Consider the following 549,616-nt stretch of genomic DNA (forward strand, 5'->3'; position numbering starts at 1 on the left):
GCAATTATTATTATTATTATTATCAATGAGCTCAACAGCTGTGGCAGCTGGAACGTGTGCTTTTCTCCTGCTGCTCCTGGTTGTGGTATCGCTGCGATTTTACCTTAGTGGACACGCTTTTGTAAAAAAAACGACACGGGTAACGAAAATACTCGTCACAAACTCTGTGATGACCCTTCGCCAGCTCTCTCCCCCCAGTTCTTGTCTGATGTTTTCGTGAAGCTGAGCAACCTTTTTTTTTTTACCTCTACGGTAGACTTGCAGTGCCTTGCACAACCATTCAGACACTTACTACGGTCTCCCTTTTTGTCACGTTTTTTTTAAACTTGGTATTTTCTTCAAAACGCCATGACCAGAACGGGGGCTTCCCAGATGCAAGACGAGAGACGGTAAATGAGAGCGAAAGCTGAAGAGAAAAGGAGAAATATGTGGATTGCGTAAGTGTTCAGGCACATGGGATCAATATTTGTTGGGAGCACCATTGCCAGTAATCACAGGTGCAAGTCCTTCTGGCTCTTTACTAACTGCATTCTGTGTTGGGGCGCTTTTTCCACTTGCTTCTGCTATGGACACGGACTGAGATCCGTGTCGGGTCTTGTAGTCTTGTAGTTAGAGCTGGAGGCGTGATAAAAGGAAACGCACAGGGGTGTAATGGTGCACAAAATAATAGTGACAGTCCACGAGACAGCGGACAGGGAAGAATGGCATCCAAATCCAAACAGGTCCAAAGGCAGTTCAGGGCCCAGTCCGGGGGTCCAGCAGCGAGTGATCCATCCTGGGACACGACAAGGTTAAAATCCCCGGGAGGGGGGAACACGCGGACAGACAAAACATGGAGGTCCAAGGGTGACGGGGCCAGGTCCTCCAGACCCCGGGCTCGGGGAGCGGGAGGTATCGGGATGAGGCCTGTGCCCTCAGGAGACGGACGTAGGGTTTCCTGGTGCCCAGCGGGCCTCGCGACATCCTTACTGTAATGATGAGCACCGAGGACTGGAGGAGCTAGTCTATAAATAATGAAGCTAAGAGGGTTCACCTGGGGAGCTTAACAATCACAGGAACAATAATGGAGCAGTTGAGCGCCCTCTAGGGAGGGATGTCGGGTGCAACAGCTTCTTGGCGAATTCCCCCTAGCTCTCTCGGGTTTGTTGGGAATCGCGTGTGGACGCAGTTTTCAAATCGTTCCGTGGCTTCTCGACAGGGCTCGAGTCAGGGCTTTGAGCGGGCCACTCAGGGAAGCTCGCCGTCTCATTCCTGATCGTCTCCGGTGGAGCGTGGGCCTTGTGCTTTGCGAGAGTGTCCTGCTGAAAGGCGAGCTTTTGTCCCCAGTGTTGGGTCCGAAACAGGTTCTCCCCTCACATTTGCCAGGACTCTGCTGCACTGATACTCCCTTCAGTCTTGAGAACATTCCCAGAACCTGCTGGTGAGAAGCAGAACTTTAACCTAATGCAGCCACCATCATGCCGGACAGTAGGGATGATAAGGAGTGAGTGATGCCCTGTGTTTGGTGTGATTCGATATTACACTTGAGATAATTTAGAACAGAAGGTTTCGGTGTGGTCTCGTCTTTCCACAAAACCATTGGCCACAAGTTTCTGGTATCATTTAGGCAATTCGTTGCAAATCTCATGGGACTTGAGATTATGTTGTTGTTGTTGTTGTTGTTTTAAATTTCAGGTCCATAAAAGCCATCCTTGTGGAGTGATGGGATACTGAAGAAGTTCAAATAGGGGGCTGCGTCAGCATGCCTAGGTTGCAAAGGAACAAGTAAAGGTTTTATTCCAGGCTGAAAGGACAGGAAAAGATAGGCGGATAGATAAGACTTTATTGAACCCGAAGGGAAACTGATGTGTTACAGCAGCCCAGCCCAAGACAAGCAAAAACAGACATCAGCATAGACGAAAAATTAAAATACGTACAGTAATACAAAATAAATGTAACATATATACGTAGGTGTGTGCAAAATATGCTCATAGCCACTCACTGTAAAAAAAATAAAATATGTGCAAAATGTGCATAGGTATATACAGATTGAGTGTCAAAAGTACAATGGAGCAACATGCTGTCAATAGAGGAGCAAATGAAGGGCTAACAGTCCTAGCCTAGGGCAGCGTTATACACCCTGACAGCCGCCGGGAGGAAAGACCTGCGGAAACGTTCCCTTGAACACCGTAGCTGGAGCAGTCTGTTGCTAAAAGTGCTCCGCTGTCCAGTAACAGTCCCATGAAGCAGATGAGAGGCGTTGTTCATGATGGCTGTGAGCTTGGTCAGCATTCTCCTCTCAGCCACCACCTCCGGGGGGGTCAAGGCTCAGCCCCAACACAGAGCCAGCCTTCTTGATGAGTTTATTGAGCCTATTTGCATCTCTTGTCATGATGCTGCTGCCCCAGCGAGAGACACAACGTTTCAGATGTGGATCTTTCTTCAGGTGATGGGATCTGGTTGACTGACAGACATTTTCTCCCATCTCAGCTACTGAGCTCTGTGAATCTTTCTAAGCCTCCATTGGCCTCACGGTGTTGTCTCTGAGCAGAGTCCTCTTTGGCTGGCAGCTCAGTTTGCAGTAACAGCCCGATCTCGGCAGTGTCTGTCCGCTTCCTCATTCCCCTCCTCTGTGATTGACTCCACCAAACTCAGAGTTATTACTGGTCTTTGAAATGTTTTTATACCTTCCTCCTGAGGTGTTGCTTCATTCAACTTTATAATTAATAATAATAATAATTGCTTACACTTATATAGCGCTTTACTGGATACTCCAATCAAAGCGCTTTACAGTTAATGGGGATCCCCTCCCCTCCCCTCCACTCCACTCCACTCCACCCCCACCAATGTGCAGCCCCACCTGGATGATGCAACAGCAGCCATAGTGCGCCAGAACGCCCCCCACACATCAGCTCTCAGTGGGGAGGAGAGCAGAGTAATGAAGCCAGTTCAGAGATGGGGATTATTAGGAGGCCATGATTGGTAAGGGCCAATGGGAAATTTGGCCAGGATGCCAGGGTTACACCCCTACTCTTTTCGAGAAGCAGCCTGGGATTTTTAATGACCGCGGAGAGTCAGGACCTCGGTTTTACATCTCATCCGAAGGACAGCGCCTGTTTACAGTATAGTGTCCCCGTCACTATACTGGGGCATTAGGACCCACATGGACGGCAGGGTGAGCGCCCCCTACTGGCCCCACTAACACCTCTTCCAGCAGCAGCCTTAGTTTTTCCCAGGAGGTCTCCCATCCAGGTAGTGACCAGGCTCACACCTGCTGAGCTTCAGTGGGTTGCTTGTTGTGAGTTGCAGAGTGATATGGCTGCTGGCTTTATCCCTCAGCTGTTTCGAAAGGTCCCTGCTCTTCATGGATGAACGTTACTCGAAATTCGCCGCCTGTATTTATTTTGAAATAATGTGAACCACTATAACTGCCCAGACAGAGGCCACTCAACTACTTGTGTGATTCGTTTAGAGAATTTTGCAGACCAAAACTAATTTAGTTTTGCCATGGTAAAGGGTTTGAGTAATTATACAATCCCTTACTTTTCATGTCCTATTATCTGTGTACTTTCTTTTTATTTGCTTTGAATGTGTGGAGTTGTGTATAAAATATTTGTTACTTCAAGGCATCACGATTGCAAGCTTTAAGTCAACAAAGTGTGCAAGGGTGTGAATACTTTTACAAGGCACTGTAGTTTCCCTCTAGTTGGGCCTTTTTTCTTGAATTAGCTCTTGTTTTTAGGTTTTGCTGCAATTATTATTGTTGACTTAAGATACACGACCATAAAGGCATTATTGTTTAGTTTTACTATCATTTCTGATACTGTCATTTCAAAGTTTTTTTTTCAGAAACCACACTGTTTATTAAAAGCACTACGCACAGCTATATAAATGTGCCTGCCTTACAGCTGTACGAACCTGTAACAGGTGGTGTGCTGAAATGAAAGAGGGGAGGTTGACGATTCCACTGGTACCACAAACTGTGTGGGTGGGGCTAGAGGCCAGGGGCGGGGTCTGTTGTAGGGGTGTGGTCAGATGCAAGGGGTGGGGTTGGTTACAGAATGCGGGGCTGTGGGCGGGGTTAGAGGCACACAGTTCCCATCTGCCATTGTCTTAGCTGTACCATGTGTAGTTCTTGTTCTTGGCTGGCTTGGTTTACAGGAAGGTGGGGTTTTGCAGTGTAACTCACAGCCTGTGTTTGTCATGCAAGTTTTCGGAAAACATTTGTACCACGAGGAGCAATTTTACAGGCTATCCAGATGTGCTTCGTGGGCTGGTTGGTCTTAATAAATATCCCGTGTGAGTCCAAACGTCTCTTCTATAACGCGATAGACGCGTTCCTGTAAAACCTCACGTTATGTAAAATCGCACAATAACAGTAACAGGGCTTATGGGAAAAATAGGGTAGGGGGCAGACCACTCAAAACCTAACCAAATGCCAAACCCAAGCTTAACCAAATGTAATACTTTTCCCAATGAAAATATTATCACAGTTTAAATACGTTAAATTCATAATAAAGAAATACTTCAGTAAATGTAGGACTTTACCTTGAAAAAAAAGTGAAGTTCACCACCTGAAAGTTTATCACCAGCACACTTCTTAAACACATTCCTGTCACCTTGTCCACTCATATTTACGACAATGCAGAAGATTTAGGGAATATAGAGCGAAAATTGAGGAGCACCTCCAAATTAGGAAGCACCTCCAAAAACAAAGCACGTGGGACAACTGAGCATCGTGTGTATTCCGCTGCGTTCCGCTGTGCTACTCTGCGACGCAAAACGTAAACATATCGGGGATGAAATCGCATACAAGCCAACGCAAGTTTCGTGTTACACAGACATCTTTCCCCTATTTACCAATCGCGTATGAGCCAATTCGCATTTTTTGAAAGCTCACATAATAGCAGAGATCACCGTAATTGCAAATTCGAATTTAAAGTCACATTTGTAGAGCACTTCATGTGGGACAAATGTCTTAGAAATACAGGGATTGTCAAGTCCAATCGGAAACTTCATTGCTGTTGTTATTTTAATTGAAGTGGGCAGCGTTGTTGGCCACTGTGTCTCGCTAGCTCGCCGTGATCGTATAGCGGTCAGTACTTTGTGTTGTGGCGGCAACAACGCCGGTTCGAATCCGGGTCACGGCAGAACAGGGGCGTCTGCTTTAAAGACATTTCATTGCCAGCAACTACTGATTCACGCTGTATTGTTGTGCATTTGATTTGATTTTTATATAGATACAGTTTGGTTTTAACTCAAATGGCTGTATGTTTCTTTCTTCTAGGTCAGGGATCTCCAACCCTGGTCCTGGAGAGCCCCAGTCTAGTTAGTCTTATAGGTCACCAAGTCAACTATTCCAATAGATTAGGGGCACTTGGGAATTTTGATCCATTAAGTACATTGCCTGTTCAATTAAGGGTTGTCTGGTCTTTGAGAGCAGTGATCCGAGACGACACGCTGTTGGGAAACCGGGATGTGAAACAACTGCCGGCTGTCCCCCTCCGTGGGCCTGAGGGCTCTTGCTTGAGCAGCTTCCCAGCCCGTGGCTGGAGACGTCCGGACTCGATCCGATCCTCCGTCTGGATAAGGCTGTGGATACACCTGTGAGACTCGCCCACCTTTCGGACCCTTTTTCAGTTTGTTCTCCGAACGGTTCCAGTTGTGCATCTGTGTGTGGTGTTCCGTGTTCCACTTGATCTTCCTGGTTCTACGATTCCACGAAGGACTGAGTAACCAGGGAGTTACTCCTATCTTTGCCTCCAGTTTCCTCTTGTGTTTGACGTAGAAAAACTAGATAGAATTTGTCAACGATATCTATGTTATTCATTATACTGGTGCTGAATTCCCGCCCGAGGGTTTTGAAACCAGAAATTCAGAGCCGGATTCGTTACAAGTTTTCCATGGACAGGCCTGTGTGGGAATTGGACAGGAATACCGAACAGGAAAACATCAAGGTACCAGCTACTAGTCCTCAAGCTTCAGCTATCGCACTTAAAATATTTTTGTCGCATTCTAAAAGCTAATAACATCATATTTAACATGATAATAATACAAGATTAATAACGAACCCGCATCTTTGAGAGAGACGCGCGCATTTTAGCACTGTTGAGTCTTAGGCACAATTCTGGGTGTTTTTTGAGTATTTGGGGGGGGGGAGGCAGCCGTGTTTATCGCTTTTCCTGAAAAACAATTATTTGTTCAGCTGTGAGTGGAAAAAATATCACGTGAATGTACCGTTTCATTTTCTTCCTGTATTCGACGTGGACGCAAAAGCCGGAAATCGTGTTTGTGATTTTTAGTTGACAAAAAATTGGATATTTTTCGGGACATGCGGACTTTTTGATATACTGTAGTGAGAAACTGCAGGACTGCATCGCAGTAGTGTTGTAGGAGCACTGCGATCCGCGGGCCTTGCTGAGATTCACGCTGGTATCTGAATGTTTTCCGGCCGCGCCCTGCCGGGGCACGCTCGCCTCGCGCCGCCCGCGCATGCTCCGTGCGGCGGCGGCGGCGGGGAATCGCGCGGGGACAGAGAGAGCGAGGGGCGGCGCGGCGCGCGAGAGGCCTCGGCGAGAAAGACGAGCCCCCGCCAGCGCCTGGCTCGCGCTCTATTTTTAACCGGTTGCCGTGGCGACAGCAGTCTCTAGAGAGGGGAACTCGTAGCTGCTGGTGAGTCATGTCTCCAGTACACACACACACAGAGCCACGGCAGAGTGGAAATTGAACCTTCTCCTGTCGAGGCTTGAGCAGGGAGAAACTGGAAAGGGCGACGCTGGCGTGTCGTGGCTGCCGAGGCTCATTAACAGCCGCCTCCCAGCGGGGGGGAGCCGGGCCTCACTGCTGCTCTGTGCTCGAAGACCCCCACCACTCTGCAGCCTCGCCTCTCTACAGCCCAGCCTGGAAAGCAGGGAAGATGAATAATAGTAGGGAGTCCTCCTGCCAAACCCGAACAAATGAGAGTTGTGTGAAACGCGTTTAAATAAGAGAACCATCTTTGACAGCGATCTGAAGCTAACCTAGAGGGCAAATGTCCGTGCACAGTAGAGGAGAAGAATGCTAACGACCTTGGACACCAGTGACAGTGTCCGATTCATCATTTATCAATGTGGTCATTTAATAGGCGATTTGTGCATGAAAAGTTATTGTACATAACGATTTCATGTAGGCTTTAAACAAGAATATATTAGCAATTCAAACATTAAAATTACTGTACATCTGCAGTCCAGAACTGAAATGGGACTGCAGATGTACAGTAATTTTAATGTTTGAACGTCATGTCAACCGCTGTCATAATTTTAAATGTCCACCCCCCTCAACTCTAAATAGTTCATTAAAATCGTAAGCCACATAAATCATAACTAGGCTAATCTAAAATAAGCCAATTTTATTATTAAAATATTTATATGGATTGTATTATACTCTTACCTTTATCATTAAAGTATAAATTAATCTATTTTGTAAGAAGTCAGAATATGTGTGGTTTCTCTCATGGGTGCTGTTTGTCATTAAGCCAGTCTTCATTTTGCAGATCTTAATAATATAGAACTGGTAACGTGATCAAATTGGGTAAAACAAAAATTGGTCTTTGATCTGAACAAGCACACCTCTTCCTGGGAAACTGTCATTCCTCTTTGGAAATGGTGATTTGTGTAACTGGGTTTGATTCTGAAGCTCTGAACAGGACCGTTCGGCGCCCAGCGCTCAGCGTTGAAATGCAGCGGAGCAGGTGGACGTGTCCGAGAGGAACAGGTACTGCCGTCAACATCGCTACCGTATGGAAATCAAGAACTTTCTTCAGCGCTGCTGACAACAGGAGAGACTCCAGTGGAATCTATCAGAAATCCTTCAGCTTTATGTTGCTTTAGTGCTCAGTTGTGGCATTTCCTTCCGGAGCTGGCAGTGAAGACCCCAGGCCTTCCAAGATTAAGCTGGGAATTTTAAAAGCCACAGAATTGAGTGGAATGACTAAGAAACCTCTGGGCCTTCATTTTCCCTATCCTTTTTTAATTTTGGGAAGAACATATTGATGACATAAAGTCAAATTCTTTCCAAATAATTCATAGTAAATCTGTGCATCTGCCTTGTTCCACTATGCCTGTCTCGGTACACGTGTGGTATGTTCGGCATGAACATGGTGTTTTCTTGGAGACAATACACGGAAGGCAGTTTGTTCTCCGAGAAGGTGCCCTCATTTCCTTTGGCACCAGGGACATTCTTGGATTAATTGATCCAACAGAGTGTGTTTGCGTGTTTGCTCCCGGTTCGTGCTCCTAAATCTCGGAAAGGAGACTTTTTCTTTTCTTTATTTTTGCCACATAAATTGATCTGTTTCCCCTGGTCGACACAGACGACGCAATAAAATTACGTTTCCCGGAGTTTCATGGAGTCGGGGGCTGATCCCCGGCCGCCGGACGCTGAGCGCTGCAGCTCGGCCAGTCGAGGGATCGCGCTAGTGCCGCCGGCTCTCCCGGGAAGGGGCGGCAGGCGCCCCGTTGGCCGACAGGGGAAGGAAACCGCGTGCGACGTCGTGGCCGGCCGGCTGCCTGCGTGGGCCGGCTGGAAACTGCTGGCCTCTCTGCTCGAGAGTCCCGAGCGCGGAGGGGAACCTCCCTGCCTCACCTCCGCCTCTTGCGCCGGTCCCGCTGGGCAGTGTCCTTGGCGGGCAGGAACACGTGCCCCTGCGCTTCATTCGGAGACCACCTTTTCCGAAAGCGGACTGGAGCTGCTTTCGAGTCACGTCTTGGCAGGGTTTTGCGGCGCACTGGCCATAAAGACGGTCGTTCTGTTCAAAACCACTGCAAAGTGCCACGCGATAGCATTCCGTTAATAAGCAGCTTAATCTTTATGCTGCTGCTGCTTTTTTAAAATTTAAACCTCTGGTATATATTTTTTAACCCCCGCCCCCAGTTGAACGATGGTTAAACGACCAGAGATTGATCACCACCTGAGCATGGGGGCGGATGACTGCCCGGCTGCTCTCGGCGTGTGCGTTTCTTGACGCCCTCCGTCCCTCGACGTCTCGCAGGCCCCCGCGGGTGCCCGAGGGAAGGCCCGTCTCCTGCTGGTGCCCGGCTCGTCACGGCTGTCGCTGGCGTGTGCTCACCCAGTCCTTGTGGCACTAGCCCGAACGTGCCCCTCCGGGTGAGGAACCGGGCTGGCCACTGGCCCACGAGCCTGGCCTGTACTCGGAAACGAACGTCTTCACCGCTTGGGCGCCGCGCCATTTCCTGAGTTTGTCGAGTTTTATTTTATCGAACCCTCTTTATTCGGAGTTCCCAAAACTCATCGCCGTTCGCCGGAATCACTTCTTCTTCGCCTAAAACGTCTGTATGTGTCAGACTGTGCATGCATCTTTACACAGTGTATGTTCCGGTCTTCAGGTTACCCGGGAAGTGAAACCAAATCTGCTTTCCTCGTTTTTCTCAGAATGAAGAACCAGCCCTCTGCTCCTTCAGCCATAACCGCCTCTTGGGTTAAAGGCCTCACCGCACAATCCAGAATGGGATCTGTCTTGGCATGTGCAGCCTCTGGGCACTGGGAACGATTTTATAAAATATAAAAACAACCTGAACAACCTGAACAACTAGTTCTCTTGGCCTGCTGCTGCACATTTGAATGCGAGCTGCTCTGTTTGTTTGAGCCGAGAGCCCTGATGCAGGTTTCCTCACTGCGAGAATGTCTCTCTCCCGTATGGAAACCTTGGAGTTTGTGCCCTGGCTGTGACTAGAGGGCCGTGGTTTATGTCCTCTGAAGCAGGTTACGCTTGTCTTGTCGATCTTGGACGAGGTCTTTGTGCGTCATCTCGTCACATATGCGTAAAGCACATTAAAAGAGCAAGGATTCACATCCTGCGCTAAACGAACGTACAAAAAAGTTCATCAATTTTCGTAAAAAAATAATAATTAGAAAGCAGTGGAGAAAACGGATATCTTTTAAAAATGATCTACTTTTAAAATGTTTGCCAAATTATATTCATATAGTGCTTTTCACCCCAAAAGACCCCAGAGTATTTACCAGGTAGGAACAGACTCATTTCATCCACCCGTGAAGTACAGCACATACCAGTGTGACACAAGACCAGAGTGGAATTTAGCCAGGAATTTACCTTCTAAATAGAACCCTGTGATTTTTAATGAGCAAACCCCAGTTTAAGGTCTTATCCTACATCGCAATGTCTCTGGTGACCACACAGGGGAACCAGTTTGGAATTTCTCATGTAGAGGGAAGAGCATCTCCTACTGGGTCACCACTTACAACCTGGTTTTCCTGAGGGGTCTCCCAGCACTGACCAGGCCCAGCCTTGCTTAACTTCTGAGATCTCAGGGAATCTCGTGAGTGCAGGGTCCAAGGCACTAATGTTGCTGTCACGATGTCTCGGAATGAGCGGGAAGTGTTGGACACTGTTATCAGAGCCACATACATTAATGCAGGAGAGTCTGCCAGACCCCTTTGGAGGTGTCCAACTTTTTTCGTTTTACCGAAATGGACGTTCCATCATCATCGAGTATTTCAAATAGCTTTTTTTTTAAAACTGCTCGATTCTCCAATTTTGTCCGTTTCCTCAAGGAGCCTTACGAGATTTGAACTTATAAATAACTGAAGTGATTTTGTATTAGATGATTTAGCTTCACTTCTTGGACAAAATACCAGTCTGTGAAAACCTGCTCATGTTTTGTCTCATTTTAGAGACAAAAAACAGCACAAATCGGGGAATACTTACCGTGTGGGTACGGTGTTTATCAGCACCTTTCGAACTAAATTGTAGCTTCAAACTTAAATGCCTGGATAAGCGTAACATCTAAAAGATTTACATTAGATATTCCGACAAAAATATTTATCGTTTGATAATTTGTAGCAAAAAGCCTAAAAGTCTTGGTCTTGCCATGAAAATGTAAATCGTAACGAAAAATTTTTCATCGAAGGCGTTTCCGGCCGCCATCAGTGTTCTCTGTAGGCTGGGAAGAACTGCTTTTATTACCTCGATCTATAAAAAAACAATGTATTCGATGATCTATAACCATGTAATTATGGGAAAATACTAAGTGTGTTTGTTTCAGGACGGTGTTTGAACTCTGTACACATCCGGGGCCTTGTGAAATATGTACGTGTTTGGATCTTTGGCGCGTTTTCTGCCAGCTTCCTCGATCCGCTGGCCTCGCGCTGTGCGCACGCGCTCAGCCACCCCCCCCTCCCACGGCTCCGAGCCGCTGCAGAGGAATCGAATCGCACGGGGACAGAGAGCGAGCGCGAGAAGGAGAGAGACAGAAAGGAGACGGAGCGCGCGGGAGGGACGTGACGAGGCCTCGGCGAGAAAGACGAGTTCTGTCAGCAGCTCGCTGGCTCGCGCTCTATTTTTAACCGGTTGCCGTGGCGACAGCAGTCTCTAGAGAGGGGGACGCGGAGCTGCTGGTGAGTCATGTCTCCAAAACACACACACACACAGAGCCACGGCAGAGTGGAAATTGAACCTTCTCCTGTCGAGGCTTGAGCAGGGAGAAAGTGGAAAGGCCGACGCTGGCGTGTCGTGGCTGCCGAGGCTCATTAACAGCCGCCTCCCAGCGGCGGGGGGGTGCCGGGCCTCGCCAATTGCTCTGCGCTCGGAGACCCCTCCCTCACTCTGCAGCCAAGCTCTGACCCTGAAACTGGGATTCCAAGAACAAAGGAATAAGTGAACTAACGCGCATTAGCGTGCATGGGGTGCACAGTCAAAAATATACTTGAGCGGCTGTTGCCAGCGACTGAAGAGGAGCTGTCCCATTGCTCAAACATACACCCAGTTGACATGCTAAATTGAATTGTATTACTTTAAAATATTAACTTTATTAAATGTTATTTATCAGTTTAATTCGAAGTAGTAAGACGTAAGGATCAATATAAAATAGGGAATTTATACTGTCCAATACTTGACTTGGTTGGTTGGTTCTTTCAAACTGAAAATTGCTGGGCGTGAAACAGTCCCAGAGGCCCTTGAGCGCGAGATGACCCCGGCGAGCAGGGTTTTGATGAAGTGAACGAGCATCAGCGCGGAGCGAGCTCATTTGCGACAACAGCGCGTGCCTACGAAATAGTCCCTCACACTGCGATGCACAGTCTTTCCACAGATTAAACAATTAAAAAACTTTACCCTGAATCAAAAATATATATATATATTTCGATAATTTGTAAATACACATTCTGTATGCGCGTATGTTTTATAGAAATGAAAAATACCAGATTATATCAAATATCAAAATAAAACTGATAACATGAAAAATAAATGCCAACCAATATTTTAATATTCTCCTGAGGTCTGTGCTTCTATATTTCCGAGGGAGATTTGTACTTCGTAAATTTAAAACACGTTGAATAGAAGCGGAGATGAGCTCATCAGATGTTTGCAATGGATTGTGTCGCCGAAACCATGTTCAGTGTCGCTGCCTGTGCAGAACAGGTGTCATCCAAACGTGTTCGCTGAAGTCATCAGCAAGTGCTGTTCTAGCCTGATGGTTTTGCCGATGCAGGTATGATAAAGTAGATGGTAGAAACATCATATAATCCCACACCCAAATTCTGGAACAAATCTGATGCGTTTCCTCAACTCTACTTTTATTATTACGTGTTCGAGATTTATAAAAAGTTTTTTTTACAGGTGCAGCTGAAATCAAATATTTCAGTATAATAAAGACCAATATGACAATAATAAAGATAAATACTATTCGTCTTTATTAAACATTGTCGTTTTTTTTTTTTAAAAAAAGGATGACTAACTCTAAGCGTTCCTATATAATTCATGTTCGTATACGCCTTTGGTAATATTTAATGTACGACTTTAATTATTGAAGAGATTGTGCGGCTTTCGATTTGTACAGAAAAAAAAAAACCCTATTTTCCTGCCCAGTAGGGTGGGCAGATTGAAGCGAGTTTATCTGGAAGGTTACTGCCGGTCAGACTAAAAGAACACTCCCAAAAATCCTCGTGCCGACCTCGAGCCAGGGCCGCGCGCGCTCGAGGCGCTGCCAGGTTCACGAGACTGGCGGTCAGCTCTCGGCCGTCCCTCAGCAGCGCGAGAGGCCGGACTCAAGCGTGGCGTATTTTAGCAATACGAAAAAAAAATGTCGCATATGAGTTCTGGTTTTCATTAGGCTGATGTACCTCGGAAAATGACCTTTGGGATTGACTGCACGTCCAGTTTTGTACAAGCAACTCCGAACTGGGGCGAAAACGGAACAGGCTCGTTTCTTGTTAATAACACATAAACCCGTGTCGTTATAATCTTTGTTTTGTCACCAGTATTAATTCTTACACATATAAATAATTAAAAATGATCATCGAGGATTTTTCAAATACATGGAAATTGCTGACCCGTGTTTTTAATTCAGAGATTATCGTCAGTTTAATCATGCTTGTTGCCGGCGAATGTACTTATCCCGTCAGACGTTTTATTCTTATAATTTTGTATTTATAAAATATTTTTTAAAAAAGGCCTTAATGAAAAACGTTCTGTAAAACGAAAACGAACATCAATACGCAAATGGTTGTCATTTCACTTTTTAGTTAATAAAATATACTCTCAAGATAATATCCAGAGTTAAAATATTTTTTTAAATAGCGTGAGATACCTCTACCAAGCGGGCTAGCCGGGCCCGGTGGCCTTCTCTCGTTTGTAAACAGTTCTTCTGACGAGTTTCATGTGAAAACGTTTAGATACGTTACTACGTTACTTTGTGTTTCTGGTTGTATACTCGAATAATTTTCCTCGCACGCCAAACGCTGTTGTACAATGTTGACCAGCTGCACACTGGTGGTGGTGGAGGAGAGTCCCCGTTACCTGTAAAGCGCTTTGAGTGGAGTGTCCAGAAAAGCGCTATATAAGTGTAAGCAATGATGATGATGATGATGATTATTATTATTATTGACGCTAGTTACATCATCATAGTTCCCCGTTATTTTCAGGTTAAACGTGTCAGTCAAGGCCGAATTGAAACTCGAATTGAAAATAAGATGCTTCTAGTACACAGATTGGACAGAAATTATTGGACGTCCAGTCAGCTGTTATATTATTTACTACGTCCTGGGGATGACTACATAAACTCGAACGAGGATTAAAATGGAAGAAAGCGGAGATTGCAACTGATGTTCTTCTTACGTGCATCTGCATTGCGAACCTTTTTTTCCCTCCTCGGCTAAATCTACGTTTCCTGACGGCAGCTGAGAGGCGTCATGCCCAGTGTGAGCACCCCCCTTTCACAGGGGACGTGTTCTGTCGTCGTTGTCATTTTGAGACTCCGTGGCATTGTAACCTAACAAAACAAGACACTGACCCTTCTGAATGGACCCGACCTGTCACGTTTTAAAAGGGATTGTCTGTTGGACCCATTCCCAATCAGCGCGGTGCAGTGAATAGTGATATGTCACCCAGATAGCCCTGAGCCGCGGTCATTACTTTTTGCTTAGTGTTCTAGTCCGTTGGCCGTGGTGTAAAATGACTTGGTAATGGTTTTAAGTACAATTGGGAAATGCTTTCTCTCAAGCGGAAGGTGTTTGAACATTTAAAAACAAGCACTGAAAAAGAGATTTGTGTGTAAAATAATAAAAAAACATGCATTTTTTTATTTTTAAGACTGAAGACATAAAGTTTGTTGTGGGGACAACTGTACTGGCGGGATGGACGCGAATCCAGACACACCGCTTGAATTGGATCGGAGTGGACACTTCTCTGCCCACACTTCGAAACCGATCAGAAAAAGCACGATTATCGACGCCTTTGCTATTTAATCATGTAGAAGCCCAGCGACTCGGGCAACGAAGCGTCGAGAAACTTCCGAGACTCCGGACAACCGGGTCGTTCCGCCACACCGCGACGGGCGGAAAAACCCCGGCGAATTCCGACGTTTCCCGTATACCGTACAGTTCCAGAACCAATGTGGGTCGACGCGTCTCCTAAACCAATATTCTCACCCCCAAACGAGGAGCGATCGAGGGGAGCGCTGCCGTATTACGTCGTGTCCCTTTTCCGGGTTTCGGAAGCCCGCCTTTCCCTCGCGGCCGGCGGCCATTTTTTCCCGGCGACGCCGCCGCTGACGAGGTCTCGAGCGAGCGAGCGAGCGAGCGCAGCGCTGAGCTACGCTACGCTACGGCGCGCCGCCTCGAGATCCGCTTCGCGAGTGGCCGACCCGCACCCCCGTCACATGACACGGGAGCGTCGCCGCTCCGAGCTCAGGCTCGCTCCCTCACCGCCAGCTCTTTATACTGCAGACTCCAGAGCAGCCTCAGTCAGTTGGCTTCCGGTTCCTGGACTGCGAGTTGTAGGCTGCTGGGGGTAGGTTGCCTTTATTCCGTGTTTCTGTGCAATTCTGGGGGGGTAAGTGCAGTAGGTGTGAATGCTCCCGTGCGATTTATTTTGTGCCCCGTGCTTGAGAGAGACTTAAACATGGCAGATGAGATAAAATCGCCTTTGCGTGCTGTACCTTCGAAAGAAAACAGGGGGAAAAAGCGATCCGGTAGCACAAGATGATCAGGACGGGTGTTTTGACTTGTTTGTGTTCGGATGGGAAAAGTCGCAGATCGTTTTAACATTTACCAGTTGTGTATCTCCATCTACACGCAGCCAGTGAAGTTGAAGACAAATGCTCACACTCACTGCTATCGACTGGAGAAACCTATCGCGTTAGTTCACAATATTCATATTTAATTCTGTTGCATAGCCCCGGGGTAGACTCAGTGGGTAACTGGCGTTTTTTTTTTGTACCTTCGTATAAAATGATCACAGTTTATTTGCGGTGAATAAAATTGAACACAATGAAGATGCCTCGCGTAGAATTTGCACGATTGTCACGAATAGTCCAAACACACCTTGTCGTTTGTTAGATAGCACAGACTTTAAATATTAAATCGACAGTGTTCAGTCCGGGTTTGTCTCTGCAATATCTACGGAGTGCTGCAGACGCGATGCTCGGTGCTCGGTGCTTGACCGTGTCCAGCCCTGCGATGTCAAAACGAGTTACGTCCTGGGGCCGCGGCGGTAGGGGTTTCCACTGTGTCCGTGGTTCGGCAAGACGACAGCGCTCTTGCCTCCTGTTTTGCGACGATTTGTTCTTCTTAGACGTGTTAAGAGTTCGTGCCTTTATTTGACAAGAGAGCAGCGCTTTGATACTGCCGTGAGTACGATTTTGTGCTCAGCGACGGTGGCCAGTACGAAAAGAACACCCCGATTGTTTCAGGTCACGTCGCTGTAAGTGCTTCTCACGCGTGCTTTGTTTCCCAGCAGTTCAGGTCGCTGATAAAAGTCGCTGAGCAGCCCGTATCAGAGATGCTATCCGCTCGTCTGTAGCGATAATACTGTAGCGCGAAGCAAGCAGGCTAGAGACTCCTGACTGCCTCTTGTCACTGTCTTGCCTTCTCTTGCTGCGCTTCCACAACCAATAAGCGTTGTTTCACTCACTTTTAATCGAGCAAGAGGTGATCGGACCTCTCACGGGATGCTACAGACAGTGCATGCTCTTACTTTTAAGTCCACAGTTCAAAAATATATACATTAAATATACTAATGGGGGGGGGGGGGATGCAACATTTTCTGGAATGAGAATACTATAGTTAGAGTTTATGCACTTTCAGAAAAAAAGTGGTCAATTTTATTTTTTTTTACCCCTCTGACCAGCAACACAGCTGGTGCCGTGAGGCATTGTAACTTGCCAATCACAGGAGAGCTCGTTAGGTGCACTTGTACCCAACGAGGTCCAGGTGGAACCTGATCAGGTCACCTTTAAAAAGGCCTTAATTCACAGCTTAGGTCACTGCAAGGAAAAGGCCACACTCAGTCAGTTTTCTGTGCATCCCATAATGCCTCGGATGTCACCAGGAGCCAGGGAGAGGGCCACTGGCATGCTGCAGGCAGGCCTGTCATGTGCCAGCGGAGCCAGACACTATGGAGTGAGCCGCTCCACTGTCCCGACTGCAGAGAAGGTTCCAGCAGACCGGCGGGACAGATGATCCGGTCGCCCTCGAGTGACCACACCAGAGCAGGACCGACACATCGGACCGGTCCACCTGAGAGCTCGTTTCAGATCTGCCACCCGCACTGCTGCTGAACCAGCAGACACAGTGCCCCCTCAGTGACAGGACAGAGAGGCTCCACGCTGCCGGACCCTCTGCTCACACCTCCTAGATGTCACACCCCACTGGACAGGGGCTGCGCTGGACTGGTCAGCAGTGGCGTCGGGTCCTCCTCGCGGACGAGTCACTCCTCAGCCTGTCCCACGCAGACGGGAGGGCCAGAGTGTGGAGGAGGAGGTGTTGCGTTTCTTTTTTCCATCAGTATATTTATAAGCAGAGAATATATAATCTAAAAATATTTGTAAGTATATAAATAGAATGTCATGATATAGGTTTTGTTAATATGCACTTTTGTAGGGCTTAAAAACGTGCTCTTTTGAGGTTGGCACCTGCAGTATTGCGTAGTATGATTTTAGTTCAATGTTCGTGGCGTGTTGGGATGAACAGAGTATTATACGTTAATGGCCTTCTTGCTGTGTTGTGGGCCTGCTGTAAATCGGTTGCTGTCGGAGGGCTGTGATATAGCAGTTCAGGTGGGGAGCTGCGTCAGCATGCGTAGGCTGCAAAGGAACAAGTAATAGGTTTATTCCATGCTGAAAAAAAAGAAGAAAGAGAACACAACGTTTCGGCCGTGGAGCCTTCTTCAGGTTTCCACACCTGAAGATTCACCTGGGATGAAGCCAGTGCAGAGACGGGGAGTGTCAGTCGGGGATGTTGAATATTGGATTATTGGCCAGGACACTGGGGAAAGACCCCTGTTCAGGACCTTGGTTTTACATCTCACCAGAAGGACGGCGCCTTTTTACAGAATAGCGTCACAATAATGGGGCATAAGAACCCACACTGACCGCAGGGTGAGCGCCCCCTGCTGGTCCCGCTAACACCTCTTCCACCTCTCACACCTGCTGAACTCCTTGGTTTCCCTGCGAGAGGGCGGAAACAGCAGCTTTTTGGACTTCTTGCCGTTTGCTGTGACGTCTCGGTTACTAAGAAACGGGAAGCCTTGGCGCAGGTTGGGGCGGATTCGAGCCTTTCCACAACCTGCTTTTAACTACGGCTGAATAGTTGGCCTGTGTGATTCCATTAAAAAAAAAAAAACCCGGAAGCCGCTCCTGAGTTTCTGGGCCCCTGTGGAATCTCACGGAAGAGGTGGGATACACTTCAGGACAGGCGTGGAGGTGAAGCCACTCGTTCCCGAGCGCGAAGGAGCGGCCCCGTCTGAGCACCTCGGACAGCCACAGAGGGAGGCCTGCGCTGGGTTTCTGTGCCTTCAGCTGCTCTGCTTTGAACGGAGGAGCAATCGTTTGCCTGTGTGCTGGAAAGCTCCTAACGAGGCTCTGTGTCACTGGACCAGTTTAGCCACTTTTTCATTCACAAGGCAGAGTGCTGTGTGACACAGCCTAAGTCATGTGAGCAGCTCGGAAGTGCATCTGAAGAGCAGACTCCTGCTACCAGCAAGGTGCTGCTGAGCTGTCCAGGTGTGCAAAATGCTCAGACCTGCCCACTCTGTTACCTCCCATTGTGAGTCAGAGCTCACTGCCGAACCACGTGGACACCCGGCAGGGACGAGGACCTGTGTGTGCGGGCGCTCCCCTTCGACACGGGACGAAAACGAGGACGTGCACTAGCAGTTGACGTGCGACCAGCACGAGGACGTGCGTGTGCTATCTCTCTGACACAGGACGAGGACGTGCACTACCAGTTGACGTGCGGCGGGAACGAGGACCCGTGTGCTATCTCTCTGACACGGGACGAAAATGTGGACGTGCACTACCAGTTGACGTGCGGCGGGAACGGGGACGTGCGTGTGCTATCTCTCTGACGCGGGACGAGGACGAGGACGTGCACTACCAGTTGACGTGCGGCGGGAACGAGGACGTGCGTGTGCTATCTCTCTGACACGGGACGAGGACGAGGACGTGCACTACCAGTTGACGTGCGGCCAGCACGAGGACGTGCGTGTGCTATCTCTCTGACACGGGACGAGGACGAGGACGTGCACTACCAGTTGACGTGCGGCGGGAACGAGGACGTGCGTGTGCTATCTCTCTGACACGGGACGAGAACGTGGACGTGCACTACCAGTTGACGTGCGGCGGGAACGAGGACGTGCGTGTGCGCTCCCCCTCAGCGTGTGGCAAGAGTGGTTCATATCGCCGCGAGTTCCGCTCCGGAGAGAACGGATGAGTCCAGCTGATGATGCTAACGGACCAGCAGGGCACCAGAGCCCACGGCAGCCTCGTCCTTCTGGGAACAGTCTCTGGGAACAGGCCCGAGGAGGCCTCGCAGCAGAAACTTTCTCTCGCTCTTCAGTGTGAAATCTGCCCCTGCTTGTTCCTCTGCAGCTCCCTGTTCTCGGGTCTTTGCCCCGGTTTGAGGAAGAGCAGAATCAGGAGCGACAGACTGTGGCTCGTGGATGTTTTCTGTGTGAAGGGATGAAGGGATTATAATAATAATAATAATAAAGGTTAGAGCTGTTTGGTTTTTGTGACTTCTCTCGTGTTTTCCCTCTCTGTGGTTCTCGGGCTGCCAGCCTGTGCTCTTGAAGATTGCGCTGGAGCCTTTTTCTTTTAATTCATTTTTTCACGTGAGATTTCTGCCAGCGCTTGGTGTGCGCTGTCGTATCGCTGCACCGCAGGGCTCTCTCTCCCTCTCTCTCTCTGGAGCGCGTGCGATCGCCATGGCTACCCTCCCCGATGACGTGCGCTGGATCTGATCCTCTGTGCGTGTTGCATGCGAAATCCGGAGCCGTGTTCGCTCGCCTGGATGGGAGGAGCTCTGCGGAGAAAAAAGAGGGCTGGGGGGGGCGGTCGCTCTGCTCGGGGGGGGGGGGGGGGTTGTCATTTTCTCAGTCTCCTTGGGGATTTGGGACGGGTTTTTTTCCCGAGCTTTTACGAGCGGTTTGTCTATTTTGCGTGGTCCGCGGAGTGAATTTTCTCCCTTTTTCTACGCGGGTTTCGTCCACGAGTTCCTGCGCTGCCCCCTGTAGTTGTCCTGTTGAGAAGAACTGCTGTTGGAAACCAGAAAGGTCTGACCCCCCCCCTCATCCCCCCATCCCCCCAGTTCCTTCTTGCTCACAGTGAGGTCACGACCCCTGTACTCTGTTTAAATAGAGTGATCCCCGTGAGACATTCAGGAATGAGAAGCTGGTCTTTCAGTGTTCAGAGCAAAATAAGCTGACCAGATCTCTACACAGAGGGTGGTGGGGTGTGGATCAAGCTGACCAGCCATGATGTTGAAGCCGATATTCTGGCTTCTCTTAAGAAGAAGCTGGATGAGATTTTGAGATCATTAAGCTAGGCAGGCCGGATGGCCTCCTCTCACTTGTAAAACTCCTAAGCTTTTAATTTGAATTCACCTCTATAAATTCGGGGAAAAAAACATCCCTTTGGGTAGCTTGACTCGGTCAGGGCCTTGTGGTCAGAAGTAACGAGGGGACAAAAGACTCTGCTGTTCGTGTCCTGAAAGACTCCAAACCAAATCCGGGGAAATTAACCTTGAAGATCCAGCCTCCGTGGGAAACGAAAAGATCTAGGCGTATTCTTTCAAGTCGGCACACGGGAAACGAGGAGTCGATACACGTGGAACGCAGACGGTCTCAAGCGATGAAAATGCAGGTTTTTAGGAACCTGTGGTTAGGCTCGGTGTTGCATCAGGTGCTCGTCGTTGTTGCCATGCAGCTGAACTCTGCTCACTCGGGTCTGCTTTCAGGTCAGCGATGGTTTTCGACCCTTGAGCATCGCCCGGACTGACCCCTGGACGGGAGAGGCGCAGAAGGAGGCTGTCCGCCGCCTCGACGAGCGTGAGTCTGCGTTCCTTTCCCTGCTCCCTTCCGCTGGCGTCTGCGAGTGCCCCGCGGGAAACCGGTTGCGGACTGTGGGGCGGCGGGGGTAGTGGCGCGCCCCGCGAGCTCGGCAGAGGTTCCGGCCCGGAGCCCCCTCATTCCTAACCCGTCAGACCAGGGCCGAAAGGGGGACGGGCCGGGGTAACCGTGGGCTGGGGGAGCTGACATCATGCCCTGCCCTCCTGTGAGCACTGACATCTGCGTTCTCTCCCTGCCGATTCATCTCCGCTCCTCCGTCCTGCCCCCCCCCATTCCCAGCTCCTGGGCCGGAGAGGGGATCTGGCTCCGCGAGGGAGAGAGAGTATCCAGGATTCGTTTCTGGAAAAAGGCGCAGTGCTTTTCTGTTTTGCCTTTCGATTAAATTTTTGTGGTCGGAGTGGAAGCAGCCTGGTGCTTTGTTCTCTCGAGTGGCCATGTCATTCGGGGTTAACCCTCGCCTGCCCGCTGCTGACCACCCGAGGCGTCCTGGAGTTGGTGGGAGGGTTGGTGAGCACTCCAAGACTGAGCTCGGGTCCCGGCACTGCACCGTAATGGTAGGAACAAGGAAAACCAGGCCCGCCCGTCTCCAGCCTCACCCCGCAAATGCCTTAGTTTTGGGGTCACCGGCAAAAGGAAGCAGGTGTGTGTAAAATCTCGTTGGAGGAACTCTTTCATGCACATGGCACCTTGAACAGGCACCCCCTAGTGTTCAAACAAGCGTTACGGTGGAAAACCGTGATGTCGTGCTGCTTTTCAGGGACCCCTGGGATCTTCTGTGAGATATCGGAGATCAGGAGTGCCGTCTCCTCTGACCTTCGCTGGCCGTAACTCACGGCCGAGGATGACGCTCCTCCGCGACCCGATCCGATAAGGCCCGGGCTCTCTTTCCCCACGGCAGGCTGAGCAGGAGTGGGCTCGGGGGAGGTCCGGTCGGGGAGCGCTCCCGTTTTTTTTTCCTCGTTCTGACGCTTTTGGGCCTCAAAGCGCCGGACTCTTTTCCGCCTCTGGCGGGTTCGCCCGGGAGCCCTTGTCTCCCGGTCGTCAGGTGTCGCGTTTCTTCCCGATTCGCTCTTACCGTCTTGCCGCGGGTTCGGAAAGCACCGTGGGGCTCGCTCGAAAGGAGAGAACTTTCCTCGGGATCCTGGAGTGCAACATCCGGACAGCGTGACCGACCCGACGGAGGTGATCTTGGAGGGTCACGGGTGCGGTGTCCTTGGCGCTGCTTGGGAGAGAACGCGGATGTCAGTGCGCCTGTCCTCCTCCTGCGTGGCACCTTTAACATCTTCGGCGAGCTGCGCGGGAGGCGCGACCTCGATCCTTCCACGTGTCGTCTGTTCGTTGTCCCCTTGTGTCCGCCTAGTCCGGGGACGTAGGGACGACGGCTTCGCGGTTTCGGCCGCGCTGTCCCTCTCTCCAAACTGCTGCCTCCGCCCTTAGAGATCCGCGCGGCTCCTGGAGCTCCTCCCCTCGGCAGGGATTGTTGGGACGGTAAAGGGTGGTTTCTGGCCTTTGCACCTTCCGCCTGTTGGTTTTCTTCAGCTGTTGAGTGGGGTGTGGATTTTCTGTTTTTTTGTGTTTCTTAAAATGCTCGTTTGGGGGAAAGCTGGTTCCAGGGCCCGGCGAAGGAGCGTGACGTTTGTGCCAGTGGCGGTAGGCCTCGGTGTGCCACTCTGGGCCCGCGGTGGAGCCGGGGGTGCTTTAGGCAGGAGAGGATTGCCTGAGAGGATGGTGCTAGTTGACCTATTTCTCTCTCATCCAGGTGGGGGCGTGTTTGTTCCTCGGAGAAATCTCGGAAGAGTGGTGTGGCAAGACGGCGCGCGTCCCACGCGGGAGAGCCTCAGAAGACGCCCCCCCCCTCCCCCAGGGTTTGGATGTGACCGCCCGGAAACGAGCGCCTCTTTCCCGTGAGCCTTCCCCCGAAGAAGCGTTGCCGGAAAGGGCTTGTCTCCCGTCCCTCTTGCGGCGATCCTCGAGGACGCGGGCTCCGCTCGGGGCCGCATGACCGCGCACGCCGCGGACTGGGCCGTCCCCGCGGGAGCAGGAGCGCAGAGATGAACGACGGGCTGGGGCTGGGGGCCTGGGGGGGCCAGGGGCCACAGGGAGGAGGAGGAGGAGCAGGAGCGGAGGCCGCCAGAACGGGAGACGCCAGGCCGGAGCGGGCGGCCGCGGCCCGGGCAGGAGAGGAGACCGCGGGACCGTCGGCACCGGGAGACGCGGCCTTCGGGAGAGGAGGGGCGACGGGAGCGGCCGAGGGGAGGGGGGGAGGAGGAGGAGGCGCGCGCCCCCAGGAGCCGGGAACGGGCACAGCCGAGCGGGACCCCCCCCGGGAGAGGGCGGGGAACGCGGACAAGGAGGAAGGAAGTGGGGCCGCGACGGGGGGCGGAGCGGACAGGAAAGCGGAGCCGCCGCCTCCCCAGGAAGGGGATGGCGGGGTGGCGGAGGAGCCCCCCGGGGACCCCTGGTTCGAGCCGCTGGAGGAGGACGATGACGACGAGGAGGAGGAGGACTTCGCCGGGGGCTGGGTGGCGGAGAAGAAGACCAACGGGTCGGCGGAGCCTGAGAAGGAGAGCGAGCGCGGCGGCAGCGTGGCGGGCGGCGAGAGGGACTTCGCCCGCAAGAGCAGGAAAGAGGCCCGGGAGGTGTAAGTCCGCTTCTCGATCGAGGCCTTGACATTTCGAGCATCCGGGGGGCTGTCGGTGTTTGTCCTTCGTCCTTCGTATGAAGGTGGAAGCGAAGGCGGTGAAGGGTCTCCCGCTGCTTGGCGGCACCAGCGGTTTTAGGTTTTGCAGGCCGCGGGGCAGAGCCGAGATAACCAGCGGCTGGCGTGGGCTCGTGGAAAAGAGTTGGCAGATCCTGAATGGGTCAGCTTGTTGTCCGAGGGAGTCGGATCGCTTTCCCCGATTCTTCTCATGCAGTGTATTAGAAAACCGCCTGGGACGCTCCCCCCCGGAGCTCTCCGACATCTGTCGGCCTGGAGCTGCCCTGTTCCCCCACAGGCCCCCTTTTGTGTTTAGGTGTCGCCACCTAGAGGGAGACGACGCCCATCGCAGAACTGCGCAAGCAGAGCTTCGGTCTCTGCTGGCCTGGACAGCAGGCTGTGTGAAGCCTGAAGCTGACTCTTGTGCAGAAGGCTGATCACACCACAGCTGTGGGAGTGGTGTGGAGCCCTGGGCACGTTTATCGGCTCACCTCCTCTGTGTTTTGCAAACCTTGTCGTGGGATGCACTATTGGCTGTTAAAATGGAATTTAACTGATATTTTGTAGGACTTCCTTCTGCCCTGATCACTGCAAAGCTTCTTAAAGCTTTTTTTTTTACACGACACTACTGCATCGTGGAAATTGAACGCTTTTCTAGGGTTTGTATGAGAGGGCACCTGGGATACACGAAGCTGACAGCTTCAGCAGGTCTCACCCGAGCTGTGTGTCTGTCTTGTTGTGTCCCTCAGCTCGTTCACCGTTCAGAAAAGGGGCCGCTACAAACTGGACCATGGCTGGGAGGACTGGCCCATCCTGGGAGAGGGTTGGAAACGCAAAGAGGTTTTCCGCAGATCGGGCTTCACTGTGGGCAAGACAGACACCTACTACATGAGGTACGCAGACAGGAAGTACGCACACCTGTGCCAGGCAGGCAGACGGGAAGTTCACACTCCTCCTACATGAGGTACACAGATAGGAAGCATGCATACCTGTACAGTGTGGCTAGACAGGAAGTGCACACCTCCTCCATGAGGTACACAGACAGAAGGTACACACATCTGTACAAGTTAGGCAGACACGCCTGTATGAGCCATATTGGAACTATAGATGCCTAGTGGATGAGATATATATTGGCCACATATGTCAACCGTCTCCAGTCTCGGTTCTGGAAAGCCCCAGTCCAGTTATTCTTAATGCTAAATCCCCCCTAATTAAGAGATTAGGAACCCCTGTCTAAAGTATTGATTAACTAGGAAAGTAATATTTCAAGTAAGGTAACACGCGTCCTTGAGGACTGAAGGATATTCTGAATTTTGTTCCGAATGTCTAAATTAGTGAATTGAACACAACACGTGATTAATAGATGAACTTGAACTTGATTGTCATATGTAACCGGTACACGTACTGGTACAATGGAATTCTTACTTGCAGAAAGTCTCTGGATTGTTAAAAAAAAAAAGTGTAAAACGCAAAGTGCAGACAGTGCATCAAGACAATATACAAACAGTAGACTTAGGAAGCCCAGCAGCCAGTTGCAGACGGAGTCCTGATCCCCTGAGCTTTGTCACCAGTTGGCTGGGTCTGCTGGAATTGAATGGTGAACTATAGTGCACAAACCGTGGAGCCCCTGGCCCTCGTGCGCACTCGTGAGGACTCACGCTCTCGGTCCCGCGTCTCTCCGCAGCCCTGATGGCAGCCGGCTGAGGAGCAAGATCGAGATGGCCAAACACCTGGGTGGAGCCATCGACCTGTCGAAGTTCGACTTCAAGTCCGGGGTCTTCATGGAGCACGCCGACAACTGGAGGAAAGCACAAAGGGTAACTGAGCCCCCCCGTTTCCCCCCTCGGCTACCTGTTACACACCCAGAAACACAAACGCTGTGTCAGCGCCTTAGCCATCTTGAGAGATGGGTAGGAATCGCACAAGACAGGGTAGGAATCAGCCCAATAGCAGTTTACTTGTCTGTTATAAAACTAAACATCCTACATGCAGAACCGAAAGCTAAATAAAATAACCTTTGCCCCAGACATGAATATTTCTGTTCATTTCATCTAAAGCGGAGCCAATTTTATTCTTTTTCATCGGTGACCAACTCATTTTAGTTTTTCCCCACCCGATTTGAAAGTGTGTTTTTGTTGCGTGAAGAATCTCGGAGTTGCTCGTTCTTTCGTGTCTCGGCACACGGGGGAGAGTGGGGCAGTGTGGGCAGACTCCTCCTTCCAGCCCGCCTTCCACCTTCCAGCCAATCGTCTGTCAGCACGTCGCAGGCGGCAGCACCACCCCCTGCCAGAGGAGCAGCTCTGACTGGTCGGGAGGCGGAGCCTCTCTCTGACAGCCCTGCAAGTGTGTAGGCACCCGGGAGGCTGCGGGGGGCGCTGTTTCGCCCAGGCTTGAACCCGCGAGCATGGCACAGAGAGGAGCAGACTTACCAGTTGAGCCACTTCTGACTCACTCGTTGTCTGTTTTGCTATTGCTTTGAGGAATTGATTCTAGAAAATTCAGTTTTCAGCTTTGTGTAGCTGCGGCTTGTTATTGTATAACATCTTAATTTTTTTGCCATTGTGTGTGGTTTCTTCAGCGCCTTACAAATGATTTCATTTTCAAGTTACTTGAGCACGATTAAGGACGTGTTAGTACTTGTTTTATGATGGATGCTGTTGGACTATAAGGACAAACTGCACAGACTTGAGTTGTGGGACTTTTCTGCAAAGGGTTACCCACACATTTGTATGCAAATTAAATCTTCCCGATATCTAATTTGAGCACAAGCCATTGAACTGTTGAAAAATAACTGCAAAATATCTATCATCTTTTAAACTCACCTGATGTGCCATGACCGTCTTTTCAGCTTCCTTTTTTATGGTATTCTTCTTGGGACAGGGTTGTTATACAAAGCTGGATAAATCCTTTGACGATACAACCCAGTATCATTACCAACATATTTCAGTGCGTTCTTCTCCAGAGTCTGTTAATAATAAGGTTTGGTTCTTTTTGCTACTGAAATGCAAATTCTTTCCAAAGTTTTCTTTTGAGTATTTTCGGTGATAATGCTCAAAACTAGGGGCATTCAACTCAGTAAGCAGGAAGTTAACTGCCTCAAGCCCAGGTGTACAGGTGTTTCCCATTTATAATAATAAATATTACATATACTTCTATAGCGCTTTTCTGCACACTTCACTCAAAGCGCTTTACAGGTACTCTTTTCAAGGAACACCCTGGGATTTTTAATGACCACAGAGAGTCAGGACCTCGGTTTATGTCTCATATGAAGGACGGAGCCTGTTTACAGCATGGTGTCCCCGTCACTATACTGGGGCAGTAGGACCCACACAGGCTGTAGGGTGAGCGCCCCCTGCTGGCCATACTAACACCTCTTCCAGCAGCAGCATTAGTTTTTCCCAGGAGTCTCCCATCCAGGTACTGGCCAGGCTCCCACCTGCTGAGCTCCAGTGGGCGGCCAGCTGGGAGCTGCAGGGTGATGTGGCTGATGATGATGGCTAATGGTCTTTCTTTTAATTAATTTTTTAAGAAGGTTTATAGGGTTCTAATGATTAACTTTGACATTTTTTAAAAAATAAAACGGAGACAAAACAGACTGTATGTGCCGCTAAGGTTATCTTTCGGGTTCTGTTATCACATTCAAAGACAAGATGGGATTTTAAAAGTAGATTTTGTCACAGATATATTAGCAAGACAGTTTATATTCTGTTCCTTTAATAAAGAGTAATAATAATAAACTTTATTTTATATAGCGCCTTTAAAGGTGGCTTCTCAAAGCGCTTAAAGGGAGAGTAGAGCACAGTTACTCTCCTCTCCAAATCATGCCTGTAACATTAATGATCAGTTTGTTTAGGAGCAAAAAATGGTCTCTGGATTAAATGTTTGTCACATGCAATTATTAAGCACCAGTTTTAATGCTAAATTTTCTGCTTTAATTGTTTTTTTTTAACTTTGAGCAACTTTTAAAATGAGTTATAAAATCCTGAAAGCCAAACGTATCTTAAAATGCCCCAATTAAAGCAACAACAGCAAACCGCAACAACTCGGCATTAGTGCTGAGGTGCTTTCTCCCCCCTCAGCGCAGTCCTGCTCTCTGTGGCTTTAAAAGTCCTGTTTATTCCGTTACCCCTGTGTAACAGAACGGGCGCTTCTGCCTTTGTGCGGGCTGGCGGAAGAGGTGTGGGGGAGCCCTGCCTGCAGGCAGACTCGAGACCCCCTCGTTAAAGATCGCCTGCAGCTTTCTCGAGGAGCGAGCTCGGCGTCGCCCTCCTCTCTCTCGCTCGAGGTCCTGCCTCCGCTCCCCAGCTCGGCCGCCTCCGAGGGCTCTCCCTCTCCCTCTCCCCGTCCGTCTCCGTCTCAGTCTCTCCCGTTCTCGCCCTCCCGCTGCAGCGCAGGAAGAAGAAGGAGGAGACGTCCTCCCCCGAGGGCCCCTTCCTCTCCGACAAGAGCCACGCCCCCAAGAAACCGGGCACGCCGGAGCGGGCCTTCGCCCTGGACAGCCGGGCGCCGGACAGAGCCCCCCCCGCGCAGCAGCAGAGGCCCGGCCCCGCCCCCTCCCCGCGGGTCAGCGCCACCCCCCCCAGGGCCGTCACCGCCACCCCTCCAAGGATGGGCGCCCCCCCGCAGGTCCTCCGCGCCCCCCCGCTGGCCTTCAGCAAGGCCCCGCCCGCCCCCGGCACCCCCCCGCAGGCGGCGGCCTCTTCCTCGTACGTGCTGAATGTCCCCCCGGTCCGCGCCGAGGCCTCCTCCTCCTCCTCCTCTCCCCAGAGACTTGGGGGCGTCTCCGTTCTGAGCGCCGCGGCCGGCGTGCCCCCTCCCCGGCTGCACGGCGCCCCGCCCGTGCTGGTGGCCCCCCCGGCCCCGGTCCAGGACACCGTCGTGCTCCCCCTGCACCCCCGCGCCCCGGACAGACAGTACAGCACGGAGAAGGCCTTCGGCGCCCTCAAGACCTCGCCCCCCTTCCGCCTGTCCCCCGCGGGCAAACTGTCCCCCGGCCCCGTGCCCATCTCCCTCTCCCCGGCCTCCGCCCGCTCCATCAACGGGGAGCCCAGCGCTCTGCCCTTCTCCATGCCCGAGCCCCTCGTCTAGTGAGTACGCGTCTCCTTTCTTTTCCCTGTTTTTTTTTCCCTGCAGCGCCAGACTGCTGCCTTTCCTCACGGGACATAGCCACGGTTTCGGACCCCTGCTTTGGGTGACCGTCTGTCTGTCGTTCCCTTCACCTGCAGCTCTGCTTTTTTTTAAAAACCCTCCTCGGCTCCAGGCCGGCGAATTTGCCGCCAAATCGCTGGGGTTGACCCCGCGCAGGACGGGCCGAAAAGTCCTGGTCTCTTTATCAAAGCTGGCTGCTGCTGTTCTGGGACAGCGTTCCCACTAGGTGGCTCGGAAGGCAGACCTGTCGTTTCACCCCTTTCCGCTCGCTCTCAAGTCTCTCAGGACGTGCACCTCGCTCAACGAGGGGGGGCACATTTTGCTCTGTAGTAATAATAATAATAATTGCTTACACTTCTATAGCGCTTTTCTGGACACTCCACTCAAAGCGCTTTACAGGTAATGGGGATCCCCTCCACCCCCACCAGTGTGCAGCCCCACCTGGATGATGCGACGGCAGCCATTGTGCACCAGAACGCTCCCCACACATCAGCAGCGATCAGTGGGGAGGAGAGCAGATTAATGAAGCCAATTTATAGAGGGGGATTGTTAGGAGGCCATGATTGATAAAGGCCGATGGGGAAATTTGGCCAGGATTTTGGCCGGGGTACACCCCTACTCTTTTCGAGAAACACCCTGGGATTTTTAATGACCACAGAGAGTCAGAACCTCGGTTTTACGTCTCATCCGAAGGACGGTGCCTGTTTACAGTATAGTGTCCCTGTCACTACACTGGGGCATTAGGACCCACGTGAGCCGCAGGGTGAGTGCCCCCTGCTGGCCCCACTAACACCTCTTCCAGCAGCAGTCTTAGTTTTTCCCAGGAGGTCTCCCATCCAGGTACTGGCCAGGCTCACACCTGCTGAGCTTCAGTGGGCGGCAAGCTGGGAGCTGCAGGGTGATATGGCTGCTGGTTGGTCAACCAGACAGTGTGTAGACTCAAAAAAGCTGCGGACAGTGTCCAGCTGTGGTTTGGAGAAGAGTGCATGGGCTTGATTTCCTCCGGTCTGTTTCAGTGGCTGCTCCATCTGTGGGAGCCCATTCCCTGGCATGGAGTTCCTGAGGCCAGGCCAGCCCGGTCTGTGTGACAAATGCAGACGTAAGTCTCCTTAAAATTCACTCCCGTTTTGGGTGTCGCTGTGCTCACCTTGTTTCATGTGAGCTGAAAGCAGCAGAGGCGATCAAAGATTGGAGCGTGTTCTTGTTCTAGCTTGGAATTGCAGGTTTTGCAAGCGGTATGTCTGCACCAAGTTCATTTGCCCATTGTGATGTGCCAGCAGTGCTCGGCCAATAAGGCGACGTTTTGCGAGAAATCCACAACGGCGCTGGGCCAATAAGGTGTAGCTTGAAAGGGAATCCCCAGCAGCGCTCGGCCAATAAGGCACAACTTTGAAGGGAATCCCCAACAGTGCTCAGCCAATAAGGCGTCATTTTGCGGGGAATCCTGGTCACCATGTAGGTAATGACATGGCCCAAGTTTGACCCCACTATATCTGGATCACAGAGCTCAGCCCTCAGTCCTCAGGCTCGGCTGAGCTGCTCGGACAGACTGCTTGGTACAATACAGCACAGGCAGCATGGTACGGTCCAGTCAGACAGCACAGTAGTCAGAAAACTCAGTGCTGGATGCAGATTGGACTGCTGCGTATTTTAGAGGTTTAGACGTAAATGCATTACTGAGTTTAGGGTTAACGGTTTGATCAACTCCAGCTTTTGTGAAAACCAATGACAGAAACTGAATTTCAAGTGTAAAGACTGGAAAAGATGGAAAAAATGCTGCTGAGCTGCTCTGCTGGGGCACTGTTGTTTGTCCGGGCGACTGGTAAAAAGGGCGCAGTGGGAGTCTGGTCTGTTCCCCTGCGAGTAAGAAAATAAACAGTGGGAAATCAGCTGGCGGGCAGCTCAGCTGGGCTCTGGGTCTCTGAGTGTCTGTAGTGTGTTTGTTCCACTTCATGTTTTTTCAGTTTCAAATGTTGCCTCCTTCTGTTGTCAGCTTCGGTTAACGTGATGAACGACAGAAACATCGTCTTCAGGAAGGTGAGCGCGCTCGGTGCTACCAGAGACCCCGGTAAATTAAATTGCAATGTGGTGTCCAGTCAGTGGCTTGAACTGGTCTGTGCTGGGCTTCTTTAAGGTGGACAGGAGAGTGCAGTGGGGTCAGGGCAAGGTGGCAGAGGAGCACGAAGACCTGGGCTTCATGTCTGAGCAGGTAAGATCCTTTCTGAGTCCTTCACAGCCGCACACCAGACTCCTGTGGGACAGCGGTCTGAGCCAGTCTGGGTTGTACGATTAGCAGTCAGCTCTTGTCTTGGAGCCCACACCAGGTGCTGGATACCTCAAGCTTCACACCTGCAGCGTTTCTGTAACCTGTAACACTACAGTATTTTCACATATATGCCACCTCTATAAAGTGCTTGCATCATGCTTGCTTTTCAGGGTTTGTGTCTTGTCTTCAGCTTGTGTGTTTCTCCCCATGGCTCATCGCTGTACAGTCCTGGGCAGTGCTTCTGTCTGTGTCTTGGGTAAACCTCTCGAGTTCGAGCTTGGCTTTCGACACGTTAGAGAGGGAAGACACAACAGTCCACTTATCTGTGAAATCTTTACTTAAGTGACTCAAACATCACTTTATTGGCCATATAAAATTTCTTGTATCAGGAATTTGTCTTTTCACATACCCCAGTTTGCTCTCCATGTGACACACAGACAGGGAGAGAAGCTGGGGGTCAGAGCGCAGGGTCAGCCATTTATAGGGCGCCCCTGGAGCAGTTGGGGCGAAGGGCCTTGCTCAGGGGCCCCACAGAGTAGGATTCCTCTGCTGGCCGTGGGATTTGAACCGGCAACCTCCCAGTCACGGGCGCAGATCCTGAGCCACAGTGCCACCAGTCCGCCCAGGTCAGGCCTCACCGCAGTGCTCGTGTAGTGAGTGCAGGCTTGAAAGAGGGCCAGGTGGTGGGAACAGGAGTGAACATCGGTGCTCGGGGACGGCCGAGCTTTCCCGATGGGCGTCTCGCTTCCCTGCGGTCTTCTCCGTCCTCCTCCCGAATGGGATTCTCCCGCCGGAGAGCAGCGCCTCTGTCTTGGCAGCTTGCCTGCAGTGTCAGGGCTTGGGCAGGATCGCCCCCGCAGAGACCTCTGTGTGCTGCCTGGAGTGGTGCCCGATGAAATTTGCCTGCTGGGGCAGGGGGCTGAAACATTGTCCAGCTGGTGTGGGAAAACAGAGCAGGGACAACAAGAGAGAGGAGCCTTTCTGGCCTTCATTCCTCTTAGCTGATCCCAGGATCTGTGTCCTGATGGAAGCCACAGTATCGTCTTCGACGACGTGGCCGGGTCAGCTTGTTCCGGACGTGCAGACCTGGCTGCCGTGACGCCAGTCTGGGTGGAAGTAAGGATCCACCTGTGCAGAGCTCTGGGGTCTCTCAGGGTGAAGAAGGTTATGCGACTGCCTCTTACTGTTGTGCACTATACACGCACCTTAACAGGGTGGTGGTAAACTTCCATCAGTGTGGCTGGTGAAGTTTTTTATTGCATTTGAGTCTCTTTGCATTTGACCCTTCCTCCTGTCTTCCTGTATCTCTGTGGTCGAAGCTGAGGTTGAATTTCCGTGCCAGCATGTTTTCAGATTCCTTTCATTTTGGTCTTTTTTTTTTTTGTAGAAAAAGACACCCAAAGTACAGAAGAAGACCAAGCTGGTGAGAAGCCCGGTATGTCCAGTGTGGATTACTTTGTGTGGATGTTAGTGTTGCAGTGGGTGCATGGATGTTAGGGTGTGTGAGTGTTGCAGTTGTGTAGGTGTGTGTGTGTTTGGTTTCGGCACAGAGGTGGCAGAGGGTTCAGTGAAGACACTCGTGCCAGTCACAAGAGGTGACGACACCGGAGAAATGAGCCACTGGAAGGGGAGCAGCAGGCACGACTCCCTGCTGGGTTTGAGACCGGCCGGCTGCCCGACTCTCTGTGCCTGCAGCTGCAGCGTGCCAGACAGACCGCAGCCAGAGCAGCTATCCAGCTGCAGGGTTGGTACTGCAGCAAAGTTGCAGGCCAGTGTCCAGCGCCACTAGGATTCGCCCTCTGTGCAGTTTGACTTTGCGGCGCCTGTCTGAAGCTTTCAGCAGCATTTGGAAGCTTAACAGCCAACTGGTGAGATGGGGATTTGTGTTGCTAACTGTGGCTGCGTTCTGTGCCACAGTGATTTCCAAAAGAAGTTTGCACAGGGCATGATCCAATTGCAAACTGACACACGGTCTGCAGGTCAGACACCCCACACCCTACCACTAAAGGGCTAAACAGATCTGGGGGTTTGTGGCTGTGTTGCCGCACCCCTGCTGGCTGATGCTTTGATGTCCAGCCCAGCGATTCCTAGTCCTGAGCCGCAGGGTTCAGTCTGTGTCGCTGCTGCACAGTCGGGTCTGTCTGCTGTGTGCTGCTCTTCTCCAGGACAAGACTGCACTAAAAATACTAACAGCTTGTGAATTAATTAAAGTAATTAAGCCACTGCCAAAAAAATAACTTTTAACAGTACTTAATCCATCTCATACAGATCCATTCTACTTGGGTACTCATTCATTCATTCGTTCATTCATTCATAGCATTCGTTCCCTGGTCATTTTCTTCAACACTACATGTTCATCCCAATACGAAAGAGCTTGATGCCTCCCTTGGGTCAAACAGATTCCCCATGTCTGCACCACAGGGGAAATCCCCAACTTTGCCATAACCTCCAATGTAATACTGGATCTCCGTCTTTGTTCACACGAGAGCTGTAGTTTATAACATCCTCGGGCCTTCTCAAGCGGCGTCTCCGTCCGGGGCAGAACCTCTCGGGTCCGCCCCAGAGCCGCGTGAGGTTGCAGACGGCCCAACCTGTGCATGTTGTCGTTGTTTTCAGAAGCTGGAGGCTGAGCTCGCGGAGGACTACACCTACGCAGGCATAGGGAGCAGCCTGGGGGTGAGTACCGGGGGCGGTCTCCGCGTGGCGCCGGAGAGCGCGGGCGGAGCAGCCCGGCTGGGCCCGGGGCCCCGGGCGGGCCGCTGGAGCGCTCCTGTGCCGTCAGAAGGTCCAGTAATGAAAAGCGAATTTATTTAAGTGCACATTGACCATGGTAGCGAACAGCCGAAAGTGAAGATAAATCTGAGCGGTGTTCTGCACCCTGATCCTCAGTGCTGATTTGTGCTGTAATATGGATCAGTGCATCCTATATGTGTGATGCTCCATGTTTGGAATATTGACCAGGCCGTGACGTATATAAGCAGCTCTCAGCAATGCACTAAATAGTCGTAAGCAAACTATTAAGAGGCATAATGGGGAAAAAAATATGAAATTTCATATACATATTTTAATATAAAGGCGTCTTCCTTCAGATGAGACGTAAAACCGAGGTTCTGACTCTGTGGTTATGAAAATCCCAGGGTGTTTCTCGAAAAGAGTAGGGGTGTTACCCCAGTGTCCTGGCCAAATTCCCCCCCTGGCCTTTACCAATCAAGCCTTCCTAATAACCCCCCTCTCTGAACTGGCTTCATCACTCTGCTCTCCTCCCCACTGAGAGCTGGTGTGTGGGGAGAGGACTGGAGCATCATCCAGCTGGGGCTGCACACTGGTGGTGGTGGAGGGGATCCCCAGTACCTGTAAAGCGCTTTGAGTGGAGTGTCCAGAAAAGTGCTATAGAAGTGTAAGCAATTACGATTGTATACGATGTAGTGCAGATGTGTGGTATTGGTCAGTGGAAGGCTGCCTGCAGAGCTGGAGAATCTGTTCTTCCAGTGCAGGAGAGAGCAGGTCACTTCCAGACCCACACTGGCCTGCATCAATACACATAACTGAGCTTATCTGGCCCCTGGTGGCCACAGACCAGGGGTTTTTCCCCATTTTGCTTCCTAACAGTTTGCTCAGGACTATTCAGTGCGTTGCTGAGAGCTGCTTGTATACTTATCACTGGGCTATGATCGTGGGTTAGAGGTCGCAGATTCCTTGATTTTCTGAATTGTGGAGTCCGGTGCAAGCGAAGTGATTCGGCCAGCAAAAGAGACGTCTCTTGTCCCTCGTTTCCTCACACATCTGCTGCCCGGCTGCTGAAGAACCCACCTGTCCCCAGCCCGTTGCTGTGTGGCCAGCGAGCTGCATTGAGACCGAGTCGCTGGGGGTAGAAACGGCGGCGCCAAGGACAAGTGCCCGGAGGGGCTTGGTCGTCCGGCACAGCGTGAGCCGATCCCCCAGAAGACGAGAGGAACACAAGCTGCAGTGGTCAGGGAGGCGGATCGACTGTGGGCGGGGAGGAGAAGGCTCGCCCGCTGGTGTTTGTACTGGTCGCAGGGACGACCGCAGGACAGAGGTGTGGCAGCTTGCAGTGGCTTTTTACACCCCCTCCCCCCCCCCCGTCTCCGACACAGCCCTGCCGTGAACAGCTGTCTGGACAGCTCCCCAGAAAACATGCCTGCCTCGGATCCTCTCCGAAAGGAGTGCCCTCCGAAGACGTCCGCAAGGGATCTGAAAGAAACTGTTCAGCGTTCTGCGACAAGCTCTGTAGCCGGGCGAAGCTACTGGTGCTGTGGGGCTCCGCAGTCTGGATGTCCTGTCTGTTCCTGATTCTCTCCTGCCGGTTTGCGTCGGCAAGGGGGGATGTAGTTGGGAATGACGGTCTTTATTAATAGGCTGTGTGGGCATGGAGACCTACACACGGGGAGACCGTAAATTTAAAATCTGCGCCACGGCGGTGGAAAATGTTCGGTGATGGATTTACTTTTAAGAGAATCCCCGCGGTCGTCGCCAGCTGTGACGCGTGGGTGACCACGAGCTGGGCCGGGAATCTCTGAGCCCTTTCCCTGAGCGTACTGCTCATCATCTCCGCTCGGCTGGTGTCATCCGGGGAAGAGCGGTTCTGAAAGCTTATGGACTTGGTGCTCTTGTACACGTAAGTGCGTTGGCTGTGGAACGTGCTGGCAGTGTGCAGTTCTGGGAGAAGGGAAAGTACCTGTGGCTCTGCCAGTAACCAGTACTCTCGCCAGTACTTGCTCGGAGGAACAGCTGGTTAGAAGCCGTTGCTTTTCACGCCTGCAGCCCGCAGGACGGAAGGGAGGTTTCTGAGGTTGCGTTTGAGAGGAGCTGCAGCTCAGCTGTTGAAGATGGGTCACCTTAAGGGAATCTTCATCTTCAGAAATGAAAGGAGACGTGACTGCTTCCAAGCATTTGCACTGGCAACTCTCGCTGCTTAAAGCAAAACTGTAGCCAGGAGACGGGCGATTGGGTCAGTCTTGCCAGATGGCGGACTCCTCCAAGGGTATGACTGGGAGTTGAGCTAAGAAAGCCCTCTGTTAAAACTGCAGCAGAACTGAAACCCGTATGAGTGGAAGTGGGCGAGCCTGTCCACTTGCTGGTTTGAAAACCTGCTCCAAGTTTATGTGTATCCGGGTCAGCCCGGGCATCCTGACCTGGCATCGCTGAAGGGGCTTGAACGAATCGCCGTGGCGGAAGACGCCGTGTCGGCCAACGCCGACGATGTGCTCCGACGGTACGGAATTCTGGAGCAACACAAAAGATCCGCTCTCCTGGACTCCCGGCATAGACTGTGAAAGATCGTTTTCGTCTTGGAAGCAGGTCTTGCAGGGTCACAGCCTGATGATGCTTAACATACAGTTTCTAAATTGTGGAAAGGGATAAGTAGCTCTTTTCCCACTCCACAGCTAATTTGATCAGCCATCAAAATTGGTATTCTGCTATCTCGTGTGGTATTTAAAAGCCTCCATACTGATGCAGCAAATACCATACTACTTATGTGCATTTCAGTGATTTGCCCATGACCTGTTTGAAATCTAACAAATACTTTTCAATTTAAAGAAACATAAAACGATTTATTATATCAATATCTGTGCGTGACTAAAACAGTTCTTTCAACGCTTGTTGGGCTTTTCAAAGCTTGGCCAGCAAGCAGTCATTTGATATTTCTGTAAATGTCTGTGACAGCAGCTGATGTGAGCTCTTCAGAGCCCTCTGCTGTGGCTGGAAATCTGGCCTTGTGGCGCAGTGGAGCTCTTTGAGGCCTAGGGGGCGATGCTGAGCAGCTCTGAAGTGGGAGGAGCCCTTGAGCACCTGTGTTCATGCCCAGCAGGGGCACCGCTGCACCCAGAGATGGATGGAGGAGCTTGAACAAGGCAGGGAAGCGATCTGGGATTATCCCAGTTCCAGTTAACTCTTGGAACGCTTTACGTTCTTGTGTTTTGATTCTGAATATCGGTTTTAGAAATCCAGGTCTTTTCGGTGAGTATTGTACCGCGTTCGCCACTCACAAGGCACCGTGTAAGGTGACCTCAGGAGCGTTCTCTCCTTTATTTCCTATGGGCTGTGGTTCCAAAAGGCAGCCTGGATACAGCTCGTTTCCATGGGGATGGGAAAAAAACACACCATCATCATTGTCATCAGCAGCAGCATCGCCATCCTCATTATCACCATCTTCATCCACGTTCTTCAAAGCGGAACCTTTATCACCAAGCCAGAATGCCAGAATGTAGTTCTCTGGACAGGTGCGCTTACGACTCCTTCAGGACTGCCAGACAGCATTGACGGGGGTGACTGGCCTTGAGCTCTGAGCAGCCTGTGTGATTTCGTGTTTTAATGGGCAAAGCAGCACTGGGAAGTGGGGTGGTTGCACCTGGTGCAACCTGAAAGCTGGTCCTTAAGCTCTGTGTTCAGCACGTCTTCGGAACCGACCTCAAACTCCACTACAGAGAGCGACCCTGCCGCAGACAGCAGCAAGAGGCCTTGACGGCTCTGCACACTCCTTCCTGGAGACCTGGATTTAAGAGACTGGAGAAAAGGGGGCGGAAATAAACTCGAAACTTTCTTTCAGGAAGAAAGTCGTCCCAGCTGTGCTGAAGGAAGCATCGGGGTTAATTTTTAATTCTCCAGAAGCCAGTGCAAATCAAATAGAGCCCGACTGTGATTATCGGTTCTTTTTAAAACGTCCTTCTCTTGCAGAAGGTGCCGAGGATGCAGAGACCCCTGACGCAGTACGAGGAGCTCATGCAGCCGAGGAAGGTGAGGAGTCGGCTCGGGGGAGGCGGGGAGTGTTGCTCGGAGGAACGGTCGTGTTTCTTGTAAAAACGACGCGACGAGCGTGACGCCCGCAGGGCTGGGCCTGGCCCTGCGGCTCTCGCGTTTCCCACCTGCGCCAGGCTCCTTCGCGGCGAAGCAGATCTGAACGCCCGGTGTGAGACGGCACCCGCGCGGCCCTGGGTTGCGTGTCATTCAAACGGCTTCTCCTCCCTCTTCTCTCTCTCCGCGCTGCAGTTTTCCATACCGCAGTTCAGCGACTCGGAGGACTTCGCCTTCTACTACGACGACAACGATATCGATGTGAGTATGGCGACGCGGCGGCGGCGTTGGCGGCTCTCTCTCCCGTCGTTCTCTCCCCCACTGTCGCCTGGTCTTCGCCCTCCTCCCCGGTCCCAGACTCGTATCTTTTGGTTTGGGGGAACATTCCCAAATGTGATGTCAGAGGGAGGTTCCGGAGCTGCTCTGCTGAAACCGCAGTTAGGGTCAGGACCAGGGACGGTGCTGGATTTCCTACGAGGCCCTGCAGGCACAGTGCCTGGGGCCTGTGCCGTTTTTAGTGCCGACGAAGGAGGGAAACGGTGGCGACTCGCGAGAAATGAGCTGGAACCACAGCTCGACTCCGGGAGCTCCAGATCAAAATCCCCACGCTATCTAGCAGCTGCTCTAGAAACTAGAAGCGTGGAAGTGATGGTCCCTCGACTCGCTCCATCAGTCACGGGGTTCAGCATACTGCCAAAGCAGTAACAATTCACAATTAGCAACAGTTAGCACCTTTAGAGCAGTGACATTATTGTGAGACAGGCTAGCTCTCTGTTCCCCAGGCTATGACAGGAGATCACACATTTATTATTATTATTATTATTATTATTATTATCATTATTTTATTATTATTACTATTATTGTTATTATTCAGTTGTTGTCACCTGACTTGTAGGTTATTAATTAATTAATTAGTATTAATTTCCTTCTGGCTGGAGAGCCTTGTCTCTGTCTCGTGCTCTTCCTGTGCCTCTCCTGACGCCCCCCTCTCTCCGCCGCCCCCTCCAGGACGGGCCGAAGAAGCGCAGCCGGCGCTCGTGTGGGAAGTGCGCGGCCTGCCTGCGCACCACGGACTGCCGCACCTGCGACTTCTGCATGGACAAGCCCAAGTTCGGGGGCCGCAACAAGAAGAGGCAGAAGTGCCGCCTGAGGCAGTGCCAGGTGGAGGCCATGGTGAGGGCAGGGTGCGGGGGGCGTGGGGGTACGCCGGTCTTCTGGGGAGGACACGGGACGGGCCGCCCTGCTGGGAGCGGACCGGGGCGGGGAAAGGGTTAATTCCTGCTTTGAGGCATAGGACACCCCCACACAGGAGCCCCCTGATTTAGAAAACCCCCCAAACAGGAGCCCCCCTCTGTCTGAGGACACCCCCACACAGGAGCCCCCCTCTGTCTGAGGACACCCCCACACAGGAGCCCCTTGATTTAGGATACCCCCACACAGGAGCCCCCTGACTAAGGACACCCCCACACAGGAGCCCCCCTCTGTCTGAGGATACCCCCATACAGGAGCCCCTTGATTTAGGACACCCCCACACAGGAGCCCCCTTGTTTGTATCTGTGCAGCAGTCGGGCATGAACGCTGCTGTCCTCTGTCTCGCGTGAACCTGTTTGAAGTTATCGATCCGAAGTGACCCCCCTGTCCCGGCTTCCTCTGTGCCACGGAGCAGTGTGAGGAGCTCCGCTCCGGGGGCAGGGAGGTGCAGGAAGGTCTCGAGGCAGGGAGGTGCATGCCTGGGGGCAGGGAGGCGCCGCCCGGCCGCAGGGCGCGGGACAGGTGTGCCAGAGACGAGACCGGCGCCGTGCAGCTCCTGGCGTCAAGACTCTCCCTCGCTCTCCCTTCCCAGAGGCACCTGCTGCCTTTCCAGCGCGGCCAGACGCCCTACATGCCGGAGGAGGGCTGGCTGGGGCCCGGCCGGAATCGCAGCCGGCCGCACGCCGAGGCCCGGCCCAAGCGCAGCCGGGCGGGGCGCCCGCGCAAGGGCTGGGCCTTCTGGGAGGACTTCGAGTTCACCAACGACGAGGATGAGGAGGACGAGGAAGGCTTCCTCGGCACGCTGCGGCTGCCGGAGGCGGACGAGCTGGACGAGGAGGAAGAGGACGGCAGCTCCGCGGCTCAGTCCCAGGTACTGAGAGGGGCTGGAAGAGCGAGGAAGAAGAGGAGTGAGGAAGAGGGAGTAAAGCTACATAGTACAAGATAGCTTCTGCTGACACCAGCTGACTGCAGCCTTATTATTATTCCTTACACTTTTATAGTGCTTCTCGGGACACTCCACCCAAAGCACTGTACAGGTAATGGGGATCCCCTCCACCCCCACCAGTGTGCAGCCCCACCTGGATGATGCGCCAGTACTCCCCCCACACACCAGCTCTCAGTGGGGAGGAGAGCAGAGTGATGAAGCCAGCTCAGAGAGAGGGATTATTAGGAGGCCATGATGTGTAAAGGTCAGGGGGAAATTTCACCAGGACTCCAGGGTAACACCCCTACTCTTTTCGAGAAACACCCTGGGATTTCTAATGACCACGGAGAGTCAGGACCTCGGTTTTACGTCTCATCCGAAGGACGGCGCCCTTTTACAGTATAGTGTCTCCCGTCACTATACTGGAGCAGTAGGACCCACACAGACCGCAGGGTGAGCGCCCCCTGCTGGCCCCACTAACACCTCTTCCAGCAGCAGCCTGAGCTTTCCCAGGTGGTCTCATGGAAGAAATATGTACATCCAGAACTGGAGCCATGCAGTCTAGAAAGAGCTGGTGAGCATAGCCTGGGCAGGGCAGCTGCAGTCACCCAAGACTGCGCTTGCTAGAGTGCTGCTTTAGGGTAATACGCAGTGTGGCCACGAGGGGGAGCTCTCATGAGGGCCTGGAGACCCTTCCAGAGGAAGAGGAAAATCATGAGGCTCTTTCTCCATCAGCACAGGGCAGTTTTTTTTTCATTTTCAGACAATTTCTCAACAGTTTTTTTTATATATATATAAATAACTTCGGTCTTTTTTGAGTAGGTTCAGGAAAATGTGGCCATTTGTCTTAAGCTAGAAAGGGAGACCATGTGCCCTTTTAAATAATGAAAATAGCAAGAAGACAAATGAGCTTGAAAATACATCTGCTTTACTCTTCTCGCGCGACAGTGTGGCCTATCGCCAGCTGGGAGGCACTCGCTTGCATTGAAGTTTTATTAAAATATTAAAATCCGCCGAAAATGGGCAGATTAAAAATGTACAGTCTGAATTAATTCATTTTTACAGAGCGTATGAGAGCTTTAACTCTTTCTGCACGGGCTACGAACTCGATTCCTGAGCCATTCATAGTTGAAAGCGAAGCCCTGCAGAGGGAACGGACTTTGGCTTGTCCGTCCCTCCATTGTCCAACCGCTCCATCGGGTGCAGAGTCACCTGGAAGCCGGGGTCTCGGACGCCAGTCCATTGCATGACAGGGACGCAGAGAGACACGGACACACGGACACACAGACACACACGGGCCAATTTTCCCAGAAGCCAATTAACCCGCCAGCGTGTATTTGGGCTGTGGGAGGAAACATGCGCACACACGGGGGGTGGGGAACATGCAGACTCCACACAGATCGCACCCCAGGAATCGGACCTTCTGGTCCATCGCACAGGCCCCCGTACTGAGCCGCGCCTCTGCCTTGTCCCCGCTCCAGATGGGCTCGGAGATGAGCTTCTGCTCCCCTTACCCCAGCTACGGCAAGCCCGACTCCGAGGAGCTGTACGTCAGCAGCTACCAGCTCGCCGTCCAGGTGAGGGCGCGCCGGCCCGCCAGCACCGCGCCGGCCCGCCAGCCCGCCCGCGCTGACCCGCTCTCAATTCCCTCCCGGCGCCAGGAGCCGGAGCCCCTCTGCCAGCGGCCGGGGGCCTTCGGGGACCGGGGCCCGGTGCTGCTGGACCCGCGGGTCAGGACCAAGGAGGCCACGACGGGGGTGGACCTGGACGAGGACGTGCAGATCGTGGAGGTGGCTGCCGCCGCCGAGCCTGAGGTGCAGGAGGTCACGCCTGTGGTGAGCACCCGGCGCGGGGCTCGGGGGTTCGTTAGGGAAGTCATCACAATAATTACTCTTCTGTAGCGCTCCTCTGGGGACCTGTTTGAGTGAGACACCTGGACACACCTGTGCAGTGACAGTTCGCATTTTAATAATAATCATTCCTTACGGTTCTACAGCGCTTTTCTGGACACTCCACTGAAAGAGATTTACAGGTAATGGGGATCCCCTCCACCCCCACCAGTGTGCAGCCCCACCTGGATGATGCTCCAGTCCTCTCCCCACACAGCAGCTCTCAGTGGGGAGGAGAGCAGAGTGATGAGGCCAGTGCAGAGAGGGGGGTTAGTAGGAGGCCAGGAATCGTAAGGGCCGGAGGTAATTTACCAGGGGGGAACGCCAGGACAGGTGGCCAGAACTGAAGTAGGCGATGGTGTCTGTCAAGAGCGTGTCTGGAGAACGTCTGAATCTATCCCAGCAAGCAACGGGCGCAAGCCAGGGTACACAATGGATGGGACACCCGTCCATCACAGGGCAGACACACACACACACTCACACACTCAAACCAGGCCCAGTTCTCCCAGAAGCCAATTAAACTACCATGTCTCTGGGCTGTGGGCGGAAACGCACACGAACGCAGGGGGAGCGCGCAAACTCCACACAGACAGCACCCCAGGAAGTGGACCCGGGTGCTTCAGCGCGGCGGCCGCCGACCGGTCCACCTCAGTGCTGCCCGTATGAAGACCGCAGTTAAGACCGAACCGTGGGCATTGCTGATCTGACCGCCTGGGGGGCTTGAGTGTGTGGGTGGGGCCGGGAAGCTGCCCTTCGGCCCCTTTTTGGTGTTCCGGGGGGCTGCCGAGCCCGCGGCGCAGGTCTCCGAGAGCGCGGGCGCGGTCTCCCTCTCCAGCTGGCGCGGCCGGAGGATCGCCGATGCCCGGCTGGGTGGGGGAGGGAACTTCGGTTAACGAGCGTTTTTTCTCCCCCCCCCCCCCCTCTCGTCCTGCAGATCACCCAGATCTTCAGCCTGGCGGGCGGCGGAGCCGGTGGCGGTACATCGGCGGCGGCGGCGACGACGGCGGCTCCTCCCGGCGCGGAGTTCCCGCCGGACCACGAGCTGCTGCGCTTCCTGCAGCAGCTGCGGCGCGCGGTGCTGCCGGCGCACTGGGTGGGGCTGGCGGTGCGCGGCCCGCGGCTGCAGCTGCTGCAGTGCTCCAAGCTGTCCGCCATGGCCGACACGGCGGTGCTGATCGAGCCGGGCTTCTTCTACCAGGTCAGCGTCCAGGACCGGCCGCTGCTGCTGGCGCACGGGCTGTACGAGGCCCACCCGCCCCGCCTGCTCTCCGTGGCCGCGGTCGTCTCCCTGCTGCAGGACCTGGAGCGCTACGCCGTGTGCCAGGGCTACCCCAGCGCCCTCCCCGCGCCCGGGCAGGAGCCCGTGCTGTGCGCCCGCGCGGCCGCCTGCGGCCTGCTGGTGCCCCCGGGGGCCGAGCGCTGCGAGCAGTGTGATGCCAGCCCCGCGGGGCCTTGACGGGCGAGCCGGGGGGGGGGTGGGGACTGAGGCTGGCGACCCCCCCCACGCAGGGACCAGGACAGACGGGCGTCCCACCAGCAGCAGCAGCAGCTTGGACGGTCCCCAGCAGCCGTGATCCGAGCCCCGACGTTGGAAAACGGGCAAAGCGGCTCTTGGCACAGCCGGTACCAGCGCTGACGGAAATCATGGAGCGGGCACAAACACCCCCCCCCCGTCCGGCCGGCCGCTTGGCCTGGGCTGTCCTGCCCCAGCTGGGGCAGAAACTGGTGGATCAAGCTCCTGTTGACCTCCTGACCCCCCCTCCGCGGAAGTGCATTGCCCAGCAGGGCCAGGGGTGCCGCGGGAACATGGCAGAGCTCAGTATGTGTCCCGCCCCGGGCATCGCCGGGCACCTCACCAGTGTCCCCTGCCGCTAGCGTCTGGGCGGCCCCCGTCTGCGTGACGGGCGTCATTTAGAGGGGTGCCTAGCGCCCCTCTCCCAGGCCGCTGTGGGGGGCTGGGAGGGTGGCTTCCTGCCACCCCCCAACCACAGCCCTGCGAGCAGTCAGGCTGCGGGACAGGGAGGACAACCAGCCCCTCTGTCTCTGTTCGCGGTTCTGCTGCCAGTCCTCTCCTCCTTCCTCCCCCCAGAGCTCGCGGGACGGACCGGGGGGAGCGCCGCTGGAGGGGGGGGGGGGGACACCAACGTCCGCTGTCTCCCTGTGGGGGCTCCTCCCGTCGGAGCAAAAGCAAAGCTAATGGATTCTACCTCTTCGAAACAGTGTCCGGCACATGATTCCCTCTCCCGTCTTGCCTTCGTGTCTCTGAGAGTCGTTTGTTTTCGGTCCCCCTGGCGCAACAGGTGTTGCTGGCAGTGGGAGGGTCCCCAGCCCAGCAGGATTTTTCCGTCTCCTGCAGATTCCCAGTAGCAGGAAACTCGGCAAACGGACTCCGTTGGTCTAGTTAAAAAAAAAATAGAATTATAAGTCATTAAGAATAGAATTCAGAAGAGACTGTGGCCCTCGGGGGTGTGCGTTGGCCACTCATGACGTTAGAAGTGTTGCTAGCTCAGCGCCGGCTGAAACCCCCGCCGTGGAAAGTGACATCACGGGTTGTCGTTGTGATGTCACGGGGGTCGTGATGTCATCGGGTGGCGGCTCTGGGAGGTGAGGGGTTGTCGCTGAGCCCGAAACCGAGAGGATAGCTGCACCATCTTTGCTCGAGTCGCCATAGTCGGAAAATGATTGAGTGGGCCTCGGTTTTAAAAGGACAGATGCGAACAGGTTTCCCTGGTCTCTGCCCTTCAGCATGAGAAACGTGACTGCGCACAGCTAAGATGGAAAAAGGGATTTGGAAGAGATAAGGCATGCTATCCAAATATTTGAAAAAACTGAGTGCCAATCCCACTGCACTGAATACATGTAACTGTGGCAAATGATCTTCTGTTGACTTGTAGGACAGCAGGCCCTTTTAAGTTACATTATGCAGGTCCTTGTCAAACAGTTTGTTTCTTTTCCTAATGAAACTTCCCTGACTGGCCTTTTTGGGTCCCATCAGATTGTCTGGTTTGGTGTTGGATGGAAATAAGTTGCTGCTACTTTGAATCTGACTCTCAGAAAGCATTAATGTTGCGTCTCAAGAACACTACAGCTTATGTGTTTGCAAAGCACAGGCGGAAGTGTCATTTTGTGCCAAAATGGTCTGTTAAAAAAAAAGCCTGTGTCTTTTTGTGCAGCGCAATTCGCTTGTTCACACCCTTGTGTTCGCTGTCCAAGCTCAGCACGTTGTTAAGAGTGTCCAGTTCAGTTTGATTGAAAGATCGGGCGTATTCGAAGGTGGGGGCTGATTTGAGTGTTTGTGAAAAGGCTAGAATCCCGTCTTCACCCCTCTGCCGTAACGGGTGGGCCCTGGTCAGAGGGCGTCCTGATCTGGCACATCTCCCTGGCCGGTCACCGCAGATGTGTCGCAAACCCTGAAGCAGGCCGGTGGCCCAGAGAAAGTTTGGAATGAAACACGGAGCCCTGGCTTCCCAGACCTGAAGTGCCCGCTCGGGTGCGAAGCGCCGGACACATGACTGAACCTGTGGCTGAACAAACGCCATTCGAGTCAAATCCCCGGCCTGTGCTCTCTAGAAGACCCGAGCTGTGCGATGTGCTGGACTGCAGGTCTCGAAGACCAGGTGTGCCCACCTCTGCTCCCCTGTATCGTATTTTAAAACTGAGCTCACGATTTCCCTGCATTTTATTCAATTTTTGACCTTATTTAGCTTATTAATTAATTAATTAATTGAGGCCCTCCTGAATTAGACTGTGTTCTCTGCACTGATCTTTGGTTTCACATACACCCTTCTGTAGGGGTATAGATGCCTAGCAAAAGCTTTGGAAAAAGGGACCGTCTTCCAGCTGTCTGTCCTTGATGTGCTCGTTAAACAGCTGCTCCCCTGTGACTGCCCGGCGGCTCTCGGTTGCTAATTGGTTAACGATGCGCAGATGCGCGTGTCCCATTGCCAGCGCCTCTTCTTAGTTCTGCCCCGGGACCGTTCGACAGGCGTTCCCGGCTCCCCGCCTTGCGAAACGTGGCCCCTAGATGGGCGGAGTTCTGAAACCCAGCGCCTGCTGCAAGGTGAGAGATGATTCACCGTGTTTGGTGAGGGGAGATGGGAAGAGGAGCTGGCTCGGGGGTCCAGGCCTGGCCAGGCGGAGTCCGAGCAGGACGCCCCTCCCAACAGCTGGTCCTGGCGCCGGACTGGGCGCCGGCGGGCTGGCGGTTCGTGGGACAGTAGGAGGCGCCGTGGAGCAGGGGCTGCGAGGAGAGAGACGGCGATTCACAATCGAGCAGCTCCAACCTGACCGATCGAGGAAAATGATATTTAGAAACACCGACGCGTTTTTGGAGAGCGTAGGGTGCCTGAGAGCCCTGTGGCGTGGCAACCGGGCCGTGTGGGCAGTCTGAGCTGGTCGAGGGGTTTTTCAGCAAGAGGCCTGGGCACAGAGCGGTCGTCGGGCGCGTGCTGCCTGCAGCAGACTGGACTTGTTTTGTCCTGTGTCTCTCTCTCCTGCTGGTTGTCATTTTTATTTGTTATTTTTACAAGTTTTTTCCAAAGGCTCTGAATTTTTCAACTTTTTGAAGGAGACCTATTTTTTGAATACTGTGCATATTTTTGCTTTTTTGTAAATATCAATAATACTCTATTTAAGAAAATGAAGTAAGGTTTAACATTTAACACACTGGAACAAATCTGTAAAAATTCTATGACAGTTGCTCAGTTTCCTGGCAATGGAAACCGAGCTCTAAATGCAATTTTCGGATCAATTTGCCTTTATCTGTATTATGTTGGTTATTTTATTATTTTTTCCACTCTTTGTATGTGGTCCTGTGCACAATCCTTTCTGGGCAGGTCTCACACTGCCATTATTAAGAGAAATGGCTCAAGTTTGTTTTTATGAAATCCATAGAATTAAACCACGGAGCGAAATATCCATCTTCTGACCTGGAGTCTGTGTTTTTGTCCGTTCACGGTTTGTTTACACACTAGGTTTACATTTCTCTGAGGCAGTTTGGGAATCCAGATGAATAAAAAGGCTTTAAAAGATGGGTCATCGAGAGTAGCCAGATGTGCGCCACAGGACTTCATTCAGATTTATTCTGTTATCATTATACCTCCAGGGTGCAGCACAGCTCAGTTTCTTAAGATCAGATCACTTTCGTGGCCATATACAATTGCTTGTACTAGGAATTTGTTTGCGTACCCCAGCTTGCTCTCCATGAGACACAGACTGGGAGAGAAGCTGGGGGTCAGAGCGCAGGGTCAGCCATTTATACGCCGCCCCTGGAGCAGCTGGGGTGAAGGGCCTTGCTCAGGGGCCCAGCGGAGTTGGATTCCTCTGCCGGCCGCGGGGTTTGAACCGATAACCTTCCTGCCACAGGCGCGGATCGTGAGCCACAGTGTGAGAAGGCGCGTGTTTACGAGCTGAACTCCTTCGCCGTGTCTGCCAGGACTCCGTGGGGTATCCCACAGAAGCTACAACCTGCATAAAATAGAAGTTCGGTCCAGCCTGGCTCGCACATTGCCCCAGCACGTAAATGAACGTCTTTTCTCCTCCTCAAACCCGCCCATCTGCGCGCACGGAGCCGTCCTCCACCTGCCCTCGGACCCGTCCTCTAGGGTTCAGTCTCTGTAGCCCGGAGACCCGGGAGTGCAGACGTTTTCTCCTCTCATTCTTTTTCTTTTATCTTATTTTTAACATGCAAGCCTCCGCTTGTTCCCGTGCAGCTCCCGCGGCCGCGCTTGAGCACCGCGAACTTGCGAGAGTCCCTGCAGCTCCCGGATCTCACCACTGGGGGGCGCTCCCCCACGTCTCCCACTGTCAGAGGTCTGAATGAAATGCTGTTTCTCTGTCGCCTGGCAGACCGGAGCGTTAGCGCTCTCTTCTATTTGACACAGACGTCTCCCGCCCGCCTCTGTATCTGTTTATTTGTGTGTTTTTTTTGGCAGGACTAGCAGTGTGAATCCGAGCGAAGTGTGACTCACCGCGCAGGACAGCGCCTCGGATAGCAGGAATCCCGTCCACCCGCCAAGCACCCAGGGGTGAGCAGAGCCGGGTGCTTGTGTGCCTCACGGCTCAGCTGCGGAATTGCTCTAATTCCCTGGCTCAGTAAACAGATGTAAACGGCAGCCCTTGGTGCCACGATGGTCTGTGTCGCAGATCTAGAGCGTCTTCTTCTTCCGTCGACTGCAACACCAGGATAAAAACACCCGGACAGGTCATGCAGTTCACTGACGAGGCGATAACGAGGTTCGCTAGGCGGCTCTCCGGCGAGAATGAACTCCAGCAGAAATGGCATCCTTGGGGAAAAAAAGGTCATTGGGTGCAGGGTTGGGGAAGAGCTCAGGGAGCAGACGGGAGGGTGCAGGGTTCGAGGAGAGCCCAGGGAGAGCAGACGGGAGGGTGCAGGGTTCGAGGAGAGCCCAGGGAGAGCAGACGGGAGGGTGCAGGGTTCGAGGAGAGCTCAGGGAGAGCAGACGGGAGGGTGCAGGGTTCGAGGAGAGCTCAGGGAGAGCAGACGGGAGGGTGCAGGGTTCGAGGAGAGCCCAGGGAGAGGATGGGAGGGTGCAGGGTTCGAGGAGAGCTCAGGGAGAGGACGGGAGGGTGCAGGGTTCGAGGAGAGCCCAGGGAGCAGACGGGAGGGTGCAGGGTTCGAGGAGAGCCCAGGGAGAGGATGGGAGGGTGCAGGGTTCGAGGAGAGCCCTGAGAGCAGACGGGAGGGTGCAGGGTTCGAGGAGAGCTCAGGATGCAGACGGGAGGGTGCAGGGTTTAGGGTTCGAGCAGATGCTTGCTGCCAGAAAGTGGGGTTTGACTCTCGTTGGCACTCCTGTGGTTCGGAGAGCACCTTGAACCCAGGCCGCCATGGCACGCAAGGTGAACCACAGAGGAAATGGCCTCACAACATCCAGGTCTTTCATCTTATTCCAAGGAGCCCGTGGAGCGCGCCGTGTCATGAGCTGAGCACTGCCTCTCAAGTCAAGATGTCGTGAGCCGTGATTGGTCGCAACGTTGCCATGGCGTCTCCATGATGCAGTGTTCGCTCCCCCGCCCACCCACCCAGCCGGATCCTCATTGGTGGATTGTTGTCAGGTGATATCACCCAGGGCCCAGAGCCCAGAGTCCCCCTGCTGGAACTGTAGACACAGAGGAAGAGGAGGAGTCAGGCGATGTCACGGTTATGATCCATCTGTGCACATTCCTAAGGGATTGACTCAGGGGATCTAAGCCACACCAGGTGCAGATCAAAGTTTAAATGTACACCTGAAGAGAAATACTTTAGCTCATTGGTTCTCATCTCTGTATCTGCTGTTTTTTTTCCAGCTGGTCCCCTCATCAGCAGCGCTAAATACTGCCACGGTTTGCTTGTTTAGACTTTTTTTCTGCACTCAGTCCTTGGCTTCAAAAATATCCCATTATAAAGAGCATTGTTTTCAGCAACCTGGAATGAAAGAACTCTGTGCTGTTTCTCTCCAACATTGGAGTAATTAAGAGTTTGCTCCCCTATAAACAGACGTTAATAGGTAATCAACTGACCATGAGCAGTCAAAGGTGAGCACAATGTCAGACCCGCCCACGTTATGTATTGTAAATCTAGTCCCAAAATCCCCACAATGTGCCAGAAGTGGAACAGCTCCCAGTTCTACTGGGAGGGAACTCAATTGAGTCCAGTACATGATCTCCTGTCACAGCCTCAGGAACTGCGACCATCTCTAAGAATAAAGAATTTCTCATGTGGTGTCTGTAAATACTTACCTGTATGTTTGTTAAATGTCACCGTAGCACTGTCCAATGGTAGCACTGTTATTCATCGATCATGCCAATAAAGCTATTTCAATTGAATGGAAATTGTTTTGGACACGCCCCGCGAGAGGAGTGACACGGATACCGACACACCCACAATGGGCGTGTCGTGTTATTGGACCCGCCCTCGGAGGGAGTGGCGCTGCACCAGACACGCCCACGGCGAGTCCGTCCAGCTGGTCGTATCTCAGCTGGCACAAATGAGGGCGGTCCTGGACGCTCGTTGGCACAAAGCCTTTACCAAACACAAATCTCATTCGGCGTTTGAAGAGCTTTAAGCAAATGTAAATAAAGACCCAAAACAGAACACCAAACGTAATCCGTATATACCTGAAACAGTACATGTGCACGGATCTAGAGAAGAGCGCACAGCCCAGAGATGCTCCTGGCGCCACAGCTCACACGTCGCTTTGAATCAGCTCTGAACAAACACGACAGTTGCTGGTGTTTTTTTCCTGGCGTGACGTCTGATATTCCAGGGGCCCAGGCAGCGGAGGGGTTAACAACTGCGTGCGGGGCTGACGAGCCGCTACTACTGTATTGACGAGTCTGGCGAGCGCGAGCGGGGAGCGAGACGCTTGAGCGCGAGACGGACTGAGGGAGGGGGGGGGGGGTGCGCGCTCCTGGATGTGTAAATGAGGGCGCGCGCGTGCGCGTGCACGCGTAGTGTGTGTGTGTAAAAATACGAGCGTGTCAGAGAGAGAGAGAGAGTGTGTGCGCGCACACCGCTGTCTGATCTGGAGACGGAGAGCCGCACACTGACGGGCAGACGGGATGGGATTACAGATCCTGTGAGTGTGTATTTAAACGTGCGTGTGCGCACGCTGAAGAGATCAACCCCTTCGCGGTGCGGCTGGGGGCTGTTCCGGGGGGACGGGCCGAGGAGGCAGGTTCGGAAGGAGAGCGGCAGCGGGCGGATGGGCAAGGGAACCCCGGCTTGACTGCGCGACCCCCGGTTCGAGAGCTGGCGCTCCGACACGCCGCCGCCTCTGCACCCCGGGGCCCGGACCGGACTGGGAAGACGCGGGAGCTGGCCGGGGGAGAGGGGCTCTCTGAGTGGGCGGGGCAGGAGCCGCCACCTGCGAGCGCCGGAGGGTGCAGCAGTGTGCCCGACCCATGCGGGACCGGGGCGCCGGGCTGGCCGCCTCTGAGCCCGGGGAGCGGAGCCGACCTTCCGGCGTGAGACTCTGCCACCTGCCCGGCCAGCGCGTCCGCGGACCCGAGCTGGACGAGCGCACATCTGGCTCACGCAGGGACGCGTGACTGCATGTCTAGGCAAGGCGCCGTATCTGGCGGCGACAGGCGTTTTCCTCTCCCCGACTGAGAAGGCGACTGGAACCCGCTCCCTTGTCGCCGGGCTGTGGATCTCAGACGTGCGTCCTCCGCAACTCCCGCACGACAGACACGGTTATTGTTGTGCGGACAGACGGTTTCCGGACCCGAGCAGCATGTTGCGCGCCGCCAGGACGAGCTGCCCGCTGGTCCCTCCGGCTCCTCGCTAGGAGCCGCGGCCGGTGTCGCTCCCGCCTCGCCGGGCGGTTTTGGGTTTTTCTTTTTTTCCGGCTCTCTCAGGGGCTCGGTTCCAACCCGCCCCGAGCCCGCCCGCCCCCCTTTCCCGCGCGCCCTCCTGCTCCAGCGCCGCGCGGTTCATTCCCGTGACCGGGGTGTTAATTGGGCTCGGCAGCGCCAGTGTGGGCGGCCGGCGCGGTCCGTGCTGTCCTCGGGCCCGAGTGTCCGGAGGGCTGCAGCCTCCCCGTCCCCGAGGGACCGGCCCCGCGGCCCCGGAGAGGCAGGCGGGCTGACGGATGCTTTTGGGGTGCAGGTCGGTTCACCCCCCGCCTCCCCCCGCCCCTCCTCTCCTCTCCCCCCGCCTCGATATCCCCGTTTTTATTTTCCAAGGCTTTCTGAGCCGGAGGAAGATTTAAGACCTTCCTCGGCTGGTCCCTGAGGCGCTGCCTTCGCCGCCCCTGTTGCGCGCAGGAGCGACACTCGGGGCGCGTCTCTCTCCGAAGGAATTCCGAAGTTTTCCCGATCGATCATATCCGGGGGTGCTGGCGGGAGTAGCAGAACAATTGGGCCGCGCCTGGCCTCGCCCCCCACCCCTACCCCCCTGTGGCGAGCGGCTGTCGTCGGGGTTGGCGGAGGTCTCCCCTCAGTCCGGGGCGCCCGGAGTGACCACAGCAGCGGACGGCGACGCCTGGACCACAGGTACAGCGCTCTCGTCTTCCCGGGAGAGAAAAAAATGTGCTGGCGTCTGTTCGGTGTTTTCCTGGGAAGGAATTCAGAAATGCTAGGTTGTTATTGCAGAGGCAGTAACGCTTTTGAGACCTGCGAACGCACGCCCGTCAGACCGGTGTTTGCAGCGACACAGCACGAGTTGGCGTGCGGTATGATTGTACTGATTGCACTCACACGAGTGGGTGTGGGGTAGTGTCTGTGCGTGTGCCTGGTCCCGCCTTGTGGATCGGGCCAGAAGTCCCTCGCGGGCCCAAATGGTGTTGAACGGAGCCTCGGGCTATCTCGAGACGCTTTGGAGCGCGGCTGTGAGGGTGTCTTCGGTCACGTGTGGGGGCTGTGTTTCCTGCAGGGGGCGTGAGCACCTCTCCCATTGCACACCTGCTGGGGTCCGTGCCGGGTTTTACCGTGAGCCGCTATTAAAACGTCACACCGGCCGAAAAGGCAACATTGGTTCGTGGATGTGTTACTGGAGAGGCGCTCATTCCTGGACAGGGAGGTTCCTGGGTATCCCGAGACAGCAGGCCACTTCCCCGCATCCCGAATGTCCCCTTAGATCACGTGTCTGTCTAGTCCGGTCTGGTGAAAACAGCACCAGCCTCAAAAACAACCGCCTCCAACACCAGGTGCTGGGTGAGCCCCCGCCCACTCATGGGGCGAGCTGGTGCGGATTGCGGGGGGCGCCGCCCGGTCCTGGTCCTGGAGAACCCCAATCCAATCCAGTTCCTCTTACGGGTCACCCTAACTCTCCTGTGATTTACAGGGCAGGAGCAGCTGGGAGTCTCAGGTGATGTTTCTATGAGCGGAACGCTGGTTCCTGAGGACTGAAGGATATTCTGAATTTATTTTTATTCCAAAGGATGTCTAATTTGGGCAGCGCGCTGGCGTTGTGGTTACCATTGCTGTCGCACAGCGCTGGGGTCCTGGGTTCAATTCCCGGGGTGCTGTGTGTGTGGAGTGTCCCGTCCACTGTGTGAGTGAGTCCTGTGTTGGACTGTGTCCTGTCTAGAGTCTATGTGTGCTGTGTTGGACTGTGTGCTGTGTTGGACTGGTGTCCTGTCCACTGTGTGAGTGAGTCCTGTGTTGGACTGGTGTCCCGTCCACTGTGTGAGCGTGTCCTGTATTGGACTGACGTCTAGTCCAGGGTGCAGTCCTGATTTGTGCTCTGTGCACCTGGAACAGGATCTGGGCTCCTCTGAGCCCGACCAGGAGTGAGCAGCGGTGCTTCTGGCTGAGTCCTGGCACCTCCAGCATCGATGTGCAACCTTGGTGTGGCTTCTCTTGCCACTGATGTCATCAGTGAGGCCCAGAGCACCGCTACGCTCCAGTCTGTATCTGCTGTTGCTCCATGTTCAGCTGCAGACCCAGGCTGGGGTGTGAGGGTGTGGAAGTCCTGGGATGGGGATGCTGCACGCTCTGGCAGGCCGGCGCTGCGTGCAGACCTGGGGGGCTACAGGCCTGGGGGCGGCGATAATGAAGTCCAATTAAACCGCTAACTGATTGAGTTAAGAGATGAAGGGCTTTGCTGGGCTGAAGGCAGATGGCCCGGTTTCTCCCGGGGGCCGGCAGGCTGGGGGCGGGGGCGGGGGGCGTCTATCAGTCCTCGGCAGGAGGGGCAGCGTCAGCGCGGAGACACCACATGGCCACAGGGTGGCGCCGTCGGGGCCCCTGGGGTTCACCGGACGGCCTGCCCCCCGTCAGGCCTCTGCACTACGGGTTCCTGGGACCCCAAACTGCTCTGGCCATTCCCAGAGGTGGAGCCTGGTCATCTTTCTCTGTGATTCCAGGTTAGCGTTAGGATTCAGCTCTGAACGTGGGATCTCCACCAGGCTAAGAGCTGAGAGCAGTTGCAGCAACGGGCAAGTTAATCAGGCTCTCGTTTCAAATGAAGGCTCAATGGCGCAATCGATAGATGCCAGCAGCTATTTCACCTCTCAGCTGCTGTGACTACAAAATGGTTGAGCTGTACCTGCTGTGGGTGTGGCAGTGGGTGTGGAGCTGTACCTGCTGTGGGTGTGGCAGTGGGTGTGGCTGTGGGTGTGGAGCTGTACCTGCAGTGGGTGTGGAGCTGTACCTGCTGTGGGTGTGGCAGTGGGTGTGGAGCTGTACCTGCTGTGGGTGTGGCTGTGGGTGTGGCTGTGGGTGTGGAGCTGTATCTGCTGTGGGTGTGGAGCTGTACCTGCTGTGGGTGTGGCAGTGGGTGTGGCTGTGGGTGTGGAGCTGTACCTGCAGTGGGTGTGGAGCTGTACCTGCTGTGGGTGTGGCAGTGGGTGTGGAGCTGTACCTGCTGTGGGTGTGGAGCTGTACCTGCAGTGGGTGTGGAGCTGTACCTGCTGTGGGTGTCAGTGGGTGTGGCTGTGGGTGTGGAGCTGTACCTGGGCTGTCCCAGTGACCCGCTGCAGGACTCCTCCGCTCGCTTAATAACCGCAGCCGTGTCATCGCCATGGCAGCACAGGTGCAGTGAGGTGCCAATCAGAGCTGCTGCCCTCCTCATCCCACTCCGTCTTCCTCAGCGGGCAGATAGCTGGGGCACCCTGAGCAGGTACCAGGGTATCCACCCTGAGTGGCTGATGCACGTGGAGCGGGTGAGCCGCAGGTCTGTGTCGGTCCTCTCGCCCCGGAGCTGGCGGTGTGGGGGGGGCCGTGTCCCACTGGTTAAACCGCCCCAGCCCCAGATGAGAGGCTCAGGCAAACCCACAAGTGCAGGACAAAGAGCAGGGGAGGAAGAGGTTCCAGCCGCAGGCGCCTGCTGGAGCTCCTAGCGGAGGGAGGGAGGGGAGGACGGATGGGAGAGAAAGAGAGGGCAGGAAGGAAGGAGAGGGCGAGGGTGAGGGAGCGGGAGAGGAGTATAATTAGAGTGCACTCTCCTTCTCCAGCTCTCTAATTAGACATTCAGGGCAGCACGCGCCTTCCCACTCGAGGCTCTCTGAATATTTTAATCAGAGCCCAAATCAAAGTCTTTTTTCTTCTCTCTCTCCTCTCTCTCTCTCTCTCTCCCCCCTTCTCTTCTCGGCATCTGTGTTTTTTTTTTAATGTGGGACAGGATGCGTTAGAGGAATGTGGGGCGTCTCATGCATAATGCAGCCGAGCTCCTGTACTGCAGCTCCAGCCGGAGAGCCGTCTCCCTTCTCCTCTCCGCCCTGCGCAGCCCAGAGTCGGGGGGCTTGGCTTGTGGGGGGGTGTCCCTCAGGGGTCCATAAGTAGCCCCGATGAGGGTCTGCCTGGTGCTTGACCTTGCCCTGGGGTCATGAGATCAAGTCCGGGCTCTGCTACCGAGTTATTGTGTGCTTGGGGGGTTTTCCATTGGATACGAAGGACGGAGCACAAGGGAGGCCGGTGATTCTCCTGGAGTCGCGCATGCCGAGTGAGTGGCACAGCTGGGGTTTGAACTAGGAACCTCCTGGTAATCACACCTTTACTTCAGCTCTGTTGGGCGGCTGATGTAACAGATGGGCTCAGCTGGGACAGCCTTTCGCGTCGCGTTTCAGCCAGTGCCTCTGCGGGCAGAATGAGCCCAGTTTCTTTCTTATTCCTTGTGCAATTCTTAGCCGGGCTCCCCCGATAAATCTGCACGGTGCTCAGTTGCCCCTCTCTCTCTCTCCCCCAGCCAGCTGCTGGGACTGTGATGCCGAAGAGCTCCGCCCTGCTGGACCCAGCCCATCACCTGGCGTTCAGATCTACTGGCGTGTGCTGAGAGGGCCCAGGCAGTGCGGTAAGACTGAAATGTGAATCAGCCGCAGGAAGGGTGGGGAGTCTGCGGAGCCTGGGGTCAGCGTGGTGGTCTCTGCTGCCCACCACTGCAGCCTGGAGCTGCTGCTGAGCGGTGTGAGGGGCGACGAGGGGGCTCTCGAGGGGCGACGAGGGGGCTCTCAAGAAGTGCCGAGGGGGGTGATTGCTTTGGGGCTCAGGCTACTCCTGCAGACAGTGGGAAAGAACTGGCTGTACTGAAGCTTTCTGGTAAACCATGGATTTGTGGATTTTTTTTTAATTAACCCATCCCGCAGGCCTTTTTAACGGGACTGTTTATATGCCGGCCATCAACGTTTACTAATTTCTTTTCCCCTTCGTACTTCAACCTGAACCGCCAGGCTGCAGATTCATTCACTTCCTTAGCAAGAGCTCTGGGACAGTTTTTACAAGAACAGAGTTCTCCACGATTCGCTTTTCAGATGTACGAAGGATTGTTTTTTCTCAATAGTGATGATGATGGAATAAAATATCCTAAAACAATGACACAAGCGAGAGGAGTTTATGTGCCTAGGTACATGAACCCTGGGATTTGTATTCACACTCTCTCCTGGGATCTGTGCAGTACATTACGCCACAGTAAATAATAAATAATAACAGTACACCAGAGCTCAATGACATACAACAGGCAGTACAGGACAACAAACACACCATACGTGCGTGGTGGTCAGGTGAAAAGTGCCGAGGAGCTCTGAGGGCTGGGGCATTGTGCAGTTTGCTGTTAATGAGGCACACCGCCGTAGGGTAGAAAAGGAATGAATGATCAGGGCTTCAGCAGCAGCAGACTAAGTTAAACAAGTGTAGCAGAGCTAATTCCACATCTGGCCTCGTGACAAATATTTGATTATTTCGAATTTATTTGGTGCCTTTCACCCAAAGCACCCATTTATCCAGCTGGGTGTGTAACTGGAGAAGATCAGGGCGAAGTGCTTTGCTCAAGGATATAATGCTGTATCTCGCCAGGGATCTGAGCCCACAACCTCCCAGTTACCAGTCCAGAGACCTGCCCACAGCAGCTCAGGGCCACCTAGGGGGGGCTGCCTGCACCCCTGAGGGAGGGGGGTTCCCTTGAGGGCTCAGCATGTGGAACGGCTGTAGAGTCTGATGGAATCTCCACCCAATTGGGATTTTTAAGCGTTTCACAGAGCTTTCCTTTCCTGTTGTGCGTCACTTCAAAAGGCTTTATTGAGCCATTGGGCTGAAATTCCTGCTCCATCTGTGCCTCCTGACTGCAGCTTGAGGTCTGAAGTGAAACTCAGTGTGTTGTTCATGAGGAAGAGTCAGGACATGTGTTTAGAACATGCAGCCCATGACAACCAGTCATGTCTGCAGCCTGACCCCTTCTGATGAGCGCAACGTGTTGAGCTGTCCTGATCTGAAACTCACTGGCTTTATGTCTTTTCTGCAGCCACTAGGGAGCGCTGTTCTGCTACAAGAGCCTTGCAACTGAGTAGCTGCCTGATCTGTATGCAAAACTGAATGGTGCTTTTTTTTTTTAAAACAGGGCGCTTGTCAAACAAATCTCATTGAAGTCCTCCCAGGAGTTTACATCCAGTTTTAAATCAATAACTGAGCATGTTTCTGCAGTGCTGGGCTGCAGTGTGTTGAGTAGCTCAGTGTCATCATGGGCTGGGCTGTGGTGAGCTCAGCTGCAGCATGTCAATGTGCTGGGCTGAGGGGTGTTCTGCTTGTCAGTGTCAGTGTGCTGGCCTGTGGCATGCAGGACTGCAATGTGTTCAGAAGGCTGGTGTGCAGGGCTGAGGCGTGTTCAGCATGTCAATGTGCTGGGCTGTGGCGTGTTCAGCAGGTCGGTGTGCTGGGCTGTGGCATGTTCAGCAGGTCGGTGTGCTGGGCTGTGGTGTGTTCAGCAGGTCAGTGTGCTGGGCTGTGGCGTGTTCAGGAGGTCTGTGGGGTGTTCTGTGGCATGTTCAGCAGGTCAGTGTGCTGGGCTGAGGTGTGTTCAGGAGGTCAGTGTGCTGGGCTGTGGCGTGTTCAGCAGGTCAGTAGGCTGTTCTGTGGCATGTTCAGCAGGTCAGTGTGCTGGGCTGTGGTGTGTTCAGTAGGTCAGCGGGCTGTTCTGTGGCGTGTTCAGCAGGTCAGTGTGCTAGGCTGTGGTGTGTTCAGTAGGTCAGTGTGCTGGGCTGTGGCGTGTTCAGTTGGTCAATGTCGGTGTGCTGTGCCGTGCTGTGCCTCCGAGTGAGAGCCTGGCATTGCCACAGGGAAAGGGTAAAGGTCACAGAGCAGCGAGGGTGCCCACAGTACCCTCCCTCTCTTGGGGTGCATCACTGTGCGGAAGACCAGTGACCCCGACAGCCCTTCTCAGAGTCACAGGTCCTGCTGGGTCCTGCAAACCTGTGTGAATACACAGACGACACAAAGACGCTGTCTCCCACAGCAGGTTCAAACCTCGATCTCACGCCGCCTGTGCTGAATAACCCTTCCAGACGCAGCCTTCAGTAAAACACTGTACACATAGTGAAGCCACCTGAATGTGGCGCTGAAAGCAATCTCTTTCTCTCCCGTGCCTCCCTGAGCTTCCTCTGAGTGAATGAGCTGCAGCCCTGTGTCTCTTCACGTGATTGCAGCTTCTACACCTCAACACACATTCGCACGCCGTCGGATACCTCTGCTCGGTTTCCCGTCTCTCCGTGCTGCAGCAGCCTAGTTCCCAATCCTGGAGCAGGGAGCACGGGAGCAGAGCTGTTCCACCGACTGGCTCCGATTCCAGGTGCCCGCCGTCATCACGGATGGCCTTGTGCTCCGACGGCGCCCCCGGCAGGCTGCGGGTGACAGCGCAGTGTGTGCCTGTGGGCTGGCTGGACGACCCACACGTCTCATATCTCTGAGAGGCTATTGGCTGCACCGTCTTGGCCAGCTGTGGGGCTATTTTTAGAGGGGATTTTCCACGCTGTTGCCATGCGGCGCCGGTGTTGCCTGCTGTTGCCCGTCTTGCCTGGTTTCCCCCCTCCTCAGCCGCGCGGCTCCCTGCTCGCTCGGGCAGAAAGATGTAGGTCAGGTCTGTGAAGCGGACGCCTCCGCGCGCCCCGGCGCAGACCCTGCCGGGGGCGAGGGCCGTCTGGGGGGCGCGGGGCGCGTTCGCGCCGTCGTGCCCGCGCTCTCCTCCGCGGCGTGCGCCGGGCCCCCCGTCTCTGCGCCTTCCTGTGTGCAGATCCTGCACCCTCTGTCCCGCTATGTGCGCACAGAGCCACAGCTCCCTGCTCTCTCCTGGACGGCCCCCCTGATTCTCTTGCTCTGTCTCGTTCCGGCTCATGCTGTCCTTCTCTTCTTCTTCTCCTGTCCCTCCCTGCCTGTCCTTCTCTCTCGGACCCCGTCGGGGCTTCAGCATGGCGCTGGACGGACAGGGCGGTCCCGCAGCAGGAAACCAGGCCCCCAAGCCCCCTCTGTCCGAGATCCAAGGATCGGCAGAATCACTGGGTGTTGACGAAGCTGGAGTACCTGTGCCCCTGTAGAGTAGAGCAGTGGAGCAGTGGGGTTCACTGCCACATGTATGTGTTCGTATTGGAAGCCTTATTCGCGCCAATCTCTCAGGACAGACGACACAGTGCGACAGACAACACCGCCCAATCTAGGCAGTGCAGTACAAACGCCATGAATGATAACAACCAGAACAATTAAAAAAACAAACCTGGCAGTCCAAGCTAGAAGTGCAGAGGTGCACAGAGGCTCTGCAGTCCACTGTGTACGATGGATGCTGCAGGAGGGGAGGAGCTGTTCTCCAGTCTGGGGGTCTGTGCTTGAACAGTGTGGTAAAGCTCGCCAGGGCACAGGGGGCAGAACAGTTTGTGTCCGGGATGGCTGGGATCCTGAATGAGGGACTGGGCTTTATCCACAGTAGGAACAGCGTTCCTCTCCGCAGTCCACACTGCCCTCCAGGCGATCTGGGCCACACCGCTGCCCACCTGTGCCCAGGGCTCCCTGAGAGACGGCCCGCCAGGAGCCTTTCTACAGCACGGCCTCCCTCCGGGGAGGGGCCGGGAAAAAAACGAACAGAATAAACAAAAAGGTTGTTTTGGCCAAGATCTGTCGGAGCAAGCACAATCCGCCCGCTATCTTATCTGGGGAACGCGGTGTTTGCGCTGCGCGGGGGAGAGCTGGCGGCCTGGGAACTGACTGTATCAAGGGCACAGCGCTTTCCTGTCCCGCAGAGCTCCTTCACGGAGCCGCGCTCTCGTCAGGCCCCTCGTGATCTCTCTCATGATCCGCGCCGCGAGCCCGCGCATTCCAGAGGTGCTTAATCCCAGCCGGAACGGCGCTGGGGAAGCCGGCACAACGGTCAAGCCTCTCGGATCGGTGCCGGCCCATGTGTGTTGGGTTTTTTTGGGTGAAGAAGTCATTCGTTTACATTTTTTCGGAATGAAACAAGAGGATGTCGCCCCACCTCAGCCTTTGACCCCGGAAGTGAAATCTCGCAGCCGTCAGCGGCTGTCAAAAAAGAAAAGGGTCTCGGATTTTCTGCCGTTCTGCCTCTTTGCCAAAGGCGAAAGCTGGGAAACGAGCAGGCGAATCGACCGCGACAGCGCTTTGATCACAGTGAATACTGAGCTCATTGTCATGCGGCGCGAGCTCCTCTCCTTGCTGGTCAGAGTCCTTGAGCTGGTCCCTGCTGCAGGGAAGATTGCAGCGGATTTCTCCTGGTGTTGACTGAGCCCCTCCAGCGCAGGGCCGCCGAGTTCACTGCAGCTGTTGCACACTCTCCAGGCCGCCTCGCTTGTGGTTAAAACCGAGCGACACAGCTCTCTCTCTCCCTGCATCTGTGGGACCCAGTGCTTCTGCTTTGTCTGGGCCTCATCTTCCCCACTTCATCCCAACACTAGAGGGCGGTAGAGTGCAGGTCCATCCTGGGTGCTGCCCAGCTGCCATTCTGCCCCTGCAGGCACCATACACTCTGTGGGGGGGTCTACACTCCTACAGTACCGTGGGCTCGTTCGTGATCGAGTAGTCAGGTCCTGGCTACTTCAGTGTCTCATCCGGAGCACACTGCCTCCTTCAGCAGAGTGTACTGGGCCATTGGTTTTAAAATTCTGCTCCAAGAGGAAAGAGCGCCACCTACTGGTCCACCAATACCACTTACAGAAGTGGCCTGCTGTCCCAGCACTGACTCGATCCTGCCTCGCTCAGCTTCTGAGATCCGACTTGCTCGATCTACAGGGTGGTGGTGGTACTGCACCAGTTTGTGGTACGAGCACCAAGGCACCACAGAAACACACCAGCCACGAAGGCGGATGGTGAAACTCCCAAGCGTGCAACTATTCCCGTTTGAATCCAAGGAAATCCTGAGGTTACCTCACCGGGGGAGAGAGCGAGCGCGGAGCACCCTCCACAGGTCCAGGATCTGGAGAACACAGGGGCTTCGCTGTCTCTGCCTGCGGTGGAGTTCTCCGTGGTGAATCGGGAAGGTTTCCACTTCGTTTCGCACGAATTTCCCCTGATTTAGCCACGCTCTCCTGCGGGTTTTAACACGCCTGCTCTGTGATGTGCTCTGCTGGCTGCTGACAAAGCAGGGATTTACTACGGGGTGGGGGGGGTGCTGAGGAGGGCGGAGCAGCACTCACTGCCCACGTGAGCGCTGCCGGTGGCTCAGTCTGCTGCCAGCCCCAGTGGGAAGCATTGTGAGAGCATGGTGAAAGCAGAGGGCGTATGGTGGAAACAAGGTACCTCTTCCTCCGCCGATGAGGACGGTTGTCTTAGGAACAAGTGATTGGCTTATTCCAGGCTGAAAAGAAAACACAACGTTTCAGCTGTGGAGCCTTCGTCGCCTGAAATAACATCTCTGACAGGACACCAGTCCATTAAAAGAGACAAACACACACCCTTGACAGGACACCAGTCCATTAAGAGACACAGGCACCCAGGACAGGACACCAGTCCATCACAAGACACACGCACCCAGGACAGGACACCAGTCCGTTAAAAGAGACACACACACACCCTTGACAGGGCACCAGTCTATCACAAGACATACACACCCAGGACAGGACACCAGTCCATTAAGAGACACAGGCACCCACCCTGGACAGGACACCAGTCCATCACAGGACGTGTACACCCAGGACAGGACACCAGTCCATTAAGAGACACAGGCACCCACCCTGGACAGGACACCAGTCCATCACAGGACGTGTACACCCAGGACAGGACACCAGTCCATTAAGAGACACAGGCACCCACCCTGGACAGGACACCAGTGCATCGTTCTTAAGCACACTTGCTTTCATATTTAAGTCTGTTTTTAAATCAGATTAAAAAAACAATGACAAAAGAGCCTTTTCTTTGAAGATGGTGTCAAGGCCCAGTAAAAGGCTGCTCATCACGCTGACAACAGGAGCAGTCTGGGCCCTGACAGAGAGACCCCATTCCGCTGTGCTCACAGCCCCCTTCCTTCTGCTCTTGAATTCCTGAGCGGAGCCCGGAGCCGCCAGGGTCCGTGCGCCCGTGAGTGAGTCTCGAACTGCGTGTACAGACACGTACACGCCCAACCCCCCCCTCAGTCCAGGGCCTCTGGGAGTTTGATCTGTGATCCTGCAGGGAAGGCTGCTCTTGCCCCGTCTGGAGCAGTAGGCAAGATGCACTGTGTAAGATTGCACTGCCTTTTACACAAACAAGAGGTTACCTAGTTGAACCTTGCTGCTGCACATTCCTACTGCCATCCGGGTCCTTGGTATATGATCATATCACAGTGGCGCTCGCTGCAGGTTCCTAAGGGTCTGTGCTTCCTCTTCGTACATGAAGTGCTTGTTGGGGGGTCAATCTCAGTCTTGCCAAAGACATAGGAGAGCAGACAGAGTTAGGCTAACTGTCCTATAACTACACCGACTGCCGGCTATTCCATTCTTTTGTGACTACTACCACCCCCACCAGTGTGCAGCCCCACCTGGATGATGCGCCAGTCCTCTCCCCACACAGCAGCTGTCAGTGGGGAGGAGAGCAGAGTGATGGAGCCAGAACAGAGAGGGGGGTTATTAGGAGGCCATGACTGGTCAAGGCCAGGGGCTGAGGCTGGCTGGCTGAGCTCCTGAGCTGGGGGTGCCCTCTCTGGGGTCCAGCTGGCAGTACCCCCCCCGTGTTAACGCTGGCCGCAGTCCCCTGGCACAGTGCCAGTGCTCCTCCCCTCTCCCGTCTCCCGGCTGCAGTGACCTGGCGCGGGCAGCCTGCCTGCGGTCTGGACCGCCACACCTCTGAGTTTCAAAGCCAGCTTTCATCTTCACAGGGCCCTTTCATCTTCCCCATGAAACAGAAGTACAGATAGAGGACCTCCGAGCTCGGCGCTGTGAGCGCGAGGCCTCCGGGTCCACCTGCCCGCAGCCCTGATCAGGGCACTGTGTGAGAAAGCAGCAGCAGCCAGGGCTCACCCAGAGGGGATGTGGAGATGTGAAAGTGAGGGGTGCGCTGTTGCTAAGGGTCATGGCTTTGAATCCAGAGCATTCTGTGTGGAGTCTGCATGTTATCTCCCCCCTCCCTCACGTGTGTCTATGCAGGTTTTCCTCCAGGTCCTCCAATTTCTTCCCACAGTCCAACGACTTGCTATCCGAAAGAATGTGCATCTCTAAGCCGCCCTCGTGTGTGTGCGTGTGTGTGTGTGAGAGAGTGTGTGTTCCCTGGGTGAACGCCTGTCCAGGACGTGCTCTCTGTGCCTGCTGGGCTGGGCTCTGGCTCACTGTGACATGGGGGATACAGGAGGAGTGCTGACTCAGGAGGCGGTGTGGTGTGTGTGTGTGTGTTTTTTTTACTTAAGTGAGCTCTTTTGCTTTGAAAACCACACTCCTTCCTGTCTTCAAAGCCTGCACACGGGGACGTGTTCTTACAGCAGGGTTTGGCTCTGCCTCCGCTGTGCTGGCTGGTAACGTTTTCTGCCCCCTTATTAATTCTGTTTCAAGCTCGTTTCCTAACTAAAGCCGTCCAGTTTTTGTTTTTTTTTCCGGGCCCGGCTTGGGGAAGGGAGGTAGCTCTGGCTACCGGATCAGCTGTTAACAGCACACGTGTCCCCCCCAACCCCAGGCTGTGCTTGCTGTGGGTTAACTGCTGGCTGACCTGCCCCCCCCCCATGTTAACCCCAGGATCTTGGTTTCTGGCACTGGGTCCCCACTATAGGCGTGTGTCGGTTCTGCTGTGGCTGTGTCCCGGGCACCGGTGATCTCCGGTTCACGTTGGCTGAAGAATGGAGCCCATGAGTGGGTCAGTGAACCAGGGGCACTTCCTTCTCCACGGAGAGCAGACACGTTCCACAGGTCTAGGAGGTTTCCACCACAGGTTTCCTTTTTGGTTGGCCCTCAGATCCGGGGAACGGGCCGAGCCCTTGGCGTCCGAGGGACACCTCCGGTGCGGGGTGCTGCTGGGGAGGTTCCGGGCCTCGTTCAGGTGCACTGATCTGGTTTAATCCTCCGCTCCGGGCAGCAGGATCCGGAGCACGCGATGCCGGGCTGCTGACCCTCGTGCCGGAGCTCCAGCCTTTCATCTGTAAGCCCCCCGGTTTCTCAGGGAGCCGAGAGCCACATTCCCTCATTCCTCAGAAATCAGGAGCAGGTGCTGGTGGAAGTGTGACTGGGGAGCAGAGAGGAGGAGGGGAGCGGGGCTGGAATCCACAGGCAGGACTCTGCACAGACTGGACTCTCACACTCGCACACACAAGTGACACCTGAACACGCACACTTAACACTTAACACTTGAACACACACACCTATAACCACAAGCACATGTATATGGAACACTTGGACACAGAAGCACACACAACACCTGATCACACAAGCACAAACAACGCTTGAAACACAAGCACAAACAACACTTAATCACACAAGCACACACAACACTTGAAACACAAGCACAAACAACACTTAATCACACAAGCACACACAACACACAAGCACAAACAACACTTGAACACACAAGCACACACAACACTTGGACACACAAGCACACACAACACTTGGACACAAGTCTGTTTTTGTAGGGCAGCTCCTCACTGTCTCTCATTCTGCTTCATTTACTGTCTCAAACCCTGCTCCAGTGAAACTCCACACTGAGGTGAAAACAGACACAGAGCAAATATTTGTGGCCTTTTTGATTTATGAGAAGATGTTTGGCTCATGAAAAAAGCCTTTTTTTCCTCTGTGAGCACGTCCCCATGTTGTGTGTTTGTCAGGAGCTGCGGTCTGCGTGGGGGTACCGTCTCAGCATTTCCGCAACACGTCGGCACCCTCGGACTTCTCTTTTTTTCCTGGGGGTTTGCGTGCGGCCCCTGTGGGTGAGGCTGGCGGGTCAGCGAGGATGGGCCCTTCATGCCCGCTCTGTGCCACACTGACTTTTCCCACCATCTGCCACCTGCGTCCTCAACACGCAGCTCTGCTCTGCGCTCGACATTCACTGAAGCTCAGGAGGGCAATAAAAGCCAAGCGGGGCATTTCTGATGTGTGGCGAGGGCAGGACAATGTGGACTGTTTGCTGCACTTCAGTTGTGTGGCACAGAGGTCACAGTCCTGGTTGTGGGTTCAAACGTCAGGTGAGACACTGCTGCTGTGTCCTTGAGTAAAGTACTTCATCTGAGCTGCTCAGTTTGCAGTTGTATAAATGTGTGCAAATGTGAGCTGCTCTGGATAAAAGCTTCAGACACGTTAATTGGAAACAATACAGAAAATATCAATAAGAAGATCCGGATCCTGTTTAATATACCCCCATTATTATCCCCTGCACAGCTGACATCACTACAACCTTTTCTTCGCCTACGGTAGAAGCTAGAAGGTCAAATCTCAATCTTTTCACACTGGAGGACACAGGTACAGCGGAAGGGTGGGGCCTTTCTGAGCACAGGCTGAGCTCTGTGATCACGGGTTCGATCCCGGGTCATGTCTTTATCCCCGAGATGCAAATTGCCACACCCAACAGGCAAAGCCAAGTCTCTCCAACCAGCAGCTCCTGAACGTCACCGGGCACCTGTAGGCTTTGAGTGGTTGCTCCTCCAGGGGACGCTGTAGAGCTAGCTCGCATCCGGACACATAGATAATAGATCTGCAGGAGGAGATCTGTCACTCTCCCCAGGGGTCGCAGGAGTCGCTGTTGGAGAGTAAGTCAGAGATGCCAGATTGGGTTGTAAACAAAAAATACAAATAGAGATTCCAAAGCAAACAGGTTCCTCTGCCCCATCTTACTCCTGGTTTCTTGATTCTAGAACAATCTGACAATTTCGGCTCACAGTTTGGTAACTACAGGCCTGGCCTGTGTTTCTGCTGTTCTGGGTCAGACCATGAATTCAGTATAGAGTTTGTTGTGGAGATGGGTGGGTTAGCAGTGCATTCTGGGAGTTTTCCCCAGGGTTGGCTCTTGACCAATCCCATGCGTGCACAGGACAGAGCGCACACCTCACAGCCAATCAGATCGCACAGAACCCCCAGACTCCCTCCAGCCGCTCGGTTCTCTTGCGGCAGCAGGCCTGAGTCGCTCAGTGCCGTCCGATCAGATCACGGCGCCTTTATGCTGATGATGGGGAAACCCTCATGAACGTTGAGCTGGGCTCCCAGAAGGGATTGGGAAGAAGAGGGGAGAGACTTCAGTGAGCCGAGAACTACCAGGGGAAAGTTTAAACTGAGGAGTTTCGTTGTGCAGCCTCGCATGCTTTTGATGGAGAAGGGCAAGTCTGTACACCTCGTGAATTAATAAAGGAGGGGGGCTGTGGAGGAGGGATTAGTCCAGATCAGGTTGGAGGGAAGAGGGCCAGTTGGCAGGAGACACAAAGGGCTGCAGTAAACTTGTCTGGATCGGCTGGTGCTTATACTGTATATCCCCAAGCTTTTCCTAGAAGTGTTTCTGGTTTACATTTCGCCATTGCACCAGGGCAGAAGAGCAGAATTACATTCAACAGAGAGATTCCACAGGGAAAGCCTGGCATGATGGCCCTGCTGGACAATGGCTCTGGTCTTGGGTTCTGACAATTGGCCGGATTCACTGTAGCTGACGAGGGGTTTGTTGACACGGCATTTGGCAGCTCCACAAGCCCTTCCTCGTGGTTGGATCCTGTTTTCTTTTCTGTAGGTCTGTCTGTTGGGCAGCGTCAGCATGGTGCCAGTGCAGGGAATGTGGTCAGGGCTTTGTCACACTGTGCTACTGTCGGTCGTCTGTTTGGTGTGATGTCTCTTCCTGAATGTTAGGTTGAGAAAACGTGGAGGGGGTAACACTGATGTGTGTGTGTGTGGGGGGGGTGGATGTTGTTGCTTTATCTTTGTTCTCTGTTTGATTTATTATGTTTAAATAAAAATCTAATAAAAATGTGTTACCACTGAGAGGCATGGACGAAAGCACAGCTGTTTTTCTTGCTGTCTTGACTCTCTCTCTCCCTGTTAGTTTATTGCAGATCTCCCCCCACCTCCCCCCCGCTCTGCAGACAAATGGTTTACATTTGCTCATGCCGTTCCAGCACCTTCCCAGTGGGCCATAGCTGGAAGCCGTGTCGTTCATCCTCCCTACCTGTCCGCTGTAGGTCAGAGGTCAGGGGTCAGAGGTCACAGCCCCCCCTCTGGGCTTCTTTAAGTGAAAGAGGGCTTGTCCTGGTCACCTTCTGTCTGCCTTTCTCATGTCACCAGGCACCAGTAAGCTCTGTCTGTAGTGCGTTAAGGATGCCTTTTAAGCATTATTTTTACCTCATACATCTCAAACAGCACTTTTCTGCTTTTAAAAAAAATAATTTACAGCGTGGAAAGAGGGAATGAAAAGGTATAAACAGTCTTAGAGGAACAGGGGATACGTATCAGCTGAGCAAAGGTGTGGACTGACCGATGACAGACTGGTCTGAAGCTGGCTGAAAGCTCTAAACAAGAGCCAAGAGTTTCAGTTTTGCAAACATTAGCTTGGCACTTGTAAAGCTGAGATATTCGGAAAGATTTGCCAGAATCATAAATCAGTCTGAGAATTAACCCATTAGGAGGCTGTTCTGGGGATGCTTGGTACCAAGACATACTGTATTAACACAAGACTATACAAGATTACACACCGACTTCGGCCCATGTAGCCCACTGGGCCGCGAGTAGCTAATTACTGGATGTGGAATTGGAATTGATTCCAGGATCTTTTCCAGCTTTCTTGAAAGAAGCCAGGATATCAATTTCAAGCATGGGAGTTCAAGACTCCCACAACCCTTTGTGTAAAGAATACCCCCCCCCACCACCCATTTTCTCTGTTTTAATTGCATTTGTATCCCCTGGTTTGTGTTTCACCTCTCATTCTGAGAAGATCCGCTGGGTTGCTTTTTCGATGTCTTTCGAGATCTTGAATAACTGTATCAGGCCGCCTGCTGTCTGTTCGGGGCTAAAGAGGTTCAGTTCCCTCACCCTGTCAGTCTAGGTCATTCCCTGAAGCCACAGGGTGTGTCTGGTTACACTGGACTGATTCCAGAGCAGGAGCATCCCTTCGGTGACGTGGTGGACAAATGTCTCTACAATGAGGTCTTACGATTACGCCGTACAATTTAAACATTTTCAGCAAATCCCTTTATTGACATCATATGCTTGAAATTCTGTATTCTATCTAAATTATTCTTATTCATCTTACATTGTATATCTTTAAAAATAATATATCTCTATACTGGAGATTTTTTTTCTTTCCTTGCTTTGTCTAGAAGATGTAAGTGATGTCGACACGCACCTCAGTCCTCGTCGTGAAATAGGCTCTTCTAGGTCTGCGTCTCCCGGTCTGCAGTTTGTGTGTCTGCTGCCTGTATTTAAGGACACGACATGCCCTCTGCCAGTTGTTGGCCTCGGTCCGGGAAATGATTGAAATGTGTTTGAGTTGCGGAGTCCTGGGGTCCCGGGGTAGGGGACACCCCCAGCTCGCTCTGTGGGCTGATGGGGGGAGCCGCCGCTCAGGGCTGGGCTGGGAGAGGGAGGTCACTTGTGTTCCCGCTCATTTTAAACACCTGTGAGAATGCAGTTGGACATGGTGGGGGGTGGGAGGGGGGGAGCAATCTAAACATCATTAAACACAACAGATGGAAATCCCTCAGATTCTTCTCCCTCTCCGGGCCATTTTGTTCCTCCTGTGTCTCATTCCGTCTCCCCTCTCTCACCTGCTGTGTCATTTTTAATCTCTCCCCTGTCTCCCTCTCTTGACCTGCCTGTCCCTCCTCTTCTCTCTGGTATCTGTCCTGTGGAGTGACTGAGAGAGCCCTCTCCTGCGCTAGTTAGAGAGGTTTTATTCCAGTGAGCACGTCTGCCTGCCGCCTCTCAGTCTGTGCGTGTGTTGCATTGTGAGGGCCAGTCTCTTTTAAATGATTAAAGTGCCCAAATTATGCTTTTGGGGACTGTTTTTGCCCCCATGAGAATTTAATTTAGAGATACAGGTGTGTGTCTTTGCACTCCTGTGTGTGTCCATGTGTGAACATCCCTGTCTCCACGTGTGTGCCTGTGTCTGTATTTATGCTCCTACAGTGTGTTTGTGTAGGAGCTCCAGTGCGTGTCCATGAGTGTGTGCGTCAGTGTGTGCACTCTTGTGTGTGTCCTTGTGCACGTCAGTGTACGCACTCCTGTGTGTGTGCACTCCTGCGTGTGTCCGTGTGTGTCCTTGTGCACATCAGTGTATGCACTCCTGTGTGTGTGCACTCCTGCGTGTGTCCGCGTGTGTCCTTGTGCACATCACCGTACGCACTCCTGTGTGTGTGCACTCCTGCGTGTGTCCGTGTGTGTCCTTGTGCACATCACCGTACGCACTCCTGTGTGTGTGCACTCCTGCGTGTGTCCGCGTGTGTCCTTGTGCACATCACCGTACGCACTCCTGTGTGTGTGCACTCCAGCGTGTGTCCGTGTGTGTCCTTGTGCACATCACCGTACGCACTCCTGTGTGTGTGCACTCCTGCGTGTGTCCGCGTGTGTCCTTGTGCACATCACCGTACGCACTCCTGTGTGTGTGCACTCCTGCGTGTGTCCGCGTGTGTCCTTGTGCACATCACCGTACGCACTCCTGTGTGTGTGCACTCCAGCGTGTGTCCGTGTGTGTCCTTGTGCACATCACCGTACGCACTCCTGTGTGTGTCCTTGTGCGTGCGTGTCAGGGTGTGTGTATTGTGTGGGACGCTGGGGGATCCCACTGGTCTCTCTTTGTGTATCTGCCTCGGTACAGCTGTGAAGGCTGTTCATTAAATTTGCATGGAACAAGCACTCCTTTCACTTCAGAGTGATAATCGCCCTGTCCTCCCTCTCGGCCCGCACCTCTCACTTGTGCTGTTTAAGCCCGGCTCTATTCAAGTACAGCCCCCGAGGCCAGGAGGGTGCTCAGGCCCTTCCACCCACCTGAGCTCTTAATTAGTTCCTTGGTCCAACTCCCCTCTGGGCCTGCTCAGGTGTGAAGGCCTGTCAGCCGGGCCGGAGGCGTGAGAGGAGCGCAGTGTGGCCCCCTGCCAGCGAAGGCTCCTCTGTGGCAGAATTGCAGGAAGGGGCTGCTGTTCCCACAGGCCCAGCTGGACTTCCCCCTATTCAAACTCCCCAGCTTCGCCTTTTCCTAGATCCTCTGGAGCCGCGTCTGCGCCCGACTCCTCGCTCTGCTGGCTGCCTGTCAGCCGTCCACGCTCGGAGCTGCCCGGACCGGGACTGGGAACCGGCTCGCCCCGCTGGGGGCGTGTCGACGTGTCCGGCGCTGCTGGCCCCCGTCAGCTGCCGGTTCGGATCGCTCCGAGGTCCGAGAGGACGTGCTAGTGCGGGGATTCTCCTGCAGGTCAACCGTCCCTGAAGACGGGCATCACCTGTGAGCTGCTGAGGGGTCCAGCATGCAATCTGCTCAGTTAAGAGAACCCTGGTCCTGGAGGGCTCAAGGCTACTCAGACTGCAGTCCTAAATGATCTGTTAATTGCTCAGTTTCACACGTCACCTGTTTAATCGATCCCAGTGGTTCCAGTTCTTTAGAAACTGGTGATTAAGTGTTGACCTATGACCTGCTGGATTGGGGTTGGCCAGGGGCCAATGTTGGCGATCCCTGGGCGGGAGGGAACTTGCCTGTGTGCCCTTTGGTAAAGAGGTGAACTCGGTTCATCTGACCACTGCAGCGGGCAGTTTAACTGGACACAGTGGCTATAACAGGCTGCCCCGCTCCGTGCCTGGAAAAAGCAGCCAGTGGCTCCTGGCTTTCATCTCCTGCCCGGCCGTTTCTCATTTAATGAGCCTAATTCCTTGATTAACCGGAAAAGAAATTACAGCACTTCTGTCGGGACCCGAAACAGCTCTAGAGCCACCGTGCTTCGAATCAAGTGGCGTTTTTTTAATGGCCAAATCGTGAAAGCATGTTCCACAGAAATATTCCACAGGAACCAAAACAAATGACATCTCTGAGGTGAACTGACAGTTTGGAAGGACGCGCAGCCCAGAGAGTTCAGTCAGTGTGTGTTCGGATGGCATTCCTGTGGTTGTAGTAGTAGAGTAGTAGAGGAGTTGATTGCCATATGTACACTGGAAGGCTTATACGCACTGATCTCTCAGGACAGACGACGCAGTACGACAGACAACACCACAACATGTAGTCGGTATGTTACAAAACGGTACATAATGAATAGTAACATCCAAAACAATAAATACATTGTAGAGAGCCATACACATGTGGAAGTGAGAAAAGCCCATGGCCATCCGAGTGCAGAGTGCAGAGTGCAGAGAGTTCTGTGAGCTGTTCAGGATACACGCTGCAGGAGGGGAGGAGCTGTTCTCCAGTCTGGGGGTCTGTGCTTGAACAGTGTGGTTGAGCTCGCCAGGGCACAGGGGGCAGAACAGTTTGAGGCCGAGATAGCTGGGATCCTGAATGAGGGACTGGGCTTTACTGTGACAGCGGATGGTGAGAATCTTGTCATCCTCTGTGCCGTTGCCACAGCCCTCTGTAGTGCGTCTCTGTCGTGCGTGGTGGTGTGGCTGCACCACACAGTGATGCCTCTAGTGAGGGCACTTTCTCTGGTGCTGTGGTAAAAGCTCATGTGTAGCTGCTTCCCCACAGCACAGTTCTTTAGGCGTCGCAGAAAGTGCAGGCGCTGTTGTGTCTTTTTCAGACTGGCTTCTGTGTTGTGTCACTGCATCTCTCAACCCAACACGTTTTATCACAGGGCTCTCGGCTCTGGAGGATAGTCCCGGAGCCACAGAATCTGTCCGTTTTCACTCCCAGGTGAGAATAATGATTTCAAGTGGCTCCGATTGTTTGATTTGACAGTATAAGACACGTTCTCCAGAAATGCACAGCTGGAGCATGATGTTTACAGCCTACAGTGCAGCAACTGCACAGGGCCTGGGGTGGAGATCACAGCACCTACGCATTGCTGATGTCGTCCTGCACCGCACACACAGACAATGTGCCAGTGGATAACTGGGGGATTAGCCTGAAGAGAAAGAAAGTGTTAAATTGGGGGCGTGTGTGCGTATCTGTGAGTGCAGCCCAGGCCCACACACACCCCCGATGCTGCACGCACACGCCCTGTATTAACACTTTCTTGCAGTCTGTAGGCATCAGGCTGATTCCTCCATAATCCTGCGTCACATTTACTGGATCATTGGCTGTGTGTTAATGGGTGTCCCAGTGATTATCGCTGGGGGAGGGGAACAAGGAGTAGTGCTCAGCCATGCGGAGCCCGGTGAAAGAGAGATGTTTAATGTCCCGAGGACCGGCAGGCAGCGTGCATCAGTCTGTCACTGCCTGGCTCTCCCACAGTAAGGGGAGTCCTTCCAATCTATTCCGCTGTGGGAGTTTGGCACGCGCACCTCGTTAATTAATTATGATTCAATTAACCAGCGGGTTGCATTAAAGACCTGCGCTGAAGGAATCTGAATGGGACCGCGTCTGTCGTAAAGAAAGATATATTTCAGCGTATTGTCACCTGTCAGTCCACACATGAAGGCTTAAAATGTTAATTGTTTTGAAGAGTATCAGTCTTATGGAAGGGTGATGACTTTCTTACTTGTGCGTCACCAAGAATACGAAGTGCTCATCAGAAATACAGCAGAGGTCAGAGGTGCAGTACTGCTATTTTGGGATATAATGGCCATAGCGATGAGTATACCAGTGCAATTAGCAATATCAATGCCAAAAGCAACATTTATACTAAAGCCAACAGAGATAGCAATAGCAATATCAGGCATTGCTATAATAGCAATACCACAACTAAGAGCAAGAACAATAACAATACGATGACCAATACCAGTAACAACAGGAGTAACTCCAGCATTATGAGTTTAAAAAAAAAAGATAAACCTCATAAGACATTTGTCCTGCTGTCACCATGATCATGAAAGTTCTTTGTTGTCCGTTTGTTTTTCTTCTGGAAATATTCCTGAAGGGTCTTGTCTGCACAAGTGCTCAAGTCGAACACAGACTGGGGCTGTGGCCCATGGCGCGGGGCGTCCTGTGGAGAAGGTGTCCGGGGTTTGGGAGAGCCGGTGACTGCTGTGAGCTCGGCAGGCTTTTGGCTCGCTTGGCTTCTGCTTCTGTGCAGCTGGGAACAGAGCCCAGGGTTTGCTAAGGTTTCGCTTTGGGAATGCAAGGCTCTGGGGTTGGTTGCTAGCTGGTGCTCTTGGGTTGCAGGGATGGTGATAGGACCGAAACCGAAACTGCCGCCCGGGCCAGGGAAGTTGCACTGTGCCCAGGACCAGTTGGAACACAGGCCCCTCCTCTCCTCTCCCCTCTGCTCCCTGTCTGACCCGTCTCCCAGTGTCTCCCACAGTGTCCTCACCCACGTACTGACCCATCTCCCAAACTCTGACCCGTCTTCCAGTGTCTCCCAGTGCCTCCCAGACACTGACCCGTCTCACAGTGTCCTCACCCAGGTACTGACCCATCTCCCAAGTACTGACCCGTCTTCAGGTGTCTCCCAGTGCCTCCCAGACACTGACCCGTCTCACAGTGTCCTCACCCAGGTACTGACCCATCTCCCAGATACTGTCCCGTCCCCCAGTGTCCTCACCCAGATACTGACCCGTCTCCCAGTGCCTCCCAGACACTGACCCGTCTCCCAGACACTGTCCCATTTCCCAGTGCCTCCCAGACACTGACCTGTCTCCCAGTCTCCAGATATCTCCCCACGAGAGCACAGCAGGGACCACAGCCGTTCACGAACTCGCCATCATTCTCATTTTTGTTGCGGTCGTCCCTGGTCAGCGCTGGGACAGCAGACGAGGGGAATGACCGGCGGCCCTGGGCCTGTGAAAGGTCAGGAGCTCACTCCGTGTGCAAACTCCACGTGGGAGTTCCTCACCCGCTGGTGTCCACACCTGGTCCACCGGCCGGTCACAGCACAGCTGACCCGCTGGGGGGCCAGTGACTGGAGCTCCTGAGATGTACTGGTTACAGCGACAAAGCATCTTAGCAGCAAGTTACTTGAACATTTGGCAAAGGCAAACACAGCATGGAAATGTTCCCAGGGCAAAATATAAATTACTGTGTGCCCGACTCAATCTCCAGTGGATTCTCCGCTGTTTTCTGACAGAGAATTCCAATATACTGTAACGCATGACATTACTATTGCTGATGTAACGATAAAACCAGAGGGAAGAGGTTGTCTTCTCGTCAACGCGGAGTCGAATGGCTGAACGCATTTGTGAACAGGGGTTAAAGATTAGCGATAACACACACACCGGGAAGATGTGCAGTACCACAGGGAGTTAACTGAAACTGCAAATCGGACTTGAGGTTGCAGAAAGTATCAATTTTAATGCCATTTTCGGGAAATTGCATTTGTTTACACATACCCAGGAAGTTAGGGTTTATATTAAACTAAGATATTCACACTCCAGCATCCACCCCTTTCCTATTTGCCGTCGAAGCAATGCTGAAACAGAAGCACAGCTAAGCTTGCGAACGACGGCAAGACGCTTATCGGTGGTTTCTAAAAAATCGATTCATTCCTGTAACTTTGTCTTGGCGTCGTCGGCAGCGTCTCTCTCCAGAAGGTGTTGGAACCCCTACGAAACGCTGTTACCTGCTTGCTGCTATAACAAAACGCATTATAAAATTCCATCACAGCGTGAATTAATTTAAAAAAAAAACTACTTCACGGCTCGCGTAGCTGTACGTGGAGAATCTGGACTGAAGGGGGGGAGAAAGTTGGAATTTTTGGAATCCTTATCACCGGGCACCTTCTGGACCAAACCAGCTGGAGAGAATTGGGAGGGAGGGAGGGGGGTGATAACCTCAACTTTAAACTTAAAAGGCTAAACTAAAAACGTCTATCGTACAGGGAGCGTTGATTTTAACGCCTGTGCGCAGACACGTCTTCGACTCGCCGGAACTTCGAGGCGTGTGTGTCTGAACGCAGCGGCGACGAGAGACAGCGGTGAGCCTCCCCTCTCCCTCGCTCCGCTCCCCCCGTGTGGGAGGGAGACTTGGTTGCCTCGGTTTAAAGCCGAACTGTGTTGAGTAAACTAACCTGCGAGGAAGTAGAGGGTGCCGAGCTCCGCGGGTGATACCGTGAGGCTGGACTGCGCCGCTCCGGCATTTTTAAACGCGTTTTAATTTATTTATGAAGTGGGGTGGGGGGGTGTTTATTTCGCGGTGTCGTCTTTCTCCCACCCGGCGCTTGGAGTTCAGCCGCCGGGGAGCCGGGGAGCAGGCTCGGCTTGTCAGATTGTGAGGGAAACGGAGAAGCCGTACGGACGCGGAGATGTCTTAACACTTAACTTCTACCCCTCCTCTAGATCTGACTCTTGTGTTCCTGCCCCCCTCCCCACCTCCCCGCTCTCTCTCGCCCTCCCCGAGCGGAATGTGGAATACACATCGTCGCCAGCAAGGAGCCGCTTAGAAATTAAGAATTGTAATATCTAAAACGACCGGATTCATTACGACAAGGTAGGACGCCTCTCAACTTTTCTCTGGTGCGCTTGTGGCGGAGCTGGCGGTCGTGCACGCGACTGCCGGTGTTGTGCCCGAGGTTTGTGTGTTGAGGCTCTGTGGCAGGCAAACACACACACACACTGACAGGCTCTCGTTAACGCTTTTCGCTCCCGTTGCAAGCGGTATCCCCCCACAAAGGAACAGTCGCGGCACAACAAACGCGGAGTTGCGAGTTGGGACGAGTTTGTTTCAGCGTGTTACCCGTTCTGTAAAGCGGATATTTATTTTTTTTTTAGATTGGGAAAGATGTCGTTTCACATGTAGGTGTTGTCTGTTTTTTTGTTGTCAGTTGAAACGTTTCGTGACGTCCTAAGCCCGTGGTGTTGTGGGGGCAGGCGGGTCGTTGCCAGACCCCGGAGCCACAGGTGACGGTGTGTTGGGCTTTGACAACACCTGAGCCCGGCGCGTCACCCCCCCGCCGAGACCCCGGGAGAACCCCGGGTCGGGTTGGGTTGGGTTTTACCGCTGCCCGGCCGTGGCCGTCGTGTGGCAGCGGCCGCGGTGAAGCGGTCAGCGAAGTTGGCCACGGTTTGGCCAGCGCACAGCCCCCCCGTCCTGAGACACGGGACGCCGGCCGGCTGGAGACGCATTTCCTCCGTGTCGTTTTATAAACACGTCGGTGTCTTTCGCGAGGTAAGCCGTGGTGGTGACGGAGCTCGCGAGACGGCAACAGTTTCGTGTCCTAATTGTCGCCTTTAAGTTTGAGGAGGGTTGAACGGCGCGCTAGGGCGACTGCTCTCTCTGTCGGCTTCCCGGCAGGTCTCTGCGGCCGGTGTAGCGCGGAGGCGCCCGGGAGCACCGAGTTGCGGTGCGCTCGCTCTAAATTTAGAGGAGCTGTGTTGTTGTTGTTTTTTTATTCCCTGCGGTGGACACGGGCGGGGCGAGGCCGAGAGGTGCCGGCGAGAGCCCGCGGGCAGGAGCTCCGAGGACAGGATGCATCTGTGCCGGGATTGCTCCCTGGAGCGGCCGGAGGATGAGCTTTCCCCAGGCTGGTCTTCCTCAGTCCAGCCCCAGCGCGGCGCCCTCCCCCTGTTCTCCCGCCTCGCTGGGCCGGGAGTCAGAATGCCCTCTCGCTCGGAGGAAGACACAAGTGCTTGTAGCTTCCTGCGCTCCTTGAAGTGGGGGTGTGTTCTGTCCTGCTCCCCTCTCCGGCTTTTCCTTCTTTCCCACGGCTAAGTGGGTAACCTCATCCACAACCAGTGCCCCTCCACTGCAGGGAGATTCCCACCCTGTCAGCTGCAGGGCCCCGATGACTCTTTTTCCATCTGCTTGGCTGCGGGTTCACAGCTACATCTGGAGTCTGGGAATGCCAGAGTGCATGGTGGGAAAGGCGCCTTAGAAACGCTCTGCCTGGAGCATCATGGTACTTGCGTGGTCTGGTGTGAGTCTGGCCCTCCTGAAGATCCCCGTGTTGAACACGAGCGGGTTACAAAGGAGGACAGGTCTCCTGTCCCATCCAGGCTGTCTGGCAGGTAGATTGTTAGTCGCTGCAGGATCTGAGGATCTTATCTGGCTGTTTTCCGGAAGGAGCCAGGTTTTGGCACCAACAGCCTGATGGGGTGGCATGTTTGCGTGCACCCGCACCCACACCCACAGAACGCTAAGAAGTGTGTTCTGTCCTGAGTGGAAAGTCCATCCGCCGGTTCCAGGGATCCAGGGTTTTGGCACCAACAGCATGGCTGGGCTGCCTCTCGCAGGCTCCTTCGTCCCCGTTCTTGGTTTTCAGTGCACTTTCAAGCAGTTTGTGTCCCCTGGGTTGTGATTCAACCTTAAAGCCCCCTGGGTGACAGTGAACCATGGACTGCGCCACGGATGTGCTTCAGCCTTGATCCAGCTGGTGAAGTAGTTGCTTGCTCCCCCCGTGATCTGCTGTGCATTGGGGCCGCCGGTGCAGAGTGGCCCCTGTGCGTCTCCCGGGGGGGGGCCGCCGGTGCAGAGTGGCCCCTGTGCGTCTCCCGGGGGGGGGCCGCCGGTGCAGAGTGGCCCCTGTGCGTCTCCCGGGGGGGGGCCGCTGGTGCAGAGTGGCCCCTGTGCGTCTCCCGGGGGGGGGCCGCCGGTGCAGAGTGGCCCCTGTGCGTCTCCCGGGGGGGGGCCGCCGGTGCAGAGTGGCCCCTGTGCGTCTCCCGGGGGGGGGCCGCTGGTGCAGAGTGGCCCCTGTGCGTCTCCCGGCGGGGGCTATGATTCATTGCTGAACGAAGTAGATCTCTTCCTACATGTGAAGCACTGAGATCTTCTGGGACGAAGAGCAGGATGGTCATGTGAGGAATTCTTTGCTATAAGGAGTGTGAAGGACGGTTCTCATTTTCAGTGGAAGAGCTGACTGAGCGGGCAGTATGACCTCTTGCAGTGTGTGCTCCCGGTGAAGGAATGGTGGGGTTTTTTGTGGGGCCCGTGCGCACCTTTCCCAAACAAACGACGCGCACCATTCGTGTCCGAAGCCCTGCACCCCGATGCCAATTCGGTCCTGATCGGTCCTGATTTTTACATGGCGGCGTGTCAAAGCCACAGCGTCTCGAAGGACAGCGCCTCCGTCCCGGTGTGGGGTGGTGGGAGCGGGTGTCCCGGTGTGTGGCGGATGTCTGGTTTACCGTCGCCTCCGCGGCGGGTCAGGGGCTGCCGCAGGTGAAGCGAGAGGGAAGAGATGGGAGCGTGCTGGAAAGACCCGAGTGATTTTTCCGTGTTTACGGACAAACACAGCTGCGGCCTCCGTCATCAGCCTGCGAGAGAGAGAGAGCGAGCACGAGAAGCGTTTCATCCAGGCTTTGCGTTGAAACGCTTCCTGTCTGTCTCCATCGCAGAGTTTACAGTGTGTGTGTGTGTGAGAGATCGCCCCGACGCGCTGCAGGCCATCACCTGCCCTCCCGACTGGTCAACGGCTGTTCTTGGGCATCTGATGACAGGGGACAGAGGCTCCCGAGGCCAGAGCAGATACTGCAGCCTTATCAGTCCGTGGGAACAATGTCACCCTGATAGGGCTGTTTGCAAGGAAAGCAGTGTGTGTGTGTGAGGGGGGAGGGAGGGAGAGGGATCTACGCTGGTGGATTATTTGAGCTCTACCTGGAGAGTGTGTGTGTGTGTTGGCAACAGGGGCAAGCAGCAACACGGGCCGGCCAGTGTTTGGACAAAGACGCCGGCCCGCGAGCAGGAGGTGCTTCTTTGCACAAAAAGTTGTGGGAGCATGGAACAAGCAGCTACCCAGCCACGCTGTTGTAGCCAGTTGATCCCAGGCTTCTGTTGCTGAACGAGCCAGCTGGGTCGAGCGTCCTGCTCTCGTCTCTGAGCCTACGTCAAGAGCCGTTCCCAAGTGGCCAGCACAGTAAAGCTGCCAGCTCGGAGCACGCTGCTGCCTCGCACCCGAGGCCGGGTGTCTCTCTCTCTCTCCCTGGCTGTGCAGGGGTCGTTGCCTGGCCTAAAAATCAAAGCCAGCCGGCCAGGACATGCAAATGAAAACAGTACACTTCTTGACGTTTACCGCGGCGCTTCGAGGACCGAGTGGAGATTGGGGGTATTGGTGGATTGTTGGGGCGTCGGTCAGCTGGGCAGTGGGGGGGTGAGACCGTGCTGATTGGCTCACTGGTGCAGCGGACGGGCCTCTGTCGTTTCGGGTTTCCGTGCATCGGAGCCGGTGCCAGGCACTGAGGGTTTCACGCCCGTGGGCGCCCTGGTGCGGCTTTCCGCTTCGTCAGCACAGCCTGTGCGCAGGAGCCCGGCACGTGGGGGGAGTCCGATTTGTGAGCGGAGTCCGGTTTTTCCAGCCCGTCCTGAGCCTCCTGTCCCATGATCCCCCGGGAGGGGGTGGGGGAAGAGAGGGTAGGGCAGGTGTGTCGGCCTGTTGCCCTGGGCGGGGCCCTTCCCTGCTCCCACACCGCTGGTGTTGGATCCTCTCCCGCGGGAGAGCTCCCCCGCGAGTGGGCAGCGGCAGACAAGTCCGATCCTCTCCTCCTTCAGTCTGGAGATCGGCAGCTCGGATCACGTGAGATTCACGGCTCCGCCGGGACAAAGCCGCTATTGTTGGATCGGCGCGCGTGATTTCTAGTCTCTCTGCGTGCGCGCGGGGCTGGGAAGTCATTTCCCCGAAACCTGCTGGCGTGTCCTGACAGCCGCAGCGCTGGAGCCGCCCGCAGTGGAGGTCGCTTGTAGTTCAGTTATAGTTCACCTTTTCCTGGTAGGAAGGAAACGTCCCAACATCCATACAGATCCGGTTTTCTCACAGTGCTTACCATGCTATGGAGGATATGTGTTTTTGCAAATTGCACTTACTCATTGTGAGCAAAGGATACATGCCGATGGGCCTACTGCACTGCTGCTCCGACTCCACTCTCTGGGTGCTGGTTTAATAATAACAATTCCTTACGCTCATATAGCGCTTTTCTGGACACTCCACTCAAAGTGCTTTGCAAGTAATGGGGACTCCCGTCCACCCCCACCAATGTGCAGTTTGTGCTGCTTGACCGGTTGGTGCCTCACTGTCATTTTATTAAACGAATCTGTTTTACCTTATTCCCCGCATGCGCTGGATGGTCTTGGAGTTCGGCCAGGATAAGGCCGTAACCATGCATCAGCCTCCCGAACGCCTCCCTCTGCAGGAGGCCGGAGAGCCGGAGTTAACGCGTGCCGCCGTGTTTGTGACAGTTCCCTTTTGTGCTAGGCGTTGTGCCGCTTGTTGTGGGCAGTTTGCTTGGGGGATATTGGCTTCTGTGGAGCTTGAAAAAGGAAATGAATGTTTGAAAACAAACCCGCCGACCGAGGCAGCAGCTCTTCTCTGCCTTGAGCCTCCCGTGTCCCATTTCTGGCTCCCTCATTTCCCTGCTGAGCTCCTTGTTTGTTTAAGAGAGGCAAATACAGCCACTGCCTGCCAGGTGGGGTTGTTTGTTTTTTTCCTCCCTTTTTGGGGTAATTTCCTTGCGATTCAGACACCCAGCGCTCCCAGCGAGCTCGGGGTGCTATGCAGGTTAAAAGGGTTGTGGGGGTGACTCTCTAAGGGTCAGCCAGGGTGAAGGGAAAGGGCTCGGACTCCCACTGCACAGCAGCTCGATCCATTTTGGGTTTTTCTGCAGACTCGCCGAGCAGCTGCTGTGACGTGGCGCAGAGAGATAATCTTTTAACGATTCAGCAATTGTGCAATTATTTGTTACTATTTTTAGTCAGGGCCTTTGTCCGAGGTGTCTGAACCATTAAAAAAAAATCTGCTAATTGATTTTCTGGCACAAAGCTGGAGAGATCTTAAATGGGAAAACCAGGGTGCGGCAGTGGTGCCACACACAGAGGTGACCCGTGTGATGTGGATGTGCGGCTCGCCCGAAACCCAGGAATGGGCTGAATTGCTGCGCAGCGGGAGTCTGATCAGTAAACTTATGAGTGCACACAGGGAGATCTGTTCCGATGCTCCACAGTCCCCAGGGTGCGTTACTGTTCCAAGCTACCCTGTCCCGGCCACTGAGAGAGGGTCTCGGTGACGCAGGTGCTGCCCCTGCTGAGGGTAGGACTGGTGCCTTTTCTCGTACCTGTGTTTCGGTCCGAGTGATGATCTCCATCGAGCAACGCCTCCCCTCCGGTCCTGCAGAGTCCTGGTGTCGAGGTGGGAGTCCCCTGGTGTCGAGGAGCAGGCCGGAGTGAGGTGGGAGTCTCTTTCCTCCTGCGCTGTGTCTGATGCACACTGGGCAAGCGCTGGACCGTACGCACAGAGCGGGCTTGGAAGAACACAAGATGCAAACGAGAGGCCGTCCGGCGTGTTGCGTGTTTAATAGCCGATGGATCTGAGGGTGCCGGGGTATGGGTTTTGACGGCGCGCCTGTAAGAGAAGAAAAAATCTTAGGGGGAAGTGTTGGGAAAGGCAGGCCTCTGTGCTGCCTGGAAGACCGAGGGGATCTCTGATGTGACAGAAGGGGCTGCAGACAGGGGTTGGGGCACAGCTGCCCTGCGACTGCCGGTTTGTCTTTGCCTGGGCTGGGAGGGGGCGCGGGGCTCTGCTGTTTCCGAAACTGCCCGGGGGATCCTCTTACCCTTGCTGGGGTCCAGACTGCATGCAGAGGGGATGACCCCGGCACTCCAGATCAGAGATCAGACCAGGAGTGTTGGTAACAGAGCACTGGGCTCTCGGTTCACACAGACACTCTTGACAGTATTGCAGAACCGTCCTGCCACCTTGAGAATTTTTTTCTGTGCTGTTGGGTGGAAGTCGAACCAGCCAGGGTTAACGATAGCTCTGGAGAGCGCTGTCCTTGATCTGTCTCCCAGAAGGCCATTGAGCAATTACAGTAGAGGTCTGCAGGGAATTATTTTCTTATTTTAAATCTGGAAGTCGCTGTGTAGCAATTATCCCCTTATTAACAGGGAAAGGTCTTTTCACCTGAGAGTGTCTTTGAGTGTGTGTGTGTATAATCATGCATGTGCAGTTGTTCGGTTGTGATCGTGTGCTTGTTGCTGTAGTTGTCAGTGCCAGCTGTGTCTTCACCAGGACAGCTGCAGAGGGAGGGGAGGGTGAGTAAATCAGCACTGACAGCCCCCCCTCTGGAGCAACAGATCTGTTCTCAGCCCAGTTGGAGCGCAGAGTAGAGTGGAGCAGGTTTACTGGTGTGGCTGCACTTCCCTGGGAGCTCATCCACCACTGGAGCCGGTGCAGTGCTCTTGGGCCTGAACCCATGCTGCCTCCTGCAAACTTAATGAGTACCATCGAGGGGGAGGAAGTCAATTCTTTATTTTAGTGAACAGATAAAACCATTTTAAATACAGATGAGAAATGCAACACAATCCTTTTATACAATCCAAAGATTTACCACTATACATCCTACATGAAAATGGTCTATTCTTATCTTTTCCCTCAGTATTTTACAGTTATTTTACTTTTCTGGCTTCTTTAAGGCTGCCTCTCGGAGCTCCGTCAGCAAGAGTAACAGCCCTGTGTGGCTTGGCCTGTAGACAGCAGCTCACAGGTGCACGTGTTCAGGGTCAGCAGGTCGTAGTTTGGGCCGGTATTTGTAAACGATTCGAGGTCCCCGAGAACGCAGTAACAGCCTCGAGGGTGTGGGCTCCGCTGTTGTCCCCTCCTGAGTAACAGCGTGGACGCTGCAGAGCAGTCTGAGCCCCTCCGGGTTTCATTCTTCACCTGCGCGGTTGGCTGGCTGCCACATGTCGTGCTTGATTCGCAATTAACGACAGAGGTGATTAATAATCGGATTCCCTTTTGCTGGTAAGAAGAAGAAGAGGCCAGATGGCCTCCTCGGGTTTGCTACCTCTCCAGCCCATTCGGTGTTTAGTGGTTGATTGATACCAGAACCTCCTGCAGCTGTTTCTTGAAGGAAGCCAGGGTATCGGCTTCAACAACGTTGTGGCTTGTTCCACACTCCCACCTCCCAGGTTGTAAAGAAGAGCCTCCTGCCCTGTTTTACATGTGCTTCCCACTGGTACCATCTGGTTGGCGTTGCACTGTAGCTTCTGAAGCAGCGCACTGGGTTGACGCTGGCCATGCTTGAGCCCAGGCTTGAGTTCCTGTATCGGCTCCCCTGGTAGTCTTCTCTGCTCGAGACTGGACAGGATCGCTACCTTCAGCCCGTCAGACACGTTGTAAGTTTCTGAATGTACCTGGTTGCTCTTTGGACTGGTTCCAGAGCAGCAATGTCTTTTCTATTTGGCAACCACAATTCTGCACAATATTCTGTATGGGGTCTTACTAGGGTGTAGTATGATTTTAACTTCGCGGTGTAATTTCTGCGCGTTTGAGGTTTCCTTTTTATTGCTTCTATAGTTGTCTAGGAGACGTAAAAGATGCGTCAACGTCTCTTTCATCGGTGGCCTCTCTGCATTATCCTCTGATCCACAGTCGCAGTGGCGCTGCTGAGCGAGTGCCAGTCCGCAGGTCTGGGTCTCTCCCTGCCCAGCTCTGGGAGGGAAACCGGCTCCGACCTGCAGCTGTTTTGTTTTTCGGTACAGCCTGTCTGAGACAGGCAGGCCAGCCTGTTGATTTGCAGCAATTAACGGGTCGTTGCAAAGCAGTCATTAGCTCCTGCAGTGAGATCACTGGCGTTTTTGTGTTTGGTCTCCTTTCAGAGCCCTGACAGAGGGGAAGAGCTGACTGCACAGCGCAGCCTTCAGAGAGACGGGCTGAGAGATGGCGTGCTCAGGAGAGAGAGAGAGTGCAGAGGAGTGGGGGTGAAGGGAAGAAGGGGGGTAACCTAGATTCTTTTGGCTGGTCAGCTGCGCAGTGGGGGGGTGTCTCTGTGATTTTTTAAATCCAGGCCTTTCCTGTTTGCGTGTGCCAGCGACACACAGCACGCAAGCTTTGAGCTGCGTGCCTCCGTATTAAGAGAAACAGTGTCGGCATAGTGGGCCTCGCCACCCTGACAACACCAGCCATGAAACAGAGGAGGCACTAACCCCACTGGTGCCAGGTAGAGCTGTTTCATGAAGGAAGCCAGGATATTGGCTTCAAAAGCGATGTGGAGACATTTGAGGGTTGTGAATACCTGGGCATCTGGCTTCTCCGTGCGGACAGCCTCTTCCTGTTGGATCTACCTGCTCTCTTTGGCTTCTCCGTGTGGACAGCCTGTTCCTGTTGGATTTCGGGAGCGGGCGGGCTTAGTGAGGTCAAGGATCTTGTGCCTCCCAGCTTCCAGGCTGCTGTTGATCTGGGATTAACGGAGCAGGGTGTTTTGACCAGGGAGTTGCTCGCGGAGTTGGTATTATGGAGCTGTTCAGCCCTTCCTGTAGGTGCTCGTCATCGAGCCAGCCCTACAGACAGAGACAGGCGTGCAGGCCTTTCCAAGCTCTGCTTTGCATGCAGTGTTATAATAAGAGTCCCTGTTATTAACGCACTGTTATTATCCCTGCCTTCGGCCCTATTCCTGCAGAGCAGGGCTGGTCCGGGCGTCCCTCTTCATTGCATGCGCTGGGCCGGTCTTATCTCCAGACAGCTGCAGAGGCAGACGTTTCCCATGCTCCGAGGGCCGTATCCTGCCTGCTGTGTGCCAGCAGTGGCTGTGCCAAGCGAGCGTGGTCAGGGCCGGTCCGCCTCGCCCTGTAGCAGAGAGCAGCAGCTTCTCCGTCTCCAGGAGAAACGGGCTGGACTCCCTCTTGCGGAGCAGCGTGATCCACTCCAGGCTTTGCTGGGAGATGCAGGCCGTTGCGGGAACCGCTTGGGTTGGTATGGGGCTGATCCTACTGTCGTATCCTGGCATACAGTCGTGGGTGAACTCCAAGTCCGTCTGAAATGCATACACACACCACCCCTGGCAAGTGTGACAGGGACTTTTTTATGTAGAAAATGGCCTTTTCTTATTTATTTTTTTTCAAACCAAATTCCTGTGTTTCTTTCCTTTGCGTCGTGGGAATGAGGTGGGTGTCGGTCTGGGATCTGGCTCGCCCGACCTGCTGTCCAGCTGCCTGAGGCAGGACACTGTCCTTGTCCTCTGCGCCGGACTGGGCCCGGTGTGTGGGCGGCCCTGGGCCGGGACAGGCAGCGGGTCCCTCCGGCCCCAGGGGTGCGGCTCCGCTTGCGGAGCGGGCGGACGTGTGTGCGTGGATCAGCGGGCGCCGGGCGCTGCTGTCTGAAAACGTGCTTTCAAATCAGCACCGCCGGCCTCTGCCACTGCTGTCTCCTGCAGTGCCTTCACGCCTGTGGCTCACCTGTCGGCCTTCCCAGGGTCTTTGGCAGGACCTGTAGCCCGGCCTGGCCCAGATGGGACCAGGCACCCAGGTGCTGCTGTGTTTGTGCCACCTCGTTTTTGTGTGTGGTGCTGTATCACCTCCCCCTCCATCCAGCATTGTGCTTTTTTTTCCCTTTTTGTTTTTTTTTTTTGTTTTTTTTTTTGGTTTCCGTCTCGGGGTGTTCGGTGTTCTGTGGTCTCGGGTGTGGGGTGCTGGGTGAGGGGCGCCTCCCGTTTTCCGTGTGTGCTCGGGGGGAGGTGGATTCTGGCGGGCTCGGCCGCCCCCGCCCCTCCCCTGCCACGGCGCAGTCCGCAGGGTTTGAATATTGAAATCGGCTGCGGATTTGCATCCCTGTGATGTGCGGCGCGCTGGGGCCGACGCCTGCCTCCTCCGCGGTCATGTTTTAATCAGCTCCCGGCTTCGTCTTGGCTTTCTCCCCCGCTCCGACGGCCTGCCTCTCCCGCTGGGCCCCGGTTCGAGACCTCTGGAGAGCGTGTGCGTGGTGTTGGGACTGGTTCGCGTGAAACCGTCAACAGGCAGCTGGTTTTCACTTGCCAGCCTGAACACTGTTTTTGCTGGGAGGTGGTGGGTGGATTTGCATTTTATTCTTTTCCCATAGCAGTGGACTTTGTACATTTGTTAACGGGGGGGTTATGAATTTGGCTTCTTTCTGACTCACCTTTTTGGTGGTTGTTTTTTTTTTCCTTCATCTGGCTTAAAAAAGTACAATTAGCAGTCAAGTCTCCTTCAGCCCGGTGCCCTGGGTGAGAGGCAGTGTCCAGTCCAGTCCTGGGGTGGGTGGGTGGGTGTGTGCGCCAGCTCGGGCACCGCTCTGCGTGTGTGTGCCTGTCAGGGGCTTTGCTGGCCCGGTGGGCTGCAGTCTCCACACCCAGGCTCGGCTGCTGCTGCTGCACGATTTCTTCTCCGTCTCTGGCGTCGTGCTCCAGAAGTTCGCCGCCTGCGGCCGGTCTGGGCTCCTCCTGGCGGCGGTGTGCCGGTGTCAGGTGAGCTCCTGCTCTCCCACACGCCGCGGGCTCCGGCAGCCATGTGCTTCCCACATGTGCTGAGCACATCTGGACTCTCCTGCGCCCCCCCGAGAAATTCCTCTCCCGTTGGTCCATTTCTGCCTGATGCTGATCTTATTTTCTTCGTGTTTCATTTCAGTGGATCATATTGAATTCATATGTATATTTTCGCCACTGCTGCGTGTGCAGGTGATTGTGGGCCAGGTGCTGTAGGACAGTGGTCTGGGTCTCCTGCTTTGTGCTGTTAACTAAATTACGAGCCAATTCAGCCAAGTGGACCCAAGCCCTTATTCATTGGAACTTTAATTTTGTTTGTAATTTAATGATTTGTTTTATGTTGTTTGCTCCATACATTTTAATGTCAAATGTAACTCCCTCTCACTTTGCCTGGTCTCACTTTCTTTTATGGGCGCAAATAGAAATAAGTTTCTCTTGGAGCATTGCTAGGGACGCCTCTCCTTTGGGTTGTTGTAAAACAGTTCACTCTCATGTTTGATTTGCTCTTCAGCATCCTAACAGAATCCTGGCCTGGTCTGGGGCAGTAATTGACACAAAGCTGTGTTATCCCAGCTGGAGACAGAGTGCTGTGGAGCACAGTATACATTAAGTCTATAATGACTGTGTACAAACTGTGCTTTGCACTGCAGTGAAGGTGCCTCTGCTGTCTGCACGCTGGCTCCAGTGGATATTTGCACACCTGGCCCACAGGTGTGTACTCAGGCACCTCTGTAATAATACCCTGGCTCTCGGGGGCCGTGACTGAACAGAGTGTAGGACAGCATTGTGGGCTCTAGAGATGGACTAATTCGTCACAGAATCTCATCCAGCCATTTTCTGGTTTTCTGTAACATGACTGGACAGCTTGTTCCACTTGCGGAGAAGGGCCTCCTGTTCTCAGGATGTTTAAACGCACCTCCAGATGGTCCCACTTTCTGTCCTCTGGTGCGTGTTTCGCTCTTCAGCGAAGAGCGCCGGCGCCTTTGAGGGCTCCGGGTACCTGTGGAGCTGCCGGAGCTTGGCCGGAGGGGTCCAGGTCTCCGTGCTGCAGTGCGCTCGGCGTTCAGGAAGGCCCGAGACCGACCGGCGCTCGGGGAAGAAACGACAGGGCTGCGTTTTCCGAAACGAGTCTTTTTTTCCCCGGAGCCGGGCCGCCTCCCGGCAGGGATCCGTATGGACCAGTGGAGTCCTGCAGATCGTGCGCGTTTGGATTCAATCCGTGGGCGAACAGCTTGGTGTTGGGGCTGCCCAAGAGCTGGGGCACCGCGGGGCCTCGGGTTTCACTCCCCCACAAGCCCTCCGTGGCCCGAGCGCATCCGATAGCCTGGCCTGATGAGCAGGGGAGGCGTCGCAGCACTGTCCTCCCCGACCGCGAGCCGTCCTGCACGCCCCGGCGCGGGGAACTGAGCCTTAATGAGGCGTCGAGACGCTCCCTGGCTGCTGCTGACCTGGCCGGGTGTCAAATCGCAGGCGGGGGCCATCCTTTCTGGCTACAGCGGGACCGGCCCGTCTGCCCCGCCTGCTGCCTCCTCGTTATCAGTGAGGGTTTGCCGGGGTTGGAGTTGTCCCAGGTCGTTTTCATTCCCTCTGGTGAGCGGCTCTGACCCCCCCTCCCCCCCCCGACTTGCGCCTCCAGATGCCAGCCAGCCGCTCCTCCCTGCCAGCTCACGCGCGCGGCTGGCGAAGAGGCGTGTGAGCGGAGAACCGCGATCCAGAGGGCGGGGAGGTGCGTTTAAAACGGGGGACAAGAGGCTCCTCCGCGCACGGAGGGGTGTGTGGAAGGTGTTACCCTGGTCTCGTTCATGAAACTGCTGGAGGAGATCCTGGGATCAATTAGCCGCTAGTTGCCGAACGGGCCGGAGGGCCCCCAGTACAAGCTCTTTGTATTGGTCGCCAGCCCTGGTCCTGGGGACCCCTAATCCTTCAGGGCTCCTCGGCGTCGGCAGCCACGCCTTCAGGACCGTGGCGATCTGGGCTCAAGACGGCAGGCTGGCGGCTCAGTTAGAATCGAAATCGGGCGGCCCTGTCGCTCGTGTGGAACCGGGGAAGCTGCTGTGAGGGAAGTGATTCTGGGGCTCAGGGAGGGAGGATGGTGGGGGGGGGATTGTGTGCAGCCCTGCCTCATTAGAACAATCCTCGATCCTGCTATAAAGTCAGGCGGGGGCCCTGTCTGCGGGCCTCCTCCTCCTCCTGGCTCCCCCAGGTGATTAGCGACCCGGCTCTTCAAGAGGAAACCGACTTCCGGGGGGTCTCCTCCGACGCGCTCCAGACGAGAGCTCGACGAGAGCTTGATTGGAGAGAAGCGATCTTTAATAGCAGATCGCAGGGCAGCGACCTGGGAAAGCAGGCTGCGTTCAACTGAGAGGCAGGTGTGGGTTAACGATGTGAATTATGGCTTCTGAAGAGAGGGAGTAGGTGTCGGAGCTTGTTTCTGTTCTTGTCGTGGTGTTTCGGGACTGGCTGTCCTGGCTTGCCTCGGGCTGCTGCCGTCTTGGAAGCGGAGCTGGACTGGCTCCCCCCTTCATCCTGCAGGCCTGGGCTCTGCCGTCCAGGGGTTGCGGGTTCAAATCTTGCGGACTGCAGAGTATACACGTGCTGCTGGCAACTCCTCTGCCTGCCCTGCCCACCCTGCTGTCCGTGGTGAGCAGCTGGCAGCTGGTAGGAACAGCTGACCCTCCAGAGCATGTGTGCACGTCGTCTGCCCCATCTCCAGGGGCAGGTACTCCTGCAAGAGGGGGAGGAAGTTCACTGATGACTTGCCTTCTCCCAGCTCGCTGCCTCGTCCCGTGGGGGAGCAGAGAGCTGGTGTTCGATTAATGCGGCCTTCATGTGAATTTTTTCAGGGTCCCGATGGGTTTTCTTTTTGTGCGTTGAAACGGCAGGGGTTTGCGGAGCGGGCGGAGCTTCACCGGCGCGCGATCGCATGGCCGCGGTACAGTGCAGTTGATTCCTTGGGACACGGTGAGTCTGCGCCCCTGGGGAGCACGCGGGTCCCCCCCGTTTCCGGATGGGAGTCGTGGTTTTAGGGTGGAGCCCACAGTTCCCACTGCTTTATCAGGTTCTTAAAAATGGTATGTTTCTCAGAGAACAGACTCGTCCCATGGTTTTGTCGTTGATGTTTAAAGACCGAAAGAAGCTTTGCCGTTAGAGACAGCAAGCAGCTGCTCAGCACCGAGCACAAAACGAGCCCGACACAGGCAAGCAGCCCGCAGCACCACAGGCCTGTGCGTCTGTGTTGGTCTTGCTGCTCTCGCGCACGATCTTGTCACTGACGGGTTGAGGAGCTGTGCGACTGGGCGGCGGCCTCCTCCTTCTGGGCACTCTGCCATCTGCGCCTGATGTCTCGCTGCTCTCCGGAGCCTGGCGCTGTGAGGGGCTGGTCCCTACCTGCCTGCGCCCCGCGCTTCCCTGGGGCTGCGCGCACACACGCGCTCGCACGCGCCGGTGTGTGTGCCGTGTGAACCCGACAGGCCCCTCGGGGGGCGTCCCGCTCTCCACCTGTCATCTCTCCATTATTGATGGGATTCGCTGTGTCTCTTGTGCTGCGCTTACTCTTTGCACCGAAGCGTTGAGCACAGTCGGATCTCCCGGCCTCCTAGCTGGTGGCTGTAGAGTTTTCAGGGGGAGCAGTTTGCAAGGGGAGGCCAGGGAGGGGGATCTGTGCAGTATATCTCTGAGCCACTTTTCCACCTGTGTAAATAAGAGCTCAGGGTGGCCATGAAGGGGCTGTCCTGGTGCCTCCTCTCTTCCTGCGCCGCCCTGCAGGAGAAGCTTCTCCTCATTCCTAGCTCTGGGTCCACCAGCAGTCCTGTACAGTGTCTGGAGACGGAACTGCACTGAACACTGTACTGGGCACTCTGCCTGGCCTGGCACTGAACACTGCCCAGCAGTGCACTGAACACCATGTACTGGGCACTCTGCCCGGCACCGCACTGAACACCATGTACTGGGCACTGTGCCCAGCACAACACTAAACAGTGCCCGGTGGCACACTGAACACTGCGTACTGGGCACTCTGCCTGGCGCGGAACTGAACATCGCCCGGCAGCGCACTGAACATCACGTACTGGGCCTTTTACCCAGCACCACACTGAACAGTGCTCAGCAGTGCACTGAACACCATGTACTGGGCACTCTGCCCGGCACCGCACTGAACACCATGTACTGGGCACTGTGCCCAGCGGCACACTGAACACTGCGTACTGGGCACTCTGCCTGGCGCGGAACTGAACACCGCCCGGCAGCGCACTTAACATCATGTACTGGGCGTTTTACCCAGCACCACACTGAACAGTGCTCAGCAGCCCACTGAATGCCACTCACTGGATGCTCTGTCAGGCACAGCACTGAATACTGCCCGGCACGGCAGAGAGCCATCTCTCTGCGTTACTTCACTGGACTCAACACTCCGGTTCTCTTCCTCTCCACATCTCTTAGTTTAGTATTGGACAGCCCTTGTAACAGCATGACACTGTCAATCATCCGACTTTTGTTTTTCTGCATTTTTAATTTAAATGTGATTGCTTCATGGTCTCTTTAAAGCTGCCGTGAGCTGACCGCGGTTGTTAAAAACACAAATTCAGTCATCCGTTCGTTCACCTGAATTTGATCGTGCTTGAACTTCCCGTGTTGGTGACGGGAATCCCTGCTGACAGGTGGCACCGATCCTGCCGGATCCTGCCGGAATCTCGCCCTCTCCCGAAACCGAAGTGAACCTCGTGGATAACATTGCGTCACTCTCCCGCCTCCCAGTAACCTCGCTGAGCCTCCAGTGTGTCTTTGTACCGCGGTTATTTCTGCCACATGTTGTACACAGATCTCCAGACGGATATTATTGCGCCATTAAACATCCTTGTGCTTGTATGCTCGCTGAAACGTGATGTCTGAATCACAGAGTTGAGGTTTTTAACGAGTTTTGAAAATGATCTAAGGCACAGGCCACGGCTGCAGGTTTTTCTCCTAATTAGGAACAGAAATGGCTGAAAAAGCTGTAATTGCAGTTCGAAGGGAGGAGTGCAGCTTGAAAATAAGCATCGAAAACCAGAAGCCCTAAATGTAGTATTATTATAAAAGTCTGTGGAGCTTAAGCAGATCAAAAGCATGTCGGAACTAGAGGGTTGTGGGAGTTTGGAACACACTGCCCAGCCATGTTGTTGAAGCCAAAACCCTGGCATCTTTCCAGTCTCAGCTGTATGCAACCCTCGGGACCAAGAAGGGGAGGCACGTCTTTACGCAAAGGGTTGTAGGAGTGTGGAGCAAGCGAACCAGCCATGTTAAGCCTGGCTTCTTTCGAGAAATGACTGGATGAGCTCGTCGGACTAATTCAACTACCAAACAGGCTTGATGTGTTGACGGGTGGCCTCTCGTTTGTCATCTTCGTCTAATTACAAAGACCAAGTGACCTCCGGGAAACCGGGTGAAACCAGAGGAGAGCGAATTACTGTGCGGATCAGTGTTGGGGAATTCTGGGAAGGGGCGCAGGCAGCTGCTCCTGTCGGTGTCGGGTGGCGGAGGGGTCTGGACACGAGCGTTGGCGACGCTGGGTTGAGGTTCTGGCTCTGAGAGCACTGCTTGCTGTCGTCCCGCAGGACCTTGCTGCAGGAGACTGGGGAGCCCCAGCACAGTGGCGCCACCCGCTGGGAGTCGGTGGCGTTGCAGCGGCCTGCAGGCGCGCGCAGTACTGAATGGCCACAAGCCCAAACCACTGCGGTACTCATGACCTCTACTGCAAGGTAAGCGGGGGCGGGGAGCGGCTTCAGAGTTACACGGGAGGCAGCGGGGGTGCCATCGACCAGGAGCGACTGATGTCTCTTGAGCCTGTGTTGTTCACTCGGCACTTTGTGGGAAGAAAGTGGGGAAAAACCCGATGAGAGCAGCAAGGAATGTGTTCCTAGTCCAGCACAAAACTTCCTTAGTTTCTTCACCTCAGAACTTTTCCTTAAGTCTTGCTTCATGGCGTGTAATGACCTGACGTTTTGAACTCCTCTACACCAGTTATCCTGCGCCTCTGTATCCCGTGGTAAAGAGACTCTTCCCTCGGGAGAGGGGGGCAGCTTTGCATCCGGGCATCTCTGCACTGCAGGGAGAGAAAGGGGCTTCCACAGGAATTAAACCAGTAATTAAATCCCAGGAATCCTTCCCACAACACCAGAGCCCCATTCCCGGAAACACGCTTTCATATGAAAATGTTTATTGCTGGAACAGTGTTACCATGAAAAATAACAGAAGAGGCCAGGGTTTCGTCCTTGGCTGTCAGTTCACACCTGGGTTTCACTCTGGTGCTGTTACTGTCACGTGCAGTGTGTGCTTGCGTGTGCACAAGTGCCAGCATGCCCGCGTGTGTTTGTGTGTTCCCAGCGTGAGTGTTCGGGGTATTTATCTGCTTGTGGTTGACAGCCTTTAGACGTGTTCACGTCGGCAGGTCTCCGGGTAACAGAGATGGCCTGATCGAACAGCACACATCCTGTAACACGGTGTGACGACGACGATGACGCATGGCTGACCTTGAAGGGTACTTGTTGACTCGGTCCGATTCACAGCAGGGGTGATAGCGCAGATTCCTGCACCTTACTCTGTACTCTGGGATTACAAGGTTCTCCTCCAGCGTTGGGGCTTTTCGTCAGCAGAGTGTGTGTGTGTGAGTGTGTGTGTGTGTGTGTGTGTGTGTGTGCGCGTGCGTGCGTGCGTGCGTGCGTGCTCCTCGCGCTCAGGGATAGTGCTGTGCAGCCTGCAATTAAAGATGCAGTCAAACTGCTCCCGATCACGACTGTCTGGCTCGGCAGTCAGCAAAGCCCCGAGACAGACGTTCAGCCCTTGTGGCCTCGACGAACTCTGAGTCGCCCACCTCGGCAGCGTTGTGGAAAAGTGCTCCTTAAGCAAGGAGTCGATTCATGCGGAAAGACGTTGCGCAGGCAGGTGTTAAGTGAGGAGTACTTGTGCTTATCATCAATGAGTAGTCATTTGCCAGGCTGTCTGCTTCATGTTTGTTAATGGGGCAGGCGTCTCTCCTGTGTGAGAGAGCTCCCCCTGGAGGCTGCAGTGTGTTCAAGCGCCGGAACGGCACAGACATCCCTCCTCTCTTAAGCTTGCCCCTCCCTCCCTCTGCAGGTGAGCGTCCGATTGGCTGGCGGCGAGAGTGGCAGGGCCTCTCAGGAGTCACGTGACATGGAGGTCAAAGGGCACCTCATCACCAGCATGGGCCTGGGGGCCCCAGGTAGGTTGCAGGGGACCTGTAGAATGAGCAAGATGGCAGTAGGGACAGAGGTCGTTACAGCAGGTTTGTGCAGCCATGTTGAGTGTGACCCTGTGTCTCTTATTCTAATCACAAGTCAGTGCAGTAAACGATGTGATGGTACCTTTGTTGCCTTACAAAGCAGCACCACACATTCACTGTGTGTGTGTGTGTGTGTGTGTGTGTGTAGACTCCCAGCTCAGTGAACAGGGCAGTAAGCAGTGTGTGTTATTGTGTGTGTGTGTGTGTGTGTGTGTGTAGACTCCCAGCTCAGTGAACAGGGCAGTAAGCAGTGTGTGTGTGTGTGTGTGTGTGTGTGTGTGTGTGTGTAGACTCCCAGCTCAGTGAACAGGGCGGTAAGCAGTGTGTGTTATTGTGTGTGTGTGTGTGTGTAGACTCCCAGCTCAGTGAACAGGGCGGTAAGCAGTGTGTGTTATTGTGTGTGTGTGTGTGTGTGTAGACTCCCAGCTCAGTGAACAGGGCGGTAAGCAGTGTGTGTTATTGTGTGTGTGTGTGTGTAGACTCCCAGCTCAGTGAACAGGGCAGTAAGCAGTGTGTGTTATTGTGTGTGTGTGTGTGTAGACTCCCAGCTCAGTGAACAGGGCAGTAAGCAGTGTGTGTTATTGTGTGTGTGTGTGTGTGTGTAGACTCCCAGCTCAGTGAACAGGGCAGTAAGCAGTGTGTGTTATTGTGTGTGTGTGTGTGTGTGTGTGTAGACTCCCAGCACAGTGAACAGGGCAGTAAGCAGTGTGTGTTATTGTGTGTGTGTGTGTGTAGACTCCCAGCTCAGTGAACAGGGCAGTAAGCAGTGTGTGTTATTGTGTGTGTGTGTGTAGACTCCCAGCTCAGTGAACAGGGCAGTAAGCAGTGTGTGTTATTGTGTGTGTGTGTGTGTAGACTCCCAGCTCAGTGAACAGGGCAGTAAGCAGTGTGTGTTATTGTGTGTGTGTGTAGACTCCCAGCTCAGTGAACAGGGCGGTAAGCACCTGGCAGAGCGAATAGCGGAGCTGCAGGAGAGGAGGCGGAGCCTGCAGAGCACCCTGAACAGCCGACTGGGAGAACTGAGGCGAATCTGTCTGCAGGAGGCCGTGAGTCTGTCCCCTTTTTCAGTGCACACTTCTTCCGGCAGTGCATTTCCTCTTTTTAAAAAAAACAAAAACAAAACAAAAAGCCTCGTTCTTTTCCTTTTTGACACGGTCCGCCCGTGTGCAGGAGCTGACAGGAGAGCTGCCGAGTGAGTATCCCCTGGAGGCTGGAGAAAGACCCCCCCTCGTCCGGCGCAGAGTGGGAGCGGCCCACCGAGGCTCCGCCCCTGCCTCTGTCAGCATCAAAGGAGAGGTGAGTGGAACGTTCCACTATGGACTGGGGGAGGGGGAGTGCAACACGCCCGTTGCTCTCTGGTCATCCCGAGCAGCAGAAAGGAGTACCCACTCTGCCCTCTGGAGGGGGGTGGTGGTGGGGGGGCTCTTGTACACTTGGGACTGGCTTCAAAGACCCCGATCAGCACTGGACCCAGGTTCACTCCAGGTCAATATTAGGGGAATATTAAGTAGGGTCTGTAAAGGGACTGTTGCTGTGATACCAAGGACCCAGGGGCACAGAGGCCCTCTTCGCCCTCCCTGCTGCAGGGGGGAGGGAGACGCGAGTCAGGTGCCCGCAGGGCGTGGGGCACGGCCCCAGTGGCTCCTGGGTAAAAGCAATAACCGCTCGCTTTCGCCACAGTTTTAATAGTCGCAGTCGGTGTCTGTGATGCACGAGAGATTGGCGGTTCACCCCCCTGCCCCCTCAGTTTAATTAAAATCGCACGGCTTGGAGGAGCTGTGAAACACATGCCAGGGTGCAAATTAGATTACGGAGCTGGGATGCCGGTTGGAATCGGAGTGTGGTTTCCAGCCGCGCCGTTCGGAGCGCTCGTTTCTCTGCTGCGTTCCCAGCTGAGGAATTCTGATACCGAGCGAACTCTGGCATCGCGGTGCTGCTGTCGCCCTGATGGGCCGTTGCTGGTCGGGGCAGCTCTGGCTCGTGCTCCTGCCTCGCGGAGGCATTGATGATGAAGATGATGATGATGACGGTGGTGTTTGGGGAAGATGGAGGGTGACGGTGCCATGTCGTGTTCAGGAGGGGGGGGTACCCCACCGGCTGGCTGGCTCAGGGGACCCCGGCTCGGAGCCCCGCAGGAAGAAGAAGCCGGTGCTCAGTGGCGCCCTCCGCAGGCCGATGGACGCCGAGCAGTTGCCTCTGCAGAATAAGAGACCCGCAGGCCGGAGCTGCCTCGCGCTGACAGGTACGGCACGGGGGTGGGGCCCGGACTCGGGGATGGGCGTGGTACAGGTGTGCAGTGAGGACTTGTTTATCCTGGGTGTGAGTCTGTGCTGTGGTGCGCAGTTTCTCAGGCTCACGGGACCCACTGCTGCAGTGACGCAGTCGTGAGGCGACACTCGTGCACGAGATCAGACACCCAGGCCTCTTTCCCCACCGGCGCTGAGACAGCGGCACGGGGGGGTGAGGGGCGAGAGGGGAGGGGGTCCCGGCCAGGCCGTGGGAAGGAGGAAGGGCGTGTCTGCGGGGGGTGGGTGAGGCAGTGGGGCGCAGCTCTTCCCTGCTGGCTTCCAGGGAGAGGAAGCTGGGAAAGTGCCAGAGGGGAAACGGTGAGTGGGGGGGGGGGGGGGGCCTCTTCCACGCATTATTCCAGAGGCGGCGGGGTGGGAAAGCAAACTGGAGATGCCGTGACGGCAGCGGGATCGTGCCCCGCCGCCATGTGGCGCTGCAGCAGTTACGGCCCGCTCTTCTCGAACCCGTACGCCGCTCCCCTCCTGGCCTGACGGAGCTAGCGCCGCGGGCCTCGGCATCGCTTCGGGCTCTCCCTGCCTCTGTCCCCGTGGCTGCAGAGTGAGAGCAGTTCTGGCCGGCGGTGCGAGGCAGGGGGCTGAAAGAGGAGCACGGGGCCCGGCTCGGCCCCGCCTCTCCGGCATCGCCCCGGCGCGGGCTGTGAGCGAGACCCCCTGCGCACCTTCTTCCCGGAGAGCTGGGAAGGGGGGCGGATTCTCTCGCTGTGGCAGCACGGCGGCAGTCCGGGGTCAGGGGTCGCGAAGGGGGCGGACTTCTGCCGGTCGGGCTCGGCCCGCCCTGCCAGCGAAGCGATGGGGCCGAGGTTTTTTTAGAGCTGGAAACGAGCAGCTCTTCTCTCCAGGCAGTGCAGGGAAAATGGCACTACGGAGCTGCTCCAAGCCTCAGGAGTTTTCCCCCTTATTGCAGTATCCTGAACGTACTCGACCAAATTAAAAATGGAAGCGACGAGGTCTGATCTCCTCACCTTTGAACAGATGTTGAATCAGTGTGTCTTTTTTAATTAGGAAGCTAATTGGAGTGCGGCTCGGGCCTGTTCAGTGAGTCTGTGCACTGATGTGTGGTGGGAAAGGCTTCCGATTGCGGTGTTGACCCAGTCTTAATGATTGCAGTTGCCAGAATTTTCTTTTACGAGGCCTAGGGGAGCGTTTTTTTTTCTCCATTTTACACCGGGGACTTTTCCCTGAGCTTTTTTTAGGAAACGGGCTGCAGCATCCGAAAAGGCAGAACGCCATCCTTTTCAAAGCTCCTTGTGAGCTGCTTCTTTCTCCGTCAGTGAACATAGCTGTGCTTAAACGGAGAACCGTCGTTACAGCTTGAACTGCAGGTAGATGCCTTAAATACAGTCAAGAGGAGTGGCCCTGCGATTTAGTTTCTTGTGTGGCCAGGGCTGTAGCGCCCTCTGGTGGTGATGAGAGTGTAGCGCAGGGGGACAGTTGCCTTCCCCAACACAGGGCGTCCGATTCCACCGAAAGCTGCTAATTTTGCAAATAACCTTAATTTTTTGAGGATCATTGTAGAAACAGTAATAAAGATACTCCTTTAAAGCTGTTAAAGTTTGAACATGCACAAAGTTACGATTAAGAGGAAGCCATTTGGCCTGTGCAGTTCAGTTTGATAATAGCTAACTGATCCAAGGGTCTCATCCTGTTTTTGTTTTAAAAGCATCAGGGTACCGGCTTTAACACCATGGCTGGGCAGCTTTGTTCCACACTCCTGCTGCCCTTTGTGTAAAGATGCCCGCTTCTCTGTTGCAGAGGAAATTCCAAGCTCTTCCAGTCTCCTGCCCGTGGCAGGTTCTGTCGGTTCAGGACATGTCCGGGAGGCAGTACTTTCTGAGGACTGCAGAGTGCTTTTGAAATGGCTGTGCCAATGGAATTGAAGCAGGCGTAGTTATCTCTTTCATAAGAAGACACAAAAGGTTACAACTGAGTTACAATTCAGCTCATCTCCGCTGTTTGAAAGAGCCAGGGTATCGGCTTCGGCGAGTAGCATGTTGGACCTGTTGGACGGTACGATTATCCATCGATTGATTATCGGAAAGCTGCACAGGTCACTGCAACCCGGGACTTATCCCCGAAACCCATGGTGCAAAACGGTGACGTCAAGTCGTGCACGTCCGCGAGCACAGGGGGACAATAAACGGGTTGGCTAATTAACCAGATTTTGAAAATGAACCTTGAGGTAGCGGATCTGGGAGGGCAGGACACATCTGGGCTCGAACCTGCGTGCCCGCTCGGTGAGCGCGTCTCTTCGGTTCCGACAAGCGTAGGTCCTTGGCTTACAGTACTGTCTTAGAGGCCTCAGTGAAGAACGTGTTTGGATTTGAGGACCTTCAAGCCCAACAGCACGGCGTCCTTTCTTCTGTGCCTTGATCGCCTCTTTGCCGGTCTTTCCGTGTCTGTTCTCCCAGTTGGGACAGGGTCAGATTAGCCTGATGAGCCCGCAGGCTGCGGGGTTTGCCGTGAGGTGGGAGCTCAGTGTTGTGCTCTTCTCTCCCCCAGATGAAGCGGTGAAGTCGGAGAGCAGCTCCATGTCGGACTCCACCGGTCACGACAGTGGTGAGTACACGAGGGGGCCGGGCAGAGGGAGGCAGCCCGTTACACTGAAGCACCCCGAGATCTCATACATTCACCCAGACACAAAACTGTAAGTGCAGCAGACGGGAGACTCCATCTCAAAATCCAGTTCGGTTCGATACTTTATTGCCATAACAACCAGCTGCGTGGAATTTGGTTCGGTGAGCTCACACAATACAGATGCGCTGCACAGCGCAGCCAATAGCAGAGGGCATCCACTTCATGCACTCAACAAGCCATCCTGAACACGCACCGGTGGTAAATGATGGAGTAACGATGAGCTGTGGAAGAACATCAGAAGTTCGTGCACGCTGCAGCCTGCGGGGCGGTGCTGTTGGGAGCCTAGCGGCCCTTCAGAGCCCCCGTCGCCCTCGGCGATTCAGTGCCCGAGGTGAAGGCCAGCACCCGGCCCGTCGGCAGGGACAGAGGGTGACAAGGCTCCGTATGAGCAAGATTCGTCACGCTCGCCGGAAGGCGACGGGAGGGCGTTCCTGAACTCTCTTCCCTGCACCCTGTCCCCCAGAGGAAGCTCCCTCCGGGATGAGGCAGCCCCCGCCCGGAGCAGCCCTGGAGCGTCTGTCTCCCCCTCCTCGGTCCCGGCTGGCGCCCGGGAGCCCCAAGGGGGGGCTGACCCGCAAGCTGTCGCCCGTGGAGATCTACTACGAGATGAAGACCCGCCGGAACTCGGTGGCCAGCTCCTCCAGGTGCGCTCCCCCTCCTCTTCCTCAGCCTCTCTGCCTCCTCTCCTCTCTGTGCCCTCTGGTCACGCGCTCTCTCTCTCTCTCTGTCCTCAGCCCCGGCTGCTCGCTCCCGCGCAGCGTGTCCAACGTGGAGGGCCGCAGCGTGCCCGCCACGCCCCTCCTGAGCCGCAACGCCCCGCACCCGGCCCAGGGCAGGTGAGCGCCCGTCTCCCCCTGCTGGAGTTCCCAGGAACTGCAGCCCCGGTCCCGGCGCACGCAGAGGGTGTCAGTTCAGTTGATTTCAGTTTGTCGTAGGCACCAGGGCGATGGAAATGCTCATTTATTTCATGTGCACAACAATACAGAGACATTAAGGAAACGCCAAACTTAAACACAGAACAGCAGCAACAACAACACAGTTAAATAACCCACAACTTCAAACTCGGCACAAGCAGTGTGTGAAAAAAGAAACGTCAGTGGGAGCCAGTGGTGGGGGTAGAGCTCAGTAATCTGACAGCCTGCAGGAAGAAGCCGTCTCTGAATCTGGAGCTACGAGCCCCGATGCTCCTATAACGTTTACCAGAGGGCAGGGGAGAGAAAGTGAGAAACGAGATGATCGTTATCCTTAGCGATACTCCCAGCCTTCCTGAGACAGCGCATTGTAAAAAATGTCCACAGCAGAGGGGAGCTGGCTGACCTGATCACCCCCTGTGACACCGTTCTGGTGCCAAACCACACGGTAATCCTATACGTGAGCACACTCTCGATAGTGCCCCTGCAGAATGTTGTACGAGTAGTTGAACATAGATCTCATCTAGACCAAACCCAGTCCATTACTGGAGTGCAGCTCCCCAGAAACCAAAAAAAGGAACGTTTTCAAAAGCTGACCTACGTGTGACCCTGAATTCCCAGTTACACTATATATTATCCGCCGTTTCAATGTTTCGTCAACGTTCATACAGTCTCCACAATAAACTTCGTTGTCTTAGAGCCTGTAAATTGCTCCAGCACATCCTAATTCCCAGGTGAGCCCTGTAGTGAGCTGTAGTGAGCTGTAGTGAGCTGTAGTGAGCTGTGGTGTGCATCAGGCTATATGGCATCGTGCCCACCAGGAGGAAGACGGTGAAGGCCGTAACTCCTGCTCTTCGCTCTCCCCAGGCCGGAGGTGTCTTGTGGAGGAGTGGGCGGCAGGCAGTGGCTGGACAGCCCCGATGGACCCAGGCCGCCGCTGCCGCCACCACCGCCACCGGAGGGGTCCTTCGACCGGGGAGGCTGCCCGTACAGCGCCCGCACGCGGCGCAGCAACAGCTCGGAGGCCCTTCTGGACCGCTCGGGCGCCCCGGAGGCGGGGGGGGCGGCGGCCGGGGGGAGAGCTGGGGGCGGGGCGGGCGTGGGGGGGATGCCCTCGAGGGGGGGGCCCTACAAGAGCTCGGAGACGCTGACCGACGGCAAGCTGCGGCAGCCGTACCGGGGCAGCCCGGAGCGCCACGCCCACGCCCACGCCAACGGCCACCTGGAGCTGGGCCGGGTGCGGGTGTCGGTGGGGGGGCGCGGGGGAGGGGGGGGCGGCTACAATGAAATCCTGCTGGACTATATCTGGGAGAAGCAGCAGCAGCAGCAGCAGCTCCAGGGAGTGGGGAGTACGCGACCCTGGAGGGCAGAGGTCATCCCCAGCTCCGCTGGCGCCCCCTACGGCCCGGGCAGCCCCCTGATGCTGCGGGGCAAGCCCGGCGAGCCGCGGAGAGTCAGGGTGACGCGGACCAAGTCCTGCGGCCCCTTCATCCCGCTGCAGCAGCCCCAGCAGGAGACCCTCCTGCTCTCCACCTTCTCCGAGTCTCCCACGGTCCTGAGCGCCCCCTACCCCTCGGCCTCTGCCTCCCCCGGCGCCCCCTACCCCTACCCCTACATCTCCGAGCCCCCGCCCCGGAGGCCACTTCCCCACCCGCCCGAGGACGCCACCCGCTCCCTGCACAAGGCCCTGGCGCTGGAGGGGCTCCGAGACTGGTACCTGAGGAACGCCCTGGGCCACCCCCCCGCGCCGCCCCGCAACAGGAGGGCCGCTCCCGGGCACGGCCACGCCCTCCAGCCCTGCGCCCCGGAACCGACGTACCCCCAGTGCCACAGCACCCAGCTGCCGCAGTCCGCCACCTTCCACGGGCATCCGCTGCAGGGCAGGTGAGTACCCCACAAGGGGGCGCCGGGGTAACAGACGCCGTTCCGGTCCAGCCCTCGGCTGTGGCTTGGCAGCGCTTCCTGCTTTCTTGCTGATGGGCAACTCCATCTCTGAGAGCCTGGTTTTACAGTGCGGGCGCTCTGACTCTCTCCCCCAGGCCCTTGGAGCTCTCTCTGTACCAGGAGCCCCTGGAATCCCAGCTGCAGGAGCTGAGCCTGCGAGAGCAGGGCGCCGACCCGCCGCCCCCGGGCACGCTGGTCTGACGAGCACACGCCCGCGCCGGCAGGAGCGCGCACGCTCTCTAGGCGAGAGCCGCCTGCGATGGGCAGACCGCGACCAGGCACGCCAAGGCCGTGGGCTCTGTGCTTTCCTGGACCACGGTATTCCCGGGATCCGTCCGAGAGGCTCCACCGCAGTACGGCGTGGCGGTACTGTGGGCCAGAGCGGTGAAACGCAGCTCGGAGGGGTCAGGCCCAGGGAGGATCCCCCACGGACAGCTTGGTAAATCGGTGTGGGAGGAAAACCAGGGCGAACCTGCCGTGCAACATTACTGTAGTGGACTTCCGCTGTGGTAGTACAGGAAGGCTGGATCTGATCTGTTACGGTCGGGAAACAAGCAAATGATTCTCAACGGGTTCTGCTGTGATCCGAACCCCCTGTCTGGTACAGCAGGTAATTCCTCACTCTCGCTGGCTTGGAAGAGCATCGAACAGGATGCATCGTTGACAGTGAAACAGACTTCATAAATTAGTGGATGACCTTATTTCAGACACAGGGTGCCAGCTGATACCCGTGTCTAGTGTGGTATTTTCTAGGCTCAACGGCCAAAAAACAGGAATCAAACTACTGCTTCTAACAAGCCTTGGGGAAACTGTGGCAGAACCTTTGTGGACAGGAGTGACTGAGATGCACTGTACAATCCTCTGCCCTTCTGCAGTTCGAGAGGAGAGCCTGTCCTGGACCGTTCAGGGATGTGGTTTCCTCTTCCTGGCGGGAGGGATGGATGGCGCCCGGTGCTGGGAGAGGGGGCTGCAGGGCGCGAGGCTCCTGGCACGTTCCCGTCCGTACAGGCCACCCTGCACTGTGGGTGCCAGCATAAGCCGGTCTTATGTCATTAAATTATAAAGTAATATTTTTTCTTCTTGTCCAGTATCTTCCTGCTGCCCTGTGCCCCTGTAAGCAGAACAGTCCAGTTGTTACCGCCGTGGCCTGGGGGGAGAGACTCCCGCCTCCTCGCGGCGCACTGGCCAGAGGTCCGCACACCTAGCGCTGACATCAGTGGGTTACAAGTAGTGCTGGGGCTTGTGTTCTGGGTGGAATCGCAGCTAATCCGCCTCTGGGCCGATCCCGGCGAGCCGGGCCAGTTTCTGCAGTCCAGTAGAACAAGGAGGGTTCTGTTTTCAACAGCACCCCCTATAGGCGTCGGCTGGTGACCCCAGAAGGGGATAGTATCGGGCCCCCCTGTGTTGGTTTGGATCTGGGCGTGGGTTTGTACTGTGCCCTGTCGGGCGCAGGCCTGCGGAGCACTCCAGCACTCCACAGGGACCCCGGCATGCGTCGCCACCCCTCTCGCCAGGGAAGGGCGTTCAACAAAGCGCCGCGGTCCGCGCGCTCGCCCGTGCGGTACTCCTCACGCAGCCTGCGCAAGCGTTTTGCAATGATGGCGGCAGCAGCGTGGCTACCTCCGGCTCCAGCCCGTGACTCCCCCACATCCTTCACCAGCATACGAGACCCCGCAGAGCAGCTGACCCCCCACTCCAGCGAGGCAGGCTCTGCCCACGGCCCTGGCCCCAGGTTCGACGTGGCTCCCGGTGGGCTGATCAGGTTAGCTGGGCGGAGGAGAGAACAGAACGGTTAGACGACAGTGTAGTTACATGGTCCACCCTCCTGATTCATCGGAAAGGGAAACCTAGTTCTGCAGGTTCCTGCAGTGAAGGCGCCTATAAAGCAGGCTGTGCTTGAACTCTCAGCAGCGCTCATCCAGGCTCGTGATCTCCAGCCCTTTCCCTTCAGAGCTCCGACCCAGTGGAGCCCATTGAAGTTCTCCCTGGAAATCGTCAGTGTTTAGGCTTCAAAACTGGGAGCTTCTTACCTGCATCCTTCCAGGATCAGAGCTGGACTGAGCTGAACAGGAACAGCTGAACCGTTAGCTTCAGTGATAAAAAAGTCACTAACTCAAAGTGTTAATTAGCCCCCCCTATTTTAAGAGGAGCTGGTAAACTCCTGGGCCTCTCCGAGACCAGGGGATGTGCACCCCATGTCCTTGAGGGTAAGTGACAGGGTCCTGTGGTTTTGATTTCTCCTCCGGTCCCTAATCCGTGATTCTTCTACTTGTAAAACCTGACAGACTCCCACCCTGGAGGCTTGAACTTGTCCGTTCCTGCCCCAGACGCGTAGGAATGACCAGCAGTTCCTTCAACCCCTGCTGCCTTACTCCTTCTCACCACTAGAGGGCTGTCTTACACAGGCTGAACCAGTTCTACCTGGTCAGTCGGTCCAGCCCTGCTGAAGTGCTGATCCGCAGTACCATGATGTCCACTGCTCCCCACTATTAAGAATTATGATCAGGCAGCCTTCACATCTCCTCAGAGATCATTAGTCTCCCTGTGCAGTAGATGGGTAACTGAAGTTTGCATAGTGTTTTAAAGCAATACATAACTGCTTGTAATGTGTTTGTCAATATCCATGTATGTATATAATACATGGCGATTAACAACCCTGTCCTCTGGCGGGCTAATCAAGCAGTTCCATTCTGCGCCAGCCCACAGCTCCTTCCTCTCCACTCCACCGCCGTGCTGCAGCTCCGCTAGTGCACAGATCCGACAGGCCCTCGAGGGAACGCAGCCTGCAGTACGACGGGCTGGGGAGCGGACTGGGAGGGCTGCAGGCCTGGTAGCCTCAGCTGGTATGTGGGCTGGTTTGTTTGTTTTTCCCCTTTTTCATCCGGTTGAGAATTTGCCTACAGACATTTCCATGAGGCGTGCAGGTCTTTTGCGACGGCACTGCCCTGAGTCGAGTTCGGCTTCACCAGCAGTGCACGAGGAGTGGTGGGGGGGGGGTGTCTGGGGGGTGTGTGTGGGTGTGGGGGGGGGGGGATGTGGGGGTGTGTGTGTCTGGGGGTGTGTGTGCGTGTTTGTGTGTGCATGTGATTTCAGTCCGCGCTGCCACTCGCGGCGCCACAGCGGACTCCTGTGTCCAGACTGACGCTTCTGCATGGAAGAGCTGCGGAGAAGAGGCAGGGTCTGTGCAGGACTGTGGGAGGGCCGACAGTTCACTTCCAGGGGTACAGGCAGCTGATCTTGACATTTCCACAATGACTTGAATTGTAATTTGAAAGGTGTAGATAGAGAAGACTATTATAAAGAAGAGACGCTTGCATTTCTATCGCTACTTCTGACCTTTGGGTCTCGCCTCCCAATAATACCAGGTGTTTTGGGGACGAAGAGAAGTTATTGAATATAAAATCATGCCACTTTTGAATATGTACTGGGGAGAGGGACTGTATATCATCTTTTTAATAAAGTGTCTTGTTAAAGCCCAGGTGTGTGTCTGTCTCTCTGTGGGTCTCTCTTAGAGTTCAGTCATCTTTGTCCAGGAAGAAGTCTCTCCAGATCCCTGGGGGAAATGGTTTCAGGCAGATTCTTGCACAACAATACAAGAACCACAAAGTGTTCAGGACAACCGGTGCTCAGGAGAGACTGATATTTACATCGTTGGAGAGTCAGGTTGCAGGGGGCTGTAACTTTGCCATTACACGTGTCTCCCAGAGGGGAGGAGTGTAAATTCACCATGGTGGGGGTGAGATGCACTCAGCCTTCTTTACAAACCCTCTGTAGAAGATAGGATGGCTTTGCTGCTCATCGTCAGTGCTTTTACCAACCTGTTACAGTTTATGGGACCAATATTGTCATCGACTGTACCACACCTACCAACAGGTAGGACAGTATGTTACAGCAGTTTAAGTAAATGATTTGTAGAAAGGAGTTAAAATAGTTCTGCCCACCTTGATGAAGCAGTATTTACTAGAAAACAAAGCCATGCCAATAAAGCTTGATAAACTGAATATTTGACAGACGCAGTCACACAGACACAGAGACCTGGATGCCTATATCTATTAATCCATGCACCTGCATTATGACTGCAACAGGTGAAATAGTTCATTGCTCTTGATATCGTTCAGCTAGCTAAAAAAAAGTCCTTTAAAGGCTGAGACTCCACAAAGGCACAAACGGGTTAATGTTTTCAGCTACAGCTCTACTACGCACAGCGCGGTGAGGTGGCGTGATTTCTGAAAGTATTCGGGTGTTTCAAAAAAAAAAACTTTTCAGATGGTTAACCTACGGCTCTCACATTTACACGTTGCCACCATAGACTCTCAGTCGCGCATGAAGAGCGTCCAGAAAAGCCGGGTGCGAGGGGGATTGTGGGATAGGTGGAGGACTTCCTACGTCTTTGACAGTTGCAGAAAAGCAGAAGCGAGAGGAGAGCGGACTTGCAGCCGCCCTTGGGGGTGCCGATACCGAGATCGACGCTGCGGGACTGACCGGCGTCGAGGGGCGAATTTCGAGACTCGGATGTATTTGCAGCGAATAGAATAGACTCCCCCCTTTCACACACACTTCCAACAAGTTTCGAAACTTGTTTTTTTTTTTTCCCTCTTTTACGGCGAACAGTCGGTGCGTAAAGTTCACCGAGGGTTTTTTACGGAAGGCTTAAAAAGCGAAAACTTTTTTTTTCTCCTTTGGACAGAAAAGCCAGCGACTTCACCCTTCCTGCGCCCGGGACTCGTTTTGTTTCCGTGTGTATTGCAGTGTCGCTGTCAACAAAGTCCTGCAACTTTTCTCTTTTCAGGAAACGCGCTGCTGTCAACAGTTGGGCGGCCAACTGTAGCTTCTTATAATAACGACAACTTTTATATACTGCAGGTATTAGGCGACACGGGGTAGAATACCGTCAGAGGACACCAGGCACATCGAGGAGGTTGACGCTGTTTGACGTAGTTATGTAACTTACATAATCATACAGGTGTACACGGTACACCTGCTCGAGCAATAACTTTGAGTTCTTGCTCCTCTCTTTAGAGAGAGATTGCGAGCTGCCTGATTGAAGGTCAGACTGAAGTTTGACTGAAGCGACATTTCTGGGGGACCCCGCCGCCTGGACGCCCACCTGTCACCTGGGACAGGTTGCTTTCCTCGCCGCCCCTCGACCTCCTGTGCGTGCGTGTGTGTTGTGTTGGGTTGTTTTCTCGTTATCAGTTGATTCATATCTGAAAGATAAACGTTTATTTTTACACCTCAGAGGAGCGCACCGCTGGGATTGCTTGGGCCCCCAGAAATTAGAAAAAAGTGCGAGATGTAACCGGAGGTCGCGCGTAGACCTTTCCGAACGGTTCACTGTCTAGAGCGGGTTCAACGTCACGGTTCCGCTTTGCGTTTCCAAGGTGCTGCTCTCCCCTTGATGTGATGTCGGAGTGACGGACTTTTAGGTCGTGTTCCTGCGTGCTGGTGTGGGGGCACGGTGCCGTCACCCCGGAGAAGGTTCCCCGAGGTCACCCGGCTGTCCGGTACGGGGGGGAACCCCCTCTCCCTTACAACCCCACGATACTGAGCGGACAGGCCTGGATCTGATTTAAACACGCACACGCACGGCGAGAGCCTCCTTTTCAGCGCTGAGGAAGAGACACGCGTGCGAAGAAGGGAAACCGGACGGAGGTCTGACGCGTGGGGAGACCGTGTATAAAAAGTAGAACCCCCCCCCCCCAGGACGTGGACGTGCCCCCCCATGTCTTCGGTCCTGTACCCCCAGCTGCCCGCGCAGCTGAAGAGGACCTCCGCGGTCAGGAGGGCCCTGCTGCTGCTGGCGGCGGCGTACGGGGTCAAGAAGCTGTACCCCGTCCTGCTGCGGCGGGCCGGGGCGGGCGAGGCGGCGGGGACCCCGCGCCCGGAGGCCAACGGGGGGCCGCGCGGCTCGGGGGCCGCGGGCGGGGGCGGGCGCTCGCCCGGCCTGGACCAGGAGTTCCTGCGCCGGCTGGTCCGGCTGCTGCGGATCCTGTTCCCGCAGCTGCTCTGCAGGGAGCTGGGCCTGCTGGGCGTCCACTCGCTGGCGCTGGTCTCCCGCACCTTCCTGTCCATCTACGTGGCCCGGCTGGACGGCAAGATCGTCAGGACCATCGTGCGCAAGGACCCGCGGGCCTTCGTGCTGCAGCTGACCAAGTGGCTGCTCATCGCCATCCCCGCCACCTTCGTCAACAGCGCCATCCGCTACCTGGAGGGCAGGCTGACGCTGGCCTTCCGCACGCGCCTGGTCAGCCACGCCTACCGCCTCTACTTCAGCCGCCAGACCTACTACCGGGTCAGCAACATGGACGGCCGGCTGGCCAACCCCGACCAGTCGCTGACCGAGGACGTGGTGGCCTTCGCCGCCTCGGTGGCCCACCTCTACTCCAACCTCACCAAGCCCATCCTGGACGTGGCGGTGACGGGCTACACGCTGCTGCGCACGGCCTGGTCCAAGGGCGCCAGCACCACCTGGCCGTCCGTCATCGCCGGCATCGTGGTGGCGCTCACGGCCAAGGTGCTGCGCGCCTTCTCGCCGCGCTTCGGCAAGCTGGTGGCCCAGGAGGCGCGGCGCAAGGGCGAGCTGCGCTACATGCACTCGCGCATCATCGCCAACTCGGAGGAGATCGCCTTCTACCGGGGGCACAAGGTCAGTGCGCCCGCCGGCAGAGAATTGCGTGAAGATAAGTCGACGGGCCTGACCGAGCTGGCAAAGGGCGTCGGTAGAACCCGAGACGGATCGGGCCCGCTGCGCATCGGGACTCCCGTTGTGTCGGGCCGGCCGGTGCCCGCGCTCGATCTCGCCCCGTCGGCAGGGCTGGTTTTAGAAGCTGTTTAATGTGCTTTGTCATTTCTGGCCCAGATACCAACCACTGGCACAAGCAGCCTGAGCTGAGCCAGCTGGCAGCGAGGGGGCGTGCAGACACTGATCCGGGGGGACACAGCAGAGATCCGTGCTTTTGGCTTAAAATGCGCTTTATCCTTAGACTGCTGCAGGTGGAAGTGTGAACGTGTGTCGTGTTGGAATAAACACTGGCGAGAGTAGGGGTCGTTTATTACCTGAAGGCCTTGGGCATTGTGCCACGTAAGTAAGTTTGCACTGGAGATATCTAAATAGGTCAACAGGCAAAGAGCTGCTGTCTCTTCCAACGTGAGGCCTGTCAGGCAGAGATCGGGAGCAGAGAAGAGGCTGGCCCTGGCTTGGCTGTGTGATTCCTGGTTTGTGTGAGAGAGTGGGGCGTGTGTGTGTGTCCTGAGGTGGGGAAGAGCTATGTGACAGTGGGTCAGGGGTCAGAGGCTGAAGGTCAAGGAGACGCTCGGAGTCAGGAGAGCAGGATTGTAACAGTGTTTGGTTGGGGGGGGGAGGTCTTACATAAGGCCGGCGAGGAACAGACTGGCTTAACCTTGTACAGTGGGCAAAGGCTCAGCCCCCCTTGTACATCAGGTGATGATGTTACTCCCAGGAAGTCATGTTCTGCAGGGCTACCCTGTTGTGCCAGGTGGTGTCAAAGAACTGAGAAAATGCAGCACGTGTGCAGAGACTCCAGTTAACATGCTGCAGTGTTATTCTAAAGCCTTTGTCCCCATTTCAGTCAATCCTGCCCTGTATCTCCGAGATTGTCACCCAAGCAGAGCTGCACGCTATCGCAAACGGGATTTCCTGCCACGCTCTGCTTATTGAGCTTTTTGGGAAACCAATTGAAAAGAGTCTGCCTGCGGGAATTCTTAAAATATCATCCTGGCTCTGATGGCCTGATGTAGCGCCCTGCGATCTCCTTGTGCTTCTCTCTCGTTAAGCGCGAGACCAGCCCTGTATCCACTAACACAGCTGCACTGCTGTGGCCGCCGCCATGACAGGTCAGGTCCTGCCCACCACCTGTTTCCCACGATGCCCTGCTGCTCCCGGTGGTTTCAGACGTCGCTTTTCGGGATTTATTCCTCAGAACCGAGAGCGCCGTCTGTGTGATGTTAGAGCCGATCTACGCGCACTCAAGAAAAGCAAAACACAGCCAACGTGCAGCACTGTGTGTATAATCTTTTATGTAAACAGGATGTCCAGTGACGTTCCTGGAGGGTAGGGTAGGACAGGAACTGCAGCCCAGTTAAGATGAGCGGGGGGCTTTTGTAGGAAGTTTTTTCCTTGCATTTGGCCCTGTCAGCGGGACTAGCTTTCACCTGTTGTGAATCTTGTGGTTTTCAGTGTGCAAAAAAAAAGGACAGGACGTTAATACTGTCTCAACCCAAAAGCTCAGGTCCCTCTGTCAGCACACTAAGCTACTTTTTGTGGAACATCTGGTCCAGAGGGAAAGTTGCCTCCTAGTGGTCCACCAGCACCACTTACAGAAGCGACCCGGTTTGCCTCAGAGATCTGCAATCCCAGTACTGGCCAGGTCCAGCCCTGTTGCCCTGCTGCAGTCAATCTAGATGGCGCTCTGGGACAGGAGACAGGAGAGCTGAGGCTGTGCATGTGCCCTGGCCTTGTCCTGGTCCTGGGAGAAGGACAGAGTCCTCACCATTAGTCACCTGCTTCCTCGGCATTTGAAACGTGACAGGTTACCAAAGCCACTTGCATTTGTACCCAAGAGTGAGTGTACAGCCTTGCTCAAGGCTGACGTGGTAGAGACCCACCCAGGATTCGAACCCCCAGCCTTCCAGAGACTACAGCCCTGACCACTGCTCCACACTGCACAGTGCTCCATGTCATCTCAGCAGTTGAGACAAAACAAGAACAAGATGCAATCTGTGCAAAACAGAACTTTCAGCAATTTATCAACTGGGCAATCTTTCACTGAACGAGAAAATTCCCATTTGAAAACACTTTGTTTTCATAGTTAGAGGTGCTGTGGCCGTGCTTCGATGTGGTGTGAGGTGAAGACAGTGCTTGATATTGTGTAGCAGTAGTTGTAACGTGTGTGTGTGTGTCCCTGCAGGTGGAGATGGCCCAGCTACAGCGCTGCTACCGGGCCCTGGCCTCCCAGATCAACCTCATCCTGTTCAAGCGTCTGTGGTACATCATGCTGGAGCAGTTCCTCATGAAGTACCTGTGGAGCGCCTCAGGGCTCGTCATGGTGGCTGTGCCCATCATCACCGCCACTGGCTACTCCGAGCACGGTGAGTCTCTCTTCATCATCATCACCGCCACTGGCTACTCCGAGCACGGTGAGTCTCTCTTCATCATCATCACCGCCACTGGCTACTCCGAGCACGGTGAGTCTCTCTTCATCATCATCACCGCCACTGGCTACTCGGAGTACAGTGAGTCTCTTCATCATCATCATCATCACTGCCACTGGCTACTCTGAGCACAGTGAGTCTCTCTTCATCATCATCATCACTGCCACTGGCTACTCCGAGCACAGTGAGTCTCTCTTCATCATCATCATCACTGCCACTGGCTACTCCGAGCACAGTGAGTCTCTCTTCATCATCATCACCGCCACTGGCTACTCCGAGCACGGTGAGTCTCTCTTCATCATCATCACCGCCACTGGCTACTCGGAGTACAGTGAGTCTCTTCATCATCATCATCACTGCCACTGGCTACTCCGAGCACAGTGAGTCTCATCATCATCATCATCACTGCCACTGGCTACTCCGAGTACAGTGAGTCTCATCATCATCATCACCGCCACTGGCTACTCCGAGCACGGTGAGTCTCTCTTCATCATCATCACCGCCACTGGCTACTCGGAGTTCAGTGAGTCTCTTCATCATCATCATCATCACTGCCACTGGCTACTCGGAGCACGTGAGTCTCTCTTCATCATCATCACCGCCACTGGCTACTCGGAGTTCAGTGAGTCTCTTCATCATCATCATCACTGCCACTGGCTACTCCGAGCACGTGAGTCTCTCTTCATCATCATCACCGCCACTGGCTACTCGGAGTTCAGTGAGTCTCTTCATCATCATCATCACTGCCACTGGCTACTCTGAGCACAGTCAGTAGTCTCTCTTCATCATCATCATCACTGCCACTGGCTACTCTGAGCACAGTGAGTCTCTCTTCATCATCATCACTGCCACTGGCTACTCCGAGCACAGTCAGTAGTCTCTCTTCATCATCATCACCGCCACTGGCTACTCGGAGTTCAGTGAGTCTCTTCATCATCATCATCACTGCCACTGGCTACTCCGAGCACAGTCAGTAGTCTCTCTTCATCATCATCATCACTGCCACTGGCTACTCGGAGTACAGTGAGTCTCTCTTCATCATCATCACCGCCACTGGCTACTCCGAGCACAGTGAGTCTCCTCATCATCATCATCATCACTGCCACTGGCTACTCCGAGTACAGTGAGTCTCTCTCTTCATCATCATCATCACCACCACTGGCTACTCCGAGCACAGTCAGTAGTCTCTCTTCATCATCATCATCACTGCCACTGGCTACTCTGAGCACAGTGAGTCTCTTCATCATCATCACTGCCACTGGCTACTCCGAGCACAGTGAGTCTCTCTGTTCATCATCATCATCACTGCCACTGGCTACTCTGAGCACAGTGAGTCTCTTCATCATCATCACTGCCACTGGCTACTCCGAGCACAGTGAGTCTCTCTGTTCATCATCATCATCACTGCCACTGGCTACTCTGAGCTACTCCACACTTTTTTTCCCCCTGTGCCTGATCAGCAGCAGAAGATAAAGGACGTATGTTCAGTATTAAACCGTTGGTAATCTATATCGGCAGGTTTTGTAACCTCTGTGCAAACTGGGGCGGGCGTGTCCATGGAGGGGCGTAGACTATGACTGACACGCAGACGCCAGACTCCGTCAGTCAGTCGATCTGTGAGGAGCAATGAAAGAAAACCATTTGCCCAGCGGGAGAGGGAAGGAATTCACATGACCACATCCCTTGTCTCTTGTTCAGTGATTTTTTATTCTTTTTGTTTGCTAAAAAAATGAGCAGAGTAACTCAAGAGAGGAGTCCAACCTGATTGTTTGGTGGTGTGTAGTAGTTGATTGATCCCAGGGTCTCCTCCAGCTGTGTCTTGAAATAACCCAGGGTATCGCCTTCAACAGCATGCCTCGGCAGCGTGTTCCACACTCCCACCACCCTTGGTGTAAAGACGTGCCTAATGCTCCCAGTTTTAAATGCACTTCTAAGTCATTTGAACTTGTGGTGTTTCGACTTGTCAGGTTTGTGTTTCACTGTTCGTAGTGAAAGGAATCCTGGGCTGGCTGTCAATGTCTTCCAGGATTTTGAGTGCTTGTACCATGTCCCCTGGTAGACCTCTTTGTTCAAGATTACTTCACACTTCCTTTTGTCTGTCAGTGTGAAGATCCTGTTAAGCCCTGGTTGATGTGTAAAAAGCTGTCAAGATTCCATTAATAAATAACTTACATAGACGTGCTAAAGTAAAAAAAAAACTGTCAATCATGTTTCTGTTACACCCAGAAGTTTTTCTAAATATTTCTTGATGTTTGCATTAGCACACGCAAGCACAGCCTGCAATTGTTAACGAAAACCACAAGTTCATTGTAACTTAGAAACTGTTCCAGTGGCCATAGTTCTGTTTAACAATGACGGGTTCTTAAAGTTCCAGGAATTTTTTACTGCTGCCACTGAAGCATTTGCAAACATCGAGTTATATGTGAACCCAGGTTTGCATTTGTGTTGTTACCCAATCTCTTCCCCCATTCCTGGTGGCAGAGTAACTGGACTGTTCTGTTTTAGCTAGTAATGGGAAGGGGGAACACTTCCCACAGGCACAACGAAGGTGGAAAATCGGATATAGATGAGGGAATTTTGAAATTCCACAATTTTGGCAAAGCAGATATTGCAGCATTTTCCGGAACCCCCCAGCCCCATCAGTAAGCCCGGCTCTCTGTGTCCCAGACTCGGAGGAGACGAAGCAGGCTGCCATGGTGATGAAGGAGGAGGATCTAGTGAGCGAGCGGACCGAGGCCTTCACCACGGCCAGGAACCTGCTGACCGCCGGCGCCGACGCCATCGAGAGGATCATGAGCTCCTACAAGGAGGTGAGACGCCCCCGGCCCCCGGCCTGTGCACTGAAGCAGAGAGCACAGGTCTGCGTCTGCTGACGACTGAGTGACCAGGGCAATCGAGGAGCAGAGCTGCTCCCTGGTACACTCTCACACACTCGCACTGTCGTACTGTCATACTCATACGTGCCCTGTCACACTCTCGCACGTGCACTGTCCTGCTCTCAGGCACGCCGTCATGCTCGCACGAGTACTGTCGCCCTCGCACCCATGCACCCATTGTCACACACTGGCTCGCACTGTCGTACTCTCATACTCATAAGTGCCCTGTCACACTCGCGCATGTGCACTGTCCTGCTCTCAGGCACGCCGTCATGCTCGCACGAGTACTGTCGCCCTCGCACACTCGTGCACACTCGTGCAAGGGTACTCTTGAACCCTGCCCTGCTTGCACATGCACTAGCACACTCACTGTTGCGGCTGCACTTTCTCACGCACACGCTGTGGTGCTCGCACTGTCACTCCACACACTGATACGCAGACCTGGCGCCTTTGCTGAGGGAAGCTTTGTCTTCTAGGCCCATCAGAACCAGGGCTGGGAACTGAACACTGGGAAGGAGGCATAACCTGCCCTTATAATAGTGTACTGTGCTGTTGCAGGGTAAAATCAGAGTGTAGTGTAGTAAAAGGCATAGCAATAGCAGAATGTAGCATAGAGAAATATGGTGGGATTAACTGGTGTATAAACAGTGGAGAAACGTGTGTCTACAGTAAGCTTGCGCCCACACGGTGCTGCTCCGGGGGGTTCCAGCTCCCCCTGGGGTGCTCGTGTACTTGTGTGATGGATCAGCCGGGCGCACCGGGTCTCCCTCGCTGTCCCAGGTGACGGAGCTGGCGGGCTACACCGCGCGGGTGTACGAGATGTTCGCCGTGTTCGAGGATGTGCGCGCGGGCGTGTACCGGCGCTCTGCGGGGGGCGACGGCGGCGAGGGAGGGGCTGCCAAGGTCATCAGGCACGGCGTGAGGATCGAGGGACCCCTGGAGGTCAAAGGTAACACCCCCGGAACCCTGGGTTGGGTGGAGCCCAGAAAGGAATACAGTCAAGACCCCCTGTTTTCCTCACTTACTGCCCGTCTGTATCCAGGTGTGAGCAGCTCCCATCGCCTTCCAGTTTGAACCTGATTCCAGCCTGTCTCACAGCTCAGGCTGCAATAGGAGCATCATGCCAGGAGAGGCCAGGCACTGGAGGAGGTCATTCAGCCCATCTGGCCCATTCTGTAATTAGTGTTAATTAATTCCAGGATCTCCTCCAGCTGTTTTTTTGTTAAACCAGGGAATCAACTTCAACAACATGGCTGGACTTCAAATTCTGCATTGGAACGGATTCAAAGGGAATGGGAAGTGGAGCTGGAATGGAGAATGCCGTCGGATTAGAAGAGTTATTAATGTCTCTCAGAAGTGCTCATTTGGAGCTCCAGACTGCTCTATCAGTTTGAGCACTGTTCTGTGGCCGGGGAAAGGAACCAGCCTGTTGTGTGTGTGTGTGTGTGTGTGTGGAAAGGGGACTGATGGCTTGTTGTTGTGTTGTATGTGTGTGCAGGGACCGATGGCCTGTTGTGTGTGTGTGTGTGGGGACTGATGACCTGTTTTCTGTGTTGTGTGTGTGTGTGTGCAGGGACTGATGGCCTGTTGTGTGTGTTGTTTGTGCGTACAGGAAAGGTGATCGATGTGCAGCAGGGCATCATGTGTGAGAACATCCCCATCATCACTCCCACTGGAGATGTGGTTGTGTCCAGCCTCAACATCGAGGTAAGGACCGATGCCTACAGCACCCCCAAGTCTTGTCGTGCCACCCACTGTGGCTCTTTACAGAGCTATATAGCAGCCTCTAGTGGCAGGTCAACTGTAACTGCAGCCCTTTCTTAAGATGGCCAGCCACTTTTAGACATGACAGAAAACCTAAATAAGGGAACATTAATTTGTAATATAACAAGGTTTTAAACTAAAAGGGGTTTAAAGGGTCATTGAGTTTAAAAGGATTGAAGGTAGCTGCACAGTCCAGAGATGCCTATGGAGGCATTACTCATGCATTTTCCATACTGTTCGGTGCACCCCATTAACAGCCCTTTTTCCTTCACTTCGTGAGATTGACCAACATTAACAAGCATTAGTTTAAACATACTGTAGCATAACTGGGTGAAGCTCTTGCATGAATGTTTGTGTTGTAATTGTTTTTATTGGGGAGATCACCATGAATGCACCCACCCCCTGTTCACCTCCCTTCTTTTGGGAAATTAGTTCTCAGTTTAGGTGTTTATCTTACCTGCCGCTTAGATCACAAAATGTATGAGTTCTCCTAAAGCAGGCTGCCTCTCACTGGGCAGTGCAGGGATAAGAAGGAGTTTATTCTCCGGTGGTCATCTAGCAGTTCAAGATAGGAATGTAACACTGGCTACTGGGAGAAGTACTACAGTGTAGCAGCACAGCTCATCTTGATTTCTTGAGGGGAGTTGCGTACAGTCTGTGCCTGGAACACTGCTGTGATTGGAGATCTGTAGGGTGGGGGGGTCAGAGTATCGGTATCGTTTCACTTCACCGGCTTTGTGTGCGTGTCTGCATGCGTGTCAAAGAGGTGGGGCGCCACCTTTAACGTAAGGGGGAAATGGTTCTGTTTCCTCTTCGGACAAAAGGCTGTTTGTCTCCAAGTGCTTTGTGAAGACTCCAGCCTCTATAATCCTCTCATGTGACTGGCCAGCCCTGCGTGGGACTGCAGGTCCCACTGACTCCCATGGGCCTCTCCAGCTGAACTGTCTGTGTAGCACCGTGAACTGTACATAATTGAGTGACACCCAGAATCTCACGGTGTGGGACTGCTGGTGCCCAGCCCCGTTCAGAGCTGCGTGATCACAAAACCCACAGTTCTGGATAACAAGGGCTGGTGAAAGAATCTGAAACACGAGGCACCCCAGCACTCCGCCAGCTCCTCATCCTTGCATTTACTCTCAGAGCCGGAGTCAGGGTCCTGGAGAACAGGTGACGCCCAGCAGTGCCTGTACTGACCCAGACACGCAGGCTCTCTGCTCTCTGCTGTCTGCTGTCCGCTGTCCGCTGTGTTCTCTGCTCTCTGCCCTCTGCCCTCTGCCCCCTGCTCCCTGCTCTCCGCTCTCCGCTATCCGCAGTCCACTGTGTTCTCTGCCGTCTGCCCTCTGCCCTCTGCCCTCTGCCCTCTGCCCTCTGCCCTCTGCCCTCTGCCCTCTGCTCCCTGCTCCCTGCCGTCTGCTCCCTGCTCTCTGCTCCCTGCTCCCTTCTCTCTCCTCTCTGCTGCCTCTTTGCACAGTCCGTGTGACTGACTGACAAGAGGTCAGGTGGCCCATTGAGGCCTCCCCGTGGATATCTGTGTACTGGGCCTGGTCACTATAGTTCCTGTCTCTAGACGACTCGACGTGGTTCTGTACCGTGCGCGAGCGTGCCTGCGGGTCTGGTTCCTGCCCCGTCGGGCCTCACGGTCTCAGGCCCGTGCGAGCTGGCCGCGTCCCTCCTCCGGCGGGGATCGAGGCAGCCGCGCCATGGGGCCCCTTCCTGTAAACGGCTCCGCGCGGTAATGCGCTGTGCCCTCTGTGCCCCCGCGCCGTGTGACTGACGCCCACACAGTGGCGCCTGCCTGGTTCCCACAGCTGCTGACAATGGGCTCTCTCACGCCGGCTGGCCAGGGTGCTGCCGCATCTAGCTTCCCAGGGGCCGTAGCTGCTCCTTCCCCTGCCAGGTCACAACAAGGTCTTTCTCACCTTGATCGGAATCGGGGTTCCCTCTGCGGGGGGCGATGTTTCCCCTCTGAGCTGCAGGCTCTTGTGTCCTAACCAGCACCAGGGAGTCGATGTGCGTAGGCAGGTTTAATATTAGGTGTTCTGCTTTTTTTCAGCACGTTTTTGCCATAGGCTTGCAGTGGGTAAAACCCGGAATGCAGCACAGGGCTGTGCGATGGGAGACTGGTTGTCAAAGGAGGGGTGTGAGCAGCCGCAGAGGATGTGAGCTGCTGCTGTGACAGTGAGCCGGTTGTTTGTCATCAGGCGGTGTCCTTGGTGTAGTAGCTCTATGCTGCCATCTGCTGGGCCAGCAGAGTCATTGTCCCAACCCAGATCCACAGAATGTTCTCTGCAAGTACTCAGAGCTGCAAACTCAGCAAGAGACAACGCAGTCGATTTATTTTCTTTGGCCTGTTTTTGTCATCTTTTATTTTTAGACGCACGTGATGTGCTTTAAAAGGCAAGCCTTTTGCCTAAAGCTCGTCTTCTAAGTCGCTCATTTAAACCTGTTAATTATCCAAGACGCGTGAATGTGAATCAATTTGCAGCGTGTCCCACCTGCTGAAAAATAGCCACACTACGTGTTGGGCTGACATTGGTGCAGATCAGATGAGCTTGGGGTTCATGAGGAACTGGGCGCAAGGCAGGGTACATCCCGTACGGGACGCCAGTCCATCACACGCAGAAACAAACACACACTCACACCAGCACCAGTTTTCCCAGAAGCCATTTAACCTACCAGTATGTCTTTGGACTGTAGGAGGAAGCTGGAGCACCCAGAGAAAACCCACACAAACACAGGGAGAACATGCAAACTCCACACAGACAGCACCCCAGGAATCACACCCGGGTCCCCAGCGGTGCGAGGCAGCCATGCTGATCACTGCAGCACTGGGCCGCCCAAGTCTGTTTCTATATTCTGTATTTTTCCTATATATTAAATATAACTTGAACTTGGATGTTTTCAGCTTGCGTGAGGACGTGTAGACTGACTGAATGACTTGATCTCCTCTTGATCGTATCTTGCTAAATTAGTTGCGTTAAATTAGCGTTCAAAAGCCACAAGACTGAATCAGGGCGATACTGTCCCATGTCAAGAAATAACAGGTGATCTCCCCCCCCCCCCCCCCGCCTCTCTGGGTCCAGGTGGAGGAGGGCATGCACCTGCTGATCACGGGTCCGAACGGCTGTGGGAAGAGCTCCCTGTTCCGGATCCTGAGTGGGCTGTGGCCGGTCTACAGTGGGGTGCTACGCAAACCCCCCCCAGAAAACATGTTCTACATCCCCCAGAGGTATGGCCCCAGAGCGGGCGGGGTGGGGGGTGGGGGCTACACTGGGACAAGGAGTCGTCTCTGCCCCACTAATAAGATAATAAGAATGAGAAAATACAGCCTGCAGCTCTATTCACAGATGACAAGCCCAGCGGGGTGTAATGAGCCAGAGCAAAACACTCACTGCCTCCGGACGGAACAGAGGGGGCTCAGAGGTCGGGCTCAGGCTGCTATTTTAAAAGTTCAGACAAGTCCTGCTTCTCGTTTCAAGTCTCGAGGCCCAGGAGATGCCTGCTCTGGCCAGCTCAGAATCCGGCCCATTCAAAAACCACACCAGACTCTTACATGATGACAGAATTAGTCATCGATGCCTCAAAGTGAGCGATCTGAAAGCGGGTGTTGTATTAATCCCTGATTAATCTGCCTCCACCCCAGACCCTACATGTCCGTGGGCACCCTGAGAGACCAGGTGATCTACCCAGACACCCCCGAGGAGCTGACTGAGAGGGGCTTCACTGACGCCCACCTGGAGGGCATCCTGAACATCGTCAACCTGCGCTACATCCTGGAGAGGGAGGGAGGTGAGACGAGGCAGAGGAAGGGCAGGGAGGTGGAAACTGGAAGAGGGAGAGGGGGGATGAAGGAGGAGGGATGTGGGAGTGGTAGAGCAGGGAGGTGGACACTGGGAGAGGAAGAGGAGGGAGGTGGACACTGGGAGAGAAAGTGGAGGGATGAGGGAGCAGGGAGGTGGGAGTGGAAGATCAAGGAGGTGGACACTGGGAGAGGAAGAGGAGGGAGGAGGGAGGCGGTCACAGGGCAAGGAAGAGGAGTGAAGAGAGGAAAGATAGGATCGGGCAGTGAGATCTGTCTCTCTGCCTGCAGGTTGGGATGCAGAGAGTGACTGGAAGGACGTGCTCTCTGGTGGGGAGAAACAGCGGATGGGCATGGCCAGGATGTTCTACCACAGGTGAGGGACTGACTGGGAGGGGTTGTGCCTGACTGGGAGGGGTTGTGCCTGACTGGGAGGGGTTGTGGCTGTGGGGTGCGTGGTTGTGGCTGCATGGGAGGGGTTGTGTCTGTGGGGTGTGTGGTTGTACTTGTGTGGGAGGGGTTGTGTCTGAGGGGGGCGTGGCTGTACCTGCGTGGGAGGGGTTGTGTCTGAGGGGGGCGTGGTTGTACCTGTGTGGGAGGGGTTGTGTCTGAGGGGGGCGTGGTTGTACCTGCATGGGAGGGGTTGTGTCTGTGGGGGGCGTGGTTGTACTTGTGTGGGAGGGGTTGTGTCTGAGGGGGGCGTGGCTGTACCTGTGTGGGAGGGCTTGTGCCTGTGGGGGCGTGGTTGTGCCTGTGTGGGAGGGGTTGTGTCTGAGGGGGGCGCCGTTGTACCTGTGTGGGAGGGGTTGTGTCTGAGGGGGGCGTGGTTGTACGTGTGTGGGAGGGGTTGTGTCTGAGGGGGGCGTGGTTGTACGTGTGTGGGAGGGGTTGTGTCTGAGGGGGGCGTGGTTGTACCTGTGTGGGAGGGGTTGTGTCTGAGGGGGGCGTGGTTGTACCTGCGTGGGAGGGGTTGTGTCTGAGGGGGGCGTGGTTGTACCTGTGTGGGAGGGGTTGTGTATGTGGGGGGCGTGGCTGTGTGTGACTGGGAGGGGACGTGTCTTAGTGGGCCTGTGTCTCTTACTGCATGTCTACATGTGTGTCTGTGCATGTGATGAGCTCTTCCCTTGCCAGGATTCAGTCATGGGTGAACACAGGCACCTCCGTGGAGAATTTCTCCTCCCAAAACTCTCCCTTCAATGGGAGATTTCAGAGGCGTCTGGGTTCTGAGGACGTCACGTCAGCTCCTGCAGCAGATTCAGCTCCACATGAGCCCTGGCACGAGCTGGCACATGCATGTCTGTAGGCACCAGGTTATCCTTTATCAGCAGCTGAAGCGTCTCATGGTCTTGTCTTTGTTTGCCTTTGTGTTTTTCGGCACAGGCCAAAGTACGCGCTCCTGGATGAGTGCACCAGCGCCGTCAGCATCGATGTCGAGGGCAAAATATTTCAGGCTGCGAAGGATGCTGGGATAGCGCTCCTGTCCATCACGCACCGGCCCTCGCTGTGGTAAGAGCAGCGCCGCTGGCCGAATGATTCTTCATGATCAATCGGAAATATTACCCTTGATTTAATTAATGGTCCTTCATTTCTGTCCAGTGTGCTGTAATTTGGTTTTAAATCACTTTGGCTTGGCAGTGCGATTACTGTTGAAAAGAAATGGACTCCAGGCTTCCTGGGCTTCCTGGCTCCCTGAGAGCTGCACCCTCGGTGCTAATTGCCCCTGGTCCCCTCCCCTCCTCCTGTCCCTCCTGCTCCCACGTCATGCCCGAGCAGCTCTGCCTTTCCCCCACAGGAAGTACCACACCCACCTGCTGCAGTTCGACGGCGAGGGGGGCTGGCGTTTCGAGAAGTTGGACGCCTCCACGCGCCTCTCCCTGCAGGACGAGAAGCTGCGCCTCGAAACCCAGCTCTCGGGGGTCCCCAAAATGCAGCAGCGCCTGGCCGAGCTGTGCAGGATGCTGGGAGAGGACAGCGCCGTTCCGGGCACCTGCGCTGGCGAGGAAGAGGAGGAAGAGGAGGGGAGAGACGAGGAGCAGAAGGAGGAGTAGGGAGACAGCTTAGCGGTGCAATATGGGGAAGGCAGACTTGGAAAAGACCGCCAGTGGAAACACAGGGGGGAGGGGAAATGGAGATGGAGTAACGATGGATTGACGGGTTGATCAGTCAGTGGGGAATAAGGAAAGATTGGGCTAACTAAACATCGGGGGAAATATCCGAGTGGGATTCCGAGGAGCTCCAGGAGTGCTAGATAAGGTAGCTGCAGTTCGGTTGGGCAGGCCCACACCGGTATGGTCTTGCAGCTGACGAAGCCTCCATCTCCTCCGGCACGTCACGTGGGTCTGAGCAGAGTCTTGAAGGGAGCCCTCTTTTCTTATTGTGATTTTAAAAACAATATTAAGTGACTTGTGCCGAGACTTTATTCTTCTAAATAGCCTTTTAGGTTTGCAACAACTGTATTTTTACCCAGTTTGTATTTTAATACACTAATACGGCTACCTAATACCAGTGGTAGCCTGAACTCTCCTGAAACGGGCCGCCTCACGGCCTGCTCCTGGTCCGGCTCTCTGCGGCCGTCCCTTGGAGATTCCCTGCTTTCCGATCTGCGATAATGATCCCAGCTGAGGGTGTCCTGTTATCAAACAGAACCCTGGTCAGTGTGAGAAAGAGCTGGACTGTGCATCAGGTGCGTCTGTTCTTGCTGGGATCTCTGAGGGTGGACAGTGTGAGGAGGGTGGACACTGTGGACAGTGTGAAGAGTATGGACACTGTGGACGGTGTGAAGAGTGTGGACAGTGTGAAGAGGGTGGACACTGTGGACAGTGTGAAGAGTGTGGACAGTGAAGAGGGTGGACACTGTGGACAGTGTGAAGAGTATGGACACTATGGACGGTGTGAAGAGTGTGGACAGTGTGAAGAGGGTGGACACTGTGGACAGTGTGAAGAGTATGGACACTGTGGACAGTGTGAAGAGGGTGGACAGTGTGAAGAATGTGGACACTGAAAGCCACTGCAGTTCTGTGCCTTAGCTCTGACAGGTGTCATGTCTGACTGCGGTCACTTGGTGGAGCTGTAGTTCATAATAAGCCATCCCCCATTCCAGGGGCTGTTGTGACTTTTTTCTTTTGTGCAGTAAAGCAGCACTGCAGTGGGATTAGTGAAGACTTAAAATTGTGGATTTCTGATGTGGTGGAGGATTTATTTAAAAAATAAATAAAATTGCTATAGGCTGTCCCTCCAACTAGTGCTGTCACCCTGCTCTGAGGATGTCGGAGTACCATGGTGATCACAAGACGAGCAGCAGAACTAGGTCATCATAGAAGAAGCAATGAGGATGTGTTTTATTAATATATTAAAATTTAATTATAAAATCATTTGTATGGCTCTCGCTGTAATTCTACTTGTAATACTTTATCATTTTAATTAACGAAATAAAACATGCTGTAATCAGTAGCTACACATCTTCGTGGTTCAGTGTTTTTTGCCATGCATTTCTTTTGATTTCAGGTTTATCTCTGCATGTATGGGATATCTGGGATAGGGATATACTGAATTGAAACATATGGTATAACCATTATTGTGTTCACACCCACTGCAAATGGATAGAGTTTGTCAGTCTGATTTCTCCATTCGAGGATACTATGACCATTGTAATATTGAAGGCTGTAATGTAATAGAATACAGAATTCAGGCTGATTGGCCACTGCAATATAATACAACACAGGATTCAGGCTGATTAACCGCTGTAATACAATAGAATACAGGCTGATGGAGAACTATAATACTATAGTAAATAGCAGGCAGAGTGATTGAACTCTTTTTTAAAAACAAGCTGATGAAGGTATTCATGTGCAGGCATCTGCTCTGCTCCCTGACTGATTGGCAGGAGCTGCCTTCTGATTGACACTGGGCTCTCGCTGCCCTGGAGACTGAGGTGGGATCATCCTGGGGCAGAACGGAGCGCTGTCCAGTTGTCCAGGAGCCCGGACAGGGCCCCCAGGAGACCTCTGGGAGGCTCACCTTCAAAGGGCGAAGAGGCCAGCCGGTTGTGTGTTGTGCTGAAGCAGGGTTGGGCCCTGTCACGCTGTTAGACTAGCACGTTCCTGCAGCTGCCCTAAGCCCGGGCAGTCGGCAGTCGGAGATCTGCGGGAAACTTGGGAGCCCACTTCAGGAATTACACCTGGGAGTGGGCGGCAGGGCGGTGCGGTTCTGGACCCGGGGTGCTGTCTGGGTGGAGTCTGCATGTTCTTCTCATGTTCATATGGGCTTCCTCCCACAGGTGTGTGTGTGTGTGTGTGTGTGTGTGTGTGCTCCGTCTCCAAGACTGTCCCCCTTGTCGGCCGTGAGGCCGTGGATTTGGAGGCAGAGCTGCTCCATGGCTCACCGGCGGGTGTCTGAAGACCGATGTGCTCGTGTTTTGTACCTGAATGTAAACTGGAGCGTTTCAGACCCGCGGGTTGGCAGTGCTGTACGTATGGAGCAAGAACAGTCTTCCCTGTGCGCAGCGCGGAGGTGGACCTGCTCCTCTTCCTGCGGGAAGCAGTCCTTGTTCGGACTGGGAAAGGATGGGGGGGGGTTGGATTGATCCTCTAAATCACATGGCTGCATCCCAAAGGAAGCTCCGTGGCCCGAGGCAGAAGCACAGCTGTGCAACGTGGGCCGGCCGGAGCGGTTCAGGAAGGGAGGGGCGGGCCGAGCCAGCGCAGAGCCCACAGGAAGAGGCTCGGGGGGGATCTGGCAGGTCCAGCTCCTGAGTCATTCCCAGTCTCGCGGTGTCGGAGACGTCGTTCGTTCTGAAAGCTCTGCAAAGTGACGATCTGCCTTATTCATGTCAATTCAATTTGGGTTCGTTCAGAAACTTAAAATCCTTCTTTTCGTTCACAGTTAACTTGGTTTCCATGGCTAAGACTAAAGTAGAAGGCAGGAAACTTATTGATCTGTGTGTGTGAAACTTGTACAAGTCGGACAAAACCCCCAGAAACCGGCTTTTAAAAGGAGCTGCTTTCTCTGCATTCAGTAACTGAATGAAATATTGCAAACCCTGGAGAGAGTTGTGCTTCAAAGGGTAGGAAATGTACTGTCTCCCTTCGCATTTTGGCACAACTAGAATGAAATCTGGTCTTTGGTAATTAATTTAGAATAACTGGTTCTTAATCAGCTCAGCTTGCTGCTACATCCCTTGTACTAGTGCAGGGGGAGAGAAGGACGATGTGCACAGGCCAGCAGCTGTGTCACCCTGCGACTCCCAGCTGGCCGCCCACTGGAGCTCAGCAGTGGGAGCCTGGTCAGTACCTGGATGGGAGACTCCTGGGAAAAACTGAGGCTGCTGCTGGAAGAGGTGTCAGTGGGGCCAGCAGGGGGCGCTCACCCTGTGGTCTGTGTGGGTCCTAATGCCCCAGTATAGTGATGGGATACTATACTGTAAAAAAGGCACCGTCCTTCGGATGAGACGTAAAACAGAGATCCTGACTCTCTGTGGGTGTTTCTCAAAAAAAGGTAGGGGTGTTACCTTGGTGTCCTGGTACACTTTGGCTGCTGTCGCATCACCCAGGTGGGGCTGCACACTGGTGGTGGTGGAGGGGATCCCCAGTACCTGTAAAGCGCTCTGCTGGCTGTTCCACTCTGGAGACATGGAGGAGATAAAGAGGAAATTGATTTGATCCCAAAACATGGGAGCACAGCATTTGGGAAAGGTGAATCTCTCACTCCACTTTCCTCCTTGCCCCCCATCTACCAAAAACACCGCTATCAAGGAAGAGCAGCGCCGAGCTGTCGAGAGGGGCCCCTGCACACTCCTGTGCGGCAAAACGTCTAGAAAATTCAAGACAAGAGGTCAGTCCCCGCGCGCTGGACACACAAGCGATTCCATTCTTGAAGGCCTCGGTGATGAGTCATCGAGTGAGTTCATCCTCCCCTCACAGGAGGTGATTAATAAAAGTCACCCGGGACAGCTCTGAGGAATTCTACACTGATGCATCCGACCTGCCCACAGCTGATCCCCTGAGCTGCTGGGAGAGTGGAGAGAAAGAGCCGTCCTGGGACAGGGGCCGCCGGGCACGAGGGTCCTCACTCACCCTCCACCCTCTGACCCCTTCTACCAGTTCAGGGCAGGGTCCCAGAGGAGCCAGAGCCCATCCCAGCAAGCAACGGGGCACAAGGGAGGGTGCAAGACACACACACACACACACACACACACACACACACACGCCAGTTAACCCACCGGCATGTCTTTGGCCTGTGGGAGGAAGCCCACATGAACATGAGAAGAACATGCGGACTCCACCCAGACAGCACCCCGGGTCCAGAACCGCACCGCCCTGCCGCCCACTCCCAGGTGTAATTCCTGAAGATGTAAGAGCGCTGAGTTTTGGAAGTTCTGGAGGCCCGTTGCTCGACGGAGCGAGACGCCGTGTGAAAAGCTGGGCCAGGTCCGTACCGGGACGCGTCGGACCGGCTCGCTGCTGGCTCGGTTCCTCTCGGCGCCGGTCCCCACGGGTCTCCCTGAAGCCCCATGGGTGAAGCTGTTTCCCACTCCCCCCCCCCAGAACCTGCTGTGCAGTGTGGCTGCTGGCGCGCAATGCCTGCAGTGGAGCAGTAGGCGGCGCTGTTCCCACTGCAGCCGAATCTCCGAACAGTGTCCCAGCGCAGCGAGCGGAGCAAGTTCCATCCCTTAAACCGAGGTCCTGAAATCCCGTTGATGCTCTTTTAATCCGGCTGGCGAGCAGATCGCTCTCTCCTCCCCCGATGACCAAGTGCGGTCCTGCTTTGGGCGTCACTCCTTAGTTGTAATCTCCCATCCCTACTGTCATTATGTCAACACTTCATTATGTACACAAAAAATAACAGTTCGGGTGGGGAGCTGCGTCAGCAGGCGTGGGCTGCAAAGGAACAAGTAACAGGTTTATTCCCTGCCGAAAAGAGAAGAGAGAAACCACAACGTTTCGGCCGTGGAGCCTTCTTTAGATGTGTCAAAAAAAGAATATGATCAAAACATGAAAGATGAAAGCTGAACATTATTTTACTTCAATTATTTTACTGTAAATAAGCTGTCGATTATTTTACAATGTATTGCGGATGTCGCAGCTGTAGATCACTTCATCGTTGAGTAAGAAGTTAAAAAATAAGAAGTTAAAAATAGTGGTCCGTTGCTGGAGAAGCTCGGAGCCCGTCGCTGCGCCGCGGCCGGCAGGTGGCGCTGCGGCCCGGCGCCAGTCCGCGCTCCCGGGGAAGGGGGCCTGGTCACACTCCCTCAGTGTGACCCACGGCGTAATGCATTGTGGGTTTGGCTCCCGTGCGCTTGGGAAGTTTGGAGCTGCGGTAGGGGAGTCGTCGGGAACCTGTTGTGCCGTCCGAAAGTACTCCCCCTCTTTCCCTCCGGCCAGACCCCCGGACCTCTCCTGCGGTCCTTGGTGCGACGTTGCCGTATGATCGATATTCATGTTCTTCTGTGCCCACCTGGCTCGTCGATAGGAAGCCCCGCGCTCGCTCAGGGAGTCCGCTGCGGGAGAGGTAGGTCCCAGCTGTTTGCGCACGAAGTTCAGAGAGGTGACTGCAGGTGTGTCTGCCGCCGAGCCGCCGCCCTGCGCGGGTTTTCGAGCCGTGGACGTCCCCGTGTCGTCTCTGACGATACGTTTTATTTTGTCTTCGTAAAACACGAGAAGACCCCCCGCATTCCTCCGCGCGAGAAGGCTCCCCAGTCCGGTATCAGGCGCTCAGTCACCCCCCGCGGTCGCTCGAGAGGGCAGCAGTTCGGCGGCGAGTCGGGACGGTTCGTGCCTGAGAAACCTGAGAAACCCGTCTTCGGTTCGGGTAACGCGGCAGGACGGGTCCGGCCCTGGGACAGTGGGCTGTTGGTGCGGTTTTGGAGGGTGATGGTCTGAAGCTCTGTGGGTGAGCGCCGATCTCCTCATCTTCCCAGATCACCTGCCTCTGTCGCGCCGTGAACCGCTGCGGAACAAAATCCGCGAATTGCTTTCGAGCAAGCAGGGGCTTTTTAAAAAAAAAAATAAGTTCGGGGTTGTGCTCCTTTGAACGTCAGCCAGCGCCGGTGTCGAGCCCAAACCCGAGCTTTTGTGAGGCTATACCAGATGGCCCAGTTACCCGGGCAGCAGGTTCCGGGTTCAAAGCTGTTCGGCCACCCTGACCCTCCTTGCCCTGTGTCTCAGAGCAGAGGGGGCCCGTTATTAGTTACTCGAGGGCTGGGCAGAAGCCTAGTTCCGCGCTCTAGCCTCTGTGAATTACTTCGTCTCAAACCCGTTACCTCATGACACGATTCCTCCTGCTGTCGCTGTGTTCTGGACCGAGCCGCTCCGGAGAGCAGGGGCGTGCCGGCTCTCGGACCGGACCGCTCGGTGGGTCTCGGTGTCCGTAGCGCGCTGAGACCCGTCCCGACCAGACCTGTACAGGAGCGAACAGACCAGACGGTCCCGTATCTCTCTGGACCTGCTTTGTAACAACCAGCATCAGCGGCGCTTTGCCGATGAAGTCCGTCCCGTTGAGACGTCTCGGAAAGGACCAGGAGATAAAAGCTTCGCCCAGTCTTGGAGCGAACAGCTTTTTTTTGGGGGGGTGGATTTCTGATGCATACGTTGTTGATATTGAAGATCTGCTGCCTGGTGCCTCTGCGGTCGGCCGTGGTGGTTCTGTTCTGAAGCGGGTGGTGTTTAGACGAACAACACCGCAAGTCTGACAAGGAAACAATTCCGTAGAAAATCACCCCCTTTGAGCGCACCTGTTCTAAACACGAATCTTTGAGTGGCTTTGTTATTTGCAGTGAAACACCAGAACACGGACCTGGGTTCTGGCCAGAGTGGTATTGGATGGGTTGACTGCTTGTGTTTAAGGAGAGGCGAGCTCTGCAGCCCGACTCCAGCAGGGTCCGGGAGAAGTTCGGTCCGGTCCGGTCGGCCGCAGCCGCTCGCTTTTTCTTTGTTAAACAGCTGTGTGGGGTGGGCACGCCGTCCTCGTGTCGGGCCTGGTTCGCGGGTGGTTCGGACCTGACGGTTCGGACCCAGCTCCCCGCCCCCGTGCGCGAGAGGTCGTCGCCATCCCCGACAGTTTCACACCTCTCTCCGGCCCGCTGTGGTTCCGAAACAGGCGTTGTCAGAGATTGACAGCAGGGCTCTGCCGCACGGCAGTTATTAATGTTTAACCCAGCGTCAGGTGCTGGATACGTCAAGCTTGTCACGATCGTTTTGGTGCGTTTGCGTTGACGACCCGCGAATTCCTGCCGAATTAACCTTCTGTCTCATTTCACACCGACCTACCAGGTGTACTGGACTCGCCCCCTCCCAGTCACACAGCTAGAGTTCGTGAAACGTTATCTTCACCTCGGAAACGAGTCAATTGCAAACTCAATTCGCAAAATACGCTCGGGCGCAGAAGGGTGTTTTGAAACACGCGGATCCGCTCCTCGTCCCGCTCCGTATGAACGTGTCCGCCATCTGAAAGCGACCGTCTTGCTGCTGTTCTTCAGAAGAGTGCGGTGAGGGAGTTTATGATGGGCTGAATAAAAACAGCTGCAACACAGCCAGCTTGTCAAATCCAGTCAATGATAACGATAATTGCAACGACAACGGTTATAAAAACAGCTTTTATGCAGCAGATCCTTGAAAACGACTTTGAATTTTAAACCCTTAAAAAAAGTAGACCATCCTTCTATTGAGCTTTTGTTACCGACACAAACGTTCTCTAAACCATCACAGGTACAAACACAGTAAAACAGGAACCCTTGGAAGTGCAATAAGGTCAGCAAGCCGAGTGCAGAAATATCAATGCTGTCCTCACACAGGCACCAGGGCCTGGGAGGTCTGAGAGCCTTCGTATGGGAGCGGTCAGGTGAGAGGAGCGAGGACGTATCCCTGCATCCTCGCCGGCGGGAGCGCTGTCCCCCTCCCCCTGGTCTCAGGCTTCACCCCGACTTCCTCCGAAACGGTTTCCCGCGGCTCGTGAAGTGACTCGGGGGTCCAGGTCTCGGGCGGGGGCTCACTGAGAGGCGCCTGCTCAGAGCCCCGCCCCGGCCCGGAGTAAATCCTGGAGCGGATCCAACTGCGGTGCGCTGGGAGCCCACGAGCTCCCCCGAAGTCTCAGATCAGGGGGACTCGCTGACGCAGTGAGTGGTTTGAGTCTCAGCCTGAGAGAGAAAGCTGCCCCTTGACCCCTGTGGGCGTGTGGACACACTTGTATGCGTTGGATGTCGTTCTTGTGTGTTCTTGGATGTAGTATGTGTGTTCTTGGATGTGTTGCGTGTGCTGACCCATATTGCCCCTCACAGGGGGGTCCAGCTTGGCCTCCTGACTGCTGTGAGGCGATGAGTCCACAGGACCTGCGCTGTCACAGCGGAGCCACTTGCGTTAACGAAACCAGCCCTCAGGGTCTCCAGGGGCTCTGTCCTCCTGAGGTCCGGCTCACCGGTGTGTTCATGGGCGCTCTCAGGCCCAGCTGGGCAGGGGGCAGGGTAGCAGCACTGTCACGCTCCCACTGCAGGATTAAAGAGACACGCGCGCGCTGTCCGCGGAGAGATTAGTGTGTGGCGGGGGGGGGTGCGTCCTGCGCTGCTGCTGCTCACTCGAACTCGAGATCTGCACTCGAACGGCACCGCTGCCGCCGCTGGATCGCCAGGATGGGGGAGATGCAGAGGGGAAAGAGGCAGAGAGAGAGAGATTCAGTTTCGTTCGCACTGTTTTGGGTTTTTTTTTGTTTTGAAGCTGGTCTTGCTCTCCCCCTGGCAATACAGCTGCGCTTGGGTTTGAGTGCGAGAGTGAGAGACGGGGGGAGAGGGGGTCTCCGGCTCCCCTTCTCGTTCGCTCTCTTATCTCCTCTCCAGCCCCAGCGGCTCATCCCCTCCGCGCCGCGCCACTCCAGCAGATTGCAGGATTACTCTCCTCCCGGATTAGAGCCGCGCCTGGTTGATAAGCTCTGCTCTCTGGCCTGAGCGCGGGGCTGGGCGGCTCTGCTCCCGGGGTCTGTCCAGGGCGCGTCTCCGCTCCGGTGCTTTTCCGCCCGCTCGCGGTCTCTGGCGGAAGCCCCTCGCTCTTCCTCTCTTCCTCCCATTGTCTCTCTCGCCCTGCCTGCTGGCCCTGCGGGGGTGACCCCGCGCGGCGGCTGTCGGTGCCAGCCTGTCCCGGCCTTCTGACCCGCGGTGACGTCGCTGGCACGGTGAGGTCACATTCCGATGACACAGCGCCCTGCGTTCTGGAACGCTGCCTTCTGGATGAAAAACCCCACCATTGTCCTCTGTGGATCTCCCTCCTCCTCCTCCTCCTCCCGTGCTGCATCAGCTCCTCTTTGTGCACGTGCCCCACCTTAGCCCTAGCTGTCAGAAAAGCACTGGTTCGAGTCTGAAAACGAACCCTGATGCTCGTTCCTGGACCCCGACCCTCACGGTGAACCCCCGCTCAGCTGTTTCTCTGAATGTTGGAGAGGAGGCCAGTCAGAACTGCGTGTGGCGGCCATGTCCTCAGGCCCCCTTCCCTCCCCAGGCCAGCAGGGTGCGCTGTTGCTCGTCACCATCACTCACTCCTCTCCCAGCGCAGGCGAACGAGTCAACCCAGAGTCCCAGCTGCTCCTGCCGCCTTTCCCAGCCTGCTCCCTCGTGTCTCTTGCGCCTCGGACCTGGTGCACGGCCCCTGTGCCCCCTGTCTTCTCCGGTCGCTGGCCCAGCCGGTTTCAAAGCAGGCGAGGCGAGCAGGAAGTGAAGCGAGGCGTGTCGGAGGAGCCGAGCCGGCTGATCTGGGGGAGGGAGAGGGGCAGACTGGCGTGCGGACAGGGGCTGCCCCATTGCCGACCCACTCGCTCGCTCGCTCCCCCCCCCCCCGCGCGTCTACCGCCTGCGTCTCCTGCTCGGGGTACCCAGCGTCCTCAGCGGCCAGGGTGTGTGGGCCAGGGCACCGCAGGGGGGGTTCTGTTTGTGTTGGGGAGCCTGATCAGACCTGAAGGGGTGCGCGTTTGTGTTGCTGTGCGTCACAGCAAGAGGGTCTGTGCAGGGCAAGAAATTGACATTCCTGGGGCGGCAGCGGTTGTTTGCTGCTCCTCTGCCAAATCTGGTAGCGAATAGCCATTTCGGGAAGCGGGAGTCCCAGTGTTTGTGCGGTTGCCTGGCAACGAGAAGCCTGCGATGGAACCTGCATCGTAACGTCGAGGAGTCTCGTCATGGTGCGGCCCATGCAGTTGCCAGGAGCCAGAGCTAGTTTATGATTAATGTTCAATCGCTGAGCAAAATTTGGTCGCTTCTGGTGTCCCACAGCTCTTAAAACTGAGCCCTGGTTTCTTTTAAGCAGAGCGAGCAGATAAGATCACTTTATCGGCCCTATACAATTTCTCGCATCAGGAATTCGTCTTTTTTCGCAGACCCCAGCTTGCTCTCCACAAGACACACAGACAGGGAGAGAGAAGCTGGGGGTCAGAGCGCAGGGTCAGCTGTTGTACAGCACCCCTGGAGCAGTTGGGGCGAAGGGCCTTGCTCAGGGGCCCAGGGAAGTAGGATTCCTCTGCCGGCCAAGGGATTTGAACCGCCAACCTTCCAGCCACGGGCGCAGATCCTGAGCCACAGAGCCAGCGCTCCGCCCCACCACCTTCTGTCAGGACATCCTCCCCAAGGCAAACATCAGCTTCACTCACTGCCAGTGTCTTCAGTGCCCAGCAGTACTCTCCTGGGACAGTGTTTCTGACTGGCACACACCAGAGACTCACTCCCGCTGGTTTATCTCACTCTGTCTGACTTTGGTGTGCAGTTGAGGGAGATCTGCCTTTCTTCCTTTCAGCGCCGTTATCTGATGAGCACACCCGCCACAGGGGCCATTTAAGGTCAGTGACCACAGAGGCACCTGTGGCCACCGGCTGGAATCCCAGTCCTGATTTCGTGTTGGTTCCTGTTGCTGTCAGTGGTGGCAGCGAGGCTGTGCTGCCGTAGAGAGAAGGTTGATAGAACTGTGTACATTTACTGCAGCTGGCTGCACCCTGCAGTGTGTGTGTGTGTGTGTGTGTGTGTCGAAGGGAACAGGAAATAAAAATAGGTGGGGACTCGATGAGAGGTGCTGCTGTGCCTCACTGTCAAGCAGTGTGTGTGCTCTCTGGTGTGCTTCCACCTGCACACAGGTATGCAAAACTCTGCCTTGTCTGCGCTGGAGAATGCAAATGTGTACAGCGCTGTCCTGACACACTGGTCACACCAGTCTACACCGGCAGACAGGAGAGAGGGGAGAGGCATTACAAGCTTTTTCCACCCTGTTTCCTTTCGGGCAGGAGAGCTCATTCTAGACTAGGGTCCTCTTGTGAGAGTATCAGAGGAAGAGGGATCTGTTCCTGTTGCACTCCTGGTTTTCCGATGATCCAGCAGTGGCAGTTAATTCCGTGCTCGTTGGCTGTGTGAGTGCATGTGCTTACCTGCGTGAAGCTAAAGCACACTGAGCTCAATGTGCCGTTTTTCCACTGTCGGCACAGTTTGTACAAGAGCCTGCGGCTGGGAAGGAAGTCTGCAGTGGAGAGAACATGATGGTGTATCTCCAGTGTAATTATATCAATTAGAGCGTCTTACAGTCTTGTTGAAACGGAACTGATCTTTTCTTAAATAACCTCAAGTTTCTTTCTATTTACCAATGCAATGGTCTTTTATATGAAGTAGAAAAAACGAAGAATTAAGAAGCAGCGTATATCAAATAATAAGTGTTCCTTCAAGTTTACTAGAGAGGAGGATCAGGTGGTTAAGGAATCGGGTAACAGGTACACAGGGACTGCGTCTGGGCAGCCTGGGCTTCTCCATGCAGGCTGGTGGACACTTGTCTCGCCCTGATCAAGAGATTTCGACAGGACCTCGGGAAAAGCAGTAGCTGATGCTCGGCCGTCTGGAAATGGTTACAAAACCATGGAGACACGTAAGAGGCTCCATCTATCCGCTGTCAGACAAACAGTCTGCTAATGGGAAATATCCGAGACCACAGGACGGGTTGTACTGTTGAGATCTCCCCAAGAGCAGCCCAGGCAGTCATCCGGGAAGTCCCATCTAAGGACCTGCAGACCGCTAATGACAGTTTTCACACCTCCACCGCCGCGAGAGGACTGGAAGAACGATCCGGCCGGTCTCGGCTTCACCAAAGAGCACCTGGACGCCCCACCAGACCCCCTGGCCTGATCCCAAAGTAACACTTTGACCACAATGAGAAGCATCTTGTGTGGTTTGTGTAGCGCAAAGCAGACGCTGCCCTGCAAGAGCAAGACCCTGAGTGCCAAGCGCGGTGCTGGGAGTATCTGCTGGTTTGGGACCTTGGCAGCCTGCCATCCCTGACAGAAGCATGAATTCAACGTTGTGTCAGTGAACAGAGAGGAGGATATCAGGGCCTCCATTCATCCTCTGAAAGCCGAGCAGAAAATGGGTCATCCAGCAAGACCACGATCCCCGGCATACAAGCCGATCCGTGACGGAATGGCTGGAAAAGACCGTTTGGATTTGCCAGGTTACGGGAAACAAGAAGACGACATCACTGCGTGCAGAGGACTGAATCGAGGATATTTACTGCTCGGTCATTTTGCTAATCATGTGATCCGAGCACATCTTACGTCTTTGTGTTGATGTTTAATCAGGTTAGTGTCATCTCTGATTCAGACTATCATGGAGACTTCATCAGGTCTACCGTGCCCCAGAATGCGGGCCGATCAAGGGCCGTTTGCTCTGCACGCGCCGGGGTTGGGCGCACTTAGACGCAAGTCTGTATTCAGCAGGACGGTGAAGATGAAAGCAGGACCGCAGCAGGCGGTGCGAGTCTGTCAGGAGGAGGCTGCTGTGGGTCGAATGGGCTCGGGTTTCTCGGCTGATCCTTTCGGATTAGAGCTGTGAAAAAGAGTGTTACTGCCACACAGCCGGATTAGGGAGCAGCCCCCAGACAGAGGGGCTCAGCCTGCAGAGGAGCAGCTAAGCGCCGGTCTGCAGGGCTACAGCTGGGGCTTGAGCAGGGCAGTCGAGGGTGTCCTGGGGAGCACGCTCACTGATTGAGCTCTGCTGGAGAAAAAACCTGGAAAGGACCAGTCGGCCTCCAGGACTGGAGCTGCAGGACCCTGGCAGATTCCCAGCTCCAGTCCAGGGTTTTTGTCTGGGAGACTGGTCCGATTCCTACTCCAGCGCATCTTCGATCCGTTTCAGGGTGTGTGTGCTGAGGTGCTGGCCTCCTGTACACACTGCGCTGACAAGCTCTGAAAGCAGATATAATGTGCTTAGTATTTTCAGGTCATGGGAGAAGTGAAAGAGCAGATTGACTAAGAATAAGGTAACAAAACTGAAACGTGCAGCAGGGTGTGCGTGTGGGCTTGTGCAGAAGAGTGTGCAGCTGGCAGTGAAACCTGGATTGGATGATTTTAGTGCGACAGGGGAGTCTCTGGTGTCCATGCACTGTTCAGGCAGAATCGGATCACTCTTGGTCGACAATATCCGGGTCACTCCTCTCTCAGCGGCGCTGTCAGAGCAAGCCTGTTTACCCTCCCTATTGTGTTCTCCTGGTCCTGCTCACCTCTTTTGTTTCCCTCCTCCCCCCTCTCTCTCTCTCTCCTGTCCGGCTCTCTTCCTCGGGGAGTGTTTGCCCTTGTGGTGTTTTCTCTGTCAACACGGAGCTCTCGTCTCGCCCCTCTTCCCTCACGCATTCCGGCCGCCTGGCAGAGCAAACACGGGGAACTCTGGGAGAGCATAGCGTTCGCAAACACTCCCTCTGCCCGTCTCTCTCTCCCTCCCCTCCTTGTGTCTGCTTCATGTGCTGGACAATAAAAGTATTGATGGAGCTTCTCATGAACTGCACGCAATGTGACAACACCCCAGCTTTCTTCTTAGGGAGCGCAGCACTTGTCTGAATTGCACTGTGATGCCTGTCTCCCAGTACTGAGGCCCTACGCCCCAGTATAAAGAAACATTGTTGCCCACCCCTATTTGAAGTGGTCCGGTAACCCCCATTGATATTGATATAAGCAGTGCAGTAATCTCTCCCACCCACCTCCTCTCTCAGAGGCAAAGCTCTTTATTGGCCTGACTGATTAATTAGTGTCGCCAAAGCCCTAAAATTGAACAGACGGTGCCTTTCCTGACACATTACCGTCTCCCTGTCTTTCATAAGAGGGGGACTGAGTGGACAGGACTGAAGGCACTGGCCTGCAGCTGTGATCTGTCAGTGCACAGGGGGTGAGCAGACGAACCAGAGACCAGTGAGATCCTTGAACACTGGCGTTATCAGGACAAGGTAGACATCTCAGCGCAGTTCTGCTGGCAGAACCTGTCTCTAGGGCATGGAAGTGGATGTGCTTGGGCTGGTGTGTGCAGCTGTGTGTCTGTCCTGGGCAGGGGTCTCTGGGAGTCCTGGCCAGCCTGTGTCCACCTCCCAGCCCGGTTCACAGAGCCTGTACCTTGGCAGCACCCTGTTCTGGACCGGTCCAGCTCGCACCTCTGGGCGGGGTTCTGGACCGGTCCAGCTCGTGAGGTGTGTGCCCGCTGTTTCAGCTGGACGTCATGGCTGCTCAGCTCACAGAGGCTTCTGTGCCAGCTGGCCAGGTGGGCACCTGTCAGGGGTCTGGGCCCGCTGGACTGCGGACTGTGGGCTGTGTGATCATCGGGGAGTGCCCAGGGCTGGTCGGATACCTTGTCTGGCCAGTTTCCGTGGAGCCCCGGGGCGTTTCTGTGGAACTCCGGGTGGAGCAGGCGTCTGCCGCCTTTCAGGGTTAAAGTTCAGCCTGCTGGCTGTGGCAGGACCGGGCTGTGAAAGTATCTGGTCCAGCTGGTAGCCTGTTCTTTTAGACCGCTTGTTCTTGTTGCTTCATGTCCTCAAACAGATCCGGCAAGTGTGTTTCTGGCCAGACTGAAGTTCCCACACGAGAGAACGCGCTGGCCGGAGTAGGGAAAGCCCACGGCGTGTTGCGGTGTGGCGTTTCAGGGCGACCCGATGTTTCGCACCCTGAAGACGAGCTTGCCTGTGGAAGATCGTGTTCTTCCTTTGTTTCGCTGTCGTGACGGAGGCCCAGAGGCCCAGTGCTGCTGAAGCACTTCAGTGGCTTAAAAAACCCACGCAGATGCATTAACAGTTAACATCTCTCCCTGCCTCTCTCTCCGGCCCCGTGCTGTATATTAAGTGGTTAATTAAATCTGCCCCAGGCTCAGTAATTATCCAGTTAGGCGGGAGCCAGCACAGGTCACAGGATGCGCTCGTCCCCCCGGTGTGGAGGAGTGGCGTGCGCCGTGCTGTCCTGATTGACCTGTACAGTCCGTGCACTTCATGCTTTTCCTCCCCGAAGCCCTGCAGTGTGTTCCCGTCAGGAACAATACGCTGCTGTGTGCTGGAATTCGCTCATCTCTCTTCCTCTGTCTGCTTTGCCTTTCTCTCTCGCTTCCCTTCCTCTGCCTCCCTCCCTCCCTTTGTCTCCTTCCCTCGCTTTCCAGCACTCTCTCCCCCTCCCGATCCCACCCCCCCTCTCCCTCTCGAGTTCGAGGGCTGTGCTGGCATGACCAACGAGCGAGTGTTGCCAAAGCGGTAACAATTAGCAAAACATTTACAAAAAAACATATCATTATTGGACACTTGCAACAAGAACAAAAACACTGTGTGAGAGGCTGGCTCTCGGTTTCTCAGGCTGTGACAGGAGATCATCTCTATTGAGTTTCCTCTCCCAGGAGGACAGGAAGATGTTCTGATTCTGGCAGGTGTGAGAATTAGATTCCATATTTTAGGGAAGAATGTTTGTCTGATCCCAGAGTATTTCTCACAAGGCAGCTGAAAGTGCATCTCTGGCTCTGTTTCTCCCTGCTGGCAGGGGGAGCACAGCCTGTCCTCTCTGGGCAGCCAGGTCTGCCTGTGTCCAGTGTCTATGTCCAGGCTGTGGACACTGAGCCTGTCCTCTCTGGGCAGCCAGGTCTGCCTGTGTCCAGTGTCTATTTCCAGGCTGTGGACACTGAGCCTGTCCTCTCTGGGCAGCCAGGTCTGCCTGTGTCCAGTGTCTATGTCCAGGCTGTGGACACTGAGCCTGTCCTCTCTGGGCAGCCAGGTCTGCCTGTCTCCAGTGTCTATGTCCAGGCTGTGGACACTGAGCCTGTCCTCTCTGGGCAGCCAGGTCTGCCTGTGTCCAGTGTCTATGTCCAGGCTGTGGACACTGAGCCAGGTCCCTCTGTGTCCAGGCTGTCTGTTCCCAGTACCGTTCCAGTTTGTACTGTTCTGGTGTGTCCTCCGGCGGGTGAGGTCGTGTTGTTTGATCTGAGTTGTGATGTGGCTGGCTCTGACCTGTGCTGTGTCCACAGAGCTGTCCTGTGGCTGGTTGGTGTCTGTGTGGCTCGGTGCTGTGAGCTTCAGGACCAGCTGGCTGAGGGGGCTCAGCTCTGGGCTCAGCAGGGCCCTTTTTGGTGACAGAAGTTCTGGTCGCTGCTTTATACCAGCAGCCAATACTTCACTGCTCTCCCTAACTCTGTTCCTCTCTCTCTCTCTCCGAGCGCTGGGGTTCCAGCGCAGATTACAGGCTGTGTAATAGCGAGTGTCAGAGAAGGCAGCGGCGGTATAATTGGTACCCTGTGCACACAGCTGTCTTACGCCATCGGCACCTGTGAGACATGATAATTCGCCCTGGAGTCGGGCTGCACTGTGTTTACTGCTCTAAACGTGTGTGAGTGTGTGTGTGTGCGGGAATGTGCGAGAGCTTCTACAGAAGCTATTTCGGGCGGAGCTGCTTGTCGTGAGAGCAGTCTGTTCATGTCGGCAGAAACCGCGCTGACGGGACACCCCAAAGTCACAGCAGGTCCAGAGGAAATGTAGGAGCTGGTGTGAACTGGCGAGCAGCTTACAGTAGGTGACATGACTCTAGAAGCGTGACCCATCATTCAAAACAAATAACTAAAACCCCACATCTAGACGCCCCTTCAGCCCAGCGCGGGAGGGCGTCCAGAGGCCAGCGGCCGATCTCCGGACGTGGAGAAGGGCGCATTGTTGGGCGTCTTCACGCGCTGGAAACTGGGCTGCGGCCAGGGGGGTCAGAGGTCGGCCGGGGCCACAGTGGAGCCATTGACGACACAAAGGGGGCTTTCTGGGACGGCGAGGGGGTCGCCCGGCTTCCGCCGCAGCACAGAGGCGCTGCCTTTGATGTGCAGAGGGGCGCTCCGGGGGGGCGCGCGGCCCGGCTGGGGTCCAGCCCTGTGCGGAGGGCAGGGAGCCTCTGGGGGCTGTGGAATGTGGGACAGCGTTGGCAGGAAAGAGCGGCGCGCGACTCGGCACTGTGGCACCGCAGCCCACACACACACACACGCACGCACGCACGCACGCACGCGGGCGCTCTCTCTGTCTCTCACTCACACACACACACACACACGCACGCGGGCGCTCTCTCTGTCTCTCACTCACACACACACGCACGCACGCACGCACGCACGCACGCACACGCACGCACGCACGCGGGCGCTCTCTCTGTCTCACACACGCACACGCACACACACGCACGCACGCGGGCGCTCTCTCTGTCTCACACACACACACACACACACACACACACACACACGCGGGCGCTCTCTCTGTCACACACACACACACACACACACACACACACACACACACACACACACGCGGGCGCTCTCTCTGTCACACACACACACTCGGAGCGATGCTCTTGGTCACTCTTTCCATCGCGCCCGTGGAGCATCGCGAGGGGGAGGGGGGTCTGGGGGGGCCGGGAAGTGAAGGAGAGAGAGAGGGAGACCTGGCCATGGTGCTCAGGACCACTCGGAAACGTTCTCTTTCCCCGCAGTGCCCTCCCGGGTCAGGCCTGGGTTTCTCCTCAGCGCTGCCTGCAGGCCGGTTCCCCCTGGCAGCTGCGGGGGGGCCTGTGGGCGGGGGCGGGGGTCGCGCGCCAGCGCCAGGGAGCTGGTGAGGAGCAGGTGTGCTGTTCCAAACCGTTTATTAAACACGCACGCGAAACACAAGCCGGCCGCCCGCGTTCCTCTTCCCAGCGCCCTGTTCCTGGCTGGGGGCGGAAAAACCGGTTCTGTCCCTTGTTTGCATTCCAGTAACTGCCTGTGCGCTCAGCCGAGCGTCATGGTGGGGGCGCCAGGGAGATCACCGGCGGCTGTCCGGAGACTGGGGCCCCGGGGCGGCTGGCCAGTCTGGCCAGTGACAAGTGACCAGTGTCCGGTCTGGCCAGTGACCGGGGCCCCAGGGGGGGCTGTCCGGCCTGGCCAGTGACCAGTGTTCGTCCTGGCCAGTAACCAGTGACTGCTGTCCGGCCTGGCCGGAGTCACAGAGAGGAAGTGAAACACAGTCCTGTCCGGTCACGCTGTCTTGCAGGGGCAGCCCGCGGCCCCACGCTCCGACCTTGGTCGGGATCCGAGGCGATGGTGTTTTTCCCTGCTCTTGGCTGGGGGCGTCTCCTGGCGCTGCTCGCGGGGGGGCAGGAGCAGGGTGTTCTGGGCTGTTGTGAAACTTTGTGTCGGCAGTGGAAGGCCTGAGTCAGCCCTGCCGGTGCTCTTATCAGCTGCGAGGGAATCTGCTGTTTCTGGGTTTCAGTGGCGCTGGAGAGCCTTTATCACCACGGGCCTGCCTCCCTCTCTCCTTCCTCTGCCTCACTCTCTCCTTCCTCTGCCTCCCTCGGTCCGTTTCTCACCAAATCCTGTCTCTTTGTTGTTCATGTGAAATCAGTCAGTCTTCATGGAGTATCGCACACCCACACCCCCCTCTACCTCTCACTCCTGCCTCACACTCCACCCTCTTCATCTTCCTCTCACTCCTGCCTTACACTCCCCCCTCTTCCTCTTCCTCTCCCACACCCTCTCCTCTCCCCCAGTTCTCTGGAATCGGTCAGCTGGGCGTCGGGCTGAAGCTCCTGCTCTGGGCCTGTGCTGCTCTCCCATCTCCCATCTCCCATCTCCCATCTCCCATCTCCCATCTCCCATCTCCCATCTCCCATCTCTCTGGCTCATCCAGGCAGTGTCCCCTCCAGCCTGCCCTGGCGTGGGGACGATTCTCTTCAGCCTGATTCCCCAACACCCCCATCTTCCTTCACGGTAGTTTAGACCTGTTAAGTTTGAAGGTATTTAATTAGAACGCCTTAATCCTTTTAAAACAGATTCGCACCTTTCGAAGGGGGGAGGGGTGTGGGGTTTAATTATAGGAGTTATAACGAGACCTTGAGGAGAGTCGTGCAAAGTGAAGTGTTGTGGTAGTCGCTACTGAAACTGCGCGAAATAGGTGATCTGAGATAATTGATCACCTGGGGAACGTTTCTCACAGCCCTGACAAATTACTGACTCACTTACTGGCTGCCGATTTAAGAAAGAAATGTGTGTATACTGTAACGCTGGAACTCTGCCAGGAACCCCTTTTGCATTTATTTTTGTTGCAATATTTGATTAGATTTGAGGCGATTAAAAACAAGAGGAATGTCGGGGAAATGTCAGTTTAGCAGCCCAGCTTTAAAGTCGTTTGTTAATTCTCCTAGATATAAATAACCGCCTTTCGCCAAGATTAGATGCGACATCCCCTTAGCGCGTGTTTTTTGTAAGTTTTTGATGTTCTTATTAAAATGTTAAGCGTTTTAAGGAGTGTAGTCTTCGACGGTTTCTACTTGGGTTCGGTTAAGAGTGCCAACACTACCGAGTCTTGAGCGAAGCACACGCGTTATTATTATTTTATTATTATTGTATTATTATTGGTGTATTTCGATGGTAGAATCGGTACAAGGTGGCAGGCAGGCGCGCGCCCCAAGCCCATCTGTTATCTCCAGCTGCGGCGCGAGGTGGGTGGGGAGGGGGTGAATGACAATTAGGAAGGCGGGCCGCGGGGTTATGAATAATTAACGACTTCCAGCTGGTTGTACAGAGCTCATTGGTTGTTGCGTACAGGGCCGCGCCCACCCCTCCGCTTCTGGGGGCGGGGCTTCGGTGGAGGCTTTCGGCCGCTGCGGGATGGAGAGGCGGCTGGGAGAGGGCCTGCCCCGCCCACTCCCCCAAGAGGCCCCGCCCACCCTCCGCCCAGTCTCGGCCAGTGCCGAACAATGTAGCAGGCGGATAATGGGAGCAGGCACTGGCTGCGATTCGCCCCTCTTCTTTTATTTCGCTTTCCAGCGTCGCCCTGATCACTCCGCCGCTCAGAGACGTGCGACAGAGCGCAATAGGATGAAGCACCCGTCTTGTGAATGAAGTAGGTGAGCGGTTTAACTTCTGTCCACCTCTGTGCGCGCCTGTCGGTCCCGAGTCCGGGTGGGGGTTACCTGTCCCTCGCTGGGCACCCGAGCACAATGCGTGGCGGTCCGGCTGTCTCGCCCTGCGCCGCGGAATGAGCACGCACTTCAGTGACCCCTGGAAGAGGGGCTTGTGGGGTCAGCCTCGGAGGTGAGATTGAAAGGCGTGACTGAAAGGCGTGTTAATGAGGACGACCCCGGGCTGTTCTCCTCATCCCCGACCCCGGCTCCGGGGCGCACGCAGCCGCGGAGAGACCCAAACCGCGTCTTGCTAGCGAATACCCACAGCAGGCGGAGATCAGGGTACAAATACGACACACGGGCGACGACCCCGGGCTCGTAACTGGGAGCGACTGGGTGCTTTCCAGAGCGAGCGAGCGGGCGAGTTCACACGTTGGCGTCGTCGTGCCCTCCTGCGGATCAGTGTCTTGAAGCCAGCTGTCCGGGGAACAACAGGGCTAATGACGGGGTGAATCATGCTGATGATGATGATGATGATGATGCGGGTGCAGGAGTTGGTCATCGGTATAAACGAGCTGTTAGCCGCCCGGCTCTCTCGCTGTTTCGGTCCCGTTTCGGATTTCTGTACTTGAGCGCGTTTTGGGGGGTCTGGCGAGCGGTGCCGTGTGCGCGCTCGCGCTGAGAGGGGGACCGGGGGGGGTTGGTCTGTGCGCCGGCGAGAGGGCAGGGCGAGGGTCCCAGCTGCGCGCGTCCTGGGGCAGGGGCAGGGGCGCGGCCGGCCGCCCGCCCGCCCGGCTCGGACATAACCTGTGGGGGTCGCCGTGAACGGAGAGGGCGACCCCTGCCGGGCTCCCCCGTCCACCCGCGGGGCAGGTGTGTTGTCACCCCACGAGGGTGTTGAAGAGGTGGGGGGAGATACAGGCACTCGTGGACGGTCCGTCAACTTCCATCTCTCGGGAAGCTGAGCAGCTCTGCGTGTGGGCCGTCCTGTCTCAACGTTTCTGTTCAGCAGAGACGGGCTGTCCCGCTCCAGGCCTGGGTTCACTCCCAGATCGGATTTTTGTTTTGTTTTTGTTTGCGTTTTCACCGGCGCGCCCCGACGGACCTCAGTTAAAGGCTCTCTGTCCGGGGGGGGGAATCTGTTTCCCCTGCTTGCTGTTTCTGCAGTGGGCTGGGCTCTGTCCCACCGGTCCAGTTCAGTCCAGCTGTGTCCAGTCCGCTGGAGGTCCAGAGGCTCTTTCCCTGCACACAGGGAAGCGCACGGACCGGGCCGGACCGGAGCAGCACAGCCCTCTGACCCGTGTCATGTCCCTCGGGCTCCGGGCTGTCTCGGGGTATGGGGGGCACAAGGAGCACCAGGGACACACGCGCTGGACACGGGAGGGGACCCAGCCGAGAGCAGCTGCTCTGCCCAGCTGGCCAAGTCGTTACTCGGACCCAGGATCTCGTCCAGCTGTTTCCTGATCAGCGCCAGGGCGTCAGCTTCAGCAGCAAGGCTAAGCAGCTCGTCCCCCCCTCCTACACCCCTTAGTGTACAGCAGCGCCTCCTGTTCCCGGTTTTAAGCGTGTGTTCCACTGGCGGTTCTGAAGAAACCCGCTGGGTCGATTCTGCTCGATGCCCCCGAGGGTCCGGCCGGGATCTGGGCTCAGGATGGGGGGCCGCCGGAGACGGGTGTGGAGCCGGACCCGCTGTGGTGGACTGACGGGCCCGGAGCGGATCGAGCCCCTTCGCATCGGGGGAGCAGACGGGCTGTGAGCGAGGGGGCGGCTCGGCCCGGCCCGTCTGGTAGCCAGCGACCCGCGGATCAGGCGGGAGGGACCGCCAGCCCGGGCTGGGGGGGGTCTCCTTCAGCTCAGGCGGCTGGCTCCCTGTGGCGTTACGCCGGAGACCTGGGTTCGCGCCCCAGGTGTGGGGGCCGGAACGGGCGGCGGGGGGCACGAGCCCGCGCGGAACCGCGGCGGTCACACTCGGACCCTTGTCTCGCTCGCGGCCCTGGGACCAAGCTGTCTCATCTGTCCAGGCCCGGAGAGATCCAGCGGGAGTCGGACCCGTTTCCCTGTGCCGCCGGGAACAGAATCCCGGAGAGTTACAAGCGAGGGGGCGGGGGGGGGGGGGGTGTTCGGCCCATCTGGAGCTGATCCGAGGGTGTTCTTGGGAGAAGTCGGGGTATCGAATCTCATAGACCCCCCCCAGAAGAAGCCCCAGGACGCCGGTGAGGGACCGAAGTCGAGGTGCTGAGTGTCGTGTGCACGGGCTGACCCTCCCGCCATAGTCCCCCAGGAGCCACACCCCGTATGGGGGTGTGGGGTCAGAGGTCGGAGGTCAGAGGGAAGGCAGGCTGCGGGGAGCAGGAGGGCCGGCGGGCCAGCCAGAGCCGCTCCTGTATCTCTTTTGGGGGGTGGGCTGTGGGAATCTGTGCATCTGAAGAGCAGCTGGGGGGGGGACGGGACAGATTTGAAGTGGCCCAATTAAGAAAGCAACCAGTGCCATGAGGCGATTAAGAGCTCGGCGTGTAACGAAAAGCACGAGGCTGGTGGCTCTCCGGCGCGGCGCTGAGTTGGATGAGTGACTTGCCCGTTCGTTAACCAGTGGGCAGTGACTCTGCCGGCCCTGCGGGGCTGAGCTGCGTGTTGGTGGGCGAGTGAGTGGCTGCGGGGCTGGGGCGCTTGGCGGCTCTTCTGATGACGCCTGCTGCCGTGGTATCTATCACTTCTCGTTCCTCCGCTCTCTCTTCTGCTTTTCAATCGGCCTCGCGCCTCGTTTGCACAGTGCATGTTCTCTCTCTCTCTCTCTCTCTCAATTCAATTCAATTCAATTCAATTCAAGGTGCTTTATTAGCATGACCGATGGGTACAATCAGTGTTGCCAAAGCAAATAAAAATAATAAAATTAACATAGAACAAAACAAAAAATAGAAGTAAAATAAAATCTACAGACATGTTACAGACATTTACAACAAAGACATATTATATAATATTGACATACTGTAGGCAGCTGGAGCATTATTGGGAGACGGACTCACTGTTCCTCAGGCTGTGACAGGAGATCACATACTGGGCTGCCAGATCAACTGAGTTCCCTCCTCCCTCTCCCAGTAGGATTGGGACCTGTTGTGGTTTTGGCAGGTGTGGGAACTCTGGGATTAGATTTCTGAATTTTGGGAAGAATGTTTCTCTAATCCCAGAGTATCTGTCACAGTGCAGTAGGAAGTGCACCTCTGTCTCTATTTCTCCCTGCTGGCAGTGGGAGCACAGCCTGTCCTCTCTGGGCAGCCAGGTCTGCCTGTGTCGCCCAGTTTCTATGGCCAGGTTGTGGTCACTGAGCCTGTACTTCGTCAGGGTCTGTTTCTGTTTGTTATTTTTTATTTTGGTCAAATATTCAGCTAGTGTGTATTGTCTGTTTAAGGTTCTGTAGCATTCCAGTTTATGTTGTGTTTGTGTGTGTGTGTCCCAGTGTGTGAGATATTGCTGTTTGATCTGTGCTGTGATGTGGTTGAGTGTGGTTGAGATGTCTCTCTCTCTCTCTCTCTCTCTCTCACCTTCTCCTTTGTTCGTCTCTCTCCCACTCCCTCGCTCTCGGAGTTACCTTTCCAAACGTGTCGAACAAACAGGTGGAGAGGCTCCCTCCCAGTCCCCCTCGGCTGGGCCCGGAGATCGCACGCTGGGCTGCAGCTCTGCTGAGTCTCCTCTCCAGAGGGACAGGAGCTGTTCTGACTCGGGCAGGTGTGGGGAATCTCAGATTAGGTTTGTTACTTTAGGAAGGAATGTTTGTCTAATCACAGAATGTTTCTTGTAGTGCAGCAGAAACTGTAACTCTGTCTCTGTTTTTCCCCACTGGCAGTGGGAGCACAGCCTGTTCTTTCTGGACAGCCAGGTCTGTCTCTGTCTGAGTCCAGTCTCTGGCCAGGCTGTGGTCACTGAGCCTGTCCTCTCTGGACAGCCAGGGCTGCCTGTGTCCAGTTTCTATGTCCAGGCTGTGGTCACTGTTCCTGTCCTCTCTGGACAGCCAGGTCTGCCTGTGTCCAGTCTCTATGGCCAGGCTGTGGTCACTGAGCCTGTCCTCTCTGGACAGCCAGATCTGCCTGTCCAGTGTCTGTTGCCAGACATCTCCCCGTCTCCCCCTCTTCGGTTCTTGTTGTCCTTCTCTTTCCTCTTCCCCCTCTCTCTCCCTCTGTTCTCCCTCTCTTCTCTGCTTCTCTCCTCTTATCTCCTGTCTCTCTCTCCTCTCTCTGTCTCTCTCTCCCTTCTCTCTGCTACTCCTGTCTCCCTCTCTCCCCCTCTCTCTGCCTCTCTCTCCCTTCTCTCTGCTACTCCTGACTCTCCCTCTCTTCTCCCCTCTCTGCTACTCCTGTCTCTCCCTCTCTTCCCCTCTCTCTTCTCCCCTCTCTGCTACTCCTGTCTCTCCCTCTCTTCCCCTCTCTGCTACTCCTGTCTCTCCCTCTCTCCCCCCCTCTCTGCCTTCCTCTCTTCTCCCCTCTCTGCTACTCCTGTCTCTCCCTCTCTCTTCCCCTCTCTCTGCTGCTCCCGTCTCTCTCGGAGACTGTAACCGCTGGCCTGGGGGCCCGTGTTGATGTTCAGAGCCCGTGTGCTGGACACGCAGATCCTGTGTGACGGCGCTCCGCGATCAGAGGGTTCCGCTCGCTGCTGTGATTTATTTTTCGATTTAGCCTTTCTTTTTCTGTCCTCTTCAAAGAGGATTTCGTTTCATCTCGCTGGCAAGCTCCTCAATCGCACCGGGGGCTCCCCCCCACCGCCTCCCTCGCTCCGGCACGCTCGTTAGCAGCCCCGCGCCCGTTTCAGGGGAGAAACCGCATGAATCACTGGCTGCTGTTCCCAGCTGTAGGAAATAATCACAGTAATTAGCATACAAGCGCAGCAGCCTGTCCATGTCTGCATTGTCTGCGCCCGTGTGGCGTGGTGGGTCTCGAACACGTTCCAGGGAGTGCTGAACCGCGGCGCTCCGAGTCGGGTGTCTGCTGGCCTACTGACCTGGGCCTGTCCCCAGCAGCGTGCGCGGGAGCCTCGAGATCGGGATCAGCTTCGGGGGCGTCTGTTACCCCCCCGTCCCCAGGGTCTGGCGCGATCGTTTCACACCCCTCCAGCCCTGACACATGGGCTCCCCGCGGCGCCCCGTTTGCACCGCTGGCCGACGTGTTGGAGCCGTCGCTGCGCCACTTCGCTGCTCGGCCTGGCGTTGGCGAGGCAGTGCCGGGCAGCGGGCGTCCGGGGCTCGTTCCCCCGATTTTGAGCACATTGGCGTGGAAGGAGGCGGCTGAAAGGAAGTACACTTTAGCGGTGGCGTCTGTGCTGAAGCCCGCAGCGCCTCGTGGCACAGCGAAGTGGACCGGACCCAGACCCTTCGCCTCAGTGTCACTCCGAGCCCGAGCACACAGGCCCGAGAAAATGCGTTCGGGCCTGTGTGCGGGTTTTTGGGTCACCGGTGGGGGTGCGGACCAGAGACGGATTGAAGAGCCTCTCTCCTTGTGAAACAGAAGGAAGTTAATGAGCAGGGAGAGAGAGTGTGACTGTACATTCTTCTTCTTAATGACAGAGTGCAGATCGCGCCGCTCTGTGCTGCTAACAGTTCCTCTGGGGGATTCCTGGTAGCTGGGGAGAGCTGCACTTTGTACATCTCTCTGCCTGCCTGCCTGCGCTCCTCTCTCCCCCTCTCGCCTCTCTTTCTTCTCCGGGTTTGCGCTCCACGTCCCCCCCTGTCGAGTGCTGAGTATGGAAATGAGATGCAGTGTGTTGGCAGAGGGAGGTGATGACTGTGGTGACAGAAGCTTGAAAGTGCCCCCTCCAGCAAGCCTGTCAGAGCTGGCGCGCTCTGCTCTCTGGGGGTGTGTGTGTGTTGCTCCTCGCTGCACTCCTGCACGGCACAGCGCTGGACTGACTGCGGCCTCGTAATGAGGGCCTGTGCGCCCCAGCTGACAGACACACCGACCCCTGCGCGGAAACGTGCACACACACGCACTCTGACAAGCACACAATCACACGGCAACGCACAGAGACACACTGACACCTGCACTGAAACACATGGCACACACACACAGACTCTGACATGCGCAGAGACACACTGACACCTGCGCTGAAACATACATACACACACGCACTCTTGACAACCACACAAACACATGGCAACGCACAGAGACACACTGACACCTGCACTGAAACACATGGCACACACACACTGACTGACAAGTACAGAAATAGACCGATATCTATGTTAAAACGCACACACAGCACACACACGGGCATGCGCAGAGACACACTTGACACCTGCGCTGAAATGCACACACACACGCATGCACAAGGACACAGACACACACATGGAAACACAGAAACGCAAAGGAAGTAACAGGGTGAGACTGCTGTGTGACGCACAGTAGTCACAAGTGACTTGAGAAGCCTGTGACTCAGGCTGGTCTGCCTGGAGAATCAGCACCGTATTGTGTAACAGCTGATTTGTATGTGAACATGTGTTGGGGATAGGAGAGGAATTTACACAGCTGTGCAGGAGCCAGCTTAGCAACACAGCAAGAATGTGCTCAGCAGAGGGGGAGAGGAGAGAGAGCCAGAGCTACAGGGAGTGAGACTGACATCGGCCTGCAGAGAGCTGGGCCATCAGTCCACTGTTACTGGACTCAGCGGGGTCTGTCCTGTGACTCTGGCCCTCAGAGAGCAGGTCAGTCAGTCCACTGTTACTGGACTCAGCGGGGTCTGTCCTGTGACTCTGGCCCTCAGAGAGCAGGTCAGTCAGTCCACTGTTACTGGACTCAGCGGGGTCTGTCCTGTGACTCTGGCCCTCAGAGAGCAGGTCAGTCAGTCCACTGTTACTGGACTCAGCGGGGTCTGTCCTGTGACTCTGGCCCTCAGAGAGCAGGTCAGTCAGTCCACTGTTACTGGACTCAGTGCGGTCTGTCCTGTGACTCTGACCCTCAGAGAGCAGGTCAGTCAGTCCACTGTTACTGGACTCAGCGGGGTCTGTCCTGTGACTCTGGCCCTCAGAGAGCAGGTCAGTCAGTCCACTGTTACTGGACTCAGTGCGGTCTGTCCTGTGACTCTGACCCTCAGAGAGCAGGTCAGTCAGTCCACTGTTACTGGACTCAGCGGGGTCTGTCCTGTGACTCTGGCCCTCAGAGAGCAGGTCAGTCAGTCCACTGTTACTGGACTCAGCGGGGTCTGTCCTGTGACTCTGGCCCTCAGAGAGCAGGTCAGTCAGTCCACTGTTACTGGACTCAGCAGGGTCTGTCCTGTGACTCCAGTCTGCAGAGAGTGGGTCAATCAGTGCACTGTTACTGGACTCAGCAGGGTCTGTCCTGTGACTCCAGTCTGCAGAGAGTGGGTCAATCAGTGCACTGTTACTGGACTCTCAGCAGGGTCTCTGTCCCCAGAAAGTCTGTCTGTTACAGTAGAGGCACTCAGAGCCCATTCAGATGCCTCTTTATTAAAGTATATTATTGTCTTTCTGAACAAAAGGCTCATTTTCTTGAGTTTCTGCGTCAGGAATGTGTCGTTATCCTCCTCTAACGGCGCAGTCCTGTGCGCTCGCTCGCTCGCTTGCTGAAGCCCAGCAGGCTGGCACCCCGGCTCCCGTTGCACAGCTGTCCGATCCGTCCCTGCTCTCCCCGGCAGCCGCTGGCTGCTGTGTGCGGGGGGGCTGGGAAAGCAGAGGGGACAAGCGCTCCCGCTGTGTGACGATCTGCAGCCCTGTCTTTCCCCGCGGGGGCTGGGGTGCTGCCCTCCTGCCCTCCTGCCCTCCTGCAGCCCCGCCAGAGCTGCCCGGCGCTGCGGCCCGGGACCTGCCGGCCTGCCTGGCGAGAGCTGGCGCAGGAAGTGTGGAGAACAGGGAGTCGCCCCCCCGTGACCCCCGCTGTTCCCCATCCTGAGCTCTCCTCTGTTATTACCGCCCCTCCAGTTAATTGCAGCTCTCGTCCATCACCGTTCGGAAGGGCTGTTTTTTTCGCTTTCGCTTCTGCCTGCTCCTCTTTTTTTTATTTTCAGTTTTTCCTTAAGTTGCTTTATTCTGCTAGTAGAATTCACTCTTCTTGTGGTCCGGTTTTATTATTTTTTCCGCGTGAATCCCCTGCCTACCGGCTCTCTGCTGCTCCGCGGGGCGAGACTTGTCGATACACCTTGATTTACCCCCCCACCTCTCTCTGTTTTCTCACCAGCAGGTCGGGGGCACCATGCCAGCTGCGGGACTCCTGCTGCATCGCGTCGCCCTCTTGTGGTGGCCCCCAGTACTGCAACTGCAACTACAGCTGCTGCTGCTGATCCCTCAGCCCTCCAGCCTTGCGTCGCCCAGGGCCGAACCCCCGTCGGCCACCCCGGACCCCGTCTCCGGCTCGGCCGTCTTCCGGTCGCCCGGCGAAGCCCCCCTGAACCACCTGCTTCTGGATGACTCGTCGGGGCAGCTGTACGTGGGCGCGGTGAACGCACTGTTCCACCTCTCCCCCAACCTCACCCTGCTCTCCTGGGGCAGGACCGGGCCCAAGCTGGACAGCCTGGACTGCCTGCCCCCTATCGACGCCGCCTCCTGCCCCCAGGCCCGGGAGACGGACAACACCAACCAGCTGCTGCTGGTGGAGGGGGAGCGCGGCCTCATCGTGTGCGGGACGGCCCTGCAGGGCATCTGCGAGAAGCGCGGCCTGGGGAACGTGTCGCAGGTCCTGTACCGGACCGAGGTCCCGGTGGAGAACCAGTACGTGGCCGCGAACGACCCCCAGGTGGCCACGGTGGGGGTGGTGGTGGAGCAGCCGGGCGAGGGCGGCCGGGAGGGGCCGCTGTTCCTGCTGGTGGGCCGCGGCTACACCAGCAAGGGCCCGGGCATCATCCCGCCCATCACCGTGCGCCGGCTGGAGGGGACGCCCCTGGCGCCGGCCTTCTCCCACGAGGAGCTGGGCAAGCTGGTGGTGGGCAGCTACTCGGAGTACAACAGCCGCTTCGTGGCCGCGCTGCGCCACGCCGGCCACGTCTACTTCCTGCTGTGGCGGCGCAACGTGCGCGGCCGGCGGGAGTACCGCACCTACGTCTCGCGCCTCTGCGCCCGCGACGCCGGCTTCTACTCCTACGTGGAGGTGCCCCTGTCCTGCGGGGGGCCGGAGTTCCGGCGGGCGCAGGCGGCCTCCCTGCTGGCCGCCCGCCAGGACGCCCCCGCGCTGTTCGTGGTGATGGCGGACGAGCGGAGCCCGCCCCGCACGGCGCTGTGCGCCTTCCCGCTGCTGGAGCTGGACCGGGCGCTGCAGCGGGCCCAGCACCTGTGCTACACGCAGGAGGGCTTCGGGCCGCAGGGGCAGCGGGAGGCCTACATCGAGTACGGAGTGAAGTCGGACTGCCTGCGGCTGCCTCAGGTACCGGGCCGGGCCGCATGCTGACGCTGGAAATAACCAGGCTGGGTTATACTGTACCGGACTGGGCCGCGGGCTGGCACTGGGATTGACCAGGCTGGGTTATACTGTACCGGACTAGGCTGTTGGTTTACACTGGAATTAACCAGGCTGGGTTATACTGTACCGGACTGGGCCGCGGGCTGGCGCTGGAATTAACCAGGCTGGGTTATACTGTACCGGACTGGGCCGTGGGTTGACGCTGGAATTAACCATGCTGGTTATACTGTACCGGACTGGGCCGCGGGCTGGCGCTGGAATTAACCAGGCTGGGTTATACTGTACCGGACTGGGCCGCGGGCTGACCAGGAATTAACCAGGCTGGGTTATACTGTACCGGACTGGGCTGTGGGTTGACGCTGGAATTAACCAGGCTGGGTTATACTGTACCGGACTGGGCTGTGGGTTGACGCTGGAATTAACCAGGCTGGGTTATACTGTACCGGACTGGGCTGTGGGTTGACGCTGGAATTAACCAGGCTGGGTTATACTGTACCGGACTGGGCTGTGGGCTGGCGCTGGAATTAACCAGGCTGGGTTATACTGTACCGGACTGGGCCGCGGGCTTACCTGGAATTAACCAGGCTGGTTATACTGTACCGGACTGGGCCGTGGGCTGACCTGGAATTAACCAGGCTGGTTATACTGTACCGGACTGGGCCGCGGGCTGACCAGGAATTAACCAGGCTGGTTATACTGTACCGGACTGGGCCGCGGGCTGACCAGGAATTAACCAGGCTGGTTATACTGTACCGGACTGGGCCGTGGGTTGACGCTGGAATTAACCAGGCTGGTTATACTGTACCGGACTGGGCCGTGGGCTGGCGCTGGAATTAACCAGGCTGGGTTATACTGTACCGGACTGGGCCGCGGGCTTACCTGGAATTAACCAGGCTGGTTATACTGTACCGGACTGGGCCGTGGGCTGACCTGGAATTAACCATGCTGGTTATACTGTACCGGACTGGGCCGCGGGCTGACCAGGAATTAACCAGGCTGGTTATACTGTACCGGACTGGGCCGCGGGCTGACCAGGAATTAACCAGGCTGGTTATACTGTACCGGACTGGGCCGTGGGTTGACGCTGGAATTAACCAGGCTGGTTATACTGTACCGGACTGGGCCGTGGGCTGGCGCTGGAATTAACCAGGCTGGGTTATACTGTACCGGACTGGACTGTTGGATTACACTGGAATTAATCAGGCTGTAATATGTTGTACTGGACTGGGCTATTGGGATTGGATAGAATTAACCAGGCTGTAGTGGACTGGGCTGTTGATATTAGATGGGAATTAACCAGGCTTTATTATGTTGTGCTGGACTGTGCTGTGTGGGATAATACAGTCTGGATAGTTCATGTATCATGTTGGACTGGGCTGTGTGGGATTTGATGGGTACTAACCATGCTGTATGCTGCACCAGGCAGGACCTGGTACTATACTGTACAGTTGCACTCGACTTTATAAGCCTGGTCTGAAATCTGCAGTTGACTGGCCAAACTGTACTCTGTTGTGGCACGCCAAGGAGCCGGCCTGGACTGTACTGTGTTAGACTGGTATTCAGTGCTTCTGGTATTGTAAGATTGTAGCATGCTGGGCCAGTGTAATGCACCTATGTCAGAGTTGTAAGAGTGAATGCAAGATCTACCTCTTAGTCCCCTCAGCCCCATCAATGGGCGTGCAGTGTGCGTCAGTGTGCCGGTAAGACTGGGTGTTTGTGTTTGTGTGTGTGTTTGTGTGGGTCCATGTGAGCACAGCTGTGCATGTATTCCAGTACTGTGAGGTCTGGGCAGAGAGAAGTGTCCTCGTGGAGATTGTGCATCCTGGGAATCAGATTCTCTGAGGATTGATGAGGAGCTCGTTCTCACAGTTCGCTCAGGCTGCAGAGGAGACATCAGGCATCCCCTGCGGACAGTCAGTCTCTCCCCCGCATGTACAGTAGGAGCAGTGCGGCGCTCTGGTGTCAGGCCGTTCAGAGCTTCGGATTGCACACGAGAGACCTTCCCTTGAGCCCCTGTGAGTTCCCCCTGCTTTACCGCCTGCACGGCGGCCCGCGGGGAGAGGGGGAGCTGGTCCCCTCCAGGCCAGGCGGTGAGAACACGGGGCTGGCGCAGCGCACCTCGTGATGAGCCAGGTTTGTTATCATCAGGAATAAACAAGACCGACAGACCTTAGTGCTCGTCTGGGATCCTGCTTGTACAGTACTTGCCTGCCGGATCATCCAGCGTTTAGCAGCCAGGACAGGGTCTTATTTCGGTCCCTTCCGTCCGCTGTAGCGGCGTCTTCGACAGGCCTTCACATGCAGGAGTGATTAACCTGAACAGGGAGGCGTGGAGACAGGAATAACACCTCGGCTCTGAGCTCAGCAAGGATGAAGGTGGGCAGCAGCTTCCTGCGCTCCGGCCCCTGCGGAGCTGCTTGACCAGACAGGCGATGACGGAACAGCTCTGCACAACACGATCTCACTCCGAGACCGGAAAGCCCAGCGCGCGGGATTGGCAGGGACTGCCGACAAACCCCCAGTGACAGACAGCGAGCAGATACTGTAACACTGCGAAACCTCTGCTCAGCAGCACTCCAGACATGCAAAGTGTCTTGACACACTCACAAGCCCGTGGGGTGTGAAGTGGTGTACAACATCTGTCCTCTCCCTTACCACAGTGCAGGTGGTTGTGTGTGTGTGTGTGTGTGTGTGTGTGTGTGTGTGTGTGTGTGTGTGTGTGTGTTGAAGTCCTGGTATTAATGACTCAGGAGACACTGGAATAATCCACAGTAATCCTGCAGCTGTCAGATCTCTGACCTGCATCTGCACACGAACACACAGCTCAGTGCTCTGAGGGACACGCCTGCTCTCTCACGCACACACTTTACTGTAATTCCACCCCTCTCTGAAGTCCCCCACAAAGGCACCTTCACTTTCAGTGTCGCTTTGCTTTGCTTTTTTCCAAAGATAACCTGTCAGGATCCTGTTGCACAGCGGTTGCATACCCTCCAGGTTTTCTCAGTTGCCCTGTCAGTCATTTAGAAGCCACATAAGGTTGTGGGTGTTCCGGCCCCCCCTATGCAAGTGTGTGTGTGCTGACGGACCTGTGGGTTTCAGCAGGTGCAGTCCACAGCATGTACTAACCCCTGGGGAATGGATCAGACTGCTCTCCAGTGGGAGCCTGACCCGGTGTCCCATGTTGAATTCCCTCAGGACCATTGCCAAGCCACAGAGAGCGCTTTCTTCTCCTTTCCTGCCGGGGAATTCTGCTGTGCCTCCTCAGCTTTCTCCTTCCTCCTCTTTGTCCCGTCTGGTCTTTCCCTGTGCTGCTGCTGCCCTGTCTTCTCTCCCACTGCCCTGCGTGTCTCTTCCTCTCCGCTTTCCTCCTTTCTGCGTGTGAAGATCTCAAACACGGGCCTTTGTCTCCCCCTGGTGGCCAAAGTGTATCACCCCCTTCCCCCCCCAGCGAAAGGCAGGACATCTCAGCTTGTGCATTGCAGGTTTTCGTACTAGTACTAGCTGAGCTCTCAGTTGTACAGCAAGACTTTAAAGTCTATTTTTTTTTATTTTAATTTGCTGCTTTCTCAACTTTTTTTTAAAAAAAAGCCTTGTTCCTCTTCTCCCAGGACTCTGTGCAGAAGTACCCCTGTGGTGGAGAGCACACCCCCAGCCCGATCGCCAGCACCCAGCCTCTTGAGGTCACGCCCATTATTGCCATGGACACGCTGCTCTCGGCTGTCACCACGACAACAGAATCGGGACATACCATTGTCCTGCTGGGGGACAGTCAGGGGAGACTCCACAAGGTATAGGTGCAGTCTCCTACCTCCCTTCTGCTTGCAGTGTGCTCTTCCAGATTGCTTCTTTGTTGTAATTATGGTAAGACGACGGACTGTTAACTGTTAATTGCTCTTCCTCCTCTTCCACCTCCCTCTTTACCCCGTCTCTCTCTCACTGTCTCTGCCATGTGATCCCATCTGTTTCTGCCTCCATGACTTACCCCTTACCTTGCCCCTTGGCCTGTCCCTCCCTCTCCCTCTCTCTGTGCACAGGTGCTGGTTCAGTCAGGCGTGGGGCAGGTATACGAAACGGTCCAGGTGGACCCGGGCTCCGCGGTCAGCGCTGACCTTCTGCTGGACGGCGAGAGGGAGAACGTCTACGTCATGACTAGGGCCAGGGTACGTGTGCCGTGTGTACGCAGCACGTCACGGGGGCGGTCGGTGAGAGTTCTGTGTTCTGGCGTGACGGCGCCCCTGTTCTCGGTCTGTCTCCTGCACAGAAGTGAAGATGGTGCACTCTTTAGGTCCCTGTAGATGTTATAAGTGATAGGTGGAGTTTTTACAGGTGCTGTTACACTCTCTGCTACGTCTGTTTTAAATGCTGTAACAGTAAGGGACCCTTACAGATATTTACCCTGAATCCCCGCAGTTAAGGACTGTTACCCAGCCATCGATGGTTCAACTGCTTCAGATCTTGTAGTACACAGGGGTGGGCATCTCTAGTACGTGAGTGTTGGGGTCCTGCAGCTTTATTAGCTGGTTAAGACATGGAACACAGCTGATCCGACTTCCTGTCCACTTAATTGCCTTGATTAGGTCATTAAGTTATTGGGGTGGAGTCATGGAGTCCCGGCTCTGCCCTGCCCTGTGCGGTGCTGCCTGTCCGCGGTGTGGCGGTGTCTCTCTGTCCTGTCCCGCTGTCAGGGGCTCGCGGCTGACCCTCTCCCTCTGTCCCCAGGTCACGAAGGTGCCGGTGTCCCAGTGCGGGCGGCACACAGACTGCCCGTCCTGTCTCTCCGCCAGCGACCCCTACTGCGGCTGGTGTGTGCTGGAGGGCAGGTAACCGAGCAGAGGCGGGCAGGCGGGTGGGCGGGCGGGTGGGTGGAGTGACCACGCTGACCGATAGGCGGGCAGGGCAGGGGGCTTCGCACGCTCGTTCGGCACGTTCAAGCCAGGGAGCTTCCATGCTCGCAGCTGAAGAAGGCTCCACAGCCAAAACGTTCTCTTTTCTTCTCAGCATGGAATACACCTTCACTTGTTCCACTCCTGGCTGATCTGCTTGGCTGGCTGGGAGGCCCCAGCAGAGACAATTGCCACATGCATCTGTTCATTGTTACAGACGTGTGGTGGCACATTGGAGCCATCGGTCACAGCATTAAGACCTGGTGCTGTGAAGATCGCAGTGACAGACCAGTGTACGTTCGGTCAGAGCAGCGTGGCAGAGCCGGGGGCGCCGGTGGAGTCCTGCCCTCTGCCCCGCTGTGCTCTGGCCTGCGGCAGAGCCTGAGGCTCTCTCTCTCTCCCACCCCCCACGCAGGTGCTGCAGGAAGCTGGAGTGCTCTCGCCACCAGAAGCCCAACCACTGGCTCTGGAGCTACGACCCCCAGAACCGGTGTGTCGCCGTGCAGAGCATCAGCCCAGCCAATCAGAGCCGGGACGAGCAGACGCAGGTGGGGGTGGCCTCCTCCGAGCCCGTGGGCAGGGAGACCGCTGATGTCGTTGTCGCCTTCCCCTCCGCCCCCGTGTAGACGTGGGTTTTGCTGGTTTGACTACTGGGGTCCTCCCTCCTCCTCCCCCTGTCCCAGGTGTCTCTCTCGGTGCCTCTGCTGCCGTTCCTCTCGGAGGCGGAGTCTCTCTCCTGCACGTTCGGAAACCTCCCCGCCCAGCCAGCGGTCGTCACGGCAACCAGCGTCACTTGCCTGTCTCCCTCTCCGGAGCTCCTCCCACCCAGCGCCGCAGGGAGAGGTGAGGGGGTGCCCATCCCTACTTCATCCTTCTTCCTCGATTTCTTCATTCTCGCCCCGTCTCCCTCTTACTTTAAATCACTTCACTCCCGTTGTCCCTCAGACCTCTCTCCCCTCTCTGTGTGCTCCATAACTGTCCTGCCTGTCTCTCTGTCCCTCAGATCATGTGGTGGTGCCAGTGGCGGTGATGTTTGGAGACGTGACAGTTGCCCAGACTCTCCTCACCCTCTACGACTGTGGAGCCACTGGCCGGCTCAACGTCACCTCTCCGTGAGAGACCAGTCTTTTACACAAATTTTAATGAAAATTTAAAAAGTGATTGTTTTACACTAGTAGACATGTTTTTTTTATTAGGATGGTGTGTGTAATGTGTGAGCTCCCCCTGCTGGCAGGCTGTGACTCAACGCGCTGTGAGCTCCCCCTGCTGGCAGGCTGTGACTCAACGCGCTGTGAGCTCCCCCTGCTGGCAGGCCGTGAGTCAATGCGCTGTGAGCTCACCCTGCTGGCAGGTGTGTTATCTGTGCACTCTTGTGCTGGCAGGTGCATGGCCTGCGTCAGCAGTGTGTGGGGCTGTCACTGGTGTCTCCAGAACCACTTGTGCACTCACCGAGAGAGCTGCCCTGACCAGCGCATCATCTACAGCTCACAGGTAAGAGAGGAGCCAGCAGAGGCACTGTGCCGCGCACAGTTCATACCGGGCACTACTTGTCACCTACACAGCGCAGAATGAGACTGGACACTGCCCACACACTGCATAGCACCCAGGCTACACAGCATGCAGGGTCTTGCAGTACATTGGCTGTTGTGTTGCACGTATCAGTTTGTCCAGAGGTAACTCACAGACATGCTTCCACAGGGGCTGTGTCAGTACATGTGAGTGTATTATACTACAGCTTCAGATCCCTGATGCCCTTTAACACGCCAGCCTGAACCCTGCCTGAACACACAAGCTGAACGCTACTGACTTCCCCAGCCCTTCTGCAGCGCCTGTGCCTATTTTCCCCTGGTGCTTTTCAGTTCACTCGGTAGCTTTTTAAAATAGTCGTTAATCGTTTACTCATTAAATGTAGGCTGAAGTACTGAGTTACGTAGGTGGAAATAATGGAAGTTAAAGATCAAGATTGTGCACAGGACAGCTGTACAGAGCACTGCCAAATTAAAATGAGCTACTTGAGTCCGATAGCAGAGGAATTTTCCGCTTTTCCCTAAAACTCTTCTGTATTTCAGAAATGTGTTTTCTGCTTGAGCGTCTGCATCAGACCCTGCGAGGCCATCAGGAGCAGGCTGCCAAGTGCAGTTGTGTTGCACCTGCTTGGCTTCTTGGTGTTGTGTCCCTGTTGCCCTTATTCCCTGTGAAAACCTGCTCAGGTTAATATGGCAGAGCTCTGTGCCTTAGCTCAGAAACAGGAAGCACTGGTTAAGCATCTGTTTAATCAGCCTCAAAAGACTAAATAAAATGCTCCTTGTTTTTTTATTCACTCTTTAAAATTGAAAACTAATTTTAATAATATTAACACTGTGTATTCCACCCCTCCATTGTAGCTCATGGCAAATAGATTAACGTCCTCACTAACACCTAACGCTACAGCGGTTCGCACTGCTCCATCCTCAGCCAATCCCCACTCCCTCTCGACTCCCAGTCCTCCGTCCTCCTCTGCCCTGACCAATCAGACACCTAGCGTCCCCCCATTGCCGTCCCAGCAGCAAATCAGATTGCAGAGTGCAGGTGCCACCACAGACGGAAACCCCGCCTCCGCGTCCGAGCCGGCCAATCACACTGATGGGTGGACTGGCTCCGATTGGATGGAATTGGAGGAGGGGGCAGGGCCAAACAGTAGCTCTTTCTCTTCATTGGCCGATGATGGCACGTTGCCCTTTGATCTCTGGGATTCCGTGCCGTTCAATACGCAGGTAGGAGTTTCTGGATCCCTCCCTGCTGGATAGAAACACATGTTCGGGGACTAATTAAAAGATGCTGCGTACGGAATATAACCCTTTCTGTGGTCTATGTGGGTTTTTGTATACCACCGAACGCCGGCAGGTAATTCCAGCGTGCCACCACGTTGAGCGAGTTGAAAAGATACAGTACTTTTCTGCTATCCTCACCTGGAGATGAAAAACCCCTCAACCTCTTCACTCTTCTCTCTCCTGCCTCCCTCTCAGAGCTCGGCGTCGGACCCACGTGGTCCCACTTCCTGTCCCTCAGTTTGGGGTCTGGAGAGCTCCCCACTGGTTCCAGTCCAGTTCCCCACACAGCTGGTCTTACTGGGACAGAACCTGGATCTGTTTGAGGTACGTGAGTGGCGGTCTGGGCAAATTAAGAATGTCGGGGTGGTTGTGAATGAGAAGGTTCATTGACCCCAGGACCTCATCCAGCTGTTTTTGAAAGAAGCCGGGGTGTCGGCTTCAACAACATGGCTGGGTAGCTTGTTGCATACCCCCACCACCCTTTGAGTAAAGAAGTGCCTCCTGTTCTTGGTTGTAAATCCATTTCCACGTGGTTTCCACCTGTGTCCCCTGGTTCAAATTTGGACTTGTAGCAAATGTCCGAAAGTTATCTCCTCTGTCTTTATCCGTCCTTCGTCTGGGAGCCTGGGAAGAGATCCGTGTGTCCTTCTCTCCGGTTCAGATTCCTCAGTCCTGTTTGTCCCGAACGCTCCTGCTGTGCGGCTCAGTGCTCTCGGTGCCCCGCTGCAGGGCTGGGTCCAGAGCCAAGCCGTCGCTTAGAGTGCGTCTGTGTGCCTCCAGGGGGAAGACTCGGGGTATCAGTGTGTGGTGGAGATAGAGGGCACCCCTCAAACCCTGGCTGCCTCGCTCGAAGCCCTGGACCCCACGAACCACACCCAGAGGGTCAGCTGCCAGACTGAGCAGGTAACACGCTGAGATCCACTCTTCCTCTGGAAAGACAGGCAATCCTGCCCTTTCCCCCCTTACTGATTTTAACAGCAGCCCCCTTTGTGCAGTCAGTCAGCATCTATATTAATCCCCCTCAGTGCAGTGTTGATGTACTGGAGTGTCCAGTCAGTCGGTGTGTCTGTATTAATCTCTCTCTGTCTCAGTGCAGTGTTAATGTACTGTAGTGTTCAGTCAGTCAGTGTGTCTGTATGAACCCTTCTCTCTCAGTGCAGTGTTAATGTACTGGAGTGTCCAGTCAGTGTGTCTGTATGAACCCTTCTCTCTCAGTGCAGTGTTAATGTCCTGTAGTGTCCAATCAGTGTGTCTGTATGAACCCCTCTCTCTCTCAGTGCAGTGTTAATGTACTGGAGTGTCCAGTCAGTCAGTGTGTCTGTATTAACCCCTCTCTCTCTCAGTGCAGTGTTAATGTACTGGAGTGTCCAGTCAGTGTGTCTGTATTTACCCCTCTCTCTCTCTCAGTGCAGTGTTAATGTACTGGAGTGTCCAGTCAGTGTGTCTGTATTAACCCCTCTCTCTCTCTCAGTGCAGTGTTAATGTACTGGAGTGTCCAGTCAGTGTGTCTGTATTTACCCCTCTCTCTCTCAGTGCAGTGTTAATGTACTGGAGTGTCCAGTCAGTCAGTGTGTCTGTATTAACCCCTCTCTCTCTCAGTGCAGTGCTCATGTACTGGAGTGTCCAGTCAGTGTGTCTGTATTAACCCCTCTCTCTCTCAGTGCAGTGTTGATGTACTGGAGTGTCCAGTCAGTGTGTCTGTATTTACCCCTCTCTCTCTCAGTGCAGTGTTAATGTACTGTAGTGTCCAGTCAGTCAGTGTGTCTGTATTAACCCCTCTCTCTCTCAGTGCAGTGTTAATGTCCTGTAGTGTCCAGTCAGTCAGTGTGTCTGTATTAACCCCTCTCTCTCTCAGTGCAGTGTTAATGTACTGTAGTGTCCAGTCAGTCAGTGTGTCTGTATTAACCCCCCTCTCTCTCAGTGCAGTGTTAATGTCCTGTAGTGTCCAGTCAGTCAGTGTGTCTGTATTAACCCCCTTCTCTCTCAGTGCAGTGTTAATGTCCTGTAGTGTCCAGTCAGTCAGTGTGTCTGTATGAACCCCTCTCTCTCTCAGTTCCAGTACTCTGCGAGACAGCTGGAGTACCACGCCCCAGTGTACCTGCAGAGGGTCCAGTCCCTGCGTATCGACACCAGGCCGGACCTGCACTGTGAGCCTCTGTCCACACCTCTCTCTCTCTTTACAAGTCCGATTTGTGGTTTCCCAGCCCTCCGGTGAGTGAGGGACGTGTTAGCCTGAGAGTGACCGCTGTCCCTGTGTCCCAGTGCGGCTCTACGACTGCGCGGTGGGCCAGTCGGACTGCAGCCAGTGTGGGGCGGTGTCGGACCAGTACGGGTGCGTGTGGTGCCAGGGGGAGATGCCCAGCTGTCTGTACAACCAGTCTTGCCCCTCTGGCCCCGTGGACACCTGTCCCAGTCCCCACATCACAGAGGTACGCCGTTCCTTCAATTAATCAATTAACTCTTTAACAAATCATGCGGTGGATTAGATTGCCGTCATCAGTGTAACAGTGTGACAGTATCGGTCACATATTATCTGTGATCTATTTGGAGATCTAGTTTAATTCCTTACTGGATCATGATCACTTTTAGGTTATGACATATTTTCTGCATCTGCTGTCCTGCCTTTGAGATAGGACTGTTCATCTCCCAGTTCTTTTACAGTCTATGGAATTATAAAGATGTTCCAGCTGAGTTTTCCTCCTTGTTTTTCTGACTCTCTGTTTTGTTAACGACCTGTCCAGATCGAGCCCCAGACTGGCCCGGTGGAAGGGGGCATCGCCCTCACTATCTGGGGCTCCAACCTGGGACAGAGTTTTGAGGATATCCAGGCAGGGGTTACCGTGGCTGGGGTGAGCTGCGTACCACAGCCCCAGGCTTACCTCATCTCCACCAGGTAAGGCCAGGCCCCGCTGGCTGGGGGCAGTCCTTCTGCTAGGCCCGTGTGTGGGGCCGGAGGAGGGTTTGTTCGTATTGCTGGGTGGAAGCAGGCACTGTTGGAATCTTGTTGAGACGCACTCCAGAAATCTTCCGCTTCCCCTGGTGGAGATTCATCTCTGCTCCACACTCGTCACACACCCACAGTCTGCTTTCAGACAGTGGTCTAGTTGCCCAGTGTGTGTCTGTGCACATTATAGAGTTTATAGAGAACAGTGCTAACCTGAGTCTGTCTCAGAGTGCTGTGTGGGTGTGTATTTACAGTGAGTGCATGTGTGTCTAAGGGTGTTGTGTGAGTCTGTATTTAATAGTGAGGGTGTGTGTGTGTCTCAGGGTGCTGTGTGAGTGTGTATTTATGGTGAGTTCATGTGTGTCTCAGGGTGCTGTGTGAGTGTGTATTAATAGTGAGGGTGTGTGTGTGTCTCGGGGTGCTGTGTGAGTGTGTATTAATAGTGAGGGTGTGTGTGTGTCTCGGGGTGCTGTGTGAGTGTGTATTAATAGTGAGGGTGTGTGTGTGTCTCGGGGTGCTGTGTGAGTGTGTATTAATAGTGAGGGTGTGTGTGTGTCTCGGGGTGCTGTGTGAGTGTGTATTAATAGTGAGGGTGTGTGTGTGTCTCGGGGTGCTGTGTGAGTGTGTATTAATAGTGAGGGTGTGTGTGTGTCTCGGGGTGCTGTGTGAGTGTGTATTAATAGTGAGGGTGTGTGTGTGTCTCAGGGTGCTGTGTGAGTGTGTATTAATAGTGAGGGTGTGTGTGTGTGTCTCGGGGTGCTGTGTGAGTGTGTATTAATAGTGAGGGTGTGTGTGTGTCTCGGGGTGCTGTGTGAGTGTGTATTAATAGTGAGGGTGTGTGTGTGTCTTGGGGTGCTGTGTGAGTGTGTATTAATAGTGAGGGTGTGTGTGTGTCTCGGGGTGCTGTGTGAGTGTGTATTAATAGTGAGGGTGTGTGTGTGTCTCGGGGTGCTGTGTGAGTGTGTATTAATAGTGAGGGTGTGTGTGTGTCTCGGGGTGCTGTGTGAGTGTGTATTAATAGTGAGGGTGTGTGTGTGTCTCAGGGTGCTGTGTGAGTGTGTATTAATAGTGAGGGTGTGTGTGTGTCTCAGGGTGCTGTGTGAGTGTGTATTAACGGTGAGGGTGTGTGTGTGTCTCAGGGTGCTGTGTGAGTGTGTATTAACGGTGAGGGTGTGTCTCAGGGTGGTGTGTGAGCTGCAGCCCAGCGAGGGAGAGACTGAGGGCCCGGTGAGGGTGACGGTGGGTGACCAGGACTCGGACTCCGGAGAGTCAGAGCAGACCTTCACCTACCAGGTAATCCGCTGGTAACCTTTTCTCAGCCTTCTCCTTTTCACCCTTCCCTGTGCGTGATGTGTGAGTTCAGTATGCCTCTCTCCATGCCTGCCTGTGGGTCTGCTCGTCTCGGCAGGATCCCCGGCTGAGCGGCATCACTCCGGCCAGGGGTCCGATGGCTGGTGGGACCTTACTGACAGTGCTGGGGTCCAAACTGCGCACGGGACAGAGGAGCGACCTCGCCGCCTACACGGGACACGCCCCCTGTCTCATGTAGGTGCCCTTCTGCCCTCTCCCCCTTCCTGCCCGGCACCCCTGGGCCCCTGTCTCTCAGTCACATTCCCAGCAGGACAGCGCCTCCTGCAGGACGGGGTGAGAGCTCATGCGATGTGGGCCGAGCCTGAGCAGACCACCTGTGGGCAGTTCATTCTGTCGCCCAGCGGTGCGAGTGGTGAGAGGGGTACAGGGCCCGGCCCTGATTCTCCTGGGTGCTGTGCTGCAGCTGTATGTTCATTGCCCTGGTGCTCTGCGGTAAAGATCAGTTTTTGTTTTTTGTGTCTCACCTGGGCCACAGCAGGTGAGATCAGTTTCTCCCCCAGAGAGGCTGTCTGGAGTCTGACAGCAGCCCTTCAAGTAGACGTGTCTGGTCGCTCAGCGAAAACAGCGTGGTGCTGATGACCTGTTCTGTTGGTTTTTTTGGGGGGATAAAAAAAACATCAAACATTTGCAGAAATGGCGGTAGAGTTCCCAGTTATCCTCCCACAAAATCCTCTCTTGTGGTTTTCTGCTGGTCTTCTGAAAGCTGACCATGTTGATGTTGCCCCTGTTCTCCTGTTCTTGGGGTGTCAGGGAGGGAGAGGTCACGGACACCCAGCTGGTGTGCCGCACCAGCCTGACCAATGAGACGGCGGACGTGGAGGTCAAAGTGCTTTTCGGCCGGGCAGAGAGGATTCTGGGGGATTTGGCGTTCCAGTACACAGAGGACCCAGTCATTACCTACGCTGCCCCTGCGGAGAGTTTCTATGGGTAAGCAGACTGCAAGCTGACCGCTCATTAACCTATTTCGAACCAGCGCATGGACTCCCTTCGTTAACACCTTCTTAACTGGCTGTCAATGAATGTTAAAACGTGCCCATCACCCTTTAGCCACTGGGTTCAATAACCAGATAATGGTAAGAATGGTTTGTTAAGGAATTATAAGGCCATGCCTACAATGACAGAAGGATGGCATTTTTGCTTTAGTCCATTTTGAAGTAGTCTTTCAGAGATTTATAAGGGACAAATATTGCTTAATTTTCAGATTTAAGAATTAAGAGCCTGATTTATTGTCAGCAGTTCACAAATGTGGCACGAAGAGACAGATATATTAACTGGTTATTTCTGAGTTTCTGCAGGAGTTCAAAAATAAAAATAAAAATGTGTTTTTTTTAAAGTGCTGGTGGTTTGGTGTGTCCCCAGGGGTGGGCGTGTCATTAAGGCCAAGGGGCGGAACCTAGATGTGGTGCAGCGGCCAATCATCATGGTGCAGGCGGAGCCAGCGGAAAGTGGGCAGGGACGGCAGAAGCGGTTCAGCCAATCAGCTGCCAGGACTGAAGGAGGCATCTCAAACAGTAGCAGTGTTCAACAGGTAAAGCAGGCCAAGGCCCCAAATCCTTTTCCTGGCTCAACACCAAAATTCAAGGAGCACTTCCCAGTGGGGCAGTCTTCAGACACTGCATAGTGTGGAGCTGCACTGTTCCTTTTACCCAGCTACACAGTAGAAAAAATTGAGTTTTATAATGTTAGCCTAAAGCAGAGCTCGCATAATCTCCTCGCGTTGCATAGTTGTGGAACCCAGCGGTTCAGACAGGCAGGTGCGAAGGCTTCCCAAAACGTGCTGCACTGGAGACGAGAGGAGTTGTTCTTGCATGTGGAGCTTGTGTTGCGCACTGGGGAAGAGCTGGGGAGAAAAGGGTAGCAAAACATATAATTAAAGATGCCTCCCAACCCCTGAATTTACAGTGTGCTCTGCTTCTAACAGGGTCCCAGGAGCTGTTAGAGTTGTGTATAAAAGGTCCTTTATCCCACACTCCATACAAGTACCGAACACAAGCTGTTAATGATGTTTTATTTGTTCCAGGTAGTTGCATTATGATCAGTTTGACTTTATCTGTGAATGTTTGCTTTTTCGTGTCTGATGTGTTGTTCTTCTTTCATGTTTGCTGATTAATCTTATGTCGTGTATTTTAATTAATTGTGTTATGTGTAATGGAGTTAACCTAAGACAAATGTCCACTCTTAGTGGACAATAAAGTTAATGTAAGAGGCCAATCTTTTGCAAAGCTTCCCTTTGAGAGAGGAGCTGAACGTGCTTTATTTGCCAGTCTTTTGTATCTCTGCTGCGAAGACGGTGGCCTTTGATGAAGCCCTCTGAGAATGAATTGTCACTGTGTGATGGTATAATGATCCCTGTGGGACTCCGGCTCCTCTGTGTTTTAGATCAGATACTGAAGCTGGTTTGTGTTTTAGAGGCTCAGCTCAATCCGCCTGAATTCTGACCTGTGTTGCTCTGCTCCCCCGCCTCTCTGTGTCTCAGGAGCTGTGCCTGGTCCACTCCCCTGAAGACATGGGCTGCCCCACGCCCCCGGTCCCCGCGGAGTTGAAGGTCGTGGGGGTGTGGTTCCAGATGGACAACGTGCGTGTGGAGTTTGAGGAAGTTGGGGAGCGCCCCTTCACCTACCACCCCGATCCGGAGCTGAGACCCCTCAACGGCGACAACCCCGATCAGCCCTTCCGTTTCAAACCCGGCGGGGTCCTCGCCGTCGAGGTGAGACTGACCAGCGGGCAGCTGGACACTGTGAGTCCAGCCAGTAAGAGCTGGACAGGCAGTGAGTGAGTCGAGCACAGACAGGAAGTCAGACTGCTGAGACAGGAAGTCAATCTGTCGGGCCACACATAGACCGCCCTACACAAGCATGCACGCTCGTATACCTACGTGGAGCCTGTACCTGGCCCTGGCGTGTTGAGTGACCCACCGCTGACCCTTGACAATGGCTTGCAGGGCAGAGGGCTGACCCTTGCGATGACCCGGGAGGAGGTGATTGCACGGGTGGGCCAGGAGGAGTGCGAGATCAAGACGCTGGACAGCACTCACCTGTACTGCGAGCCGCCCGAGAGCCAGCCCAGCCCAGAGGACACCAGCCCCCTGCCTGCGCTGACCGTGAGTCACTCTGCACATCTGTCTGTCTGCGCTGTGACACCAGCCCAAAGAGCACTGACAAGCCTGCATTTGCTGATTGTTAGTCTCTCTCAGGGTGTGATGGGCAGACAGACTGCAGTCTGACCCTGTCTCTCTCTCTCTGTGTCTCTCTCAGGGTGTGATGGGCACACAGACTGCAGTCTGATCCTGTCTCTCTCTCTCTGTGTCTCTCTCAGGGTGTGATGGGCACACAGACTGCAGTCTGATCCTGTCTCTCTCTCTCTGTGTCTCTCTCAGGGTGTGATGGGCACACAGACTGCAGTCTGATCCTGTCTCTCTCTCTCTGTGTCTCTCTCAGGTTGTGATGGGCAGACTGCAGTTCCCTCTGGGCTTGGTGCAGTATGACAGCGACTCTGCCTCTCCGTTCCCTCTGGCCGCGCAGGTGGGGCTGGCGGGGGGGGCGGCAGTGGTGGTGCTCGTGGTGCTGGTCATCATCCTCATGTACAGGTGGGTACTGAGCTGTGTGCATGTTGTATGTAGTCCCACATGCTAACACACACACACACACACACACACACACACACACACACACACACACACACACCCTAGAGATGATGGTGCTTTATCCAGACGGTTTAAACCCATACTGAAAGCCCTGAGAGGTGTGGACACTCAGCCCGGTGCTCTGCTCCAGGATCAACAGCGAATCAGACTCCAGATCACAGGGGAAGTGTGTTTAGACAGGAATGATGTGGGACTTCTTGACACTGTCCCTCACTCGCTCTTTCTCTGCTTCTCCCTGCTGTCCCTGCCTCACCCCTCTCTCCTCTCCCTCCAGGAGGAAGAGCAAGCAGGCTATGAGGGACTATAAGAAGGTCTTAGTCCAGCTGGAGACCCTGGAGATCAATGTGGGAGACCAGTGCAGGAAGGAATTTACAGGTATGGAGCGTTAACCACAACCACGGAATCTTTTCCACTGTTGTGGCGTCGTGCTGGTCACTGAGCCTGTAGCCCATGGCCAGTTGCCTGCAGCAGACCCGGACTCACTCTGTAGTGAGGTACACTGTGCTCTCTCTTCTCCTGCTCTGATCCTCCTTTCTCCTCCCCCCTGGCTCCCCCTCTCAGATCTCATGACCGAGATGATGGACCTCAGCAGTGACCTGGGGGGCCCGGGGATCCCCTTCCTGGATTACCGCTCCTACGCCGAGCGCGTCTTCTTCCCCGGCCAGCAGGGGGCGCCTCTGGCCCGCAGCCTGGAGCTGCCAGAGGCCCGCAGAGCCACCGTGGAGCAGGGCCTGAGCCAGCTGAACAACCTGCTCAATAACCGGGCCTTCTTAATCAAGGTGAGGTATCACTGTTATTACAGTGGTAACTACCATGTTATTACTGTGGTAATTACTTTGCTATTACTACATTCTGTATAGCTACTATTCAGTTTTTCCATTAGTTTGATGCAAGATGTATGTTAATTTCATTGTATGTTAGATGGTAGATTATATCAGTAATGCAGGCGGATGAAAAATACTGTGACTAATTAGGCATTGTTTTGCACACCCTAAGACACTCAAAGTTGGAGAGCTGTGTTATGTGAAAAGCTAGTTTCTTCCCACACGGCACATAATGTCTGTTCCATTCTCATCTCCGATGAAATCTCCCCCACAGGTTATTGTTTAACTTGACGGCAGTGTGTTCTTGCTGTGTTGTAGCGCTGTCTGTTGCTGTGTGCAGGTCTTGATAATCCTTCCTCTCTCTCTCTTCCTGGGGTCCTCACGCCCCCCCCCCCCTCGCTCTCTCCCTGGACTCCCCGTCTCTCCAGTTCATCCACACGCTGGAGTCCCAGCAGGGCTTCTCTCAGCGGGACAGGGGCTATGTGGCCTCGCTCCTGACTCTGGCCCTCCATGACAAGCTGGAGTACTACACCGACGTGATGAAGGGGCTGCTGGGAGACCTGGCCGAGCAGTACGTGGCCAAGAACCCCAAACTCATGCTGCGCAGGTGAGGGAGTGATACACAGCAACGCCACTGTAGGAGCCCCACTGGACACACCCCTGTACACTGTAGGAGCCCCACTGGAACCCCCTGTACACTGTAGGAGCCCCGCTGGACCCTCCTGTACACTGTAGGAGCCCCGCTGGACACCCCTGTACACTGTAGGAGCCCCACTGGACACCCCTGGACACTGTAGGAGCCCCACTGGACACACCCCTGGACACTGTAGGAGCCCCACTGGACACCCCTGGACACTGTAGGAGCCCCACTGGACCCCCCTGGACACTGTAGGAGCCCCACTGGACCCCCCTGGACACTGTAGGAGCCCCACTGGACACACCCCTGGACACTGTAGGAGCTCCACTGGACACCCCTGGACACTGTAGGAGCTCCACTGGACACCCCTGGACACTGTAGGAGCCCCACTGGACACACCCCTGGACACTGTAGGAGCTCCACTGGACACCCCTGGACACTGTAGGAGCCCCACTGGACCCCCCTGGACACTGTAGGAGCCCCACCGGACACACCCCTGGACACTGTAGGAGCTCCACTGGACACACCCCTGGACACTGTAGGAGCTCCACTGGACACACCCCTGGACACTGTAGGAGCTCCACTGGACACACCCCTGGACACTGTAGGAGCTCCACTGGACACCCCTGGACACTGTAGGAGCCCCACTGGACACCCCCCTGGACACTGTAGGAGTCCCACTGGACACCCCCCTGGACACTGTAGGAGTCCCACTGGACACCCCCCTGGACACTGTAGGAGTCCCACTGGACACCCCCCTGGACACTGTAGGAGTCCCACTGGATACCCCTCTGGACACTGTAGGAGCCCCACCAGACACCAATGTACACTATAGTATAAAGAACCCCACTTTTGCGCACTGTACTGTACAGTTCACACCATACAGTATAATAGGATTTCTGATGCCATGGTGGCGTTCTGTGCTCAACAACGCGAGTCTTTGTAATTCCCGTGCCTCACGGTTTCTCATGAATCCCTCAGGACGGAGACGGTGGTGGAGAAGATGCTGACCAATTGGATGTCCATCTGTCTGTACTCCTTCCTTAAGGTGCGTCTTCCTGCCTCTTTGTGTTCCTTCTAAGCCCGTGGACTGTGCGCTGAGTGCGGTGGTCTCTGATGGTCTCTTGCACTGTGCGAGTCTGCAGTCCCGTCTGTGTCAGTGACTGTGTCTGTTCTGTGTGCTCTGACCATGTTTGTGCATCTCAGGAAGTGGCTGGGGAGCCCCTCTACATGCTCTACAGGGCCATCAAGTACCAGGTGGACAAGGGGCCTGTGGACGCAGTGACCGGGAAGGCCAAGCGCACTCTCAACGACAGCCACCTCCTGAGAGAGGATATTGACTACAACGCCATGGTAAGTCTGAACTACGCTTCCCATAATGCCTTGTTGAGACTACATCCCCCACAATTCCCTAGTTGGTGGACAGTCCCAATCAGGCAGCTTGCACTAAGACTCAGTGCAGTGTGCATCTCAGGCTCTCCACACCTTGCAACTATAGAACCACCTTGTAGCAGAACCTTACTCTGCCCATTCCTGGTGTTGTCGTGCTACAGGACCTTGGGGAAAAGTACGATTTTGGCTTTGCTTCTCTCTGCTATCTGTGTGCCTCTGCTGTCCCCTCTGTTTCAGACTCTGACAGTGCTGGTGAAGACGGGCTCAGAGGTCCACCCCACGCCGGTCCGGGTCCTGGACATCGACACGATCACTCAGGTGAAGGACAAGATCCTGGACCAGGTGTACAAGGGGATGCCCTTCTCGCAGAGACCCCACGCCGACTCCCTGGACCTGGGTACGAGAGGGCAGGGGCGAGGAGGAGGAGAGGGAGGGAGTGGGGGGGGAGAGGGAAGAGGAGAAGGGGTGGATCACAGTGTCTGTTTTGACAGAGTGGCGGGCGGGGCAGGCGGGTCACCTGACTTTGTCCGATGATGACGTCACCGCTGTGGTCCAGGGCCGCTGGAAGAGACTCAACACTCTGCAGCACTACAAAGTAAGGCGCTGTCAACACTAGTCCTGCAGTATTGAATATAGTGAACGGCTGCCTGGCACAGTCATTGAAAAGAGGCTGCCCAGCGCACGACAGGGCACATCACCTGAAACTGCACTTCCTGAAAACATAGAAGAACTAAAACACTGCTCTGAAGTGTACCGGCATCATTATACCGCTGTAGTGCAGCTTGTAATAAAATAGTATAGCCTGCACGTGAACTGTAATTAGCTAGGTCCAGGGATTTTTATTGAAAAGATCCGTTCTTCTGTCCTGTCTGTGTTCCAGGTGCCGGACGGGGCGACGGTGGCTCTGGTCCCTCGCGCCCGGAGCTCAGTCCAGCAGGGGGTCAGCCAGGTGTTCCAGACGGGCGAGAGTACGTCTTTCTTCCTCCTCCTCCTCCTCCAGCCCAGAACTGCAATGTCCCGTGTAGAAATAGCTGTCACTGCGGACTAATGGCGGTGTCGTGTGTCGTGTGTCGTGTGTCGTGTGTCGTGTGTCGTGTGTCGTGTGTCGTGTGTCGTGTGTCGTGTGTCGTGTGTCGTGTGTCGTGTGTCGTGTGTCGTGTGTCGTGTGTCGTGTGTCGTGTGTCGTGTGTCGTGTGTCGTGTGTCGTGTGTCGTGTACAGGAGGGTTCTGCACTAGCGGCTGTGTCGTGCGTGTGTGTTTCTGGACAGGTAGTGTGTGTGGGAATTTTCTAGACTAGTGTGTGTGTTGCACTAGAGGCCGTGTGAGGTGGTGGGGTTCCAGACTACTGCTCCCGAGGAGCAGGGATGTGATCTTGGGGCGCCAGCGGTGTCCCTTACCTGACGCTGCAGGAGGAGGAGGAGGCAGGGGTGTGGTGCGAAGATGGGTACAGTGGAGGTGTGATAAAGAGTGAAGCCCCACATGGGAAGCCGTGCCATTCCACACCAGGCCAGGCCAAATGTGGTGTGAAGATGGGGGGAGACACGGGGCATTCTGGGGGAGTGCTGTGCAGGGTGGCCCCCCACTCCCCCTGCTCCCGACACCCAGTGGTTCACTCCAGCGTGTCCCCCCTCGCCCCCACAGAGACCCCCATGCTGGAGGCGGAGGAGGAGGGGGGGCTGCGGCTGTGGCACCTGGTGAAGTCCAGCGAGGAGCCGGAGATCCCCAAGCACAGGAAGAGCAGCGTGAGGGAGAGGGAGAGGGCCAAGGCCATCCCCGAGATCTTCCTCACCCGCCTGCTGTCCATGAAGGTACGGCCGGCCCCTGAGGGCCCAGACCCCGCGAGGGAGGATTCGAGGAGCATCGGTCTTAACAGGGGAACGGGACCCCCCGTCTGAGGTCACGCGCTGGTTCCACGGCTCGGGGTCAGAGTGCCGTCTGCTGGTGGCGCTGCTTTTCCAGCGGTTTCGTTCTCATCCCGGCTCTCCCCGCACAAAAGCAGTGACGCGTCGTGTCCGTTCATGTCGCGCTGCTCAGGCGGAGTCAACTAAAACCACTCTCTGTGAATTCAGAGCCTTGTAGTACCAAAAGACATTTCATGTCGTCTGTCCCAGTACAAAAACGACAGTACGAGGAACAGTCATGTTCATTCAAAGCAAACTAATTAAGATGAGTTTGGCAATACCTCAAAGCTTTGTACTATTAAATACGTGTGCCTTTAAATATTCCGTGTACAGAGCACACCGCAGGTGAGCAAATATTCATCAGTCGAAACGGGGTGACGCAATTAAAGCTTCATACCTAGAATACACACCGGATGAATGAAATCTTTTACATAAAATATTGTGAGTTTTAAAACTGTAAAGTTACAGTTTTCTCACATGTGGATGTTTTATTCTCCAGAACACCTTCCCCTCGACAGGCTAGAACCTGGAACGTCACCATTCCGCAAAGAACTGAGGGGCTCTCTTCTGCGGGGTTTGCTCCGACACGGCTTTCAGAGAAGGGCGCTCCTGAGCCCCCTGCTGAAACAGATTTAGAAACGGGGCACCTTGAGCGAGATCGCGCGCTTGTAGGGCGCAAGACCGGCAGTGTGGTCTGGGGGACACGGCCTGGGTGTGAACGCCTCTCCCTGTCCCCCTCTCCCTCCCTCAGGGCACGCTGCAGAAGTTCGTGGACGACGTCTTCCTGTCCATCCTGAGCACCAAGCGCCCAGTGCCGATCGCCGTGCGCTTCTTCTTCGACTTCCTGGACGAGCTGGCGGAGAGGCACGGCATCGCCGACGCCGAGACCGTGCACATCTGGAAGACAAACAGGTGAGCCCCCCGCGCAGGGACCGCAGAGTGGTGATGGGATAGCTGTCCGCCAGGGTCACGGCGCGTGTGGGCTCACGGGGTCTGTGTCGCCGTGTGTGTGTGTGTACACCCTGTCTCTGCTCCCTCCCCCAGCCTGCCGCTGCGTTTCTGGGTGAACATCCTGAAGAACCCCCAGTTCGTGTTTGACGTCCAGGTGACGGACAGCGTGGACGCGGTGCTGTCGGTCATCGCCCAGACCTTCATCGACTCCTGCACCACCTCCGAGCACAAAGTGGGACGGGTCAGTAGCTCCCAGCCACGCCCGCCCTGCCCTCGGTGCTCCTCCGCCATGGAGGCGGGAGTGTCTGTGAACCGACCGGTCAAGCTGACCGCTGTTCTGTCCTCCACAGGACTCCCCGGTCAACAAGCTGCTGTACGCCAGAGAGATCCCCCGCTACAAACAGCTGGTGGAGAGGTGAGGGGCGCGGGGCCGCAGGCGGGGGTCCGGGGGTCTGGGGCCCCTCTAGTGCACAGTGTGTGCTGTGAACGCTGTACACTGGGAGCACAGTGCAGACAGACCTCAGACACAGTGTAGAAACCTAGATCAGCTGTGTTGTATATATTATTACAGTGTATGCACCTTTAATCTCACTAGACTCACAGATGCACAGTACATCTAGGCATGAGTGGACCAGGGCTGCAGTGTATCATGTGCAGACCTGTCCTGACACACGGTATAGCCCGGGGATGCAGTATGTGGAGTATGCAGGCCTACAGCAGTGTGGTACTATTCACAGATACGCACACGGTGTGTCACGCAGACCCGGTGTCTACAGTACGGCGGGCTGCTTGCAGGAGGTACCTGACTGCGTGTGTCCCGCCCACAGGTATTACAGTGACATCCACAGCGCAGTGTCTGGATGCTACCAGGAGATGAACTCCATGCTCACCGAGCTGTCCGGGGTGAGTCAGGAGAGGCCAGAGGGCACCTGCGTCTCTGTCACTCTGTGATCTGCCCCCCACCCCCCCGCCTCTGTGCGCCTGCTCACCAGCTCACCCGCCTGCCCGCCCCCCCCCTGTGTTTCAGAGCTTCGCCTCGGAAGTGAACAGCCTGGTGGCGCTGCACGAGCTCTACAAGTACATCAACAAGCACTACGACCAGGTGAGCCCTCCCCGAGCTGGCGCCCCCTGCTGCTCCCTGCCGGACTGTCCTCTCTGTCCAGGCAGACCCCCTGCCGTGATCCCTGTGATCAAGCACCGAGAGGCACTGGAAATGCAACAGAGCAGCATTGGAACCAAGGCCCCAGTGTTAGATTGTGAATGCTGTCTGCACTTCTTTCAGTGCTGTGAAGTGTTGTGGTGAGGGTGGAGTCTTCTCCCGGTCATCACGCAGGAGCTGGGGATAAGTGCTAGGGCTCTCGTGATCTTGTTGATTTAAACTCTCTCTTCCTCCGTGTCTGTGTGCCCAGATCATCCTGGCCCTGGAGGAGGACCCCTCAGGTCAGAAGATGCAGCTGGCTTACCGCCTGCAGCAGGTCGCCGCCCTGGTGGAGAACAAGGTCACTGACCTCTGACCCCGCCAAGGCCCACTGGGGGAGGCCAGGCGTGCGGACGAGACGGACCGACTCGCAGACTGACGGGACAGGCTGAAGCACGGCCGTCCACGTGGGGGGTGGGGATGGGGTGGGGCGAGGAGGATGACGCCTTTTCGAGCGTTTGTCGTCTTCTTTCTGGGCTTGACGTTGGGCCGATGCCATGTCCCCGTGGGGACCTCCAGCCCTTTCGCCAAGCCGAGGGGTTTCTCGGACGAGACGCGGGCGCAGAGACCCGTCCGTCTCCTGTAAATAGCGCTTGTTGGTATTACCAGAGCCATACGTGCCTTTCCTGATTCCCGGCGGGTTTTGAAGACGCTCAGTGGGAAGAGAGCAGGCACAGAGGGAAGGCGCTGCGGGCGCAGGGCTGCAGGGGTGCCTTGTTCAGGCAGGGCGCTGGCTCTCGTGCGGTCGCGGCTCGCTGCTCAGTGTGTGCAGCGGGCTCTGTGCTAGATGATGAATTCACTCCGTCTGGCAGACGTTGGCAAAAAAAAAAAAGGGCTGACCCACATAGTGACTGCCAGTTTATTAAGATTGATGTTTTTAAATAATATATGGAATAAATTGCAGCTAACTGAATCAAATCAGAGGAGGTGTCCAGGCTTTGCTGTTCTGGAGAATCTGAATAAGATGGTCTGGGACTCCAGGGACGGACTGTGTTTGATGGCTCTGTGTCTGCTTGCCGAGTTGCCTAGTGTTCAGTAGCTCTTCATTACAGGGCTGATCTGCAGTGTGTTCAGTAGCTCAGTGTTGCAGTGCTGGGCTGTGAAGCGTGTTCAGTAGGCTCTGTATTACAGGCCTGGTTTGTAGTATGTTCAGTGGTTCACTATTACAGTGCTGGGCTGTGCAGCGTGTTCAGTAGCTCAGTGTTACAATGTAGGTTGAAGTGTGTTCAGTATTACAGGGCTGGGCGGCAGTTTTCAGCAGCTCAGTGTTACAGAGCAGGACTTCAGTACAGAAGGAAAAGAATGATAAGGGCAAAATGAAGCTGTTCTGTTTATTTGAAATGTATTTATATTTTGTGCAATTGTCAGTTATGCTTTTTCATATAATTTTTTTTTACCTGGAATCCAACAGTTCAATCATGCGGAAAAATTTTCTTTGTTTTAATCTGTTTAATCTGCTTACCGAGCTTGGTGTTTTTAAATGCACATTCCCCTCTTCATTCATGCCCGGAGCTGGACCATGACCTCCTGATGACCCCTGTCTGCGGGGTCAGGGGTCGCCCACTGAGACAGGGTGCTGGTTCTGAGCTCGGTGTGCAGTCCAGGCCCATGAAGCTGCTTCTGTTCCCTTCCTCCTCACCTCTCCTCTTCGGCGCATCTGGAGATCAAGGGTGTTCTGGCTCGGCGCAGCAGTGCCCCCTGGTGGAGGGAGGAGAGCACCTCTGGTCTTCTGTTCATCCCGAAGAACATTTCCTGCAGCTTCCAGGAGGTTTTGTTTGGCCATGGCTTTGTCATGCTGTGCTGTACCTTCCTACCCTGCCTGGGCATCTCATCGTGAAGTACGTCACAACCCTTGACTGCTTTTTGATGCAGTACGTTTCTCCAAGGTTGGTTTTGGAGGACTCTGAAGCAGCAGGAGTTTAAAGTCTCTGCTGCCTGTCTGGGTGGGTCTGTGTGCTGGCTCTGAGCTGCTGAGGAGAGGGTACTCTGCACCCTTCTTTGATCACCTCACCACAGGAGCAAAAGATGGGAGCTGGTGTTAGTGGTCAACTCTCAGCTCTTACTTCCAGAAAAGCACTATATAAGTGTAAGCAATTATAATTAATTATTATTATAGTTTGGGATTCTGGATTTATAAGGCTGTGCAGTACCTGAAAATAACACAGGGGGCAGCAGTGAGCACAACAGTAACTTCTCCCTGTCCAGTCCCTGAGCCAGTAAGACCAACAGTCCGGTCCCAGTGTGCTCAGTACAGTGACCCTTAACCTCCTGATCTTGTATAGTTTGCTACCTATGTGTAAATGTGCCTGTAAATACTGTCAAAAATGATTTTTTCTTCATTTTGGATGTATTTATTTACTGTTATTGAATGAAAAAAGTGATTTAATTAAAAAAATCTTTAAATAAAATCTTTTAAAATGCCTGCTTGGTTTATTTTTTGAGTCTTTTTTCCATTCAGTGCCTGTGTTTGAGGTTGGTCTTGGCTCAGCTGTGCACTTCAGCCAACCCCCCACCAGGGGGCAGCAGCGCTGCCTCATCATTGCTGACACTTCAATATTTCAATATTCAATCTGGCCCAGAAAGTATATCTAAACCTTATTAAAACCTTTACCCTGAGTGATGCATTCTTGTTTTCACAGGAAAAAATGATGTCAGCCTGTTTAGTCCCAGGTTCAGGTGCAGCAGAGGGCAGAGTGATGCACCTCCTGGGTTTAACTGATGACTTTGCTCTGATCTGTCCAGACTCGCTGTGTTCGTGTGGCTGTGAGGGAACTGGGGCGATCGGAGTGGATACAAGGGTTGCAGCTGGCGGCCTGTGAGGAGAAACATGATTTCCATTTAGGAGTTATGGCTGAGGAGGCAAAGTGCAGGGGGTCAGCATTGGGTCAGTGAAGCTCTGGGCTCTGTCCTGGGGTGCTGTCTGTGTGGAGTTTGCGTGTTCCCCTTGTGCGCACATGGGTTTCATCCAGGTGCTCTGGCTTCCTCCCAGAGCCCAAAGGCTTCTGGGAAACCTGGCCCTGGTGTGAGCATGTCCTGTGATGGACTGCTGTCCTGTCCAGGGTGTGTGTGTGTCCTGTGGTGGACTGCTGTCCTGTCCAGGGTGTGTGTGTGTCCTGTGGTGGACTGCTGTCCTGTCCAGGGTGTGTGTGTGTCCTGTGATGGACTGCTGTCCTGTCCAGGGTGTGTGTGTGTGTCCTGTGGTGGACTGCTGTCCTGTCCAGGGTGTGTGTGTGTCCTGTGGTGGACTGCTGTCCTGCCCAGGGTGTGTGTGTGTGTCCTGTGGTGGACTGCTGTCCTGTCCAGGGTGTGTATGTGTCCTGTGATGGACTGCTGTCCTGCCCAGGGTGTGTGTGTCCTGTGGTGGACTGGTGTCCTGTCCAGGGTGTGTGTGTGTCCTGTGATGGACTGCTGTCCTGCCCAGGGTGTGTGTGTGTGTCCTGTGATGGACTGCTGTATTGTCCAGGGTGTGTGTGTGTGTGTGTCCTGTGGTGGACTGCTGTCCTGTCCAGGGTGTGTGTGTGTCCTGTGGTGGACTGGTGTCCTGTCCAGGGTGTGTATGTGTCCTGTGATGGACTGCTGTCCTGCCCAGGGTGTGTGTGTCCTGTGGTGGACTGCTGTCCTGTCCAGGGTGTACCCTGCCTTACACGCGTTGCTTGATAGACTCTGGCTCCCGTGACCTCTGACCCCTGACCCCGGTCACTTCGGACTCGACGAAGGGGAGCTTCACTGCCTCTAAAGGTCTGGAAAGGTGCGGCGCTCCGGTGAGAAGCCGAGGAACCGCAGGGGCGCTGCGCGGTGCAACACGTCATCACGGGCAGTCATGCTCCTGAGTGGCACAAGGTGTTAGCGACGCAGCCTGGTTGCGATTCTTAAATTACAGGGGAAAAAAAAAATAAATTATGCAATTCACGACTCCCCTCCCTCTCCCCCCAAAAAAACAAAAACAAATTGCATTGATTTTTTTTTAACTAAAATACCAGCCGTCGCGCTCGGGGAGGCCCGATAGGTGCAGCATGTGTGGCGTCCGAGCGCGCAGCGCGGCCGGAGCCCCCGGCGGTGACCAGCACCCCCAGCGCGCCTGCGCCGCCGCCGCCGCACTCAGCCAGTGAGCGAGCGGGGACAGCGGCCGGCATGATCTCCGCGGACGGTGAGCGAGAGTTACTCGACACGATCAAACGCGTGGAAATAAAAACATTCAGGGGGGGAAAAAAGGAAAAAACCCCGAAGGCGGACGGGCGCCTCCTCGCTCGCCGGGCCGGCGGTCGCGCAAAGACGGCGGAGGAGGTTCAGTCCGTCACGCAGCGCGGACAGGAGCGAACTGGAGTCGCGCAGGAACGATTCTTTCCCAGTTTAGGGTGCTGTTGTTATTACTTCGATATCGCTGCTCTTCTAGTCCCGCGAAACTTAGTGCGCCTAGTTCACCCGTCCTCTCGTCGTGTTATTGATTTCACATCTCTGGCTTCATTTCTAACCCGGTTTTGTCTTTTTTTTTTAATACATTTTTTCCGCTCTCCCTCTGCATTCGGACCCCAGTTGCTACAAACGGCACCGCCACCCCGCACCACGGCCACGGCAGGAAGCACAAGCGGAGAGGAAAGAAGGAGCGGAGCGGCACCGGGGAGCTCTCCGGTCTCCAGCCCGAGTAAGTGGCTCCGTCTGCCGGCGCGGCGCCGCGGCGTGGGTCGGCGTGAGAGGGGCCGAGGCCTTGGGTCGGTGACAGAGTGCTAAAAATATTTAGGGGGCGGCCGACACCCTGAGGGACTCGTGCCCGCTGTGGGCACGGGCTCCGTCCCCCCTGTTTGGACCGGCGCTCCCCCGAGCCGCGGCGACGCGCAGGGGACAGAAATAGCGGCCGTCGGGGAAGCAGAGACCGGGAGGAAAAACACGCAAAAAGTGCGGTGCGTGCGGGTTTCGGGGTCTGGGAGCCTTCGGAGTGGCGGGCACAGGCGCTGTCGCCCCGCGTCCTAAATGAATGAGCAGGTGGCATCTGGCGTGACAGGCGTTTGGAGAGGAGTCGGTGACAACAAACGCGTTGTTGTTGTTGTTGTTTTTTTCTCCTCGCCGCCTCTGACGGCTTTCTTAATGAAAATAATAGATGGATTAGTTTCCAATCCCGGCTCCCGGGGTCTGGGGCCACAGCTGCCCGTGCTAATTATAAGTCCTTCGTGTGAGAGTGTGTCACTGCACACCGACACTGGTGTTTCTCTTGCTGTGTTGTGGGACAGCTAACTCGGGCGAGCCGCTCTCTGTGAGTGAGAGGGGACTGAAGCCGGCCGCCGGCCTGCTGCCTGTTGTGTGTCTCTGGTGTAGAGAAGGAGGACCGGGAGGGAATGTCATCCGTGCAGGAGCTGCTCTTGGAGCTGGCCTGCTCTCTCTCTTTCTCCCCCTGTCTCCTTCACCCTTTCCCTGCCTTCCTCTCACTCTACAGCTGCTGGAGGCTGGGGGAGGGAGGGAGGGGTCTATATTTATCCCCGGTGATCGGTGAGTCAGAGGGGGCTCAGTGTGGAGAGGAGAGTGAGGTCAGCCTGTATATTAACACCCGGCCGCCGTCTCTGACGCGCGCGGGCTGGCCTGGAAAGAACACACACACACACACACCGGGCTGTATACACTGGAGTGGCCCATACACAACACGAGGCACAAAACAGAGCAGGCACCAACACAGCAGGGCCCAGTCCTGCTTGGACTGGCGGGTTAGGGTGGGATAAAGGCAGGCGCTCTGGTGGAGTCCCCATGAGGTGCAGGAGCTGCAGGGAAATATCCGCTCTCAGGAGTGTTGGCTCTTACTGTTGCGGAGTGGTCCGCTGCCAGTCGGACCAGTGAGACAGCAGCCGGAGAGTTTCGAAACTCAGAACACGAGAGACTTCTTTACGCACAGAGTAGTGGGGGTCTGGAACAAGCTGCGCAGCCAAGATGAAGAGCCGTTGAAGCCGGAATCTTGGTTTCTTCCAAGAAGCCGCTGGATAAGATGCTGGGATCCGTGAGCCACTGACTACTAGATGGGCCAGCAGGTGGAACAGTCTCATGTTCGTAACGTTTCTCATGTTCTCATACAGAGCTGGTTCTGTTCTGGTGTGGTTCTGGTTAGTTCCACGTGTTTGAACCAGGTGGGCTATTTCTCCAGGAGAGGCTCCTGAGTGCCTTTTATCTTGCAATATAAAAACCAGGTGCAGATGACACCACTGCACGTCCACATGGGTACTGATGCAAAACGGCAACCGCTGCTGGTCACTAGATACCTGGGACCTTGCACTTAGCAATGATTGGTGGAAAAACAATCAGTTTGGTGTCTTCAGAGGCGCAGTGATCGGCATCGCTGCCTCAAAGCACTGGGGCCTAGGATTCAGTCTCCTGTCTGTGTGGAGTCTGCATGTTCTCCCTATGTTGGTGTGGGTTTCCTCCAGGTGCTCTGGTTTCCTCCGATAGTGCAAAAGCATACTGGTGTGTTAATTGGCTTCTGGGAAAGTTGGCCTGGTGTGAGTGTGTGTCTGCGCGTGTCCCTGCAGTGATGACCCTGTACTAGATGCAGCGGTCAGGGAAAAGCTGGAGTTCGGTGTCTTTCCCGTTTGTTTTCCAGAACGATGAAGAAGTCTTTAACAGATATGTTCGTCCTGACTTTGCTGTTGAAGAGGTCTTTCCTATTTTTCCTCAGGCTGCAGAGCCCTGGCTCCGAGGAGCTGCATCTCGACTTTCCCATCCCCCAGCCTGTGACGTCTCCCCAGATAGCCCCCACACCCCCGCCTGTTGCCCCAGAACCCCCCCCTGCTCCTCCCACCCCTCCCACACCCCCTGCTCCACAGACCCCGCCCCCTGCTCCACAGACCCCGCCCCCTCCACTACTAACCCCACCCCCTCGGGATTTCACCCCGCCCCCGGCCGAGCTCCTCGGATCAGATGACGAAGAGCAGGAAGACCCCTCTGACTACTGCAAAGGTACTGTATGGCCCCCCTGTCCGCCATGAGCAGGGATACAGCCTTGTTGTCGCTGGTCAAAGACATTGACTCAGCCTCAGCTAAAAATAGCGAGTTTCACAGCTGAGTCACGGTACCAGTGAGCAAGACGACAAAGACAGAATTAACCCCAGGGCTGGAGTGACCACAGTCCCTCACGAGACAACGGGGGGGCCTTTGTTGAAGGAGGAGCACCTGTTCGGCTCCCTGTCGCTTGGCATGCGCAGGGAGTAATGTGCTGTTTTCTGTGCCGCATCTCCATTTTCCGTAGCACCAGTGTGGAAAAATGCCGTCTTTCCTCAGCTAAAACCAAGCACAGCGGAAAACGGATTTGGAGGAAAATGTCCAAAGTTCATGTCTTCTATGCCAGAGGTCACGATGGATAACTCGGGGAGATCCCAGCCTGTGACCTCTCCCAGCGAGGCGGGCTGCAGTGAGCAGCTCAGGGCGCTGGGTCCAGCTGTAGACAGCAGCGGTGCCAGAGACCCTGTTAGCACAGAGATAGGTGTCCTCAGGGGGCTCACCAGGAAGCCGTTCTGTTTTCATCACGTTAAGCGTTTGCTGTGGCTAATGGAACAAAAAAAAAATATGGAGCAGGTTAGAACAGCGTCAGATTTGGTGCTGACCTGAAAAACTGCAAAAAGTTTTTTTTTTTTTTACAGGTGTCTGTGGTGAAATGTGCTGTTTTCTGATGTTTCCAGTACGTCTTTGTGCAATAATCTGTCTGTTAATTACACCCAGACATGATTGTGTGGAAGCGATGGACACAGTTGGAAACTTTCTGCTAAGAGACCAGATGTTTCCTGTTGGCCCTGCAGGGGGCGCTCTTCTGACTGGGCTGTGCTGTGTTGTTAGGGGGATACTATCCTGTGAAGATTGGGGACCTCTTCAATGGCCGGTACCATGTGGTCAGGAAGTTGGGGTGGGGCCACTTCTCCACCGTCTGGCTCTGCTGGGACTTACAGTGAGTCTGTCAGAGTGTGTGTGTCGGTGTCGATCACTCCTCGTCCTCTCTGTCAGAGTGTGTGTGTCGGTGTCGATCACTCCTCGTCCTCTCTGTCAGAGTGTGTGTGTCGGTGTCGATCACTCCTCGTCCTCTTTGTCAGAGTGTGTGTGTCCGTGTCGATCACTCCTCATCCTCTCTGTCAGAGTGCGGCGTTGTCCATGTTCTTTTTATCTATCATTCTCTCCAGGGGAACCCGTCTCTCCCAGTCTCTGCCCTCCTTTCCTGTCTGTCTGTGGTCTTCATTTCTCTCCCTTCACCCCAATCAGTTGATCTGTCATTCAGTCATTTACAGTAGCGATGTCTGCAGCAGTTTGCTTTATAGGCCTGTGTACTAGAGGTAAACGGTGTCACCAGGTTAACTTTACAGCAGTTGACCATATAACAACAGTCAAGCATGAGGTCACGAAGCAGAGGAAAACTCCAAGTGGGACAAGAGAAACCTCTGGGGGTCCCAGGCCTGATGGCTGCCCTCCACTAGGTGGCGTGTTTGTGGGTTATTTATAATAGATCATGAACAACTTCTTTAGAGTTGGGGTCGGGCTCCTGCTGTCCTGGGTCTGTCCTCAGGGCTGTGCCATTGAGGCAGCTGAGCTCTCCTGGTTCTGCTGTCTTGGGTCCAGCGGTCCAGGTTCTGGTGTCGCAGGCTGTCAGGACATGCTCGCTCAGCGTCTGAATCCAGAACCCGGATCTGTTCGGGCAGTGGGAAGGTAAAAGTTGGGAAAGCATGTTCCAGTAACTGGGTTTAAGGTGAATGACATTTTACCACCCTCTTGACTGTTGGCAGCCTGATGAGATTATAGGTTAAGAAAAGCAGAGACTAAAGGAGAAGGTCCTGAGGTTTGATTATTGGGCTGTTCTGGGAGGTCATTCCACAGGCTCTTCTGCCAGCGGTATCGCCCGTCCAGTACGTCTCTCAGTGTCCGTCGGTCTCTTTCCCCAGGAGGAAGCGGTTCGTGGCCCTGAAGGTGGTGAAGAGCGCTCAGCACTACACCGAGACGGCGCTGGACGAGATCAAGCTGCTGAAATGTGTGAGTGCGCCTTCGTCACCCCCTCTGCCTCCTTCCATCGCGCCCTCTCCTCTTCCTCACTCCTCGTCTGCATTTCGCCTGCTGTCGGGTCTTCCTTTTAATCTCATTCTCACCTCCTCCCTCTCGCCCTCTGCCTCTCGCTCTGCTGCCCTGTCAGGTTCGGGACAGCGACCCTGCCGACCCCAAGCGGGAGACCATTGTCCAGCTCATTGACGACTTCAAGATCTCAGGCGTTAACGGCGTGCGTATCCTTTGCACTGAAGCCTTCCTCGTTGAGCTTCTCTTTCTCTTCCTACCTCTCTCTCCCTCTCTCTCTCTGCTCTGAGCGCACTGTGTCCTTGACCTTTGACCCCGCTCCCAGATGTGTGCATGGTTCTGGAGGTGCTGGGGCACCAGCTCCTGAAGTGGATCATCAAGTCCAACTACATGGGTCTTCCCCTGCCCTGTGTCAAGAGCATCCTCAGACAGGTACAGCTTTCACTGCGGGGTAGCCCTCGGACCTGCTGCCCTTGACTGCTCTCTCTCGCGCCTGTCCCCTCCTCACCTCTGTCCGTCTCTCCCAGGTCCTCCAGGGCCTGGACTACTTGCACACCAAGTGCAAGATCATCCACACGGACATCAAGCCGGAGAACATCCTGATGTGCGTGGACGACGTGTACATCCGCCGGCTGGCTGCCGAGGCGACCGTGTGGCAGCAGTCCGGCGCGCCCCCGCCCTCCGGCTCCTCTGGTAACAGGCAGCGCAGCAGCGCAGCGATGGCGGTAGTGTGAGTGTGAGTGTGAGTGTGAGTGTGAGTGTGAGTGTGAGTGTGAGTGTGAGTGTGAGTGTGAGTGTGAGTGTGAGTGTGCAGTGATGGTGATGGTGATGGCGATTGTGTGAGTGTGCAGTGATGGTGATGGTGATGGCGATTGTGTGAGTGTGCAGTGATGGTGATGGTGATGGCGATTGTGTGAGTGTGCAGTGATGGTGATGGTGATGGCGATTGTGTGAGTGTGCAGTGATGGCGATGGCGATGGCGATTGTGTGAGTGTGCAGTGATGGTGATGGCGATTGTGTGAGTGTGAGTGTGCAGTGATGGTGATGGCGATTGTGTGAGTGTGAGTGTGCAGTGATGGTGATGGCGATTGTGTGAGTGTGAGTGTGCAGTGATGGTGATGGCGATTGTGTGAGTGTGAGTGTGCAGTGATGGTGATGGCGGTTGTGTGAGTGTGAGTGTGCAGTGATGGTGATGGCGATTGTGAGTGTGAGTGTGCAGTGATGGTGATGGCGGTTGCGCCTGTGCGTGTATGAGCGGTGATGGCGGTTGCGCGCACGCGTGTGTTTGTGTGCGTTGATGGCGATGGCGGTTGTGCGTGTGCGTGTGCGCGCGCGGTGATGGCGACGGCGGTTGCGTGCGTGTGCTGTCGTGTTTGCAGAGCGTGAAGCCGGGGGCAGGTTCTCCTGCAGGGGAGCTCTGCGCTGTGTGGTGAAGAGTGCTGTGACACAGCGCCTCTCGGCTCTTCGCTGTGACGTTGCTCTGATCAGCCTGCTCTTCCTCTCCGTCTTTCGCTTCTAACTTTCGGCTTTTTCTTTTCTTTTCTTTCCCTCCGTCTGGTTTCCTCTCTCGCCCTCCTCCCCTCCATTTCTTCGGCCTCCCGCCCCTGTCCTGTCCTCCTGTCCTCCCCGCCCTCCTCTTCCTCACTTCCTGCTGTTGCTCCAGTCAGCACCGCCCCCCGGGAGAAGCAGGTACGTCTGTCGCCATCGTGTGTTTCCGGGGGGGGTGTGTGTGTGTGTGTGTGTGCGTGTGTGTGAGTGAGGGAGGGCGGAACCCCGAAAGAAAAGCAAAAAAAAATCGCAAACCGGAAATGATCGGATCAGAGCCTCCTGCACGTGGTCCTGCCGAGCCCAGTGCCGAGTTCTGCTTTTCCGCCCCGCTGAGGCTGGAGTTGCCAGCTGGTCCCAGGTCAACTGGACGGTTTGAAATAGGCTCTTTTTTTTTCCTTGTAAATCCCTGGTCTGGATTGGCCAGGTGTGTTTGTTATGCTACAAGCCCTACTGCTACATATCCGGGAGAGCGAGGAAGTGCAGGGAGACTCCTCCGGTCGGCTCTCCTCTGAGCCACTCGTCTCTTAACACCTCTCTGAGCTCGGGCACCGTCCCGAACTCGGGTTCGGCGCGGTCCGGGCTGCAGGCAGGCGGACTCCCTCCCAGACAGCCCCGCGAGCCTGAAAACACCTGGGAGGCTGCAGGGGGTGCTGTGTCACCCCACCTGGACAAGTGAGCCCACCCCTCCCTGCCCTAGGGGGCGCTCATCTGCTTGTGCGCCACCCTCTGGGGAGTCCCGGACGCAGTCGGTTACTGACGGATCCAGGGCTCGAACCCGCAATCGCTGGGATCGGTGGACACCTGCACTGACTGAGCCACTTGGCTTTTAAACTGAAACATGAGCAGCTGAGCAGCAGGAGGCCTCGTCAGCCAGAGCTGATCAGCACTCTGGACGTCCTGCAGGGGAACCTGTGTGAATCAGGACACGGACTCACAGGCAGAGTCCCGATGCTGCCACACAGTGCTGCGCTAATAAGTTCATGCAAAAAGGCTAAAATCTGAAAGGCTGCTTTTATTACGTATGACAGCAGGCTGCTTAGGTTACAGCTGTTCTGATGCTCTGAGGTGAAAACCAGTCTCGTCTCAATGTGAGTAGTTCATTCCGTCCCAGCTGAGCTCCCGTGTTGTTTAATTGAACTATTAATTGGTTTTAGCTCCAGCTTTTACTCTGCTGGAGGTGTGAGGTTCATTATAAAATTCATTTGACATTTTTAACTTTGTTGGAACAGAAAACCTTCTGGTTAATTGATCTGTAGATCATATAAAGAGGTCAATTAAGTGAGAGCCAAAAAACCAGCAGAGGCAATGGTCACTGGCACCAGGGTGCCCCCTGCTGGACACAGGTCCACTGCGCAGCAGCCAGATACTCCAGCCTGTCTTGGTTACTGTCACAGGCTCGTCCACCAACTCTCCTGGACAGTCCCAGTCCCGCAGGTCTTGCAGTTCACCAAAAAATCATCTCGTTACAAAGACTTGGAACATTTTAGCTGTAATCACTTCAGAATGCTAGTGAGTAATCAGTTTAGAAATAAGCTGAAGCGGTAACTGACAGACCAAAGTGGACCAGATTCTCCTCGATTGAGCACCTTACTTGCTCAGTGACTTCATGAACTATCTCGCTTCAATAACAGTGAAGTGTGCCCAGTCTTCCCAGTGCTGAGAAACGCTAAAGCATATAAGTGAAAACAACATGGAAGTGCTTTTAAAACATGGTTTTAAAGTGACCTCTGAAGTATAAATAGATTAGGGCTCTCCTGGACCAGGGCTGGAGGCACCTCTAGTTGCAGATTTATTTTGGGTCCCTGTCTTGTTGTTTCGAACCACTAGGAGGAGCAGTTGTAGAGACAGTGCAGTACGTTAAACGAGTTGATGTTTCAGTGGACATGTGGAAGAGCTCTAATCAGAGTTGTCCATCCTGGATGTGCACCTGGATGCTTCCCAGATCCTCTCATTAGTCCTGAGAGGGCTGGAGAGTTTCATCCTGACCCTGAGTCTCTGACTTGATTGAGCAATTGGATCCGCTGGATGTTGGTACGTTTTTCTGCGGCAAGATCTGGGAGGAATCTGTCGATGGGACAGAGGTGCTTGTGGCCAGGTGACTGGATGACGAGAGCGGCTCAGGCAGTGAGGGGATTGGGATGAGACGGAATCCCAGAACAGCCTGCAGCACCTCTGGGGTGTTGAGGTCCGCGGGAAGCCGTGGTTTGGGTTGGGCACCCCAGCCCGTCGCCTCTGGGCCTCCAGCAGTGGCTAACAGAGCACAGGACTCCCTCGAGTCGCCAGTCCCCCCCGAACCCCTTCCCATATCCCTCCTGTCAGTAATCCCTGCCGCTCGGCAGTCGCACCCGGAGCTGCGGTTCGGAGCCGGGAATGTGAGACAGGTGAACCTCCCCTCTGCAATCAAGTCGGGCGTAACTTCCGAACCCTGGCCTTCCTCTCCGCGTGTGAAGTTCTTGATCTTATTGACAGGCGTCACTAGACGTCCTGTGAGCCACAGGAAGTCATTTCTTTTAGTGTTGCTGATCTAGCCCTTGCAAATCCCGGACGGGAACAGGTTTGCCAGGTTGGAAGTCTTGACCTGAAGACGGTAGGCCTGTAGGTGACGATGAGGAGCAGCCCTGGCTGACAGTAGTTGTGGTTTGGGGCAGCTGATTCACTGCTAATGAAAACCACTCGGGCACACTGGCCTTAACTGGGCCACACTGAGGTAGGGTGCAGTCAGTGTGGAGGAGCCTTGATTCTCCAGTTCCATAAAGGGACCAGCGTAATACCTTATCGCCCGAGTGTTTTCAAGAGACAGCTGTTCCCCTGTAGGGGGCGTGTCCAGCTCAGTCTCTGGAGGGCTGAGTCAGCCTTACAGGATTAATTATTGCTACACCAGGACGTAGGCACTGTTTTTAAAGATCGGCCTTCTTCATAAACAGGTGCTTGACTCGAGGTCCCACAGCTGTGCAAGGCTTTGGGGGTTAGTAGTATTAAGCGTGTTCCTGTTAATCGTGTCATTGGAAATCGTTAAGTCAGGCAGAGGCTCCTGATCCCGAAGTCCTGACATCCCGCTGACCTGTGTCACTCACAGCCAAGCGCTCAGTTCTGCAGCTGAGCCCTTAATTGACTCAGCAATAGGATTAATTAGAACTGTTCGGATGTTTTCAGCTCAGTTTCCCAGCCAGTGATCTGTTCTGTCGGTTGAGCCCAAGTGACTGACTCGCTGCAGAGTTGGAACACAAGGCTCTAGGGGTGCAAACTGTTCAGGAGTGGAGTGGACAGTGCTGCAGATGGTACTGGCCACGGAAGGAGTGGACATTGTAGGAATTGGTGTGGAGGAGTGGACAATGTAGTCATGATACAGCCCAGGGGAGGACTGGACAGTGTAGTGATTGTAAAGGCCAGGGGAGGAGTGGACAGTGTAGTGATGATGCAGTGGACAGTGTAGTGATGATGCAGGCCAGGTGAGGAGTGGACAGCGTGGCAGATGGTACAGCCCAGGAGAGGACTGGACAGTCTAGTGATGATACAGTGGACGGTGCAGCAGACGGTTCAGGCCAGGGCATGAGTGGACAGTGTGTGGGCTGGGGGGAGGAGTGGACAGTCCAGTGCAGATCAGTGTCCACGCAGAGCACTAGAAGACCAGGCAGGTCCTCTGTGCATCACGCCCTCTCCCTCCCTGGTGTAACCAGCTTCATTTCCACCCATTCTGCTCATTCTTCCTTTTCTCCTCTCCTAACCTTTCCAGTCCTCCTTCTTCCTCATTGTTTTTTCTCTTTTTTTTTCCCCTCTCTCTGCCTGTGCTGCTGTTCCACCCCTCCCCCGTGTGCCTGCTGTGTGTGCTCTGTCCCAGAGCGAGCTCTGCTGGCTGGAGAAGCTGGCCGTAATGGCCAGATCTCTCAGCCTGTGGGTAAGACTGGCCTTGGCATTGTGGGGGTGTGTGCTGCCTGCCCTGCCAGGTGGGGGCGCTCTTTTGCTTGGACAGTTGAGAGGGGATGGGGGGGGGGGATAGTATCCGATCAGCACATGTTAAAATGTTTGCATCTGCAGTGGTTTGTGGTACAGGAATGAGAATCTTCCCAGAGCATCGTTCCTGGGGAAAAAAAAAACGTCTATTTAGTTATTCGTAGGCAGTACCTCTTTTGTGACATACCAATACTTTGCTTCAAGTTGCTACTGCAATTGGTGTTGGTGGACCAGTAGGTGGCGCTCTTCCCAATTCATTTCCTTGGAATGGTGGCCAGGGAACCCCTCCTGGTGTGAGTGTGTGCATGTCTGTGTGTGCCCCGTGTTGGACTGGCGTCCCGTCCAGGGGGTACCCTGCCTTGATCCTGTTGCTTGCTGGGACAGTCTCCGGCTCCCCTGCGACTCTAATAATAATTCTGACTGTGGGAGCAGGCAGTTTAAGTTGGGGTTGTTCACTCTACCTTGTCCATTTCCCCCTTGGACGTTGTGGGGGGGGGGCACTTTGAAATAATGTCTGAATTCCTGTCATTCAGATTGAAGCTATTTTACTGTTGAGGCTTTTTTTATGGAACATTCACTGATAAAATATGTGGATGGACAGGGTCTGTTACAGTGAAGTTGAATCAGTTAAAAGGTGTGGCATTAACAGAGTTCGGAGTGCAGGAATATAGCAGTAACAGTGTGGAACCACCAGAGGCTGTTATTCTGTCCGCTGTCGCACTGGGGATTGTAAAGCCTCTTTCAGCACAGGCTGAGCTCCCAGTTGTACTGACCTGCTGCTGCCAGTGGTACACAGTCACAGGAGCTAGGAGGCCCCTCCTCCCACACCACTCCTGTGGAAATGGATCCCGGAATGAGCAGTCCGGATCCTGGAGGCCTGGTGCGCCTCCAGGTTTTCATTCCAACTGGGCTCTTAACGAGTTGAGTACTGGCTTGATGGGACTAGTTCACCAGATTCTGCCGGTGATTTAGGCGCTGCTGCTAAGAGACCTAAAAACCTTGCAGACACCCTGACTGGCTCTCCAGGACCAGGACAACTGTGCTTGGTCAACAGCTGCGTCTCCGATCTGATTCCTATGATTGGTTTCGCCCAGTCTTCCTTTAATCCAGATTTTCCTCTGTATGTTGAGATTCTGTGTGTTCTTGTATAAACACGCAGCATTGTCTCCGAGTGTCTCCATGGAGATCAGTCGCTGATCACATGTGTACGGTACCTCTCCTAGTCCTGACCTCTGTGTTAACTCTGACCCCTGACCCCAACTCGTAGCTCTGGCTGTGACCCTTGCCCTTTAGCTTCTGACTAAAGGGTGTATTATTGTGGCAGAGTGAAAATGACTCAGTATTGGTAAATGTTTTGTGCAGTATTTTAACATATTACCCATTTTGTGCAAAGCAGCAGAGTCCGGCCCTGGTTCTGGATAGCTACAGGCCCCCTGCACGCTTCTTTGTGTTTATTGAAACCTGCCCAGCTAATCAGCTAACTCAGTAATTGAGCTTATTTAGTCATAGTGAGCATGAGCCTTGGCTGATGCAGGCGGGACTGCCAGGGTCCCAGTGGCAGTGTGGACATCCCATGTAGTGTGACTGTTTATTTGTCCCATGATGTCTCTTTGTCCTGACTTTGGCCAAACCAGCTTTTCTCTGGGATGAAGTCCATCCCTGATCCCATTCAGAGCCCTTTTAACTCCAGTTTCTACCCAGAGATGTCCAACGTCATTGTTTTCAGTGGGAAAGAGATGTAGTGTACGATAATCTTAGGGGATATTTTAGATACTTTTGGTTAAGACGGATAAGAAATGCCCTACTGTGTGCTGTGAGGTCAATGAACAGGCTGTGTTACACTGGGTTTTCGGGAACACCCGTTGGGTGCTTCTAGCATTGTAATGGGAGGCATGTTGGAAAACGAACTCTGAAAAATGTGGAAAGCAGCCCAGGAGCTTTTCCAGCGAAGAAGTGACGACGCCTCACAGTGTGGAAGAGTGTGTTTCTGTTTGGGTTTTGCTGGTGGGAGTTCGTCTCCAGAGTAAAGTTTGCATTTTAATTGTCTCTCAGGAGTGTTGCTTTGTCTCCCTGAATGAATTAGAGGCAACCGGCATGTCCTTTTTGTGAAAGAAATGGCTAAATCCCCTTCCTTTAAGTTAGGCAGTCAATTTCTCAGACTGGTTATTAAATCTTGGTAAAAAAATAAATTAATTGATGGTATAGAAAAAAAACGTACTAATTTCGAATTAAACACAAAATCTTGAGCTTTGTGAAAGTCCTGTAAGTCGACATGTTGTCGCAACCTCACATTAAAGTTCCCACGAATTGTGATGTGAAGTGGCCCTTCCTGCTCGGAAGTCACCATGATGACTGATGTACTGTGATGCACAGGTTGTGCAGCAGACATTTCACCACAGAAATGTTCCACATGAACTGCATGCAGAGTTAACAAACCTCTCGAAATCGAAAACAATGTTTCTGGATTAAAAGAGATTTATTCACAAGCTTGCTTGTGTACAATGTCATAGGGCCGCACACAATACCAGACGTTTTGTTGCCTAGTCTTAAATCGCAGAACGTGGTACTGCGCACACCTGGAAATGTAGTCTATTTTGTTATGTAAATTGGAGGTTTTACTGGTTACTGTGTACATTTTACTTTTATTGCAGTTTGAAATGCGCTCATCAGTGTCGATTCTAACTCCAAAATTTGAAAATAGCATTGCAGCTCCCCTTTAATGCACAAAGATACTTGGAGAATGTCTGAACTACGGTGGGATAGAATGAATAGGTTTTCCTACTGGAAGGGGGACTGTTGGCTAACTTTATATTACCCTTAAGTACCCTTTGAAAGTAGTGAATAACTGTTTAAACCTGCTGGGATTGAGAGACTGGATTACAGTAAGGAGTGGAACCAAGACTGTAGACTGGTATTGAGAAAGACTGCATTCAGGGAAAGGAGGGGCTGGATACAGAGAATGGATCTGAGACTGTAAGCTGGCATTGAGGCTGGATATAGGGAATGGAGCTGAGACTAAACTGGGCTTGAGAGAGACTGGATACAGAGAATGAGTGTGGAGAAACAGACATGCTCACATACTGCCCCTGAGACGCTGCTGTACAGTGCTGCTCCTGCGCTGACCTTTGCCCTCTGACCCTCTGACCCCACGCTGTGTGCAGACAGGGAAGGTGTCCAAGAACAAGAAGAAGAAGATGAAGAGGAAGGAGAAGAGGCAGCAGCGGCTGCTGGAGGAGAGGCTGCAGGACCTGGCCAGGATGGAGGAGCTCAACCCCCCCACAGACCCCGCCGCCCCCCCAGGGCCTGTCTGCTCCCCCTGGAGACAGAGCCTGCTGCTGGAGGACAGGGGGGACCCCCACAGCCGCCCCCAGCACTGTGAGTGGCCAGGCTGGGCTGTGCGGCCTAGCGCACAGGGGGCTGTCTGCTGTCTGCGCATCGCAAGGGACAGCAAAGTGTGTGTGTGTGTGGCCTCTGTATCTGTGTGTGTAAATGGCTTGTGCCTGTTTGTGTGTGTCTGTGTGTGTGCATGGCGCATGTGTGTGGAGTGTGTGGAGTGTGTGGAGTGTGTGGAGTGTGTGGAGTGTGTGGAGTGTGTGGAGTGTGTGGAGTGTGTGGAGTGTGTGGAGTGTGTGGAGTGTGTGGAGTGTGTGGAGTGTGTGTCTGTGTGTCTGTGTGTCTGTGTGTCTGTGTGTCTGTGTGTCTGTGTGTCTGTGTGTCTGTGTGTCTGTGTGTCTGTGTGTCTGTGTGTCTGTGTGTCTGTGTGTCTGTGTGCAGCAGTAGCAGCCTGAGACACTGAGCAGTGTATTTGGAGAACGCAAGGGCCTTCTGCTCTCCCTGCTGCAAACAGTCCATGTGCTGCACAGCACCGTCAGTGTGGTCACTGAGTGTGGAGCTGTAAACTGTGCTGGTAAAGTTTTCTTTCTTCCCTCTATGGGATGTAAATACTGTAACCTTTGCAGCACCAAAGGTCTTCTATATTACACGCACATAAGTTACAGTTTGCTCCAGAACCCTGCAACTCAACTCTCTTCTCTACCTCGTCTGCTTTTATTCTCTTAAAGTGCCAGAATCTTACTTCCAGTTCTAAATGGAATCTAACCCTAACCAGTTTAGGCTAGTTTTGCAGTTGCTAGCGTCCTCCAAATAAGGAGTTGTTTTTCAGCTACTCAGAGCTGTTCTTCCTGTTGTCTTATGACCTCCCCTTGACCCTCCTTGTCTAGAATTAATAGAATTTCTTTTACATTGCATGTTTCATTCATTAAACATTTATTAAAAATAGTCAAAAAGATCATAACTGTAATAAAATTCTTCATGTGTGCAGATAAATATAAGTATGCATATTAACATTTTGATTTCAAGTAGCTCTGTGCACTTGTTTCTTGTCATTCAGTTTCTACAGTTTCTGTTCTAGTTCATGGCAAGTAACGAATATGTACAAAATAAGTCTTCAAAATTTTTCACCCCCACAACTGCATTGCTCTCCATGTAAACTTTGCCTTATGTACTTGTACAGTTAGGATCTTGAATTATTTAGATAAAAAAAGGATTTCCTTTGATTGAGTGATTTGAAACATGATTTGTTTGCACCTTAGTTGAATTGTGGAGACTGTTGAGAAGCATTCTTATATATTTTCTGTCCCATTCAGCTTCAGGGCAGTGCTAATGTGTTACTGGACACTGTCCACTTACTGAATTTGTAAATGACTCTGTCTCCCTTGCCTCTTCTCTCCCTGTATGTCTCTCACCTCTCCGTCATGCTCTCTTGCTCCATCCCTCTTTCCCCTTCCCTCTCCGCAGTGGTGCAGAACAGCAGCAGTGGGACCACCTGCCTGGTCAATGGTGGTTGCCATACCAATGGGAGGGTGGACGTGGGTGTGGCCTGCAGCCCCTCCAGCCCCGCCTCCTCCTCCTCCTGGTTGGAGGGCTGCAATGGCCACACCCTGAGGATGGGCGGGGCCCGGTTCACCAGCCCGGACTCGGCTCTGTCGGGCTCCGTCTTCTCCCCGACCTCGGACTCGGCGCTGTCCGGATACTCCACGGAGAGAGACTGCCGCAGCCACCTGCTGTCCCCACACAGTGAGTCGCTCGGTCTGACTGTGGCCACGTCAGCTGATCTGGCAGGTCCAGTGTTTGCCTTTGCATCCTCAGGAATTCAATACGAATGTTCCAGACTTTGATAAATGGTGGTTTATTTTTTTTTTACAATGCTGTACTTGCTAGTATTATGAGTGGATTTCTCTGGTGACCCCGTCTCTCTCCCCCGCTCTGTCAGTGTTCAGTGCTGCTGATTTCCTGGTGAACCCCCTGGAGCCCCAGAACGCAGATAAAATCCAAATCAAGATCGCAGACCTGGGCAACGCCTGCTGGGTGGTAAGAGACACACAGGCTTCTTCGTCGCCCTGTACCCTGACTCTTCCTCCTCACCTGCTCACCTGTACCCTGAACTCGCTCTTTTTGTGTCTCACGCTCTGTCCCAGCACAAGCACTTCACAGAAGACATCCAGACCCGGCAGTACCGCTCTCTGGAGGTGCTGATCGGCGCGGGGTACGGCACTCCAGCGGACATGTGGAGCACTGCCTGCATGGTGAGATGAGCAGAGAGAGGGGACAGGGGGTCAGTGGAGAGAGTAAGAGAGAGGGGACAGAGGGTCAGTGGAGAGAGAGTAAGAGAGAGGGGACAGGGGGTCAGTGGAGAGAGAGTAAGAGAGAGAGAGAGGGGACGGGGGGTCAGTGGAGAGAGAGCAGAGAGAGAGAGGGGACGGGGGGTCAGTGGAGAGAGAGCAGAGAGAGGGGACGGGGGGTCAGTGGAGAGAGAGCAGAGAGAGGGGACGGGGGGTCAGTGGAGAGAGAGCAGAGAGAGGGGACGGGGGGTCAGTGGAGAGAGAGTAAGAGAGAGGGGACGGGGGGTCAGTGGAGAGAGAGTAAGAGAGAGGGGACAGGGGGTCAGTGGAGAGAGAGCAGAAAGAGGGGACGGGGGGGGTCAGTGGAGAGAGAGTAAGAGAGGGGACGGGGGGTCAGTGGAGAGAGAGTAAGAGAGAGGGGACAGGGGGTCAGTGGAGAGAGGGGACGGGGGGTCAGTGGAGAGAGAGTAAGAGAGAGGGGACAGGGGGTCAGTGGAGAGAGAGTAAGAGAGAGGGGACAGGGGGTCAGTGGAGAGAGAGTAAGAGAGGGGACGGGGGGTCAGTGGAGAGAGAGTAAGAGAGAGGGGACAGGGGGTCAGTGGAGAGAGAGCAGAAAGAGGGGACGGGGGGTCAGTGGAGAGAGAGTAAGAGAGGGGACGGGGGGTCAGTGGAGAGAGAGTAAGAGAGAGGGGACGGGGTCAGTGGAGAGAGAGTAAGAGAGAGGGGACGGGGGGTCAGTGGAGAGAGAGCAGAGAGAGGGGACAGGGGGTCAGTGGAGAGAGAGCAGAAAGAGGGGACGGGGGGGGTCAGTGGAGAGAGAGTAAGAGAGGGGACGGGGGGTCAGTGGAGAGAGAGCAGAAAGAGGGGACGGGGGGTCAGTGGAGAGAGAGTAAGAGAGAGGGGACGGGGGGTCAGTGGAGAGAGAGCAGAGAGAGGGGACAGGGGGTCAGTGGAGAGAGAGCAGAAAGAGGGGACGGGGGGGGGTCAGTGGAGAGAGAGTAAGAGAGAGGGGACAGGGGGTCAGTGGAGAGAGAGCAGAAAGAGGGGACGGGGGGTCAGTGGAGAGAGTAAGAGAGAGGGGACGGGGGGTCAGTGGAGAGAGAGCAGAGAGAGGGGACAGGGGGTCAGTGGAGAGAGAGCAGAAAGAGGGGACGGGGGGTCAGTGGAGAGAGAGTAAGAGAGAGGGGACAGGGGGTCAGTGGAGAGAGAGTAAGAGAGAGGGGACAGGGGGTCAGTGGAGAGAGAGTAAGAGAGGGGACGGGGGGTCAGTGGAGAGAGAGTAAGAGAGAGGGGACAGGGGGTCAGTGGAGAGAGAGTAAGAGAGGGGACGGGGGGTCAGTGGAGAGAGAGCAGAGAGAGGGGACAGGGGGTCAGTGGAGAGAGAGCAGAAAGAGGGGACGGGGGGGGTCAGTGGAGAGAGAGTAAGAGAGGGGACGGGGGGTCAGTGGAGAGAGAGTAAGAGAGAGGGGACAGGGGGTCAGTGGAGAGAGAGTAAGAGAGAGGGGACAGGGGGTCAGTGGAGAGAGAGCAGAAAGAGGGGACGGGGGGGGTCAGTGGAGAGAGAGTAAGAGAGGGGACGGGGGGTCAGTGGAGAGAGAGCAGAGAGAGGGGACAGGGGGTCAGTGGAGAGAGAGAGGGGACAGGGGACAGGGGGTCAGTGGAGAGAGCAGAGAGAAGATTGATTGAAATGATGGAGGAGAAGAATATAAAACAAAAGGAATGTGTAGAAGAGGATAAAGGAAGAAGGGAAACCATACTGCATAAACCCAGGCTACAGATTTACAGAACTACAGAATTCAGCTATATCGCAGTTTTGACAGCAGCCATATCACCCTGCACCTCACAGCTGGCAACCCACTGGAGCTCAGCAGGTGTGGGCCTGGCCAGTACCTGGATGGGAAGGCTAAAGTGGCTGAACCAGCAGGGGGCGCTCACCCTACCGCCTGTGTGGGTCTTAATGCCCCAGTATAGTGACGGAAAAGGTATACTGTAAAAATGCACCATCCTTCAGCTGAGACATAAAACTATAGTCCTGACTCTTTGTGGTAACTAAAAATCCCGGCGCGTTTCTCGAAAAGAGTAGGGGTGTTACCCTGGAGTCCTGGTGAAATTTCCCCCTGTCCTTTACACATCATGGCCTCCTGATAACGCCCCTCTCTGAACGGGCTTCATCCCTCTGCTCTCCTCCCCACTGAGAGCTGGTGTGTGGGGGGAGTACTGGTGCATCACCCAGGTGGGGCTGCACACTGGTGGGGGTGGAGGGGATCCAGTAAAGCGCTTTGGGTGGAGTGTCCAGAAAAGCGCTATAGAAGTATAAAGACTATTCAGTGATGAAAGAAAATGAGTGTAAGAAGTGTCTGGTTTGAGTTCACTGATGAACTGTTTGTTGACCAATGTGTATTGCTCCAGCGTGCGGTCTCTGGGAGTGTTGACTCTTGTGGGTTGTGTCGCAGGCGTTTGAGCTGGCCACAGGCGACTACCTGTTCGAGCCGCACTCCGGAGAGGACTACACCCGCGATGAAGGTCAGGCTACCACGAGGCTCTGGGTCTCTGTGTCTTTTCTCCTTCCCTGGCCGTGTTCCTGCCTTGCCTTGCTGTTGTGGTTGTCAGTGTTGTGTAACGTGTTGTAATATCTGTGTGTGTGTGTCTCGCCCAGATCACATCGCCCACATCATCGAGCTGCTGGGGCCCATCCCCCCCCACTTCGCCCTGTCGGGACGGTACTCCCGGGAATACTTCAACCGCAGAGGTAACACACTGAGCACCCACACGCCACGCCCTCGCACTGCCCCGACCCACACGCCACACCCTCGCACTGCCCCCACCCACACGCCACACCCCCGCACTGCCCCCACCCACACACCACACCCTCGCACTGCCCCCACCCACACGCCACACCCTCGCACTGCCCCCACCCACACGCCACACCCTCACACTGCCCCCACCCACACGCCACACCCTCGCACTGCCCCCACCCACACACCACACCCTCACACTGCACCCACCCACACACCACACCCTCACACTGCCCCCACCCACACGCCACACCCTCACACTGCCCCCACCCACACACCACACCCTCGCACTGCCCCCACCCACACACCACACCCTCACACTGCACCCACCCACACACCACACCCTCACACTGCCCCCACCCACACGCCACACCCTCACACTGCTCTCACCCACACACCACACCCTCGCACTGCCCCCACCCACACACCACACCCTCGCACTGCCCCCACCCACACACCACACCCTCGCACTGCCCCCACCCACACACCACACCCTCGCACTGCTCTCACTCCACACCCTCACACTGCCCCCACCAACACGCCACACCCTCGCACTGCCCCCACCCACACGCCACACCCTCGCACTGCCCCCACCCACACGCCACACCCTCACACTGCCCCCACCCACACACCACACCCTCACACTGCCCCCACCCACACACCACACCCTCACACTGCTCTCACTCTCACACACCCTCGCACTGCCCCCACCCACACACCACACCCTCGCACTGCCCCCACCCACACGCCACACCCTCGTACTGCACCCACCCACACACCACACTCTCACACACCACACCCTCACACTGCCCCCACATACACACCACACCCTCACACTGCCCCCACCCACACACCACACCCTCACACTGCCCCCACCCACACACCACACCCTCACACTGCCCCCACCCACACACCACACCCTCACACTGCCCCCACCCACACACCACACCCTCACACTGCTCTCACTCTCACACACCCTCGCACTGCCCCCACCCACACACCACACCCTCGTACTGCACCCACCCACACGCCACACCCTCACACTGCCCCCACCCACACGCCACACCCTCACACTGCCCCCACCCACACGCCACACCCTCACACTGCACACTGCATTGGCAAAAAAACAGTGCGGACTGAATCTGAGAGTGAAGCTGTGTTGTTGTGTGGCGCCCCCTGCAGGTGAGCTCAGGCACATCTCGAACCTGAAGCCGTGGGCCTTGTATGAAGTGCTGCTGGAGAAGTACGAGTGGCCACTGGAGCAGGCTGCCCAGTTCAGTGACTTCCTCCTCACCATGCTGGAGTACATCCCTGAGAGGAGGGCAACAGCTGCACAGTGCCTTCAGCATCCCTGGCTGAACTCCTGAGCACTGTCCCAACCCTGGAGCAGCCCCTGAGCACTGTCCCCTCTCAATACACTAGCTCTTGAATTTAGCCCTACGGTCCCAATGTGAGTGTTGGTGACCTCTCTGGGGTGGATTTATACTCATACAACTCCTCTGTTGCTTAAGGCAGTTTGTTCTGAGCTCTGAGCACAACACAATGAGTACAGTCCCACCCCTGCAGTTAAATCACTCCCCATGTCCAGGCTTACCCCTCCCTCTCTTGGCCAGCACCCCCACTTCCAGTTTCCTTCTGCCCGGACAGCGGGGTTCAGGAGTAAATGCACAGGCAGGCCCAGCTCCCCCTGTCTGCACCCACACAGCACTGCTCCTCACCAGTGTGCTCAGCTGCAGTAGGGAAGGCACATCGCTGGGTGTGATTTGTCACTTTATTTCACTGGCAGTCGAGGAGTGAAGGAAGGCAAGTTTGGCTAGCACAAGCGTTTTCCCAAGATTAACCCTTTGTTAAAATAATCTGAAGTTATTTTTATGGAGATGTATTGCTCAGTTTGTCTTTGAACCTGTTTTTTCTGTAATGATTTTATTTGGGCTTTTTCGTTCTTCTATCCCAGAACCTTAACAAGAGCTTGTTTTCAGTGCCTTGAAGAAGAACAGTTTGGGGGGGAAAGGAGCAAAGTTTTGCTTTAGCACAAAAAATGGGTTTTTCAGAGCCCGTATTAATTGTATTTTCTGTAAAGAAAAGTTAATCCTTGCAAAAAAGAAACCAAGCGAAGTAGAAGTGAAGCTGAAATAAAGATGCCATGTTTTTGGTAAATGTCTCGGCTGGGCTGTGTTCTGGGGTCGTGCTGATGTGAAAATCAGGCTGCAGTGAGGGGGACAGCAGACCTGCTCCCCCAAGGCCAGTCTCCTCTCCTCCTCTGAGTTCAAGATCCATACTTGAGTCATTCATCCACCTGCGAGTAGAACTCAGCTCATCCTTGTTCCTCTTTGCAGGCTGAAGGGGGGACTGAGAGCTCAGAGCTCCTCTCTGGTGCACAGAGCAAACTGGCCCAGCCAGCATGTCTTCAGCAGGGCTGGATCTCCCTGCAAATAACCTCCAAACATGTAGACTCCACACAGCCTGGTGCTCTGCAGCTGTGTTCTAACCCTGCTGAATTGTGAATGCTGGAGGGAGGGATGAAATAGACAAACCGGCACTGAAACAGGAAATCTGACTGAGACGGGCCGTGGGTCCTGCTGCGAGCTGTACAGGACAGATCAATGTTGGTGTTTTCACTGGACAAACACTAAGGACCCAGGGGAGCTGGAGTCTATTCCAGCAAGCAATGGGCTCAAGGCAGGGTAACCCTGGACAGGATGCCAGGCCATTGCAGGACACTCTTACACCAGGGCTGTTTAACCTACAGTACCAGCGTGTCTGTGGACTGTGGGAGGAAACGGGAGCATCCAGAGAAAACCCACACAGACACATGGAGACCATGCAAACTCCACACCGATAGACCCCAGTGACTGAACCCAGGGCCCCAGCGCTGTGAGGCTGCAGTGCTCAGCTGCACACCACACCCTTCATTAATGGCAATTTCAGGTGTATGTTTCTGGGATTCGAGCAGAGTGTTGGCATGAATGCTGGGGAGCGGTTTTCTAATACTGTACTGATGGTGTACTACCTGCGCAGGTAATAGTATCATCCCATTGCTGGGGCCCTGGACCTCTTCTGTAATTGACTTCTTGTAACTGCAGTCATTTCTGAGAAAAAGACTTCAGCAGCAGGGGGGGTGATTCCCAGGTCAGTATATAAGTGTGAGAAAGTGCAGAGTCGGTCTAAACCACATCCTCAACTTACAGGTATCTCCACGTTCTCTGTCTTTGGGTGAGTACTAAAATGTCATTTGGAAATTGTTCAGTTTATACTGTAACTTAATAAGCAAATACATTTTAAAAAAATATATTTTAAATACAAGGTTATGCTTGGGGATGTTTTAAGACAATATTCAGGTAATGGCTATTGGTCTCTTATATGAAGTATTAAAATAAACTGCTAGCACGTAATACAGTGTCTTAAAATTGTTGGCAATACCCAGAATGAAAAAAAAAAAATTTAGCTTTTTTTTACCTCCTTCACAATCCTCACGATTAATAGATACAGAAGTACTCACACGTTTGTGGTCTGTTTAATTTAATGTGTACAAATGAGTGAGGCATTGATGAGTGGGTCAGAATTTATAACTGAGTTTTTTTCAAAATATTTAGAAACATACAATTTTCATTGTTGTGATTTACAATTATAAAACAAAAAAAATCGCAACTTCATGCTGCTGTAGTAGTTATAGTTTGGAAAGCAGACTGGATCTTGAGGGCAGAGACAGACCCACAATAATGTAATAATGATAATTGGGGCAAAGACATGTTCTCTTTTAGCAGATAAAATACATGCATCTTATTAACTGAAAACACTTTATTAATATAAAATTCACATGTAGGTATTTTTAATGTAAAGCTGAAGTGTGTGTTTCTGGGATTCAAGCAGGCTGTACCTGCAGGAGTTCTGTGGAGTCGCTCTCCGATAGTGATGTTTCTGGACAAGATTACCTGACTGGTGCTGCAGTCTTGAGAACTAGACCAGTCTGAGGGCTGAAATAGTTTAGGTATCGTAGGTCCACACTTTCACACTTGGTTAAAAAAAAATCTCGTAAAATTCCTCCACAAAGCAGATTTTTGTAAGTGAAGCACTGACCTTGCTGGTGTCCAATAGCGAGAGCAGTGTAAGTGTCCGAGGGCTGGTCTAGTGGGGATGGCATGAGCAGGACGTCTTCACGGGAGTCTTGGATCTGCTGTCTGTGCCGAGTACAGCAGCTCTTCCTTCATGTCTCACCCCCAGGACCTGTACAGAACAAGCAGGTTGGCCGATGGAACTCAGGTGCTGTGCCTAGATGTCTCAGTCTAGATTTCTTGTCTTTCTGTTTCTGATGTGCAAGGATATTGTCAGTACGGGTGAAAAGAAAGGTCTTTATTGTCTTTGTTCTTAATCATAGCCAGATTGAGTTTCTTACTCCATAGTGTATGGCTGGACAAAGCTTAATCGAATAGTGATTTTGTGGAAATAGGATCACTTGTTAAAATACCCTGAACCTGATCAGCTACACCACACATCTGTGAACATTATGACTGAACAACAGTAAGAAGAATCACTATGCTCTCTTGGTACCAGAGCCAATAACACTTGCACACAAGTTCCATTAAGACCTTTTTTTCAAAATGTTTTAAAGAATGGAATTGCTTTTTTCTCTTAACAAATCTTATGCCATAATGCCACATTCTAGCACTTTACATAATACCCTATTAAATTTCAGGTTTTAAAATGAAGAACACATTAATGGAGTTATACTTGCTGACAAAGTATAAAGGGGTGTGATAAGAGTTACAATACTGCTCCTCGAGTAACATTTTAGAAACCTGTTCAGTGCGAGGCACAGCACGTACTGAACAACCACAAAATTTAAGTTTGCAAAGATCGAAAGCTCAGGAGGGGGCTCCGCCTGTTTCCGTTTCCTCTGAAAGCTGACAGCTCTAGTAGACAATGTTTCAACAAGGGGGTGTTCTTGAAGGAAAGCCAGCACCAGAATCCATCTTTGAGAAACAGAGGGCTGAACTGTCCTGATGTCTCTGAGAGGAAACTGTGAGGTCTGTGGACAGAGGTCATTGCTGAGGGTCCTGCACACTGTGGTAGCAACTTGCTTCCAGCAAGAAAACAGCTCAGGATTGATCCTGGACAGGTATATAAAAGCCTGGGTGATCCACACCTTGAGTTGGGACAAATCTCATTTTTAATCTGCTGCTCGGGGTCACACCAATTCTGTGTCCGTATTGTAGGCGCATGGTTTTGTATTTACATGAGACAGTTCTATTAGTGGAGGACCTGGATGGCCTAGAAACAAGTGTACAACTCAGACAGAAGGAGAACAGGCTGAATGCATGACTCTTACTGTACATGGGGAAAGTGCAGCTAAACAGATAACAGTGCTTAAACAGGAAAGCAGAAAAACAGTATCAGTACAATATTAGTGAAGTCGTTAACAAACTGTGCAGAAGACCTACAGCAAGTTTTTTTACTCGAAATTCAAAACCCATGGATTGAGGGTCATGCTTATTATACCGAGTGGTCCCCCTACTGGCAATATCAGGTATGACGCTCACCATTGCTTGTACAGAAAGTTAAAATTTTGAAGTAATAAACTAACATCCGTCATTCCTTATTGGAAAAAGAATGTGCAAAGCACTGGATGTGTTTCCACACATTCTTACTTCATTTCCTTACAAAAACACAAAATATTTAATTAAATAAATAACATTAAATTACAATACTAGGTGTCATACCCATTCAAGTAAGAACTGTGCTCTGCTTCTTAATGTCAAATGAATGGCAAAAACATGAGTTAAGAACTCTAAAATATCAAATCTGTGAGAATCACACCTGAATAGTCACAGGATTTAACAAATATAGGACATTTTGCCAAGATCTCCTGAAAAAAACAAAATTCCTGTAGGTGAGATATTTTAATCCCAGATTTGAACTGAACAAGCAGAACTGTGGCAGACCAGACTTTCTCTATGGCTAATAAATAGAGCAAGAGAGAGACCAGAAATTAGAAGTCAGGACCAGAGGAGCCGGAAGACAAGGAGTGAAGACCGGGGGAGCAGGAAGACAAGGAGTGAAGACCAGAGGGAGCCAGGATGCCCAGAAGGAGAAGCAGGAGCAGGAGCTCCACTGGACCAGGGAAGCACAGTCTGATACTCGGCTCCACCTCAGCTGCTACTCCAGAACAGGCTGGTGTTGGGTGTGAAGGCTCACTATCCATCCGGACTTTTCTCTGGGTTCAGGCTTCGGAATTTTGCCCAAAGCCACAGACGAGGCTCCACCTGTCACAGTCTGGTGGAAAAAGCTCCACTGCGACTAGGCTGTGAGGAAACGTCACATGGCTGGACTCTTTTATACTGAGTCTCACTAGGAGAAAAAGCATCAACGCTCTCTCAGTGGCTCGATCGTCTCCAGTGGTTGGAGTCTCTTTCTCTCTCTCCCTCTTTCAGCAGCAGAGCTCAGCTGCACAGCACGTCCATCCCTTCACGGCTGCCCACATCCCTGAAAGGAGGCAAATGTGTAAACACAGTGGAACCTGGCTGTCAGGTGTCATGACCATGAAGACTACCTGCCGGCTCCACTCAGGTGGAGGCCCAGTTGACCGCCTGTCACAGAGCTGCTCTGATTCCACCACTGATTATTCATGTTCCAGGTGAAGGTGTCACTATAGACCTGACTGGCCCTACACCCCAGCTGGCTGAAGGACACGACTGTATTTTAACTCTATCTGGAAGAGATCCTTGTGTGACACACAGCCTTTTCAACAGTGACACCATAGCTGGCAACAGTTTAAAAGAAGAGGAAAAAAACTGATTTAGTTGAACCAGGTAGTAATGAGATATTTTACCTGATTTTCAGGGGGTGATCAAAGTATTGCATATATGAACATGGAAGTTTTAACTGGGTATTGAATGATAAGTACAGTTGAAACAGCGGACAAACAATATTATAGACAGCAGTAATGTCATGACAATAGAAACAAATAGGTCTAAAAACATGCAACAGCTCACCATCTCTTTGTATAAAATAAGGCAACAGTTGGGTTTCACTTTGTAAAAGAGCTGCTTGGGTGTTGTCTAGGGGAAAGAAAGTGTGTCTCCACTGGGTAACTCCTGTATTATTTCAAAGCAGTACTTCAGGGTGGTGGTAACCAGGTGGATACAAACCAGGATTCTCTATACATATATTTTTCAACAACTTAGTGCCCATGCCGTTTTTTTAAGATTAAAGAATTTTTATAGCTTAATAGTGACAGAAATCCAAGCAGTAGATAAGTGAAGGTTCCCAGAGCCAAGCTTCATCGACCAGGAATTTAATCTATCTGGATACCCAGATTCACAGCTACATCCATTAATGTAAAACCTAAATTATATATGTAAAGATACAAACATATATAACTGTTGACTTTAAACCTTCTTTCTACAGTATCCAGTCCACCACCAGCCATGTCATCTGTAGGAACTGTTCCCATTGAGATGGCAGCTCTGGGCAGACCCTTCCAGCTGGGGATGCTGTATGACTGCCGCAGGGACGCACTGATCCCAGGTAAACCTACAGCACAGCAGACACAACTACACACTGTTCCAGCTGGGCTGCTGTATGACTGACACACTGATCCCAGATACACCCACAGCACAGCAGACAACTACACACTGTTCCAGCTGGGCTGCTGTATGACTGACACACTGATCCCAGGTAAACCCACAGCACAGCAGACACAACTACACACTGTTCCAGCTGGGCTGCTGTATGACTGACACACTGATCCCAGATACACCCACAGCACAGCAGACAACTACACACTGTTCCAGCTGGGCTGCTGTATGACTGACACACTGATCCCAGGTAAACCTGTAGCACAGCAGACAACTACACACTGTTCCAGCTGGGCTGCTGTATGACTGACACACTGATCCCAGGTAAACCTGTAGCACAGCAGACAACTACACACTGTTCCAGCTGGGCTGCTGTATGACTGACACACTGATCCCAGGTAAACCTTTAGCACAGCAGACACAACTACACACTGTTCCAGCTGGGCTGCTGTATGACTGACACACTGATCCCAGGTAAACCTGTAGCACAGCAGACAACTACACACTGTTCCAGCTGGGCTGCTGTATGACTGACACACTGATCCCAGGTAAACCTGTAGCACAGCAGACACAACTACACACTGTTCCAGCTGGGCTGCTGTATGACTGACACACTGATCCCAGGTAAACCTGTAGCACAGCAGACAACTACACACTGTTCCAGCTGGGCTGCTGTATGATTGACACACTGATCCCAGATACACCCATAGCACAGCAGACACAACTACACACTGTTCCAGCTGGGCTGCTGTTTGATTGACACACTGATCCCAGGTAAACCTGTAGCACAGCAGACAACTACACACTGTTCCAGCTGGGCTGCTGTATGACTGACACACTGATCCCAGGTAAACATTCCAGATGAAATCTATTAATTTAGTGCCAATATACAATATAGGATAACAGAATACAATTTCAATCTTATTTGAATTTCATTGACATGTCTTTTTAAGCTTCTCGGTTCATGATACAGTTAATTCTATCACTGAAGCTGTTGAATCACAAGATTAATGAACTTCTTTATTACATCAGTGTCTCTCTATATGAAGCTTAGTACTGAACAAACCTCTTTGGCATTGTCCAGTGTGTCAGGAGCATTAGGTAATCAACCCTGATTCTATTGCAGCCATCACGCTGTGGGACCATGAGGAGCTACAGAAGAAAACCAGTGTGCGCTCCCAGAATAAAACGGAGCTCAGCGTCTCTGCCTCAGACTCCATTGATGACAAAGCTTCGGCCCTGCAGGTGGACGCCTCACTGAAGGCCAGTCTGCTGGGGGGTCTTGTAGAAGTGGGAGGAGCCGCCAAGTACTTCAATGACAAGAAGAAATCCCACAGCCAGGCCAGAGTCACTCTGCAGTACAACACCACTGTCAGGTACGAGCAGCTGACCATGAGTCACCTGGGCCGAGGGCAGGTGACCCATCCCAGTGTGTTTGAGGACGACACGGCCACCCATGTGGTCACAGCCGTGCTGTACGGGGCTCAGGCCTACTTTGTGTTTGACAGAGAGGTGTCTGAAGAAGAGAACAAGCAGGAGATCGAGGGAAAACTGAAACTCACGATTGAAAAGCTGAAAGTAATCTCAATTAGTGGCAAAGCCTCTCTGGAAATGACAGAACAGGAAAAGGCCGCTGGAGAAAAGTTCAGCTGCACATTTCACGGGGATGTTCAGCTGGCGACAAACCCGTCCACTTTTAAAGAGGCCATTGAGGTCTACAGAGCCCTCCCGACTCTGCTCGGAGAAGGAGGAGAGCACGCTGTGCCCATCAGGGTCTGGCTGTACCCGCTGGTCAAGCTGGACTCCAGGGCTGCTAAGCTGGTCAGACACATAAGCAACTGTTTTGTCACACAGGCACAGACTGCATTGGAGAACCTGGATGTGATTGAAATGCGATGTAACAACTTGCAGAAACACACAGTTTCCCAAACCTTTCCTGACGTCAAAGGAAAAATAGAAAATCTGAAACAACTGGTCCTTCAGTACAAACTGAATTTCATGGATAGATTAGCCAGTGTCCTGCCAGCTGTAAGGGGAGGTGGGAAAGATGAAGAAGAGTTCAGAGAGCTGATAAAACATCATGAAGACTCACCTTTCAAATTTCACAGGCTTCAACTGTGGCTGCAGAATAAAGAACAAGAAATGGACACAGTCAGTGGATATCTTACTAAACTGAAACACAGTGGTATAAATGTGCTGTCTTTAGACAAGGAGTTTAACCAGGTGCTGTCTGATCCAGACACTGAGAATGTGGTTTGTTTCAGCTTCACCTCACTCAGCCAGCCTGAGCCGTATCTGTCAGAGCTGTCCAGCTACCTCAGACACCCAGAGAGCAGGAACACTGACACTGACACACAACAGGCCAGTACAGGATGGGTAAAGAGAGAGTCTGTTCTGAACATGAAACTGTGTCTGAAGGTTTTCCTTGAGTTACTGAAAATTAACAAGGCCCAGAAGGAAACTAAATTCTTTGCTGATTCTAAACAAGATGACCAGTGCACAGGAGCGTGTATCTTCCTGTATGAGGGTGGGGATTATCAAGGTGTGCATTTTGAGCCCCCATCAAAGCCTGGCAACCCTGAGGCTCACACAGTGACACACAACAGTGTGACAGTACAGGCGCCCCCCCCCAGCTCCGCCACACTGGAGTACAGGGTGGAATATAAACCCAAGAAGCAGGAAGAGTGGGAATCTGTCACTGTCAAAGACACTCAGGACTCTGTCACTGTGTCAGGGCTGAAGCCTCACACTGAGTATGAGCTCAGATCCAAAGCAGTGGGCCAGCTGGGATACATAGTGAGCAGTGACATCATCAGTGTGGAGACTCTGCCAGCAAGCCCCCCCGGAAAACCCTCAGCTCCCCAGGTGTCTCCAACTTCCATCACAATAACATGGGAAAATCCTTCTGCTGTTGGAGAGGGGGTCAGCATACTAGGATATATCATTGAATACAGAGAGGAAGGAATACAAGGCAGTAAGGACACATCTGATCAGTGGCTGAAGAAGAAAACGAACAAAGAACAGTATTCATTTTCTATGGAAGGCTTGACAAAGAAAACATCCTACAGAATCAGACTCCTGTGTGACTGTGGGGATCTTGGGACCAGCGCACCGAGTGGTGAAGTGGTGATCACGACAGCAGAAACAACACCTGTGAAGCCAATTACAGGCGACCCCAAGAAGTGCACTTTAATGAACAAGGGCAAACCTTCGATTTACAGGCTTAATCTGTCTAAAGATAAACGCAGTACCTGTCCCAAACTCAGCTTTGGAAAGCCAGCAGTGAACAGTAGAAACAGAACGATCATGCTCCTGGGAGCGACGGGCTCAGGGAAGACCACCCTCATCAACGGGATGATCAACTACATCCTGGGAGTGGAGTGGGAGGATGAGAGCAGGTTCAAACTGATACATGAAGAGACCAACAGGACACAGGCTGAGAGTCAGACCTCTGAGATCACAGCCTATCAGATCCACCCCAGTGAAGGGTTCAGGGTTCCCTACTCTCTCACTATTGTGGACACTCCAGGGTTTGGGGACACCAGAGGGATCGGACAGGACAAAATAATCACCCAGAAGATCAGAGACTTCTTTTCTGATAAGAATGGTATCATTAGTCTTGACGCAGTGTGTTTTGTGGTCCAGTCTGCTTTAGCACGTCTCACACACACACAGAAGTACATCTTTGAATCAATTCTCTCGATATTTGGAAAAGACATTGCAGGAAACATTGTAGTTCTTGTTACTTTTGCTGATGGTAAGTCACCACCAGTTTTAGAGGCCATCAGAGAGGCAGATATTTTGTGTGCTAAAGATAAAAATGACAATCCTCTTCATTTTAAATTCAATAACTCAGTCTTGTTTGCCTCCAATAATGGAGGAACAGGAGTTTCAGATCAGGATGACTTTGACAAAATGTTCTGGAGGATGGGATCAGTCAGCATGAAGACATTCTTCAGCCATTTAAATACAATGCAGACTCAAAGCCTGCAGCTGACAAAGGAAGTTCTTGCTGAGCGCCAACAGCTGGAGGCAACTGTGGAGGGGCTGCAGCCCATGATCAGAGCTGGACTGATGAAGCTGGATGAAATCAGAAAGACACAGGAGGCACTGAAATGCCACCAGGACTGCATAGAGGCCAACAAGGACTTTGAGTATGAGGTGGAAATGACAGTGCCAATAAAGACAGACATCTCTGGAACTGGAATTTTCATCACTAACTGCCAAGTGTGTCATTTCACCTGTCATGATAGCTGTGCATATGCCAATGACAAGGATAAGAAAGATTGTTGTGCAATGGGCTCAGATGGCAACTGCACAGTCTGCCCAAAGAAATGCTTCTGGAGTTTACACTCTAACATGAAGTACAAATGGGAATATAAAGTTACTAAAGAAAAGAGAACCTATGAGAACCTGAAGAATCAGTATGAAGAAGCCTTGGGGAAAAAAATGGATGCAGAGGGAATTGTAACACAACTTGCAAAAGAATACTGTCAAGTGCAGAACCAAGTGTTAGCGCTAATTGAGAAACTGAGTCACAGTCTGAAGCGTCTGAAAGAGATCGCCCTCCGGCCCAACCCCCTGGCAACCCCTGATTACATAGACCTGCTGATACAGTCTGAGGAGCAGGAAGCCAAGCCTGGGTTCAAGCAGCGCATAGCAGAGTTACAGCGAGTCAGAGAAGGAGCTGTGATAGTGCAACGTGTGGCCAGAGGAGAGAAACTGCTGCCAGGGGAGCAGAAGGGCTGGTTAGAAAAGGGACTTGATCAGGTAAAAGGGTTGTTTACAGATATGTGCAACTGGATTAAAAAAAATAACACAGCAGAGACTAATAAGATGTCAGCTGCAGCAAATAAAGAAAACAACGGTGATGAGGTCTCACAGCCTGATACAACATCTAAGAAAAAAAACAAGAAAACAAAATAAAGCAGTGACGTTGGCTGATTAAACCTGCAGTGTACTTAATAGTCACGTTTTTTAATCTGAAGATTTTGATTTTAAAGTAAAAACTACTGGAGTGATGGATGTATACATGCCAAATTTCCACTTGAAACCCAGTCTCTCAAATTCTTAGTCGCACAAGACTGCAGTTCCATCTTCGACAAATCTGCTAGAGCTACACACTTCCTCTGATTATTTTACCTGTGCTGCGTCCACACAAATAGTACAAGAAGTAACGCTCCTTTATCTACTGCTTCCCAATTCTCTTGTTTACTCAAGTACAATACACTCAACCCCACTCAACTCCACTCAAAAAACAGCCCCATCTGTAACTTTCAACTTTCATTCCACCTCCGTTCCCTTTCTGTCCCCTCTCAGCCGAGATCAATTCACTCTTCACTTCAGTTCCCCTTGCCAGGGATGAAGTCGACTGCAGTAGAAGTATTGCCTCAAAACCAGACATGGGACTGCAGCAAGGTCATATTCCACAAACACAGAATCCCATGGGAGAAGGACGTCAGGGATTACTTCCTTTCAGACACCTCCCTTGCTTCTAATGTCTCAGAGCTGCATCACACTGGAGAGAGGGCTGACATCTCTGATGTCAGAATGTGACAACACTGGTCCACTGGTCACCTTGCCATTTCCTGATTAAGTGGCCTGTCTCCGGACCTACATACTGTTTCTGACTCTCAGAAGTGAAGCACGGACCTCTTCCTTCTGCTAATCTTCTGTTATTTTCAAATCAGTAATCACCAGAATTCAAAACATCCACATGGGCTCTCCTTCACTCATCACTCTCTCCTCCTGGGTGATCCTGTGTTGCCAAGGAAGCTTCTCCATGCCAGACTCTTCTGTCCCTGACACAGCAGCAGCCCAGTTTGCTGTTTCCTTATTCATGCTTATTCCTACATTGTGAGGCAGCCTGTCAGTCTGCAGCTCTTCAGGCACAGGGGGTACTCAAGGCTCAGCCCATGCCATCCAGGTTCCTCTTTCTCAGCTATGGGGAGAAGAGACAGTGCCATCTTGCCAGGCAATGTTCTCCTGCCCCACTCCTGGTGCTAATGTCTCCAGCCCTGGCTCAGACAGTCAACAGCGGTCCTCAGGATTAAACACTGCATCTCCACTGGGAATTGTGAACAAGCTCCATGTAGCCCAACAGGGACCCACGTTACCCCATAGAAGAGCATCATTTCTATCCCTTCAAGCTACCTTGTAGCCCACTGAGTGCCAAAGGTCTGTAAGACGGCCCAATGCATCACTGATGACACTCTCCCCTGGGGCTCTCATTCTCTCTCCTTCCATTATGGAGCTCAGATACAGACTAAAACCTTTTTCCTCAATTGGTTTAATGAACTTCTTAATTAGCCCAAGAGAATTGGCTATTTCCATCCATTTCCACCACAGCTCCATTCCCTCACTTGGAATCCATCTCCTTCTGAGCGCTGAAAACTCAGGCCAGCTGTGCCTTGTCAATGATTACAATTTACAGAACAGGTGGCTATCGTGGCCCAAGGACACACCACTGACATCACACAGAAGTAGAAATGTTCTTTTAAGTTTCTCTTTTGCAGCAACTGTGTTTTGATGTGTTTGCTGGAGTCCACTGAGAAATACTTATTGCTGGACTGAGGTGGAGGGGCTGAAGCCACCGTCAGGCCTTGAGTGTCTGAGGTCTGACATTCCCTGCAAAAGATGTAAACCTGCTGATGACGACAGTCTTCACTGCGAGCAGATATCAAAGCCATTGCTAGCACATGAATCTGCACAAGCGTTTCTTAAAATACTGTGAAGAATTTGTCTTCTCCCTTTCTCCAGATGGGTTTTCTCCAGTATTCCTCACTTTTCCAAAGAATACTAGCATTATATGTGACAGTTACATATAAAATGAATAATGTGTGTGTGTGTCCCTCATCCTGGTTTATCCACAATACAATCCCTGTGCTTCCTATTCTCTATCCCTATCCTACAGTATGTAAAATCCCTATGCTTTCTTTTTGTTTTATAACTTCATGTATTCAAAAGTTTTGTTGCATATACCAAATATTTTTTTTCCAAAAAAAGTTTAAAAAATACATTTTGCTAAATTTGCTATTGCTTGAGAATATTTTTGAACCTATTGCTTTTTCAAATGTTGACTTTGTTCAAATGTAACTTTAGTGCGACTATACTACTATAATCACTTTGTTTTGAGTGAACGTTTAAAACAGTGAAATTGAATTGTCTAGTTTTAAGGTACTTTTCTAAAAAGGGCAAAACCCACCTTCGTCTATTGTACGAACATGTGCACTCCAGATACGATTTCTATTATTTGATGTGAGTACTTGGTTTCGTAAGTAAACCAGTTAAAGAAGGGAACAGAGGTCACAAGTTCAGATTTTAACACAATAATAGGTGACCTTTAAATGTGTGACGGGCACCAGACAAGAGCCGGTCTGTGGAGAGCCTTGTGACTTTGTTTCTACAGATGTGGTTGAATTCTACTTAAGTGCCCTGAAGTGTCTAAATATTTTTAAAGTATTAAGCTAATTTTTCATATTTACAATACTAAATTACTGGTGTTCAGGTTTAGACTGGTCATGCCTTTTGACTTCCAGTTGTCACTTGCACTGTAAAGTTAGTTTACTTGCTATATTGCCATTTATATCTGCATGTTTGATACGGTGTATATCTCATGAATTAACATTAACAAGAGTTACGGTGTTTTTCTACAGCACAGAACTATCGATCTATTAGATACATTTCTTGTATGTTAAAGGAGTTTTAATTGCTTTAATTGTGACTTAGATTTAATTTCTTTGATCTTGATTTAATTTAGCAGATAAAATAAGATTGTAATCTCTATATACTGTAATATTTAGATTCAAAATAAATAACTACAAATTTGATATGAGCAATATCATTTCTGAGTCGTCGTGTTTCTGTCGGAGTGAATATCCGCACACTGGGGTTCTGTTAACGTAAGAGCTATTATTGCCATCAAATTATTTATTAACCTAAATTACTGTCTGTGAAAACTAAACTCTCAACCCGCCACCCTGCTTGTTGGACACAGTGAGCTGCTTTACAGCCCTCTTTCCACTGCTGCTCTGTCAAACTGTAGTACAGATAACGGCTCACTTCCCTCTTAAGTCGCTCAGTATTCAGACAGCAGACTGTGACTCCTTCTGCAATATAAGATTACAGATCATAAGTGAGTCCTGATAAAAAAAACTGCAAACTGTGACCTGCAGTTCAAGCAGAAGCTTGACTTTGGCAGCTGTTCCTTCAACACTAGACACTGTGAAAGTCTACTGTCCTGAGGAATCAATACTTCGAATTATTGTTACTGTGCCTAGTAGGCTTAGCAGGTCTTCATCAGGTCAGCTGACATAAATGGTTTTCCCTTCTGATTGCTCCTCCACCCCTAGTTGTCCCACACTTCTGTATATATATTTGGAATCATTATTGAAAAGGAAATCCACGTATGTGTCACTCCCGACATCCCTCCCTAGAGGGCGCTCCACTGCTCCATTATTGTTCCTGTGATTGTTAAGCTCCCCAGGTGAACCCTCTTAGCTTCATTATTTATAGACTAGCTCCTCCAGTCCTCGGGGCTCATCATTACAGTAAGGATGTCGCGAGGCCCGCCGGGCACCAGGAAACCCTACGTCCGTCTCCTGAGGGCACAGGCCTCATCCCCGACACCTCCCGCTCCCCGAGCCCGGGGTCTGGAGGACCTGGCCCCGTCACCCTTGGACCTCCATGTTTTGTCTGTCCGTGTGTTCCCCCCTCCCGGGGGATTTTAACCTTGTCGCGTCCCAGGATTTATTATTCGCTGATGGACTCTCAGACTGTGCCCTGACCTGCCTTTGGACCCATTTGGATTTGGATGCTGTTCTTTGTCTTCCCCGTTCACGGTCTCTTGAACTGTCACTATTATTAGAACTTAGAACATTTGTTATGCCTGCTCTTAGTTTGTTCAGTAGTTTTACGAGTCACAGCCCTGTGGTCTGTGACTTAGAATCAATTCACATTACTTATACAGCAATGTACACCCGAGAAATCAGAAACACCTGTCAACCATTTGTCTCCGTGCTTATGCTCACCTGAAATTTGAGGATTGAACCCAACAAATGATACTGTTCTCACAGTGCTGAATATGTATCTAAAGAATGTCTAACGAAACAGAAGCTGAAATCTATACTTGTTGTAGCCCTGTGCCAATTCATGCAAATAGTTTTAATAAGTAAGTTTTGTTGTTTTTATAATCAGGAGGGAGGGCCATAGCAATACAGCAGAAAGTGCCATCACCGTTTGCCAATGTCTTCTAACATGCTGTGTTCAGAGGGTCGTATTTAAAAAACAGTACAGTAAATATTCTTATACTTTAGGATTTTGATAGTCTGAAGTATACATTGTATACAATGTGAAGTATCACATTGTCTCTCACACCTCAGTGTCAGAATTGTGAGACATTTTTATCATCGGGGGGGGAGGGCCATAGTAATAAGCAGAAAGGGCAATCACCTTTTCCCAGTGTAAGTTCGAGTTATACTGAGCTTTTAAAACTGTTTTGCGATTTAAAAAAATATATTCCATACAAAAATACATTTTGGACAGTCGCTATTTATTTGGCTATTCCCTTTCACTGAGGATGTCTACGGTACTCCATCCGGATCACTACTGACCGAAGAGAGCCATCTACAGGTGAAAGGCGATATAACATCACTGCAGCAGCCTCGTCGCTGCTCCTCCCACTCGCTAGCTTCAATGTTTATCCTCGTCGCTAAAGATGTGGTAACTTCCAATGTGCATGCTTTGATGAACTTCAATGCTCTTTACTGTATTCTAACGAACAGTTAAGAACAGTTAAGAAGAGGGCGGAGCAGTGCCTCTGTGGCTCAGGATCTGTGCCTGTGGCAGGAAGGTTATAAGTTCAAATCCCGCGGCTGGCAGAGGAATCCTACTCCGTTGGGCCCCTGAGCAAGACCCTTCACCCAAACTGCTCCAGGGGCGCTGTATAAATGACTCACCCTGTGGTCTGACCCCAAGCTTCTTTCCCTGTCTGTGTGTCTCATAGAGAGCAAGCTGGGGTATGTGAAAAGACAAATTCCTAATGCGAAAAATTGTATATGGCCAATAAAGTGATCTGATCTTAAGAAAAAACTTCTCAAACAGCAATGCAGTTTACTTGCTTACACTCACTTCGCTAACACGAAAAGGTGGACAACCAACAGCTCCAGTTCCGATCACAAACAACCTCTGACCTATAGATGATGATAACCTGCAGAAACTATAATATTGTACAGTACCTTCCTGCACAGATAATAGTACCATCCCAGCTGCTGGGACTTTGGACCTCTTTCCTTAACTGACTTCTTGTAACTGCAGTCATTTCTGAGAAAAAGACTTCAGCAGCAGGGGGAGTGACTCCTAGGTCAGGATATAAGTGTGAGAAAGTGCAGAGTCGGTCTAAACCACACCCTCAACTTACAGGTGTCTCCACGTTCTGTCTTTGGGTGAGTACCAAAATGTCATTTGGAAATTATTCAGTACATACTGTAACTTAATGAGCAAATAGATTTTTAAGTAAAAAATATTTTAAATTAAAGGTTTTACTCAGGGATTAAAAAAATATTGATGTAGTGGCTATTGTTCTATCTCTTCTTTAAATATTTAAAAACTGCTAGCACATAATACAGTCTCTGAACTTTGTTGCTAATATCCAGAAATAATAAAAGATTAACAAATGAGTACAAATGAGCTAGGCATTGATGAGTGGATCAGAATTTACTGGTGATTATTTTCAAAACATATAGAAACACAATAATACAACTGTGATGTGCAATTATAAAACTTGACCCTTTTTGTAAATTTGCAACTTCATGCTGCTGTAGTAGTTATAGTTTGGAAAGCAGAATGGATCTTGACGGCAGAAACAGACACATATAAATGAAATAATGGTAACTGGGGCAAAGACGTTCTCTTTTACCAGATAAAATACTTGTATCTTAATCACTGAAAACACTTTATTAATATAAAATTCACAGGTAGGTGTTTTTAATGTAAAGCTGAAGTGTGTGTTTCTAGGATTCAAGCAGGCTGTACCTGCATGAGATCTGTGGAGTCGCTCTCCGATAGTGATGTTTCTGGACAAGATTACCTGACTGGTGCTGCAGTCTTGGGAACTGGACCAGTCTGAGGGCTGAAATAGTTTAGATAATGTGACACTGTGGGCTTTCCGGACTGCCTTCTCACAGGCTGGAAGGCTGATACCTCGAGAGCAGGTAGAGAGATGGTGTGTAGACATGCAGAGATATAAAGTTTGTTCCGTAGCTTTACAGCCAATGGCATAGTTCTAGGATGAACACAGGGGAATCACGTGAGAATGTAATACAGGGTTTCTAATTAGGAGGCCCAGTGGTGCCGATAGACATTCTCATGCGAGTTAGGGAGAGAGAACAGTTTAAAGGGCTGCCTTGGTGGTGTTAGGGGCCCTCTAGTGGTGAACAGGAAAAGATCCCTTCCACTGTGTCACACTACTGTAGGTGCACATTTTCACACTTGGTTCAAAAAAATTATCATAAAATTCCTCCACAAAGCAGATTTTTGTAAGTGAAGCACTGACCTTGCTGGTGTCCAATAGCGAGAGCAGTGTAAGTGTCCGAGGGCTGGTCTAGTGGGGATGGCGTGAGCAGGACGTCTTCACGGGAGTCTTGGATCTGCTGTCAGTGCCGAGTACAGCAGCTCTTCCTTCATGTCTCACCCCTAGGACCTGTACAGAACAAGCAGGTTGGCCGATGGAACTCAGGTGCTGTGACTAGATGTCTCAGTCTAGATTTCTTGTCTTTCTGTTTTTGATGTGCAAGGATATTGTCAGTCTGGGTGAAAAGAAAGGTCTTTATCTGAAGGTCTTTATTGTCTTTGTTCTCAATCATAGCCAGATTGAGTTTCTTGCTCCATAGTGTATGGCTGGATAAAGCTTAATCGAATAGTGATTTTGTGGAAATAGGATCACTTGTTAAAATACCCTGAACCTGATCAGCTACAACACACATCTGTGAACATTATGACTGAACAACAGTAATAAGAATCACTATGCTCTCTTGGTACCAGAGCCAATAACACTTGCACATAAGTTCCATTAAGACCTTTTTTTCAAAATGTTTTAAAGAATGGAATTGCTTTTTTCTCTTAACAAATCTTATGCCATAATGCCACATTATAGCACTTTACATAATACCCTATTAAATTTCAGGTTTTAAAATGAAGAACACATTAATGGAGTTATACTTGATGACAAAGTATAAAGGGGTGTGATAAGAGTTACAATACTGCTCCTCCAGAGTAACATTTTAGAAACCTGTTCAGTGCGAGGCACAGCATGTACTGAACAACCACAAAATTTAAGTTTGCAAAGATCGAAAGCTCAGGAGGGGGCTACGCCTATTTCCATTTTCTCTGAAAGCTGACAGCTCTAGTAGACAATGTTTCAACAAGGGGGTGTTCTTGAAGGAAAGCCAGCACCAGCGCCCAGCACCAGAATCCATCTTTGAGAAACAGAGGGCTGAACTGTCCTGATGTCTCTGAGAGGAAACTGTGAGGTCTGTGGACAGAGGTCATTGCTGAGGGTCCTGCACACTGTGGTAGCAACTTGCTTCCAGCAAGAAAACAGCTCAGGATTGATCCTGGACAGGTATATAAAAGCCTGGGTGATCCACACCTTGAGTTGGGACAAATCTCATTTTTAATCTGCTGCTCGGGGTCACACCAATTCTGTGTCCGTATTGTAGGCGCATGGTTTTGTATTTACATGAGACAGTTCTATTAGTGGAGGACCTGGATGGCCTAGAAACAAGTGTACAACTCAGACAGAAGGAGAACAGGCTGAATGCATGACTCTTACTGTACATGGGGAAAGTGCAGCTAAACAGATAACAGTGCTTAAACAGGAAAGCAGAAAAACAGTATCAGTACAATATTAGTGAAGTCGTTAAAAAACTGTGCAGAAGACCTACAGCAAGTTTTTTTACTCGAAATTCAAAACCCATGGATTGAGGGTCATGCTTATAATACCGAGTGGTCCCCCTAGTGGCAATATCAGATATGACACTCACCATTGCTTGTACAGAAAGTTAAAATTTTGAACTAATAAACTAACATCCGTCATTCCTTATTGGAAAAAGAATGTGCAAAGCACTGGATGTGTTTCCACACATTCTTACTTCATTTCCTTACAAAAACACAAAATATTTAATTAAATAAATAACATTAAATTACAATACTAGGTGTCATACCCATTCAAGTAAGAACTGTGCTCTGCTTGTTAATGTCAAATGAATGGCAAAAACATGAGTTAAGAACTCTAAAATATCAAATCTGTGAGAATCACACCTGAATAGTCACAGGATTTAACAAATATAGGACATTTTGCCAAGATCTCCTGAAAAAAACAAAATTCCTGTAGGTGAGATATTTTAATCCCAGATTTGAACTGAACAAGCAGAACTGTGGCAGACCAGACTATCTCTATGGCTAATAAATAGAGCAAGAAAGAGACCAGAAATTAGAGTCGGCTCCACCTCAGCTGCTACTCCAGAACAGGCTGGTGTTGGGTGTGAAGGCTCACTATACATCCGGACTTTTCTCTGGGTTCAGGCTTCGGAATTTTGCCCACAGCCACAGACGAGGCTCCACTCAGGTGGAGGCCCAGCTGACCGCCTGTCACAGAGCTGCTCTGATTCCACCACTGATTATTCATGTTCCAGGTGCAGGTGTCACTATAGACCTGACTGGCCCTACACCCCAGCTGGCTGAAGGACACGACTGTATTTTAACTCTATCTGGAAGAGATCCTTGTGTGACACACAGCCTTTTCAACAGTGACACCATAGCTGGCAACAGTTTAAAAGAAGAGGAAAAAAACTGATTTAGTTGAACCAGGTAGTAATGAGATATTTTACCTGATTTTCAGGGGGTGATCAATGTATTGCATATATGAACATGGAAGTTTTAACTGGGTATTAAATGATAAGTACAGTTGAAACAGCGGACAAACAATATTATAGACAGCAGTAATGTCATGACAATAGAAACAAATAGGTCTAAAAACATGCAACAGCTCACCATCTCTTTGTATAAAATAAGGCAACAGTGTTTCACTTTGTAAAAGAGCTGCTTGGGTGTTGTCTAGGGGAAAGAAAGTGCGTCTCCACTGGGTAACTCCTGTATTATTTCAAAGCAGTACTTCAGGGTGGTGGTAACCAGGTGGATACAAACCAGGATTCTCTATACATATAGTTTTCAACAACTAAGTGCCCATGCCGTTTTTTTAAGATTGAAGAATTTTTATAGCTTAATACTGACAGAAATCCAAGCAGTAGATAAGTGAAGGTTCCCAGAGCCAAGCTTCATCGACCAGGAATTTAATCTATCTGGATACCCAGATTCACAGCTACATCCATTAATGTAAAACCTAAATTATATATGTAAATATACAAACATATATAACTGTTGACTTTAAACCTTCTTTCTACAGTATCCAGTCCACCACCAGCCATGTCATCTGTAGGAACTGTTCCCATTGAGATGGCAGCTTTGGGCAGACCCTTCCAGCTGGGGATGCTGTATGACTGCCGCAGGGACGCACTGATCCCAGGTAAACCCACAGCACAGCAGACACAACTACGCACTGTTCCAGCTGGGCTGCTGTATGACTAACACACTGATCCAAGGTAAACCCACAGCACAGCAGAAACAAATACGCACTGTTCCAGCTGGGCTGCTGTATGACTGACACACTGATCCCAGGTAAACATTCCAGATGAAATCTATTAATTTAGTGCCAATATACAATATAGGATTACAGAATACAATTTCAATCTTATTTGAATTTCATTGACATGTCCTAAACTCTCCTCACAGGTCTTTTTAAGCTTCTCGGTTCATGATACAGTTAATTCTATCACTGAAGCTGTTGAATCACAAGATTAATGAACTTCTTTATTACATCAGTGTCTCTCTATATGAAGCTTAGTACTGAACAAACCTCTTTGGCATTGTCCAGTGTGTCAGGAGCATTAGGTAATCAACCCTGATTCTATTGCAGCCATCACGCTGTGGGACCATGAGGAGCTACAGAAGAAAACCAGTGTGCGCTCCCAGAATAAAACGGAGCTCAGCGTCTCTGCCTCAGACTCCATTGATGACAAAGCTTCGGCCCTGCAGGTGGACGCCTCACTGAAGGCCAGTCTGCTGGGGGGTCTTGTAGAAGTGGGAGGAGCCGCCAAGTACTTCAATGACAAGAAGAAATCCCACAGCCAGGCCAGAGTCACTCTGCAGTACAACACCACTGTCAGGTACGAGCAGCTGACCATGAGTCACCTGGGCCGAGGGCAGGTGACCCATCCCAGTGTGTTTGAGGACGACACGGCCACCCATGTGGTCACAGCCGTGCTGTACGGGGCTCAGGCCTACTTTGTGTTTGACAGAGAGGTGTCTGAAGAAGAGAACAAGCAGGAGATCGAGGGAAAACTGAAACTCACGATTGAAAAGCTGAAAGTAATCTCAATTAGTGGCAAAGCCTCTCTGGAAATGACAGAACAGGAAAAGGCCGCTGGAGAAAAGTTCAGCTGCACATTTCACGGGGATGTTCAGCTGGCGACAAACCCGTCCACTTTTAAAGAGGCCATTGAGGTCTACAGAGCCCTCCCGACTCTGCTCGGAGAAGGAGGAGAGCACGCTGTGCCCATCAGGGTCTGGCTGTACCCGCTGGTCAAGCTGGACTCCAGGGCTGCTAAGCTGGTCAGACACATAAGCAACTGTTTTGTCACACAGGCACAGACTGCATTGGAGAACCTGGATGTGATTGAAATGCGATGTAACAACTTGCAGAAACACACAGTTTCCCAAACCTTTCCTGACGTCAAAGGAAAAATAGAAAATCTGAAACAACTGGTCCTTCAGTACAAACTGAATTTCATGGATAGATTAGCCAGTGTCCTGCCAGCTGTAAGGGGAGGTGGGAAAGATGAAGAAGAGTTCAGAGAGCTGATAAAACATCATGAAGACTCACCTTTCAAATTTCACAGGCTTCAACTGTGGCTGCAGAATAAAGAACAAGAAATGGACACAGTCAGTGGATATCTTACTAAACTGAAACACAGTGGTATAAATGTGCTGTCTTTAGACAAGGAGTTTAACCAGGTGCTGTCTGATCCAGACACTGAGAATGTGGTTTGTTTCAGCTTCACCTCACTCAGCCAGCCTGAGCCGTATCTGTCAGAGCTGTCCAGCTACCTCAGACACCCAGAGAGCAGGAACACTGACACTGACACACAACAGGCCAGTACAGGATGGGTAAAGAGAGAGTCTGTTCTGAACATGAAACTGTGTCTGAAGGTTTTCCTTGAGTTACTGAAAATTAACAAGGCCCAGAAGGAAACTAAATTCTTTGCTGATTCTAAACAAGATGACCAGTGCACAGGAGCGTGTATCTTCCTGTATGAGGGTGGGGATTATCAAGGTGTGCATTTTGAGCCCCCATCAAAGCCTGGCAACCCTGAGGCTCACACAGTGACACACAACAGTGTGACAGTACAGGCGCCCCCCCCCAGCTCCGCCACACTGGAGTACAGGGTGGAATATAAACCCAAGAAGCAGGAAGAGTGGGAATCTGTCACTGTCAAAGACACTCAGGACTCTGTCACTGTGTCAGGGCTGAAGCCTCACACTGAGTATGAGCTCAGATCCACAGCAGTGGGCCAGCTGGGATACATAGTGAGCAGTGACATCATCAGTGTGGAGACTCTGCCAGCAAGCCCCCCCGGAAAACCCTCAGCTCCCCAGGTGTCTCCAACTTCCATCACAATAACATGGGAAAATCCTTCTGCTGTTGGAGAGGGGGTCAGCATACTAGGATATATCATTGAATACAGAGAGGAAGGAATACAAGGCAGTAAGGACACATCTGATCAGTGGCTGAAGAAGAAAACGAACAAAGAACAGTATTCATTTTCTATGGAAGGCTTGACAAAGAAAACATCCTACAGAATCAGAGTCCGGTGTGACTGTGGGGATCGTGGGACCAGCGCACCGAGTGATGAAGTGGTGATCACAACAGCAGAAACCACACCTGTGAAGCGAATTACAGGCGACCCCAAGAGGTGCACTTTAATGAACAAGGGCAAACCTTCGATTTACGGGCTTAATCTGTCTAAAGATAAAGGCAGTACCTGTCCCAAACTCAGCTTTGGAATACCAGCAATGAAGATGACTAACAGAACAATCATGCTTCTGGGAGCAACGGGCTCAGGGAAGACCACCCTCATCAACGGGATGATCAACTACATCCTGGGAGTGGAGTGGGAGGATGAGAGCAGGTTCAAACTGATACATGAAGAGACCAACAAGACACAGGCTGAGAGTCAGACCTCTGAGATCACAGCCTATCAGATCCACTACAGTGAAGGGTTCAGGGTTCGCTACTCTCTCACTATTGTGGACACTCCAGGGTTTGGGGACACCAGAGGAATCGGACAGGACAAAATCATCACCCAGAAGATCAGAGACTTCTTTTCTGATAAGAATGGTATCGTTAGTCTTGACGCAGTGTGTTTTGTGGTCCAGTCTGCTTTAGCACGTCTCACACACACACAGAAGTACATCTTTGACTCAATTCTCTCGATATTTGGAAAAGACATTGCAGACAATATTGTAGTTCTGGTCACCTTTGCTGATGGGCAGGCTCCACCTGTTTTAGAGGCCATCAAAGCTGCTAATGTCTCTTGTGCCAAACTGAAAAATGACACCCCTCGCCATTTCAAATTCAACAACTCAGTCCTGTTTGCTTCTAATGAGGGATCAACAGGAAGTTCACATCAGAGTAAGTTTGACCAAATGTTTTGGCAGATGGGTTCAGAAAGCATGGAAACATTCTTTAGCTATTTGAACACCATGCAAACCCGAAGTCTGCAGCTGACAAAGGAGGTCCTGGAGGAGCGCAATCGACTGGAGGTGACAGTGGAGGGGCTGCAGCCCAAGATCAAAGTCGGACTGACGACACTCAATGAATTGGAACAGACACAGGAAGCACTGAAACGTCACAAACACTGTATAGAGAAAAACAAGAACTTTGAGTATGAAGTAGAGGTCACAGAGGCAGTAATGGAAGATATCTCTGGGACTAGAAACTACATCACCAACTGCCAAACGTGTCATATCACCTGTCACTATCCCTGTGGAATTCCTAATGATGATGGTAAGAAAGGTTGTTGGGCAATGGATAATAAAGGAAACTGCAGGATTTGTCCTGAGAAATGTGTCTGGAGTGTACATTTTAATCAGAAGTACAGATGGGAATACAAAACCAGAAAAGAGAAAAGAACATATGAGGATCTGAAAAGGCAGTTTGAGGACGCAAAGGGGAAAAAGATGAGTGCAGAGGAAGTTGTCAAACAGCTTCAGAAGAAATACAAAGATGTACAGAAAGAGGTCTTAAAATTAATTGAAAAATTGAGTCGCACTCTGAAGCATCTGAAAGAGATCGCTCTGCGGCCCGACCCTCTCAGGACCCCAGATTACATTGACCTGATGATACAGGCTGAGGAGCATGAAGCCAAGCCTGGATACCTGGAGCGCATCAGAGAACTACAGAGAGTCAGAGAAGGAGCTGTGATAGTGCAGAAGGTGGCCAGTGGAGAGAGTCTGCTTCCACAGGAAGAGAAGACTTGGAAAGAGTGGGCAAAGGAAGGGACCTCAGATTTCTTTAAATGTCTGTTTGGTAAAAAAAAATAGAATGGAAATAAACAACAGCTGAAAAGTATGGAAAATGTAATATCTAGCATTTCACCATTTCACACCTTAATCATGTTTTTTTCTGCTTTGTTTTAAAACTTAAAAGATGTCTTTTTTGTTATGGAAAATATTTACTAATAGTTTATTTAATAAGATTTTTGTGTCTGACATTCTTTTCCTGTTCTGATTTAAGTTTTTTTCATAAGCCAAATTTGATGCTATCTGTGTCGACTTTAAACTATTAATGTACAGTATGGTAAGCTTTAATGAAAAATTACACCACCTTTAATCTTATTTGCCAAATAAATACACCTTCAAGGAATCTGGCGTTTTGGAAACTTTTATTCCTCATCCAAAAAGGGGAAAGAGTTGAGGGCTGAGTAAATAGTCTTCAGAAAGAGAACTTCAGAAAGAATACAAAAAAATAAAACTGATAAAACTGAAACAGTCAAGCTAATCCAGGGTTCAAGAAAACAGAGTAACCACGACTCAGAGAGGGAGCTGTAATTGTGCAACAAGTTGCCAGAGGAGAGATTCTACTTCCAGAAGACGAGAAAACGTGTGAAAAGGAAATATTAAACCTCTGAAGGTCAATATCTCTCACTTCCTAGAATGCTGCAGGCCAGTATGAAAAAGTTACCTATCTAATACTAACACTTACAGGTATGTCTCATACATTATGAAGGCTTGATTAATTTAATAGAGGGTGTCAGGAAAATAACTGGAACTAATTTAAATCATTAAAAAATAAATGAGTGGTATACCTAATTTGAGGAATGTGAGATCTGGCACAGCTCTTGGTAAAGGAATAATAAACCAAAGGCAAACAGGAACACTAATAAAGTTGGAGAGATATTTAGTTGGAAATGACCTCAAAACAATAAAGTTTCAAGTGGAGAGCTGTGTTAGCACACAAGCTGCAAAGCAACAAGACAGGTCAATTTCAACATATTTCTGAGCTTTGCCGATACCTGGATAAATCGGCTGTGGTGCTTTATCACACTGCTTTTACTGACTACTTTTATCGCCTGCCTTGGATAAAAGTAGAGATTGAACAAATATAAAAAATTCTGCATGGATTTTTATGAAGACAGGACCTGGAATGGTCTTCTCTGCCTTCCAACATAAGGTGAAATAAATTATAGAACATAACGATAAAATATACCCTGAGGGGTTCCACCTGCAAGCACACAATGACAGCCAGAGGCTCTGGAGATGCTCAGCTGGAACAGGGCTGACAAGGTGCTGGGGTCTTCTCACCTGCTGTCATGCCCAAGTGATAGTAACAAGTGACTGAAGACCAGAGGGCAGGGGTATTGCTGGAAGGATCCCAGCTCTGCACGTGAAGTGTGGTAGAGGGAGGCTGTCTGGCATCTGCTGTGACTTCACTGCAGGGACAGAGGAGGGATCTGACAGGGGTGAGAGCACGCCAGGCTGGGGTCTGGGTGTGCAGGCTGTGGGATTGGTGTTTACTATGGGGCGTGAATGTGGCGGTGTAAGGAACCACTCACCAAACTAGGAACCAGCAGCTGATTGACGTGAACCCCATCTCTGTACTAGAAGAGGAGCAGGAGCTGCCTGTCTGACAGCACAGTGCTGAGTGCTTATTAGAAAGGCAATAGGGAGTTAAGTGTGAGGGGGCCTACAAGTGTGCGACAGTGTGTGAGAAAAGAGAAACCAACGTGTGTACCGTGAAAAGGAAATATACTACAGTATTGAGTGCGGGAGTTTCAGTGTTTGTGAAAGAGCAGGCCTGCAATGAGCTCTTTCACTGGAGTGGGTCAGTGGCTGATACAGATATAACAGTCCCCACCTGTGGTGAGTCCTGGACCCGACCAGTGGGGTCCTGGAGGTCCGCAGTGCCTGCAGGCTTTCAAATTTCTTAATTGCTGCAGCAGCTCGAGAGCTTGGCTAATGTCTCTTGTGCCAAAGAGAAAAATGACACCCCTCGCCATTTCAAATTCAACAACTCAGTCTTGTTTGCTTCTAATGAGGGATCAACAGGAAGTTCACATCAGGGTATGTTTGCCAAAATGTCCTGGCAGATGGGTTCAGAAAGCATGGATACATTCTTTAGCTATTTAAACACCATGCAAACCAGAAGTCTGCAGCTGACAAAGGAGGTCCTGGAGGAGCGCAATCGACTGGAGGTGACAGTGGAGGGGCTGCAGCCCAAGATCAAAGTCGGACTGACGACACTCAGTGAATTGGAACAGACACAAGAAGCACTGGAACTTCACAAACACTGTATAGAGCAAAACAAGAACTTTGAGTATGAAGTAGAGGTCACAGAGGCAGTAAAGGAAGATATCTCTGAGACTGGAAACTACATCACCAACTGCCAAGTGTGTCATACCACCTGTCACTATCCCTGTCAAATTCCTAATGATGATGGTAAGAAAGGTTGTTGGGCAATGGATTGGAAAGGAAACTGCACGATTTGTCCTGGGAAATGTGTCTGGAATGTAAATTTTAATCAGAAGTACAAATGGGAACACAAAATCAGAAAAGAGAAAAGAACATATGAGGATCTGAAAAAGCAGTTTGAGGACGCAAAGGGGAAAAAGATGACTGCAAAGGAAGTCGTCAAACAGCTTCAGAAGAAATACGAAGATGTACAGAAAGAGGTTTTAAAATTAACTGAAAAACTGAGTCGCACTCTGAAGTGTCTGAAAGAGATCGCTCTGCGGCCTGACCCTCTCACGACCCCAGATTACATTGACCTGATGATACTGGCTGAGGAGCACGAAGCCAAGCCTGGATACCTGGATCGCATCAGAGAACTACAGCGAGTCAGAGAAGGAGCTGTGATAGTGCAGAAGGTGGCCAGTGGAGAGAGTCTGCTTCCACAGGAAGAGAAGACTTGGACAGAGTGGGTAAAGGACGGTGCCTCAGATTTTAAAAAAAGTAAAAGATATGATAGTTTGAAAGCATACTTTACAAACGAGAATTAAGTGCATATCACCAACATGGATTCTCTCTCAGTGTTGTCAAAGCTGAAATTGCTGGATTGAAAATTAGAGAAATACAGGATTGACTGATAAACATGTTACCATATAAATGTCCCCTTTCTAAAATTCTGATAAAGATATTATTAAATTGAAAAGCAGCAAATAAAAGTTATTGTTCTATATAGGCTTTGGCACCAAGTACATGTTAGTGAATACACCACAAGATACTAATTTTGTTCAAATGTTTGACATATGTAAAATAATTGTACTGTGATACTACTGAATTACACTGATGATCTGACAAGGGAGTGAAAGAGCATTTCTGAAATGTGTTTTCTTTTGTTTTCTATAAAACATCGATGCATATTGTGTTCTCTGTGACCCTTTTTCTGTATTGAATTCATAGACAATTTTCATTCATTGGCCTGATTTCATGTTTCTTGTACTGTCTTTAAAGAGATATAACCTTTATATAACTTTTCACGAAGAACAGCACAAGTAACCTTCTTTGTGCTCAGTGGTTTTAAATAAATACAGTCTCAGTGAAACTGGAGTAATGCAATCTTTTATACTTCTCATCCAGTCTGTCTCCCGAACCACCTTTAAAGAGTCTCTCAGGTTCCTATGATTCAGTTTAGGGAAAGGCTCCCCCAGCACCTCTCACTGTGCAGGAGAGTCACTGCACCCCCTCTCTGCTGGCCCACTGTCTCCAGAATGCTCAGTGACACAATACTGTCGTCCCTTAAGCCGGCATCGGGCTACAGGACTCGACACGACCTCTAGTCAGAGAGCATGTCAAATTTAACGACTGCAGCTGCTGAGTCTGGCTGCCTTTTCTGTCCCAGAGGGTGTCAAATGATACGACTAGGAATCGCAGGGGTGACTAATCACACGATTCCCTCATGACTTTTCATCCCGGTTCCACATCTCGTATCGCGCCGCAAAAGTACTGCGAGGTCGCCTCATTTTGTCAGCCAATCAACGTGGAGCAAGAGGAGGAGCAGCGCACGAAAGTACACAAACACGAAACGCCGAACTGACATCTGTGCTGGCTCCAGAGTTCAACGAGCCTCTCCTCCATTTGCCCAGTCCAACACACTCGCTTTCCCTCTTTCCTTGCAGCCGCACTGTACTTCCACTTGCGCGCTCATTGGCTGTGACTGTCGCAGACACAAGAGCCCACCCCTGCGACTAGCGACTGGCTACGAGAAAAATCAAACCTGTCTGAGTTTGTCGTAGCCAGTCGCAGAGAGTTGTAGGGGCTATTAAGAGCAATATTACTGAGTCCCTGGGGATGTCACACTACACAACTGACGGTAACGGGCGCGCGATGCGACTCTCTACAACTCGCTGTGGTTTTCTTACGATCATGTAAAGGAAGACCACGACTGGAAATCCTAGGAACAGTCGTGTAGTGTAACGCCGGCATGAGACACTACCTGACTGCAAACTTTGGTTTCAAAGAACACCAATCGTACCCCACACAGGTCTGTCAGTATAAGCATGAACACCTTTATTTGCTAGTAGAGTGGGTGTCTTTTACTGCCCCCAGTCTGGTCTAACCTCATGAGCAGTGCACTCACAGCTCTCTAGGTAGAGTCTGCTGGAGAGTGTCACTGCCCTGCGATGGGCTGGCGTCCTGTCCAGGCTGTGGTCCAGTCGAGAGCCCTGTGTCTGCGGGGCTGGGCTCCACTAAAGACTGAGCTGTTACTGAAAGCGGAGGTACGGTAAGAAAAGCCCCCACTTGGAACAACTGTCAACTCTTCTGTCAGAAATGTCCATTTTTCCAATAGGGATTCCTCTCAAGTAGAAAGGAAACACCTGCACTGAACTGAGACCTGTTTCATATCAAGTCTTTACAAATTACCAGAGAGACAGGCTGACAACACTGCAGATCCATCATCCGAACCACATGGACACATTTTAATCATGCTTGTAGAAATAATCTCTGTGTTTTTAAATAAGCTTCATACGAAGAGACACTGAAATAGGGACATGAGCACCTCAATTAGACCAAAGCACAGCATGTGACTGGTCAAATCCTGACTTCCCCCGGCTAAGCGCCATAAAACACACTGGAGAAACAGGGTTATCGCTGTCCAGTTGACATCTTTTAAAATCTGAAGATGATCTCCTCCCTGTGGCCGTCTGGAGCCCTGCAGGAGCCTTTCCTGCCTTTATTAACAGGGTCCCCCTGTACTGTCTGTCACACACCCCTAAACTCGTACAAGCTGTTTTTAAAAGTTTACCTCCAAGCAAGATTATTGACCCAAATGACTAACTTGTCCTTTGTATAGTTAAAACAACCTTCGAACAAAACAGTAAACATGTTACAATTAGTATTTAACACATAACAGGTGACTATATCCACAATTTATGTCAAATATTAGAAGTTATTTTGACTAACCTGTGACGCCCGACCTCAGCACAACAACCGGCCTGAGACGTTACACAGCTCACGCGCAAACGGGAATCTCGAGCAATGGGAGCGGCAAACCTGCGGGCCAATCACCGTCGCTTCTCTCCAGTGTAGCCGGGGCCCCCAGGCACCCGCTGACACAGCTGATTGGCTGCCTGCTGGTGCCAATCACTCACAGGCAGTTTTGAAAACCCTCGAGCTTGCGGCGAGGCGCGTCTGCCGCCACTCGCGGGGCGCTGCGTTCCCGCTCATTTCCACCCGTAATGACGTAATAACAGGGGTGACCTGTCCCTTCTCTCTCGCCTCAGGTCAGTTTGAAGAGGTTGGCCTCCCCGCGGACGGCACAGACGACGAGTTAGTGCTGCGCTTGGGCGGTTCGTGCCGATGCGTAGTGACCGCTGTGCTGCTCTGGTTCCCGGGATATAGCGCCTTGTTTTTTCGCGGGGGGAGAGAAGTCACTCCGCCCCCCCGACACACAACGGCGCAGGAGAACCGAACCGGTAATCAGGAGAGCGTGTCCGGCGGCCTTGACCGCAGGTAACCCCGCCAGGACTTTGGGGTAACACCCCTACTCTTTTCGAGAAACGCCCTGGGATTTTTAATGACCACAGAGAGTCAGAACCTCGGTTTTACGTCTCATCCGAAGGAGGGCGGCTTTTTACAGTCTAGTGTCCCCGCCACTATACTGGGGCATGAGGACCCACACAGACCGCAGGGTGAGCGCCCCCTGCTGGCCCCACTAACACCTCTTCCAGCAGCAGCCCGAGTTTCCCAGGAGTCTCCCATCCAGGTAGCTGGGAGCTGCGGGCTGGTAGAGCTACTTGCACCATATGAGCGCTGATTAAACGGCGAAACTGCCGCCTGTTTCTTGCAACACGACACGACTAGCAGCCTCCCGAAAGAAGTAGACCGGCGCCCTCTAGTGGCTACATATACTGCTACCAGTACCGCCCTGGACTGAAAACCACCAGCGCAAAGGAAAAGAGCCGATGAACTCAGTTCAGCCCGTATTTTTTTTAGAGCCGGCTTACCACTCTGCCCTTCCCTGTAATATCAGGACTACAGCCACTGGGCTGTGTCCCTGTTGAGTGACGCAGGAGTCCCGGGTTCGAGCCCCCGACAGTGCGGGTCCGACCTGATGCGGCAAGGGCGCCCGCCTGAACCCCTGTTGCGTTACAATATCTTACTTTTAAAACATACACCAATGTGTAGAGAAACGCATGTGGTGTGTCGCCACATGCGTGTCGCTAAGGAAAAACAATTGACACCTGAAGAAGGCTCCACGGCCGAAACGTTGTGTTCTCTTCTTCATTTTTTTAGCATGGAATAAACTTATTACTTGTTCCTTTGCAAGGAAAAACCATGCTTGGTGTGTTCAACCCTCCGAGGTGCAGTAACAGGTCTCCAGGCTCCAGGGCTGACGTGCCTGGAGGAACTCGGGGTCAGGGGGAGACGAGGGGGCACCTCAGCGCGGGGGCAGGAGACCGGACCACTGGCAGTCCACGCACAGCTCTATTGAATGCGTGCAGAAGGGTCCGCCTTTACGAGTTTAATGTTCAGCTGCGGACAGCGTGATTGCGCAACGATGCTGCCACCGTGCGGCCGTCGCTGGAACTTCCAGCACACGTCACTCAACAGCAACTTGAATTCCTGTCGGCTGTGAAATCAAGGACACATACAAACCTCACCCGGGATCACTCTTATCAGTGTACCAGACTGTTCTCCCCTCACACACACACCCAATCATCCCCCCTTCAAACACACACACTGCCCCCAACACGGACACCAACACACAGCTGAAAGTTCCTAAAACAATTCCTGAACCTTTATTTCTATCAAGAGGAAAAGAAACCAAAAAGGCAACTTTGAAATGAAAAGATTGAACACAAACCCACGAGAACTGTGTGTCTGTAATAATAACAATACCAATAATAATAATATAACAATAATATAATAATAACCATCATTATCAGAACCCAGAGCTGGAAATAATCAAATCAAGGAGCAGGGGACAGTGAGAAAGTCTGGGCTTTGGAGGAGGGAGTTAGGAGGAGAGTGAGGAGGACAGGGACAGAGAGAAAGAGAAATATACCTGTCGGGGAATAAGTAGCACCAAGAAACCAAGCCTGTCGACCTTTTCCAACCACCCGTGTCGCCTACAGTCCCTTCTCCTTCTTCTCCGTCCAGAACACACACACCAGAAGCAGATACAATAGAAACAGAAACATGGCATGTGGGGTCTTGCTTCCAAATGTGTGTCCATGAAACAAAAAGAGCAGATTCTGAGTGCGCGAGGAGCCAGCTGCAATGAGCGGCAGGTTTCTGCTGCCTGTTCACAAAAAAACCCCTCCAGACCCCTTTCATCACGGGAGACAGGAGGGCGAAGTTCAGACTCCCCTCCCCACAGCACACGGAGAGAGGGGGTGCACTGGATTAAGACGGAGAGACGCACTCCCTCTCGCGGGGGCCAGGGGACAGAGGGAGAGAGACGGACCAGGGCAGCGGAGCTACTGCCCTCCAGCCGGTCAGGCAAGAAATCCGTTCGGAAAAGGGTGAGAGAGCCGGGCAAGACGAAGAGGTGAGAGGAGAGCGAGAGAGGTGGGAAGATGGGGAAAGGAAACTAACGGGGAAAAACGGAGGAGGGGGAGAGTCCGAGCGTCTGCGGTTTGTCTCCACGTGTTTCCGTCTGAATCCGAAGGGATCTGGACCCTGCCGGGCTGCTCCTCCGCCGGTCTGCAAGGCCCTTGAGAGTCAGATGGAGGGAGGAGAGCGCTGGAGAGGCGAGGGGCCGGAAGGAGAGAGGGAGGCCGGCTGTGTCCTTGGTCTGCCAGTCCGTACGCAACCCCCACCCCCCCCCTCGGCCCCGGAGTGACGCGCCGTCTTCAGGCCCGTCTGCTGCCTGCTGGAGTCTCCAGAACAGCCCCAACAGGGCAGCCTCTTCCACTCCATCACAAGACCTGAGAGAGAGAGGGAGAGGGAGGTCAGCACAGACGCTGGGCACCGAAGCGGCGCGCAGAGCAAGCTGACAGATACTGCCCACTACCGGTGAAGAGCACACGAGGGGGCACGAGTGGGAGACTCGGTCAAAAACATTAACCGCGACGGAGCTGAAGCCTACAAGTGTGCAGATTCATCGGGGTGGTCACGCCGTGTGGTCCCGTACCTCCGTGGTCTCTGTGTCTGTGGAGGGGGGCTGCTGCTGGCTCACAGGCCGGGTTTTCTTGGACTCCGAGGCATCCTGGGACAGTGACAGCTCCCCCCCCAGCCCCCCTCCTCCCCTCTCGCTCTTCCTCTTCCTCCGCGAGTCCCGGGTTCGGCCCCCCCGGCCCATGCTGCGCTGCTCCTGCAGCTCGATCTGAGGTCGAACGAGACGGACAAGGGAAGAGAGAAACAGGGGCATCCATGTGAGCACAACAGGTTGCTTGGAGATCCTCCCTAGAAAACCTTCTTCTAAAAAGATCACTATTCTCCCTGAGTGATCTGTTATCCGTCTCCCTCCTGTGTATAAGACAGGCCTATATCTTAACCTGAACCCCCTTTGTGTCTCTCCATCTCCACAACCCCCCCAGCTCAGTACCAGCTGTCCCAATCCTTCTGCTCACCCCCAACCCTCTCCACCTCACCCCCAACCCCCTTCAACCCTCTCCACCTCACCCCCAACCCCCTCCACCTCACCCCCAACCCCCTCCACCCCCTCCACCTCACCCCCAACCTCCTCAACCTCACCCCCAACCCTCCTCAACCCCCTCCACCTCACCCCAACCCCCTCCACCTCACCCCCAACCCCAACCCCCTCAACCCTCTCCACCTCAACCCCCTCAACCCTCTCCACCTCAACCCCCAACCCTCTCCACCTCAACCCCCAACCTCCCCAACCACCTCCACCTCACCCCCAACCTCCTCAACCCCCTCCACCTCACCCCCAACCCCCTCCACCTCAACCCCCTCAACCTCACCCCCAACCTCCCCAACCCCCTCCACCTCACCCCCAACCCTCTCCACCTCACCCCCAACCTCCTCAACCCCCTCCACCTCACCCCCAACCCCCTCCACCTCACCCCCAACCTCCTCAACCCCCAACCCCCTCCACCTCACCCCCAACCTCCTCAACCCCCAACCCCCTCCACCTCACCCCCAACCTCCTCAACCCTCTCCACCTCACCCCCAACCTCCTCAACCCCCTCCACCTCACCCCCAACCTCCTCAACCCTCTCCACCTCACCCCCAACCTCCTCAACCCCCTCCACCTCACCCCAACCCTCTCCACCTCACCCCCAACCTCCTCAACCCCCTCCACCTCACCCCCAACCCCCTCCACCTCACCCCCAACCTCCTCACCCCCAACCTCCTCACCCCCAACCCCCTCCACCTCACCCCCAACCTCCTCACCCCCAACCCCCTCCACCTCACCCCCAACCCTCTCCACCTCACCCCCAACCTCCTCAACCCTCTCCACCTCACCCCCAACCCCCTCCACCTCACCCCCAACCTCCTCCACCCCCTCCACCTCACCCCCAACCTCCTCAACCTCACCCCCAACCCTCCTCAACCCCCTCCACCTCACCCCCAACCCCCTCCACCTCACCCCCAACCCCAACCCCCCCAACCCTCTCCACCTCACCCCCCAACCCTCTCCACCTCACCCCCCAACCCTCTCCACCTCACCCCCAACCTCCTCAACCCCCTCCACCTCACCCCCAACCCCCTCCACCTCACCCCCAACCCCAACCCCCTCAACCCTCTCCACCTCAACCCCCTCAACCCTCTCCACCTCAACCCCCAACCCTCTCCACCTCAACCCCCAACCTCCCCAACCACCTCCACCTCACCCCCAACCTCCTCAACCCCCTCCACCTCACCCCCAACCCCCTCCACCTCAACCCCCTCAACCTCACCCCCAACCTCCCCAACCCCCTCCACCTCACCCCCAACCCTCTCCACCTCACCCCCAACCTCCTCAACCCTCTCCACCTCACCCCCAACCCCCTCCACCTCACCCCCAACCCCCTCCACCTCACCCCCAACCTCCTCAACCTCACCCCCAACCCCCTCCACCTCACCCCCAACCTCCTCAACCCCCAACCCCCTCCACCTCACCCCCAACCTCCTCAACCCTCTCCACCTCACCCCCAACCTCCTCAACCCTCTCCACCTCACCCCCAACCCTCTCCACCTCACCCCCAACCTCCTCAACCCCCAACCTCCTCACCCCCAACCCTCTCCACCTCACCCCCAACCTCCTCACCCCCAACCCTCTCCACCTCACCCCCAACCTCCTCACCCCCAACCCTCTCCACCTCACCCCCAACCTCCTCACCCCCAACCCTCTCCACCTCACCCCCAACCTCCTCACCCCCAACCCTCTCCACCTCACCCCCAACCTCCTCACCCCCAACCCCCAACCTCCTCAACCCCCAACCCCCTCCACCTCACCCCCAACCCCCTCCACCTCACCCCCAACCTCCTCAACCCCCAACCCCCTCCACCTCACCCCCAACCTCCTCAACCCCCAACCCCCTCCACCTCACCCCCAACCTCCTCAACCCTCTCCACCTCACCCCCAACCCCCTCCACCTCACCCCCAACCCTCTCCACCTCACCCCCAACCTCCTCAACCCCCAACCTCCTCAACCCTCTCCACCTCACCCCCAACCCCCTCCACCTCACCCCCAACCTCCTCAACCCCCAACCTCCTCAACCTCACCCCCAACCTCCTCAACCCCCTCCACCTCACCCCCAACCTCCTCAACCCCCTCCACCTCACCCCCAACCCCCTCCACCTCACCCCCAACCCTCTCCACCTCACCCCCAACCTCCTCCACCTCACCCCCTTCTCCCTTCCTCTCCAGCTCACCCCCAACCCCCTCCACCTCACCCCCAACCCTCTCCACCTCACCCCCAACCTCCTCAACCCCCAACCTCCTCCACCTCACCCCCTTCTCCCTTCCTCTCCAGCTCACCCCTCCTTCCCTCCCTCACCTGAATGAGCTGCTCCAGCTGCTGCAGGGGCGGCCGGCCGGCTGCCAGCAGGACCCGGCGAATGATGGCCCCCTGGTCCAGCGTGACCTCCAGCAGGTCCCCCTCCAGCTGCAGCTCCTCGAGCTCGGCCCGGGCCGCCGGCGACAGCCCGATCACGGGACCCTTCAGCTGGGGCAGCAGAGCCCGCAGCCCCTCCACGCCTGGCAGAGACAGAGAGGGGATAATCCACACGCCGACACTCAGCCGCTGCCACCCCACCGGCTGAGCGGACCAACCCAGCACGGCCAGAGAGACCGGCGAGGGTTACTGGTGACCGAGGGCCTGTGCTCACGAGCGCCGCGCAGGGGGACAATGGAGGCAGCAAAAACCTGTCCGCGCGAGCGATGCGGAAGGCAGCCGGCGCACGAGTCGAAACAAGAAGCGACACGCAGCCCTTCAATTCTGAATCCGCTCCCCGAGGCCAGCGGGCCGTCCCGTGCGAGCGTGCGGGAGACTGACCTGACGCCGTGGAGACGGGGGGCGCTGTCCTGCTGTGTCCATTCTCGCAGCCAGCCTGCAACACGGACGAACACAGGGTCACACACCGAGGGGCACCACTTCCCCTGCACAAGACCCCCCCCCGGGTACACGCATTCTCACTCCTTCACGCACGGCCGCACCCACCTTGGCCTCGCTCCCTTCCTGGCCCTTGCACGGGGGCGCCCCGTCCTTCTTCCCAGACTTGGAGGGGCTGCTGTCCTCCGTGAGGTCGATGACCCCCTCGGTGTCCGACAGCACGATCACCGAATCCTCCTCCTCCTCCTCCTTCCCCGGCCCCCCGCCCTCCGCGGGCGCTCCGGGGGGCTCCAGCCGCCACCTCAGCGCCTGCAGCTTCTCCAGCGCCCCCCGCAGCTCGGGGCTGGCCAGCGCCTGCCGGGCGCGGCCCTGCCAGTTCATGGCGCGCTCCGTCAGGCACTGCAGGGCCTCCCCTTCGGGCAGCCGCACGGGCAGGCGCTGCAGCGCCACCAGGAGGGCGAGGATGGTCTCCAGCCGCGGCCGCCGGCTCCTCTGGCACAGCGGGCACAGGAATTTGGAGTCCCAGTCCCACCAGCAGGTGGCGCCGTCGGGGCCGTGCTGGGGGTCAGCGCTGGCGCCGCCGTTGGCGTTGGCGTTGGCGTGAGGGGGGCCGCCCGGCGGCAGCAGGCTGGGGAAGGGGACGCAGCCCCCGTGAAACCAGTCCTTGCAGAGGTCGCAGCGCGCCAGGGGCGGCCGTGGGGGCGTGCCGCACACGCAGACTCCCGGGCCGGGACCGGGACTGGGGGGCGGGGGGCTGTCGCCGCGGCCCGGCTCCGCCCGCTCCGCCGCGCCGGGGGGGCCGCCGTTGGCCTCCGCGGCTCCCGGCTTGGCCAGGTTGGCCTCCTGCAGCCGGCGCATGGCCTCCTTCTCCCGCTTCTCGCCCTCTTTGAACGCCGCCACCTGGCCGGGAGACAGGGAGCGGGAGGGGCTGAGAGGGAAGCCCAGCCCCCGAATCGGCCCACGGGCGGGGTGACCATACGGCCCCGCATTCCCCCCCGACACCTATCAACACAAACTGCGTTTCACAATAAAGACTCCCTCTCACAAACGATCAGACTCACATCGGTTAAAAACCTTCCTGATCAGGCGATTGATCGGCTTCACCTCTGCTGTATATAAATACAGATCAGCAGTTATAATAATATTATTATTAATAATAATAATAATAATAATAATAATAATAATAATTGCTTACACTTATATAGCGCTTTTTCTGGACACTCCACTCAAAGGGATTTACAGGTAATGGGGATCCCCTCCACCACCACCAGTGTGCAGCCCCACCTGGATGATGCGACGGCAGCCATAGTGCGCCAGAACGCTCACCACACATCAGCTCTCAGTGGTTCACTCTTCCGCCAATGATCAAACCATGCGATTGGCTGAATCACCTTATGTCTGGAAGCGTATCCTGGCGTCAGGACTGCCTGTCCGCCACAGGAGAGCGTCTCCTCAGCGCGTCACAACGCCGATTCCACAAGCCTACACTAACGTCCTCCGGTTTAGGGCAGCTTGAGAGGGGGAACACGGGAGCGCTCCGGCCATCAGCCGGACAGAGAGAGACTCACTATGGCGCCGGGGTCCCTCAGGTCCTGGGCCGACAGCCCCAGGCTGTCCGTGTCGGAGCGGTACAGCCGGCCCTCGCTCTCCCTCCTGTGGCCCCTCCGTCCCCGCGGGGCGCCGTCCGCGTCCACCTCCACACAGGGGCACAGCACCTGCAAGGGGGGCCGCGGCCAAGCGAGAGTCAGAGACCGGTCCCCTCGCGGGGGCGAGGTCCCCCCCCTCCCCCACCGGCGTCACCAGCCCCCCGCCTCACCTCCAGCAGGCTGTAGGTGGTGTTCTTCTTCAGGAAGGTCTTGCTGGCCTTCTCCCGCCAGGAGTGGGCGCTGGCCACCTGCAGCTCCAGGTGCCTGAGCTCCTCCATCCTCACGGGCAGGTCCCGGCCCACCGCCACCAGCCCCTCCAGGTCATCCAGGCAGGGGCAGTGCTCTCCGTTCTGCACAGGGGGGAGGAGGGGCACAGACATCAGCTGTAGAGGGGCCGTAACTGCCCCTCTTGGGGGTTAGAAATTGAAAAGCCAACTCAAAGGAGCAGCTCTGGATGCACCGCTGGTTAATCACAGTCAGTCAGAGGTAAAGCACTGGCTATCTGGCCCAGTATTCCTGCTACGGGCCGGACTGCAGTGGTCAGCGTACTGACCTGTATCTCCTCCAGGTCGGTGACCCACTCTCGCGCCCGGGCCAGGCTGGACTGCAGCGCCAGGATGTTGGGGAGCTGGACAGGGATGAGCTGGGCCTCGTTCACGATCGCCTCCAGTGTGGATAGAGGGTGTTTCTGCCTGGAATGACAAATCAAAAAACAGCCATGCAGGGGCTTTCACACAGTGCTATCTGTACTGCTGTAGTGTTCTCTGCAGGCTGAACTAGTCTACAAGGTGCTACAGGAACAGCCTGGGCACTGTACCTGTCCTGCAGGCAGATCTGGGCTTTCACACAGTGCTCTCCGTACTGCTGTAGTGTTCTCTGCAGGCTGAACTAGTCTACAAGGTGCTACAGGAACAGCCTGGGCACTGTACCTGTCCTGCAGGCAGATCTGGGCTTTCACACAGTGCTCACTGTACTGCTGTAGTGTTCTCTGCAGGCTGAACTAGTCTACAAGGTGCTACAGTACAGCAGCCACACCTGAGGTAGTGTACAGTGAAACTCACTGGGCACTGTACCTGTCCTCCAGGCAGATCTGGGCCTTCTCCTCCCAGCGCTCGGCGATGGTCAGCAGCTCCTGCAGCTCCGCCATGGCGGTCTCCACGGCAACGCTCTGCGGGATGTTGCAGCCGGCTTCCATCAGGCCGCGCAGCACCCCCAGCGTCACGCCCTGCCCCCCGGCGCCCAGCGTCCGCCGCACCTCCTCCAGCCAGCGGCCCTGCTCCTGCAGCCCCCGCAGCAGGGCGCACTCGGGGGGCTCGGCCGCCAGGCGGCTCCCTTGCTCCAGCAGGGCCTCCAGCTCCTCGGGGCAGGCCGGGCTCAACTCCGCCCCCTTCAGGACGGACCGGGCACTGCGCTGGAACTGCTCCACGGTCTCCAAGAGGGCCTGCGAGAGAGGGAGAGGCGTCAATCCGCAGACCGTCCAGGACAAGAACCGCAAGAGGGGCGCTACAGAACCGCAGGGGGCGCTACAGTCCCGCCACGGATTTCCCGTTTTCACAAGCTGCGGCGAACGGCACGTCTCGGCGCCTCCTCTCACCTTGACCTCTTCGAGCTGGCTGATGACGCACGGCAGGCTGTGCATCCGATCCACAAATGCCTTCAGCTCGTCCAACGTCATTCTCCTGCAAGAGACGGCCTCCGTTCAGACTTTGGGCAGCCCGCCCGCACCCCCCGGTGCAGAGCGCGCGCCGGGCCGCGGCGGGCGGCGTTACCTGCTGTGCGTGTGGGTCAGCAGCTCGCCGCAGACGGTGACCGAGTGCTCGGTGTCCGCGATGGTCGTGTTCAGCCTCTGCAGCAGCTCGTTGTCGGGGAACTTCCTCTCGGTCGCCTCGTCGCGCAGGGCCTGCAGCTCCTCCACACCTGCGCGTGCACACGAGACAGCGGGCTCACTCGTACGTCCAGAGGCGTGCGCGGAAGCAAGGCCTAGTTCGTTTTGAACAGTTTTAGAGAATTAGTGCAAAGATATTTGCGGACAGAAACGCTGGGTCAAATTCTGCCCGGGAGCAGAAAGGATTGGAAAGCTGGAGGTAAAGCAGTGATCGCACTCCCGGTCCTCAAGAGCCGCAGGGCCAGGAGCGAGGAGCGCAGATCCCTCTCAGATTCCCCCCTCACCTCTCTTGTTGCCCTCCTCCAGCTCCAGAGCCTCCTTCACTCTGCTGGCCCAAGAGTCAAAGGACTCGGCTCGAACCTTCAGCCGGTGCAGCATGGCCAGGAGCTCATCCAGAGTGTACCTGTACCTGCAGACGGACAGAGACAAAGAGGAGCCAATTTATACACACTCAACACACAACACTCCACTGAGAGAGAGAGCTACAGCTAAAAAACAGTGAGCAAAATTCCTACCACCACAAAGCCCTGCTGAGCCAAGAACAGAGTACAAAAAGGAGCCCTCTGAGCTAGCTGGTTCTGAGGCTCACTGGCCCGAGCCACACCGACACCAGCCAGCGTCAGGACAGCACTGCTAGACCACCACAACTCAGACTCAGCCACATCACAGATCAAACAACGATATCTCACACACTGACAACACAAACTGGAATGCTGAACAGACAATACACACTAGCCGAATATCTAACCAAGCTAAATAACAGCAAACAGAAAAAGACCCTGATGAAGTACAGGCTCAATGACCACAGCCTGGCCATAGAAACTGGGCGACACAGGCAGACCTGGCTGCCCAGAGAGGCAGAGGTGCACTTCCTACTGCACTGTGACAGATACTCTGGGATTAGAGAAACATTCTTCTTAAATTCAGAAATCTAATCCCAGAGTTCCCACACCTGCCAGAATCACAACGGGTCCCAATCCTGCTGGGAGAGGGAGGAGGGAACTCAGTTGAACTGGCAGCCCAGTATGGGATCTCTTGTCCCAGCTTGAGGAACAGTGAGCCTGTCTCCCAATAATGCTCCATATGTTTACAGTATATGTAAATACATTACGTCTTTGTTGTAAACTGTAGATTTTGGGGGGTTTTGTGTTTACGTTAATTTAATTTTGCATGTGCTTTGGCAACACCGATTGTACTCATCGGACATGCCAACAAAGCATCGAATTGAAAATCGAATTGAGAAGGGTCAACACGCACAACGGAGAGGGAGAGGGGTCAACACACACAACACTCTGAGATACACACTGAGATACGGAGGGAGTGGAGTTAACACACTCTGAAATATCTTAAAGATGGAGTGCAGAACGGAGAGGATGGAGACGAGCAGGCAGGCAGGGGCCCAGTGGACAGGTGTCAGGCAGGGGGAGAGAGCAGGGGGGCAGCCGTACCTGAGGTAGTGTTTGTCGGTGGCGCAGGCGCACAGGTCCTGCGTGTGGTACAGGCAGACCAGCCGCTCGGTGCAGGTGTAGCAGGCCAGCGCGGACAGGAAGCAGGTGGTCTTGCACTTGTCGCACTGCCGCTCGTCATCAGGCAGGAGCTCGAAGGCCTCGCGCTCTGCCTCGGTGATGCCCTGGACACACGCGGAGACGGCGGCGCTCAGGCAGGGAGGACTTATTAAAGATCACGCCCGTGCTGCCCCCCCCGCCCCCCCACCTCTTCCTCCAGCAGGCTCCTGCTGCGTAACAACCCTGCTGGCTCAGGGGGGCATGAAACTACCGTCTGCGGGGATCAGGAACGCACCCCTCCGAGTCTGAATCCCCCCCCATCCTGACCGGTCCCGCCCGCGGCTCCCTCACCCTCTCCAGCAGGCCCTTCCTCAGCTTCCGCTCCTCCTGCACGATGATGAACATCTCCCGGTGCGTGGCGGCGGCCAGGTTGAGATCCAGCCTCTCGGGGCAGGCGGCCATCTTGCAGGTCAGCTCCTCGTGGGAGAACACGCAGTAGCGGCGCAGGCGGCGGTAGTGCTCGATGCAGGAGCGCCCGGCGGGCAGCTGGAGTGGAGGGGGAGGGGGGGGGCAGAAGAAAAGCAGAAGGGGGGGGGGGGGGAAAGATGGACAACGGTTCATGCACAAAATCTGGACACTGCAGTATCCCAAAAAACAGGTAATGCATAGAATGGATGTAGGGCGGTACATCAGCTGTGGTCAGTGGTCAGCTGTGCTCTCACAGCACTGGGGCCCCAGGGTCAATTCCTGGGGTGCTGTCTGTGTGGAGTTTGCATGGTCTCCCTGCGCTCATGGGGGTTTCCTCCCAGAGCCCAAAGACATGCTGGTGGGTTAATGGGCTTCTGGGAACACTGGCCCTGGTGGGAGTGTGTGTGTGTGTGTGTCTGTCTGTGTGCGCCCTGCGAGGGACTGCTGGCTGGTCCCGGGTGCGTCCTGCCTGCGCTTGCTGACTGCTGTGATAGGGTCCGGCTTGGAAGAAGTGGTTAGAAAGTGAATGGACGGACATAACGAAGGAGAGCAGGACACCCGCCGTACGCATCCGGCCAGCGTAGCGCACATCCCGGCGCCCGAGCAGAGCGTACTCACCCAGTCGGCCGTACAGAAGTTGACGGCCTCCGCGAAGTTGTAGCCCTGGTTGAAACCACTGTGGTAGGCGCGGGGGAAGGTGATGACGAACTCCCCCGCACACTGATTGGTTCGCACCACCTGGGGGAGGACAGCAGCCCACAGAGGGGCAGGTCAGGACAACTGCTGGACCAGGCGATGGGGAGAGGGGGCGGGGCAGCCGAGGCACAACTGACAGGCGTTGCAACGAAGATGAAATAAAACTCCTGATGGCTTATTCTCTTCACACACACACACCCCCACACACCCAAGCAAAGTCACTTCACAGACGCAGATGGTGGTCTGCGAAGGCAGCACCGATTTCTCAGCAGCGCACACTGTCCAGAAATGACAGACGCCAATTACACACAGAAGGACAGAAAGTTAACAACCCCATCTCTGATGGTGCCAGAACTTCAATCAGGGGTGTGGGGCAAACAGACGAGAAGTCAGGACAATCCCTCTGGCTCCACCACAAGGTTGAGGGTGCTTGAACAAATTCTTTGGGGTAGCCGTTGTGCAGGGCACCCCCCCCCTCCCCACACTCTGCCAGTCTGTCACTTGAACTAGCGCTGGCAGACGGCGAGACTGACCGGCACGCCGTGGGCCATGAGGATGTTGGGGTTCATGATGGTGACCAGCTGGTGCAGCAGGTCGGGCTGGCTCTCGAACAGCTCGGGGGTCAGCTTCTTCATCACCTCCTCCAGGTGCTCCGCGGCAAACGAGGGGACCCCGTACCACGTCTTCGGCTCACCCCTGGGGGGAGTGGAGAGGCCGCTGTCAGGCTTAGCTTATATAACAGAGTAATACCAGTGCAGGAAACTGATGGAGCAGCTCAGTGTGTGTCTACAGTGTGAGAGACACCAGTGCAGGTAGCTGATGGAGCAGCTCAGTGTGTCTACAGTGTGAGAGACACCAGTGCAGGTAGCTGATGGAGCAGCTCAGTGTGTCTACAGTGTGAGAGACACCAGTGCAGGTAGCTGATGGAGCAGCTCAGTGTGTGTCTACAGTGTGAGAGACACCAGTGCAGGTAGTTGATGGAGCAGCTCAGTGTGTGTCTACAGTGTGAGAGACACCAGGGCAGGTAGTTGATGGAGCAGCTCAGTGTGTCTACAGTGTGAGAGTCACCAGTGCAGGTAGCTGATGGAGCAGCTCAGTGTGTCTACAATGTGAGAGACTCCAGTGCAGGTAGCTGATGGGAGCAGCTCAGTGTGTCTACAGTGTGAGAGACACCAGTGCAGGTAGTTGATGGAGCAGCTCAGTGTGTCTACAGTGTGAGAGACACCAGTGCAGGTAGTTGATGGAGCAGCTCAGTGTGTCTACAGTGTGAGAGACACCAGTGCAGGTAGTTGATGGAGCAGCTCAGTGTGTCTACAGTGTGAGAGACACCAGTGCAGGTAGCTGATGGAGCAGCTCAGTGTGTCTACAGTGTGAGAGACACCAGTGCAGGTAGCTGATGGAGCAGCTCAGTGTGTGTCTACAGTGTGAGAGACACCAGTGCAGGTAGCTGATGGAGCAGCTCAGTGTGTCTACAGTGTGAGAGACACCAGGGCAGGTAGCTGATGGAGCAGCTCAGTGTGTGTCTACAGTGTGAGAGACACCAGTGCAGGTAGTTGATGGAGCAGCTCAGTGTCTACAGTGTGAGAGACACCAGGGCAGGTAGTTGATGGAGCAGCTCAGTGTGTCTACAGTGTGAGAGACACCAGTGCAGGTAGCTGATGGAGCAGCTCAGTGTGTGTCTACAGTGTGAGAGTCACCAGTGCAGGTAGCTGATGGAGCAGCTCAGTGTGTGTCTACAGTGTGAGAGTCACCAGTGCAGGTAGCTGATGGAGCAGCTCAGTGTGTCTACAGTGTGAGAGACACCAGTGCAGGTAGCTGATGGAGCAGCTCAGTGTGTGTCTACAGTGTGAGAGTCACCAGTGCAGGTAGTTGATGGAGCAGCTCAGTGTGTGTCTACAGTGTGAGAGACACCAGTGCAGGTAGTTGATGGAGCAGCTCAGTGTGTCTACAGTATGAAAGTTACCAGTGCAGGTAGTTGATGGAGTAGCTCCAGTGGTCCTCGATGTGCCAGCAGAAGGCAGAAAACACCATGCCCACGTACAGCCAGGGCACCTTCATGCCTGAGATGTCAGCGTTGATGTGGCAGAGAACTGACTGTTCCAACACTGGCATCACATTGAGGTTCCAGCCACTGCGAGCGTATTCCTGACGAAGAAAGGGAGAGCGAGTTAATACACACAGTTATTAACTTTTATTAAGTGTCGTGCAGTAACATGAGCCTCAGACATGGCGGTAAGCTTGCAATTCTATCTTTCCTTCTCCCTCCCTCCTCCCTCCCTGCTGGCTTCACCCTCACTCTTCTCATGAGCTGCCTCTAGCAGTGCAGCCCCACTCCTGTCCCATGACCTCCCTGCCTCATCCTGCCTCTAGCAGTGCAGCCTTCCTCCTGCCCTCTGACCTCCCTGCCTGCCTCATATCCTGCCTCTTGCAGTGCAGCCTTCCTCCTGCCCTCTGACCTCCCTGCCTCACCTCCTCCTCGGGTGTGAGCTTTCTCTTGCCATCGTTGACAGGGAAGCCGCTGCCGAATTCTTTCGAGTGAATATCAGCTCCGTACTCCACTGTCACGTCCTCCTCAATACTGCTGACCAGGCGCCAGAACTCCCGTTCCACCAGCTCTGTGGGCACCATCTGTACGGCACACGCAACGCATCAGGACACACACAACACTGCATGGCACACACGGCGCATCAGTACACACAGCACTGCATTAACACATCCATAAGTACACAAGACAAAATTGTTTTTTTTCCAATTCCTCTTGTCTCTCAAACACCGCACTAACAAGCAACACATCAGTACACAAAACACTGTGGGCACCATCTACACACTTCGTAAATACACGCAGAAATATGGCAGAAGTCCGATGCGACTTAACAGAACACAAGAACAACAGAATTCAGTGACGACCGTCAACAGCAGAGTGTCGTCACACTACCACACATGCACAGACTGCTCTGTCAAGGCTACTGACGTGCACAGGCATGTTGAAGTAGTCGGACTTGAAGGTGTCGGCCATCTCCCCGAAGCTCTGCAGCGTGTACTCCCGAGTGGCCTGCTCGAAACCAAACGCCTCCGTCGGCCGCTTACACTCCTGAGAACACGGGGGGGACAGGAGGAGAAAGACGAAGAGTGAGAGGCGCCCCGGTGCACATTCACGCATCCGCTGTGACAGGCGAGACCCCCGGGACACAGCCGCGCACGGCGATCCACACGCTGCCAGCCGCTCCCCCACCTCGACCCGGCTCACCTCAGCCACACACTTGGGGCAGCGCCAGTCACCCTTGGGGGGGTCGGTCAGGGGGGGCAGCAGGCAGAAGGTGTGGTAGTTATCGTCACAGCCGTCGCACAACAGCAGCTTCTCGTCCTCATCCCCCCGGCCACACATCCGGCACACGAAGGAGTCCACCTGGCGGAGGGAGAGGGAGAGAAGGGGAGAGGCGATCAGGCCTCTGAAACCCGCAGACAGACACAGGCCCCAGCTGCTGAAGAACCACAGCTGGCAGCCCTATGAAGCTCAGCAGGCGTGAGCCTGGTCAGTACCTGGATGGGAGACTCCTGGGAAAAACTAAGGCTGCTGCTGGAAGAGGTGTTAGTGGGGCCAGCAGGGGACGCTCACCCTGCGGCCCGTGTGGGTCCTAATGCCCCAGTACAGTGACGGGGACACTGTACTGTAAAACAGGCGCCGTCCTTCGGATGGGATGTAAAACCGAGGTCCTGACTCTCTGCGGTCATTAAAAATCCCAGGGCGTTTCTCGAAAAGAGTATGGGTGTAACCCCGGCGTTCTGGCCAAATTCCCATTGGCCCTTACCAATCATGGCCTCCTAATAATCCCCATCTATGAATTGGCTTCATCCCTCTGCTCTCCTCCCCACTGAGACCTGGTGTGTGGTGAGCGTTCTGGCGCTCATCCAGGTGGGGCTGCACATTGGTGGTGGTGGAGGGGAGACCCATTACCTGTAAAGTGCTTTGAGTGGAGTGTCCAGAAAAGCGCTATATAAGTGTAAGGAACTATTATTATAGCTCTGGGGGGGTTCACACTGACACGCTCTCCCCCCGCGAGACTCACAAACTGCGTGTTGCTCTGGTTGCGCCGCAGCCTCATGGTCATCTTGGTGCAGGGCTCGTCCTCGGCGAGCTCCTCCTCCTTCTTCACCTGGACAGCAGGGGGCGCCCCTTCCTGCTCGGCGTCCTCCTCCTTCACCGGCACCACGCTGTCCCGCACGATCACCGTCTGGGGCAGCTCGTCTGGAGGCGCCGCGTCCCGTAACGAACAATGAGCAATACGAAGAAAGGAAGAGTCAATGACAAAAGTCAAAAATTAGTTTGTGAAATATTGTGGCTACAAAGAAAAGAGTTGTCTACTGTAAAATCAGAATTTCCACGACAAACAACGTTTGGTTATATAATTCCTTGCAGGAAAGAGAGAGTGAACTCTAGTGTACAGAATGCTAAACCTCCTCAGCACAAAGACACCAGTTCAGCCTTGGCACTAAAGGACAGGACAATACAGCATCTCAGCACTAGCGTACAGTGCCGTGTCTTGGCACTCGTGTACAGTGCTGTACAATGTAGTGTCTTGGCATGCACAGACAGTGCAGTACTCTCTCTCATCCCTAGGGGACAGTGCAGCGCAGTGCCTCAGCACCAGCGGACAGATCACCAACACAGCTCCGGGCCCGAGTGGTGTCACCTTTCTTGCGGGGGCCCTTGTCCCGGGGAACCAGTCCCAGCCCGAGCATCTTGGGTCCAGCACCATAAATCTGCAGTTTCTTCAGCTCTGGGTTCTTCTCTATGTCCTCCTCTGTGGGCTCCGGCTGAGAGAGAGAGAGAGACACACAGAGGTGAGCACTGACTGTTCTGCAGCAGAGCTGCGCAGAGACAGAGGGGTGAGACACTACTGCACAGCCCTGCAGAAGCACAGAGAGGCGAGTGCTGACTGCGCAGCAGGACAGAGACACAGGGGTGAGACACTACAGCAGTAGGCCAGAGACTACAGGGTTGGGGGGGGGACACTGGAAGACAAGGGAAAGGTAGTAAGCAAGGAAGAAAAAGCTGGAGGAAGAAGGAAAGACGAAACAATACCGGACAGAGCAGGAGAGATTACACAAGTGTTCTCCAGAGGCTCTGGCTCCGGTGTCAGTGTTTTTCGAGAAGTACAGCCTCGACTGCCGTTACCCTGCAAGCATGCCTGGGAAACTCTGCCCCTCAGCACTGCAGAACTCCACCCCCTCAGGACTACTTCACCACTCCAAGCACTGAGCCGCCTGGTACACCCACACTGCAGCCGAAGAGCCGCCAGGCATCTCGCAGCTCGCTGGCCAGGTGGTTGAGGTGAAGGGCTAATTTTCGGAGCAGCTCCTGCTACAGGCTCCCGTTTTCCTGCTGTTGAGTCACTGTGTTGCCCTGGTGGCGTTACTGAACCTGCTCATGTGACAGAAATCCCAGGCCCTGCGTCAACCCTGTTTTTGATTAAATAACCCACCCTACCTTGCTACAGTGTTACTCAGGAAGAGGATAAGAGCAACTGGAGAGCTGAGGGGGCTCTCTGTGTCGCAGTGAATCGACAGTACCTGACTCATCCCAACTTGTCGCCCAGTGACTGTCCTTGTGGTTTTATCCTGTACTGCTATATGACAAGAGTTGCCTACCACTCTAAATGGTTTTGTGGGCTGTGCAACCCTAACTACTGTGAACAATTACTGTGGTAATCAGTCATAAACTTCTATAAAAAAACAACTTTATGAGGCACTACTCCAGCAGCAGTGAAAGGATGGTAAACTGCAGTTAGATGTGCAAGAGGATCATACAACCAGTTATATAGCCAGCAGCTACATCACCTGCAACTCACAGCTGGCAGCCCACAGGAGACTCCTGGGAAAGCTGAGGCTGCTGCTGGAAGAGGTGTTCGTGGGGCCAGCAGGGGGCGCTCACCCTGCGGTCTGTGTGGGTCCTACTGCTCCAGTATAGTGACGGGCACAGTATACTGTAAAAAAGGCGCCGTCCTTCGGATGTGAACTAAAACCGAAGTCCTGACTCTCCATGACCAATAAAAATCCCAGGTCATTTCTCAATAAGAGTAGGGGTGTAACCCCAGTGTCCTGGCCAAATTTCTCCCTGGCCTTTACCAATCATGGCCTCCTAATAATCCACCATCTCTGAACTGGCTTCATCACTCTGTTCTCCTCCCCACTGATAGCTGGTGTGTGGTGAGCGTTCTGGCGCACTCTGGCTGCCATCGCATCATCCAGGTGGGGCTGCACACTGGTGGTGGAGGGGATCCCCATTACCTGTACAGTGTTTTCTTTGAGTGGAGTGTCCAGAAAAGCGCTATAGAAGTGTATGGAATTATTCTTATGATTAAATGGTGAAATTGGCCAATGTGATCAGCAAACTGCAGAATGATCTCTTGGGTAATACGAGAGCCCCAGTGTGGCTCCCCAGGGACTGAGCGGACTTTAAAAGACGGCTCTGGGCAGGCGAACACAAACACCTCCATCTCCCTCCCTCTCCTTCGGATTCTTTTCCTTTCTGTTGCTCTCAGGGATTTTTTCATATTGGTTCAGCAGCTGGAGGATTCCCAACCCTAGATCAGAACCGCAGTGACAGAGACTCCCAGGCAGGGACAGAGACAGTACACAGGTCACATCAGGGTCAGACAGAGACTCGCAGACAGACACGGGCAGGGACAGAGACAGTACACGGGTCACATCAGGGTCAGACAGAGACTCGCAGACAGACACAGGCGGGGACAGAGACAGTACACGGGTCACGTCAGGGTCAGACAGAGACTCCCAGACAGACACAGGCGGGGACAGAGACAGTACACGGGTCACATCAGGGTCAGACAGACACAGGCAGGGACAGAGACAGTACACGGGTCACATCAGGGTCAGACAGAGACTCGCAGACAGACACAGGCAGGGATAGAGACAGTACATGGGTCACGTCAGTCAGACAGAGACTCGCAGACAGACACAGACAGGTCAGCCGACAGGCGGGGACAGAGACAGTAAACGGGTCATGTCAGAGTCGGACAGACAGAGAGAGAGACAGATGCATGACGCCGGGTCAGGTGTGGAACACAGACAGGTGAGACAGAACCAATCCAGACAGGACTGCGCAGTGACCAACAGACACAGACGAGAGGCAGAGGCAGATGGACACAGAGACAGATGTAGAGACTCGGTGAGGAGCACAGAAAGACAAGTGGCCAGACAGGTAAAGATGAGCAGTGAGACAGAGATGGGTCACGAGTTGACAGACAGATATGGGCGATGACAGATCCACCGATGGACAGGGATGTGTATGCAGGACAGACAGACAGACGGACAGGCAGTCAGGCAGGCAGACAGACAGACAGTACCGCAGTGTGGTGGGGGTTGAGGGCGGTGCTGTGGGGGAAGGGAGGCGAGCCGTCGGGGTCCTGCATGGAGACAAGAACAGACCAATGGACAGGAGAGTACAGACAGGACACGGAGAGAGATGTACTGAACAACAGACGGGGGAGGGAGAGAAGGAGGGGGTTAATGTGTGAGGAGGAGAAGAAGGAGGGAGTAGATGTGAGGAGAGAGAGAACGGGGTGAATGTGGGAGAAGGGGGAAAGAGGGAGGAGAGGGAGAATGGATGAATGTGTGAGGATGAGAGTGAATAGGGGAGAGAAGAATGTGTGAGTGCAATTAGACTGGGGAGCGAGCAAGCGAGCGCAGGTGTGCATTGCAAAAGCCATTATAAAGCCACACACAAGACACAGAGCATGCTGGGAGTCCTCCAGAGCACAAACACACCAGGGGGTTCACTAATTAACCAATTAACTCGAGAGGAGGGGAATTAAGCTAATTTAATTGCACGAACGCAAATCAGCAAATTATATAAACAACGGTTAAACAAAAACACCTGATGAAGCCCACACATTAGGAGACGCCATTCCTACCCTGAGGCAGCCTGCCCAGCCAGAGTGGTACATACGGGGACAGGGAGCGAGGAGGAGACAGCGCAGAGGCCAGAGGACAGAGGGGGGAGAGGGTGGGAGGAAGGAGAGGACGATGGAGAGAGGGATGGGAAGGAAGAGACGGGGGAGAGGTTCTGAAAGGCAGTGTTTGTGGGCCATGGTGGGGCAGTCCTGATACAGTCATAACAGGACACATCTGCCACACAGGGGACGGAACTTCAGTGCACAGGCGCAGGGGATCGTCTTCATCCTGGGAGTCCCAGAGCCCCCACCCTCTCATACTGCACCATGGTAGTAGGGTGCAGCACTTTGTGAATGGGGTTCCAAGCAGAAATGTATTGGGGCTCAAAGCTACAGACACAATCAGTCTTACCCTAGCAGGGATCATTCTCAGATTTTAACATATGGGGCTACAAGTACACTTACAAATACTGATGAAAATGCTCAGTGTTGCAATATGGGCTCATAGCAGATGAGCACTGTAGTGTTCAAACTCCCATTAGAATGAGGGAGTTTCAACGCATCTGTGTTTGGAACACTATAACAATCAGAACGACAGAGTATTCTGTTGTTTCCTACTCCTGCATATACTTATACTGGAGGCAGAACAAGCTGGGTGATGGCGCAGTATTAGTATTCTACTTCCTACTATACATTCACACTGACCACACAGGAGGCTTGCTGGGTTTTGGCAGTGCACTGGAGTACAGTCACATGGTGTCAGAGTGTGGTGCCATACCGTCGAACTGTGACTTATTAATATGTGGACAACAGTTTATCCGTACATGGGAATACACTACACCAGCATACAGAATCACAGTATGTTCGGGGATACAACATTATGCTATAAGGGGGCTAAAGTCTGGTAATACAGTATGTTTGGGAAGATACTATGTGGTTGTAGTGGACAAGGCACAGTGGACAAAATATTTATATTGTTCTATTACAATCACAGTGTATCTGGCTGATTCAGTCTCACGCAGGGCTGCAGTACGCATTTTGAAGTACAGTGTATACAGGTCCCGTAAGTTTGGAAATAGAGGGCATTCTGGGCCGCACGGTGAATTCTAGGGGTGCTCTTTACTCACGTCTGGCTGGAGGCGGTTGGCACGGCGACCGTAGCTGATGGTCTTCGAGGGCTGCACTGACTGCCGCAGGGGGATGGAGTGGGGCTTGTACTCCTTGTCCACCTCCTCGCTGTCGTAGGGCTGCCTGGGCTTACACTGCTGTGACACAGAGACAGACTGCGTGAGAGAGAGAGACAGAGAGACACTGCTGTGAGACACAGAGACGCTGCTGGGAGACACAGAGGGAGACGGCAACAGGAAAGGGCAGATGCTGCTTAAGAGAGGAAACAAATCACACAACTATCGTATGTGATGGGCAATTCCTCTGACAATACTGCTATTTCTAATTAATCAATGGAGCACCTTGAGCTGAACCAATGCACTAGGTGGCTGACTGGGGCAGGCAGCACCAGCGAGAGGCTCAGACGGGGGGGTTACCATGAGGCTGGCCCCGGAGTGGAACATCTCGAAGGGGTAGACGATCCTCTCGTAGTGCGAGCGCAGCAGGGAGCCGATGTTCTTCCCCGGCGGGTAGCCCATCCGCTGGGCCACACGGGCCCAGCGCCGGTCCTTGCTCACGGCCTCGAACCCGCCCTCGTCCGCCACTATCTGGAAACGGCACACACACACAGGACGGTGAGACCAGGCCGGGTCAGTGAAGGGTCTCAGCCCAGGGCAGGCGACTGGACAGTACCTTGGCCAGGCTGTAGAGGTCAAGGATGCGCCTCTCGATGTTGGGGAGCTTCAGAGACGAGCCCTGGATCTCCCAGAACTTGGCGATCCGGTCGAGATAGTTCAATTTCACACGCGTCTCGGCCTGACAGGGGGAGAGGAGGGTTAATACACAGGCTGCTGCTGCTGCTGCTAGCGATGTGATCACCGGACGGAGACCGACGGACGGACTGACCTCCAGCTCGTTCAGTCTCTGGATCCGAGGTGTGAAGCGAAAGTTGTCCACCTCCACTGCAAAGGGGGGCTGCCAGTCCTGAGGGAGACAGCGCAGAGATGGAAATAATCAGCACCAGAATATTCACAAAGACAAGCGCACAATGTCAGGGCCCAATCAGAATAAAACCTCACAAACGTGAGGCCTGGATAAAAATCCACAGTCCCTCATTGATAAGCAGCTTCACACGCAAGTCTCGTGTTTGAGATTCAACATATTCAAAATATTGTGAAAATGAACACTTCCATTTGTCTGGGAACAAAGCAATGCGCTCTTCCGGTGGGCATGAAGAACTGAGTCACTTTACTGTTGAACACAGAAGACAACAAGGGGACCCGAATCCTGCATGTAAGACCCTCGCAGGCATCTACAATGTCTCTCCAGAAGATTTCCTCTGGATGAATAGCGAAACACGATCCAGAGGACACCGGCGAAACTATGTGGAAGAGCATCGGAAACTAAGGATCAGGTGGATTAAGGAGTTGGATGGACTGAACGACCTTTTCTCTTTGTAATCTTTTTTACGTGCTTGATAATTAAATGCTAGTGAGGACCTGTGCACTAAATATAACAATTAATTATTCGCTGGAACCCGTCTATAGATACACATGCGCTCGTGTCAGTAGCCAGAACCGCCCATATGTGAAGACCGGCCCTTCACATCCACCCCAATGCTGTGGCTGCACACAGAGGCCATCTCTGCTGCCACAACACACCTACTGATCATCAGAACCAGATGTCTGCTGTCTGCCGATAATGTTAAGAGAAGAAACTCGCAAATCTGAGTAGCCCCGGTTTCAAGGAAGTGGAACCCACTTCAGACTGAACCGATCACACGCCCATGTGAACGGATCACACCACGACTCTCGCGCAAATCCCACTGCCGACACCAATTCTCCCCCTGGCGTGCAGAAATGCTGGGCACCGGAGGGTGTGAACAGTACTGGGGCGCGCACGCGGGATGTGGAGGAGCAGGCGAGAGACCCTCTGGTCTCTGACCCCACATCGGTACAGCTCCGTCCTCATCCCGCCCGAAATCCATGCGCGAGGACCGGGAACACGCGTTCCGATCGATCTAATAAATGGATCGATCCAATGAAGTCACAAACGGCCAGCTGAGGTCCTAGCGGGTGCTGCATTTCAATTCCTCGCGGCCTTTGAAACGCACTACAGCACAAACCGCCTGCTCACGAGGTGAAATCGGACGTGTTCCTAGTGTTTAGAGGCGGATGTCTTAAGGGTGACCCATAAAAGGCTCTGACGGGTACCACTCCGGAACAGGGGCTCAGACTCCTGGTCTGGGGCACCCCCACATCTGCTGGGTTTCACTGCAGCTTTACAGGAGCCCTTAACTGAACCAGCAGCTTGGTTGGTTAGAACCTCTGAGATTTTTCTCCCCACTCAGAGGGTAGAGATTTAAAGTTATTGAAGAAAGGAATTAAAACCCTTCACAGAGTCTGAACTAAACCTGGCAATGGGGCTGTAGAACAAAAACCAGCAGGTGTGTGGGGGTCCCCCGGGCCAGTATTGGGAACCCCTGATCTAGAGTTCCTGTCCTTCACTTGTGATCATTCAACTGCCTCTTCTTCAACCCGTCAGTGGTGGTGATGATGATGAGATTCACATCAAATGCAAGTCAGAAAAGGGTAAAAAGATGTTTTTTGTCAGAACTTAGTGGACTGAGAGGGAATTTCCTGCCCATTCTTATGGAAATGTCATCTCCACATTAAGAAGGGTCTAGAGACCATGCTTTTCACAGACGCAAACAGTTTATGACACACCCGAATGACAAGCAGGGAAGTAATCTGTAAAAGTGCTGAATTGAACACATCTGGATCGCTTAAATAAATAACAACGAGCTTCCGGTTTTTCATGACACATCTGGTGCCTTCTGAGACAGCGTGTTCAATTTCTCACGATCCACAGCACGTGTCAATGAGCAGGTGACAGAACCGAACACAGCCAGGAGCCCCTCGGGGGTGAGCACGCCCCCTTGTGGCCGAGTCCCAGAGGCCCTGGAGGGGTCCATCACCAGTGTGCCCACCCCCAAGAATGACCAAGGGCCACCCTCCAGAGGAGACCCCAAACCGAACGCCACACCAGCAGAGACGAGGCCGCACCGAGACACAGACAAGGGCTGTTTTTACTTCTGCCGGACCTGCTGAGGATGGACTTCCTGGGACGATGCCCTGAAACTCGCTGAGCCCGACGGTTTTCCTGCGCCGGGCAGAGCTCCAGGCGAAGGCCAGAGCAGCAAATCAGAGACCGTGGCTGTAGTCCAGAAGTCGTACGGCTCAGGCAATGTGTGTGAAGTTGAGGGTAAAAAAAAAAACGCTAACCGTATTTTTTTTTTTAATTCTTCGAGATCACAGACCTCAGTCTGTGGTGAGACCACAGACCACCCCGCGGTGCCGACACCTCTGAGTTTAAGGTCTCCCCGAGTAAGAGAGGCTCTGGGCCGCTCTGGTTGGGTCCGCTCGGTACAGGGGCCCAGTCCAGACCCGCTCCGGGCCCCCTGCGCCCCAGCGCAGCCGGCTGGAAGAAAACGGGCCTTGATGATCCGTTTCTGGCGAGGAGGCATCTCGGAGATACAAAGGAAGACGAGATGACGTGTCTGATCTCCGCTGCGGTCTGACGGATCTGTCGTCTCATCTGTTGTGGCCTGAGTGTACTGGAGAGGGCAGCGGGGGGGGGGGTCTCCCCCTCCTCCTCCACCCCTCCAGCATGGCGAGACTGGGGCCCCACGTCCCTCCCCTCCCTCTCGGTGCCCCAAACTCCTCCGACCCTTCTCCGCGGATACTAGCGGCTCCCAGCTCAACGCGACGCGCTCGCCTCTAGCGCCTCGGCGGCGGGGCTGCGGCCTGGCCGGGCCTCCGGGGGGGGCTGTCAGTGGTACCCCCCCACGACAAAACACACCTCGCCCTGCCCGATCACGACACCCCGCCAGCCGCCTCGCACAACCCCCCCCCCCCCCCATCCCCGGGCCGGGCCGGGCCCACCCCGCTCTCACCACGGGCGGCCGGATCTTGCAGATGCCGGACTTCTCGGCGATCGGGCGGATCTTGGCGATGTAGCCCAGCGGGTCGGCGAACTCCTCCCAGGTGGGCTCGAACACCGGGCACTCGGGCGGCGGGACGAACTCGTCGCTCTCCATGGCGGCGGCGGCGGCGGCGGTGCCGAGCGGGTCCAGGGTCCGGGTCGGGAGGCTGGAGAGGGAGAGGGGACCGGGTGAGCTGGGCGCCCCGGCCTGTCCGGCCTCCCTGGCAGCCGGAACTCGCGGGCCGAAATAAAAGTTGATTTTTTCCCAACAGAGCCCTTCAAATACAAGCAGACCCCCCTCCTCCTCACCACCACCACACACCAGATTCACTACACTTTTCACCCATTTATCCCCCGTCACACCGCTCAGTGGCGCCCCCCAGACGTGGGAACCGGCCTGGGCCGAGAGGGGGGACCCCCCCCATACCCTGCGAGATCAGCCCGCCCCGCCATCTCTACCTCCTTCACGCCGGTCCGGCGGTGTCGGTCACAGTCCCCGGTACACTGTCGGACCCCCCCCCCGGGACGGGCGCAGGTCGAGGTTGAGGTCGAGGGCGAAGGGAAACGTCAAATAACTTCCCAAGACGATGTTTGTAATCCGAGAGATGAGAGGAGGAGGAGGAGGAGGGGAAGTTGGGGAGGAGAGAAAAAACACACCGACGCACAGCCCGGCCGAGGGGCAGCTGCCGTTTTCGGTTTCGTGAAATCGTCCGGGCGAAACGCTGACACCGGTGACCACCGAAGTCGTTTCAGAGGGTAACTTCGTGGAGTTGCGTGCTCTTTTATATATATATATTATGCAGACCAGGTCGACTTCAAGACACCCCCCCGCCGCCCCAAAGTCTGAAAGCGCTCCCGACAGAAGTGCGAGTTTATCTCCGACAGGACTCTCGCGAAATCTGGGTCAAAAAGCTTATCGCCTGTCAAAAAAAAAAACAACTGAAAGCGGTCATGTACAAAAAAAAAACACCCAAAAACAAAAACACAAACAAACGGGCATCAGATCCCCTCGGGTCCGGAATACTGAGGAGGTGGGACTGTCCGCCCGGAGGAAACGGGCTGGACTTCCAGGGCCGTCGGCCGCAGCGTTTGCGGAAAAAAAAAACCGCCCGGCCGCCCGGCCGCAGGTGTCCGGCTGTTCTGAACCCTCTCCCCCCGCGGTGCTGCTCGCAGGGACGGCGCCAAGGCCCGCTGCCGGCTCGCTAAGAGGGCGGCCGTGCCGGAATAGGCGCCTCTTTGTTCGGGGGCGAGGGCGTCCCGGATCGCTGTAGTCCAGAGCGCCGCGGCCTGGAACAGTTCAGCCCATCACAGCGCCCCCAGACGCGGCCGGGTCGCCAGATCGCTCGGCGGGTTGAGTTCTTCTTCTTTCTTTCTGGGTTTTTTCTTTTTTGTGTGTGTGTTTTTCAGACCGGTGGCTCGTTGATCTCCCCCCGCTGGTGCCGTTTTCGGCGTGTGGTCCTGCGAGCGGGTCGTGCGCACCCCCACCTCCCCCTCTCAGGATGTTGTCTGGTCCCCGGTGTTGTTGTTGTTTGGGGTCAGTTCCTCAGACTGTCTCTTTCTCTCCCGTACTTTCCGACAGAGGAGTCACGTTCCCTCTCGCCCCCCTTTCCCGACGCCCAGAGGACCCGTCGCCTCTCCTCCCGCCCCTCTCAGGCCCGAACGTGCGAGAGTGCTTCTTTTTTTGTTTTAAACTGCGGCCCCGCCGGGTTTCCCTGCTCATCGTTGTCACTCCTCTCAGCTCCCCTCGCCTTGACGAGCCGCCATCTTGATTCCATCACGACCTCAGCACAACCCCCAGCCTCCTGGAGCGGTGCCTGCGTCTCCTCCCTCCGCCGGCACAAAGTAGTCCCAGCTGTTCACGGGCTTGCTCGCTGCTTTTACAATAAACCTATCGGGTGGGAGGGGTTGATTGGAAAAGAGCACTCGATTCGTGTTGTTTTAGGAATGTTAGTAGGGGCTGGTGGTGTCTATTGTGCTGGGAGGTGGAGACGTGACGGGGAATGATACACACCGCTAAGGCTTTTGGCGAGGGAAGTAGTGCCGGCCCGCGGCGGCGGGTCCCACGCAGCCACCTGCGTAGTGACATCACTGTGTGGACAGAGGAAGTTGTGTGACGTCACCGCCCCTCTCCTCCTCCCCTCTCCATGAGGAGCGTGACCTCGGCGGTGTGCGATAATGGCGTCCCAGCTGCACAATGTGCTTCTGAAGAAGACCATCTTTTGCATGGTCATTATGATAATTAAGTACCTCATTTTATAAAGCTCCACTAGAAGAAATCAGCACAGGCCGCGCAATTATTAAAGTCACATATAATGGCAATACATACTGGAATCACTGCTGCCCCAGCTATAACAAAAATATTGAATTATAAATTAATCCTCGACTTCAAATCGGGAGGTTAGCCGTTAAATTGTTTAACCCGTAATTATGTAGTTATCATTGCTAGCTTGTTATATATGTGTTCACATCTGTTCATTAGTCTAGCACGGCGAAAGCCGCCAGATACATAAACTTAAAAAAATCCACCTTTATCGTCATCGCTCCAAATTAAAAAGAAACATTTGACTAGCGGCTACGTCTCTTTAACGAATGTATTATTTGTTTATTTTAAATGCTGTCCGCCCGCTCTTTTATTCATTGAAGTTTTTTTTCTCATTCAATCTACGATGGCCGGTTGTCGCAGGATCCCCCTGTTTCGCTGCGAAGCGATGTCTGCAGTATTGTTGTTTTATCGTTTGCTTTGCAATAATCTACACATTTTGACTACCGATGCCCACGCACGGGTGAAACTTTTATGAGCTAGTCCCGCTGATAGAGATGAATTAAGGGGAAAACGCCACCCTTTCTGTCCGAGAATCACGCCCCCGTGTGGCCTTATTGTGAACCAGCCAGTGCGACCGCGGACATGATCTGAATTCCTGTTTCCTTTGTAAGATATTCAGCATGTCGGACTGATCGACAGCCGCCCGCCTGCGGCCGGCATGTACCGGTCTATCAATCGTTTCTTCCTTCTTCCCAGAAAAGAAACTCATTTGCAAGGGACAAGTGTGTGAGAGGCCCTAATTAACAGAGTCACAACTGACTCTTTTCTCTTTAAGGACACAATTCACTGCTACAAATGCAACAATATCAAGGTGCAAATCGAGAAAAACAGCAGGACCGATGGGGGGGAGTTTTTATTTTTAAAAGCATTGATCAAATTTGTAGCGTGTCATTTGGAGTAAGTAAAAAGTGGAGCGCTTCTTGCTGTAGTGAAGTACTTGTGCAGCGCTTCTCCTCGGAGGTCTGGTCATGTTTGCTACCAGGACACGTGGGCATGCTCGTGTTTACCTTAACAAAGGGACCAGACGTGACCTGGCAAGTCCTTCCCACCCGAGACATGCTGCCTGGGGGACAGGGCCCCCCGATGTACACCCCCCAGTGACGCGGAGAGCGGGGGAGGGTGCAATGAGGATCGGTACGTGCCGGCAGGAGGCGACTCCGGGAGCAGGTTCAGTACCTGCCGGTCCTGCAGACCCGTGAAGAAGCCGGAGTTCGGGCCGTCTGTCCGCGCTGTGTTTTTTTAAGTCGCAGCCCGGGCGGCTGTACTGCAGTGGGAGGTTTTAGACGACCTGTCAGGGCAGCAAAACTCCAGTCTGGCAACGGCAGTTTCCCTTACAAGCGCTTATGAAACCAGCTGTTGGGAAGTCTTGGCATAATTATAGCCGTTAAACTGCCCCCCCCCCAGTTCCTGAGGCACTGCTCATTGAAAGATGCCTATTGGACCTGCAGGGCTCTGACCTGGAGCTTTCAGTCTGGCCCTGTTTCGGTCTGCGGGGCCGAGTGGCTCCAGTCAAGGGGCGCCCTCCTGCAAGCCCGCCTCGGCGTGGGCCGCGTGTTCCGAGTTCTGCCGGACGGGCCGCGCAGCCGTGTCTTCGACGCCGATGCGGTGGCGTGTTCCGATCAGATTAAGATCAGCGCCGTTGAAAACAGGATACCACATTGTCTGCGAGCTGGCAGGGGGCGGCGATTAACAAGGGGCAGGCAAGCTCAGTCACCCAGCTGACAACAGGAACAGGCGTGGGTGTGGACCACAGAGGCCCGGGCGCAGCCTTGGCCAGGCTGGTACTGTGGGGGAGAAGCAAACTCCTCAAGCATCCTTAATTCTGGCCCCTGGGAGTTGTGTGTTCCCTGTCACGTGAGCACGACTGGGTTCCCATTTATGAAAAAAATGCAAATCTAGCAAGAGACAGCACAGCTGTAGAAAAGAGAAATGTACCTTTTCATCCAATAGGTCTGGGAATGTATTTAGTGTTAGAAAGAAAATGGAGTGCCATTTTGCATCAGAGCTTTGAAAACGTTTGGACTCAATAATTAAGTGTCATGTCATTTGCCAAACTGCACTATATACCACATGGTGTCACGGGAAGCCGGAGCGTACCCAGCAAGCAGCGAGCACAAGGCAGGGTGCACCCTGGAGGGGGCGCCAGTCCATCACAGGGCAGGTGCAAGCCAGCCATACATGGGGACAGTGTGGAGGCCACGGTGAAGGCTGAGGGAGGACATTTGGCCTGGACACCGGGATAACTCCCTACTCTTGCTGAGAAACGCCCGGGGATCTTTAATGACCACTGAGAGTCAGGACCTCGGTTTTACGTCTCATCCGAAAGATGGCGCCCGCTACAGTATACTGGAGCATTAGGACCCACACAGACCGCAGGGTGGGCGCCCCCTGCTGGTCCCACTCACACCACTTCCAGCAGCAGCCTGAGCTTCCCAGGACGTCTCCCATCCAGGTACTGGCCAGGCTCAGCCTCAGTGGGTAACCTGTTGAGAGCTGCAGGGTGATATAGCTGCTGACTCAATAAAGTGTCTTTTTATAAAATAAACAAACTTGACAGCCTCATGTTTCACAGCAAGAACATTTTTTATATTGTCAGAAGCAATAAATATTCACATTTTTCTTTTTAAACTTCATATATACAAATAAAATTCCATATATATTTCTTTTTAAAATATTATTAATAACTCCTCTTACACATAGAACTTTACAATAACAATTCATTCTTGCCCCTCATGTAAATGAGAGAAAACAAAATAAAAAGACTAAAGGTTCTGCCCTGAACCCCCCCATCTGACACACACGCCCAGTCACACGCACACACATACACACCCCTGAATAACAAAGACATGGTACGGTCCATTCCATAGTCAATATTCATTATTTATACTATATAATATTTACATTCATGTCTATACATCTTCATTCAGTAAGTGCAGATACTAAAGGGGATACATGCTGGGGGTCACAATGGGAAGACATTTCAAAATTATGATCAAAGTGACTCAGGAATAGAAACAAAATACAGCAAACTACTGCTACCCATGTCTCTCCACGTCTCCTTCTCCTGTTACTCTCTCCCTTCAGCAACGTGTCCACTAAAGACCAGCAGACTGTCTCCCTTTCTCCCTCCAGAAACATGTCCACTAAAGACCAGCACTGTCTCCCTTTCTCTCCCTCCAGAAACATGTCCACTAAAGACCAGCACATTGTCTCCCTTTCTCTCCCTCCAGAAACATGTCCACTAAAGATCAGCAGTCTCTCTCTCTCCCTCCAGAAATATGTCCACTAAAGACCAGCACACTGTCTCCCTTTCTCTCCCTCCAGAAACATGTCCACTAAAGACCAGCACACTGTCTCTCTCTCTCCCTCCAGAAACATGTCCACTAAAGACCAGCACACTGTCTCCCTTTCTCTCCCTCCAGAAACATGTCCACTAAAGACCAGCACAGTCTCTCCCTCTCCCTCCAGAAACATTTCCACTAAAGACCAGCACAGTCTCTCTCTCTCCCTTTAGAAACGTGTCCACTAAAGACCAGCAGTCTCTCTCTCTCCCTTTAGAAACATGTCCACTAAAGACCAGCACAGTCTCCCTCACTCTCCCTTTAGAAACATTTCCAATAAAGACCAGCACACTGTCTCCCTCTCTCCCTTTAGAAACATGACCACTAAAGACCAGCACACTGTCTCCCTCACTCTCCCTTTAGAAACATTTCCAATAAACATCAGCAGTCTCTCTCTCTCCCTTCAGAAACATATCCACTAAAGACCAGCACAGTCTCTCTCTCTCCCTTTAGAAACATGTCCACTAAAGACCAGCAGTCTCTCTCTTTCCCTTTAGAAACATGTCCACTAAAGACCAGCACACTGTCTCCCTCACTCTCCCTTTAGAAACATTTCCAATAAAGACCAGCAGTCTCTCTTTCTCCCTTCAGAAACATGTCCACTAAAGACCAGCACAGTCTCTCTCTCTCCCTTTAGAAACATGTCCACTAAAGACCAACACACTCTCTCTCCCTTTAGAAACATGTCCACTAAAGACCAGCAGTCTCTCTCACTCCCTTTAGAAACATGTCCACTAAAGACCAGCAGTCTCTCTCTCTCTCCCTCTAGAAACAAGTGAATCCTGGAACAGGGAGAGGGCAGTAGAAAGCGAGAGGCACAGCGAGGAAGAGGTCCTGACGTGCAGGAGTGCACACAGTAGCAGCAGTCTTGCAGTTTTCAGTCAGGTATTTCTCCCTGGGTCTCTTCACTGAATGAGGAATATATACTGTTTATTATATATATATATGATGTAACACGTCTGTCTGCTTCGCAAAGTAGAGCACATCATCGAGAAATAAAGAAAAATCACAAAGCATGATGGGGCAGCGTCGCTGCGGGCACGGCCAACATCGTCATCCTGTGCAAAGTCACAAAACCTCATTAAAACCGCATCTCGCAAACAGAGATGGCTGCTATAAAAAAAAAGACTTTATATATCCGTCTGGTATATATATACACACTTCTTGTACGTACATACCAGAAATTTCAAGACAAAATAAAAAATAAAACCAATTACAGAACATCGCTAGAAACAATAATGATAATAGTTACAACAATAGTAATAATAATAACAATAATAATAATAATCTTCATCATCGTAATAATAATAATCCAAAGATTTCACACTGCAACCACACACATCGTCAGGCTCTCATGTACAATCAATGTTCGAGAATATCTATATATAATATATGTATAGTTATATATATTGTTCAGCAGTAAGAAGTCATTTTCTCAATCTTAATATTAATATTAATAATCATTGTAGTAACACTGATATACCAGCAAAAAATAGACTCAGGTCTCCAAAAAGAAAATAAGTTTAGAAACACCTGTATCTAATGCATATCAATCTCTGAACCCTGTAATACAGCAATTCCCTGCCCCCACATCCCCTGCTTTGAAAGAATGAAACATGAAGGAACTGGCCTGATTCTTCCACTGGGGTTAAAGCAGCAGCGCATACCGGCCCCAGCCAGCCCTTCTCCAGAAAGCACTGTAACCTCTGGCCGTTCCCACAGTTCCCCCTGCATTCCTCGCTCGTCTGACTTTCTTCCTCACCATGCCTTCCCAAAACGCCCCAACCCTCCCCCGTCAACACTGACCAGAACCGAGCTCTGCCACCCCAGCGGACCCACGCCATGACAAGGGATGGCATCAGAGTGGTCCGGGACGGCAGAGGGCACGGGCCGAATGGGCTCGCCCCACACACTGGAAGGTTAACCAGTGTGAAAGGCGGAAAAGGCCATGGCAAAGGTTCGAGGATACCCTGACGGTTCACTGCTCTGGTTCTGCTGCCTTTCTGCAGGAGTGTCTGCGTGGTTCCTGCTCAGGCCCCAGACAGCCCTGCCACCCCAGACTCTCGCTGGGCTCGAGGGCTCTCTCTCCGAGGCTCCTTTCACTTCGGAGGCCTGGTATTGCCTGCTTTGGGCTGGAGGGTGGGAAAGGAGTAGATTCTCAAGCTTTTGCTTTCAACAGGGACGGGCTATAATAGCTAACAGAACCTCAATTACTTTGGTCAGGGAGTTGAGAACAAAGCTAATGACTCATAATGAGGGTGTTGATCTCCTGAATTACGTCTCTTGGTCTTAAATGCTGGAATGATTTCCTGAGGACCCAAGGCAGTGGGAAGCTGTTTGCAGGAGGCGGCGGAGGTCTGATGCACGCCTGGGTTTGGGGGCGGAACTGGACAAACTCTAACGACCAGGAAATTTGGACCACATTCTCCCAGACCACCCAATTTTTCCAAATCCTGAAGCTGCACGGCTTGACTTCCGAGGCCCTGGGCTGGACAGGAAATAAACGCAGTGTTGCCCGAACGGTGAGCTAGGAAAATGAATCTTTGTCTGCTCCGCTCTGGACAAGGTCTTTGGCCAACTGTGAGAAGGGCCATCCTCCCATGCAGGAGCACAGGGCTGGGCAACTGAAGTGCGGCTCACAGGAAGGGAACAGTAAGATTTCTCTGGCAGCCTTGGGCTTGGAGGAATGGCTGCACTACCTTCGTCATAAGCCATGAGGCCTGCAGTGGCACACTGCTCTTTTCTAAACCTGGAAAATGCCATTTCCAGATATAAAAAAACCTAGGGCCGTCAAATCCTTGTTTGTGATTCTTTAGGTGCACATCGTTCAGAGCCAGGCCTGTAATTGTAGCACCCATCAGGTCTGACTTATACCACAATTCCAGGGCAAAGGAGAACTTCGTCTGAGCACAAAAATTTAGAGAAGTAGCTAATCAAGCACCGCAAGCTGGAGCAGGTAAAAGACTGAAGCAGCAGGCTGAGACCCTCACTTTGTCTTGCCAACAGCAGCAAACAGATCGTTTAATCAATCCCCCATCAGTCAGTTAACAAGCTCCTAAAAGGGAGACTCAGAACATGATGAGAGAATTGAAGGTGAAGGTGGAAGAGGCGCTAGTGTCCCACACAGCCTTTCAGTGTTTTCCTGTGCACAGCAACAATAGGTGACCTCTAACGCTCTTCCTGTCCATCTGCTTTGTGAAGCAGGAACAGCTTCAGGAAAAAAAGAGAGGATTGCCGGTAATGACCATGTCAGCAGGGCACACTGGACATGTGGCTGATGTGCTGGCACACGGGAATGCTGACCAGCAGGGGAAGAGTAAAAGAGGGGATTGTGTTTAGTCCAGTCCATCTGAGTGCATCAGTAACCGTGTCAACCCTGCATCTACGTTTAATTAAAAAAATCTTTTTCAGCTCCTACAATGTGCAGATATAACTCCGATCTGCCTTTAAAATGTTATAGGCAAGAATAAAGGTCCAGTTATAGTCTACTTCAGGAACTTTCACCATCAGTGGGTAAAGGCTTGATAAAGTGATCGGGAGTTCAGCTGGAAAGACAGCTAGCAGACGATGGATCACAGGGACTCTGATGGAGACATCCTTTTTTCAAGGACACCACTGAAAGTTATCAGTGTGTACACTCCCTCAGCACAGCAACATTAACTCACCCCAGACACTAACTGGAGTATTAATACTGCTACAAAGGACAAAAGAAGGACTCCCACCCTTCTGGGCTGTTCAAGGCTTTTCTGGGAGATGCTGGCTTGTGCATTGTACCAGTAAAGCAAAAAAAAAAACTCATTCCACAGGTCTGGCTATGTAAATTTACTAACAGTAAGGTAAAAAGTTGTACATGTGCCTGCAGCTTGTGACTAAAACCATGGCATATTAAACTTTAAGCAACACAAGTCTTAGAACCAGCCCTTTCAAAGGATTAGGAAACCTGCTGTAGAGGTACACCATCAGAGCTCACCAGACTCTGGTTAAAGGGCTAGTAACTTACATGATTAAAACTAAAATGAACTTACTACAGGCCAAACCCAGTTTCTCAGAACAGATTGATTCACTTGGGGGGGGAACAAAAATACAGAAAAGTTTGTTTTTTTTATTTCTAAAAAACCGGGAGCACAAAGAATAAGTCCCCTCCCTGGGATCCAGGCCCTGAACACGGTGTTTGAAAAAGCAATGCAAAGTATTTTAAAAGTATTGTAATGAAGCACTGACTGGATCATAAACAGGGATAGTTGGTGATGGGCCACTATGAGGGAAATGCCCACGCAAGCAGCGCAGTGTTGAGGCCATTCATCAGCACTGCAAATGGAGCAGCCTGGGGCAACCGGGAAGTGCACAGACACCCCTCACTGCTTGTTCACAAAAGCACTCCTGGGAAAGTCCTAGGTAGGCCCACATGGTAAATGCGCATGTTCACTGTGGTTCACCCTTCTGATTGTACCTTACTTTCCTATGACTCTGTGTTTTCACGGTGCTTTCCCACACCGGACTACAACACTGTAATTAACCCTTATAAATGCCGGTCACACCTATGTGACTCTGCTGTTGTAGGCATTCAACACAGCAAAGTCACGGTGTTATCAAAATCCGGGGGAGCAGAGTGAAAATCAAGATAAATGGGGACATCTGAACAGTGTAAAATTACAATGGCAAACGTTCATAAGGGTGAAGCACAGCAGCCAAACCTCACATTCAAGTGTTGTGCACAGAGCAGAGCAGACACATAGCAGCAAAAACACTGTGCAGTAATAATCTTCATAACTCGAAAAGCATAAATTCATTAAGGTAAATAAAACATGATCTTCTGCATTATTTATACAGATTTTTAAATAAAAGCACTTCTGGTCCCTCAGGGCTTCTCACCTGTACTGCCGCCCCTCTGTGCACAGCAATCTGGGATATTCTCCCACAGATATCCCCGCACAATGAGGATATTCTCCTTCAGTGAAACTGGGAGAAGTGGGGCAGAGAGAAAGGAGATTGGCTGTGATCTTCAGATTGGCTATGCTCTGTTCTTTCTGCTCTCTGCGTTTGTGTCTTTGAAGCGTCTCAGTCTGTCTGTCTGCAGAGACAGAGTCTGTAGGTCTGTTTGTTCGCTGGTTAGTTCCCTGTTTGTGTCTGTCCGATGGCTTTGTCTATGGGTCTGTGTGTTTTTCAAGCGTTTGCCAATTCCTTCAGTGTGTGAGCAGCCTCTGCACCCTGCCAAAAACTTCCAACTGTCAGTCTTTCTGCGTCAGGGATGAGAGGAGGCCTCCAACAGACCCTAAAGAGGCTCACTGCTCCCTTAGACTCATTCAATAGGCAAGGTGTTCAATCCCTCTCTCAAGCATTGACATCTAAAAGAGCAGGCGCGCCTCAGATCCTCGTGTCTGACTGTGCACGTATAGGGTTTCTCTGTGTGTCTGTCCATATTGCTGGGATCCGTCTCTGACTGCTCGCACGTGCGCCCGTCAGTCAGTGTGTGATTGTCGTCTTTGTGGCTCAGTGGTGTATCTGCCTCAGCACCAGCCCTCCCGCCTCAGGTACGCTCAGGGCAAGCGGGTCTGGCCATGTGCGTCGTCTGGTGTGCGGAACAGCCCCGTTCCCTTCGCTGGCTGCCGCACGGTCCCTCGCAGCAACAGCGAGGAAAACCAGAAAAACCCCTTCGCTTCGCTTTTCTCCTTTTGCGTCCTTTTTCTTCCCAAAGTCTGTAAACTCCTCTTTGTCCATTTTTTGGTCCTTATAATAATAAAGAAAGAGGGAGAGAAGTCGCTTCCCCTCGGTGGACAGTCCAAAACTCGGTTAAAGTAAGTTTTTCTCTCTCTCCCTCCTCTGCATGTCTCTCAGGGGTAGTGAAGAGAGGAGTCCTTGTTCTCTGTCCTTATCGCTCTCAATACTGGTCTGTCCTCCGCGCTTGGAGCTCCAGGTTTGGCACAATGTTTGATACAAATGTTTGTGTGGTATCCTTCACCCTCCCCATGCTTAAACAGGTAAAGAAGCAAAAATAATTAGCACTGACCACTAGCAGCAAAACTGACTCCTCCATCAGCTGCATCTATTCTGCCTCTTAGTGCCTCCCTCCCTCAGCTCTAACCATTGGCCCACACTGCCTCATTTTATACTCAAGAAGGTCTTACCACCTGCACATAGTGCTTCCCTCCTTCGCACTTTTTTTCCCACAAACCTATAATTGCACACTGTCCACTGAAGTACTGTAAATACCCTGTATGTACTCTACACTTAGTGCACCTAGACAAACTGAAGGTCACTAGGTTTGTAGAGAGCGCAAGAGGCACTGCAGCTGACCACATGCATCACCTGTTTTCCAGACCCCTTTTGTGGTCTGCAGAGCAGTTCGGCCATCATGCACTGAAATGCTGCCGCTTGCACACTGCCCCCCCGCTGCACCATTCTGCAATGGCGACTCCTACTTCGCCTCGACATGTCTCCGTGCTGAGCCCTCAACACCTCCAGCAGATCTGCCGGCCAACGTGAGTGTGTGCTCCGAGCTGACTACAGTGACAGCGACTTCATCCGCTGAGAGCAGGGCTCCCAGGACGTCCGTTTCGCAGGACTTTTGACGGTGACCGCTGCCAACATCTGCTGGGAGAGCGATGCCTGTACACGGCTAGTTCTCCACCTGCGTGCGTCTCTTTCTCAGCCTCTGTCCCTCTGTATAGCAGCCAGGCTCTGAGAGTCTGTCTGTGGGCGTGTGTCTGGGATGCCGGGGGCCTGGCTCTACACCTGGGGGAAGCGGATGTGAAAGTAGCAGAGCCTCAGCAAGCTGCGGCGCTTCCTCCCGGCGCTGTGGCAGAGCTGGGAATGGCCCCTCCGAACTCGGCCTCCTCCCGAAGGGGCTTCCTCCGCCCTGACCAGCGACCCCAAGCCTCCTCCCCCCGGCCCCACCAGCCTGCCTCTCCGACCCCCCCGGCTCCAGCTCCGCACCCCCCTCACACCACAGTGCTGATGCGGTTGATAGGTTTGGACTTGGAGCTGCCCCCTGTGCCGGTGCCCCCACCCCCTACCCCGACCGCCTGCCCGCCCTGGGGCCCCCCTGGCTGGGGCTGCCCTGGGTGTTGGGGGGGGAGAGGGGAGAGAGGGGTAAGAGGGGTAAGGGGGGAGGAAGGGGGGGGTAAAGGGGAGTGGGGGGGGGGAGGGGGGATGGAGGACAGAGGAGGATACTGTGGCATGTACTGGTGCTGCTGGGCGGCTTGGGGCAGGTGCCGGGGTGGGCCGCTGGCGGAGGTAAATACGAAGTGTTGCTGGGGCGTGTGGGGGTGGGGGGTGTGTGCGTGAGCGTGGGGGTGTGTGTGCGCATGCGGGTGGGTGTGTGCGTGGGGGTGGGAGTGAGCCAGTGGCTGAGGCGGCTTGCCTCTCTGCTGCTGCTGCTGCTGCTGCTGCTGCTGCAGGGCAGCGGGGTGTGGAGAGTGTTGCGAATGTGCTACGGGGTACACGGCAGTGTACTGTGGGAGGGGAGAATGAGGGGAGTGAGGAGAAAGGGGGGGGGGGCCCATGCCGGCCAGGTTGGCCATAGCCAGGTTGGCGTAGCGACCTTGCATTGCATGCTGGGAAAGCTGAGCCAGCTGGGAGAGTTGTGCTAACTGCTGCTGCTGCTGCTGCTGGAGCTGCGTTTGGGGGGGCCGCTTGGGCAAAGAACCTCTTTGAATAGTGTGATGCAGAGGGGGAGGTGGCGCCTGGCCAGGAGGGGGTCCGGAGGGGATGGTTTGCACGTGGTAGCGGTGGTGATGATGGTAGGGTGGGGGTGGTTGACTGGAGTTGGCCGACTGTCCCCCAGCGCCCCCTGTGCCACTGTGGCAGTACTGCGCGTGCAGGGCCTGGATCTTGGACTGGCCGCCCTCGCTCTGGCTGAGCGAGGACGGGGAGTGAGGAGGGGGTCCTCCAGTAGTCGGTGGAGGCACGGGGGCGGGGTAGTGTGGCCCCGGGGGGATAATGGGCCCCGGTTTGGAACGTTTCGTCCCAAAGAGAGAGCCCAGGAAGGAGCCCGAACTGCTGACCCCAGTTCCGCTCCCCCCACCCCCTCCGCTGTTGTTGTTGCTGCTGCTGGTCCCCCCAGCAGCGGACTGTTGCCCCGGCCCACCCCCCACCCCCACTCCGGGGCTCAGGATGGGGCGGTGAGGCCGGTATTCCTCGAGTCCAAAGCAGCCGGGCACGCCCCCCACCGGCAGCCTCTGGTGAGGGCGGGGGCTGCTAATAATGGAGCCCTGCGAGCGAGGGAGCGAGAGAGAGAGAGAGAGAGAGCAACATGAGGGAGAGGTTGAAGGGCATAACGGGAAGGTTAGAGAAGAAGAAAGAGGGAGAGAAGGAGGAAAACGAGGGTTAATACCCACAGACCTGAACACCACCCCAGACACCGCCACAGAATACACAGTGGGCTGGAATCGTTTTAAAGAAGACACAGGGTGAACACATGCCACACCAAACCACAGCTTCGACACCAGCCATCACAGCACCACGGCAACCACTGGTAAAACAACGGCTCATCAGTTAATTATCAAACCAAAAAAAAACAACAAATGAAACAGAAACCCCGACAGCAATCAAATGAAGACGCTGTAAGAGCATGCAGAGTCATTCCACACCACTAGTGCACAGTGACACTGACACAGGCCAGACGGCATGCTGGGAACATGGAGGCTCCTGTTTATGGTGGTGCAGGGGGGGGGGAGACAGGACCCCCCCACTTACTTCAATGGTACTGTCCAGGGATCCCACGCTGTTCCGGCGGCCGCGCTTCCCTGCACCCAACCAGGGAGAACCAGGTTAGGATACGGGGCCCTCTAGGGCCACAGCTGACCGGCCAACACTGACCACTCTCACACACGCGCGCGCCCTCCTGAGCTGTCACAGCGGCCTGAAGCGAGCCGCCGCTGTCCTGCTCCATTTCGGCCCTTCACCTCCCGTCCCGCGCGCCCACCCTGCGACTGAACCCTGCGCCAGCGTTCCCACGGGAGATCTCTCCAGCTCCGCCTCGGGTACAGAGGTCTCCCTTTTGTCAGTTCTACTTTCCTTGACGTTTCTACGACAGCGCGGTACGTTTGCAGCTCTCCAGGAGGAGCGTGAGGCCTAATATACCGTCCTCTTCCAATATCCACTTCGTCCCATATGGGGTCACTGTACGCCAGAGCTTAACTCGGCAGAGTGTGGGCACAAGGCCGGATACGCCCAGACTGGGATTTCAGTCCATTACGGGGCACTCACAAACACACACACTGGACAATTTAGAGGCACCAGTTAGTCCAGGCAGCATGTTTTCGGATTTGAGGAAGAAAACGGAGAACTCCCTGAATCCCCACTCACTCGCAGGGAGAACGCGCAGACAGCAGGCACGCAGAAGAATATAAAGTATTGTCATCCCAGCTTCGGTTTACTGTGAATTGCAAACTTTTTCTGCCAACTACCGAATTTTCATGATGGACCCCCCCTGATCATGAGTGTTTAAAAACAAGGATTGTAAAGGTTTTTGTAACACGCCAAAAAACAAAAGGCCTACCAGTTAAATGAGAATGATTCTGTATGAAAACACACAGTTGAATTTTTAGTTGTCAGAAATACACCCTTCTTTCACTGCTGTGCTCTGCAGTACTGCCACCACACACCAGGTGGAGCCAGAGCACTGTCCTGCTTCTCTGCTGCAGGCAGAGATGTTGAATCGTGGCTCCTGCCTGTCAGGGCCGGGGGGGGTGGGGCTGGTGCGAGCGCGTCGCCCTCACCTGTCTCGGAGAGATCTCGCAGGGAAGAGCTGAGCGCGGTGCGCTTCAGGCCCTCTCCGGCCGTGTAGCTGTCATCCAGGCTGGGCCTTCCCAGGGTGCCGTTCACAGCCTCGCTCTTCACACCCCCTCCCACAGGACCACTGCTCACCAGGCTGGGCCTCATCACACCCTTCTGCTTCTCCAGTTCCGCTACAGAGGGAGAGCAGGGAGAGCATCACCCCCCCCGAGACCAAATGCGTTAAATCACAGAGGACACAAAAGAGGGACAGTGTACTAACAAGAGAGATAAAAAGGAGACTGAGAGTCCTGAGTGTTGTGCACACACACTCCAGAGCTATTACACCGGCCTGTGACTATACTGTCATTATTTCGTGTTTTGTAATATACGGTGCACATTGTGTGGTTTTGTCTCTTGTACTTTGCATGTCCCGAGAGAACGGCACAAATAAAAATCCCAGTGTACAGTACGCGCACATATGGCAAGTAAACTCCTTTCTCTCTCTTTCTCTCTGCCATCCTTAAACCACAATGTGAGAGCACGATTTCCTGCTAACCCACAATACAAACGCACAAGAGTCTCACTTATCTCAATTCATTGAACCAGTAGTTTAAGGTGAAAAGACATTTACCCGTAGAGTAATTTAAAAACAATTTCGAGGGGAAAGTGTGCATGTCGTGAGCGAGACTGGCAGTGTAACTGTGCAGGCTGTGGACAGTGAAATTTCAAGCACTGACTGAGTTTAAGAAGAACTAATACAAACACAGAATAATCTGAGCCATACGAGCAGCACTGCAAGCCCCCTGTACCACTACCAGCACCGAGTCCCGAGTTTCCAGTTCCTAACCGCAGAGAGACTCACACTCCACTCTGTATTTCTCCATCTCCTGCACCTCGGCGATGCTCTCCCGCAGGTCGCTGGAGAAGCGTGTGCGGTCCTGCTGGCTGGGGGCGTTGAAGACAATAAGCACCTTCCTCTCCCCGCCTGGGATCGCCGAGGTCAGCCGGATTCCGTGGGGGTAGTCTGAGGACACGGGAAAGCACGCCGTACCGCACAGGCACGCACACACACAGGGGGTTCGTTAGCCAGCGTTTGAACAAAAACACAGAGCAGGTGCCCTGTACTATACTTCCTAACTTTCAATTCTCCAAAGATCTGACTTTGGTGTAAAAGACCTACAAACTGAATATGCTCCAACTCCCACAGAACTGAAAACGCTTTGATTTAGATACCGCAGAAGATGTTGCCTGACCAAACAGGGGTAAAAACTTCATTTTACTGAACGCCATCCTTTGCTCATTCTTTTATACTAACACATAGAGAAATTCTGACGCAGCTGTGCAACAGAACTTTCAGAGGTGCAAACTCTCAAGCTATTAGATCAGGCGCGGTTTCAGCACCCAGACACCCATGAGCTTCTGCCTAATTTCCTTTCAAGTACAACTGGCTAGATTACAAATCTTTACACAATCTTGCACATACTCATTATAAGATGGACTCCGATAAAAATCAGCTTGTAGTCTTGCTGCAGAAGGTCTTGAGAAGTGTTATGCACCCAGACCAATATGCATACATGCAGAAAAACTGTGTGACTTTAAGGCACTTCTGTTCCATTCTGTCTTTCCTTTCTCTTCTATCTTATCCCATGCATACAAAGGCACCTATGGCAGTGCTCAGGTGTGTAGGAAATGATCAAAACATTAACACGATAGATTTATCTACAAGTGAGAGAAATCAAAGTTGTGTTGTCTCTTACAGGAGTTCTGGAACAGGTGCACCTGCATCTCCACTAGAGGAAATGACTGCCTGAAGCTGTATGTCACTGAGGTCTTCTTCTTCTGAAAGATCTTAGTCACCTGGACAACAGGAGAGAAAGAGACAGTGTCTAGTGAGACAATGGGCCAGGGGGAAAAGCTGAAGGTTTGGTGTTCATGGGCCCTAGGCACTTTCACTCCGAAGTGTACAAAAAGAGGGGTCAACACCCTCTTGAATTACGTCGATCGACATGATGCTGACCAGGGAATTTGCACAGCATGAAGCTCGCACTCCCCTGATGTGCCAGCAACAACAGGTTTATTTACCTCTGCCCAGACTTTGACAGACAGAGACTGAAACTCCTTGAAGGGGTTACACACACACAGGGTAAGGATTAGGGAGGATAAAACACTGACAACTATTTACAATGGCTGCTCATAAACTCTCTAGCTATTTACACTGCCAGGTCAATCTCTGGTCGACAGGCTGACCTCAAGTCCAGCCCCATGGCTGCTGCCCCCAGCCTGCCTTGCGGGTGCATAGTTAAGGGGAGGTGCAGCCGCTAAAGAGACCAGTGTGGGCGCCCCACTATTCTAATGCTGAACCCCGTGATTGATGGAGCGAGTCGAGCAGCCATCACTTCGATACTTCTAGTTTCCAGAACAGCCGCTAGAGGGCGTATGATTATTGATCTGGAGCTCCTAGAGTCGATCGCAAGCATGTTGTTTCAGCTCGTCTTTTTGTTAGTCACTAGTGTTTCCCTCCTTCATAGGCCCTAAAAATGTCACACACAGCTCAGCCAGGGAGAGTGTGCAGTACCCACAGCTCAGCCAGGGAGAGTGTGCAGTACTCACAGCTCACCCAGGGAGAGTGTGCAGCTCTCACAGCTCACCCAGGGAGAGTGTGCAGTACTCACAGCTCAGCCAGGGAGAGTGTGCAGTACCCACAGCTCAGCCAGGGAGAGTGTGCAGTACTCACAGCTCACCCAGGGAGAGTGTGCTGCTCTCACAGCTCAGCCAGGGAGAGTGTGCAGTACTCACAGCTCACCCAGGGAGAGTGTGCAGTACTCACAGCTCACCCAGGGAGTGTGCAGTACTCACAGCTCAGCCAGGGAGAGTGTGCAGTACTCACAGCTCACCCAGGGAGAGTGTGCAGCTCTCACAGCTCACCCAGGGAGAGTGTGTAGCTCTCACAGCTCACCCAGGGAGAGTGTGCAGCTCTCACAGCTCACCCAGGGAGAGTGTGCAGCTCTCACAGCTCACCCAGGGAGAGTGTGCAGTACTCACAGCTCAGCCAGGGAGAGTGTGCAGTACTCACAGCTCAGCCAGGGAGAGTGTGCAGTACTCACAGCTCACCCAGGGAGACTGTGCCGTACTCACAGCTCACCCAGGGAGAGTGTGCAGCTCTCACAGCTCACCCAGGAGTACCTAGGAGGAGACTGTGCAGTGAGGTAAATGGCACAGTGATTCTCACCACGAGCAGGTCATTGAAGAGGAAGACTTCTCTCTGGTGAACGCCACTCCGCTGGGGCCTGTTGGGATCAGGGACCTCATACAGCTGACAGCAGCACACCAGCCGGCGGTGGGGCAGGGACAGCACCTGGACTCACACACGGGCAGAAACTCATTAATGCCCACACCTCGCCTCAGTCACCGTCACAGTAATACCCACACCACACGAGAGACGCACCTCGCCTCAGTCACTGACGCACTAGAGAGAGTGAGCATAACAGAGTATAGTGTATGACAGTGAGTGTATTACAGCAGAGAGTGAGTATAACAGAGTATAGTGTATGACAGTGAGTGTACTACAGCAGAGAGTGAGTATAACAGAGTATAGTGTATGACAGTGAGTGTATTACAGCAGAGAGTGAGTATAACAGAGTATAGTGTATGACAGTGAGTGTACTACAGCAGAGAGTGAGTATAACAGAGTATAGTGTATGACAGTGAGTGTACTACAGCAGAGAGTGAGTACAACAGAGTATAGTGTATGACAGTGAGTTTACTACAGCAGAGAGTGAGTATAACAGAGTATAGTGTATGACAGTGGGTGTGCTACAGCAGAGAGTGAGTATAGCAGAGTATAGTGTATGACAGTGAGTGTATTACAGCAGAGAGTGAGTATAACAGAGTATAGTGTATGACAGTGGGTGTACTACAGCAGAGAGTGAGTATAACAGTGTATAGTGTATGACTGAGTGTACTACAGCAGAGAGTGAGTATAACAGAGTATAGTGTATGACAGTGAGAGTACTACAGCAGAGAGTGAGTATAACAGAGAATAGTCACTGTCATGTCATATAACAGAGTATAGTAGCTGAGTGAATTTAGCAGAGTATAGTGTATGACAGTGAGTGTATTACAGCAGAGAGTGAGTATAGCAGAGTATAGTGTATGACAGTGAGTGTATTACAGCAGAGAGTGAGTATAACAGTGTATAGTGTATGACAGTGAGTGTACTACAGCAGAGAGTGAGTATAACAGAGTATAGTGTATGACAGTGGGTGTGCTACAGCAGAGAGTGAGTATAGCAGAGTATAGTGTATGACAGTGAGTGTATTACAGCAGAGAGTGAGTATAACAGAGTATAGTGTATGACAGTGGGTGTACTACAGCAGAGAGTGAGTATAACAGTGTATAGTGTATGACTGAGTGTACTACAGCAGAGAGTGAGTATAACAGAGTATAGTGTATGACAGTGAGAGTACTACAGCAGAGAGTGAGTATAGCAGAGTATAGTGTATGACAGTGAGTGTATTACAGCAGAGAGTGAGTATAACAGAGTATAGTGTATGACAGTGAGTGTACTACAGCAGAGAGTGAGTATAACAGAGTATAGTGTATGACAGTGAGTGTACTACAGCAGAGAGTGAGTACAACAGAGTATAGTGTATGACAGTGAGTGTACTACAGCAGAGAGTGAGTATAACAGAGTATAGTGTATGACATTGAGTGTATTACAGCAGAGAGTGAGTATAACAGAGTATAGTCACTGTCATGTCATATAACAGAGTATAGTAGCTGAGTGAATTTAGCAGAGTATAGTGTATGACAGTGAGTGTATTACAGCAGAGAGTGAGTATAGCAGAGTATAGTGTATGACAGTGAGTGTATTACAGCAGAGAGTGAGTATAACAGTGTATAGTGTATGACTGAGTGTATTACAGCAGAGAGTGAGTATAACAGAGTATAGTGTATGACAGTGAGAGTACTACAGCAGAGAGTGAGTATAGCAGAGTATAGTGTATGACAGTGAGTGTATTACAGCAGAGAGTGAGTATAACAGAGTATAGTGTATGACAGTGGGTGTACTACAGCAGAGAGTGAGTATAACAGTGTATAGTGTATGACTGAGTGTATTACAGCAGAGAGTGAGTATAACAGAGTATAGTGTATGACAGTGAGAGTACTACAGCAGAGAGTGAGTATAGCAGAGTATAGTGTATGACAGTGAGTGTACTACAGCAGAGAGTGAGTATAGCAGAGTATAGTGTATGACAGTGAGTGTATTACAGCAGAGAGTGAGTATAGCAGAGTATAGTGTATGACAGAGTGTTTGCTGCAGTGGAGACTCACAGGTTTCTTGCCCACAATGACTCTCTCCACAGCCTGGACCTGGGACACATGGTCATCATTGGTACGCAGCTCCCACTTCTGGATTCGTTGGTAGATTCCCACTAACATATCCCGGGGAATATCCTGGCCGTTGTCAACACCTGGAGAGAGAGAAACAGACGGAGGCTGAAGAGTGGAGGTCACAGAGGAAGAGAGAGTGAGACGGAGGAGGAGCGAGGACTGGATCAGTCTAAAATCTGAGAAAGAGAGTGAGCTGGTCAGGGAGGAAGGGTTCTGATTACAATGCGAACTGACCCCTGAGGTTCTTGATGAAGTCTTCTAGCTTCATCTTGCGCTCCGCCTTGACGTTTGGGCTGTACATGTCGGTGTTCAGGAGGATGATGGCGAAGGCGAGGATGAAGATGGTGTCTGGGTTCTGGAACTGCCGCACCAAGGCTGGGTTACACACGCAGTACCGCTGGCTGCAGAGAGAGGGAGAGACTGGGGCTTGACTCAGCACGGCTGACTGGGACAGAGAGAGAGACAGGCAGCAACAGGTAAAGGCGCAGAGCTGTAAAACACACTAGACGCGGTGTTATACTCGGAGAGAGTGGGTCAGAGACAGCAGCACTGACGCTGGTGCTGCTCCTCCGTGGTAGAAAGGAGATTATAGAAGCAAGCATTCCGAGACAAAAAATTAGGGAAAAGACATTCAGACAGAGAAAAAAGAAAAAGAAAGACAGAGGCAAAACTATACAGATGGACAGAGACACACAAATAGAGGCAAAACATCAGAAACAGGCAAACAGGAAGGAAAAGACGACAGAAAGGCGAATGATAGTCCGGCAGAAAGCTGCACAGAACCAGAGAAAAACACAGAGACAAGACAGACAGAAGAGACAACTAAGCATACAAACATACTCAGACAGACAGACACGCAATGACACACACACACAGACATATGGACAGACAAACAGACACGCACAGGCAGACACGCACAACAGCGCTGACCGACCTGAAGGCCTCGATGAGCCGCTCCACCTTCTGCGCCTCCCCCTGCACTCGGATCTGAGCCTGGAACTTCCTGAGGGCATCGTCCAGGTCCATCCCAGAGAAATCCATCTCATCTACCACACATCTGAGCACAGGGGAGAGGGGCGTGGCATGGAGAAACATAGGATTATGATGCGGTTAATGTCCTCCATCCCTCTCTCACTCTCCCTCCCTTCCATCCCCCGTTTCACCTCTCACATTCCCTCAAACCAGCTTCTCCAGCAAGACAGGTAATGCTACACAGGCATTGCCAAAGCACTTGTGTTCTGCATTCACAGTGTGCAGAAGACGCTTAGATTACAACACAATATCCCCCTCTCTTCGTCACTCACTCCAGCACATCCTTGTTGAACTGTTTCTGCCTGTTGCCCAGGAATTCCCCGATCATCTGCCGGCTCAAGCCCTTCCTCTCCAGGATGAAGCGGGCGATCCCCACGGGGGTGTCCGACACAAAGCCCCTCTCGATGAGGTACTGGATCCCCTTCTCCGGCTTCCTGCGCGCGGCGGGGGGCAGACAAGAGAGCGAGACAGAAGAGGGGAGAGAAAGGCGGTGTGGGGTTAATACACACACCCGGCGAACTTGCCGTGTTACTGTGCGCTGCTACTCCACTGAGAGCACACAAACGGACGTACACAGACACGCGCCCTCGCTAGCCTCAGACCCAGGGAATTTAACAGAACACCCAATCATACTCCTCCCTGCCTCTCATTTGAGGGGGCTGCCCGTGGAGCTGCCCCCGCCCCGAGCGCACACACTCTGCCTCCCCGCCCAGCCCGGCCCGGCCCGGCCCGCACTGACTTGTTGAAGAGGTTGAGCCCGATGCGGTACTGCCTCCTCTGCACCACGTCGTTGTTGAAGGCGGGCGAGTCCCAGCTGTGCCGGCTCTCCCGCTGGTAGGTCTGCTTGCCCAGCGGGGGCATGGGCTCGCGCAGGCTGTCCCGGGACGACGAGCCGGAGCTGCAGTTGATGGTCTCGTTGGAGTTGGTGGTGCTGTTGAGGGAGTCGTTATCCCCGTCGGAGCAGCACGGCTCCCCCGATCCCGAGTTCAGGGCCGACATGCTGTTCCCCAGGCCCCCTCCCGGCGGCGCCGCAGCGACGGGGGTGGGGGGCTGGGGCCCCGCGGAAGAGGGCGGGTCGGGGTACTGGTGGTGATGGTGGGGGTGGTGGTGGGGGTGCGGGTGGGGATGCGGGCGGCCCTGGGTCCGGGTCTGGCCCTGGGCCGCGGACGGGCGCACCCCACTGTTGTTGGGGTTGTGTTTGAGGGTTCCCTGAGGGGAGCCCCCCCCGCCCCCGCCGCCCCCTCCCCCGCCTCCGGCCCCCCCGGGCTCCTGCTCGTAGATGAGCTGGCGGCTGAGCGAGCCGCGGTCTGAGCGGTCGCTCATGTCCACGGAGCTGTCGCTGGGGGGCTCGATGGTGAGCAGGGGGAGGTGCGCCCCGCGCAGGCGGTAGTCCCGGCACTCCGTGCAGGGGGTGCTGCGCCGGCTGTTGTTGCTGCCGCCCCCCTCCGTGTCCCGGCTGTCCTCGCGGCCCCCCACGCCCCCCCCCATCCCCCAGTACTCCGTGTCGGTGCTGCTGGGGGCTCGGTCCAGGGACAGGGGCGAGGAGGGCAGGCCGTCGTCCATGTAGAGTGTGACGTCGCTGTAGGAGGTGGCCGTGCTGTCCTCGTGCATAGCCAGGGGCCCGCCCCCCGCGCCCCGCTCCCCGCCGGGCCCTCCTCTCCGGGACGAGGGGGTGCTGCCCCCCCCCCCTCCCCACATGCACTCCCCAAAATCCTCGCCCTCCAGGCCCCCGTCCCCACTGCCCTCGTGGGAGTCCGGGCGGCTCGGGCGGCAGGTGAGGGCGTCATCGATGGAGTCGGCCAGAGACTTCACCTGGAGAGAGAGAGAGGGAGGGGGAGAGGAGGACAGGGGGAGAGCGGGAGAGGGGGAGAGAGATGGGGTCAGTGAAAACAGAAAGACTGACCAGGAGAAAGCAAGACGGGTTCAGTCCGGTCCGGCCCATTGATGCCTGATGCCTCTTCATCGAGTGCTTCCACAGCGACGCAGGCAATTTCATTTGAAACACTCCAGGGGGGATTTCGGTTGAGCAGAGAAGCCCGTTTGATTTTTATTCCTGTTTTAGCGATACTGCAGCAGTCGTTAACACAGCTAGCACCGTATTTACACGCTCAGAAAGTAACTTAAATACAGTAAATGAGTTAAATAAACTCCGAATGAAATGTCGAGGATCCCCCAGGTCTCCCCCCTCTGTAAACAAGCGATCCCTATAATAAGTTGTCCCATTTATTTCACACTTATGCCGTTGATGAACTAAGGAACTAAGGCCATAGGAAATCCCCACAATTATATCGTTTTTAAAAGCCGGCAACGTAGGTGGTCTATGGGCGATTTTGTTCCAGAAATTAATAAATACCATGAAGAGCAAAATCTAACATCAGACATTCTTCTGCTTGTAGACAGTGCTGTTACCCTCGACTCAGACTGTGGATCGTTAGGCCCCAGCAGTACGTCGCTGATCCAACCAGTGGATCAGGGTCTGATCGATCCCTTGAACTGCACGACCCACGTGTGGAAAAAATCTGCCCCCAAGCAGAGAATGGCTGATTTTCACGAGACCACTATTTCCAAAGGAGGTGGAAAGCTATTTATTGCTATTGCTTTTTTATGGGTTATAGGCACTTTAAATGTACATACCCATGTCTGAACTGTTGGGAACTCATCTCAAGCTGATCACCTTATTCCTTATGAATATTAACTCCCCTAAGTTGCATTATTTCGGACACTTAACCTGGACTTGAAATGGGACCCTCTGAAGTATATTTTGTTACCTACAAGTGAAGCACACAATCTAACTCATTGTCCCTCACCTGACTCTATTCTATCATGTCTTATGAGAAAACCCCCAACTATAAGTCACTGAGTAAATCTTTTACTCTTAAGGTCCTGAACCCTCCATATTTACATTATTCTTAAGGGGAAAAAATCCCTTTCAGGTTTTGTTTTGCTATACGTTGCACATATCTGGACCCTAACCCCAACATATTTTGGGGACCACCTGTATCTGTTTACTTCATTCGCCCCCCTTCTCCTTCCCTGTCTTTTTCTCCACCCCCTCCCTTCTCCTCCCTCCCTCTCCTCACCTGTTTGGAAAAGGAGTCCTCCAGGTCGGTGGGCTCCCCGCGGTACTCGCCGGCGCCCCCCTGTGCGCAGGGGGGGCTGCAGCTGTCGAGCTCGGGGTTGGAGGAGGCCAGGGGGTGCGGGTGCGCGTGCGGGTGGGCGTGGTAGCCCTGCGCCTGCCGCTGCTGCTCGCGGTCGTCGAACGAGTACTGCAGCCGCATGTTGGACAGGATGATGCGGCGGGACATGCGGCTCTCGGAGGCCGAGCTGCGCAGGCGCTGGAAGTTCTTGTTCATGCGGTACTGCCGGAACGCCGTCTGGATGGTGCGCGCCGCCCGCCGGCTCAGGAAGTACCCGCCGTACTTCCTCTCCAGCATCTCCACCTGCGGCGAGGGAGAGAGGGCGGGTGAACACACTCAGGCCGCGGGTCGGGCGTGGGGCTGGCGGCCCGCGCCGCGCGGGGGGGAGCGGCCGCGTCACCTTCTTGTCCTGCAGGTCGGTGGAGAGCTCATAGCTGTCGGACAGGGCCTTGCACCGCTTGTTCTCCTCCTCCTCCTGCTTGCGCAGGGCCAGGCTGGCGGGCTGGTGCCGGGTGCGCTGGGCCCAGGTCAGGCTGGGGCTGGGGGCTGCCGGGGGCCCGCTGTCGTAGCGCTCGCCGCGGTACGGGCCCTGGCTGCACGGGCTGTCGGAGAAACTGCCCGGCTCTGCGCTCTGGGGCTCCCCCTCCACGCTGCAGTCACAGGGAGAGAGGGGATAAGGAGGGGGGGGGAGAGTCATCCGTTTAACACACCACGTGGTAAAAGACCAAAACACACATGAATACCATTTCATTTAAGCTGGATAACAACACATTTTTGGTCAGAATTGAGCTGGTTCGGCTACAGCAATCTGAGAGAGGACAGCCGAGAGCCCGACAGGCTTTCTTTAACAGATCCAGAGGCCAGTGAATCATCAGTCAAAAATAAACACCGGGAACAGTGAGCCTCAAGAGCAACAGTTCGCTGCAGCTCCCAGGGCATCAGTCAGCTGGAAAGCACCTCCTGGAAAAAGGCCTGTAGCGCCGTTACAAGCCTTTTGGTCAGATTGACAGAAAAAAGATGAAAGCAGTCACGGAAAATCAGATAGAAGCCAGGCAACCAATCGAGCTTCTTGCAGAGCGTCTGTTTTTGAGGTTAATTTTCAGCATTGCAAAAGGGTCCAAAACTCATGGACTTTACGTAATCCGTAAACAACTTTGTGCTTCCTCAGTTTGTATTTACCACATTCCTGTAAATCACTTCCGGTACGCACACAGTTAGCTCAGAGAGACAGACTTTTCAAAACCCATTCCCTCTGAGTATCACCTCCCCCTCTCCCTCCCTCTGTCCTTTCCTGTTGGTCTCTCACTCACATGTACAGTCGTGCCCTCCGAGGTAGTCTGCATCTCCTAGACGTCCACATGGCGAGGCAGGGTACAGCGCAGAGTCGGAAGAACAGCCCGTCACACACGGTCTGCCACAGACATACTGACACACACACACCTGCCCTGCCCTGCCCGGCCCTGCCCGGCCCTCCTGCCTGTCTGTGTGCTCAGGTCACATGTCCCTGGGATGGCCAGGGGAAGCCTCTCAGAAGCCAAAGTCCGGAGTTTGGGACAGCAGCCCCAACAGCGGCAGTGGCACAGGAAAAACACACACACCAGCACTCAGAAACAACACAGCCGTCCGCTCTCTCTCCCTGCTCCCTGGGAGGAGGCAGAACACATCTATTCACAGCGGGGAGCTGGTAACTACAAACAAATTCAGTGGCAACAGCTCCACTAAGTCTCTCCCAGAAAAACAAAACAGATCACCCCACACAGCGACAACAGACAGTGACAGAATCTGCCCCTCCTGGGTACGCCGCCTTTTTGTCACTCTCGTTTACTTAATCCTCCCTGCACTCTCCGTTTTCTCTCTCAGCCTCTTCATTCCCCTCGAGGAAACAGCAGCACCCGCAGCCAGAGAAATTACCGACGTGTCCATCTCGCCCAGGCTCTCTCTTTCTTTCTTTTTTTTTCCCCCCTTTCCCTCAATAATTTAAACCAAAACGAAATGAAAGAGCAACGACAGGCACTCCTGCCCACTGCTCTCCCCCTCTCTCTCTTCCTCCCTCGAGCCCCTCTGTCCCCTCCCTCCCTTCCTCGCTCTCAGCCCCTCCCTGCCTGCTTCAGGGCTGCTGCGGGCTCAAGGCCCGTGCCACAAGCGGCACAGGGAAGGGATACCGTATGGAGATGCAGCAGTCTGCTTGTGTCCCTCTCCCTGTCGCTTCCAGAGATAACGATGAGTAACGCCAGCCTGGCAACAACACATTTCACCTGTATTAATCTCTCTGGGAGGTTCTGCACTATCCCTACGGACTTTCCACTAACCTCAAGCACTACAACAACAAATATTTTCTAAGGAAACCGAAATATTCCAAAAGCTACATATCCTGCAATACGAGGGAAAGATGAAATAAGCGGTATTTAAATAAAAAAAAAACATTTTAAAAACATATCTTGCTATTTATCAACGCTACACCTCAGGGACATAGCCCCACTCAGTCCATCTGCCACCACGTCTCGCAGTTATTAAGGAACATTACTCAGGGTTCTAATATCCTGGCCTTGCTATGACGATCCCCGCTGGAGGTCTATGAGCAGTGTGGTCAGCAGTTTGAGAATGAACTTTAAACTGGTTTTATTTATTATTTGGCTCTTCAAATCTGGATATTTTCTGTTACGGCTGGAAGTTGTGCCACAAAGAGAGCACAGCTCAGGCATAGCTGTCTGCTTTCAGGGAAGGAAGAGGAGGAGAGAACCTGCAGTACGTAGGAGTGAGAGATGAGGGTGCAGGCCTTGACGTTTCTTGCAGAACTCCAGCTAGGCAGAGTGGCAAATTAATTCCCACCACAAAAAAAAAAAGACAGCAAGAAAGATCAGTCAAGAAAAAAGTGACAGAAACTTTTTCAAAACAGTCAGACTGCCTCTCTGTCAAATCTCCCCAGTCCCAGTCTCTCCCCTCTCGCCCTCACTCCCTCTCCTGCCTCTCGTCTCTCTTCCTAGGGCTCTCATCACCACGCAGCTGCGATTTCCTGAGTTCGGGCTCAGCTGAAGCGAGGGAGGCAGGGAGGGGAAAGGAATGTGACAGGGAGAAGACGAAAAGGGAAGGGAGACACAGACGCTTGGGGTGTAGATAATACAGCAGAACGAAGCGCAGCTACTGTACAGCAGACGGCAACTATGGCACGACTGCTCGCGGTAACAGAAACGCGGACACGCCAGCTCAAAAAAGATGAGCATGAAAGACAGACACACTTCTATAGCTGGAGAACATCCCTACCCCTGGTCTTCTTACAAACCCCTTCACACATTATACATTTTTGTATCGTTTTCAAAAGGATACAGGAAAAAAAAAACACGTTTACTATTCAGGATTTATTTTGCGGTAATCCCCGATCCTCAGATAAGCCTGTCAATCCATGTCAGAAAGGGTTTTGCGTCCCCACAAGCCAGATACCGAATGTTCAATATCTGCAGAAGATCTGTGCACAACACAGGAGTCACACGCTGAGGCTCCAAAGCTTGTATGTGTAAAGCAGTTTGCCCAAGCACTTAAGTGAACACAGGCACATTTATAGAAGCCCTACACAGGCTCCAGGCCCGCGTACAAGTCCTGTACTTAGGCCCAGAACAAAGCACTGGCAGCCATGACACTTCAGACACAAACCTGTCAGGCCGTTATTTTCAGTATCTGAACCGTGCGCCGTTACCGAACACAGTGCTCTACACAGGACATGAAGGCCAAGCCCAGGCAGGCTTAATTTCTGCAGATCTGGGTCACGCGTCTTTGATATTTCACCCAGCAGCTTTCAAACAAGTGCTGCAGGATGCAACACGCTTGATAATGTAGTGTGATTAATTGAACGAGTGTTAATTAAATATCAGTAAAAGTCTGGACACACACAGCCTTGTTATCTGAGTCCCAGGGAAAATCCTGTTTAATTAACACAAGTGGAAAAGAGCCACACCAGAGCAACAGGACCCTAACAAGACAAGCGGACACTCACTCATGACGAGCCTCGTCATTCTGAATTTTATTTACTGCACAGAATAACCAGACTTTTCATGTGCAACTTGAAAAGGTCAACCGTGCCAAAAAAAGCAAATCTCACACATATTGCTCGACTGCCAGTTCGGCTTCTTGCACCTAGATCGTCCCTCTCACTCCTGCTGTAAAACACGTTGACTACGACGTCACAAACGGGAGGCAGAAAGCATCGCCGACCTTCAGTGTTTACTTGGAAAAAAAGTTTAAGCTCATGTAAAAGCGCTTTAACCGCGCTTGAGCAGAGAAACGGCTCCCCCACAGCCAAGGTGAACAAAGTGCTTCAGTAGCGTCAATGTAACACCCGAGTTTTACATTCTGGGAGCTACAGATTTTAATCCTGGTGCTACCGTGCCAATCTGAACAGTTGCTGTGTATTAGCTCTGAGCCATCTTGAAGCTCCGTGTTTGCACAGAAGAGCGCAGAACAGCTTCTGAAACTATATGCTCCAGTGCAAATCGTGCTTTCCACTTCCAAGAAAGGCCCAGCCGAAAGTCCAAACCATTTCCATGTTTAACTGGAAAAACAACAACAACAACAACATTTTTTTCTTTTACAAAGCAGCCAGAAGTCTGCGCTTCCGGCCCTGGGAGCTCCGTAGTCTGGCTGTGTGGCCCAGGGGGAGCTCATTGATTGTTTATCTGTGCGTGAACTGCCTGTTCCGATAACTGGTCCAGACTGAATCTGACAGCAGCACTAAGAGGCCAGGAGGAAGGACGGGCAGCAGCTGATGAGTCAGGTCACACCAGGGGGAGGCCGTGATACAGTATATGTACTGTATACTGTTCGCACACGCGCACACACACACACACACCCCCACGCAACCCAGTCCCGACACACTCTGACCCACTCTGACCCACTCTGACTCCGTACACAGAGCGTGCTGGTCTGACCTCGGGACAGACTCGTTCTGACCGCTGCAATCTTCAAAACTCCTGAGCTGGTTATTCTTGTACAAAACAGACACAAACACTGCAGGGGAAGTCAAGAGCGCTTGGTATAATCACCCGCGGAAGGGCAGAGCAGGGCTCGCGTGTGACACAGTCAGGCCTCTCCCAAGGAGCACACAATAATACTACAGTTTACTAAAACATTTCTTTCCTCGTCCATATACTGTTTACTTTGCTTTACAACAGTCTCCCAATACAGGGAGGGACATTGGAAGACAGGAGTATTGTATTTTAACATGTTTCCCATGTTTTCACTGTGATCTGTCTCAGATTATCATACGTTTACTGAGGTACATCACAATAAGCTTCCTGAGAGTGGAGTCTGTAGGTAAAGAGACCTCTACCGGGCACGCTAGTCCGTTCTAGCAAGTTCTCTAAGCCCCGGTTACGAGAGCCACACTCATTTTGGTTGATACTATAGGTGTCTTCTAGAGACAGTCACTACAGAATTGGACTACAAAAGCCAATTGGAAGCTGGTTCAGATGAATATCAGAAGGTCCCGTGGCTCTTCGGGACCAGTGCTAGAACATAAAATGTAACACATTGTAATACACTGAAGAGGCAGACATTAGGCCCAGCTCAGATTCTGGGACCTCATGCTGGAAGCTCAAAGCCTTACTAATCCCCTCTAAGCTATTACTCCTGTAGGAACAGCTTGCTTCATTCCTATGCATAATGTATTACATTTTACGTCCTTAAATTTAAGTAATAAGACACCGGAAAAAATGCTTTTCCAAAGCATTTCTGTATCGTGACTGCTAACAACTGTTCCCTTTAAGGCTGAATGATCTCAGCATTTCAACCACAGTTACATAAGAGAGGCAGGGATCCCACATGGAAAGATGGAGAAACTATTAAAAGTTAATGCCTCACCGGCAGCCACTAGCTGGTTTTGTGACGCTGTAGAACGACTAGGGGTTCAGACAAGATTCTGGGGAGTGGTCAGCCCCACGCAGAACCCCAGAACCAGAACCCCGAGACATAAACTGTTCCCCGAAAAAACATTCGAAAGCAGGATCCCACTTTTTTTTTTTTATCTCCCAGGCTTTGTCCCACAGTGCAGGCATCAGAGCCATGAATTTAAAATACGACCGACAGCCTCTTTAATCAGAGCGCCTTCACTTCGCTGCGTGTCTCCAGCTGCCTTTTAAGAAAAATTACTCTCCCGAGATAAGTTGGCAGTGCACTGCAATCTCATTTTAGCACTCGCGAACAGACAAGTCAATTAGGGAAAACAAAAGGGGCATTTATAATAGAATTGGTGCGGAGAACGGAGGTCAGCTGGCACTGTACTTGACTTTTACTGTCTGATTTTTATAGATGTAATTAAAATGAAACCTAGGATCCTCTTCTGCGACTGTCTGTGACTGCGTTTCTGCGCCCCGCAGCTCTCTGTAAGCGAGGGGTCACACATTGAAGTCCCCCTAAGGATTAAAGGACTCCATTTTGCACTGAACTTGAACCGAGAGATACAGAGGTTACAGTGATCACCGCCTTTTTATGTTGGAACTGCAAGGCACACCTGTGGCAATACTTTAAAAACAAAGTCATGCTTTCTATAGAACGTGTCACTCTAGCCAAACTGACTGAGGACTGCCTCTTGTAGTCCTGCTGTATTCTCCTATTCTCCTGCTGTACTGTCATGAAAACCACACATGCTGCCAGTGTGTCTGCGTGTCTCTCCGTGACATTTCCGGGCGGACACTGCTCCTTCGCCACCCTGGCCAGGAGGAATCGGGAAGCCCAGGACCCAGATCATCACCTTGGGAAAGCCCATTCCTCTGCCGGCGAAGGCCTCTTCAGGAATACTGGAGCGCCGGAGAAACGGGCCCATAGGGGTTTGTGACGGAGCAGGACAGAGCTTTCTGTTCCTTTCTGCAAGTCATGGCACTTTCATTCCCTCCCACAAACAAGGGGCCCCAAGCCGGACCCCCGCGACAGACAGGGGCCTGGCTCCAGGTCGGCAGAGTGAGACTGGGGGCCAGCTGCAACCATGCCACAGTCTCTAGGCAACCTCCCGGGGGCTCCTTCGGAAAAAGGACAGTTCTAATTTTGCTCAGAGTTGAAATAAAAAAGAAAACAACTACAAGGGTGAAAAAAGCACAAGGGGGGTTTTTGGCACAGAATCTGTGGAGGAAATCCAGCATTTTGTGTTTTTGGAAACATAAATTACTCCTGGCTGCTGTTTACAACAACTGTTTCCTGTGTAAATCGGTACTGAAAACAGTGACACCAGACAATGAGGGAGAAAGGAATTCAGGCTCTGTACAGCATGTAAAAAAAGTTAACAAACCGCACTCTAGCACTGCTGATGCTATGTTAGTCAGGGCCAGATGGGAGAATCTGGGATTCCTTAACTAGTCTGGGTTCGCAGTGTCCTCTACCAATTTGGCAAGACAAGCTCGTATTTCAAGAGACTCTTTTACTCAACTCTGAGCTGCAAGGCCATCAGACAGGCTCTCCGAGTACAAGGGTTAAATCGTAATTCAGAAATTCAGGGACGTCCTGCTGTGTTTCAGACGTTGCTGCAGTATTCATTCTGAGAGATGCAGTGGCAACACATGGCTAGTTTTCTCCCGTTCAGATGTGGCCCCAGGGCTCTGAGGGACGGCTGACTGGGTTCGCCGGTTAATGTGCGCCTCAGGCGCCTGTTCTGTATCAATTGAAACGTGCTCCTGCCAGGGCTGCTCTCAGTCCTGCTCTGGTACAAACAGCCTGGAAACAGACTCCTCACAGTGGACTGACAGGAAGCGTCTGGGGGAAGAATATTGATGTGAAACACTGGCCTGACAGGAAGCGTCCCGGGACAGCTGTGCACACAGCCTGGCTGTTAGAACAGAATAGGCCTTATTGTATGATACTTAAATTGGGGAAAAAAAACAAAACACATCAAACGTTGTCGAATGAAGATCACTTACAATTAGATTAGCATCCTGATTTGGGTGGCACTGCTCAGCTTGCTGCAATTTAAATTTTTGGGACCTCAAACCGATCTAAACCGATACAGGGAATAAGCCCAGTGCTTAATAGCAGGAATAAAAGACGGTCCAGTGGCTCGGTGTGTTACACAAGCCTTCTTGTGCTCATAAGGTCGAAAACCCAGGTCTCAGTACTACCTACGTATTTGACTGACACTTCATTCCAAGTTTACTCTCATTGACACCCATTTAGAGCCCTGGAACAGTCTGGGTACTAGTGCATCTGTGGTACTGAGATAGCGCCTTGCTCAAGGGTACGACAGCAGTGCCTCACCTGCGATTTGCCCCTGAAGAGAGATCCACAGTTCGAGGCAACAGCCAGTCACGTGGCCTTCCCGACTACAGGCAGAGGTGTGAGAAAGGTTTAAAGGTGGCGACAGCCCCAGGCCTGTCGGGGCCGCTGACACGAGCAGCACGCATTCCGCCGGGCCTGTCCCTCGGGGCCCCCCCTCCCAGCCCCCGGGCCCTCCCCGCCCGCAACAGGACGGATCGGCGGGCCGCAGGGCACCCTCGGGGAACAGCGGCAACACGGGGGCGTGCTCGACCACGAGCGCCCGCGTCCGGGGCTCGCGGGGGCGAGGGGGACCTCCTGCGGTGCCGCTTTCCGTTCGCTTTCCGGTCGCCGCGGTCCGGAACCAAAAGCCGCCGAGGTTCGACCCGAACCCCACCCTGCGACTCTTTCAGGGGTTAAAGCCACAGGTGGACCCAGCAAGCCGTTCTCCCACTCGTGCTTCTGATAAAGGAAACGGACGCAAGACGCCGTCCAGGCAGCTTTCTTCATCTTCCATCTGTCATTTCTCTTAATTGCTCTCACCCCTCCCAACTATTATATCACTCCTGCCAAAGCTGCACAACAAATTAGGCTGTGGGCTCAGGAAATGACAATTATGAGGAGATTTTCCAGGCTGTTTTCCTTCAGCGCAAAACCTGTCCCACTTCTTCTATCCACCCATCCATCCATTTCCTGTCCGCTTTCTCCGGTACGGCACCGAGCCCGTCCCGGCGAGCAACAGGCACCAGGCCGGGTAACCCTGGATGGGACGCCAGCCCATCGCCGCCCACTTCCACGAACTCAAGACTAATTCCTAAAAGGCTGGATTCCGGTCATAACAAGAGGAAAGCAAGGATTACACTTTGTCTTTGTCTTATCCTTCCTTGCTTCAAGCTTCATTGACTTCCCCGCAACGTTTGACACAGGCCTTTGGAAACCCGGCGAGCCTTGTCCAGGAGCAAATCGAACTCCCCGAACCCCTGCGCCAGTGACGGGGCTCTTGATGAATAATGCAGGTACGCAGACGCACACAGAGTAAAAGGGCACAGAACAAAGTCTTTGTCCCCGCAAGGGGGCGGCCACCTACAGTCCTTAGAATTCACACAGTCTCGTCTTCTGGCACAGCCTCCTCAGGTACCAGACTGAATTAGCGGAGTTAATTAGCGGAGCCCAGATGTCTCTGATGTCACAGTCTCAGGCTCTTCAGCCACCGCAGGTTTGAGGAGAACTAGGAGTCTCTCTCTCTCTCCCACACTTGCGCACCGCAACAAAGCAATCACACCGAGCAGCCCACTCAGTCTGATTCCTTATGGTTTTGTTTTTACACTGACAACAACCTTGAAGAACTCGGACGCACGTCTGCTTCCCAGCGGCACCCAGCTTCACCAGCGGGCTCCACAACGTGTCCTCCTGCCACGGGCCATGCAGAGGTGCATGGGAGCATTCGTATGTATACATGTGCAAAACTGGGATGGCACACAAGCTAACAATCCGAATGGCATGTAATTATATATCATTACCGGCTCTTCAGAGTCAACAGCTTCTAGAGACACTGCCAAAAGCCAGGATGTGAAGTTAACACGGTCACTCTTAAGCAGCTCCTCCTGGAACTGAAGAGTCGTGCTCCTAGGCAGCTCAGCCGGGTCCAATCACAGGCAGGAGGGTCACCCCTGGCTTGGCAGCTCAGGGAAGCGGAGAGGGTTAGTCAGCAGGGCTGGAAGCACGGAGGAGTCTCGGAAGACTGGGAAAAAGGTTCCATTTCGGAAAAGCCGCGGCCAAAACGGGCTGGTGCCCTGAGTGAGAGTCACGAGGTCCCCAAGAGGGGGGGGGGGTTGATGCTGAAAGACACCACAAGGCCAGCAGGTGCCTTTGTTTACAGGCAGGCAAGATACACACAACCTGCACGACTTACAACGGCTGCTGCTGCTACTACTACTGTACAGAAGCGCCAGCCTGCGCCCAGAAGTCACCGGCCAGCAGGGCAAGGCGAGCGGCCACCCCCCGACCACACTGCTGCTGTACTGTACGTACTGTATGCAGAGCCTCCCCGCGTGTTTTCTGCGCCAGTACCGTAGGCGTCTTCCCTCAGCCTAACACGAAGTGACACCGGCGCAGTTCCTGCGTGTTCGCGGCGTGTGTGCGCGCGTTATTTGAGATGTCGTGTTATCCCACCCCCCCCCACCCACCAGTCCTTATTCTACCGTCTTCTGAAGCGCCGGAGCGCCAGGAAAGCTTCTACTTGTACCGAAAGGGCGCTTGTCGTTTACATCGCGGCACACTCCTCCCCTGTGCTGTGGTGAACTGGCCAGGGTTTATAAAGATCATGCTTGGGGAGGTGGAGGTGGAGGTGGGGAGAAGTACAAACGGGGGCTCCTCTCGGCAGCGCAAGACGACCAAACCAGACCCCCCCAGTTGGTCCACAAGTTTCAGCCGCAGACTTTGGGAGAAAACCATCGCCAGAAAACACGGAGAGGGAAAGGACAGACGTGGCAGAGCAGAAAGGTGGAGAAGAGGGAGAGAGGAGCGGAGAGGGACGTGTAGGTTTAGGGAATAAAGCACTTACTCTACCTTACAACAACAACAACAAAAACGAAAACAGTCTTACCAGTATACCAGCTTGTTATGGAGGATTGCCGGAGTCTTGTCAGACGCGCAGTTAATACACCACATTCTGCCTCCCTGTTTTGGCTGCTTGTTTCAGTAGATGATTATTTCAGTGAGTGTCTGTTTTTTATTTCCTTGTAATAATAATAATAATAATAATAATAATAATAACAATCCGTGTCTCTTGACTCTCTCCGTGACGACGGAACGGCGGAGAGCCCGTCTCCTCCTCCTCGCGCTCTCCCGGTCTCGCGGATCCACACCAGCGCGGCGGTTTGATTCCCCCCCCCCTCCAGTCTCCGGGCTGCTCGAGCCCGTGTGACACGGCAGTCACGGCAACACAACACACAGTCGCGAGCCCACTCGCCTTAACCCCTTGCGCGCCGCCCCGGCAGGAGCGCGCGGGAGCCGCGACTCGACGCCCGCGCGCGCTCGCTCGCTCGCTCGCTCCACGCCGGCCGCACGGGCTCGGACGCGGACTTCTGGGAACGCTGGAAGTGCTCCTGATGTTCTCGGCGTCTGCTTTGATTCTGGTCTCGGCTGCTGCGGTGTTTGGTTTTACAGACGCGCGTAAGCCTGCCGTTCAAGGGTCCTCTCGTTTTCTGACTGAACTGCGATGGCAGTGAAGTGAAAGTTACTCCAATTAAGCACAACACGCAACAAGGTCACCCCAGGAGCCGGCGCGTGTGGTGGAATAATTCCCGCCACGTATCGGTATCATTTGCTGTTAGGAACCTCTTTAAGAAAAAAAAAGGAAAAGGCGCCGCATCGTTGTGCAAATGGGAATTTGCTCAAAGGTCTGAGTGACATCTTCATCTCTGTTGCAAATCTGTACCGATTCCAGTCCTACGAAAGCAATCGCGCCCGAGTATAACACATAAATCAACCCGTGGTGTTTTTAAAGGATATGCATGTAATCCTAACCGCAAAATTACGAAGAATAACTGACAGCGCAGTGTGGCGCTGTTAAAGTGGAAAAACTACGTTTCCCACAATGCCTCGCGAAGGCTGCCCCCTCTTTCGCATCGCGCACGTGACGGTACAATAATACATCTGGTTACCATGGAGACTGAGCTGCTCACGCGCCTAAGGAACAGCTGCATCATACATTATCATCATTATTTTGACGTCTTGGAGTTGTTGCCAATGGTTATTAAGAGGTTCCTGGCCTTGCTGTACATAAATTGCTGGCTTTACATTAGTTTAAATGCTGAGAATAATTACACTGCTGTATGAAAGATGTATTTTCAAAAGCAGGGGTGGGCTAGCCCCAGTACAGACACTCCTTTTACACTGATAATCATACCTGTCACACCAGCAATGAAAAACACAATCCCCCCCCCCACTCACCAGCATCGCTGTCTGAACCCCAACAACTGTCACTGCCTGAACCCCAACTACTGTCATCACTGCCTGAACCCCAACAACTGTCACTGCCTGAACCCCAACTACTGTCATCACTGCCTGAACCCCAACTACTGTCACTACCTGAACCCCAACTACTGTCACTATGTGAACCCCCAACAGCCATCATCGTTTCCTGAAACTTCAACAACTTCTGAACCATCAACCAACATTAAACACAGTCAATCTGACAGAAAGAGACACCACTGAGCAGACACAAGCACTAGTAGCGGGGCCTTGCGATGCACAACTCGGGGCTCTGAAGTGTCGAGGGGAGCGCTGCGAGGGTCCTGTGAGGTCCACGGGCTGCTCCAACACCGCTAGCTTGATCACTCTGAGCGGTCGCAGGGCATGAGTCAGCCAGTGCGCACGGCTCTCAGACCCGCGTCAGAGAGCTGGACCTGCAGGGTGTGTGACAGCACTGATGACCAGTGTACTCCTCCTCCTCCTCCTCCGCCCTTCCTCTCTCTCCTGCTCTCACTGTGACAGAGGCACAAAGAGCTACTCTCTCCCTCTTCCTACATCAGCAGCAGAAGGCTCTCTCTCTCTTTCTCTCGTGTGCTCTCCCTGTGGGCACGGATGCTGCTGACTTCAATGAGAAAATTAAAGAACCAGACTTTCCACTTCAAAACTACAATAACAATAGACACAAACTGAGATGAAGGAGTCCTGGAGACAACAGCCTCTGAACAGTCCAGGAGATCCCTCACAATCGCCAAGCCAGCGCAGTCGTTTCTGTGACACTGGTAGGCAGTGTGTTGGCACAGTAGCTTCATCTCTGAAGAAGCTAAATGCACATTAGCTGAAGTCACAGCACTTCTCTCCTGGAACAATTCAAATGCAAGGAGCTTTCTTGGCATGACAGATGAATTACAGTGTTGCCAAAGCAATAGATATGAGCACAACATTTACTACTTTTAGAATAATATTATGACTCGACAGGCTGTCTCTGTCCCCCTCGGCTGGGACCGGAGATCACACGCTGGGCTGCAGCTCTGCTGAGTCTCCTCTCCAGAGGGACGGGGACCTGTTCTGACTCTGGCGGGTGTGGGGAATCTCAGATTAGGTTTGTTACTTTAGGAAGGAATGTTTGTCCAGCCCCAGTGTATTTCTCGCTGTACAGCAAAAAGAGCATCTCTGCCTCTGCTACTCTCTCCTGGCCTTTTCGGACAGGCAGGTCTGCCTGTGTCCAGTTTCTCTGGCCAGGCTGTGGTCACTGAGCCTGTCCTCTCTGGACAGCGAGGTCTGCCTGTGTCCAGTTTCTATGTCCAGGCTGTGGTCACTGAGCCTGTCCTCTCTAGACAGCCAGGTCTGTCTGTGTCCAGTGTCTATGTCCAGGCTGTGGTCACTGAGCCTGTCCTCTCTGGACAGCCAGGTCTGTATGTGTCCAGTGTCTATGTCCAGGCTGTGGTCACTGAGCCTGTCCTCTCTGGACAGCCAGGTCTGTCTGTGTCCAGTGTCTATGTCCAGGCTGTGGGCACTGAGCCTGTCCTCTCTGGGCAGCCAGGTCTGTCTGTGTCCAGTTTCTCTGGCCAGGCTGTGGTCACTGAGCCTGTCCTCTCCGGGCAGCCAGGTTGTTTATGTTGCCCAGTTTCTGTGGCTGCTTGTTCTTGTTGGTTCTGACCCTGGTCAGGTGCTCGGTCAGTGTGTTTTGTCCGTGGGCACTGGCACACACTCGAATGACAGTGCTCACTGACAGTATCACAGCAGGGTCAGAGACAAGAAGGAGAAGCAGACCCTGACACAGGACAGGCTGAGTGACCACATACTGTACGCACACTCTGATCTGCTTTGTCGACGTACCAGAGAACACAAGTGGAAAGCGCATTTAAAAAAGTCACTTCCATACACAAAGGGTTGCGGGAGTCTGGAACAAGCCACCCAGCCATGTGGCTGACATTCAAGAAACAGACGAATTAGACCCTTGAACCACTTAACTGCTGACTATCGAATGGGTTTGACGTGGAAATAGCTCCTCTCATCTGTAACCTTTCTGATGTCCTTAGTGCTGACTGTGTGGTACAAGCTGCGAGTCCCGGTTACTCATTTTAGCAGATTTTAATCAGCACCGTTTTCAGCAACCGAAGGGCTCTTCACACAGTGGAGACGTCCTCCTGAGACTGGGAACAGACCTCGTTCTCAAAGTTTGTCCCCCCGCCGATGTCTGTGACTGTACCCCCCAGCACTAGGGGAGAGATGAATGAGCTGTCTCCCCCCCACCGTAGCCTGACACCCCCCCCTCGTCCACAGGGCCCCCTCTGCCTCCCAGGCACCCCTGCATTATTGATCCACAACAGCTTTCTGCAGCTGATCCCAGACCCCAGGCCCAACAGTCAGGCGAGGCTCGAGGGCAGCGCAGGCAGGGACACGCACACACACACTCGGACACGCACGCAAACACATGCGCACACACTCACACACACACACACACATGCACAAACACCTCTCCACACGCATGCACACACACACACACACGTACATACGCGCAGACACACACGTGTACTCACACACTCACACACACAGACGTACACACACTCGCACACACGTGCAAACAGCCCCGCGCGCACACTCACACGTGCACGTGTACTCACACACAGACGCACACCTGCGTGCATACACACTTGCACACACCTGTACACACACCTCTCCACATGCAGGCACACACACGCACACACACTCACACACCTGGCGGAACATAAGCGCCGCTTGAGCACTCAGCGCGTGAGGCTCCTGTGCGTGGGCTCTCCGAGGGCGTGGCCCTGGGGTCACCCCGCAGTGCCCGAGGAGCCAGCGCCCCCTCTCCCGCTGTCAGTCAATCAGTCACAACAATGCAGCACACAGCGGTGGCTGTCGGCAGTGACCGTGGCCTCTCCACCAGATTCGAGCAGCATGAAGCCGGCCGGCCACGCACACACCCCGACACGCGGGCTGGGAGAGGAGGCCTGGGCCTGCGAGGGGGGCGGAGGGGGGACGTGTGCAGGCACACTGGCTCCGCTCACAAAGGACCAGGGGGAGCCCAGCTGAGGACTGAAAGAAGACTTCATCCTCTGCTCTGAGTCAGGCACAGGGAGCAGGCCCACGCCTGGCGGAATAAGCAGGACTCATCAATAATAAAAGAAAGCCCTCCTTCCCCTCCTTCGCGTGTTCAGCCCTTTTCAGAGATGTATTATTTATTCTCAAGCACTTCTGGCTTACTCTCCCTTTCTCCCGCCATACTGCCTTTATCTGGGGAAAGAAATACTCCGAGAGCGAGAGGGGGAGGAGGTTGCCTAGCGACAGACCCGAGGGGGGGCGGTCCTGTGTCACTATGGAAACCGGTGTGGGAGTGGAGGAGAGGCTGTTGCCGTGGAGACCAGCTGATGGAGTACAGAGCAGCGGTTGCCGTGGTTACCGAAATTCCTCGGCGACTGTGGGCTCAGTGGGATAAAAAAGGGAGTGACTACTGTAGAAATAATAAACAAAATACCCAGAGCGACAGACAGAGCGCTGGCATATTAACACGAGTGGTCTTGACAGAGATCAATGGCATATCACAGCACTGAGCTTCCACAGTGACTGGCACAAAGAGATGGTTATAAGATGGTACAGGATATGTTAGTCTTTGTGCATCAAGCATGGCCTGATGCAGATGCCCATCCAGATGGACATTTGCACAACTGAACCGTGAACTGCTCTGGGAAAAATAAACAACTTCCAATGTCTTTGGGAATTCTCATTTTAATCTGAAAGACCACCATAGTAAAAATCACACACATGCACGGGCTCATGCTACACACTATACACAAAGATTCTCTCTCCGCTCTCTCCTCTTTACCCCACATCCACAACAGTGCCTGATGGAAAGATGAAAAAAAGAAATAGAAATCCTAAATTGACTTCTCCTCCCTGCAGTACTGTTACATAATTAAGACACTCCTTCTTCTGGCACAGCCTGACAGAGCAGAGAGAAGGATAGACTGGCAGAGGGACACAGAAACAGAAAGCGAAAAGAGGGAGAGACACAGATAGGGGCATCGCCGGCAATACTTGTTCAACCCGCCAAGCCAATGAAATATTTAAACCCGATCTTACAAACTTGGAAAGAAGCCAGAGACAAGTCCAGGCTGGAAAGGAAGGCAGGGGTCAGGGGAGGGAGAGAGAGCCGTCCCCGAGAGCAGACCAGCTCTGGTGTGGTCTCGCTGAGGGAGGGACAGCACACTCCTCATCACAGTGTCCCCAGTACTGCGCAGCAAAACAGACTGCGGTACAGTGTATAGCACAGCACAGTAAAGAATAAGAGTATAGCATGGTACATGAGCAGACAGGACAGTACAGCGTAGGACATGGGAATACAGTATAGTGCAGGACAGGATACAACAGTGGAGGACAGAAAAGTACAGTATAGTGTAGGACAGGACAGTACAATACAGAGCAGGACAGGTCAGTCCAGTGCAGTCTACAGCAGGACAGTACAGCACAATATAGTGTAGGACAGATCAGTCCAGTGTAGGTCAGTCCACAGGGCAGAGCAGTGCAGGGCAGGACTGGGCACACCAGTGTACACCTCACTGCAGGAGAGCAGGCAAGGAGGAGGGAAGCACAGCGCAATTCCTTTCTGTCCAGCACACAGTCGGCGGAACTGTTCGGAAAACAATGCGGTCAGGAACGCAGGCTGTGGCGACGCTCCCCCCCCCCCCCTCTCACCCCCCCCACTCTCACTCTCGCGTCCTGCGCCCCCTGGAGGCAACGCCCCGCCTCTGCCCCTGCTTTCACCGCCCTCCGTCTCCACGGCTTCCTCCTCGGCCTTCCCGCTTTCTCCCCGTCTCCGGCCATGTGCCCAGGAATGCAGTCCGCACTGGTCCGACAGGTTCCCCCGAGAGCTTCTTACACACAGCTCGGCGCTCACCTCACAGCCCACACGCGACCTCACCGCAGGACGGAAACAGTCAGGCTCCGTACGCAAGAACAGGAGAGCGGTCACAAACGCAGAGGGCCCATCTTGCCCCTTCGGTAGGCGTTAGTTAATTGAGCTGAGGCCCGCTGTTTTTTCAAAGAAACCAGAGTGTCCGCGTCAACAACATGACTGGGCAACTTGTTCCAGACTCCCACTACCCTTTGTGTAAAGAAGTACATACTGCTCTTGGTTTTAAGCACACTCCCACAAAGTTTCCTACACAGCAGTGACAAAGTCACACTCACTGACATTCTGATATATTCACATACTGTACTTAATCCACCTAACCTATACTGAACATCGATCACTCTGTTCATGTATGTTTCCGTTAAAATAAGCTATACAGTCTGCTGGATACCGTTGAAATGTTTTTGTCATTATCGTTTTGACTAATGAGTCATTCTTGACTAGTCACGACACACACAAGAGCCTGTGTCTGTGGTGTCAACCCTAATTCCCCTCACCAGTCAGAGAGCAGACTGGGTGCAGGTGAGGAGGTTATGGAAGCAGCTGAATGTTGATCCTGATGATAAATAATCAGGAAACACAAACACAAACAGGAAACCATGTTCTCCGTTCACCAAGCGCCAGCAGTCTGGGCTGGACTAGGGCCCTGGCGCTCCGGCCTCCTCTCAGTGAGGCAGTCGAGAGCCCCGGTCCTGCACCACGCTGCTGCCCACAATCCCCAGGCAGGCCCAGACCCCCGCGGACACCGGAGCTGCCCATCAAGGCGCCGCCGGTGCCAAACCAGCCAGATGGCGCGAACAGTCTCCCCTGGCCTCCTGCGTCGCGCGGTGACGTGTCTCCTGTGGCCCGTCGGCGCCCAGCCCTCTGCCCTGCCCTGCCCGGGGCTCCGGGAAGAGCCCCCCTCTTCCGCAAGCCCGCGAGGGGGATCTGGGACGCTCCCGTGAGCCCACACCGGCTCGCTCTGCCAGGCGTTCTCCCTCCGTCTCCCTCTGAGCAGATTGGGAACTTTTGGTTTCCAAAACGTTTTTTTTTTTTTCCTGTCCCACGACCTCCGGGTAGATGCCACTGTCGCCCCTGTCGAACCCGTGTCCGCGGCCGTGCGAGGGAGCAGCTCCGCGCCCTACGGAGCCGCTCAGCACTGAGGCCGCAGTGGCGGGGGAGGAAGGTGGGGGCCGGCAGGAAGCCGATAAAAGCGCTACAACAGGAGGCGTCGAAACCTCTGCTGACGCAGAGCGCAGATAAGATCTCCCGAGAGCGCAGCCGAACCGCAGGACTCCACCCTCTGGCCCGGACCCCAGCCCCCACCCTAGACTCCACAGAGCACCTCCTGCCCTCTCGCCCCGAGCCCAGCCCCAACACCTAGACTCCACAGAGCACCCCCTGCCCTCTCGCCCCGAGCCCCCACCCCAAACATCTAAGCATGAAGCTGGGAGTTTTACTGTAGTAATTCAGAAGTGGGCTCCTCAACACTGTCTGTCCTGGGACTCGAACCCTCAGCCTGCTTGCTGCCAGCGCTGACCCCCTGCCTGACAGCCGCCACAGAACCTCCAGACGTCCGCTGTCTGCGTTGCTATATTTGCGCCGTGCGAAACGTTCTGCCTTCGGAAACCGGGAAGCCAGCACCTCGGGAGACGGCGAGACTGTGCCCTGCCTGGACCACACTGCGCCAGGCCTGCCCTGTCTCTCCCGCCAGGCTCAGACACCTCGGGCACCCCCACACCTGCACGCACTGCGAGGTATGGTGGAGCGGCGGGTCACGGTTATTCTAAACAAGCATACAATAATAAGGGTCCTTATTCTGTTGATCAAACTGACACAGAGTCTGGTGGCCACTGCAGGCCCGTCCACTCGGAGCAAGATGAAACGTGCCTGCGTGTTGAAACGAGTCCACTGGGATTGGGGTTCTGGAGCTCCAGTGAGCCTTCGGTACGGCTCACATCCTCTCACAGAACATTCTGAGAGACCACCAGGCCACCGAGACGATCATCTGTGGCAACGTGGCTCACTCTGGAGAGGCGGGACAAGGCTCGGCACCGACTGGAGAAGGGCACGTCTCTGCCTAATGCCACTGCAAGCCTGCTGGAGCCTGGGGCCTGGGCATCGACACGACTGTTCCCCACACTGATCACACACCGCTCTTTGAGAACCCCAGTGGCACGGCCCAGGCTCAATCCCACAATGCTAGGCTAGCTGCACGGCCCAGGCTCAATCCCACAATGCTAGGCTAGCTGCACAGCCCAGGCTCAATCCCACAATGCTAGGCTAGCTGCACGGCCCAGGCTCAATCCCACAATGCTAGGCTAGCTGCACGGCCCAGGCTCAATCCCACAATGCTAGGTTAGTGGCACGGGCAGACTCGGGGGCACCTGCTTTCACATTGAGCACATTTACCTGGGTTCAAATTGACCTTCTAAATGCATTCTAAATGCAGCTTCACTGACTACGGAGGATACAGAAGGTCTCGAAGAAGTTTTGTCCTGCAGGTGCTGTGATGAAAAACACAGCAGAAGCCACAACATTTACTCATTGTGATGTAGCTCTTCTCAGCATCTAGTAAGTTTGCTGCTAAGGCCTTTATGACAGCAAAAATCACAGGAAAACACCAGAAATCGGGATGTTTCCCTCAGTCGGCAGCCTTGTAGCTGGAGCTGCAGCCTCAGGTTAACGCACTTTTCTGCCAGACACAGTTCAGCTGGTTAGAAAGTCCTGCCCCCCCCAACTACCAATACACCCCGAGACCCAGAGAGGAAGTGAGGTCACGTATTTACCGGGAAGAGGAAAGCTTGCGTAGCAGGACCCAGAGGAAGTGGCAGCTGCAGCTGAAATCCCGGATAAAAGCCAAGAATCCCACCATCCTTCAGACACCACGCCTCCCCTGCTCCTCTCTCTCTCTCTCCTGCCGCTTGCTCCTCACGCCAGTGGAGCACCTCGCCGCTCCCTCCTTCCCACTGTCCCTGCGACGCCCCCCGCCGGCTCCGCCGCTCCGGAGCGCTCCCTCCAGCCTGCTGCCTCCTTCCACACTCGCGACTGAGCGGGGCCTCCCTCTCCCGCGCTCCGGCCCGGCACTCTTCCTGGCCTTGTCCCGGCCGGCCCCGCAGGTGTCCCGGTGTGTGCTCCTGTCGGAGGGAGCGCGTGGCTGTGACGGCGTGTGTGTGAGTGTGTGCGCGCGCGCGCATGTGTGTGTGTGTGCATTCCTGGGCGGCTGCATGCCTGTGTGAGCCTGAGCAGGAGCACTGGTGTGTGTGTGTGCGCGCGCCGGGGCTCCACACACACGCAGCGCTGCAGTGGGCGCGTGTGGCCTCCCCCCAGGCGCGAGCGTGTCAGCCGAGCTCAGCCCCCCTCCGTGCCCCCCGGGTGGCAGCTCGGCGACGCTCCCCCCCCCCTCGCTGTGCTCCTGCCCTGCTCTCTGGCTCTGCGGAGGACAGCCCTCCGCTCTCACAGGTTCGCCCTGCTCCTGGCAGGCCAGGTAGGTGACCGGCCACGACATGTCACCCCCTCCACGTCCCCGCTAGCGCCAACCCCTCCCTCCTCCCCTCCCTCCCCAGGGAGCCCCGCTCCCGTCTCTCAGCCCCAGGCAGGTTCGCCTTAACTCTTCGTGCGCCGATTTCTTCCACTAGAGAAAAGGTCAAAGACCACTCAGCAGCGGCCGCTAACACAGCGGTCTGGAAACAGGGGTTCCTAGGGAGCAGCCACAGAGCAGAGGGGCTGCAGGCAAAGCCACTCCCCGCACTTTGCTCTGCTTCCTTCGCCTCTGGGCCTCATCGCGATTCGGTGACGTCACCTCTGAACGAACGAACAACAGGGACCAGCCTCTGAGCCTGCAGCAGCTGCTCCCTCACGAGGCACCTGCCAGGTCTGCTCACTAACAAGAGGGGTCCTTCAGGTGCCTCTAACCCATCTGGCGAAACAAAGCTTTCCCTCTTCCCTGACTGGATGTTGGACCTGGACCACCGGCTCCTAACCCCTGGACCAACAGGGAGAATTTTAAAACCAGGTCCTTTTTGTCAGGGTCCTCATCCCTCCTCCAGAGGGCGCTCCGACCTTTTAGTATTTTAGTTTCCTCATGACGCGCACCTGTCTCCTACTTCCCTGTCACTGCTTGAGCTTGGCGTCTCCGGGCTCCAGGGCTCGGTATCGGAAGATGGACGCCACAAGGTCTGCCTGTCTGCCACGTCCGCGTCCTGTTGGAAACACCCGCAGGCGGGAGACTCGCTCCTGCTGCGCCCGGGCAGAGTGGCAGGGCAGCATTCCTCGCGGGCCGACACGCCGAGAGCTCACATACCGCGATGCGCCGCGCCGCGCAGGAGGAAGTGCTCCACCCCTGTGAGCGCCCTCGCTGTCAAGGAATGTGGGCAGACCGCAGTCCGGGGCATTCACTTTCTGTCCCCAGCGACGCCCTGCTCAGGGGCCTCGTGTCATCAGCCTGCCTGCAGCTCTCGCGCTGATCCCATGGCGCGTGACCAGGCCCCTTCGCCCAGCCTCTACTGCTCAACTGATCCCACACCGCGGGAAACACTCCTGAGATTCAGGAGGGCAGCACAGCAGCCTCCCCCGACGTTTACTACACCCAGGTGACGCGCAGAACGACGCTGCAGAACTGCGAGAGCCGAGGAAGCCGCTGGCCGGGATGATTCCGGAGAGGAGCAGGTGTGGAAGCGACCGTGAGCGAGGAGAGACGCAGAGCAGGGAGGAAGGGGTCTTGGGATAAGGGACAGACGTCAGGCGCCGTGGCCTCGATAGAAAGACAGGCTAAAGCATCAAGGAAGAGACTTTGGTCAAGAAAAGCAAGTGGGGGGAGGCCTTTCGGGACACCTGAGCCTGTGTAGGACATTCCTTTGATCCCAGGAGTTTCCGGTTGCCCTTCTGTGGACTGAACAGCAACACCTGCTTTGTACCGCTGACTAGAACTGCCCACGATATTCCGAACGGACGGAGGTCTCACTACCACGGTTTTAGCATAACTTCCCATGGTCCTGCGGCCTCACGAGTGGCTCAGCCAGTCACCCACCAAAACACAGGATGAGTGCAATGGTCACGGGTTCGAGCCCAAGTCATGTCACTAGCTGACTGCGACTAGGATTCCCCAAGCAAGGGCGCACAGCTGGTTGAGTGCCACCCTGTACTGTATCACACTGTCATGGTTACTCTGCTGTATCACACTGTCACTGTGATGTATCACTCTGTCCCTGTACTATATCACACCGTCACTGTCCTGTATCACTCTGTCCCTGTACTATATCACACTGTCTATGTCCTGTATCACTCTGTCCCTGTACTATATCACACCATCACTGTCCTGTATCACTCTGTCCCTGTACTATATCACACCGTCACTGTCCTGTATCACTCTGTCCCTGTACTATATCACACCGTCACTGTCCTGTATCGCTCTGTCCCTGTACTATATCACACTGTCACTGTCCTGTATCGCTCTGTCCCTGTACTATATCACACTGTCTATGTCCTGTATCACTCTGTCCCTGTACTATATCACACCATCACTGTCCTGTATCGCTCTGTCCTTGTACTATGTTACACTGTCACTGTCCTGTATCAAACTGTTACTATGGTGTATCACTCTGTTCCTATACTATACCGCACTGTCACTGTGCTGTATCACTCTTTCCCTGTACTGTAAGAGCACGTTAGTGTGCTGTGTCACTCTGTCCCTGTGCTGTATCATTCTGTCACTGTGCTCTGTCACTCTGTCCCTACTGTAAGAGCATTTAACAGTGCTGTATCACTCTGTCCCTGTGCTGTATCATTCTGTCACTGTGCTGTCACTCTGTCCCTGTGCTGTATCATTCTGTCACTGTGCTGTGTCACTCTGTCCCTGTGCTGTCACTCTGTCCCTGTGCTGTATCATTCTGTCCCTGTGCTGTGTCACTCTGTCCCTGTGCTGTATCACATTGTTACTGTACAGTACCCCACTCTCTCTTTACCGAAACTCCTAGGACTAAATGTTGTGAGGGTTTTTGCTAAGATTATTTTAACTAAACTTTAAATAAATGAGAAAAGTGGCGAAACGTCAGACTCACCGGATGAAGATGAACAGCGTGTGGATCAGGGACCGGCAGCCTGAAGAGTGAGGCTGGGTGTGGTGTGACAGAGAGAGAGAGCAACAGAGCGACAGAGTGACAGAAGGAGAAGTGTCCAGGAAGTGGCCCTGCCCTCAAGTACAGAATGAGCTCCTCCACTGCAGCTCTTCATTCACACACCAGCACACAGCTACAGGGGGACGACAACACCGGCACCACACCAGCACACAGCTACAGGGGGACGACAACACCGGCACCACACAAGCACACAGCTACAGGGGGACGACAACACCGGCACCACAACAGCACACAGCTACAGGGGGACGACAACACCGGCACCACACCAGCACACAGCTACAGGGGGACGACAACACCAGCACCACACCAGCACACAGCTACAGGGGGACGACAACACCTGCACCACAACAGCACACAGCTACAGGGGGACGACAACACCGGCACCACACCAGCACACAGCTACAGGGGGACGACAACACCGGCACCACAACAGCACACAGCTACAGGGGGACGACAACACCGGCACCACAACAGCACACAGCTACAGGGGGACGACAACACCGGCACCACACCAGCACACAGCTACAGGGGGACGACAACACCGGCACCACAACAGCACACAGCTACAGGGGGACGACAACACCGGCACCACACCAGCACACAGCTACAGGGGGACGACAACACCGGCACCACAACCGACACACTGAAACACTGACCTCACAACACCAGCACCACAACAGACACACTGAAACACTGACCTCACAACACCAACACCACAACAGACACACTGCCACACCAACACCACAACAGACACACTGAAACACTGACCTCACAACACCGGTACAACAACAGACACACTGTTACACCGACCTAACGACACCAGTACTACAACAGTGACACTCTGACAGTGATCCTCTGACACACTGACACACAGGCACCGGTGCTGGCAGCCTACAGCACTGTGCAGAGATCGACACAGTCACTGCACACACAGCCCCAGGATGGTGATCTCAGATCTCAGATATGGAGAAAAGCTTTTCACAGTGAAGCTGGCGTGCCCCCGACTCCAGAGGCAGACCCAGTTTTGTGGGTACTGCCGGTGGACAGGGGCTCATTGCTTATGCTGATGCGTGGTGGCATGTCTGCTCTCTCCCTCTCCCCCTGCTCTCACGGTCCTGCCCTGTGTAGCTTCCTGTTTGAAAAAGATGCACAGTTCTGTTTCTCTGCTCTTCCGGTCCTCAGCTCTCCTCATCGCTTGCTGCTTCCTCTTTCTGCAGGTACTTGGAAGAGAGGAAACGGGCCGGGCAGGCCCGACGACAGCCCAGCACACAGGCCAGTGGAACGTCTGTCCTCTCCTCTACTCTCCTACCGCTGGGCCAGCCTTTAACCTGCACCAGCACTGATTGTACCCTGATGTACTGTGCACTGCGTAGGGATCAAGTCTCTAATCTCTGGAAGGTTGTGGGTTTGAATTCCAGGTGAGATACTGCTGTTGATTGAGCCACCACACTGGGATTGCTCCAGGAAAATACCCAACTGCACGGATGGGTATAAACGTGTGTCACTTGGGATAAACTGATCCCAGACAGAGAAATTATTTATAATTGGCCCCACTACAATTAACACCATTTCATCTCTCAACTGTGACACTCACTTGCAACCTTGTTTACTGATCACCAATCGGTGAAATGAGGTAAATTACTTTTGTTTAAGGGTAAACAGAGGCTACAGTAAATGCTCTCTGGCAAACAAATTCTTATACAACTAAAAAATGGACTTCACCTGGCTTGGGCCTTCCTCCCTCTCTAAGGTGCCTTTCTCACTATCAGTGTTGTATCTGCACGAGTCTCCCTGTGCAAGTTCACTCAGAATCTCTGGCGCCTGGTTTGGTCTTCAGCACAGGAAGCTGCAGCTCCCAGTAAACCCCGGAATGGATCAAACTAATATGCAATGGGAGTCTGTTTGCCCTCTCTGTACAATCATTAAAGTCTGCATCCTGGCAGGCAGGGGTGTTTATAAACTCTGTTGTCAACACGACAGCAACAACAAAGCTGAGTGGTAAGAAACTGGAGTTTTGTCCAGGCGGCTGGAAGCTTGTTTGGAAAGCCAGGCGGCGCACAGGCAGGGCTCCACTGGCAGGGCTCGTGGTGCAGAGATGTGCTGGGTGGAGGCGAGGTGACACCCTGATTATTCTGCTCGCACACGCTCAGATAACGCACACACATGGGCACACAGTTACAGCGCCACTCACTAAACTGGAAGTACCATGCACAGAGAGGCTGGAGGGCAGTGCAGTACTGCTCATTAATCTGTAATCCTTAGATTCACGACCATCTGCACCGCAGAACAGAGGTGTCTGATCACACACTTCAGACACTGGTGTCTAAGCATGGGGGCAGTGCAGCAGGTCCTCTTGCTGCCTGTCCATTCAACTTAAGGCACAATGGCTGCACATGAAAGATGTACTGTTTATTAGTCTCGCTGAACTCTTTCTTCCAATCCTTTCCAAGCTTCTCCCAGAAATCATTCATTCACTGAAGAAAAACTGAGAAAAGGTGAGAATCTGTGTTTTTACAGAAACCTTTCAGTATCAAGAATTGGGCCACACTTCAGTTCAGCTGTTGCGAAACTCCACTTTCTTAATGTTTAACAAGTCAGCTGTTAATACATTACAAAGATGTATAGATGCAACAAGCTAGCTTCTGCAAATAGCTCCAGAGTCAGGGTCAGGGCTAGAGCTCAGGTTATGGTCTGGATGAGGGTTTTGTTACTAGCATGCCATTAATCTACAGTAAAGAATGGTTATTAGCATATTTATGTCATGCAATGAGCACTTCATTAATATATTTCAATGACAAAATATTCGGAAATGTCACTTGCAACCTCAAATCTAAAGCATTACCTGCACTTCAGCCTCAGCTCTGAAATATCAGTGATGCCCTGAGTTTGCTGCTGCTGCACAGCCTGCGGTCACTCCTGCTCGTGTGAGCTTGTTGCGTCAGAGGGCAGACCCAGCGGTCAGCGGCTGGCCCTCCGGTCAGCGCACGCACCCGTTGACGCCAACAGGGTCACCAGAGCGGAGGGGGCCGCGTGGGGTCATCTTAAACCTTCGAACCCGGAACGAATCCGGGCGCCCGCTCACAGCAGGTGCACAGGCGCAGAAACCTGGTGAAAACCTTGTGAAAATGAAGGCTGGGCTACTCAACCGGCGAGTCCAGTCCCTCCCAGTCCCTCCTTACAGCCGCCTCCTCAGCTCCTGTACCGATCCTGCAGGTTAGCAATTCCACAGTCGGAGAGCCGGCAGCAGCAGAGCTGTGCCACGTGGACCAGCTCGGCTGTAGGCTAAGTGAGCAGCTCCAGTGCCTGTTAACTGGGCCCAGTGGGTTTCTCCAGAGCCCCCCGAGCTAGCAGCAGGGCTGGCATGTGCCCAGCCCCTCGCCACGCTGGCGGGCGGGCACCCCCCTTCTGCTGCCTGTCCCCGCCAGTCGTCCGCGCGCTCCGCTCCCCCCTGCTCCCCGCTGTCCGGCCGGACTCCCACAGGAGGGGCGCGCTGGGGACCGGCAGAGGGAGTGACAGCGCTGGCCGGAGATCCGCCCCCCCCCACTCGTGCAGTATGAGCCCAGGGAGAGAGCTGCAGTGGCGCTGCGGGGGCAGAGGGGGGCGCTAGAAACGTCGTGCAGCCAGGCTGGTGTCATGCGCGGGGAAGTGAGAGTGCGCAGTTAAAATCCCACCCCCCCGACCTCCGTGTTTAATGTGCTGGGCTATTCCCAGAACCTGCAGCCCACTCCAAATGTCTCAGGACCTCCTGTCACCACAGTGGTCGTCTTAATGCCGCGCTTATTAAATAAACATGTTTATTTCCAATTTCCAGCAAAGCGGCAGTGTCTCTTCTCACTCGTGGCTAGGAGAGTCACTTCCTTTTAGTGCTCCACTGTCCAGGCACGGAAATCCCAAATCTTGCATTATTTATGGGAGGATTCGTATTTGACAGCACATAAAAATAAGAATCTTGTTTATCATATACCATCCCCAGCTGTATAGCTTTCCCAGAGTTGGGAGGTCAACTTTTAAAATAACTTTTTTTAAGAAAACAAATTACTCGGAAAATATTTAGGACTAATGCTTAGGTGTGGTTTAGGGTTAGGTTTAGAGTTAAGGTCAGAGATTAAAAAAATAGGTCCTGGCTAAGGTAGTAAATAATCATTTTGGCTGTGATCATGAGGTCCCCTGGTCCCACAGTGCCCCCTACCTGCGATACCAGGCACCCGCAGGCTGCAAGCAGAAGAAGGGCCAGTAGTCCGGGCAAAAGCAATGTAGTGGAAAAGTCATAGTGCCCCCTGGTGGCTGTCAGACTCAAGAGCAGCTCAAGAGCGGCCCTCAAGGGGAAAAAGAGAATGATCCAATCACAGAGCTCCTGTCAGCTGTGGACCAGTAGAGGACACTGTCCTTCACGGTCTTTTTCCTCTAATGCACAAGTTCCAGAACAGCTCCCCCCTGTGGCAGGAGGGGGAGCTGTGCAGCAGAAGAAGCCACCGGTCTTTCAGATGAAAAGGGTAGCTCCATTTGAAAAAGGTTATCATTAAACCTGCTTCAGCTACTATCTCATGCCCATACTGCAGTTAGGTTTCAAGTCTAGAGGCAGTGATGCTTCCGCAAAACACAGCACTGCTACAACACGGATCTTGAAGAAGTGTATTCCTGAATAAAGAAAAAGTACAGAGATGCCCTCTGAGAGGCCCAGTCTGTCAAACACTGGAACTGCAAAACCAGTGGTCAAAGGGCAGAGGTCATCCCCCTGGCTGAGGAGCAAATTCCACCCTCCTGGCTGTCCCTCTGTCTGCCCACCTGTCCGGTCCTCTCGCCGTCTGCTGACCGCTGCACCACATAAACACACACCAGCCCTCTCAATCCCACCATCCCCCCCTCTCTCCCTGATATCTTAATTGAATAATCTCTTCACCGGCTCAGTCTCTGTGTCCCGGCTTTACCTCGGCCCCCACCGGAACAAATCCCTGCTCCCTCCGGCTAATCCACAGCTCCGGAAGAACGCGCCCCGCCATCGGCGGCTCTCCTGATCGCAGCTCACGACGCAAAAAACGTTTAATAATAATAATAATAATTGAACTTACACTTCTATAGCGCTTTTCTGGACACTCCACTCAAAGCGCTTTACAGGTAATGGGGATCCCCTCCACCCCCACCAGTGTGCAGCCCCACCTGGATGATGTGACAGCAGCCATAGTGCGCCAGAACACTCGATTCATAGTTGGAGGTTATCAGGAAGCCATGATTGGTAAAGGCCAGGGGGAAATGTGGCCAGGACACTGGGGTAACACCCCTACTCTTTTTTCAAGACACACCCTGGGATTTTTAATGACCACAGAGAGTCAGGACCTCGGTGTTACGTCTCATCAAAAGGACGGCGCCTGTTTACAGTATAGTGTCCCCGTCACTATACTGGAGCAGTAGGACCCACACAGACCGCAGGGTGAGCGCCCCCTGCTGGCCCCACTAACACCTCTTCCAGCAGCAGCCTTAGTTTTTCCCAGGAGTCTCCCATCCAGGTACTGGCCAGGCTCACACCTGCTGAGCTCCAGTGGGCGGCCAGCTGGGAGCTGCAGGGTGACCTGGCGGCTGGAGCTTACTCAGGAATCCTCCGGCAGAAGCACTGGGGATGACGAGTGAGTGCCAGGTAACCCACACGTTGGGCACCCAGTTCCATGCCTCCTGCCAGTCGCAGTGACTGAGCCCCCCTCCTAATCACTGAGATAACCAAAAAATGCAAAAACAAACTGGAATGACGCTTTAACATCTTTTCCCTTGGGTAGCCATCTTGAATGATGCCTAAAAGCAGCTGTGCTACCTCTGGTGCTCCAGGTTCTCTCCAGAGAAAGGAGTAGTGGGCCTGCCCCCCCACTCATGCTGCAGCACCATCGTGCTCATTCTCTAAGCTCCAGTGCTTCGTCCCTGCTCTCAGACCATCTGTGACTGTCTGATGGAGAAGCACTCCGCCGGGGCCGGAGCCCTGCGCCGCTGTCTGTGCAGCAGCTGGTGTGCACATCTGTACAGGCGTGAGCACAGACGAGCGCACACACCTCTACACGCAGGTGTGGGCCCATAACCAACCAGCCAGGCCACCTAGATCCTTCCTCCAGCAGCTGCGCTATCAGCGCCACCCTCAAACCTCCTGAGACCGTAAACAACAGTACTGGGTTCAACACATAATGAGACGACATTTTCAGTCAAGTCAAGGCAATGAAGGGCATTTCAATGCACCCTAGTGACAGGCACTGTGGCAGCGTGTCCAAGCCTGTCTGATTGTGTTGATGTGTCCAAGCCTGTCTGATTGTGTTGATGTGTCCAAGCCTGTCTGATTGTTTTGATGTGTCTTGGACTGTCTGATTGTGTTGATGTGTCCAAGCCTGTCTGATTGTGTTGATGTGTCCAAGCCTGTCTTATTGTGTTGATGTGTCTTGGACTGTCTGATTGTGTTGATGTGTCCAAGCCTGTCTGATTGTGTTGATGTGTCCTGGACTGTCTGATTGTGTTGATGTGTCCTGGACTGTCTGATTGTGTTAGATGTTAATCATACCTGATTGCGATTATTGTAGACTGAAGAGTTTGAAGCGCATCCTTACTAGAGCGCCTATTCAATCAATCTGCACCCCGAGATAAACCCTCAGGACAGGAGGCCCAGAGAAGACAGCTGAGTGGACGACGAACTTTTCACCCTTCTTAGGAAGGGGAGGGAGTGTCCACTTGTTTCTGAGCACTTGGGCTGGTTGGTAATGCTGTCAGGAAGTCCAATCACAGAAAACGAAACTAAAAGACTTGTGCCAAAGGGACGGATTGCCTGCAGCTCAGCTGACTGCTGGGCAGTGCTGAGGGGTGCCGTTCCCTGCGTCATCAGCTCTCTCAGCACGCAGGGCCTGAGCCTGACCGGCCTGTCCTTTCACACTCTCTAGAGCTTCCACTGCACACACCTGCCCCGTCCCCACACCCTGGAGGCCCACCTCTGTGGCCTGCCCTGCCGCTGAAAACACTGACCTGAGGCTGATCTCTGAGAAGCTAAAACACAATCACACAATTAAATATCCATACTGAAGTTACATACATCATAACACCCCACGTCACGAAACAATTCCAGGCTACTATTTTACATCCAGGACAGCAACATTAGTAGGTGTTCAATTCCCACAAAAAAACAACAACAAATATTTTAAGTGACTCGATCATGTTATATTAAATCAGGGAGGCCATGGCTGACTCAGTGAATGAGCACGTTTTAGGAGTGTAGATATCATCACCTAGTGGCCTTAAAGTGCAATAACAGACAAGCAAAAAAGGGGCACCAAAGCAAGTATATTATAAGACCGTGAGTGACAGAATGAAGAATTCCTTACATTTATATAGCACTTTTAATTCAGGAACTCCACGCTGAAGTGTGAGATGGGAGAAGCTGCTGTCCCAGGTGAACGAGGGGGAGCTCTAGGGCGGGCGGGCACTGTAAGCCCAGGACTCAGCCACAGACAAGCTCCTCCTCCGCACCCTTCATGAGCCAACAGGCGCTGCTCCACGTCTAAACTGATTTACAATAACTCGCGGAATTGTTCTCGCTGTCTGCCGCTCTCGGCAGGCTCCGATTCCAGAACCCGGAGAAGAGTCGCCTCGGGTGGCCTGCTCGGATCTGTGCCGCTCTTTCTACATCGCGATCGTGGAAATCGGTGTCTGTCGCACCGTGCCCCGAGCAGGGCTGGATGAGGCTCATTCAGGAGCAGTGAGCGCCTGCGGGATTCCGCAGGGTTCGGAAGTGAACCGGGATCGCCCCCTCTTCAGGGGGACCCCCGCTCAGACAGCGGTGGGCAAGGCCGGCGGATACAGAGAAGCCAGGCCAGAGGCGGGGTGAGAGGTCTCAGTCTGGGGGGCTCTGTTAGTCCAGCAGTGTGAACGAGTCACTGACAGACACCGGCATTCAGACACAGACCTCACGACACACAGCCATTGATCAGAATCCCAGAATACTTTATTCATCCCATTTTTTCCTAGCCTCCATTTCATCATCATCATCACCATCATCATCATCACATATCAAAGAAACATTCTTTCGTGGAACACAGCTCCCTTTTTGTATGTATAATATAATTTTCGATATTTCCGTAATCACATTATAGATCTCATTTTTCTTTCACTGTGTTTTTCAGAACAGGAGGTGCCTTTGTGTCGAGAGGGCTTGAATGACATAATTCCAGCGGGGACTGTCGGAGGACGAGACAGCGGAGGAGAGAGTCTTCTTCCCTGGCAGCTCCTTGTCCAGCTGCAGCACTGTCCCCAGGCCCAGTGGGGTCGGCCGGGACGTGATGACCACAGCCTGGGCCCCCCTCCCTGCTGGGCCCCTCTCCTGCAGGAGCCTGGGCTTGACAAGTGGGATTTCCTGCCCTTGCCCTGATAAGGAAACGAATTCATCGACCCACTGAAGTCAGGGCTCAGCTGCAGACACGGGCCGGATGCCGCCGTGTCTTTCTGGCCCGGGGCTCCTGAGAGAAACGTGCTTCGCTTGCAGCTTGCTTCAGGTGATCAGAACGCCACATTCCAGCACAACTCCATAACACATAACTCCTGCACGTACACCGGCCCTCGCTGTGGGCTCTCTCAGCGCCGCCCCTCCAGCTGGGCAGCGTGAGGAGCTCGGACAGAGGCAGGGAGCTGGAGACGAGCACTGCGGTGCAGATCCTCTCCGGTACTCTTGAACTCTTGAACTCTTGAACTCTTTAACAGGTTCGCAGAAAGAGCACGGTGGCGTGAGCAATGGCCACAGGCCGAACAGGTGCCGACGAACACAGCTGGCAGACGAGGGCGACCAGCCCGGCAGGACCGACTGCAGCCCACCTAGGCACCTGTCTGGCCACCATCCTCCCCCTTGGCGCCTGTGCCTGCGCCTCCTTCTTCACCGCCACCACTGACATCCACCCCCTTGTCCGGAAATCACAATCGCCCTCTCTCCGACCACAAGCCCTGACAGCCCCCTGGCGGCCCGGCGGCACAGGAGGAGAGAGGCAGGAACCCGCTCCTCAGGGCTTTCTGCGCGTCTCAGCACGTCTGGGTGAGCTGGCTGAACTGAGCACACCAGGACGGAGGGAGGCAGCGGGAACTGTGAGCAAGCTCACGAGGGGGCTGTTCTGATGCATCACCCTGAAGGCTCTCTGTGCAGGGCCTCCACTGTGACTCAGCACCCTCAACAGGACTGGGCAGTTCGTTCCGCCCACCCACACCCCTCTGTTGCGAAGCAGCAATGACTCTCCACTGCAGCACACAGGGCTTGGCTTGAGCTTGCTCTCACACTGCTGGACTGCCAGGCCACAGCACAGCGATGCCCGCCAGCAGGGCAGACTGACGGACGACATGCTGGCAGAGCTACAGAGCCAGCTCAGTGTCATCCTGAACACGGCCAGCTCCCTGTGTGTGTCTCATACCTGGGCACCGCACGCTGTCCAGATGGCCAAGCTACTGCCCTGACCACCACCGTCAAGCCGATTTGACTACATTTCTGTCGATTTCTCACAACTGTATCTTGATTCTAACATGCATTTAACTCTACTCTGCCATGAGTCTCAGGTTTTCCTAATGATTTCCACACACCTCTGTTTTGACCAGGCCTTTAGCACGCTTCCACTCTGTTTTACAACACTTTTACTCCGCTTTCTTTACGGAATACCACAGCTTTTCCGAGGGCCAGCGCGCTCCAGAGCACGTCGGATAGTTCAGTCGAGGATGCCCCGCGGGGGGAAGAGCTCTTGACCCTGGCCTGGGAGGCGGGGCGCCACTACAGACACCGCCGTGCCAACGGGGCCATCGGTCACAGACACACCCGCACCACACCTTGACCCCTGACCCCTAGACACACAGCCCCGCCACGCCGAGACACACACCCTGCGGGGAGCACGCTCCAGTCCCGGTGTCCGGTTAACACAGTCTCCCATTGACACCGCGGCGCTGCGAGGAAGAGCGGGGGGGCGGAGAGGTCCGAAGACGCGCCCGCCGAAGAGCACGCACACACGCGAGGCTCGGGAGTGCAGCGCGCCAGCGTTGCGCTGTCTAGGGTGCGATCCGGCCGCAGAAGGTGGCTGAGTGAGTCTGAGGGTACAGGCGCCACGAGCGAAGGGACCGCCAGGGGAGAGCATGTCCGTCGGTCCGTCGTCCAGTGACAGGCTCCTACAAGCAGCAGTGCAGCGCCGATCGGCAGGTACATAGAGGTGACGGGGCAGGGTGACCCCGATACTTTCTCCCCCTCCTGCACAGAAATCTCTACAGGTCTCTGCCCACAGTCTCTGCCATTGCTTTCGGGGGACAGCATAGAACGGGGTACTCCCTCCACAGTTATCCCATCTCCACCCCAGACACTTGAGAAGAGGTCATCGAGTTCGAATAGGAAAAAAGTGATGGCGGTAGGCATCTCTGTGCATGCTGAGGTTTGAGGTTAACTCATGGACATAGCTTGCAATCCTAATTTTAACTTTTGTTTTTTATGCGTTCACTTCTTTCTCTTCACTGTCTCTCTGCACCTCCGTGCTCCACATTCGGAACGTTCTGAGAAGCTGCTGGTCTCCGATTGGCCCCCTTCCGTTCTGCCCATGGGGGTCAGTCAGAGGTCAAGGGGAGGGATCTGGAGGAGGGTGGGGCATCGTCTCCAGGTTACCTGGAGGAGGGGCTACTGCACTCAGAGGCGGGGCAACAAAACTGGTGGGCGATGTCATCGTCCTCGTCTTCTCTGAGAGAGGGGGAAGGAGGAGGGACAGAGAGAGAGACAGTCAGAGAGGGGGAGGGGAGATAGAGGAGGAGGGGGCAGAAGAGGAAAGAGGGGGAAAGAGGGAAAACGGGATGGAGACAGGGAGACGTCAGAGCAAGAACAATCACAGGGAGCAAAAGGGAAGGGAGGTTTAGGGAGAAGGAAAAAAGATTGAAGAAAGGAGAATTTTTTTTAAAAAAGCAGAAATGACAACAGGTATGACGACAGGGATGGATGTACAGAGAGAGTGAGCTAGAGACAGAGAGAAGGCAGGGCTGTGAGAAGGGGAGAGAGGCAGAAGCAGAGGGAGAGGGCAGAGACACAGAGAGGGGGAAGAGAGGGTGGAGGTCTGTCCTTCGCTCCAGAACCAATGAGTGAGCTGCCAGGACAGGACAGGAGTGAGAGAGCGAGAGTGAGTGTTGTGTGTGTGAGTCAGAGCTGAAGGCGGGGGAATGTGGCAGCTTGAAGGTCATTTTCTCTTTTTTCGAGGATATGGATTCTGTTCCCAGTGATGACGGACTCTGTGCACGGGAACCAGCTCTTACTCCCAATTCAGAGAAGATTAACCTCCAGGGGTAAACAGAAGCAGGGTAATTCAGCCCAGGCAGAATTATCGAGACTACAGGACCCCAACACACCCAGACACACAAGCTCCTGCTTCAGAACTGCTTCTGGTCTCACATGCTGCTGTTTAAGACTCCTAAGAGCAGTAACTACAGTGGGTCATTCAGACCATTCACAGGATCTGAGTGAAATTTGATTTTAGCGGAAAAAAACGCAGTATTTGTACAGGCAAAAGAAAACACGAAAAACTGCAAGAACATCCAAAACAAATCTGTCCAAAGTAATCGATGATTCCCGTACGTTCATGGTGTTCAGAATCATTCACCACCCCAGCGAGAGGCTCCGACAGCTGGAAAGAGGGCAGGTCCTGTGACCTACAAACACCTCCCAGCAGGGACCTGCAGGCAGAGCTCCTCCAGCTGCTACTCGACTCAACCCCTTTCTTCACCTCAGACCGGGGAAAAAATATCCTATTGGCCTGAGGTCTGGAGGAAAAGATGGACCATAGTGGATTGGTTTATTTTCACCTTTTCCTGTGGCAGCTGACTGGAGCTGTGCTCCGAGTCGCCATCCTGCTGGAGAGGCACCACATTCGCGACCACATCTGAGCTCCTTAGTTGTTCGAACCAGGTTTTGAGACAAAGTATCCTGCTGTATGTTGGGTTCTCATTTCGCATTTCTCCCCAGTTCACTGGAGGGATGGAAGAGTGCTTTTCAACACACCCTTCGCTTTCCTGCGTCACTCACACCGCTGTGGGGACTGTCCCCGATACCCCAAGGGTGAAGATGTCTGAACATGTGTGTGCGTCACGAGGTCCCACTTGACCCTGGAGTCCATTAGTTCCTGTTTGACAGACTGATGTCATTTCCTGTCATGTTGCCGTGGAAACACTGATTCAGGAAGTTGGCCTCGGGGGCTGGTCTCGGAGACGTCGTGCCGCGATGATTCGAGAGCGTCTTGGAGGTTCTCAACGGCTGCCCTTGGCGTGAATTCTGGATGACCCCTTCTCCTGTCCTCCTCCCAGCGGGGGAGTGACTGTGTCCTTCAGCCACGATCTTGCTGAAGTCAGGACTGGGGTGCCTTCGGGGTTTCTTACAGCCGTCCCTGGGGGTGTGGAGGAGCATCCTTTTCCTTCTCTGACTTCCCCCAGTGACGGGGTCCTGAGCCTTGTGCCTGTGGCTCTTTAATATAATACTTGTGCTTAGTGGTGACCAAGGTGACCTCCAGTAGCTTCTGTAAATCATCTGGATATATCACAGCCTCCCAGGTGACAGAGACACATTACAGGAGTACATCTGTAGCAGTTTTCATTTAAATAACTTTACAGATTGTGAAGAAGTCCAAGGGTTTGGGGGTGAAAAGTTCATTTTTATAGGAAAAATACATTATTTTGGACAGATTTGTTTATTCTATATTCAATACTGATAGCCTTAACATTTCCATGTGGTTATTTATTTAGACAGCAAACACTGAATGTACCATTGTCTTATAATTGTTGGAACCGGTACTGTTACTGTTACTACTATTGCTACGGTTACGGACAGTCTTACTATTACTGTTAGTACTATTGTTACTGTTAGTACTATTGTTACTGTCAGTACTGCTGTCACTGTCAGTACTGCTGTCACTGTTAGTACTATTGTTACTGTCAGTACTGCTGTCACTGTTAGTACTGCTGTTACTGTTAGTACTGCTGTCACTGTTAGTACTGCTGTTACTGTTAGTACTATTGTTACTGTTAGTACTGCTGTTACTGTTAGTACTGCTGTCACTGTTAGTACTATTGTTACTGTTAGTACTGCTGTCACTGTTAGTACTATTGTTACTGTTAGTACTGCTGTCACTGTTAGTACTGCTGTTACTGTTAGTACTGCTGTCACTGTTAGTACTGCTGTTACTGTTAGTACTGCTGTTACTGTTAGTACTGCTGTTACTGTTAGTACTATTGTTACTGTTAGTACTGCTGTTACTGTTAGTACTGCTGTCACTGTTAGTACTGCTGTTACTGTTAGTACTGCTGTCACTGTTAGTACTGCTGTTACTGTTAGTACTGCTGTTACTGTTAGTACTGCCTTCACTGTTAGTACTGCTGTTACTGTTAGTACTATTGTTACTGTTAGTACTGCTGTCACTGTTAGTACTGCTGTCACTGTTACTGTTACTTTTACCACTACAGTCGTGTATGACTGTTACTGCTACTGTTACTGTGACTGCCAGTATTACTGTTAGTACTGTTACTGTTAGTGTCACTGTTACTACTACTGTCACTACTGCTGTTACTGCTTTTTCTACAACTACTACTTTTTCCTGAGCAACATTCCCAGAGTGTCCTGTGACGGACTGGTGTCCCGTTCAGGACATGTGTCAGTCCTGCACGCTGTGTGGGTTACAGAGGTCCCAGAAAAGGGGTGGGTGTTTTACACAGGTGGTCCTGTAGAAGCTGCTAGTCGTACACACTCAGATTCACCTTCTCCACGAGATTCACCTTAGATATCAATCTAATTATTGATGTTTTTCATAGACTATACAGTATATCTAAATATCTCCACAGTACGAAAGCAATAAAAAGGAGAATAAAATGGATAAAGCCTACAGAAAAGCACAGGACTGAAATCAGGTGAAGTAATTCAAAGCAAGCGAAGGGGAAATTTTACAGCAGAAACAGCCAGTTGTCAAGCAGAAGACCCACCACACAGGAGAAGAGATAACTGCTCTGGGCCCAGACCAGAAAGAAGAGCTGCAGACACTGCCCTGGGCTGAAGTAAAGACCTCCCATGACAGGTTAAAAGAACTGAATCTTTTCAGTCTTGAACAGACTGATGAAGACAACCCGAGGAAATCTTCAGGACACAAGCAGGGACCAAGAGCAGTAGAACTGAAGACTGGTAACAGGGCTCACTGACCTACACATAGAGATGTGGGAGCCTGGAACAAGGAGCCCTGGAGTCCTGTCAGACACAGCTGTATGGGATACTGAGACCAATCAGAAACTAGAGGGGTCAAATGCACTCCTTCCATTTGCAATCATCTTTAATAATAACCAATCATTTGTGAATGTCTCTGCCTCACAGTGTTGTCACCTGACACTTCGCCACATCATTCAGGCGGATTGGGAGCATTGTACGCTTTGATACTGGATCAAGATGTAAGCTGTCATTGCAGCACTTGTCCAGCAGGTGTCAGCCTTAGCCCACAGATACCGTAGTTGGAGCCCACTGCAGAGCCCGCAGCAGCAGAACCTAGCGCCACTGCAGCACTAAGACAAGAGCCTCACACAGCTTTCCTCCATCAGCACTGCCAAGCCAACTCGAGCCAAGATGGCAGACAGTGCCGCCCAGTTGCACCCTCGTGCATGAACTGTCTCCAGGAGGTTAGGGAAACTGAAGGAACTCAGATTGAGAGGAAAGGTGATTTTTGCTCTTTTCCTGTGCCACATTGCAGGGATGTTCCCAGGCCTTGGGGAGCAGCATCAAGCGTGCACTGCTAGGAGGGGCGAGGTGTGAACTGTGCGGACAGCGACGTGGGGTCAGCCTGCGAGTGGTCACTTCTCTCTGTGCACAGTTACAACTCCAGTGCACTGCTGTACAGTACTGTGTTTAGACACCTTTTGAAGGTTATGTGTCCTTTATTTTATTTTATTTTGGGGCATGATGTTTTTCAGGGGGTGCACTGAGCTGCAAAGAGGCTATGCAGATTTATGCCGCTTTCCGAGCCACAGCTCAAGGCCCATCTGCGCAGGGGCAGCCGATGGGAAGAGCCGGAGCAGTCCCTCCGACGCCTTCAGCAGTGCGATCTAACGAACGCGCCGTCGGGCGCTCCTCGACATCGGACTTCACGTCCGCAGGACGAAGCAGATCCGCCAGGGTCAAGTCAGGGTGAGCTTGAAGCGAGACGGGGGACATTTCAGCAGGAGAGCGTGGCTAAGAAGTGCGCTCTGCGGGAAGAAGGGAGTTTGCAGAGCAGACACAGCACAGCGGTGCAGGCTCAGCACCGGGAGCTGGGCATTGACAAGCTATTAACGCAGGGAGAAAAGCTGAACAGCTAATCAATGGACAGTTATCTCTTCAAACCGAGACGCTCCCCAGCCGCCAGTCAGGCCAAGAAAGTCATTAGCGGGGTGTCAAAGTCAGCCTGAACGAAACAATTTGCCCGAGGAGGCGAGCGTTTTCATGTGGCAGATGTGGCTGTGAGTGTCGATGCCCTGGGGGGCTGGCATCTCTCTGAGCGCGGAGTCGGGGCAGTGGGGCTGCGGCCAGCTCAGTGCGTCTCTGGAGCGAGTGACAGCCTGAGGAGGAGGAGGAGAGAGCAGCGGGCGGATGGAGAGAGGAAGAGAGAGACAGAAGGAGACGGAGAGAGCAGAGGGCACGGGCGAGCGGAGGAACACGGCGAGAGACAGGGAGCCGAGGGGGAGAGGGAGAGGATGAGGTGAGGCGAGGTAGGACAGTGTGTGCAGTGGACCGGTGTGCGAGTGCAAGAGCTGAAACCGCATTCATGTGACCCAGGAGCAACTGCAGCACCTCCCTGTGGCACCACTGCCTCTATCAGCTGATACTGCACAGTGCACCTGACCGACAGCAACAGCACACCTGACACACACCTGCTGGACAGACTGACACACACCTGCTGGACAGACTGATTCACCTGCTGCACAGACTGACAGACACCTGCTGGACAGACTGACACACCTGCTGCACAGACTGACAGACACCTGCTGGACAGACTGACACACCTGCTGCACAGACTGACACACTCTCAGGACAGACTGACACATCTGCTGGACAGATGACACACTCTCAGGACAGACTGAGACACCTGCTGGACAGATGACACACTCTCAGGACAGACTGGCACATCTGCTGGACAGATGACACACTCTCAGGACAGACTGACACACCTGCTGGACAGATGACACACTCTCAGGACAGACTGACACACCTGCTGGACAGATGACACACTCTCAGGACAGACTGGCACATCTGCTGGACAGATGACACACTCTCAGGACAGACTGACACACCTGCTGGACAGATGACACACTCTCAGGACAGACTGGCACATCTGCTGGACAGATGACACACTCTCAGGACAGACTGACAAACTCTCAGGACAGGTGTGCTGTTCCCTGTTCTGTCATTCAACATCCTGAGCAGCAGGGGGCGCCATGGTAAAGTGGCAGATCTGGAGCAGGCCTGAACTGTACAGACTCCCGCCAGGCAGCAACTGCGTTACTTTGAGCAGTCATTTTAACTCAGCAGACCGCCGTCCAATTATCTTTGTACTCTGGACGGTACGGTGTCAAAACTGGGGCTTGGAGTTCTGTGTTTATTTTGAGAACTGTTGCTCCGTTTGGGTTGAAGAATTCCAATCCCTGAAAACCGCCCTCCTTGAAACGGAAGAGCGGGTTGTTTCACCCGCAGTGGGAGCGTGGCGGACATGTGACGCTGACCTCGTGTCCGAGCCCACGCCCCCCCTCCTCCCCAGGGACTGTCCCCCCAGACCTGGGCCCTGGGCCCTGCTCGCCGGCCGCAGGAGAGAGCCCGGAGCCCGGAGCCCGGTGCCGTTAATTCTTCTGCTTTGAAAACAGGGAGGTGTGAAACCGGAAAACCTCAAGCCCAGATCCCGACTCCCAGAGCTTCCCGCCGGGAACGGGCCAGGCAGCGAGGACCAGCGGGGTGCGTGGAGGAGGGGGCGGCCAGAGGAGAGGGGGCGCTGTCTGGCGGGGGGGGGGGGAGAGCAAGGGAGCAGGGCTGCCTCGTGAGGGGGGTGTCCGTCCAGGCCCTGGGGGAGAGAGATGCCGGGGAGCGGGCGAGAGATGGCAGCGATGGCGGTGAGGGGGTGAGAGTGAGGGAGGAGGGGTCTCTCTGGCCCTTACCTTGCCAGCTCGGAGTGCCTGGCTGTGGGGAGGGAGTTGGGCAGCTGGGGCAGCAGCAGCCGGACGGGGCAGCAGTACTGGTGTTGGGTCGAGTGGCTGTGAGCTGCAGGCAGGCTGGTGTGGAGGGAGGTAGAAGCAGGAGTAGTAGTTGTGGTGGTGCTAGGATTGGTAGGAGTAGTAGTAGTAGTAGTAGTAGAGGTGGAGTTAGGAGGAGACCTGACAGAGAGAGAGAGATAGAGATAGATAGAAAACAGATAGAGAAAAAAGAAAGAAAAAAAAAGTCAAGAAAGAAAAAAATACGACAACAAGGAAAGCACACAAAAGCGGAGGAAATAAAATGTAAACTAAAAAAAAAAAGAAAACATTGACATCAGAAAAGCTCAGGCACATGGAATGGACAAGAGGCACAGCTGCCTCGGGCGAACACCTGGCTCTGTTCCCCTGCGCGACAGCTGCGCTGCTCTAGCGAGCACCAAACTGTGTGGTCCCTTCCAGGCCTCTTCTTCACCGGGCGAGGGGCTATCGTTACAGACCTACAGTCTGTCTAGACTGTCTAGTATTCAGCAGCCATATCACCCTGCAACTCACAGCTGGCAGCCTCCACTGGAGCTCAGCAGGTGTGAGCCTGGCCAGTACCTGGATAGGAGACTCCTGGGAAAAACTAAGGCTGCTGCTGGAAGAGGTGTTAGTGGGGCCAGCAGGGGGCGCTCACCCTGTGGTCTACGTGGGTCCTAATGCCCCAGTATAGTGACGGGGACACTGTACTGTAAAACAGGTGCCGTCCTTCAGATGAGACATAAAACCGAGGTCCTGACTCTCTGTGGTCATTAAAAATCCCAGGGCGTTTCTCGAAAAGAGTAGGGGAGTAGGGGCCAAATTTCCCATTGGCCCTTACCAATCATGGCTTCATTAGTCTGCTCTCCTCCCCACTGATAGCTGATGTGTGGGGAGCGTTCTGGCGCACTATGGCTGCCGTCGCATCATCGAGGTGGGGCTGCACATTTGGTGGTGGTGGTGGTGGAGGGGATCCCCATTACCTGTAAAGCGCTTTGAGTGGAGTGTCCAGAAAAGCGCTATATAAGTGTAAGCAATTATTATTATCATTATTAGACTGTAACTGTAACGGGACAGCCCCGCCTCTTTCTCACAACACCTCTGAGGCCCTGGCAGGACAGGAACTATCAGCCTTTTGTGTGACCATGTGCGTCAAGCCCTGCGGTGACGTCTGGTGTTTGTGCCTGCTGCCTTTTGTGCCTGGTGCCGTCATACAATCTGTGTGTTGAGGCAGCTCACTTCAATAAGGCACAGCCCTCTCTTTCCCTCTCTCTCGTTCACCCAGCTTCTGAACGTTGGCTTTGGTGTGGTTCGGGTCCAATGATGGACAGTCCGAAGTGATGGACAAGCCTGAGTTGTGGTTTTTCAATTGTGAATAAATAGGGCTACGTTTCTCTGCTCTATTCTCCCCCTTTTGTGCAATGTTTCTGGGGGACAAATGACGCTACTTATAAAAAAGCAAGAACACAAGAGAGGCTGGAGACTTGGAGTGTTATAAATCAGTCAGTCAAGCCCATTCAGTGGCTTAATTAAGAGGATGTTTGCTGAAATGGGGCTCAACGTGTATCTCATGCAATGTCTTGACGACTGATACACTGACAGAGAGAAGACACTTGAGGCAGGCCCCTCTGCTGTGTTTCAGGAGCACCAGAGGATCCAGAGGACTGTGTCTCACATGCAAAGAAAATCTCTCCCCCAGCACACACACTTTTTACGACATGTTTAATATTGTCTAGAAGACGTAACCTCTGATATTTCTACAATTTTAAAGCTGGGATGCAAGCCGTGGGCCCCCTGAAACAAAAGGACTGCAGTTTGACTCTTTCAAGTTTTACTCTGAGCTGCACGTTCTTCTACAAAAGCAAATATATTTAATATTGCTGTAAATATATTTAATATTGCTGACCAGCCTGCAAGGTGCAGTCAGCGCCATACATTGGCTTGTACCTGAGAACATACAGCTCACAGGAAAGCCTGGAATGAATCAAACTGCTGTACAACAGGAGTCTAACCAATAGCTCTGCTCTCTGATTCACAGTGCAGTTACTGCCATCCACCCTGGGCCCCAGCGCCGACCACTGCACACACGATGGCTCACACCAACGACAACACTGAGCAAATACAACAGCCAAGTCACATCAGAACAGCGCCGCACTGCTACAGTACAACAGCCACAGCACAGCAGAGGACACACAGAAACCAGAGAGGGAGAGAGAGCGGAGAGAGGAGAGGCAGGCACTGACAGAGGAGGACAGAGGGGTGAGGCAGGGGTGTGTGGACTGCATGGAGAGTGGGCGGGCTCTGCTGTCAGAGCTGGCCTCTGACTGGAGGAGAGGAGGAGGCTGTGCGTGTGTGCGAGTCAGGCGGGGGCTGAGGCAGCTGTAGGGGAGAGGCAGTATGGGAGTCTTCTGGTCCTCGTTCGAGCGTTTTTCTTCGTTGTTTTCCTTTTCTCTCTGTTTAGTTTCGAGGCGCATCACCGCAGTGGCCATCCAGAGGAATGTGCTCCGGAAATATGAAAATGGAAGATGGCAAAATACCCCAGTGAGACCTGCCCATCCGCTGGGGCCATCCAAGGTCGAGGAATGTTGCCCAAGCGTCTGGAACACCGGGATCGACTTTTCCGTCACTGCGTATGCGGGAAGGGCACGCACAACCGGCACTGGGGTCACAGAGTTGAGGGGGCGAGAGAGAGCCCCTCTCCGACCCCAGTCCCCCTGGAGAAAAGGGCTCAACCGCAGCTCCACGGCCAGGTGTGCAGAAGGTACCGTATCTCTGGCTTGACACTTCCATCCTGACTTACAGCCCACGAGAGAGCGCCGCCCTGTCTGCACACGGAGCCCCTCCAGGTCCTCACTGCTGACCACAGCAGCTGCACAGCCGCAGACTGGGACTCCACTCCGAAGGGACTCCACTCCGTTTCGTTTCAAACGGATTTCACAGTGAAGGTTCAGGAGGGATGACAACGCCAGAGCTCAACCGTTCCCGAAGAGTGCGATCGCTCCTGATGTCGTTTCCTCTCCTGAAGCACTATAAAGACCGGACGAGGTCCCCCCCTCTCCCTCACACACGCCTCCTGCACCCCTCCTGCTCCCCACCTCCCCCTGCAGCCGCCCCTGGGCCCCCCTCAGTCCGCAGGGGGTCCCAGCCTGCTCGTCCTCGGCCCTCAGCCAGGTGGGTTCAGTGGGTGGCCCTCCAGCCTTATTTCTTGTGTGTGGTGATTCCTGGTGAGATGAGGGCTAACAGGGAGAGGAGAAAACGATGGCGGCACGTCAGGGTTCAGCAGATTTCTCCTGCCAGCTGGGGGTGGAGAGGACAGATTATAGCTTTCAAGAGTGTGCGCTACTGCCGTGCAACTCTGTGCACCTGAGCGTCCGCGTCAGGCCCTGCGCCGGGCCGTCGAGTCAGGAGGCTGCTGTGCTCCCGGCGCCCCACTGAGGGGCGTCCCAGAGGTCAGGAACTGACGGCCCGGTGCAGAGGTCAGCGCCGGGCCGGACCGGCAGGTTCCTCCGCAGTGTTTTCACAAGCAGGCAAGCCGGGCCGCCGGGCCTCCGCGCTCTTCCTCCCTCGCACAGCCCACGACGTGCGCCCCTCGGCCTCTCCCCTTGCCCTCCTCTCTCTTCGCCCCTCGACCTCCCCAGCCAGCCCCTCTCCTCCTCCTCCTCCTCCGATTCCCTTTCCTCTCTCCCTCTCTCCCTCTCTCCTGCTCTCCCTCACGCCCACTCTGTTCTCCACATGCACACTTGTGATAAATCGCCGCGTTCCCACGGCAACCGCGCTCCCGCGCCGCGCCAGAGCAGAGCGCGCGCACGAGCGCCCCGGCCCTTCCTTGACGTTAACCTCTTCCTGCCCAGGGCTTCATCTGACCCCAACACACCAGACAGGGAGAGCGTGACCCCCGCCTCCCCCCGCAGAGAGTGGGGGGGCCCAGCTCTCACTGAGCGAGGCTAAAGCCCTGTGCTGCCCACAGGGGGCAGACGTGATGGAAGGGCCCCCAGTTTCCTTCTCTCCAGAGGGTCAGACACCGGACTTCTGACTCACTGGGTTCTGGGGCACCTGTCCGTGTGGAGTCTGCATGTTAGCACTGCTCCGGAGTTGAGTCCAGGCTGGGACACCTGTCTGGGTGGAGTTTGCATGTAAGCGCTGCTGACTCACGGGGCGCTGGGGACCAAGTCTGGGCTGGGGCACCTGTCCATGTGGAGTCTGCATGTTAGCCGTGTCCGCCCACCTCACAAACACATAGGTTTACGGTCTCCGGTGAGGGCAGCATGTGGAACAGGAGGAATTCAGCCGGGGAGCTGACAGAATCGCGGCAGTCAGTTGGACAGCGGAGTCGGCTCTCTGCGCAGAGGCTCCTGGGAAGGCAGTGCCGCAGTGCGCGTGCCTCTCCTGCGCAGTCCTGCGCAGCTCAGACCCCTGCGGCTGCGAGAGCTGCAGCCCTGCGCAGGGGAGGGGAAAGACCCAGAACTCCAGAGCGGGACCTGGGAAACATCCCGCTTGGGAAGACTGAGCCTGGGGAGAGAGTAAGCCACAGCCGGCCAAGACCCACGCAAAGGGTTGTGGAATGTCTTAACCGTCTCCCAGGAGGCTGAGCCATTAGTTCTGGAGAAAGCCACTCTCACTGGCGAAGAGACACCCACACGCTGATCATCACTGGAAGGAGCTACTGGCCCGGGCCTGGAGCGACAGCGGATCAGCACGCTCCCCCCCCCCTCACGCCCAGACTCCCCCCAGCTTCGCACTGAGCCCCCCAGGTCTGTGAGATGACATGACTTTATTGCTGTTGTCTTGTTCACTTCCTTCTGAAAAAGCTCCTTGCACACTGTTGCTTAAAGCAATCTTATACAGATGATGCCACTGGTTGCTCCGGTAACAGACGCAATTGCAGGCTCTTAACGAGAAAGCCCAAGTGCTGCCAAGAGGGATACAAGTTTTGTGGCTTATTTTTATCATTTGCAGCAGACATACAAATAGAGCAGAAGTAACAACAGGAGACAGGCCAGGCCTGAAGAATTCAAACTTAACGCCATAAAGAGAAACAGTGCTTGTCATCATCTACTGTATATCATTATAATATTAATAAGAAACTTTTTTCACCAAGAGGGTCGTAGGTAAGTTAAGTGAAAATGAGTGAAATGAAAGTATAGAATTAAAATGCAATTTAACCACATACAAAAAGATAAACATCTGGTGCGTGTGCCTGACAACTGCTGTGACAGAAGAGGTCTGCTCTAAAACCAGAAATGTCAATTCGCTTCTCAAGTGGAGCAGAACAGAAACCACACCTCAGCACCTCTTAAAAACCCCTGTCTTTTACTCCCCAGCTACGGCCCAGAGGGGCGCCCATTCTGATAGTTTTCCAACACAATCGTGGGGACCAGGGTCACGAGTCCTGACCCCAGTGCGGTATCTCTCCAAGGAACACCAAACACCCCAGAGGCACGTCTGCACACAAAAGTTTGTGGGAGCCCAGCTACAGTATGTTCCTGAAGCTGACACCCCGTTTCTAGAGCCAGCTGGATGGGATCCCTGGACCAATCAACTACTATCAGCCAATCTCTCCTCTCGTTAGTATCTGGTCTGATGCTCTGAGGAGATACACAGGGAACAGGAAGAGCCCCTGGTGGTAAGGCGCTATATATGGAACAGGCAGAGCAACTGGGCGGTAAGGCGCTATATAGGGAACAGAGAGCAACTGGGCTGTAATGCACTATATAGGGGTCAGGCAGAGCACTGGGGCTGTAAGGCGCTATATAGGGAACAAGCAGAGCAACTGGGCAGTAAGGCGCTATATAGGGAATGGAAAGAGCTCCTGGAAAGTCAGACGTTCTACAGTGTGTGGCTGACCTCTGCTCCTCCATCCCCTCACTCCCTGCAGACTCAGAAACCTTGACGCAGGTCAGGGTGTCAGAAAGGAGCGGTCAGAAAACACCAAATGAGCCCCCACCCATGAGACACAGCCGACACCGCACAGCTCAGCCAGTCGCTTGAAGCCCCTCGGGCACGAGCACAAGCCTTCCTCTGACCGGACACAGCGAACCCCAGCAGCCCTACGGGCATGAGGGCTGCAGGTCCACCCCGGGGGGGTGACTGGGGGAGGCGAGGGCCACCGGGAGGGGCGCGGGGGTACTTTCCCTCCCCCAGCTACTGAGGGGCGCCAGCTTCCCCCCGCCCTGAAGGGGCCAGCGAGAGCCCAGAGGCACGGTCCCATCAAGACAGAGTGGACCTGCGCCGACGTAATGACTGAGTGATTGCTGTACTGGAGAAAAACGGCACCCTGCTCCTGTACTCCTGCCATTCACACCCGCTGTGGCATTCATCTGGTCCACATCTGTATGCACACAGAAATGCTATCTATTTCAACAGGCGGCACAGCGGTGTGGAGGTGAGCACTTCAGCCTCACAAGTCCAGGGCTTGAGTCCACCTGTGCGTGTGGAGTTTGCATGGGCTTGTGTGCTCGCACAGGGTGTTCCCGTTGTCCTCTCGGTGACCTGCCGGCCAGGTCTGACTGGCTACCCCGAACTGTCCCTCTACCGGGTAGTTCCCAGCGTCACCAGTGAAATGTCTGGTTTTCTAGCCCAACAGCGACATTAGAAAACTCCGATTCGGCCTCTCCTTTCCCTCGTGCTGCTGTAGCGACACCAGCAAGAGCAGAAATCCAGGAGAAACTGCTGTATAATTAGCTAGACACTATAAACACCCACCCCTACCAACAAGTGCTTACTGGGGCTGTGGCAGCACTGTGTTACACACGTGATGTTGGATGCAGTGTGAAAGTGCTGAAGTGTTTAGCTGCAGCTCCAGCAGGCACAGGCGCAAAGGCACTGAGCTGCCAGAGGTTTTAGCAGGAAGAGAATAGTGTTGGGAGTGGGCTCAGCCACAGAAGAGCCCCCCCCAGGGGTGAGAGTGTGGGAGGGAGGGGGAGGTTCACTGGATGGAATAGCCAGAGGGGGGGAAGATTTACAGTTTCCATAGCGACCACGGCCCTCACAATAACCCTCCAACCCCCTCCGCCAGGAGGAACAGCCACCTCACTGCAGGAAGGACGATGACAGTAACAGGAACGACCGTCATCCCAGTGCTGCCAGTGACCACAGCAGCGGTCAGTGCCTGTCCCGTCTGCGGAGGTCACAAGGGTCACTGCGCAGCCGCAGCAACGCTACCCGTGACGTCATCGAAGGGCTCGCCGCCGCCGCCCCCCCCCGCACGACAGACCCCCGCTCGCCCGAGTAAATTCACGGGCACGTACACGACACAACACCCCCCACGACGGCACTTTTCTACTTTTTTCTGTTTGTGTCGGCAAGCTATCGCTTATATATCAACGACGTAGCGGGCTCAGAGAGGTCTCTTTTGGAAAAAAAAAAACAAAACAAAACAAAATCTGCCATTGATCTTCACAGCTCTAATTCTCTACGAAACCGGATCACATCTTCCCGGCCTCTAAACTCCCGAGAGCGACCAGCACCAGCCCGCAAACCTGCGCCTTCATGTTTGACCGGAGCTGGCGGGGTCATGTGACACCTGTGCGCACGCTGATTGGACACTGCCTGGAGCTGGGTTGTGTACTCGGAGGAGGACCGCGTTGCCAGGCAACTGCTAGGGCATCAGTAAGTTGGGAAGAGTGTTGTGCAGGTAAGGCCCATGAAGGACCGGACTTATTTAGTCTTCTGGCAGCGTTACAAAGCAGTTTCTCAGGGCATCAAAAACAGATCAACACAGACAGTCCCACGCTTCTGAAGTCAAGTACTGCACAACAGAAATCAGAGCAGATCGCAATGTGATAACCAGCACAAGTAAAATTAATTAAAAAAAATATTTTTCATGCAACTGTTGAAAACGGGTGGTTTATCCATTATTTCTGCACCAATTTGCTCAACGTGTTTTCCACCTCCCCTCCTTTTCCCTTTGAAAACAAGCCCAGCGGACCTCAGTCCCAGAGAATTTGATGTGTGGATTAAAGATAAAAAAGGAATAAAGAGTTACAGACCTCCCCTGGTTGGGCGTGTCCCCATCTGACCTGGGAATGAACAGAGAGAGAGAGAGAGGGGGGTCATTAGTTTAATCTCAAAACATCTGACACAGACAAAACCAATCCTGCCTCACAGCTCATTATCCCAAATGCACAGCTGGAACGAAACGCAAAAAGAGCATTGCTTTCTGATTTTCACCTCTTTTGGGAAGGGCATTTCACAGTCAGCTCGAGCTATTACGTCATTTTGTGACATTACACAAACAATATTCAGCGCACTCCGACTGTGTAACCCCAAAATGTGTCCCTTCCTGTTGTCAAGAAGCTGTAAAGAAGAATGTCCCAGGAAGACATCCCAAGAGGAACGTACATTTGGTTCCTGCAGAAATTAGCAACTGGTTTCTAGTGATCTGAACTGGTATTCATTGGTACTTTAACTGGTTTAAACTGTTCACCAGTTACCTTCTGCCAGTATCCATGCCGGCAATCTCGTGATCTTTACAAGCGATGCTGTAAGAAACCGGGTTTCCTGGGTTTGGAAACCTGCTGAACTGGATGATACTTGTCACCAGTACCTAACATGACATTTTTACTGGAATTTCCACCAGGAGAGCACAGCATAGCCCAGTATGGCAGTACAATGACACAATAGGCTCCAGCAAACACCTTACAGTAAGTAAAGCCTAATGAACCGTTAAAAGTTAAGAACTGCCTCTCAATTACTAGCTAGCGAGCACAGGCATGGTTCAGAGTAGAGCATTAACATTATTTTGGCTGATGTTTTTATTCAAAGTGACTTGCGCTTGTGCCTGTTTATACAAGTGAGCGATCTGAGATGCGTGTGCGTGTGTGTGTGCCCATGTGATCTGCACCCACAGCATTTCAGCCACAAGTCCAGAGCCCTGACAGCAGCCCAGTGCAGGGAAGAACACGACACTACAATAGAGCTCATTCTGCACAGCAAATTAGCTCCCTGCAGGCGTCCCGACTCACAGAGTTCAAGAGTCTCTTCAGAAGTAGATTTTTATTAGTAAGCAGCAGGGGGCAAATGACAACCTCAGCACAAACTGCAACAGAGAATCAGTCAGCAATGAACACACAGCAGGACAGGAGACACAGTGAGAGTCTCTCGGTAATGAACACACACACTGGGAAAGGAGACACAGTGAGAGTCTCTCAGTACTGAATGCACACAGGGAAAGGAGACACAGTGAGAGTCTCTCAGTAATGAGCACACACACTGGGAAAGGAGACACAGTGAGAGTCTCTCGGTAATTAACACACACTGGGAAAGGAGACACAGTGAAAGTCTCTCAGTAATGAACATACACACTGGGAAAAGAGACATAGTGAGGGTCTCTCGGTAATGAACACACACCGGGAAAGGAGACACAGTGAGAATCTCTCAGTACTGAATGCACACAGGGAAAGGAGACACAGTGAGAGTCTCTCAGTACTGAATGCACACCTCGAAAGGAGACACAGTGAGAATCTCTCAGTACTGAATGCACACAGGGAAAGGAGAGACAATGAGAATCAGTCAGCAATGAACACACAACAGGACAGGTGACACAGTGACAGTCTCTCAGTAATGAACACACACACAGGGAAAGGAGACACAGAAGGAAGAGAAGTAATTTAAGAATGCATGTCAAAGAAATGGAACTGTTGAATGTTTAATTTGGCGTGAAGTTCGCTGCTGCAGTTGCCAAGAGTCCACACACACAGACGCACGCGCGCACACACAGACGTGCACACGCACACACACACATGGCCTGCACTGTGGGAGGAAATAAGAGACAGAAAACTCCCACACAGAAGTTCTGCTGTACCATCACGCTCCACTCACAACCCCGGCACTCACAACCCTGGCAGGAGAACAGCAAAGCAACAGGAGACATCCAGGAACATGCCGAGGGCCAGGTCGTTCAGCAGGTTTGTGGGTTCGAAGCCCAGCTGTGCCACTCTCTCGGCACATTACCAGCCTTGGTGAGACACTGGTGAGATAATCAGGAGGACAGAGCCTTGGTGAGATCCTGGCCCTCCCTGGGCTCTGTCCTCCTGATCAGACAGAAAACCGTGGTCCTGCTGTCAGCGAGCACTGCACCTGCACTAGTTCACGGTTTAAAGCACTTCTGATAAAAAATGTCTGCTAAGCGATTTACGACTGGTGCATATCTGTCAGCCCACTGTGAGACTGAGCAGTTTCCAGCACCCAGCTCAGGGTCCTCAGATTCACACACGAGCTGGACAGGAGGGGGTGGGGGGGTTGTAAGTCTCTCTCTTGACAGCAGTCAACAGGGCTGCAAGGAGTGGCTGGAGCATCACTGGAAACACCCTTGGACCACCTTGGTGAGGGTGTAGAAACAGGAGGAATGCCCAGCCACTCCACGCAGCGCAGGTGGATAGAACAGTGCAGAAACACTTCCTTCTCAAACAGCACGGGTGACAGCACACTACCTGCCTCACTTCCTGTGCTACTCAGGAAGGGCTCCAGACATACAGGAAGGCTGCCTCCTAAGACAGTCAGGGAAACGTGTGAGCATGTGACGATCTGCCTTTCTGACATGCTGTCACTGCGGGGTGAGGCTGAGAGAGACCCCTGGAATGAGGACAGACACCCAGAAGCATCCTTGTTAGGGGACGTGTCCTCTGTGCTGACAGGGCTCTCGCTCACAAACAGGCCCTGGCAGCTGCGTGCGTTGTTGAGTGTGTGCATGTGTGTGCCTGTGCGTGTGTGTGTGAGTGTGTGCGCGTGTGTGTTTGCGCGTGTCTGCGCGTGTGCCTGCGGGTGTGAGCATATGTGTGTGTGTGCGTCTGTCTGTGTGCGGGTGTGTGCATGTGTGTGTGTCTGCATGCGCATGTGCGTGTGTGTCTGTGTGTGCTCCTGCACGCGTGCGTGTGTGTGTAGGTGTGAGCGTGTGTGTGTGCTTGCGCGTGTGAGCATGTGTGTGCGTGTGTTCCTGCGGCTGTGCGCGCGTGCACGTGAGCAGTCGTCTGCACCAGCGGGTGCTTGGTGCCTGCGCGCGTGCGCTCGGGCGTATGCGTGTGCGCGCCGCAGGGTCTGGCTCTTCTATTCTGGGAGACGGGCCGGTGTGAGGGTGGGAACAGATGTCCTCTCACAGACACTGACTGAGCCCAAAATGTCGGGACGCCCTCGTGTTCGAGATGCCTCTCCATTCTGGCACAAATACCCACTGTTCTGCCCCCAAGGTGCACATTCTGGGTAATTTAAACTCACTGCAGGAAGAGGGCTGCAGCGTTTATTCTGCCTGTCAAGAAAGGAGTCTGTATTGCGTGAGTGGCGGGATTATTAATTGGCATAGAGTTCACTTCATCGCATCTTAATATAAACCTACGAAAAAACGTCAATAGATATTAGTCGTCATCCAATTCAGATGGTAAGAATTAATTTAGCCCTGATCAGGGTAAGGAGTGAAGTACGCTGAAATCGCAGCAAAAAAAAGGACAAATTGGTCTTACAACTGTATTTGTAACGGCCATTACACTACACATATTAGTAGTAACAATTACTGTTACTATAAGACTTATTAAAAGATTACTTTTAATATTATTGCCTATTGTTAATACTATGCTATTACAATAATTACAACACCTCATATAATAATAAGTTATAGTACCTTGATAATAATATCACCATCATTATTCTTATTCTGTAACACTGTATCTATGACACAAATATCAATACTGTATCTATAACACACACCGTATCTTATAGACTGTATCCTGTCATCAGCTGACAACCTGTACGGAGAGTTTAATTGTGTTTAAATTCCTAAAGAAATATTGTCGGCTACAGCTGACACATAGCGGAACTCTGACTCGGGGGACAGTGGTGTGAAGTGAGACCTCGGGCTGTGCCGCCACGTCCCTTCCTGCGGATTCGGTGTGGCCCAGGAGGACCAGGGAGAGCCGGCACAGGAGGGGTGAGGACGGGGGACGCATTCCTTTCTACAGCTCTGGCGGAAGGACACCGATCTAATTACAGCAGCAACACTGACTCATATCTGCAGCAAAAGGGACACAAAATGACTGCGGAGCAGCCCAGAGAGGCTGAGAACTATTATCTGATCAGAGCACACAACCCTGCATCCATAACACTGTGTCCCTAAAACTGCATCTTCAACACACACTGTGCCTGCAACACGCATGTGTCTCTAAAACACACTTTGTCCACAATGGTATATCTGTGACACAAACTGTCAGCACACACTGCCTTTTTAACATACACTGTGTCTGTAACACTGTATCTATAACACACACTGTATCTGTAACACACACTAAGTCTCTAACACACTGGGTCTATAACACTTCTATTACACTGTATGACACACAGTTATCTTTACTGTATCTAAAACACACACTAGGTCTGTAACACACTGGATCTATAACACTTCTATAACACTGTATCTATAACACACACTGTATCTATAACACACACCGAGTCTGTGTCACAATGGGTCTATAACATTGTGCCTGTAACACTGGGGCTATAACACTGTATCTATAACATACACTGCATCAGTAATATTGATTCAATAACACTGCATCTGCAACATACATTAATTTGGCATTTTTACCATGCCTGCCCTCTCAAGTTAACTGAATTCCATGCGTTTACTGAGCATCTCTTTCAGTAGACTATAATAAGATGATGTCTTAAAATGGTAAAGCAGTATAACCTTAAAAATGTGAAAGCTGAATTATGCTTACCATCATAATCAGCTATGGTAACTTCCAGTACTTAAAGGAATGTCCTTCATTCAGACTGGCTGAAGGAACTGAACTTTCAGTTTTTTTACCTTCCCCTGTTTAGTCTTGGGCACACCTGACAAGTATTCAATCTCCTGGTGCTGACAAAGTCAAGGAACAGCCCGACACGAACCAGAGGGCACAAAGCAAGAACAGGAGGCACTTCCTGATGCAAAGGGTTGTGGGAGAATGGAACAAGCTACCCAGCCCTGTTGGGAATGTGACCTCACACATGCCTATAAAAGAGGCCTTTCCATTACACTGGGAGGTTCCCGGTTCACATCCTAGCTCTGCCCCATCACCCTGGGTGTGTTACTGCTCCCCCTGTGCTCTGTCCTTCAGGGGTGCTATCAAACAGAGTCCTGCTGGCAGCTTCCATGCAAAACCAGCCTCTTAGTCATCGAAGATTTGACATGTTCACCGCTTTGTGTAAAGAAAAACAGTGATCTGCCGATGTCCTGTCCCTGTCGCTCAGACTTAAAGCCTTTTTGTGCCAGACTGGCCTTTTCGTCTGACCAGCCCTCTAATTCGTATTAATAATGCTTTTTGTCACACGGCTCCAGCCTCACAGACGTAGGTAAGTTCTCCCCCAGGAGGACTGGCAAAGCTCCCACTGTGAAGCCATGTGGCTAATAGTAATTAATACAGCTCCTGGAGCATGTGTAATTAAACTCAGGTGATACTAATTAATCCCAGGCTAAACAAATGAAGCATATCGTCAACAACAGAAGAGAAAAAGGGATTGGGTATTGAAGTCGCAGACTCTGAAATTGGGATTGGAAAACTGGCAGTATAACTCGTACAATTCATGCTGGTGCTGCTAGATGCACTTCTGACCTAATGTCACCCACTCCAGTAATCTACTCTTCCATAAAAATTGCATTTGTATACTGTAGTTACTAGCGTCACTCACTGGCAAATACTCTACAGTTAAACTGCAGTGTCTCCAGTGTCACTGTCTGTACACAGTTGTACTGCAGTGTCTCACACTGGCACTGTCTGTATACAGTTGTACTGCAGTGTCTCACACTGGCACTGTCTGTATACAGTTGTACTGCAGTGTCTCACACCTACACTGTCTGTATACAGTTACACTGCAGTGTCTCACACTGACACTGTCTGTATACAGTTATACTGGAGTGTCTCCAGTGTCACTGTCTGTATACAGTTGTACCGCAGTGACTCTGGTGTCATTGTCTGTATACAGTTGTACTGCAGTGTCTCACACCTACACTGTCTGTATACAGTTACACTGCAGTGTCTCACACTGACACTGTCTGTATACAGTTATACTGTAATGTCTCCAGTGTCACTGTCTGTATACAGTTGTACTGCAGTGTCTCACACTGACACTGTCTGTATACAGTTACACTGCAGTGTCTCACACTGACACTGTCTGTACACAGTTGTACTGCAGTACAGTGTCAGTGCAGTTGTACTGCAGTGTCTCACACTGACACTGTCTGTTCACAGTTGTACTGCAGTGTCCCACACTGACACTGTCTGTACACAGTTGTACTGCAGTACAGACAGTGTCAGTGCAGTTGTACTGCAGTGTCTCACACTGACACTGTCTGTTCACAGTTGTACTGCAGTGTCTCACACTGACACTGTCTGTATACAGTTGTACTGCGGTGTCTACAGCACACAAATGCAGGTCCCAGGAGGCAGTGGGCCACTGTTCCTTTTCCACTGGGGTAACACTGGTTCAGCATTTGCAAACAGCACTGAAGCAACACAGAGAAACGTGACCCACTGTTTCTTCAATAACAGGAAGGCTGTTTCTTCTAAAGACAGCCCTGCATATTTACTCACACTGCCTGACAGGATGTGCTGGGGGGGCTGACATCATTATCAGAGCAGGGGTCGCGGCAGTGTGATCATTATCCACGGAATGGAGGGCTGGAGATCGGGAGGAGAGAGAGTGGAGAGGTGGGAGGAGAGAGGGGCTCTTTGTTTAAGGACATCAATCTCTGAACAGGCCGGGGGACTGATTCATGACACTGGCAGCTACAGGGAGACAGAGGTGGGGAGGGGGACACGGAGGAGGGGGAGAGAGGTGGAAACGGAAAGACAGAGACATGAAGAGCAGGAGACAGAGACGGCAGAAATGACCAAGCCCTCGCAGCTGTCCATCCTTCCGACTGGACGCGACGCGGAGACTGATCGCCCTCGCTGTACCGTCCACCTCCCTGTCCTGCTCTTTCCTCCTCTCGCCCATCGTTCCCGTATTTGACATTCTGTGCAGCTTCCTCTCTCAGCCACCTCCTCCAAACCGGTCTCTTCACTCTCTCGCTCTCTCCATCGATACCTCTGTACATTCATTTCTTTTCATCCCTCCACCCCCTCTTAACCTTCTCCTCATCCCCCACTCTTTCTGCGTCTCTGTCTCTCTCCTCCACTCTCTCTGTCCCTCTTCCACTCATTTGAATGAATCGCTATTCTTTCAAGTGGAGCACTAATTTACTTGTTTGTTTCTCGGGGAAAAAAAAAATGCGGTTTGAGATAAAAAGATCAATTAAAAATTAGGCTAATTCCATTTAGTGGGAGCCTCCCAGACCCGGAATATGCAGACAGGGAACAGTGGTTTGGCGCTGGTGCTCAGACTAGACAACCGCATCAGCTTAAGTGGGACAGAGCCGCAGTTTCGACAGATAACAGATGTGTGTGTACAGACAGGAGGGGTGCCCAGATCTGGGGCACATCTGAGGACTACAGCACCCCAGATCATCTTCGAATGAGAGCTAGGCTCCCAGGCTCCTGAGGAAGTCACTCCACAGAGCCAACAAATCAATACGTCAATACGAAACCCAGGACAGCTCCTGCATTCGTGTCAGCTGAAATCAATAACCCACTGGGGCTCAGGTTCCCAGCCCCATGCCCTGGGGGCAGGGCTCTCTGAGGAAATACCATGTGTGTGGTCATGCTCCCACAATGCTCTGGGGCTGTCCACTTTATCCTGCTTCCTAGGACAGGGGGGAACTTGCTGGTGTCTCAGAGAGACCAGTACCATACTACATGACCTCGTGAGAGGAATGCAGTAAAGCTGTTCATAGCTGCATATCAATTCTCAGAGAAAGAGAAGTATCCTCCTTCAGCAACAGTTCCTTGCTTAGAATAATAGTATGTCAAACTCTGTACACATCTGGCAGCTGTATGGCTTTATAATCATATACAGCATATAAATGACTTTGTATTCAATACTCCTAGAAAGTGGCAGACAATTCTAGTGCAGGCGTCTCCAACCCTGATCCCATTAGAGCCCCAATCCAGTTATTCTAAGTGGCCACCCTAAATCACCTGTTACTTAGGGAGTAGGAACACTTTTTTAGGCAAATTGATCAAGTCGCAAGTACTGTAATATTTCAACGCAGGGAACACTGGTCCATTGAGGACTGAAGGATATTGTGCTTTTTGTTCCACATAGTGTCTAAAGCACTTAATTGAGCATGACACCTGTTACATGTTTAACTGGTCACAGTTAAATTGCTCCAGGCCTTTAGATATTGACGATTTAAACGCTACATATGAAACTCACTGGTGCAGCCCTGTTCTTAAGGCACGTGGTGTGGATATACGTTCTGTGACAGGATGCACTTCATTACTTTCCTGTGTCCTAGCCTGCTCCCCCTCCAGAACTCACCCCTCTATATCTGCCCCACGCTCTCCTGCCCCTGCCCCTCCCGCGAGGGCAAGCGGGGCAAGTACTTAAAATATCAACGAAATCAACACCCCAGAATCACACCGGAGCCGGCGGTGAGACAGGCAACCAAGGGCACAAGAGACACATCGGGAAGATTCGTTTACGACTGCGATCGGGGGGGGGGGGGGGCACGTCTGTGCGCTAAGGGTTGCAGGGGTCTGAAACAAGTTACCCCGCTGGAAGAAGAGCCGCTGGGATCCTTCCTGAAGAGGCCGGACCAACAACCTCCAAGCCAACCACGAGCAAGACGAGCCAAGTGATGCCCCTTTCGTATATTCTCCTGCTCCCTGGTGAGGTGCCCTTGGGAAGCAGCCCCCACCTCCTCGACACTCCCCAGCTCACTCTGACAGTGCTGGGCCCTCCTGATGACCCCCGCTGTGCCCCTGCGCCACACGTTATCGCTGCATTTGTGTTCGCACTCCAGCTGTGTATGTGTGTGCCTGCCTAGCTTTCTGGACCATGTGGGCGTATGACACTTCAATGATTTGTAATCACGGAATCAAAATGCACCGGATATATCCCCTGCAAGCCTCATCATTCATCTCGGATAAAGACGTCAGCCACAACGCATAAATAATGCTAACCAAACGCACTGACAAAGGCACAGGTGGAAACTTCGTGGGGGTGGATTTAAAACCAAGAACAGGAGGCAGCGCGTCTTTACCCAAAGGGAGGTGGGGGCGTGGAACAAGCTGCCCAGCCGTGTTGTTGAAGCCGATGCCCTGGGTTATTTCAAGAAACAGCTGGGTGAGATCCTGGATCAATTATTAATGACCACACAGGCTCGAAGGGCTGACTGGCCTCTTCTCATTCTTTAAACCTTCTCATGTTCTTAACCGACAAACAGAAGCCGCTAACGAGCCGCAGTCTGAACTGCGTGCACTGAGCCAGCACACACAGCTTACAGTCAACAGCGGCTGAGACAGGGTGCTTTTTTTCAGGAGCCAGGAACAGTAATTCTCACAGCGCCCGTTAATGAATCGCACCCTGGCAGGGGCCGGTCAGCGGAGGAGAGATGGCCGGCCCCCTGCTGGCCAGTGACGCTCTCCTCCCCGCCCCCCTCCATCCCCTCTTCACCTGACCCGAGCGCCAGGCCGCGCAGGTGCGGCGGAGGGGGAGGAGCGCGCGCACGCTGACACGCCATCTGTCCGCTCCGAGGAGGGCGAGCGCGGGAGGGAGAGAGGGGGGCAGCGGGGCGCTGGCTCAGGAGGGCTGATGGGAGAGAGGAGGTGGGCTGGAACGACACACGCACAGCGGACTGCCTTTAAAAACATTTGGCCGCTTTCCACAGACGCAGCGGGAGAGGGGGCGAGCAGGAGGGCTAAAGGGACAGAGAGGCAGAGGCAGCGGGCCGAGGGAGGGAGAGGTGGGCCTGGCGAGGGCAAGAGAAAACGAGGGAGAGGTATTTGCTCTGTGGGAACCCCAAACACTCCTCGCTCCTCACACCCCTCACTCCTCATACACACACCTCACTCCTCACACACTGCACACCCCACACACTGCACACCCCACACACACACCTCACTCCTCACACACTGCACACCTCACACACACACACCACATACACTCCTCACACACTGCACACCCCACACACACACCTCACTCCTCACACACTGCACACCTCACACACACACACCACATACACTCCTCACACTCCTAATTCCTCACACACACCACACTTCTCGCTTCACACCACACACACTCCTCACTGCTCACACACAACACACACATCATCATACACTCCTCACCCGTCACACTCCTCACACACACTCCTCACACACCACACACACACCTCACTCCTCACACACCACACACACACCTCACTCCTCACACTCGGCACACCCCACACACACACCTCACTCCTCACACCCCACACACACACCTCACTCCTCACACACCACACACACACCTCACTCCTCACACACCACACACACACCTCACTCCTCACACTCGGCACACCCCACACACACACCTCACTCCTCACACACCACACACACACCTCACTCCTCACACACCACACACACACCTCACTCCTCACACACCACACTCCTTGCTCCTCACACACCACACACACCACACACACACCTCACTCCTCACACTCGGCACACCCCACACACACACCTCACTCCTCACACACCACACACACACCTCACTCCTCACACACCACACTCCTTGCTCCTCACACACTGCACACCCCACACACACCTCACTCCTCACACACCACACTCCTTGCTCCTCACACACACACACACCACACACACACCCACCCCACGCTCTCTGTCACTGTGCTCCTGTTTAACAATATTTCTCGCAGTTAAGAAACTGGTGAACAGCCTTGTTTCGGACACTTGGCAGCTCTGCTTCTGTCTGTAAGTATATGCCAGTATACTATTATTATGCAACGGGAGTCCTACTACCTCCCTGCACCAGCACAGAGCAGTAATGAAGCAGCAGCAGATTTTCAGGGGGGTTGAAGCTTACTGACAGTTGCTGCGGAAGACAAGCTAAACTTAAATAATTGCCCAGAAACCCCAGGTTCCCCTGCTCAGCCTTGGGCACGAGCCAGCACAGTGGGTCTTTTGATTTCATGCTTGCTTCCTCGTATTAAGTAGATTTGCATAGACAGATGTGCGCGGTTAAAACAAGCCTGAAATCTATTTTATCCTTCACCTGCCCAGTTTCTCTTTCTACAGGCTCGTGGTCAAACAGGTGAAATGCCCAGGGAATGAAGAACTCTGCCTTGTTCTCTTCACCTTGACTCCATTTCGCAAGCACTGTCGGTCCCAGAGCCATCCCTAAACACTTGTGCGTGGATCTGTGTGGCACAGGAGCTTTCCCATCAAAAGCAGAGCCGGACAATTTGTTCTGCAATGTGCTCCCACACAGCTCTCTCACCCTCCCTTTAAAGAGGAGCAGCCTCCTATTCTCCAGCCTCGTTCCACTTGTATTTAATTTCCATTAATACATTAATTAAAGAAGCACAGCGTCCCACTTGGTTCCCTGCCGCAGTTCCTCCTCTCTCCCTCATCTCATCTCCTCCTCTCCCCTCCCTCTCTCACCGTTTCCATCTCAAACTAAGCGCCGACACAAAGCTCCCCAGCTGAAGAAACCGGAAAATTGGAAGAGCTGAAAAGTGCCGGATGACGGGAGCTCGACTCAGCCAGTCTCGGCTTCGCCAGGTGCCTCAGTAGCTCAGTGAGCCCAGGACCTTATCCAGGCACTTCCAGAGGGATCCCACCCTCAGCACAGAGAGAGTACGGACCTGGGACAATCCTAATGTTCCCGGGCAGGTTCGTAAAACCTTTACATTGGGAAAGGAGGAGAACCGACTACCAGCGTTAGAGAGTACAACCAATACGTTCCAGCGACCTCTGACAACCCCTGAACAGAACGACCGTCATTCTGTCAACAGCTCTATAGAAAAACCCACTTTTTATTTAAAAAAAATAAAGTTCAAAACCTTCACAGATGTGAAACCAAAACAGCACAAATTACACACTAATAATCACTCAATAGTGCACACAAATATATACTCACACACACGCACTCTTACACATACCATGACTTAGCCAGTCACAAGCATATACACTCAGTCACACAAGCTGAAACACAACAGACACATATTCGGTCTCACACACTGCTGCACAAGCATTTAGTCTCTCATACACATACGCACACCTAAAAATGCAGTCACACACTCAGACACACATAAGCTCTCGTACAAATATACATACATGTAGGTTCACTCCCACACAGTGACTTACACACCCTTACATACACTCACTTATCTGAGCAGTCACACACTTTCACTCTTCGACCACAATCGTCACTCACACAATCACGCACGTACAAACACATTCACACACACTCGCTCTCTTCCCAGCGGGAAAGGGGACAGTGATGTCCCGCAGCTCGCTGGAGAGACAGCTGGACCCACAGCCGGGCACGGTGCTGGGAACCGATGTCACCGTCTCCGACAGCGACGCCTGTCTCCGCCTCTCAGCCCATCTCCAGCACAGTCTCCACACAACCTTCTAACATGAAACCTCCAGCAGGTTAATACTGCTCCTGCAGACACCACGGTGCTGGACACTGTGGAGGCCAGTCTGTCCAACCACAGCGCAGGGGAGCACACACACGCATGCACACACACAAGCACACACACGCACACAGGCACACACACACACACGCACATGCACATGCATGCACATGCATGCACACACACAAGCACACACACGCACACACACACACGCACACAGGCACGCACACACACACACACACACACACACACACACACACACACAGGCACGCACACACACACACGTGCACACACATACACACGCACACAGGCACACACACACACGCACACGCATGCACACACATACACTTGCACAAACGCACATATGCACACACACATCTCGCCCATTCCAGGCTCTCTCCACTCCACCCCCTCCTCCAGTGGCTCTCAGCTGTTTACACCTCAATCCCCTGTCTGTGTGAAGTGTTGTGCTTTCTGCTTGCTTTTCTAGTACGTCTAAAAATAAAGACAGTCTTCTCAGCCTTGATGGAGATTAGATTGAACTCACTCTTCACAGCTGAAGACGTACAGACAAAAGCAACTAAATGCCAGATCAGCTGCCAGTGTCTGTGTCCCGTACTGGACTGATACCCCACTCCCGGTGTCTGTGTCCCATACTGGACTGATACCCCACTCCCAGTGTCTGTGTCCCGTACTGGACTGATACCCCACTCCCGGTGTCTGTGTCCCATACTGGACTGATACCCCACTCCCGGTGTCTGTGTCCTGTACTGGACTGATACCCCACTCCCGGTGTCTGTGTCCCATACTGGACTGATACCCCACTCCCAGTGTCTGTGTCCTGTACTGGACTGATACCCCACTCCCAGTGTCTGTGTCCAGTACTGGACTGATACCCCACTCCCGGTGTCTGTGTCCCATACTGGACTGATACCCCACTCCCAGTGTCTGTGTCCAGTACTGGACTGATACCCCACTCCCAGTGTCTGTGTCCCGTACTGGACTGATACCCCACTCCCAGTGTCTGTGTCCTGTACTGGACTGATACCCCACTCCCAGTGTCTGTGTCCTGTACTGGACTGATACCCCACTCCCGGTGTCTGTGTCCCATACTGGACTGATACCCCACTCCCGGTGTCTGTGTCCTGTACTGGACTGATACCCCACTCCCAGTGTCTGTGTCCAGTACTGGACTGATACCCCACTCCCAGTGTCTGTGTCCAGTACTGGACTGATACCCCACTCCCAGTGTCTGTGTCCTGTACTGGACTGATACCCAACTCCCAGTGTCTGTGTCCAGTATTGGACTGATACCCCACTCCCAGTGTCTGTGTCCCATCCTGGACTCATACCGACCCCAAGTCAAGTACAAAAGCAACAGAAATTTTAAATCCCATACAATATTCATAAAGTCAACCATAATGACTCAAATCAAGACCCAAGTACATGTAAGCACATAAAGAAAGCATTGAGAATATCTTGACACAGAGGGAGGGGTTTCTGGAACGAACACCCAGATAAAGCCAACAAACAGGACGAGCTGAATGGCCTTCCATCCAATATGAACCCGTCAATAGAGGAGCAGGATCTGGCTCTGTGCAGATTCAGCCACTGCGAGCTCAGTGCACTCAGCAGGGCAGTGCTGGGTCTGCCCTGCAGAGCAGACTGGCTGCTACAGTTTTCGAACCCTTTTATACAGTAGAGCCTCATGTGCCGCCTTTCAGAACAGGTCCGTGGGCTTCAGGCTCCGGTCGTTTTCACCCTGTTCCCTGAAGATGACCACTTTTACCCTTAACAACCTCGTTAGGCGCAAACCAATTCCTGCTGTTTTTACAAAGTCAGTTCTTATCAGTACTTCAGCAGACCGTGGGGCAGTTTGTTGAATGACACAGAGCCGCAAAGCCATGTTCCCACTACCTCTACAGCCCTGAATTTGTGCCGATATACGAGGCCACTTAAACAGCGCTTCTCTGTTTGGATCATCGCTCGCTCGAGTCCGCAGGATGCCACTGGCCAGTGGGGACCAGGACTCCCCAAGGGCTGATGCACACTGACGGGACAGTATCAGGGCATCCTCAGTCTACCCTGAAAAGAGACCCTGGGGGCCCTTGTGTGAGGGCGGTCGGAGGAACACGTCACTGACGCGTGAACGTCTGTGGGGGAGCCCTGGGGGGGGCAGCGTTCTCCCGAGCTGGCATGAAATATGAGCGGGGTAACGTCTGACAGCTCCAAACCAGCAAGAAGATACAGGAAGAAGAATCGCTTCAACCCAAATGAAAGATTTGTTTTTCATTTTCTAACCACTGCTTCCAGTTCAGGGGTGCGGGGGAGCCAGAGCCTATCCCAGCAGGCAATGGGAGGCAGGCGGGGTACACCCCGGATGGGACGCCAGTCCATCGCATGGGAAACACACACAGACGCTCACAATCTCACACCTAGGGCCAGCTTTCCCAGCTGTCAGTCTCTGGACTGTGGGACCAGTGGCGTAATGGACAAGGCGTCTGACTTTGGAGCAGAAGATTCTAGCGTCAGATCCTGGCTGGCTCGTGTGAAGAACATCTCGCACCCTTAAGATAGGCTGTACAAGAAGAGAATGAGGTCTTGGCGTCTCAATCGTGGGGCCTGGAAAAAATGAATCCCTGTCTTTGGACTGTGGGAGGAAACTGGAGCATCCAGAGGAAACTCCCATGAACATGCAAACTCCATGCAGACAGCACCCCAGGTCCGGAACTGAATACAGGGCACCGGCACTGCTAACTGCTGTGCCACCATGCTGCCCACGAACGACATTATTTTACATCTTTTTGCACCTCTGTTTAACCCTCTCCTGTATCCATCACCTCCACAGGTGCTCTTGCAGGTGGAGTCCGGCTGGGGGCAGCGACAGGAGGGGCCACAGGTGCCTGAAAATTAGCCCCATCCACCCCAGAGCACTGGCCCAATTCACTGGGCCCAGAATCCTCTCCTCACACACGTTGCCTTGGTTTCACGATGACTTTGTTTGAAGATGAGATTATTTTAACCAGAAGGGGAATGGGAGAACATTCATCGCGCAGCTAAAAAAAACACCTTCAATTTCTTTTTGTTAATACGGCTATATAGGATATTTAATGAACCTAAGGGGTTAAAGTTGCAGCTACGACTGGGGATTTCAAACGCAGCTCTGAGTCGGTGCCTATTAGAAAATGCAAGCCCTAAGAGGAAGAAAAACCACCTCATTTATTAGAGCAAACAGGAGGCTTGGGCTTATTGCAATTTGAAAAAAAAAAAACTTATTTAACTTGCAGGGTCTCTCTCTTACTGTATCTCACCCACACACTCACTCTCTCTCTCTGGCATGTTAAACAGATCTCCTACACAGAAAGCACTGCCTTCCTGCACCAATGCACACACACATACACACAGATGCACAAACACAGCAGGATTGCTGTAAAATATCCTGTAGAATCCCCTCAGGAATTCCACAGGGACGATCTTTCAGGTCTCTTTTTTGGTAACGTGAAAAATAACAGATTGATTTTCTTGCAGGAAAATCTGTGAGGATTTCTGGCACGAGAATCTTTCTGCAAGTCCTGCAGGATTTTCTGCCAGCGCTGTGCAGGACTGGCTGTTTTTTTTTACGGGCACGTTCACAAAAAATGCCTACAGTTTACACCCCCCACTGCGGAAGGTGTAGATACGCTGGCGGAAATCCAGTCGATTCTGCCCCCCTAGGCCCAGACAGCTCCCCCTGAATTACCCCTCCACCCCCCCACCGTGGCTTCACTCACACCTGACCCTGCTCAGACTTCCAGCCATCGGCCAGACCATGCAGGACTTTTTCATCCAGCTTCTTCCCATTTCTGCTGGTTCCCAGCATGCCCTCCCGGGACTCCCAGCATGCCCTGTGCTGTACTGCAGACTATCTGGCACACTGAGTTCTGGTAGGAACAGTTCATAAGTGTAGGGCAGCACAAGGCCAATGTCTTTTATCAAATTAGACGATAAAACCTTTACAGAATTATCATGGTCTAATTCCATGGCAGCACAGTAAAGCTTCTCCATATGACAATTCCTCCAAACCTAAACTTGTCTAGTTGCTGCTGGCTGAGACATCAGAAGGAAGTGCTGAAGGCTGGGATTTTTTTTAAGCGTTTCAGCGCCTAGCTCTTCTGCTCTGATGACAAGGGGCCAGAACTGCACAGCTCTGCACCAAGAGAGAAAGTGTGCTCTGTGGTTTTTTTTCTGCCCACAGAGGATTCGAAGCTGCCGGTACTGCAGCAAAAGAGCATCATGGGTCTTTATTATTATTTGAAGGTAATTATTATTATTAATTATGGGTCTGAACACTGCTGGGTGTGGCAGACAGCACTGTCTCATCTAACAGTAGGTGGGATGGGCCGCACCTCCCTGAAGTCTGATCCCATCAGATCTCAGAAGCTAAGCCAGCCTGGGCCTGGTTCGTACTCAGATGGAAGACCTCCAAGAAAGTCGTGCTTCTATTGCAAGTGGTGTACGTACACCAGTAGGTGGCACTATTCCATCTGGACCAGAATTCCCAAACTAATGCTCAAATAGGGTGACACTGTGCTGTAGGAGACTATATCCTGCAAATGAGACATTAAACCGATGCCCTGACTAGACAACATAATCATTGAAGATACCATGACACTGTTCATAAGGGAAGGGGTGTTCACTCCGGCTCCTGGGAGTGAGAGTAGGGGTTCCTGATAAATGCACTTCTGGTACCCTAAAAGCTCCCCCTGAATTCAGCTGGGGAAGTAATTTCTCACTCCTGCGCCCTGATCTGGATCTGCTGTGCAGAACGGCAGCTGTGATGTGATGTGAAAGTGCGATGTGAAGCAGAGTCCTCTGAGGTGTAAAGTGCTTCATTCTAACTGTGGAGGCACACAGAACAGCAGAGATAATCCTATTGGAAGCAGTCTGGGATGGGATGGTTCTCTTCACCATCAGAGGACACTGAAGGCGCCTGTCTAAGTCAATGAAGTCCATCTTAGTTAATGGCTGTTAATAGGAACATGATCCCAAAATCTCATCCGGGATTTTCCCGAAAGGTGGGAATCAGCAACTTGTCCTGAATGTTTTATCCTGACAATTACTTTCACTACACCTGGTGTTTGAGACCTGCTCTCTATAAAACACCCTCATTGATGGTTTTCAGAAAACGGCAGCTTTGAAGGAGCTACAGACCATATGTTAGCATTATTTCATTAACCAGATAAAGCCTTCAAAACAATTAGGATATCTGCTTATATCTTGCACATATTTTCCAAAATCTAAAATCTCATCATTATAAATTAATCTAGACGTTTTTGCCTTTTGATTTTGAAGAGCAGATCGTAGCTGTCATTTTCTGGGATTTGACTGAACAGCTCACACAAAGAAAAGACAAGTTTACTACAAAAAATGAGCTTGTTCGTCTGTGGGAAAATCAACTTCCAGGGAACAAATTCGACTTTCAAAACGAAAGACGGTTTGGCACTCTCTTGAGATCATTCTGTTGTGGACCCGAAAAGTCCTCCCCACGAGCTTGTTCCCAGACCGGACGACAGGGCGGACTGAAACTGCACACGTTCACACTTTAAACTAGAGTTCACTAGTTAGAGCTGCACGATTATCTGGTTTCAGGGCATAAAAGACCATATAAAAACAACGCACAGGAAAAGACAATACAGCAATTTTCCTGTGTACGAGTGTCGGGCATTTCTGATGTGAACAAGCGAAATGACCGTTTGAGTTAAAAAACAGCTTTGCTCCTCATTAGAATCGATACAGAGTGAAAACACTGCAACATAAGGAAACCCTTTCCTCTCTCACACCAGGTCCTTTCATTTCTCTCCATGACATGGCTGATGCTTAAAAACCTTTAAATCTGTAACCCCTAGTTCACCAGGGCTCCATTAACAACACCGAATTCACACTGGCTCGTAACAGCCACCGGTGAGTCACAGCGCTTGGGATTCGCAAGACGTTTTCCAGCCCATCTGGGAGTGAAACTCCCACTGCATACCGCTTAGACCCAGTTCAGCTTTCACAAGCTGAGGGCTCTAGCTCAGATTTGCTGTGATAAAAAACAAAAGGGGCAAATACTGTATGTACCGTACTGTATTAGCAGTACTTTAACATTGCCTGCCTAGGTACAGTACGTACATGAACCCACATATGGTTAACAAGCTCGAAATCTCCAGCAACTGGTACTGGCTTATGTACAAGAGCCACGCAGCTTGTAAAACCTGGAACGGCTCAGACTGCTGTGCAGTGGGAGTCTTACTTCCAACCCTCTAACAATCAAGCAAACAGCGCATTCACAATCGCATGGACAAACTCTCTGAATGTGACAATCCCCAGTAAAACACAAGGATTATTGAACTATCTGGAGGTTATCTGTGCAGTATTAATATAGCCTGACACTGGTCTATCTTAAGACCCTTAATGGAAACTCAGCCTGTGTCTGGACTGCCGCTGTGCCAGTTCATCGGTACAGCCCAGACTCCAGGAGGCGAGAGCTCTGCTTATGCTGTGTGCCGGTCCTGCCTGAACACTATGAGGAATACATTAACTCTAAGCTGCACATAAACAGACTATTTAGGCTAATTTGTTCAATATATCAACGCTGGGAAAACTGAATCACAAGCAGGTTCACTGGATGAGGCTGTTAAATTCACCGTGCAAAACAGGAAGCACCACGCAGATCAGGGCATATGCATTGTCACTCTCACACACACACACAAACTTGCAAGGTGGGCATGTGGCACGCTGTAGCCCCTCCACTGCAGCACAGCACAAAGCACCCGCTAGAACAGACGGACAGCTGGAGGAACACCTCTCCCAGTGCAGAGCTGCGTGATCCATTCCAGGTTTTGCTGGGAGCTGCAGGCAGGCACTTTCCTGTAAGCCAACACCAGGTGCAGCCGCATTTCACAAACCTACTATCATGGAGGAAATGAGCACGTAGGCGGACTTGTGGAGGTTGTGCGGGAGTGCGCAGCTTTCGGCAAAACCTGAAATGGACCGGACAGCTGTGCAACGGGAGCCTGTACACTGATGAGCACAAGAGCTACATGTCAGCTATGAATTATAACATTCTGACGGGAGGGGTGCTTTGCAGGCATCGACGGCTCGATACTTGAGAAATCATGACCCACAAGACAGACAGGAGCAAAATCCTGCACCACAACCAACGCAGCACATTAAAATAAACACAATCGACCGGCAATAGCAACTGGACTCCCACTGTGCAGCAGGCTGAGCCAGTCCACATCTTACTATGAGCCGCAGGCTGCTGTCAGGAAGCCAGCACCAGGAAACGAACAGCCTGCGCTCGTTAGCTCATCTTGAATCAATCTGGACTGACGGTCACTTAAGCACACAAGTGCGTTTGTGTTTGTGCTTCGCTCACTTGTGCAAGAGCTTGTAGCCCCAGGGACCTGCACTTGGAACAATCAGCTGCACAACAGGAGTGTGATTTCTGCCCCTTTGATCTCTAACTGTGCCCTGCAACAGCGCAAGCCTTTCCTACCACACACAAACGTTTTCCCCAGCATCTGAACTCTGCTCCACGGCTCTGCGGACTTCACCCCGGGGCCAGACCAGCCTGCAAGGGGTGGTGAATCAGGCGATTCTTATTGTGCCACTAGTGGCTGCTTATTGTGCCACTCAGCTGCCCTGCCTCTTCTGACCAGCAGGAGGCGCTCTCTAGCTACATGTCCTCCCTGCAAGCTCGGCTGCCTCATGAGGGCACCAATATGTGGGGTTCCCCACAGATCGAGCGAGGTGCACAAACTACGCACACAAAAAATGTAGCCCTTTAACTTTCAGATCGAGCTCCAGCCCCCGAGCAGTAACGAATGCATTCGACCTCACAGAGCAACAACGACAACACCGTCCGGCCACCTGCACAAGAGCCCCCGCCGTATTAAAATGAGCAGCCTTGACCGTGAAAACACGCAGCAGGCATCAGAGAGGACACAAACACTGCAGCACCTGGCCGGAGGGCCTCATGACCGCTGGTGCAGGCGGTCTGTCAGGAGCCGACAGCTGCCCGTTTCTGGACAGGAAGGCGGGGTCACATTCTGACCCCCTGAGGACGGGATTCGCCGCGTCACCCCCACCCAGAGCTGGAAACGAGCCGCGGGCCGGTCCTGAGGGTCGCCTAGGCCGGACACCAGCGGGCAGGGTGCGTACGGCGGGGGCTCTGCAGGGCCGAGCGCGAGAGGAACCGGGACCGGACTCACTGTCTGTGCAGCGTGGCAGCGGGGCTGGTGCCGTCTCCCCGGTCCGCTCTCTCTCTGTCCCCGGCCCCCGGGTTCGACCCGCAGGACAGTCCCCTGGTCAGGCGGGCATGGGCCCGGCGGTCCCGGGGCGGGGCGGGGGGCGGCGGGGGAGGGGGCGCGCTCTGGGCCTCGGCGCGGGCCGGGCCGGGGTGGTGCTGCTGCTGGTGCCGGTCCAGCCGCAGGTCCTTGTTCTCCTGGCTGAGCCGCTCCAGCTGCCCCTCCAGCTCCTCGATGCGGCGCCGCTGGGTCTCCAGCAGCTTCTGCTGGCTCTCGATGATGTTGTTGAGCTCCAGCAGGTACTCCACGGCCCTGTTGGGGCTCTCGGGGGTCCCCTGGCCCCCTTCCATGGCCGCCCCCTTTCCGGCACGCACCCCAGGGTCACCCCGCGAGGAAGGGTGAGGGGGTGGTGTTGTTGGGGGGGGGGGGGGGCGGGAGGGTGAAGGGGAGCCCTGGCTGGCCTCTGCCGGTAAGTTGTTGATCACAGAAAATAAAATAAATCAGTCAGAAAAAAGGGGTGAGGGGGGGGTCCCCGATTACTCCTTCCCCCCTCCCCTCTCGGCCCCCCAACTGTCCTGTAACTCGCAAGACACTTCAAAGACAGCTGGTGGGGGGGTGGGGTGGGGGATGAGTTCAAAGGTCAAGCCGGTCCAGATCAGGTGGGCGGTTCGCCTTGGCGCTGCTGCTCCAGAGCCCAAAGCGACAGGCAGGCGAATCCGACCCGGGGTCCCGGAGCCGAAGCCCACCTGTCCCGTCCCGCCCTGCCCTGCCCTCCCCTCCCGCAGCGGGGGCGCCGGAAGGGGGGAGGGGGGGTGTAGACGGCCCCGCGAGCGGACAGGAAGCGCTCGGTCGGCTGGCCGGTGAGGCAGTTAGTCCGTGCGTGTGCGCTGTAATTCTCGGGGCTCCTCCGGTTAAGAAGCGGTTCCTCGGTCACCTGTCCCGCCCGGGGTCCCCGGGGTCACGGGAGGCGCTCTCTCCCCGGCGCTCGAGCGGAGGCGGCGGGACCCCCGCATTTCACGAGAGAGCGGCGCGGCTCCCTCGCCCCCAGAGTCGCTTCGCGGACAGTCCGTCCGTCCGTCCGGCAGCCCCGTCTCTTCTTCACCCCATACAGGTCGGGGGGGCGGTTCGGGGGAGTATCCCTCTTCTCTCAGTCCCCAACTCCCTCTGCCACCCCTCCCATACCGGGAGGATGCTCTCCCGCCGACGCCGTTGGCTCTGTAATCTCCTCCGCCGGACACACACCAAGCGCCTCCGGAGAAACTTGCGAGACGGTCCAAGAAAAGACTATTTGAAAAGTTCCTTCAATGAACCCCCTTCTTCACTGTCCAGCCTTCCTCCACCTCCTCCTCCCCCCCCCCCAATTTCCCTTTTTTTGGGGGGGTGGTGGCGGTGGACGGACTTCTTAATTTTTGCAGTCGTATTTAATTTACGTTGTCTGAATGCGGATCCTTTTTTTCTTTAAAAAAAAAATAACCCCCCCAAAACCAGAACGCCAGTCAATGAGAACACAGTTGAGAGAGAGAAGAGGTCTCTTCCCCGGGTGATACTTTTTATTTTTCGACTCCCCCACTCCTCTCCACCAAACCCCCAAACCCGCACCCCCGAGCCGATCCCACAACAGCCCCGGGACTGGCGAGCGGACTCCGTCCTGTCAGTCGCGTCTCGGTGCCAACTCAGCGATTTAGTGAATTTTTAACCCCGGGCCGTGAAGGAAAGCCGAGTGCGCCCGTCTCCATGCTCCCGGGCGAGAGAGCGGCGCCGCGGTACTTCTCCCGCAGTCTGCGGATTCACGCTGCGCGGAGAAACCCGGGACCGGGGGGCACTGTCCAGCCCGCCTGCCCGCTGGCCGAGACGCCAGACCCGCCGGCTAGCTGCGCTCAAAATGCATCGGTCGATCCAGAATTACAACACACGTCGAGGAGCCCTTCCGAGACGCACAGTCATATCGATTCTGGATGTGCTGGACGTGAATTCGGCCGTCTCTCCCCGCTTCTCAGAAATAAAAGCGTACAGATCACGGCACGGAATCGGGACGTGTCGACCGGGAAGCGTGGAGGCAAGGCAGGGATGTCGGAGAGCCCAGCGCTTACGGATTCAGCACAAGTGAAGTCCTGTCTTGATCGTGAGATGATTCGGGTGTCTTCCCCGACGCGAGTGTACAGCCTCTCCCGCAGCAACCTCGTCGTCCGCCTCGCAGTTCATATCCGCGTCCGGTCCGGTCAGGTTCTGCCGTACAATCCCCGGAACCGACGCAGGAAAGCGGATAAGTCCCTGCTGGCGGCAGCCGGGCTACTGCTCCCGCTGTCCACCTCCGCCATTCTGCACCGCCGCAAAATACTAAAATGCGTTTTTTTTATTGACTCGTCCCCCCTTCTCTTCAGCTAGTTACAGAGAGAGAGAGAGGGGTGGGAGGAGAGAGGGGGAGGTGGACGCTTGTATCTAAGAGCCTGTGTGTCAGTGAGGGTAACTGCGTGTGTGTGTGTGTTTTTTTGCCTGGTGCTGAATACCAACTCAATACCTCTCTGGAAAAAAAGACCGTGAAACTGGCCGAACCTTTCCCTGCCATTTTGGCTCTAAGGTACAACGGGTTCTAATGAGCCCTGTCATCCCTGGAGTCGGAGCCAAAATGGCGACTGCTTAGCACTTTGTGTCCCCCCCCCCCAGCCCAACACGCGCGCACACCTCCCCATGCAATCGAACAACTGTTTTAGAGAAGAGAGAGGGGAAAAAAAAGACTCCTCGGCTCTGTGCTGCATTGTCGCTGCAGAAGAACCGCACACACGCACTCGCACAGCGCCGGGGTAACTGTCATGACTCGGCAGCGACGCTCGCCCCACGGCGCTGGAGTTATGTAACAGCCCGCACGCTCCGTGGGTCTGCGCTGCACGGTCCGCCACTGCAGTCAGCCCCGTGAGGGTGATGCCGTCGGTCCAGTTACAAGGCAGCGTGCCGGGCGGGTTCTGGAGCTCGTCTGTCCCGTCATGGTTAATAAGTTGGCTCCAGTCCAGGTAGTACAGCGCATGACTTCACAGAAGTACAAGTTCGGGGTTCGGGGGAGTATCCCTCTTCTCTCAGTCGCCAACTCCCTCCTGGGAGAGGCAGCGGTGTGAGTCTTCATACAAGTACACGGGCTGTTTGGATAAAAATGGGCCACTTGTTCTCAGTTGGGGTTCATGTAAATGAGAGAATCATGAAGCCCTGGTTGTGCATTGTGTTGTGTGTGCGCTCAGGGACAGCTCTGTGTCAGGGGGTGTGATGGGTTGTGCAGTGCAGTTACATTGCTGACACTTATATAGCGCCCCCCCACATACACACTAACACAAATCCTTCAGCATCTTCAGATTCTGGGGGACAGACTCCTCCTGCTTTCTTGCAAATATCCTCCTTGTTTCCTTGGGAAATCCCATGGAGGAGATCCTGCAGGACAGCCTGACCGCAGGAAACCCGACTTCTTTTCAGACGTCAACAGCTTACGTCAGAGAAGTTTACGTCATCAGTTCACGAACGAGAAGGAGAACCTTCAGCCCATCCCATGTAAAAACAGCCCGGCGGACTTCTTCAGCACACAAGTGGGAACCTTGTGGAAGGGCATTTAAACCTGAGAACAGGAAGCACTTCCGTGCACAAAGGGTTGTAGGGGCATGGAGCAAGTTAACCAGCCATGTTGCTGTAGTTGATACCCTGGATTTTTTCAGGACCCAGCTGGATGAGATCCTGGGATCAATTAACAACTAAACTAGCAATCAGGCCGGATGGCTCCCCTCGTTTGTAACTGTTCTTATCATCTGAGATCGGATGAATTCCGCTAAGGCTCCATGACGGATGCAGGTGATTTCAGGACCCCTGCGGTCCTCCTCCCCCCGGTCCCCAGAATGTTTCATCCGGGCAGATCGCCACTGGCTGAGACGGCGGAAGAAGGCGGAGATGCGGGCGAGGGGCAGCTGTGTGAGTCCTGCTGTGCTCCCTAGGTGAGCATTACTCCTGTCGCGGGCCGGTGTGTGCGTCTGGCCTGCCCTCGGCGCCCCCGCCTGGCGTGAGCTTGCAGGTGCGGAGGCGACGCGCGCTGGTGTCGTGCAACAAGGAGGGAGCTGGGGCACACGGCATCTCTGAGCGCAGGCTGCACACAGGAGCCAGCAGCAGTGCCGAGGGATGGGGAAGAACATGCACATGACTGTCAGCAGCCTTACAAACATTGCTGCTGTAGAAAGCCTGTAACAGGAAAGTGGCTTCTAGATTTATCAACAATGAATTATTAGGTCAAGTTAATAAATGAAATATATATAATGGAAAAATGAACCCTTTCACTTAAATTAGAGATGAATAATTTGGTCAAATATTGGTCTAGATGGGTGGAGTACATTCAGTCTTTAAAGTCTGAATTTATCAAGATTCATAACAACTGAAGCTTGAGTTACGAATGTACATTCACATGCTTTGCTCTCTTGATAATCATAACATCTGCATCTTCCTTATGTTGAATGCATATAGTTTGGTTACGAGTGAGTAAAATAATTGTAAAATATTATAAGGGAACAGATAAGAATAGACTGCATTCTCAGTATGAAGTGTATTTGCAAATTTGTGTTGCAAATGATGAGTTGTCTAATGTCATTTGTACTTAAAATGGTTTTCTATGAAATCTATTAAATATTTCTAAAGAAATATTACCAAATTAGATTATTTTAGGAATTCTGCACTTCTCCTGCAATGTTCCAGAATGATTCTCTGTGTGTTTCCCTGTGTCTACCGCATTGCCATCCTGTCTTAGAGACTACCCACACGCTCTCAGTGTCCCCTGCTTGGTGCAGAATCCAGGGCAGGACAGATAAACCCAGACAGGCTCTGCCTATGGGGATCATCGTGGCGTGACACCAGCGCAGTGCTGGAGAACCCCCAGCTGGCATGCTGGGAGAAGTGTCAATCGGCGTGATCCCAGGGCTGTTACCGTACCGACTCACCGCGGTAAAGTTTCGCATCGCGAGGCATGGCTACCAAATCCGTCTGGTCCAGACTTTATACAAAGGGTGGTGGTGGTGGTGGGTCAGGAGCAAGATGTCCTCACCATGTGATTGAAACCAGTTCCCTGGCTTCTTTCCAGAAATGGCTGGATGAAACCCTCGGATTAATTAGCCACTAGCTACCAAACGAGCTAGATATGCCCAACGGCCCCCCATGCTACGCCACGGCTCCGGAGGACTCGTGGTTCCAGTACTGTCCCTAATTAGTCAATTAACCTCGGCCTATTGAAGGCAACTTTACTCACATCTCCCTGCTCAGTATTGGGTTTACCCTGGCGAGAGCTACTCCTCCTAAATCTCTGTGACTTTCTATTTGGATCTTGGCTTCCTGACCCTGGTTTTCCTCCCGGCTACGTCTCCTGATTTCGGTTTGGGCTTTCTGCTGTTTGTTCCGGTTTGGGCCCTCGGCTTCCTCACGGCTTCCGGCTCTGCTCCTACTTTGGTGCTTCCACCCGGCTCGACTACCTACGGCTTATGGACCTCGGCTTGCTCGCTCCACAACGTCTCTGGATATCGTTCAGGATTCTGCACAGGATCCACACTACTTATCCGTAACACCCTGTGTGCAAATATATTGTATTCTCATGCTCTGAGCCCTGGTTGCTTTTCGTACTCTGGTATTGGAACAACACGCAGGACCCCAGGGTGATCAGGCCTGCAGCTCTGGTGCAGGAGGGTGCTTCTGGTGTAAATGACTTTCTCTGAATGCAGCCTGGGTGACACCTGACCTGGAGGTGTGTGTCCTGTGCTGAAAGCACAGCGCTCTGCAAATGTCAGATCATTCCAGCTGAGTTCAGCGCACTGCAGCTCGGTGGACCTGGTGCACTGAACACACGCTGGGTGCGACTGCCCTGCGCTGCACAGCGAGAGGGTCAGCGCGCAGCGCTGTGCACGGGATGGTGTTTTATGTGCGGCGGGGCTGCTGTGTGCACAGAATATCAATGGGTTTGCATCATCGTGCGTGTGAAGGGTCTGTGTGCGCGTTTCACTGACTGTACGGGCTTCGTATGCCTGTTTGTTTGAAGCATTCACTACCCACATGCAAACAATCAATCTGCAGGTTCTGCATGAAATACAAATCCCACAGGATCTTGGAAGCAGAATCCTTACAGATCCTGGCACATATCCTTTTGGAGGCAAAACAAAGGATTCTCAAGGGAGTGTGGTAGGTGGAGGAATACGTCGGGATTCCAACCCCAGAGTCCGGCAGGGCTGTCCATGGGAATCGCACCAGATGCTAGGCGTCCAAGTCTTCTTCCAGCTGTGCGCAGCTGTGCAGTGATGGCAGACTGAGAGCACAGGGCATCAGTCTGGCACAGTGTGCATGGCTCTGGGACTCATAACTGTCCTGTAAACGGGGACAGCTAAACGAAGATCAGCAATAAAAAATATGAAAGATCACAATCAGAAGAATCGAATATGAATTAGTAATAAATACCCTGCAAAGAGCGATAGGCAGCTGAGATGGAAACCGTGCGCAGAGCAGGGCTCATGCGGCACATACTGCCTCAACAGACAGCAAGCGCGCGAGGGGGAGTGAGAGAGAGATGCCAGTCTCCGGATCTCCCACACAGTGTAACACACCAGCAGGTCTTAATTATTCATTCGCTACAAAACGATCTCTCTCCGTCTTTCCTCTGGTCTCCCAGTCTCTCTCTCTCTGCATCTCCAATGTCCGTTTATCGCTTCAGTGTGGATTTTGTCTTCTTACGGTATTTATTTTAAACATGTTTTGTAATCTAGCCATAAGCAAAATGTACAGTACATGTACATAAATCCACCCGCCCCGTTTTTAGCCATAAAAAAGATATCACTCCTCAGCATGAACATCACGGCAGCTCACTGCATAGAGCAGATCCTGCTGTATTAATTCCGCTCCCTTTTGTGACTGGTGTTGTGTCACCATTTCTCCGGCACTGAGCATAGGCTGCTTGTTCCCAGACTGGGTTGCAGGACTCACTTGCGAAGGAAGCAAATTTCCTCCTGCCCTCCCACTGCGAAAAGCAAGCAAGGTGAGGTTCAGTGGCTGGATGAGGATCCGAGATCCCAGTTCTCTGTGTTCCAGACCCGCCTGAGAAACCCTCCCTGCAGAGATAACAGAATGAGTGTAAACCGCAGAAAGGGAGAGTAATAAAGTGTGTGGTGGAGGTGGGGGAGAAGGGCTTTGACTTTTAAATTGCCTCTTTATTAAAGAATCCTTACAAAATCGCTCCCGGAAAAGCAATTTAAAGCAGCCTTTAAAGACAATTCCTTTTCATTCCACCAAGGACCACTGCTTTCCAAATTTGCCATCCAGAAATGTCAAAATATTATTCTCCTGTGCTGAATAATATGGCACTCCTATTTAATGAGAGGAAGATGTGACAGTCTCACTCCCTTCCCACACCGCGCACCAGTCAGCGGCACCGCCTTGCTTCAGAAACAATTTCCTCCTGAGGAAATTGTTGAGAGACACGCCGGGAGAGAGCTGAGAGACACGCCGGGAGAGAGCCGGGACCCGCGACTCTCAGAAGACCTTTCTTCCATCGGCACGGTACATTCCTTCTCTGCGCGGGTCACACAGCTGAAGTGGAAGAAAGAAAATCAGTGCGAACGTTTAGCAAAAGCGCTAGCTCCATCAATTCACCCGCAGGTTCACATTCAGAAGTTACAAAGGCGCTCTCCGCTCACAGCAGCCTCCGGGAGAGGAGGGAGAGGGAGAGGGAGAGAGAGGGGAAAAGACAGAGAGAGACACTGCTGAGCTCCACGCTCATTGAAAAGGCACTTCTAGGACAACGTCAGGATTGACACTTGACAGGAGAGAGTCGATCCCCTCCGAGGAATTGTGTGTGTTTTTGTCTCTCGTAAGCAGGGTTGCAGTTCCAGTATTATGTAGAACAGAGGTCCTGCAGTTCATGGCCACAGGCTGCAAAAAACACCTGTTCATGGCACAGCATGCCTGACCTTTGACCCTGAGCTCCCCAGGCCTTGCCTTTCTGATGGGTAAATCAAAGATCAAGCTAATTGAAAATCAGAAAGGCCTGCCGCTCAGGACCAGGGGCCGGAGACAGCAGGACTAGGGTCACGCCAGTCCCCTTGATGGAGGTTAAGGGTCAAACACAACTCCTGGGGAAGCCTCCTTGCATTCCCCAGACACCAAGACCAGATTATTACTCCAACAAAAAAAATCACAGCTCTAACAAATGTCCACTTGAGCTCATCGTTGGATCAATTAGTCTGATCAATTAGACTCTTTGCAGGTTCTCCCGAAGGTGAGACAGACAGCCCTGCGAGAGCCAGCCCTGGGCTGGAGAGTGAGCCCTAATGCCATGTGACAGTGCTGACTCAGCCCTCGTCACATGACTCACCTCCCACGTCACCCATCACATGACTTTCAAAACCGCTGGTGCAGAATGTGTTGAGACACCTCTCGCTGAAACTGTGAAACGCAGTCTACATCATAAGCAGGCTGGGGCTAGATTAAATCATCTTTCACACAGCCAATCCCTGATCCCAAACCCAGTCCTCAATGGTGGCTTTCCATTGTGTACAGGAAACCAGAACTCTCTGATGAGTACAGGGCTGCTGTACACACAGCTGTTGGGAGGGGTTTTGATTAGACTGAAGCTAGGTGGTCCAGTGGAATGGTGATCCATGTGTTAACTTTGTCATGAACCAGAGGACACAAGTAGAAACCATATAAAAGTGCATTTAAAACTGAGCTCTGTAGGTACAGTACTTTTTACATAAAGGGTTGTGGGAGTATGGAACAAGCTATGAAGCCATGCTCTTGAAGGCAATAACCTGGCTTCTTCTTCTCTTGGGTTTTAGATTACACTAAACAACAACCAATTACTGTATACCAGATGAGGCAGTCCTGTGCTGAAAAGCACTTGGCATTCCCTCACTTCCTTATAAGACACCCAGGATCACAGTGCAGGAAGCAGATCCTGAGCAGGTGTCAGATCCGGACTGCAAAATACGGGCAGGTCAATGCGACGGGATTCCTCGCGTCTGTGTTTGTGAATGTAAGCAAGTCAGTTAGTACCCAGAAGCCCTCAGCCCATGGCAAGACCTGGGATTCATCGCCCTGCTGTGCGCGGGACTCGGATCGCTGTCTTCAGAGACACGGGGTTTGGTTTCGTCACATGTGACCCGCAGCGTCAGAGAACGGGTGCCTTCGCTTCTCGTCTCTCTCCTGTCAGTGAAGAAACGGGGAAGAAATAAAATACATAAAACACAATAACTACATTCTGAGTTGAAAACACCTCTGTTTTTTGCTAGTAGAGAGGGCAACTTTCGCACTGTTGCCATGGAGAAAGACCCCTCAGTTGCCCCTGGAGATCTCCAGGGTAGCAACACGTGGTGCCATCTCTGGTAAAGAACGCAAAGATAATTGTTGGAAAAATGCTTCTGTATCACAAACTATCTGCTTTCAGTAGCGCTCAGCCTCTGTAAACTCCTACACATTTTTTATTATATTTTTACTTTTAATTCATTTCCACAAGCGGGGAGATGTGGCAGGAGTGCTCTGTCCTGTTTGCCCTTTTCCTCTCTGCTGCTCTACGTGTTCACACACACAGTGGAAATACAGTATGGGGCTGCAGCTACCGCACACTGCACACACACTGCACAGACACTACACACACTGCACAGACACTACACACACACTACACACACACTGCACACACACTGCACAGACACTACACACACTGCACAGACACTACACACACACTGCACAGACACTACACACACTGCACACACACTGCACACACACTGCACAGACACTACACACACTGCACACACACTGCACACACACTACACACACTGCACACACACTGCACACACACTGCACAGACACTACACACACTGCACACACACTGCACAGACACTACACACACACTGCACACACACTGCACAGACACTACACACACACTGCACACACACTACACACACTGCACACACACTGCACACACACTACACACACTCTACACACACTGCACAGACACTACACACACTGCACACACACTGCACAGACACTACACACACACTGCACACACACTGCACAGACACTACACACACACTGCACACACACTACACACACTGCACAGACACTACACACACTCTACACACACACTGCACACACACTACACACACTGCACACACACTGCACACACACTACACACACTCTACACACTGCACAGACACTACACACACTGCACACACACTGCACAGACACTACACACACACTGCACACACACTGCACAGACACTACACACACTCTACACACACTGCACCCCACACTACACACATTCTGCACCCCATACTGCACACACTACACACACACTGCACAGACACTGCACCCCACACTACACACACTCTACACACACACTGCACAGACACTACACACACTGCACCCCATACTGCACACACACTACACACACACTGCACAGACACTACACACACACTACACACACCCTACACCCCACACTACGCACACACAACACACAGCCTTACCCCACACCATGCTTACAGTCAGGGCTGTGGTTACCCCACACAGAGGATGCAGTTACTTCACACCACACACACCCCGGACCACAGGAATCCCCTACTGTAGTTTGCACGTGTGTGCTTAGAGATACCAGTCATGCAAAGCCCTGCCGTGCAGCACACAGATCACAAGAAGACACCCACTCCTCGGCAGGACAGCAAACTAGTGAAGAGATGGTAATGTGTGGTCATTCTAACTGACCACACCAGCACTAAAGCTCAGCCGTGCCAGTTCTCTTAACTTACGATAAAATGCCATTGCTCAGCCAGACCAGCAGGGGGCACTCTTTCTTTCATTGACAGACACATCCAATGAATGGCAAGGAAGGAATGTTTTTAGCCCCCTGTAGCATCAGTCTTGCTAAGTGTGCTGCTCCTCTGGAGCCTCCACCTGCTTTCTGGAGTCTGTCAAACAGGGGGACTGGGATATATTACAGTCAGGCAGACTGTAGCTTGTCAGGGGTAGCTTGACAGACAGGGCCTGAAGCTCAGTGATGCAAGGTGACTGACCTGCTGCTTAATAAACCCTGCACACAAAAGAACAGTGCTGAAGGGACTGAGGGGCTGACCTGCACCACTGATGACCACTTAGAGAAGCTGACCACACTGCCACAGGCACAGCTGGGCTGCGCTGAGAAGTTTTGTTCTCCAGGCTTCTCCTCTGGGCAGTGTGAGAGTGGTTTACTGTGCGTTTCTATTGAGCGCCATTGAAGAAAAGGAACACTGTGTCAGAAGGTATTGGGTGGTTTCTCAGAGTGCTGGCCCCTTTAAATTTCTTTGCGGTGTCTCTGTCCCTTCTTCTGCTGCCTTTGTCCACTGCCGTGTGTGTGAGAGAGAGACCAACTTGAGTTACATGAGGTATAGTTTTACAGCACGCAGGGGCTGACTGACACAGTCACGCAGGTTTAGTTTCATACGATGAAGAACACCAGGCAATCCCATTAGGCGGCTGGAACAGGATATGGAAAGGATGTCAGTGCACAATATTCCTCTGGTATGTCTTTGTGTAGGAACATACAGAAGATCTACCGTTCCCCAGCCCTGTAGTATTCAGCCATCAGCACTGCGGTAGAGGTCAGAAATTTACATGGGTAAATATGGGCAAGCATGACTCACTAGCAAGGACGATTTAAACAAATGTGCACAGTGCCTACACTCCTCTCTAGCTACAGCGAGAGGGGGAGGGAGGGCTGTGGGCTACTGGCAAGAAACGAGGGATTGGAGGAAGTAAGAACACAGAGAGAGAGGTGGTCTGAGCCTGTAGTTAGAGCTGAGAGAGAGAGGGAGGCAGTGTGGGACAGTGGGTAGAGCTGAGAGAGAGAGGGAGGCAGTGTGAGACAGTGGGTAGAGCTGAGAGAGAGAGGGAGGCAGTGTGGGACAGAGGGTAGAGCTGAGAGAGAGAGGGAGGCAGTGTGGGACAGTGGGTAGAGCTGAGAGAGAGAGGGAGGCAGTGTGGGACAGTGGGTAGAGCTGAGAGAGAGAGGGAGGGAGGCAGTGTGAGACAGTGGGTAGAGCTGAGAGAGAGGGAGGCAGTGTGGGACAGTGGGTAGAGCTGAGAGAGAGAGAGGGAGGCAGTGTGGGACAGTGGATAGAGCTGAGAGAGAGGGAGGCAGTGTGGGACAGTGGGTAGAGCCGAGAGAGGAGTTAAAGATATTGGGTGACACAGCTGTGAAAACACTTGCTGGTGTAAGTATTTTTTCCCAGTTCTGATTGAGTCTGCAGTCAGTGTGGATGCACACGGTGGCAGGGACACACATCCTGAACACAGTGATTGTCTGTGGTTTAACAACACTGCAGTGCCATGGACACACTACTGCGGCGATGCGCAGGGTAATCTAGCGCTGTCTTCACTTCAGCAGACTGTTTTCTTGATTTCCCTGTGCTCTCCTGCACCCCTGATGCTCGCAGGTTCTCCTCTCGAGATTCTGACAGGGGTTCACGGAGCTGAGAATCTCCCTGTTCCTTAGAAGGCTCTGACAAGCAGCCGTCTCCTCTTCGGCTCACAAAACTAAAGAGGAAAGGGCCTTTTATTTTATCGTTTTTATCCTCTCCTAGCTCCTTGCAAAATCCCCCTTCGTTCTCAGCCAGCAGCGACCTTTTAGAACTGTAATTAATAGAAAGCAATTAGCAGCCGTAACAGCGGTGAAATTACTGCCTGTGTCAAAGCCGGAGAAGGGTGGCTCCGGCTGCAGCCCTCCGAGCACGCCCGCGTGTGAGCATGTGAGTGTGTCTGTGAGAGTGCACACTTCGCGCGCGTGCGTGTGTGTGTGAGAGTGTGCACGCTTCATGTGTGTGTGTGTGTGTGTGAGAGTGCACGCTTCGTGTGTGTGTGTGGGAGTGTGCACGCTTTGTGTGTGTGTGTGAGTGTGCACGCTTCATGTGTGTGTGTGAGTGTGCATGCTGTGTGTGTGTGAGTGTGCACGCTTCATGTGTGTGTGTGTGTGAGTGTGCACGCTTCATGTGTGTGTGTGAGTGTGCACGGTTCATGGGTGCGCAGGAGTAGTGTTATCAGTCTGTCTCTTCTGCTGAGGTACCCAGTCTTGTGCAGCAGAGCTGCAGCGTGGGTGTGTGTAGGTGTCTGTGTGGGTGTGAAGCTGTTAAATAATTCCTCTGTCATTTAACATATAGATCCTATTATACATCGCTGTCGTCCCTGGACCCACTTATTCAGAAACCTTGCTGCCACTGCAGAACAGGGGTACCAGGCAGCCTCCGTGATTTGGTGACGTACTCACAAAACACCCCAGAGCCTGGCTGTGCTTCGCACTGTAGGTCTACCTCACCGCCAGTCCGCAGTCTGACATGTCCTGGCTCTTTCCCAGCGTGTGTGGGGCCCTGAATAAAAATATATAACAATGAACTGAACGGTCTTGTTCAAGTCATGTCAGGTGGTCTCAATCTCGTCCTGATCTTGTGACCCAGACTTCATCAGGGTAACACCAGGCTGAAATTCAAGGTTGCTGGCAGGAACTTCATGCACTGACAGGTGGAAGTCCTCAGGGGGCTACCCAGACCAAAAGGAGTTCTGCATCTGTAATATGAAAGCAGTCTCAAGGGATGCAACCACACTACATAAAGAAGATTAACGAGCAATTACAAACTCATCAGATCCTTCATTTATTTGCCCGTGCTTATGCTAGGATGGCATGTGGCTTGTGATCCAGAAAGACAGGCGATGTTCTTATCCTGCTGCAGCCTGATAGAGACGCCAGGACCCTGTGTCAGGAGATCCCTCTTTCATTGGGAGCAACTCCCTTCTCTATATTCCTCTATATTCTGCAACGCGTTCCGAGTACAGTTTGGCAATGAATGAGAAGAGAAAAAAAACCTTCCTTGTTCAATAGCGTCCTCTGCTGGACAAATGCCATCATTGCATTGAACTGAAATTGCCCTTCGTCTGGGGGACGCAGATAGTGAAGATATTAGTTAACTGCCCTGAGACATCTACCCAGCCATTCCCTGAAATATTCCTGGCAACATCCCAGAGTCTGGTCCTGGAAGCACAGGCACAGGGAGCACTTTAAAAATGATTGGACATCAATTCATTTTAACAACCAATTTACACTGCTTGCACGATGATAAAAATGGATGCAACAAAATATTTTACTTTATTACTCTGCCAAGATCGATGTTGTGTGGCTTGGCTCTCCTTATCAACTCTGCAAATTTGTCGGCCTTGTTTTGGCTTTTGCTGGTACAGGAATCAATCCCAAGTACTGACGCGAGGAGTCTAGAGGTCATTTATAAACCAAGTACTGTACTGAGGCTGACGTTCACAGCATTGTGAAAATTTCTCTTTTTTCATCTTTGTAACACTGGGTGTACCCCTCAGTCTGTGCAATCTCTAAGCCAAACACAGTCTTGACAAATTACAGCATACTTACAGGACATTGTGGCTCAGATTTTAACCACAATTAAAATAGATTAGCATAAATCACCCATTTTCGCTTATTTGCACTGGCTCCCTGTGGATTAAAGTATATAAAATCAAGACAGTGCTGCTCATATTTAAGGAGCTGAGCAGTTTGGCTGCTGAACACATCAGTGCCTTATTATCCTCCTATATGCTTACACACTCTCTTCAGACTCTGTCTTTCCTTCAGTTCCCAATACAAGATTCTGAACACTGGAAGAGAGCACTCTCTGTTCTGTTACTCCAGTGCTGGGGAATGGGGAACTCTGAACAATGTCATACTGCAGCCTTTAATCTTGTTTAATTTTCTACTATGTGTAAATCTGGTTATTTGGTTTGTTTTATCGCACAGAGCCTTGACATTTATTATTTTCTCAACTGTGCAACTGTAAGAGACAGTAATTAACCTGGATGGCTCTTTCAAACCAAGTGAACACAGTATAGGCATGGACAAAGTCAACCTAGACGTTTTCTTCAGGATAAGCAGTGAAACATGCACTTCTTTACACAGAGGGTTGTGGGGGTGTGGAACAAGCTACTCGTTGAAGCTGATATGCTGGTTTCTTTCACAAAAGGGAGATGGGCTGAATGGTCTTTTCTCAAATGTAACCTTTCTTGATTACTTATCAAGGAGATTGCTGCACCACCTGCTTCAATTCCTTTGGCACAGCCATTTCAAAAGCACTCTGCAGTCCTCAGAAAGTACTGCCTCCCGGACATGTCCTGAGCCGACAGAACCTGCCACAGGCAGGAGACTGGAAGAGCTTGGAACTGCCTCTGCAACAGAGAAGCGGGCATCTTTACGCAAAGGGTGGTGGGAGTGTGGAACGGGCTGCCCCGCTATGCTGTTGAAGCTGATACCCTGACATCTTTCAAGAAACAGCTGGGGAAGAAGATCGGATTAATTAGCTACTAACTACCAAACAGGCCAGATGGGCCGAACAGCCTCCTCCTCCTCTCATCTCTGACCCATCTGCTCGTACACCAGGCGATGGAGAGGAGTCTGCACTGCTGGTTCGTGTAGGCTGTGACAGAACTGCGGTCCAGCTTGACTAATAATCATAATAATAATTGCTAACAGTTATATAGCGCTCTTCTGGACATGCCACTTCATGAAGAAGGCTCCACGGCCGAAACGTTGTGTTTTCTCTCTTCTCTTTTCAGCAGGGAATAAACCTGTTACTTGTTCCTTTGCAGCCTACGCCTGCTGACGCAGCTCCCCACCCGAACTACTGATCTCTATCAGCAGAGTGTGTTTAAGATCAGATTTGTGGCACTCTTTAATTCATTTGCTTCATTCATTTACAGAGGTCCTTCCATATTAATGGACCCAAAGCGTTCAAAAAGGAAACAGAAGACAGGTGAAATTAACAGTACAGGTGAAAATGCTATAATAAAAAAAATGACCAAGGATAAAGCGATCAGGGTTGAAATAGCAAATAAGGAGATTGAAACAGATTTAAAAGAAATGCAAAAACAACCTCAAACGTGTGAGCTTTTAATGACGGGGGGAAGCACCATACTCGCATTTCGGTTCCTAGAAATGACACGCCTTTTCTGAGCACTGACGAGGCTGCTAGATGCGCCGGTTCTTCCGCCACCCGCCGGCTTTGCCAGGCGAAGTGCTTTTCTTCCGGCGCCTGAAAGCCGATTTGAATACTGAACTGTTTCCCGTCTCTTGCACTTGCTGCGGAATTGGATTCAATGGGTTCGGCGCAGGACAAACAAGAAATCAGATCAAAGTGGGAAATTTTACTGAACAGTGAAAGGACAGACGTCAGATGGAAAATAATGGACGACGATGAGATTTTCCTGAGTCAAACACTAGAAAACCTGCAAAGAAGGAGACGGAATGGCGATGATGTACAGTGGACCAAGTGTCTGCTAAATGAATCTTCCGTCCTGAAAGAAGAATACACTTCCCTTCGGACAAGACTGAATCCAGAGACGCCTGAAGGAGAGTCTGCGGACCTGGAGACTGAACTGGCGGAACTGTGCATGGAACGGTGTAAGCTACTGGAAATCTGCTGCGACCGCTTGAAACATTACGAGACTCCTATCATACCGATTTTAAAGTCAAAGTACACCTACATAAAATCACGAGCTCTGGTAGATAAGTCTTCAGCAATATGTGCAAAACAACTATCCAAGATGGCCATTGGTCAGTCTTATAATTCATCGCAAGTAAGTACTTTATTCACGTGTCCTGGTAAATCTTTTCGACTTCAGACGGAATAAAGGTTTTAGACGAAAGGAGGTCTGCCTAACTCGAATAGGTGTGGGAGCCGGTGTCGCATTAGTGTAGGTCAATAAACTAAAAACAACACGCTGTACCAATAGGAACGGTGTAGCACAAATGTCCTTCCTCGGGTTTTTTTTCCACTTCGACACGAGATGCTTGTCTTATTTATGAAACCAGTACATCTCCACACTCTTCAAACACGATCCGAAGTCATAGCCCCTGCAGAAGCAGCTAAGCGAGCAGAGGTTCACGGGCATTCTTCTACTTGAAACGTTTTCCTGTAAATATCTCTAGCCACTTTTTTATCCGATGTGTTCAAGTGATCACTACACACTACGACAGAGCTTTCATTTATCTAAAAAGCTCTATTAATACATTTACTGGGTGAACAATATTTTGTCAGGAAAATGCAAACGTATTTGGACCTAAGAAAATTTTACTTTGGTTTTGTTAGTCATGTATTCTTATATTTTTTGTTCTGATGGTTTCACACTCTTGACTAACACTTGTGGCAGGCGGCAGAGAAAAGTCAGTGTTATGCAGAGAAACGAGCTGTTTTGTTCTCAGGATCCCTCCAATCCCCCAAGCAGAAGGCACAAAGCCCTCAGAACATGCTGCCAGCAGCAGGGAGTTTCCACAACTGATGTTGTATACAAGAGAAGGGGATCTCGCCCGGTATTTTTAGTGTTTCTGGTGAGGACCCATCAGGAAAGTTCAGGGGTGATTGCACACTACTGCCAGCTGAGTCTGATTGAACCTGGCTGTTGTCATCCCTCCCAAATGTTTGTTAGAAATTCCATTATACGCCATTTCAGATTACATCGAAGCATTTCAAAGCTATTTAGAGCTCAGTATTTAAGGCTTATGTATAATCTACTTGGAGTTTTGAAGAGTTCCATTGTTATCTCTTTCCAAATAACCTGCAGATCCAACAAAGTATTTCAGTAACTGTGAGGGAACTGCAGTCTCGGACCACAAGCACATTTCCCAGAAGGCCCTGTCACCCTCAGTCACCTGACCAGTTGCTAGACAACAGTTGTTCAGGCGACAGCTTAAAAGAGAAGTTCAGAGAAGTGTGAGACCCTTTTTCTGTTGATCTAAGTCTTTGCTGAAGGAAATCCTTTACAGAATGTGCTTCAGAGATGGGATCTAAGAAATAACGGCTTCTGGATTGGTGTGCAGCATGTCTTTACTTTTACTTCAGCCTGCCTGGCTGTAGGGGTGACAGCTAGGCCATGTGGACAAGACACGATTCAGTGAAGAATTGTGCACTCGTGCGTCCCTGTGAAACCTGCACTGGTTTCTAATGGTGCCGTACCTGTGTTGCAGGGGGGGCACCCGCTGGTCTCCTCTGACCCGCACAAATACGAAATGAGTGGAAAACGCCTGGCTCTCATGCTGTGCGTCCTTAACAGGAGGGAAGGAGCCTTGAATGACATTCGAATAATGAGGAGCCTGTTCCAGTCGTATGGGTTTGATTACACCATTGAGATCAACCCTACAGCCAAGGTAAGTCCATCACCGGGAGCATCAGTTATATATATACACACCAGTGGAGAGATGTCATCAGCAGTGATGAGGATTTTTAACAGCTGGAGCACAAGAGGCTTGGCTGTCATCATCCCTCCTGAACGTCAGTTAGGAACTTCCATATACGCCATTATTTAATGTCATGAGCTCAACAGTTTCTCATTCTCACAAGCCTGCAAATCTGAAAGTGAAAACCTGAACTGCGAAAATATTTGTGGCAGTGCGCGGTGTGCTTATCAGCGGACTTTGCATCTTTGTATAAAATCGGGTTTGGATAATCCCTATAGCTGTGAGTTTGTTTCTGCTGAAGGAAATCGAGGAGGCTGTCCAGCGGTTCAGAGACAGGATCAGCAGCTCCCTGGAAGACATCAGCTGCTGCTTTGTTGTCACGGCCAGTCATGGGGATCTTGGCAACATTGTGGGCAGCGATGAAGAGCAAGTGAATCTGAATGGCATAATCAAGCTCTTTGACAATGACAAGTGCCCTAAGCTTCGGAAGAAACCTAAAGTCTTCATCGTTCAAGCCTGCAGAGGAGGTATGTCTTCAAGAATAATCATTTTAAACAAACCAGTGTTTTTTTTTTTGGATAAGAGTTCTGTTCCAATGGCACATTTCTCTACTTCAGCAGACTGTGATTTGAAAAGTGATGGCTTGGGTGAAGATATGAGAAGTCCAGAGTCTAGAAATGTCTGCTAGTAAGATTCGTTCTGTAAAACATAACATGTCATACAGCATGGGACTGAATGAGCTGATAAAATAAGAAGAGTTATTGACGGTTAGTGTACACCTAAATCATATACTCAATCAACATTTTCAGTGTGTAGTGCCTACCTCATACTGTACATTCTTGACAGTCATCAAACCACAACATCCTCTTCAGCTGAAAGACAGCTGCTTTTCACAATACAAAATGTCTGCATTGAGTTCAATTAGAATGTGAATCAAGTACTTGCAGAATGTGTGTGGAAAAGTAAAATATACAAGTCTTTGGCAAATTGTGTTTGTCAGGGGACCAGAATTGTTATCTTGACAAATATCACATCAGCATAATAATTTACTGTAAGATGCATTTTTGAGGTATTGAAATTAAATGATAACCTTATCCTTTTTGTTACTCTTTCTTTTTCAGCTATAAAAAATAACATACTTTTTTTGCTACAGTTTAAATGACAAGATTTCGAATATTTAGCATTGTAGTTTGTGTTCCCATTTTATTAATTAACACTGCTGGTACAATACAAAATGACATGACAACAGAGGGAGAATTTCTGAATGGTTTGTGAGTGATTTGAAGTAAAGATAGATTTTACCGGAGTTGGTGAAAATCATTTCGCATCAGTGAGAACAAATCTGAAGATGATAAATATACTGTGTGTATACAAGATAGCGTGGTCAGCATGGGAAACCTTCAGCTCACTCACATCACAAATGAACGTCCCAGGTAGATTTCTTTAAGGAAAAATACAGTTCCTCAATCAGAGGATGTGGTTCTTTTCTTGATTGATGAAGTCTCTTTGAGCAGCATTTCAGCAGCGATGCCATCACATCTTCAAAGTATGCTTAGCAGGAGTGTGGTGCTGGTTTGTGGAGCCAATAAGTCAGCTGAACCTGAAACAGAAATGCAGGTGAAGGGCTTGTCAAAGATTAGGAGTCAGTTAAGGATAGCCAGGCTACAAGCCCAGAAAATGTGTGGAGTTGGCTTGAGTCTGACCTCATCTGAGCCAGATGCTGGATAGAATGGGTGTTAAGATACCAAGAGGGATGGAGCTCAAGCAGTTAGAGTCTCAGCTGAGTCAAACCCCGGTGGAACTGTAGACCACACACGGGGTACTGCTCCGGAGGAAGGGAGTCGGTCAAGCAGCTACAGGAGCAGCTTCACCGATTAAATAAAAATAAGCCAAAGGACAAATCCTGTGTCAAAGGCTCTATGAGGAGCAGGGCAACTCTAACTGGACAAAAAGGAGATGCTACTTGCAGCCCAAAGATTCCCTGAGGAGAGAAAGATGTCACAAGAGAACCACCTGTCACCAGAGACAGATGGTGGCCCGTCTTCTCTGCATTGAATTAGGCAGAAGCAGACCTGAAAGACCTGTCTCACGCTGAGAGAAGAGGGTGGCAGAGTGGAAGAGGAGACTAAAGGGGAAAATAGGTTGCTTCTGCACTGCGCGGAAGGAATGAAGAAGACTCCTGGGTGTCCAGAGGGGGAGCACCAGCAGAAAGGTGCATGCCCCAGGTGGATAAGCAGTGTCCCAACCCCTCTCCCTCACATTCTGAATCCAGGGAACACACTGGCCAAGCTTTGGTCGACTGATTTAACTGTCAGGAAACAGTTCTTTCCGGGCCCTATGCGGACGACGCGATCCGAAAGGTGAAGAAACAATAGGGAAAAATATCATGCAGGAGTCGGTCAGGAGACAGGGGAGCGTGTCAGAGGTGAGCAGGTGTCCAGGGGAAGTGAGTCCGGGGCAAACAATCCAAGCATAAATCCAAAAGGGAAATCCAAAACGGGAGGCAAAGTCCAAGACCAGGGTATCCATCCGAAGTAACTAAAAACCAGAACCGGGTCGGGACCGGCGGGACAGGGAATCAGGAACAGGAAACTAAAACCATGACGGAGCCAGACGCAACAGGACCCCGGGGTCTCACGAAACGGGATTCAATGAGAAGCCCCGAGCAATCGCCTGCGTCTGGCTTTAAAGGTGGAACTAAAGAGGGGCTGGAATAAGAACAGGTGTGGGGAATGGGACAGAACGAGGAAGGGCTGGAGCGCCCTTAAGAGGAGGAGTAACGATCGTGACATTAACTTCATAGGAATAAATATTTATTTTTTCAATTATTTTAGATGTGACAGATTTGGGAGTCCAACTTAAGGACGAACCACATTCTGGAGGAGCAGTGGAACTGCCCGATTCATTCACACCAGCAGCCATCAATGATATGTTCACTGTGTTCGCCACCCAGCCAGGTAGGTCACTTTACAACAGGTGCAAGCATGAGAACAGCCATGATGGGCAAATAGTTTCATCGCAACAGTAGTAACAAAACCATTAAATAGAATTATTATTGCATTGGAATAACACTAACAGATGAGATACAGTTAACTTCAGACTTAGTTCTGAACATCTCACTTTTTCCTCTCGGACATTTCCATATAATAGCAGTATGAGGTGTCCCGTAACAGCTTAAAACATTTTTTTAAAAGGGTAAATATTTCCCCATGTTTATGAGTTTCGGTTTCCCTACTGACAGAACTTGCTTTGACAGGTTATGTTGCCTTAAGAAGCAGAGAACACGGATCACATCTGTTCACCTTTCTGGAAGAAGTATTTCGGAAACATGCCGACAGAGATCATCTTTATGACTTGTTTGTGAAGGTATGAATCCGTCGGCCCTAAGCCCCTCGTCCAGTATCCAGCGATGTTCTGCTGGCGGTCTAATGGTCTGAGTTTCTCTGCTGATCCCACAGGTGAATGAACGGATGGTCCAGCAAGACTTCCAGGTCTTGAAAGACAGAGGCAGTAAAGGGAAAGAATATGAAATAGCAAAGGTGACGATAGCAATGGAGTCGACCCTCAAAAAACTGCTTTACTTGAAACGCCAAAGAGCAACACATGCACGGACTTCAAACCACAGCCAAGTCTGAGTTCTACCATCTCAAGCTCATGAGATATAATTCATCGCTGGGGACTGGCAGAGGAAGTGACAGCGCTGGCCGGAGATCAGCGCCCCCCCGCCCCCCTCCACTCATGAGGTATGGGGAGAGAGCTGCAGTAGCGCTGCAGGGGCAGAGGGGGGCGCCAGAAGCGTTGTCACGGAGCTTCTCCTGCACGGGGAAGCCGAGGTGCTCGGGGTTCGAATTTGACCTCCCCCTGACCTTCTGTTCAGTAATACCATGGAAGTGCCTTTCTTTATTCTTCGTGCGTAGTGACGAATCCATAAAGTCAGCTTTTATGATAGACAGATAAGACTTTATTGACCCCAAAGGGAAATTTCTGGCTATGCTTTAAAGACTTGAATCCCTCAGGAACAGCTGGTGCCTGTTGAAAAACATGTTCGATTCCGAGTTCATGAGGAAGAACCGTATCCAAAGAGCTGGATGCACTGAAGGAGCTTTTATTGAGCATGTAGGTGAGATCCAGCTGCACTGGGAGAGAGGGGAGAGGGGCAGCAGGAGGGGGGGGGGCTCGTTGTCATCCCTCGGGAACCCCAGTAAAGAGCTTCCCTTGAGGAGGGATACTCTGAAAGAGCAGAACCCTTGCCTCCTCTCGGGACGCTGACAGAGGGAATGCACCCCAAGGGCAGGACAGTCTCTATTACTGGGTTGCGACAACATGGAGAGATGGAGTTACGTTCCTGCTGTCACCGCTTCCCCGGGACACGGAGGCAGGATCACATGAGTGATCGCATCCGTCCCGGGGGTCTCGGCACGCCCCGCACAGCCGCGGGAACGGCGCTCTGACAGCAGTGCGAGTCCAGGACCGTCCCGTGAAGAGGCTCAGCCCGCAGCCAGAAAGACAGATCCGGAAAGCCCTGACCTGGGAGCCTTCCTCTCCCAGGAGCGCCGAAGCCAGTCCGGACCCAGAACTCCGGCGGGGTCTCCGGCCGCTGTTCCCCACAGCTTGAGTCCTGTCCGCCTCGGTTCCTCTTCCTCCGCCGTCTCCGGCGCCCCTCCGCCTCGTCGTTCACCGCTGGAAATCTCCAGGAACGCAGTTGGGTCTCTGCCAGCTCCCACTAGCTGCGGTGTCACTGCAGCAGAGCCGAGAAAAAACCTGTAAAAAACAAGTTCTTTTATAAAAAGTGACTTTCGTCTTGACACAATTAATCTTGACGACACACACGCTGCTCGAGTGCTGCTAATCCTTCCTGTGGCTTCTTGGAGCTTTTAGGTGCTATGAAACCGCTTCCAAAAAAAGATTCTGTGACATTTCTTTGATTCTTGGGTCATAGTCTGTAGACTAAGCGATTTAACACTGTACTAACTAGTACACCACTTAGTATGTACAGTAACTCCATTTTAAATCTGCATTTGATCATGTAGCTCTTCCAGCGTTGTTATTGTTAGACTCACAGCTGCATCTGTCACCAGTACCCTGTTTGCCTGGCTGCTCAGTTTGGAAAGACGACCTGAGCTAGCGGTCTCGGTAGTACTGTGCATGCCCCATTTCGTGATGACGGAGTAGAATGTGCTCACAGGGACATTTCATCCGTTGATCCATCTTCTAACCGGTCTGTCCAGTACAGGGTGGCGGGAGAGACCAAGCCTATCCCAGAAAGCAATGGGCACAAGGTACACCCTGGGTGGGATGCCAGTCCAACACAGGGCAGACAGAGACGCACTCACACCAGGACCAACTTTTCCAGAAGACAATTAACCTACCAGCATGTCTTTGGACCGGGGGAGGAAAGCAGAGCACCTGGGAGGAAACCCATGTGAACATGGGGGGAACATGCAGACTCCACACAGACAGCACCACAGCAACTGAGTCCGGGGCCCCAGCGCCGTGAGACAGCAATGCTAACCAGTGTGCCACGGTGCCACCCAATATAAAATCAAGATCTACGGAGTTTATAAGGCGCAGATACTCTTTTGCTCTCAGTAACTCTAAAGAGCTCCAGTCCTTTTTGGTATTTTTGAAAAGTACAAAATACTTCCATCACACAACAGCACTCCGGAAACATCACAAACCCCGGTCACACACCAGCACAGGGGTCCACAGACAAGGAAAAGCGAAGGCAGAATCAGGTTTGAGGATACAACGGTCACAGCTGTAACCTGACATTCTGTCTTTGAAGTCAGCGAAACGACACCAGCGGTCTCGTGAAGCTACTACATGCATACGGGCACTCCTGGGCTTCGTCTATATATATTGAGGTAATGAAAAAGAACGTCAAAAAATCATGTGCATTAAAACTGTTTACAAATCATGGATATTTCACAGTGTCGCGGTTCTTGTCGGGTTGGAGCCAAGTGTAAAAGTTGGCCACTGGGATGTGGTGATCCTCACAACATTTCTGGAAACTCAAAAGGGGGTGCCACCGTGAGGGAAGAGAAACTCACAACACCCCTGCACTCCTCCCGCTGTTGTGTTACTAACACGAACGATTATGCGACACAAACCGAAACAGAAAGTTCAGCTACTGCAATGGTCTGAATTTAGCTCTAAGCGACAGTACTGTGCACCGTGACGCTGTTACAAGTGTTACTATAGTGCACGACCCTGAGGTGGAGAAGGTCACATCATTAAAGCACAGCTGCTACTTAACCTTTATTTCCTGGAGGGTTTTCAAAACTATTTAAGATTTGCTCCTCCTGCAGGGACAACAGACTTTGTATTACTGCAAAAACGAGACAAAATGGATGGTTTGCCCACTCTCCTCTTTGCCGGGAGAGTGCAGGGCTTGTTTAATCGTGAAGCATGCACAGGGAACAGCGAGAAGTAACATTCATAATGAACACAAACCCACAATAAATATCTTATTCTGGCACAGAAGCATATGGTCAGAACATCTAACAGGGGAAAACCCTTCTCAACAGCCACATACAGTATTTGTGAAAACAGAAATGAACATTCAACAGAACAGCACATCCCAGCTGGTGTGGTCTGTTCTGTTGTGGGGTTCATACGTTCTTGGGGATGTTTGTCTCCAAACCTCTGCGGCAGAAACATTATAGGAGCAAAACAGACAGGGAACCAAGGCAGTAAGGAATGGAAAACAAGTCTCGGAGTATCCCCTAACAGGACCGACCTGCCAGCGTGTCGGTCAGTACACGGGTACACACGCGGGCCGACACGGCCGAGCAGTGGGGCTCCAGCGCCGGACCACGGGAGACCCCTCTCCTCTTGCGTGCCTTCAGCCACACGGGATGCAGTTCCTGACTCCTGGGATTTGCCGTCGCTCCGCAGTGAAACCAAGAAGAGCCGGCCGCTCTCCCCGGCGCTCCAGGCAGGCAGGCAGGCACGGAAACCTCCTCCGGCTCCCGGAGAATTCCTTTCGCTCCTGCAGCCCGAGACGGGGAGAGGCGGGGGGCTGGGCCGGCACGCTCCCCGACCCGCCCTGGGAGGAGCAGAACTCCCGGAGCCAAACAGGCCACAAGTCCCAGCGCAGGGGAAGAGCGTCCGTCTGGGTACAGGAAGCGAAGGATTTCATCGGCAAAGTGCTTCCTGCAGCCAGGCCCGGGAGAGCAGGGGAGTGGGGGGGAAGGGGGAGCCCCGAACCCCCCCCAGCAGCCCCGTCTCTCCGAGACGACTTTAGAAGACAACAGGTTTGAGCAGCAAGGAGAAATAGACACACGCTGTGGGCGACGGGGTCTTCCGAAGACTGCTGTCGAAGAGCCCTCCTCCTGGAAGAAGAGTGGAGAGGTGCAGAGTGAGAGAGTGGGGCAGGACTCCCGGCCTGTGTGCAGGTGGCAGCACTAGCGTGGTCAGGGAGGCTCAGGTGGAGCCCCCTGTGTGGTCAGGGAGGCTCAGTGTTACCTGCGGACTCAGTAGGCTAGGGTGGTCTGTGGTCCGTTGCTCTGAATCAGCCTCATGATGGACTGGACCACCTCCAAGGTCGTGCCCTGACCCCCGATATCCGCCGTGTGCAGCTGGGGAAACAACAGGCCACAGTCAAAAGCAGGGTGCGGATGTCAGCGCGCGGGGGGCCCGGAGTCTTTCAGCTCAGCTGAAGCACTTCTTCCAGCAGGGCGCAGTCCAGCACAGGACGGCCGAGACGCTCTTTCGGCGAGCGCAGCCCAGAGCTGCGGAGACACCTGCCTGGACACTCAGCCACCCCCCCCGCCCGCCAGCCCTTCACTACAAAACACAGGAAACAGGAAGTGGAACAGACCCGGACCCCCAAGTCCACATGGGGGTCGAGGGTCAGCACTGGGGCGACTCTTACCCGGGTCTCGTTCATGGTCTTGAGCACGGCGCCTCGGATCATCGCTGCGTAGGTGTGCAGGCTGGATCGAGAACCGCGGGGTGGGGGGGGCGAGGCAGGAGGAGAAAGAGCAAGACTCTGTGTGAGTGACGGTGACCCCCAACCCCTTACTGGCCCTGAGCCTGAACCAGTCCCTGACCAGCAGCCCCGCCTCAACAGCGGCCTGCTCAGACTACCTGAGGAAGAGCCACATTTCATACAACTGGAGACGCCTCTAAAAGGACAAATCTGAACTTTTGGTCCCATTTGGTCGAAAGCGACTGAAAGCCCTTTACTACCTAATTACTACCTAATCTGTTCTACCTAAAGGGTAGAACAGAGCTCAGCTAAAGAGACACTCTTCTCCACTGCCACAGAAGTAGGATGTTTCACCCAGTACCAAAATAGTATAAAAATAGTGAAGTGCACTGGAGTGGCAGCACAGGGCAGGCGGTGACCTGCGGGACATGCAGACACAGGGCAGGGCAGGGCAGGGCAGGGCAGGGCAGGGCAGGCAGTGACCTGCGGGACATGCAGACAGGGCAGGGCAGGGCAGGGCAGGGCAGGGCAGGGCAGGGCAGGCAGTGACCTGCGGGACATGCAGACAGGGCAGGGCAGGGCAGGGCAGGGCAGGGCAGGCAGTGACCTGCGGGACATGCAGACAGGGCAGGGCAGGGCAGGGCAGGCAGTGACCTGCGGGACATGCAGACAGGGCAGGGCAGGGCAGGGCAGGGCAGGCAGTGACCTGCGGGACATGCAGACACCGGGCAGGGCAGGGCAGGCAGTGACCTGCGGGACATGCAGACACCGGGCAGGGCAGGGCAGGCAGTGACCTGCGGGACATGCAGACACCGGGCAGGGCAGGGCAGGCAGTGACCTGCGGGACATGCAGACACCGGGCAGGGCAGGGCAGGCAGTGACCTGCGGGACATGCAGACACCGGGCAGGGCAGGGCAGGCAGTGACCTGCGGGACATGCAGACACCGGGCAGGGCAGGGCAGGGCAGGCAGTGACCTGCGGGACATGCAGACACCGGGCAGGGCAGGGCAGGGCAGGCAGTGACCTGCGGGACATGCAGACACCGGGCAGGGCGGGGCAGGCAGTGACCTGCAGGACATGCAGACACCGGGCAGGGCGGGGCAGGCAGTGACCTGCGGGACATGCAGACACCGGGCAGGGCAGGGCAGGCAGTGACCTGCGGGACATGCAGACACAGGGCAGGGCAGGGCAGGCAGTGTCCTGGGGGACATGCAGACACCGGGCAGGGCGGGGCAGGCAGTGTACACTGTACATTCAGACACCGGGCAGGGCAGGGCAGGCAGTGTACACTGTACATTCAGACACCGGGCAGGGCAGGGCAGGCAGTGTACACTGTACATTCAGACACAGCACGGGGCAGTGAGCGGCAGCGCAGTCACTCCACAACGTCTGACTCACTTCAGGTGGTCCAGCATCATGCAGCTGGCCAGCAGCATGGCGGTGGGGTTGGCGATGTTCTTGTTGGCGATGCTCTTTCCTGTGTTCCTAGTGGCCTTGGTGAAAAGAAGAGACAGACGAGACAGACAGTTACTGGGCAGTCAGGACTCCAAAGACTCCTTCAGCCCAGTGGGCTAGTCTCTCTCTCCTCCTCTCTCGGTCTACCCCCAGCTCGATCACTCTCTTCCTCTCGTTTTCCCCCCGTCCCGCCTCACCCTACCCCTGCGCCCCTCTCTCCCCTGCGAGTGGGACGGACTCACCGTTTCGAAGACGGCGTAGTCGCGCCCGTAGTTGGCCCCCGGCACCAGGCCTGGTCCGCCCACCAGCCCCGCGCACACATTGCTCACCACGTTGCCATAGAGATTGGGCATCACCATGACATCAAATTGCTGAGGCTTGGAGACCAGCTGGGAGGAGAGAGGCAGACAGAGGCAGGAGTTAGTACACACACTGTTCCACAGCAAGCCTGCAATGAAGCTGGGAGAGAGGCAGAGGGGTTAATACACACACACAGAGTGCTGCCCTCCGAAGCTGGGAGAGAGGCAGAGGGCTTAATACACACACATACTGCTGCCCTCTGAGGCTGGGAGAGAGGCAGAGGGCTTAATACACACACATATTGCTGCCCTCTGAGGCTGGGAGAGAGGCAGAGGGGTTAAGAAGTTAAAAAAGGAGACAGGAATTTCCACCGTTTCAAATATTCCATCATCATCACACAACTTCACGACAGGACAATGCAACCTGAGAACCAGGATTCAGAGACCCTGCTCTACAAAGATAGTCCACTGGGGAAGGCTTACCAACAAGAGTAGGCCATTCAGCCTACCTAGCCAATTTGGTCTACAGTAGTTAATTGATCCTAGGGTCTCATCCAGCTGTTTTCTTCAAGAAGACAGGGGAACAGCTTCAACAACATGACCGGGCAGCTTGTTCCACACTCCCACCACCCTCTGCGTAACATGCCCCATTCCCAACAGGAATGTCGATGCCCTGCCAGCCCCTGCCAGGGTGCAGCTTTCCGTAAGGAGGACGGCAGCGCGTTACCTGCATTGTGGTGTTGTCCACGATCATGCTGTCAAAGGTGATGTCAGGATACCCGGACGCCACCTCCCTGCAGCACTGCAGGAACAAGCCGTCGCCCAGCTTCCTGCAGAGACAGAGGCGGAGGGTCAGCGTGCAGAGGGAGTGCACGCAGGGGCGCACGCGCCGGTCGCCGTGGTAGCGGCACGCGGTCGGCTCACATGATGTTGGCCTTGTGCACGGCGGTGACCTTGCGGCGACCCTTCTGCCGCGCCTGGCTGAAGGCGTAGTCGGCGATGCGCAGCGAGTTCAGCTTGGTGATGATCTTCAGGCTCTCCACAACCCCCGGCACACTCTGCCAGACGGGGAGAGGGAAGGACAGGGATACTGACAACACTGACCGACACCTCTCCCTCCCTCCTCTTCTAGCTCTCCCACCCTCCCTCGCCGGCTCTCCCACCCTCCTCCCCTCTCACCTCGTGCTCCAGGCTGCTGTACTCCCCCTCAGTGTTCTCCCGGATGATCATGATGTCGATGTTGCGGTGTCGCGTCTGCACCCCTGGCAGGCTCTGGCAGTGCATCACGTTGGCGTACAGGTCCAGGCTGGTGCTGCGGGGGGGGGGGTGACGCCAACATCAACACCGAGACACACGCAGGCAGGCAGCCGCCTGCTCCGAAGTGCGCAAAAACAACTTTTCCCTTGACCGAATAACCAAAAAATAAAATCCTCCAATAGACCAGACATAACCGTAGCTGTGCCTCACTGGGGCATGCCTCCTGGATAGCTTTTCAGTCTGTTTCGCCTCTTAACAGACAGCTCTTGCACAAACGGGAACGAGGAAGCCCCAGAGATTTTTTACACTGCTTTAACTCCCAAGTCACTGTTCCTACAAACAATCAAAAGCAACCAACAAGCCTGAGACATCCAGCACTTGATAGCTCACTTCTGAAGGAAAAGGTTAAGAGCGCATTGTAGCTCTTAGCTGTCTGGACTGCCTGAGAAGTAACAGGAGCAACAGACTGAACTGAAATTGCGCTGGACTTAAAGATAATGTTCAAAGACGAGTAGGGAGTGGATGTTTGGAGCTGTCCTGCGATATCTTTGCTTTACCCTTTACTGCACAAATGTGTTATCTATTCCTTTTTGTGCTTGTTTTTGTAACTGCTTGTCTATATAAATGAGAAGAGTTCCAGCTGGTGCTTTGAACTGCCTTTTGCTTCTGTGGCTGATCAACTCCTGCATGCGTACACGATAAACTCACGGCACCTTGCTCATCAACGAGCCTAACTGAGCCCGCAGCTCTCAGTAAGACCTGCGCTGGACCCGTCTGCTGCGCACTGGGAGTGCGATCTGTACCCCACCGCTGGCAGGGCCCACCAGTGTCAGGCTCTTTCTTGAATCTCCCACACTGTGGGGAGCCATGCCCCGGCTGTCCCAGGACTCTCGGAGAGCCGCAGAGGGCTCGGGAGCAGCCTCACCGGAGCAGGTTGTTCCTGGACTTGTGGGAGGGAGGCAAGGTGTGGTTGGTCTCGATATTGCCTGGAGAGACAGACGCACAAAGAAACGGAGTCGCTGGATTATTCAGTCTCTCTCAACCTGCGTGCCTTTAGATATTAAATGGGTGTGTCGTGGAATTTCTGAAAAGTCACAAAGGAGAACAAAAAAATGAACGGGATTAAACTAAAGGTCACATCTCTATTAGATGTGTGGAGAGGCAAGACGTGTGGTCCGCAAAATGGTTATGTCTGCAGGTCCTGGGACAGACAAGCTGGAGAAAGAGCTGATCTCCCACGCTGTTCAAGTGTGGGATTAGCTGGACAAACGGAACAGGACCATGCGAGTGTTCAGCACCCGCTGGCCGAGACCGAGAGAAATACTGCAGTTTCCATTGAGGTTGGCCTTTAACCCGGAGCAGTAAATACAGCCCAGCAATGTTGTTGTACAAAAATTCATCACCAGGACTCTCTCAGCTGTGCTTCAGGTGTGGCTGTTAACCTCCTCGGTCAGGACCGCTCTGAAGCACACACTGGTGCTCCTGCCCCCTCACCCCACACACCTCAGACTCACATTGCCCTCTACGGGCTGGGTTTCTGCACTGCCGACAATGCATATCACATGTCACTGTGCCATTCAGGTTGTTTTTACCTCAGTGTACTCTTCATGATAACTGCTTACACTTACATAGCGCTTTTCTGGACACTCCACTCAAAGCACTTTACAGGTAATGGGGATCCCCTCCACCACCACCAGTGTGCAGCCCCACCTGGATGATGTGACGGCAGCCATAGTGCACCAGTACACTCAATTCATAGTTGGAGGTTATTAGGAGGCCATGATTGGTAAGGGCCAATGAAAAATTTGGCCAGGACGCCGGGGACGACGTCTCATCCAAAGGACGGTGCCTGTTTTACAGTATAGTGTCCCCGTCACTATACTGGGGCATTAGGACCCACACAGGCTGTAGGCTGAGCGCCCCCTGCTGGCCCCACTAACACCTCTTCCAGCAGCAGCCTTAGTTTTTCCCCGGACTGCCAGTTTTGAGTTCCAGGATGATATATCTGCTGGCCATACTCTACTCTTTATTGGAATCCTTTGTAAATTTACTTGGACTGAATACACAAACTATGCAGAACACTCATACTGCCTATACCCGTATGCACCGCGCAACAGGAAACGCACACTGACCCTTCAGCGCCACCCCGTTGCGGCGGATGGCGGTGATGGCGTTGTTGATGTCATCCTCCTCGGTGAGAGACGAGTTCACATTGACGACCTCGAAATCCACAGGCACACAGCAGAACCTGTGCAACAAGACACACGGTACAACCTCCTGTTCGCACTGTACAATGCCCTCTCTACATGACAGTCTACAGCACGATGTCACACACTGCGTGCGGTGTACATAAGGGTCAATGTGTGCAGCACAGGGTGCATGCATCAGTGTTGACAGCACAGCCACTGTCTGAAAGCGATAGTGTATACCAGCAGAGTCACACAGAGTGCGCAGTACATCGTCAGTCGACGCCTGTGGTTTTGTGCAGTGAGAGCAGATTAGCGTCAGTCTGCGCGTGCATCAGACAGTACATTTGCAGGATGGTCAGTGCCTGCAGCGGCGACAGGCAGGTCTGTGCACCTGAAGAGCTCGCGGACGTGGTTCAGCAGCTCGGGCCCGATGCCGTCGCCTGGGATCAGCGTCACGGTGTGCCGGCCGCCATACTTCGCTGGAGGGGGCTGTAGAGGAGACGGGCGAGTGAGACACACAAGGACAGCTCTGCGTGGGCATGGGTGTGATTTCTAAAACACGCAACCCTGTGAACGAAAACACTGCAGGCCACTGATGTACCAGCGCACACTCAACCAGACACAGCTCGGCATCCGAGATCCGAGATCGCTCTGCTGCTCCTTAAATTATTTCTGTGTCACAGATGCCGAATCACCAAGGAACACTGTCAGCACTGGCCATTTTACACTACAGCACAATTCCAACATTTCCTTCAATTTCAAAGCCCGGATGTCCTCGTCCGTTTCAGTACAGGACGTGAGCCCAAGTGGCTGGCATGCCGGGGCGAGACAGATCAGCACAGCGCCGTGTCTGCAGGCATTCTGCGGGTGTGCTTGTGCGACGCTGAGCCCCGCAGGGCAGGCAGGCTCAAGGGAAGAACCGTACTCACTATGATCTGGCTCCGGTCAGCAGCACAGGGCGGGCGCAGGAAAGCAGGAGGCAGGGAATAAGAGAGGAGACGCAGTTAGCTGTTGATCAGGGGGAGGAGTGAGAAATGACCTCACCAACACGATAAAGAAGGAACAGTGTCACATGACGTTCAGGACCTTGATTTTAACGTCTCATCCAAAGGACAGAATCTCCTGCAGCACCATACCGGGATACTGGAATTCTAGTCCAGAGCGCAGAGCGCCACCTACTGGTCCACCAGCACCACTTACAGCAGGAACCTGGTTTTCCTCAGTCTCAGTTTCTTGAGATGTGACAAGATGAGGTTAAAAGGTATATTAAACTAAAGTAAGAGGTATATTAGTCCTGTTGAGAAAAAGGACCTATGGCACAGACAAAGAGTGAAAAGTGGAAAAGACCACCTCCTGATCCAGTTTGTCAGCATAATGTGCTTCAGTGACTGAAAATCTTTAAAGGTTGCTGGCTCAAACAGCTATACAATGGGGGTCTTATTCCCCCTGGGTCTGCTGAAATTATTTATTGAGATACAGAGAGAATAAATTCAAAATTTTAAGTTCAACACATTTCAGAAGCGCTGGACAGAAAACGGGCCATTAGCCGAGTCTGGATCAACGTGTACTGTATATATAGTACACAGCAGCTGTCCTTCAGGCAGGACAGCCTTGTCCTGCTAATACCCTCCCTGTCCACTAGAGGGAGCTCTGCAGAGAGACTACTCACCGAGGAGGTCGACTTCTGCCTCTGACTGGTCACCGCCGCTCCTAACACCTGCAAAGACAAGGAAACCACCGGGCTGTTATTACTAATAACTCACTTCTACAAAGCACCTCAGCCCAAGGATCAGATAACTACCAGAACCAGATCAGGCTGGACGGGCCAAGCGGCCATCTCTCAACACACTGCACAGATTCAACAGACAACCACAGAAATCCACGGAGGGTAACGGAGAAGAGCGCTCAACCAAACTACAGGACAAATCCACAGCAACGAGCTGCATCGTGCAAGACGCAGCATGGGTGTCCCACAGACAAACTGGACAAGAGGAACAGCAGCATTAAAGAGAGAGGAAAAGGTTCACGATCCTCTTCAGGGGAACAACGGTGCTGGCTGTACTGTCACAGGCTGTAAAGGAAGAGATGGTTCATTGCTAATAATGAACAGGTAGGCAGCTAGCTAGCACATTTTTACGTCTCTATGCATTCAAAGCAGCCTGGGCACATCTTTGAACATCATACTGTACCGCTCTGTCAGTGACTTTACTAGGGCCCTGTGCGCTTACAACTGCACTCTGAAACACCACAGCAACTCACGATAAAGACACTCCACAGTCGGACTGCACAGCTGCACACAGGCAGCTCCACCGTGGCGAGTGTAGAACAGAATAACGAGCAAATCTGTCAGGGGTCAGCGTGACGAAGAACCGGAGACAACCTGTCCCTTCACCGCCCCTCTTCCTCCATGTCTTCCCCTTGACTCCCTCGCAGGAGTCAATAACCCCTCCGCCACAGCAGAGCGCATCAACTCTCAAGAGAAAGCTGCTCCTCTCTCACCCCTGCCGTCTCAGTGCAGTCCCAGTTCACGATAAAAAAACATGTCATCTGTGGCGTTATTAAACACAGAGAACAGATTCAAGAAGCACTAAGAAGTACCACACAGCTCTAGCGCGATCACAGAGACAATGACACAACCCCAGAACAGAAGCTTTTGGGAGGAAAGGCACTGACACAACACCAAGCACCACAGAGGACCGTGCTCCAACACCGCAGCAGAAGCAGCGAGAGCGAGAGCCCAGCCCCACGCAGAAAGGCACGGCAGGCGTTTATACTTCGCTTGGGGGAAAGAAAAATAAAGTATAATTTCGCTGTGGTCAGCTGGCATTTTGAAATCGGGAGTCACTCCCGAAACACCACACGACTGCTGAATTAAAACTAAACCTCTACCTTCTCCCCCACATCCTCAGCGCTTCCCTGACCTTGCCTTCACTGTCGCATCCTACCGCAGGGAGCTCCATCGCCTGCCCGGGCACGGCTCACCGGCTCACCGGCTCACAAAGCGCGGCGGAGAAAAAGAGCAACGTCTTACCCTCGCCGAGCCCCCCACTCGCCCGGTTAATGCGGGTCTGAGCAGCTTTGAGGCAGCGAGCACGGAGCAGCAGAGCGCCATCTTGACAGTGCGGAGACACTGGGCTTCTTGCGTCTTCAAACGTCAAGCGGGGCAGGCCGGTGACAAAACAGCGCCCCCGGTAGTCTAGCGCCCCCTGACGCCGGGAGGCTGCATTATTATATGAAGCTGAACCTAGCGCTACGGGGGCTAACGTTTATGAACCGATATTTCATATTTTTGCTGGACGTATATGAATGTAAGAGATACTTATTTATATAACTAAAATTCATGAACATCTCCACCAAAACTATCCGAGGACACTTACTCTTTGTCACCCACAGACTGGTGGCACTGCTCTGTCTAGTTTTCTAACTGAGATCCTTTTGTACTAATTTCCTAGGAGTCCTGGCTCTGAAAATATGTTCTTTGTTAGCTGGTGTGTGGGGAGCATACTGTAAAAAAACGGCCTCGTCCATTGGATGGGACATAAAACTGAATTCTTGACTCTCCGTGGTCATTCAAAATCCCAGGGCGTTTCTTGAAAAGAGGAGGGGTGTAACCCCGGTGTCCTGGCCAAATTTCCCCCTGGCCTTTACCAATCATGGCCTCCTAATAACCCCCCTCTCTGAGCTGGCTTCATCACTCTGCTCTCCTCCCCACTGAGAGCTGGTGTGTGTGAGAGGACTGGAGCATCATCCAGGTGGGGCTGCACACTGGTGGGGGTGGAGGGGATCCCCAGGACCTGTAAAGCGCTTTGAGTGGAGTGTCCAGAAAAGCGCTGTATAAGTGAAAGGAATTATTATTGTTCTGTCTTGACTTGTCACATCACTTGTGTGTGGATTGTGCCAAACAAGAGCTTCACTGAAGATTTATCCTGTCACTCGAGGGAAATGTGCACCTGAACACAGTGCTTCTCAAAGTGTGGACCACTGCCCACTGGTGTTCTGTGGAAAGGTCTCAGGTGTGCTGTGGAATCAGAACTCAAAAGGTGTGGCCCAGGTGTTTTGTGTAGCTCTTTACCAAACATAACCAAGTATTAAACAGCTCTGTTCTTTGAAACAAGCCCACCCTGCAACTGTGTGCCGAAAGCCGAAGATTCTTCTTCTCCACATGATCGTACTATATTTGTCTTTAAAATTGTATTCAGTGTTCCCCTGTGAAATCAATGTTATTTCTTAGCGTGTTAGTGCTGATTGGTTTGAAATCATTTGGTGTTTTCCAAAGATTTGGGAAGTTAAAAGTGTGCCGTGAGCTGAAAAAGTTTGGGAAGCATGGTCTTAACATCTACCTGTCTTTGCCTCTAATGTACGTACCCTGTACCTTCATTCTGCTAGGCGTCCTGTCTTGCACATGTCCACTAACAACGTAGGCAACAGCTCCCTCTAGTGGGAAAACGCATTCACCTCAGTACAGTATACAACAGTCTGACTAGCTTTGCACATGATACTACAGCATAGTGTTCTTGGGTGTATTTGCAACACGAATTGGAAAGGATATTTTATGGTTATTGCTATGCAGGGGTGGCCAAAATAGTTTTGCAGTGACGATGGCCTGTTGGAAAATGTACACTTCCTGTTTGCGGTGGCGAGTGCCAGGGGCCTGTTTATGGTGAACACTGTGCTTTGTTTTAGAGCAAAACATTTGCTGTCATCTGGAAAGTGAAGCGTGGGCGGCACTGCTTCGCTGCGCTAGGTCCTGGGTCCTGGGGTGCTGTCTGTGTGGAGTTTGTAGGTTCTCCCAGTGTTTGAGTGAGGTTTTCTCCCACAGTCCAAGGGCATACGGGGGGGCTAAATGGCTTCTGGGAAAACTGGCCCTGCTGTGAGTGTATGTGTGTGTGTGTGCTCTGTGAGGACTGGTGTCCTGTCCAGGGTGTACCCTGCCTTGCACCCATTGCTTGCTGGGATAGGCTCCAGCCCCCCCATGAGCCTGTATTGGATAAAACGGTTCGATAGTGGAGGGATGAGAAGTGATGTTCTGGGTCCTACTATATTTTCAATCACAACACAACAACAGGATGAAGTTAACTTTGAGTGACATTGTTCGCCACATCAAAAAACATCTGCTGGTTCCATAAGCACTTTTAGACCATGTCTGACAATTTGGAATTGATCAAAATGTCATCCCAGGCGTCCTGTTTAAGACGTTGCCCATCATCACCAGATAACTAAATCAAGCAGGCGATTTGATCTTTTCCTATGATTTTATTGAAACCGTTTTTTACACAACAGGTTGTGGGTGTCTGGAACTATCTACCCAGGAGTGCCCAAGTTTATTTCCTTCATTTATTTTTTCCTTTTTTTGCCCATATTCTTTCACAGGTGTTTCATTGTTTGGTAAAATTTGCACTGTGTTAAAAATACTTTTATAAAAATAGCTTTGAAAAACACCTCTGTATTTTAACACACCTGCTTCTGCATTCAAAGGTGTCTGCAAAAGACCATGCACTCCGTTTGCGATAAAAAGATTTTCGGCACGCACAATTTGTATTTAGCTCGTTCCAGAAACACCTTAGAGAGGCACTGGAATAATAATTATCAACCCTTTCCTTTTTCAGTTTTGAAGCTCACACATTAACACTTGAATAATTGTTCTCACCCTATCATTTGCATTTCTTAACAGAGTCGTGCACGCTTTCAGAAACTGAATTGATCGTGGGAGACAGCTTCCGCTGTTTAACAAGGACCAGCAGTGCAGGTTTTCTATTCACAGCCTGTGAGAGATGCAACCTTTTCCAGGGGAGATCTGCCTATTCCAAAGGATCCCAAGCCATATACCCTATAGAAGAGCATAGAAGGGAACCCACTTTATCCATCACTGAAGTCCAGCCCCTCCTGGGTGACACTCAGCAGCCCCACTGCACAGCAGATCAGGGGAGGACAGAGAAGCTGCTGCACCTGCTGAATTAAGGGGCTACGTTAGGGAGGTCGTCCGAGCCCAGACTAGAACTTCCGAATAGTGCTATGTGTCTTTATGACCGGTCAAAAACTGTTAAGGTGTCATCCACACGCAGTGTCCCTGGTTACCATAGCAGGGCACTGATTTAGATATTTTTATTTAGAAGAGCACCACCTACTGCTCAGACAGCACGTCTTACAACAGCAGCCTGGATTTCCATGGATGTGTCCTGTGCAAGGTCTGACCAGGCCCTACCTTCCCTGACGAGAGCAGGCTACAGGTCCGTCTATATCCTATCTATAGTGTGTTTGGAGATAAAATTAAGGCAGACGTCATTAAATTAAGTCATGCAGATAAGTGTAATCGAGTCAGATGAGAATAAAACAGGTTCTCTGTACGAATTGTAAAACAAAAAACAGGTTTTTCTGTTCACAACTGATGTGCAATATGTGATGGCGATTTGTGCAGTATATTCATAATGTGCAGTACATCTTTTTGTGTACTGTGCATCCTGGTTTGTTTTGTATCTTCTGTACTGTGTGTGGTTCTGTATATTCAGTTTTTTACTGCACTTCTCACTGACTGTACTGATTGTATTGTGTTGTTGTATCGTTGTAGCATTGCGTTACACTGTGCTGTGTTGACTGTGCTGTTGCACTGCAATTTCCCTCACGGGATCAATAAAGTATCTGTCTATCTAATCGATCTATCTAAATAGCAGTTCTTGTAATCTCACTATGATCTATCTAAATAGCAATTCTTGTAATGTCATTATGGCTCATCCCAGTCTCTGGTATTTTCTTTAGAGCACCTACAGCCTTATTCCCTACGGTTCCTTTGTCATTATACCCTACTGCTCTTAACAACTACAGCGCTTACTGCTCTATACCCTACAGCACCCCTGTTTGTTTCTCCTTGTCTGTGACCCCTTGTCTGTGACCCCTTGTTTGTGTCCCCCTTAACCCTTGACTCACAGAACTACCCGGTCGTGTCCCACGTCACACAGCCCGTGGGGGGGACTCCGATCTGCCCCCGGAGCTCCCGATCGCCGGTGTCCATGTGCTCCAGCAGATGGCTGCCTCATTCCATGCATTAGGGACCGTGGGAGCTGTGTCAGTCTGGGAGAACAGCCTCTTTCTTGGTCCTGGCTGGAAGAGTGCCTCCTTTGGCAATGAAAAGTTTGGATTCAGCACATAATGTGCTCTTCTTGGATCTCACCCCCCAAACCCATTAGAAACAGTCAAATGGCTTCTGTGTTTAAAACCAGATTGAAGATCTGTCCTCAGAAGTAGGTCTCGGGGTCCAATCTGTGCACCGCAGATTCTTATTAGTGCCTGGATGTGTTTTTTATTGCAGTATCATCTTATCAGCTTACTGGACGCTAGCAGATTCCTGTTTGCTTGCCATCTTCAGTGCAGGATGTGTCCTTGTGGTCCTATTGCTCAGCCCGAGCTTGAGACAATCAGACAGCAAGCTGTAAAACGTGAGATGGAGGGAACTGGAGAGCAAAGGGAGACTCGTTGTTGTCTCTGATTTATAGAAGCACAGGCTGGCTGCTTGTGGCTGGACTGCAGTGCAACACTGCAGTGGGCCAGTGTGTGTAGGTGCCTGGGGGCGGGTGGGTGGGTTGTGTAGTTTGCTCTCTGCTTGTGAGAACAACCCCACAACCCTATTTTGCTGCAGGACAGAGCAGGAGAATTGGCCGCGCTCCTCCCTGACCGGGGATCGACCCCGAGCAGTCAGAGCACCAGAGAGAGTCCTAACCGCGAGACTGCCAGGGAGGGTATGGGCGAGGGAGTGAGTATGGGTGTGTGAGGGTGTGTGGTTGGGTCAGTATGTGTGTGTGGATGGGTGTGTGTGTGATTGCATGAGTATGTGTGTTGGTGTGTGTGTGTGCTGGGGTGTGTGTATTGGTGTGTGTGTGTGACTGTGTGAGTGTGTGTGTATCGGTGTGCGGGAGACTGTGAGTGTGTGTATTGGTGTGTGTGTGACTGTGTGAGTGTGTGTGTTTTGGAGTGTGTGGGTGACAGTGTGAGTGTGTGTGTGACTGTGTGAGTGTGTGTGTGTATCGGTGTGTGTGAGTGTGTGGGTGTGTGTGTATTGGTGTGTGTGTATATTGGTGTGTGTGAGTGTGTGTGTATTGGTGTGTGGGAGACCGTGTGAGTGTGTGTGTGTATTGGTGTGTGTGTGACTGTGTGAGTGTGTGTGTATTGGTGTATGTGTGTGATTGTGTGAGTGTGTGTGTATCGGTGTGCGGGAGACTGTGAGTGTGTGTATTGGTGTGTGTGTGACTGTGTGGGTGTGTGTGTATTGGTGTGTGTGTGACTGTGTGAGTGTGTGTGTATTGGTGTGTGTGTGGGAGACTGTGTGAGTGTTTGTGTTTTGGAGTGTGTATGTTGATGTGTGTGTGACTGTGTGAGTGTGTGTATTGCTGTGTGTGCGACTGTGTGAGTGTGTGTGTGTATTGCTGTGTGTGTGACTGTGTGAGTGTGTGTGTATCGGTGTGTGTGAGTGTGTGGGTGTGTGTATATTGGTGTGTGTGAGTGTGCGTGTGTATTGCTGTGTGTGCGACTGTGTGAGTGTGTGTATTGCTGTGTGTGACTGTGTGAGTGTGTGTGTGAGTGTGTTCTGCTGTGTGAGTGGGTGCCTGTGTGTGTATTGGTGTGTGTGTGAGTGTGTGTGTGTATTGCTGTGTGTGCGACTGTGTGAGTGTGTGTGTGTATTGGTGTGTGTGAGTGTGTGAGTGTGTGTGTTCTGCTGTGTGAGTGTGTGTGTGTATTGCTGTGTGTGCGACTGTGTGAGTGTGTGTGTGTATTGGTGTGTGTGAGTGTGTGAGTGTGTGTGTTCTGCTGTGTGAGTGTGTGTGTGTATTGCTGTGTGTGCGACTGTGTGAGTGTGTGTGTGTATTGGTGTGTGTGAGTGTGTGAGTGTGTGTGTTCTGCTGTGTGAGTGTGTGTGTGTATTGCTGTGTGTGTGACTGTGTGAGTGTGTGTGTGAGTGTGTTCTGCTGTGTGAGTGGGTGCCTGTGTGTGTATTGGTGTGTGTGTGAGTGTGTGTGTGTATTGCTGTGTGTGCGACTGTGTGAGTGTGTGTGTGTATTGGTGTGTGTGAGTGTGTGAGTGTGTGTGTTCTGCTGTGTGAGTGTGTGTGTGTATTGCTGTGTGTGCGACTGTGTGAGTGTGTGTGTGTATTGGTGTGTGTGAGTGTGTGAGTGTGTGTGTGTATTGCTGTGTGTGTGACTGTGTGAGTGTGTGTGTTCTGCTGTGTGAGTGACTGTGTGTGTGTGACTGTGTGTGTGACTGTGTGAGTGTGTGTGTTCTGCTGTGTGTGTGAGTGTGTGTGTTCTGCTGTGTGAGTGTGTGTGTGTATTGCTGTGTGTGCGACTGTGTGAGTGTGTGTGTGTATTGGTGTGTGTGAGTGTGTGAGTGTGTGTGTTCTGCTGTGTGAGTGGGTGCCTGTGTGGCCTGTGGGGAGCAGAGCTGCTGATGTCCTGCCCCGCGCCATGACCCCAGAGCCTGTGTGATGCGATGGCAGCCCGTCTGTGCTGCTGTCTCTGGCTGCCGATCCCACTGAGCAGATGCTAATGTGAAACGAGATGCTAATGGCCGTCTGCTGTGGCTCCTCAGGCCTGCGCCAGGGCCGGCTCTCCGAGAGCGGGGTCGGCGCCCGGAGAGGCGCGGGGCAGCTAGTGGGCCGTGCGCTGAAGAGGCCGGGGGAGCCGGCGGAGACGCGCCCACGTCCGCTCGCCCTCGGATCCGGCTGTCAAAACCAGAGCCGGAGAGCTGAGCCGAGCCTCCGTCTCTCCCGAGCAGCTGCTCTTTCTTCCTGGATACAAATCCCCAAACACTTCCCTCCTGCTTTCTCCAAGCCCTGGGTCCCATGTTCCTGGTATCTGCTGCCGATCTGGCTATTGCAGGGCAGCGTGGGTATTGCCAATAGGTGATCAATATGCTGCTGGGCGGATGGGCCGATTTTTGGCTACAATGGGGCTTTTATCATCCAGCTGACTTTGATCTTTTTAGCTAATTTCAAGTCTCAGTCTCAGAGCTCAGACTGGATGTTTCGGCGAAGTCTCTCCACCATGACTGCAGGGCTAACAGTGGTGTCTCTGTTCCTCGGGGAGTCTGATGGTGTTGAGGACACACGTGTAGTTCATTGACACTGGGAAAAGAGAGGGAGCACAAAACCCTCACTGCGTTAGGGTGGGCTGCAGCGAGGAGGAGACTGTGACCCATCTCCTGTGGTCCTACTTTTTTGCTAAGGCCTTCTGGGCACAGTTTGAAAATTGGTTGCAGGCTCTCTCGCCCCAATTTACCCTGACCGCTGCTTTCGTCATATACGGCATCTCTCCTGTCAAACTTCCTCCTGACGTGTTTGACAGGATCTGGGCCGTGGTGAACAGTGGGAAAGACGCCCTGTGGAGAGTGAGGAACATGGGGCTGTTCAAAGGCATCGAGGTCCCAGTCAAGGCAGCAGGTAGCCTGGCCCTGTTCATCACCCGAGAGAACTATTACCTCAGAGATCTGTGGAGAGAAGGGAGGGAGGAAGCAGAAAATCTGTGGGAAATAGAGAGCATAGGTCAATATCTCAAGAAACTGTGAAAAACATTATCATGTTTAAGTAAAGAATGTGACTTGCACCAGAAAAAAAGAAAATTGTTGCTATGTAACTGTTACCATGTCAAAATGTAATGAGATGTGATCATATATACTGTTTTAAGTATGTATATTAATGTAAAGCTTTCTGATTTGTGATGTCCTGTATTTTTTTGTGAAAAGGAAATAAAGTTCTTAAAAATCGAAAAAAAAAAAAAGGGAGCACAAAACCACAAGTGGCTCAAGATGGGGGTCTTTCCGGGGGCGTGGTGCCGGACTTCTTCCCGGAACAGCCCTGATCCCAGGGACGCGGCTCGGAGTCCATGTGACTGCAATTTGGTCTTTCCTTCCCATCTGGACAGAAATTCACAGTCTAGAAATAACCATGACCCCCCAAGCGCTCTTCAAAGACCTTTATTTCATCCTTTATTTAACCGGCTCAGTCCATAAAGAAAAGCACACTTACTCTGACAGCCCGGAAATTATATCCCGTCCTACAGCACGACTCCTTGCTGGAGCAGTTTTGTGTGAAATATTGCCCAGGAGCCCCACCTGGGAGTTGAGCCCATAACCCCGTGGTCTAGAATCCAGTGCCCTCGTCCCTACTGCCTGACAATTTCTCTGATGTACGATGCTCGCAAAAGAAATGATTTCTGCTGGAACCTGATATCTTTCTGTGTGTGTGTTTGTGTGTCAATAGAAAGCCCTCAAGTGTCCCAGGGAATGTGCACAGCCTGTTAGGGGCCCCGGCCAGCCCTCTCGGCTGTTAGGACCCTGGGCTGTTAGCGCTTGGCAGGCTGCCCTGCGGTGTGGTTCAGCAGATGTTCTGGGCTATTTTCTGACCTCGGGGTGTCTCCCCGTGGCCCCAGGCCAGATCAGGCCAGATAAGAGGAGCCGGAGAGAGGGAGAGGTGCGAGTCTCCTGGTCAGCGCCATTGATCCGCTGCTAACTCTCACCCCCCTCCAGTTCTCTCCCCATCTGCTCTGATGGCGCTCATTGTGAAGAGCATCGCGCCCCCCCCTCCCCCCAGATAAAGAGACTCTGCACGCAGGCCCAGGAGCTGGAGGGGTCTTCCCAAACGAGCCGCGCCGAAGTGCCAGCTGCCCACCCGGACACTCGTTAGTCCAGCTGCACTAATTGAGCCCTCGTGGCTCCTCTCTGGCAGGAGGACGTGCAGCATGTGCTCAGCCGCGCTCCTCGCATCCAGGCGTCAGCTCGAGCAGCGAGGTGGGGCTCTGTCTTAATTGTGCTTGCTGGACGTCATCTTCGAACTCTTTACATTTTCTGAAATCTGCATGGTGGGATATCAACTGGTTTTTTATGTGCGCTTCCGAAAGCAACAGATCTCCCCTGGCAGAGTCATTGAATCCCTTTCTGGCTGCATCATCCTGTACGGTCTTGTAATAATAGTAATAATAATGATGACGGCTTCTGCCCGTATAGCCTGTTTTATCCCACAGGAGCTCCAAGTGCAATTGAGTTAGAAGGGGACTCAGTTCATAACCCCCTGAAGTGCAGCTCATCTAGCTGGTACATAGCAGGCTTTTATCACCAGGAGCTCATTGCTGACAAAGCAGAAGAGCCGGCATGACTCCAATTCCACATGTCCGCCTGTGCAAATTGACACAACATAAGGTAATGAGCTTAAAATCCCCAGCACCTGGCACAGGCTTATATACCAGAGCCCACAGTCCAGTGGGCAAACCCTAAAAAGGCTTGAGCTGTCAGGCAGCAAGTCTGGCCCTCCTCTGTACCTCTACAGCAGAAGACCGGAGGGAGACAAGGGTCTTTCGGTTTGGTGATTTAAGCAAGGTGTCTGGGCTAGAGGGACACAGGTGGCTCAGGTACAGGCCCTGTTACCAGGCGTCTCCCAGCTCAAGAGCGGGTCTGGCCTTGGACTCACTGCTCACTGAGGTCACTGGATCTCAGCCTTGTGCTCTGCCCTCTTAAATACGATGTTGAAACCCAAGATCACAGACCTAACTATTAGCTGTAAAAGTCGGGAGGTACACTCAGAAAATGAATCATGTTCCTGATCATCAGCGAAGCCCATTGGAAGCCCGCTGAAGGCAGAAGGCTCATGACAGTCTTGAAACGAAACTTTACTTCCTGCCAAGAAGGAGGCCGCTTGGCCTGAAACCAGGTTCTACCAACCAGACTGTGTCTCTAATCGAGACCTGTCATACAAAGCCCTGTATATTTAGTTCTGTCCTATTCCTTTGCCTGTTACTTCAGTATGACGAGGTGCCTGCTCCTGTCTGAGCACGCTACCACGCTAAGTGAGCCGTCTTCCAGTAGGCTCTCCAGTTCCCGGGATGATCCGTCATGCCATAGTCGGAGAAGAGCGCTTCTGTGCAGCACGAGACAGGAGATCCGAGACACCTGCCAGCCCAGTTTGGGATCTGCAGGCAGCTACTCCCTGCGTGGCTAGACAGCAGTGCCAAGCAGCCCCTCGTCTGTCAGCTACAGAGGGCTCCTCCGCTCTGTGCCAGGCCCCACGTCTCAATTAGAGACACCGCCACATTTCCTCGCCATCGCAGAACAGCTGGGGCCGTCGCCACGGTTACACGAGCGCGCAGCCAAGAGGGTGGGGATGCTCCCTCCCCCTCCCCAGCCCGATTTAGCCCCTGGCTCTGCAAGGCACCTCTTCCTGCTGTCTCTTTATCCCCGCCGCAATCAGGGCGTGTGAACGGGTTTGTGTCTTTGCGCCAGAAAAAGATGACAAACCTTCACAGAAGAACCTTGCTTTGTGCTGTGCGTTCTTGTCGGCTTGTAATGGCTGCTGGTCATGCGGGGGTGAACGTCGTGAGATGAACCCAAGAGCAGGAGAGGGGAAACAGGCAAAGCACAGTCCCGATTCGCAGTCAGAGCTAGCGGGGTTCAAAAGCACAAAAGGTCAATCCAAAAGGCAGGGTTGGTGCAAGCAAGCAAGGTTCGCAGCCAAGGGAATCGCAGCCCCGGAGTAAAAGAGAATATCCTGGAGTCGAGGTCAAAGCCAAGCAAGGTCAAGAATCCAAGCACGGGGAACTGTTGAACTCGAAAGGCTCTGAATTAAACACTGTCGCAGAGCACGTAGCACAGAGCAACGCCAGATCAGACCTTAAGTAGTCTGTTCCACCTGAGACAGGGGAGATCACAATCGCCCACAGGTGAATCAGGCTTACTCTCTGTTTGTGTACCCAAGGAAACAGACGCTAAGTGACAGGTGAGCAGAGGTGAGGCTGGCTGCTTAACACTTGTTTTCTCTATAGTGCTCCAGTGGAGGCGAGCACAACACTTTCCAGCAATCATGTGAAGCACAGCCCCTCCTTGACATCCCAAGACTGGACAGCTGATGACCTGGCCAGCAGGACCGAAGGCTGGGAGACAGATCAGTCTCCTCCGCTAAAAAGCATTTCCTTTATGTCTTCTTCTGTGGACACTTGTGCATTTAACATCAAGAACAGGAGGCCAGTCTTTGCACAAAGGGCTGTAGGAGTTTGGAACAAGCGACTCAGCCATGAGATCCTCGAATCAGTTAGCTACTAACTACCAAAAAAGCCAGGTGGGCTCAATGGCACCTTCTTATCCGTAACCTTTCTTGTTCTCATATCCTAAAGGCGCTCAGGCTCTCTTGTGTAGAACAGGTAGGCCTGGTTAGAAGAAGCGAGTTTTGAATGAGATTTTCGAGGAGTAGAGAAGATGAACCAAACACCAGCTTCGAACTCGGCGAGGAAGCTGTTATTCTTGATGTTATTATTTAGCTGATGTCTTTATCCAAGACAACTCATGCTAGAAACAATTACAGAGCTGTCAAAGTGAGCACAATGCAAGAGCTACATAGAGCCATAACCTCAGACGTTACCTGGGACTATGAAAGTATAACAATAATCAGAAGAATTCTTATTATTCTGCAGTGGTAGTGCTCTATCCCTGCTCTGCAGATAAACACAGATGACAGGTCTCTCCCTCTCTCTGTCTCTAGATGAGGGTTGGCATGGATTCGCTCAATCCCAGCATGCATGTCAGGGAGGGAGGATGTGCCTGTACAGCCTGATGTGCCCTCAGAGCTGGGGAGGTTGGGGGTGAAATGAAAGTTCTGCAGAAACTCATCGGGTAACCGCGGCCCTCATCCGAATCTCTTCTCCTTTTTTTGTTTTGTTTCGTCTCCTCTGCTCGGAATGAAGCCGGTGCCACTGGGACATTTGTTCTGTGGGAAGTGTTTGCATATCAATGGCACAAACCTGGCCCCGGGCTCCGTGGCAGAGGGACTGCAAGCACAGTCTCTTTCCCAGATACACTGAGACTTGCCAGTCGCTGCCCAGAGTCCTGCTGCCCAGCCCCCTCTCAGCCTTCAAAGAATGGCGTTTTCACTCATCCTACAATCAGTGAGCGATTATGCTTCCTCCTGGGCAATCAGTGAGCGATTACTCTTCCTTCGGGGCTTTGCATAAGCTTTGAAGTCAAATAGGAATGGATTAGACCTTTTTTATTCTCTTTCTTTCCTTCTACTTTTATCCATTGTGCCTTCCACACAATCTCCACACAGTACATCTCTTCCCCATCTGTTGCCAGAACACACAGCGGCCATGACAGGTGATTGGAAATGAGGAAGTGAGTAAATATGTCACAAGCAGCACTGTCAGTGTCTTCCGCCGTGGACATTGGGCATGATACCAGAGGAGTGTAGATTCCACAGCGAGGCCCAGGCTCTCCTCTCTCCAGTTGCTAGGTGACAGTAATTGCTAAAACGCTTAAATTGTGTTTAATTAAGAAGGGTGTGGAATAACACTGGCTGCTCAGAAGATGGTGCTGCACTCGACAAGCTGCTTGGGTCTTTGAGCAAGAGATCGCAACAGCTGCACAACTCCACACAATACAGGCAGGGCCTGCCTGATCGTCTGCATCTGGCCCTGCATGATGTATAGTGCCGGACAGTGCCAGGTGTTCTGTCGCCACCTTGTCCGCGATGCTCCCTTTTGAATGCCAGGGCGGCGGTATGTACCTACCGTACAGACAAGTGGACAAGTCCGCTTGTGGTCCAGGATGTGCCAGGGCCAGCTCTTGTTTCGTCCTCGGGCGTGCTCTGCGGACGGAGCTTGCCTTCTTTGTCATTTTGCTTGCGTGGCTCTGTGCTGTTGTGGAGCTTGTGAGGATGGTGATTTGACCTCCTGCCGAAAACCTGCAGCAACAGCTGCTCCCTGGTGCAGAGCTCCATTAGCCAGGCCCGAAATCCAACTCTGAGAAGCAAATGCCAATCGATAATTTGCCTGGAGGCATTCTGGGAAGCAGAACGAGAGTGTGTGATTACACTACAGAAAAATGCAATTTCTCCCCAGTCTCCGAGAATTAGAGGTTCTGCTTTTGCAGATTGGGTGTCTGCAGTGGAAATATTTATGTGTATTCTCACAGCCTGGGCTTCTGCAGTTTCAGTACTGCTTTGTAAAATGAAGTCAAACTGCAGTTTCAGTAAAGTGGCTCCTCCTTTTGGACCATCGGGTACCAAGGGCCTTTCAGCTGAAGGGCTGGAGAGGACAGTCACACTGGACATGAGGATAGCAGCTACTGGGCAGACTGGGGTTTGAGACCCCATCCATGTACTCAGTCCTCGTCACTTAATACGAAACCTCAGGCCCTGGCTCCATAGCCCCCTTTAAATATAGTGTAGCTTAAAGCAGGGGTCCCCAGTCCTGGCTCTGAGGGGAGGGGTCACTGCGGGGGTCCCCAGTCCTGGTCCTGAGGTGGGGGGCGCTGTCTCTACTGCGGGGGTCCAAAATCCTGGTTCTGAGGGGGGGGCACTGTGGGGGTCCCCAGTCCTGGTTCTGAGGTGGGGGGGCGCTGTCTGTACTGCGGGGGTCCCCAATCCTGGTTCTGAGGTGGGGGGCGCTGTCTCTACTGCGGGGGTCCCCAGTTCTGGTCCTGGAGGTCCACACACCTGGTGCTCTTTATTTCAGCTGAGCTTTTTTAGCTAACTGAAGCTGTAATTGCACTAACAACTTGCTTGATTGGACTATTTGTACGTTTTTTCTCTAATTCATGAAAAATGGAGGCGACCTCCAACACGTTTCAGCTCTTAAAAAGTTCACGTTAGTCCTGTTTTTAAGTCCACGCATGACTGGAGCAAAAGCCAGGTGTGTGGTCCTGCAGGATCAGGACTGGGGACCCCGTCCATAAGCATGAAATTCCGACGTCCCCCCCTCAGCTCCTGAGAGCTGCCCGCAGTGCGGCCGCCTGCCGTGAGCCACAACCTCCAACGCAGGGAGCACGGAGCGCTGTGACAGCGACTCCCGAGAAAACGAGCTACTGAAGCCGGACCCGAACGCACAACGACATGACTGAGACTCCGGCAGTGCCGCGTTGCCCTGGAGGTGCGATCGGATTTGTGAGCAGATCTTGAGCAGCAGCCCAGCGAGCCCGAAGCCGGGGCGCTGTTGCACCACTCCCCCCCGCCTCCCCCCGTGCGGTTTCAGAGGAAGGGGGTGTCGCCCGAGCAGCTGCGGTCGGTAGCCTCTAAAATGTAACTTGACGAACAGCTGCAGGGGTTTATAAGAGCCAGATGTGCCGCTGACACGGAGACGGGGCTCGATTTTCTTCAAGCCTTCCCGATACCAGCCGCGAAAGCGGAGAGGGCGTGTCGTCACGCTTGGCGCTGGGGGTATTTTCACGGTGATTTGTGCGAATTAAAGCGCATTTAGAGGAGTTTTCCACGCATATTTTTCGCTGAATAACTCGCTGTATAATTCTTGAAAGTTTTAATTGGCGTGGCCCGTCTCCCCCGATTTTATTTGACATTTTTATTATAGTTTTATTATTTTTTTTCTGGGGGAGTGAAATTCACGGGTACGCAGCAGCTGTCCAATCCATAACAGCGTCAGTTCTTCCGCGACTCACGCTAAAATGATTCTTTATAAAACCAAAACCGGACAATCTACACTAAGGAAACAGAAACTGAAATCGTTTCAGTTGGGTTTCAGCAAGTTTTTTTTCTCTCAAAGCCTGTTTTTGTAACACACGAAAACACCCGCAGAATGACCGTGTTAGGACAATGTTCCTTGCTAGACATCTCACTTTATTACAGGGATGAATATGACTTTATGAATATGAATACCTCATCCTTCTGATCTCCTTCTTGAAGGACCTGACTCTCCATCGTCATTAAAAATCACAGGGTGTTTCTCGGAAAAGAGTAGGGGTGTTACCCCGGAGTCCTGGCCAAATATCACATTGGCCTTTACCAATCATGGCCTCCTCATAATCCCTCTCTCTGAGCTGGCTTCATCACTCTGCTCTCCTCCCCACTGAGAGCTGGTGTGTGGGGAGCGTTCTAGCGCACTATGGCTGCCGTCACATCATCCAGGTGGGGCTGCACACTGGTGGTGGTAGTGGGATTCCCCATTGCCTGTAAAGTGCTTTGAGTATCCAGGAAAGTGCTATATAAGTGTAAGGAATTATCATTAGTAGTAGTAGTTAATCAGTCCTGGGATCTCAGCCAGCTGTTTCTTGACAGAAACCAGGGAATCAGTTTCAACAACAAGGCTCCCATAGTCCCACAACCCCTTGCACAGCCAGAAACGTCAAAGATCAGATTTGATGTATATGCAATGCGTAAGTATTAAAAACCGAGTAAGAAATGCTCATATAAATAGGAAAAATGAGAATGTCTGAGTGTTCTGGTACTACTCACAGTCCCAGCAGGGGCAGACTGGTACCAGAACACTCCGGCTTTAATCCTGAGCGCACTGCCACTCTGCCACGGCCAGAATCTTTCCACACAAACCGCATTAAGCCGGTGGTCCCCTCCTCGGTTGTACTTCCTCCTCGTGGTTCTGGTTTCCCAGTTACCTCATCTGACTTTTTTTTTATTTCTGCAGAGAGTCCCTTCCCCATCAAGTCAAACTTGTCGCCGTGTCGTCTGTGGAAGAGGAAGAGACACAGAGCTCGTACCTTTCGGCTACTAATGTTCCCGGCGCTGGAGAAAACCCACCTGGAAAACCTGGAAGACATCTCCCAGAGCAGGTGCGTGTTGCTCCGGGTCTTCAGCAGGGTGGATCTGTGTGGGTTGTGGGTTTTAAGCTCATTTGACAGACACCTATAATGTCCCTTTCGGCTTGATTTTCTCTCACTAGCGTAACAGAGGCGGTCAAATTAATTATTAAGTATTTGCATGGAGGCATGCATGCATACTGGAGCCCCTATAAATATCACCTGAACAACAAGATGTTAAAGCATACAAGCACACAGTGTGACTTCTGAAAGCCCCCAGTGAACAAGCAGAGACGTCGGCGTGCCAGTGGAAGAATCAGAGTTGATATAGTACAGACGGACCCAGCAGAGCACCAGCAAGGGCCTCGACAAAGAAACGCCAGGGAGAGGAGGCTCGCCTTACAATTTGCAATTGTCACGACTATAGTCCCCCCTCCTAAAGGGTGCTCCAGCCCTTTCACTAAAGACTTCATTCTCTGCACCTGTTTCCCATTCCCTGCCCACCTTAAAAGCCAGGCGCTGACGCTCTTCCGGGCTCTGCATCTGATTTCCGTATCATGCGAGTCCGGGACCAGGAAGCGCCTGGTCCCGTTAAGGTTTTAACCTCGGTTCCCGTTCCCGTTCCTGTTCCCCGTCCGCCGGTTCTGACCCGGTCTTCGTGGTTTTTAATTCTTGTTCTGATGGATCTCCTGGTTTTGGACTTACTCGTGCGTTTTGGATTTTCCCTAAGGATTACTCTTGGATTGTTCGCCTCGGCCACACCTCCCCGTGCACCAGCGCACCTTGGACACACCCCCTTGTCTTCAGCCCCGTTTTCCTGCATGACGTTTCCCCTGTGTTCCCCCACTTCGTCGGATTGTGTCGTCCGCATAGGGTCCGGAAAGAACTGTTCGTTACAGCGATGGAACAAAAGCCTAATGCTTGAATGTTATTTTCTGTATTTCCTACCAGAAGAAAACAAGCCAAATGAGATTAATCGGGGGTTTTTCCTGCATGTTTCTGTCGGGATGGAGCTGTAGATTTTCTTGTTTGTAATCTTTTGTTTGGTCTTCGGAAACGCGCGGTAGATTGTAAGAGGCTCAGCCGTGTGAATTGTGATGCCTGCTAATGTAATGAGTGCTTTTCGCACATCCTGTACATGCTGTGTTTGCTCCACACAGCCTCGCTGTTACATAGCTGACTTGATTAATGAGCTACATATTTAATACTTTTAAGCAGACTACCATGGATTCTGTTTGTAACAGCACCTTTGAGGAAGTGAATTCTGAGTAATCAACTGTGAAAAATCTTAAGATGACTCCTACACATGCCTAATTACCAATATAATCGGGTTAATTGTTTAATTGAGGACTCAGGTTGGAACAGAAACCAGAAGAATGGACTGTGAGACCTCAGGCCCATGGTTCACAGGACAGTTCCTGCAGAAATGTCTCAAACACCTGAACCCGTCTTGTGGAACTTTGTGAAAGCACTGTCATTTGAACTTTGTGAAACTCGCCGTTGTTCTCGCAAACCCCCAGTCTCGCAATGGGCGAGAGTGAGAGTTCGCACAAATTGCACTGTGAAGCTGCCCTTCCTGCTCCCTAGTCCCTGTATTGACTCATGGAATGGGATGAGCGAGCGGATAAGCACAGGTCGTGCAGCAGACGTTTTGCCACAGAAATATCCCAGCGTGATCTGCATGCAGAATTAACAATCAAGTCGTATTTGTTGGCAGAACCGTCTTGAAGTCGAGATCAATATCTCTATTGGATTAAAAGGGATGTAGTCACAAGCCTGCTTGTTTACAGTGTAATAAGGGCACTTCATGTCACTGGAGGTTTTGTTGCCTCGTTCTGTATTACAGAACATGGCCCTGCGTGGACCAGGGAATCTATTTTGTGATATAAATCAGAGGTTTTACACATTACTGTGTACGTTCTACTTTCATTTGAAATGTACTCATCAATGCTGATTTTTACTAACCCCAAAATCTAAAAATGGCATTGCAGTTGCCTTTTAAAATCTGATATAGAAGTATGAAAAATCCTGAACACTTCAACAGCACCTCCCTTGACGACCACTGGATGCTACAGCCAGGACACACAGGCGCAAGGCTCGGGCCCCCGTCACTGGGGGAAGTCAGAGAAGGAAAAGGATGCTCCTCCACACCCCCAGGGACGGCTGTAAGAAACCCCGAAGGCAACCCAGTCCTGACTTCAGCAAGATCGCGGCTGAAGGACACAGTCACTCCCCCGCTGGGAGGAGGACAGGAGAAGGGGTCACCCAGAACTTGCGCTGTGGGCAGCCATTGAGAACCTCCAAGACGCTCTGGAATCATCGCGGCACGACGTCTCCGAGACCAGCCCCCGAGGCCAACTTCCTGAATCGGTGTTTCCACGGCAACATCAGAGGAAATGACATCAGTCTGTCAAACAGGAACTAATCACCTCCAAAGTCAAGTGGGACCTCATGACGTGGTTGAGTGAAGGACAAACTGAGATACTGGAGAAGGTCTCCACAGCTGTGTGATTAACACAGGAAGGTGAAGCTGATCTTGACGTGTGCCACCCATTCTGTGAGAAACAGACGTGCATCCGTTCTCCTCTGGGGTCCTCTGGTTTTGCAGCGTGGAGAGACAGATGGATTAGAAAGTGTTGTGTCAAACTGAATTAACATCGGGGTTCCTGATTGGTCATCCCCTTGATAATGTGATCTGCAGAGAGCCAATCACAAGGGCAAACTGTGCAACCAGGTGGAGCTGGAGAGTTTGTGCAGCAGGGAGGGGTCAAATGTTCTTTAATGAGGAACACAAAGCACCTATTAAAAGTCTCCATATCTTGGAGCATATTAAAGACAAAGGTGGATTCACAAAATCCTAACTGCCAGGTTGTGAATAAATGTGATCACCATACATTTGGAAATACCTGTAGATATGTCTTGCCACAACTCCTGTGAAGATTAGAGGACCAAAGTTGATGCATGGAATGTCACCGTTTTTAACAGATGTTCAAGATATATCTGAGTTTTCACTTTCTGATTTATTTCTTTTGAAAAATGCCGAATGTCCACGTTTTGTTCCTGTTGGGTGTGAATGTGTTCAGAGGCGGCTGTATGGGAGAGAGACGGGGGAGATGCACTGTGCGTGTTGTGGATCGAACTGAACGTCTTGCACTCCTGGGACAATCCAGCAGAGAAGGAGCCTGCCAGCTGCAGATGGGGATCCCATCCTGCAGTAGCGCGCTGGAGCGGGAGCCGTGTATGGGAATGTGTCTCCTGACGAGGGATCCAGGCCACTGGAGCGCAGAGCTGGTGCACGTGATCTGAGGATTAGAACTGCAGCCGTTTTTCTGCTGCCTGGGGGCTGGGGTTAATGAAGGCAAGGTTAAGCACAGATACGCGGCGCTACTGTGCCAATTAGTCGTGCATCAGATGTCCTTTTTTCCAGCATTGCAAAATAATCAAAAAAGGCTCCTGTTGCAGAAAAGCGCCCCGGAGGCACTAGCTCATTAGCTCAGCTCCTCTCCGGGATGCGGTCGGGCTGGGCCTCTTCAGATGCCTGGAAAAGGGAGAGATGGCAGTGCCTACCCAGGTGGGCAGTGGGGCAACAGGGTGACTGACTAGATCAGAGCAATGAAGCAGACTGCCATTGCACAGCCCTTTGATGCTTGTTGGGTTTCACTGTGAAATTTAAGACCTCTTGTGTTAGTCAGCTATCGGGGCTGCATATTTCAAGCTTTTTTTTTTGGCTTATCCTGACTAAATCTCCATGCACAGACATGAATGATATTCAGTGTTTACAGCAGTTGATCATGATTTATATAGCGATCATTTATATAGCGCTGTTCTGGACACTTAACGCTTTACAGGTTATTGGAGATCCCCTCCACCGCCAGTGTGTAGCACCTGGATGATGCGCCAGTCCTCTCCCCACACACCAGCTCTCAGTGGGGAGGAGAGCAGAGTGATGGAGCCAGTTCAGACAGGGGGGTAAGTAGGAGGCGATGATTAATAAGGGCCAATGGGAAATTTGGCCAGGACGCTGGGGTTCACCCCTACTCCTTTCGAGAAACACCCTGGGATTTTTCACAACCACAGAGAGTCAGGACCTCGGTTTTACGTCTCATCCGAAGGACGGCGCCTTTTTACAGTCTAGTGTCCTGGTCACCATACTAGGGCATTAGGACCCACACAGACCGCAGGGTGAGGGCCCCCTGCTGGCCCCACTAACACCTCTTCCAGCAGCGGTCTCAGCTTTCCCAGGAGTCTCCCATTCAGGTACTGGCCAGGCTCACACCTGCTGAGCTTCAGGGGGCTGCCAGCTGGGAGCTGCAGGGTGATACGGCTGCTGGATATATTGCTTTTCGGCTGCATCAGCCCCTAGTGAGACCTGAACTAGTAATAGCTGCTGAGTGTGTTCAGGTTGCCATGCAGCAGCCACATCACAGGGAGAAGCACCATCCATCCAGTTTTCATTCCATCCCACCCTAATTAGATCATTGGAAGCCTTAATTGATCCAAGAAGCTGCTTCCATTGCATATTTGCATTTTGTTTCTTGTCACAGGTTTTCGGAATATACAACGCTTCAAGCTCCAACATGTTTTAAGAGCTGGAAACAAACATTTTCAGATCCATCGTATTGTCCTTAAGTCCACCCAGGGCTCGGCTGGAGGGAAGGCCAGCCGGTGTGGGTCACCAGGACCAGGATGGGGAGCCACTGGGGCTGCTGGAGCTTGTTGAGAGTCAAATTCTGAATCATCCTGACAGGCGGACGTGTTGGTGTCCAAGCCTCGGCCCTCATATCTACCTGTTAGATGGACATGTGGGAGTAGAGCAGTGAGGTATTGTATTGAGGGTGATCACATGCTTGGAAGTACATTCATGACCGAGAACAGGAGGATCTTCTTTACCCAAAGGGTGGTGGGAGTCTGGGTCAAGCTACTCAGCTGTGCTGTTCAGGCCAGTACCCCGGCTTCTTTCAAGCAACAGCTGGATGAGATCCTCAGATCAATTAACTACTGACGACCAAACAGGCGAGATGAGCTGAACAACCTCCTCTGATATTCAGTAATGAAGATTTATCATGTGGAACGGCAATGAATTAGAACCGAGTGGTGATGTTCAATTGCACCGCAAATCGCTCAAGTGCAGTTTGTGTCGTTGCGCGTTTTGTACGGGACGTGTTAGCGTTTCTTCCCTGTTTGATCAGAGGTGGTGAGGATAGTACTCTGAACTCCAAGCGAGAGAGTCGTGGGTACGAATCCCCCGTCTGCTATATTCTTGAGCAGGTATCAGGCTAATAAACTGACAATAACAATCAGAAGAACATTAGAGAGATCACAGTCACTTACCAGTTTGCCAGCAGCTCAAGGATTCCCGAACTGACAAGCCTCGTTGCTGTCCGCATTGTGACTGGTCAGTGACTGGACAGGGGCACCCTGATTGCTGGGGTTAGTTGCCCTGAATTGCCCCCCTGGACTTGCTTCCTGTGCTGAGCAGTTGAGGTCTGGGCAGAGTTCGTCAATTCCTTTACAGAACTGCGAACACCTCAGTTGGACCCCCCCATTCTCACTCCAAAAACCATTCAATCGTTTCAAACCATCCGCAAATTAGCTTTGACACGAGACCTTGTGGGTCAAAACCTCCGTTTTTTTGCTATGCAAAGGCAGCTTTTTTAATCAATAGAATGAGTCAGTAATGCAAACGGCATCGAGCGACTCATAGACCTGTCCGTTTTTTTTTGCTAATCTGATCTTAAATAAAGATGACTGCACATTGAAGTAACTACACGAGCAACATTTAAGCTTTCAAAAGGTCACGCAGGGGACTCAGCCAGTACAGTCCCACGGTCAGAGCTCCATAGAGCCCTACAGCTCAGATGTTGTGAGATCTAGCCTGGATCAGGCTGCTAAATGACTGTAACCTGGATTCGTAAGTGTCTGTGCACAGCTGGCTAGGCACTGTTGTAGAGGGAGTTGGGTAGAGTCAGCAGTGGCTCTCTGGGATTTTTGACAAACTGTGTGTCCTGTGACTTGCCAGGGACCTGCTGACTTGCAGTTATTTCTGAAAGAGATGCGTAACCCTCTTTTCCTGTAGGGGCGCTGTGGAGCTCCTTGAGTGTTAAATAGCGAATGGCTCTACAGGTGGGTGTGCTGGAGGAGAGCGCCCACAGGCCTCATTCTCTCCTACGTGGGGGACAATTTGAAATTCTAGATTGTATATTTCTGTTATATTGCAATTATGCAAAAATTGTTAAAAACTCATGTCACAATCTGTAGGCATGAAACCTAACTCTTAGGCTTGGCATGTGGTTGTTCTTTCTTTGCCCTTTTTTTAGGACAAGAAGAGCTTCTTTACCCAGAGGGTGGTGGGAGCGTGCAACAAGCTGCCCATGTGGTCGAAGCCCATACCCTGGTGGCTATCGAGAAACAGATGGATAAGATCTTGGGATCAATTAACCAATAACTACTAAACAGGGTAGTTGTGCCGAATGGCTCCTCTCGTTTGTCACCTTTCTTCTGTTGTTATTTCAAACTCGACACTTCTAAAGGAGCCCAGAGAGAGGTGTGTGAGTGGAGACTGGGTAGATTCAGAAGCCACACAAGGATGTCTTTCTCTAAAACCGAAAGCTTATGGAGAAAAGAACCCAGCCAGGCTTCAGACACTGTTTGCACAACTGGGACAATTTAGGCTCCAGTTTAAATTCCAGGGCCCTGCTATTGTTCTTTTAATGTGGTGACGAGGAACGAGCATAAATCCACAGGAGGTTGTGCTCCAGTGTTACATGGTGTGAGCATGACCTTCAAATAGTCTTAAATAGTCTTCTAGCTCTTCCATCAGGGACCTCCTGTCCGCTGGGGGGTTAGCTGGTCAGCTGGAGCGGCTGCGGTGGACAGTGGGGGCCACACTTGGAGGCCGTGCCCTCAGGAGACCCCACAAGGCCCCCCGCCCTCTCCCCCTCCCCCTCTCTCCCTCTCTCCCCAGCCTCTGCTCCAGCGTCTCGCAGGAGAAGCACTACTCCGAGATGTGGTCGACTGCCCTGCAGGGGGAGGCCGGCCCTCCAGGTGGCTTCAATTAAAGAGCTCTGAGAGCAGTTAGCGCTGCCTTCAAATGTGGAACTGCTCTGGTGGATCACAGACGAAGAGACAGTCATCGTCCCCCTGGTTTCTCTGCGCGTGCGACAGCGTTTTTTATTTCTTTCAGGACGTTTCTCTCTCTCTCGCTCTAGCTTGAGTTTATAGTTCCAGGAACCACTCTGGACATCAAGTGGCAGCTTCTACAGGTCACTTTGGGGTTCTGAGCTGCGTGTGAACACACTGTTCTGTGGGAACCCACTTTGACCCAGGTGCCTTCTTCTTAGCCTGGGTGACAGTATCAGGACAAGCATTAGCACCTGTGTGTAAGACCACCCCTTGTCTAACTAGATCCGTGACATCATCAGACGGAGACACCACCAGTGGAAGGAGGTAGAGCACCATCGAGAGAGCTGTGTGTACGAAACGGCTTAGGTGTGGTGTGTGAGCTTTGTGCGCTCAGACAAGCTGCGAATTGAATCCTGGCCAGGGCTCTGAGCACACCTGCCACACAGATCAAACACATCAATCAGATGTGGGCCTTGGGCCATTTGTGCAATGCTCCTATGTTAGCAAAACCAGCTGGTTGCTGTAAGTGCTGCTGGTAGACCAGTAGGGGGTGCTCTTTCTTCTGAACCAGAATTTATAAACCAGTGCCCCCTTATGGTGACCAACGATGCTTTAGAAGGTGCCATCCTTTTGTTGAGATGTTAAATTAAGATCATGAAGGATGCCAGGGAACTGATGCTAAGAGCTGCTGGTGCCTATGCTAAATTCCTCTTTGATCTGCACATTTGGCCCCCCTGAAGGCCCTTAATTCAACTGGTGATGCAGTTCCTCAGCCGCCCCCCTGATCTGGCCCCTGATCTCACTCAGGTGGGGGCTGCATTTCATTTCATATAAAGCACTTTGAGATACTGGAAATACAAATGTAAATGATTCATATTAAATATCTTTTTAAGGAAAAAAATGCTCTAATTCCTCAATGAAAGCTAGTCACTGCCAAAAATAGCGATGCAAAAAAAGTCAATGTTCCTCTAGTGGTACCAGCAGGATCTTGCTGTTTCTTCCCACAACAGACCAAGGGAGTCTGAGTGTCTTCACCCCAAATCTCCCTCCTGCCATTACAGCTATTAGAAATTTATGAAGTTTAAATCTACCCCTGCCCGCAGCTACCCTCCCCCCTGCCGAGCGCACACCGCCCCCCAAACACACAATCCTTATCCGAAATTATGCGTCTCCAGTGTGGCTGGCGGATCAAAAGGGCTGGACAGGGAATTGCAAGTGTCATTTTCCCAAACAGGCAATTACCGGCGTGCGATTAGAATAAGTGGATTGCTTCGCCTCTTTGGAGTGGATTGCATCAAACTTTATTACCGGCAAATGACAGAGGGCTCGCCTAATAAGTCCTGACTCCTGCAAAGAAGATGGGCCCTCCTGATGAATAATATTTTCATTGCCTTTAATTTGGTTTAGATTTTGTCCTCCAGCCTTGTGAATATCAATACACGAACACTGTGGAGATTGTATAGGGATACCATAAATGCTCCCTTGTCCAGGGCTGTCTTCAGATCTGCACACACATCTGGGCACAATCCGAACTCCAGAACCCTTACTGCACAAGCAAGGCAGCTGTCAGCACGGCTTCAGCAGTCTCTGCTTTGCCAAGGCATGTCCCCGATTTAAAAAAGACAAAACAGACTTGCGCACACTTCAGTGACAAGCGAGGCCTGATCTGCAGAGACGGCACAGAGATTTACGTCACGACGTGCTGGACTGGGCACTGACAGTGTGAAAAGGTCTGCTGACTGGCTAGCTTCGGGGGGTGTGCGATGGACAGGGCCCAGTGTGAGTTTTTGGCGGGTTTAACAGTAGGAACGGAGATGTTATTCAGCGAGGAAGAGTCGTGAAAGTCAGAAACAGAATTCAAATCACCGGCAAGCAAAGACTCTCTCGCTCACTAAACTCTAGTGCAGTTTTCCTGCTGTAGCCTGTGTGTCCTGCGTTATTCTTGGGGTTTCTTTCAAGTAAGTCACAGGAACTGCAGGGATAAACAACGCTCCTTCAGCTCGACATCTGAATCCCACCTCAGACAGATGCAAATGACTCCTCGGTACAAGTTCAGAAATTCAGCAGGCAGAGCAAAAAGCCAAGGGCGTCAGTGTACCAAACTGCATATGCATCTCTGCTGCGTGTGTCTGCGTCAGTGTGTGCGCTCACATCTGAGTGCCCGGTCTCATGCTATAATTAAAAACCACATATTCCAAGTACTGACTGTTGAAATTGGAAACCTGTTATTTGAATATTGAATGAAATCACAGGGCTCCATAAAAAATACCCTTATTTGGTACAGTTCTACCTCTGTATAGAAGCAAGACAGGGAAAACTAGTTCCTGGGTTTAGATCAAAGGTGATTTGTTACTCAGTGTGCAGCTATCATGACTGCATTTCCCTTACTGTGCCGGTTTGCTCCTTTATAGTTCTGGTGCATCATGTTAGCTATTATAAAAAAAAATAAACTTGTTTCAGACCACACAAAACAGGGAATTCAGATGAAAGGTCTTTTTGATAGCCAGTGCTTCTTTGTTTTTGTTTTTATTTAAAGCACATTGACAGTATCCAAATACCCCTAAATTGCACTATTGTGTAATTGTTTTACTGAAACTGTGTAAACTCTGTACTAAGACTGAGAGTGTGTAAACTCTGTATTGAGACTGAGACTGTGTAAACTCTATACTGAGACTGAGTCTGCTAAAACTCTGTACTAAGACTGAAACTGAGTCATTTTAAACTCTGTAATAAGACTGACACTGTCTAAACTCTGTACTGAGACTGTGTAAACTCTGGACTGAAACTGAGACTGTTTGAACTCTGTACTGAGACTGAATCATTTTAAACTCTGTACTGAGACTGAGTCTGTTTAAACTCTGTATTGAGCCTGACACTGTGTAAACTCTGTATAGAGCACTGATCAGAGAGGTGTACATGAGCCGTGTTCCAGTCGCCCCTGCAGAATCCCATCAGGCCAGCACACTGGGGGTGTCTGCCCCCAGCGCCCGGAGCCCAGCGGCGACGGAGGAGGAATGCTCCACGCCCTGGGGCGGCTCTAGGAAGGAAACTGCTGCAGCGAATTCCCTTTCTCTGGCTGCCAAGCCCGCTATTTGATAATGAAGCTGTGACAGCCAGCGGCTTGTGTTTGAAGCCGCACGCTCCGAGAACGCCACCACCCCCCCGCGCCCTTCATTCTCCACAATGGCTGAGAATTGAAGACTCTTATCGACTCCCGAACAAGAGCAAATCTCTCCGGCTCTCGGGGTTGAACAATGGGGCAGCGCCGCGAGGCTCGAATCCTATCTCTGTAGCTGTCTGGGCTTACAAGACAAGAGAGGACGAGGAAGGGGAGAAAGAATATTTAAATCATAATCCGGCGTGTTCACGAATCCCCCCTTTATACGCCAGGTGTGGAAGATAGCGGATCAAGACGTTTGCAGACGTTTTTGGACACATCTTGGTTTTGATTTTAAAACTGATATTTCACGTCTTAGACTGGCCGAACGCCCTACTGAGATAGGGGGTCTGCAATTATATATATATATCATTGGGGCGTCGTGATAAACTTTAGAATAAATAGTAATAAACACCGAATTAAGTCAAAAACTAAAGAGCAATAGAAAAGGACCAGAAAACAACCCCCCCCCCCCCCGTGGTGCTGAGCGCTCCCCCAGCTGTAAAAACACCGTAATGACGTTAGTGATTGAAGTTGAATTGCCGAGCCTGGTCGGCTCTTCTTGAGCAGGAGAGCGCGGACTGCGTCATGAACCGGAGTTCTCTTCTCCCGGTGCCGTCGGTAGCAAATTGTAACGCTGGTGTCATCCCCCCCCATCACGACATCATAGCGTGAGGAATTTCCTTCAGCATCCTACCGTAGCATCGATAGCTACAGTCATCTAGATCATGAAGCACAGACACTTTTTGGGTGCAGGAAGATCTGAAGTTTATTAAACCAGAGAGTTCTAACACAGGGGCCGGGACACGCTGTGCGCTGTCGTGTGGGGCCTCCTCAGCGCTCAAGACCCATATATTCCGCCGCCACGGTTTCGTTTTTTGCTTGATCAGTTTCTTTGAGCTCGACAAACAGACCTCTCACGCTAAGTACAGGGTCGAAGCAAAGCAAAACTGTTTACTTTCTAACCAGCCAGCCAGTTAATTACACGTTCGCGCCGAACGCGGGCCTGACTTCGCGTCCCGGGGAACATTTTAAATGCAGTCCTCTCCTGTATTTAGGCGAGGACACGGGGCGCCGCCGTATCGGTTTAGAGTTTCAAACCCGAGTGGAGCAAATTGCAGACTTCTTAAAATACGCCCTCGCATATTTGGGGGTTACAGGGGTAATTGGAAACGTACGCGCGTCACGTGAAACGCATTAAAAAACAGGGCCACATTTGTGGGGTGGAGCAAAGCTCATCCGGCGCTTCCACACGCCGTCGTGAAAACGGCGAGCCGAGGGCAGGCGTCGACAGCGGAGCTGCGGGTACCGCCAGGCCGCCGGTCTCTGCCTCTGCGCAGCTCTCGGACTCTCCCCCCCGGGGCAAGGAGAGGCTCGCGGCGGGGGCAGGTGGGGAAACTTGCGTGACAACCGGGGGTGATGCCACTCGGCTCAAAACTTGGTGTTCCCGAATATTAAGACCCATTAGTGATGTTGTTAACACCAGCAACACTTCGAGGTGGTCATCTGGCCACATCTGGAGTGTGTTGTGATTGTCCCTGCTGCTGTGTTGATCCGTAATAATCGCAGCGGCAGGGATGCAGTACCACGCATCGCCGCCAGGTGGCGCAGCCGTTCGCGCAGCCGTTCCTTCAGTTTCCTTCACGGGCTCAAATCTTCCTCTGATGAGCAGTTCTACGGTCGCGTTTGCAGCATAAGGCCAGCTTATCTGTTGCGACGTCTCTGTCCACTGGCGACAGAATTAAATCGATGCACCCCACCCCGACCTGCTTGTTAAACAGTACCTTAACCATCAAAAACCTGTAACTCCCTGAGAGTCGGTGAGTTTGTCTCGGAGCGCCGCTCTCTACGGCGGCCCCCGGGGGTCCGGCCAACCCCGGTGTCGGTAGCCGATACGGGACGGCTGCACAATTAATTGAAAACAAACAAACACCTTAAGGCGCACGCTACAGAGTGATCGGAGGCGGAGACAAGTATTTGCTGATTGGGAAAAGAAGAGGTCCCTTAAACTTTTCATCCTATCGTGAAGTCACGATAGCAGAGCCCGTGTCCCGCTTGGGCGGGTGGGTCTCAGACAAGAGAGTCGGTTTCGGTTGAACGGAGACTTTCAGACTGTGCTTCTGACTGTCTGCACAGAGAACCCCCCACCACGGGCAAAACCTGTTCCCACCCCCCTCTCGCGTCCTCTCTTAATTAATTGCGACTTAATTTAATTGTCGCAGTCTGCAGGCCGTCCTCGCGTCACGACTGGAAATGAAACACTTCTCCTGCAGGACCTAACCCGGTGAGACGGCGGTCTTTGATGGATAGGCCTATCGATCGATCAGCGGGATTGATTGATTAAGCGTCTTCCCATCCGGAGGCAGGATGTAGACGAATAACTTCAGTCCGCTAAGGGAAAAAAAAAAAGAGAAAAGCGAGAGAAAAGTGAGTGATTTTCCGAGATTGAGACCTGGGGCTACAGAAATAAAACTGAAAAACTACCGTCTCAACCGGCAGAAATCCTTCTGGTTAGAGTCACGGGCTGGGAAGTACTGACAAATCCGACGAAGTACCTGAACCAGCCGCGTCACTGGCTGCGCCTTGCAGTCAGAACACTAATACACGTGTCAGCCCGCGCCGTTGTAGTCGTCGTCAATTGTATAGTAGCAGGAATATCACAGATGAACGAAAAACAAAAAAACACCCCCCACGCGTTTTATCTGAACAGAGAGCGGCTCGAAAGGGCATACCTTAGATAAGATCGGAGAAGTTTTAGCGTGGCGTCATGTTTCAAAGGCGAGGGTTCCATTTAACAAACGCGCCGGGCTCGTTGACCGGGATCGACGTGGCCGACCTCGCCCAGGGCTCTCGCCGGCCGCACCGGGCGCGCAGCGGTGGGACGGAGCGGCACAGTGTCTCCCCAGGAGTTCAGCTAAGCTGTCAAGTCGTATTTCGATGGAGACAAATGGCTCGGGACCTGCTGGAGGGGCCGGGGATGTATTTCAAAGTGTCAGGGTTCAAGCTAAACGCGGCGTGTGCGCGCCGGTTCCTGAGCTTGTGTGTGTGTGAGAGGCGGTAATACAGATCGGGTATATAAAACAGGAACCTGCCTCCCCCCCCCCGCATCGCCCCCACCACTCTTCCACTGAGGGTGTAGCATAGGGAGACCGCCGGGAGAGAGGAAGAGCCTTGTTCAACATGGGGAGGGGGTAACCCGGCCGGGGCATCGGCAGCCCAGGCTCTCTCTCCGGATAGCCGGCTGTCCCCTGGCTGTGGAGCCCCCGCAGACAGCCTCCAGACCAGGCGTGGGGGGTCTGCGCGCTCGGGCTGGGGGGGGGACGTTATTAATAGGACGGAGCCTCCGCATTCTCTGCGTGGTTGTGCTGCTCGCCCGGTGCTAACCGCCTCGCCACGCTTACTGCCACAACTACTGTGATTATTTTAAAGAAGCAGCCGCTCACTTCCAACTGTTGAGCAAAGACAAGGGAGCGCCTCACTGCGATACCTGAAAAAAACAACAACATTTCCTTCTGTAGTTGGACGTAATCGCTTCCATTTAATAGCCCTGAAAAGCTTTGTTGCAACGTTAATATAACGTGCGCGTTTGGATTCGAACCCCGGTTCCCCCCCCCCTCCTTTTCTTCTCCCTCCCATTTCGTGACCGAGCCTGCGGGTGCGTGTTCGGAACCGGCACCACCCGGTCACGGGAAAGGCGCGAGGGCCGGTCCACCTGCTGGCTGGACGTCACGCCGCAGACCCCTCTCTGTCAGCAGGCTGTTGGCCACACACCGTGTCCCCTCGGAAACGGGCGACTCCCAGCCTGGAAATGAGCGGCTATCGGGATAGTTACTACAATAGCAATATGCATAACACCTAAGTACAGTATATACTGTGCGGTATCCGGAATGGTCATAAATTCTCTCTGGAGCTACAGGAACTGGAATACCAGTCTGGAACAGTACTTGTGGTTTCCTTAGACATTCAGAATCTCGCCCTGTAGGTTTTTTTCCAATGTGAATTGTTTTCTCAGTCCACTCCAACAGTTTGTGGGAATGTCTTTACCCACTATTAGTGTGAATATGTATTCGTACTGTAGTTGAGCCATTCTGTCCCGCTATGAGCGATGTCATTATGATGTTAACCAGCAGTGAACAAAGACGCCACCTTCGTAATCCAGGAATAAATACAATTAGGGTTTCACAACGGAGGAGCTCTCGAAAACAACAGAAAAGGGAGTGCGTTCAGAAAAATGATATCTCGTTTTCAACAAGTATTCCGACTAAACACTTATTACACTTGAAAATAATAAATAAGAAAACAACAGTCGCGCATTAGCAGGGGAATGAGATCATTTGGATTCATCCCCCAGCGCTTAAACCTTTATTTTGAAACAAACATTAAAAACACGGTGACTGGGCGGGATTCTGCATTTTTAAAATGCCGCTACAAGCCTTAAATACACGCAGGCCTGGGCTTCGTCCAGATTTAGTCTCTAAGTACAGCCTGGCGTGAACTGTACTTAAAAACCCAATTAAATCCTAAACTCAGCCGCCTAGTGCCAAAGAAAACAACAGTGTCCGAGATTTCCCGTTCAGATCCTCTCGCACAATAGTGTGAGTCAGTAGCAGCTACCAAACGACGGGATATTCTTTTAACACGCTGCCGCCGAGATTTTGTCATTAAACATTTAAGCGGAAGCACGGGGAGGAGGGGGGGACGACAGCTCCTAACCCAGTTGCTGCCTCCCGGTTCGACCACCTGAAATTAAACTGTGTGATTTCGCAGACGAACCCGTCTGCCTCTAAAACGCCGCCTCCTCCAGGAACATCTGGGGTTGGTCTAAAAGGACTTGATTAATGACTGGCGCCTTCCATCGGCCTCGGATCGGCGTGGGGTGCGGCCCGATCAATCACGGTTTCGGGGACCCCCGCAGGTGGAGAGAGGCGGCGCACAGTGTGGAGCCCGGTTTCACGGCCCCGTCTCCGTGTGACTTGCAGATTGCGCTTCGGATCACCGCTGGCCACAGAACGTGGCGTGTGTATCAGAGGATGACTCTCCCCCGTCCTCCCGGTCAATTTGGTATCGTCGGATTTAAAGGGCGAGTTACTAGCAAGTCGGGCTCATCCCAAGAAAGCGAGACTGTTTCTTAAGGGTCTGGATATCACAATGAAATAACAGCTCTGAGCGGCGTGCGGGCTTGTCGCGGGAGGAATACTGAGGCGCTAGGCTCGTCAAGGAGAGGGGGGAAACAGACCCCAAATACGACGGGAAAGCAGATCGCAAGCGGAGGGTGATTTGGCGTGGAATGTGGGAAAAAAGTGCTGCAACTTCAAAGGCAGGTAAGTTTGCTTCCCGGTCTCCCCGTGTCGGGGTTTTTCCTCTCCCAGGGAGAGAAAAAAAAAACGACAACAAAGCGAGCGTTCTGGGTCGGAACGGGGTCGGTTTCGAGACGAGCCGGGGAGCCGGCCGGAGAGGGGTCCCATTCGCGCAGCGCCTCGATCATGCGCGCCCGCTATGCCTGTGTCCTCTTGCAGCCGTAGGCTGCTTTTCGAAAGGGGTAGATTGCAGGCTTGCAAGATAGGATTACCCCGCCGCTTATTAAGAACAAAGGGGGCGTTAAACGGCGTTATTAGCCTTATTTAAAGCCCAGCGGGTAGCTAGCAGAGAGGGGTTAAGGCTGCCTGTCGAACCGGGTGGCGCGGATAGAGAATAATAAAACGGCGAGTGATCTGCTAGACTGTTATATCTGATCGGAGGCGCTTGACTGTTTTCGCTCTCCCCACATGTCTGGAGAACGCGGTGCTTAGACTTCTGTTCCGCGATAATAATGACGTGCCGTGAAGATGCAAGTTCAGCGCGGATCGTGCAGGGGTGGGTATCCCTGGGAAATCTGCACGGTTTAGGCGGCCGTGCCCGTTACAGACGGCTAAGCGCGGTTTCCAGCTCGGTCTCCCCCTCTCCGCCCCCCCCCCCCCCCAAACCCAACCCAACCCAACCCAACACCTCGCCAAGCGCAGCCAGACACCGGAGTGTCACGGCGACACGCGTTAACCTTACACGGCAAGTTACAGGTAAGCTGTATCTCGAACTGAGCCTGGGCTGCGATCGCGGGCGTTCAGGCGGGGAAGCGCCTCTTGACAAATACGGTCATAAGGTAAGAAAAACCCTTCTCCTGTGGGATTATCTGTGATATAGTAACGCTATGCTGACAGAATCGATAATAGCGATGGCGCTTTAGAAGACAGATCTTGCACACCCGTGGAAGAACTGCTCTTTAGAACCCAGAGGCAAAAAAAAATATAAAAAAACATGCAACAAACACGCGTTTGGAAAACGGAGGCAACAGCCGCCTGTAACAGGTCTGAGACTGACCCGAAGCAGCTACCAGGCGAGGGGCACATGCACGCTAACGACCTGTGAGGTCTGTGCGCGGAGTGTTTATTGAGGGGGGTGCAGGCTTTTGGTTAACGAGACTTCGCAGTTTTACACGGGTCGGACACAACGGGTGATTTTTTTTTTTACGGCTCTTTTGCGATTCTTGTGCCTCAGAGCGCCCTGCACAGACAAGTGCCCGTCCGCCTGCCTGTTGTTTCGCTGGGACTGGGTGTTTACTCTCGACCCGGGCATGTTGTCGGCGTGCTACAGGCTGGCGGCGGCAGCTGGGAGGCTGTCGATTTTCGCGGTCCTGTTTATCGCTGTAATAATTAGTAGTAGTGATGTCGCCTGTCGATTCGTAATCCCCGAGTGCGGGTTTAGCGGAACAGGAGCAAGCTGTCTCCCAGGAATCGGAGATTCTGGAGGACCAGGAAGCTGCCATAATATAAACCCGCACTTCAAGGGGAAAGTGTTGCATCTCAAGTGCTGGATTAGTAAGGTTCTGTACCGACAGGTTGCCAGGGGCTGGACGGTCCTGAACAAAACATTCTGGCTTCTGCGTTTCGGCGTTACAAGTTACAAATTGATTTTACTGTAGCTCTGTCGTCGCTTCATCGTCAGCTACGGTATTACCAACGCCACTGTTGATAACTTTTCACTTTCCCAAAGAGTGCTGAATTGTATTTGCCCGAGCACCCAGCCCTGTCACGCCGTTGAAGTGGAATAAGGGGGTAACTTTATAGGAGTAGCCCGAATTCGCCTTCTTTGAACGAATGTTTTCTGGTTTGAGAGTCCGTGCCACTTTTTCGTCCGTGCATGTGCATGGAATCTGTTCGGATAAGCATCGCGTTAAGAGCCGCCTGTTCTGCAGGGCTCCCACACTGCACAGGCCCCCGCGAACACTCGTACTGCAAGCGAGACGGAAGATTCAAGGCCAACAAGCAGTTTATCAGAGTAACTTCATTAGACATCTTTAAAGTAGAAAATGATACACACTAAACAGGCAGAGGCGGGCGCTAAAATTCAATTAAGGATCTTGACGCGGCGGTGTGGATCTATCGCAGTCTGTGCCGTTTTAATTGTTGGTCTGACAAACCGAAGGCGCTCGGAAATGCGCCCTGCACGGGGGGGTTTGGATGTGTGGTCTTGGGCACCTCGCATGAGCGCATTTTAAATCAGACACCCCCCCCACCAGACCGGAGATAGGGGCTCCTTTAATCTCCTCGCGGCATTGTTCCCGGCCGGGGATTAGCGCACGAGTGGATGGGCGGAATCTCAAAGGAATGGAGTGGCCAGATGTTTGGGTTGTAGTAACGGGCGTGTCCAGGTATTCTCCCTTCAAAGGGCCGAACAGCGCAAGGCAGTGCACGTGGGGCGTGCTTATTTCTTTTTTCTTTTTTAAATCGCCGTCACACCTCGAAGGACTGTGCCGTATCGTTTACGCCACGGGCCGCCTGGAAAGCAGTTGTCACGTTTGGGTGTCAGTCGTAGTCTGGAATGAAAGTGGAAACCGCAAACATTTTTTAGATTAATGCTTTTTAAAAGTCATCCCCCCCCACCCCCACCCCCCAGATTCGTTTCAGGCGGTTCTGCAGCCTCCAGTTGTGTATTATAATCCCAGTCTTTCTGGTTCTGCTCTGAATACATGCGCTCAGCTCTCTCGGAACTGGACGCGCGTTCGTGGCCCCCTGTCCGCCGGCTCTGACTCGCTGCTCGGGCCGGTGTCTCTCTCCGCCGCTGGTCCAGTCCGCTGGCAGGCGTGCCCCGGGTTGTTCAGGTGGTATCTCCGGGTCATATTCTCAGCGGGTACAAAATTAAATTGACCCCCCATAGTCCGCGAGTGTGACATCTGCTGCGGGCTTCGTACTTATTCAGTATTTAGTTCCACCATCGACTGTCTCCTCTGCGTGTTCTCATCGTGCTGATCTCGTCTGTCTTTTAGTGCTCATTTTTAATTGTTGTTGTTTCTGTTGTCATTCTGTAAAGCGCGTTGAGAAGCCACCTTTAAAGGCGCTATATAAAATAGTTTATTATTATTTTTAACTAATCTGGCCTGCCGCTATAGACCCCCAACCCGCGCCAGAGCGAGAGCGCGAGCCGCCCCCCCCCCACACACACACAACCACGTAAAGCGGGTTAGCACACATAAAAAAATAACTGCGTGAGCACAGGGCTGGATGGAATATGGGGAGATGTATGCTGAGACAACTAATCATTTATGTTTGAATCAACAGCAGTTTTGTTTGTTTTATTTAATTGGAAGAATTAGATTGGGGGGGAAAAATGATAGAGGATTCTTGCTCTCTGCAGACGGGTGCGTGAGGGGGGGCGGCGCAGGGGGTCTTTTCGCACAGTGACTGGGGGGGTTGACGTCGCGACCCGGGGTCTTCGCCGCCACGGGCTGCTTTCTACCGGGAGTCCTTTGATAACCCGTAGGGAGCCGCGAAACGGCTATACCGAGCATTTCTGTGGGTGGTTTATGGACTGGCTTGGTATAATAATAATAATAATTGCTTACACTTATATAGCGCTTTTCTGGACACTCCACTCAAAGGGCTTTACAGGTCATGGGGATCCCCTCCACCCCCACCAGTGTGCAGCCCCACCTGGATGATGCGACGGCAGCCATAGTGCAGCCCCACATCTCAGCTCTCAGTGGGGAGGAGAGCAGAGTAATGTAGCCAATTCATAGAGGGGGATTATTAGGAGGCCATGACTGGTAAAGGCCAATGGGGAAATTTGGCCAGGACACCGGGGTTACACCCCTACTCTTTTCGAGAAGCACCCTGGGATTTTTAATGACCACAGAGAGTCAGGACCTCGGTTTTACGTCTCATCTGAAGGACGGCGCCTGTTTACAGTATAGTGTCCCCGTCACTATACTGGAGCAGTAGGACCCACACAGGCCGCAGGGTGAGCGCCCCCTGCTGGCCCCACTCACACCTCTTCCAGCAGCAGCCTTAGTTTTTCCCAGGAGTCTCCCATCCAGGTACTGACCAGGCTCACACCTGCTGAGCTCCAGGGGGCTGCCAGCTGGGAGTTGCAGGGTGATATGGCTGCTGGTATCCCCTGCTCTGGGATAAACCCTCGTCTCGTCGGGTTTCAGACTGTTTTTTTCTGGAGTTTTGGTTGGTTTAGTTGCGTTGTTTGTCAACTCATGCCATTCATTTGCGGTGGGGGGGGCCCGCGGAACGCTTCTACCCCCAGCCCCTTCATTCATCCTGCCAACGGGACTTCCTTTAAGTCAGTTGGTTTCAATCAGGGGTAAACGCTTTGCTGGAAGGGGCTCCCGATTTGTGTCCTTTATGGATTATTAATCCGAAATGGGAAGGTTGTATTCATTCGGTTCCAGCAAGACCGTTGTCTGAAATAATGTGGACATGCTGGATTCCACTGTGCAAGTTCCACGGGCGCAGTTCCACTTGAGATCCCCGGCCGACCACGGTCGTCCACAAATACGGCCCCGCCGGCAGGGACACAACGCCAAGCACAAAGCGGAGCAGACCCCAGCATCGCCGCACCTGGTACAGGTTGGCGCGGTGTTTCCCCGCGAGGGGATGCTGGAGCACGAAGCTGTCGGCCTGCCCGGGCCGCGATCCCGTTGTTGGACATGCCCCTGTTCTGGGAGGATAGCTGTCATCTCGGCATTAACAAGGACCGGCTTCAGAAACTCCCCCTCCTCTCCCAGTAAATAGGGTCTTCAGAGTGGTGGCGATGAGGCTGCCAGCGAGCTGCTTGAATGAGGGGAGGGGGGGCACCAACTGCGCGTCGGAGATGAGAAGCGGGAAAAATATTGCCGCTGATTCCGACTCGGAAAAAACACAACAAGACAACAGAGGCTTTTCTTCACTGCCTGCGCCGCCGAACAAAAAGCCGCTCTCTCTCTGAAAGGGCCGGCTGTACGGCGCTCTGAGGGCTGCTGAATGGGACCATTCGGCACTCGCCTGCGAAGTTCCGCGTTTAATATTCAGATTATTGGAGGGGAAGGATAAAAAAAAAAAAAAACCCCGAACGGAGCCTTTCAGGAAGCTGTCAGCCCCTCGTGAGCTTCCTGCTGCCGTGATGAGTCTGAAAAGGCGTCTGCGTGCAGCCAGGAAGGAGCAGCTCCTCAGCAGAGTCTTGCTCATTCGTTCCTGGGGGAGGGGAGGGGGGTAGAGAAATGTGGCCCCGTCGAAGCCCCGATACCCCAGCTCTGACTCGCCAAGCGGGCCTGCCCTGGTCCCTGTTCCCCCGGAGTGCTGGGCTTCTCTCTGGTTTGGGGACACAGCTGGGCCTAGAGGGGCGCCTAGAGAGCCACTGGGTGAGGGGGGGGGTCTGAGGAGAGAGAAGAGGGGGTACCAAAACTGGGGTGCCCCTCGTGTGTGGTCCTGGAAAGATTCGAAGCAGCAGCAGGCCGTTCTGTGGAGACCCCCAGAGTCTCCGTTCCGGCAGCTGTTCCAGGGGTCTCCCGGCCTCTGGATGGGGCGCTTGTGAGTTCTCGTGAGTTTATTGGCGTCTGTCCGTGTTCACTGGGGCTCTTATTCGTGCTGGTCTCTCAGGACGTGCACAGCACAGCACAGCACACACAACGCCACACAGTGCAGACCGTACGTTAGAAAACGGCACATAAAAAAACAGTAACAACCAGAACAAGAAATCCGTAGTAGAGAACAATAAATTTGTGGGGGGGGCAGTCCAAGTCAAAGTGCAGAGGTGCACCGAGTTCTGAGGCTCTGCACAGTGAGCTGTTCACGGTGTGCACTGCTGTAGGGTGGAGAGAGACCAGAACCCAGGGTTTGGGTCACGGGGGGGAAAACCCAGAACTGACCCGGGAGAGCTGCAGGGCCCTTCTGAGGGCCCAGCTGCTTGGGGTCGGGTGGCAGCGCAGACCAGGCCGAGCAGAGCGCGGGTGGTGGAGTGAGACACCGCTAGTCGCACAGCGCGTTCTGGCCAACACGGGCAAGACGTCGGCTCACTGCTTTGGTCACTGATCTGCACTGTGGAAGAAGTGTAATCGTGTCTCCAGGTAGTTGCAATAATCCAGTTCATAAATGTCATTTCGTAGACATAAGGGTGTGTTGCAGGGGGCACCAGTGGAGTAGTATTTAGGGTTGAGGGTTCGAATCCCAGCGGAGGTGCTGTAGTTGTCCTCTGGAGCAAGGTGGTTCACTCAGATGGCTCCCTCGACGCACCCAGCTGGGTGAATGGGTGCCGTTGTAAGTCGCTGGTTCAGGGGTCCAGCCAGGTAAAGGAGTTAAGGGTATGTGCCCTTTCCTGATGATGGCAAGACGGAGGGACGGGAGAGGAGCAGAAGCCTGACAGTCATTCTCACAAAACGACAGGCCTGGGGGCAGCACGAGTCCCGAAGCATTGTAGCTCGCTAAACTCTCATCTGGGAAGAAGCTGATTGGGCACAATTTCATCTCCCAAGATGTCAGTGACCACATTTCCAGAAGCGCAGCCCAGGGAGCTTGCCAACAGCTCTACCTCGGCTTTCTGGAGGAGTAAAAAATAATAATTTCCCGACAGCGAGCCAGACTCTAGAGCCCCTCCGCCACAGAGATGTATGGAATTTCCCCTCTTAGTTTAATTTTAACGTTCCCGATTCAGCGGCACTGGGATTTGCTGCTGTCTTTGTATCGGGAAGTTCAGCTGGAGGTGTCGGCTCCGAGCAAGAGCTCCGATCGGCCGCTTGAAAATTCACTTCACGGGAGTCCCGGGGGTATCAATCCAATATCTCTCCAGATAGCTGGAGCAAACGCGATCAATTACCCTGGATAAAGTCTGTGTGAGAAAGGAAGGCGTCCTGATATGAATACAATAGGAAATCCTGTCATCCCTGAATTTAATTGCATCAAATTAATCAGAGTAGTGATTTAAAAAAGAGAATTCAAGCCACACTTGTCCAAAAAACAGTGAAACACTTTTATTCCTGGAATGCTTATAGTCCTCAACTTCTTTGCTTCTAAGGCTTCTGCAGAAATTTTGGAAATTTCAGATTGAAGACTTTTTTTTGTGCTGGAAGATGCATACCAAATGGTTAGTAGAAATTAACAACTGGCACTTCTGGAATAATTAGCTTTATGCTATTTTTGTGTCTCCTGTGTTCTTGTTTCAGTAGCAGACAGCCTTGTCACCAAGTCCCAGCTGGGAGTGATTTGTCTTGACTCATTTTTTTGTGGTAAAAATGCAAATGCCGCTTGATTTTTACATTTTCTTGTCATCGAGCGTCTGTCTGCTTTGTTTTATTGTTAGGTTCTTCTCCCTAATAACTGTTACAAAGGAAAAGACAACTGCTTCTGGAAAATAAAAAAGCTCTGAACTCTGAAATCTTAACACTGATGAGGCTGATGGGGAATCGGGACCTGAGCTCCGAAGCCTGTGTGGCTCACGCGTACTTCCCCTAACTCTGTGCCTCTGTGCTGTCTAAAATATTGTGAGCTGATGAATTCGTTTCTGAACCGTTTGCTTCGAATCATAGTGGTACTGGTGAACAGTAATTGCTGAAAGATGGGCAAATCACAAACTGAGGAAATATGACAACATGCAGAAACACTAAACTGCTGTTTTGTGATGGAAGTGTTGCACTGCTTTTCTGACACGTTTCACAGAGGCGCTGGTTAGACAGTCTTGACTGTTTCTCGCCTTGATCGAGAAGAGCTGATGGGAAGAGTTTTAAATGGCAACATGCTTCTTTATAGTCCGAGAGAAGCATCAGAGACACAACATGCGAGTACTGGGGGAAAAAATGGCATTGTTCTTGTGCATTTTTAATGCCTCTCAGAATGTTAAAAGCCCAGAGCAGAATAGCAGCCGGTGACCCAGGTCTGTGCTTTAATGTCACAGATGGTGTGAACCTGCAGAAATACAGTAACGCTGATCTTTGAGAGAATAGGCTGCGCTGCACCATGTGCTACGTCCTGTCGTTTTTCTTGGCTGCTGCACACACTGTGAAGGGTTACCTTTCAGAAAGCAATCGATTTTCCAGCCTTTGAAGCCTGCCACCTTTATTCCAAAAGGAGAAAAGCCAACTACAAAGTATTAATGTTTCTCACTTGCTTTGTACTCTCCGCACTCCCTACAGTTGACGCTCTCAGTATCGGCTCTGAAAGATTTCCGAGATGTAATTTCTGGTGGAATAGTCTGTGGGGCTGCGTGTTGAGTGAATAGCTCAGCTTCGACGGCAGAGGAGCGGCTCAGATCTGCACTGCTGTCTGACCCTCTTCAGGCTCAAGACGACCCCGGAGTATGGTGGTTTCCAGCTTATGTTCTCTTGAGTAAATTCAAATGGACGGATGCGTCAAGTTTGAATAACCTTTCTGCTTGGTGTGTGTGTGTGTCTTTGTACTGAAAGATCAACCCATCTGCAACTGGTTAAGCTCTTATTCTGCAGAGCTTTGTGATTCACCCATTTGTTGCCTGTGGAACGGTAGACCCACATGGTCATTATGTAAATGTGTGTATGTGTTGTGTTTAATCTAGAAACAAGCCCAGAAGCCCAGCTGGGGAGTTCCATGCACTGGGAACGATTGCACAGCGGGCCCTGTAGCATTCCTGCCCCCTGCCCTGCTGTGCAGGCGATGCCGGAGGAGCGCAGTTCTGATGAGCAGAACCTGCTCTTCAGCGTCCTGCTGAGAAAGTCACAAACTTTGGGGCTTCCTTTCCGGGTGGCTGTTTAGGGGCCCTGTGGTGCGTTGGAGAGAGCAGGCCTTGCTGAGCTCTGCTCCAGCCTGCTCTCTCCCGGTCTCCAGCTGAGTTTGGGACGGGACAGGGTGCCGCGGGGTGCTTCTCCCGCGGCTGTGAGGTCCGAGAGAGAGCGGGGGGCCGTCTGGCTGTAGCTCAGGTGTGTCTTTCCCATCTGGCCCGGCGGGCGGCGGCTTTTCCTGCTCGAGTGCTGCCGGCCCTCTCGAGAACGGGGGGAGGGGGTGTGCGCCGGGCCTTAACGAGGTGCGATTTTAATGGCGCCGAACGTCTCTCAGCGCCTGCTCGCTTCTCGCCATTAACACTTGGGCTGCAGGGGCCCCGCGCTGCGCCCGTGAGCCCCCCTCGCGAGGAGGTGCACGAGTCACGGGGGGACCCGGGGGTCCCCAGAACGACAGCGTTGCCCACGCCCCCCTTCCGTTGCCTCGGTCCCTCTCGTTTGCTGTTGTTCGACAGCCTGGAAACGTTTTCGTGCTGTTGCACAGCGGCTGCAGCAGGGGTGTGTCCTGCTTCTGAAACCCCCCGAGCCCCTGTAGCCCAGGAGCTGCTGGAGAGATGCCAACCCCAGCGGCTCCCAGCCCTGAAGGGTTCTGGGTAAGCAGTGCTCCTGCAGCAGCTGTGTATGGGGTCAGCGAGCAGCCTTGAGGAACTACACCTGTCGGCGCGTGTGAACCGGCCTTGAGGGCCTCCATGCACAACACCCCCCTCGCACCAGCCAATCGCCTGCACCTGTGTACATGACCGCCTCCCAACCCCCGCCCCCCAGCCCCGCGCTGCCTCATTAACTCATTAACAGCCCGACGAGGCATTAGCAGGCCGGAGGGCACACCTGCTCAGGTGTGCTGGGAAGTGCCAGCTTGCTCACAGCAGCAGGCCCTGGCACCCGGGCAGCTGCAGGCCCCCAGGTGAAGGGTGGAGAGGCTGTCCTCTCGAGGTGGCAATGAGCACGCGGCTCCTGACGCCTCACCCTGAGGGTGCGCTCAGGCCCTCAGTCTCCTGGGTGTTGGTATCGGGGACACCCGCCCCGTTAAATCAAGCAGAGGATCTACATTCGGTGGGTGGGTAGGGTGGTGGAACGGAAGATGATTCCCGGATTTTTAAATGAAAAGGCAATGAAGTGGTTTTATTTGTTTAAACGCAGCTGGTGGCACGACCAGGGGTGGGCAAGTCTGTTTCCGCCCTGGGCTGGTTTGTGGTGCGGGCCAGAAGATAAACAGAAAGCTGGAGCAGGCAGAGACCGTCAGAGCCGAGCCCATTACAGGAGTAAAGAGGGACAGATGTGCAGCAGCGGGACAGGGAACAGGGGTGGTGTGTGCTTGTTACTGTCTTTCTCTGGGTCTGTCTGTCGACGGTTTTGGTGCTGGATGATCTGTGCAAAACCAAGTGGGATTAAGCTGCGGTATTTACTGCTGTGCTGTTTGAGTGGGGTCTGTAGCACACCAGTAACCCATCTGCAGGGAAGAAGACAAAAGTGATGTGACTCATAGTGCACTTCTATTGTGTCCCCCCAAACCGAGAGACTTATTTGTTCAGCTGTAAAAAGAAAAATAAATTTGCATGCAGATTTGAGATGCTTCAGTGAATTTTTAGGGCGTTTTTATGTACGCACACACGTAACATCGCAAGCCTGGCGTTTCTAGGGACTGGTCTGGCGCTGGTTGGCGGGGGGGATCAGCAATCTCGTTAGACGAGGCACTGGTACCCTGGAAAGAGCCCATAGAAAAAGCAGACAAAAGAATTCCGGGAGCTAGCAGCGCCCAGGAAGTGCTGAAAAGATCAGAACGTCTTGTGCATGGGACACATGAGGCTCTGGCAAGATGTGATTAAAGTATTCAGAATCATCTCCTGCAGTCACGTGAAGAGACGGAATTCAAGACCGGACAAACACCTGGCAGATGATTTTGAATGTAGACAGGCGCATTGTGTTGCATGCAGATAGCGAATCCCAGCTCTAGCGTAAGAGAGGGCCTACAGAACTGGTCAAACCTACCTGTGGGAAAGACTGGGCGATGTTAATGCAATATTCCTTCTTGGACAATGTACGGGAGCAAAAAACGGCAAACAGGGAGTTAGGATATATAATACAAAATTCAGAATTTAAATCAAGAGAAGTTGTTAAAACTGTACGATCCGGTGCTTCAATAATGAATATTTTGAAGATGTTTGCTCATCGTGGTACGAGGAATATTTTGCTGCCCTGAAATCGGTACAGAGTAAAGAAACCAGATACAGTCTAGATCTTTAAAGGGATGTCCTGCACAGAAAACCGAGGAGACTACAGCAGGATGTCATGGAAGTTTTAAAAATCCCCAAATGCTCGACCAGGGTCACCCCGGCAGATTACCGCGGAATGAGCAGTGAAACAGGAGCCAGTGGTGGCAAGTGGAAACAATGTGGAAGTGCTTTTAAAACCAAGTACAGGAGGCGCTACTGTACACAAAGGGTGGCGGGGGTGTGGAACAAGCTACTCAGTTGTGGTTTTTGAAGACAATACCCTGTCTTCTCTTAAGAAACAGATGGGTGAGCTCTTAAAGTCGCTTAGCCACTGACTAACAAATGAGCCGGGAGGGACAAATGGCTCCTCTTGTGTGTCACCCTTTCTTCTTATTTCACACTGTAAAGCAGAGAGAGGCGTGTGAGGGCGGGCTGGCTAGCTTCAGGAGGCAAAGAAGGATGACCTTCTCTGGAACAGAACGCTGTGGTCTTATGAAGCAAGCGAGCCAGCCGGGCGTCAGATGCTGTTTGTGCTACTGGCACCAGTTAAACTGCGCAGTGGCTCTGAATCGGTTGGGAAAAGGCAGTTTCTCACAGCTTAGCTCATTTCTTTGAAAGCGAGCCATTTGGTCTCTTCCTGCGCGCGGCTTGCCACGAGGAGACGTTCACATTGAATTAAAACATTAGCGCTGTTTGTAATTAATGGGCAGACGTCTGATTAGGTTTATTAACTTTGAAAAAGGCTGGCTCGCTCGGCGGATGACAGCCCGGCACGGAGGATGTGGTCAGGCGCCGGCAGTGGATCATTCCCGGGGCTCAGCGCAGCTCACGGGGAAGGAAGAGCCGGGTCCTGGCGGGTATCGGCCCTGGCGGGACCGCTGGAGCAGGGCGCTGCGGGGCCCGTTCACCGGACCCGTTCACCGGACCCGACGCACACGGCAGAGCTGCGCGCTGGAGAGACGCTTGCGGGTGTTTAGGGACAGTCCGTCACGCCGTTGCGCGGGAACGCGAGGGAGGCCGGTCCCCCTCTCCAGCGGTGCGTTGCGGTCGGCACGCAGCCCGACGTGTGGCCGATCCCAGCCCAGACAACCGGGCCGTTTTCTCGGGAGAGTCGCGCTGGAGAGGGAGGAGGAGGGGGAGGGGTCGCGCTCCGCCGCGGACACCGTTCTCTGGCGTCTGCCGCTGAAAGGCCACTTTCTGTGTAATTTCCAATCTGATTACCTCCTCCGATATTCAGGCTCATTTGTTTCTGGTGATTGTAGAAAGATTGGGCGCAGTTATAGTTTCCTGCGCAATTGTCTGTCACTCGGGGACAAAAGAGCTCAATTTTAGAGAGTTTCAGTGTTCTGCATCGGCACTAAATTCACCCCCCTTTCTTCTTCGGGAAGGAATTTATTAAGAGGTGTAATGCCCTGACCTAACAAGATGAAGATTTGAATAAGAAAGGTCTTCGCCATTTAGACGTTATTTTTCGAGGCTCGGTGCAGAAGGTCTGGAGTCGGGCCTGTCTTTCAGGATGTCGTCCTGTCGGTTGTTCAGCTGCGACCTAGTTGAAGTTGATTTAGCGTTCCTACAGCTATGTGGTCAGTCCTGGCTCCTTCACGCATTGGCATCCGTTGGAGATAACGGCGGATGGAAATGTAAAGCAGGAGAATTTTGTCAGGCTCCCATTCCGTAGTCGTTTGAACCATTCCGGGTCTTGCCACCCGCAGGGTGCTGAGCCAGGCCAGCTACAGCATGGTGCTGGATCCCACACGCCTGCTGGGAGCTGGGAATTAAGTCCTACTGCACTCGGCCGGTGCAGGGACACAAGTGGAAGTGTCCCTCCCTTCATGCGTGTTCGCTTGAACTTCGGATGTCTGTCGGCCGGACCCGCTGGGGGGGGAGAGATCTGACCGGATCCGATGGAGTCTAGGGAGGCTTAAAAAAAAAAGTCGGGATCAACCGGGAAGGAGAGGGGGTTTTCTCAAAAGTGAAGGATGCTTGAGCTGCAGGATTGTGTGGGGAACCCCTGCTCCCCACTAGCTCCAGGCCTGGTGATGCGCCGTGGTTGGCGTGAGCTCATGGGCTCAGTGAGGTGAGTGCGTCTGCTGGAGGGGTGAGGCGGTCAGGCGCTGGTGGGTCTGTGGTCCAGAAAACAAGCTGACCGCGCCGCATGAGCAGGGTGGACAGGTCGTTACTGAAATAGGAGTACTGAGAAGCTTTATTTTTTATATAGCGCCTTTTGAAAGTGGCTTCTCAACGTGCTTTACAGAACGAGAGGAAAAAAAAACATGGAGAGGAGATGGTAGATGAGGTTACGAAATACAGCGAGGAAGCCAAGGTGCACACAGAACCAGTTCAATAAAGGCCCTTTTAGAAAAGACAAAAGAAGAAATATACCCTTCACCTTGTAAACTGCCACTGCATTCAAGAGTCAAATTCGTTTAAGAGTCCTGCAAGTGAGATGTGTTTGTGTTAAAGAGTGTCCCTGTGACGCTTGAAGCACCTGAGTATTTCGGAGTGCGTCTCACTCCTGGTTCGGTTAAATAAATCTGTGTGACACCATTTCAAAGATGAGAAAGCCAAATGGCTAGGTCATTGATTTTGAACGCCCCTCCCCCCAATGGCCAGAGCTGTGATGCAATTAACAGGTGTTGGAGCTTGAGATAAAGAAGTGTTCCAGATAAAGAAAGTGCTCCCCCAGAAAAGGCTCAGGCCTGGATGTGCCGGCTGTGATGGTGAAATGAAGTTTCTGGCCTGGTTTCAGGGTCCGGCTGCAGTCTTGTTACGGGAGGACTGGATCACTAGAGCAGCCGGAGAGAGGAATTCGCGGGGGACCTCTTCTCCAAAGTAGGATTTTACTTACTGTACTTAGTCTGTCCCTGAACAGGCAAAGCCAAGTGCCTTTAATTGCAAACGAGAGAAAATAAGAAATCAAGCCCGTTGATGTGGATTCCAGAGCTGTTTGCTGTAAGCGCAGGTACTTTCCAGGAACCATCTGGAGTCGAGAAGACCCTCCCCCAGCTGGCTCGTGTGGAACTTCACATTTCCTGCCTGTGAAGTCTCCTTTTAGATACAGCCGCTGGACTTAATTCTCTCTTTTTTTTTTTTCAAACTGCATTAAAACCGGGCCTTTAAATAGTAATTATTCTGCTGAGCTCATTTTGTTGCCTCAATTATAGAACGGATTCAATAAAGCTGAACTGTCTCCCATTTTTTTTAATATCCTGCTTCACTCTTCCTATTAATTTTTCATTATGAATGCAAAATAATGGGAAGGAGGGTGAGTGTGGGTTTCGCTCGCTGGCCGGGCGGGTGTGAGGACGCTCCTCTCGGGAGAGCCTGGAGAGCCACAGGGCGTGTGCCGGGAGGGTGTGGGGGGGTTGTTCGTAAGGAACACCGGATTGGGAGCAGCAGAGGGGTCTCTGAGCCCCGATACTGGAGAGGGGTGCGGACTGCTCCCATTCCAGCCTGTGCTCTGTGCTCCGTCCCGCTGGAGGGGATCTGAATGGGAAGTAGTGGTGAGGTTGGGATAGGGGTCCTGAGCTCCAGGCTGGACTAGAGGACCCCGCCCGAGGGAGAAGAGCTGAGCCCCCTCTGCCTGCTGGAGAGGTCGCAGTCCGACGGGGCTCGGCTGCTGCCAGCCCCCCCCCGCAAACGGCAGGATCGAAAGGCGATGATGGGCTAAGGGATACCAGGATGGCTCCATGCCAGTCACTCGTTGGCTCTGCCCTGCCACAGCCGGGGCAGGGGGCTGCTGGCTCAGTGGGGCGGGAGAGCTCTGCGCCTGATTAGAGCAGTAGATTCCAAAAGGCTGAACAAGCTCATCAGGAGAGCGAGCTCTGTCATTGGGTCTGACCTGGACCCCTTGGAGGTAGTGGCTGAGAGGAGAATGATGTCCAAACTGGAGGCCATCATGGACAACTTCTCCCATCCCCTCTATGACAGGCTTGCAGGAATGAAGAGCACGTTCAGCAATAGACTGATTCACCCACGGTGCGACAGGGAGCGCTACAGGAGGTCATTCTTGCCGTCTGCCATAAGACTGTACAACGCATCCACCTTGCGTCTTGGCAGAGGCAACAGCGACAGTGACCTGTTTCTGGACTAAACGCATATACACATCTACTGCTACATCTGTTCTCTTTCTTTTTCTTTTTCTTTTTCTTTTTCTTTTTCCCGTTTACAACCACTTTTGTGCAATATATGCCAGGGACCTGTGCAATACATTTATATTTATATTTACATCTATGGTTACATCTATATTTATATTCATACGTGTGATACGATTTTCTGTGTACCGTTCTGTTCTAGTTTCCTCTTGTGTGTCCGGACTGTGAGTAACTCTTGTATTGTATGTATTGTACTATTAGTATATAATTCGTTACACTGTGGCTGTGTTGTGTGTGTTAAGCTGCTGTTGCACTGCAATTTCCCTCACGGGATCAATAAAGTATCTATCTATCTGTCCCGGGAGCTGTGGTTCTGGTCAGTAGTCCCCCGGTCACTTCCCCTGCCCTCCTCCCGCCTGCTCCCCGCGCTCCCCGCGCCGCGGCCTAATTAACGAATGTGCTCTGGATTAGCGGTAGTGACAGCTATAAAGGTTTATGAGCACTCCATTGAGTGGTGGGGGGGGGCAGGAATGATGGGCCATGGCTCCGTCAGCGGCTCTGCGATCGATACCCACCCCCCCCGCCACCCATACTCCAGGAGATTGACCCTCCGATCCGGATCGCTAATACGACTCTCCCGATGGACGGGGGGTGGCCGGAATGGGCATCAGGGGGATATGGGATAGGGGCTGTAGGAGGGGGTGGGGAGGGATGATGACGCAGGCGCTGGAGGTTGCTGGACGTCTGGGCGTTTTGCTTTCCAAGGCGCACGGCGCCGAGCCACAGCGGCCTCTCGTCTTTCCGTTCGGGGGAAACCGCGCCCACCCACCCCCCGTGCCCCCCAGCGCGGCTGTTTGTGAGTCGGGCAGGCGCATGAGTCTAGGATGCGCATCGCGGGTCTGTGCTGGACTCGGGTGACACCCGCTGGGCTGCTTGAGACCGTTGAGAGAGCCGGTCGGCTCGCTTGGCGGTTCACGCCAGTTCTCCGCGGGCAGAGGGCCCAGGTCCCACCGGCGCGGATGTGAAAAACGGGTTCTGGCCCTGGGGGGGTGCAGCGAAGCAGAGTGGGGGGGGGGACTCGGCGTGAGGTATTTCTGCGTTTCGCAACACTTCTGCAACTCTTGGAAAACAAGTTGCGCCGCCAGCTTCGTGACCTCCCCTCTCAATTTCTGTCTCTTTCAGACATGAGACGCTGAAGTCCCGGCGGACGGAAAAAGCTGCAGGAAGCTGAAAGGAGGAAGTCCCGCCCCCAACCCCGCACCCCACAAAAGCCCGCAACGATGGCGCTCGGTGGCCTGGCGTTGGCCTTTTGCCTCTTTTTGCAGGCCGGGCCCCTTGAGGGCTTCCCCGTGGAGCCCACGGGACTGCCCCCGGACGCAGGCCGGTTTCGGGTGGCGGACACCACCCTGACGCACTTGACCGTGCACCGGCAGACGGGCGAGGTGTTCGTGGGCGCGGTGAACTGGATCTACAAGCTGTCGGACAACCTGACGGAGCTGCGGTCGCACCAGACGGGCCCCGTGGACGACAACGCCCGCTGCTACCCCCCGCCCAGCGTCCGCGCCTGTGCCCACCGCCTGGCGCCCTCCGACAACGTCAACAAGATGCTGCTGGTGGACTACCGCGGCCGCCGCCTGGTGGCCTGCGGCACCATCTGGCAGGGCGTGTGCCAGTTCCTGCGGCTGGAGGACCTCTTCAAGCTGGGCGAGCCCCACCACCGCAAGGAGCACTACCTGTCGGGGGCCCGGGAGGCGGACGGCATGGCCGGGGTGGTGGTCGAGGAGGACGAGGAGGGCGAGGGGGCGGTGGGTAAGGAGGCGAAGGCGGGCAGCCGGCTCTTCATCGGGGCGGCCATCGACGGGAAGTCGGAGTACTTCCCCACGCTCTCCAGCCGCAAGCTGGTGGTGAACGAGGAGAGCGTCAGCATGTTCAGCCTGGTGTACCAGGACGAGTTCGTCTCCTCCCAGATCAAGATCCCCTCCGACACCCTCTCCCTCTACCCGGCCTTCGACATCTACTACGTCTACGGCTTCGCCAGCCGCAGCTACATCTACTTCCTCACCCTCCAGCTGGACACCCAGCTCACCCAGATGGACGCCACGGGGGAGAAGTTCTTCACCTCCAAGATCGTGCGCATGTGCGCCGACGACACCGAGTTCTACTCCTACGTGGAGTTCCCCCTGGGCTGCACCAAGGACGGGGTGGAGTACCGCCTGGTCCAGGCTGCTTACAAGCACCGGCCGGGCCGGAGGCTGGCCAGGGCCCTGGGGCTGTCCGAGAAGGAGGACGTCCTCTTTGTGCTCTTCTCCCAGGGGCAGAAGAACCGGGCCAACCCGCCGCGGGAGACCGTGCTGTGCCTCTTCACCCTGCGGCAGGTCAACGAGGCCATGCGGGAGAGGATCAAGTCCTGCTACCGGGGCGAGGGGAAGCTCTCCTTGCCCTGGCTGCTCAACAAGGAGCTGCCCTGCATCAACACGGTGAGTCCCCTGGCCTGGTGGGCCCCAGCGCTGGCCCTAGAGGCACGCCGCGTCTTCTGGGTTTTCTTAAGCGCTTGGCACGCCTATTGAATTCCACCGGTGAAGCAGTTTCTGACTGAACCATTGAGAAACGTTTGTGTTCCCTGTCAACGTGCAGTTGTCCAAGGCACAGTAGTTGAAGAGTCGCCAAAAGGTGGTAACTGACTCGTTAGCTCAGAACATAAACGGTTTTCTCCCAGTCGAGAGCCCTCCCACACACACGCACGCCCGCGATTAAAACCCCTTGTTGTCCTCCTTGCAGCCCAAGCAGATCGGGGATGACTTCTGCGGCCTGGTGCTGAACCAGCCCCTGGGAGGCCTGCACGTGATCGAGGGCGTTCCCCTGTTCGACGACCGCACCGAAGGCATGGCCGCCGTGGCGGCCTACACCTACGGAGAGCACTCGGTGGTGTTCGTGGGCACACGCAGCGGCCAGCTCAAAAAGGTAGGCGGGGCACCTCCCCCTGCTTGTCCCTTGTTGACATCTCCAGAAGCGGTGTCCTCTGAGCATGGGCGTCCCCTAGGGTCACGACCTTTCCTGCGAGCAGAGTCTGCTGTGGGAGGACGTGTGTGTTCTCTCTCTCGGCCAGTTCATTCTTTCTGTCTTCAAGGGGCTGATCTGCCCGTGAGAGGTCAGAAATGAGGTTTTCCGTGCGCTCTGGTGTTGGGAGCGCAGTTCTCCTTGGCGCGGAGCCTCGTGTGCTGGCGATGAGCAGTCGTTCTGCTCCTGGACCATCCTTGTGCGCGCAGTGGACCACAGAGTGAATCTGCGGGCAAGCGGTTCTGGGAGGGCTCGGTCCTCTGGGTGCGTTCTGGGTTTTTACTTTGTGGATGCAGACCGCAATTATCTGGGCTGAATAGCTCAGTAATTGGATCAATTAAGTAATTAAGAGCAGGACTGCAGTGAAAGGCTGAATCCCTGTGCCAGGGCCTCCTCACCCCTCCACTCCAGTCTCCTCGAGACGCTGTTGCGAAGAATATAACCCAGTAACCATTATGTTCATTTATTTTTTTTCTTCCCGGTGAAGCATTTTTAGTAATTATGAAATGAAGCGGATCAGCTGAGGGGCTCTGATGTCTTTTTTTTTTTTTGCCCTGGCGTCTGTTCCTTGAGTGGGTGTTTTATTTTCGGCTGCTGTCATTTGCGGGCTGGTGGCGGAGGGGGCTCGCGCTGCTGCTAACTGACAAAGTGCCATTAGCGCTGTTGTCCAGCTGTCTGCGCTGAAGAAGCCGCCGCAGAGTGCATTAAACAGAAAATTGAACAGTGAGACGTGCGCATTTTCCACTTGCGTGATCCAGACGTTCTGCCATTAGAGCAATATTTCATGAGGATACGCTTACACCTCCCCTTCCTCATGAATTATTGGCGAGTCAGTCACTTTGGTAGCGCGTCAGCCGGCGAGCCGCACGAGCTGCCCGGCTTGCCCAGGTTGCACAAAAGACACTACGTCAGGGGTTTCTGATCCTGGTCCTCAGGGGGGCGCTGTCTCTGCGGTGGGGGTGCCCAGTCCTGCTCCCAGAGGTCCCCACACCTGTTGGTTTTCATTCCAGCTGAGGCTTAATGACCTAATTGAAGCCTTCATTGAATCAGGAGTGGAAAACCCTGTAGTAAGGACAGCATTACCTCTAGATGGTCCCTGGAACCAAAATCGGGAACCCCTGCAGTAGACAGCGCCCCCTGCAGGATCAGGTTTGTGGGAACCCCTATAGTAGAAACAGCGCCCCTTGCAGGACCAGGTTTGTGGGTCCCCCTATAGTAGAGACAGTGCCCCCTGCAGGACCAGGACTGGGAACCCCTACAGTAGAGACAGCATTCCTTTCAGGACCAGGTTTGTGGGTACCCCTATAGTAGAGACAGTGCCCCATGCAGGACCAGGACTGGGAACCCCTACAGTAGAGACAGCATTCCTTGCAGGACCAGGTTTGTGGGTACCCCTACAATAGAGAGAGTGCCCCCCTGCAGGACCAGGACTGGGAACCCCTGCTCTAAGCTACCCATCTTAGACACAATGCCCAGAGAGCACTGCAGGCTACAGAATCTCTGACTAGCACTGCAGGCACAGAGAGCCGTTTCCATTCCCTTTCCCTACAGAAGAAACATTCTGCATCAACACTGAAAACATGCCGTGTCAGTGCATATAGTCTACTGGATTGTGCATGCATAATCACAGACTGTTTTAAAATGAGCACACATGCTGCATGTTGGAGTTGCCTTGTTTTTCTGCTGTGCTTTCGTGCCTCTGATATACATAGCTGTGAAGCATCGGTTTTGGGCCCTGCATGATGCACAGGACTAAAATAAAAAGAGGTGTTGTGTTAGTGCCTGCTCTGTTTGTTGCTTGGTGTTGTCGGTGTGGAAAGGCTCTTGCTCCCTGTACAATGATAGGGCCCTGTGTCTGTCTCTAGATGAGCACTGCACAGACACTTCCCTGCAGCTGGTGCGCCATGTTCACATGCTTCTTGGTTGTATGTAAGAGCTGTGTCATCCTTTGCTCACGGCTGATTCACTGTTTCTTCACGGAGAGTCAACAGCAGTGCTGCACAACTTCGGGGCTCGGATTCAGATAAGGATCCAGTTACGTTTTGGACTTTATTCTTAATATTCTTCTCTTGCGATGATATATGGTCATGTGTTAGGGATCATAAGCTTTTGTGGCTCTTCCAGAATATGAGATCCTGCTCTGCACCAACAATAGGCAACGCTGGTTTGAAAAATGTTTCATAAAATTAAAAAAGCTGGCTTTTGTGATACAAATGCAAACAAATGACCAGGGTGCCTGCTTCTTAGTAAATCCTCCTTGTGCTTGTGGATTGTGCTTATGTTTGTCTGTCATTCAGCAACTGTGATTGCTTTATGAAAAAATGGCAAACCTACTAGGCACTGGGCATTACTGTGTAAATTGACATGGTTCTTTCCCATATCTTTGATGGTCTAGTTATTCCCTGTGTGGCTTTTCTAGAGAATTATATAGGAGAAAACGGATGCGGAACAGAAAACAATACTGCGGAGAGGTGTAACAAGAAGGGTATTTAACAGCGTAACGCAGAGACGGCATAGGCTGGTGTAACGTGAATATGGTTCCCCCTTTCAGCATTGTCCAACACTGCCGGCACGGAACTGTACGCTCTGCACAGGAGCAGCCACAGCAGCAGAAAACAACAGTCCTGACACAGCTAGCGCAGCTACGAAACAGGGCCTCTTTCCAAGCTCTTGTTTGCTGCTGTGAGGCACTGGCTCTCCTTTGTCTGTCTCTAAATGAAATCCAGCTAAAAATCCCTCATCCGCATCGTGCTCTGCACCTACTGTTCCTCTTGGTCCTTCTGCGGCTTTTAAGACTTGCGACTTGCAGGAAAAATAGAAAATCGGAAGCACATTTAGCTTCTGGAGCAAACAGCCTTGCAACAGTAGGCCCCTCCCCGCCTCTCCCCCCCGCCCCGCTGGGTCTGAAGGCTCTCCGGTGGCCCAGCAGACCGCCCGGGCCCGCCCGTGGGTTCTGTCCGCCCGCTGGCAGCCGGGCCCTCGCTGTGTTTCCAGCTAGTCACAGCACAGGCGCAGGGGAGATGAAAGCAGGGAGGGGCAGGTCGAAAAGCACGAGCAGCTCTCTTCTCCCGAGCCCGGTCCTGGTCCTTTCATTGGCAAGCCCGCGGAGCGGCCGCGTGTCCCGTCTCCCCCTGTCGGCGGGCCCGGCTGCGGTCCCGCTAATCGGGCGCCCCCTGTGCCGAGGGACTGCCCCATCTGCCCCTTCAGGCGCGCGGGGTGCAGGACGGGAGAGCAGGGGTATCCCAGCCTGCCTAGCGCCCTCGTGCGGCGCTTGGCCTCCCTCTCCCGTGCCGGTGCTGCTGCCTGCCCAGGCACACTCCAGCTCAGTCTGGGAAGGGGCTGGGTGGTGGTGGTGGGGGGAGCATGTGTGTCTGTGTTTGGGGGGTTTAAATGAGCCGTCTCTCCACCCAAACTGCTTGTTTGTTTTGGCGGCAGAAGAGAAAAGGCATCCCCCCTCGTTCAGGGAAATGGCCTGTAATCAGGCCTCTTCCACTCCCTCCTGCCTGCCAGCCAGCGGCCCCCTCTGCCGCCCAAGCTTCCTCGCTGCAGGAGGAGGTGGGTGGTCCGTGTCAGGGGCGCTCTTACTTGCTTGGGCAGAGCAGTCACCCCAGTCCCTCCAGCCTCGGGGACGTTCTCCTCCCTCTGTGGTCAGATGCCAACGCGCCCCGCGGGCGCCCCCCGGGCCCCTGGGGTATTTGTGGGCTGTCCTCCCCGCCGGTGCCACCCCCGGGGGCACAGCGCAGATGCGAGGCCAGGACTGCAACGGCTGAGTTTCAGGGCAGTGCCAGTTTCTGCCAGCAGCCCAGCCAGCGGGGTGCCTCCTGAGCTTGGCAATGTGCTGGCAGCCTTCCTCAGCAAATGAATATCCACTTGAGGTTTTTTATACTGACTTATGTTTTTAATCCGTTCGTATGGAATAGAATAGGACTTTGTGTAGATTGCCATACTCACGTTATGCAGTAGACCGCATTGATGCACCCAGTTACATATCAGCTGCTCTTTATCAAGGATTGCAGCTCATTGCAATAGCATAGTAGTAATATATCCATATAGAGTGTAATAGGCAGACAGGTCTTTACCAGTCAGCCTTAATTAATTCAGCCAAAAGCGAAGATAAGGACTTTAAATAATGTTCAAACAGCCGACCTGTAAGTCAGGGGCAATTACCTTTCATTCTCGGCTGTCTAACAATCTTTCTCAGTTTTACATTGGAAGGGTTACAGACGAGAGGGGGGCTGTTCTAACACATTTGTTTGCTACTGGCTAATTAATCAAAGGATCTCGTCCAGCTGTTTCTTGAAAGAAGCCGGGGTATCGGCTCCATCAATGTGTCCGGACAGCCTGTTACACTCTCCCACCACCCTTTGTGTAAAGAGGCACTTTCTTTATTTCAGTTAAATATGCATTTTCACATAGTGTCCACTTGTCCTCTGGTCTGTGTGAATCGAGGAGACTTGTTTTCCATCCACGTTGGTCTTGATGGTTGTTCAACCCCCGGGCTGTGTTTACCCGCCACTTCCCGTACCTGTTCAGAATGCAATTGCTCGGTCCGCCTCCCTGCTCCGGGCCCCAGCCTGCTGGTATTCCTGGACGCTGCCACATACAGAGCTGCTGTGCTGTGTGGGGCTGCTCTCACATGGGCTGCCCGACAGATCTCACTCGAGCGGCGATGCTCTTGACAGGGGCTGCGAGATCAGTGCAAGCCACAGGCCACAGGCTGCTGGGCTTTCCAAGTCTGGCTGGAGCCTCCCTGCCCCCTGAGTGTCCTGGTGTCTCTGGCGCTGGGGTGCAGCTTGGAGCCGTCTGCTGATTAGACACGCAGGCAGCGAAGCATTTTCCCGAAGCGCCAGCATCCGCCGTTAAGGACTGTCGAAGCCTGGAAGTGGAAGTGGATGTGTTGTTTACAGGGCCGCCGTCATCGCCAGCCCTTGTTAGTCCTGGGCCCCACGGGGGCCGTCTTGAAGGCAGAGCCGCGGCGGCTCTCTGCAGCGGATTGAATACGTGATCCAGCCTCCCCCCACCCCCCGCGCCTGGGTTCCCGGTAAATAAGCTCTGAAATAAGCCCTCCTCACTGAGGGCTGAGGGATTGCTCTGCCACTGCTAATCTTTCTCCAGGTTCTGCGCGGGCCTTGCCTTTTCTGGGTTAGAGACCTGGCCCAAGAAAAAGCTTGGTGCCGACGCTGACAGCCCAGCCTGCTCTCTGCGCTGCCCCCTGCTGGTCGGGTCACCTACAGGCCACAGCCAGAGATCCGTGAGCCTCACTCACTGACCATGCCCTTACATTCCCACTACCTGTTTGTCAGTCAGCACTGCAACATGAGCACTGTGCGACGTCCCGGCACCGAATTGGCACGATCTTCAGTGGATTGAGTGGTGTTTGTGATACTGGTATATGCATCTATTGCATACTGGCGCCCTGTGGACATGAGCAGACGAGGACTGTGTGCACACACCTCTGTGCAAGAGTTGTGGCCGTGCCGCGTGAAAAGATTTAATGATTGCCCATTCCAGGCGTCTGGGGTTTAAAAAATGAATCTGACCGCTGATCCGGTGTTTAGGAACGTGGGGGAGCGTCGGTGCCGACGGTGCACGGAGGAATTGTGGTGGGGTGGCAGGTCTATCAATCCTGGCGGGGCTGTGCAGACGAAAAGAGTGAATTTTCCCCGGTGAAAAATCAGACGTCTCCTTCTGCGGCAGTTCGGGGCGCGAGGCCCTATAAGTCACTCTGAGATCATCCGACAGCAAGGCCAAATGATCCCCGCGCAGCTCCTCCAATAAAAGAAAGGAATGACATCATCTTCGCTCCGAGGACACACTCCTAATAGCCATCTGTACCCAGGAATTAAAAATAATAATTGTGATCAAACAAATGCCAGAGTTCGGGGCTGGAGGCGTCTCGGAGGAAGAAAAATGCAGTTCTCAGTCCTCGCCTTTTAATGTATTAATAAAGGTTATCAGAATAAAGTTCCCCTGTGAGGCCAGTAATGATTCATTCTAACAGTGGGCTTTTGCAGCTGTAATGGTCTCTCTCTCCCTGCCTGCTCTGGCAATGCAGCTCTGGGGTTATTCAGGCCGGGGTGGGTCTGGTCACTGCTGGGACAGCCTGTGCAAGAAGAGAACAAAACCCAGGCTGGGGTTCCGGTCCAGACCAGGTGCTGCTCTCGCCTAACGCACTCGGAGCTCAAATGAATTACAGCTGGAAAAGGCAAATTCCTTTATGGATCACATAACGTAGTGAGTCAGCGACAGGCTGTAAAGACCGCTAATCCGACCTTAGGGAAATGAGCCCGAGGTTGTCAGTGTGTTTTGATGGAGTGCACTGTAACAGAAGCAGCACTATGGCAGAGAGGAGTGTGTGTGTGTGAGAGAGAGAGCGTGCATGCTTTTAAGACTCCTTCCTGTTTCGAGCGGAGTGTATAAAAGTAGTCTCTGCTTTTTATCCTGGTTCTCTTTCTGTGCTTCTCATTGCATTTGACCTTTGTCGGGGTGTACAGCACTGTGCCGTGGGGAGCCACATCAGGTGCTGTATGGTGGGGCATAGAGAGGAGAGGTGGGAATTAGCATGATACGGACCTGAGGAAACGGACAGAGACGTAAAACCATGGGATCTGCAACCCGAAGGAACAAGGAAACAAGTAACAGGTTTATTCCGCGCTGAAAAGAGAAGAAAGAAAACGCCACGTTCGGCTGCAGAACTCTCTTGGGGCACCCCCCCGAACTTTACTACATTAAACTTCTGCGTGAGCGTCCGCGTTGGACCTGCAAGGGGCGCAAAACCTCCAGCTCAACCGCATCCTGCTCCGTTTCGTGCTTGGTGCCGTGTCCCAGCGGTGTCCGGAGCGATGGTGGGAGCCGTGTGCGTGTGGCACTGCTCGGCTGCCCGGGCTCGTGTGCGGGGGGCAGTGGCCAGGCGGGGCACGAGGGGGACGGGCCGCGGCAGTGTTTCACGGCAGGCGGAAGTGAATCGGATGCGAGCTGGAATCGGACCCCATTCGGCAGCATCAATCGGTGCCCCCACACAGGAGGGCTCCGCTGGGGATTTACGGCCGGTCCCAAGCCGGGGGGGCGTGAGATCGGGGAGGAAGTCTGTTTATCATAAATCTCCGCGAGTGCTGGAGCTGTCCTTCCTGGGAGCACTACCGCCGTTCCTCACACGGCCTCTGAGTTTTTCCCGGGGAGACGTTGAGCGGTTCCAAAACACAGCAGAGTCGGCTCTGCCGGTGGGGCTCCTGAAGGGAGAAAGGGCCCCCCGGATCTGACACGCTGCAGGAAGACAGGCGGCGTCGCCCACTCGATCAGGGGTGAAGGGGGAAATCATCTGAACCTCGGGTCCCCTTTTTCACTCCGGCTTCGTGGTACGCGCTGCTACGTCTGCGGTTCCCTTCGCTCGAGAAGACGGGGCTCAGTTTTATAAGAGAGGCAGGCTTGCATTTACCTCTCCTCTTCCAAATAGTGTCATTGGATCTTTAATGACTGCATTGGCATAATCGAGGTTTAGAACCGGATCAGAACCAGCTCACACAATGAGGAGGTCCTAGCTTGACAGAGCGAGTTTTATCTGTTCCCCTTGCCCCCCCCCGCCCCCCCCCCCCACCCTGACAAGCATCAGCTTCCACTGTCACACAGGGATCTGAGAGCCGGGCGTCTGGGCCGGGCCCGTGTGCTGCCTTGTGTGTGTCGAGAGTGAGCTGTTCTCGTGTTTGACAGGAGGAGGCAAGGAATAGAACAGGAAGGAAAGAATGCGAGGGGAGCTGGCCAGGGAAGTGCAATGGATTCCAGATGTGCACCCCCTCGTCCGCTTCCATGAACGCCACATGTGCTGACAGCTCGTACGATCCAGAGGTGCCGGAGCAGAGAAAGGCAAGGGCTCCTGTCCTGCCAGGAGAGAGATGGGACACTGCCCTGTGCAGGGTCTTCCCGAAGCCTGCAGCCTGTGCAGAAGCCCAGGATGGCAGGAGTGACCCCAGCCCCTCGGAAAACTGCGGTCAGCCTCTTTTCTTTCCACAGTTCTGCCCGTCCCGAGCTGGTCTTGGGCCAGCTTGGTGAAGTTATCCATGTGGCATGAATCTAGTGGACGGGGTCTGTGAAATTGAGATCGTTGATATCACTCATTTATTTGCCTGGTGCTTTTATCCAAAGTGACTGGCTTACATTTTCAGAGAGGGGTTGTTTTACTGGAGGACATCAAGTGAAATGTTTTGCTCAGGGGTTCAGCCACAGCGCCCACACGGGATTTGAACCCACAACGTTCTGGGCACGAGCCCGGGACCCCGACCAAGGCTCCACACCGCCACTGGGGGGGGACGAGAGGGGGAGCCGGCGAAGCAGTCCAGGTCCGTTGATGTCGAAACACTTTTCAGTCTTCAGTCTCGGCTCTTATACCACTAGGAAGGCAGAAGGAAAAATGTGCCCCCACTCACTTGCGGGTTTCTTGAGCTTTAAGATAATATGGAAAATGAAAAATTCTGTTTCAAAAACGGCAATAATCTAGTGGTTTAACCCTCGAGGCCGGAATTTGTTTTAGTGCAATGGAGTCAGAAGGGTTCATGTGTCATAGGAATGCTTTCTTTGATAGAAAAAGAACTCGGAAGAGTTTTCATTGCTGTGCAACAATGTTCACAGGCGCACGGGGGGTAGACAGTGGAGATGCTTTCACAGAAGAGTGATTCAGCAACGACAATGACTCAAGAGTCTGGTGGAAAAACAAATTGCGGTGAAACTAAAAAAAGTTATTTTTCTTTCATTCAAAATGCACACTGCAAAGTTTTCCTTCATGTGAATGTGGCTAAGAAGTATTTTTTAACTGGCACCACAATTCACATCTGGCCCGTGTCCACCTCGAGCCTTTCGACTTTACACTGCAGTCCAGCCTGGCCAGATGCTCGGGTTCAGGCATCATCGACCTTTACTGTGAACGGAGGGTTCCGGTTTCATTTTGTCGTGGTTTGAACTTGAAGCGCCCGTCTTGAGCCTCGTCAGTGGTTGTGTGTTTTCAGCCAAAGCTTGAGAGAGGTGGTGGAGGCGGAGGGAGATTTTGGGCTTCAAATACAGGAGTGAAGAACATTAGTTCCGCTTGGATTACCTTCTGCATATTTCACCCGTCTCGGGCTGAACTTGGTTCTGACTTGAGGAGGTCAGTCCAGCTGCTGTGAGAAACGTTCCGCATCTCTGAACGTGTCGATACTCCTTTCTCCCCAGTTCTCACAGGCAGAGAGCCGCAAGCTGGAAGCTTTGATTTCAAAGCCACGATAGACGTACCCAGAGTGCCGTGCTGTGGCGAGCCGCTCGGCCGGGCCGTGGTGGGCATCGCCAGCGGAGTGTTGGCCCAGGATGTCATCTCTGTCCTGCTCATGTGCTAACAGGTGTTCCTGCAGATGTTAACCTCCTGTCTGTGCTCTCCCTCATGTTGAGCACAACAGCTCACCTAGGTAACTGCTCAGATGCCAAGAACAGGCAGCTGCCCACCTGTTCTGCACTCATGCATGAGCCTGTGGAAGTGCTTTTTAAGGGCACGCCGGTGTAATTCCAAGAAATTTGAGTGGGGGTAGCGTGAATGGCTGTTTTTTACTGCATAACCTTTATCCATCTACTACAATAGCTACAGAGGTGAGGGCTGTTGAGACCCTATTGCCCCAGAACGAGTGTTTCCAGCGGCGAGTTAAGGCTTGGGATCTGCACACCGAGAGGGGGACGAGGTGTGTGGGGGCTGATGTCTGCTGCAGACACAGGAATGCGGCTCCGGAGGCCACGGGCCTGCAGAGGGCTGCGGGCTGTGGGCGGGAGGAACCCATCGCCCAGTTCGTGCTGTGGGTGCCGAGTCACCGGAGAGCCCTGACGGCGCTCTGAGCGGCTCTCAAGGCAGAGGATGGTGGGAAGGGGGTGGCGGTAGTTGGCAGAGCTGAGGATGGGCCGTGGCGCGGGGGGGGGGGCAGCTCGTGGGATGCATTCATGCCCTGGCCACTCTTTCAGCACTTTTTTTTAAAGAAAGGCATGATAAAGTAGCTTGCAGGGCTGCGTTTCAGAGCGCCTCTGAAGAAGGCTGCCTGCACTGTGCAGGTGACAGGCCTACCCTCTGGTGTGTGCCATGATGGCCATGATGGGGGTGGGGGTGGGCGTTTTCAGTATGCACTGGGTGGTATTTTGTTGTTTTTTTTTTATTTCCGGACGTCGTAACTCAGCTCAGCCCATCAGATCATGGCGCATTCCCATGAAGGTCAGAGCTGACGTTGGGCGGACACCTGCACATCAAAGCGCAGGTTTTCATTAACCCAGAGGCTCTGGCCTGACCCTGACAGCCCGCCACGCGCACACCCCCCCCCCCCCTCCGGCTTCAACCACTCTGATCTCAGCCTGTGAGGCGGCTGGGAGGCCAGTGGGACGGGCAAGGATGGCGTTCTTGGGTGAAGGACAATCTAGGCGGCCGGTTGCGGACAGGCTGAGCCCTGCGGAGCGGAGTGTTTGTGAAGATGGGAGGGCTGCTCCCTGCTTCGTGATGGAAGGGATAAAGAATTTGATTCTTGATTTCCAAGGCAGACCTGTAGATTGGAGGAGTTCGGCCTGGTTGTCTCCTTCTCTGCAACAGCTCAGAAAAGCAGAACCCTGCTGCCCGAGGTCGGCTGTGGTCAGGGGAAGGACAGCGCCTGGGAGACCGGTGTGGTTAAGGCGGAATGCGCTCTGCATCCGCCACGTGTCCTGCTTTTACTCCGCTGGCGATCTGCACTGATCCTGCCACAGACGCGTGGTCTGGTCCGCTGCCTGTTGCTCAGTGTCACAAGCTTTTCAGCTTCTGCCTTTCCCTTGTTTATCAACACTAGGCAAGAAACTGTGTGACTGAGCCATGCGTCCAGTAACTATACAGCTGGTTATGTACTCCTAATGAAGTTTGATTCCATTGTGTTACTGTCGGGCAGATGTATTCAGTGCTGTTGTTTTCACTGATCTGATTTATCGGATGCCTCAAGCGGTCAAGCACTGCAGCCACAGGGTTTTGATGGGCCGCTCAGCGAAATGATCGCGAGCTGGACTCACCGGCACCTCTCATCTGTGAGCACCCTCTCATCTGGTCTGGGAGTGGTGGGTCTTTGGGGTGAGATACTGGGATGGTGTGATGACGGAGTGAAAGGTCTGCGTTGTGCCATATAGTGTTCATGCACTCCACTTAACACGCGTCAAAACAGCCTTGTAGCGTAACAACAGGCCTTGCGCATTACTACGCTGCTGGCGCGCTGCACACGCGGCCGGTGTAAGTGGCGTCACTGACTACAGCTGGATTGTGAGAGGAGTGACGGATGCTGTTAAAGAGAGGAAGCGTCCTAAACGGTACAGTGTGCTGGACAAGAGGAGCAACAGCAGGCCTGCTGGCCGGGTTTCGTCTGCCCTGGGATCAAGCGATTCGAAAGCCAATGAAAGTCATTCGGGACTGTTAAAAAATGACAAGAGTACTGATTTGTCCTTATGGTTCTGATTAATGTGCAAATAATTTAATGAGGGCAAGAGACGAGGGACTTCAATGCCAAAGCTCATGGGCGCGTTTCTGAGAAAACACTCAACGCACTTAAGTCAGACTGCAAGATCAATCGGGCTGGCCTTGGATTAAATATTTGTCTTTTAAAAGATCACCAGCCGCTTGCTGTAAAAACTGTTTACTCTGAGGACACCTCCATCCGCCCACTGTTGTTGCTTGTTAGATTATATATAAAAAAAAAGACTGATTTATTTAATCAAATATTTGTCTGATGTGCACGAATATCAATACATCCAAGAGCAGGCTCTACTGTTGTACTCAAAGGCACTTCTTTACACAAAGGGTAGTGGGAGAGTGGAACAAACTAGTTAGCCATGTTGTTGATACCCTGGCTCCTTTCAAGAAACAGCTCGATAGGAGCCTCAGGTCAATTCACTACTATCAAATGGGCCAGATGTACCCCCTCTTCTTGTGTAAAAGTCTCTCTTAATGGGTCTCTGTGAGTTGTAATGTGAACGAATATATGTTCTGGGTTGACTTTTCAAGACTTTCGAATTAAAATTCCAGGACTCATTAAGTGAGTGGCATGGTGGTGCAGGGGTTAGCATTGTGCTTAGCAGCACCAGGGCCCTGGGTTCAATTCTGGACCAGGGGTGATGTCTGTGTGGAGTTTGCATGTTCTCTCCGTGTTCACGTGGATTTCCCCCAGATGCTCCGATTTCCTCCCACAGTCAAGAGACTGGCTTTTAGGTACACTGACCCTGATGCGGGTGTGTGGGTGTTTGTGTCTGTGTGTGCCCTGTGATGGACTGGCGTCCTGTCCAGGGTGTACCTTGCCTTTTGCCTGTTGCTTGCTGGGATAGGCTGTGACTTGCCCTTGACTCTGAATTGGAAGCAGCAGTTAGAAAATGGATGGATGGACACAGAGTTCTGCCACCATTGCATAAAGTGTGCAGTGTAGGTCATCTGAGACTGCCCGTTTCCCGGACTGGGAAAAATTCCCAGACTTTGTAAGACTTGTATTCCTTACACTTTCAACAGCAGTGAGCTTCACTGATGGAGCCCAGCAGGATGCTTGAGCATCTCGGGGCGTCTCTCTTTCAGTATTTGATGTTTTGACACGCTTCCTTGCTCCGCGTCGGTGTTTCACAGCCCCGTGCTGCTGGGATGTTTCCTTTGCTGTGTTCGCAGTCCGCGCGGACTGCTCTGTTTGTGGCGCCGTCTCTACAGTGCGCAGAGGCCGTCTTTGCAGAGCGATAATCGCTGACTTGTGAGCGGGGGAGAGATAGCAGCCCCCTCCTCCTGGTCAGCAGCCCTGAGGGAGATGACCTGAGCTGCACTCCTCTGCCTCTGCCTTGCTCTGGGAGATAAGTGTCTTCCTCAGTGTGAAGGCAGGAATTGGCTTTGAAGGCACTTTCACAGTTCCTTGTATGAAGCTCAGACAGCACCTATTGTATGTGCTGCATAATTGCACCTAATTCTGCTTCTTTAAGTTCAAATGGCAAAATCACTAACTTTCTGCAACCTTATAACACCATGATCTACAGCCTATGGTCAGCAGATCAGCAGGTTCTAGAAATCAATTTCTAAAGATATAGAACAATATTGTTATGATCAGCGAAACCTGTGATTGTTAAACTAAGTTAGAGAGGATTTAGGACTAAAAGCAGAAATTATCTTCAGACCCCAAGGAGCAGAATTCTTTTGATTGAACAGATTAATTGCTTGATTCACCAATAGCGTTCAGGTGTTTAAAACACTAAATGCTGTCAGTACTGTAAGAAAACTGTCTTTACGCATGTACTGTAGCACCGAGCCTATTGAGCAACTTTGCAGTGGTGTTTTACACTGCTGAAGTGACAGGCCAGTAATCTTCCTTTCCCGTACCCACGTCCCGATGAGGGATTTTTAAACCTTTCAGCTCGGTAGCGACTGCAGTGGCTTCCATAGTAAAGGTCTCGGCTCGGCAGGCCGCTGTCAGTCTGTTTGAAGTCTCCCGAGAGCCGGCCGGAGGCCCGAACATTCTTGAAAACCAGAGGGCAGCAGAAAAGCCTCAACTCCGGGACTCCTCTTGTACGGACATATCACGTTTTAATTCTGCCACCGAGATAACTGCAGTATAGCAGCTCTGAGGAAATGGAGCTCTGGGTGCTTGGGAAGCCCTTGTCACAGGGCTGGACTGAGTGTGTGGAGAAAGGCAATCGCTGACAGACAACAAAAGGAATGAGCCTGGATTTCTATACATTTGTCATCTCCTCTTAGATTATATATGCAAGACATTTCAATTAGCAGGCACAGCCCTCCAGTGTCCCAGCTAAATACTTACTGATAATGCAGAAAAGACTGGGCAGCTGCATTTCCTCTTTTGTTTGCTCGGTTCTCTAAACTCTTTTATCGTACCAGCGTTTAGCAGGGTGAAGTCTTTGTATCCTGCTTATTAATTACTCCCCTGCTTTGTGGCGATTTCAGATTTTCGCTCATACTCAAGAGAGCTCCGCCTGCCTTCCAGATCTCTGGGTTTCGCGCCCCAGCATCAGACTAAATCTGCCATGAATATTTATAGATGGACGAGGCTTGTCGAAGGCAATTCTCTCTGGTCGAGTCTGGGGCTCGGCTCAGACGAGTGCTGCAACATTCAAAGAGACAGATGGCGAAGGCTTGGCAAGCAAGTGCCAGGAAGCTTTCTCTGGTTTCAAGCCTTGAAATGGCCAAGCAGGCATGTTTAATTGCAGGGCTAATTCGGCGTATCAAATCATTTGATTTCACGGGCATTAAAAGGCATTGATCTGTTTACATCATCCAGCGCCCCCTTCCTGTCCTGGTTTTTGATCCAGTTGCCACCAGATGATTCTGCTGTAAGGCAGGGGTGTCCTGGTGCTGGAGGTCCGGTCAGTGTGTCTGCAAGACGGCTGTCCAGTCCTGGTCCTGGAGGGCCGGTCAGCGTGTTGGCAGGAGGGCTGTCCAGTCCTGGTCCTGGAGGGCCGGTCAGCGTGTTGGCAGGAGGGCTGTCCAGTCCTGGTCCCATGTCTGCAGCAGGGCTGTCCAGTCCTGGTCCTGGAAGGGCCGATCAGTGTGTCTAATTTAGTTTCTTGAGGAAGCCTGAGTCTATCTTGCCAAATAGCTGGTGCAAGGCGGGACACACCCTGGATGGGACACCAGTCCTTCACAGGACACAGACACACTCACACTCACCCCAGGGCCAGTTTTTCCAGAAGCCAGATAGCCTACCAGTATGTCTTTGGATTGTGGGAGGAGATCCCTGTGAACATGGGGAGAACATGCAAACTCCACACCGACAACACCCCAGGTCAGAATTGGACCTAGGGCCCCAATGCTGACCACTACCTGGGGGAGCGCTGCAGCAATGGAATTTTGCTCACGAGGAGACCTTGCTGTTTCGTCTCTGTCTCCATAGTCCCAGGGTGCAATTTTCTTTCCCATCCTCCCTGAGTTCTCTGTAGCCAAGGACCACATACCGGCTGCTCCCCTGCCCTTCCCCCTCTCCTCTCCTCTCCTGTCTGCGGTCTTCATGCACCGTGTCAGCAGGGGGAATGATGTGGAATATTACTGTCTGTCGCAGGGGTCAGGGAGGGGGGGTTTCGGAGACGGGCACCTGGAAGTAGGTCATCCTCGGGGAAAGACGAGTGGAAGGGAGGGAGGAGTTTATTGGGGGGGGCTAGGGGAGTGGGGGTTTGGTTATTCCCAATTTGCAGAGAACTGAGCAGCCTCCACAGACTGGCGGCTCTGCGCTGAGACGGAGACCCGATTATCTTCAGGCTTAAATCTTTTATCGCAGAATTCCAGCGCTGATAGAGGGATCGCGGTTCTGCCAAGAAATACAGTGAGGAGCAAGCAACACATCTCAGCCCTCCCTCCTCACTCTCTCTCTCACACACACACATTCCCACTCTGATTTGCAACAGAAGAATAATGAACTGATGCTGAATAATGAGCGCCAAAAAAAAAAACCTCACAAACAAAGAGGGCTCAAGCTGAGCGTTTTCGATGAAAACCGTGGCACGACGGCGGGCCCGGCTCTTCCCTCGGCAGTCCCAGCAAAAACCACCGGCCTTGGCGGGACACGCCAACCCGGAGACGGCAAGAAACCAGAGCTCAATCACAGAAAAAATAACTGAGACAGGAGCAGACGGGACGGCACACCGTAGGGCTACAGACGAGAGAAGGGCATTTGGCTGTTCTAACCTATCTGGGAGTTAATGGATTTCTTGATAGAAACCAGAGTATCGGCTTCAACAACATGGCTGGGCGGCTTGTTCCACACCCCCGCCACCCTTAGTGTAAAGAGGTGCCTCCTGTTCCTGGTTTTAAACGCACTTTCCCATAGTTTCCACTTGTGTCCTCTGCCTAACATCTGCCAGTCCCCTTGCTCCTTCTACCCCGCGCGATCGAGGAAGTGAGTCATTAGCAGCGTCTCTGTGATCTCAATCCTGGAAGATTTCACCTGGTCAGGAACGACACTGAAACTCATGCTGATGGATCAGTCTTTCACACTTTTCGCCCTTTTCAGCTACAATGAGACGCAGAGCCTCGCGTGCTTGTAGATGAGATCAGTGAAAGCAGCTCTGTTGTTTTCTGGAATGTCTGCGAGTTCATAGTGTCGCAGCACGTCTGAGATACCAGCGCAACAGATCAGATCCCCGCAGTGCCGATCCATTCCAGACTTTACTGCAAACGGAAACCAGCTCCCGTACAAGCCCCTGCCAAGGAAGTGAGATGAATATCGCACTCTTGCCTGTTCAAACTGCCTCACGCTCTTAATGAACCAGGCCTGGCTAAAATACAAGAGCCTGCAAGTTCTGGCAAAATCCCGGAGTGGATCTGATTGCTGTGCAAGGGGAGTGTGATCCACTTCCTGGTGGCAATCTTGTAATAGGTTTCCCTCCGTGGATTGAGGAAGTCCTTTCAGACGGGTTTGGGAGTTTCGTTCTGATGCCTTAGAAAGCGTCCTTTTCAGTACTTCTCTTTTAAGACTGTGGGATCCGGTCAACTCGGATTTCTCCGTCTCACTGCTGCCGCCTCCCGTGAAAGGAAAGAGAGCGTTCGGAGCCCGTTGTTTGCCAGGCGTTTTTGGCCCTTGCTGTCTTTTGTCTTCTGCTCACGGGTTTATCTGAACTGACCAGACACCGCTGTCTGTTTATTCCATTGTGGGCAAAAAGCGTCTTTTTCCACGGGGAGGATGGTGCCAGGGCCCTGCGCCACCAGTGGAGAGCCGCGCCCTGTGTTTGTTTGTGGACCGCGGTGGCCCCCCCCCCGGCTTAATCTGTGTGGCTGTGGCCGTAGAGTTCAGATATGCAGCGCTGGGTCCGTCCCTTTCCAAACGACGCCTGTTAAAACGTTCAGGGCAATTCGAGTGCAGACGCTGCCTCGTCGTGTCCCGGCGTACGGCGTCCTCAACGGCTGATGGAAACACTCCCGGCTTCCGCTCTGGTCAGGTGCGACACATGGTCAGAATCCTTTCACTTTGGTCGCTGGGCTGCCCGGCCCAGGGCTGCCCCCGTCCAGTTCCCAATAAGCTGATGGACTGCTGCTCTTGGAGAGCAGGACGGGGCAGTGCCGTCACAGGGAGCTCTGAGCGTCCCTGTTCCAGGGGTGACCCTGCTCCCGCAGGGCTGGGAAGGTGAATTCGAGCCTGTGGTTGCTTTCAGTTTAGAGGGAGATCTGGGTGCTCTCTGTGGTGAGATCCTGATGGGTAGGAGACACTTTCTCTGGACACTGCTGGACACTGGACACGCGGTCATGCACAGTGTCCCGTACCTTTGGCCAAGTGAAGGTGACCCCTTTCCAAGTCCGAGAGGAGTGGTCACGCTGTGCTGTCAGTCTGCTGGAAACCCCTACATCTCTCTTAGCCTCGCTCTCTCTCTCCCCATAATGAAGCCCGACTGGCTTTTTTTAAGTTCCATTTTCTTGATCTAAACCCCAGCTGGAAACTTGACAGTAATTCCATTCTCCGCTCAAGACCTGGCTGCCTGAAACCCCACCTCTAATGGATGCTGCTCGACCCTGTCGCCCCCAATTTCTTCCGCACCGCATTGACGCAGAAGAACGCCCCTCTCCTTGGCTCTTCCCGGTCTCGGAGCTCTTTTGGAAAACCGCGCGGGCCAATTAACTGGAAGCAGACGCCGCTCTTGAGGAAGAAGGAGGGGAATGGCGCGGTTGTTTTTTAATCTGTGCTTCTGCTACCGCTGCAGATTCCCTCTGGCTCTGGCGGCACATTCTTCCCCGGCTCTGGCTCCCTCTTCAAAGCCGGCGCGGTGCTGGCTCATGGTGTAGCTCCCCCGGACCAACGGCCCGGTGCAAACAGCCCTACACCCCCCCATCCCCGTTTCTGTACTGGGACCGGCTCCTGAAAACCTGGCTGCCCTCCAGAACCGTGGCGATGAGCCGAAAAGCTCTGGACTCCCTCTTCCCGAAGCTCTGCTTTAAAAATAGACCCTGGCTCGGTTTTCCTTTGTCTTCGTTTTTCAAGAAGGAAGGAGCGGTTTGCCAGCGAGGGGAGGCCGTTCTCGCTAGCCGCTAACCGGTTGGCAGGTCCTGTTCCGGTGGTTCATAAAAGAAACCAGGGGATATCGGCTTCAGCAGCGTGGCTGGGCAGCTTGATCCACGCTCCCACAACCCTTTGCGTAAAGAAGTGCCCCCCCCCTCTTCTCGGTTTTCAGTGCTCTCAGTTTTCAGCCTAGTTTCCACTCCTGTCTCCTGTCCTCTGGTTCCTGTTCTACTGTGGAGTCCGCTAGCTTGAGTCTGTTGGCACCTTGGAGGATTTTTATTAGGAGTACCAGCTCCCATCTTGGTTTTATTTTCGGAACTAAAAAAGGTTCAATTATTTCTGCCTGTCAGCATAGAACTCTCCCAGCTCTCAGCATAGATCTGGATGGAGTGCCCTGCAGCGATCTCTACTCTGTAACATGGTGACCACAACTGTACCCCATATTCTAAATGAGATTGTACTAGGGCGTTGTGCAATCTTAACACAACCTCATTTGATTTAAAATCTACAGTTTTTAGCTCCGTGTTCCAATATTTGGTTGGCCTTTGCGTGCTTTTTGAGCATTTTATTTCCTGTTTAGTCATTGAGGGGAGGTACTTGCTGACTTCAGAAGCTCCTCTCCTGATTCCTGGATTACTTTGTTTCATAGGCACTTGAAGGACATGTGCCAGGCAGGTGGAGTAAAACAGAACCCCACTGTTGAAAGGGTTTCCTCGCCAATACAGGTTTATTGTTGGACTTCAGAAAGCCCACAGGAGAGCCCCGCTGAACCGCAGTGGTCAGGCACAGAGGTCTGTCTGTTTGTCACCTAGCTGTGGGTCGTGAATACTTACATATATTTCTCAAGTGCTGTTGAGTAGATTTCAGACTGATTTTATGGCGATAGCAGACTCAAATGAAAGAGCCTTTGTTCTGTCGCATTCTGTAGAACTGGAAGAAAAAGGAAAAACTTCACAGTGTGGTGTCAGGAGAAAAAAAAGAGAGACTTAAGCTTGGAAGAATTAAAACAATGAACCCTTTTACTTCAGATCCTCAGGTTAGGAGAGAAGCATTAACACGTAGGTCAGACTTTCTCACTGTGCAGAACAGCAGAGAAGCCGCGGCGCTGTAGGAAGGAAATATTGTTCACACGCCGGCAGACAAGGGCTGGAATAACTGCAGGGTTTCAGACTAAGCTGGGCAGAAGACTGGACGGCAGCCTCTCCGTCTCGCAGGCTGTGATCGCCAGCATTGCTTCCCACAGCGTTTTTGCAGAGATGGGCACAAGCTCCTTCAATCCAATCCCACAAGTCTGCTGCTGCGGGCTTGGTACTCAGACGGGTTCTGTGGCAGTTCTGCACCTTGTTTACCGCAGTTGAGAAACAGGTTCTAAAATCCCCTTGTGTGCAGTACAGTTCTCCTGTACCCCACCTTGGATGGATTTGTCGCAGCTTCTGGTCTGATCTATGAGGCTCAGCCGGGCGGGATCTGGTCAGTCCTGGAATGGGAGACCTCCAGGGAAAACTAGGTTGCTGCTGTAAGTGGACCAGTAGGTGGCGCTCTTCTCTCCAGAAGTTCCTCAGGGGTGACACGGTGCTGTAGAAGGCCTTCACAGCTCCTTCAGCTCTGCTCGTCGGAGTGGGAGCGTTCTGGCCGGTTTCCCCTCTGGGCTTGGACGGTCGGCCCTGCCCAGGGTAGCCGATCCGAGTGGACCGGCGACGTGCTGCCACGGCCCTCTGCCTGTGCTCCGCCGCGAACGACATCAGCCAGCTGGGCTGCACATCCGCGGGGCATGAAGCGGATCCCTCCCGATGTGAAAAGTGCTCTGGAATCCCTCCGGGATGCAAAGCACCATCTACGCACGCAAGGGCTTAGATCCCAGCGACTTATTTCATTTCTAAAACAAACTCCAGCAGTGTCAAAAAAACAAACAGACCTCTGGCAGCTGGTACTTGCACTGCCTGAACTGTGGCCCCCTGCCAGGGGGCGGCTGGACCTCAGCACTGCCCTCCCCGCTCTGGAGCACAGATGTCCGATCGCTTTACGGGTGTACAGGTAGTAAAATTCAGCCGCCGCCTGAGAGACTCGTCTATTAAAACTGCCCTGGAAGGAAAAATGAGAAGTTCATCTCTGCTGCGGGGAGCCCTCTGTGGCCCCGCGGTTCTTCGGCCTGGCTCTGGGAGTATCTGCTTCTCCTGCGCTTCTGGGGCGCTTCCGTTTCGCGCCCCCTTCCAGAAGCCGTGGCCCTGCGGCCATCTGGCCTCCTCATGCCGGAGATGTTCGCGGGCCCCCGCCCCCCGAGTCCCCTCTCCCCCTCCGCGGTTTTATGAAGTGAGGGCGAGAGACCCTCCCGTGTCTGGAAACTCCATTGAGCGGCTGGAACGAGCAGGAGGGGACCAGTTAAACAGAAAGGGAAAACAGATGAGAAGGAAAGGACACAGCAAGACAGCCAGCGTGTTCAGGGGCTCAGTGTCTGGGTGCTGGCCTGCAGCGTGTTCAGGGGCTCAGTGTCTGGGTGCTGGCCTGCAGCGAGTTCAGGGGCTCAGTGTCTGGGTGCTGGCCTCCAGTGTGTTCAGGGGCTCAGTGTCAGGGTGCTAGGGTGCAGTGTGTTCAGGGGCTCAGTGTCAGTGCTGGCCTGCAGTGTGTTCAGGAGCTCAGGGTCAGTGTGCTGGCCTGCAGTGTGTTCAGGGGCTCAGTTTGTCTTTGTTTCCAGTAACAGGGCCACTTGTAGTATCTGCTGCTTGACAGGCTAGACTGCACAGCAGGATATTAAATGTAATTATCATTCTAGTTTTCCCACATCTAAATTATTTAGTATTACTTTCAGACATCTGTCGTTTCCTCTGACATCTAGCCCACTTTCGTCAACTTTCAGTCTTCTTTCTCCTCACTGAGAAAACATTTGGAAAATTAGTTCACAACAACAAAAAATATATATATAAATGCCAGGCTGCAGTCTTAGGGATCTGAGGCACTAAAGAAAGCTTGCACAGTAGATGAGCTTCCACTCCCATTAAATGTAAACGTTTCCTTATACATTTCCCCAAAGACCTTAAACTATTCTGTTCTAAGCCTGACTCCAAAATGCCCAGATGTCTCCAGAAAGCCTCCAGCCGTGTTGAACCCAGATTTTACACAAATCGCTTTAATTAATGTGAAGGTCAGGAAGCCTGTCTTTGTCAAGAGCTGGTTTATCTGTGCAACAGCGGTCAATGCACTGAGCCAGATACTGAAGTGACGCCACCCCCCTGTCTGAAACCTAGGAGGCAGGGAACTCTGGGACTGTACTGCTGTCCTGGGAGCACCTCTGTGCGTACCCAGAGCCCGTGAGTGACCGGGATCAAATCAAAGTGGGGGCTGGGAGAGGCGAACCCATCGCCTATAGCCCAACGTGTTCCTCCGTTTGAATCTGCTCACCTGCGTCTGCCATGATCTGACGGATTTTCTCCTTCGGTAGCGACGCATCAGCTGCCATTTCCAGTCTGGGTTTGGGCACGCCCAGGACGCTGTAGGCACCTTCCCTGGGGGATGCTCCAGGCCGGAGCGTGTAGTGGCAGTAAATCCCGGGCCAATTAAAATCAAGGGTTTTGGAAATGGCTTAATCGATGGTATTGATTTGCGCAGGGCTGTTTTCCCCTGTTTAGCACTGAGAAGTCGTGTCTCCGCCACCGCCAGCAGTTCTGTCGAGCAGCTGAAAATGCGTTGCCTGGGCACGGCTTGCCAGAAGCTACTGGCGCCACCGTCTGCCACCTATCTAGAGCGATGACCTCACAAGTACTAACTTTGTCGGGGGGGATGTGGGTGCGAGAGAAAAAGCAAAAAAATGCTTTTAAAAATGACACAATGGCTTCCGCGATCCTCTGTCTCTGCCACTGTGCGGAGAGCTAATCAAATTGTTGTTTTGCTTCCCCAGGAGGGGAGAGAGGCAATTGTAAGTCTGCCATTTCCCCATGGAATATACCCCCTTCTGCCTCTTTTAGCGTCTCATTCTAACACTTCGGCTTGCTATGTGATTAAAATGGTTGGGGATTTTTTTTTCCTGTTGCCTTGGGAAAGCCAATGGGGATCACCCAGAAACGGCGTCTGGCACTGGCATGTTGCTAGGGATTAGGCCTTAAAGCCTGGGAGTTTCCTGGCAGTTGGCAGCCTGGGAAGAGGAAGGCTTGCTGGGCTTAATCTGGAAGACAACCCCTATGTGCACAAAACAAAACACTGATAGGAAGCTGGCTCTGTGTCACGTTTTTGATGGAATTAGGCATTTGTGAAGCATCTAGACCGCAGAAATGGTAGTGGTATACGTTGCAAGCAGATGACCTAATATCCAGTATTCTCGAGCGTGAACTGGAAATGACATTTTTGAATTTGGTGCAAAGAATGTTTTTGCCCAGCACCCTTTTCGAAGAGGATGCAACAGCCTGGCCATTTTGGTGTGGTCCACTGTGGACCAATCAGCCAGTTGTTTAAATGACCGTTATTAAAATAATTGACGTGATCATGTTGCTGGGCTACACCACAACCTCATACTAGAGTGCGGTGGAAAGGCACAGCATTCTCTCGCACTCTACACAATTGTACACTTCCAGAGCATAGACGTGGGCAGGAGAGATTGCTGATCCACCCAGATTACCACTGGTTTCATAAACTTCCCTCAGGAACATGCTACTGCTCCATTACTTGAACAGCTTCTTTCTTTATGTAGAACGTACTCCAGAGTAGATTCCTTGGCCAATAAGTGATTCTTAATCAAATCAGATAATAGTTCATACCTCCACCTATATGTGTAGCTTTCCCAGACTTGCCGCACAGCTTTTAATAAACACCTTAGTATTGACGTAGAAGCCATGCTTTATGAAACTACATTAACAGAAACATTAATGTTCAACATTCTCTAGGGCACTGGCAGATTCAACCCAGTGAACTTCTGGAGGATCAACAGTGAAACATGAACCAGGGATTTCAAGCAGAAACTGCAGGGAAGCACATTTTAAACCGAGAACAGGAGCCACTTCATATAGGGAAATGTGGGAATGTGGAACAAGCTGCCCATCCATGTTGTTGAAGCCGATACCCTGGCTTTTCACTCAACAGCTGGGTGAGGTCTTAGGATCTAGTTCGATTGGTCTGCTGTCCTCCGTGTCTGATCTGTGCTTTCTGAGAAGTTATAATACTCCACACAGCAGACTGATTTTGAATGGGGTCCTTCATGCGGAAGATAAACTGAATGATCAGCCTAGGACCATCAATTAAAACAAGACCTCATCTCAGGGGGCCTGGGGCAAGTTACAATGAGTGGGGCCTGTTCCACCGCCCCCCCTCCCTGGTGCACAGCCTCTCCATTATCCCTGCCCTCGATTTACAATAATAATAATAATTGCTTACACTTATATAGTGCTTTTTTGGACACTCCACTCAAAGCGCTTTACAGGTAATGGGGATCCCCTCCACCACCACCAATATGCAGCATCCAATAATGATTTGATTAATTAATCATCAAGGACTTGGTTAGCCGTATAACCCACAACCCAGCCGTGTTACAGACAGTAGCGTGCATGTTCAATGAGTAGTTGTATTGAGTGACAGTGAGAAGAAGCAGAAGACTGCTGTACTGCCTGCTGCATTGTGCTGCACCCATCCCTCCCCACCTACTGTGCCATGCGCCCCCTCAGCTCAGCGTGGCCTTAATTGATTTGGGCACGACGGGCAACGTGGCTGGGGGGGCTGGGGTTTTCTGGGGATGTCCAGGCGCATCATGTCTTTCAGAAGGAGTTGGGGGGGCGGGGTGGCATAGGACAGGGAGCTTGAGGAGAGAAACACAGAGGTCTCCTCCTGCCCCGGGGGCAGACGTCTCCCCGGCACCCTGCCCCCACCTGCCCCCTGTGGGGCTGAGAAAGAGCCCCAAGTGTCTGTGTGGGGAAGGGGGCTAGAAATGTACTTTAAAAACAGGAGAGAAATTGCATATTGCACTTAACTGCAGCCCCGACAGACAGCTGACGCAAGTTCTGAAACGGGCTCAGCTGTGAGGAGTACAACCCCTGCAGTTCAGTGTGGATCTCTGTGGGGGGTTCTGGGAAGAGGGTCTGCTCGTTTCTCTTTGCCAGGACAGTGTGGTCACAGCTCCAGCTCCTCGGTGGGCCGTGCTCACACCAGGAAGGCGCAAGGAGATAAGACAGAGGAGGCTTTTAGGCTTGTCTTACCACTCTCTCATCGCGCCCTGTTGCCTCAAGCAAAGAGAGGGCCTGGTGGGGTAGTTTTGCTGGGCTGTTTTCCCCTCTGTCTTTTTGATTCTGTTTATCTGTTGCGCGCGCGGCTGCTGTACGGTGCTTTGGGGTGTGTGTGGAGAAAGCGCCGGTGAGTTGTATCGCCCAGTCATTATTTTCAGTAATTCGTGACGTTGGATTGTTTACCTGCAGCAGGTAAAACCTGACATGGATTAAACTGCTATGCAATCGGTGTTCTCGTTCTCAAGAACTCACTGGAACTAAACCCTCAGCTCTTGGGGATTTACAGGCGTCTTCCTCTTGTCGTGTGTCGAGGTCTGTGCACACACAGAATATGAGGAAAAAAAACCCCGGCTATCACAGCCATGTGTTAAGACAGGAGTTGTGTTCCATCTGTTGGTCTGTTTGTTTATTAACTAACTTGCCCTCCAGACCGAGCAGCTGAACTGCATGGGCGGACGTCTAAGGCAGGCCTGTTCTGTGGCTTCAGCCTCAATTAAGCTTTACAGACGTGTCTTCTGCTAATTACATTAATTAGCTGCTAAGGCAGAGAGAGAGAGAGATCTGTCCAGGAACAAACCCCACCAGTAATCGGTAAGAGCAAGCAACACATTAGGGAGAGCTACAAGTGCAGAATGAAACAAGACGCCTGCTGTAGTTTCCAAAACACTGTGTACAGGCGCAGGTGAGGGGCTCCAATTAGCACCTGTGAGACTGAGAGCCTGTTTCCCCTTATAGTGCACTTCCAGTGCGTTTGTGACAGGAAGGTTCGATCTGAGGCAGAAGCAAGTGGTACTCTTTAAATAGACAAAATCAGGAATGTCTTTTTGGGCCCAAAGGACAGCACAGGGGCATAGGGAGTTGTTTGCTGAATCCGAGAGGTTTAAATTATGGAAAAATAAAAGGCCAGCAAGTTCCCTGAGCCAGGATAGTTAGGCTAAGCAAGATACTCTTCCATCACTGCCTTTGGCTTAGAAACAATATACTACACTACTGTGTTAAATAGGATATCATCACTACCTTTCAGTACAATTGTTCGATACAATAGTGATAGGATTTTCTTTCAGTCCATGAGGTGTATTCAGCGTTAGCACTGGTACGAATGCTGCTGTTGTTGATAAGAGATCACTTTAAGATCACTTAATTGGCCCTATACAATTTCTTGCATTAAGAATCTGTCTTTTCGCAGACCCCAGCTTGCTCTCCATGAGACACACAGGCAGGGAGAGAAGCTGGGGGTCAGAGTGCAGGGTCAGCCATTTGTAGGGCACCCCTGGAGCAGCTGGGGTTAAGGGCCTTGCTCAGGGGCCGGCCGTGGGATTCGAACCGGCAGCCTCCCAGCCACAGGAGCAGATCCTCAGCCGCAGAGCCAGCGCTCCGCCCTTAATGATATTGCTGTGGGTGGTGTGCTTCTGCGGGCTGCCGATGGGGGGGGGAAACTCGCCTCGACGCCGTGGCGCTGTCACAGCGGTTCTCAGAGCTGCCACAGGTGTAGATCCGTGTTCTCGGAAGGCGATTATGAGTTCACGCGCCGGAGGTGTGGGACCCGCAGGCTGATCTTGTCAAGGGCACAGACTGGGCTGTTCTCAGCTCCTGTGGCAGGGTGATAATCACCACACACGCCTGCTCTCTCGGCAGGGTCCGCATTCGCTTGCTTGACACCAGCCCCTCGCTTTCTCCTTCAGCCCAGACAGGCTCTGCTCGAGTACAGAATTCACCTCCGTTCATGTTGGCACGTGTCTCCTCACTCCTGTGCGCAGTCCCTTGTCATTCCCGGCTCGTCCTGAAGACATTAGCTGGGGGGCTGTTGTCAGCAGCTTTTCTTAATTGCTCGTTCCGAGTCTCTTCTCGGAACGCCCACCTCGGCAGGGGTCCGCCGTGGGTTCGGACACTTCCCCGGCCCTGCGTGGGCCCGCTGACCTGCCTTGTGGCCAGGGTTCAGGACTCGGAACTGCAGGGCGGTGGGTTCCCATCCCAGGGGTGACACCGCAGTCGTACCCCCGACGAAGAAGGTGCACCACTAAAATAAATGTGTAAATGGGTGCCCATGCGAGACGAGCTGGATAAAGATATTGGCCCAGCACAAAATATAAACGCGAACATAAACCGAGCAGGAGAAACTCACCCAAGTTTAGAAAACGTGCTTACTTCCTAAGCTAAGTCTCTGGTGCACCGGTCCTGGATGTGGCTGGAACATGCAAACTCCACACAGAGCGCAGAATTGAACCTGGCCGCCTACAGCAGAACTGCCCTGCCCCTAGCTCTGGTTTTTAATGCTATTTATACATACAAGGGAATTTATAACGAGACCCCCCCGCGAGGCACGAGCCTGGCAATGTGCAAGGCCACACAAAAGGTCAGACCTCACTCCGGCCCGGGAGGACTCTGGGGAGGAGAGCCCTGGGAGAACACTAAAGGCTTCCAGGTGGAGCCCTGAGGGAGCCCTGCGTGTGTCACTGGGCAGTAATGGCCTGGCTCTTTGCAGTGTTATCTATGTTTTCTGCAAAAGAGGGGTAAACTAAAGAACAGTCCTCCCCCCAGTTCAATTGGTGACGCCTTTTCTCACTCCTCCCCCTGATCTGCTGAGCAGGGGGGCTGCTGGTGCAGAATGGGCGCTGTGCGTTGCCCAGATGGGGCTGCATTTCATTGGTGAATTAAATGGGTCCCCTTCTATGTATGAAGTGCTTTAGGATGGAAATTGCTACGATAATGCAAGGAATTAATAATCTTATGAACGGTTTGGTGATCTAGACGTGACATTGTTGCCCAGCAGTGACTGGTCACAGTGTACTTACTAGCTTGCAGTAATTGCTCCCTGTCGTTAGCTGGAAGCCAGTGCTCATAATTCAGATTCTGAAAGGTGCACAGTCAGCCAAATCCTAGCTTTTATGCGAAACGAAAACCCTCTTTGTGAAAACCCAAGTTTGCCCAAGGATAATGATCATGATGTGAACTCGGGGTCCCACCCACAGATGACGCCCCAACACCAGTGTTGCCTTATTGGAAGCAGCAGTGTGGTGCAGTTCTGAGGGTTCTGGCCCCACACCGGGTAGGTTGCAGGTTCAAATCCTATTTGGGGCACTGCTGTTACACCTTTCAGCATAGTACTTTGTCAGAAAATACCCAGCTGTGTAAACAGATCCAAATTCAAGAGGCATTCAATAAAAGCAGCTGCCAAATTAATTAATTAATCATAATCACACCGCTTGTAATGGATAGTCCAGGGACAGAATGCATTTTTTGAAAGGAGCCTGCCTCCCCACCTTCAGAAGAGAAGGGGGGAAACTCGGATGATGAAGATACACACAGGGATGGGAGCAGGGAATAACCGGGGAATCGGCTGTCTGAAATCCCATTGTTGCCTCCCGATTCTCTGAGCTCGGAGCTCGGGAACAGCTGTCTCTCCTGAGCGCCGAGGGGGGTGTATTGATCGAGCTGCGTGTTGTGAAAACAGCCCGGCTGACGATCCCCGCAAAGCTTCAGATCTCCACCCCCCCCCCGCGCTGCCCACGGAGCTGGGAGGGGCGCTTTCGCTTTTGAGCGGGCGTCCTCAAAGGGAGACTCCGACTCCGTGGGTTCTGCTGGTGACGCCAGGGTTGGAGCGCGAGGCGGGGGGTCCTCTCCGGCACCTCCGCGGGCTCGGACCTCCGTCCTGCTGCCTCGGCTGTTATTGAGCACAGCTCATTTTCAATAGCAGCACTTCAGTATTCCAGCACGGATTGATCCGCTCTCATCTCCAGACCCCGGTTCACGCCGGCGTTAAGTGCTGCAGTGAGGTCGCCTGCGGGAGACTGGATCTCTCGGGAGAGGGCTGGGCCTGGCTGCACAGAGGCCCCGATACACAGCTTTCAGGGCGCACCGAGCCCCCTGCTTGACCGCAGACGAGATCTGAAGGCTGCCTGGCCCCCCTGACCGCGTCCTGAGCGGTCCTGCTGATAGGGGTGTGCACGGAGAGGCCTGGATTTAAGTCTGGCCATCGGCCTCCCCATCCCAGACGCCTCTGGGGCTGAGGTGTGCTCCTCCAAGGCTCGGAGCGCGGATGGCCTCTGGGAACGGCGCCGACTGTGGGTCTTGTGGGCAGAAAGCGCTGGCATCTGGAAGTCCAACCCCCGACGCTGACCAGACGGGCGCGGGTCCGACCTGGGCGGCGAAGGGGACTGGGCTGCGGGTCTTGATCCTTGACCACAGCCTCTCCTGGCCCCCCTGCTGCAGAGCACGCCGAGCCGCGGCCAGCTCTTTGGAGAGAGGGCGGAATTAGATCGCAGCCCTCCAGATGGCTCAGATGGAATAATTTAGCGCACAAAACCCAATTCAGGTCAAGCACATATATATGAGCTTGCGCGTGGAGAGTTTTTTTTCTTTTTAATAGCGACGCCAAGGTCATAAATTCCAAGATGAGTGCGAATCGCAAGATGCTCACGTGGAGCTCAGGACGCCCAGGCCTGTGTCCCTGTGTCCCCCCCGGTAGGGGGGGCAGTGGGGTTTTGAGTCTCGTCTGCGGTTTTGCGTGGACAGTCCTCACCTCCATGCCTGGCGCCCAGTGTGCAGTAGCTCAGGAGGTGTCTTGGCGCGCTCTGGATGGAGAGCTCGCTGCAGACTGGCCATGAGATCGGTGCCCCACCTTTGCTTCCTTCCCTGGAGGGGGCGGGGCAGATCCGAACGAGCCCCCTCAGTAGGGAATGTGATCCAGCAAAGCCTAACCTCCCAGAATTCCAATGTGATGTTCTTCAAAAGTGAACGTTTTTTTTTAATGAGGATTAACTACAGCTGCCTCATTCTCATCCTTCCTCCTCCCCCCCCACTGTCCAGTAAATGAAGTATTTATCTAAATGATATTGTTAAAGGAATAAAGTAAATACTTTTAAAATATCTACCTACCACCGAGAGGCTGAAGGAGGGGCTCATTTCAAACGGAAAGTTTGGTCGGGCAGTTTGGCCAGTCTGTTTCTCTTTTAAGCTAGAATTGAATCATCGTTTACACACATGCACGTCGACGTACTACATCTTGAAATCCTTTAGCATGCTTGTGCACATCTCGAGAGATTTACGAAATTTAGAACCGCTTCGCGTTACACCAACATGTAACGGGAGAAGATGCTTTTCAAGGCAGGTGGAGAGACTTGTTGGTGTGCTGTTGCGATGTGGGACAGGGGTGTGTATAACTCAGAAAAAGCCGAGCTGATTAATATATAGGGCTCAATACCCAGCTGAGTTTGCAAGTCATCCGTGCAGGGAAGGTGGGTATTTCAAATCCAGAAGAGGAGCCATTACTTTACTCACAGGGTTGTGGGAGCATGGAACTGTTTGGGCCATGTTGCTGAGGCTGATGCCCTTCATGTGGATGAGCTCCTGGGTTCAATGAGGCGAATGAGGAAAAGACAGATGTGCTATTTGGCCCAAATAGCCCCCTTTCGTTTGTAAACTTTATAGCGGTGATGTTCTTATCAGGGGTCAGTGCTTGAAGCAGGCAGAGAGCTGGGGTTCCAGCCCCGGAAGAGCCCCAGATGGCCACTAATCCTGGTTGCAGGGGGTGGGTTCGCGAGTTTGCTTTGTTCTGGGTAATAAACGTTGCCCCGACTCTCTGGGGACCCGACAGCAGGTGAACTGCACTCACCCTCGGAGTAGGGGGGTGGATGGGGGGCGAGACGGGAGAATTCCCAGCCTCGTCTGGTCTCGGCAGCCCGGCTGTGAGGAATCCCAGCCCGGTAATACAATCCCCCCGCGTTTGGCAGAGAGAAAGAGGAGGAGAAAGTTTTTTTTCCTTTCCTCCAAAGGACGACTGCATTCTTTCAGGCTCGGAGCCCGGTTAATGGGTTTGTCAGGGGCTGCTCGTTTCTGTGTTTTAACACTAGCTCCGCCGCCGAGACCTGGCGGACTTGACCCTACCGCCAAGCAGAGGTGGCCTTGGCAGGCGGCAGGTTGGAGCGGGGTTCGGGAGGGGCCCCGTCTTTGGAAACTGCTTCTGTTGCTGCTTTATTGACTGTCTGAGATGCTGAGCCCATGACTGCGTACATCCATCATAACCCTGCAGCTTTAAACAACCTCGCTGGTCACATTGCTTCTGGAAACAGCTGGGTGAGCTGCTTAGGTGAAAAAGCAGTGAGTGCGTCTTGTGCCTGGACATTTTCCTATTCGTCAAAAATAATACCTGCGAACAAGAGGAGACCATTAAGCCCATCTAATCTATTTGGTTGTTATTAGTTTATTGATCTGAGGATCCCACCCAGTTGCTTTTTGATTGAAACCAGGTTATTGTCTTCAACGTTTTAGTTGGTCGGCTTGTTCCACTCCCCCACAACCCTTTGGGTAAAGAAGTGCCGCCTGTTCTCGGCTTTCCATACTCATCTGCATCTTTTCCACTTGTGTACCCATTACAGTCTCCTCCTGCCGTGGGGTAAGAAAGTCCATATACAAGAATAATAAAAGCTTTTCTGGCTCTCTTGCTGCATCTGTGTGAAGGAAAAGCAATTCTGTAGCCTGTGTGAGAGCAGGTTTCTGTTGGGGAGCTGGAATCAGACAGGACCCCCAGATGCAGGCGCTCCCAGGGGAGAAGGAAGCGTGGGGCGCAGTAATGAGAGCGATTGCGAGTGACTGGTGTGCCGAGTCCCACCGGGTCCTGTACGGAGCCCAGACTGATTGATTTTTGTTCTTGTCGCCTCCTCTTTCTGGAGGGGGAAAAGGGTGGAGGAAGGAAGGAATTAAAACTCAGGCTCGACTTGCTTCTCTCAGCTTCTCTCTCCTTGCCTGTGTGTCTCATGGAGAGCAAGCTGGGCCCCCCAACACCAGTGGCCCTTACCCAGCACACGCTGGCCGTTCGGGTGTTTTTCCAGCACGCGGACGCGGAAAATCGACAAGCCATTTCCTGCCTAATTAATTTCCTGCCGAAGTGTTGTGGCAGGCTCGGTGGGGTTTGAGCCTGGCTGGCAGGCGAGGGGTTAATTGGCCAGGGAGAAGGAGGGGGTGTCTCTCAGGGATGGTTGATGAAGTTCAACACTTTTACAGGGATCCTGCCGGAGCCCCTGGGAGCTGTGAGTGTCTGCCTCCTGATCTGCTTTTGAAATTTGTCCGAGAGCGCGCTGACAGCACCTTGGCTTCTGCCCAGCACCTGAGCAGCAGCAGAGCCTGACTGGGCTGCTGCCTCCCCCCCTTGAGGGGGGGGCCAAGAGCACAGCGCTATGGGGCCTCGCTCGCCTGGTATCCTCTGTCTTCGTCAGCTCCAGTGAAGTTCACGTCCACGTTCACGTCTGGGGCCCGACTGCGGGCTCCTGGGGGCCAGTGATTGCTGCCAAGTGAATCAGGGCCCTAAAAGACCACCCCTACGCAACAGGCCGCTCTTGAGCATCGCCTTGCAGTGAGGTACAGAGTTTCCCAGTGTCGTTGGCGTGGAGAAGGGCTTGTAGCTTCCCCCCAGCTCTCGGTGTGATTCCAGACTGGGGAACCTTCTGTGTGGAGTCTGCATGCTCCTCCTATGTCTCACCAAGAAATATTAGCAGCCTGAACGAAAATGGCTGGATTTCTTTCCCTGCCACACTTCCCTATTTTCAGAAACGAACAGAGGCTAAGCTGAAACCTTCCGTTCTCTTTACTGTTGCTGCTGTTCAGGCTTCCTCATTTAATCCTACTCCCCTTGTCTGAATCGTACTGTAAAACTGCAAACAGGGAATCGGGAGCCTTCGCTTCTTGATCCCAGTGTTCAGCAGTGTTCAGCAGGGGGCGGTTGGTATTTTCCTGGTAATTGCTCAGTTGACAGAACAGTGAGACGGGTTGTTCTGACAGTTGCTTTAGCATGCTCTTCGAGCAGTCCTTAAATTTTGATCAACCTTTTATTGTAACGAACGCCAGCTCACTTTGTATCTCACATTTCTTCTCGCGTAACGTAGTCACTGGGGGACCAAAAAAAGAGAATTTAAAAAGGCCTGTGCGCTCTTGGGGTCGGGTGTGTTCCGAATTCTGCTCGTCTGGGATGGAGCAGACAGGTTCCTCTCTCTGTGGATCCAGGTGTGGGCTATCCGATCTCATTCCGGAGAGCATCTGGGACTTGATGGCTAAAAATCCAAGCCCAGCCAAGCTGTTATTCCACCTGCGAGCACATACCAGGCCAGTGAAATCCCAGCCAGCTTGCATGTGCCGATCAATAAGGATCTGAAGCTCTGTGCAGGGAGTGCAGGACGAGGGTCTTCACTGTGACCCCAGAGAGTCCTCACGCCCTGTGGAGTACCAGGAAAACCCACCTGGGCTGGACCAGGAGAGCCACTTGTGCTCCACTCGGAGAATAAGCACACAGCCTTCATCTCTCCTGGTGCTGGGGCCTCTGTGGATAGGAGAGACTAACATTGTAGCTGGAAGACATGATCGACTGCTACGGCATCTAGTTCAACAAGGTTGTGAGTTTTCCAAAGCTTGAGATAATAAGGAGTTGTTTTGGGTCCTGACACCATTATTGTGGAGAGTTAGTGTGTGCAGCTGAGCTCATCATTGGCTTAACCTGGGCCATTTGAATAGTTTTCAAGTCTTTGGTTGATTTAAAGAGAAGCTGGAAAGCTGCTGCATTCTAGAACTGTGCTCCATTGTGCAGCAGGGTGGTCACAAATGCGCTGATGAAGCAGAGCCTTGGTGTATCTGACATGCATTGAGATATCCGTGTCTGAGCACATTTGCTCTGGAAACTGCAGCGATATGGGGACGCACACAAGCAATGACAAACCACAAAAACTTCACGCCCGGTTGCTTCCCCCGTGCTTCATCGAGATCTGTAAGTATGCCATTACTGAGAAACCAGCTTGTTCAGAAAACCTTCGGATGGCAGATTTCTGGGGCAGCTGGATCTCCCCTCTGCGCAGTTCTCGGGCCAACCCGGAAGCATCAAGTGGGTTTTACGTAGTGTCTTTCGAAAAAGCATTAAAAGCATTTTTTTCACAAAACTGCAAACGCCAAGTCGGAGAGTTTGGGTTTGGGCAGAGTTATGGTCTGGCCCCTCAGGGATTAAAGCAGGTAAAAACGCAGATGCTCATGAATGTGATGGGAAGGGGAAGGTCTGTAGGCACAGAACTAGTGACTTTTTTTAAATTCTGAATAGTCAGACGCTCTGTGTTCTGTGAACCCCAGCAGTGATGAGGGTGGACTGGGGTGTAGCACCTGGAGTAAGAGGCACCCCACACTCGGACACGGAGACCTGGCACTGTTATTAACAGCCAGCAGAGCCCCTGGTGTGAGTTTAGCTAACAGCCGCCCACCTCTGGAGTGTGTAAGGACATCCAGCTGGGCCTGCATACTCTCGCTCACCACGGCCTCGCACGGCTGCTCCGCATCTGCTGGGAGTGAGTCAGGGGTCAACGCTGAGGTCGGGGTCAGAGGTCACCGCCTGTGCTTTTAGCAGATTTGGCGGTTTGGAGAGTGAAGGGCTTAAGGGGTGGTCAGGGGGGTGCTGGGGGCAGTTTCAAAAGAGCTGGAACAGACCGTGTGGCGCGGTCGGCACGGAGAGACCGCGGCCCGTCGGGGCTGCTGGGCTGCTAATGCTTTTAGGCTGATCCCCCTGAAACGGGATGAGGGGCTAATTGAATTAGGCCCGGCGTGGCGTTTGTTCGGGTGAGGGCCTGTGCTGTCTGCCCTCTCTCAAGGGGGGGTGATCTCCACAGCTGCTCGCGGTTCGAGTGGCCTGACCTTCTGGTTTCAAAAGCCCGAGGTTTCAAGCTTAAATGAGCAGCGGACTGCCTTCAGCACACAAACGGGCATATAATACACGCAGGCGGGCTTTGTGGAGTCCTGGGCACCTGTCTGCTGCTGGTGGAAATGGGGAATAAATGATCCTTCTTGGCAGAATCTCTCTGCCAGATGTTTTATTTGAAGAGCTATAGAGAAGTACTTCCCTGGGAGAGCTGACGAGGGTGGCGTTTGGAAGCATGAGGTTAAGTGCTGTGTTTTGTCCGCGCTTCCTGCAGTAAACCCCATTGTTTGTCACGGGAAAGATTTGCACTGTGGGTTTTTTTAGCAGGCAGGAAGGCGGATCCTTGAGTGCCTCTTCTCAGGTTCAGGATCGGTTCTGCAGATGAACATTGCTCTCGTGAGAGTCTGCAGCTAGAATTTGAAATTCCGAAATCTGAAAGGGCAAAGTGTGTCCAGATTTGGAGGATTAGTTCAAATCGGCCTTTGTTTTTCGAGCCAGAATCGTATTTTTAAATTCATTGTATATGTAAAAATAAGCTTGCACTTCACAGGGTGGAAAAAATGTAAAAAGTTCAGAAATACATGATCTAGAATGGTATTTATCCCCTTATCCTAGTGCTCTTGGGTATGGGTCAAGCTCAAGGATAATTTGACTTGAATCACAGCCACACCCAGAGATATCTAACATGGCTTTACTGATAATAGAGATTCTATGGCTTTGCACTCACTTCCAGGGACTTGTTGAAAGATCTGTTCTTCAGCCCGTTCCGTGATTTCTGGGCTTCTGCACCCCTGTGGGAGCTGTCCGAGACCCAGGCTGTGCCGCAGTCTGGACAGCTTCTCCACGAAGCCCGTCTTCAGCTCCAGTATGGATCCCACTCTTTCTCCCTCTCCTGCGATCAATCGCACCGTCTCTTCCTGGAAAAATGGAGGTTCTGCCCTCTTCCCCAGAATTATTCTCTCCGCTGTAACGGTCTCTTGCAGCTGCCTCTGGGAACATCCTGCATTTATACCATAGCTTAATTCTGCCAAACAAACAACAACACCTGCTAGCACTGACCCGGAGCTATTGTTTTGGTTTTCCGAACATTTTTTGTGCAAGTGCGTAAAACAGTGTTGTAAAAGTGCAGAGTAAGAAATTGCGTCTCTATTGATGATCCATTTCTGGTTTCACTGCGAACCGCATGATGTTATATCAAGCGCAATCCCACAACTTAAAGGTTTCTTACTGCTTCTTTCCTTATGCGATATCCTTTAACCTCCACGGTCTGGAGTAATTGAGACTATAGATCAAAAACGATTTGAATGAAGTGGTTGGTGTTGGTGGACCAGTAGGTGGCCAATGTTTTCGCAAAAAAACAGAATTTCCAAGCTGATGTCCAGCATGGTGACCAGGCTCGAGGACACTGCGGACTTCTGCAGTGTGTCCTTAAGTTCCTCTTGAATAAGTTGGTGATTTTCTTGTACATCTGGCCCGTTTTCGCCTGCTTGGTAGGTCATTTGACAGGTAATAGGTAGCTGGTACTGTTTGGCATTGATCCAAGACCCTCATCCACCTGCTTCCTGACAGAAGCTGGGTTATCCTGCTTTTGCAGAACTCAAGGAAATGGATAAGTAGTCTGCGTGGATAACACAGCCCTCTTTCTGTCCTGGCGTTGCTGGTGGTAATTATATTGGCACCTCTTCTACAGGACACTTACTGTCGCACAGATTTATACCTCTTTTGTCTTTTTTTTTTCTTGTCCCTAATGGGAGAACAAGATGGGCTGTGAGGCATCGCGTGCCGTAAATCTTCCTGGGAGGCGATTTACAGGGTGGGCGGTATAAATATTGCTTATTTGCTTGCGTTAGGAGAGCGGGCTGGTTGAGCCGTGGCCGGGTGTGGAGAGGGGGGGTGTTGAGTGATGGCTGTGTGTTTTACAGCCCGGTGGTCCCTCCGAAGAAGCCAGGCTCATCCTGGGCCATCCTGCTGACCCCGCCTGTCTGCCCAGGAGCACGCCGGTTCGGCTTCGGCCCTAAAAGGCTCATTTCTGTCCGGAGTGTGCGGGCCAGGAGCGTGCTGATAAATGGGGCCGCTCTCCGCTCGGCGGACGATCCATCCCTCTCCGGCTGGCAGGAGAGTCCCTGATTTATGGCTTTCCCCCTCTCATTTTTCCCATACATTTGTTCCCTCTTTTTTTAATTCATTTATTTACTTGTGTACCTTGTCTGGCCTCTGGGTGCGCGTGTCGCCGGTTTCTCAGGGCCCTGCAAGCGACGCTGGCGCCTTCGCCTCACAGGACCGTCTGTCCTGCTCAGAATATTTGTGGAGGAGCGCTGTCAGCCCGTCCTGTAGGTGGGAGCTCGTGCAGTGAGATATTCGACACCTTTTCCTCCTCCCTGTTGGTCCCTGCTGTCCTGCACGAGACTGTGGTATTCCAGGCGTGGTGCTGTGCAGTACTGTGCTTCCAGTGAGCACTAGTGTTATACTGCGCTAGTGTGGTAAAGCACAGTACAAGTGTGGATCTGTACTTTACACACTGAGCTGCTCTGATGGGAACACGGTTGCATTAATCCCAGCATGACCCCCGGGTGAATAGCGGGGGGTCAGGTCATGTCTGGACCTACGGGGAGGGGTGAAAGGACAGTTTTGCTCGATTAGGGCTGCTGCAGGAGGGACCCCAAGTTTAGAGCTTCCTGTGGTGAACACAGGCACAGCTCCGCTGCAGTGAGCACCCCTTCTGGACACACTGTGGCCCTGGCCTGGCCTTCCTGCTGCAGGGCCTGACCGCTCTGATTCTCGCTGAGCAGCAGCAGGGCAAGGACGTCCCAGCAGGCCCGGCCAGGTGCTGCGTCACCTGGTCGCCGAGGGAGACGGGAGGTAAAACATTCATCTCCGTTCCGACGACCTTCATTCCAGCCCTGTGATGTTGCCAAGGGGGTCAGCTCTCCGCAGGGCCGGGAAGCGTTCTGAACTTCACACGCTTCCTCTTCAATCTGGGAGCCCAAATTAAAAAGACACCACGTTACAGCGCACAAGAGCGCTGATTTGAGAGATCAGGAAACTGGGCTAAGGTGATCCCAGAGGATTGGAAACGCCCTGGGTGACTTTCTCCGCTCCAGTCCGGAATGTGCTCCAGTTTTTCAATCTCCAGATTCAATCCGTGGAAGATTCCTAAACTGTCTTTTGACTGGGGGTGGGATTCGGTTCGTTGTTTGCTTTTTCCCGTCTTCCTGTCACACCTGGGTAGCCTCTCGCCAGGCTGGCTCTGGAAAGTCGCATGTTTGCTTTGAGAAAGTGGGGCGCTGCGTTCGCTCTGGAGCGAAGCGCTCTGAAGGGGCGGCGGCGCGTCCTGGCGGCTCCCCTCTGCGCTCCGTGTACTGAGTTTCTGAGGCTGGTAATGAAGCGGAAGCGTCCGTGTGGAATTCGGCCATATGGATGGAAGCTAGTTTCGTTCATCTGCGTTTTCATTCGAGTTCATTTTCTTTGTTTTGCTGGCAGAAGACACAGCAGGTAAAGGCAGGTAAAGGGACACGGCAGGACGCCTTCCGCCACGAGGCAGGATCTCAGGGTGAAAACAAAACAGAGCCCGGTCTGCAGAATCCTGCCATATTAATATGAGCACCTGCAAGAAATTGCCTATTTTTTCCCAACAGCATGCCTTTCTAAATTTTCTTAGAAGATCGTCTGCGTCAGGCCCCATATGGTAGAAGGCCTGTTCTGTTTTTTGTGTATAGCGTGACTCTATGGAGAATTGGCTCCAATCTTTTTTTTAAGACAGATTACCCTCAAAGACCCTGATCTCTCTGTCAAGGCTACTGGTTTTGCTATGGAGGATTCAATACTGGGGAAGCAGCCAAGCAGTAAGATATTAGTGTGCAATGTGGAGGTTAGATATGGTGAACAAGCAAAGAAGTGTCCCGTCAGTAAGGGGCTGCAGAGCAGGTAGAGAGAGATCCAGCACTGCTTGTTTCCACTGTCCCCAGTCACCCTGTCTCTCCTTCCATCCCTCCCAGCTCTCTTCTGGCATTGTCCCCTGCTCCATCCCTCCCTACTCTCTCCATCCCTCTCTCTCTCCCTGCTCCATCCCTCCATCTCTCCCTCCTCCAGCACATCCCTCTCTCTCTCTCTCTCTCTTTCCTGCCCAGCTGCTCGTGGCACCGGGCACACCTGTCTCTCCCTAATTGATACCACCTCATCAACACTAATTAGCCGGACGCAGGCAACGAGGAGGCGGCTAATTAGTGGACAAGCGGCGGCTGTCACTTGGGGCCGTCCCGATGTCCAGGGGGACGCCGGGCTGCTTGTCCTCGCATCTGCTTCCATGTCCTCCCCACTTTTCTGCCCTCAAGTCCCCCATTTTGGGGGGCTTTTTCCCGCCTCGATCCTCCCTGCTTGCTTCCCCGGGCCCTGTCACATCTCCGTCACGTCTGATTAGGGCGGCTCTGCACGCTGCCATCTTTTTTTCCGCTCTTTTCCCCAGAAAAAGACAGCGGGAGAGGAGGCTTTGAAGCCATGGCTGCGGCTGTCAGTCGCTCGCATTATTTATATCCGATCACATCAAAGACTCGCGCTTTTTTTCCTACATTTTTAGAAATTGTTTTTCCCAAGTAGGCGCGATGCTCTACTTTGCGGTGCAAGAAACTGTGTGGAGGGGGCGAAGATGGAAGGGGGGGGGATAAGATAAGTGGCATTAAAATATTAAAGCCTTATTTCACTTTTTTCTCAAGTTATATAATGGAAAACACACACGCACTCCACCACCACCTCCCTCTTTGCTATTCTCATGGCACTTTGAGAATTTTTTACTAGGTCAACAGCCGAGCTTTGGATTTATCAGGGCGTTTTGTGAAACGAGTGGTTTTAGTGATGTCGAGGCTAGAAGCACGATATGTTTTGTCTTTAAACAGCTAACACGCATTGCACACGGTACCCTGTCCTCAGATGCCTGGTTAGAGTGCGTTGTGCACAGTACCCTGTCCTCGCACACCTGGTTACTGTGCCTTGTGCACGGTGCCCTGTCCTCGCACACCTGGTTAGCATGTGAAGTGCACGGTGCCCTGTCCTCGCACACCTGGTCAGCATGTGAAGTGCACGGTGCCCTGTCCTCGCACACCTGGTCAGCATGTGAAGTGCACGGTGCCCTGTCCTCGCACACCTGGTCAGCATGTGAAGTGCACGGTGCCCTGTCCTCGCACACCTGGTCAGCATGTGAAGTGCACGGTGCCCTGTCCTCGCACACCTGGTTAGCGTGTTGTGCACAGTCCCCTGTCCTTGCACATCTGGTTACTGTGCCTTGTGCACAGTCCCCTGTCCTCGCACACCTGGTTACTGTGCCTTGTACACAGTCCCCTGTCCTCGCACACCTGGTTACTGTGCCTTGTGCACGGTGCCCTGTCCTCGCTCACCTGGTTAGCGTGTTGTGCACAGTCCCCTGTCCTTGCACACCTGGTTACTGTGCCTTGTGCACGGTGCCCTGTCCTCCTCGGGTCCCCAGTCTGCTAGCTGGTTTGGCTGTGCAGAGCTGGGGGCCCCTCTGAGTTTGCGGGTGCTGGGGAGTTTAAGTGAAACTAGGGTCCCAGAGAGGAGAGCGTGCACTGTTGTCTGCCCTCCTCCCCTCCCCCAGTCTTGGTAGCAGATCAGGCTGAGCCTGACTGGTCATCGCTGATCCCATACTTCATGAGAAGAGAGAGCGGTAAATGAAAAAGAACCCAGGAATCATTAATATCACTTTAAATGCTTGTGTGGTGCTCCATATTCATAATTAGATCTCCTTGGATAATGATGGGAAAGCAAAGAGCTGTTTTCAGAAAATATATAACAATAACAATCAAAGACACGGATCATTTAACTGTGTACTCTTTACTAGAAGGAAATGAATTGCCTGGGACTTGTAAAATAAGCTCTGCTCAACATTCCTGTCCTCTGTGTCCTCGTGGTCTGTCTCTGTCCCCGTCTCTCCTTCTGAGCCTCTGCCCTGTTTCTGTTGCAGATCCGAGTGGATGACATTCCCCCTCCGGCCCAGAATGCCCTGCTGTACGAGACGGTGCCCGTTGTGGAGGGCAGCCCCATTCTGCGCGACATGGTCTTCAGCCCCGACTATCAGTACATCTACCTGCTGAGCAACAAACAGGTACGGCAGCGATCACGAACGGGCTGTGGGGGGGAGGGACGAGTCTTGAGTCTTGAGCATTCGATTTCTGTACCTTTGTAGTCTGCTGTGGTTTCAGCATGATGTTCAAGGATGTTATTTTCTTCTTCGTAATGATTCATGACAGTTTTACACAGAGACACAGGAAGTTATGTTCCAAGTGCACCAGGATTCTTAAAACAACAGAAGACAGGTTACAGGTGAGAGGAGACCCTCTGGCCTAACTGGCCAGTTTAGCATTGAATAGCTAAGTGATCTGAGGATCTCATCCAGCCGTTTTTTGGAAGAAGTCAGGTCATTGCCTTCCACAATATGGTTGGCTAACTTGTTCCATACTCCCACAACTCTTTGCATAAAGAGGTGCCTTCTGGTCTGGGTTTCAGAGTGCATTCAAGATTGAGAACAGGAGGCGCTTCCTTACCCCAAAGGGTAAACTTCCATAACTTCCTGCCCCTGTATAAAAATGGGACAATAACCCTTCTTTCCCAGCATTCATCACTTGGCACCCCTCTACTTCCCACTGCTTCCCACTGGGGGGAAGACTGCCTCGTTCTCCTGGGGCAGGCCTCCTCCCTCTGCCAGATGGCATCACGCCAGAGAGCACTGGGACCCCTTTGTGTCAGGTTGTGGGTTTCTGTCCAAGTGTCCTGACTCCAGGCTGGGAGAAGCGCACCGGAGAGCTTGGCCAGCTGCGCTCCTGCGTAGTGGAGTCTACCTTCACAGCAGCAGCGTGCAACAGTCCTGATCCTTCTTCATAGCGGACCCTGTCAGCAGCAGAGGCGTAGTAGATGGTAGGAATGGACAAGAGCCAACAAATCCAAGGAACCTCATTTGATTTGTCTCTCTCAGGGAACAACGTGCCTCAGTGGAATTATACTATAGGCAGCAAAAAAAAAACATCTACTTCCACCAGCAGGACCTGTGTGGGTCTGTTGTAGTCCACCAGCTGCACGGGACGTGCTCACTTCCTTTATCAACCCAGATGGGAAGCTTGCCGTGCCGAGAGGTGAAAAGCTTAACAATACACAATACGTTTAACACGACGTGAATCCATTAGCAAATCAACAAGTGAGCAGCGCTAAGAAATCCTCACCATTTAGACGGACAAATAAGGAAATTGGGTCATCGGCGTCCGAGACAGATACATAAGAGTCACACACGATGAAAATGTGTAAGATGTATGTTTAACTGTGCAGAGGGTAGTATTGAATCGTCTTCCAATGAGGAGCCTAATTTCAGCCCAGCATAGTGTCAGCCCCAGCTCCCAGTCTGAAGCTGGGGTCCCCCCCCATCCCCGAGCCCTGAAAGATGGCCGTCTGTGTGGGAGCCCACTGGATGAGAGAGCTCCATGCTTCTGTCCTCTGGCTTTGCTGAACTGTAAAGTAGAGATCCGTGAATTATTAAAGGACAAGAAGGACAGGCTGGGGAGAGATGAGCCTAAATATTTCAGTGGCTGCAGGTGCAGGCGTGAGTGTAGTCCTGGCCTGCCGCAGTTAGATCAGGACACATCTGGAGCAGTGTGGCTCGCTAGTGGATTCAGAGTAATGCTGTTTATCAGTCTTTGACACCTCTTCTAAGCTTGTCGAACACACTGTCAGCTCAGCAAATGGTAATTAAGATCAGTTTTAGACATCTTTCATTTTTTATGGTGGTTCTGTGGATTAGCAAAAATGAGTATTTCCAACACATGAGTTTAAATGTGTTAATTCACTACGCTTCCTGTTGGATTGAATTAGGAGGATATTGGGCATCAAGATTCTGACACCGTTTTGCTATGCAAACAAGTAATATGGACTTATTTTATTTAATAATTGAAGAATGTCATCCTTTCCCCTGAGGTCTGGGATTGATGAGTGTTTCATGTTTTTATTTTCGGGCACAGCTCCAATGGAGTAGGAATCAGGCCAAACGTAAGACAACACGCTGAATATGTACTCACAAGAATTTGCACACCTGGACAACAGAGGCTCTTGCTTTGCAATCCACCTGCCCATCCAGTGTGCCAACACGATGCGAAATCCGTTTGCAAGCTGAACTTTCTAAGTTGGCAAAACCAGAAGAGAGCAGCCACAGCTTGAGATCCCGGCGATCCAGAGATCGGAGGAGGGGCAGCCGCCTGAGCGACTATTATTAAACCTCCGCCACTCGGTGCGTTCGGCTCCTTTGAAAACTCTCCCTCCCGGCAGGTTGCGGAGCCGGGAGCAGGCAGCAGCTCGGGGAAAGGACTATAAAAAGCGCGTTTCACGGGCCCGGCACGTTGCAGAAATAAATTCGCGTCGGGGCTCAGCTGAGCAGCACCTCGCCCACCCGCCGCCTGACTCCGCTGCTGACACCGCCGGGAGTGACAGCTCTCGGCATCGCTGCTGCAGCTCGGCGCTTTGATTCTCACCTGCCTCCGCCGCGCTCAAACCTCTGTATCTTTGTGGAAGTTTCAGCCCCCCCACATACATGATCGCGCCTTTTCTGCCACAGTGGAGTTGCTGCAGCTGTTTGTTCCGGTCTTTTTGTCTTGTGGAGGAAGGCAAAACAGCACTAACGGTTTTCTGGCACTCAACGGTGAAAGAGTTTAGTCCAGACAGGAGTGAATGAGCACGCAGACGCGCTGGTCTCCGCAGGTCTGGCCAGTCATGCGAGGAGATTGTGCAGGACTGGAAGGAAGAATGCCTGTAGATCTGTGTAACTCTCCTGGAGGCGTCCTTCAGGAATACCGAGAGAGGACCTGCGTGGGAATTGTTCTTGTATGAGTGAGCAGACTTCAGTCAGCGAGCAACCTGGGCCAGCTCACAGGCCCAGGCTGTCTCACGAGCTTGAAAACCGACACCCTCCACTGTTTAGAGTCTTGTACTGGAATACACCCCATAAGAACAGAAGAAAGCCTTCGCACAAGAGAAGGCCTCATTGGGGTCGCCTAACCTGCTTATTAGTTGATCTAAGCATTTCATCCTGTTTCTTGAAATCTTCAACAACATGGCTGGGTAGATCGTCCCAGACCCCTACAATCCTGGGTGTAAAGCAGTATGTTCTGGGTAGCAGCATGGAATAGCGGGTAAGGGTAGTGATGTCCAGAGCAGAAGGCCGCAGGTTCTAACCCCATGTGGTATTTCACTCAGACCTGCTCCCCTGCTGTGTGAATGAATGCAGCTCCTGCTGTTCAAAAGTGTCAGTCAAATTAATTAGTGCTGCCTGACCCCGAAACCCCAAAGCACGGAGGTGTTCTTGTTTCTCAAATTGTCAAACCCAGGACTGTGTCTTTCCGAAATAACCGCAACATGGCAAAACGGCATACCCAGTTGACTTTTTTTTCTGTTATTTTTTTCACGTTATGTTAGAAATGATGAGGAACATCCAGCAGGGTGACTTTCCCTGATTCACTTCCTCTCCTAACCCACAGGAGCACAGGGTCGGTGTGGGGTTCTGCTTGTTGAAAGAGGGGATCAGGCAGGTTCGAGTGAGCGCCCACGCGATCTCTGACGCACGGTGCTAATGCTGACCCCTGTGACCTCCCTGTGACCCTTGCCCCTAGCCCCGAGCCTAACCCAAACCCTAACGCTAACGCCAGCTCGAGAGCGCGCTCGCTGCATGCACCTGGAAAACCCCGAACGGTCGTGGAAGAAAAGAGGTTTCCGTGAGCTTCAGACCCTGTACGCTGGATTCCATCAGCACGCGCTACAAAGCCTTCCGCTGCGCCACACAGCGCGGACAGGCGGGCGGGCGACCTCTGCGGGTGACCTTCGGCTCACCCTGCCGATCTTGTCTTGCAGGTGACCCGGGTTCCAGTGGAGAGCTGTGGCCAGTACCGGTCCTGCCGGGCCTGCCTGGGGTCCGGAGACCCGCACTGCGGCTGGTGTGTCCTGCACAACAAGTACGTGCCCAGAGGGCCCCTCCTCTCCGGTCTGCCGCGTGCTGTTGCGGTTGGCGTAGTGCCCTTTGCCCATCTCGCCTGTGCTGAATGTTGATATAAACTGCTCCCATCGTCCCTTTACTGTAGGCCCGTAGGCTGATTTACAGGGCAGAGCCTCCCTGTTTGACAAAGCTCCGCTCAGCTGGCCTGCGATAGAGCCCACTGCCGGTCACCCCTGCTTGTGTCCGGGGAGCTCCCAGTGATAGGCAGCCCCTTTCCACAGACCCCGACGAGCGTCCTGTTCCAGACGTTCTCCGTTTGTGCTGCCACAGTGGGGTAATGGCGCTCGGAAGCCACCAGTGGGGTGCAGGGCCAGCTGGAACACGCGATGTGAGGAGGCCATGTGAGAGCCGTGACCGTTGCCGTACAGGTTGTAGTTTAGAAGATGCCGAGCAAGGCCGAGCCAGAGCGTGATCCCGGAGCTCGCTGTTAGACGTTCACCCAGAGAGGAGTCGCCGCAGTGAAACACGCAGAAGGAAGAGGCTCCTCTTCAGGCAGCGTGGGGATGGGTGACCTTTTGTTAACACCCCCCAGGGGTCACAAGTTCAGGGGGCCAACAGGATCCGTTGCGCAAGTCACCTGCTCACCTGACCCGGGCAGGAAGTGGCAGGTAGCAGGTGCCGGCCGCTCCAGATGTGCGCTTCCTGTCGACCCGGGCCGCAGCTGCCAGCTCGGGACGGCAGGAAACAGCTGGATTCAGAAGCACAGTGGTTGGTTTGCTTGGCTCCGACTCGGGATGGAGCTGTCATCGGAAGCCCCCGTAACGCCCGGCCCAGACGTGAGCAGTCCAGGGGGAGGAGGGGGAAAGAGGGTCTCTGAAAGAAGCACACATGCAGCTGGAAATGTGCCCGTGTAATCAGTCTGGTATGGGAGAGGTCTTGACCCCCCCAGCGCTCGTAGAATCACCCCCAGGGAGAAGATCACTTGATTTGAGGTGAAGCTTTATGGTCGCATATTTGCGGAGTAGCACCGGGGTTACATTTACAAAAACAAAGCAAAGAGGCAGGAACAAGCGAGAAAATCTGCCTCAGTGAAGCTCTGATGCATGGCAGGAGGGAGATGGGAGAGATCTGCAGGGTCATGAGGACTGAGTCTGTATTGCAGCCCTCTGGAATGCAAACTGGTATCCAGAGCGAACCTGCCTTTGTGTTTTTTCTTCTATTGGAGCTTTAATCAAGATAAAGATCTTTAATTAAGATGCAAATCTTGGTTTGATGGGATAATTGGAATAGAATTTGCAGCCCTAGTTTATAAAATTACATTTCTTTGCATGTTAATTCAGTATTCGCAGAATTTACACGGACCAGTGACAGCTTCTACACAGGGCAATTAGAATATGTTCAAGCACAGTGATGTGATTGTATTCAACAGCCGAGTTTTCTTCCATCCGCCCCGTCTAAACCCTCTCTATACAAAGTGGAAATATTCCCCATCAGTACATCAACTGTCAGGGCGAGCGTATGCATCAGGCCCTGCATGAAGTGCAAGGGCCAGGCTAGACCACGTGCTGCTGTTCGTGTCTCCTAGGTTTTGTGCACGGTGTGTAATGCATCAGTATCTTTATTAATTTCACCCTCTTTAATATAAAAGGGCTCCATTTTATACACTATTTTTGAGGATTTAGGGATGATGGATACAATAAAGCACTCGTAACATCTGTCCGTGGTTTGAGTTTAATACAGCAGCAGTCTGCTTCCAAACTTGAGGCCTTAATCTCTTTGCAGACGTGCATCAGTTCCAGGAGGAGTTCAGACAGTGGGTGTTTGCAGGGCTGTGGTTTGGGAGAGAGAAGCTGCAGCTCATTGAGCAGAGGAAACAACAAAGGATGCCATTGAGAGGGAGGGGTGTTAAAGACCCAGAGCACCCCTAGAGGAAGCTGAATGCTCGCTCTGTGGGGCCTGCACTGTGCCTCCTCTCCCAGCCTGTCGTCGGCTGAGGCTGATGGAGAAAAGAGGCATTGTCTCATTGCGGGAGACAGGGGCCGGCCTCGTTAGCAGAGCCGTGGTGCTTTGGTCCAGACCCGGCTCGGAAAACCAAGGGCCCAGCTGGGAGCCCAGACTCCCGGCCCGTCGCTGCTCCCTTAATAACGAGGGGCCCTAGTAACGAGGTGCAAGGCAGCTCGTCGTCCAGCAGGATTAAGCGCAGGAGAAGAACCCAGCCCCCCACCCCCACCCCGGCCCCCTGTGAGTCATCGACCTCGGCCGGTTCGCCAAGCCCCTGCGTCGCATCCCCATTCCAGATTCTGGATCTGGGGTCGCTCCAGCGTTTCGGAAGTCTCCAGGAATATAAAACGCTTGAAGCTTTCAAATGAAGCACGCAAGCCCCAGCTAATAGGAAACCAATGCTAACGGCAGTATTCCAGATAATAATAGGTGAGGAGCGGTCGGTTTTTAGCAAAAATAAACCCTTTCTTAATATCGAGTCACTTATGCGTTTCTCCTTCGCATGAGCAGATACAGTCATCCTCAGGCCTGTCTGCAAGCCCGGCAGCCTTGCAATGGGAACTCTAGAGCTCTGTAAGCATGGTAATTCGCCATTATGCAGCCAGGGCCTGTACCCAGGCGGGGGAGCCCCGCCTGGAGAGTTGCTAGGAAAGGGAGATGCGCTGGGGGGGGGGCACTTTTGAAATCCAGGCCCTTGCTTTGACTGGCCTTCCTGGTCCCTTGGCTTCCCTGTCTGTCCCCCTGCGGCCTCTTCAGCCTCCAGCCATTGGATGGGCCAACAAGGCTCAGGAAAACAGGCCTACCTCGGGGCCGGAGCGTGTCCATGGCGACGGGGGCCTGTGGGAGAGAGGGCCTGGCCCCGCGGTTCAATTTGCCCTGCGTTTCTCCGCCGGGAGTCACGGGTCCCGCGCTGGAGGGCTGTTTTTTCTCATTATCGGTGTGTGGCCCCGTTCCCCCCTCTTGGAGCTCCTCCCACGCTCATCGGGGCCAAACACCCAATCGACCCGCCCCCCTGTGGCTGGTGGCTGATGTCAACGGCGGCGGCGCGTCCCGGTCGGCTGCCTCGCCCTGCTCCTTCGGCGCGTGTCCCTGCTCTTCCTGCTGAAATATTGTCCGCAGGAAAATAGACAAGTCCTCCCCGCTAATAACACGGCGCGCGCGCACGTCCATTACCGGAAAGGTTAATGCGGACCCCGCCGCCTGGATGAAAGCTCTCATTCCCGCTAATATAACGCTTGCCCCCGTCCCTCACACCGCCATATATCTCCCCTTAACTTGCTTGACGTCGCCGGGTGACCTTCTCGCATCGCGGGCGGGGGGGTTGACTCGCCGGGCGGAGACGATGTGTCCGCCTGATCCCGTCCCCTCTCTGACAGGGGACAAACGCGCCCAGTTGACCCCCGCGCTCCTGGGGTGTGTGAGCAGGGAGACGCGTGGACTTGTGTTAGCGAGGAAGTCATCCTTCTTCTCCGGTTAAGTGACAGGCTCCGCCGGGGATCCGAACTTATCGTCAATCATGTCCAGCCCTGGGATAAGAAAGAGCAATGCAACGTAATTAGTTGAGATTTCATTTTGCCTTCTGTGAGGGAAGGACAGAGTGGTGGAGGGGGGGGGGAGATCTGCACTGTTAAAACTGTCGCTCAGATCCGTTTTCCTCGGAGCTGTGAAGAACTCTTTCAAGATGCGCTTCCCGGCGAGGCTGTTGCGGATAAGGCTCCGGTGTTTTGGGTTTTTTTTTTGCTCCGGCTGCTCTTCCCCCCCTTCAGTCTGACGTTAACCCAACTCTCCTCTCTGACCTTCACAGCCTCTCAGCTGACCCCCCCACTGCCACTCACACGCACGTCCCCCAGTTTTCCTTCGAGTTCCCCTCGGCGTCTCAAAAAGCGGGCTTCCACAGATGTGTCTTCCTGACTAAGAAAAACGAATTTCGGGGATATCCAGAGATAGAGAAGGAAAAACCAGACTCCTCCTCCCCCACAATCATGGCCTCCTAATAACCCCCCTCTCTGAGCTGGCTTCATCACTCTGCTCTCCTCCCCACTGAGAGCTGCTGTGTGTGAGAGGACTGGAGCATCATCCAGGTGGGGCTGCACACTGGTGGGGGTGGAGGGGATCCCCAGTACCTGTGAAGAGTGTCCAGAAAAGCGCTATAGAAGTGTAAGGAATTATCATCATCAGTTGATTTCATGCACAGAGGCTGGGAAGCAGTGGGCCTGTGGTGTCTCACGTAGGCTCGGATTCTGCTGAAGGTTGTGATTTCCTGGTGGAAGGAGCCTGTTGTACAGGCAGGAAAGGGTGCAGGGTTCTCATATGCCAGAGGAATTTCATTCCCAACAACCGGCACACCTGCGTTTTGCGATTGCAGTGCACGACTGAGGACATATAGAGTGATAAGCTCTTGTCGCAAAGCCAATCATACCGAGCAGTGCCTGTCTAGACCGTGAGGCAATTTTGCTTTCTGTGCTGAATATTGGCCAAGTCCATTATTTCCAGCAGATGTATGATCATTTATTAAAACTCTGTAACGTGGAATTTAAACCCGTATAGTTTAAATGAAATCCGTCGTGATTTCCGTTTGAACGAATAGCCTCTACCCGCATCGCCATTCACGCACATATAGATCATCAGCCGTAATGAAATGAGAGACCACATCTGTGGTACAACACCAAGCACAAAACGGAGGCAGTGGAACCAAAAATAAAAATGACATTCTTGGCTCTGTGCATCGTGCAGGGCCTGACACATGCGCTTAAAACAATACACTGCAGGGGTGCAGGGGCACAGTGGGCAAAGAAATCTGTGGGGTATTTGTGCCGTTTTGCAGTGGTAGGGCTCTGTGTGTCTGCTAACTGAAGGTTTGCACCACAGTTGCTGTAAAACCCTTTCAGAGGTCAGATTGCTCTAAAGTGCACTTTAATATACGAGGCGTACCATAGAAAATTAAAAAAAGAGATTCAATTGTTTTTTGTCCCGTTGTCAGGTTAAATCGAGCTGAAATTAAATTATTGTGCCGATTCTATGAGGTATTACGGCAGCAGAACAATATTCCCACCTTTCCATTAGTTCTGAGTGCTGAATAGCCCATCGTTTATTATAAATGTCTTTTTTTCCTGTTAGTCTGAGCCCATTGCTCAGATCGTGCCGTCGCAGCGCTGCTCTCTCTGCCAGCGGCTGCGGGCGGAGGCGCTGCCCCCCGACTCTTACCGACTCAAACGCCTATTTTTAGTGGTCCCGGCTTCGTGGTTAACCTGCCGAAAGGCAGCGTGTGAAGCTGTTGAAGCGCGTGCAGTGCCCTCCAGGAGCCACAGCAGAGCTGTGAAAGCATCTGAAGCGATCTGCTGCCACGCCGCTTGAAACCCGTCTGTCGGCGGATCAGGGAGCGCGAGCCGGCGGCGGCGGTGCCATCGGGTTGCCGTGGGACCCCCACGGGCCCGGGAACGGCCGCCGCCGGTTTGGCTCGGGGACACCGGGGGCCCTCAGTTGAGGGGCGAGTGGGGGGGAGGGGCTGCGACTGAGCACACCCACAGACCCACAGATGCGCACACCCACACTCCCACGGACGCGCACACCCACCCACAGACCCAAACTCCCACAGACTCATACACCCACACCCACCCACGGACACACACACCCACACCCACCCACGGACACACACACCCACACCCACCCACGGACACACACACCCACACCCACCCACAGACGCACACACCCACACCCACCCACGGACGCACGGACGCACATATCCACGCAGTCCACACCAAACAACGTTCACATCTTCAGCCCAGACCCCTTCCCTCGCAAATCCTGTCGACATTGCCACACTGGGGGGTGTCCTGACTGGTGAGAGGTTGGTGCGGCTCTCAGGACACCTGGGGCCCTGTGTCTGAGGGCCGCTCTCAGGGCCCCGGGGCCCCAGGTCTGAGGGCCACTCTCAGTGTGCCACACCCAGAGCACAGTGCAGCAGCAGCACGGCGGGGGAACACGAGCACAGAGAGGAGAGAAGCCACTGTTTAGGAAAAACGAAAAGGGTGAGCAAACGGTCTCCAGCTCTGGCGTGCTCTGGTCTGTGCTGTAGGCTATAAGAAGTTATACATGAGAAAAGGCCCGTTGACCCATCTAGCCCATTAGGTGGTTATTAGCTAATTGATCCCAGGCCCCCATTCCCCTTGCAAGAAACTGGGGTACAGGCATCAACCACATGGCTGGGCAGCTTGTTCCACACTCCCTCCACTCTCTGGGTACAGAAGCACCTCCTGTTCCCAGTATGCGATGTACAGCACTTCCACTTCAGTGTCCACGTGTGCGCTCTGGTCCATGTGTCATTGTTCATTCATTTCTGCAGTGACAGGAAGTATTAGTCACTGGCTAGTCGGGCACCTGTTCCAGAACCGAGGTCTCACGCGTCCAGAGTTCTCTCCTCATGTTTTTCAAGCTGGCCAACCTGCCCAGACAAATTTGAAGGTCGAAAATATCAAAATGCTCTTTATAGCCTTCATGTAGAACATGGCGTAGTGGTTTCAGCAACCGAAACTCTGCCAAGCGTGAAAAATATTAACTGCGAAGTGGTATTCTCTGAGCAAACCAGAACCCCGATAAAAATGCTTACAGCACACATGTGTCTAATTAGGGTTTTATTTGGCTTCCTGACTGGTTGGTGACCCATAGCAACGCCATCTTGCCTTCCTTCACTTCAAAACAGGAGGAAACGAAACTTCAGATTTTGTAACCAGGCTGGATGTGTTATGTGTGTGTGTGTGCATGTGTGTTTGTGTGTGTGTGTGCATGCTGTTGGCAGGGGGTAGTGTTTGGGGCAATTGCTCTCAGTCTGTGGTCTCCTGGTGGGCTTGGTTAATAGATTAGCTGTTTGGAAAGGGGGAGGGGGGTGTTTTTTTTTTGCTGCACTCCCGGGCAAATTAATCTTGAGCTGCCGCGCTCGGGCCTCCCAAGTGGCCAGGAGAAGGGGAGCAGTGAGAGTGTTTATCTTGTCAAGGGCGACAGATGGATGGATAAAGAGAGTGATGTCGGAGGTTTGACGAGGCTGTTCCCTGTTTTAATTTACGACTGGCTGCCTGCCTCCCGGTGTACCTCCATCTGTAGATAATGGGCCCCTTGTCTTATCAGTGCGTGTGCACCTACGTGTTGCCGTGTGGCAGTGTGCGGACTCCGGGCCGAGATACGGGCGGTATCCGCGCGTGTGCGCTGCATCATGGGCAGACTCCAGGAGGGCCTTCACACAGCTTTGGATGCGGTTTCTCTGCGAGTCCTCCTCTCAGACCCCCGAGGATGCTTTGCTGTGTGATGGATTCCTCTCAAGCCTGACAAGATCGACGTGCTGTTTCATCCCAAGGGAGGGGTGGTGGGGGGGGATGAAAGAAACTTACTGGGCAGTTCATTTATTTAAGAGCACTGCCCAGAGTATTCACTTGCCTGGAGCAATCAGGCTGATCTCTGGGTTATGCTATGGACAGGATATCCTTTGCACACTGTTCCTCACCCAGCCTGTCTTAAAGACTGATTGATCATTCGTGTGTGTAAGTAAGGCAGGTGAAGAGCGCTCTGCGCTTTAGATGCGAAGCCCCGGGTGTCAGAGGCGCCGGCAGGAACGGGGTGCAGTCAGGCCATCAGCTTGGCCGGGGGGGCGGCGCTCGGTGTGGGGATGTTCGTGAAGCGGGATTGCTGGAGATGTCCGCGCTGCTGTTTCCCGGCAGGTGTTCCCGGCAGGAGGCGTGCGAGAAGTGGGCGGAGCCGCGGCGGTTCACGGCGGAGCTGGCCCAGTGCGTGGAGATCAGCGTGACGCCCAGCAACGTCTCCGTCACCGCGCCCGCGATGGAGGTGCGTGTCATCTCCGCAGTCCCGCCGCGCGGGTCGTGAGCCCAACGTTTAGGTTCGGGATTTTGGGATGGCGTGAATTATTGGGGTGGAATGTTCCGGTGTTCTCCCGATTTCGCCCTGGAATAGTGGGAGCAGTGCCAGCCCCGATGCCCTGAGCCTTTCCGTTCCTTCCTGGAAGTTGGCTTCGTACAGTAAAACACTTTGGGCTCGCAACCCCATTAAAGAGCGATTGAGCCTTTGCTCCGTCCAGGACGTCCCGCTGAGGGGACAGGTGCTTGTTGGTCTCTCCGGAAGTCTGAGGTCTCTCTCGCCCTGCAGCTGAGCGTTAAGGTCCGCAACGTCCCGGAGCTGCTGGCCGGGGTGACCTGCTCGTTCGGGGAGCTGATGGAGAGCGAAGGCGAGGTGCTGGCTAAGGGACAGGTCCGGTGTACGTCCCCCTCTCCGCGGGACATCCCGTCTCTCACACAGGGGCACGGTAAGGCCGGCTGGAATCGGCAGGAGCGTACAGCTGGAACAGCTGGATATTCTCATTGATAAAATTTAGACGATGAGAATTTGTTTGACAAGACGCATTACGATGTCTCGATGGGCCACATTTATCAAATCAGCACTACAGTGATACCCCGCAAAGTGTTGATCCTTTATTCATTAATTCACAAATGTGTTGCAGCTGTATGTAAACCAAGGCTTCTGTTGCCAGATGCTTCTCAAATGTGTCTCTCTGACAAAGCAGCAGATGACATGAACTCATGGAACTGCTTCACACCTCTTTGGGAACACAGTGGTCTGACCTTCATCTCAAGCACTATGTATGGATCACACCCCGCTACATTAAAAAATATGCAGAGTACAGATGTGTACACAGTTATTTATAGCATAGGCCTTTAATATTGCATGAAATATTTTGCAACAGGAAATGTTAATTAATGAAAAACTTCTATTTGGTGCTATGTTGCAGTGTTTAAGTGAAGAATGTGCTAGAACCGTCTGATGGTCCTCATGGGGGAAAATTGATCCGTTATCTGTCGATTCACTGTACAGGCACTCTTCCCCATCGTGCGCTGGGATCTGCCTGTCCAGGGTGCAGCTGAGTTTTACTGCACCTCAGCGCATGATCGGAGACGTACCCTCTTGGCCTCAGGTCCTCTGACCAGGGCTTGCTCACTCCTGCCTCTTGTCCACAGGAGACAAGCGCGTGGTCAGGCTGGCACTCCGCTCCAAGGAGACGGGCCAGAAGTTCGTCAGCACGGACTTCGTCTTCTACAACTGCAGCGTCCTCCAGTCGTAAGTGTCCCCCGCCCCTTGCAGTCCTCTTGCTTCCTGTCCTGTTGCAGCTCGGAAGTTGGGATATTAGTCAGATGAGTAGAGGTCGAATTCAGGGACATTATGATAAAATTGTACAGTGAACTAGTAAGACTTTAGGTCGAATGTTGTGTATGACTGTGGTCTCCAGGTTACAGAAAAAAGCATTGCTCCTCCAGTAACAGTCCGGAGGAGAGCAGCCAGATATGTTCCAGGGCTACAGGGATTGTCCTACGCTGACAGGCTGAACGAACTGCAATTCTGAGCAGAGAAGACTAAGAGGGGTCCCGACTCGCAAAAAGAGGACTAAGAAAATGATTTGTGTGGAAGTGCATTTAAAACTGAGCACAGGAGACATTCTGCACACAGGGCTGTGGTAGCTTGTTCCATACTCCTGTTCTACTGTTGAAAGAACATGTCATGTTCTTTCAAGAAACAGCTGGATGGAGCCAGTGCAGAGAGGGGAATTATTACGAGGCCATGACTGGCAAAGGCCAGGGGGGGATCTGGCCTGGACACACCGGAGTGACCCCCCTACTCTCTTCAAGAAACGCCCGGGGATTTTTAATAACCACAGAGAGTCAGAACCTCGATTTCACATCTCTCCCGAAGGACGGCACTTTTGTATAGAAGCGCAGAGATGAGCAGCCCTGTTTCCGTCCTGGCCAGCGTGCAGTGCTGATGACTCCATGCCCTCTGGGTGCTGAAAGCAGCTCTGGTTTAAATGTCTTAAAGTTACCGTTTTTAGCTGGAACTGTGGGCTGCTTGATTATGCAACACGTAAGGCTCCAACTCGCTTTTAAATCGGTAGCAGGCTTCTTATTTTCCACTGTGGGTAAACTGTGGGCAAGGTGCCCACTCCGCTGAGAGCCGCTCACATGGGAAGTTTGCCCACAGCGCAGAAGCACGCTTTTTACTTACTGCTTGGGGCGGACCAGTGAAAATAGCACAGCAACAGTGAGAGGGTCCACTGCACTGCCCTCCTCCACACTCCAGCCCACTCTGTGCCCTGTTGACCCCTGCTGGCCCCTGGAAGTGGAGTTTAAGGATCCCACAGCAGGCGAAACTCGGAGACCAGCAGCCCTGCTTCTGTTCCGGCCAGGGCAGTGCCAATGTCCCGTCTGGCCGGACGGGCAGTCGTGATTTCAAGAATCCTGGGAAGAGACGAGGAGCCGCAGACTGGGGAGGAGCTGATCGTGACGGCAGGACATGTGTGGTCAGCTCACCCTGGCTGTGTGATGAGGAGGGCTCTGGGGTTCAAGCGCTGTGGCTCACAGGCCTGAGTAGAGGACGACGCCCCCAAACCTGCATGCAGCGCTAATCCCGATTGAGCGCCCACCTGCCCGCGGGGCTGTTCTTGCTCAGATTAGCAGGAGAAAAGTTTATTTTCATTCTTGCTCTTCGCTTGATGAGAATACAGCCTGTACAGTTGTCAGGGGCAGCTGCAGAGCGCTTAAAATTAAGCCAAAGGGGTGTCTTGCTGGTCTTACGGCGTATTGTTATAGCAGCGACTTGCATGCGGGGGACCAAGTTAGGTTTTTGCACTAGCCTGAGCAGATCGGAAGTAAAAACTGCCTGAAGCCGTTTTTTTGTGTTGCCTCTTCTGGAGGCTGGACGGCAGCTCTCAGAGGGTGCAGTGTGCTCTTCCACGCTCCTGTGTGGGAAGTGAATGGTCATCGCGCCAGGGCACAGAATAGCTGTGCGTGAGAAAGGCAGAGTTATAGGCGAGTGGGCTGCTCTACATCTACGTGTGGGTCAGCTGGCTGGCTGCTGAGAACCCCGTTTATATCATGTTTATTGAGAGAGACAGGCTTGCAGGCAGGTGCTGGGCACTCCTGAGCTGAAGCAGAAAGGCCTTCCGATGGCGTGTGTCAGGACCAGTCAGCTGAAGGAATGAGTCACGGGGCTGATTAAATCAGCACCCACAATGCTCAGCGACACGTTGCGTGATTTGCACGAAGCGCTGTTGTGTAAAAGGCACAATCGCTTGCAAGCAGCTGCTGGACGGCCTGTGTGAAGGTTGTGTGGAAACGTGTGGCCTGGTTTCCCTGCAGCCTTTTCCCTTCCTGCTCCTGTGAAGTAGTGCCCCCCAGGGTGCAGTGCATCATGGCCATGTGGAACCGTGCTGAAGAGCTCTTCAGTATCATCAGACCTTGACATAGCTTTCTGCTTGCCTTCGGTCACGATCAAGACCAGTGCAAAACTCGGTTCAACCATCGTAGGTTTCACTTCACATCTCTCTTCACCTGTCCCGACTTCACACCTCCTGACTGGCCACTCTGTCTGCCCCCTGCTCCCGCCTCTCGCTCCTCCTCTCTCCCAGCTTTTGTTCTCCTGCTACATTAGCTTTGCTTACTGGCCTGTCTTTCACACACCTGAGGAAGGCTCCACGGCCGAAACGTTGTGTTTTCTCTCTTCTCTTTTCAGCATGGAATAAACCTATTACTAGTTCCAGTGCTAACTTTAGACTTGTTTCTGCCTAGTTTCAAAAGGACCCAAATTAAAGTACATTATTTCAAATTACTTAGTTACACGGAACTGAACTCCTTAGATTGCTAATTGAGAATTTGCTCCCTTATTTCTGACTAAACAGCTCTTAATAAGTTAATTGATGATAAACAGACGTGCCCAGTGTGGGAGGGGCACTGTAACCTGACACACCCACTGGGAGGCGCTGGCCTTCTACTGAAGTCCAGTTCTTTATATCCGAGCCGGACTCCTGGAACCCACTCATTAACACTGAATACAGATCTTGTTCTGGATTTTAAAAGCCCGTGCCTAAGAGCTGGGTTGAAACAAATAATAATAATAATAATAATAATTAATTGCTTACACTTATATAGCGCTTTTCTGGACTCCACTCAAAGCGCTTTACAGGTAATGGGATGCCAAATGCCACCTGGGACCTGAATTTAGACCCGCTGTTGTAGACAGTGTGCTGGAAACTGGACTGGGAAAGGTGTCCTCTCTCCACAATCCACTCTCACTTTTCTTCCCTGCTGAGGAGCACTGCCTGCCACTTCTCCACACGTCCTGACCGAGCTGTGGGCAGAGGGAGTCGGGCTTTTCCCCCTCCTGTCTGGAACATCCGGTTCTGGTTCCCCTTGTGCAGAACCGGTCGTGCGTCCGGGCTGAAAATCGGTCGTATCTTGTCTCTAATCTAAAATGCATTATAGGAAGCAAAAACCGTTCCTTTTTTTTGTGTACATTGAACAGAAGAATGATTTGATTTTTTTCCCCTTGCCCGCCGTGAAAGAGGCCAAGAAAATTCGGAACGTGGCTCAGGCCTGAAAGATTCGAACCCGCCACAGCTGGGGTGTTTGAGGGCTTCGGAGGACCTGGATACCGGCGAAATTGAAATCCGTCTTGTTGGAGACGTCAAAGATCTGGACATCGTGGAAACAAAACGAAAGCCAGCAGCGCACACACACACACACCTCTCCTCTTCTCCTTCTAGTTTCAGGTGGAATATGTTGGTTTTAATTAAATGAAAATTAATTAAAACAGCAACTTTTGATTTCCTATGTGCAACTGGAGAGACCTGCAGGGAGAGGAAACTCCACGAGTTTTGAAACCCCCCAGTCGATAGTATTTTTTTCTGCCTTTCTGATCAACTAAGTCCTAACAATAACTGCGCCAGAGGGCTGGTGCACCTCCACAGGCATGGGATTCCCCTGTGGGCTTGAACAGCACCCCTGGGAGACCGGGACTGTCAGCCGACTCGTGCACACTGTCGGCACTGTCGGCACACGGCCAGTCCCATCGGAGGAGGCGCGACTGTGCGTTCAAAATATACTGGAGTGACAGAGCAGTCCCGGCCCTGCGGACTCCAGATGGGCTGCTCCTCTTCCCCAGCGGAACCGGGGATCTGTCTGGGCTGCTCCTCTTCCCCAGCGGAACCGGGGATCTGTCTGGGCTGCTCCTCTTCCCCAGCGGAACCGGGGATCTGTCTGGGCTGCTCCTCTTCCCCAGCGGAACCGGGGATCTGTCTGGGCTGCTCCTTTTCCCCAGCGGAACCGGGGATCTGTCTGGGCTGCTGCTCTTCCCCAGCGGAACTGGGGATCTGTCTTTTCCTGTGTGTATTGTGATCTAGCTGCTGCAGATGAGGAATAAAGCCAGTCCAGAGCTATTGCTGAGCTTCCAGGCAGTATTTTCCCAGTTGTATGAGGGTTTTTTTTTTTTTTACACCATTCGGCGTTAATATTGTCCATGGGACAGCGAGTGGCTCCTGCTGGACCGGTCAGCCACAGCCTCGCGACTGGAACGATGACTGCAGGCCAGTGGCTGCGCGCGGAGCCGTTCCTGCAATCCCGGCTCCCCGAACATGCAGTCCTATTTCCTCTGCGAAGTGGGGAGTGATGCCGGCTGGAACGAGGAGCTGAGCCCTTCAGTGGAGCCTCAGAGTCAAAGACTTTGCATTAATTTCCGTAACCTGAAGTTCCTTCTTTTCAAAACAAAAAATCCACACCTGTGTGCAACATGGCCCGATCCAGCAGTGAACAGGAACAGGAGGGTCGATATTCAGGCCAGTAGCACTGTTCCTGTGACAGACTGCCAGACCTGGATTCATACAACAGGAAGACGGGAAATCTGCTGTACATAAGCTCTCAGGCAGACACACACACTCGTGTAGACACACTCTTTCTCCCAATAATTTGATAGTGGCTGAATAAATGGCGTTTTATTTCTGGAAGAAATTGCCTGTCTGCTGCCAGAACGCACACAACAATCAATTCTCCAGTGTGGGGGGGAGCGGATCAACACCGCGCTCTGCAGTTGCCTTGGCAACGCCTGCCGAGGCCTACCTGGCTGTGCAGCCTGTTTCAGGGCCTGTGCCAGGCTTCCTGTTTACACAGGCCCTGTGGGAACGTTTAGCCCTGGAATTGTTTTCCCTTCTGGGGTGGCCGGCAGCCCACTTTTGCCGTGCCCAGCGAAGCCCTTTCCCACAATTCTTCAGCCAGCAGCCTCGGAGAGAGCCCGTTTCCTGTCCATCGCTGTCTCGGATAATGCCCACCTGCGCAGTGAACCCTGGCACGGCACTAAAGACGGCAGAGTGAGATCGTATCTTTCAGAAATATCCCAGGAATTCCAGGCATTTCCATAAACGGGCTGTTGTTTTTGTAAGGCTGTAATTGGGCGATGCTGGTGGGAATCCATAGAAGTTAATTCAGTACCATCTGACAGAGCAGTTCCTCTGTTGTGGCTTTTAGTTTCTTGACCACTAATTGCTTTTTTACATTTCTTTCTTTATTAACTTTGAACTTTGAACTCTGCTTAGAGCCCTGAGATTGAGTTACAGAACACTTTACAGCCCAGCACCCCAACACTGAGCTACTGAACACACTGAGCTCCTGAACACACTGCAACCCAGCACTCCAACACTGAGCTCCTGAACACACTGCAGCCCAGCAACCCGACACTGAGCTCCTGAACACACTGCAGCCCAGCAACCCGACACTGAGCTCCTGAACACACTGCAGCCCGGCACCCTGACACTGAGCTCCTGAACACACTGCAGCCCTGCACTCCGACACTGAGCTCCTGAACACAGAATGCAGCCTGGCATTTTGGAATTGAGCTACTGCTCATCACGCTGTCTCCCACATGGCCAGTCCAGTCGTTGCAGTGCCCGCTCCATTAGCCTGTGAGAAACTCACTGGAGTCCAGTCTTGCAGGCTTTGCTGGAACAAGCTGGGGCTGGGCTGAATTTATGGGTGTATAAAAGTATTACTGACGCAGCACATTGTGAAGTTCCGCAGACACTTACCAGACACTCTGTTCATGTTATTTACTGCGGCTTTCCGCTGCTGTCCCGAAAGCCGGCCTGCGGTCAGCGCTGGGATAGAGGCTGTTCACATGGGGTCTGACCTTGTCCCTGTTTCAGCGTTCAAAGGTCCCACTTCCACGCCAATGACGAGGCCTGTCTTGAAGAGCACAGGTTTTGTATGGCGCTCGAAGAAATTGCACTTTTTTTTTATTAGGGGGCGTTGTCAGTGCATCAGAACAGTCATTTAAATTGTTCCAAACACAAGCTTTACTGCAAAAGCCTTGATACGTTGAATTTTATTACGGTTTATGTCTTCACATCAGCATTGCTCCTGGAAGCATACAGAGCTCCCTGGCTTGCATTGCTATTCAGCCACAGCTCGACTAGACAGCGTCCCGAGTCAAGACACCTGTAAACTCTGAAAGAGGATTTGCAGGAACTCCCATCTTCCCTGTCACCCCACGTATCTGATGGACCGCTGCTTTCAGCAAACAAAACTCAGGAAGGGTGGCTATTGAGTACTGTTAAGGAACAAGTACAGCTTTATTCCAATGTGAAAAGAAAAGAGAAGAGACACAACGTTTCGAGCTTGAAGAAGGCTCCTCAGCTGAAATATTGTTTATTTTCTTCTTTTTTCAGCCTCGAGTAAACCTTTACTTGTTCCTTTCCAGCCTACGCATGCTGATGCAGCTCCCTGCTTGACCTATTGCATGTGTTTATCTACCAGTCTCTGTCTATTTCATGTTGATCTTTGGACCCGAGGGCTTGCTGCCTGGGGTCTGTGTGTCTGTCCTTGAAGGGGGGGGTGATCAGCCTGTGACCCTGCCCTGTCTCCCCAGATGCCTGTCGTGTGTGAGCAGTGCCTTCCCCTGCCACTGGTGCAAATACCGGCACATCTGCACCAACAACCTGGCCAACTGCTCCTTCCAGGAGGGCCGTGTCAGCGGAGTGGAGGTAACGACGTGTGTGTGTGTGTGTGTCAGGAGCAGGGCTCCTCGACTTGTCTTCTCTCCAGGGCAAGCGTCTGATTAGGGCCATGTCTGCAAAAGCAGGACAGGTGCAGGTGTAGGGCCCAGGTCCCTTCCAAATTCTGTGCGAGGGCCACCCGTCGGGAATGACGAGTAACTGTGGAGAGTTGATTTGGAAGATTCCAGGTTTGGGAGAACGGTCACCCTGGCTACACAGGTCCCTGTGTGAAGGACTATACAGGACCCTTTCGTACTTGCACACAGCCTGCCTTCTGAAGAGAAGGCTTGAAAACGGGCAGCTCGAGGGAGGAGAGTGAGAGGGTCTCTTGGCTGTGCGGGTTCTCGGTGCCCAGCCTGACTCCGTGGGGCCCTAAGCCATGAGGCAGTGTGTTCAGTAGCTCAGTGCTGGGGTGCTGGCCTGCAGTGTGTTCAGGAGCTTAGTGCTGGGGTGCTGGCCTGCAGTGTGTTCAGTAGCTCAATGTAAGTGCTGGCCTGACGTGTGTTCAGAAGCTCAGCGTCAGGGTGCTGGACTGCAGCGTGTTCAGGAGCCCAGTGTCGGGGTGCTGAACTGCAGTGTGTTCAGGAGCTCAGCGTCGGGGTGTTCAGGAGCCCAGTGTTGGAGTGCTGGACTGCAGTGTGTTCACGGGGTTAGCCGTCTTCCCATTAAGGGTGCGGTTTGCTCTGCTAGGCATTCCAGCAGCTCCTTCTGTGTCAAAGGCCTGGTGAAGTCGGGGGATATTCTGGCCGAATCCAGCCGTAAGTCTGAGACGGAGCCTGGAAGACCTTGGCTGCGACTGTACGTGCCAGATCTGCGTGTGTGTGGGACAAAGGTTTTGAGGACGGGGCTGTCTGAGCAGCGTGTTGGCACAGAAGCGAGTACAGTGAGGAGAATACTGCCGTTTGTCCAGCTTGTTCCCAGGATCGTGCCCCCCCCCCCGCGGAGCCGGCTGCTTGGTCATGTGAGAGTCAAGCTGTGTTAATGTGGCACCGGCCTGGGGCTGCGGGAGAGCGCTCTCTGCCCCGGGGCCAGCGAAGACCCCGGTCATGACTCGCTGAACTCGAGGTCGTCCGGGCGCTCCCAGCTCCAGCCAAGCCTCGCACACTGGTGTCTCTGTTCCCTGCCTCTGGGACAATCCTGCCATTGACTGGCGACCCCAGCTCCGCCTGTTCTTAAAGGACTCGCTCAGCAGCAGCTGCTGCCTCTTTGCTTTAGAGGCGAGGACCGACTTTACGGGGGCTCTGTCTCCAACACTCTCAGCCAGTGTCGGCACCATGATCACGGGTTCGAGCCTGGGCCCTGGCACTAGCCCCGAGCGGTGGCGCTCTGTTGTCTGAGAGCTGTGGAAGGCAGGGTGGGGATTAGCCAACCAGACCTTTCCCAGCCCTCAGACACCCTTTTGGGCTCCTGGGCTCTTGTAGGCTTGCAGGGCTTTGGGTGATTGGCATGCCTCTCCTCCAGTCAGCATTGACCCTCCAGCAGGGGGCGGTGCTGCCCGTGACATGTCAGCAGATGAATGGCTGGAAGGTGGGCGTGTCAGAGGAGCTACCTGCAGAGCCAATTAATTAATTCTAACCTTAGCCATTAAGTCTCCAGGATATTAGATTTGCTCTGACATAGATCATACATAAATGATGGATTTATATACGGAGGTAGTTGGGTTCTCTAGCAGTGTGTTTAAGCTGATATCCTCAGTTAGGGAAGAAGTGGCTTTCTTGCGGATGTGATTATTCTCGCTGTGGTCATGTCTGATGATCGTCCCTCTCTGCAGCAGGTGGAATCATTTCAGGAACAGCGCTCTCTCTCTCTGTCCCTGTCTGGTCTCTTTCTCTGCGCCGCTGGCCCGTGTCTGGCTCATGCAGTTAGAAAATGAATTCGAAACAGCCCACAGTGATGTGCAGCGCATTTCTGTTTCCTGGGGTCGGGGTCGGGGGGGGGTTATGCCCATAAACCGGCGCTGTGCGTCTTATCCTTTCTCGCTCTCTTTCTCCCTCCCTCTCCTGTCTCGGCGAACACGCATCGATTTCGCACTCCACTGAGCCCAGACCAGCTCCATGGCCGAGGGCAGCAGAGAAGGTTAAAATCGGGGCTGAGCTCTGTTTTATCTCATTGTCTGTAGCTGCTGGTTTTATTTCTCCTCGGACGAATTGTGCACAGCTCCTGGTGCGTGCCAGCTGGAGAGCCCTGATGTGACTACGTGTTTTATTGGGTGGGGTCAGGAGGTGGATGGGGTGCAGAGTGGACAGGTCAGACACTGTTTACAGAACACTGGCCAGTGTGCACGCAGGTTTGAAAACCCCATGTATAAAAAAAACACAAGTTAGGTAACAGCTCCCAATTCCCATCGATGCAAAAAACGATCAGATTTAGACAATGAAGGTCTGGTTCCCCTGCATAGTTGCACATTGAACTGCAGCATATTGTTCAGCATCTATTCTTCTATCAGAATCCTTGCTCTTGGAGAAAAAGGTTGTAATCGGTTGCCCTTGAGATTTTCATCCTGTAATTCGGAACACTTTGAAGCGTAAAGCCCCCAAACCTTGTTAAAGCCTAGCAGAACAAACCGAAAAAAATGAGAAAAACAGGCGGCAAAAGTTTCACATACTTGTAAAAAAGATTTGAGGGTTGGAGTTCTTTGATCAGCTTTGGGTAAAGTGCTGCTAGTGATGGTGTGTGTGTGTTGTTTTAATATTTTGTTTTACAAAGATCTCAGCTTCGAAGAGAAGTGCTTTGTGGGGTACAGACCTAGTTTTCTCTCCGCCGTCACAAGTCCCAGATCGCCTTGCGGAGGAGTTCTGAGTCACTCTCCGACTTTCAACTGCGAGCTTCTCCCGAGACGGGCAAACGGGAACCTGCGCTGATCCGTCTTTGTGTGCGGAGCTGGCTGGCTCCCTGGGAAGGGGGCTATCAGGGATGTGGATCGGGGTGATCCCAGGAGCAGGCAGGGTGCTCGGAGCACACCGATTTCGATCCGGTAGCAAAATACCCCAGATTCCCTGAGGAAAATGCACTCAGCATCTGTATACACACATTGTTTTTCCAGATTTCCTTTCTCCAGGTGGAATTATTAATTTTTATGTTATTTTACCCACCTCCAATGTTTCTTTAAAACCCCCAAAAGCTCGTCCCCCTTTTTTCCCCCATCTTGTCGCAAGCAGCTCCCAGAATTTCATCCAACTGTTCCTTTTTTCACCAAAACATCATATATCACAAGGAGAAACTACCCCAGGAAAGAAATGTGAACAAAAGAACCTCAGAACAATAAGTGCAGAGTTTCACATGCATCACTTGTCCTTCTCAGCTTCGTATTTTTCATGTTTCTGATGGAGTTTAAATAGTGTTGAATTTCCACCTCATAAACATTAAAAGAGTGAGCAGCAATGAGCCATTTTGTTTTGTGGATGTGATATCTACCCATTATTCATAATTATAATTAAATGTTCTTTCTTCATACTGCATCTTCCAAAATTATCACAAAACATCAAGCTCCTTAAATCTCCTTGATCTTGAGAACCGCAGTGAGTCAGTTGGGTAGTTTGCTCCCTTCCCCCACACCTCTTGGCGTAAAGAAGCGCATCCTCTTCTCGCTCTGGGAAGCGTCAGCTCTGACGTTTGTACTGCTGCTTCGGGCCTCCGGTTCGCTGTTGAAGGTGACGCAGTTGAGGTGCTGCACTACGCCGAGGGTTTAGAACGAGTTATAAATAGAGGCTCTGGCTGGGGAAGGAACAATGCTAAGGCTGACCACAAGCAGGGCAGTTGTTTAACAGAGGCCCGCGGAAGAGTGTGGTCACCCCTTAACCATTCGGACATTCATCTTTGACCAGAGGGGGCAATGACGGGCCTGACATCTGGCTTTGCAGTTGAGCACTTCTTCTGGTTTATCGATTGCTGCTGAATGACTGACACATTTGCTAGTTGAGCTGCTCGGTAACTGGTGCCCAGATTTAAGGAATGTAATCTTATTGCCCAGGGTCTTGGTCGTTCTTGAAGAGCAGGGGTCTGTGGGTATGAATATTAACGAGGTCCTATCCAATCACAGCACTCTCCAGCGTTACTGGAGCAGAGGGCTCATTATGGAACAAGCAAAGGTTTGCTCCATGCTGGAAAGAGAAGAAAGGAAACACAATATTCTTTGGGTGTGAGGAAATGGCACATTATGCCATGTTTGGTCAGCTAATGAGGACCTGCTGTAGGTAAACTCTGGGAAGGGATACTAGAATAGACAGAACACCAACGTACTTCATATTCGTACCTGTAATAGATATATCATCCAGGTTTACAGTGTATTTTCAGAGTATGCCAAGGCTGTGAATTATGGGAGTGAATGTTAATTATCACTTGCTGTTTCACAGTGCAGAGAGAGAGAGGACCAGACGTTCAGGTCCTATTTTTTTATTCACACTTAAACGCGGAATCAGAAGTGTTAGACAGTGATGCCCCCTCCAGCTCTGTGAAACGGCAAGAGATAATGTTCCTTTCCGTCATAAGTAGATAAAAAAAATACTACCAAAGGCAGGATGAGTGAATATGCGAAACGGAGAAATACAGGAGAGCAGGAGGCCGCAGGGCTTTTGGCAGTGAGCACCTCAATCATCTGTGAGATCGATTGGCTTCCTTTCATTCCTGGGAAAGAGAGAAATAAGGAGTAACAGGTTGCCAAGGTGGATCATGTTAAAGGGGAAAAAAACAGAGAAGAAAAAGCAAAGCAAAATCTACTCTTTCCACTTTTCTGCCGCTCAAACCCGTCGGCTCTTCACACATTTTAATTTTACACTTAACTGAACATCAAAGAGATGTCTTATCGCGGCTTATCAGACAGTGCCAGCGGCGCGGTGATGCCGCTGTGCGCCGAGCTCTCCAACCCCCAGCCTAGTCCGCGGAGCTGACAATCTCCTTATCAGCCCCGAAAAATGAATTACTCAGCGAAAAAATGGAGTGACTAGGGCGGGAGGGAGCCAGTGTTGATACCGGAGGGCTGCTCGGCGGGAGCAGGGCCGTCTCTCTCTCCTGGTCTCCCGCGCCCGCCCCATCCCATCCCCCTGTCGGAGCCGGTGGAGCAGAAGCTGAAAGAAGACAGGGCCGTCTGCCTGGGGGGGGGGGTCTGACAGTGATTGGACGTGTCATCAGGTTACGTCTGGGCAGGTGAGGCTGTCTTCTGGCTGGGCCCGGGCTTCAGGGCGCCCAGAGGCAAGGACATTCACAGACGAGGCTGCGGTCGGTCGTGTTCCAAGTGTTTAACATCTAGACAGAGAACCGGGTTATTGCAGGGAAAGCACTGCAGAGCACAGCTGGAGTGCAGCGAGTGCTGTACCCTGGGAGATGTAGTCCTTTGTTTGTTCTCTCTATTATCTCTGATTAGTTCTTGGGGCCGCTGACTGCGATTCCCAAGGCCCCCCGTTTCCTAAAGCCTTGTCAGAACAAAAGAAAACACCGCTGAGCATTGTTGCACGGTTTGTGCTGCGAAAGCACTCGGTTTCAAACACAGCGTTGCGCTCTTTCCAAATGAAAGTTACAGCGCTTTTCCCTTCAGTCAGATTCACACCTAGCAAGTAACAGTTTTGATCAGGGAGGCACACGTGCTGAGTCCTGGAAGCAGTCATCAGCTGCTTAGCTAGCAGCCAAGTCCTCCGACTGGTTCTGTTTTTAAGATTGAATACAGAACTCTTAATTACATTTATGAATGTGTGTACAGTATATGTTTTGCGGGAGCCATGTGTATTACTACCAGTATGCGCCCAAATTCTGTGTCAGTGTCAACGTAGTAACTCTAGACAAACAGACTACATAGGCACATCCCTATGACATGTGTGACTATACAGTATAAAAACCAAATGCCACCTTCTTTTAAATCTAAACTTGCCTGAACTCTTTGTTTTGGGTCGACTTGCATTCTATGTGCAGTGGTAAAAATGGCACGAGAGTCTATGGGATGTCCCTGAAGTCTGTTCTTTCAGGCTTTGTCTTGGACAGACTCGGAGCTGGGCCTGTGTGCGCCGCCGGTCCTCCGAAAGCGCGCCGTGGTGACTTGGCAGCGCTTTGCTCGCAGTGAAGGAGGGCGCACGCTTGTTACCCGGGGCAAGGCATCTTCTGTAACCCCGACTTCAATGGTCCTGGCGCGGGCCGGGCTCGTCCGCAGGCCGGAGGGGGCCGCTCCAGGGCCTCTGGCTCAGCAGTGCTGAGCGCCCCAGAGCCATCCGCCTCACTTGTGTTCTGCTTCAGATAGGAGAGGATTGGAACAAGCCAGCTCTGCATCTGAAGGCTGACGGGGTGACAGGATTCGATAGTGGCTCATATGCCGGGTGTCCACACTCTCCTCCATGCCCTCAAGGTCGTTGCTCTATCTCACAGCTGGCATTAGAAATTGTCACTCTAACGTTTTAGAATAAAGTCTCGTCAGCTGGACTGAGAGCTGCGCAGCTCCTGGGCCTTAGTGTCCGCAGGTTTCCCAGTCCACTCTGTCCTCAGTGATCTAATTGAGCTGAGGGCCCAGTTTAATGCTTTTCAGAGCTCTCCAGCTGCTGATTGAAAGAACCTGCAGGATTGTGGCCTCCACCTTAATAGAATTGTGTTGTAATCATATCCTGGAACTTCACTGTGCGTTCAAGAAGCCATCCCTCTGACAGCTTCTGAATCCATTCCGTTAAACCTACAGCTACCTGTGCCAGAGCATTAATATTGTTCCCTTGTTGAAGCAGATGAGTTCAGATCGGATTCTCGTTTACTAGGATGACCTGGCCAGCAGGTTCGCACCACTGCTGCAGAGCCGGCTAACCGAAAGAGAGAAAAGAACCGTCAATACACAGAACGGAACACGGCGTGACAGTGTTAACGAGGCCGGGTGTCAGGCAGGAGTGATTTAATCACAGCGGCGGAACGCCCTCAGATACGAGGGTGGACAGCTCCAGCGCGCTCTGCGGATTGTTCCAGTCGCTGGCAGAGGCGAACGGAAATGATTTGTGCCTAAAATCAGCACTCCTGGGAGGCGCAGTCTGATGATAAAAGCTCTGCATCTTCAATTGTAAGCTAAGTGCAGTGGATTATGAAAAGAGGAAGGTGATATCCTGATTAAAACCTGTTAATTGATTTGGCGCAGCGAGGTGTGGTGCGTGGAGTGGGCTGGCCAATCAAAGAATGCAGATCGCCCCGATGAGTGTGGGAGGGGCGCCAGCGGTCAGCCCTGTGCCAGAGCGATTCCCAAGAGCAGTGTCAAGAGTCCACCCTGTACGCAACATCACTGGAGTTCAGGATGGGGAGTCGAGACATTGGGACTAGTGTTCACCTGGAGCAGCGTCTGACAAGACCGGCTGTGATTAGGAAAAACAAGTCTGCATTGATTTGTTCTAATATTATCAATGTGCGTTTTGAAAGTTAGAGGGCTTTCCAGCCAGGTGCCTAGATAGTTATAGACCTCGACTTGCTTCATCTTGACCTTAAAGTAAAAGTGTGATCGTTGTTAAGGGAGCAGAGTTCAATAAAAATAATGCAAGCCATGGACGTATTTTTCAGCCTGCTGAATTTTGTCAAAAGTAAGCTGCAGATTGGTCGTTACTGATGACAAGGTGGGTCCACTTAAGTGTGATGTCAGTGTAGAGATGGATGTGAGAGTCGCCTGTTGCCTCAGCAGTATTGCTAAGGGAAATGGAGAAAGGACCAGGACCCCATACAGAACTCTCTTTGCAACATCTCTGTCAGATCTTACACACTCTGTGCGGTTCTGTTAGTAATAGGGTTTCACCCCATGTAAAGACATTCATAACAAGATTAGTAGTACACAACCTTTTCAAAATGATTTGGTAATCAATGGTTTTGAAAGCATTAGAGATGCATGACTGTGCAAGTAACCATTATAAATTGGGTGCAAGAGAGCAAATAGCTGTACTATGCCAAGCTATATCTCCTTATACGGAGATATTTGCTACCACATTATACTGCTCGGGCAGGTCCCTGTTTAATTAGTTTTGTCTGGTTTTTAAAATGTTTTCTTCATTCAGCTCAAGAGAAAGCTATTCGTTATAATCAGGTTTAACTGTTTGCATTTAGGAGCTCAACTCAAATAGGCCTTTTTATAAGGACAGGAAGGGTCGTCCTGTATAAAAAGCCTGCTGTAAACCAGAACCTAGAATGCGGTAATAAAACTGTGCTGTTGCGCTGTGCCGTAGCGAGCACAATGGTGCCACCCCTCACACAAAGCGTTGTGCGGAGTGGCCACACAGCAGTGTGCCCGGCGCTGCTGTAGGGGTCACCGCACTGCATTCTGGGAGGTCGCAGGAGAATTGACATCCAGCTGGAGAACAAAGAGGATGTTTGTTGTTTTTTTTCCCCCCCAAAGAGCATTGACATCAAAGCCTCCCCTCGACCCCCTTGTCTGCATGGGAACCCAATCAGTAATTAATAGTAGGGTGAGTGACAGAGGCACGGTAGCCCTGGAGGTCATGAGCCAGCATCCTGCAGGCCTGGGGGGAGGGGGCTGAGCCAGTCTCCTAAGTCAAAGAAGTCTAGTGTTGTCCCAGCCTGGAGCATAAGGGATGCTCTCATCCAACTTCGGAGGGGTGAGGGGGCAGGGTATACTGTTTCAGCACCCCTGGGTTACAGTCTACACTAGAGGGGGCGGGGGGCTGCTTAGACCTGCCCTGCAGATAGTTACACAAACTGAATGCTGTCCTGATCACCAGAAGCGAAGCTCGGCTTGGCTCCAGGATGAGATGCCTGTCTCTTGGCACTGCAGCTCCCAGTCCTGGGGTCGATGGCGGAGTGCAGTCCGGGCGTTCATTTCCCTCTTTTCCACGGAGGAGAGCAGCTCTCCCCTGTACAGCCTGTTGGTGATGGGGGGGGACCTGTGTGCAGGGACGCCAGCGGACGGGCAGGCCGATGTGCATCGTCACCTGCGGGCGGACGGTTTCCAGAGCGATCGGGGGGGGGCGCCAGCGAGAGCCGCGCTGTCCAAGCTCGAGCTCCATCTGCGGCTGCTCGCGGCTCATCGCTCGCCCAGCGGGGCCTGATGTGCGCCTCGCCCCCGACAGCATGAAGCCGAGGGGAAGGCACAATGAGAGGGCTCGTGAATGGGGAAAGCGTGCGGGAGGAAAGTCATTGCATCGCGTTAGGATGGCGGCACGTTTCCGTGAGGAAGTGTTCCTGGGGACGTTGGGAGAACATCAAGGCCGTAGTCAGGAGGAGGGAAGTCTTTTGGTAGTGAGTATCTAGTGGATCCAAGGGCCTGATGCTCTCATGTCGTATCCATCTCCTTCCCAACAAGAGAGACGGTGTTCAATTTCTCAGTGTTACAGGACTCAGGTGCAGTGTGTTCAGTGTCTCAGTGTTATAGGACTCAGGTGCAGTGTGTTCAGGAGCTGGGGGTTACAGGGCTGGGCCGCAGTGTGTTCAGTGTCTCAGTGTTATAGGACTGGGTTACAGTGTGTTCAGTGTCTCAGTGTTACAGCGCTGGGCCGCAACGAGTTCAGGAGCTGAGGGTTACAGGGCTGGGCCGCAGTGTGTTCAGTGTCTCAGTGTTACGGGACTCGGATGCAGTGTGTCCAGGAGCTGGGGGTTACAGGGTTGGGCCGCAGTGTGTTCAGTGTCTCAGTGTTATAGGACTGGGTTACAGTGTGTTCAGTGTCTCAGTGTTACAGGGCTGGGCCGCAACGAGTTCAGGAGCTGAGGGTTACAGGGCTGGGCCGCAGTGTGTTCAGTGTCTCAGTGTTAGAGGACTCGGATGCAGTGTGTCCAGGAGCTGGGGGTTACAGGGCTGGGCTGCAGTGTGTTCAGCGTTACAGGACTGAGCCATTAAGTGAAAAGAAGAAGAAAGAATAAATTCTTAAAAAGGATAAAGAGGACGAGAGGAAGAGCTTGCTAAGGGTATGTGGCTGCAGCAGTGCGGAGGCCTGGAGATTTTGAGGATGACATCAATCAGCGCACAACAGGCTTCATGGTTTCGAGTGCGTGTAGGCAGTAAATGGGATTTGGGAAGAAAGTGTACATGTAAGCAACTGCTAATGTTGCCAATTTTCCTGGCTGCTCTGGGAAACACTGACAGGCTGGTGAGAGTGGCACTCTGTGTGCACACTGGAGGCCGTGCCTTTTAATGTCTCAACAGAGTGAAGTGCTTCGCTGTTTGAGAGCCGGGATCCGCGCGGCTCACCGGCGATAAGGTTAATGGAAATGCTGTCGACAGGCCATAAACTGCCAAGGCTCTCTTAATGGGGTGCTAATCAGCGTTGGAGGGTTCTTGGAAAAGCTCGGAGTAAGACTACTTCGTTAGCGGTACCACACACAGCAGGGCCAGGGCCAGGGCTCAGAGCCGGAGACTGCACTCAGGCCTGCCTGCTGGCCAGCGCAGCAACCGGAGAGACAGCGGGCAGCTGTGTGAAACTCGGTCTGGACCGCATAACCGGCCAGTCTTGCTCAGGGGTCCCACAATTCCCTGTGAGCAGGAGCGGCGTTACAGACGTCAGCTTGTGCAACTGCAGTTCCGTCGGGGAATCGGGAACAGTTTGGAAGGTGTTCAGAGAACTCCGAATTGCATTTCATTTCTGTATGTAGGTCATGCATTTCAATATTTCACCAAGGCGGAAGCAGCAGCAGATTTTCGGGTTATTTTCAGTGTAATTAAAAGCAGGGGAGTGGGATCTGCCGTCTTGCTCTGTGGTGTGAGTGGAGAAAGTGAAATTCAATCTGCCGGCTCCCCCAACTGTCCGCTTATCTTCCTCTTCAAAGTCGAATTCGAACCGTTTATCCGGCGCTTGTCTCACTCTTGCCCTGCAACTAATTACAGCTCGTTACTGAAAACGAGCGAGGGAGAGATGTGCTGGGGGTTTAGCCAGGGATGGGGGGGGGGGGGGTGTCTATTAATTTCTCCGGCATCCAGACGCTGTGAACGCTGAAAACGAGTGCAATCAAAGTCCGAACGAGCCCAGACATCGGAGCTCGACGGGAGAGGGCTTCCTCCCTTCGTCTGGGTGCATTATGGAGGTATTGTGTGGAATTAGATCAAATTGACTCCCATTAAGGAAAATGATCATGGTGGAGCGCGCGTGCATGCAGACACACGTGCACAGGAACAGACTCGCAGGCATTAAAACACAGACAGAGAATCAGGCCACACCAGTGCCAGATCATCCGGGGAGTCAACACCGGGGGGCCGTGCCTTGTCTCCCGACTCTGCGCTGGAGGGTTTTCAGCAGCTCGGGTCGGCTCCGCCGGGGCCAGTGTGGGGGCCGTCGGAAAGGAACCCCGACGCGCGGGTGACGAAAGCGGGGCCGCCGCAGACAGGTGGCGAAGAGTCGTTGTGGGCCGGACAGCGCCCTGAAGGCCACCGCTTCAGCAGGCCTAGCGACAGCCGCCTCGGCCGCAGAGGAAGTGATCGGGTGTGAGCCAAACTGGCTTGGTGAGGAGCTGTGCTGGAACCCCCGTCAAGCGCGAGGCGGTTCCACAGGCACGGCCACGTATCCCATGTCGCACTTCTAGGTGTACAGTAGCTCAGTCTTCACGGGCAACTGTTGCAAGACAGTCGTGCAACACCTTCTCCACGAAGTGGCCCTCGGTCAAGTCCTGTCACCGCGGCGCGTCATCGGCCTCCGATGCCCACAGGGCAGTCGCAGTAGGGATTTGACTCGGGGACTCAGAATCTTTAAAAGTATCGACACAGCCGGCCGAGAGGACTCTCCCAGACCCGGCAGTGAACCCAGGGCTCTGGACCGGAAGTGGAGTGCGGGACGGAGCAGTGAAGGCTGGAGAGGAGCTGGGCCGTTGTTGTCTGGAGCCCACAGCCCAGGCGCACTGTTGGAAGATATCTCTCTCTCTCTCTCTCTCGGGTCACGTGTGAGATTGTTCTGTGTAATAAGTTCCGAGCAGCTGTGGTTTCCTATTTCATCACCGTCCAAAGACAGGCTTGTAGTTTGAATTGGCTCCTGGGAAAACTGGCCCTTGTGTGTCTGTCCGTGCCCTGTGATGGACAGGTGGCCCATCCAGGCTGGACCCTGCCTTGTGCCTGTTGCCTGCTGGGAGAGGCTCCGGCTCCTCTGTGACCCTGTGTGGGATAAAGTGGTTTGAAAATGGATGGATGGAAGTTTCTAACAGCCATCCAAGTGCGAATAGCCTCTTTTCTGCAAACTTTTTAATTTGGCCCTATTCTTTTATGCATCTAAGATTCTTGATATACGTCTAAGAAAAATGCCCTGTCTTATCATACCCTACTGAGGGTTCATCTTTAAGGTACTGTGAGTGAGGGAACTGGCATGCACCTGCTGAGATCCACACATTTATTTTTTTAATATTGCATCAAAATGTGCCTTAAGGTCATTCTTAACTTATCAGTTATTATTCAGCCCTTTTTTATGATTTATAACTCTTTCTGGATCAGGCTTTTGTGCTACAGTATATTTTCTGCCTCTGGAAATGGACATTTCTCCACTCTTGTGAAAACAGCGCTGACTGTGCAGAGTTATCTGGCTTACCGAAAGAAAAGGGGTGTCGCTTTCCTGAAGTCTGGAGGGGCTTGTTGACGTGACTTGGGCTTCAGGGGACTGTGGGACCAGGGATGTCGTGTCTTCGCAGGAGCTCTGCAGAGGAGACAGGACAGATATTGCAGTTCTGGGTCATTTCTCATCCCAGGAGATGGGGGATTTCTGAGCAGAGCAAACAGACGTCAGTTTGAGGAGAGTGTTTGTTTTTCTTCTTTTTTTCATGGCACAGTGGAAAGCTGATGAGCAGATAAATGAGTTAGAACAGCCTAGTTTGCCCATGTGGATGGATGGTTTCTTTAGACTGGGTAATTGTCTTCCATTAGCTGACCCTTTATTACAAACGAAGCACGCTTTTATTTCAGGCTTGGTTTTTTCTTCACATGAAAGCAATTCTCTGAAAAACTGCTGGATTCATGGGAAACGGTAGCATGTAAGCAGCTTTGAAGTGAAACCCTTGTTTAAAATTATCTGCTTTTTATTAAAATAACAGGAAACGAATCGCTTTTTACCCCTTTAGTACCCTTAATCCAAGTAAGTCTCATTTCTAGCGGGAGATGCCTGGTGTTGCCAAAGGGGAATGCGTGTCAGTGGCAGTTCTAATTACTGCAGAAACCGCTCAGATCATTCAGACTGTTTGCTGCAGAGCTAAGCAAAGCTCTTGATGCTGTTCATATTTGATTCGGAAGTGTTTAAACTCCTGCGCTGCGTGACAGCCGAGAGGGGAGTGGGCATGTTCGGACTACTGACTGCGGGAGGCAGGGGTAGCTCTAGTCCCAGATAGCTGGAGGGACAGCAGGCTTTCAGTATGACACAGCTGTCAGTGACTGAGTCAAGACGGACTGCAGACTGCAAGACGTAAGAGCACGATAACGGTTTACAAACCAGAGGAGCCATTCTCCCCTCGTGGCCTGTTAATTCGCAGGTGACTGATCCCAGGAACTCATCCTCCTGTGTCTTGAAACAAGCCAGGGTACCGGTTGGGCAGCTTGTTCCACACCCCTGCCGCCCTTTGAGTAAAGAAGGGGTCCCGTAGTCCTGCTTCGAAGATCTCATCCAGCCATCTCTTGAAAGAAGCAAGGGTTTCGGCTTCGACAACGTGGCTGGGCGGCTTGTTCCACGCTCCCACAAGCCTTTGTGTACAGGCGTGGCTCCTGGTCTGGGTTTTCAATGCGCTTCCACTTGTGCCCCGTGGTTTGTGTTTCTCTGCTGCCAAGCCTGAAGCAGCTCAGGGTTTGTGGCAGCTATGGACCACGGCAGCAGACATGCTGGTAGACAGTACTTCCAGTCAGCCTCTCTGATGTCAGCAGGGATCCGACGGCGTATTAATATCCTCCTCCTGGTGGCGACAGCCTCGCCTTTTTAATTGACTGACAGGAGACTCCGGCGATTTACAATGCAGATTCATAAAGCTGACGGACGCGCCCCAAGTGCGCCCGATGCTCTTTTCAGATACCGAATATGAAAAAGTGATTTAGTGCCTCTTCTGAATACCAACACCATACAAATTAGGTGCCACCCGATAAGATTTATTACAGAAGAGGCCGTGCAGTTGCATCATTGTTAACATGACAGTTGTGTCCGCAGAGAAGTGAAAAAAAATGGAGAGACTTCATTCCTGCTAAGGCTTGCGCAGTGATTTATTAGTTCTTGACTGGCAAATTGCTTTTACAGCCTCCCTGATTATTCTTTCAGTGTTAAAGAGATAACAGATCACACTAAATATCCTTTACAGCGCAGTGGAGGGCAGTGGAGAGGTGCCTGCAGGGTGTCCCACCTGTTGCACTGGCTCCTGGGAGCTGCTGCTGGTCTTCCATTGGCGGTGGGGACTGTGACGCGGCTCTTCCGCCGAGACAATAGCTTTTCAAAAGGGCCGAAATGCCAGGCAATCCTCAGGGAGCCCTAGCTTGGTGTTGATGCCCCTGAGAAAGCACCTGCACGAGAGTGCCGACAAATCAATCTGCTCGTCAGCGGAGCACCCCTTTGTGACTCTGGCACGCTCGCATCGTATTTTCTCTTATTTTGTTATCTGGGCGTTGCACCTCCAGAGCTGGTGATGCCCTTGATGAAGAGCAGGAGGTCCTAGACGTGCCCACACTGTCTGAGATGACAGTGGTGTAATACTTCTGTGCAATGAGAGTGATGTAATATTTCTGTGCTATGACTGATGTCATCCTTCTGTCCGGATGAGAAATGAAATATGTCTGTGCTACGAGCACGATGTAATACTTCTGCGCTATAAGTATGATGTCATCCTTCCGTCTGGATGAGAGTGATGCAATACTTCTGCACTATGAGTATGATGCCATCCTTCTGTGCAGATGAGAGTAATGCAATACTTCTGCGCTTTGAGTATGATGTCATCCTTCTGTGCAGATGAGAGTAATGCAATACTTCTATGCTATGAGTATGATGTCATCCTTCTGTGCAGATGAGAGTAATGCAATACTTCTATGCTATGAGTATGATGTCATCCTTCTGTGCGGATGAGAGTGATGCAATACTTCTGTGCTATGAGTATGATGTCATCCTTCTGTGCGGATGGGGTTGACAGCATGAGCACACATTATCCCACTGCCTCAGTGAATGCGTGGGTTAATGGCTGGACAAAGCAGTGATTCTTTTTCCCTTTTTCTCCTCCCCATCTCCCGCTCTTCCCTTCAGGGATGCCCGCAAATCCTCCCGACGAACGACATACTGGTCCCGGCAGGGATGGTGCGGCCGATCACTCTCCGCGCTCGCAACCTGCCCCAGCCCCAGTCTGGCCAGAAGAACTACGAGTGCGTCTTCAGCATCCAGGGCAAGGTCCAGCGCGTGCCCGCCGTGCGCTTCAACAGCTCCTGCATCCAGTGCCAGAATACCTCGGTGAGGCGCGGGTTCGCGGCCGGTGTGGGCCTGTGAATGAGTGTGTCGTGCTGACCCAGAGATAACGTCAAGCAGAGCCGTGCAGCAGGCTGCAGGCGGAGTCCGAGCGCAGGGCGCGAGGGGGGGGGGTGGCTCTCAGGGTGCAGAGTCCGGGCTTTGCTTGCAGTCGAGATGAAAGAGACGATGTCTGGCTCTTCGGAGTCCAGCCACTGATGTCATGCACAGTTCCATTAGCAGGGATATTGAAACCGGTTTGAATTTCAACACATTTTAGCAGTGCATTGAAGGCACAAATCTACAACAATTAAAAATAGCACTTTTTCAGTTTAAATCACAGGCTTCTTGATGCCCTTGCAGGTCTAACCCCTTGGACCTTGGGGTGGGAGTGAACTGTGGGAGGGTGTCATCACTGTTGATACAGGCTGGGGTGGATACCAGGTCATCTTGCTTGCTTGAGTGTTTCACAATGTGGAGCGTTTTTAGAAGGAGGTACTTTTCAGAAGTGCAAAAATGGGCAAATTTTTCACCCACCCGAGAGAGCTTTTTGGAGAAAATCAGGAGGGGGGTGCCTTTTGTGGAGTCTAGTGTCCATGAATTGAAAAAAAAAAAAACTACAAAAAGAACCTAAAAGGAACGCAACTGAAGCTTGAGCCGTTTTGTGATCTGAACTGCTGTCTCGCCCCGTCTCTCTCATTGACCTTACAGACGGCGGCCTCATGTTTCCCCATCTGGTTGTCACGGTTACCCTGGGGAATCTTGTAAAACAATTAGCAGACCACAGGAAGTGGGGCCTGATTTGGTTAATGCGATGCAGCGAAAGAGAATGGGGTGGGGTGGAGTGGGGGGAGGGGTGGTGGCAGGTTGGAAACGAGTGTCTGATCTGTTTCTACAATGGAGTGTGTCCCCTTTTGCCCTTTGACCTTCCAGGGTCAGAGGCCACCCGTTGGCCCCCTGTCTTTTAAGGCAATTAATGTCCCGTGACCAATTTAATCATGGGGGTCGTGTTTGTCCTCCAGTGATCTGGGCGGGTCGATTGTCACTCTTTCTGAAGTCGCCTCCAGGCTGCACGTGGCCCTCATTTCGGAGGCCTGTCAGTCTGCAGTGATGTGTTCATCAGGGCTCCAGGCCACTCTTCCGTCCACACTCTCTCACTCTCTCTCCTTCCCTCAGACACGCCTGGGCGTCACTCGCAGTCAGAGAGACGTGGGCCTTAGAAAACTCAAACGTTCTTGAAAACAGACCCGAATTCCCTCTGAGGTACCGAGGGAGAGTAAGAACGGGTACAGACGTGAGGAGGGCATTCACCCCACCTGGGCCGGTGCACTCCACCCCGAGATCTCAGCCAGCTTTTCCCTGAAGGGAGCTGCCGGCTATCTGCTTCAGCAGCATGGCTGGGCAGCTTTGTTCCACACTCCCACCGCCCTTTGTGTAAAGATGCGCCTCCAGTTTCCGCTTGCGTCCTCTGGTTGCCGTTTCACGGTTCGCGGTGCCTTTCAGGATTTGCAAGATTTGTGTCACGTCCCTCCTCAGCTTTCTCTGTACAACACCAAAACGGTTCTGTTCCTTCCGCCTGTCAGCGCAGAGTGTTCCCTTATGCTGGGGAATGTTTTGTATTTTATACTTTTAACTATATATCCTCACATTTTGTTTGCCTTTCTTGTCGCCTCCCCATGTTGTGTATCCTGTACTGTATCATGAAGACATTGACAAGCAGTCACATGCACTTGCAGCTTCTGAGCTCAGCTCTCTTTCATGAGCTCTTCGCCTCTTGTAGCCCATAAGAGCCCTCGAGCCTGAAGTGGGGTCTGTGCAGTGCTCTGCCTGCAGCCCCTATCCTCTCTCTCTCTGGGAGATGCTCAGATTAATGGGCAGTCTGATTACTTGTGACATGCAGGAGAAGGAGAGTTTCATCCCTCCTTGCCTGTCTCCCCACGCTCTTGTCTCTTGTCCACGGGCACAAGATGAATCTCTCTTAAATATTAATCTGCTGTGAGACGAGACTCACTGCAAATTACACCCCCCCAGCCCAGGGAACTCCTGCCTGTGGTCCCCAGCGTCTAATATCGCAGCACAGTGGGGATCGATCAATACTGTCATTAGCACGCCGGTCCACCTCCATTCCAGATTCCAGCGGTGTGTGTGCAGCCAGGTGACTGAGCCTGGGGAGGGTCAGTGAGGGCTGAGTCGGTTGTTCCCCTGACTTGCCTGCTTCAGCTTTTGCATTCGAGGCAGTCCGGACCTGGCCCGACAGGCTACAGCCTTGAATGTGCAGCTCGGCAAGCAGTCAGCCCCTCCTCTGGATCTTAAGAAGTTAACGGAGAAGCTGTTGTGTTTGTTGTTCTTAGTCTGCCCTTTTCTACAACCTTTGTGTCGGTACCTGTGCCTGTCTATCTCTGTATCTTGCTGTGCCTGCTTGCCTTTCTATCACCCTGTGTCTCTCCATCTCTCTGCCCACGTGTCCTGCTCTGTTCCGTCACAGAGGCTGTGGCCTGCCTGTCTCCTCGCTCCGGACTTGAGTCCCCTCTCTCTGCCCCCAGTCTACCCATCACAGGCCAGCTGAGCCGATCTGTCAGTCCGCTCCTGGGCCTGGTGTCCCTTTTAAAGCGCCGCTTCCTGGGTGCCGAAGGGCCCAGGGGAGTGTCCCCCGCTCCCCAGCTATGGGGTGAGGGCCAGGGCGCCCCCTGTCGGGCAGCTGTGTAAACCGATGAGCCCGAATGCTCAGACGGCGGAGACCCCCCCCTCCCCGTTCCGCTCTGCGGTTCGTCTGAGCGGTGCCGGTCTGCTGCAGGCAGGGAGCGGGCAACAGGGCATGTGCCCGGGAAGCACCCGCGTCAGCTTTTGTCTGATGCGGCGTATCTGACAAGGCCTTGATTTGCCAAGTATGCCAAAAGGCAGGATTGTGTGCACCTTAATCCTGTCAAAATCCTACGACCCCTTTGAGTTTCCAAGGCGTGTGAGTGTGTGTGTGCGCGCATGTTCTTTCCTCCTCTTTCTGTCTTCTTGACAGCTCTGGAACGGTTACTGCACACATCAGCGAAATGCCCAGGACTTGAATAACGGGGCGCCTGCTGGGGGCCAGGGACATACGGCACCCCCGCCTTACAGAACAGGACGTTAAGTGATAATTCCCAGGCCTCCGTGTGGAGGAAATCAAAAAGCCCCAGACCTCGATCTAGGAGATTATCGTCACCATTTCTGTTACTCCTCTCATCCTCGTCATCATAATTGTTGCTATTAATAGCACGATGAGGTGGGGTGACCTGAAGCGAAAGGCTTTCTAGATTTGGGCCCAAAAAATGAAATAAAAAAATAAATAAATGGAAACAATTTTTCAAATTGTCTGACGGACGTAAGTGTTGCTAAGCACAGCTGGGCCCTTAACTACCGGCCCCCCTTGGCGTTGCCGAGGCAACACAGGACTGTTGAACACTGACCAAGTCCTGAACTTTCTCTCCCAGTGAAAAGAGGTTATAGTACCCCCCCATGGCACCCCCCCCCCTGCCTGGCAAATCTCATCAAGACAATGAGGCGTTTTGTATGTTGGGAAAGCAGAGCAGACAACATTGCTCATCTAAGCTGTTTTGAAATCAACTTTTCAGCCTCGCATTACACATTATATATATATATGTGTGTGTGTAAATGCATGTTGTGTGTTTATTCTACCTCTGTCATATGTGGATCTCGCATGAGTATTGTAAACCTTTGATTTGTTCCCAGTCTTTGACAGTGACTCATCCCTCACCCAAATGCATGGAGAAAATTCCTGGTGAAGACAACAGGGTGTCTGTATTCCTGCTGGGATATTTGTTTCCCTCCTGAAATTGGTCTAAAAAGCATGACTATTAACTGCAGACGAAAGGTTACAAGCCCGAGAAGCCATTTGAAAAATCCAGCCCATTTGATAGTTAGTAGCTAATTGATCCCAGGATCTCTTCCAGCTTTTTCCTAAAGGAAACCTGGGTTCCAGACACCCACAACCCTTTGGGTAGAGAAGTGCCTCACTTTTAAGTGCATATTCAGAGTTGTCTCTTGTGCCCTCTGGTTCTTGTTTCATTCTGAAGAAACCTTCTGGGTAGAGTTTCGCAAAGCCTTCATAGGTTTTTCAAAACGTGAATGAGGTCCCCTCACAGTCTTCTCTGTGCAAGAAGCTGGTCAGTGAAGGACATACCCTTAAACCCCAAGCATTACGCTAGTAGATACAGATACATATTAGCTGGATGTACAGTAGTGTTTAGGGGCATGAAGAGGTTGTGGGTTCGAATCCTGGGTGGAGCACTAATGTTGTACTGTTGAGTGAGGCACATTGCTTATATTACTGCAATAAAATGCCCAACTGTGCAAAATGACACAGACGGAAGACACTCTGCATTAAAGCATTAGTCAAATTACCAAAAATAATCTTACAATACTACCCTGTTGGTGCCATGTAATATTATGTAGTACCTAATGATTTAGTAGTTGACCTGAACACTTTTCTGTTAGTCAAGACTATGGAACTATGAATATATTCCTGTATGTCAAAACTAGTCTGAAACAGGAAGGCATCTTTTCACGTTTAAGAAGCACACAGGGGTGTGTTTGTAGTTGCAAAGTGAACATTTTAAAAAGAAGACCCATGTCAGAGCTTGAAATCCTATACAAGCCATTGTTTCTTTAAATTGCTGAAACATTTACAAACCATTCCTGATGAGTAACTTTCAGGTCGCATTAGAAGGGTCGATTAATGAAGATTGACATTCACTTAGTGCAACGAAGAAATCCGTCTGGAATAACAACCGACTAGCCCTCAGTGATGAAGAGCCCTTAATAATTAATCGGATCAAATAAAAGATTTGTCTATAAGGGTCAAAGATACAACAGACACACTTTACAAAGTGCCAGGTGTTTATAAGACATAATTGGCGAAAGACCACTAAGGAAAAAATATATTTACAAAATGAAACCTGAGTGCTGTCGTCAGGATTTGGATGTTACAAAAACACCCGACTGAAAGACGCAGGCGAACATGTGACAACAACGTGGTCTGTATGCCCTTGGTATGGGCTGATCGAGAGCACTGCTGCTCTACAGATGGGTTCTGTAGGTTGATAAGTAATGTCCAATTAAACCACTTTGCCACAGCGTGTGGGCAGTGTGTGCGTTTTAGGCTGCTGTGCTTTAACAGAAATATTCAGGGGACTGACTGAGTGCTTCATGCTGGGAAAGGATCACCTGGAGGTCAGGAGGACAGGGGGAGTGGACCACCTGGTGGTCAAGAGAACACAGGTGGGATCATATGCCTGGAGGTTGGTAGAATTATGAGGGACTTTGACCACCTGGAGGTCAGTAGAATGATGAGGAGGGGATGGACCGCCTGGGGGAGAGGAGGATGAGGAGGGGGTGGACCGCCTGGGGGTGAGGGGGGCTTGGAGGGGTTGACTGCCTAAAGATCAGGATTATGAGGTAGGGGGAGGTTGACCACCTGGAGGTCAGGAGGCTGAAGTACAGTGAAACAAGAGCTGTGAGCAGCTCATTGTTATCCCACTGGCTTTGTATTCTGAAACCTGAAATCGGGCTGAGGGATTTGACATTTTGTTTTTTGCATTGAGAAGTTGGAGCAGTAATAGGTGAGGAGTGCTTCGGTTTAACTTGGAAAAATCCCAAACACGTCAATTCCAGTAGTATGAGTCCATCTGTCTTTTCTGCTTCCACACAGCCACAGCTCCTTACAAGGTGAATTCCTTCCCAGTGGAGGTGCTCGGAGTTGTCACATTCCCCAGAAATCTATGAGAACAGATGATGATGAACTTTCACGCCATGCCAAAATTATCGATGTGTGTGGGCAGCTCTTCTCCCAGACAAAATGTCGCTTTCAAGGTGGATGAAAAATGACACCGATATCGTTTACGTCCGCTGCCATTTCTTTACATCCTCCTCCTCCTTCTTCCTCAGTTTTTTTGAGCGGATAAGTCCGTGGGGAGGTGGAAACCGCGATCACTATGCCTGTGACACTCTCTCAGTTTTTGCTCTAGCCTGGAGCTAAGAAGGATCGAGCCAAAACTCTGAGATAAGCCCCATTGTATCTGTATGCACAGAGCAATCTCTCTTTAAAAAAACAAGCACTAATCTCCGGAAAACTGCCTCCTCCTCACCCTGAATTACCACCTCCTCTGTTCCATGAACTTTTCTTTTTGAGATCCCTCTGCATTTCTATCAGTCCAAGGCCCAACACTCACTTCAGGCACTGCACTGCCATCCAGTTTGGTTGCTTTGCTGGTGTCCAAAGACATACTGATGACCTGGAGCTGGTTGTGAAGGAGCAGGCTGGCATCTTCATCTCTCCTGTTTGTCTGGAGAAGCAGTGGCCCCAGCTAGGCGTACTGACCCACAGTGAGTGTGCTCCAAGCATGTAGACGAGTGACAGTGTTATCAGAGCAGTGTGATAGTGTGTATAGATCAGGTGTTTGTCTGTCTCTGACTGGGGTGTAGTTGGCGTTGTAATGTCATTGAGTCCTGCAGTGCTTTGAAATGGTCTGAGCTTTGCTGGAATATTTTTTGATGGAGCTCTCCACTCTCTCCTGTAAGAGACTAATGCAGTGGCCTTTATTGGCAAATTGAATAATGGGATCTCATGGAATGGGCATTCCTGGCCCTGATGTGATTCCCAGGCCACTGGGAGGTCAGGAGAATGAGGAGGAGGGGTTGCGGGGTGTGCAGTGGGTGGATGGGGTCTGAAAGAGGGGCTGGCAGATGAGTGGAGCTCAGTAGCTCAGCAGCTGGACTAGAGGTGACAGAGATCACAGTGTACCAGTTGAGACCACAGGAGCTGGGAAAGGCCCCAGGCTGTTTTGAGGTTAAAAGGAGTTGGGGAAAGGTCACAAGAATGCACAAGAAAGTACAAAGACAAAACATATGCAGGAAAATGCACGGAGAGAAATGACCACTCGTGGCTGCGTATTTGAATTTGTGCTGAAATGCATTTCTGATGAGTCCTTGTCGATGCCTGCAGTGGTGTATTCCTCGTTGGGGTGTATTGTGAGTTTTGACTGACGTCTGGACTAGAGGGATCTGGAAACCTGGGCAGGGAGTCCCAAATAAGTGAAGGGGGAATCGGAAGAAAGGTTACAGACTAGAGGACGTCAAAGGATGAGCCGTTGAATTTGGTTCATGGATGTTTAGGGCTACTGGAGGCCTGGAACGCTAACATGGAGATATACAGTAGAATGCAACCATTCATTCTTTCCAGTGTTTAGCGGGAAACCAGATGAATGTAACCAACGCCCAACAGAACTGAGAGCAGTGCTAGGCCTGAGTTAATCCACCAGTGGAGGGCTGTAAGGTGTAGATGGCAGTACAGAAGGAAGAGGAGGAAAGGTCCTAGTATGGAGCCCTGTGGCACTCCCCCTCACAGGGGACTTTACCTCACTTTGGGCTGCGATGCTCACTCGCTCTAAGAACTTAGGTTCTGCTGCCCATATAAGATGGTAATTGTGGCCATGCAGATGGCAAAAGGCTGTCGTTTATTTACGAGGAGACTGTGACTAATGTAATCAAAGGCTTTGCAGAGATCCATGAAGGCAGCATCTGTCATTGAATTGTCACTGAGCGCAGTTAATGCATGTTCAGTTGGCAGCCCTGCGGCTGGAGAGGCAGATCTGTTTGTGCGAAAGCCAAGCGGTGTTTTTCTGATGAGAGATTCTGGGATTCTTCATGTTCAAAAAGCCGAGCGTTGTTTTCCAGCTCTTCTGAAAGAATGAGTAAGATACTGATGGCTCTGTAATTAGCAACATTAGCTCTCTCATCTGATTTATAGATTGGCGTAATCTTGGCAGATTCCTGCTGGTTTCACAGGTACTTTCCAATTAGCAACTGATTAAGACCGAAAAACAGCTGATTGAACCTTTTATTCAAACAATTAGGTTAATTAAGATCGGAGGAGGGTTGAAGCACAGAGGACCCTGTGGCCCTCGAGGGCTGGAGATATAAACCCTTCATCAATGCCATGTGTCGTTTTCGTTTGGTTTCTTTTTGTGTCCTTTGGTTTTCAAATGGAGGAGCGGGGGGATGAGTGTTAATCCAGCGGACACAAACAAATTCAGATCGACCTGGTCTCCCTCCTCCCAGTGCAGAAGTTCAACTCAATTCAATGTGTTTTATATAGCGCCTTTCAGAACAAGCTTGCCCCAAGGTCCTTAACAAAGCTGTGTGACAGTACATGATGTTACAATACAGAAAGAGAAAAAGACCAGAAGACAACGGAGGAGAGGAACCAAAAACTCCTGTAAGGAGAAAAAAAAACCTCTAGGAGTCCAAGGTCAACTGGCTGCCCAACCCTTCTGGGCATGCTAACATTATACAATTCTAAACAAGTACAAAATGTGGAGTATTACGTCTTCCATCATGTCCTTCTGTGTGCCTGTACTCCCTGCAGTTCTCTGTAGACCAGCAAATCCTTCTAAATGATGGCAGTTTGTGCGGTGTCCTTCTTGGATCCGTGGCAGTGATGCAGCATCCAACATGTGGGGAGGAGAATAGGATAGTTTGGTCAGAACAGATGTGTCTACCTGGCGGGCCAACACAGAGACACACAATGGCATGTACAGCAGCACCAGGAGCCATGCTTGCAACGAGCTATGATGTGAGGTGTGAGTAGGCTAGGCTGAAGTAATAGGTTTTCAGTCTGGATTTAAAGAAGTGTGGGAGGGGTCTTTGCCTGATAGCTAATCTATTAGCCAGGGTGATTTGTCAGCTTGCAGAGGGTCGCTCTCTTAGCTCAGCCTGTACTGATTCTGTTGTGAACCTTCCCCCTTCTCCCAGCAGCCTTAAGTGTTTTGCCTTGGCGATCGATGGGGTCTGATCGGCGCTGCTCTCCTGAGGATGCGTTGCTAAGTGCTCCAAGTATGGATGCTAATTAAAACGCTAAAGCATCACCCCTCTCCCACCCGCGTGGGCAGACCAGCGCAAGCCCTGTTCCACAGGGGCAGCCGACAGCTGGGCAGCTCGAACTCTGCCACGGCTCTTCGCAGATGTCCGAGTCGGGCTGTGATCTACGCACGGTATCTGTCTGGAAGTCCTCATCACTGATCCCGGTGTCCCTGCCCTGCAGGACTTACAGGAAACGTGTGAATGGTGATAATTAAGTCAATAGCTCGTTCAATTAAACCATTAAGAGCTCGGCTGGGAGGAAAACCTGTTGACTCCCAGGTTCTGCAGGAGGGAGGATCGATGATCTAATGAATGGCGCGTATTTGCTTTGAATGTGCAAAGATGTCATTTGTAGTTTTGATCAAGGGTGAATCACAGCTTCATGGCACAGCTGTATCTGCTCAGCATATGGGAGCTTTCTGATGGACAGCAAGAACAGCAGCTCGCCAGAGCAGGGTTCCTCATTCAAGCTGAGTCCCAGAAGACTTCATTGGACCCCACATTTACTGAATAGGGTGCAGTGTGGCATGTTCTCCAGGTTTCTGCTCCATGCCATATCAGAGCCCCCCCAGGACAAGGACAGCCCCCCAAGACAGGAACAGCCCCCAACAGACCCCACACGCTGCTGAAACAATTCTCACCCTGCAGGCAGACCCTAGTGCTACAAGGCAGTTGCATTCAGATATTGGGACCACAAGACAATGGGGTACAGATGTTGGTGTCACATGAACCCCCCTGCTCCCAACCATGGTGCTCAGAAGATCCAGGATGAGAGGATTTACAATAACGCCTTTATGTCTCCCCACACCCGGCAGATTCAGTCTGTAGGGCATCAAAGAGCAAATCCTTTTGTTTAAAATCCGTTCGCTGGATTGTTGGAATATTGCTTACATGATGACAGCGGCAGACAACAATGCTTGATTTCCGATGCTTCTTCATTATGGCTGCAGAGTGGTCTGACAGGAACTGACCGTAGGTGACGATATGTGGCTGAGATGTGCCCTCAACAGTCTTGTTGCCCCGTGTGTCTGCAGTACTGGTACGAGGGAGACGAGCTGGGCGACCTGCCGGTGGACTTCTCGGTGGTGTGGGACGGAGACTTCTTCATCGACAAGCCAGCTTCCATGAAAGGTAGGGAGCCTTCGGCTGCTCGTCTTCTGTGGGGCCGCTGTGTAAAAGGGGAGCCCTTGAGCATGTGGTGGTGTCTGGGTGTTCCCATAGACCCTCTGCTGCGGACTTTTTTATTTTAAAAAGCTTTTGAATGACCGGTTATTTTTCATCTCCACCTCCCTCACTCCTCTCCTGGGTTTGCATACCTGTTGGTGTGTTTTTCACATTTCGGCTCGCAGGTAAAAATCCTGTCGCCGCACACGGGAGAGTAAAGAGGTGTGGGCAGACTCCTCCACCCTGCCCACCATCCACCTTCCAGCCAATCATCATTTAACACATCACAGGGAGCACCGCCCCCTGCTCAGAGCTGATTGGAGGAGATTGCATGCTTGCAATCACCTAGGAGGCCACAGGAGGCGCTGTGTTGCAGAGAGCTGAGAGTGCTCTAGTCAACCCATCCTCGCCTAGTCTCTAGGGTACTCTTACCCCATAGCTGGGCGACTCTGCTTGGGGAAATCCAGTCAAAGTTGCCTAGTGACATGACCCTAGGCTCGAACCCGCGACCATAGTCTGCTCCTCAATTATATAGTTAATAATTGGCAGGATCATTCTAACGATTGAAGTCTAGGTTATATTGCGGCGTCCACATGCAGCAAAGCTCTTCTCTACTGATTTTAGTCATTTGCTAATTATTTTAGATTAAAGCAGGTAATCCAATGTACAGCAGAGGCTCCAAAATCTGTGACAGTTTTACAGCGAACATAACGAAATCCTGAATTATGTGATCATACCTGCAAAGCCTCATGCTGGTCTTAATGTGTTCCGTGCTGCTTTTTCTGTGTTACATCAGAAACAATAGCATAGCAACCAAGCTAGCAGCGTCAGTCTACTGCTGTACTTTCTGTTAAAATCTCGAGGAGTGGAGAGAGCCGTTCTGCCAGTCCAGCCCACTGGTAGTTTAATAGTTAATAGATCCAAAGATCCAGCCTTTCTTGAAAGAAACCGGGGTTTTGTTTTCAACCACATGACTGGGGATTTTGTTCATTCAGCCCGTCTGTAGAGGACAGAATGTATCTGGTTGCTCTTTTCTGGACTAATTCTAGAACGTCAGTATCTTTTCTAGAACCTGGTGAGCACAGTTATGTCCAATATTCTAACTGAGCCTTTACTAGAGTTTTAACATAACTTCCCTCGGTATAAAAGCTCAAGTTCTTTATTAAGCAAACTGGAACTTTATTGTGTTCCAAGTAAATTACAGGAGACTCTTTCTTGGATTGTAAGTCAGTCCCCTTTTGGCGTTTTTTCAAAGACGAGATAATTTTTCTCATCAGTGTGTGTCAGGGCTGTTTGGTGCAGGGCTGGGGGAGTGCTTGTTAACAAAATAATATTCAATTTGGTGGTAAAAAGTGTGTGACATTTCATGGATTTAAGCAACTGCAGAATGCAAAGCATTAAGGCAATAAAGAAACCGCATCTTCCCATATTAAAAAATTCTTGCTCGATTATTTGTGCAGGCTATAAATATGCATTAAATCTAAAATTACGCTGTTCGCAGTGTTGATTACATGCCTTTTATACAGTTTTCTGACAATTTTACAGCCCTTACCCAAATGTATTTAAATTTATATAATTTACATGCAGTTCAGCATCACTCATTAAATAACTAATCTAAGGAAAAATATTGTCTCGCAGACTAGCTGCAGTACAGATTTCCAATCATCCTCCCTTGGCCATTTAAACTGGCTCAACTGTGGATTTGAGTAAGGGGGGAGGCCAGGTCTGTTGCCATTGCAGTAGTTCCAGGGACACCCTGTAATAATCAGTCTTCATATCTCAGTAATATAAGTACAGTGCTACTCAGCCAATCAAGTTATTGGTTATTTGATCTGGGGATCTCATCCAGCCATTTCTTGAAAGAAGCCAGTGTGCTGGCTTCAGCAACATGGCTGGGTAGCTTGTTCCATGCCCCCACAACCCTTTGGGTATAGACGTGCCTCCGATTCTCAGTTTTGAATGCATTTCCCCTCAGTTTTCCCTTGTCTTCTCTGGCTCCAGTTTCACTGGTCAGTTCTGTAGAATTCCTCTTGGGTTGACTTTGTCTTTGTCTTGAAGGACATTTAATTCGGCTCGTTCAGCAACACGGCTGGGCAGTTTGTTCCAGACTCCCAGAACCCATGATGTTTTGCTCTTTGGCAGTCTAAGCCAAGGTGCGCGATCAGGCCCCATGGAAAAAGTGATGCTGCCCCCTGGTGGTGGTACTGTCGCCAGAAGTTCAGCCACCAATTCGCTGAGCCCCTTTTACTCTTGGGGCACCTTCTTTTCAGCATGGTGACTCCTTATCGAGGAGATGCATCGAGGAGGAGCGGTCAGGAATACTGATAGAGATGAGCCTCTGTGCTCTTCTGTCTTACTTGGGTCATTGGCCCTGATTTGCTTAATATTTTATTTTCCTGATGTCCACACCCCCTAGGAGACTGAGTACAGAACGTCAAAGTAGCTTTTAAACATCACGGACATGAATTAAAAATGTCTTCCAAATATCCCCATGGAGACTTCCGTGAGCTTCCTGTGTTTTTGACCTGTGGCTGTTTTTGCTGACGTTCTGAATCCCTGCGGGAATATTAAACATTCTCTTGACACTTGCGCAGAGCAGAGACCTGTAACGCTGCTCACCACAGGCTGGGAAACTTCAACGCTAGAGAGAGAAGCTGAGATCAACAGCCATCCCCTGATCTGCCTGTTGCTCTGTGTGGGCGACCGGGCCAGTCTGTGTGTGTGTGGGGGGGCGTGTCCCACTCCCTCCCGCCCTCTTCTGGCCAGCAGCTGTCATTACACCTCTAACAATTGGATCCAGCTGTCATTCTCCTAGAGAATAACGCACAAAGGAGATCAAATTAGCGCAGCAGATAATGAGACTGGCCCACGCTGGTCGTGCCTCTTCTAGAAGCGTTTCAAACCCTCATCCTGCGGTGCCGCAGCTCTTGACACGGGGGGGTGTTCCTGCGGGCCGGTGCTCTGCCTGATTGGGCCGGCCGCTGACGGCCGTGCCCCTCTCCCTCTCCCTCTCCGCGCAGCGCTCCTGTACAAGTGCCCGGCGCAGCGGGAGAGCTGCGGCCTGTGTCTGAAGGCCGAGCCCAGTTTCGAGTGCGGCTGGTGCACGGCGGAGAAGCAGTGCCTCCTGCGCCAGGACTGCCAGGCCCCCGAGCACAACTGGCTGCACCCGGGGCGGCGCAACGTGCGCTGCAGCCACCCGCGCATCACCAAGGTAGGGCGCGACCTTCGACCCCCACGCCCCACACTGCTCCCTGTAGCGCTCCTGCACCATAGAGGCGTCTGAAAGCCCCAGTGCAGCAGACTCATGGGATGAGCTTAGGAAAACCATCTTCATCCTCTGTTGTGCTTGTAATGCTGGCACCATATCTGAGCTGTGTGCAACAATTCCTACAAAAACCTAGCTTGTTTTTGAGATAACTGTGATGTAATACCAAGCCCACGATGGAGCACACACAAACACACCAGCATCTGGGAGCCCAGCCTTGTGCACGCTGCAGACTCTCGGGAAGTACGCCGATATTTCAGCCGCCGGCGCTGAGGCTTTGAGGGAAGTGTGTGGGGCAGCTCGTGGCTCGTTTCAATGTTGAGAGAGCGGCCGGAGTGATGGTGATCTCGCCTTCTCCCGAGAGATCTGGCCGCTGACGGGGCCCAAGGAAGGAGGCACGCGCGTCACCATCGTGGGCGAGAACCTGGGGCTGCACGTGCGCGAGATCACTCACGTCAGGGTGGCGGGCGTGCGCTGCAACCCCGTGCCCTCCGAGTACATCAGCGCCGAGAGGTGAGTTCCCCCTTCCGCTGGACCGCAGGCCGGGGGGAGAGATGCCATGGGGAGCCGGCGCCACTCACTGTAGAGCAGACTCGTGGGATAACCCTTGGAAAACTGTGGAAGTACTCTGCAAGCTGACAGTACCCAGCAAAGCCCTTTTATTCATGGATTGAAAATACATTTCACCATGCAGCTGGTGAACATTGTTGGTAAAATTCCAGTAAATTCCTATTGGATAGATTTAATAAATAAGAATCAAAAATAATAATGCCCTCTTCCCAAAGTAAGACCATCTGACCAGAAAGAGCAGTAATTTACAGTTTAAGCTCATTTTCTGTGCATCGGTGAGCTGTACGTGCCTGCTTCACTGTGTTAAATAATGCAGCCCAGCAACTGAACTCAGCAAGTCTTAAAGAGGCAATACTGCCAGCGAGAGCCAAATTAGGTTTCAGATCGGGCTGTGCATACTGAATAAGGCATCAACAGAGCGATATGACTGCTTCATCAATAATTTCATTTGCAACTCCTAGCAGAGAACAAGGTTTTGTCAAGTCTGGGAAAAACCTACAAGTTAGTGTTTAATAAAGGTGTTCGGAGGAGTTGCAGGATACCGTGCTGAGTTAATCAGGAAGTGATTCACTGCTTGTGAAGCAAGGCTCAGGAGGGCTTGGAGACTTCAGTAGGCTAGGCTGTAAGGCTTGAGCTGTGACTCTGTATTCCCCTCCCAGTGCAAGTCAGCAGAAACTGAGCAGACACCTCGTATTTAGCACTTGAGAGCAGACAAACCCATTATGAGAATTAGGTTTTGGCTGGTGTTTGCAAGTAAGAATTTCTGCTTGAGGGAGTCCTGATGATCACGTCTTGCCCTCGGTCTTTGTGTTACATGTGGATGCCTGCCATCTACTGTAGGAGGTCTCTCTAGGGCCTAGTGCTGTGGGGTGGCCCAGATGAAAATTTAACCGTGGTGCTCAAAGCAGAGCAATGTTGACGCACACTTAAACCATGGAGAATGCTATAACAAGCACAAATGGTGAGAAGGAATGATGACCAGGCAAACTTGTGGTGAAATGGCTGAGGATACTACTGAAACTCTGTTCAGCTTTGCCTGGGGAGAGCAGTGGGTGTCCCCTGTGATCATGACTGTGCTCTCTCGCTCACGTCCCCCCCCTTCCAGGATCGTGTGTGACATGGAGGAGTCGTTACTCCCCAACCCCCCAGGGGGCGCCGTGGAGCTGTGCATCGGCGACTGCGTGGCTGAGTTTCGCAGCCAGTCTGTCCAGATCTACAACTTCGTGGTATGTAACACCCCTTGCAAACCTGACGCGCCATAAAAAAAAAAGTCTTCATTCCAGCTGAGCTCTCCATTATCTCAGGGGGTTGCAGGTTCAAATCCGGGGAGTGGGGCACAGCTATGGTCCCCTTGAGCAAGGCACCTCACTCACATTGCACCAGTAAATGTCCTGCTCTATGCCCAGGTCCCCCGGCCCTTGTTTATATTTTTAATTAGAACTATAGGATTAGTGTTAATGGAAAAAAATAGGTTTGCTCCAGAGAAAGTATTTGAATGGTAAATGTTGAAAATAGCCTAAAAGACTCTGGTTGTTTCGGCACATTTTCATTGCCTGAATTCTCAGCTGGTGTTGAGGCCGCCCCTCGGCCACCAGGATGCGGGTCTTGGAGCTTTTCCCCCTAATAATTCACGGGGCGTGGAGGGGAGTGGGGGGGCTGGAGCCGTTTTCTCCCTGCTGCTCAATTCAAGCAGAAGGCAGCCTGAGAGCAGAGTGCAGAGCTGCCATGCAAAGAAAGAAAGAAAGAAAAATAAGGTTGTAAAATGCGCCCAGCGTGATGTAATTACCAAATCCTTCCTTGGAGCATTAAGCAGCGCGGAGCAGGAACGTGGCAACAGTCAATTACCCAGGAGCTCCTACGCCGCGAGGAATAAATGAGCCAGACTGGGGGCTCTTCAAACGCAAAATCAATAGTGACCTTGCAGCTTAATTCCAGGAGTGGCAAATGTACTCCAGATAAAAATTTTAAAAAATGAAATGTCAAATGCATGAGAAGCCAATTGCTTTGTGTGTGTGTGAGCGCAGCAGACCTGTTATCACTTAAGGTATATATTATCCACATTTTCCTGCATGCTGCACGCATGGATATCTGGGGTCTGCTTCAGTCCTGGGTGTCCGACACGGATGGGTGCTGTTTGAAAGAGTAGGTGTTCTGCCCTGCTACCAATTCTACACCAAGCAGAACGAAACGTTGAAATTGCCTTACGTACTCTAGGTCCTGAAAGATTTAGAACTGGACACGATTCGACCTCGTTATGTGGTTTTCTTATTAGTTCATGGAAACATGCGGAAATCAGTCCGCTGTGTCTTCTGTGAGAATCTGCCCGGAGTGTCGTTTGCCCCGCCGGAGAATCCCTCTAAAGACAGGACATCCGAAAGATGTCCTCGGACATCGCTCAGCCCATCAAGTCACCCGGTTCCATACAGCCCAGCAGCCAGTGAACAACCTCCTGTGAACAGGGGGGAATCCAGTGGGAACGTGTTTGCGCCACACGGACAGGCATCTCAGCCTGGATTCAGATCCGGAGCCCTGAAATCCCGTGGATATTGGGTCCAACATCCCTTCCACGAATGAATGCGCATCACTGGGGGACCACTTGGATTCGACCAGCTTTAAAAGAGAAGTCCTTCCCGAATGGAGGCGATTCAAGGGAATCGTATCTGTGGTACATTGGCCAAAAATGCTTGCCTGCGTAGCGCACCCAGTCTGGCTCTCCCTTGTTTTTACCGCTGAGCAAGAAAACTGAGACCATTTTTTTTCAGAACGCACCCACCACTCCCCTGTGTCTTGGGGTACACTGTCTGGGCAGCAGGGTGCGTTAAAGGGGGACACACAGGGCATCAAATTAGCCAGTACAGCACAGCAACCCAAACCATGTTCCTGGTTAATGCTGTTAGTGTAAGGATGGGGAGCTAATCTCCCTGGATACTGGGGCACCTGGGAGACAGCACTGTGGTGCAGCGCTGGGGCCCTGGGTCCAACTCCTGGGGTGCTGTCTGTGTGGAGTTTGCATGTTCTCCCTGTGTTTGCATGTGTTTCCTCTTGGGTGCTCCAGTTTTTCCTCCCGAATTCCAAAAACAAACTGGTGGGTTAAATGGCTTGTGGGAAAACTGGCCCTGATGTGAGTGTGTGTATGTGCCCTGCGGTGGACTGGTGTCCTGTACTGGGTGCATCTTCACCAGGATAGACGCCGGTCCCCCTGTGACCCTGCACTGGAGAAAGTGGTTATAAAACGGATGGATGGATGGATGAGCGCGTTGAAAGAGTAATACCAAGGACTGTTCGGTCTAGAGTACAGCACTGCAGGGAGTGGAGGCGGGGTTCACTGGGTGGATCAGCGCGACGTTAATTGACTTCCCCTCGCGCACTTCCTGCCAGTCGTCTCAGACGTGTGTTGCAGAAACAAAACTGGCTTTGTTTGGCGTGTTAAAACGTGAAAAGCCACATGTTTTTTAGGGTACAAACACGAATCCGGCAATAAGGGCAAGAAACGGGGCAGCGGGGACGGAATGTTCTGGTGAGAAATTGGCGGTGATGTCATCTCCTCAGTGTCCCATCCACTGCGGTTTTCACCACAACTCCGAGTCCAGAAAGTGGTCAGTTCTAATTACCATCTAGATTGGAAACTGGGAGTCTGGCAATTTTTTAAACATGGAGTAAAAGAAGATTGGTTTTCCGCATCCTTAGAAACATCTATGTTTCCAGTAAATCCACTCAGATTAATTTTTGAGGGATGGACTCATAACTGGCCACAGTGGTGCTGTATTCTGTATTGAAGTTATGAGAAGAACCGTCTTATTCCTTTCGTCACTCCCTAAAGACAAAACATCCACAAGAGGAATCCAGCTGTTTCTGAAATTGGAGTATCAACTTGAACAACATGGCTGGGCAGCTTGTTCCACACTCCCACAACCCTCGGTGTAAAGAAGTGCCTCCTGCTCTCAGTTTTAAATGTGCTCCCCTGTAGTTTCTGCTTGTAGCCTCTCGTTCATGTCTTAAATTTGGAAGAATTCCTCTGGGCCGATTCCGTCGTTGCCTTTGAGGATCTTGAATACTTGTCAGGTCCCCTCATGGTCTTTGCAAAGCTAAAAAGACATGAAAGAATTTTAGCCTTTTTGTGATACAATTATTCCTCAATTTGTTGTGTTTTTTTAACATATTGCACTTTCAGCATACACAGAGTGTCTTTGGTAGATATAAGAACAGGGGTGTCCAGTCCTGGTCCCCGAGGGCCAGTGTGTCTGCAGGTCTTCTGTCCAGCTGAGCTCGTATAGACATTAATCAGCTTGTTAGTGGCTTAATTGGACCCATTTACCAAGGGTTCCCAGCTGCTTAAACATAGTTGAGAAACCTGCAGACACAGCAGCGCCCCAGAACCAAGACTGGTGACCCCTGGTATAGAGGTTAATAAGCCCTGCGTGATTCAGGTCATCGGACTGTGTGCCTGCTCGGCTGTGTGGCTGAGTCGTGTTCTCACAGGACGCCATTATATTCTTAATGAAAGTGTGAATTCTCTTTTTCCTCAACCTCTCCTCAGCACAGATGTTTCATGCCTGTCTTTTGTTCGCCCCCAGACGCCCAGCTTTAACAAGGTGCATCCCGACCGCGGGCCGGTTTCAGGAGGGACGGTGATCACGGTTTCGGGGAGACACCTTGATGCTGGCAGCTCCGTCACAGTGTTCCTGGGACAAGGAGAGTGCCAGTTTATAAGGTGAGCACAGCCCAGCTCTGCCCAGCACACTGGCCAAGCTTCCATGCCACCAAAAGGGAAACAGATAAGGCTCCCAGTTGCACAGATGGGCCTTTGATTAGTGTTATTTTAAATCACATTCAAATCCATGCATTTCTGTTTCATCAGGGCGGCATCAGTTGGTGGTAGTAAAACCTGAACTGGATCAAGCCGCTGTGCCCTGGGAGTCTGATTGGTTTCCTGGTGTTGAACTCTGCTCATTGCAGCAGCAGATTCCAGTTCCCTGCCTTGTGGGTTATCGAGGAAGTTTCACTCAGCTGGTGTCAAGGAATCAGCCTGATCTGCAAAGTGCAATACAGATCAATACCAAGACTGGTGAAGAATCTGGTGCAGATTCTTGACAGTCTACAGTCCATTAGTGGCACTATTTAAGCTGAACAAGTAATCAAGTTTCCATTAAATGAAATAGACTGAAGTAATACAATTTGAGATAAGGCTAACAATCCACAGATCCACAGCTCAAGGTTTTTAAAATTTCATGCAGCATCACAAAAATAACCACTTGGTTATTTCTTAATCCTGCGCTCTTGACCCGACCTGACCAGCTGTAACAGACGTTTCTCTTTTTAGTTTTGCAGGCACGATTCTTTTAAAATCAGGATGTAGCAAAAAGCAAATTCTCAGGACTCGAGGATCTTGATCTCCAGAAGGAACCTGGGGGGCTCTTTTAGAAGCTGAAAGTTCAGACAAGGTCTCACAGGCTGTGGGGTGTTTCTGTTTTGCAGGAGGAGTGTCCGGGAGATCGTGTGCCAGACACCCCCCTCTCTGGCTGCACCGGGACCTACAAACATAAAGCTGTACATCGACAAGGCGGAGATCATCAGCCCGGACACCCACTATTCCTACACGGAGGACCCCATCGTCTCCAGCGTGGAGCCCGGCTGGAGTATCCTCGAGTACGCTTCGAATACCCCCAGAAACAGAGCACTGAATTCACCGCCCTGCGTCGTCCCTTGGCCACAATAGAACAGCGCCCCCCTCCAGCGGTTACAAGAACTGCACCAGACACAGGGATACAGTTCTCACGTTTGGTGCAGTTCTTGAGACTAGATGCTGGCAGAAGGGATTGCTGTGTTGTAAATCATTGGCTGGAAAAAAGTATCCAGCCCAGAGCCCTAGAATTTCCCATTTCTAGCGGCCCCCTGTACCGCCATTAGAATCATAACTTTCCTATTCGGAGCGGAGGGGTTGCAGATTGGAGAAGTGTTTATGTTGATACGTTTTAGTCTTCAAGATAATGGGGGAAAGCAATAGAAAAGGCAATGTTGTAACACTTTGCAGTGAGCCTACACTTAGAAACTACATATAATTACGATGCATCCTTTATTATTAGGCATCCGTTCAGTGTAATCAGTGCACTTGCCCGTTCCAGCTGTGGAGGAGTAAGGACGCTCTCTGTTTGAGCCGGTTTGGGAACGACTGCAGAGTTTAACTGATTTTGGGGGTTGCCAAGGCCTCGGCGGATCTTCAGGATCTGTAGTGCAAAGCGCAGAATTAAAACCGAGGGAGGTTGTGTTCAGTCTGAACAGTGGTGAGAGCACGTGGGATATTGCATAAGGTTTGGATCACCGCGACACAAACGGGGCCCCTCAGCTGCGATCCGGTCCAGGGGGCGAGGCGCACCCCTAATTCCCACTAACCGGAATCTTGTGTTTCTTTTTCCAGCGGCAGCACTCCCATCACTGTGAGTGGCACCAACCTGCTCACCATCCAGGAGCCCAGAGTGCGGGCCAAGTATGGGGGCGTAGAGACCACCAACGTGAGTACGGGCCTCATCGCCCTGCCCTGTCTCTCGCCGCGCGCAGGCAGAGCGAGCACTCGGCTGTGAAATGGAGAATTAAAACACGTGGCTCCACTCAGATGTGGCGAGTTTCCCCCTGAAACGGGTTTCTCCTGTGGACTCGATACAGCGTGATCGTACTGTGTCGTTAACCCTCAAGGGATGTGACTGCCCAGCTCCGAATGTGGGGGTCCGCGGGACTTCACTCGAGCTGCTGGACGGCGCTAGCACAGCCTCCGCAAGAGGATCACAGCGTTAGACTTGTTGCCCGTTTGAGCTTCGTGATTTGAACAAACACGTGTGTTCATTGATGGCGAAAGAAAATGCTCACAACTTTCCATTCTCGTTGGTACAGCCGTTTAGAACTTTCACACCCTTGATGTTTCGGTGGTTAATTTGAGCCTCAGATGTTGGCGATTTCTGTTGTTTTTCCTCTTTGTGTTTGTCTTTTGCGTCTCTTTCAATTGTGATGTGCACCTATATACTCCTGTGTGCACCTGTATGGACCTGTGAGCTCTTGTGAGCTCCTGTGTGCACCAGTGAGCTCCTGTGTGTGTTCTCCAGCTCTCTCTCTGACCCAGTACTCTGGGATCGTGTGTGACCTATACCTCTCTCTCTGACTAAGCAGCAGTGTTAGCAGTGTCAGATGTTCCAGCACGCTGATCTCCTTTTCTCTTTCCTGCTCTGTCCTGTCTCGCTCTCTCCCTCCCTCCCCCTCTCTCCGGCCCAGGTGTGTCATGTTGTGAACGACTCGGTGATGACCTGCTTGGCGCCCCGTATCACCTACACTAAGCGGCTGCCCCCCGAATCAGGCCTGCACCCCGATGAGTTTGGCTTCATTCTGGACCACGTAACCTCCCTGCTTGCCCTTAATGGGACCCCCTTCACCTACTACCCCAACCCCACCTTCGACCCGCTTGGGAATTCTGGGATACTGGAGGTCAAGCCTGGATCCCCTATCATCTTAAAAGTAAGGAGCACTTTGTTTGTTCCTCACTTCTCTAAGGTCTGTTGTTAAAACCTGCTTAGCCTGTAAAAATGGATGCAGACATACAGTAGGCAGAATAGGAGAGTACAGGGCTGTGCCCTGCGTTGCCTCAGTAAGAGCCGGTCCACCTGGTGACTGTGCAGAGCCAGAGCAGTCACCTGTCTGAGCCCATGGTGAGGGTCTCTCTGTAGCGATACAGCTGATTAGAGTTCTCAAAACAGACGCATTTGCATATTAATACATCCTTCAAAACTGTCACGCACAATGCAATATTTTAGGTGACAAAGGACAAGAGACTCTGAATATTAATTTGAACATTTTCTTAGATAAGCCATTAGTTCTTCAAGCGCACGACACTGACTCGGTATGCCTTGGGGACACTGTCTTCTGTCATCCCTATTTCACTGCGGTTCAGAATTGATGGCAGTCTGGGTGCCGTCTCAATCTGCTCGCTGTTCAAGAGCCGGGCTGTTACCCGCCCTGAGGCACAGAGGCAGCAGGCGCAGAGCAGTGAGGCGATGGTGCTCCTCCAGTCAGGCGTTCACGCGACACCAAAGAGAGAGACAAGTCAGAAACGATCAGTTCCAGGGCCCAGCGGTCTTCCGGCGTCTCGGGCTGCAGACGAATTCCTCCCGAGAGACGCTGGCAGACCAGGAGAGCACTCCTGCGTTGTCAGTAAGGGCTGGACCACAGCCCTGGGTGGCCAGTCGCTGACTGACTGTGCAGGCCAGAGCAGAAGTGACGTCTTTTCCACGAGGACGTCTGAGAAAGCAATAAAAAATCACACTTTTATTTCTCTTTAGAAGAGACAAAAGAGAGGAGGTGGTGTAGTGAATTTTAGCAATGGATTTTCAGGAAAATCAGGAGTAGAAAACCTGTGAAATTAACCTACTGAAAAATCGAATCACTTTCTGTAGAGCCTGGCTTCATGCCTAAATATACTGCGCTTGCCTCTAACATTTCTTGTGATGTGAGCTGAAAACAAATGGAAATATTTGTTTTGGCTCTGTGAATTGAGAGTTTGATGGAACTAATTGGCTCTACGTAATGCTGCTAATGGATATAGACACTCTGAGCTGGGTGCTCAGGGTTTGTTTTAAATTGATGTTGAGTTTGTGTTCGCTGCTTGAGTTCAGCAGTTGAGCTCAAACTTGCAGAGGGACTTTTCCAGTCATTTCCAGGAGAGAAATGTATTCCAAAGCTTCCCAATTCTTGTTTACCTCTTTTCCTGTATGTTTTCTTTGCTCTGGGGTTTGTTTTGCAATTGCACTGATCCACCAGTAACACAACCCAAATAGACTTGGTCCTATTTTTTTTGTCCTATCACTAGGGGAAAAACCTGATTCCTCCTGCCCCAGGGAACACCCGCCTCAATTACACCGTGCTGATTGGAGAAACCCCCTGCCTGTTAACTGTGTCAGAGTCTCAGCTGCTCTGTGATTCGCCGGACCTCACTGGAGAACAGCGAGTCACGGTAAGAGGGTGGAGCTGTACTGACTGTTTGAGAGCCAATGAGGAGGCAGCTTTCAGTAGGATTCCTGGTATTAAAAAAAATCCAGGAGTTTTTTTTATTTTGTGTTGAAGGCAAAGGGCATCTCTTTGCCATTTCCTTCATGTGGATTTTTCTATAGTCTTACAAATAATGCTGCTGGAGTGGAACACTTTGATAAAACCTTTGCTGAAAGCACAGGGTGTCTCTTTCATGCTTATATAAAATGAAGCTTTTATAGACATAGAATGCAGTGGAGACAAATCAAGATGAGGGTTTTAGCAGTTGGAACACCCCTGAAATTTAAACAAGACAAAGGCAGTGCTTTATATCATCCTTGAAATGTTTTTCATCCAATCTGCTCGTTTCTTTCCGATAATTCAGGTCAGATGTGCTCACATGGGGTGGGATGAGGTGTTTCAGTCTCAGTCACAAACTAGACTCAAAACCCAAGGACAGTCGGACTAGAAAAGGTTAATGAATTTGGGGGTCGATCAGTAGTTGCCTGGTTCAAGGTTGAAAGGTTTAAAGCTGAATCTTTTAAACCTCTGTCTGCTCCAGTCTGTTCCAGTCTGCGCTGAATTGCTTTAAGCCGGTTTAATCCCAATATAGGAATCTGGGATGCCAAAAAATGGTGCTGTGCAGAGGAAAGAAGTCTTGATTGGGAACTGCAGGCAGTGATAGGCAGGTAGCGTGATGTCCTGAGGGAGGCTGGGAGTTTGGAAGAGGGGAGGTGGCAAGGGAGAGGGAGGGAGAGAGAGACGGTCTGGTCTGGGTGTTAATCAGCAGGCAGTTATTGGCAGCATTCTCAGGTCCTTTTTCTTTCTGTAATGGGTAATATTCAATAATTAATGTGCCGGAGAAGTCGGCTAATGACACTCTAAAGGTGAAACTCGTTAGGGAAGGCTGTAGGAAGTTGGTGTTAATTGGCACAGTGACCTCCAGCCATCGCCCCCCCCCCCACCCCCCCTCCCCTCTGCACAACAGTACAAACCCTTGTTCCTTTTCTAGCGAGCGGCGTGGTTCTGCACACATCCAGACTTACTGAACGGTTTTCTTTCAGCTCTTGAGACTGGGGCCTGAACGCTCAGTCACCCCTGTCACTTGCGTATGGGGGCTCTTTTTCCAAACATCTCTCAGGACAGAGTTCTCCCCTTTTGATAAACCCCCAGCTCCAGCTTTGTAAACCCAGTGATGAGTTTTTTCACATCTCAATTAGCTACAAAACCCAGAACCCAGGGGAGAACAAGGAAGTATGGACAAGCTCCTCCTCCCACCCTTCTTCTGACCAATCATCTTTTAACATCTTGCAGTCAGCACAGCCCCCAGCTGAAGGATCGGTGCTGATTGGAGGAGGGGCGTGTCCATCATCAACAGCACCACAAGCTTGCAAGCTTGGGAGGCCAAAAGGGGGCGCTAGGTTGCAGTGAGAGCCCTGGCTAATCCCACTGTCTCAGTGGCGCTTGGCTGATAGTGTGCCACCACTTGGGAGATCCCAGTCACAGTAACATGACCCAGGCTCAAACCCACGATCATGGATCTCAACCTGTGTGCAGACAAGGGCCCTTACTGATAGAGCACTGGGGAGCTCCTCCTAAATTCTAAAGCTGTTTAATTGAAGGAATTAATCTTATTTAATCTGCTCATGATTTGCAAGTCTGATATACTCCTGTCTGAGACTTCTGATGTAGGGATTTGGCCATTAGAAAAGCTTGCAGGGTTCAGAGCTGAGGCCACTGTTGTGCCTCATTCATATAGATCACACATGTCAGCGTACAAGAAGCAAATTAATTATGTTTGCACTTGATACAAAAAAAGGGTAGAACAGCCAACATCTATCAATACCAGGAGACTGATATTCAATTCCAAATATTCAGACATGGGATTTAATTGCATGGCCACTTAAATCAAATGCAAATATATAAGGGTTTGCATGTACGTAGGAAAATTGTAAGGCCAAATTATAATAATGGGCGTTGTAGAAAGTACAGGAGGGGGCTGAAGGATTTATGGGTTGTTATGATTTATTGCCCTTAGCATCTGAAAAATACTGTACAGTGTGGTATTCTGAGGTAAGAAACCAAGAGAGAGAAATGAATTTTTGTTAAACCAGTGCCCAGATTGAACATACAGGCCTGTTTAAGCATAATGCTTAAAATAACCAGTGGCTACTGATAATTCACAGCCATGAAACACTGCCCTGACAGGGAGAAGACAATGTAACCTTGAGCAACGCAACAACGCTTTTCTTCCCCCTCCCTGAGGGGAAACAAAAGGCTCTTGACCGATGGTTCCACTCGTGGTGGTATTGTCTCTCCAGATCGTGGTGGGCGGTCTGGAGTTCTCTCCCGGGACCCTGCACATTTACTCAGACAGCGCCCTCACCCTCCCCGCCATCATTGGCATCGGGGTGGGCGGCGGGCTGCTGCTCGTCGCCATCATCGCCGTGCTCATCGCCTACAAGCGCAAGACCCGCGACGCCGACCGCACCCTCAAGCGCCTGCAGCTGCAGATGGACAACCTGGAGTCCCGCGTGGCGCTGGAGTGTAAGGAAGGTAAGATCAGCCCGTCTCTGCTTGGTGTGCTGCCCTCCATAACAGAGCACCCCAGAGCGCTGTACAGAAATACGCACCACCATTGTGTTTGTCTCACTCTGCTTGTCTGACTTTTATTTCACTTGTTGTTGTTGCTGCTGCTCTGTGTTTGTTTCTGGTGATTCCTTTAATGTCTTTGTGTTGGAGCGCACATGCAAAGAAGCATTTCATTGCACTTGTGCAGATGACAAATAAACCGAACTGTGCAGATGCAGTAAACGGTGACCACAGAATTAAGCCCCACTTCAGTCTGAGCACAGTGATTTAACCCTTATCCAAAGACACTCATAGAGACTTAATGGTGGTCAGAGCCCAGACAGCTGCATCTGCCCAGTCCCTTAGGACATCGGAGTGCAGAGTGGAGAGAAAGTGTTGTGATTGTGTGTGCGTGTGCGTAACGGACATCTGTGGGCGGTGGCTGTGTCCTGCTGGGGTTTGATTCTCGTTTCCGTGTCCTGCGCCAGCGTTTGCGGAGCTCCAGACGGACATCCAGGAGCTGACTAACGACATGGACGGGGTGAAGATCCCTTTCCTGGAGTATCGCACCTACGCCATGAGAGTCATGTTCCCTGGTATCGAGGAGCACCCTGTGCTGAAGGAGCTGGATGTAAGGACGCCTTGTACATTAAATATCCTATTATAATCCAATTCTAATATAATAATATTTATTAAATACACGGGGCAACGCCATGCTGATTCACAATGTGAAAACGATCAGTAGGGCAGTGCGGTTGTGTTGGATATTCCGTTGATATCTCCCAAGTGCTGAGGATTGAGCTGGCTCTCTCTTCTGCTGTGCCAGTAACCAGTCTCTTCCTGGTCTTTCCCTCTCCATCTCCCTTGCCTTTTCATCCTCTTCGTTTCACCTGCTCATCCTCCTTCCTGCTCTCCTGTCCATTCTTCTCACCTGCTACCTCTCTCTCAATCTGCCAAACCGTCTCTGTCTGCCCTCCCACTGTCTCTGCCTGTCCTCTGCCTCTCTGTGAACACTCCCTTCATCTCTCCCTCTCCCTCTTCACGAACACTCCCTTCATCTCTCCCTCTCCCTCTTCACGAACACTCCCTTCATCTCTCCCTCTCCCTCTCCACGAACACTCCCTTCACCTCTCCTTCCATCAACCCTCTCTGCCTCCCCCCTCTCTGTGCTCACAGTCTCCAGCCAGTGTGGAGAAAGCCCTGCGCCTCTTCAGCCAGCTGCTCCACAACAAGATGTTCCTGCTGACCTTCATCCACACCCTGGAGGCCCAGCGCTCCTTCTCCATGCGGGACCGCGGCAATGTGGCCTCCCTCCTGATGGCGGCGCTGCAGGGCAGGATGGAGTACGCCACCATGGTGCTCAAGCAGCTGCTGGCGGACCTCATCGAGAAGAACCTGGAGAACCGCAACCACCCCAAGCTGCTGCTCCGCCGGTGAGGGGGGAGGGGGGGGCGTTTTCCCGATTGCATTGATCGATTAAACCCGTCCCCCTCTTATTTCATCAGATCATGAGAACAGTTACGAATGACAGGAGGCCGTCTGGCCCATCCGGTCCATGTGGTGGTTAATAGTCAATTGATCTGCTTGGTGCTGGGGAAGTGGCTGGACTGGCTCTGTCGAGGCCCTTGAGGGTCATGAACACTGGTCTCGGGACCCTGGGGGTCCTCTCTGTTCAAGACCGAACAGTTTCAGTCCCCTCCAGTCCCTGTAGGACGTTCCCTTGACGATCCCCTGCAGCGACCCCTGCCTGCTCCTCTCGAGGCCTCTTTGAAACTCCTGAGTCTGACAAATTCAGGGGCTGTTCTGACCTCTTGTCTTGACAGAACGGAGTCGGTGGCGGAGAAGATGCTGACCAACTGGTTCACCTTCCTGCTGCACAGATTCCTCAAGGTGAGGCCGGCCCCGCCCGCGCGCGGTGTTAGACCCCCGTCTCATGAACCCCACGACTGGAGGTTTTCTGCATTGCAATAAAGAAGTGAACAGGTTTACCCCAGCTCTCGCTCACTCTCCTCAGAACAGCAAGGGGCTTTTTATTCTCGTAAAACATCCGTTTGTGCTTGGTCAGTACAGTAGCTGTTTCTCACCATAAAAGGTGTAAAAAAGGTCAGAAATTTGGCAGTTAGGTCACTCTTGAGCAATTAACCAAGACCCTGATCTGCTAAGACCCTGTTCTCTTCCGTGTTGCTGAATCACGCATAGGATGCATGACTTACACATCTCCACTCAAGAGACCTCGAAGAAACCAAGGCCAGCCAGGAGTGTAGGAAACAGTGACACACCTCTGCAGCACCTGGTTGTTAACTCCTAACACTGTTAGTAACAGGCACAGGTTCTTTCAGTGCGCAGTGTCCTGCTCCCTCCCTGACAGGCGACGCTCCTCCTGGTCTCCAATGGCAGGAGTTCTCCTGTCCACCGGTGGCCGTTTCTCTTAGCCACTGGCTCTTGAACCAGGGGTCACTTACTCAGCAGTTTCACAGCCTTGAGAATGCTAACATTCGCTCGTTTAAATGCTTGATTAATGACTGCAGCTGCTGGATGATTAACTATGAAAACAGGCTTTTCATCTGTGTTTTTTTACTCCTTCAGTGATATTTAAAATGGCATTAAGGTCATGCTGGAAAGTTTCTAAATGTCATTTACAATGACAAATTGGCTAATAAAATATTAAGCGCTAAACATACTGGAGCCTTAAGAACCTAGTGAGAGATCTGTGGCACGAGACAAATCCCACTTTTCAGTTAAAAACATCTTAACGAGTTAAGTCGTGCAAAGTCCTTGCTAGCCTTGGAAAATGCTGTCGAATAGCTCTTTAAAGGTACCCAGTACAAGTCTGTCAAAAGGGGCTTATAGCAATCCTCAGCCACATGTGTGTATGGTTTTTAAATAATATTAAAACCATAAAAAGGCTTGATTCAGTTCCTGTTAGACCGTGTTCTTCTCCTGGTAGACACGTGCTGCCGTGCTGTGGCCTCTGCAGACGGGCTGTCAAGCTATAATTAATAACGTCAGAAAGCCGTGTCTAAGGCCTAAATCATGATGTTGTCTCAGTGCCACTGTTTAGTCATCGAAAGCTTTTAAGTGGGTAATTGGTGACTTCTGTGCTCTTAACAAAGGCTGCTTGGAATGAAGATTGATTCTCCCTCTTTCTCAATCTCTCTACCTCTCTTTCCTCTTCTCTGTCCCTTTCTTTCTCCTTCACTCCATCTGCCCCTCTTCCTCTCTTCTACTCTCCCTCCATTCTTCCTCTTCCTCCCTCCCTCATCTGCTCCTCCATCTTCCCCTCCCCCTCTTCCTCTCTCTCCCTTACTTTTCTTCCGTGGTCCTCTCCCTCTCTCCCCCTCTCCACTCCTCCTCCGTGGTCCTCTCCCTCTCTCCCCCTCTCCACTCCTCCTCCGTGGTCCTCTCCCTCTCTGCCCACTCCAGGAGTGCGCCGGGGAGCCTCTCTTCATGCTCTACTGCGCCATCAAGCAGCAGATGGAGAAAGGGCCCATCGACACCATCACTGGCGAGGCGCGCTACTCCCTCAGCGAGGACAAGCTCATCCGCCAGCAGATTGACTACAAGCAGCTGGTGAGACTCTCTCGCGACTCCCATCACCAGCAGCCTTCTTTCCATTGCTCTTTGCTCCCTCCGGTGTGGAATTTCCCATTACAGCTACAACTCCTGCCCTGTCTGGGGGAGAAAGAGGCCCCGCAGACCCGCCCACCTGTGGGGCTCATTCCTCTTTGACACACTGTGAGCTCCATGGCGCCTTGCAGGAGAGTTAATGCCGATTGGTGGAGAGGCGTGTCTCTTACTGACAGCGCTACAAGCCTATTATTACACCCTCCATAGTAATAGTAATTAGAGTTCCTTGCACCTGTTGAGCGCTTTTCATCCGAAAGGATCCCAGTTGACTTTAGTCGCACTTTTCACTTCATCCACCAGTGAAGACCCATCTGGGTGACGCACAGCAGCCATTCTGCACCAGCAGAATCACTGCGCAGTAGATCAGGGGTCTAAATTGCTTCACCTGTTGAATTAAGGGGGATGTTTAGGGAGGACAGATTGTGCGAGACCATATTGGATTTTAGTCAGGACACAACGATTAGCACCCCTGCTCTATTGAACAGTTTCCCCAGATCTTTAATGGCCAAATAGTCAGGACCTTTGTTTAACGCTGAACGTCAGCACTGCCTGCAGCAGTTTTACTTTTGGCTTTTCATTGGGAAATTCCAGGTGCTCTGCAATCACATACTCTCTCTGCACACGTTCTACACCACAGGTGTCTGTCTCACCTCTTCAGCTAGCACAGAGCTTAACCCTTTCACACGCAGATCCCACCCTCCAGATGGTGGTGTGATGGAGAAACACTGGCCTACTGGTCCAGTGTCCTGGGGAGGCCATGGAGACACCTAGGTGCACTGGTCTGCTGCAGACCAGACTGTAAGAGAGTCTGGAGGGATACCACAGAGGTTGAAGTCGGCAGTCGGATATCAGCTCAGGGGCGGCACGCTGACGTAGAGAAATCAAGCTCTTTATTTTGCGTGTGCAGCCATGACAGTGGTCAGATAATCGCCAAGCAGATAATCTTCCACAACGGCTCTGGGGGCTGTAAGCCGACCCAGAGAGACGGCCCGCGGACCAGGGTCATCAATCGTGCTGACCCGCCAGTGTCGCGTGACGCTCTGCAGAAATGAAGCGATTTATTGCGCGCACAATAAAGACGAGCTGTTCTCACCGCGCGGGGCTCGGCAGCCGGCGCAGGCCAGCACCATCGCCATTAAATACCGCATTTAAACAATCAGTGATTTATGGGATGTCGGCAATGAACGCGCTGTGTAAAAGCATGAGGGGGCCGCAGGGGTAAACAGGACTGATAAAAAATGTAAAAACAACAGCATCAGAGCTATTCCCTTTAAGAGCCGTGCATAATTAATCATTCTGGGGTTGGAAACAACGCACTGATCTGCTAAAGTATTCCTGCCCCGATCAGTAAGGTTCCTGCCATCAGTGATCCTCCAGGCTTGTCAGTCAGGCAGAGGTTCAGCTGACCTCGTACATCAATCCTCCCCATCAGACTAAACACGAGCGGTTGTGTCGCTGTCAAGGGAGTCAGCTCTTAAGTGGGCGGAGGTCCCTGTAGTGTGGTCCAGCCTGTTGCAGGCTCCGGGGGGCAGCCGGAGTCGAGCAGCGAATTCTCCTGGGGAATGGGACCCCGGGGGCGCTCGGATCTGTGTTGCGCGCTGGGCGCTGCGTCCGGAGCCGTGCCTCAGCGGCGGCGCGTCATGGCTCGGTCTAGGGGTTCCCCCGAGGGCGGCGGGGCCAGTTGCAAGGGTCCCCCGACCCCGGGACCCTCAGAAGAGGCGCGTCAGAGCCATGGCACGGCCGAGGCAGGGAGGTCAGCAAGTCGGAGGGCTGAGACTGGGCTTCTCGAGGTGTACTGGTCAGCTGTCTCGTGACGGGCACTTTCTCAGGGCCCGAGAACGGCCCTGACACACGAGGTGCTGACCCTGATGGTGGACAAAGGAACAGGTGTGCATCCTTTTTCTCAGAACTGCACGAGCCTCAATTACCCCCGTCGGCCAAATCGATACCCCACACCCCCACCCTCCTGCGAACTACAATCCTCCGCTCTCCCTGAGCCCGGCTCCCCTCTTCCCCCCTGCTTAAGCCTCCCCCGTTCCTTGAGAGCTGTCTAATTTGCTGTGTAATTGGTTTTTAATCAAAAATTTATCACTCCTAAAAATAATATTTTTTTAGTAGCGCATGGGAGCAAAATTGACTTTCCTTAATGATTAGCGAGCCGCTCCTGCAGCTGCTCGTGTGGTTGTTCCAGATGCAGATTGCTTTAATAACCTGATTAACTCCCCGAGAGCACAGGAAGAGATGCGTTTGTGGATATATGGATACATGCATATAGAAGGGGTGTCAGGATTGTCGTAAGAGTGTTTTCTTCAAAGGCTAATTAGCCGAAGCAGAAAAAAAGAAGCTCGTAAATAAGGAGCAAATAGCAATGATAGCGAGGCTGAAAAGGCGACAGTCCTTGGTGTGTTATTTAGGGTGTCATTGGGGAACAGGTCCTTGGACTATGTCTGTAGCTGGTGCAAGATCAGATAAAGGTGAGTGCAGTGAAGTCCTCCCGGCTGTGGTGCGTGGTGGTAAAAGCGCTGTGGACTGCGCTGTAGAATGGTAAAGAGTGGATGTGGTGCAGGCTGGGGAGACGAGGGTCTCGCAGCGGTAATGCGAAGCCGAGACCGCCCTGGCCTGGGGATGCACACAGGGAGAGTCTGCAGGAGCCCGCGGGCAGGAAGGGCGCCCTGTCGGCCCTCAGCGCAGACCGTGTGAACACGCAGGGGGTAATTCCATGCTGAGAGTGAAAGAGGACACTTGAGAAGTCGGCCGTTGAGCCTTTTCAGGTGTGAAGGCTTTGATCATACCAGAATGGGCCTGGGAGCTGAAACCTCGTTTCCTCTCTCTGCTCTTCAGCGTGGGGAGTATTTGTCCCTTTGCAGCAACGACATAGCTCCCCTCTCAGACTGGGTACAGCTCACGTAGAGCCCGCTGAGCTCCGCCAGCTGGGGCACAGTGTGGCAGGGTAGAGCCCAGGCGTTAGCTGGCATGATCCCCGCTGCAGACTGGCCAGGTGGTGAGGTGGTGGGAATGGCGGTCTCCTCTCTCCAACGCCGTCTCCAACTCTGTCTCGCTCTCAGACGCTGATGTGCGTTCCTCCCGAGGGGGAGGTCGGCACCGAGATCCCGGTGAAGGTTCTGAACTGCGACACGGTGACCCAGGTGAAGGACAAGCTGCTGGACGCCGTGTACAAGGGAATCCCCTACTCCCAGAGGCCCCAGGCCGAGGACATGGATCTGGGTAAGCAGCCTCGACTCGAGAGCCAGGCTCTGGCCTGCAGCAGTAGCATGCGAGGGAGAGTTAAAGCCCTCTGTCTTGTTTTTTGGGGGAGAAGAAATCAACCAACAGTAAATCGAGCATAAATCAGTCTTGCATTGGATGGGGGTTTGATCTACCTCAGAGTTTCTAAACTGCAGGCCTTTATACAATGTATGGTGCAGTATATCTATACCAGTTTCCTCACTGGAGGGGGGTAATCTCACACACCAGTTTGCCACAAAGGCCGGGGTTGTAAAACCTGACGAAACGCTCGAGAAGGACTGGTCCTTTTTAAAAAGAAAACACGCATGCACACACTTTCCTTTTTTTTCATGTAACCTTTGTGTTACAGAGGCTCTTGTTGCTAATGATATCATCCCCCCCAAAATCAGCTTTTGCTATTAATTGCACAATCACGTCGGCTTGTGTTAACTCAAGAGCGCTCCCCGAGCTTTTAAAGGGTGTTCGTTAATGCGCTGCCTGTTAATGTGTGCCAATTAGACGGGCCTCGGCTGGCCTCGACACTCAAATCGGGGCCCTTGCTGTTCTCCTGTTGGCGTTATTGTAATTATTTAATCCATGAGGGGGAGGGCTGGACCACTATACTTTTCATTTCATTTACGGCTGAACTCGCCTGGCTGTGTGTTACTGTACCAGACTGCGGCAGTGCTGTCTGCCGGGGCAGTGGATTATGACATTCGCCGTGGGAACAGACTCTTCAGATGACACTTATACATGCTTTATAAATGAAAGATTATTAATAAAGTATGAAGAAAGCAAACATCGATGTGACGAGGGCCAGCTTCTGTTATAGATTAGTTCAATGTCCACAGCGCTGCCTGAGCTCATCGTGTTGTTGCTGTCTGGAAAGTCAGGTGCGACGTGGCGATGGATCGTCTGTGGCCGGTCACAACCAGGGCTTCAGGTGTTGCTGTAAAACTGCGGGCAGTGTAGTGAAGGGCTGTGAATGTGGCCGAGTGTTGGCGAGGCTCTGTAAGAGCTGGCGTTTTCTCTACAGAGTGGCGGCAGGGGCGTCTGACCCGAATCGTCCTCCAGGATGAAGACGTCACCACGAAGATCGAGAGCGACTGGAAGAGACTCAACACGCTGGCACACTACCAGGTCAGCACAGGCTTGACACACACACCCCTCCCACTGACGCGCACACACACCCCTCCCACTGACGCGCACACACACCCCTCCCACTGACACACACACACCCCTCCCACTGACACACACACACCCCTCCCACTGACGCGCACACACACCCCTCCCACTGACACACACACACCCCTCCCACTGACACACACACCCCTCCCACTGACACACACACCCCTCCCACTGACGCGCACACACCCCTCCCACTGACACACACACCCCTCCCACTGACACACACACCCCTCCCACTGACGCGCACACACCCCTCCCACTGACGCGCACACCCCTCCCACTGACGCGCACACACCCCTCCCACTGACGCGCACACACCCCTCCCACTGACGCGCACACACCCCTCCCACTGACGCGCACACACACCCCTCCCACTGACGCGCACACACACCCCTCCCACTGACGCGCACACACACCCCTCCCACTGACGCGCACACACACCCCTCCCACTGACGCGCACACACACCCCTCCCACTGACACACACACACACCCCTCCCACTGACGCACACACACACCCCTCCCACTGACGCACACACACACCCCTCCCACTGACACACACACACCCCTCCCACTGACACATACACACACCCCTCCCACTGACGCACACACACCCCTCCCACTGACGCACACACACACCCCTCCCACTGACGCACACACACACCCCTCCCGCTGACACACACACACCCCTCCCGCTGACACACACACACCCCTCCCGCTGACGCGCGCACACACACACACACCCCTCCCACTGACGCTCCTTGCTCTCTGCTCCCTCCCTCTGTCTCTCGGTCTCCAGGTGACAGACGGGTCTCTGGTGGCTCTGGTGCAGAAACAGGTGTCGGCCTACAACATCGCCAACTCCTTCACCTTCACCCGCTCGCTCAGCCGATACGGTAAGTCCGCCGTCATTCCCACGCCAGGCGCCCCTCTGCTCGTTTCCCTGCGAGCGATCCTTGGGAAATCAGGGGAACGTCTTTCCTACGCCCATGGCAGCAGACTGGTCGAGCTCGAACTGTGCTGTGCTTTAGGTTCTCGCCACACTTGCCCAGATGAGAAGAGTCACACAGGTCTACTGTGGTGAAATCCCAGAAGAACGTGCAAAATTGCTATTTAGCTTTTCCAGGACGCACGTTCATAAGGGCTGGATATTAGCAATTCCAGGGTTCTGGGTTTCCAGAGTCCGATTACTTTCTAGATCGGATCGCTGGCTTTCCCTGGTCCATGTCTTGGTTCCTGATAAAATCACCAGGAAAGACTACTGCCATGTACTCAGAGCGACTCTCCATGCAGAACACAATCTGTTACTACAGCTCGGCTGAACACCGCACTCTCAGAGCTGCGGCCGCTCTGGGCTGCTTTCCCGTCTCACAAACACCCTGAACATCCTCTGCTAGTGACAGGCAAGGGTGTTTAAGGTGCGTAGAGAAAGCGAGGGAGGTTTGTGAGGATGAGTGTGCGGCCGGCGATGGCTCACGCGAGGCTGGTGTCTGTGTGGCACAGAGAGCCTGCTGCGGACCTCCAGCAGCCCGGACAGCCTGCGGTCCCGCGCGCCCATGATCACCCCGGACCAGGAGACGGGCACCAAGCTGTGGCACCTGGTGAAGAACCACGAGCACGCCGACCACCGCGAGGGCGACCGCGGCAGCAAGATGGTCTCCGAGATCTACCTCACGCGCCTGCTCGCCACAAAGGTACCACCCCCTACTCGCGGGCCCCACTTCCTGTCCGGTGACCCCGTCTGAACTCCGCCCTGTCGCATCAGACAATACTCCTCCCGACGTCCTTCCCCAGCGCCCGCCAGCTGGGGAAAACTGAATGAAATAAACCTCAGTATAAGTAGAACTGCTGTATGTCCAGGGTGTGTGCAATACATTATGTCCAGATAGTGCAGTATCCAGTGTGCCAAATAAAGTGAAATACCGTGTGTCCATGAAGGTGGCATGAGGTGAAGAAATGCCAGCTGATGTTTTTTTTTATTGGGGGACTCCGCCCTTTCTAAAGCTTCTGAACAACTGTGTTGATCTGGTCCCACCCCAGCATGGGAGGACTGCGCTGTGGGTGTGGGCATTAGGGTGCATCCAACTTGTCCCCTTGAGCCAGCGGTTCCCAGTCCTGGTTCTGGTGACCCCCCACACCCGCTGGGGTTCATTCCAGCCCCCCCTTAATACCTTCATTAGATAATTGGACCCTTAATTGATTTATGAAATTACTTCATTGGAACATTTGCGTTTTGTTTCTCGTGGCAAGTCTGGGATTTTATTTCCACTTACAAAGCACAGCGCCTGACGCTCCAGCATGTTTTAAGAGCTGGGAGCCAACAGCTCAGATTCATCTTGTTGTCATGAAGTCCATGAGGGGCTCGGCAGGAGTGTGGGTCAGCAGGACCGGGCCTGGTTGAGTTCCTCTCCCAGCTTGGGTTCGAGTTTCAGGGTGTTGCAGTGGCGGGCCGGGGCGGAGCTCGGGCCCGGAGCGTTACCGCCGCCTGTTGTCGCCTGGCGCAGGGCACGCTGCAGAAGTTCGTGGACGACCTCTTCGAGACGGTGTTCAGCACGGCGCACCGCGGCAGCGCCCTGCCCCTGGCCATCAAGTACATGTTCGACTTCCTGGACGAGCAGGCCGACCGGCGGCAGATCAGCGACCCCGACGTGCGCCACACCTGGAAGAGCAACTGGTGAGGAGCCATTTGACACGGTTTTTGCAAACACTTTTTTTTGCTGTTGGGTCCCACTAATTAAGTCTTAATGCGTATAGCTACCCCAGTTTTAAAAAGGCATTGCCTTACCAATGTGGTAATTATTAATAATAATAATAATAATAGTAATCATGCCAGCAGCCATATCACCCTGCAACTCACAACTGGCAACCCACTGAAGCTAAGCAGGTGTGAGCCTGGTCAGTACCTGGATGGGAGACCTCCTGGGAAAAACTAAGGTTGCTGCTGGAAGAGGTGTTAGTGGGGCCAGCAGGGGGCGCTCACCCTGCGGTCCATGTGGGTCCTAATGCCCTAGTATAGTGACAGGGACACTATACTGTAAACAGGCGCCGTCCTTCGGATGAGACGTAAAACCGAGGTCCTGACTCTCTGTGGTCATTAAAAATCCCAGGGCGCTTCTCGAAAAGAGTAGGGGTGTAACCCCAGTGTCCTGGCCAAATTTCCAATTGGCCCTTACTAATCATGGCCTCCTAATAATCCCCCTCTATGAATTGGCTACATTACTCTGCTCTCCTCCCCACTGATAGCTGATGTGTGGTGAGCGTTCTGGCGCACTATGGCTGCCGTCGCATCATCCAGGTGGATGCTACACATTGGTGGTGGTGGAGGGGAGTCCCCATTACCTGTAAAGCGCTTTGAGTGGAGTGTCCAGAAAAGCGCTATATAAGTGTAAGCAATTATTATTAATTATTATTTATTATTAATAATAATAATAATAGTAATAATAATAATAATAGTAATAATAATTAGTAGTAGTAGTGGTATTATTATTAAGACTTTAATACAGAAGGTATTACGTGCAGGAATCATGCTGCAGGATTGTAAATTTGTCGAACAACCCCATGTGGGTTTTGGGGACCTTTGTGAAAGTGTGTTTTAAAACAGGACAAGAGAATGAGCTCCATTGCAAAATGAGCATTGGCTCTTCTTGGCAGGATGCATGACTTAGAGTAGGGCTGGTCTGTCGTTCTCCTGGAGGGGGCGCCGTGTCTGCAGGTTTTCTTTCCAGCTCAGTTTTTAACAAGCCCAATCAGCTCCTTATTGAATGAATGGGGCCAATTTACCAGCTTCCCCCAGCTCTTCATGTGCTGTTGCATCGAAGAAATCTGGAAAGTCTGCCGCTCACACGGGCCCTCCAGGACCAGGACTGGAGGTGATGGTTTCATAATTCTAATTTACCGTCATGCTCTTGCTTCTGTGCAAAAACGGTGTTTCCTGTTTGAAACGCTGCTCTTTGAAAGCCACAGGGCCTGCTCTCAGTCCCGCATGTCTGCTCTTTCTCACTCCTCTGTCTCGTGAGAGGATCCGAAGGGCTACAGTCCAAACTGCGCTGCCCGGTCCATTATGCTTATTGAATTACTGAACAGCTCATCAATCCTGAAACCTCAGCCAGCTGCCTCTTGACGGGCACCAGTGACAGCTGGAGAAGCGCGCTCTCGGGCTGTGAGAGAAGCAGCAGCTCCTGCGCTCAGTCCTGGGGTCTCGGTCCGGTCCCTCTCTGGCCCTCCGGCCTCACTCTGTCACTCTCCCTGTCCCCCGCCAAGCCTGCCGCTGCGGTTCTGGGTGAACGTGATCAAGAACCCGCAGTTCGTGTTCGACATCCACAAGAGCAGCATCACAGACGCCTGCCTCTCGGTGGTGGCCCAGACCTTCATGGACTCCTGCTCCACCTCCGAGCACCGGCTGGGCAAGGACTCCCCCTCCAACAAGCTGCTGTACGCCAAGGACATCCCCAACTACAAGACCTGGGTGGAGAGGTGAGCCGCGACTCCTTCCTGTGCCCGTCCTGAGGCCTCTCAAAACCCTGCTGGCCCCCGGCCGCTCGGCTGCTCTTCCCGGTGTGCCAGGGCTCTGTGCACTGAGCGACGTCCCTCCTCTCTGAGGTCCAGACAGGGCGGAGCTCTGCTGCAGGACAGGGCCCAGCCTGTGGACTCAGGGCCGATGTGTGCTGTCTTGGCAGCGGCGCCGTGTGTGCCCCGAGTCCGCGATCGATCGGGCCACACTGGCACATGGCTGCCTTAGGGGTAGACCCCAGACTCCCAGTGCCCTGGGGTTTGAGCCATTCGGACTCGAGAGTGATGGCTGCAGAGGCGCAGCCGTGTCTGTAGTGTGACAACATCGTGGTGTAGAGACTGTTGTAATGCTGAGTACATAGGAGGGGAGAGGGGAGAGGGTAGGGCGACTCATGCAACACTACACTGTGAGTTTACCTTTCATAAGGCGGCAGGTGGCTCATCACTGCTCTGACCCCGCATGTCCCTGTGGCACAGGTATTACCGGGACATTGCCAAGATGCCCAGCATCAGCGACCAGGACATGGACGCCTACCTGGTGGAGCAGTCCCGCCTCCACGCCAACGAGTTCAACACGCTGAGCGCGCTGAGCGAACTTTACTTCTACATTAACAAGTACAAGGAAGAGGTGAGTGCTGGCCAGATCCGACAACGGAAAAGTCTGTTTCTCCTTAGCTGTGCAGCTGGCCAGCTGGATTCATGCAGAATTAGACCCTGTGGCCATCCCTGTACTCGGGGTTCGCAAGAGAGAAAAGCTCTTAATTGCAGGTTTGTGGGTTTCCTTTCTGGCTCTGCCTCTCAGTGATCCTCTGCCTGTCCTCTGTCCGCAGATCCTGACCGCGCTGGACAGAGATGGGTACTGCCGCAAACACAAACTGCGACACAAACTGGAGCAGGCCATCAGCCTGATGTCTGGGAGCAGCTGAGCCTGAGGCTGGAGGGGAGCAGCAGGAGGAGGCGGGGGCAGGGGAGGTGAGGGGGGTGGTGGGGAGTCGAGGGGGGGTGGGGGAGGGGGGAGAGGGTTTCGGGGTGCTGGCCGCACATTGGCCGGACTCGGACAATTGATCAGAACCGCAGCGCGGCCCTGGAGGCCCAGCTCTGGAAATCGAAGCCGTTTCCTTCGGCCAAACCTCTGCGCCTTCGGTCCGCTGTGCCTGTGGAGTCCGCAGAGAGAATTTGTTTTTATTCCCCCTCCCCCTCTGCATATGCCTCTGTGTTCAGACGGAAACTGGACCTGTCTCTTACTTCACTGCCCGATCGTAGAGAGGCGGACAGCTGTGGAGTCTCTAGGATACATTCCATGACCAGCCAGTGCTGTGGAGGGAATAGTTTAGAACGGACCTTCTAAAAGAGGGCAGGAATGTTTCTGTCCGGAGCCTTGGAGGACGACAGCCCATATAGGAGAGTCTTAAAAAGCCCCCTTCTGAAGAGCCGAAATCCTTCAGGAAGAGAAAAATCCTCTTGGTGCCAGCTTTAGGAAGGCCAACGTCCTGAAGCCTCCTTTACCTGTCTCAGCGACGGGGTGGAAACTCGAGCTCAGCAAGACCAGACGCTGGGAGAAGCGGCTCGTGGTTTTCATGAAGATTCATCCGGGGGGTGAGGGAGTTGGAGGTGGCACTCCCCTCTCCCCACGTCCTCACCAAGCCTTCTGAAATGTTATTTTCTAACTCAACTTGGGAGCCAACATGGACTGTGGAGTGTCCGTGATGAGGCTGGTACAGGAAAGGGTGAAAGGAGTTCTCTGGGCAAAGATGGCCCTCCTGTGACATTGTCATGGGGCACCTGAGTCCTCGGCTCTCTGCCTGACCGCAGTCGAGTCGCGAGCTGGCCTGGGTTCAGCGTGGCCGCACACAGCAGCAGAGGGAGCAGCAGAAATCTCTTGGACTGCTCCGCACTGTTGCTGTGGGGGGGTTGGGCCGATTTGGGGCTGCCGTTGTCAAAGGCCTTCAGAGATTGGGGACGCCCGACCCTGTCACAGTGTGCCACCACCAACGTATCAGCCCAGCCTGCTCGGTCAGGAGTGACCCTGCTCTGGTTCTGGATGGTTGTGGGAGGTTGATGTTTTCATTCGACAAGATCTACGCGTTGAGAAACGGCTGATTTAAAGGTGCCCCATGAAACCTTGTGCACTGTGGGCCGGCCACTCTTGACCTGGTGCAGTAGGCCTTGCTTAGTGCCAAGGAGAGATACACCTGCAAACTGTATCCATCCCGCGGGTACCTGTGACCCGCGTGTCTGCTGGCCAATGTCATTGAGGACCCAATCGCGACACTGTGGCATGGACCACATTGTATATGTTATTTCACTTCATTTCATTTGGCTGTGTTTTGAAGAAGCTTTCCCTTCAGAAGCAGGCGGCGGGCCTGACCGTTAACGTACGTTTCAGTCGTGTGCTGGCTCGGTTTGTCTCCCAGCTGTTTAGACCTGAAACCCGGCAGAGTTTCGGTCGGCTGGAAGGGTCTCTGGCATCTTCCTGTTCGGTCCCGTCAAACACCAGTGCCTGATCTTAACCCTCTTGGTCCTGCCGTCCAGTACGCTGGTTTATCGCTGATTGGCCACCGGTTGTGCTGCTGCCACCCCCAGAGTCCTGGGGTCCTGGGGTTCAGGACCTCGGGTGTACCAGCTCTCCAGCGGTCGCCTGTTACTGTACAGACTGCAGTCAGCGCACAGCTTTCCACTAGCATAGAGGCAGTGGGCAGGCCAGCGACCCGCGTGTAAAATGCATGGAGAAATAGCCCAGTTCAAAGCTCCCATTGTATGTTATGAAAACAAACACCATGTTTTGCTAACTGGTTTCATGGTCTCTTGGCAAACCGTGTAAGCGGAGCTTCGGATCTCGTTGCAGATCCAAGAGGTTTTAAGACAGGATGGCTGAGGTTGGCTTTAGTATGTCCTGATGTCCAGGAGTTTCCTGCCTGTTGCCTTAGTCCAAGGAGGGCTGTTGCTAAGGAGATGCCTTGACCACACTGCCAATTCTGCAGCGTGTTCATGAAAATTGTTTTAAGAAAGCAGCAAAGAGAAATAAAAGGACAGAGGGCGACAGAAATAAGTGGTAACTAATGTTACTTTTTTCCTTTAATATGTGGTTCTGAGTTCTGCCCTATCTGACAAAGAGCTATTTATTCTATTTATTTATTATTTATTTATTTGAAGTAGGCAGGCCAAGTCGCTGCCCTGCTGGGCGGGTTTGAGCTCGTATGTCCGCAAACCGACACCAGGCAACCCGGAGCAAAACCGTTGAGACGAGCCCGAAGACGATACCACGTGCTGTCTTCGCTGGGCTGGGCAGATCCCCCTCTCTGTAGGAAACACGCCACTCTCTGGACGTCTGCCCCACGCCTTTTGAAAATCAAGCGACTCGGCGCATCCAGGCACCCGATAAAATCAATCCCAGCTGTGTCTGGGCACAGAGAGGCCGTGGTGGCAAAGTCCGCCGTCTGTACTCTGAATTCTGCCATGAGTGGGAGCTAGACTCCTGGAGCAGTGAGTCTGTCTCAGCCAGGCCGAGAGGATCGGTCACCGAGACGTGCTTCTGGGACAGGATTTCGAGGGCAATAGCTACTGCACCTGGTGACAACGGTCACCCAGTAAACTGGTGTTCTGTTCCCGGACAGTCCAGCTACTGTGCAGAATCTGGGTTGTGCAGAACCACTCAGCACAAACAATTTCACATGTGCTGGATCTCCCCCTCAGATCCCAAAAATCCCATTAAAGCAGCCTAAGGAAGGAAATGAGCAGCTGATTTCTCCAAGAGATGAGGATGAGCTGTGTTTAAAAGATACAAATCTTCAAACATACGTTAGTTTTTACACAGCTTGCAGGGATGATATACTTGTAAATAGAGAATGCAGTGTCCCAGCAGAGCTCATTATTTAAAACCCCCAGCAGGGATAATTAGAATAGAATAATCTTCAAATTTTCAGCTTTAATGCGGGGGGGAGTGATTTTATTTATGACTGGCTTTATTCATGGTGACTTTTATGAGTCAATAACATACAAAATCCGGATGAGTCAAAATAATCACTGCAAACTCATCACATCTGCAGTGTCAGTGTTAGCGGACCTGCTGACAATCAGTTGGGTTAACTACTTTCTCATGTTTTTTTGGAATGCAGTTAATTCAATAAAGTGAGCAAAAGAAAAAAAATTGCTTGGGCAACAGAATTCAGAACCACTCCAGTCATTTGGGATTTCTTATTCTAAAGTGGTGTTTATCAGATGATAACGTCAACGCCCATCTTTGATCTCTCAGAACCAGGCTCTTTGGGATTGGCAACGATGTATTAAGTCTCCAAGCTCATAGACAACATCTGAAACAGAGTCCAACTCCAGTCCTACAAGACCTCAGGATTTCATTCCATCCAAGTAACTAATTATATGTTCAACATCCCTGGGATGGACTGGCATCCTGTCCAGGCTGCACCCTGCCTTTGACCCACTGCTTGCTGGGATAGGCTCCGGCTGAATTGGATGAAGCAGTTGGAATAATGGCTGGATGTTTAACAACACCTCTCCCCCAGTTTGTCAGCTGATGGAGACGTGAAGAGCCCAGTGGCAGGCTGGAGCTGGCCAGTCCTGTCTGGATGAGTCCGGGCACTGGCAGGAGCAGAACGAGCCTGAACTACTGTACAGAGCCTGTTTCTGGGGGAGAGGGTGCGGGGTAGAGCTGACCAGTCTTTGTCCTGGGGTGGGGGGTGTCTGTGGGGGGAAGGGGTATTCCAACTTGACTCTTAACGACCTACATCAGGTCGTTAATTGCTTAATTGGACCCACGTACCAGCTTCTCCCTGCTTTTTGAAGAGATCTAGAAACCCAGCAGATGCAGAATTCCTCCAGGCCCGGGGCTGGGAGGCTTCAGTGTATGTGCAGAGGTTTGGTGTTTCTCAGTAGATAAGTGGTTTTTGTCATTTTTTGAGTCCATAACAACATTTCAGCTGGTGTTCAAGTTCAATGTTTTTCCCCAAAGTCATGCAGAAGCAAGACTTAGTTTTGCTTTGTCCTCCCCATGTCTAAACCTGTCTTAACAGTACCGACTTGTTTACACTTTGAAAGAAATATGGAATATATTTATAATGTGTCTGAAGAAGAAGTTGTATTGTGAGTGATTGAATTGGGTGATTGCAATCTGCCTAATTGCTTATTATTATATTTTTTGTATGGTTATTGTTTAAGATTGTTAATTTTAAATTATTTTTTTTAAAGGAGGTGTAGACTTGATTCCTTTGAAACGCTCGCTGCAATGAATTGTTTTGTATATATTTGCACTTTTGTTTTTTTTTTGTTTGACTCCATTCTGAAAGGTTTCTGACAAATGGGCTTATAATTTATGTTCAAATGATGAGCATGGTGTTTTTGTTTTGCTAATAAAAATTGGATGACTGAGTATTCCTTTTAAGGTTCTCTACTGTTGTTGCCCAAGGACCATAACTATGCGCTCAGGAGCGTTTATGAATAATTGCACTGATTTGTAGGGTTAGGATTGGAGTTCAGGTATCAATTCGTCTGAACATTTGGATTAATTTAGCAACACAGCAGTGTAGTGCTAACAGTTCACACTTAGGCTTCATTCAAATGCACTGCAGGTGCATTCTGGGAATCCCGGCTCTGCCACTGTCAGGAAAATGCTGGATGCTTCATCCTGCAAAATCTCCTTCCATTAATTTGTATCACTCTCCAGGATTCTCGGG

The 549,616-nt window shown here is 52.9% G+C and overlaps 13 protein-coding genes and 2 long non-coding RNA genes across 45 annotated transcripts; 10 read left to right on the forward strand and 5 right to left on the reverse strand.

The window, feature by feature from the left end:
- The first annotated feature begins 6,539 nt into the window (after nt 1-6,539).
- LOC138225068 (methyl-CpG-binding domain protein 1-like) lies at nt 6,540-46,753 on the forward strand. Of its 10 annotated transcripts, none has more exons than XM_069183887.1 (18): nt 6,540-6,651; nt 20,725-20,815; nt 22,596-23,477; nt 24,284-24,427; nt 25,219-25,351; nt 27,924-28,621; nt 29,699-29,781; nt 30,676-30,719; nt 30,817-30,891; nt 32,336-32,383; nt 33,565-33,624; nt 37,645-37,704; nt 37,957-38,022; nt 38,770-38,934; nt 39,605-39,883; nt 41,419-41,514; nt 41,599-41,772; nt 42,761-46,753. In XM_069183887.1, the coding sequence occupies exons 3-18, from the start codon at nt 22,888-22,890 to the stop codon at nt 43,280-43,282; spliced, it is 3,237 nt and encodes a 1,078-aa protein (XP_069039988.1). In that variant the 5' UTR covers nt 6,540-6,651; nt 20,725-20,815; nt 22,596-22,887; the 3' UTR covers nt 43,283-46,753. The 10 variants fall into 10 exon arrangements, with proteins under 10 accessions (XP_069039988.1, XP_069039987.1, XP_069039984.1 ...); XM_069183886.1 differs by lacking the exon at nt 6,540-6,651 and adding an exon at nt 11,163-11,391; XM_069183883.1 differs by lacking the exon at nt 6,540-6,651 and adding an exon at nt 15,191-15,280.
- On the reverse strand, nt 36,399-41,437 carry LOC138225075 (uncharacterized). Its single transcript, XR_011183660.1, has 3 exons — nt 41,358-41,437; nt 38,646-39,896; nt 36,399-38,451 (listed from the first exon to the last, which is right to left on the reverse strand). It is a non-coding gene; the product is annotated as an uncharacterized lncRNA (long non-coding RNA).
- A 3,547-nt stretch (nt 46,754-50,300) lies between the features above and the next one.
- ccdc120a (coiled-coil domain containing 120a) lies at nt 50,301-102,241 on the forward strand. 4 transcript variants are annotated; one of them, XM_069183930.1, is made up of 12 exons: nt 50,301-51,819; nt 55,454-55,558; nt 91,691-91,834; nt 93,210-93,315; nt 94,288-94,421; nt 94,546-94,671; nt 95,452-95,617; nt 98,184-98,240; nt 98,782-98,962; nt 99,053-99,154; nt 100,097-101,113; nt 101,269-102,241. In XM_069183930.1, exons 3-12 carry the CDS (start codon nt 91,787-91,789, stop codon nt 101,372-101,374), a joined length of 2,043 nt encoding a protein of 680 aa, XP_069040031.1. In that variant the 5' UTR covers nt 50,301-51,819; nt 55,454-55,558; nt 91,691-91,786; the 3' UTR covers nt 101,375-102,241. The 4 variants fall into 4 exon arrangements, with proteins under 4 accessions (XP_069040031.1, XP_069040035.1, XP_069040025.1 ...); XM_069183934.1 differs by lacking the exons at nt 50,301-51,819; nt 55,454-55,558 and adding exons at nt 74,938-75,393; nt 83,485-84,573; XM_069183924.1 differs by lacking the exons at nt 50,301-51,819; nt 55,454-55,558 and adding an exon at nt 74,938-75,393.
- A 3,298-nt stretch (nt 102,242-105,539) lies between these two features.
- On the forward strand, nt 105,540-122,233 carry abcd1 (ATP-binding cassette, sub-family D (ALD), member 1). Of its 2 annotated transcripts, XM_069183955.1 has the most exons (11): nt 105,540-106,296; nt 106,555-107,819; nt 110,101-110,281; nt 113,012-113,154; nt 114,001-114,169; nt 114,833-114,927; nt 118,068-118,213; nt 118,628-118,773; nt 119,075-119,159; nt 120,164-120,289; nt 120,576-122,233. In XM_069183955.1, the coding sequence occupies exons 2-11, from the start codon at nt 106,896-106,898 to the stop codon at nt 120,829-120,831; spliced, it is 2,271 nt and encodes a 756-aa protein (XP_069040056.1). In that variant the 5' UTR covers nt 105,540-106,296; nt 106,555-106,895; the 3' UTR covers nt 120,832-122,233. The 2 variants fall into 2 exon arrangements, with proteins under 2 accessions (XP_069040056.1, XP_069040052.1); XM_069183951.1 differs by having other exon boundaries at nt 105,540-107,819.
- An 18,521-nt stretch (nt 122,234-140,754) lies between these two features.
- Nucleotides 140,755-175,279, forward strand: plxnb3 (plexin B3). Its single transcript, XM_069184055.1, has 37 exons — nt 140,755-140,913; nt 149,089-150,267; nt 153,912-154,091; nt 154,338-154,463; nt 155,023-155,123; nt 155,602-155,734; nt 155,870-156,029; nt 156,190-156,298; nt 156,569-156,677; nt 157,571-157,939; nt 158,192-158,320; nt 158,777-158,899; nt 160,050-160,143; nt 160,259-160,425; nt 160,738-160,889; nt 162,122-162,233; nt 162,349-162,485; nt 163,062-163,238; nt 163,671-163,839; nt 164,788-165,018; nt 165,253-165,411; nt 165,749-165,897; nt 166,229-166,329; nt 166,516-166,733; nt 167,207-167,385; nt 168,397-168,463; nt 168,622-168,768; nt 169,045-169,204; nt 169,299-169,402; nt 169,688-169,775; nt 170,449-170,615; nt 171,460-171,620; nt 171,753-171,900; nt 172,010-172,074; nt 172,487-172,562; nt 172,687-172,761; nt 173,069-175,279. Exons 2-37 carry the CDS (start codon nt 149,104-149,106, stop codon nt 173,171-173,173), a joined length of 6,111 nt encoding a protein of 2,036 aa, XP_069040156.1. The 5' UTR covers nt 140,755-140,913; nt 149,089-149,103; the 3' UTR covers nt 173,174-175,279.
- Nucleotides 175,280-176,849: 1,570 nt separating this feature from the next.
- On the forward strand, nt 176,850-197,950 carry srpk3 (SRSF protein kinase 3). Of its 2 annotated transcripts, XM_069184035.1 has the most exons (17): nt 176,850-177,004; nt 177,391-177,499; nt 179,510-179,790; nt 180,664-180,772; nt 181,755-181,842; nt 182,000-182,087; nt 182,204-182,310; nt 182,406-182,571; nt 183,542-183,567; nt 187,265-187,321; nt 190,539-190,752; nt 192,175-192,453; nt 192,650-192,747; nt 192,855-192,962; nt 195,452-195,521; nt 195,655-195,747; nt 196,976-197,950. In XM_069184035.1, the coding sequence occupies exons 1-17, from the start codon at nt 176,989-176,991 to the stop codon at nt 197,158-197,160; spliced, it is 2,094 nt and encodes a 697-aa protein (XP_069040136.1). In that variant the 5' UTR covers nt 176,850-176,988; the 3' UTR covers nt 197,161-197,950. The 2 variants fall into 2 exon arrangements, with proteins under 2 accessions (XP_069040136.1, XP_069040142.1); XM_069184041.1 differs by lacking the exon at nt 187,265-187,321.
- Nucleotides 192,549-227,398, reverse strand: LOC138225106 (uncharacterized). Of its 4 annotated transcripts, XR_011183686.1 has the most exons (5): nt 226,599-227,398; nt 219,365-219,393; nt 214,919-215,065; nt 199,871-200,017; nt 192,549-192,955 (listed from the first exon to the last, which is right to left on the reverse strand). It is a non-coding gene; the product is annotated as an uncharacterized lncRNA (long non-coding RNA). The 4 variants fall into 4 exon arrangements; XR_011183687.1 differs by lacking the exon at nt 219,365-219,393 and having other exon boundaries at nt 226,619-227,396; XR_011183684.1 differs by lacking the exon at nt 219,365-219,393 and having other exon boundaries at nt 226,599-227,396.
- On the forward strand, nt 198,912-208,599 carry LOC138225100 (uncharacterized). Of its 3 annotated transcripts, none has more exons than XM_069184023.1 (3): nt 198,912-199,006; nt 203,198-203,317; nt 204,494-208,599. In XM_069184023.1, the coding sequence occupies exons 2-3, from the start codon at nt 203,218-203,220 to the stop codon at nt 208,291-208,293; spliced, it is 3,900 nt and encodes a 1,299-aa protein (XP_069040124.1). In that variant the 5' UTR covers nt 198,912-199,006; nt 203,198-203,217; the 3' UTR covers nt 208,294-208,599. The 3 variants fall into 3 exon arrangements, with proteins under 3 accessions (XP_069040124.1, XP_069040123.1, XP_069040121.1); XM_069184022.1 differs by lacking the exon at nt 198,912-199,006 and adding an exon at nt 201,566-202,599; XM_069184020.1 differs by lacking the exon at nt 198,912-199,006 and having other exon boundaries at nt 203,027-203,317.
- On the forward strand, nt 213,774-222,406 carry LOC102682685 (uncharacterized). 2 transcript variants are annotated; one of them, XM_069184029.1, is made up of 4 exons: nt 213,774-213,809; nt 217,059-217,233; nt 217,829-217,948; nt 218,399-222,406. In XM_069184029.1, the coding sequence occupies exons 3-4, from the start codon at nt 217,849-217,851 to the stop codon at nt 222,082-222,084; spliced, it is 3,786 nt and encodes a 1,261-aa protein (XP_069040130.1). In that variant the 5' UTR covers nt 213,774-213,809; nt 217,059-217,233; nt 217,829-217,848; the 3' UTR covers nt 222,085-222,406. The 2 variants fall into 2 exon arrangements, with proteins under 2 accessions (XP_069040130.1, XP_069040127.1); XM_069184026.1 differs by lacking the exon at nt 217,059-217,233 and having other exon boundaries at nt 213,776-213,809.
- LOC107078502 (uncharacterized) lies at nt 222,856-225,794 on the forward strand. Its single transcript, XM_069184048.1, has one exon. It carries the CDS (start codon nt 224,106-224,108, stop codon nt 225,036-225,038), a length of 933 nt encoding a protein of 310 aa, XP_069040149.1. The 5' UTR covers nt 222,856-224,105; the 3' UTR covers nt 225,039-225,794.
- A 1,853-nt stretch (nt 227,399-229,251) lies between the features above and the next one.
- kdm5c (lysine demethylase 5C) lies at nt 229,252-255,211 on the reverse strand. Of its 3 annotated transcripts, none has more exons than XM_069183962.1 (29): nt 253,649-255,211; nt 253,161-253,356; nt 250,112-250,189; nt 249,899-250,021; nt 249,643-249,813; nt 249,226-249,381; nt 247,553-247,612; nt 244,880-245,003; nt 244,256-244,434; nt 243,436-243,594; nt 243,160-243,279; nt 242,658-242,816; nt 242,152-242,333; nt 240,722-240,884; nt 240,111-240,230; nt 239,376-239,570; nt 238,968-239,149; nt 237,804-237,928; nt 237,404-237,551; nt 237,229-237,313; nt 236,696-237,075; nt 236,188-236,326; nt 235,805-235,984; nt 235,557-235,703; nt 234,097-234,888; nt 233,932-233,986; nt 233,434-233,633; nt 230,618-230,809; nt 229,252-230,411 (listed from the first exon to the last, which is right to left on the reverse strand). In XM_069183962.1, exons 2-29 carry the CDS (start codon nt 253,302-253,304, stop codon nt 230,403-230,405), a joined length of 4,767 nt encoding a protein of 1,588 aa, XP_069040063.1. In that variant the 5' UTR covers nt 253,305-253,356; nt 253,649-255,211; the 3' UTR covers nt 229,252-230,402. The 3 variants fall into 3 exon arrangements, with proteins under 3 accessions (XP_069040063.1, XP_069040075.1, XP_069040069.1); XM_069183974.1 differs by having other exon boundaries at nt 236,708-237,075; nt 249,226-249,363; nt 253,649-255,210; XM_069183968.1 differs by having other exon boundaries at nt 236,708-237,075; nt 253,649-255,210.
- A 2,865-nt stretch (nt 255,212-258,076) lies between these two features.
- On the reverse strand, nt 258,077-349,862 carry LOC107077936 (IQ motif and SEC7 domain-containing protein 2-like). 6 transcript variants are annotated; one of them, XM_069183982.1, is made up of 15 exons: nt 347,317-349,862; nt 326,586-326,615; nt 278,534-278,783; nt 278,077-278,436; nt 275,736-276,808; nt 275,269-275,430; nt 274,899-275,021; nt 274,199-274,365; nt 273,905-274,044; nt 271,800-271,925; nt 270,328-270,427; nt 269,433-269,594; nt 268,573-268,761; nt 267,548-267,597; nt 258,077-267,063 (listed from the first exon to the last, which is right to left on the reverse strand). In XM_069183982.1, the coding sequence occupies exons 1-15, from the start codon at nt 347,700-347,702 to the stop codon at nt 265,792-265,794; spliced, it is 4,590 nt and encodes a 1,529-aa protein (XP_069040083.1). In that variant the 5' UTR covers nt 347,703-349,862; the 3' UTR covers nt 258,077-265,791. The 6 variants fall into 6 exon arrangements, with proteins under 6 accessions (XP_069040083.1, XP_069040104.1, XP_069040093.1 ...); XM_069184003.1 differs by lacking the exons at nt 326,586-326,615; nt 347,317-349,862 and adding an exon at nt 301,306-301,376; XM_069183992.1 differs by lacking the exons at nt 326,586-326,615; nt 347,317-349,862 and adding an exon at nt 298,036-298,725.
- Nucleotides 349,863-363,377: 13,515 nt separating this feature from the next.
- Nucleotides 363,378-371,501, forward strand: LOC102695566 (caspase-14-like). Of its 2 annotated transcripts, none has more exons than XM_015355888.2 (6): nt 363,378-363,996; nt 365,384-365,563; nt 365,895-366,120; nt 368,428-368,550; nt 368,850-368,959; nt 369,052-371,501. In XM_015355888.2, exons 1-6 carry the CDS (start codon nt 363,517-363,519, stop codon nt 369,226-369,228), a joined length of 1,296 nt encoding a protein of 431 aa, XP_015211374.2. In that variant the 5' UTR covers nt 363,378-363,516; the 3' UTR covers nt 369,229-371,501. The 2 variants fall into 2 exon arrangements, with proteins under 2 accessions (XP_015211374.2, XP_015211485.2); XM_015355999.2 differs by having other exon boundaries at nt 365,470-365,563.
- A 441-nt stretch (nt 371,502-371,942) lies between these two features.
- On the reverse strand, nt 371,943-381,870 carry idh3g (isocitrate dehydrogenase (NAD(+)) 3 non-catalytic subunit gamma). The gene is made up of 13 exons (XM_069184095.1): nt 381,758-381,870; nt 380,396-380,443; nt 379,118-379,215; nt 378,670-378,785; nt 377,463-377,523; nt 376,460-376,592; nt 376,205-376,338; nt 376,008-376,110; nt 375,224-375,370; nt 374,925-375,019; nt 373,470-373,530; nt 373,061-373,173; nt 371,943-372,927 (listed from the first exon to the last, which is right to left on the reverse strand). The coding sequence occupies exons 1-12, from the start codon at nt 381,836-381,838 to the stop codon at nt 373,069-373,071; spliced, it is 1,182 nt and encodes a 393-aa protein (XP_069040196.1). The 5' UTR covers nt 381,839-381,870; the 3' UTR covers nt 371,943-372,927; nt 373,061-373,068.
- Nucleotides 381,871-412,501: 30,631 nt separating this feature from the next.
- On the forward strand, nt 412,502-549,332 carry plxna3 (plexin A3). Of its 3 annotated transcripts, none has more exons than XM_069184100.1 (32): nt 412,502-412,830; nt 429,037-430,331; nt 430,633-430,815; nt 470,713-470,853; nt 474,633-474,733; nt 482,424-482,547; nt 482,866-483,022; nt 483,732-483,831; nt 490,456-490,570; nt 505,702-505,902; nt 515,841-515,937; nt 518,991-519,181; nt 519,600-519,748; nt 520,911-521,031; nt 524,380-524,516; nt 525,281-525,451; nt 526,221-526,314; nt 527,066-527,305; nt 528,654-528,797; nt 531,133-531,367; nt 531,871-532,013; nt 532,559-532,815; nt 533,206-533,272; nt 534,806-534,952; nt 538,075-538,234; nt 539,271-539,374; nt 540,220-540,316; nt 540,924-541,114; nt 541,925-542,094; nt 543,681-543,893; nt 544,407-544,557; nt 544,760-549,332. In XM_069184100.1, the coding sequence occupies exons 2-32, from the start codon at nt 429,135-429,137 to the stop codon at nt 544,853-544,855; spliced, it is 5,694 nt and encodes a 1,897-aa protein (XP_069040201.1). In that variant the 5' UTR covers nt 412,502-412,830; nt 429,037-429,134; the 3' UTR covers nt 544,856-549,332. The 3 variants fall into 3 exon arrangements, with proteins under 3 accessions (XP_069040201.1, XP_069040207.1, XP_069040211.1); XM_069184106.1 differs by having other exon boundaries at nt 412,502-412,826; XM_069184110.1 differs by lacking the exon at nt 412,502-412,830 and adding an exon at nt 413,497-413,562.
- Nucleotides 549,333-549,616: the final 284 nt, after the last annotated feature.

The sequence above is a fragment of the Lepisosteus oculatus genome, chromosome 2 (genome assembly GCF_040954835.1).
Source record: "Lepisosteus oculatus isolate fLepOcu1 chromosome 2, fLepOcu1.hap2, whole genome shotgun sequence".
In the NCBI taxonomy this organism is placed as follows: Eukaryota; Metazoa; Chordata; class Actinopteri; order Semionotiformes; family Lepisosteidae; genus Lepisosteus; species Lepisosteus oculatus.

Excerpts from the sequence above, each read along its gene's own strand:
- idh3g (XM_069184095.1), bottom strand. The coding sequence starts at position 381,838 with ATGGCGCTCTGCTGCTCCGTGCTCGCTGCCTCAAAGCTGCTCAGACCC. Across the intron at positions 380,444-381,757 it reads GAGTGGGGGGCTCGGCGAGG|GTGTTAGGAGCGGCGGTGAC; the intron begins GTAAGACGTTGC and ends TTGTCTTTGCAG. Across the intron at positions 379,216-380,395 it reads GGCAGAAGTCGACCTCCTCG|CCCCCTCCAGCGAAGTATGG; the intron begins GTGAGTAGTCTC and ends TCTCCTCTACAG.
- kdm5c (XM_069183962.1), bottom strand. The coding sequence starts at position 253,304 with ATGGAGAGCGACGAGTTCGTCCCGCCGCCCGAGTGCCCGGTGTTCGAG. Across the intron at positions 247,613-249,225 it reads CCAACCGCCTCCAGCCAGAC|GACCCCGACGGCTCGCCTCC; the intron begins GTGAGTAAAGAG and ends GTCTCCATGCAG. Across the intron at positions 237,314-237,403 it reads CTGACCCACACGCACAGCAG|GAGAATGACGTTGGACGAGC; the intron begins GTAACGCCGCCC and ends CGTCTCTTGCAG.
- ccdc120a (XM_069183930.1), top strand. The coding sequence starts at position 91,787 with ATGGCCACAAGCCCAAACCACTGCGGTACTCATGACCTCTACTGCAAG. Across the intron at positions 93,316-94,287 it reads CATGGGCCTGGGGGCCCCAG|ACTCCCAGCTCAGTGAACAG; the intron begins GTAGGTTGCAGG and ends GTGTGTGTGTAG. Across the intron at positions 99,155-100,096 it reads CCGCACCCGGCCCAGGGCAG|GCCGGAGGTGTCTTGTGGAG; the intron begins GTGAGCGCCCGT and ends CGCTCTCCCCAG.
- LOC138225100 (XM_069184023.1), top strand. The coding sequence starts at position 203,218 with ATGTCATCTGTAGGAACTGTTCCCATTGAGATGGCAGCTCTGGGCAGA. Across the intron at positions 203,318-204,493 it reads CAGGGACGCACTGATCCCAG|CCATCACGCTGTGGGACCAT; the intron begins GTAAACCTACAG and ends ATTCTATTGCAG.
- plxna3 (XM_069184100.1), top strand. The coding sequence starts at position 429,135 with ATGGCGCTCGGTGGCCTGGCGTTGGCCTTTTGCCTCTTTTTGCAGGCC. Across the intron at positions 526,315-527,065 it reads GGGGCGTAGAGACCACCAAC|GTGTGTCATGTTGTGAACGA; the intron begins GTGAGTACGGGC and ends TCTCCGGCCCAG. Across the intron at positions 534,953-538,074 it reads AGATTGACTACAAGCAGCTG|ACGCTGATGTGCGTTCCTCC; the intron begins GTGAGACTCTCT and ends TCTCGCTCTCAG.
- abcd1 (XM_069183951.1), top strand. The coding sequence starts at position 106,896 with ATGTCTTCGGTCCTGTACCCCCAGCTGCCCGCGCAGCTGAAGAGGACC. Across the intron at positions 118,774-119,074 it reads CATCCTGGAGAGGGAGGGAG|GTTGGGATGCAGAGAGTGAC; the intron begins GTGAGACGAGGC and ends CTCTGCCTGCAG. Across the intron at positions 119,160-120,163 it reads GCCAGGATGTTCTACCACAG|GCCAAAGTACGCGCTCCTGG; the intron begins GTGAGGGACTGA and ends TTTTCGGCACAG.
- srpk3 (XM_069184035.1), top strand. Across the intron at positions 177,500-179,509 it reads CTCTCCGGTCTCCAGCCCGA|GCTGCAGAGCCCTGGCTCCG; the intron begins GTAAGTGGCTCC and ends ATTTTTCCTCAG. Across the intron at positions 195,522-195,654 it reads GGACTACACCCGCGATGAAG|ATCACATCGCCCACATCATC; the intron begins GTCAGGCTACCA and ends TGTCTCGCCCAG.
- LOC102695566 (XM_015355888.2), top strand. The coding sequence starts at position 363,517 with ATGGGTTCGGCGCAGGACAAACAAGAAATCAGATCAAAGTGGGAAATT. Across the intron at positions 366,121-368,427 it reads CGTTCAAGCCTGCAGAGGAG|ATGTGACAGATTTGGGAGTC; the intron begins GTATGTCTTCAA and ends CAATTATTTTAG. Across the intron at positions 368,960-369,051 it reads TTTATGACTTGTTTGTGAAG|GTGAATGAACGGATGGTCCA; the intron begins GTATGAATCCGT and ends CTGATCCCACAG.
- plxnb3 (XM_069184055.1), top strand. The coding sequence starts at position 149,104 with ATGCCAGCTGCGGGACTCCTGCTGCATCGCGTCGCCCTCTTGTGGTGG. Across the intron at positions 162,486-163,061 it reads GGACACGCCCCCTGTCTCAT|GGAGGGAGAGGTCACGGACA; the intron begins GTAGGTGCCCTT and ends TTGGGGTGTCAG. Across the intron at positions 169,776-170,448 it reads GGTGTTCCAGACGGGCGAGA|AGACCCCCATGCTGGAGGCG; the intron begins GTACGTCTTTCT and ends TCGCCCCCACAG.
- LOC138225068 (XM_069183887.1), top strand. The coding sequence starts at position 22,888 with ATGAACGACGGGCTGGGGCTGGGGGCCTGGGGGGGCCAGGGGCCACAG. Across the intron at positions 32,384-33,564 it reads CCAAGCTGGTGAGAAGCCCG|AAGCTGGAGGCTGAGCTCGC; the intron begins GTATGTCCAGTG and ends CGTTGTTTTCAG. Across the intron at positions 41,515-41,598 it reads GCTACCAGCTCGCCGTCCAG|GAGCCGGAGCCCCTCTGCCA; the intron begins GTGAGGGCGCGC and ends TCCCGGCGCCAG.
- LOC107078502 (XM_069184048.1), top strand. The coding sequence starts at position 224,106 with ATGTTTGCCAAAATGTCCTGGCAGATGGGTTCAGAAAGCATGGATACA.
- LOC107077936 (XM_069183982.1), bottom strand. The coding sequence starts at position 347,702 with ATGGAAGGGGGCCAGGGGACCCCCGAGAGCCCCAACAGGGCCGTGGAG. Across the intron at positions 274,045-274,198 it reads CTTCATCAAGAACCTCAGGG|GTGTTGACAACGGCCAGGAT; the intron begins GTCAGTTCGCAT and ends CTCTCTCTCCAG. Across the intron at positions 267,598-268,572 it reads GCGAGATCTCTCCGAGACAG|GGAAGCGCGGCCGCCGGAAC; the intron begins GTGAGGGCGACG and ends GGTTGGGTGCAG.
- LOC102682685 (XM_069184029.1), top strand. The coding sequence starts at position 217,849 with ATGTCATCTGTAGGAACTGTTCCCATTGAGATGGCAGCTTTGGGCAGA. Across the intron at positions 217,949-218,398 it reads CAGGGACGCACTGATCCCAG|CCATCACGCTGTGGGACCAT; the intron begins GTAAACCCACAG and ends ATTCTATTGCAG.